The sequence below is a fragment of the Schistocerca serialis genome, chromosome 2 (genome assembly GCF_023864345.2).
Source record: "Schistocerca serialis cubense isolate TAMUIC-IGC-003099 chromosome 2, iqSchSeri2.2, whole genome shotgun sequence".
Lineage (NCBI taxonomy): Eukaryota > Metazoa > Arthropoda > Insecta > Orthoptera > Acrididae > Schistocerca > Schistocerca serialis.
This window is the reverse complement of record NC_064639.1, coordinates 462,133,299-462,610,062: the sequence shown is the minus strand read 5'-3', so window position 1 is coordinate 462,610,062 and position 476,764 is coordinate 462,133,299. Positions and strand designations below refer to the sequence as shown.

The window sequence follows — 476,764 nt, the reverse complement described above, 5'->3', positions numbered from 1 at the left end:
TGTTATATGTGGCCTACTTTCCATAAAATTCTAGCTACACATTTCAAATTTTTACCATAAGCTCATAACGTTATGGTGGCAATGTGTATCTATACTAATAAAAATATTTGATAAAATTCTGTTGTAGGAAACAAAACTTTACAATAATAGGGAAAACAGTAAACATTATTTTAAAAATTGATAACCCATTTGCTACATTGTACATCCTAACAAAAGGTCGATCAGCAAAAGTTATAAGTTATGTAGAATTTTCAACTTATGCTTTTAACAGTTCATGGCACAATTGGTCAAGAATATTTTTTAAGTTGGTTGCAGTGGCCATTTACATGCTCTTGAAATGAAATGCAAACAGAAAATTTTAAACCAGATGAACTTCTTCCCAAGTTAAATTTGTAAAAAAAAATTAAGTCAAAACTTGTGATTTCCCTTCTCACAAAATTTCCACTTTTTATGAATAATGTTACCTGAAAAATGACAACTATTCTTCTGTGAACTACACACTTGACCATGTAGTATTGTCAAAATTAACTGTTGATACCTGATTAACAAATTTTTTAAATTGTAGTGCAAAATGATATGGTCTTGTCTGGCTGTTACCATTACAGTACTCAACATCCCATTTAAAAGAGTTTGAGTGCAATGAAATTATTAGATGTAGTAGAAGTTTCAGTCTGTCATTAGTAGTTCACTGGTATCATGCTGTTTGTGTTAGAAGTCTACATGCCACCAAGTTGACAAATTTCATATTCATCCAGTTATAAATATAATGCTACTTCAAATTTTTTGTATTAATATTAAAAACAATGAGAATAACAGAATGATGTAGTGATATAGTAAGGGTCATCTTTATTCTGACACGCATATAATATACCTATGTGACATATCATTTTCGAAACTCTTTTCAGTAATAACAAGTATAAAATTACAAACTTGAACACAGTAGCTTTACTGAAACTTCTGTTCTTCAATTAGTCTCATACTCAATCTAAAACATGAAACACACAGGACAAAATTTTAATACTTTGGCTATTAGATGTATCAACATAAAACATTAAGGACAGACAGTAAAAGCAATAAGAAAATAACATGTGACATGAGAAACATAGTAACAATTTAATCAACTGTAGTAAAATAATGTAAGCTTTCAAAGATTCACTTGGAGGACAGAACAAACACCAAACAGATGATCAGTTACTACCAAGACAGACAGACACACATAGACACACACACACACACACACACACACACACACACACACACACACACACTATTTAACCTAAGTTTAAATACTGAACATCTTACTTTCTGACACAAAATACAATTTTTAAAAGTAAGTTTTCTAGCATAAGAACACACTATTGCTTTTTTTTTCTTACTGTCTAGACACCTAAATTGTATGTTGCTAATATTTACTGCAGTTTTTATCAATATCTGTTGGATGCTTAAGCTGTAATAAAATAAGAAAATGTCTATACATTACAATAAACAATTAAAACAAATTCATCAGAAGTTTAATCTATTGATACCCAGAACCCATTGAAAATACCTATGTTCTATTAATGTATCCAATATTCATTGCTACATACTTGTAATTTATTTGATAAAAGGCATTTCAGTAAAATTATACATTGCAAGGCAAGATCCCTTTACATAAATGGTAATTAAGGGCACAAGCAAAGCATGAAAACTTCTTGTCCACTTAATTCGTACATTGTTACTGTTGGAAAACATCCTAGGAGAAGACATTTTTGATAAATAAACAGGAATTTTATGTTCATAAAATCATTTCTGAGTTAAATTTTGTTTACAATTTCTACATAAAAAATCAGCAAAATACATCAGCTGAGTCATAGCTATATATGAAAAGTAGCTTGGATCCGCATTTTCAGGTGAGTTATTGAGCAACAAATGGATTTAGTAATACATTATGTATAAACTTCACTTGCTCAGATTACATTAAAGAGCAACAAGTGCTGTAAGATAACTTGTCTGTAGGAAAATAATAATGGGCATGTCCCAGTTGTTTTCCACTACGTTCAATGTCATATGCAGTGTAACTGATCAGCATCTGATAATGTGTCCATTGGTGGTGACAACTAGCTCATACATATTGCTAGTATGTTAGCTACCTGAACTGTGATTGTATTTGCAATGAGGCAAATGGTGGTTTAATACTATTTCTATAACAAATGAGTATGATAGACTATTTGTTGGACTTTTAGGGACAAATTCTAATATGTGGTAAACTGGGGTTGACTATTGTTTTTTCTGGCGAGCCTGTAGTAGTACTACCACTGGCAAACAACCAAAGCAGATGTAGATATTTAAGAAAAACAAATATTCTAAACATGTTAATGGGAGATCCTGGTAAGGTGTAAATGATTTATAGGCAGAAGTAACAGCTCATCAAACAATATAAGTGTTGAGCTGTCAAAAGACACATGAATAAAACTGAGAAACTTTGCTAGTTATCAGATGAATCTTACTTCACAATTACCAATTACATGTAGACCAGTACTACTACACAGCCCCAGCTAAGAGCTGCCACTGCAGTTTACCTGGTGTGTGTGTATGTGTGTGTGTGTGTGTGTGTGTGTGTGTGTGTGTGGGTTGGTGGGTGCGCGCACGTGCATGTGCACATGAGTGAGTGCGTGCACTATAGGTCAAGAAAGGATTCATCTGAAACCTAACAAAATTCTCAGTGATGTTTATTTGCCTTTCAATGACTCACTGCTTTTCCTATCCAGGAGTTGTTACATTTATTCCTGAATAATAAACATTTTTAACAGATACAAGAGATATATGTTAAGCATGTAAAAGAATAAGAACAAGGAAATTTATTACCTTCAAAGTTCTTTCTGTTACTACATTTTGGACATGTGTGATACATTACTATTGTTAGTTGATAAGTGCTGCCAATGTCTGCATTACTAACAACAAAACCGCCTAATATTTTGAGCACTTTGCACAAGAGTTCTTTGTACTTTATCCTTATATATCTACTTCCTGAACTTAAAAATATCAGAATTCTCAGTGCTAATTAATATATTTTTAAAAAATAGTGAATCCGTGATTAATATATTCATTTGCTAAGATGATAAATTGTGTTTCAGTGCCATAACATGTGCATGTTAACAAAATATGTAATATATCTCGGCAAAAGCTTTCACACCAAATGAAAAAATCTGATATTTCTGACATTTGGCTATTTTCAAGTTGAAACACTTTGTCACTGTCTTCACTATCAAATATGTGAAACATTTCTAGTAAGTTTTTTTTTCTTACCAAATGACACTGCTAATTTCACCATACAAAGTCCACAGTCTTTTACGAAAGACCCGCAGTACTGGAACTTGGAAAAGGCACTTCGAGGCCTTGTTTATCTTCTTCATCGCTGACACACATTCGCGTAAGTTCTGAAGCCACACTCTCAGCTTCCATTTCACTTAAGCTACAGACTCTCAGTTCATCATTTGACTCACAATCTTCATGAAATTTCTCATTTGATATGGTGGGTGGCCCTTTGTCGATATCAGCATGTTGCACCCCAGAAAGAAAACTGCAGAACAAAGTTACCCATCATGTATCACATAACTCTGTATATCACCAAAGAAATATACTGCTTTACATAGTGAGAAACATAATTACATGCAAATTGATAATAACAGAGTGTAGTTTTAGTAGAGAATTCCATTTATCATACAAAGAAAACACCTTCCTACAAATAGAATTTCTAAAGCTATATCTTTTTCTACTAAATGTATTTTGAAGGACACTGGAAAAGACACTTTCCTATCATGAAATTTGCTGGCAACTACTAGCTAAACCTTCTTTAGTTTATATGCCAGTTCATATCTTATATTTCTTAAAATTGTAAGTTGTTTATATTGCAAAGCTTGTTGATTACGAAAAATGTTTTTCAAATACATTAAAAATTTACCATTGTTAGCAATGAAGTGTGAAGATTGGATTAGAGTAGATGAAAGATGCTAAAAATGTGAAGACAAATGGGCAGCACAATATATGGTTTGTATCCTCAACATAGTAATAGATATGTTATCCATGACTGTTACAATGGTATATTTATTTCATTTTCTGACATGCATTGACACACACGACTTATGAGCAGTTTCATCTAAATTACTATTAATAATAATATATGTTGTTGTCAGTGGTCTTGACTGTAGTGAGAAGTCTTCTTTTGGGGTGAATTACGGAGATGGTCGGGTAGAATGTCTCTAGAGACAGTAACATATCATCACAATTAAATGAATCACCTGAAATTGTATTTCCATAGCTTCCTTGATAATCGTTCCAAGAACATCATCATTTAAGCTAAGAATTTGACAGTTTAAAAAAATGGAATGACCAGCTGCAATATAGTATATTGTTCAGCAGCAGCAGGTTTGCAGTGTTGTGGTAGGTGAATACACAGATGATGATTGAAGCACCACTTCAGTATGGTGCGTATAGTAGCCCTTTATGTTTCCTTATCATACTTGCAGAACATTTAAATGCCCTTTTTCTGTAAAAATCTATGATCTTTCACCGAATCAAACAGAATCCTATTATTAGCTCTATGATTTTTAAAGACAAAGGCAATCTTGTAGTGACCAAAATGATGTGAAATGTACACTATGTTCCAACAGTGTCCAGATGCCTTACTGCTGTTCACACTAAACAGATCTGCCATTTTACTGATGGTTTATAAATTCTTCTTACATTATGTGATCAAAACTATCAGGACACCTGGCTCAAAATGACTGACAAGTTTGTGGCGCCCTCCATCGGTAATGCTGGAATTCCATATGGTGTTAGCCCACCCTTAGCCTTGATGAAGTCGGTGTTCCAAAACAAAAAGTGTTCAGTAGGATTCAGGTCAGGACTCTGTGCATGCCAGTTCATTACAGGGATGTTATTGTCATGTAACCACTTCACTACAGGCCGTGCATTATGAACAGATGCTTGATCATGTTGAGAGATGCAGTTGCCATTCTCGAATTGCTCTTCAACAGTGGGAAGCAAGAAGGTGCTTAAAGGGGTGCAAGCCCCTCCATGAAAAACACAACACACCATAACATCACGACCTCCGAATTTTAGTGTTGGCACTATGCACACTGGCAGATGATGTTCACCAGGTGTTTGCCAAACACAACCTGTCATCGGATCGCCACATTGTGTACTGTGATTCGTCACTCCACACAACATTTTTCCACTGTTCAATTGTCCAGTGTTTATGCTTCGTACACCAAGCGAGGCATCGTTTGGCATTTACTGGCATGATATGTGGCTTATGAACAGCTGCTTGACCATGAAATCCAAGTTTTCTCACCTCTCACCTGTCATAGAACTTGCAGTGGATCCTGATGCAGTTTGGAATTCCTGTATGATGGTCTGGATAGATGTCTGCCTATTAAACATTACAACCCTCTTCAACTGTCGGCAGTCTCTGTCAGTCAACAGACGATATCAGCCTGTACGCGTTTGTGCTGTATGTGTCCCTTCACATTTCCACTTCACTATCACATTGGAAACAGAGGACCTAGGGATGTTTAGGAGTGTGGAAATCTCCCGTACAGGCATATTACACAAGTGACACTCAATCACCTGACCATGTTCGAAGGCCGTGAGTTCTGCGGAGTGCCCCATTCTGCTCTCTCATTATGTGTAATGACTACTGAGGTTGCTGATATGGAGTACCTGGCAGTAGGTGGCAGCACAATGTACTCAATATGCAAAAATGTTTTTGGGGGTGTGGGGGTGTCCAAATACTTTTGATCACATAATGTATTTCTATTACAGTATTTAATCATCAGGGAGATTTACCACTAATCACCAAGAGTTAAATTTGTTTCATTTCTTCCAAAAGCAAGGTGCATCATTCATTTTTGGGGGACTGACCTGGACAGATGCGATTCTTTAGTTTACTCCAAAGATGATGAACAAGGTTCGATACAGGTATCTGAGATCAGTCCAGCCAATTACTAGAACTACTGTCATTCCTTTGCAGACAGAAGCACAGAAAAGGCTACACTGCCACTCTGTGAAAAATTTACTTTAGCCTGATTCACTCTAAGATAAAAAAAAAATGCACCACGAAGAAATTATCTGAATAGGATAAAAATTAGTAGATGCAGTTGATGCAATGTAACCATAGAGATAAACAAATGATTACAATTTCATTGGATGATTTATTCAAGAGAAAGAATTTCACAAACTGAGCAAGTGACTAATGCATTGGCCCACCTCTGGCCCTGATGCGAGCTGTTGTTCAGCTTTGCACTGATTGATACATTTGTTAGATGTTGTCTTGAGGGATATCATACCAAATTCTGTCCAAATGGCACATTAGATCATCAGAATCCTGAGTCGGTTGTAGGGCCCTGCTCATAATGTTCCAAATGTTCTCAATTCATGAGAGATCCAGTGATCATGCTGACCAAGATATTCTTCGGCAAGCTTGAAGACAAGCAGTAGACACTCTCACCATGTGCAGGCAGACATTATCAGGATGGTTTGCCATGAAGATCAACAAATGGGGCTTAGAATGTCATTGATGTACCACTGTGCTATAAGGGTGCTGCAATGTCAACCAAAGGGGTCCTGCTATGAAATAAAACAGCACCCCAGATCATCACTCCTCACTGCTGGAACATATGGCAGGTAACAGTCAGGTTGATATCCCACTGCTGTCCAGGGCATCTCAAGACATGTCTTCACTTCTTATTGGAGCTCAGTTTGTGATGGAACTCATCACTGAAGACAATTCTACACCATTCAATGAGATTCAAGGCTGAATGTGCCTAACACCACTCCAAACGGTCTTGATGGTGTACAGTGGTCAATGGTAGTCAGCACAAGGGGTGCTGTGAGCTCAGCCCCCTTTCTGTGAGCTGCCTAATAATGGTCCTTGCAGTCACTCAAGCATCATTCGCACATTGGACTGATGATAATTATGAATCTGGAGTTCTGAGTGCCCCTCTGACGATTCCTTGGTCCTCACATTCTGTCATCTTTCTATATTGACCATGTCCTTCACATCAGTATTATTGGCTTCTCTCCTATCATGTTTCTTAAATAGAGGTTTGACATTGGCACACTTCAGTCTCTCTGGAAAAACATCCTGAATTAGTGATGCATTACATATTACAGATAAGATGGGCTTATTGTGTGGCAACAAGTGTGTTGAACTCTCTTGGAAATGACATCAAAACCAGGTAAACTTTTAATTTTGAGAGAATGTATAATTTTCTTAATTTCAGAAGGAGAATTTAGTGATACTTTCATATGACTAAATTTTATGGGAGTTGCTTTTCAAACATACTGCTGTGTACTTCTCTTGAACTGTTTGTCCCTATACTCTCTACTATATTTAAGAAATGACTGCTAAATATATTTGCCACCTGTGACTCATCATTTATAACCCTTCCATTCAGTTCAGTAGTGATTTTATTCTATTCTGTGGCTGGTTGTCCTGTCTCTCATTTCCCTATGTTCCATATTTGCACTATACTGACAATGCACATTTATTCTCGTGGTCAATGCTGGGCACCAAAGCGACCATGAAATCTAAATTGTATGACATCTTCGTATGTCATTCTATCACTGGCCTCTGTACGTCAGCTGCAGCAGAAGTCCTATATGTCAGTTGGCAAGGTTGTCTGATTATTGTTTACAGGTTAGTGGTATCTGTCAGTTTTTTAGATCTGCCTAATGATGGAATGGTTCACTGTTTCACTGATGTTTCGATTTTACAAAACATCACTAACAATGGGTGTGATCACATAAAACTTGAGTGAAATACCTCTCAAAGCATGCCTAAAATTGTGGTCCCCATCAGTTACAACACATCTGTGATTGCGTCAGAAAAAAAGTGCTCGACATCTACATACTGCACCTGCATTTAAGTAGCAGTAAACTGTCTACAGATATCAGTAGACTTTTCAGGGTGAGGTACACAGTAGTTATTGAACTCTATGTGTTGGTGATGGTTAGTGGATTTCATATGGATGGAGGAATGAAAGCACAGAAGGCAAATATCCAGGTAAATCACTCATGGAGCTGAAAAGAACCAAATGAAACAGAAAAGGAGAGAAAATTTTAAGGCTGTAGATAAATGACAACAATGTCTCTTAGCCCTCACTGCTTCATGAAGATATCACCAATGAACATGAACGATATGAGTAGTTTAGGATTTTGAGTTAGTAGGAAGAGTTCCATAGACACACCATAAACATGGGATATGAGAGTCCCATGCAGGTGCCCACAGACATATTACACATTTGTTTATATCCCTTCCTCGCAAAAGGAATAGTCATCATGGGTAAGTGTAAAGAATAAAGTAGTAGACTGGAAGTTTAGAGGATATTAGAGAAGGAAATATTTAATGTCGGCAAGTATAAGTGTAAGGACTGAAGTAGTAGACTTGGAGTCTGCAGGATATTAGGGAAGGTAATATTTAATTTCAGCAAGGCTATAGGCACGCGGGTTGTTCACAGGAAGGTAGATGGCATTAACACTGCAACCAAGGAGAAGTTTGACCACTCAACAGCAAAACATGTTGTTTAGTGCAATATAGTTAACTTTTGCTAAATGTGGTTGTTTTTGCAATTAATCTGATTGTGCACAATAGGTCAATTTTAATGGCTGCTTAAAAACCTATGCCATCTGCCTCCCAACATGACTTCTTGAAATTGCACCAGCTGAAAATGTGCCTTCAATATTTTGTTGTCTCAAAATCCTCCTCATCTCTATCCTCTTCAGTCCCTATCTTATACGAATTGCCCTGTTCACAGTTCATTTCTTGCCTGCCCCCTCCCACTCCCTCAGTCTGACACACTCACTTTAATTCTGATTTCATGTCTAATAACTCTCACCTGCACTTCCTCTTACCAATTACCAGTTCACTTAACACCAGACACCCACCATAATTACTCATCCAAGTCAAACTCTACTGCTATGAAAATGTAGACGTGAGTCTATGTACTCTGAAATCACAAGCTCATAAGATGAACTGCTATATTAAGTCCCTGTTTATGAGTCTACCCATCCCTCAAATATTCCAAAAATATGGTGACATGATATCATTTTCATATTCAAAGAAGGGAAAGCAGAAAGGTGGAAGGCGTATATAGAGGGTCTGTACAAGGGAGATGTACTTGAGGACAATATCATGGAAATGAAAGAGGATGTAAAGGAAGATGAGATGGGAGATATGATGCTGTGTGAAGAATTTGACAAGCACTGAAAGACTTATGTTGAAACTAGGCCCTGGCAGTAGAAAACATTCCATTAGAGTGACTGATAGCCTTAGGAGAGCCTGCCACAGCAAAACTCTTCCACCTGGTGAGCAACACGTATGAGACAGGTGAAATACACTCCGACTTCAAGAAGAATATAATAATTCCAATACCAAAGAAAGCAGGTGCTGAATGATGTGAAAATTAACGAACTATCAGTTTAATAAGTCACAGCTGCAAACAATTAACATGAATCATTTACGGAAAATAGGAAAAACTGGTAGAAGACGACCTTGGCTAAGATCAGTTTGGATTCCGGAGAAATGTAGGAATACGTGAGGCAATACTGACCCTACGACTTCCAAAAGAAGATAGGTTAACGAAAGGCAAACCTACATTTATAGCCTTTTGTAGACTTAGAGAAAGCTTTTGACAATGTTGATTGATACATTGTCTTTCAAATTCCAAAGGTGGCAGGAGTAAAATGCAGGGAGTAAAAGGCTATTTACAATTTGTACAGAAATCAGATGTGAGTTATAAGAGTCGAGGGACATGAAAGGGAAGCAGTGGTTAAGGAGGGAGTGAGACAGGGTTGTAGCCTGTCCCCAACATTATTCAATCTGTGTATTGAGCAAGAGCAAGCAGTAAAGGAAACAAAAGAAAAATTCAGAGTAGGTATTAAAATCCATGGAGAAGAAATAAAAACTTTGAGGTTCGCCGATGACATTGTAATTCTGTCAGAGACAGCAAAGGACTTGGAAGAGCAGTTGAATGGAATGTACAGTGTCCTGAAGGGACGATAAAAGATGAACATCAAAAAAAGCAAAACAAGGATAATGGAATGTAGTCAAATTAAATCAGGTGGCGCTGAGGGGATTAGATTAGGAAATGAGACACTTTAAGTAGTAAATGAGTTCTGCTATTTGGGAAGCAAAATAATGGATGATGGCTGAAGTAGGGAGGATACCAAACCTCGACTGGCAATGGCAAGAAAAGCGTTTCTGAAGAAGAGAAATTTGTTAACATTGAGTATAGATTTAATTGTCAGGAAGTCTTTCCTGAAAGTATTTGTATGGAGTGTAGCCATGTATGGAAGTGAAACATGCACAATAAACAGTTTAGAAAAGAAGAGACTAGAAACTTTTGAAATGTAGTGCTACAGAAGAATGCTGAAGATTAGATGGGTAGATCACATAACTAATGAGGAGGTACTGAATAGAACTGAGGAGAAGAGAAATTTGTGGTACAACTTGACTAGAAGAAGGGATCAGTTGGTAGATCACATTCTGAGGCAGTGCTAAAACTGGAGGGAAGTGGGGGGGGGGGGGTAAAGTCGTAGAGGGGGAGCAAGAGATGAATACAATAAGCAGACTCAGAAGGCTGTAGGTTGCAGTAGTTACTCGGAGATGATGAGGCTTGCACAGGATAGAGCAGCATAGACAGCTGCACTAAATCAGTCTTTGGACTGAAAACCACAACAACAACATTCACATATAATTTGTATTTTATAGATGAAGCTGATATTTGAAGAAAAAAAATACAGTACTTGCCTTGGTTCTGTAGGGGATGGTGGCCTCTGAGGTAAGACAGCAGTTTTTGAATTCATGGTAAGCTGCATCCAGTCGTTAAATGAAGCAGGACTGAAAAAAATTACACAACAAAATTTGAGATACTGAATAATGTGAAGGAATCTCAAGCAGTTTCTATAGATTAAAAATATACTTACTGAGGCACAGATCGTATAGCTGAAGAAGACTGATAAATATTTGGAAGTGTGAAGTTGTTTTCTAGCATCATCATAGGCATAGGCGGCATAATTTCACTGTCTTCCATTTGACATTCACTATTCTTTAGTAACATTTCATCGAACTTCAATACAGCTACAACCCAAACAAAATACATTTAACAGAGATGTAAAAAGAAGTTCAGTTTAAAAACACATGTTTAAAAAAGTAAAATGAGTCATTTGTTTAGTCTAATTCTATCAAACTTTGCTCAAGTTCACATTAGCACAATGGTGACATATATTTTTGAAAAAAATATCTTACACATTTGTCCATACAGATTAAGTAAACAACATCTTGACCTGCATGAATGCTGTAAGAACTTTACTAGTGAACTGTAAACAGCTGAGTGTCTGGCAAAAATAAATACAATGTAATTGAAAGTCATGACAAGTAGGTAGCAAGTTTAAGCAGAATACGTCAGTTTTCAGATGCAACTCTTGGGAGGGGAGACCTTTCAGAGAATATATCATTATGTGTGTTTTTCCTCAGATTCCAACACTGCTGCGAATTGTGTGTACACTCATGTCCATTCACTATGGAGAATTTTTGCATTGAAGTTCGCAACATGATCCTTCATTCATCAGTCAAGTGGTTTTAATCTACTGCCCAAATTATGTAATAAGCTGGTGGTAAAAACATGTTAACAAAGACATGCATCCTGGTAACACATGTAAAATTCTATCAGTTTATGCATGTCAAAGACCACACATTAATCACCCATCCTTCTTGCCTCTCTTTAGTTTTCTGTGGGGTGAGAAGAAGAGGAAACCTAGTGAATGGAAAGAGGGAGGTCAGCCTTACATTATACTACACATTGCTCATGTGGTTTGAGTGCATAAGAAATGGGCCACACATTTTGCACTTTCTGTGGAGACCATGTGTAGCTTAAGGCTGACATAAAAGAGTTTATAATGATGAATATTTTGTGATTAAAGCTAAAATTATCTTATTAATTACCAAAAGCATGTAATGGTGCGCGCTGCTGCAATATAAATGTCCGTCATCACAAAATTTCAAATTAGAGTATATATATATGTATATGAATATAATGGAAGGAAACATTCCACGTGGGAAAAATTAATAATGTATATGTATGTATATGTATGTATGTATGTATGTATGTATGTATGTATGTATATGTATGTATGTATGTATATTGCACACTAAAGGATATTTACTTCCACAAATATATGTAGCAGTTGGACAACAAACATTCAGTAACATATAAACAAACTGCTTCAGCAAAACAAAAGTAAATACTAGCAAAGACAATCATTTACAGACACTAGAAGCCTGCACTGTTACCAACATATACAATGTATCATACATATAATTGCTAGAAACAGAAAGTTCATAGTTCTTTTCGAAATAATACTGGTTTCTGTAACATAACTAGAGGGGTCGTGGCGGCATACATGACCATAACTTTAAAATTTGGTATTCATAGGTCATTTTTCATTTGAAACCCTATAATGTATATATCAATGTAATCAGGAAAGACTATAGAATTTAATAAAGCCATGAAAAAATTTTGATTTTTCCACCATTCAGAAGTACCCTGTATCCTTAATAATGATTAAATTTCTTTAAAAAATCAGAAAGAATCTTTAACACATAATCAACATGGATTCTTCATGCTGTTCTTGTGTAACACAATTGGCTCTTTATTTACATAAAGCAGTGAGTGTTACTGACAGAGGTCTGAAGCTGATTCCAAATTTCAGTTTTAAAGAAGTCTTTTGCCAGTGTTCCTCCAATTAACTTGTACTCAAATTGCATGCTAATGGAGTACCGTGTCAGCTGTATGACTGCATTCATGAATTGTGTCAGAAAGATCACAGTTTTTAGTAACTGACAGAAAGTCATCAAGTAAAACAGAAATGATACCTGGCATTCCACAAGGAGAAGTTATAGACCCTCTGCTGTTCTCAATCTATATGAACAATTTAGGGGACCATCTGAGCAGCACTCTTAGATGGTTTGCAGACGATGTCATATACTATCTACTGAAATCATCATAAAATCCCACTGAATTACAAAATGATTTGGACAAGATATCTGCATGGTGTGAAAAGTGCCAACTGAACTGAACATTAAATGTGTGAGGATCGTCAGGTGAGTACTAAACAAAACACACAAATGCAAAGGCTGCAAAATCACCTAAATACCAAGGGGTTGTAATTATGAGCAACTTCACTTGGAACCATCATATAAGAAATGTGGGAGAAGTAAATCAGTGACTGTTTTATTGGCAGAACACTTATAGAATGCAACAGATCTGCTAAAAAGTCTGCTCACATTACACTTGTCCTCTTATGGAGCACTGCTATGTGATGTTTTATCCTTATCAGGTAGGAATGATGGAGGACATCAAAAAAGTTCAAAGAAGGCCACCTCTTTTTGTATTATCAAAAAATATGGGAGAGAGTCTCAAAGTTGGGCAATCATTACAACAGAGGCACTTTTGCTGCAGCAAGATCTTTTCATAAGATTAAAATTACCAACTCCCCCTTCTGAATGTCAAAACATGTTGTTGACTTCAATCTATATAGGGAGAAGTTATTAATTATCATCATGATTAAATGTGAGAAATCAGAGCACACACAGAAAGATTTAGGTGCTATTCAGGTGTGGAATGGGCAAGAAATAGTATGAAAGTAGTTCTATGAACTCTCTGATAAGCACTTAGGTGTGAATTGCACAGTAGTCCTGCAGATGTAAATAAGATTTAAAAGTAGTGCAAAGATTGGCAACCTATTTAAATGTTCAGAAATGCAAAAATACGTTCAGAAACACAAAAATGTGCATGTTACAAAATGCAAAAATTTGGTATGCTATGACTGCAATATCGGTGAGTCACAACTGGTATCAGTCAACTTATATAAATAGCAGGGTGTAATGATAACATGGGGTCAGTCATGGGTAGAGCATTCGGGAGGACGATGGTTCAATCCCGTCTCCGGCCAACCTGATTTAGGTTTTCCGTGATTTCCCTAAATCGCTTCAGGCAAATGCCGGGATGGTTCCTTTGAAAGGGCACGGCCGATTTCCTTCCCCATCCTTCCCTAACCCGAGCTTGCGCTCCGTCTCTAATGACCTCGTTGTCGACGGGACGTTAAACACTAATCTCCTCCTCCTCATAGGTAGAGCAAGTGGCAGACTTGGGTCCATTGGTACGATAATGGGAAAGGGCAATCTATGAAGGCAGGTGCTTGCAAAAACTTGTATGAATCTTCATGAATAGTGTTCAGGACTGTGTGACTCATACCAAGTAGGGAAAACATGGTCTATTGAAACTGCACAAACAAGGGTAGCACAAATTGCCATTTTTTTTTTTTTTGTGACCCATGGAAGAGCATCATGGAAATAATGAAAAACAGAACAAGGAGATATTTGAAGATACACAGCAACTATTCCAAAAAAGCCTACTTACAATGCTTCAAGAACCAATATTAAATGAGGAATCTAGAAAAATACTACAACTCCCTACATATCATTCTCGCAGGGACTATGAAGACAAATTAGAGTAGGTTCAAAGACATTTAAGCAGTCATTCTACCTGCTCTTCCATATGGGAATGGTATGAGAAGAAAGCTCCATATATATGGCACTATGGGAAATACATTCTGTGATACATTTTTCAGTAGTTTGCAGAGTATGAACAAAGAGCTAACAAAAGGTGCCAGGTTCCTGAGGCTATGATATTTTCTTCTCTCTTTCTGTTTTGTTTACAAACCCTTAATGTCATGCAGTCACATGACTTTTAGCTTTGCTAAACTATGCATTCATCTCAAGGATTCCATATGACAATGCTCAAGTTGTGATTTCTGATATGATGTACATATTTCCATGTAGAATAGCTGCATAAAAGAAGTGGAGCACATGTATAATTCTTTGTGATGTTTGCATAAATAAAAGCAAATAACCATACCAACTTATGCTCTTTTCAATCTATGTTATGCAAAGCAGGCAAAAATCTGTAATTAACAAATCATATTTCATATAGTTTGTGTCTACTGTTATGGGCAGAAATTTTAAATAAAAGTTTGTTATCTCTTGCTGTAGTTTTAATTATGGTGTTTTTAAACATTACAGTTTTAATGCTCCACAGTTCTATGTCAAAAACTGCAAATGTGTGCTGTTGATTATATACACACCATATTTACAATGAATAAAGTGGAATTTGCTACTTACATTTATCAATTGGCCCCAGTTTTTGTGCTATACTGAAAACAACATCAGCAGTCCAAAACTCAGGAACTCGTGCAAATATTTTTCCAGAATCAAGAGGCAAATGAAAACCCAATGTATGAAGTAGATGAATAAATGGTTGATACAGCATCAGACTTTTCTGCTCAGATGTCCATGGCACCACAGGAATTGACTGCTTCTTCACTAGATACACAGAAACAGTTGCTTATATTACATGACCTATTGAAGAACTGTACAGAGTTATAACATGGGCACGAGTTACTTTAAAAGGGGTGAGGGGATGGCTAAAAATAATTCTTAAGATATTCAAGGCTATACTGTACAAAATACTGAAATTTACAAAAAAAATTGACAGTGATTGATAACTGGTAATTAAATAGCTGAACCAAATTTTTTAACATGTGGGTTATATTAAAATCACAAATTTCTACTCTTTTCAACATTTTTTTTTTCAGTTGAAAGAGAAAAAAAGAACAGCTGCTACTACTGAAGACAGAAACAGCACTGTAATTTTGTACTAAATGGTAGACAGTTGGTATTAATTATATTTTTGTGCTAACTGTCTTTGATGATTTAGATGATTCATCTGAAATACAAAATCAAATACGTTTCAAGTTTTGGAGAACATAGTGATTGGAAACCAAAATTAAATTAATGTAGAGGTAGTTTCCATTGTAACATTAGAAATACTGTCCTTGTGAGGAAAAAAATTATGGTTGTAATTGAATATAAACTCAAAAATGCAAAGTGCGATACAAATTATCAATCACAAAACCATTCAATTAGCATTATAGAACCAAATGAAACTGAAGTGTACAAAACCACTAAAAAATGTAAGTTGACCAGAGTAATGTATACCAAACATCAAAAAAATGTCATAGTAAAACAAAGTCAATTCTTCATTATAGGTGACTCCTTGCTACAGTAAAAATGTCATCCTCCCTAACTAAAAATTAACATTCCATATTATTAAACAGGTGGCACACTAATCTCATGAAAACTTCAACACCACTTTAAATTCAGGAGAAAGGGCAAGAGGTGCGTGTATCAGGCATTCTGAATGTGTTTGTATTAACACAGGAACAAAAGTTGCTTTGAAGCAGCAGCAAAGAGATAATCATCAGTGACACAAGGAATGTAATTTGGATGCCCATAAGCCTCATTATGACTTCTAGGCTAATAATCAATGTAATTGTATTCAATGAATTAATTATAAATGTAGCAAAATCTGATGTCCAAGCAACAGATTATCATAACAAAAAAAATCCCTTTGGCCTTAATGAAAATTGTGAATATGTTCCAAAATTTTCAGATGCAGACCTAGCATAAAAAAAGTGATGTACCTCCTAAACATATTAGAGCATAGAGCAGTACACAACACAACTGCACACTCACTATTTCAAGTAATTACTAGTAATCAATGTTTTGAAGGGGGCTGCTTTCCAGAGGTATTGAAGTGTGCTGAAGTTAAATAGCTTTTCAAATAAAAATCAAGAGAGGCTGTAATAAATTACCATGCTATCTTGATCCTGCAGTCATATCTACAATATTTGATGAAGTTGCTGTTACAGGATCCAAAACTTTATTGCAAAATATTCCAGATTATTTCAAACAATAAGCTGATTTTCAACAAGGGGAAAAACAACATATGCATTATGCTGTTTTGCTGAGAAAACGGGTGACAAGAATTTTCTGTGATCTCAAAAAGGCTTTTCATTCTTTAAAACATGCCTTGGTTATCTACATACTCAGCAGTATGGAGTAAGAGGCAGTGCCCCACAATGACTTTAACATATTTATGGAACAGGAAATCAAGAGTTATCATTATTTTAAATTATTATTCTGATCGGAAAACAAAGTTTCATGGTGTCCCACATGGTTCCATTCTAGCCTAGTTCAATTTCTGTTCTATAGAATGAATTATCATCGAAAACAGCTACCCCATCAGTTCTTTTTGCAGACAATTCTTAGTGTGTTGGGTTATAATCAAGATACAGAAACAAATCCTGAATCATTGACCCTCAAGGGCTTAGAAACTTGGTCTCATCTAAATAGGTTGAATCTAAACATAATTAAGACTCACATAACATAGTTCAAAAGCAGTTGTCAAAATGTGATCATTCATAACAATCTAGATATCCCTGTTGCTGATCATACCACCCAACATGGCATCCTTCATTTCAATGACCGCTTCACAGCCTGTGCCACCTGGATCCTTCCCACCAACACCTGCTTTTCTGAACTGCGCAGCATATCCTATGCTCCCATAACCCTCCCAGCCTCGACCTGGCCCAACAACAACTTCCTTGTTCCCATTCCAGCACTACATAGCCCTCTACTCCACTAATGCACTTAGTCTTTTTACTTCTCTCCTTTTCTGCTAACCCCTCCCCCCCCATCTCTCCCCCACCCACTGTTTAACCTCCAAACTGCAGCTGTCACGCTCTCCACTTCATACCTGCACACTCCCAGCAGCACTTTACCTCCCCCAACCCTACCCTGCTATCCCTCCCCCTCTCTTCCCCAGCCTCCTCCTTAACCCACCCTGTTGCCCCTCCCATAATGCCCTGCTGTTCACAGTCTGCCCCCCCCCCCCCAAATCTCTCTCTCTCTCTCTCTCTCTCTCTCTCCATCTCCTCCCCCAACCTGTTTTCATCTTCTCTACCACCTCTCTCTGTCCATATCCTCCTCCACGTCACTGTGTAGATCTCCTCTTCTCCCTCTCTCAGTTCGCCTCTTCTACACCTCTCACTGCCTGTCTCCTCCTCGCTCTTCTCTCCCCGTCCATTTCCTCCTCCTTCCTCTGTTCAATGTTTTGATGGAAAAATAACCGTTAGCAATTTTTAACTGAGAAAACTATTTCAGATTTTATGCACATGATTGTACACTGTTTTTAAATTGATGGAAATATTAAATCATTCAATTAAACTGTTTGTATTTTTGAATGATTTAAGAAATTCATTCTTGTGATTGTAATTTATTAAATCACATTTTACATATTGCAGGTAAGTTTGAGTGTTTCATTTATTTGTTTTTTTTCTATCAGTCCAACAAAGGAGGGGGACATTCACAGATGTGGAATGAGTCAAAGCATACATTAATATGAGGCAAAGACATCACAGGAATATAATCCGTATACTTAATTAACAATAAGACATCATTATAGTGCCTAATGCTGTTTACCCCCAAGGCATCTAAATTTAATCAAGTAACTTAGTAAAAAAGGTGCTGCCTTCTCAGTTTTATTATATAGCTCACATTTATTTGCTATTAGCAGCTTAGCATGTACTTGGTTACAATGATATTTTTCAAATAAAATATCCTCACATCTATAAATACTGTGTTCTGTTCATAGTACATTGTTACAGGTCACACAGCTTTCTAACGAACATTGTTACTTGCCATATAGCTTATACATATTTTCAATCACTGAATTTAAATATTTAGATCATTTGTAGAGAAAAGTGGCTAATGAGTATGTTTTTAATTCTCTTTTGAATTGGAAGGGATTCCCAATTTCTTGCCTTGTGTTATTTATATTTAAATTTTTAATTTGGTCCACTAAATCTTTTTTCAGTTCTGATTTATAATTATATCATTTTAACTAGAAAATTGTTGTTGTTGTGGTCTTCAGTCCTGAGACTGGTTTGATGCAGCTCTCCATGCTACTCTATCCTGTGCAAGCTTTTTCATCTCCCAGTACCTACTGCAACCTACATCCTTCTGAATCTGCTTAGTGTATTCATCTCGTGGTCTCCCTCTACGATTTTTACCCTCCATGCTGCCCTCCAATACTAAATTGGTGATCCCTTGATGCCTCAGAACATGCCCTACCAACCGATCCCTTCTTCTGGTCAAATTGTGCCACAAACTTCTCTTCTCCCCAATCCTATTCAATACTTCCTCATTAGTTACATGATCTACCCATCTAATCTTCAGCATTCTTCTGTAGCACCACATTTCGAAAGCTTCTATTCTCTTCTTGTCTAAACTATTTATCGTCCATGTTTCACTTCCATACATGGCTACACTCCATACGAATACTTTCAGAAATGACTTCCTGACACTTAAATCAATACTGGATGTTAACAAATTTCTCTTCTTCAGAAACGCTTTCCTTGCCATTGCCAGTCTACATTTTATATCCTCTCTACTTCGACCATCATCAGTTATTTTGCTCCCCAAATAGCAAAACTCCTTTACTACTTTAAGTGCCTCATTTCCTAATCTAATTCCCTCAGCATCACCCGACTTAATTAGGCTACATTCCATTATCCTTGTTTTGCTTTTGTTGATGTTCATCTTATATCCTCCTTTCAAGACACTGTCCATTCCATTCAACTGCTCTTCCAAGTCCTTTGCTGTCTCTGACAGAATTACAATGTCATCGGCGAACCTCAAAGTTTTTATTTCTTCTCCATGAATTTTAATACCTACTCCGAATTTTTCTTTTGTTTCCTTTACTGCTTGCTCAATATACAGATTGAACAACATCGGGGAGAGGCTACAACCCTGTCTTACTCCCTTCCCAACCACTGCTTCCCTTTCATGTCCCTCGACTCTTATAACTGCCATCTGGTTTCTGTACAAATTGTAAATAGCCTTTCGCTCCCTGTATTTTACCCCTGCCACCTTTAGAATTTGAAAGAGAGTATTCCAGTCAACATTGTCAAAAGCTTTCTCTAAGTCTACAAATGCTAGAAACGTAGGTTTGCCTTTCCTTAATCTTTCTTCTAAGATAAGTCGTAAGGTCAGTATTGCCTCACGTGTTCCAGTGTTTCTACGGAATCCAAACTGATCTTCCCCGAGGTTGGCTTCTACTAGTTTTTCCATTCGTCTGTGAAGAATTCGTGTTAGTATTTTGCAGCTGTGACTTATTAAGCTGATAGTTCGGTAATTTTCACATCTGTCAACACCTGCTTTCTTTGGGATTGGAATTATTATATTCTTCTTGAAGTCTGAGGGTATTTCGCCTGTTTCATACATCTTGCTCACCAGATGGTAGAGTTTTGTCAGGACTGGCTCTCCCACGGCCGTCAGTAGTTCCAATGGGATATTGTCTACTCCGGGGGCCTTGTTTCGACTCAGGTCTTTCAGTGCTCTGTCAAACTCTTCACGCAGTATCGTATCTCCCATTTCATCTTCATCTATATCCTCTTCCATTTCCATAATATTGTCCTCAAGTACATCGCCCTTGTATAGACTCTCTATATACTCCTTCCACCTTTCTGCTTTCCCTTCTTTGCTTAGCACTGGGTTTCCATCTGAGCTCTTGATATTCATACAAGTCGTTCTCTTATCTCCAAAGGTCTCTTTAATTTTCCTGTAGGCGGTATCTATCTTACCCCTAGTGAGATAGGCCTCTACATCCTTACATTTGTCCTCTAGCCATCCCTGCTTAGCCATTTTGCACTTCCTGTCGATCTCATTTTTGAGACATTTGTATTCCTTTTTGCCTGTTTCACTTACTGCATTTTTATATTTTCTCCTTTCATCAATTAAATTCAATATTTCTTCTGTTACCCAAGGATTTCTACTAGCCCTCGTCTTTTTACCTACTTGATCCTCTGCTGCCTTCACTACTTCATCCCTCAAAGCTACCCATTCTTCTTCTACTGTATTTATTTCCCCCATTCCTGTCAATTGCTCCTTTATGCTCTCCCTGAATCTCTGTACAACCTCTGGTTCTTTTAGTTTATCCAGGTCCCATCTCCTTAAATTCCCACCTTTTTGCAGTTTCTTCAGTTTTAATCTACAGGTCATAACCAATAGATTGTGGTCAGAGTCCACATCTGCTCCTGGAAATGTCTTACAATTTAAAACCTGGTTCCTAAATCTCTGTCTTACCATTATATAATCTATCTGATACCTTTTAGTATCTCCAGGGTTCTTCCATGTATACAACCTTCTTTCATGATTCTTAAACCAAGTGTTAGTTATGATTATGTTGTGCTCTGTGCAAAATTCTACCAGGCAGCTTCCTCTTTCATTTCTGTCCCCCAATCCATATTCACCTACTATGTTTCCTTCTCTCCCTTTTCCTACACTCGAATTCCAGTCACCCATGACTATTAAATTTTCGTCTCCCTTCACAATCTGAATAATTTCTTTTATTTCATCATACATTTCTTCAATTTCTTCGTCATCTGCAGAGCTAGTTGGCATATAAACTTGTACTACTGTAGTAGGTGTGGGCTTCGTATCTATCTTGGCCACAATAATGCGTTCACTATGCTGTTTGTAGTAGCTTACCCGCATTCCTATTTTCCTATTCATTATTAAACCTACTCCTGCATTCCCCCTATTTGATTTTGTGTTTATAACCCTGTAGTCACCTGACCAGAAGTCTTGTTCCTCCTGCCACCGAACTTCACTAATTCCCACTATATCTAACTTCAACCTATCCATTTCCCTTTTTAAATTTTCTAACCTACCTGCCCGATTAAGGGATCTGACATTCCACGCTCCGATCCGTAGAACACCAGTTTTCTTTCTCCTGATAACGACATCCTCTTGAGTAGTCCCCGCCCGGAGATCCGAATGGGGGACTATTTTACCTCCGGAATATTTTACCCAAGAGGACGCCATCATCATGTAATCATACAGTAAAGCTGCATGCCCTCGGGAAAAATTACGGCTGTAGTTTCCCCTTGCTTTCAGCCGTTCGCAGTACCAGCACAGCAAGGCCGTTTTGGTTATTGTTACAAGGCCAGATCAGTCAATCATCCAGACTGTTGCCCTTGCAACTACTGAAAAGGCTGCTGCCCCTCTTCAGGAACCACATGTTTGTCTGGCCTCTCAACAGATACCCCTCCGTTGTGGTTGCACCTACGGTACGGCTATCTGTATCGCTGAGGCACGCAAGCCTCCCCACCAACGGCAAGGTCCATGGTTCATGGGGGGACTAGAAAATTATAACTGAAAATATGAATAAACTAATACTAATGACTACAGTCTCTATATCTGCAACTAGGTAGTCATATTTACACAATATTTTGGTAACTGATAAAGAATGTGGGTGATACACTTCACTTTGTTAGGCTCTCAAAGATTTTGGAGGAACTCTTCGAGACTATAGAAACAATGTTCTAATAGCTATTCTTTTAATATTGCTTTAATTTTTTTTAGATCATTTAGTACTTTAATTTCTTTTGGCAGCCTATTACAATAATACATAGTATTAGCAAAATTGTAGGCAAATTAAAAATAGGTACCTGTTACAATTAATTTTGTTACGTATTCAGAAATTCTCTGACAGAATAGAAACAGTGCTTTATTAGAAATGCCTTTAGTTTAGCTTTAAATAGTGGATGAGTAGCATTTTTTATTTCCTCTGGTACCTTATTGTGTAGTATTACATCAATGTTAATTATGCTCCTCTGATAGGTGGTTGTTCTGTGATATTTTTGATGTGTATTTGATTTCCCTCTGGTACTATAGTTGTGTACATTTTTGTTCTGTAACAGTTTGCTGTTTTCAGGAGGTAGTCCCTAGTGAACAAGATAGTTTCACAAATGAATAAACTTGGAACATTTAGAACACCAAGATCAGTAAAATGGGATTTACAGGACTCCATCTTTTTAAAGCCACAAATTATTCTTAGAGCTCTTTTTTGCATTCTAAAAACCTTTACACTGTGAGTTGAGTATCCCCAGAAAACGATCCCATATCGGACTAGTGAGTGGAACTGTGCATAGTATGCCTGCAGTACTGTTGTTTTATTTGTTGTAGCCTTTAAAATTCTTAGGCCATAGCACATAGACAATAGTTTTCTAGACAAGTTATTTACATGTGTCCCACTTTATGTCTTGCTGAACGCATGGACCCAAAAATTATGTGACACATTTTCTAGGGGATCATTTTTTAATTGTGCATTAATAGACATTTGATTAGTTGGAGGAATTAAATGAAAATTGACACACATAGTTTTTTCAGTATTTATAATGAGTTTGTCTTTTTGTGAACCACTCGGAAAGTCTTTTCATAGAACTTTCTGCTGTGGACTGCAATGTTTCTGGACTGGATCCAGTGAACAATATGCTGGTGACATCGACAAACAGAATAGATTTTGTGGGACTCATATATTCAACTAAGTCGTTCACAGGTAAATGAGGTAAATACATGAAAGAGGACAAATCCTCGTTCTTTTAAAGGGGTCTGCAGTGTGTGTTCCTTTTTATTTCTGCCATGATTCTCACTATCCTTTTTGCATCCTGAAGAGTTTTAGGCAGGGTGGCAAGTTACGCCAGGAAGTGAGCCCACACTTCAGAAGTGAGTATATTAACATAGTATATTTATGGCAACAGTTCTCAAGCACTCTCCTTAAACAGCACATAATAATTAGTCTCTTAAATGTGCTATCAATGTGAGTAACCCATTTAAGATTATCTTGGAGCCAGATACCCAGAAGTTTTATATTATCTGCAGGTGCAATATCTGTGCCTGATATCTGAATTTTTATACCCTCCTCACTGTTTCTCTTGACATTATGAAAATTTAATGATATTGTTTTACTTTTACTTAATATTAGCTTGTTTTAGCTGAACCTGTTTACAACACTAGTTAATGTCTCAGATAGTGTTGTCTGTAATATTTCTGCTGTCATCTGCAAACTATATAGTGATATGACACTGTTTGGTTGATGCTTAGTTGTTTATGTATGTCAAAAATAGGATGAGATCCAATACTGAGCTTGGTATGCCATACTTTATTTCTTTGTAATCAGAAGTGTGTGGTTGCTTTATCTTCATGAAATTGTATTTCTAATACTTGCTTGCACCCATTAAGATATTATCTAAGCCAGTTGATATGTGTACCACTGATAGTAATACTATCAAGCTTCTGCAGCAATAGGATATGGTCTCTGATGTCAAAAGCCTTGGACAGATCACTGCATATGCCAGTTACTTTTTCTCCACTATCAAAGTTTTGGAGCACTTTGCTCAGAAATTCAAATACTCCTTTTTCTGATGACCAACCTTTCCAGAAACCATGTTGGTCTGTCAATAATATGTTCCACTTTTCAAGCAACCTTTTATCTAATACCTTTGGAAATACATATAGAAAAGCAATAGCTCTATAATTGGCTACATCTTCTTCCTACCCTTTTTGAACTGTGGCTTGTATTTCACTATCTTTAAGCAGGAAGGAACGATTCATGTTGTGAATGAACTGTTGAAAAGGTAGGCTAATACTACTGCAATGAGGCAAGCTGCATTTTTAAAGTTAGTGAAAGTTTGTTGAATATCTTACCACCAGGGTAAGTAACCTCATACTGAACCCTGGACAAGGAAGCAAAGTCTACAAAAAATAATCTTTGTGTTTTGAACTGTGACTGCTTACATCTCAGTTCAGTTGAAACTGATTTTTGCTACGTATACGTTCTGTCCCAGTCTGGTCTGATGTGCAGTATTACAAACTTGAATGACAATGCTTTACAATGTTAATAACCCTTGCCCAAAAATCATATGTTGATATACTCTCACACTAAATGACATAGACCCCAAGGTCAGACAGCTGAACAACCAGAACACTCTAAATGTCTAACAGCTATTAGTTTGAATTAAGGTTATTGGTAATCTATAGCACTCAGTTTTGTTTTTGGGATAGAGTATGTGTCTGTACCATGTTATAACATATTCCTTTAAAGTTATGCTAAAAAGTTTAACCTATTCAGATAATTTTTCACTATGGGAAAATGTTGCTGATGTGATATCAAAGGGATGTCTATCGGTACTATGGCCGATGACTCTGGTAATGCGTATCACTTTTTCCTCGTCCAATTCCACATCAGACATTGTTCTTCACAGATAAATAAGTATGCCACTGAGGCAACCATTCAGAACTTTCAGCAACATGGGTTCATGACCAAAGGAAATTTGAAGCTCCTCTTCTTCGTACATTTCTCCAGACATTCTGTCAATCTTTTGCTGGATGTTTGATTATTCACAGGTTTGGTGGAAGAGCAGCTGCTACCTTGTGATAAATATATGAATTGGTCTATATGAAGTAACTTAAGTCAAATATGGGTAATTGTGGCACATCACCGAAGGAGACACACTCTGCAGCTGAAACATGAGTAGCAACTGCTGCATGATACAACATTTTGTTACCATGAAAATTTTGTGCATTTTCAGAAGAAAGATTGCTTTGTTTGGGCTTCTAGGTCATATAAGCCCAGGCCCCCCTTTTTAGTGATGTTGCTATCATTACAAAGTATGCATTATAGATATTGCGTGTCCATACAGTCAAAGCAGTTGCAAAGAGAAGGATGGACCACAGATTGCTGCAACATGCTGCAATTTTGTAAAGACGCACCCATTAATGAAACACACACTCTGTATCCATTGACCTCAATTTGTTTTTCCTATTCAAATCATGAGAAGTCCGGAATGGAATAACAAAAATATGGAAAGGGTGGGTTGCTATTCACCACACAGAGAAGGCATTGAGTCATATACAGGGACAATGAAATACTTCAGCATTTGAATGCACTGCCCGAGACCGTGTGCTTCACTTTACTGACTGCTTGACAGCCTGTACCATTTGGATTCTTCCCACCAACACTAACTGTTCTGAACTGCACAGGTGGTAATTTTCACAATGATGTATCCTTCATTCCGATAATCCACCCCAGCCTCAAGCCTCCTCCACCCTGACCTCTCCTGCCATGCTCCCAATCCAGTACATACATGCCTTCTATCCCACTGACACACCTCTTCACCAACTTCTCTCCTCTCCCTTACTCCCTCCACCTTCCTTTCCCAGCTAGGCCTTTGCCAGACCTTGCTGCCCTATCCCATCCCAACCATGTCCCTCTATGCTTCCACAGGCAGCACTAGCATCTTCCCCCACCCAACCCTACCTTGCTATCCCTTCCCCTCCCCATCCTACACCTCTTCCTTTTCCCCACTACCCATCCATCTGTATTGTTGCTCCTGTCAGATACAGTTGCAGTCTGCCCTTAGTGCCTGGAGACAGTGGCCATGTGTGTGTGAGTAGTGCTTGTGTATAAGTATGTGTGTTTCCTCCACTTCTGAGAAAGAACTTTGTCCATAAACTGAAATATTTCTATCATTCTTTTTATTGTGGCCATCTGTAACTCAACGCCTGCTCTATATGATAAGTAGTAATCAATCCTTTCTAAATAGTTGTTTTGCCTATTTACTAGCCAAACTGAATCATCTATATGATTCCAGTAGATTAACCACATGTCTTCTGGATGTGGATTGGTTTTTAACACTATCTGCTTCTGTTTGGTTACATGATACAAGCGCTGTGTGGTGATGTAGTTGGATTCCTGATCAATGCTATTACTCTTTTTTTTATTTAGTTGTAACCCATTATTTTGCTTATAATCTTGGATGATCCTTCAGAATGCCTTTTAAGTCTGTCACATTATTTATTTTGACCATCACAACTTCTTTGCATAAGATATGATTTACTTTCACTTGTTACGGGTTAGATGCATCAATCTAAAGTTTCTACAAAAGGCTGACAAAAACTCATTGTGTTTGTGGTTACTATTACATAGTTTTATTAGATTCTGCCCTAGGCATTCTCATAGTCTAAAAATGTAATATCTGCTATTAGCCGTTATTCCCAAGTCATGTCAAGAAATTCTCTACAACCAAATGGAATGCCTTAATGAATTGATCTGCTCTCCCACTACATTGATAGAACCCCAGGAGATGATGTGCTCATCTTTAAGTCTGTCATTCACTAGGCGCTTTTAGATACTAACGTCAATATTTAGTAGCATGACCGGCTTGTAGTCTCTTATATTGACAGTGTGTGCCTGTTTTGGTTTCAAGACAGTCACATCTTCCACAAATACCATTGGTACGTTCTATACAACTATAAGCCCATAATAAATTTCGCTATGCCTTTCTCCCATTATATGCCAATATGCTTATGTGGTGCTATCAATATGTCATCCATTCTCAGTGACTTGTGGGTTGATGCTGCCATTATGACAATTTTAAAAGGAAGGAATTTTTTCGAAGGGGTGGACAGTGGAAAACCTTGGTATTATTTGGGGGGGAGGGGGGCGTGCTACTTCCTTATGAGAGTTCTATGCCATATGAAACAAACTGCAGAGGTTCAGAATTAGGTTAATGGACTATTGAACTCTTTCTGTTTGAGTAAAGTGTAACTGAGACAAAAGTACTTATCCAGCCAACCAGTACATCGACAAGTGTGGATACTCACCTGAAAACAACAATGGGGCTGATCAGGAGACTCAAAATGACTTGGGGTCAAGTCAAGACAGGTCTTGCCTCTGCAATTTAACTGTCTTGACAAATTTCTACATAACCAGTTCAGTGGACCAATAATTTTTGCTACTGAGAATGGACACACAATGTGGGAAGTCATTTAACTACTCACATATCTAGACAGAAGTTTTTCCATGCTATGTGAAGTGAGCTAATGAAAGTCAACTGTGTCAACTAATCACAGTGTCTTCTTTAATGCTTATTATGGTGTTCAGATAACTGTACAAATATCAAGCAGTAGCATGCTTAATTTACTATGATAATATTATATTAAATGTTACCTTCACGTATCATGTAGAAGTAAATAGATACATTAAAAATATATACTTCACAGATACAGAAACCACAGTTCATCATTCCTATTGGTCCAGTGGGACCTAAAATGGGCCCTGACTAAGATACACAGCCCTTTCTGCTAAAAACAATTCTAGATTTTGCTTGTTTTTACAAACTTTATTTATAGCTATGGCGTTCTCGTGGTGCATTACACATCACCTATCAGTTTTGTGAGTGCTGAGCATGACAAGAAGTTCTGCAAAACAATACTAAATGACTTATCTAAAAACCATCTTCGACAGTAATTTGGAAGACAACTCATGAATGAAATGTATATGTTCTAATAGCAACAAATACATTTGTCCACTTTGAGGATGTCTATGCTGAACTGGTTTCAGTGACAATGGGGCAGTTGCAGCAAGGATGACAACCAAAGTACAATTATCAACTAAAACGAATAGAAAGATTTACATGTTGAGTAAATACTATGAAAAAGATAGATTTCTACTCAACATGCAGTGGAGATGTTAACTCACTAGGGTGTATACGTGGACAAGAAAAAAAAATCCTGGTTTTTTTCGGATTTTCCAGGTGAAAGTACAATTTTTCTGATTTTGAGTGGTTCAGTTTTTATACACAGGTGTAGAACTACCCGATACTTTAGAAAACGAAACACACACAAAAAAAAGAAAGTTTTGGAAAGACCTTTGATGTGCAGCAACATGTGCCCTGCATATTTACGCATTATGATATGCTGCATGTTTTCATATTATGAAAAGTATTAATTCGAATTCCATCATAAAACAGCATGGTAGTTTCCAAAGCACTGAAATCGAGATTGTGACGTGCTTTTGTAAGCCAATCACAGCTCATGTCATGTGATCTCGCCAGGCAGTGACAGCAGATATTCAGAGCATACCACATGTGATGTAGTTAGCCAGTAGCAACACCACTGCTTAGTAACGCAAATGGAAAAATAGGAAAGGGTAATGGTTTAAATTTAATATACCAGATGGTTATAATTAAACTTTCACTATTGAACATGTTATAACAGAAAACTAGTTACAGTGTGAGTACTAAAATTTGGTAGCATTAATGTCCAGAGTAAGGGGTGTACGATTTCCATGTGTCACAGCGCCACTGCCAATTCCAGCTATGGCCACCAGGTGCAGTGGTCAGTCTTCGTGATTCATAGCCTCACACACCTGACCAGTCCCAGTGCACTTGTTGTCGTGTCAACATGAGCTTGGACAAAAGGAGCACTATTGTCAAAACAACAGTAATGCTGCAGCTGCACTTTGAGAATATCGCCGGCTGAAGGAATTATTGAAGGGTCCACTTTCTCCATATGCTGTGCAGAGCATGCTAAATAAGCTCAAACCAACTGGAGAACTGGGCATTGTTGTGGGAAGAGGCTGACAATTGTTTGCATCACAGGTGGTTGATAAAATCGCTGTTGCTATAGTAGATAACACTGCATGAAATTCCTGATCATCAGGCAGTGCGCGTGCTGCGTCATGACAGTTGAACATCCCATGGTCCACTGTAAGGAAGTCCGCCCCCGGTAGCTGAGTGGTCAGCGTGACAGACTGTCAATCCTATGGGTCCGGGTTCGATTCCCGGCTGGGTAGGAGATTTTCTCCGCTCAGGGACTGGGTGTTGTGTTGTCCTATTCATCATCATTTCATCCCCATCGACGCGCAAGTCACCGAAGTGGCGTCAAATCGAAAGACTTGCACCAGGCGAACGGTCTACCCAAGTGGAGGCACTAGCCACACGACATTTCATTTCATTTCACTGTAAGGAAGGTGCTTCAAACCATTCTCAATTGGTATCTGTGCAAGATCCATACCATACAGCAGCATACACTACAGGATGTACAATGATGTGTTGACTTCGCTACCACTTTCTCGCAAGGATTCCAGATGACAAGGGCTGGCCTCGGATCATCCAATGGACAGACGAAGCTCATTTCTCTCTGATGGTGAGGTGAACACACAGAACTGCTGAGTGTGGGGATCTTCACCTCAAGTCACTGTGCATGAAGTTCCTCCATATGGTGAATGTGTCACCATATGGTGTGGCTTCATGGCTACATTCATCATTGGTCCATTCTTTCTTGAACAGGCTGGCACTCAAGGACCAAAGACATGCATTGTGACTTGACAACAGTACTGCAATATGCTTCGCCAGCATGTCGTACCTGCCCTACAGGAGAGAGACACATTGAACTCTACTGTTTTCATGCAAGATGTGGCCCCCCACCGCACATCGCTCGTGACATCAGCTGCTTCTCCGAAACACATCTGGAAGCAATTGAATTATCAGCCCATCATTTCCAAATACTTGCCAGTACAATCACTTGATCTCACTCGCTGTGATTTCTGGTTGTGGGGCTACCTGAAAGACAGCGTTTACCAGGGAAACATTCACACATGTGCCAATCTGAAGCACAGCATATCAAGAGAGGTAGCCAGCATACCTACGGACATGCTTTGTTCTGCTGTGCAGAATGCAATACTGCGCTTTCAGACTCTTCTGGACACTGACAGGCACCTTACCGAGCCCCTTTTGTAGCAGTAACTGTACCAGTAGGCAATGGTATGATGTACCATAGCAGCACATTAAAAGTGTTTCAATTAAATTGATTGTGCACTATTTCTCTTCCCCATGTCCTTGACATTAATGCTACCACATTTGGTACTCATAAGGTAGTTAGTATCTGCGTTATAACATGTTCGATAGGGAAAGTTTAATTATAACCATCTGGTACATAGCACAGCTACAAGAAAAACTAAGCTTTCACATATAATATTTGTCGCGAAGATTAATGAGCTACAAGAGAAGCTAAGCTTTCGCATATGATATTGGTCTTTTTCGTGTGTGTTACACTTTAAGATCCATCACACAAAAGTGCCAGTAAAATTTTAAATAATGACATAAATGTCTGGTCTTCCGGGCTTGAAATTCTTCTTAATGGCTGGAGCTCAAAGTATTAAGTTTTACATGGAAGTCAAAAGCTCTGTGATTTAAAAACTTCATCAAACATGCTCACATGTAACATAATTTATCTTTCCATCTAGCATAAAAGGAAATTTACTTTGAAAGTAACAGTTTTCAAACCTCCATTCACAATATTTTCCTGCAGTCTGTTAAAAATACTTTTGTTTCAGCAACTGTCAGTGAGCACCAGAAAACAGAAGTTACTGCGCATGTGTGGCTATGATGACATAGGTAGCCCATATGTTCGAACATACACTATGTGATCAAAAGTATCCAGACACCTGACTGAAAATGACTTACAAGTTCGTGGGCCCTCCATCAATAATGTTGGAATTCCACATGGTGTTGGCCCAACCTTAGCCTTGAAGACAGTTTCCACTCTTGCAGGCATACGTTCAATCAGGTGCTGGAAGGTTTCTTGGGGAACTGTGGCCCATTCTTCACAGAGTGCTCCACTGCAGAGAGGTATTAATGTCAGCTGGTGAAGCCTGGCACTAAGTCAGTGTTCCAAAACATCCCAAAGGAGTTCTATAAGATTCAGGTCAGGACTCTGTGCAGGCAAGTCCATTACAAGGATTTTATTGTCGTGTAACCACTTCGCCACAGGCCATGCATTGTGAATAGGCGCTCGGTCATGTTGAAAGATGCAATCACCATCCCCGAAATTCTCTTCGACAGTGAGAAGCAAGAAGGTGCTTCAAACATCAGTGTACACCTGTGCTGTGATAGTGCCATGCAAAACAACAAGGGGTGCAAGCCCCCTCCACGAAAAACGCGACCACACCATAACGCCACCGCCTCCGAATTTTAGTGTTGGTGCTATGCACGCTGGCAGATGATGTTCACTGGGCATTCACCATACCCACATCCTGCTATCGGATCGCCACATTGTGTACCATGATTCATCACTCCACACACCATTTTTCCACTGTTCAATCATCCAGTGTTTATGCGAGGTATTGTCTGGTATTTACCAGCATGATGTGTGGCTTATGAGCTGACACTCAACCATGAAATCCAAGTTATCTTACCTTCCGCCTAACTGTCATAGTACTTGAAGTGGATCCTGATGCTGTTTGGAATTCCTGTGTGATGGTCTGGATAGATGTCTGCCTATTACACATTACGACCCTCTTCAACTGTCAGCGGTCTCTGTCAGTCAACAGACGGGGTCAGCCTGTACGCTTTTGTACTGTACATGTCCCTTGACATTTCAACTTCTTTATCACATTGGAAACGGTGGACTTAGAGGTGTTTAGGAGCGTGGAAATCTCACTTACAGATGTATTATGCAAGTGACACCCAATCACCTGACCACGTTCGAAGTCCATGAATTCCGCAGAGCACCCCATTCTGCTCTCTCCCAATGGCTAATGACTACCGAGGTCTCTTATATGGAGTACCTGGCAATAGGTGGCAGCACAATCCACCTAATATGAAAAATGTATTTTTTTGGGGGGTGTCTGGATACTTTTGATCAGATAATCTTACATTATGTCACAAAAAAAAAAAAAAAAAAAAAAAAAAAAAAAAAAAAAAAAAAAAAAAAAAAAAAAAGCAGGAAATCAGAAGATACTTCAAGAGCATCGGTATTTTGTAAACCATACGTAAATGCATAATTCGGTTTAAAGTGCACATTCGTATGACCAGATTCACAATGACGTGGGCCCCAGCCTGATATTAAGCTTTTCAGTGAGATTTTTGGGATGTAAATTTTCTTGGAGTACCAGTACTGTATTACCTCATGTGTGGTTCTTCATCATGGCATAATGCCACACATGCCAGAAGAGGAAAATGTGCATTTGAAATTCAGCGAACAGTTGAAACTAGTCAATAGTGTGGAATGAAGCACTTTGTTTCAAATAAATTGACTGCCTCAGTGAAAAATATTAATAAAATCCAAATTTCCTTAGCAAACCGACGGGAATAACTTCACTGTTTTGCAAGGCGATTCATGCTTGACTGCCAAAAATGAAGACATAAAATAAAACCTGAAATCTGAAGTTAATAACATATTTTAACCTTCCATAATTATGTGAATATATTTCAATTCACTTGATAGTTCACGGTCACAGAAATCCATTTCTTTTTCTTTTGGAGTGAGAGATGTAAATGAAGATGACAGTAAAATCACTGAACTTAAACACAGATCATGTTGAGACTACTCCCCCTTCCCACTACAACTCAGACAGCTCTGCAAAAGTGCCAATATGGCAGCTAGGGCGCGCCAGAAAAATTTTTACGGGTAGCATCTGGTTGCTTGTTGCTACTGCCAATACAGCTAACAGCAGCCAGAAGTGTGAAAAGGTACTGCTCATATACGACTCAACTGTGCATGAGCCCGCTGGCAGCTGCTCAGACAAACCTAATGTAAAGTTGTGACATCATGCTCATCGGAAGCAGTTTGTTCTTATGAAGTATTGCATAGTCTTCATCCTACAGTCTTTGACACATTTTGCTGTTGGCATATGCTCATGTGTGCACTGTGTTTTGTTTTTGTAAATGGTACATTTCCTTTAGAATTTAAGTTTTATTTTTTTTTCTCTCATTTGTTTTATTGTTGCAGTATTATTCATCAGTAGTGGGATACAGTTATATTCTTTCTTAATGTATCAGTTCTTACTAGTCAAAATTACAAAAATTTAACTGAAAAATAAAACAATTAAAAATTTCCAGAACTCCAAAAAAATCCTGGGTTTTTCCTGGTTTTGTCCTGGATGAAAAAATTCCCAGTTTTCTTCCGGATTTCCTGGTTGTGCTGGGGCATATACACCCTGCTCACACCCACATACTACAAAAAGACAGCTAAACAAGTGAGCTTTTGGCCAAAAGGCCTTCATCTAAAATATATAACAGGCACTGTACATGTGTGCGAGCACAACTCACACACATGTGCCCAATGCCTCTGATCCTTAAGGCATCGGTGAGTCATGCTTGTGTGAATGTGTGTGTGTTGTCTGCTTCAGGCCTTCTGGCCGAAAGCCACTTGTTCAGCAGTCTTTTTGTTGTAGCTATCTGTGACTCAACGTCTCCACTGTATGGTTAGAAGCAATCTATATTTTTCATTGTATTGTCATTATTCAACCCCGGATATTCCATTGTTTGATTTTACATGTACAGTAAACTAGATAAAGAGCCAGTAGTGTAATATCGTAAAGAGGAACAGCCAAAATTGAATAAAATATTTTGTATTTAACATAACCTATTTCAACAGACTATGCCGCCATCTTCAGGTCTTAAATTCTTTGTTGTAAAACATGTTTATTTTAAGAAACTTCCTGCAGGAGCAGGAAAGCTTCTGTAAAGTTCGGAAAGTAGGAGACGAGGTAGTGGCAGAAGTAAAGCTGTGAGGATGGGGCATGAGTCGTGCTTGGGTAGCTTAGTTGGTAGAGCACTTGCCCGCGAAAGGCAAAGCTCCCAAGTTCGAGTCTCGGTCCGGCACACAGTTTTAATCTGTCAGGAAGTTTCATATCAGCACACACTCTGTTGCAGAGTGAAAATCTCATTCTATGTTTATTTTATGCTGACCTCACATACAAAATCTCAAGATGATAAAAATAGCACATTATAATAGGTTTGTCATGGCCAAAATATTTAAAAACATAAAGCACCTTGTGCAACAGGCTATGTTTCTTGCTTGTAATTGGGACTTAATATGTCTCATAATATAGTAAACTAGCACCTCTCGGCTTTTGGCAAGATCAATGTGTGGAATCTAGGGGGCGAAGTTCCCCCCCCCCCCCCCCTCCCCCCACACGCTCCCTCCCCCTATATGCACGTATGCAAATGCTATAGTATGTGCGCCAGCCTATGTATAACATAGTGAACGCTCCATGTTAAATCCCGATATAAAATCGTGGCCAGTATCAGGTAATATTCTTCCAATGTAGACATGGCAAAGTTATGCAACTGTTGCTAGGCGATGGAGTTGGTCAATACCGATTTAAACTGAAGTTTATATCAGTATTTCATTTGCTATTTGTCAGGATGCATTATGTCTATTTAGTGACAAAGGGGATGCAGTAGTTCAAGGTGCAACATATACAGTCTGTCCCATTTATCTTGACCACCCTAAATAACTTTTTGTCCAGATGCAAATTACAAAATGTTCCAGGCAAATGTTCTTTAACCCTCAGGGGCATCAATCAGTATGATTGCCTTTGTTGTAGCTTTGTTTTTAACAAAGATATGAACAGCAGTATGACTTTTTTAAATGGCACATGTATTTTTTTATTCGGTAATCCATTTCCTCTCCTAAAGACCTATTCAAAAATATATCACAGTGTACCATTCACTGAAACACAACGTTATTAATTACATAACACAGCATTGACTTTGATCCCGGGATCACAAACTCGTCCACTTGCTGGAGTTGTCAGAAAACAAATGAAAACCAAGTAAAAACATAACACAAAATTGACTTTGAGTCTCCTGTACCATTGCCCAGGAGTAGAACATTCAAAGGTGCTCAAAGTGGTGACCCTGGACACCAATACACTGGAGCACTCATTGAATGAAAGAATTATTTACTGCTTCCAGTGTTGCCTGCTGAAGAGAATTACAAGCAAGCATCATACGTTCCTGCATGTCCTTTGGAGTTTTTGGGATATCGTGATAGACATCTTTAATGCATCCCCAAAGAAAAAAGTCTGGAGGATTTAAATCAAGAGACCTAGAAGGCCATGTAACTGTTCCTCCTCGAGCAATCCATCTGGCAGGATACCTTTGGTTCAGAACACGACATACATGCAAGACATTATGCACTGGACATCCTTCGTGTTGATACCACATAAGCATTCTGGTTCTTAGTGGCACTTTATCCAGAAGAGGAGCAAGAATTCATCCGAGGAAGTTGGCATATGCTGTGCTGTTTAGACTATCATTAATGAAATAAGGGCCTATAATTGTAGTACCAAGCATCCCACACCAGACATTAACTCTCCATTGATGCTGATGTTCCACCTGTATAAGCCAACGTGGGTTGTCACTGGACCAATAATGCATGTTCCTTGTATTTACCTGTCCTTTGTTTGAGAAGGAACATTCACTGGTAAATAGAACATTGGAGAAGAATATTGGGTTGGTGAGGATTTGCTGCTGTGCCTACTAACAGAACTGTACACAATTCTGGAAATCATTCCCATGCAATTCTTAATGTAGGTGATCATGGTAAGGATGGAACTGCTGACATGTAAAAATATGATGTACACTGGTTTTAGGAATGCCAATCTTGGGTTCAAGCTGTCGTGTGCTCACATGGGGATTCATAGCAACGGAAGTGAGAACAGTAACTTCGGCAGCTTCGTCTATGTGAGTGCTACGACGATTGCGTTATTGGGAGTTTAAACTTCTCATTTCCTGAAGCGTCACAACAAGACGAGAAACCATCTGTCAGGAAGGTGGGTTCTTGTCAGGATATTGCTCTCTGTACAGCTCCACTGCCTGTGTAGCATTTCGCCTACCTTCAGCAACAACAATAAAAGAAAAATTATATGGATGCAGTTGATAGGAAGGACAGCCTTTACTGTATGCTACTCTACAAAACAGTATTTAAAAGGACTACTGTACTAAATTACCCATAGATAAGAAAACAGTAATGCAATTACTGTTCTGCTTACTTACATTCCCCATAGATGAGTAGCATTTCTACTTTCTCTTCATTGGTGCACATTCTACTCACACAACACTTCAACTGACGACGGTTGACAGAATGACAGGTGTGCATTCTACTTATGTTTACATTTGTCCTCTGTCAACGTCAGCATGCGGATGTGTTCCATTATCCAGAGTACCTGCACTAAGCGCTGGGAGCGTCAACGTGAATGTTGTGTTATGTAATTAATAATGTTGTGTTTCAGTGAATGGTACACTGTGATACATTTTTGAATAGGTCTTTAGGAGACGAAATGAATTACCAAATAAAAAATACAGGGTGTCATTTAAAAAAGTCATACCGCTGTTCATACCTTTGTAAAAAACAAAGCTACAACGAAGGCAATCTTGCTGATTGATGTCCCCCTGATGGCTAAAGAACATTTGCTTGAAACATTTTGTAATTTGCATCTGGACAAACAGTTATTTAGGTGGTCAAGATAAATTGGACACCCTGCTATGACGGTGGCATAGTCAGAGTCTTGATGATTTTTGACGTTTAACTCTTGCTTGCAATTGGGATTTAATATGTAACACAATACAGTAAATTAGCACCTCTCAGCTTTTGGCAAGATCAGTGTGTAGTATCTGAGGAGTGGGGGGTTGGCTTCATATTTTAAAATATTTTAGCAATTACAAACCTTTTATAATGTGCTATTTTTATTCACTTGACATCTTGTGTGTGAGGTCAGCAAAAAATGAGTGTGTTTTACAAGAAAAGATTTTAAGACCTGCAGATGACAGCATACTCTGTTGACGCCAGTTATCTTAAATTAAAAAATATTTTATGCTATATTGGCTGTTTAATGGTTTTTAACAATTAAACAGATCACCCTTCAGTTTTCTCAAAATCAGAAAATTCAACCAAAGAGAAACATTTGGCTTTGGGCAGGAGCATGTAGAGAAACTGTGGCTGAAGTTTAGAATAAGAGTTGAGCAAGCACTACTTGGATATGTACACAATAGAACAGTTAAATGATCAAGGAACGGGAACCTATTGATTAATGTCACTTCCATCTTAGCAGAAATTGACTATATAATCAATACCAGTGAGATGCAGAATAAGATAAAATGAATGACATATGTTAGAAAAATGGAAATTACATGTGACAGTCAAACTTTTAAAAATATATTATTGCTGTTTCACAATGTTATCCCTCCTTATTTTTAACTATTTTTTCTACATCTACACGTATACTATGTGAACCACTGTGAAGTGCACGGCAGATGGTACTGATATGTCCCATTCTACCAGTTATTAGGGCTTTTTCTCATTCCATTCACTTATGGAGCACAGGAGGAATGATTGTTTAAATGCCTCTGTGTGTGCTGTAATTAATCTATCTTGTCTTCGTGATCCTTACGGGAGCAATATGTAGGGGGTTGTAGTATATTCCTAGAATCGTCATTTAAAGTCGGTTCTTGAAAATTTGTTGGTAGACTTTCTCAGGGTAGTTTCTGTGTACCCTGAAGAGTCTGCCAGTTCAGTTCAGTTCTTTGAACATATCTGTGACACTCTCCTGCAGGTCAGACAAACATATGACTATTCGTGTTTCTCTTTTCTGTATACGAGGTGTGGCTACAAAATAACAAGACTATTGCTCTAAAACTTTTTATTTAAAAAATCCACATATTTAGTTACTGTCACTCTCAATATACACCCTCATCTATCCCCACAAAGTTCCAAGCAAATTTTTCATTGATGGAGACAGTGCTGGAACTCTTCCTTTGTGAGTTTCTAGATGACGTGTGCCACTTCTTCTTTCACTGCTTCAGTGGACTGAAATTTTGGTCCTTTTAATACAGATTTGATCTTGGAGAATAGATAAGTGCCACAAAGTTCTAGGTTAGGCAAATACGGTGGATGGTCTAACACTGGGATGCTGTAAACCACTAGAAACTTCTTAACAGACAATGTAGTGTATTGTCTTAATGCAGAACTAAATTCAGGTCTTTTTTCTTCATTTTATCATGGGTTTGAGCAAGAACCTCAAGGCAGTAATGTTGATTAGTAGTTTGACCTTCAGGGACACAGTAAAGATACACAATTCCAAGAATACAGTATAGGAGGGGGACAATCATCAATGCTTTGAATCTCAGTTTGCTCATTCAAGCTCTTATCATTTTTGGTGAACTTGGGCCCTTCCAATGCCTGGATTGGAGCTTAGTTTCTGTATCATAAGTTAAAAGCCAAGATTCATCACATGTTATCACTCTTTTGAAGAAATTATGATCATTTTCAATGATATTCAAAGTGTCAGTACAAACATTGTTATGGGCTTCCTTTTGTTCAGTCATGAGAAGTTTTTGCACCAGTCTTTCACACACTTTTTTACATTAAATTTATTATGTAAAATTTGCCTTGTGCATTAATTGTCAATTTCTATGGTTTCAGCAATTGACGGAATACTTGACTGATGGTCAGATCAAATCAGAATACCTACTCTGATTATGTTGAAGAGTGTCCTGGGCATGAGTTTTCTTCAACGTCTTCTCAGCCTTCTGGAAAATGCCTGAGCCACTCAAACACTCATGTATGTGATAAACATTCTTTGCCACATACTTCTTTTAGTAAAAATTAGTAAAAGATGGGTTTCAGTAGCAGTTATTCCTAGTTTCACAAGAAACCTTATGACGATTTGTTGCTCTGTTATTACACTTAATATTTTTCTGGCAAAACAAAATAACAGATCTTACACCAATGAAGGCCATGGCACAATGATTTGTCTACATACACCAGATATGGCAGCATTCAACTGAGATGGCTTCCCGCTTCACAGCTACTGGTCATTCATCTTTCACACACGCATACTTACTCTTTGTCAGCATTAGCCACGTTATTTTATAGCCTCACCTTATATGTTCAATATCTGCTGTTAGTCCTATTTGGAACAGGGTCCCACACACTTAGGCAATATTCTAGGGTGGATACACAAGTGTTTTGTAAGAAATCTCCTTTGTAGACTGATTGCATATCCCTAGTATTCTGCCAATAAACTGAAGTCTGCTACCTGCTTTACTCATGACTGGATTTATATGATCATTCCATTTCATGTTCCTACAGTGTGTTACACTCAAGTATTTGTATGAATTGACCAATTCCAACTGTGAATCAGGAATATTGTATTCATAGTATACTATGTTTCTGTCATTTTGCGAAGTGCACAATTTTACATTTCTGAACATTTAAAGCAAGTTGCCAATCTCTGCACCACTTTGAAAACTTATAAAAGTCTGGCTGAATATTTGTGCAGCTTTGTTCAGACTGTGCTTCATTATAGATAACTGCTTTATCTGAGAAATGTCTGATGTTACTATTAAAATTGTCCACAAGGTCACTAATGTACAACATGAACAGCAAGGAACTCAACACAGTTCCCTGGGGTACACCCAAAGTTATTTCTACATCTATCGATGACTCTGCATCTGAGATAATTGCTGTGTCCTCCGTACCAAGTAATCATCAATCTAATCACAAATTTCACCTGGTACTCCAGCTGTTCATACCATTGATAATAAGCGTAGGTGTGGTACAGGGTGAAATGCTTTTCAGATATCATCTAACCTGGCTGCCTTGATCCATCGCTTACAGAATGTCATGTGAGAATCGTGCACATTAGGTGTCACATGATCCACATTTTCAAAATTGTTCGCTTGAGATATCTCATTACACATGAGCTCAGAATATGTTCTAAGATTCTACAATAAATGGATGTCAAGGATATTGGACTGTAGCTTTATGGATCACTTCTGCAACCCTTCTCGTATACGTGTGGCCTATGTTTTCTACCAACTACTGAGCCCTGATTTTCTTTGAGGGATCTGTGATACATTATAATTAACAGAGAGGCTAATTCAGCTGCAACTGGGTATACAATCTGATTGGGATTCCATTGGGCCCAGGGGCTTTGTTCAATTATAAATGCTTTCAGCTGCTTCTCAATGCCATTGACACTACTATCTGTTTCACTCATCCTTTCAATGATATGAGGATTAGATTGGGGCATACTCTTGGGTTTTCCTTTGTAAAGGAACATCTGGTAACAGAGTTAAACATTTCTCTTTTGCTTTGCTACCCACGGTTTTAGTTCTTGTCTTGCCCATGGGTGACTGGACACTAACTTTGGCGCCACTTAAACCATTTACAAATGATCAGAATTTCTTCTTTGTAACAATTTCATGTAAAGATGGTGGTGTACCATCAACATACAATGTCTTCCTAGTTCTATTAGGAAATTTTAATCCTCTACAAAGTTAATGATAACATTTGAAATAATTCCTGGTAATGGCATGTAAAATGTGAAAATTACTAGCTTTTACATTTCCATGTCAACTAATATGACACTGCAGTCCAAGCACTAGACAGTGCAGTATTCTACAGACTGTGATTCTGAGCATTTTTAACACACTGAGCTGATACATGAGGGAAGACATCATAGTGATCCTAGATATGTAAGAAGAAGAAGAAGAAGAAGAAGGAGAAGGAGTGACGAATAAAACAATTCCCACAGCGCTCACAAGCTGTTAATAAAATAAGTTCATATATTTGAACATCATTTAACTTACATGAGCAATAGTAGGCCACAGGTTCCAGAATGACCTTTTCATTGTCCATCTGATGATTCTCTGTTGCAAGTTTTATGTGACAGATGTCAATAAGAACTTTCTGAAGCCATTTTAACCCATTTCCCTTATTTTCCTTCAACAGATGATCTGTAATTTAAAAAAAAATCTGGGGTTACTGACCTTCTACCTGTATGAAGGTAAAATTATCACTGGACTTTTTAATGAAAAATTTATAAAATAAAGGAAGTCAACTGCTCACATCTTGTTTATCAGTGCATGGCTCACAGACTCACCTAACATTACAGAGGAGTTACAAGGTTTCAATTTAAAGGTCTTTTTCTAATTGAAATAGATATTCTCACCACAAGCACACAGATACTGATACATACCACTTGTGGGAAAGGTTATGTGAACTTACACTAGAACAAAAAGTAGCTCAAAAGTTGGCTAAGCCTCTGTACTGTTTTGTGCATCTATGAGCCAGTCATCAACTAGCCAAAGCAAGTACTTGCCTTTTCTCCTTTTTATTTATTATTTTCATCCTGATATTTCTATTATTCCATTATTTTAGTTTGATTTTTTTTATATCTACAAGAAAAACAACAAACCTTTAAGTGATGTAACTCTGTCATCAACATCTGCAGTCAGTCTGAAGTCTAAACCAGTCGCTTCTTCCTTTTCCCATATTGTTCTACTGCTATTAACTGCTTTGGAGGTAACAAGTTCTGCATTGTTATGAGCTGTTTGTTTTACTGCATTTGTAACCTGAAATTAAGAACAGTTACTGAATATAGGTAACTGTGCATATTAAATAGTAAACAACTGACAAATTGTAGGGATTTCATTACCCGAGTTAGAGCAAGAATGAGCAAAAACGCAAATTTCAGAAATTTTGGTGAGCTTTGTCACGTTTTCCATAACTGAGTCTGAAACAGAAGCTGACAGTTCAAAATTCAATGTCACTATTATCTACTACTACTTTGCAGCTCTGAAACAATGCACCTAACAGCTGTAAGACAACAACAAAGTAAAGATGTTCAAATTAAAATATTAACATAAAGAGTTCAGTAGTCTTCCACATTAAGCAGTTATAAAGGCCAATTTTTAAAAAAAATTTAAATATTGACAGTAGAAGCATGAGAGGTACAGTAAAAAGTATGAAGGAACAATTTTTGTTGTATGCATTGCACCACTGTCTTGGAATAAGGCTTTGTGCAAACACTACAAACTTTCTACGTCATATCAGTATTGTTGCGTAGAATCCACAATCAACTATCAGTTATGAGAGTCGAATCATCAACAAGACATCACATTGAAAGAACATTTGCTGATCGCACACGTAAGCAAGTTCCAGAACCTTCTAGAAACCACATACTTCAAATTACAAACAACTGCATAAGTTGGGGATCAAACCAGTGACCCGCACTTTTCCAGGTAGCAACTACAACCATTACACCACAAAGCACACAGTGCAGCATTGCTGTTTCAGAGTAAACTAGAGCTTCTCAGAGCTGTCGTTAGTGGTCCTTCAGGTCGAGGTTGTGATAAATATTCACATTCTAGTCATGTTGTCACATTCTCATGGGGATTGCAATTATTAAAAGGAATTACTTCAATTCAGGCATTAAAATGTTGGGCTAGTCTTTATGACCTGTGTATTGGAAACCCATAATGTAATATGATAGGGCTTCATGTGAAGCATATGGACGAGCTTTCAACAATATAGGATCATCAACCGTGTCTTTCTAAGAAATGTGACACAGGCAAAGCAGTGTTTTACTTTATTTTCTGATAGTCTAACATTCTGCACATGTATAAAAATCCATACTATGTCACCTGGATTGAAGCTTATTGATCCGTGTTTATAACATTTGTGGTACTGACCCTGGGTGTTCAATGTCCTTGCTTCTTAGATTCCAGTCATGAACTGTTTGATGTATTCTATTTATTTATTTATTTTTCAGGTTCCTTTGGACTATATTGAGGAACAATTCAGTTCATAGTTTCCAGAAATTGATTAAAAATTTTTAAACTAAAGAATCATTCAGAACATTGTCAGGCTGAGCAGGAAGCATTTTCTTCATCTTCATCTTAGCCTCTTAACCATGGATCAGGAAAAAATATGTGAAATCTACAATGTCTTGCTTTGCTGCATTCTGTCACAACAGGTAATAATGTATCCCAGTCTCTTTGTTCAATATCAACACATACTGAATACATCTGATACCTGATAATGTCTAATTAATATCTCTAAAGTTGCTAGTCTGTGGGTGCTAGGCAGGCAGTTGTCACCCTGTGGACACTGTTGTATTGTGAGATTACTTCTGACACCAGTCTTGGCTGAAACATTTTTGTAGGACCAAAGAGCATATTTTTTTTCTTCTTGCATTATCGTCCTCAGTAGGACACGACTATGGGCAGCCACTTCACGGATTGCATTTTCCTCTTCTCCTCCCACTACCTCTTCCTCCTTGGAAGATAGTCAGTATCCTCTTCTTCTGTCTGCTCCACTAGTGACATTCTATCCTTTTCCTGTATCATTCTTTGTCATCGATCTCTGGCATATGTGTCAGTCTGCACTCGCTTCTCTGATTTTCCTTTTCTTCCAAATTGACCTCAAATTCTGATCAATCCTACCAGAGTTCATCAACTGACTTGGTTCCTATCTTTCCTCTTGTCCTCCCCATTGTTTCCCATACTTTTTTCATGATTCTATCCATATTCATCCTGATTACATGTCTGACAAACCTTGCCTTTTCAGCTTGAATTCTCTATACTGACTTTGTGCTTTCTCACAAAATCTTTTAGGGCCCAGCATTTCTCTCTCTTCTTTCTCTAGTTGTTCAGCACAATTCATTCTTAGTGTTACTGCCTCAGCTGCATGTAATACCACATTTCTCATTGTTGCCTTAAAGTATCTGATCTCTGCATATGTGGATATTGTTTTTACCAGTCCATACACGACTTGCATGGTACCAATGTGTCCCAAAAGGCCACATGCGAGAATGTGATTTTTCAGGTATTGTATCTTGGGTTCTATTGATGACAAACATAAGGGGTCAAGTGATTTGCAGCACCATTTGTTCATGGATGGTTCCTGAGAAAACCCAGAAAGATCATGATTTCTCAGTAGGAAAAATACCGATTGTTGAAAATTTCCCTTCATGGTTGTTTGTTGAAATTTTTACCATATATTCTTAAGCTGATATTCTCAGACAACTTCCAAACTTTTTTCAATATAAAACTTTTTGTAGGTGACTGTCTACATGTGTTAAATTTTTTGAAAGCAATTGTATGTATATTCTCTACCAGTTTCTGTTATTACACCTGCCTTCACAGGAGAAAAACAGTGTACATCAATGGATAAAAAAAACATGTTCGTCAAATATGATCCACCAAATGTAGAACATATAACTATCATAATAGTCTGTCTGAACATTGTCCATATAAATGTGCTATACTTTGGCACAATTACAGTAATGTACAGTACATTTAGTGATCAAAAGGTACTTCCTGGGTAAAAGAAAGAAAAACTGATAATATTGATAAAATTGTACAGATGTCAGATTAACATGACATGGTAATTTTTAACTATAATATCTAAAAATTATAGTAATAACAGCCAAGTAATTATTTGAAAATATATATAAGAGTGGCATTTGTGGCATTCAGGTTTCACTGTTGATCTAATATTAGCAATGGACCACTTGTGTCGCTTTAAGTAATAAAATGTATAAAGGTGTATCTTTTACTCAATACATTTAGCACACCGAATGGAATACACACTCCTGGAATGGAAAAAAGAACACATTGTTACCGGCGTGTCAGACCCATCATACTTGCTCCGGACACTGCAAGAGGGCTGTACAAGCAATGATCACACGCACGGCACAGCGGACACACCAGGAACCGCGGTGTTGGCCGTCGAATGGCGCTAGCTGCGCAGCATTTGTGCACCGCCGCCGTCAGTGTCAGCCATTTTGCCGTGGCATACGGAGCTCCATCGCAGTCTTTAACACTGGTAGCATGCCGCGACAGCGTGGACGTGAACCGTATGTGCAGTTGACGGACTTTGAGCGAGGGCGTATAGTGGGCATGCGGGAGGCCGGGCGGACGTACTGCCGAATTGCTCAACATGTGGGGCGTGAGATCTCCACAGTACATCGATGTTGTCGCCAGTGGTCGGCGGAAGGTGCACGTGCCCGTCGACCTGGGACCGGACCGCAGCGACGCACGGATGCATGCCAAGACCGTAGGATCCTACGCAGTGCCGTAGGGGACTGCACCGCCACTTCCCAGCAAATTAGGGACACTGTTGCTCCTGGGGTATCGGCGAGGACCATTCGCAACCGTCTCCATGAAGCTGGGCTACGGTCCCGCACACCGTTAGGCCGTCTTCCGCTCACGCCCCAACATCGTGCAGCCCGCCTCCAGTGGTGTCGCGACAGGCGTGAATGGAGGGACGAATGGAGACGTGTCGTCTTCAGCGATGAGAGTTGCTTCTGCCTTGGTGCCAATGATGGTCGTATGCGTGTTTGGCGCCGTGCAGGTGAGCGCCACAATCAGGACTGCATACGACCGAGGCACACAGGGCCAACACCCGGCATCATGGTGTGGGGAGCGATCTCCTACACTGGCCGTACACCACTGGTGATCGTCGAGGGGACACTGAATAGTGCACGGTACATCCAAACCGTCATCGAACCCATCGTTCTACCATTCCTAGACCGGCAAGGGAACTTGCTGTTCCAACAGGACAATGCACGTCCGCATGTATCCCGTGCCACCCAACGTGCTCTAGAAGGTGTAAGTCAACTACCCTGGCCAGCAAGATCTCCGGATCTGTCCCCCATTGAGCATGTTTGGGACTGGATGAAGCGTCGTCTCACGCGGTCTGCACGTCCAGCACGAACGCTGGTCCAACTGAGGCGCCAGGTGGAAATGGCATGGCAAGCCGTTCCACAGTACTACATCCAGCATCTCTACGATCGTCTCCATTGGAGAATAGCAGCCTGCATTGCTGCGAAAGGTGGATATACACTGTACTAGTGCCAACATTGTGCATGCTCTGTTGCCTGTGTCTATGTGCCTGTGGTTCTGTCAGTGTGATCATGTGATGTATCTGACCCCAGGAATGTGTCAATAAAGTTTCCCCTTCCTGGGACAATGAATTCACGGTGTTCTTATTTCAATTTCCAGGAGTGTATATCCAAATCCTATTCTTATGAAGAATTCCTGGATATTGAGGAAGAAAAAGTTAACTACCAAAGTTAAACCATCCATCTGAACTGTTACTATTTCAATGAGTTTTGACTGCAGCATGTTTATGTAAATCATTTTTTATCTATAAAGAGGAGGTCCCATTTCATAGTCTTGGTCATTGTCCGTACATTTATGGTCTCCACTCCAAAATACTTTTAATTTTAAATTTTTCAAGGGCTTTGGGAGCTCTGACTCTTCCTTTACCCACTTTTCAGCTGATCTCCCGGAATACAAACACCTGCTGCATGGGTCAACTTTGGTCGACAGGAAATTGTCCCCCTGAGGCAATCTCAATTTGATAATTCAATTGTGTGATCCATTCCTTGAGTTAAAAGGAAAATTCTTTGGGATGGTTAGTGTTCGTCCAGTTACACAACTGAGGCTGTTAGCCCAAGAAGATAAGTTCAGAACATCCCTGACATGGAGAAACAGAAGGCTTTGGTAGCCTCACCTAAAGTGGTGTACAGTCATTACCTGATATATTTTGATGGGTCTTCCACTCTCTCTGCAATTGGGAAGTCAAATTCCTCTTCCACCTTGAGATTGTTGGCCAGATTTCACATGTGTAATAATCCTAGGCAGGGTCATTATACAAGGTACTCCATACTTCAATATCAAATCTTCTACAGAAAATCTGGTTATGTCTCCCATCTTGCCAGTTGTGCTGATTGATATTTCAAGCTCATCACCTAGCTCAAAGAATGGTGGGCAGTCATTACTTTGAATGGTCTGCCACATAAATAGGGTTGTAATTTATTAATTACCCATACCGAAAGATACTCTTTCTCAGTCTGAGAATAATTCTTGTGGGACTTGGAGAGTATTCAGGAAGCATAAGGAATCATGGGATCACTTTATCAGTTCCACCCTGTATTTGCGTAAGAACTGCACTCATCTCAAAACTACTAGCCTCAGTTTGTAGTTTCGTCTCAGCATTCTCACCAAAAATTGCTAGCACTTGTGAAAATGTCAGTACCTCCTTCAGGACACAGAAAGATCTTTATTGCTCTTAGCTTCAAGAATATTTGGTATCTCCCTGCAGCAGTTCTTACAGTGGCAGGGCCTTGCAAAAGAAATTCTTCAGAAATCCTCTGTAATAGGAGTATATTCCAAGGAAGCCTCTCACATCACAAATGTTCAGAGGAGTTGCAAAATATGTTATGCCTCACATTTTTTGTCAGAACAGATGCACTATATATCTGTTAACTGCATGCCCCAAGAATTTGTTCCTTGTGGACCAAAGAGGCACATTTTTGAATTTAGGTGCAGACATGTGTCATGAACAGTTTTCAAATGTCTCAAATGCTCTTCAGATGTTTTTGCGGAAACAGAATGTCATCCTGGCAGCAAAAGACACTCTGTCCATTTAAGATGTCTAAGCAGTCTGTCCATTATGCAATCAAAGATGCGCTAAACCAAACAGCATAATTTTTAACTTATTAAAACCATTAGGTGTTTTGAAAATTTTTTTTTTTCCCAGGCATCTTCTCCAAACTTGATCAGCCACTAGCCAGTCTGCATATCTACTTCACTCTCTTCCTACAGTCCAAGGTGTCATCAATTCATTGCAATTACTTTGCATCACTTTTAGTGATTTTGTTCAGCCACCTTCCTTCTTCAAAAGAACAAAATGAATGAATGACATTGTACTGGCAGCACCTTCTCCATTACCTTTCGAATTAACCGCTGTTCAGCTGGACACAACCCAAATTAGCACCATTTAATTGAGAGACCAGTGTCGAGATAGCACTTCACTCTGTGTTGTGTGGATTGCCTTGTCTTCTCTCCGGAGTTGAATGTGACCAAAAACTGACACATAATGGCTAACATGTGCCAACATTATTCCTCAAGTTGGCTGTGTAGAAGATTCTTGCAACAGTTAGTCGGTAGTGATACCTTAATATGATTCTTCATTAAAGGCATTATGTGGATCTACCAGGAGGACAGTTTTGCCTACCCCTTGCACACACACTTAGAGGTGAGTTGCTACTGTTTATGGCAAATGGTGGTCAAGAGCTCTCCTTGTCCACTTGTAACGAAGATGATCATCACTTTTTTGAGGCTGAGTATCTTTTTGAAGTTGTCTAGAGTATAACAGTCTAACAAAGCATCCAGATGATTGACTATAGTTCAGTCCAAAGTGGTAGACAATCACAAAGAATCTTGTCAAAATAACTTCACTAATCTGGAGCTCCACTCTTCCACAGCTTATGAATGATTGTGGTACCCGAATAAAGCCCATCCAAGTATAACACTGCAGTTACATTCTGAGAAAACGACAAATTCAAAGCACTGCATTCTTTCATTGACCACTATTCCCACAATATAGGTCCCCATTGGCTGGAAGTATTTTCCATTTGCAACATTGAGCTTTTGGATCTCCAAACATAAGACAATAAACATTTGATAGCACAGACAATGACTACCATCTAGACAAGTTGATCATTAGTGACAACATCAGTTTCATTTCCTGATGCCTTGTCAATGGTTATCTATGGAGGATTTTTGTGCACCATGGGTTCACCTCCATAGATGGCTGGCTTGTTTAATATTCCTGGTTTTGATGTCTATGAAAACTGATGACACCTATGAATGGCAATACAGAATGACTGCGGCACACTGGACAATGACCTTGATCAGGGTACAGCTATTAGCTTTGTCCCACAAATTGGCATCATCTGCAGTTGTATGATGAGTGTAGAACTGCCCTGTTCTTTACATCTTGCAGTGTTGAACAGTCTTCTTTCTTCCTAGTAGTGTGTGGCATGTGCAGAACATTCACAATGGAATAATATCATCCTGTAGTCCTTTTCTCTATGTTGTTGAGGAACTAGGATGTTGTGTAGTGGAAGCCAGGTTGGCTGACCTCACTCTCAGTTTTCCATGGTTTCCCGTGGGTGCTTTGCCCAGATGGGGGGGTCCAAGGTCTGGGGCCCTGCTGGTTGCCTATTGTCACTGGTGTTTGGTAAGCGTAGTCCAGCCTGGAGTGGGAATGGAGCTGGTAGAAGTCCAGGGTTTGTGATTTAATTTCTCATTGTTGGTTTGTCTTGTAGAGATTGATGCCAATGACAGACAAACCTATGTTTGAATTAATGATTGTATTTCCTTTTTGCTGGGCTCAATAGTTAACACTGGTATTTCTGGCTCTCTGGAATTTGACAGTAACAGATGTCATAAACCCATCTTCTTTTACTATTTCCTGTATGAGCTATGCAATATCTTGATGATCATTCATGACAGCCATCACTATGACATTTTGAAGCCTTTCAAACCTCTTTCATCATATTTACCTGGTGCATTGTCTCAAAGTTCTGGAACCATTTAATGAAAGCCTCTCTTGTGGTGACATACTTCAAAAGAAGTATTTGATAGACATCCTTCACAGACATGAAATTTAGTCGGCTTTCCTCATATTCTCATTCACTGTGTGATACATAGTGCCACAACACTTTGTGTATAGTACTGTGTTGTCTCCCCCTGGCACTGGGCTCTATTTGTCAGTTGTTCTTGAGCAATGTTGACCTCTCCAAGTTCTTAAGCTTCTCTTTGTTGTTCTCAAACCATTGCTGTGTTGTATCAATCAAGCAAAAATATATGTGAGACACATCCTATCTACTGTATCTAGCAAACAAAGAGAATTTCTTTAGCCATTTTGTTAGATCCTGGGCAGCATCTTCCAAAAATACAGCTGGACACCTGACTCACTTATGCTTTAGTGTCCATTGGTACCTTGACAATGTAGAATCTAGGAGGAATGTGCTGTTTGTATTCTAGTTCCTGTCCATGAAGATGACAGCTTCCCCATACTGTTATGGGTGCGATGGAAATGTTGATGTTTGCGATACCCAGCTCTTCCACCAAACTATGTGTGCAGAATCTGAAATCAAGTACCAGTTACAAAAAGCTGCATCATCACAAGGCCTAAAACTTCAAATTGAACAATGGAAAATCCAGGATGGAATAATAACAATATTATGGAAGGGATATATTACTACTTACCATGCAGGGGAGATGCTGAATTGCAGACAGCCGCAATAAAAATAATGCTAAACATGTGAGCTTTAGTCCAAAAGGCCTACTTCTAAAGCAGACAACAAACACACTCTCGCAAGCATAACTCACACATGCCCAGAGACAGTGGTCATATATACATGTGATCTGTGCTTGCGTGAATGTGTGTGTGTGTGTGTGTGTGTGTGTGTTGTCTACTTTAGCAGAAGGCCTTTTGGCCCAAGGTTTACATGTTTAGCAGTCTTTTTATTGCCCCTGCCTGTGAGTCAACATCTCTTCTACGTGGTGAGTAGCAATCTATCCCTTTCATAAACACTGTCAAAACTTCACACTGAGTGCACATTTATTGATCACACTCAAAGGTATACATGGAACTGAACTGCATGTATCAGCAGAAAGTGCCCCTGTTTATAAATATAAAGAATGTTCTAGTAAGTTGCAGTATACCATAAATAAATAAGTCTCAGCACCTTCTAGAAAACACAAATGTCAAATGTTGATTGCAGGAGGCAGAAATATAATCAGTTATCCATATGTTACCAAATTGTAATTATAACCACTACATAATGATGTATGATACAAAGATGTGTCAGTATATGTGACTTTCTATCCTATTCCATTTGCATACTGAGGAAGGGAAACATGATTATGTATATGTCTCTCTACGCATCCTAATTTCTCTCATATTATTCTCATGAACCCCACAAAAGATATACAATGGAGGCAGCAGAACTACTGTACACTTTTTATTACACAGTGGTTCTCTCAATGTAGTCATCAAGGTTATGAGAGAATAATATAGGTTTTCTTGTAAATATCCTCAATTAAACTGCCTGAGCTTCTCTGCCACAATTTCATATAGGCTACACTGCTCTACTATGATCCTAGAAGCACATTTCTGAATTTGTTCAATGTCTGTTATCATGCACACTTTATAAAGATGCCAAACACTGGTGCAGTGCTCTAAAATAGGTAACCATCTTGTATGCAATTCTCTTTACAAAAGCATCACACTCCTTCTAACAAATCTAAGAAATCTAAGTTTTATATTTGCCTTCCCATTGATGTTCTATCTGATATTTTGGATCCTCCTTATAAAAAAGATTGAACTGAACTCTGTTAACAGTCTGATGGGACTACTTACTGTACCAAAGTTATCAATAAATATGACATAGGAAAGAAGCTAATAATAACAAATCTGATGTAAAATCTAAAAATAACTCCAAACAGCTTGGTCCTTATTTGTCTCGAGCAGTCCTCAGTTGTTCAATACTGGGATTTTTTATAACAATGTCACTTATTCAATACTCATATAAAAATGTATAGTACTAATGCAAAATATTTATTTTACTGTTTATCATGTTCATTTACTTACCTCATGCTCTGCTTTCATGAAATCATCAAACTGCTTCTGTGTAATTATATCCTGAGTAAGCAGCTGTCGTATTATCTGGGGACAAAAATTGAATAGCTTTTCGTAAAAGAAATATTACTAGGATTCTCATAAAAATAGTAACAGATTATGCAGCATTATAAACATTAGTGCTGTGTTTATAACTATAAAAACTGACACACACACGCAAAAGAATGAATCAGTTGTTTTGCGAGAGGAAACGAAAAATTGAAATAGGACTGCAGGTATTTTATGATGCAATATGTAACTGTCAAAAGAGTTATTTGAGCTAATCAATTGTTTATACTATTAAATTACCTTTTAAAACATAAACAATGTAAAAGATCTGAATTTCATCCTCTCCCTATGGCTTTTTGGCTTTTAAGTTCAGGATGGAGTTTTATATTCTAGTGCACAGGAGCACACTAATCACCAGAAAAGAAACTGAAAATGTCCAGTTATTCAAAAACAAAGTAAAAGACTACCTTATTATTCACTTCCACAATTTATACAATATCTGAACTTGTAAGTATGAATTCTCCTAAACTCTAACATATATTAATCAGATTTTGACGTTTTCAGTATGCAGACAGCTATTCTGTGTAAAGCTACATACAAGGTGTATGAGAAAACTACTGATGCTGACACTGCAAGCAACCTGGCAATTCTGTTTTGTTCTAACTGTGTTCATTTCTTCCAGATGTTCAGGCTGAGTTTCATCTCTGTACAGCCATCTGTGATTTTTGAAAGCACAATCAGTGTCATTGTGTTTTTGCTCCGTGTTACAAAAAATGGAACAGAGGAATTTAGAACAACATTTTGTAATCAAGTTTTGTGTTAAACTTCAGTAATCTGCTCATGCATCCTTTGAAAAGTTGAAACAGATCTATGGGGGACATTCCTTATCAAAAGCACAAGTTTTTCACTGGCAAATATTATTTTTGGAAGGCCAAGAACAAAGTGAACCTCACTCAGGGAGAAGTTTAATTTCAAAACTCAATGAAAACATCATCAAAAATGTGAGTGCACTTTTGAGATCAGGCCGATGTTTAACAATAACATGTGAAAGTTTGTCCCAAAATGGTGCCAAAAAATCTCACAGTCGAGCAAAAGGACTATCAAAGAAACCTGTGCATTGATCTTCTTTGGAAGATTGCCAATGACCGCAAATGGTTCGGTGATATGATGAATTCTGGATTTTAGTACAATCTAGAGACAAAGCAGTGAAGTGAGGAGTGGCACACTGAGACATCTCCTCAACCATAAAGCTTGAATGAGCAAACGCAAAATCAAGACAATGTTGATTTAAAAGATTCAATTGATTGAGAGTTCACACTGCAGACTAGGGGATGCTGCATCATGAAAACACCTCATGTCACATAGCCACTTCTATCATGGACTTTTTTTTACCTCAAAAGACATTACTGCTGTTCCACAGCCCCCTGCCCCCCTCCTATTCACCTAATATGAGACCTTGTGACATTTTCTTTTCCCAAAACTGAAAAATGTCTTAAAATGAGGTATTTTGGGACTCGAGAACATTCAAAAGAATGTGACTGGCACGTTAAAGGCCTACCAGTTGAAGCCTTTCAGTGCTGCTGCCAAGACTGGAATAACAACTCCACTGATGTGTAGCTGCCGAGGGGAACTACTTTGAAGGAGACAATGTTGTTGTTTGAAAAAACTAAAAACTTTGGTAGGCAAAAAAATCAGTCTCATTACTTTTCTAACACACCTTGTAAAAGCTAGCCCAATGAAACAAAGTGTGTGCTTACAAGGACACTGTTCCTTTATTGTAATACTTGAGGTAAAGTTCAACCAGTGCATTTTCATCCTTCGTTTCTTGTATTCCTTGTTGAGAGAGGAGGATAATATGAACAGTAGAACATTATACTTAAAAGTTTCATCCTTCACTTGTCCTCAAAAAGATCTAGTTCTTTCTATGCACAGCACAACACAATCTAACATTGGACTCATTGCCAAAAGTGCTTTTCAGGGTACAAAACAGCATCATAAAAACTATAAATGCTGATGTTTCTCCAAAGAAACTGTATTCTCTGAGAATAAAACAGAAAATTTTACTAAGAATTTTTTTGGCCGATTAAAACTGTGAGCCAGACTCCATCCTGAAAGCAGGACCTTGCTTTTCATAGTCATTTCTCTTACTGACAGCATGGCTCATGACCTGTCTTCTCAGCTTTGTTTCTGCCAATAGTTTTCTCATACTTTCTGAACTTCACAGAGGCTGGAGTGACACTCCTGGGAGAAAGCATAATGTGGAAAAATGGCTTAGCCACAGCCATGGGGATTATTTCCAGAATGAATCTGACTCTACGGTGGAGTGTGTGCTACTTTTGATAATGGCAGGCAATGCACCTGGAACATGATCTTTATTGTGTGGATAGCTCACTCAGTAAGAGAATTGCCCACAACTGGCAAGTTTCTGTGTTTGAATCCTGGTCCAACACACAGTTTTAATCTTCCAGAAAATTTTGAAACATCACGCATTCCATCACAAAGTGAAAGATTCATCATGGATTCTAAGAAATGTCTACTCACATTACCGGATCTCATTATCTGATTATTTTTCCTGTGCTGTGTCAACATAATTTACTGGGATGGTCATGTGTAAATACAAAAGTGGAAAGTGTGAATACAGATGAAACTAACTTTTGTCAATACTCCAAACCACCTCTCCCCCCTCCCCTACCATGCACATACACTTATCTCCATCACTCAGTCCCTTATTTTAGTCAAGTTGTGCCACAATTTTCTCCCTAGTTCAATTCAGTATCTCTCTCTTAATTATCCTAGGCACCCTTCAAATCCTCAGCATTCTTCAATATCACAATTTTAAAAAGGTTCTATCTTCTTGTCGGCAAATTTTGTCACTCACGTTTCACTTCCATCAGTGGTTTTGTTTGTTATAAATGACATTTCTTTTCCTCTATTTATTTCCTATACAATGTATTTCAGGAATAATTCCCACTATCAAGTGCATACTGTGTATTATAGATTTTATGTGTGATGTTTGTGATATGTGAGCTGCTGCAGTATTCTGGTGCCTTTACTGTAATGTATAAACACAATAAAGGCACTAGAATAATGGAGAAGCTCACATATCACAAACATCACACATACAAGCTATAACACATGAAAAACACATTTGATGATGGAAATTATTTCTGAAAAGTGTCGCACAGGATACTAAAGGAAAATCATGACCAGCAGTATTTTATCACAAACAAAACCATTATTTCTACAGTCTCAGGCTTTCACCAATGATTTCTAATGACTGCATAGCCCTTACATTTATATTATATGATAATGTGGTATCATCAATGGTACCCGCCACCATGTGGTCGCAGGTCACAAGTCACATGGCCTATAGCCACCCATGCCTGGGTCACATGCACTGCCTTCCAGCTGGACTGCGCAGACATGGCCCATGCATGTAGCTGCCTCCAGTGCACCCATGTCAAATAGCTGCATGCCAGTATTACACCAATCATGCTTTGCTACTCCATTGTCAACTCATTGATGCCAAGCAAAATCCTACACTGCCAGGGCTTTATAAGTGTGCACAGTACCTCACTCAGCAGTACTGTCTTGGATTTCACGGTTGCTAAAAACTAGATGCCACATCGTTCTGTTTGCCCTCGTCTGGACTATCGTCTATCCTGGGACTAGACTATACAGGAATTATTTCTACTTGACAGTCAAGCCATTTGGTTCATCCATAGATCTTGCTGACCACCATACCAGAGGCAATGCTAGTTCAGTTATTGAAGTGTTGCTCTATTCAGTTTTCCTGTCTTTACTTGTAGAGGAATAAACCCCATTGATTACTCACACTTTCTGTTATATGTTGTTCCATCATTCATGGCTACAACAAATTATTGGTGACAGAGGCTGGTTGTTGTATAGGCACATCCTTGTTTTCCAATTCTGAGTCTAATCATCTCCAATGGGGTATCATTGTACAATTTTTGTTTGATTTCTGGATCAGATGGTGCTGAGCTTTACATTTTGGGGGAAAGCATCTTTTTGATTGCTCTTCAAGACTCCCAGGTAGTGCTTACTGTTGCATGGTATTAGTTCTTTCACATGAAGTTCCAAACTGCCATGTTCCATCAAGAGTGGCTCATGGAGTTTTGGTGCTTGACTCGCACCTACAAATTAGTATGTCCCTGTTGTAAACTGTATGCATATACCATGTCGTGGAACATTACTGTTCAAAATGTTACTGATTCACAACTTTGGGCAGAATTCCTCAAACTACTGGACCCCTTACTTGAGGATGTAATTCGTATAATCAAGGCACACGAATTGTTTGATACTGCAGAGCTGGAAATGTTGCCACCTATGATGCACGCTATTGAGATCCATTGGCCTTCTCCACATAGGGGTTCTGCCTCTGCTGGGCACCATAAACAACCTATGGCAGACCTGCAACGGCTGCATAACAGTGACAAATTGCAATCCTGCCCTCAGTGCTACATCTGCCAAATCAAATGCTTTTTTGCTCAAACATATTACAGGATGTGTATGTTAACACAGCCACCCACAGTTCTGAAGCCATGGTGTCCATCAGGTCGATGTCAATGACGTCGAACTCCTGAACCAGTTGGTTTGTGATGAGTCATTCCTGGTTCAAACCTTTTACAGCAGTTCCACTGTGCAGGAATCATCCTAGGCTATCAGTCACTCTCAACATCCCTTGGTGCTTGTATGTGAGCCACAGAAACTTTTCATTCTGCTGCGTATTCAGAACCAGGATGTCCAATTCCAGCTGGATACTGGGGCTTCTGGTACATTATCAATAGGTGCATGTCTGAAATAGCTTGGCTACTCATAGCTTGAACCTCAAAACAGGCTCCCACTACATACAATGGGGACCACATCACCTTCCTGGGCACATGTCCTCTACAGATGTAGTGCAGATCTACAAGAAATGTAATTCCAGTCACATACTTCACTCTTACAACAGTCCTAAAATATCTGGCCTCAATATCATTAATATTTTTGGCCTCCAAATCCCAGATAATATAGCAATGATCAATTCCCACAGTCTCCACAACAGCATCATGTAGCTCTGTGACAAATGCAGTCAGCTTTTTGAGGACTCTTTGGGTAAGGCAAAAGACTTTTTTGCCCACATTATCTTGAAAGATACAGCCCACCTGCGATTCATCAAAGCAAGAGGTGTCCCCCTACACCATTCAGGAGGAAGTTGAGGCAGAGTTGAGATATATACATGCCAGCCACCGCCAGTCAATGGGTATCACCCGTTGTCATCATCAGAAAGCCCAATAGACAACTACGTCTTTGTGCAGATTTTAATTCCACTGTCAATGCACAGTCTGATGTGGATTTGTACCCTCTCCCTTGCCCCCTACACTTAATGGATAAATTACAAAGGGCCATGTTCTTCTCAAAGATAGATCTCAAGTACACCTACTTGCAACTCCTTCTGGATAATGCAACAAAATCTTTCCTCATCATCAACACTTATATTGGGCTGTTACAGTGTCAGCATCTACCCTTTGGCAGCACTTCCACTCCAGCCATCTTCCAACAGTTTTTAGAGCGACTGTCACTGAAGATCCACTCTTGGTCCAATTATGTGAATGATATCATCACCTCTGGCAGGACTCAAGAGGAGCACCTCCGGAACCTAGTCTGTCTCTTCGAAACCCTCACTGATGCAGGACTCTAATGCAACCAGGAGAAATATGAATTTTCATGTGCCCAAATCGAATACATCAGCCACATCATTGACTACTGTGGTGTCAACCTTTCACCAGACACTTGGAGGCTATTTGGAAGCTCCCACCTCTGAAGAATCTTGGGGAACTCCAGGCTGTCCTTGGCAAGATCTCATAACATCTTCGCTTCATCCCTAATGCTGCTCAGTTCGTGACCCCCTTATTAGCTTTTAGAGAGAAGAATGTCTCTTTTGCCTCATTGCTTCAGCAAGTAAAGGCTTTCCATGCATTAAAAAAATTAAAAAAATCTTGCTTAGTTACGATGATCCATGAGATCAATGCCATAGACCATCCAATTGCTTTTTTATTGAAATTTCTCAACACATCTCAGGTTAATTACAATCAACAAGAGAAGGAATACTTGGCAATCATTTAAGGCATTTCCAAGTTTCATCAGTATCTTTATGTATGGAAATTTTTTTCTGCTGGACGGACTACAAGCCCCTCTCCAGTCAATTCCATTGAGCCAAACCTGTGTCCATCCAGATGGCACAAAATCTCCAACATTGGGTGCTTACCCTGGCCAATTACATTTATAAAATACTTTAACACCCAGCGGCATGCCATACCAATACAAATACTTTATCTCACCTTCTTGTCGAATCAGATGTTGTGTTTGATTCTTCTGAGGGTGCTTGCTTTTATATTGAACAGACCGATGAAACCACCGTGGTTACCTCTCTGACTGACCACTATCAAATCACCAGGTCCACAGGGTAGGGCAGTACCCTTCAGCTTCTTTTACGTTGGTTTTCCCAGTAGATTGCCTTTTGGTCCAAAATGGGGTTGTATTCCAGACCCAAGTGCTGATCCTGGTATCTTTGCAGCAGCAGGTTTTGGACTTACTTCATAAAGGACTTTGAGGCATCATCTGTTAAAAGCAGTTGGCCAGGCAATACTGCACGTGGCTGGAGATGGACAAAGATATTGAACACATGATCATGCATTGCCAAGAATGTGATGGGAACCTGCCTGCTCCATGCTAAAAGGTTTTCAATTGGCACCGACAATCTTGCAGGGCTATTTTGGGATTCGCGATGGCTTATCATGGTGGACACTTTTTTCAAATTTCCTTTTGTGGTCCCTCTGCATTCCAAAGTGTTGGCCAGCATGATCTGGGCTCTAGCATCTATATTCTGCCAAGAAGGATTATCAACTACTATTGTATCTCATAATGGCTCGCAACTGACTTCAAAAGAATTTGTGGCTTTCTGCAAGGCCAACAGCATCACACACATCAGAACAGCACCTTTCTCACTTAAGTCTAATGGTGAAGTGGAACAATTCGTGTGTACCATAAAGTGCAGATGTCCAAGGTAAGTCAGTTTCACTCCAAAGAAATTGCTCTGCTCCTGTTCTTATCAACATACCGTGCAAGCCTCAGGGAGATAAGTTGTTAGCTGAACATCTGTATGGCAGGTCTCACTGGACAACGCTACATCTCCTGTATCTCCTTTAGTCCCCAAGCACTCTTCCAGATCCCTCAAAATTTCAGGCCAATGCCAACGTGTATTTCACGGTCTTTAACGGTGATCATTCATGGGAACCCAGCATTACTGTCAGGTAGGTGGGCAGAGCAAACCATGTTATTTAGGACACCATCATCACAGACATCAGAATCACCCGTGCTCTCATGCTGTTCATGATCCTGCTGCAGGCCTTTCTGTTCTAGAGACTGTTTCAGGAGATGATTTCTCCCATGGCAGTTATCCTAAGCGGGTTTCGTATCTGCCACATGGCACTTCTGGAGTGATTCCCCCGTGTCACGACCACTGAAGCCTTCATAGCCTGGGTCACCTCAGACACAGTGACCACTCCCTCCACCACTGCAGCCACAGGCATCATGTCCCCTCACATTGCAGCCTATGGTACTGTGGCCACTTGCAGTGCAGTTGCAGCTGCAATTGATGCCATGGATGCTGCTCCTCCTGCTGTCCCAGCCACAATCACCATCCTCTTCACCAGCATTTACTAAGATGCCCTTGGACCTAGACTTGCCTATGCCACTGCAGGATTGTCCATGCCAGGAGGGGCAGGAGCTGCATTCTGCCTCTGGTTTTCCTTCCAGTTTTTCTGGGGGCCCATGCAGCAAACGCTGGAATGCGAGTCAGTCATGTCTGTATCCAGCTCCTAGCCTGACCTCATCTCTCTGCCTCCAGCTTGGCCCCCTCATCATTGCTGTGGCCCCACTTAGTACACCACCACAGTAAAGCATATGATGGGTAGAAATGTGGTATCATAAATGCCTGCACTATGATACCTGTTGCCACGTAACCACAGGTCACCTGTCACACAGCCTATGGCTGGCCATTGAGGTGTAACATATCACTTTGGGGAAAGTGGTGTGCTATTCACTCTTCTCTCTAACCGAAGAAGGAGAGTTATGACCTTGAAGAAGCATTTTTGTTATTTTAGTAATTAAGTATTTGTTTTGGGCCTCACATTGTGTGGTAAATTTTGTTTCTTTTATGCATGTCATGGGAGCAAAAGTGAATGTAGTGTATCTGCAAAGGCAGGGGTGGTGGGCACATGGATTCCTGCCCACATGATGGAGACACCTGCTCACTGGGAAAGTTATTCCATGAAAATGCCATCCCACCTCAGAGTTTCACTGGGGACCACAGAACCCCATCGTGCAAGAAAATACGATATTGCAGTGCCTGTGTTATTCTGATTATGATGCAAAGTTCAAGTGGACATGCATGCACGTCCAAACGAACAGGCACTTCGGTGACTAGAGCCTTTATGAAATACATTTAATGTATTCGCAATGTATTTCATGCTCGCAGTAAGCGGGAGATCCGGGTTTGAGTCCCACTCCAGCACAAATTTTCATTACTGTCATTCCATTCTCATGATGATGGTTATCATTATTCGCAATTGTGAATACATTAAATATCATGCAAGACGATGGTCATAATGTCACTTGTCAAGGGAGACTCATAAAAGATAGGTGTAGCTAAATGACAAAGAGGAATATGTATTGTGAGCTTTGTTAAAGCTTTGTTATAGTAAAGTCTAACATGGAATGTAATAACGAAGGTAAAATACATTTGTGATAAAGGAGCAGTTGTGAATTTATTTTGTAGTGACTGGTGTTTGAGATTTCTAGCTGGTATGGACTTGGCACTTCGAGAAGAGTGTCTGCTGCCTCAAGACATAGCAACATGGTCCAGTCACGCAAAAACAGTGACCACAAAGCTTGCAGCCTATAAAATCTACCTCCACAGGGCACCTGAACAACAGAAGGTGCATTTCATTCCATTCTGGTGCCCTTTGAAACAGGTGAATAAGAAGATTTTATTAAGAAAAAGAAATAAGTTTGCTTTAAAATGCAAATAAAAGATCAAAGAAGGAAGGTTTTGTCAGAACACAACATCGTTGTCCCTAGCAATGAAGGCAACAGCTTGGATTTGCAGCAGTGTATGAATTGTCATTGCACAGAAAATCAACAAATTCTACAAAAAGTAAATATTACAAAGAGAAATTGCTGAATCCCTCGACAGTGACTCCATTAAGGAAACAAATAAGTGCACAAGTGGAAAGAAAAGCGCAACACATGTGTCAGCAGCACTGCTAATTCCAATGTCAGCCACAGACAACTAACCGGGGGTGGTTGGGTTTGGCATGTGTTTGCTACTGGGAGCACAACAGCTTTGAGTGACCAAAGTTTTCTATTGTTGGTTATATACTGAGTCTTTGTGGTGCTGCAGAAATAAACATCAAATTAGAATTGTGTGACAGTGATTTTGTTAGTGCATGCCAATGGTTACCAGAGGTGTAGCAACAAATGTCCCTGAGTGGTTACAGGATTTGAATAACACTATAGCAGATTTAGAGATGAAATATCAACTATAGAAGCTAAAACTTCATGTGTTACTAACTTATTAACCAAGTTTGGTGACATGAAAACAAGTTTAGAGAAAAACATTAGGGCATCTTGACAAGAGGAGAAACGGATAAATGCTAAAATTACTAAGTTGAAAACTGTAAAAAAGACGTTAACTGGGGAGTAACACGACAAGATACATAAACAGTGCAATCAAGTAAAAGAGAAGGTTGATGAACAATTTCATGAGGTAAATAATGACGTGAGGAATGCAAGATTTTATGGAAGAGCAACAAATCTCTGACACACAATAGAGATTGACAGTACAAGGACAAACCAAGGAATCCGTTTTAAGGATTATTTCTACTTCCACCTTTGCTAGTTTACAGGATCATGTAACTGACTTCATAGAACAGAAGGTACAAACGAAAGTTGAATCAACTGTCAGTACAACACAGTATGCAGTTCTCTCAGATAGGCATGGGGAGGAATTACCGAAAATCTGGGATGAGCTCACGAAAATGAAAGAGGAGATGAATAAATGAAAACTATTGTCAGGAGAGCTAATTGAGGAATTGCAACTGGGAAATGGAACAAGTTTTCCCAATCAATTTCCAAAGTTCAAACCAGAGGGAAATGTAAACCTGATGTATTTTTGGAGGGCACTTTCTAGGTCACTGGCTAAATGTCGTGACTATTCAAGAAAAATTACCCATATTGTGTTACACATTCTACACTCTACAGACATGATTTATTTATTAGCCTTGTAGCTTCAACATCCATTTATGTCAATACATGATTTTAGATGTCTACTATCTTTCTGAAGAAGACAAATTTATATTTGTGGAAACCATGGTAAAAGGTTAATAAACCTTTAATTCTGAAAACTGGTTGGCTGTTATTTTCCAATTCTATCAAAAATCCATTTCTACATTTCAACCAAGTATGTTAATGAAAGGAGAAGAAATAACGAGCAGGAACATACTAAATCCCTAGAGTTAATGAGGAAATTCAAAATTAGACAATAAATGTGATCTCTCCTGTATATTGTCCACATCAGTGGGTAACAGGGAATATGATTGACACTAAGCATTGATCCTTACTGACACAAAAATTACTTGCACTTCATCTGCTGAAGTATTTTGCAACCTGTAAATTACGATTAATATTCAGTAAGCTGAATTAACCTCCATTTCTTTCCTATTTAATTTATGTTGTAGCCAAAAATAAAATTCATGTAAGAATAATTTGCAAAGCTTGGTATCTAAAAAATATTTGATGTGACAATGTGTCCTTTTTTTACAATGTACTGAAAAAATTCTCTCTCTCTGCTCTTATGGAAAGGTTATGCTTAAGATAACAGCCCTGTCAAAAACTTTATTTCCAGTTAATTATTTGAACTATACTAGATTCTCATCTTTAAATAACATTTACATTTGTAATAATATGACCTAATGTAAAAAAAGGAGATGATTTTATATGAGGACAAAATTGTTGTTTGTCTTACACCAATTTTAGTTTTGTTGATAGATCCATTTTCATTATACATTTCTTTCATCTTTCCAAAGGGGTCAGAACTCCTTGCACTCTGTACATAGTACCAGTATAAATTATCTTTCTCATCCTTTGACCACCTGCAGCACAATAATGAAAATTCACATTAGACTTCATTAGGCAATTTGATATGATGTATCTTTATTCTCTTATCACTGAATAATAGATATTAGGTAAAAGACTACATATGTGATCTTAAATATTGATAAATGTTCTTACCCTGTATCTTTGTCACTTTTAATACTTTCTGAGTCTTTCATTTGAACATTTTGTTCAGATGGTAGATGAAGAGCCACCGGAGTTTGTTTAGGTACATTAACAAATTTGTGGATCACATATTCAATTAAATCAGACCAAACCTGTTTTAAATACAAGGAAACCTTTTAAATACAACTAAAATAAAGAATTACACATATGAGAGTCCATAAGAGCTTCCAAAAATACAAGTTTCTAATGAAGTTATAGTTTGAAAATGGATGTGATGGTCCAAAACTAGTCATCACACAGAAATGACTATTATCACAAATGTGATGGATACTGGAAGAGACTTTAAAAATAAATAAATAAACTTCTTAGTCCTCCACATTTTTTGGAACTTTATCATAAGTGTGTTGAATATAACACATAAATGCTTAAGAAGGACAGAGACCCAACAACCAAATATGTTGTTCTCCTATTTATTGAAGAAGAGAAAAAATGAAAAAAAGGAGAAGACTAGCATAACTGACTGAGTGAAACAATGACAACTAGCACATTTGGCATTTCTTAAAGGTTCTTGAAAATTAAATAAAGTATAAAACATAAAAATCCAGTAATCTGGTGTAAATATTCTATTGCAAAATAGTGAAGCTTTAAACATACAGTTGTATTGACTTACTATGCCACCAAGTGTGACAGTGCAATTGTAAGGTAACAGACCTAACCAGCTGGCAGCACATTAGTATCTTCCATGATTATTTGGATGTGTGGAGGTAAATTGATCATACTAATATTTTCCAATTCAAGTAATAGTAAGTGATGTAAATATCAGCATATTTTTGATGCTTTAATGTGATGCAGTTTAAAAATATGTAATGTACTGACAGAAAATTTCTGTGCATTTACTTTAAAAAAGTATCTCATCTGTAAGTGAGGTTCTGAAATGCAGCCTAACTTATGACTGACCCCTACCTTTTGTGGAATGTTATCAACTTTGATAATTTAGTCTTGTTAAAGGACTCTTAATTGTAACTGGGCTGATAAATTTCTATAAATGTTGGCTGGTGCTTTTTATAAAAAAAAAAAAAAAAAATACATATATAAAACCAATGTTGAATGGTAAACTGGTGCTGGGTATAAATTTAAAAGTGGTAAGCCCTGAAGCATTGTATAGTTTCCAATAATGTAATGATGAAACTTCTTCATAAATGCAGTATTAGTGTAAATATATAAAAATTTTACTAATGTGCTTTTATTTAAATAGTTTCTTCCCAACCCAAGTTCCCTAAAAAGACACTGTGTGCATTTGACTGTGTAGTGTGTTTGTCCCAGATGAACTAAAATAAATTTCCTTTGTGTGACAATCCACTTGTTAATTATTGTTAGACATCTGAGAGTGTAAATTTGCTTGGAGGGTGCCCTCAGTAAGTTCCAGGAGATTATTTTGAATGCCTGGTAGTCTATATTTTGCTTAGCAACAAATGAAATGTTGTTTGTATATACATAGAGTAGGCTGAAACTTCCCACTGATATTTTAGGCACTGACATTCTTTTGAGAAGAGCTGGGCCACTTACTAATCTAGTCATGCAGATTTAGATTTTTCATGATTTATTGTATTCACATACCGAGATTGATGGAACAATTCCTTTGCAAAGGTTGTGGTGAATTCCCACCCTTTTAACATCCAGCCCAAGCTTGCGCTCCTCTCAAGGACCTAGCTATAGATGTGATGTTGAAACTTAACCATCTTTTGCTTCATAACTTACCATTTTTAAAACTTGAAGTTTTCTTTGATGGCCCAACTACTTCCCACGACATTTTCACCATATTTCCAGCTAACAGGTATTTGCTGCAACATTATTTTGGTTTGTGCTGTCTAGCCAGTCTTTTTGGAAATTACAACTTAGAATCCATGCCCCTACTAAAAAGTCCATACTTGTCGCTGTTGTTATGGCTATTTCTATGGATGCTTTCTGAAAATGTTTTAGCTTTTATGTTGTGTAGTAGATTATACTACATTTCCACTGATTACAAATAATTTCTTTTAGTTTCAAACGGTACTCCTTTCATGAAGATGAAGAAGGAAAAAAGAACACATATTATGTTACCACAACAACCAGTTCAGCAGGATTATTTATCTAAAAGAGCAACTTATTTGAAGTAAAGGATACCACGTGTATCTCTGATACAAAATGATGATACTATGTCTACTTTCTGCACTAATTTATTGCCATTAGTTGAGAAACAGAAAGGAAGAGAAACTTACGACACATGACAGTTTCCTATAAAAACTTATTTGCAACACAAAGACTTATTGGCAGTGCATAATAGGTGAGATCACCATGAGATTAAAGTGTGTACTGCTATTGCTAATTGATCTTGTCAGTTGACCCTCCCACTTATATGTGTCTATGGAATACGTCAATTGTCCAGAATGAGATTTTCACTCTGCAGCGGAGTGTGCGCTGATATGAAACTTCCTGGCAGATTAAAACTGTGTGCCCGACCGAGACTCGAACTCGGGACCTTTGCCTTTCGCGGGCAAGTGCTCTACCATCTGAGCTACCGAAGCACGACTCACGCCCGGTACTCACAGACGTACTGGCAGACGTAAAGCTGTGAGTACCGGGCGTGAGTCGTGCTTCGGTAGCTCAGATGGTAGAGCACTTGCCCGCGAAAGGCAAAGGTCCCGAGTTCGAGTCTCGGTCGGGCACACAGTTTTAATCTGCCAGGAAGTTTCACGTCAATTGTGTTTGAAGAATTGGAGAAATTAAAATAAGTCTGTGGAACTTGGCCAAAATATAGGACTGCTAAGAACATTCTTAACAACTGGAAAGCAGGGCTGTTTGTCTTTGGAAGAATACATATCAAAGAACTTTCAGAGGTCAAACTAAGTGAATGGTCTTAATTTCAAAAGTGAAAGTGGAGTGGGTAGGGTTTAATGTAATAGTAGGGTTGTCCGATGGTGACAAACCAATAATAATGGGCAGACAGAACTCCAATATTTCAATAATGGGGAGTTCCATAAAGAACAAATACTACAGGAGCTAAAGCATGATGCATGAGGCAGTTCAAATGTTAAGAATGTAGATCCTCTAAGAAACGATAAAGAAAACCATACAAATCCACACCACATTCCTCTAGGTACAAGGTGATACAACTGCTGTGAATATCAGCACACACTAAAGAATTGTTGCAGTTAAAGCAAGGCAAGTAGAAAAAGTCATTCAAAGTAATGAGTCAGCAAACAGTTTTAACACTACCAGCATCTGGTGAAATCATACATAAAGAATGGTATGTAAAATCCAATGCATCAGCACTTATGTTGAAGTGCACAAGCGATTTCAATTTAAAAAAGCAGTAAAAGATAAAAGCATTAAAAGACTTTAAGTACACAGTCTATGGCATAAAACAAAGTAGTTACTATTGGAACGCCAAACTAGTAATACTCTAATATGTTTAAATTTCAAGAAATCCACAGATGACTGCTTTGTTTACAAGAAAAAAGCAAAGAACAGAAATATTTGTCTTCATTGTTTATTTAGATGACATGCTGATTTTTAGTAGCAAACTACAGGGCAAAAATTACTTTAAGAAACAATTTAAACAGAAAGAGCTTGGAGAAGCGATTTATGAGGGATACCCAGTGTTGACTTTTATGAGTGTAACAGACTCATTATTAAAATCAGTTTTCAGTCAAATATAGGATAACATGGAAAACTGTAATTCAGTATCCACGCCGCTAGACAATAACCAGGTATTAACTCAGAAAATTATTTCAAAGACAGAGAAAAAGGGCTACATGAAGAATGCCCCATAAAGAGAGGCAATAGGTAGTTTAATGTGTGCACAATTTGATAATAAGCCAAATTTTACACATGCGGGAATAACCCAAGCAGTAAACAGAAAGCTCTGACATCTAAAAAGAACTACAGATTTCAAACAATCGTTTTCTAAAAATGGGGATTACAACATCACAGGACAGAGTGATGCTGAATGGGCTGGTGATGATAAAAATAGGAAACTGACCACCAGTTTCTTGTTTAAGTCACAAGGTGCAAAAGTTTCAAGGAACAGCTCTACAACAAAAGTTGGATACATGGAAAAAAAACCATTGCCTGCCAGGAAGTGTTCTGGATGCAACAACTAGAAAGATTTTTCCTTTCTCAAAAACATGCCCTAATTAAGTTGTAGTGGAGCAACAAAGGTGCAGTTGCCCTACGAATGACAAATAGGTTCAGAGGTTGCATTAAAAACATTGATACCATGCATTTCATCATTTTGCAGAAATAACATAAAGCAAATTTCAAGTTAGCAGGCATTGATGACAAAGCTGCTGCCAAGAACCAGACATAAGTACACAGGGGTGTGTGTGTGTGTGTGTGTATGTGTGTGTGTGTGTGTGTGTGTGTGTGTGTGTGTGTGTACATTGTATTTTGTGTGTGCCTGTCAACGACTCAATGCCTCTGATATTTGATGAGTGATCTCCTTTACTCCTAAATTATTTCCATTCTGACAGAACTTTCCTTTTATATTGCACAACAGTGTCATATTCATTCTGGCAAAGTTAAAAATTTCCAGATAGAAGAGGCACACACTCCTTATTATTCAATATCATCCATATGCCAAAGCTTTAGCTGTCCTTTATTATTTCCTGAATTTAAGAAAACCTTCTCAGAATCCTTCCCACCTCTCCAAAAAAGGTGTTCTGTTGTTGACAAAATCTATAAAACACAACCCCTTGCCATATGGGCCACATCCCTGCAAAAGACCTTGGTGCATGACTTGTATTACGCACACACCCAACACATCTCAATTCACTCCCATCACTTAAGGTAGATGCCAGGGTGCTTCCTTCGAAAAAGACATGGCTGATTTTCTTACCAAATCCAAGTTTGCGCTCCATCTCTAATGACGTTGTTTGTGATGGGATGTTAAACCCTACTCTTTCTTCTTTTTTCTGGTCCCACCAAAGGCATATCCTATCCCATCAATCAGAGATAGGGACATCTGGAAGCATTCATGTCATATTGCGTTACCTCTGACAAAACGTGTTTCAGTGGGTCTGCAACCATGTTTGGCTCAATAATACACTATTGTCTTGGTCACTATATTCCTTTTACTATTGCACCTGATCACAAGTTTCACTTTAACAGCATCTTCAAATCAAATCTATGGTACAAAGAACTAACATTAAAAGGATGGAACAAACTTTTATACAAACAATGTTTACAATAATTGCTGTGATGCATAAGTTGATCACATATTTTGTGGTTCCATAGTATCTAGTCAGAGTACTTAATCAACACTAAGAGTCAAACTGACTCTCGCCATACAACACATTAAAAAGTAAGCATGCCCGCCACCAGATGGCTGTAGCTAATGGAACATAATAAATATTATTTCCCACATGAATTTTTAAATTCCCCTCCTTAAATATCCTAATTACTATTAATAACTTGAATAAGCAATATTTATTTAATAGTTTGTTATGAACCAGATTTCAGCTTCTTAGTGCACTAAACAGATAGTCCACACAACTTCAGCAAGAATTCACAGCTGTACAAAGCTTGTTGTAAAAAGATATGTAACATTTTATGGCTATATTGATACAAAACAAATGTCACGTATCTTTGTGCAACAATCTTTGTACAGCTTTGAACTCCCATTGAAGTTGTGTGGACTATCTGTTTAGTATTACATTTTCTTACAATGGCCTAAGAAGCCGAAAGACAGCTCATAGTGGACTATTAAATAAATATTATTGTGGAACATTAATATTGTGCTCTCATGTTATTAATGTGTCTATGTTCCTCCAAGAACTGACGGAATATTCCATAAATATTCTAATTACAGCATTAACAATATTATCACTCCCCATACAGTGATGATGCTGAGTCGCAGATAGACACAAGAAAAAGACTGTCAGAAATTGAGCTTTCAGCCAACAAGGCCTTTGTCAGAAATAGATAACATACTCATGCTCACACACATTCACGCAGATGCAACCCACATACACATGACCACAGTCTCTGGCTGCTGGGGGCGGAGACTGTGGCCATCCTGGATTTTCTGTTATCTAAGCATAAACAGCATAAACATATAACATTTAGATATGGATCACATTGAAAAACAATGATGACAGTAATAACATAAATGACAGTAAAAAGCAATAACAGTAAAAAACACTGATAACAGTGAACAATACTGACGATGATAGTACATGTGCACTCGTCTGTAGGTATTTTCTAAAGCCTAACTTTCTTTTATTACAATATGTTGATAATTATTATTACTTTGAGACAAACTATCGCAATGGAATAAAACAATTGTTATGTCATACTTGTTTTGCCTTTATTCTTTGCAAGGCATCTTCAGTAGCAAATTTCACATTTTTTGGTCTACATGCTGTATTCTTATTCCTAATGCAGTGAAATGTAAAAAAAGAAATTTCAAATAGCCGTTATCAGAAGAACAGCTATAACAAAGGGATGAGAACACATCACGTAAATCAACATCCAAAAAATTTGCCACTGAAGATGTCTTGCAAACAATAAAAGCGAAATGCATACGTAATATATATGTAATAAAAGTTGAAACACTATAAAAATGTAAATGTTAGTTTATTCAAAATCGTTAACCAGTGAAAATACTTGACACATTGCTATGAAATTTTGCTGCTACAGATGTATGTTTTTAGGTACCGGTACCTAATTCTTTAATACATTATGTGGAACACATGTATCTGCAACTTTTTGAGATTTTTTTGTAGCAATGTTTCCCTATCATTAAATTTATATAAATTTATGTATTACATATATTTAAAATACAGAGAAATGAAAACAAATGTGTACACCAATAGAACATGCTGTAAAAATTTCAAAGCAATGGGTCAAAATTTTTGGAGATTTGCCGTTAAAAACATCTATATTTTCTATGTCAGTATAAATGTAGATCTTTGTTTCTTTAAAATCTAAAATCTCTGAATATTCTTCACAGATTGCTTTGAAATTTTGATATAACGTTGCATCTGAATACCCATGTGTTTTCATATACTTACTGGAACACTATGTGGTATATATGAAATATATGTATTAAAAGGGGATACATTATAAAAATGTAAATGCTGTTTTGTTCAAAATCTCCAAAAGTTCTTCACCAATTGCTTTGAAATTTTGACATAACATTCAATTTTAAAATTGAAGTTTTTCAAGTAGCTAATTCTTTAATATATAAATATATGTGTGTTTCATATAAATTGAAAGCACTGTTACCAAAAATCTCAAAATATACAATTCTGATTTACTTCAGATTTTTGCACTTTTTGTAACAACAATTTAGAAACATATGGACTATATACTTTTTAATACATAAATGTATAAACAAAATATACAATACTGAAACACTGCAAGCAAACAGAAAAGTTATATTTATGGTTTATTGGTTTATGATTAGAATGCTACTACCTAATCTGAATTTGTAATAACAATAAACAAGGCTCAAGGTCACAGAGACAGGGGAAGAGAAGATTGACACAGAGTAGGGAAGCAGATGACGGACAGAGAGAGGGTGAAAGAGGAGGAGGAGGAGGAGGAGGAGGAGGAGATGGGCAAAGAAAGCAGCAGGGGGAGATGGAGAGAGAGACAGGAGACAGAAGGGGATTTGGACATACGAGGGTCACTCCAAAAAGAAATGCACACTATTTTTGTAAAAATACAGTTTTCATTCTGCATGTGTGAAAGTTTTACAGTGTGTAGATACATCCTTCCCACTTGTTTTCAAACTTAGTTCAACCTGTTCCTGTGAGTGGTGCCGTCACAGCAAGTCTTCAAGATGGGTGCTACACTTGACGTTCGTCAGAAACAACATGCTGTCATAGAATTCCTGTGCTGTGAAAACGAGACAGTGGGAAACATCGACAAGAGGTTGAAAAAGGGTATGGAGATGCTGCTGTCGATCGCAGTACAGTTAGTCAGTGGGCAAGCAGGTTACGTGATGAAAGTGGGCACGGCAATATTGAGGATTTTCCTCGCAGCGGCCTCGTACTGCACACACTCCAGACAATGTGCAGAGAGTTAACGAATTGGTGACTGCTGACAGACGCATCACAGTGAATGAATTGTCACACTACGTTGGGATAGGGGAAGGAAGTGTTTGCAGAATTCTGAAAGTGTTGGCGTTAAAAAAGGTTTGTGCCAGGTGGGTTCCCAGGATGTTCACAGTGGGTCACAAAGAAACAACAAAAACTGTATGCAGCGAACTTTTGGAACAGTACGAGAATGGTGGAGATAAATTTCTTGGAAGAATTGTGACAGATGATGAAACATGGCTCCATCATTTTTCACCAGAGACGAAGAGGCAATCAATGGAGTGGCATCATGCAAATTCACCCAAGAAAAAAAAATTCAAAACCACACCTTCTGATGGAAACGTTATGGCTACGGTGTTTTTCGATTCCAAAGGACTCTTGCTTGTGGACATCATACCAAGTGGAACCACCACAAGTTCTGATGCACATGTGACAACACTGAAGAAACTTCAAGCTCGACTGAGCCATGTTCAACCACATCAGCAAAAGCAGGATGTTTTGCTGTTGCACGACAATGCACGGCCACATGTCAGTCAAAAAACCATGGAAGCGATCACAAAACTCAGATGGACAACACTGAAATACCCGCCTTACAGTCCTGTCCTGTCCATGTGACTATCATCTTTCTGGGAAACTGAAAGACTCTCTTCGTGGAACAAGGTTTGAAGATGATGACTCCCTTGTGCATGCTGCCAAACAGTGGCTCCAACAAGTTGGTCCAGAATTTTACCATGCGGGTATACAGGCGCTGGTTTCAAGATGGCGTAAGGCATTTGAGAGGGATGGAAATTATGTGGAGAAATGAAAATATTGTTCCTAAAGGATGTATCCACACACTTTAAAACTTTCAAACATGTAGAATAAAAGATGGATTTAAAAAAAAAAAAGTGTGCATTTCTTTTGGAGTGACCCTCGTATATCCAATTAACATACATATTAGAAACATTTGCTTTCTCTTTTCATTCTTTTCCATGTAACCAGACTGAGCTACAGTCTAGTGTGTTTGGGTACAATTACTCTCTTAATAAAATTGTTGTTATATAAGTATTCTTACAATCATGTTCCCTCTCTCTGGTTTTCATAATATGAACAGGCCTCAAAGTAATGTCCCCATCACCTCTATGTGTGTTACACCGCTAGCAACAGTTATGTATTAATATTGCAGTCATATGGTTCTTCTGCACATGTAACAATTATTGCAGCCTTGTTTCTTTAAAAATTAATATTGTATATGCAGTGTCATGTGATTCAAGTCGCAAATCTTTTGACACACAATAATGTCTACTATAAAATGATTTTTACATGTTATATGTTTACATTGTAATTAAACTATTGATGTTCACTAAGATGTTTTAACTCTGATGGTATGCTTTGGATTCATAAAACATGTGATCAACTTACATTTTACAGCAACTATTCTAAACATGATTTGTATAGAAGTTTGTTCCATCCATTTCATGTTAGTTCTCTGTACCACAGAATTGATATGAAGATGGTACAGTGAAACACATAATCAGGATTAGTAATGAAAAGAATGTAGCAGTCAAGGCAAGAGTGTATTACTGATTTACATCATATCATCTATGCGTAACTACCATGGCCTTTCGAGTGAGCCTGACCACCTGAATTAACTGTCACCAACAAACTCCAAACTGGCTTCCAACCCCTGTCCCTCCCCACCCCAACCCCTGCGCACTGTAAATGTATGTGCACACACACACGCACACACACACACACACACACACACACACACACACAGAGAGAGAGAGAGAGAGAGAGAGAGAGAGAGAGACCACCTGACAAAATATCTGTACAAACAATGACAGTCAGAGTCAGACTGAAACTCCAAAACAGTATAGTTTTATACTTGTGTGTGTGTGTGTGTGTGTGTGTGTGTGTGTGTGTGTGTATTTAAAACATACAATGAGAGGAATTTTGAAATATTTGTTATAATGTGATCACACCTTTCAGAAGGGCATCCAGAGACAACAAGTCTGTTGCATACTTCAAGGTGTATAAACATTTATTCAGTTATAGACAATTTCGCAAAAATTTCTTGGAAACGAGAAAAAGTTGTGTGAAGTATAGATGGGACTTACCAAAGCCTTACTATGAGACATAGTTTCTGGTGAGTGGTGAGCTAATAACATACATTGCAAGTGAAGTAGTATGACATACTATGACATTACAGTTCCAAACAGCGTGAACTTCCGGCAAGAGTAATGAGTATTCCAAATGGTGAAACAAGATGTTCTAACACCAACCTTAGCCAGGTGACAGGAAACATTGCAGCCTCATGCAGAGATTTTGATGGTGAGAGTAAATTATTTATAATATGAGGAAATAGCCTGGCTAACAACTTGAAATATAACATTAAAGATGACATAGAGGAAATATAAACAGCAATAACACACACTTGTGTGGGGTTTTGGAGTGACATGACCAGCCCTACGTTAACAGGGCTATTAACCCTGAGAACAAAGAGCTGAGCATATTGCTTCAGCTGAAACAAAGTCTCATATCTGTGCCACATCTGTAGCTACGATTAAAAGGTGGGGATACATTAATCATGGCCTGCAACTGAATTGCAGGAAATATTAACTGACCATCTCACAGAAAGTGTAAGAGGGCCACAAGAATACAAGACAAAGTCTCTGTGATTGCTGGAGTCAAAGGGGCACATTTTTCATGTCAGAGTCAGGTGACAGACAGACAATGGTGAAAGGAATTAGAGCAGAATGGGACTATAAAACATGTACAGTTTCCAGAAAAATAAAATTAATTTATTCCTACAGGACATCAGAGGGTTGAAAAACAAGATAGATGAGCTTTTTGGATGCCTCGAAGATGTGGAAAATTCTGAATAACATGTAGTCACAGGTATGGAGAAGTTATATTTGGGTCTTTCAATGTAATTTCAGTATTCAACTTACTGACAAGTATGCAGCATGGTAGTAGGAGACAGATTAATAACATCTTTATACACAGTGCTCAGGCTGAAACAATTAATATGTACCCAATTGTTAATGCACTTGTCAGTCAAACGGGAATTAACATTCTCCTTACAACCGCCTTTCTATATCTGTTATTTTCATCCTCGTCATTACCACTACTTCTACAATTATCTTTTTCGTAACCACTACTGCCACTTTCCATCTTTCCTTTCGCTTCCTTCTCCGATACTTCCAGCCTGTTTTTCACCTTTAGCCCACAGACGCTTGAGTCAGCCACGACCTTGGACACACCTGTAAATACGTCTTCCCCCGCGAAATCCAGCTTTTGTCCTTCTTCCGGCCAGCAGGTAAACGGAGCGCGCTCGGTCCTACAGGTGGCCACAATGGGATGGACCGGTTCCGGCGGCGGGCTCTTTGTGGCCCATGCGAACGCGCAGTCGCTAACGGCTCACTTCAACGAGTTCTGTGACCTGTTCTGCCAATCGCTGTTCCATATTATCCTCGTCTCTGAAACTTGGTTGAAACCAAACATTTTTTCCGACGCTATCCGAATCACTGGTTACTCTCTCCTAAGGGCAGATTGTGAAACACGGCGCGGGGGTGGTGTGGGTGCCTATGTTCGCTCTGATCTGACACCTACTGTACTATGCACATCGGATGCAAAGGGCGAAGAAGAAGCAGAGTTCTTGTTTTTCGAAATAAATACATCAAATCAGAAACTGCTAATTGGAGTAATCTATAAACCTCCAAACGTCGGGGCCATGTCCTCTTTTCAGTCTGCCCTGTCGTCACTCGTGACATAGTATGAACACATAATCATTATGGGCGACATAAACATCGACTTACAGTTAAAATCTCCCTCTGCAGAAAAACTAAGGCGACTGTTCCACTCCAATGATATGAATTTAACACCACTGGACCCAACTCATCACACGCCACACAGCCACACACTCATAGATATAATAGCAACAAAGCAATCAGATAAAATAATTCGCGCCAATCAGACATCCGCTCCGGGACTCTCTGCTCATGACATGATATTCTTAAGTTACTCAATGCATACTACCAAAGAAAAATCTCACCTGGTAACCTACAGAAACTTAAAAAATGTTAACCATGGCGCTCTACAAAAGGATTGCTCAGACATCCCTTGGCATGATATAAGCAATGAACCGACTTTAGACGGAAAAATTCGGGAATTATGTCGCAAAATTATTGCACTGTATGATAAACATGCTCCTCAACGCACTGTCGAGGTAAAGAGAGCTCCCGCTCCGTGGCTCACCACTGCATTACGCCAGTTAATGAATAAACGTGATGCTGCACATAGGGCCATCAAGCGTAACCCAACTCCCGAGGCGTACGAAGCTTATAGGAAACTCCGAAACAGAACCAAGCAAAGCGTGAGGAATGCCAAAATCAGACATGCCCGCTCTGTCGTATGCGGCATATCAAAACCTGCTGCACTGTGGAAAAAGCTGCGCAGTTTCGGTATAGGGAAGCGAAGATCTGACGCTGTTTATCAACCGTCTGCAGAAGAATTAAACGATTTCTTCTCAAGAGCTGTAAACTGCCACGCAGCGACAAATTACCAGCCCCAAGATATCAATCTCTCGAGAGACAAGTTTTTCCTAAAACATGTCACTACCGGCACAGTACAGAAGGCAATTATGAGAATCTTTTCCGAGGCAGTAGGAAATGATGGAGTGAGCATTGGCATGATTAAGAATGTCGTAGACACTATTATTCCAGTTATCACAGACATCTTCAACCTGTCTCTTGTCAGTAGTACATATCCTACTGAGTGGAAGCAAAGTTTAATTCAACCTATACCCAAGACTGACAACCCTAAGTCGCCAGGTGTGACTACAGGCCGATCAGCATACTACCTGCAATATCTAAAGCCCTAGAATACATCGTCCATGAACAGCTGACGGATTACCTCAAAACTCATAACATCCATGATCAATATCAGTCAGGCTTTCGAAAGCACCGTAGTACAGCAACTGCATTAATCAAAGTAACTGATGACATTAAACATGCTATGGACAGACGTGAAGCTACCATCCTAACACTGCTTGACTTTAGCAAGGCTTTTGACACAGTTGACTTCGATATATTACTAATTAAAATGAAACAGCTGAATTTCTCAAACAGTGCAATACACTGGTTCGACAGCTACCTCAAAAACAGAAGTCAACAAGTAGTTTGTGGGTCGGAAAAGTCATCATGGAAAAACGTGCGCTCTGGAGTTCCCCAAGGCTCTGTCCTTGGTCCATTACTCTTCTCACTGTACATTAATGATATTTCTTCAGTGATTCACTCCTGCAACTACCATCTATATGCCGATGACATCCAACTGTACATAAGTGCAAGCCCCAAGAACATTGCTGACGCAGTAGTGAGTACGAACGCAGATCTTTGCTCTGTTTCTCGATGGGCACAGAACCTAGTTCTGAAACTAAACCCCAAGAAATCCCAGGCCATACTTATATCTCATCCAAAGTTAATCAGCCGGTACTTTCGCGAAACAGTCCCTCAAATACTCCTCAATGGTACCCAACTACCATACCAAAAAACAGTAAAAGACCTTGGAATCTGGGAAGAACAAACAGTCACAGCTTGCCAGAAATCGCTCTCCTCCCTACATGCAATTCAAAAATTTAGAAAAATATTTCCAACCCATGTTAAACAAAAATTAGTCCAAACACTAGTCTTGCCTAATCTTTACTACTGTGATGTAGTTCAACACAGCACAAATAATGAAAATTCTAGATGCCTCGAGCTAGTGATGAATGCTTGCGTTAGATACGTGTGCAATATTCGGCTGTATGATCATATCAGTCCAGCTAGGGTGGATACGCCCACAAAAGACATGCGATCTCTACACGATGTGCTTACTTCATCGATTTCTTAGCCACTGGTGCCCCCAATACTTGTCTTCTCACATTAAACACCTATCATCATTCCACAACCACAATACCAGATCGGATACGTCTAGCATCTTGGCTGTACCTTTACATAACACAAAATCTTTCTCCGGGTCATTCTCCATCTCAGCCATACGACTATGGAACGCGCTCCCCTGTGATCTGCGTCTTATCCAGAACCACTCAACATTCAAGAGGGAACTCAAAACTTACATATTAGGGATGGTATAGCCACCATTGTTGTGCCCCTCTCATCTCTTTCTTTCTCCTCTCCATCACAGCTTCGAATTTTACCATTCTATTTCTCTTCCTCTAACCTATCTACCTCTTCTATATCTCTTTCACCCCATTCTATTGCCTTATGTCTCTGCTCGATGAGAATAACTCACAAGCTGCAAGAACATAACGAGAAAATTCCCAACTAACAGTAGGACTGACATTCACAAAAGAAAAGTATGTTTACTTTCATATACATAGTCATTACTATTATTATTATTATTATCATTATTATTCTTGATTGGTATAATTATTTTTTTGATTGTTATAATTATCATTGTACTACTGTTATAATCTCTATTTTTTTCTTTAACATCAATACTGTATAATCCGTTATATGTCCTTAATGTTCTGTAGAAACTGTAACTCGTTCAACCTGAGTATGCCTGGTTAGGTGTAAGAGAGGGCCTGAAGGGCCTAATCTTGCCAGGTAAAATAAATGCATAAATAAATAAATAAATATATGATCATGATGCACAATCAATGGAAGTAAACAATATGGAGTTTACAATCCTGAGATAGGTTAATACAAAGCACTGAGGCTTATTAATGAGAACAGGGTACAATGTTTTTAAGAGTCAGGTGACAAGAGTGGTATGGTATGAGGTAATATAGAAAGAGATGCTAATGTCAAATTCAGTTTATTCCATAGTAAATTTGTTCAATATTTGGAAGTTGCTTTCCTAAAAAAACTATTGAAAATATCCATTAAAAAAAGGAGGAGGGGGACGAAAAGAAGAAAGAAAGATAAAAAGAAACAAAACCCGTCGATAACTTAGGGAATCAATATCATGTAAGAAGAAGAGGGAATATCTGCATCAAGATCACAATAAGTCAAGATCTGACATTACTTGCATACTACACAAAAATGCACTAGTATTTGAAGGAAAGTCATTAAAAATGTCCAGAAGTATGCACATCCTGACCCAAATAAATAATGCAGATAATATGATTAAAACTATATAGCATATTCTCAAATGGGAGACAAGACAGCCAGGCACTATACAAGATCCCATAACAATTAAAATAAATAATAATATTGTGACTTATACTTCACAAATTGCCAGAACTTTCTAAAAGCAGCAGCAAAAATTGGCTCGTATGGTTCAGTTGAAGAAGCAAGATAATATATTAAAATATCATTCCACAAAACTTTAAGGAACTAGAAGCATTGCCAACATCCTTCATTAAAATTAATACAATTCTAAAAATTCTAAAAGACAAAAGTTCATGCGGGGTTGGTAGTATTTCAAACAGAATTCTGAAAAGTTGTTCCAACTTAATAAGTAACGTGATTAATGATGTATGCAATGCATTATTGACACAGGAAATTTTTACAGACAGGTTAAAATACGCAATTGTTAAACCTCTTCATAAGAAATGCAACACGACAGACTTGCACAATTACTGTCCAGTTTCCTTACTGACACTGTTTTTCAAAATATTTTAAAAATTAGTGTACTCAACAGCAGTCTCATAATGGAAAACAATTTACTTCGCATATCACAGTTTGGATTCCAGAAGGGCTGTTCAACTGATAATGCTATTTATACATTCACTCATCAAATAGTATACGTAATAAATAATAAAATATCACCAGTCGGTATTTTTGTGATATTTCAAAGGCATTTGATTGTGTAAATCATGTTAATCTCTTAAAAAAACTATAGCATTATACAATTTATGGCTTTAGGCACAGCTGGATTGAATCATACTTAAAAAACAGGATACTTGTGCATGGAGTTGTGCTGAATAATTCAAACAAAACAGAATACTTGTGCATGGGGTTGTGCTGAATAATTCAAACAATGTCGAAAGGGTAAAGAATATTAGTGGCTGAGGAGAAATCACAAAGGAAGTAATATAGGGTTCAATTTTGGATCTGCTCCTATTTCTTATACACACTGATCAGCTAGAACATTATGGCCACCAACCTACTATTAATATAAACCCATCCAGGCAATAGCAGGACTGCCTGGCAAGGAATGACTGCTAGTCAAGACACAAGTACGGTGCATGTAGTATCAGTGAGCATGCTGCCCGTGTGTAGAACGGGGAAGACACACGATCTATCTGAATCTGACCGAGGGTAGATTGTGATGCCCCAGAGGTTCAGCATGAGTATTCTGGAAAATGCATGACTTTTCAGTTGTTTGAGGAGTGCTGTGGTGACTTCTTCACCACGTGGCAAAAACAAGGTGAAACCATGTCCAGACATTGTGGGGTTGGGTAGCAGCCACTTCTCATTACAGATGGCGGACATCAAAGGCTGGGCAGTCTGGCACAACAGGACAGGTAGTGAACTGTGGCATCATTTATTCACTTACTATTGGCTGCATTTGTTGCTATAGGTACACTTTTCTTTGTAAATAAAGACAGATTCTTTGATGAATTTTGCACAGCATGCAAACCATACTTACAAGTGTATAAAACTCTAGAATTTATTTAATTCATGAAAAACTAAATGAGCTGTTACATTTTGAACTTCATGCTTAGAAAAAACTCAAATTTTATAGTTAATTATCTCAATTTTTACCACATATGGAGTAACAAAAATTTCTGATAACTTGCCCAATAACATAAAATGTCTGACAAGTAGCAAAGCATCTAATATAATGTGCCTGGTAACAGAATAGTGTCTTACTGGTGTTAACAGTTTGTCTGAGACAAAAAAATGAAAAGGCTAGTTGACATATTGTGTATGTGCCCATCACACATATAATACCAGGCATCTTTTGACATTAGTGAAGTTGAAGTATGTGATGTCAACAAGATACATAGGGCATGTTTCTGAATGGGTGATGCTCACAGGGGTACACACCTTGGGCAAAGTGATGTAATGAGAGGGATAATAGACATCAATAGGTTATTCACAGAGATGGGATGGATAGCACAGTATAAGGTTTTAAGTGGGGGAAAATTTTTAAGCCTGTCCCTCTTCATCAAAGCTAATGATTAATAAATTCCAGTTCAGGTTGATCTAGTGTGATTCGGGGAATACATTTGTCTTGCGTTGTTGTATCTGGGTATTATTCAACTCTCTCCACATTCCAAATTGGCTTCAATGTTTTGAGGTTAAAGGAAGGTTATTAAATGTGTTTCATTGTTATACAGCCTTAAAGATTTGATACAGGCCACAAAATGTCGGAATGATTTAGATGTCATTATTATTGTTTTGTGGCTTTCATTTTTACTGGAAAAGGATTATTTAGATATGATTTCAGGAAAAAATTATTTCATTTTTCTACTTAGATAAAATCAGATCAAGTAAAATCCTAGAGTTTCACACAGCTGTAATTTACACTTACTAATTGCCTCAACTGATTCAGTATCCTCTTTCTATGGAGATAGGAACAGAGTCTGAAGCTTTCAAAAGATGAACCAGAATTACATATGGACAGGAAGCCAACGCAAGCACAAAATGTGGTAACTCCACACCAGCACTACACTGGTAACAATTAATGAGCACGCAATAATAGCATCCACTTCACCACCATGATTTAACCCTGCTGTTAACTGAGCTCCATCTCCCAGATTCTTACTAAGTTTACAAAGCCCACTGTACGACTGTAGCCCCTGTCCTCCGGAAAGTTTTAGCTTCTAGAGTTTTCCCCGTGAAAGGAAGACATAATCAAGCACCAGCAGCCTGTAGCTCTAGTTCTGATAATCACAGCTGTTGAAGGCTCTGGATTCTATTTCATTTGCTGCAGCTTAAAATCTATGGGACCACATTCAGGCAAGTTGCTGCAGAGAAATGGAGGTCACTCTTTAAAATAGGTTTTACAATTATTTATCAGGTATCACAGCTTTTACTTACATCAGATACTTCAAAATCTGTCTCCCATATCTGTGAAAAGGATTTAAGAATGTGTGGCTGAAAAAGTACTGTAGCCTTTTCCAAATCCCCTGCTACATGATGCATCATTGTGAAGACACAGTTATTGACAAACTCTCCATTACTTTGGAAATCTTCCAGAAGAATTCCATACTGGTACATTATTTCTGTAGTTGCAAACCTAGAAAACAAATTGACCATAAAACAAGAAAAACCATTAAAAAAGTGTATTTCAGCTCTGCAGAATATGAAATGAAAACCAAATTGTGACATTTTCAATAACTATACGATGAGTGATTATGAACATGTCTAGTTTATCAGCTCCAATGTTCAAATAAAGGCACTGTTTTATAGAATCTTCTAATGCACAGTGAATATCTGTTTGAAACATGCATATTACTATTATATTCTTTGAATGTTTTCAGACTGTCAAAAATTATCACCATTAGAAGAATAGGTATGAAAATAGTGCTTGGATTTGAAATACCAATCTGGAGCAGCAATGGTTTCTTGGAGGTAAGGTGGTCAGAATGCAGTTTCAACATCACATGAAACGTTCCATTCTAGTTGTCCAACCTATTAACGATATATAAATAACATAAATAAACAGAATTAATTTGCACAGTTCATTCTGTACTTGTTCAAATATACAAACAAAACAAAACAGATCTCTATCTATGAATTTGGATATTGTCTAAAATGTCTTATTAATTTATTTCCAGCATTCCGCTTGCTGCATTCTAAATTTCAAGTGGAACATAAAATTTGAATTATGCTAACAAATGTAACATTTACTCAATGAAACTTTTATTCATATATCACTAATACAGGTGCTCTAAAATGATAACAAATAGTAATATGACTGAACTAAACTATATGGTGTGGTAGTTTCTGGCTGTTAGGTTTCAATATATTTTTTCTTAACGGCCATTTACTCAGTTCCATTCTCTATTAACTCAGCAGAGTGCTAAGAATCGACACATCCATATAAGCATATATATTAAAGGCTTTAAATATGAAGAAACTTCCCATGTTATTGATTCTTCCGGTAACAACTGCAATTAGTACTTCAATAACAGCAATAAGTTTGGTACTTATAAGATAATTTAATGTGAATATAATAATAGGACTGAGTGACTAGTTATTATGAAGTTGAAATACTTAACATTGGAAATTACGAGGAAGCTCTCAAAAATTGCCTATTAACAAGAACTCGTAATTATGTGGAAATTTATTAATATGACATGCAGGTGCAGTAGTGTTAGTAAGTGAGCAGGGTAAAACGAGATGGTAAATCATGGAAACATGTCATGAAAAAATATCCAGATTTGAACAGTTCCTTTATTCGAACATTAACAAAGCACAATCAAGTGCACACATTTATAAAAATTTCTATGTGCAAAGTAACCTCAAGCGTGCAATGAGTGCCCTCTGTTTGTCAGAAAGATCAGTTAACACAATCTCTTTAGACAACATGAAAGAACATCATTTATATTCTTGTGATACAGAAAATGTGACTAATTTAATACAGGGGTGAAGAACTATGCTACACAAAAATAACTGGACATAAACAGGTAAAGAGCATATCTAATCTAAGAAAAAGAACAAGGCAAAAATATATACAATTTATGAATTGAGAATGTAGTGACTAATCTAGTACAATAACCAAAGAAATTGCATGGCACAGTGATGAACTTGTAGTCCATAGGTGAACTGATCTAACAATTTTCATATTTTGTCTCTAACTGACACACATATGGTGCTGAAGCAGGTTACCCAGTTCACAAAAGTGTCAGATCACACCTGTAATATTTCGAGAATTTCCACGTAAATTCTAGAACCACTCGGCCTTCCGCCATCTCGAACCTACGATATTTTAGATGTGAGTGGGAGAAAGGAAATCTGTCTGCTGTATGTCACCTGTCTGTGTGTACAGGCGTGAAATCAGTCGCGAGAAAAAGGTCGACGTGGCGGTTGAACGGCACCGACAAGTACTTGTTGGGTGATCTGTGGAAGTTGTAGTGAAAGCACACGGTAGAACCAAGGAACTTCTGTGTTATCCTGTGCTTTTTTGTAACTGTGACTATTGTTAGTGACAAAAGAACAATTGAGATTCAGTATTGTGAAAAAACTCTTATCTTGAACTTGCTGGAGACAAGATATATTTTACGATATGTTTGTAGTAGAGACATGGTTGTTAAGCCAGCTCTTTTCTAAATGGACTTAAATCTGTTTCTAATGTGGGACGATATGAGTTACTTACAAGAAGTTTCATGTTTATATTGAAACTGTGAATTTGTTACTGTGCATAGAGTCCAAATATACAGACAAGGTTGCTGAAAGAGAAGAGTTTTAGAAGAGAATGCCTATTAAAAAAGTCATCACAAAAACGTTAGAATAAGGCCACCAGTTTGAAAGGACCGAAACAGGAATTTTGCGACGAAAAAAAGAGAAAAAGCTATCAAGCCATAGCAACTGAGCAGAACAAGACAAATGAACCATTAAGAGAAACTGGATTATGCCAAAGTATCCGCAGGAGAAAATTTGTAATGGCAATTAAGGGAGAAGACGTAAGATAGTCACAATGTGAAAACCAGGAGAGAAGATCTTGACGTATTAGACTAAGAAGATATGCGCCTAAAACAATATGACTAAGAAGATCTAGTGTGGGGAGTATACAGCTCTCACACGCATCGCGGGGACGCAGACGTGGAAACCAGCCTACATCCAACGCCGCCGGCACCAGCTGCTGTTCACCGGTGCTGACCTGACGTCACATCCGCTCACCAACGCTGTGAGAATTCTATGCCGGGTGGACACAAAACAGAACTGTTGTATCTTAGCAAGAAGTCATACAAACTATTTAATGAACTTTATTAATGTAGTTATTATACTTATAGTTAACTTTTAAATGCTCACAAGATCTAAAGCTTGTAAAATTATGGATCACATTCAGCAAATTGGAGGGACGTCAGAACTAGCCGTGGCAATGAGAATTACTAAAGAAGGGCCTGATTGGTCTGAGTTAGTCAATCTAACCACGACTCAAAATGTTGCTCTGAGTAAGGAACTAAGTGCAGCTCTAAGTAAAGAACTAAGCTTAGTACATTCTAGTTTAAATGCTCAGAATGGAACTTTTGGACTGTTAAATGCCAAAGTCGACTCACAGAGCAAAGAATTTGGTAATCTATGCGAAGGCATGGATGCTTTAAAGACTGAATTTGACACTTCGAATAGTAAAGTAGAGGGTTTGAAATTAGACTTAAAGAAAGAATTAACCAATTCCTTGGAGATTCATGTAAATCAACTGTTCACTGACTTTAGTCAGAAACAGAATGATCAATTACAAGATTTAGCAAAAAAGTTAGAATTTGATATTGAAGAAAAATGTAATGCTGTAGAATCAGAAATCAATGAAAAGTTAGGATCATTTGAAAATGTATGCAATGTTGAGTTTGATGCTGTAAAGCAGGGATTGTATACATTAAAAGAGAGTGTTGAAAAGCAAGATAAGTTAATGCCAATAATCCAATCACAAATTACAGGTGTAAGTACACAAGTGGATAATGTAGAAAGAAGATTCCAAGAGAAGATAGCAAACTCTGATATAGTAAATATAAGTAGTTTGGAGGAACAATTTGCAGGGATTATAGATCGAAAAGTCATGGAGAGAATGACGTATGTGCCTGTGTATATGAGCAGATGGATGTGTGTGTGTGTGTGTGTGTGTGTGTGTGTGTGTGTGTGTGTGTGTGAGTGTGTGTGCAAGTGTATACCTGTCCTTTTTCCCCCTAAGGTAAGTCTTTCCGCTCCCGGGATTGGAATGACTCCTTACCCTCTCCCTTAAAACCCACATCCTTTCGTCTTTCCCTCTCCTTTCCTCTTTCCTGATGAAGCAAACTTGGGTTGCGAAAGCTTGAAATTTGTGTGTGTGTTTGTGTGTTTTTTATTGTGTCTATCTACCAGTGCTTTCTCGTTTGGTAAGTCACAGCATCTTTGTTTTTTAAATATATTTTTCCCACATGGAATGTTTCCCTCTATTCAAAATGGAATGAGGAAGTGCTCTCATATGGTCATTCCAAAGACAAGGTATAGGTACTGATCCTTGGGGAAAGGGACAGTTTCGTGATAAAAGTCACAAAATTTTGCAGGGATTATTCTGGAAAGTTTGAATTCTAGACACAATGAGCGTAATTAATTCACAAGTGTCAAAAAGAACACTTTCATTTTGCCCAGAGTTTCTCCAAACTACAACACATAATAAAGCTAGTACATACTAAAGAAAAAGTGCTACAAAGGTTAGAAATAATAGAATACTCAAGTGTCATGAACATCTGCAGTTTAGGATTGGAAATAAGGAAAGAGTCCTCACAATTCTTAAATATTATAAAAGATGACTAAAACATGAAAAAATGTTCAGGTCTTCATGTCAAGGTGAAATAAGACCAGCATAAAGGAATGCTCAGCTAAAGATTGTTCTAGAGAGAGAAAAAAAAGATGGTTATTGAAGTGAAAGATGTATGTAGAAACATATATGAGAAAAGTATATTGTTGTCATATGAAATGTTGTTGTGAATTATGTTATGTACTTAATGATTATGTATAAAAGATCCCATGTCCGATCTGAGTGTGAGGGGGGATTTGTAGTGTTTCGAAAATTTCCACATAAATTCTAGAACCACTGGGCCTTCCACTGTCTCCAACACACAATATTTTAGATGTGAGTGGGAGAAAGGAACCCTACCTACTGCGCGTCACCTGTCTGTGTGTGCAGGTGTGAAATCAGTCACGAGCTAAAGGTCGACATGGTGGTTGAACGGCACTGACAATTACTTGTTGGGCAATCCGTGGAAATCGTAGTGAAAGCACACGGAAGAACCAAGGAACTTCTGTGTTATTCTGTGCTGTTTGTAATTGAGACTATCGTTAGTGACAAAAGAACAATTGAGATTTTGTATTGTGGAAAAACTCTTATCTTGGACTTGCTAGAGGTAAGACATATTTTATGATATGTTTGTAGTACAGACGTGGTTGTTAAGCCAATTCTTTTCTAAATGGACTTAAATCTGTTTCCAATGTGAGACAATACGAGTTACTTACAAGAAGTTAAATGTTTATGTGCGAAGTGTGAATTTTGTTCTTATGAAGGTCAAATATACCAATAGTTATTGAAAATTATTCTTCGAGTACCAAATTATTTCACAAGTGGTGAGAGAGTCTTTAAGGTTCCTGTAACTAGCATCATTCTACAAAGAGGAAGTTAATAGAGTTTCCAGAAGCCAGCTATTCAGAGAAGAAGATCGGCTGTACGGCTGTATACACCAAGTAAGTCGACTTGTATAAGAGAAGTGGGAAGCTTCCACATACACTTCACACACTCTTAGTCATCAAAAACGTTAGACACTGTACTTGCTATATCATAACAGGTTCTGTGAAGTGGGTACTCCACAAGCAGAACGGTCATGAAGAAGCAGTGTTGTATCATTTGTGCCCCGAAATACTGTGTCAGTCCTATGCCAACCAGTTCTCCATAGGCATCAAGAGAAGCCTACAATACTGTTTGCTTAATAGGCACAGAAAACCAACTCACCTTTGAAGTCTTCACAGGTTGTGCACCTATCTTGTAGCACCACGGTAAGCCATTAAGTTCTGATATAATTAATAAATTGAACACATAAGAAGCATTTAATCATTGCACTCATCATGTGGATAGCTCAGGATCAGCATGGGAAGTGGCAGGGGTTGGGAGTGCTTCCTGTAGCGTGCTTCTTGAGTAACACCTGCATGCTATGGCAAAGAGACATGTAGCAGAGAAAACTCTTGTCCTAGGATCTTTACGGCCTGTAATGCACTTTTGCTGGGTGACACATCATTTGCTACAGCAAGTGATCATCCACTATGACAAATGAGTGGCAGGCACGAACGCATAATAGTGTGTCACCATAATGATGCGTACTTACTTTTAGTCTCATTTGTAGTTACGTTTTTGTTATTTTATTCATCCAAATTCATCATACTTGTTGACCGTATCAAACACATACTTTTACTGAGAAAAAAATATAAAAGTCAAAGAAAAATCCATATGCCACTTTTTGTCAATAGGAAGTGTAATAGTTACCTGAACAGCTCATAATGCAGATAATATAATGTAACTGGACAGATACAAAATCTACTCACCAAGCGGCAGCAGAACACACGCATGAAAGAAGATTATACAATACTTAGGCAAGCTTTCAGAGGCAACGGCTCTTTCTACAGACAGAAGGGTTTAAGGGAAAGGAAGAGGGGTGAAGGAAAAGGACTGGAGAGGTCTAGGAAAAGGGATGGATTTCAAAGACTTACCCATCTGGTAAGTCTCTCCTGACCCGTGATTCTGGGTGGCTTTTCTAAAAACTACCACTTTTCCTAGACGTCTCCAGTCATTTTCCTTCAACCCTCTTCCTTTCCTTTCAACCCTTCTGCCTGAAGAAGGAGCCACTGGCCTCAAAAGCTTGCCTCAGTAAAACCTTCTTTTATGTGTATGTTCTGCTGCCGCTTGGTGAGTAGATTTTTTTATCCATCCAATTACATTGTATTGTCAAAAATTGATTGTTTTCATTGTCATAATGCAGACAAATTTGAAATGACATTCACAAGCCACTTCTTGGAATGATATTAATTGCAGCTTATTCACTCTCTCACCATGTCACAAGTACCGGTACCTGTTTGGCTTATAGAACTGTATAGTGATGGTAGAACAATGTATGTTATTACTGTTGATTGGTTACAAGAGCATCTCCAAACAGAAAATGTGATTACAGGAATCGTGCTAAATGTCAAGGAACAAGCCAATAATTCTCATTAATTTTTTTTCTTTGTTGTTGAAAGATGAGATAGACTGTGTTTCACTTTCTGAAAGAATTAATGAATTATGGTCAATATCCATATGCTTACATTTTTGGGAGCGCTTTACTATCCGTGGAAAATTACAAGCTTTATTAGACTGTTAAAATATAACTCAATGTAAGAGTAACACCATCCGCAAGTAAAATGTACAATAAGACTTATTTTATCTACCATGTAACTTGTTCATCAATGTTACATAAAACAAACAAACATAAACAATATATTAGATGCTACTTGAGGAATGGAAATTAAAAATGTATTTGACAACTAAAACTATAATGAATACTGTATTAAATTATGGGACTAATCTTACCATAAACAATGTGATACAAGATGAAATTTCACACCCCACACAAAGAACATGTTTTAATTCACTTTGTCTCTGTTATACACTTTCAGTTGCTTTGAGGGTACTCAAGCACTGGTAGTTCCTTCATAATCCTGGTCAAGGACTCAATATATAAAACAACCATTTTTGCATCTGTGGAATAGTTAAAAAACAAGTGGACAATGCATAATTCACGTTCCTCTGTGACATGTGTGGGCACTGCAAACAGACAGTACTGTTTCATGTGTACAGAACTGATTCAATGAGATTATTGATTAACTGCTTCCAGCTCTGTTACAGGCACAGGGGATATTGCACCACCAGTAATGAATAGTCCAAGGGAACTGCAGATATATTAGATAGAAGAAAAGTCTGGAGAGTACTATGTGTTTGAGTCATAATATCAGCTTGTACTGTCTTATTCACCAACTGTTTTTAGTGTAGAATTGTCATCCATAAAAGGTAAACAATTATCACTGGCTGAATAAAAGTTTGGAATAACTCATCCCTCTATCTTCAAGTCATCAAAGAACATTTTTTTTTACTATTTGCACATTTGTAAATCTGTTGTCGTTGTGGTCTTCAGTCCTGAGACTGGTTTGATGCAGCTATCCATGCTACTCTATCCTGTGTAAGCTTCTTCATCTCCCAGTACTTACTGCAACCTACATCCTTCTGAATCTGCTTAGCGTATTCATCTCTTGGTCTCCCTCTACGATTTTTACCCTCCACGCTGCCCTCCAATGCTAAATTTGTGATCCCTTGATGCCTCAGAACATGTCCTACCAACTGGTCCCTTTTTCTTGTCAAGTTGTGCCACAAACTCCTCTTCTCCCCAATTCTCTTCAATACCTCCTTATTAGTTATGTGATCTACCCATCTAATCTTCAGCATTCTTCTGTAGCACCACATTTTGAAAGCTTCTATTCTCTTCTTGTCCAAACTATTTATCGTCCATGTTTCACTTCCATACATGGCTACACTCCATACAAATACTTTCAAAAACTACTTCCTGACACTTAAATCTATACTCGATGTTAACAAATTTCTCTTCTTCATAAACGCTTTCCTTGCCATTGCCAGTCTATATTTTATATCCTCTCTACTTTGACCATCATCAGTTATTTTGCTCCCCAAATAGCAAAACTCCTTTACTATTTTAAGTGTCTCATTTCCTAATCTAATTCTCGCAGCATCACCCGACTTAATTCGACTACATTCCATTATCCTCGTTTTGCTTTTGTTGATGTTCATCTTATATCCTCCTTTCAAGACACTGTCCATTCCGTTCAACTGCTCTTCCAAATCCTTTGCTGTCTCTGACAGAATTACAATGTCATCGGCGAACCTCAAAGTTTTTATTTCTTCTACATGGATTTTAATACCTACTCCGAATTTTTCTTTTGTTTCCTTTATTGCTTGCTCAATATACAGATTGAACAAAATCGGGGCGAGGCTACAACCCTGTCTCACTCCCTTCCCAACCGCTGCTTCCCTTTCATGTCCCTCGGACTCTTATAACTGCCATCTGGTTTCTGTACAAGTTGTAAATAGCCTTTCGCTCCCTGTACTTTACCCCTGCCACCTTCAGAATTTGAAAGAGAGTATTCCAGTCAACATTGTCAAAAGCTTTCTCTAAATCTACAAATGCTAGAAACGTAGGTTTGCCTTTCCTTAATCTTTCTTCTAAGATAAGTCGTAAGGTCAGTATTGCCTCATGTTTTCCAATATTTCTACGGAATCCAAAATGATCTTCCCCATGGTCGGCTTCTACTAGTTTTTCCATTCGTCTGTAAATAATTCATGTTAGTATTTTGCACCTGTGGCTTATTAAACTGATTGTTCGGTAATTTTCACATCTGTCAACACCTACTTTCTTTGGGATTGGAATTATTAATGCCAATTCCTGCCACACCACAAGCCTTCAGCCATAAAACTGGGATGCCTCATGTGCAAATACTGAATTGCTTTGCATCCTATGCTATCTTCAAATATGAATGCATTTACTTCAGGCGAAACATTAAGTTGTGTCATCAGAAAACAAACTACAGGCCATTTCTATGTAACCCCCACACTCACCCTGTCCAAATTTCTTCCAAAAGTCCTCTGGTTTTCTGTTGCTGCAGTTGAGTCTCATTCGACCCCCTATTCCTTGGCTGTGGTTGATCTCATCTTGATCTCTGAATGCCCTCCATTTTCTAGAGTTTTTGAATTACATCTAATGACATTTCAGTAGAATTTTCTACCATATGTTATGACTGACCGGGTTCTATAAAGCCAATACCTTGTCTTCCCACAGATTCTGATAAATCACATTCCTGAGACTTAGTACTGCCTACACTTTTACTGAAATGCATACTTGCATGCATAGAACAAATTACTGTTGGGATATCCAAGATTTCAGTTATTTGTCACTTGTCATTCATCTGGCCACATTAACATCTAAGTGAGCAGAAGCCTTCTTACTTTTCCTTTAGTAATACAGAGCTGTTTTCATTAGGCAGTCAAAAGGCAATGATTTTTTACATTTCATGAAGTTCACACTTCTGTGTTTGTCTACAAGAACTAGTGACATTACAGTGATGTTTTATCAAGATCTAGTAGAGTATTATAACAAATTTCATCTGGTATCACTTTCTCACATATAATCAAATAATCTGAGAAAATTCTTATCTTGCAGTTAATGGTGTGAATCAATATGTTAATATTTGCATTGCTGTTAACAGTTTTTGTCTGCGTAACATGTGGATTAGAGGCCATGCCACAGCTGTTTTAGCTACACACAAAGCTACTACTGTGTCTGCTTAATAATTCAATTCATAGCTACAAACTATGTTCTCTTGTCTTGAATTTACTCACAAAACTTGCTAGATGTACTTCATAAATAGATTTTCTTTCACTGGTAAGTGTGGTGCCAAGTGAAAAGCTTGTGAAAGTGCAGAAGCACATGGTCCATGCTAAAGCAACTTTCATCCCCTTGACATTTCTCACAGATATACACACACCTGAAATTTCAACCTTGTGGAATTAAGATATTTTATTAGGTTTATCTTTGATGGAAAGAAAAAAAAAACACACACAGTGGATTTCTCAAAGTATTTTCTTCATGACTGAAATTTCACTTTACACTGCAGTTTGGGACTAGGTGCATTAATTTCATGTCTGGTTAGTCTTCATTGCTTGCCTTCTGAAAATGCTTCAAAATACCAATGTCTCACCAGACACAGGCTCACTCTGGACATAAGAGAAGAGCTGCCTTCTTGTGATAGGTTGCTCCACAATGGGAATACGTTTCTTAATGGTTACTAAAACTTTATCCTTGGGTACATAAAAAAATTTAAGATTTCGACATTAGGAAATCTCATTGTGGGTCCTGAAGTTTTCCTTGCACAATGAATATTTAATGATGTTCCTGGATTCCAACCAACATTCTTTACTTCTCAGCATAATATTTCAACCAAACATTTGTCAATCATTTTCAGGTCGATATCTACACCTACACATACACAATACTATCCACTGTATGGTATGTGGTAGACGGTATCCCATACCATTAATAGTCATTTCCATTCCTGTTTCACTCACAAATAGAGCAAGGGAAAAACAGTCATCTATATGCCTCCGTACGAGCCCTAATTTCCTGTGTCTTATCTTCGTGGTTCTTACACACAATGTATATTGGAGGTAGTACAATTGTTCTGCATTCAGCTTCAAATGTCAGTTTCCTAAATTTTCTCAATACCATTCCTCAAACAGAATGTCGCCTTCTCTCGAGGGATTCCCATTTGGGTTCCAAGGAATATCTGTAACACTTGCATGTTGTTCAAACCTACCAGTAGCAAATGTTTCAGCCTGCCACTGAATTGCTTCGATGTCTTCCTGTAATCCAATCTGGTACAGATTACAAACACTCAAGCCGTACTGAAGAAAAGGTCGCACTAGTGTCATATATGTGGTCTCCTTTACAGATACACTACACTTTTCTAGAATTCTGCCAATAATCCGAAGTCGACCATTCACCTTTCCTTCCAGAGTCCTCACATGTTCATTCCATTGTATGTCACTTTGCAGTGTTATGCCCAAATATTTAAATGATGTTGACTGTGGCAAGGCAGACACAACTAATGCTATATCCAAACATTACAGGTTGGTTTTTCCTACTCATCTGCATTAACTTACATTTATCTACAGTTAAGCCATCAACATCTAGCACAGCTTACATCAGTCATCAATGACCCATCTGAAGATGACCAACAGATGTCTTACTGAAATGCTTTACTCGGAAGTAAACAGTGACTGTTTGGACTCCCAAATCATCATTGAGCATTAGTAAAATAGTTAGTTGAAGGAAAGTTAGAATATAATATTTTGCAACAATGGATAAAGAGTGCATTTACTTTTTTGCCATTATAAAATATTTTTAACAAAATGAAACAAACTTTCAGTAATTTTATATGAAGTAAGTTAGATCATATGGGTTATGAGATCTTAATAAATTGAGTTCAGATCCTAATCCATGTTGTAATTGATACCTCTATCACTATTTACTACAATTATGACACTTTTATTTTAGTGGACTCTTCACTAACACTGCTAAGAAACTTAGAGCCTACACTGTAATACTAGCCTTGTTGTACCACATTTCATCAACATACTTCAGGAAGTGATCATTGACTGCTGATGTTCTCAGTAAATCCAAGAAAACATGTCCAAAATATTCTGAGTTGAGAGGATGAATTGCAGTGTTATTCACCAGAATTAAATTTAAATTTTTTGTAAAAATGGTTACATATGTTGGCTATGGATACACAAACAAAAGCAGAAAGTAAGCTGGTCTTTTCCACTAGTAAACGCTTCAGCTAAACTAATATTTTTGGTTTAAATATGGACTGCTTGTTTTGTTGTTTTTACTCAATGACCTCAAACTTTGATGTTTGCAACAGGTAGGCTCCTAAAGGATATTGCAAGAAAAAGCTTGTGGATGAAGCCAGTGTGAGGAAAAGAGTGGTAACCAACAAAATATTCCAAAATACTTTTATTCTGAAAAGTTGTCATTGATCAAATATCGACATCAAGCATATCCATCTGAGGTATTCAGAGGAAAAAAAACTAGGTGTTACATTTGTGGAACTGCTCTGAGGAATGATATCAACCATCCTCCCTTCTCTCTGGCACAGAGGTAGAATCACCGCAAACTTATTACTCTCACAGATGATGTTATTGGTGTTTATATGTATGCAGAGCAACTGTTCTGTTGCAGTACTAAGGATGGCAAACATGTATACTCACAAAACCCCATTGAATTAATATTTCATGAAGCTATGAACATGTGTGTAAACAATCATCCTACAGGATTCATCCGAAAGATAGAAAGTTTACATTCTTTTTTGTGTGCCTGTCATAGATACAACGCTTCTACTATTCAGTGAGTATTTACATTGCATAAACAATCCTTTATTTCTGAATCTGTATGCCCATATGAGACATGGATTGCCCCTTGACAGCCTTTGAGCATACTGATAAAAGCCACTGCAAAACAATATTTACAGTCTAGAATAGCTCCTGCAGTGATAATATTGAACAATTTTGCCCATAGAAACAAAATTAGATGAAAATACAGCCCTACCATAAACAATGCCAAAAACCTGCACCACACAGTTAACTTTGGAAAATGAAGTGGTACTGGTTGACGTGTGCGCAGATTTTTTGTTGCCCACGTTCTGCAGTTATGTGTATTGACATGTCCTTGAAGATGGAAATGGGCTTCAGCTGTCCACAGAATGTTGGAAGGCCATTCACTGTCCACATTTGTGCGACCATGAAATTTCAGAGCGAACTTTTGTCTCTCTGGCAGGTTGGCAGGAAGCATCTCCTGAACATGGGCGATTTTGTATGGATAGCAATGTAGAATGTTTTGTAGGATTTCATGCACCACATACGTGTCCAACGTTTGGGCACTGCACGTTTGCACACCACTGCTTGACCCCTCCTGCAGTACTGTGGCCACATCTTCAACAGACGCTGGATCAGCTGCTTTCCTCCCTTCTCCACACTGCACTTCAAAAGAACGTGTCTTTTTGAATTTTGTAATCATTCTCTCCAGACCCCCAGCAGACATCAAACCAGTGCCTTTTTTCATGCCCTTGAGGGCATGGAGCTTCTGCAGTGGTAATGGTCCACAGCCACTGTTCTTGTAAAAGAGGTTTAACAGCAAAGTGTGATCCTTCTGGGAGACAGTCATGTTGGGCATCTCAGATGCAAACTGAGGAACAGGTATGTGCCACGCATCTGTTGGTGTGCATATTCTGATAAAGCACCATCTATTGGTCAAATTGTCATAGACTTTTTGTTCCATAACATTTCCCCCTGTTTCAAGTGTTTTGAAACTTTAATTATGGACACCCTATATATACACACACTTTATAAGGTGATGCTAGTTGTTCTTCAACAACTTGCATTTATCTGCAATCATTTTCATGAAGGAAGAGTGTTAACAAAAACTACTATACCCACAGAACCCATAAAAAGGGAACCAACAGCTGTAATCATTACCATATGGGAGAAGAAAGAGTAACATGTAAATCATTCACTTAATTGGTTGAAAACTAAAGTAACGTACCTCAAAAGATGATTCAATACACTGAAATATATTTGAATTAGGCTTTTGATGTTTAAAAATTATATCAGTGTTTCTTCAAAGCAAGAATACATTTATGTCAGAATACCACATTAAGGCAAAAACAAGATAAAACTTTTAGAGTAATGTCAAAAGAAATTCTGTAGTAGATGACTAGACACACAGTTATCACATTACTCCAAAAACAAATTTTTCAAATAACATTCAGTGAAAAATAAAATTAGAAATTTTAGATTTTATCTACTGTAATATAGTGAGAGGTGAGAACATGTAATGCATCAGGAACATTGTTGAACATGATCACTTTGGTTGGGCAGGTGTTAGGGTGTGGGGAGGCAGAATGCTGCATGGATGTACTGACCTCCAAGTCTTTGAAAATAGTACACTCATTGGTCAATGTTATCATGACATTGTACTCCTTCCATTGTGCATCTTTTCAGGGATGCACTTGGCCCTGATTCCATTTTTATGGATGACAATATGCAATTACATCAAACTGTGCAGGTGGAGGTGTTCTTGGCAAGAGGGTCTATTTGGTGAATGGACTGGCCTGCCCACTTCCTCAACATAAATCCTACTGAACATGTATGGGATGCTTTGTGGAGATGTACTGTAGCATGGAATATCAACAATGTAGAAAAGACAGACTGCTACTTACCATAAAGAAGACAAGTCAAGTTGCAGACAGGCCCCATTAAAAGTCAATTACATAAAGCTTTTGGACACTGCCTTCATCAGTAAAAGAGAGGCACGTGCCGTTCACAAACACAAGCAAGCACACCTCACATACACATAACTGCCAACTCCGGCATCTCAGGCTGGAATGCAACAGCAGCATGTTCACTTGCGCCAATGACCATCCAGCAGTTGTAAATCGTACAGGTGGAGGAATGGAATGTCCTATCGTAAGAACTCCTTGCCAACCTTGTGACCAGCATGGGGTACCATGCGGAGCAAGTATTGGCACCTGTGTGATCACACACCTTATCAAGAATCATATTTCACCTTTCGTAATGTCCAGGGGACCATCATAAATTGTGTTGACTTTGGCATAATTATTGTGTTTTAATAAAAGTGTCATTTCTGTTCATCTCACTGCATATTTATTTCAGTTGCCTACTGCACTATACTGCTGTGGTTTTTCACATGTGTTGTCAAAGTTTCATCAAGCTCTGTTACCTGTCAGTGACACGTCATGTGAAAGTTGCTTTCATCCTTAAGTTCTGTACACCATTGTATATCACAGCCTCAAATCACGTATATGGTATCATTACCAGTTTTGACTTATTTTCAAGTTGTCATCAGATGGTCTGCATAGCTGTAAGTCAACTTGACAGGTCCTGAGAGGTCTTCACAATGTAAACATTTCTGCATGACTTAGTAATAAGTCAAAAATGATAATAATGCCATTTAAGTGATCTGAAGCTGTAATACACAATAAAAACAATTACTGTACAGTCATTATAATCTCTCAGGCAGTATGCCTGTTGATGTGGTTTTCAGTGCAAAGACTGGTTTGATGTGGTTCTCCATGCTACTTTATCCTGTGCAGGCCTCTTCATCTCTGAGTTACTGCCGCAACCTACATTTTTTTGCATCTGCTTACAGTATTTGTCTCTTGCTCTACAATTTTTTACATTCCCAATGCATTAACATGTGCATGCATGCCCACAAATGTGCACACACACACACACACACACACACACACACACACACACACACAGCATTCCCTCCATTATTAAATTGGTCATCTCGTTATGTCTCAAAATGTATCCTATTAACTGACCCCTTCTTTTTTGTTAAGCTGTGCCACAAATATCTTTTATCCTTAATTCTGTTCAATGCCTACTCATTAGTTCCATGATCCACCCATCTAATCTTCAGAATTCTTCTGTACCACCACATTCCAAAAGTTACTATTCACTTCTTTTCAGAAGTGTTTATCATCCACATTTTACTGCCATACAATGCTACACTCCAATGAAATAAATTCAAAAAAGACTTTCTAACATTAATTCTATATTCAATGTTAATGAATTTAGCTTCTTCAGAAACGCTTTTCTGGCTACTGCTAGTCTACATCTACATCATATGGTCCGTGGTGGACGGTACCTGATACCAGTACCATTCATTTCCTTTCCTGTTCCACTCACACATAGAATAAGGGAAAAATGACTATCTATATGCCTCCATACAAGCCCGAATTTCTCTCATCTTTGTGGTCCCTATGCAAAATGCACATTGGTGGCAATGGAATCTTTCTGCTGTCATCTTCAAACGACAGATCTCTGAATTTTCTCAATAGCATTCCTCAAAAACAATGTAACTTTCACTGCAGGGATTGCCATTTGACTTCCTGAAGCATCTCTGTACAAATGTAACAGCCAATCTATGAACTGCTTTGATGTCTTCCCTTAATCCAACCTGGTGCGGATTCCAAACACTTGAGCAGTACACAAAAATGGGTCACATTAGTGTTCTACACATGCTCTCCTTTACAGATGAAACATACTTCCCTAAAATTCCCCCAACGAACTGAAGTCGAGCATTCACCTTCCTTACTACAATCCTCACATGCTCACTCCATTTCATATTACTAGATATGTAATCAACTGTAATCGCTGTTCAAGCAGCATGCTACTAATGTTGTGTTTGAACATTACAGAATTGTTTTCCCTACTCGTCTGCATTAACTAACATTTTTCTACATTTAGAGCTAGCTGCCATCAATCACATCAACTACAAATTATGTCTATGTCGTCTTGTATCCTTTTATAATCACTCAGCAATGACACCTTCCCCTATACCACAGCATTATCAGCAAACAGCAGCAGACTGTTGCTCATTCTGCCTGTCAGATCATTTATGCATATAGAGAATAATAGTGGTCTTATGACACTTCCCTGGGGCACTATTGATGATACCCTTGTCTCTGATGATCACTCACCATTGAGGACAATGTACTGGGTTCTATTACTTAAAAAGTCTTTGAGCCATTCAAATATCTAGAAACCTATTCCATATGCTTGTACCTTCATTAACAGTCTGCAGTGAGACACTGTGTCAAATGCTTTTTGTTAATATAGGGATACAAAATCTGTCTGTTTTCCTTTATCCACAGTTCATAGTATATCACACAAGACAAGGGCAAGCTGAGATTTGCATAAGTGATGCTTACTGAAACTATGCTGATTTGTGGACAGAAGCTTTTCCCATATCAAGCAGATTTATTATATTCAAACTGAGAATATGTTGAAAAATTCTGCAACAAACCAAGATGGTAAAGATATTGGCCTCTAATTTTGTGCTTCCTTTCATTTACCTTTCTTATACATAGGGGTCACCTGCACATTTTTCTAGTCATTCGGAGATTTTCGCTGGGAGAGAAATTTTTAATAAATGGAAAGTAAGTAAGGGGGCCAATGTCACAGAGTACTCTTTGAAAAACCGAACTGAGATTCCATCAGGACCTGGCAACTTATTTGCTTTCAACTCTTTCAATTACCATGTTACACCAGGTATGCTTAGTACTATGTCCTTCATATGGGAGTCTGTGCAATGATTAAACAATGGTATGTCTGTACAATCCTCCCACATGAACAATATCTTAAACACAAGATTTGAAACTTCAGCTTTCCTTTTGCTATCTTCTATTGTCACATCAGACCAGTCAACACACGACTGGAAAGATGCCTTCAACCCACTTAGTGATTTTACTGGGAGAGAATTTTCTTAGGGTCTCAGCAAAATCTTTAGCTATGGAAGACGGTGGTAGCACTTGTATGCTTTGTGCATCAGTCTTTTTACGGACACTCAAATCTCTACTATCTTTCACTTCTTGTCATTTGCACATTCTCTTTTGAACCAAGGGTGTAACAGCCGTTGCTTTCTCAGCATTTTCCAAATCTCATTGTTAAACTACAGTGGGTCTTTTCCAGCCTTAATCCACTTTCTTGGCACATACTACTCCAGAGTGCAATTTACGATCCATTTCAACTTTGCCCATAACTCCCTTATGTCCATCATACAGGAATAAATGTCAGTTCACTGTCTTGACAGCATACTAACAACTGCATATGTGCTCTTTCTAGCAAAAATATTCTCCTGGCCTTCTTTGTTGATTTATTGACTTTAGTAAGCATCTCTATTTGGAGACCAAGCCAGAACTGTTTGTAGCTACAAGATTTAAAATATTTCCACTTCATGTGGGCTGTTCAGTTAGTTGCTCAATAAAGTTTGTGGGAAATGAGATCAAAAGTACTTCACAATGCTGATTGTTCATACGCCCTGCAATGAATCCGTAGACATCCCAGTCTATACTCAGTATGCTAAAGTTGCCAACAATTAATACTGCATGATCTGGGTATTTCCACACTATTGAGCATAGAATTTCATTGTATGAAGGGCAGCAAAAGTTCACAACATTTTTATGCAGCTGTGGAGTAGTAGATGTAACACAAAGTGTGATGTGCCAGCTACAAGGCAATGAGGGCCAGAGGCCTCCAGGAAAGAGACTAGCTAAATAAAAAGAGGCAGAAAATGGGGAACAAGAAATGGTAGCAGCTGTAAATAACACTTGTGGTATAATGATGGGTCATTTAATGAATAATGGTAGTCACAGCCCACAAATGGAGGGATTCTGCTCACTGTTAAATTAGAAGTATATAGAAGTTTCTGTTTTTTTATCTTAATAGAATCAAATACTTTATTTCACTTACTGTTTAATATGTTCTGTCATGGAAGCATTTCCTTTGTATTGTGGGAGCTTAGATGTGCAGTCCAGAAATAGCATCAGAATATGATTACTAACTATAACATCCTGGAGATACTGTTTTGTCTGAAATTTTTGATTGTAACTGCGCAAAAGTAGAATGAATAAATATTTCAGGTCTTCAGTCATTGCAATTTCCACTGTAAAAATAAAAAAAAAGTCCTGCATATTAGTTTACTGTTACACACACACAGACACACACACACAACCTAAATAATCACAGTTTAAAATGATTCTTTACACAAAGATAACTTTTTTCTTTTTTCTGTATCTATCTATACACAAATACATAACAAACAATTATTATAATGAGCATATTCAACAATGAATCAATGGTGACATAAAAACATGGCATAAAACCAAGCACATTCTGGCAGAAGGTAAGTAACTTAGGAGTAAAGGGGACCACTCACCGAGCAGTAAAAGCATTGAATTGTCAACAGGCACACAAAAAATGAAAACGTTGCTCTCTGCACACTTACCTTGTGTTATCTGGACACACAATGCAGGGATTGCAGTTTGGCAAGTGGACTGAGGTGAGGGGTTGTATCAGCTGGGGTGGGTAGCAGGAGAAAGAGACAGAAAGCAGGAGGAGGGTTTGAGAAGGCATAACTGGTGGCTCAGAGGGAGGCAGCAGGTGTATGGGATAGGAATTCAGGAGGGAGAGGCAGCATGTGCATGGAATAGGATGCAATACACAGAATCCATAGCCAATGTATGGTGTGATGCACTGTGACAATGATGAAAAGGTGTTGACTGGGAGTGGATGACAAAACAGAGGAGAGGAGACTGATGCGTAGAGGGAGTGGGTGCAAAGGGCTAGTGAAGATAGAGACTAGGAGGATTATAAGAGAGATGGACGTGTTACAATAACTTTGATCTGCGTAGTTCAGGAAGCTGCTGCTGGAGGAAAGGATCCAGATGTAATAAGTTTTGAAGCAGTCACTGAAGTCAAGTATGTGGTGCTCAGCAATGTGTTCTGTGTGGGGTCAACCCTACTCTTGGTGGTGGCCATTGATTCTGGTGGATAGCTGGTTGGTGGTCATGCCCACAAAAAATACTGTGCAGAAATTGCAGCAGAGCTGGTAACGACATGACAGTTTTCACAGGTGGCTCTGCGTCTGATGGGGTAAGAAAAGTCTGTGACATGACTAGAGCGGGATGTATTGGGTGGATGAATTGAGCAGGTCTTGTACCTGGGACTTCCACTTAGATATGACCTCTGTTGCAAGTACTAGGAGGAGGTGTGTGGCATAGGGATGGGCCAGGATGTTGTGTAGGTTGGGTGTGCAGTGGAATACAATTTTAGGTGGGTCACCCAGTTGCTCCAATCCATGGGGATACTGGGTAACTTGTTAGTATGATCCCACTTATTAGTATGACGTTGCACCTCCAGCCTGGATATATGCATTTACTCAGTTGAGGATGGAGCTTAAAGCCATTGTATCCTCTTCTGAGACAATCTGAACCACAAGTGTCCTAACTGGTTCAAAAATGGTTCAAATGGCTCTGAGCACTATGGGACTTAACTTCTGTGGCCATCAGTCCCCTAGAACTTGGAACTACTTAAACCTAACTAACTTAAGGACATCACACACATCCATGTCCGAGGCAGGATTCGAACCTGCGACCATAGCGCCTATAACTGCTCGGCCACCCCGTCCGCCCTACCTGGTCCTCGATATCCTGGATAATGACACTGAGAAAGCTGACGTACAAACTAGTGTCACCAATATTCTATTTGGGGACAGATCTGGGGATCTTGTTAGCCATGTGAGTACTTCAACATCAAGCAAACAGTTGATAGAAGTATGTGCCATGCTTCGATGAGCACTGTCCTGTTGAAAAGTGGCACCACAGTAATGTAGCAAAATAGGTAACACATGAGGATGCAGGATGTTCTTGCCATACTGTTGTGCCGTCAAGGGTTCCCTCAGTCACTACCAGCCATGACCTGAAGTCATAACCAGCTCCCAAGATGGCATCGCGGTGTGTGGAACCATTGGATAGGACTTAAGGTCACAGCCAGTAGTGGTTGAGGAAACTCTGGCAGCATATCAACAGGACAATGCTGGCCCACAGAGGTCACGTGTCTATATGAACTCTATCTGTGATGTTGAGGTACGCCTGTGGCCAGTAAGATTGCTAGATCTGTCCTAGTTACAACACATGTGGGACTGTCACAGACAGCAGCTCTGTCCCTGTGCCAGTATCCAGGACAAGTTACAACAGCTGTGCACCAGTATGCCTCAGGAGAAGCATGCCAACTGAATTAGCGGATAAATCCAGGCCAGAAGGAATGTGCCATACTGATAAATGTACTCATAGTGCCAACTTATTTGTAAATTACTCAGTATTGTAATAACTGCAATAACATCACATAGCCTCTCAACCCATGAAGTTTCATTTCATTTCCTCCTCCCCTTCTAGGTACTTCAATTTTTTGGGAGGCAAGCAGAAGAAAATTTGCTACTTTTTGCGTAGTTACAGTGTAATGGATGATTATTCTACTACGAGGTAATGGCAATTAAGTGAAGTATAATTATGATGAAATACAGTGAACTGTTAAAATATAATGAGAATTATTGTAAACTGAAATGATGATGTTCTGATGGGGTTACTTGTGAATAATGTACGAAGGAACAATGATGCTGATGATGATCAACGCAGTGATGATGTATTGTAAGAAGCATGATAAAGAAGTTATATTCAGGGTTTTTGCTGTCTTTAAATTTAGTACAGTATATAATCATAATATCATTAGAAAATGTTGAAAATGGATGAAATGGATTTCTGTGTGATGAAGAAGTAGTAATGCTTGAGTTGCTCTATCACTCTGAACCTTGTAGGAACATATTATTACAGATATTAACACAAGTTCATGAGAAATTGTATCAAAGATTGGAGAAGCAAATTGGAAATCATTACTGCAACAGATGTAGAGAATACTGCTTAAAAATAAGGCAGTGAATCTGTTGCTATTAGCACTGTCCATTAAAACAGCATCATGACTGGGTATTTCAACTTTTACATCTTAGCACTAAGCTGTTTAATTTAAGTATAAATTATGTATGAACTTGCTTACGTCTGAAAAGAATTTCTTCCAGTTCTGTGACCATGTCAATGACACTGAAATTCACATGAATTTACATGTGTTCTAAATATTTACATGGACTTTTGTCATTTTAGTGCTGATATGAGTAATTTCATTCAACATTAGCTCACATCTGTTTCTTTCCAGTACCCATGCAGCTACATGACTACATGTTCTTATACAAATCTTGTATACAGAGAATAATTATGAACTTCAAATAAATGATATGCTAGTGTTTCAATATCAGAACATGGTGAATAGCAAACTGTTTAGTGTTAAGTCTTTACTTTTCAAAATACTACTTCTATATTTACAGCCCTGTCAACACTCAAGCATAGCTGTATAACTTGGTTTTTACACTGTTTTTGCTCTGATTATATTAAGTTCTGGCAAAATTATGTACTATTTCTGAAAACATTGACTACAAACTGTACCTGATGCTACACTCCAACATGGAACTAAATAATAAAGCCAGAAGGTGGTAAATGATGAGAGCAGCTAAGAATAAGGACATAGATACAGAAAGGGGAAACCCAGTTGAAACCAAATGTGATGATTATCATAAAACAAAGGCAACTTATTTAAAAAGATATTAAAAGAGTTCACGAAACAGTTCATCATAGCTGAAGTAATAAACACTATTATTAAAGCCTAGAGGATCTTCAAAGTGTATTCTGTGAAAAAAGTGTTCCTCAAAAAATAAAAAGTTTTTCCACATATTTCCTTTACAAACAGAAATTATATGAGTTATACTGGTTCTCACTCCTTTATATACACAGGATGGCCAGAAATAGTCTGAAAAGCGTGTGAAGGTGTAACAGGGGAGGTTGTGATGAGAAATAATTGTTAAGAAAAAAATTCAACTGTTCCAGAGTTATTTAGCATTGATGTTAGCCGATCAGGTCATCAAGTATGCAAATTCAAGCAGCTTGACAGTGACATTGTCACCAAACTTGTTCTTCATTTGGATTCCTCATACCAAACAAACATAGCTTTTGATCACCTAGCTTAAATTTATCACTTCTGAAATAGTCACATTTTATCTGGTAATGAGCATTTGGACAAGTAGAAACTCACGGACCCATAGAGGACTGTGCATTACTACATTTTAGCATGTGCAAGTGATTCACTTGTGAGGGCAATGACCTGATTGGCTAATTTCAATGTTAAATAACTTGGAAGCAGCGCACTTTAATTATTTCTCAATACAACCTCCCCTGCAACATCCTTACAAGCTTTACAGTGTTTCTGACCACCCTGTGTATCATAATTTCATTGCATCCAAACAATTTTATCACATTCTGCATTCTAATTTACTAACGTTGCTTCATGTTTAGTTGGGCTAAACTAAGTTGTAGGAGCACAGATTATTAGAATGTATATTGCCATTTTCAAAGTTTGTGCTAATTATATTTACTGGTTAATCAAATTCATTGAGATTAATCATCACACAGAAAACAATTTTTATTAGTCTCCTGAACAACCGAAACACCAACACTTCGCAGGAATGTCTGTAACTGATTATGACCCATGCACAACTCTGTTCAACCTGTGTCAACTCTTTTTACACATATCCACACATCCTCTTGTTCTGGTCCATGCACACTCTGCCAAAATAGCATCTATAAATTTTATGTGTGATATTCTGGAGAAGTGGGTAATGTACCAGACCAAGACTTCTTCAGTTCAGTACATGATACACATTAATAATGATGCAAGTGTGTGTGTATGAATATGTTTCATAAATACAGTTTAACCTTTCATCATTTGTTGAATGTTGTCACTTGTATGTGAAAACAGGGCGTTTATTTCAATGTTTCTGCAGAATTAAAGTGATATAGAATCAGTGTTTCCAAAGCGACACAATACAGAGTATAGTTTCTGTTTTACAGTATATTTTAACATGTAAGAAAAAGCTAATCAATTTGAAATGTATATTTTTGATCTAAGAAGCATGAAAACAGTATTTGTAATTCTATAATTAGTACAAAAATCAATACTATTGAAATTCATTGTTTCAATATCCATAGTTGGTAGTCTAGTTCCTGCATGATCTGTCAATCAATGCTCTTCTCTCTCCCAACTTGTACACTGCTACCCCTTCCCTTTCCCCGCCCCCTCCAGATTTCTGCTTCTGTAACATATGACAGTTGCTTTCCAATGTGTAAGTGTATTTTAGTTGTGCCTGTGTGCAACTTAACATGTCATCTTTATGGTAAATAGCAGTCTATCTTTTCCTAATGTTGTTCATAAATGTTAACTGCAAATCAATTTTGTAGACAGTAAAACAATAATATGTAATATTGTATTTGTTATGATTCCATTTATAGTGGGGCATTAATGCCCACTGAGAGAGATGAGAGAGTTGATTTTTGGAGTCAGTTTTAGTGTTGAGAGAGTGTTAATGTGTGCAGTCCATTCAAAATTCCAGATTATGTAGATTCACTGAGAAAAGTTGCTTTCAAAAGAGAAAATAGAATGTCAAAATGCATATAAAACAGTCTTAATTATTTAACAATGAAAACCATCAATTATTAATAAAGTTATTTAATTGCATAGATAAAAAATCTACTCCCCAAGTGGCAGTAGAACACACACGTAGAAAAGGCTGTTGTGATTGGCAAGCTTTTGGAGCCAGTGGCTCCTTCTTCAGGCAGAACGGTTGAAGGGGGAGGAAGAAGGGTGAAGGAAAAAGACTGGAGAGGCCTAAGAAAAGGGGTAGATTTTGGCAAAGTCACTCAGAACCGGTAAGTCTCCCCTGACCCACAGTTCTGGGTGACTTTCCCAAAATCTACTCCTTTACCTAGACCTCCCCAGTTCTTTACTTCACCCTTCTTGCTTCCCCTTCAACCCTTCTGCTTGAAGAGAGAGCCACTGGCTCTGAAAGCTTGCCAATCACAACAGCCTTTTTTATGTGAGTGTTCTGACACCACTTGGTGAGTAGATTTTTTATCCATCCAATCAAATAGTCTTAATTATTTGGTGAAGTGCACTAACTAGGTCCCACATGCATCAGTATCCATGTTAGCTTTCTCCAGCAAACAATTACTGACAACCCTTTATCGACATGAAGACCAAGAGTTAAGTATCTGAAATATAGCCACCTGACACAAAAGATTTGCTGTTTATAATATGCTTCAAGAAGCTGCAGAAGCAAAATACAAATGGTTAAAGATTTTTATGCCTGAATACCTCACTCCTTCCTGTGCCATATTAGAACTTAGTGGATAGAATAAATTATGTCTCCTTCTAGTATTATATTTATGTGTTCACAGTGTAATTAACTGTTGGCAACAAGCTTCATAAGATTGGAAATGAGATGTGAGGTTGTTGTCAATATGTTCAATTGTTTACAGAGGTGTCCACAAGGTGTTCTCAAGTACACACCACATATTGTTATTATCACACACTTCTCTGCACCAAACATGGTTCCGTTCCCCCCCCCCCCCCCCCCCAATTAAGCGGTAGTCCACTGTATGATCCCATTAGACATTAAAGTAAATCAACATTTTTACATTTGTAACTCCAAACTCTGATATTATCAGTTATATGATAGTTCCAGGGCAAAGATGTTTAAGAAAATCGTAACATGTGACTTTCATTTCAGATTCTTATCAATACAAACACTTACGCATGTAGAATATTGTGTGTCCTTTCTTGATTTGCCCTTATGCATCATTTCTAATGGTAGGGTCAGGCCTAATTCAGTACTGAATTGCATGAATTGTGCTTTATCTAAATTTAGTGACAGTACATTTGCAGAGAAAAAGTTATGACAGTCTGCTGGCAAATGGCACACACTGGGTTCTCTACAGGCCAACTAAGCTGCTAGTCACTTTGCTCATTTTCTCTCATTGCTCCAGTACCTAATAACCAATAAAGAAAGGAGGGAACAGGATAAGAGCTGAGAAGGGAAAAGACAGGTGGATGCATTTGCAGAGGATGGCACACAACAAGGGTGAGAAGACATGAACAGGGAGGAGGTGATGGCACAGAGGCGGTGGAAACTGTTAGGTGGAAGGTGTGGAGACAATAGGCTACTGTAGGTTGAGGATGGGATAATTTTGGGAGCCACAAATGTTTTGTAAGGATAAATCCCATCTGTGCAATTCAGAAAATCCGGTGTTGGACAGGAGGATCCAGATGGCATGGGTTGTGAAACAGCCATTGAAATCAAGCATGTTACGTTCAGTCACATGTTGTGGCACAGGGTGGTCAAACATGCTCTTGGCCACAGTTTGGTGGTGGCCATTCATCCTGGTGGACAGCTGGTTAGTCACAACACCAACATAAAAAGTAGTGCAATGATTACTGGAGAGCTGGTATATGACATGGCTACTTTCACAGGTGACTCAATCTCTGATGAGATAGGATAAGCCTTTGACAGGACTTGAGTGGGAAGTGCTGGGTGGGTGGGCAGGTCTTGCACCTAGGTCTATCCCTGTGAGAATGGGTTGGGACTGGGAGTGGCATAGGGGTGGACTGGGATGTTGTGGAGGTTGGGTGGGTGACAGAACACCACTTTAGTAGGGGTGGGAAAGATTTTGGGTAGGATGTCCCTTATTTCAGGGCATAATGATAGGAAATCAAACCCCTGGTGAAGGATGTGGTTCAATTATTCCATTCCAGGGAAGTATTGGATGACAAAGGGGGCACTCATTTGTAGTTCGTTCTTGGGGGATTTGGGGTGTGTGGGGAAATGACAAATTTGTGGACTAGGTATGGAGGACAGTATCTGTCTGAGAAGACACTGGTGAGACCTTCAGCATACTGGGCAAGGAAGTTCTTGTCACTGCAGATATGCCATTCCTTGGTGGCCAGCCCGTTTGGGAGGGATTTTTTGATGTGGAAGGGATGGCAGATGTCGAAATGCAGGTATTGTTGGTGGTTGGTGGGTATAATGAGGACAGAGGTGTGGATGGAGCAATCAGAGAGGAGGTGGTCCTTCTTGGACATTGACCTCCCTGTGGAAGACCCTGGTGGAAGATATGCCCAATCAACCCTCCCAATACTTCCTATTCCTGTCCTTTCACAGGTTTATCCTATCCCATCAGAGGTCAGGCCACATCTGAAGCCAAGCCATGTCATATACCAGCTCTGTTGCAATCATTGCACTGCATTTTATATTGGTATTATGACCAATCAGCTGTCCACCATGATGCACGACCATCACTAAAAAGCAGCCAAGAGCATGATACACCACCCTTCGGCATAATAAGCAACTGAACATAAAATGCTTGATTTCAATGGCTGTTTCAGATGGAAGTTATCCTTACAACACATTCCCTGCCCCCAAAACTATTCTGTCTGGCCTCAACCTACAGTAATGTACTGTCGCCACACCCTCCATCCAACAGTTTCCACCCCCTCTGTCTTATCACCTCCTCCTTATTCACATCTCCTCTCCCACACCGTGTGCTGCTCTCTATCAACACATCCCCCCATCTTTCCCCTTCCTTGCTCCTCTCCTTTGCACCTGCCCCCCCTTACCCCCAACCTCACTGCTCACCTCCCAGCTACAGCACCTGACAGTCTTCTCATGCCTCCATATAGTCCCTGCACACTCCACAAGAAAGCACTCTTCTCTCCCTCCACCAATACCCTATTATCCCACCCCTTCCCTGTCCCACTCCTGACTGCCATGCAGTGTGACAGTTGCATTCCAGTCCGAGCTGCCATACATTGCAGTGATGTGTGCTTGCTTGTGTGTGAATACGCATATGTGTGAGTTTTCTTTTCTGAAGAAGGCTTTGTTGGCTGAGAGCTAAACGTGTAATAGTCTTTTTGTTGTATGTGTCTGAAGCTCAGTGTGTTATCTTTATGGTGAGTAGCATTCTATCTTTTTCCTTATACTGCAGACCTAAAAAGTATTTTCTCCATTAGCCCCTAATGGCAGCATAAGGCCATTAAATTACTGCAGGAAGTGGTGAAACCAGGAAAACCTTCCAATGAATATGAAATGCTTACTAATAACAAATGACAGACATCCACACAACTACTTAGTGGATGTTAAATAAAGATATAGACAAAGTTTTAACTAGTGATTAACATGCAACAAAATAATCATACTAACTGATGACAATTTTACGTGTAAGTACGCCATGTTAGGTTGATCTGTATTATAACATATTATGTGCATCCAGAGGCATGGAACATATATACTTAAATAAAACACATGGTGACAGCGTTTACGGGTTATGTCTGGAGGCCAATAAATGAATAACAAAAGTTCATCATTTATAACCTGGGTTAACAATATTATATTGGTATAAAACAACACACTGTGGAACATGGAAAAAACTTAAGTTCATCATATTCACTATTAGAAATAATCTCTACAAGAATATTTGTTTTTAAGAAAAGAAATCATTTATATCTCATTACTTCACAGACATGCTGTCATAGAATAAAAGGTACAACAGCATGCCATCTCATTAAATCTAAGTTTTAAATGATAGATTTTAAAGTTGAAAGTTGATAGTCAATACTTTACTTTAATCATGTCTTGTGCTGCATTACACTGACTTACCTAATACGATTGTAAAATGACGCATGGGTTAATACACAACTCATCAATTAACTAAGCCATTGGTACATAGCACATCTTGAGGTTGAGGAAGTTTTTCTTGTGATCTGTACCACCCACATAGTCTACATGGTTAAACTAGGAACTTTCTCCTTGTGATACACAATATTCCAATTTTGTGCAATTGGTAGTCATTGAAGCCTGATCTCAATTTAAAGTAATAGAGAACTAGCAGTTTTGATTGGCCTCATCTTGGTGGGATCTCTAGGTTTGCCAAACATGTTCCTGGTCATGACCAGCCAAATTCCCCAAGGTTTTTGATATTTGGCATGATCCACATGGGCACATTATGCTTATCAAATTCTATGAAGGTGGCCACCCATCCCTCCAATCCCCCACAATCCATCAGACACTTTACAATTAATTCTTGTCATGAAACTTCCTGGCAGATTAAAACTGTGTGTCGAACCGATACTCGAACTCGGGACCTTTGCCTTTCGCGTGCAAGTGCTCTCCCATCTGAGCTACCCTAGTACGACTCACGCCCCGACCTCACAGCTTTACTCCCACCAGTACCTTATCTCCTACTTGCCAAACTTCACAGAAGCTCTCCTGCGAACCTGCAGAACTAGCACTCCTGAAAGAAATGATATGTGGGGATATGGCTTAGCCACAGCCTGGGGGATGTTTTCAGAATTAGATTTTCACTCTGCAGAGGGGTGTGCGCTAATATGAAACTTCCTGGCAGATTAAAACTGTGTGCCGGACCGAGACTCGAACTTGGGACCTTTGCCTTTTGCGGGCAAGTGTCCTACCATCTGAGCTACCCAAGCACGACTCACGCCCCCATCCTCAGAGCTTTACTTCCGCCAGTACCTCGTCTCCTACTTTCGCAGGAGAGCTTCTGTGAAGTTCGGAAGTAGGAGACGAGGTACTGGCGGAAGTAAAGCTGTGAGGATGGGGCATGAGTCATACTTTGGTAGCTCAGATGGTAGAGCACTTGCCAACGAAAGGCAAAGGTCCCAAGTTAGAATCTCGGTCCGACACACAGTTTTAATCTGCTAGGAAGTTTCATATCAGCGCACACTCCGCTGCAGAGTGAAAATCTCATTCTGAACTCTTGTCATTCCCTTCCAATGCAAGATACAAGAGCAATTTAACTCACAACACTGGCCCATAATGTACGCTGAACTGGGTGACATTACCTGTACAACTTTGTTTGACAAGTCAATAATAAAAATTCTCACTATCTATTAATCTGAAGTGGCTATTTTCATTTCATACGCAGAAAGTCTCCTCAATTTAGTGATCTTAATCTCAGACAAGGCATTCAACACAGAGAAAATATCACATACAGAAAAAAAAATGGACTTGGCAGCCCATATGAATTTTCCATGCTTTTCATATATTGGTAATTTTTCCAAGTTATATACTTATTTTTAAATAGGATTTTTATAAATAAACCCATGGGATATGGATATGAGTAACTACTTACACTGCAATTGCAGAAGATAGTCCCTGTCCTCAGGGCTTAAATGTGATATTTTTTTGTATGTTTCCAAAGCTTGAATAAATTCACGAATTGCAGTCACCACCTGTCGGAGGACAAAAATGCTGAATTTATTAGATGTTTTTTGCACACTATCTATGAGAACATACAAAACAACTGTACATATTTAAACACAATACAGATTTCAATTACAGGAGTTATTAAACCATCATCAGTGCGAAAAAGGTCACTACTACTACTACTGTTACTGCTACTAATAATAATTCATGAATTGGAGAGGATTGAAAAACTATTATAAAAATAAAACATTAAACTTTAAAAGATAATTATGAGAAAAAGTAAGAATACAGAAACTGTATTGTCAGAAGAAAGAAAAAATGATAATGTGGGAAAAGGCAAGACAATACTGCAAAAGTGGGAAATAACACAAAGAAGAGGAACAGAAACTGTAGATTAATATGATTGGGGGCAGGAATGACAATGATCACTTGGGCTTTCAGCCAAGGGGCCATTTGGCCTGTCCATGCACAGGCTGATGTTACTGAGGTGGTGCCAGGTGTCTGGCAACAAGAGAGGCTAGTGTCCCTCCACACAGCTATAACCTCGGTTTGGTTTTTTGAAACCAATGGTCACTGGATCTTCTGCAGTTTCAGGAATAACATTTTGATGAATTTATGAATTAACTACTAACAGAATCCAGAAATTTCCACCACTTGACAGTCCTGTGCTCAAGCAAGCTATTTGTGTTTGATCATCATGTTCAGTTTAAATGATTTGGGAAGCAAAAGACGATCTAAGTCAGGGGTGGGTAGAAGATTACTTGGAACCAATGTCCGTATGATGCAAGTGTAATGTTTTAATCAATGCATAATCTTACATAATATTTAATTTACAGGCATACTAAAATTATCCAGCATGTCCTTTACTTCATCTTTTGCTAAAAGTTTTACAAAATGAGAACAGGAATGCCCGAATAAAGTATAGGGCTGGTGATCTGTCAAGCTATCACATTTTACATGATGTCCTCTCTTGGCTCAAATCATGCTCCTTTCAGAGGCCTTTTCAGCTAGGGAAATAGCCGAAAGTCACACAGAGTTGGAGTCCTTTTTGCATTGTCTTGCATTTCTTCTGCTATTTCCAGACAGAGTTGCTTGCTCTCCATTATCAGCAGCAACGGTATGAATTTTGCAGACATTACACTAATGCACAAATCTCTGATCAAACCGAATGTACCAATCCAATAGTTGCTCCTCCATTGTTTGTAGGTTCTTGCACTGTGGTACAATAGCCTTCCGTAACCAAAGTATGCACTAGCTTAATGATATTGTTATACAGGCTTGCTGGGGGTCTGCCTGTACACAGTTCACCGTCAAGTGACATGTGGCCATTTTTGAAGTGGATCTGCCACTCCTTTCTCCATGAGTTACTCATAGCTTCATCTCCAAAACCCTTTTGAAATCTTGTGAATGTTTTCCACTTGGATATCCCTAAGCTTGTGCAAAAATTATATGCAATATTGCTGCTCAGTTTGTTCTGTCATTTTACAGCTTACTAGAATCTGATGAGTGCTCATTACACGTCCTCACTCAAAGGAAGATAGCCAGCAACTGACACTTTCTGTTAGCAGGAAAAACTTCACGGCTTTGTGTGAATTTCCTGCGCCATATCTCCACAAAAGAAAGTCTCCAGTGCTTCATTTATGTGGGAAAGAAGAAGGTTTGAAAGTTTTTGTATGCTCCTATAATATATCATGAAAGGCATGTGGTAAGCAAATATATTAATACCCCATTATCAGAGACTGTTTTAAGGAGAGGTGCTGAATGTTTCAAACAGAACATCAACAATCTCTTACAGGACATACGGGAGCAAGATTCAAGAAACTGGCTAAGCCTATGCAAGACACTTTAAATATCAGTTCTGAAATTAAGGCAGCCTCCAAGTACGTACAAAAATAGATGGTGGAATACAATGTGTGATAAAGTGATAGAGGGCTGACCCAAAGTGTGGACTCAGTTAAACAGACATTGAACAACTGATTGATGGGAATCTCTCCAGAAGACTCAGAAAATTGCCTCTCCAGAATAATCTACACTCCTGGAAATTGAAATAAGAACACCGTGAATTCATTGTCCCAGGAAGGGGAAACTTTATTGACACATTCCTGGGGTCAGATACATCACATGATCACACTGACAGAACCACAGGCACATAGACACAGGCAACAGAGCATGCACAATGTCGGCACTAGTACAGTGTATATCCACCTTTCGCAGCAATGCAGGCTGCTATTCTCCCATGGAGACGATTGTAGAGATGCTGGATGTAGTCCTGTGGAACGGCTTGCCATGCCATTTCCACCTGGCGCCTCAGTTGGACCAGCATTCGTGCTGGACGTGCAGACCGCGTGAGACAACGCTTCATCCAGTCCCAAACATGCTCAATGGGGGACAGATCCGGAGATCTTGCTGACCAGGGTAGTTGACTTACACCTTCTAGAGCACGTTGGGTGGCACGGGATACATGCGGACGTGCATTGTCCTGTTGGAACAGCAAGTTCCCTTGCCGGTCTAGGAATGGTAGAACGATGGGTTCGATGACGGTTTGGATGTACCGTGCACTATTCAGTGTCCCCTCGACGATCACCAGTGGTGTACGGCCAGTGTAGGAGATCACTCCCCACACCATGATGCCGGGTGTTGGCCCTGTGTGCCTCGGTCGTATGCAGTCCTGATTGTGGTGCTCACCTGCACGGCGCCAAACACGCATACGACCATCATTGGCACCAAGGCAGAAGCGACTCTCATCGCTGAAGACGACACGTCTCCATTCGTCCCTCCATTCACGCCTGTCGCGACACCACTGGAGGCGGGCTGCACGATGTTGGGGCGTGAGCGGAAGACGGCCTAACGGTGTGCGGGACCGTAGCCCAGTTTCATGGAGACGGTTGCGAATGGTCCTTGCCGATACCCCAGGAGCAACAGTGTCCCTAATTTGCTGGGAAGTGGCGGTGCGGTCCCCTACGGCACTGCGTAGGATCCTACGGTCTTGGCGTGCGTCCGTGCGTCGCTGCGGTCCGGTCCCAGGTCGACGGGCACGTGCACCTTCCGCCGACCACTGGCGACAACATCGATGTACTGTGGAGACCTCACGCCCCACGTGTTGAGCAATTCGGCGGTACGTCCACCCGGCCTCCCGCATGCCCACTATACGCCCTCGCTCAAAGTCCGTCAACTGCACATACGGTTCACGTCCACGCTGTCGCGGCATGCTACCAGTGTTAAAGACTGCGATGGAGCTCCGTATGCCACGGCAAACTGGCTGACACTGACGGCGGCGGTGCACAAATGCTGCGCAGCTAGCGCCATTCGACGGCCAACACCGCGGTTCCTGGTGTGTCCGCTGTGCCGTGCGTGTGATCATTGCTTGTACAGCCCTCTCGCAGTGTCCGGAGCAAGTATGGTGGGTCTGACACACCGGTGTCAATGTGTTCTTTTTTCCATTTCCAGGAGTGTACAAAGGAAAATGAGCTGCTGCCTCCTTCTTAAAGCCCTCTTAGTCAGTGCCTCTGTTATGTTAGTGGTTAATTTCTATTTGACCTCTCCACCTCTGATTTGGTTTACTTATTGATCTCTTTGCTACTGGTCAATAGTTCAGCATTATTTTAAGAATTTTTTTTTCATGAGCTTATGACAAAAAGAAAGCTCATAGATATAGAACAAGACTACTTCAAAAACAACACCAAACACCATGAATTTAAGAAGACCTTTAAGGAGAGTCTGTCTGGTTACGAGACATAAATACTACATTTCCATTGAGCAGACAGATAATGAGAGATGAACGCCAAAGAAAATTGAATGATACTGGTTAACTACTTCTAAGTCTTGCTCAACTATGATATGTCATAATAAAGACTGCCCTTCAGAAAGCCGATGCCAAATTTGAATTCAAAATCTACAACAATACAGGAATCATTAGTTATCAACAGCACATAAAAACTACTAAGCATCTGGTGAACACAGTATTATTACTGAGATATGGAAGATAGCAAGAGAGGAACTCTTAAAAATAATACATACATGTTTAACAGAGAACTGGTACACTGAAATGATTGCAGTGGACTTGAAATGTGCATTTATACATCCACCTGATAATAAAAGTGATAAGGCAGATCTGAATGACTACAGAGGCTTATCTATTTTGCTGGTCACATACAAAATTCTTTCTAAAGATCATCTAAACCATTTGGAACAATAGACTGACACCTGACTGACGTCTACCAAGTAGGATTATGGAAGAACAAATACAGAACTTGAAGAAGATGTTAAGTTTCTCACAAATGTAGCAGCACAACTGTGACCTTCATAGACATCAAGAAGGCATACGACTCTGCCAATAAACAGTGATTTTGGCAGTCTAGAATGCTATGAGTGGACAGGAAGGGTGAACTCTTGCAAATACCAACTCAAAAGTAAAATTCCTTGGTGAAATCTTTTGACAAATGTATAAGTGTTCCATTTTTTGTTAAACTCCGTTCTGCATTAAGTTATAAGAGAATGGGAAAAGATGTCAAAGGCATAAACATCAGAACGTCTATGTGTAAAATCAATGTTAAAAGCTTTGCCTTCAAGCAGTCATCACTAAGACTGAAGAGGAAACTAAATACGCCACAGAAATGCTACATAACATAATGGAAAAGGCAGGGACCCAGATATCTCATGAGAATACCTATTACATAGAGAAATGGCATTAATGCACCTGGGAAGTTCTATTAAAGATGAAATATGAAGTGATTTTACAGGTATCCTCTCAAACAGCAAAAGAGCTCATATTATCATCAGCATTGGACAGTAACAAAAACTTAGAAAGAGCTGTAAAACAAACTTACAAAGATCTGTAAAACTGCAAAAGGCATTCTGAATCATGCAAAATTACTACAGCCAAAAAATTATACTGCTCAATGGAAAATTCTGACATACAAGACAGTTCTTTTACCAGAAGTACTAAACCTATCAGGGACCACTGCTGTTGAACTTGCAGAAATTGAAAAATGTGAGTGAAAATTTTTTAGGAAAATATATGCCCCCCCGAAGAAAACATACACTGTACTGAAAAAAGTCATGAGATATCGATATACAAATATACAGTTGACGGAAGGATGTATACACAAGGTATAAAAGGGCAGCGCATTGGTGGAGCTCTAATTTGTGCTTGGGTGGCCATGTGAAAAGGTTTCTGGCATGATTGGAATTAACAGACTCTGAACGTGGAATGATAGTTGGAGCTAGATGCATTGGACAGTCCATTTCAGAAATTGTTAGGGAATCTAATATTCCAAGATCCACAGTGTCAAGAGTGTGCAGAGATTTCAGACATTTTAGGCATTACCTCTCATCACGGAAAACACAGTTGCTGATGGCCTCCACTTAACAACTGATAGCAGGGGAATTTGCGTAGAGTTGCCACTGCTACCATTCAAGCAACACTGCATGAAATAACCACAGAAATCAATGTGGAAGATTCAACAAAAGTATCTGTTAGGACAGTGCGGTGAAATCTGGTGCTAATGGGTTATGGCAACAGATGACCAACATGGGTCCCCTTGCTAATAGCATGACATTGCCTGCAGCGCCTCTAGTTGGCTCATGACCATATCGGTTGGACCGCAGATAACAGGAAATCTGTGATCTGGTAAGATGAGTTCCAGTTTCAGTTGGTAAGAGCTGACGGTATGGTTCTAGTATGGTGCAGACCACATGAAGCCATGGACCCAAGTTGTCAACAAGGCACTGTGCAGGCTGGTGGTGGCTACATAATGGTGTGGACTGTCTTTACATGGAATGGACTGGTTCTTCTGGTCCAACTGCCTTATCATTGACTGTAAATGGTTACATTCAGCTGCTTGGAGACCATCTGCAGCCATCCATGGGCTTCCTGATCCCAAAAAAACATGGATGACGATGCACCAGACCACAATTATTCACAATTGGTTTGAAGAACATTCTGGCCAGTTTCAGTGAATGATTTGGCCACCCAGATCACCCAACATGAATCTCATCGAATACTTATGGGCCTGTGCAGAGTAAGAAACACACACAACTTCAGTTCAGTTTGCAAACGTGAAGTATAAATAGTGCAGCACAAAAAACACTGAAGAATGGCAAAAACTGCCAAGCGCATACACGAATCAAAGTCTTTCACTGTCAGCCACTGCTAGCAAGAGGGCAAGAAGCAGAATAAGTAAAGAAACACCAATAACCACAGAAGATGCTTTATAAATAAAAGTAAAATGCATCTGGTGTAATTCTCTTTAATTAAATTGCCATAAGCTCAAGATGGATAACCAACCGTAACTGATTCTATGTTCATATTTAAAGAATGAACAACAATAAACTCCAAAAGGACTAGCACATTATTAATTTAAAGAAGGTTGAAATCAGCTTGTTAGAAGAAATTAGGGAAAATTTCCAAGATATGAACAGAAGAAATCACAATATATCGTCTTGTCTTTGGGACACTAAAACCAAGACGATGACTCATGGAGAAGTTTAAAAAGTAGAAATGGCCAGAAGAAGAAAATCACGGTGAATTCTTGAAGAGAATTTGATACATAAGAGAGCAAAAGGCCAGCAAAGTGTTAAACAATCAGCAACCCACATATGCACAGCTGTTTTGAGTTTGAAAACTTCCTGACAGATTACAACTGTGTGCCAGATTGGGCCTCAAACATAGGGCATTTGCCTTTTGCAGGCCCATTCTAGTAACTGAGCTAACCAAGCATGACTCACAACCCACTCTCACAGCTTTACTTCCATTAATGCCTCCCTCATCTCCTACTTTCAAAACTTCACTGAAGTTCTCCTACATATGTTTTGGGACTAGTACTCCTGGAATAAAGAATATAAAAGAGAAATATCTTGGACACAGGGAGGAAGATTCAGTCAGAATACTACTTAACACTACACGAACTTACACCAGCAAACAAATTAGAAAGAAAGCTGCTACTTCCTCAGTTACATCACACTAGTAACCCTCCTCCCCCCGATTCCTTGTGGAATCAAACTCTCAGGCATGAAACAGCTTCCAACAGCTAATCTACGTATTCTCTATATTATTTCTTCCTGGAATGCTAGTCCTGAAAGGTATGCAGGAGAACTTCTTTTAAGTTTGGAATGTAGGAGATGAGTGATCACTTGCCTGTGAAAGGCAAAGGTTCCATATTTGAGTCCCAGCCTGGCACATAGTTTTAATCTGCCAGGAAGTTTCAAATCAGTGCAGCAGCCAGAATGCCAATCTACTATTTCTGATATGTGTCGTGGTGATGAACATATTGACACATTTCACAATTCTTTGTGTTTTGCATATCAAACAATTTAGAATAAAGAGGGACATAGCTGCTGGTATTTTTAGTCCCCGTACTCATGTCTGCCCCCCTTCTCTCCTCAAAGTAATTGACTATAGCAGAGTTCCATCTATTAACTGATTAACAAAAAAGGCATAGTACGCATTGAGCACTTGCTTGTCACTAACTAAGTAATAAATACACAACATGTGTACAAATATAACTGATATGACTGCTCTCGTGTAATTTCATGCCAAAATGAATTCTAAGAAGTTAGCAGAAGCATACTCATTTCTTCACCATTAATACACAAACAGGAGAGAATTTCTATAGTTTTTCATCGTCACCAAATAATTAATTCCACATTACATTATGGTTCCTGTGAGATGATCCCCACTTTGCATTTATAACACTATTAAGTCTTTTCCAGCTGTAACAAATGTAGTGTCATCTGTATAGTGTGTGGACTTACACAATATAATACTGAGCAAGTCATTGACATAGATTACAAAATGTAAAGAGCTTTTGACAAACCCCATTTTTTTGACATCTGAACATGTTATCTCATACTGCTGAACTACACAATTTTTTTTTTCTCTCACTCAGATATGGTCTGATAAAAGAATGTTCTGAACCTGTAACCCAATACTACCAGAACTATTCCCCCTGTAGAATTCAGTGGATGATAGAACCAAATGCCTTTCTGAGATCCACAAGCAACTCATTAGGAGATAATATCTGTTTGAATGAGGATCGTCTAACGGAAAGAATGTCTTCAATTGCTTTCACTGTTGACAAAGTTTCAAATCAGTGTGAGTTACTTAGAACAGTGTATACAGACATATAGTGACAAATATGGCATAACTACTTTTGAAAGTAAGGGCACAAGACAGGTTGCCTGGAATTTAGTAGGTGCAGATATAATAATCATCGTTTTTAGTGATGAAAACAGCCACCATCAAGTACTCCCCCCCCCCCCCCCCCCCCCAATGAACCTTGCATGCCTCAGCGATACAGATAGCCGTACCGTAGGTGCAACCAAAATGGAGGGGTATCTGTTGGGAGGCCAGACAAATGTGTGGTTCTTGAAGACGGGCAGCAGCCTTTTCAGTAGTGGCAGGGGCAACAGTCTGGATGATTGACTGATCTGGCCTTGTAACATTAACCAAAATGGCCTTGCTGCGCTGGTACTGCGAACGGCTGAAAGCAAGGGAAAACTACAGTCATAATTTTTCCCGAGTGCATGCAGCTTTACTGTATGGTTAAATGATGATGGCGTCCTCTTGGGTAAAATATTCCGGAGGTAAAATAGTCCCCCATTCAGATCTCCGGGCAGGGACTACTCAAGAGGACATAGTTATCAGGAGAAAGAAAACTGGCATTCCACGGATCGGAGTGTGGAATGTCAGATCCCTTAATTGGGCAGGTAGGTTAGAAAATTTAAAAAGGGAAATGGATAGGTTAAAGTTAGATATAGTGGGAATTAGTGAAGTTCGGTGGCAGGAGGAACAAGACTTCTGGTCAGGTGAATACAGGGTTAGAAAACACAAAATCAAATAGGGGTAATACAGGAGTAGGTTTAATAATGAATAAAAAAAGTAGGAGTGCAGGTAAGCTACTACAAACAGCATAGTGAACGCATTATTGTGGCCAAGATAGATACGAAGCCCACGCCTACTACAGTAATACAAGTTTATATGCCAACTAGCTCTGCAGATGACGAAGAAATTGATGAAATGTATGATGAGATAAAAGAAATTATTCAGATAGTGAAGGGAGACAAAAATTTAATAGTCATGGGTGATTGGAATTCGATAGTAGGAAAAGGAAGAGAAGGAAACATAGTAGGTGAATATGGAATGGGGGTAAGAAATGAAAGAGGAAGCCACCTAGTAGAATTTTGCACAAAGCATAACTTAATCATAGCTAACACTTGGTTCAAAAATCACGAAAGAAGGTTGTACACATGGAAGAACCCTGGAGATACTAGAAGGTATCAGATAGATTATATAATGGTAAGACAGATTTAGGAACCAGGTTTTAAATTGAAGGACATTTCCTGAGGGGGGGGGGGGGGGGGGGCAGATGTGAACTCTGACCACAATCTATTGGCTATGAACTGTAGATTAAAACTGAAGAAACTGCAAAAGGGTGGGAATTTAAGGAGATGGGACCTGGATAAACTGACTAAACCAGAGGTTGTACAGAGTTTCAGGGAGAGCATAAGGGAGCAATTGACAGGAATGGGGTAAAGAAATACATTAGAAGAAGAATGGGTACCTTTGAGGGATGAAGTAGTGAAGGCAGCAGAGGATCAAGTAGGTAAAAAGACGAGGGCTTGTAGAAATCCTTGGGTAACAGAAGAAAGTAGAGAGGATATAAAATGTTAACTGGCAACGGCAAGGAAAGTGTTCCCGAAGAAGAGAAATTTGTTAACACAGAGTATAGATTTAAGTGTCTGGAAGTCGTTTCTGAAAGTATTTGTATGGAGTGCAGCCTTGTATGGAAGTGAAACATGCACGATAAATAGTTTGGACAAGAAGAGAATAGAAGCTTTTGAAATGTGGTGCTACAGAAGAATGCTGAAGATTAGATGGGTAGATCACATAACTAACAAGGAGGTATTGAATAGAATTGGGGAGGAGTTTGTGACACAACTTGACTAGAAGAAGGGATCAGTTGGTAGGACATGTTATGAGGCATCAAGGGATCACCAATTTAGTATTGGAGGGCAGCGTGGAGGGAGACTAAGAGATGAATACACTAAGCAGATTCAGAAGAATGTAGGTTGCAGTAGGTACTGGGAGATGAGAAAGCATGCACAGGATAGAGTAGCATGGAGAGCTGCATCAAACCAGTCTCAGGACTGAAGATCACAATAACAACAACAACATCAAGTATCCAGTGAATTAGTGACTGCCATTTTATATTAAATTTTGTATACACATGAAAATTGAAGAGATCATATACATCCTCTGATTCTAAGTGACTTAATTTTTCTATTGTCCATCTCTGTAGTTGAGTGTTCAGCTCATCTGACTGACACAGCAGTAGCCAAGTTCAGTTCCTAGTACTGCCATGGATTTTCCCTCAGCGGGATGTGTACTCAGTCTCAACTCAAACTGAGGAATTACATGAATGAGAACTAGTGACTGCAATTTCTGGAAAGGTGACAACTGTTGAGAGAGCAGTGCACTGACCCCTATGCCTCTCAAACACATCAAAATGATGACAGATGATGCCACAGCAGCCGGTCAGTATTGCATTGTCCTTAGGACCAGAACATTTAGTTGGTACTGGTAATTTAGCCATTGCTATTTTAATGTTGCTTACTTTTACCTCTTTCCATTTAAAATCTGGAGCTACATCGCCAGCATATTGTGGGAACTTACTAACATTATTTTAGTTATGGATGATGTCATATTTCTGGCTTTTTTCAGTGTTATCTGTGTTATTCCTATCACAAACACTAAAGGAGAAACTGTGTGGTACAACAGTTAAGAAAAATGAGCACTGTTACTGCAATAGTTTAATAAAATAACTACTGAAGTCCTGGTGTGACATCATCACACCTTTACTTCTATGCACATGAGTCTTGATAACAATAAACACAGTTTTACATTTATTTTGTGGGTTATTAATGTAAGCATCATTTGCCTTCAAATGATTAATCTCATTTCTGATTTGTATTTGCTCTTTAATTTTATGTAGCTAGCTTTCTCAACATCACATTTTTTTCACTTGTAATAAGAAATCATCACTGGAGTTCTAAGCATTTATAAAATCAGGTGTAAACCAGTTACACATAGGTGTGAGATTATGTTTCGTGGCAGTTCCTTTACTTTATTTTACTACCTTCAGGCAACAGATTTTAATCGTATGTGAGAGGGCATACAGAAATAACATAAACTCACCTTCAAAACGAGCACTTTCGAGAATATAATTGCATTTTGTCATCTTTAACTGTGACTTGTATGTGGTGTCTTATATCACTCAGAAGCCTAATATACTTAATTCCAATGCAGTCTGATACATGCATTTTTGTTTTTAATTTTAACCATGTACCTTTATGATCTGACAAAATAATAAATACTGAAAAATATAGTTCATACAGTTTTTTGAACATTTGTAATTATATAATCAAGATAAGGAAACTGCCTTACCAAATTATTATTAACAGAATACAGGACATCATGATCTTTGCATGTTAAGTAGGTGAAGTTGCTTAAGTGTATGTAGCCTTATGTCAGTATTTATGTCTTCAAAAATTAAAATCTTCTATCCAGACCATTTTTAAACATGTCAGATAATTTTCTCTGAGGCCTGTGCAAAACACTCTGATATCACTGTCTGTTGTACCGTATACAGATACAATTACATGTGTTAAATGTGAAGATGCTTCTAGTGCATTTTCTATGCATTAATCATCAACACAAAAGTTAAGAATTGCACATCTGTGGCAGTATGTTGCTGACAAAACCCTCGTTTGACCAATTCTTGAGTATTATTCATCACACTTTGGCCCATACCAATTGAAGTGACAGATTAATAGCCAAAGTAAAGCTGTATGAAGCACCATTAATTTGTGTATATAGTATGAGACCATCATATGTAAGCTCAACAAACTCTAGTGGGAGATGTTACAAGGAAAGTGTTGTGCATCATGAAGAGTCTTAAAAAACTGGGAGAACTCCAGATGTGTCAAGAAATATATCACTTCCTCCAACATATATATTACATAATGATCATAAAGTCAAGGTAGAGAAATTTGGGCTCGTAAATAGGGGTATCAACAATCATTATTCACTGATACCATCTGCAAATCAAACAGAAAGGGGAGGAAATGAATTATGTACACTGTATGCCTGTTGCTGTATATGTAGTCTACTCATAGCTGGGAAGGTTTAGCACTTGTATAAATAGAGATATTGTGGAAAATGACTTGACCACAACTCAAGATAAGTTTTGAAATGACATCTTGGAATTGCCAGTGGCATGTACATAAAACAACTTCGTAAAACAACTTCCATGTTATCATTAACTTTTGTACACTATGGGGAGACTTAGACTGAAAGATTCGTGGTAGATGATAACACTACTAAAGAATAGCTGCCACAAAAGTGAGAGATATAGACTCAACTTTTGATTTGTTATTTTAGTTTCTATCATTTTTCAATGCTTATTTCAGTGCACACTGTACTGGTGATTCAAAGATTCAAATTCAGATTCGTTATTTGTCGTCGATCACATGCAGTGAAATAGGCATTACAATTATGTCAAGATACATAAGGAGTTACTAAATTAGTGAGTGTTTACATTACAAGTACAAATTATTTATACTTCATTAATCTATATACAGTATTGGAATCATAGACTTAAAACTCAATTTCTATGTTACAAGTATCCATGAATTCTGTGAGACTGTAGTATGGATTGTCTATTAACCATTTGTGCAGTTTACATTTAAAATTATTGAAAGGTGTATTGAGTGCAGTATGTGGTAATTTGTTAATAATTTCAAACAGTTCACTTTCTGAGAGTTGCCTGTTTTTGTCAGCCTATGTCTAGGAATCTCAATACTGCCTTTGCTTCTGGTGTCATGTAAGTGTATGTTCTTTCTGGTGTTAAATTTTGTTCTGTTCTTTTTATCAGATATCAGTGATGCATAAATATAAAGATTTATCACTGTCATTATTTCCATTTTGATGAATAAGGGACGGCAATGTTCCCTTGGACCAACCTTGCACATTATTCATAGCACTTTTTTCTGCATCAGTAGTACATCACTGACATGACATGAGTGGCTCCATAGTAACAGCCCATAAGATATATGAGACTGAAAAAGTCCAAAGTAAGCTGTTCTGAGATATTTGTTACTCACTAGATCAGACAGTTTCCAGATGAGATAGGATACCCTCGATAACTTTTTGCATACCTGGTTGATATGGGGTTGCCAGTTAAGTTTGGAATCAATGTGTATTCCAAGCAGTTTTACGGATTTTGGTTCTACCTCGTTAGCCAGTCCCAACTGCAGATGCTGAGTTTTCTCTGGATTACATAGACGTTTGGTAGTCGAGAACCAGTTTAGTGTTAAGGGCCCGCATCTCGTGGTCGTGCGGTAGCGTTCTTGCTTCCCACGCCCGGGTTCCCGGGTTCGATTCCCGGCGGGGTCAGGGATTTTCTCTGCCTCGTGATGGCTGGGTGTTGTGTGCTGTCCTTAGGTTAGTTAGGTTTAAGTAGTTCTAAGTTCTAGGGGACTTATGACCACAGCAGTTGAGTCCCATAGTGCTCAGAGCCATTTGAACCATTTAGTGTTAAGGTGAGAGTGTCCTGTGATGTATTCAGAGCTTCACAATTTTAGTCAAGTTTCTGTATGTGAACACAATGGAAAATGCAGGATGGAATGTAACAATATGATAAGAATGATAGTTGCTACTCACCATATAGCGGAGATGCCGAGTCGCAGATAGGCACAACAAAAAGGCTGTCACAAAATAAGCTTTTGATCAACGAGGCTTTTGTCAAAAATAGACAACAGATAGAGACACACACACACACACACAGACACACACACACACACACACACACACACACACACACACACACACACACAAATGCATGCACAAGCGCAACTCACATCCACATGACTAAAATCTATGGCAGCTGAAGCCACAACTGCCACAGACTGTGATCATGTGTGTATGAGTTGTGATTTTGTGTGTGTGTGTGTGTGTGTTTGTGTGTGTGTGTGTGTGTGTGTGTGTGTGTGTCTGTTAACAAAGACCTTGCTGGCCAAAAGCTTATTTTGTGATAGTCTTTTTGTTGTGTCTATCTGCGACTCAGCATCTTCATTATTTGTGCTAATTCTGTTGTGTGTAAGATCTACACCTGCTCTGCTCATAGACAGCTTAGCATTACCTTTCAGAGAGCAGTTAAAATTTCTATAACAGTACATACTAGCCTTTTACTAAGCATGAGAAGATTCATATGCAACCTTGTTATTTCCCTATAGCAATTTCAGCTTACAAGTATTCAGCATTACTTACCAGATGCAGTCTACGAATGGATGGTTTGACATCAGCACTCTCTTGAGGAAAACAAATTTCCAGTTCCTCACAAAGATTTACTCCTTCATAAGTCAAGTATGAGACAATTCCAGAGGACAGGACCACACTGAAAATATAATATGTTCTTCGTCTAAGTTACAAGATAAAATTTAGGTGCAAGAAATTACATATCACTGATTGTCAGTGGAGTTTAGTGGATAAGTGTTGATAAATAATAAATTTTACAAAAAATCATTTAAACTTTTCACTAAATTTGCACTAGACTACTGTTCACAGTTCTAGTAGTTTTGTAGTAATGCAAAAAAAGTGGCAAATACTATGATTCAAAAACATTAAACTGCTTTTGGTACAACTTCATAATATGCAAGCTGTGACATTACAGACAAGTAACAGTGCACTTAAAACATTTTATCAAACAAACAACATCTGATATACACTGGTGTACAACAGAAAAGTGGAAAATTCAAGTAAGGTACCAACACTCTTTTAACAATAAATTTGTCATTCATTTTGTACAACTGTGAAAGGCACAGAATTTTGCACGACTGTGCTACATAATGAGAACAGTATTAAGAAAGAGAGTAGATGCATCCCAGAATAGTGGCAAATGGTGAAAGGGTTTTGAGATTTTGGCAGCAAGTGGCTCTTTTGCATGCATTTGCTATTAGTCAATATCCCTCGCTTCAGACAATACTGATTTCATGATTTCATACATCTCTCAGTATAGTGGGTTTGGACACAAATTGATACAAATTGATTTTATTTTTTCATTATGTACTTCTTACACTGTGATGCATACATGCCAGGGGCATTCAATAAGTAATACAACAATTTTTTTTCTTGGCCAATCCTGGTTGAAAAACTGGGGAATTTTTTGTAGAACATCATGGAATATTCCCACTATGGCCCCTACAGTTACATGAAGTTCCGATAGGTTGTGTCACTATATATAGCCTTCAAAGTGCTGTCTGTAATAGAGGTGCATTTCAAGTGGAGAGCTGTCACTGAGTTTCTTTTGACAGAAAACCAGAGCATCACAGATATTCACAGGAGCTTGCAGAATGTCTATGAAGACCTGGGAGGTAATAAAATCGTAGTGAATTATTGGACAAGGTGTCTGTAACCATCGCAACAAGGTCACACAAATCTGTCCATCTGGCCACACACAGCTGTGACTCCTGTAGCTTTGGACTTAGTATGTTCATCACCACAAAAATGAAGATGAACTTCTCCTTCTTCATGATGATGTACGGTCTTGCACAAGTCTGTGCACCCAAGAGGAACTCACAAAACTTCGATAGACTTTTCTTCCTCATCCACCCTACAGCCAGGATCTCGCACCTTCTGACTTCCATATGTCTGGCCCAATAAAGGGTACACTTTGCAAGAAAGAGTACATGGATGATAGGGAGGTTATTGATGCAGCAAGACATTGGCTCAGAAGAGTGGTACCATACAAGCATACAGGCCCTTACAGTTCAATGATGAAAGACTGTTGCATTGAACACAGGATTTTGTGGCAAAAGGTGTGGGGAATAATATGGTGTATTGGAATCCTCAATAAAATCAACCTGTTTTCAGAAAAAAATTTTGTCTTACTTACTGAATGCCGCTTGTAATTATGGATATTTCCCCTGTTATGAGCTACTGCTTATCATTCACGTACAATTCAACTTTCAGGTACAAATGTCTCCTACTCTGTACACTGCTCAGAGTTATGACATGTGGTGTGTGTTTATTCTGTTAAATAAAGTTCCTATTTTTCCATTGATCACAACAGTTATTTGCCACTTGGGTTAACCAAAACAAGCTATTCAAAGGTTGGACAGGCCTAATTCTAGCTGCACCCAACAAGTGGTGATCCTGATCTTATTTTTAAGCTGACAAGAAAACCACAATTCTAATTTGAAATAATTTCACAAGATGACACATGAACCAGCAGTATCAATATTAGCGATGGGCATACTTCCACTCTGGCTGCATAACCTTGTATTGTAGTCTGCGCAAGTTGAAGTGAGTTTTTACTATGCTGACATCATAGCTGGTTCAATAAGCTTTCCTCAGTAGTGAACCAGTTAGACCACCGCTTTGTTGTGGAAGTACGGTACACCAGTGTCAAATTCTTTTGGCGAGCTCAAGACAGAATTAATTCAAAGAGACACAGCCATGCAGGAAGACAGAATTCATCAAGTGCTGATGCAGGAGGATATTGGAGACCACAAACTGTAAGTCCGGCAGTGTTCAGATAATTCTGCTGAACACCACTTGGCGCAATCACCTACCACGGCAGGTTAACGCAATAGTGGTGTCCCAAAGAGAGATGCCATTGGACGGTGTGGGAGAGCTCATTGACAGAATTTGAGAAACCATCACTCCTTCTCAGATTAGTTCATTAACAGAGCTTTGCAGCAGTAAAAAAACAACAGCAGCAGTTGTGCACTCTGACTATGACTCTCTAGTGGCAAAGATTGAGTTACTGGGTACTCATATCAGCAGGCTGTTGTCTCAAAGTGGTACTGGCAATGACAGAGGATGAAACCATAGAAGATCAATCCATGGCTGTTGCTTCTGCCATGACCAATGTTTATGTAATGAGATGATTTCGCCATCTCCTTCCAGATGGAAGAGGAATGTCATGTATGGCTAGTCCCTGATGACCAGGCACACCCAGCATACACCACTGCCCTGTGGGTTGCTGTACAGCCAGACACCAGCAGTTGGCACTACTCAACTTGACTGCGCATTCCACTGCAGTAAATAGAGCACCAAAATCACTGGACACAGCCGGCACTATTTCACATCACAAAAGCCACATGATGACAGCCACTTCCTGGTACCAGTACACCAGGCTGCCTTTGTAGGACTGTTGCCTGCAGTTCTCCAGCAGTCTGATTTTGAGTAAACGATGCGTCTACTACACAGCACTACCAAACCTGCTGTTCAGTGCCACATGGGCAACTATTTCTTTTCTACATCCATCAGCCCACAATGGGAACTTCAGCTGGCAATGAGGGTACACTTTTCATACTTCTTGTGTCTTCAGAATTTCGTTCCAGTATCTATGTTCACCCAGGTGGGTCTATTTCTGCACTAGTGTGCTTCCATGCTCATTCGACCAACATTCTTTGCATATAGTTTTCACATGACTTCTTCTGCAACAGAACTTTCACTTTTACAGCTTGTCCAGTTGTGAGGCCAGCAGTTGCTCCATTTGAACCAGAATACCAATCATTTGCTTCAGTGCTTTTCCAGTGCCAACACCCCCACGTGCTACAGCCAGGGCAAAAAAGGTTCTGTTTCATGCTTGGCACTTCCTGCGCACTTCAAAGCTCCTCCAGTAGCACCTAAGCTACCCTAATGCCCTCCTGGTGTAGGATGACATGTCTCTATCCCCACTTTCCTCTGACTTCAATGTGGTCTCGGATCCTTGGCTCATCTTCTTGACTCCACTGGACCAATTAGTACATAATTGTACTCTTCCCGATGCTTCTCCCCTGGCCACCTCAGCCCTTGCCCCTGCCCACTTGGCCTCTCGTATACTCACGAACTATGCTGCTACCTCAGACTCATCCACCACAGCTCTTCTAGTGTCTCATGAGATGGTGCCTCTTGACATGGTGCCTCCCAACGTGGCTCTTAGACTTGCTCCAGCACTGCCCAACACATCTCCTACAACAGCTCCGGCACCTCCTGACGCAGTGCCCCATCCATTCCAGCGCATCCTAACGTGTGTCCTACAACTCTCTGGTGCCTCTGATACAGCTCCTATGCCTGCTCCGGCAACTCCCACCGTGGATCCTATGGTCACTCCAGCATGTCATGGTGCAGGACCATGGCTTGCTCTGGCTTCTCACGATGTGGTTCCCACACCTCCTCTGGTGCCTCTCAATGTGCATCCTACAACCATCTGGCACCTCCTCATACCCTGGTGCTTCCACTCACTATGGTGCCTCCGCCAGCATGCCGTCTCCACAAAAGGGGTTCCCCTACCCACTATTGTGCCTCCTCCCACATCGGTGCCTCCAGTTTTCGCACTTGTGGCACCCTCGCCGCCCTCCTGGTAGCCACTGCCACCTCCAGCACTGGCCTGCTCAGTCTCCTTCTCCATCCAATCCAGTTCTGGCCTTCTGATATCTGTTCCATGGTCTTCCTTTCTCCCTTCGCTGCTGCCAAAGCTTATACTTCTTCTGCTATCACTGCTCTGGGCCTCTCTCCTCTTTCTACATCATCCATTGCTGTGGCTTTGGTGGAACCCTGCCAAGTGCCACCCCCTCCTGGTCACCCGCCTTGGCCTTCCTCCCTCATGGCTCTCCCTGATGGTCTTGTGGACTGCTTGCGCTCCTGTGCATCTCTCATGGAAGTTTAGGATCAGCAATGCCTCATCTTGGGGCCTTCGGAATCTTCGGTGACCTTCTCAACGATGTCTTTGCAAACCATTTGTTTTTTGAGGCCTCCTCACTGGACAACCTTTTTCTTTCAGATGGTGTCCACCTCGTGGTCCCACACTGAGAGCTTCTTGTTATCTACTCAAGGACCACCATTACTCTTGCTGCTGGCCTCAGCACTGCCCTCCACCCTTGCCACTGGCCCACGTGCCCACTTCACACCCTTCACTAGAGCTCTGTGCATTACACACTGGCCACTGGTCCGCCAAGGCCAACCACATGTGCACGTGGCCCACTCATCGTCCTCCTTCATACCTTTTGCCCATGTTCCACTCACAGCATTGGCTCTGTGCAACCACCCTTGGATGTCTGCTTTCTCTCAAGCACCAGGTTTTCTTCCCCGCAGGCACCTTCGTGCTACACCATGTCTCTTTCATCCTCTGCTATTGTCTCTTGCTGGCAGAGCACTGGCCTCTTCTCTTCACTGGTGCCTCTGTTTTCCAGTCCTCTTCTCCAGCTGGCTGTGCTGCCTCCTCCATGTGGAAAGGAGTGCCATGTGCTTGGCTGTTGCCTCTGCTGTGGTCACCATCTACAAACTGAAATGGCTCCACCATCTTCTTCCAAAGGGAAGAGGAATGCTGCGTCCTTGGTTGTCACCTCTGCCATGGCAACTGCTTACATATCAAAATGGCTTCACCATCTCCATATGAAGAGAACAAGAATGTCATGTACAGCTAGTGCCTTATGACCTAGCACACGCACCACACAGCACTGACCTGTGTTTGGCCATCCAGCTGACACTGCCTGACTTCACTGTGCCAATCCACTGCAGTAAGAAGGGTGCCATGATCACTGGACACAGCTGGCACTGTCTTGCATCCATGAAGCCAATTGATGCTGGCCATTTCCTGGTGTCTATACACCAGGCAGCCTTTGTAGGACTGCCTAAACAATTGTTACATAGTACACTGCACTATGTCAGAACTACTGATAGTCCACCGGTGTCATGCATTTGGCACCCATTCACCTGATTATCACTAAAGCCAAGTTTGTCACTAAGTGGCCCCTGGTAGTCCTCTCTACACCTAGTAGGTAAGAAGTGTGGAGCGTGGAAAGTATGTGGAGATGATCATGTGCTTAACACCAGGATGTCCCAGATCACTACCCTGAGTCATTATGGTGGGACTATAATTACACCTTGCATGGTGCAACCATATTCGCTATACTCAATTGTGACAGAGCCTATATCCTGATTCTGGTAGCAGAGGAAGACAAAACAAAATCAGTGATTATCACTATGTTGGGTTGTTTGAAAGTATGTAAATGACCTTTGGCTTATGAAATGCTGCTCAAAAAATGGCTCTGAGCACTATGGGACTTAACATCTATGGTCATCAGTCCCCTAGAACTTAGAACTACTTAAACCTGACTAACCTAAGGACAGCACACAACACCCAGCCATCACGAGGCAGAGAAAATCCCTGACCCCGCCGGGAATCGAACCCGGGAACCCGGGCGTGGGAAGCGAGAACGCTACCGCACGACCACGAGATGCGGGCTTACGAAATGCTGCTCAGATACGGCTAGAATTTATTGATTCAGTTCTGCACGGCCTGCCATTTTCTTTTCATCTTACTAAAGTGCTTAAGTGTTTATATCAGTACATGGTGAAGTCTTGAACATCTAAATGCATGTTTGGCAACCCAAGATTGCTTTGTTTGGGCATCAGATACCTTCTGCAGGCTACCTACCATTATCAGAAAAGACTGAAGTCATCCTGCAGTTACTGTACCCAAACACCTTTAAAGAAATGTCCTTTGCACACCGAAAGCTTGATGCACACTTAGTGATAGTGGTGGACACAAGTTAGACAGCTATCAGTGCAGAGTTACAACAATTTTAAGGTGGCAGAAGGCAATCATTTGCTTAGTATTCTCAGAAACTGTCACCATCAAAGCAGACATGGAGTGGCTATGACTGTGAACTTCTTACCATGTATGAAGCAGTCAAGTGCTTTCAGCCACAGAGGAAGCAAGAGAATTTTCCATCTACACAGGTCATAAGCCATTGATTTACACCTTCAAGTGGAACAGCAATAACTGCTCACCTCATACGTATAACCACCTAGAATTTATAACTCAATTCGTCACCAACTTCAAGCACACTTCCAGAACTGACAATGTAGTTGCTGATTGCTTCTACGTGTCAACAGTGTGTCAAAGCCTATTGATTTCATAGAACCCACACAGGCATGACAAGTTGTCCAGGAGCTATAGAGTTCCCTAAACAATGCTACTTCTGCATTATAGTTGCAGCTTGTCAGCATTCCTGGAGAAGATGTCAAGTTGTATTGCAATCTCTATCAGGGAAGATCTCATTCATTCCTACCAGCTGCATTTCATAGACAAGTCTTCAACAGCCTATAAAACTTGTGTTACCCAGCAGTTTGTTCAACATATCACTTGGTATCAAAAGTGTTTGGTCAGACTTAGGGTGTACAAAGACTGTCATGAGTGTACATGTATATGTTTGCAATGTCAACATAGCATAGTGCATGTGCCAGTCGGTCATTTCCCTGACACAACTTTATGTTCCGCGTACATGCTTACTGATGTCATAGGACCAGTACCTCCATCAAATGGCCAATAATATTTGCTTACTATGGTTGATTGGTTTACTTGCCGGCTATAAGCGGTGCTGTTATACAATATTTCCACAGAAACATTAGCCTCCACTTTCATACCAGCGTGGTTATCTAGGTTTGGTTGCTCACTGCACATTACTACCGACTGTGGCCAACAATTTAAGTCTGACTTCCTCACCCAGCTCACAAAATTCTGCAGATACGTGCACCATAAAAACGCTAACAATCATTCAGCGAGTATTGGCACAATCAAGCAATGGCACCTGTCCCTTAAGCTACACTCGTATCATGACACTAACTGGATGACAACTCTCCTAATAGTTCTCCTCGATCTGATGAACATGTGCAAAACAGTCATAAACTCACTGTTAGCAGAACTTGTTTATGGTGAAGCATTATGCCTCCAACGAGAATTTATTGATGCACATTCTCTGCAGCCATCTGGTCAAAACCAACCAGAATTTACACATTGTCTAAGGGACCATATTGCTCACATTCATCTTCACAAAGCTTTCAGGCATGGCGTGCCACCCAGTTACATCCATCATGATATAAGTAGTTGCTCTCATATAATAATGGATAGTGTGAAATCTTCATTATAAACGCCTTATACTGGTCCACACTGTGTTTTAAGAAGAGGTGTGCAGGCATTGGATACTGCAGGAAATGGCAAGACCACAACCATTTCTTTCAATTGCGTCAAGCCCACTTACATCTTCCAGGATGCACTAGCAGCTGAAGCACAAGAGACAACCTCATCTCCCAGTACCAGCATCAGTACTGCAGGTGCAACAACTGCCCAATGTAGAACTGCAACCAGAGCTCATAACTTGATATGGACATTTTGTGCACTTTCCTGCATGTTTTCTTAACGATGCTCTATTTCCAACAAGTGGCTGATGTATTGTCAGAGTGCCATCATGTGCTATGTGTGTTGTTGTCACAGTTGTCAGATTTAATTATTCAGCAGCCACTGACTCTGTTCGCAGCAGCAGTGACAGTTTATTTTTTGAATTTTCGTAGGACCTACTTCTCGCATTGTAATGTGTACATGGTTATGGAGTCTTCCCCGTTACGAGCTGCTGCTTATCATTCAGGGACAGTTCTCCTTCCCAGTATCACATCTCCTAATCTGTTCATTGCTCATAGCTATTATATGTTGGATGTATTTATTCTGTTATTTAAATGTCCTACTTTTCATAGATCAAGGAGTGATTTTTCAAGCACTATCACTCAGCTTACTAAATACATGCTGTTCTTATGTTGGATAACTCTAATATAAGTTGCACCAAATTACCTTTTAAAAAAAACTGTAAATAAATTTTTGTGTTTAGATGATTGTACTGTACAGTGAGTGAGTGACAACATTTTGTGTTGTGAAACAATAATCTTCTATTCTGTTCCATTCTATTGAGCTATGAGTTTATGTTATTTGCCAGATTATGCTTCTCTTCTAGACTGCAGGCCTATTTGGTACCTTTTTAGCCAGTTCACATAGCTGAAGTGTATGCATGTGAGTGCGCACGCATGCACGCGCGTGCCCACACACACACACACACACACACACACACACTAAGCAGTGTCCACACGTGAGTTTATGCTTAGCCTCTGGCTTTGACAAAGAATTGATCTTGTTCAAATTAAAATAGCATTTTTCTTCCATACAATTACAGTAAGTGATTTCACACTGAAATATGCTCTGTATAAAATCTGTGATCAAAATTGTCAGAATTAAAGAGTTATTACAGTTGAATTGATTAAATTTTTTATTAATCATAATGTGCACTTACTTAACATGTTCCAACTCCAATTCCAATTGTGCTGCAAATTTCAGGAAGTATGTAATTAGCCAAAAGAAGTGTGATGTATCAACTTGTATGCACTGTTTAGGTGAGAGAAGCTGTATAAATAATTCTTGCACCAAGCATCCATATCCTTTTAAAAGGAAATCCACTGTAAATTCCTTTAGGAGATTGGAGATATCTTCATCTGTAGGAGTATGATGAAGTAGTGCTTTCATATTCATTCTGAAAAGTCAATGTACAATTATAATAAAAATATAAATGCAATGCATTTCATAAGCATCAGATGCAAGCCACTGAAAACAGGAAATTGGGCCTCATTATTTCTGGTAACTTGGAATTAGCATGTCTCATAAACTATTATAATCTCTTGCTGGTATAGAATACAGTTAACAAAAATTGCTAGACTATCAATAGAATATTCTTTGAACAAAAATTCTGCTTGTTAGATCCAAATATCGATGATTTATTTCTGTTGAGTATGTATTAATAAATAACAAGCAATAATCATAAACAGGTGACAATCTATAGTAGAGAAATCCAATACAAGTATGTTCAACTATAACATAGGAAGTCTGCAACTCACATGTTTGTTTTACTTCTTTTTACCAGCTTCTTTCTTCTCCATTCTTTCTGATCTACCTTCATCAGTTGTGCTGGTTTGGAATTATACCATAACTTTTGCATTGAATGTAGTTTCTGATGTACTGGTCTGACACAAAAAAATATAAACCTATTAGGCACATACACCAAAGGTAACTTTTCAAGTGACTGAGAATCATCAAATACATAAATTTCTAAGATGAAAGTTATGCCGTAATGATGCATTCACAAATGACTGAATATTTATCATGTCATTTATTTTTATAGCTCTATCACACATTTGATGCAGTTTTATGGAATATAAGCTCATCAGAAATTGAGTAGCAGGATCGGGCCAGATTTTGGGATTCTTACATTGATATGCCAATACATTTACTTCCTAATGGTATTTTCAGTTAATTATAACTTGAATCTAGGAAGAAATGTAAATCTGACAACCACAATAATAGACACAAAATAATTTCAATTAAGTAATTGTTCCCTGTCTAGGTTTCAAAAAGAGTTTTATATTCTGACCTCTTTAACAGGTGGCTGGCGGGTGTCAGGCCACAAACTGGAAACTCCAAATACTCAAAATTGAAGTAAAAGGGTACATTATTAACTACTTCTTTTGTATTTTATTAGAACATCGGAACTTATGGATGTACATTCTAGCTAATGCTACATTTAAACATGAAACACACTTTAACTTTATCACAGTATGGACAGCTCACAGTGTTCTGTGTAAAGTTACATATGTATTTAGTTTGAGAATCACATGAACATTATAAGAGGAGGATCAACTGATGTTTAGAAGGTAATTGACTTTTTTATTATATTTGATTGTTCTTATGCTTTACAGGTGTTGCTTGTAGTGGTTGATTCTACTTAGTAATGTACAATGGCTTTTGATCTGATGAGAAATTGGTTACAGATATATATATGTTATATGTGTGATAATGCAATTTTGTTGCTTGGGTTTCAGCTATCAGTATATTTCTACAAAAAAAGCAAAATAGTAATTTTGGAAAAATTAAGCAGTTCTCAATTATGTCATTGAGGATCAAACAGCACAGTTTGGTCAATGAGAATGGGGGTGGATTCACTTCCAGGATAAGGTATTTAGTTTGTCATTCCTGCATCCTTTTAGTTAGACAGGATGAAACCAATTATCAGCAAGGTCTCCAATACCATAACATCTTAACTTCTCTAGGAGAATACTATGAACAGCACAATCTAATGCATATGACAAATCACAGAATATAACAGCTGGCAATATTTTGTGTTATTTAAATTTCCTATATTCTGATTTGTGAATTGAAAAATAGCATTTTATGTGGAGAGATCCTTTTGGCATCCAAATTGGGGCTTAATAAGTTTCTTAGTTTGAAGGAGATTTTTTCATGGTTCTTGCATACATAATATTTTCCACTACCTTCAAGAAGGAGCTAAGTATTGTGATTTTTTAATAATTATTAATATCTCACTACCTTTCTTGTAAAGGGGACTGATGATGATAAATTTCAGTCTGTCTGGAAAAATCCTCTGTGACAGTATTTTACTGCATTTGTGACTGTATATATGTGAAAATAGGATTTCGGTACTTTACTTGGGCTATTGTCAACTCAATGAAAGTTTTTGATTTTGAGGAAGTTAATTACATTCATATCAAATATGGGTAATGCAGGAGTAGGTTTAATAATGAATAAAAAAATAGGAGTGAGGGTAAGCTACTACAAACAGCATAGTGAACGAATTATTGTGGCCAAGATAGACACGAAGCCCACACCTACTACAGTAGTACAAGTTTATATGCCAACTAGCTCTGCAGATGATGAAGAAATTGATGAAATGTATGATGAGATAAAAGAAATTAGTCAGGTAGTGAAGGGAGACGAAAATTTAATAGTCATGGGTGACTGGAATTCGACAGTAGGAAAAGGAAGAGAAGGAAACGTAGTAGGCGAATATGGATTGGGGCTAAGAAATGAAAGAGGAAGCCGCCTTACTGCTAATAATACAGTATTTTCTCTTTTATATCAGGGAATTTATCAAGAAATCTAATTTCGAAGTCATTAAGGGAAATAAATTTCTGTTAGTGTGACATCCACAATTGTTATGTAAGTTTCATAATTGAAACTTCAGCTATAGTTGTACAAAATTTGTATTATTTACATCTTGCACAACCTAATTTCTGGGTCTCCGCCCAGGCGCAACAGTAAATTAAAAGTGAAACTTTTGTGTGAACAGTAAAATCCATGAAAAGCTTCCAGTAGTACAAAAGCAAGATAGGAGGAAAAACCAACAAATTTTATTAAATGAACAAAATAAATTCAATTAGCATAGATTCGGCCAGTTATTGGATGAGGTCTTGTAAATAAACATTCGAAACATAATTTCAACTATCTGCCATATTATCCTAGCAGAAATATTATTCAAACTGTATTTTTTGCTATATTTTGGGAACATATTTGTAATGGTATTTTTAAAGATGTATTTCGACAGCTACTGCTATATAATGAAATTTTGCCCAGTCCAGTGCAGAAATGACCTGTCAATATACACGCCCATAAAAGTGATAACTGAATGTGGAATAATCCTAGAGAATTTTTGTGTCCTGGGTATACACATTTGGTGCCATGTACAGAGTGTCTCAAACCTTTTGGATCAAACTGAAACAGGTGTTAATGTGTTCACAACCAGTTATATTGAGACAGGGAATCAACAATTCGAAATGCACTTTATTGTGTTATGGACATACACAGGGCACAACAACAAAGCTCATAGTGATTGTTCAAAGTGACTATCACCGTCTCTATGTGTGTACTGCAACAGGCCATGCAATTCTGGCACTCTCTCATGAAGATTCTGGGTGTCTATTGTACACTGGAATAGGCAGCAGATGATAAACAGCATACATCCCTGAGCACCAAACAATCATACTGTACACAACTTGGCTCACAGCACGTGTGTCATGTGACAACTGCAAGCATGACACTGGCACATTAACCTGAGCCACATGATCACCATTATCCCTGGTGTCAGTTGTCCATTGCATCAGACAGCTTGTGATATGTTCATAGTGAAATGTGTTAGCTTGTACAGTGCATGATGTGTAGTCAAAGATGGTACATAACTTATTGATAGAGTTGGCAGACATGCGTTTAATGTATGGTGTGACATGATGTAGTGCCCACAGAGCAACAGAAACACAGAAAACGTTTTCCCAACAGGTGTTGTCTTAATTGGAAGATGTTTATCTCCATGGATATCAAATTACGAGAGACAGGGTCATTCACACTGCAGAGAGCTGGATAAGGTTTTCACCTGAGATATGCCTGAAAATCAGACTTGGAGAAGATGGTGTTGGATCATGTAGCCAACCACCCAGCAATAAGCATCTGTCAACTTACACACAAAATGTACACTTCAAAGGGCACAGTGTGGAGAGCACTAGTGGAATAGGTATTAAACCCTTATCAAAAAAGAACATGTGCAAACACTAGAACCAACATATTCTGAGCCCAGCATACATTTCTGTGAATGGATTATCTACTGCAGTGCTGTAGTGCTGAACTTCATACAGCTTGTATTGTTCATGGAAGAGGCCTCATTCACCCATGATGATTTCAACAACAGCAACAGCCATATCTGGAGTGAGGACAATCCCCATGCCACACACATCGGTGATCACCAACAACAATTCTCTGTCAATGTACGGGTAGACACTGTCGAGGATCACCTAACAGGACCTTATTTTCTGCCTATGCATCTGATTGGTCCATGTTATCTGGTGTTCTTAAGATATGTGCTGCCACAGTTCTTGGAGAGCATATCCCTTGTTGTCTGTGAAAGGATGTGTTTTCAACATTACAGTGCACCTGCCCACTTCAATGTTAATGTCCATGAGTGCCTGAACAACATATACATTCATCACTGGACTGGCAGAGGTCTTATCCCGTGGCCAGCGTGATAACTGGATCTCACTTCTCTGGACTTCTTGCTCTGTGGTTAAGTCAAGACACCAGTGAAAGAAACACTGTAGAAATGGATAAAGACCTGCTTGCTAGGGTCCATGCTGCATGAACCCTAGTACAACAGACAGCAGGAATCTTTGAGAGAGTGCATTACAACTTCATGTGCTGTTGCCGAGTATGCATTATGACTAGTGGTCATCACTTTGAACAATTACTATGAGCTAGGCTGTTGTTAACTGGTGTACACTGTGTATATTCATAACATAGTAAATATGCATTTCTGAGCATTGGTTTCCTATCTCAGTGTCTGAACATAATTGGATGTGGACCCATTGTCACATGTTTCAATTTGATCCAAAAGATTTAAGACACCCTGTATTTCCAGAAACCCACCAATGACTTGTCATATCCATCCTACACAGAATCTGGAGTGTATTGCATTCCAAAGGTGGACCAACACATTATTAAACAGGTGGTCATAATGTTTTGGCTCATCAGTGTGTGTGTGTGTGTGTGTGTGTGTGTGTGTTGGTTGGTGGGTGGGTAGCTGTGGGTGGGTATGTGTGAATTGCCTCATTGTTTCCTTTAGTTTCTTTACACTCTTACTTTTTCATCTTTCCTCTCTCTTTCTATCAAGTTCTACTCTCTCTGGTGAGTCATATCCTCCCCCTTTTCATCTTTGTTCCACTCCTCCTCACAACAGGCGAGTCCCTCTCATCCTGAGGTCTGAATTATCTGCCCTTTGTTTTCAACCTTCTCTCAAACAAGGAACTATTAGTTTCAAAAATTAGGACAGTGAATGTATTTTTATATGTGCCTGTCAGTGGTAGAGACATTTCTCCTGAATAAAAGTGCTGGTCAGTATTTCTATCTCACAATTTTAAAATCAAAATCTAAGTAGGTCAAGGATGGCACCACACAAGTACTTATAAACTCCTTGTACTACCGATTGCCTTTCCAGCGTTCACAGCCATTAGAGTTTCAGTCTGAAATGTAATTCTGCCCATTGACATGACCTTGATAAGTTGATAAGATTTTGAAGATATTTGCATTTTATATTCTTTCTTTGTGGCTGTTGTTATTTGCATTGGAGGAGCATGTTGCATAGGCAAAAATTACTACTTTCTAGGAAGTTGATGCTACTGTCATTGTAAATACTTATCAGAACAGGGCTGCTTTCTACCCAGGTAAATATTATAGATGTTATTTTGTAAGACTTTTTATGATGACGAGCAAGAAGCGTACCTAATCATCATAGCAAAATCTAGGTAATTTACAACCAAAATTAAAATTCCAACCATTCGGCTGATCATTAAATTGAAATATTGTATGTAGTGCTCTACACTTAATGTACTTCCAAAAATAAAATGGAATACCAGTTAAAAAATCTCTTGTTTTCCACAGTCACAGTTATACTAGAAATAACAGTGTTTTGCTTTGTATTTCTGATTGTTGTAATATCAGCATTACTGCATCTGATCTTAACAATGCAGGAAAAGGCAGATTGCTACCTACCACAAAAAATACATGTTAAGTTGCAGACAGGCACAATTAAAAGACACTTACATAAAGCTTTTGGCCATATCCTTCATCAGCAAAAGAGAAACACACACTAGTCACACACACAAGCATGCACATCTCATGCACACATGACTGCCAGCTCTACCATCTTGGGCTGGAATACAACTGTCACGTGGGATGCAAGCCGAGATGCTGGAGTGGGTGGTCATGTGTTCACGAGGTGCATTTGCTTGTGTGCATGAATGGCACGTGTTTCCCCTTTTGCTGATGAACGCTATGGCCAAAAGCTTTGTGAAAGTATCTTTTAATCGCACCTGTCTGCAACTTAACATGTCTTCTTTACGGTAAGTAGCAATCTGTCTTTCCCTACTTTGTTGTTATTCCTATCTGGAGTTTCCATTGTTTGATTTTGCATCCAGTCCTAGTCATTCAGTCATAAATGATCAAGGATTTTCGTTGACACCACTACTCCATTACACTTTCATCACAGTGGCAGAGAACTGTCATTAATATCAAAATATATTCTATATTATATAAAATATGAACATTATCTCAAGATGCACCTCTCAAGTTTGAAACCTGTGAAACATACAGTTTGGATAAATAAGAGTACATTCTGTAATAATTACTGGTTGCTGTTTTAATTTCATTAAGAGATTATCTTTTTTTCACTTTAACATTATCCAATAATGCCAGTTTTCAATGAGTTAATATCACAATATCTACATTTAGTAGGTAATTATGTAAAATCCACTTGTAAACCAAAAATTATAATGACTCACACCTTTTAAATTGTGGTCTGTCATCATCATTGCTGGAAGTTGACACAGAACCTTGATTTTCCACCTGAGTACCATATCCATAGTCTGAAAGCTCTGATGCTGATGGACAATCTTTTCTAAGATTGTTGGATGTATCCATAGACCAGCTGTTGGGACTATGTTGTGTGTGAAGTGCACCTGACTGGGAAAGATCCATTTTGATAACTCATTGCAGAAACCTCCTTAACAACACTATTTATTTAGCTCAACTGAAAGGTATGGCCACATTAAGGGGGATAACAACATGTGGAAAGCAACAAAAATGCTGTAATGTCCCAAAATGAGTCTAACATAACAGTGCAAAACACAAAGAGATAAAATTCAGTGTGCTTTAGTCTGGCCCAACTTTTAATTGTGCTCTCATTTTAGGTATGTGTAATAACTGAAAACTATGTACGTTATATTAAATATTACAGTTTTGCACATTTCAAAAGATATCCATGACGAGAGAGAGGTAGTTGGTGCAATGTGAAAAGATGTACAGGACTAGAGACAAAAGTCTTACAAATGTATTTTCTTAAGAAAAACAGTGAAACAATAATGACACTGAAATAATATCCACTGAGGAAGAGATAATATATCCGATGTGACCATATTACAGGCAAATAAGTGACAAAAAATAAAGGTGAATATATTTTCCAGATAACAAATATGAAACAGTAATATCATTACCTTCTGTTCAGTGGCTGTTGAGTGAGATGGAGTGACTTCTTCAGAATCACTCCGATGTTTTTTTTTATTGAAGGTTTTGCCTACACTTGGTTTTCTATTTGGTCGCATTGGGGTTTGAGGCTTACGTTGGATTTCAACTGTATCTGTGCAGAAAATGTTTATTTTATTTTCACATGGAAATTACAGTTAAAAGAAGAAGTCTTACAGGAATTCCATTTGGAACTTACTTTTTCTGTTTGCTTTGTTTGCTTCACAGTGAGATGTTTTTCTATAAGAATGCTGCAATTGGAAACATATAATTTTTTATAAATTTGGTTATATCTATTAAATGTCTCAAAAATCATTGACTAATTTCCAAGTACCCTTATTAACAAGCAACATTACTAACAACTATTTCAGCATTACAAAAATTACCAAAATTTGCATTAAACATCTTATTCTCTACACTGCCGGATTCCAATCTGAGTACCCTGTATTTAAATATTGTTATGAGAGGGTGCTAAACTACTGCATAAAACGGAACAGTTTTTTATTTTTAAAATCATGCCTCTAAATGTAACAAATGTGTACTGAGACATTGCCATAATGTGTAACACTTTTTGTGCATAAAATAGAAAAGTCTTTTAATTTATCACAGATGTACACTTTTCAGAAAAATAATTCTGTTTATGAACAACTTATGAGACAGTAAAACATTACTTACTATGCCCACAACATAAATTGGCACTTCGTGCCAGAGCTGCTGAGAGTGGACTACCTTTGTGTATCAGGAAACATCTGAAATCATGTTGTGCCTGTGTTTTCACAGAAGCGTAGGTGATAATACAAGAAAAGAACAACTGTTTAAATGATTTTATATTGCCAAAACTGAAATCTTGTGACTGCAAATTACAAAATACCACTGTAAAATGCTATTTCAGACATTATTGTTTACTAGCTAATGTTGGCAGAAACATGTCAGCACTGACTGACACTAATTCTTCTGCTCTCAACACCCCTCACACAAAATGCCAAGTTATATTGAACATATAGCATATTGCTGTGGGACTCATAAATATAAAAATAGGCAAAACTTTTCACTCTCATAATTTTTAAAACTCTCTCATAAACACATGGAGAAAAACAGGAAAAAATGGAAGGGTATATTGCAGAAAAGAAAATGAAAAGTTGTGTGTGTTGATGGTGTTGTTGTTGTTGTTGTTGTGGTCTTCAGTCCTGAGACTGGTTTGATGCAGCTCTCCATGCTACTCTATCTTGTGCAAGCTTCTTCATCTCCCAGTACCTACTGCAACCTACATCCTTCTGAATCTGCTTAGTGTATTCATCTCTTGGTCTCCCTCTACGATTTTTACCCTCCATGCTGCCCTCCAATGCTAAATTTGTGATCCCTTGATGCCTCAAAACATGTCCTACCAACCGATCCCTTCTTCTAGTCAAGTTGTGCCACAAACTTCTCTTCTCACCAATCCTATTCAATACCTCCTCATTAGTTACGTGATCTACCCACCTTATCTTCAGCATTCTTCTGTAGCACCACATTTCGAAAGCATGTTGATGGTACTTGAATTTAAAAGTAACAATATTTGTAACAGCTAATATTAAAGTCTTTAGCATAGGGTATAGTGGAAATACCAAAAAAATAAAAGCAGGAAGAATGTGACAAAAAATGGCTTCAGCTGAACAGGAAATAGCAGACAAGAACCAATTAAAAATAAATTTCATTAAATATGTTTTTACAAGTCAAACTTTATTTATTTTCTTTATTGGTCAAGCAGAGGCAGAAAGACAAAGGATGGGAATGAAGAAACCATGAGAGAAGTTTCACATTCATTAACGAGTCCACCTGCTCCTAATTAATGTTTGCATCTCCTCTTTCTGCAATTCTCTTCAAAATGTTTATCTTTTTCTCTGTCCCAATTTACACTTCAAACTTCATTAATAACAATAACAATAATTTTTTTTTCTATTTCTTTCACTCATTTCTCATAGCCTCTTCAACAAATTCTGCTCCCACATTGTGTTTTTACATAACCTTGTAACATTTGCACCAAGCAATTTTATTCAGGTAAAGCTCTCATCCCTGACTTATATGTTGTCCAGGCTTAGCTTATGTGTTGACAGTTTTCCTGATTTAGGGTTTACAACTTCTTTTTGTTTCAACAAAAAATTTTATTTTTTCCTATTTCCCATCCTCCCCAACCCTCCTCTCTACCTCTACCCCCCCCCCCCCCCCCTCTCTCTCTCTCTCTCTCTCTCTCTCTCTCTCTCTCTCTCTCTCTCTCTCTCCCCCTCACATGCACACACACACACACACACACACACACACACACACACACAATTATGTACAAATTATTTTAGAAAGTTCCATATGTTAGAAATTGAGTATTAATTCTTTCATATTTTTAATCTGACATCTTGATTCAATCATTCCAGCTTAACAATACATAGGTACATATGTACCCCTGTAGATAACATAATTTTAATATATAGTGTTGCAGGAAATATGTGTTATTTCTATTTGCAATACCTGAAATAAATAATTTTACTCAGTAAGTTGGCTCTCACTCCTCCATCAGTGATACTGACAATTTATTATAAAAATTAGTGTATTTAGCATATATGGTATACCTGTTTTGAGGGATGTTGTTCATTTGTATTTTGTTTCATTTCACCAGTGCCACAGTGATTAGTGAGTGATTTCTCATAATTGTTACCACCATTGTCTGAGGAATCAGATGTTGGGTCTGACGTTACCATAGTTGAAGAGTCTTCTGCACCTTGATCCTGCACAAATATTAGAGTTACAAGCAATTATATACAAATTTTCTTCTTCTTTTTTCAATAAATCATTGAACAAAATAAAAACAATTACACAACATGTAAGAATTAATTGTCAGACCAAATGAACTGAATGAGTATCCTGACCTTCTGATATCAAAGAATCTGCTTTTAAAATTGGAATATAAATAACGTTGTGAATAAAGATAACCACTCAGTATATAGCAGTATTATTAAGCAGTGTAACATTGCAACTCAGCTTATGAACTGGTATTTATCTTCAGAGCGCGCGGGCGCGCGCACGCACGCACGCACACACACACACACACACACACACACACACACACACACACAGATAGAGAGAGAGAGAGAGAGAGAGATGGAGAGGTTAGGGGGGAGGGTGGGGGGAGATATTTTCCAAAGCTGCAGCCCAACATATCCAGTCAGTCCACAGGTCCAGTATAATGTAACTCTCTTTAGTTCCACTGAGCAACAGCTCCATTATACAGTGAGTGGTTTCTTTACACATTTTATTGTCTATATTCCATATCAGAAATCCTAGTCACTTAATGGTGTTAGTCATCAAGTTAATCAGATGACTAAGAGGAAAAATGTAATCTGAAAGCCAATAAATGCAAACAATACGTTTGAAACTCTAGTGTTAGAATCTAAACTGTTTCTGAGACATTTTACCAGCAGTTTATTGCTGTTTAGGGCTTTTATTTGAACAGACAGCACTACTGAGGATGTCCACACTTACACTGCATTTCACAACATAGGTACAAGATTGCATTTCACAACACAGGTGTCAAGTTCTATCTCGTGTTTGTGGCAGCATGTCTCGAATATTACCAAACTTAAGTTTTATTTATTGCAATTTTTGATTGCACAGGGATTTCATGTAGGGCTCTGAATTCATATACTGTACATAATTAATTATCTAAATCAAGGACTATAAATTAGCACTGCATAGGTATTTCTAGTTTCACAGTTTGTCTATAAGGGTTCATATGCAAGTTCACTGATTAAAGATACTGTAGGGTGGCTAGCTCTCGATCAGAAAGGTCACACAATGCCTGCACAGTATTACTAAGCCTGCTTTATTGTTTAATGCTATGATATCTGCACAACAAGCATTTGACAATGAGGTACGAGATAGCTAGACATTGTCAGAACCTACAACCAGTTGAGGATAGTTACCTAGAGGACAGTGACCCTGAGGACAGTTGCCTCTCAACTTCCAAAATTAATTCTGTTTCACCACCACACCCTCGCATGGTAGTGTCGCATAGATCAGTTGTTTGTAGTAAAACCTTCACACTCTTGGTAGCTGATACACTTGAGGAGCATGGAGAACAATGTTGCTCCTGTTCCAGTGAGGTAGCATTCTTGAAGCTGCACTTCCTCAATGTTGTCACTGAATACCCTTAGTTTTAAACTGAGTAACTCGTATGCTAAATGCCACATACAGCAAACCAGAAGTCAGTGACCATATCACGATGTGCAATGCTTGATATGCAACAAGCAGGGCAGCCTAGTGGCAGTTTGCATGAGCCAGTGCATCACATCATGACAAGGCAGAACAGTGGTCAATTGCATAGTGTTGTAGACCATTTCAGAAGTGATAGCACTGACCAAGCTTCTGCTCTGCCTCACTATTAACATTGTGCGTGTGCTATTCCAAATTGACACCAGGGCTGCAGTGTCAATCAGTAATATGGACACATTGGGGTGCAGCTATCTTGGCGGCAAATTGGCACTTATAATAAAGAATCTATACCCCTACAAGGATAGCCACTGCTTCAAAAAAGGTGTAGAAATGCAGCTGATTGCACTGATTTTTTAGGATTCTGTGGTGTAACAGTGCACCCACATTTCATCACAGGTCACAATCCACTGCAAAACATGTTCCCCTTTGGTTTGGTGGCATGTCAGTAGCTGTTTGCACACCTCAAAATGACAAAATTTGTGCTCTGTGGTGAGAAGATGAGGTACCCACCTTGTGGAAAGTTTTTTAAATCCAAGGTTATCAGTAATTATCACCTAAGCACTACCAAATCTTACGCCAACCTCAGTAGCAATTTCAGCAACTGTTATTCAGCCATTATCTTCAATAAGCTGGATAACAATGCAAATGTTCTCCTCAGTCTTGCAGGTCCTCAAGCAATGTCAACTTTTCCTTACCCTTGTAAAAATTGTGCTGTAAAATTTTTAAAAAATTTGGATGGTTTTATGCCCTCTGTTGTGAGAAACTTGATTAAAATGCATTGTGCAACAGATAACGCCACCTCTTGCTCTGATGTTGCGATACTGACTAAAGTAACGGTATGACAATGTTCTACTAGCTGTGGAGAATGATCACTGGAAACAAAAGCAACAATGAGAAGATATCGTGAGACTCCCCACTTACGAAATGACATGTAAAACTAAATTTCAGTTTGTATTTGATTCACCCTCATAGGAGCAGTAAAAGACGGACCTCGATCTTTCACAGGTGTGAGGGTAATCGCTTCAATAACAGTGAAGGGGCCATGCCAACAGTCATTGTTCATAAACCATCTGAAGCCATTAGAAAATGTGGCGATTTTAAGGCCAACATCAATGCCCAGTAACAGACAAACTGCTAACAAATTTACCAGGTGGTCACTACTTTCTAATATCAATCTCTCACATACAAGGGTAAGTCAATTATTATCTGCAAAGAAGTTATAAAATTTTATTGTAATCAAATAGGAAACTTACAAGAACATCATTTTATGACATAATTTTCTTGCATTTCAACGCACTTGGTCCATCATTGTACAAGCTTCCTGATGCCCTCATAAAAGAAGGTCTCAGTTGAGCTGCGAGCCAGGAATGCATTGCTTCTTTCACTGCTTCGTCCGATACAAATTGACAGCCCCTTAATGCCTGTTTGAATGGACCAAACAAGTGATAGTCAGAAGGGGAAAGATCGGGACTGTATGGAGGATGATCCAGTACTTCAAATTTGAGTTTCTGGAGCATTTCAGCAGTGTGGGCAGCAGTATGCAGACGGGCATTGTTGTGCAACAATACAACACCTTTTGACAGTAATCCTCGGTGTTTGCTTCAAATTGCAGGCTTTAGCATCTCACTGTAACATATACTGTTTACTGTTGTGCCCCTTTCCCCAAATGTTCCAGTACTGGACCTTGTGTGTCCCAAAAAACCGTAAGCATAAGTTTTCCTGCGGACAGTTGAGTGTTGAACTTTTTCTTGCACGGCGAATTTGGATGTTTCCATTCCATACTCTGCCGTTTACTCTCCGGCTCGTAATGATGGCTCCATGTTTTGTCATCAGTTATAATCCTGTCTAAGAAGTTGTCCCTTTCATTGCCATAGCAATCCAAATGTTTTTTGCAGATGTCCAAGCGCATTTGTTTATGCAATTGTGGGAGTTATTTGGGACCCATATTGCACAATCTTTATGAAACTTAAGTCTGTTCTGGATGATTTCCTAGGCAGAACCATGACTAATTTGCATGTGATGTACCACTTCATCAATAGTTAATCGTCTGTCTAAGAGAATCATTTCATGTGAACATTCAATGGTTTCTTCATTTGTGGCAATAAACAGTCGTCCGGCTCCTTCACTGTACGTAACACTTGTGTGACCATTTTGGAATTTTTCAATCCATTCGTAGACACTCCACTGTGGCAAAACACTGTTCCCGTACTGTACCAAAGACTCGGCCCCTGATACGCCTTCCGATCACAAAAAACATATCACTGAACATTGGTCTCCTTTGGTGCAAATAGACAGCAGAGCAGACATGATTAACAGCACGGCAGCAATAACAAAACAAACCTGGCAGCTTGAAAATTGCAAAGATATACCAACAAATAAACAAAGCATGCGTGATCAACATAAAACGACAGTACTACCAAAATAAACAGAAATATAACTTAATTGCGGATAATAACTGACTTACCTTCGTACATATCTACAGTTACCCTTGGATGCTGACATACAAGTTATCCTTGTAATAAACATTCATATTGGATTATACCAATACAACTGATTACCATCAATGTCACAAGAGCGCCAGCAATCTTATGATGGTTTTTGCAACAGCTCTTGCTCACTATTCAGCAGTGTGTTAACAATTTATGTGACATAATCATGATAAGAACCATGAGGAAGCAACACCTTTACAGTTTACCTGCTTTGTTTGATAGGCTCCAGACTCACAGTCTTAAGTGTAGATTAGATAAGTGCACTTTCTTTAAACCTCATGTAAAATAAACAGAACATATATTAAGTACAGACGGTCTTTGACCAATGTCAGATCATCTGGAGGCATAAAACAAACTGCCATTTTCCCATAATCTTAAAGAACTCCAAACGGTTCTCATCATCATCATTTAAGACTGATTATGCCTTTCAGCGTTCAGTCTGGAGCATAGTCCCCCTTATAAAATTCCTCCATGATCCCCAATTCAGTGCTAACATTGGTGCCTCTTCTGATGTTAACCCTATTATTTCAAAATCATTCTTAACCAAATCCAGCTACCTTCTCCTTGGTCTACCCCGACTCCTCCTACCCTCTACTGCTGAACCCATGAGTCTCTTGGGTAACCTTGCTTCTCGCATGCATGTAACATGACCCCACCATCTAAGCCTGTTCGCCCTGACTGCTACATCTATAGAGTTCATTCCCAGTTTTTCTTTGATTTCCTCACTGTGGCCACCCTCCTGCCATTGTTCCCATCTACTAGTACCTACAATCATCCCAGCTACTTTAATATCCGTAACCTCAACCTTATTGATAAGGTAACCTGAATCCTACCCAGCTTTCGCTCCCATACAACAAAGTTGGTCAAAAGATTGAACGGTGCACAGATAATTTAGTCTTGGTACTGACTTCCTTCTTGCAGAAGAGAGTAGATCGTAGACGAGTGCTCACTGCATTAGCTTTGCTACACCTCGCTTCCAGTTCTTTCACTATGTTGCCATCCTGTGAGAATATGCATCCTAAGTACTTGAAACCGTCCACCTGTTCTAACTTTGTTCCTCCTATTTGGCACTCAATCCGTTTATATCTCTTTCCATATGATATTACCTTCTTTTTGGAGATGCTAATCTTCATACCATAGTCCTTACATTTCTGATCTAGCTCTGAAATATTACTTTGCAAACTTTCAATCGAGTTTGCCATCACAAATAAGTCATCCGCATATGCAAGACTGCTTATTTTGTGTTCACATATCTTAATCTCACCCAGCCACTCTATTGTTTTCAACATATGATCCATAAATAATATGAACAACAGTGGAGACAGGTTGCAGCTTTGTCTTACCGCTGTGACTACTCTGAACCATGAACTCAATTTACCGTCAACTCTAACTGCTGCCTGACTATCTATGTAAAGACCTTTAATTGCTTGCAAAAGTTTGCCTCCTATTCCATAATCTCATAGAACAGACAATAACTTCCTCCTAGGAACCCGGTCATATGCCTTTTCTAGATCTATAATGCATAGATACAATTCACTGTTCCACTCGTAGCACTTCTCCATTATTTGCCATAAGCTAAAGATCTGGTCCTGACAACCTCTAAGAGAACTAAACCCACACTGATTTTCATCCAATTTGTCCTCAACTAATACTCGCACTTTCCTTTCAACAATAACTGAGAAGATTTTACCCACAACGCTGATTAAAGAGATACCTCTGTAGTTGTTACTATCTTTTCTGTTTCCATGTTTAAAGATTGGTGTGATTACTGCTTTCATCCAGTCTGATGGAACCTGTCCCAACTCCCACGCCATTTCAATTATCCTGTGTAGCCATTTAAGACCTGACATTCCACTGTATTTGATGAGTTCCAACTTAATTTCATCCACCCCAGCCGTTTTATTGCACTGCAATCTATTGACCATTTTCCCCACTTCCTCAAATGTGATCATATTTCCATCATCATTCCTATCCCATTGTACATCGAAATCTGAAACATTACTGATCGTATTTTCACCTACATTGAGCAACTCTTCAAAATATCCCCTCCATCTGCCCAAGGCATCAACAGGATTCACCAGTAATTTTCCTGACCTGTCCAAAATATTTGTCATTTCCTTCTTACCTCCCTTTCGAAGACTGCTAATTGCACTCCAGAATGGTTTTCCAGCAGCTTGACCATAAGTCTCCAACCTGTTTCCAAAGTCTTCCCAAGATTTCTTCTTGGATGCTGCAATTATCTGTTTGGCTTTGTTTCTTTCTTCAACGTAACTTTCTCTCTCTACCTGAGTTCTAGTATGTAGCCATTTTTGATACGCCTTCTTTTTCCTTTTACAGGCTGCCTTGACTGTGTCATTCCACCCAGCTGTTCGCTTCATCCTACCTTTACACACTACTGTTCCAAGACATTCTTTAGCCACTTCTAGTACTGTGTCCCTGTACCTTGTCCATTCCTTTCCCAATGACTGTAATTGACTACATTCAACTAACTGGTACCTTTCTAAGATCACTGTTATGTACTTGTGCCTGATTTCCTTATCCTGAAGTTTCTCCACTCTTATCCTCCTACATATGGACCTGACCTCCTGCACTTTCGGCGTCACAATTCCAATTTCACTGCAGATCAAATAGTGATCAGTGTCATCAAAGAATCCCCTGAATACATGTGTGTCCCTCACAGCCTTCCTGAATTCCTGATCTGTTATTACATAGTCAATGACAGATCTGGCTCCGCTGCCTTCCCAAGTATACCAGTGAATGTTCTTATGTTTAAAAAACGAGTTTGTGATTACTAAGCCCATACTGGTACAGAAATCCAAGAGTTGTTTCCCATTCCTGTTAGCTTCCATATCCTCTCCAAATTTACCCATAACCTTTTCATACCCTTCTGTTCGATTTCCAATCCTGGCATTAAAATCACCAATGAGCAGAACACTGTCCCTGTCCTTTACTCTAACAACTACATCACTGAGTGCGTCATAAAAACTATCCATCTTATCTTGATCTGTCCCTTCACAATGTGAATGTACTGACACAATCCTAATTTTCTTGCTTGACACTATCAAGTCTATCCACATCAGTCATTCGTTTACATACCTTATTGCAACTACGCTGGGTTCCATTTCTTTCCTGATGTAAAGCCCTACACCCCACTGTGCTATTCCTACTTTGACTCCTGACAGTTAGGCCTTGTATTCTCCCACTTCCTCTTATTTCTCAGCCCTTACCCGAATGTCACTAACAGCTAAAACGTCCAACCCCATCTTACTTGCAGCCTCTGCCAGCTCTACCTTCTTCCCAGAGTAGCCCCCATTGATATTAATAGCTCCCCATCTCGTTACCATTCGTTTGCCGAGCCGTATCTTAGGAGTCCCTGGTTTATCAATTAGAGGTGGGACTGCGTCACCACCAAAGGTCTGAGGCATTTTGCTCTGATTGTTGCCAGCATCATATTTAAAGTACCAGGGAAGCAGGTTGCTAACCTTACTTGCCCCGGATCCCATTGAGTTTTACCCCTAATGGTTGAGGAACTAACCGGTGGATTTGCCGTCTGAGCACAAAGGTGACCACGACTCCGAATATGTCCGAGATGCCCAGCCTTATTCCAAAGTAACTGGTATCCCGACTGTCAGGACCACTTACTTGGCCACTCATACGTTGCCCATGATGCATGAACTAGGACATGACAACAGGAACCCACACCATGAACTTTCCTAAGGAAAATAAATTATTATGGAAAATTCATATCCAAGTAGGCCTATATTTGTCATCCTCTAAATTTGTGTGTGGTCTGTCAGCTGCCAGAGAACCTTTGCTACCTGAAAAAAGAGTGCCTCAAACCTGTCTTTCTTTATTGATGTTTATGCCCAAAATATGGATTATGTTGACCTCCGACACATCACATTTTGGCATTGGTATGATTCTAACCTTCTAACCCACACAAACACCTACAAGACAGAACATCCTTTTATGTTCCCATACTAAACTTTATCCCTGGCAAAAAATTTCTCATGTTGAAAAAAACAACCTTAACCACAATTTACGGGGTGAAAAAGTTCCATGTATTCCATATAGTATCAAGTTACAGTTAGTGACAGACCAGAGCTACTTATCTCTCTGTTTGATCCAAAGTGAAAATCCATGAGCAAACGACATGGAGGCTTCATGGTGTGCCTTGTTTCTCAGCAATTATAATTGCAACATTCACTATAGGCCCACTTTGTAACATGTCAACACTGACATGTTATCCTGTCTCCAAACAGGGTCTGACACAGGATTCAATAAAAAGGAGGTTGTTTGCTTTTCCATCAATCAAAATATAAACCATACACAAACAGAGTTCGCAATCACGGCCCATCATGACATGAGTGCAACACAGAAGAACCATTTCTTCATCATGTGTTATTTCAAATTCAGCAGGTTTGGCTGGAGCATAGTCAGAGGCTAAGGCTCCACTTTCAGAATGCTTTCCTCCGTGTGACACCACCTTAATGCTGTTGATGGCATCCTGCTGTTAGCCACAGAGGACACACAGTGCAAAGTAGTCGTACTACCCACACACAGACTCCATATACTCCAGCTCACATCACAAGCACTGGGGAATGAGTCATATGAAGGCCACGACTAGGCATCACATTTTCTGGGTGGGATTAGATGGGTGGATAGAATGAATGGAGATCTTCTGCAATGTATGTACACAAAATCAGTTTGGCCTGTGCAGCATTTTTCACCATGGTCCAAGCCATAACATCTGTGGGAGCTGTTGATGCATGTGGATTTCATTGGATTATTCAAATGTGGCTTTTGGTAGTAGATGCCCTCTCTGAACAATATGTGCCCTGTTCAGTATCTTCACAATAGAGAATGCACTGCACACAATAGTTTCTGATGATGGTCCTCAATTCCTGGCTCTGAGTTCCACCAGTTCAGCCTGCAAAATGGCATAGGTAATCTGACTACCACTCCTTTTCACTTAGCATCAAATTTGGAAGTTGAGCAGCTGGTCAGGACCTTTAAACTTCAGGCGCTAATGGCACACTCTGAGGAAGCCCTTACCCAATTACCAGCATCATATGAGTCCACCCCTACCAGTGGTCACTGCCAGCTGAACTGCTGCACAGGTAATGACCATGAATTTCACTCAGCCCGTTATGCCCAGCATCTTGGACATGGCACCATCAAACACACACTTATTACTACTCAGGCACCTATGTCTAGGCTCACATCTGTGCCCATAAGCTGGGGTAGGTGCCCCACCCTGTTGTTGGCCACAGGGGACGTAAAATGTGTGATCTCATGACTCATGCACCAATTCCCCTGCAATGTCATCAAAATCAGATTCTGCCATGACACTGGAAGAATGTCACACCCAAAACTACAATGACTGTGCGAGCAAACATTTCCAGTTTTGTGCCAACACCTAACAGTGCTCATTGGTCTCATCAGAGTGCTCCTCCCCTGCAAACATTATGATTGCGCAAAACTCCAATGCGCCATGAGCTTCATCCCTGCCTAGTATTTCGGCAGTAGCAACGAAGTACTGACAAAGAGAGGGAGCTGACCATGGAGACTGAGCTAACCTCTCCACCCACACAGCTCCCAGCTCCTGTAGTCCTGATGGGCACCATTGGAATGGCACTCTTTCTCCAGTCTACCTCACTGATGCCTCCACTCTGTTGCCACTGTTGAACAAAGTGGATGTCATGGTCCCTGTGTCAGCTCCCATGCTGCCCTACCTGCATCTCCAGTTCCCCCTCTGTCATTGGTCCCATTACTCTTTGGGAAATTACTGACATTTGGGCCAGTTAAAAGGGGAAGGAATATTGTATCACACTTGGGTCAGTTAAAAGGAATACTGTATACCCACCAAGTACCAATGAGGATAGTCCACCAGCGGGCAATGATACAAATGTGGAATTGATTAGTTGCCTGGAGAAAGACTGGAGCATAATCACTGCCCCATGCAGCAGCAGAGGCTGCCAGAAGTCACAGCTCAGATGGGCAAAGTTCTTTGGTTTTTGGCCACTTTAAACAAGTGTGCATCATGGCAGGAAATAGTCCACGTACTTGCATGAAGCACATATTCATCATCATTACAATATTGTGTTGACTGCTTCTCTTTGGACTTGGATTTCATTCTGGGTACAAATGTACTCATATATTGCTTATGACAGAGTTGGCATCCATTCTGGAAATTATCAGGTTGCACATTCCTTGATGAAGTCATATATTACTGTCTTCCAGTTAGTACCATTTGTAAATGTGTTCCACATCAGTTTGAACTTTATTCTGAGTGCTGAATAGTGGGACTTGCCTATCATAATTGTGAAGGACAAACTGTGTTTGTATCCACTGAGATAAAAATTTGCTATTGCAGCCAAGCATAATTACTATTATTCAGTAAAAGTTCAGTATTTTTACTTATAAAGAACAGACACGAAAGAGTCTTTAAGACAAAAATACACCAAGTAAGATAAAAAAAGAACATAAAAGTATCATACCAGGCAATTATTTAACTTTTGGAGGCAAAGGCGTCATTACAAAGAAAGGATAATACAACTATGTCAAACAAATGCAAAAAATGACAATTTTCATATATTTGTTAAAGATCATAGAACAGTGTCATACAGAGGCTGAAGTAGAAAGATCTAAGGAAGATTCTGTCATGTACATGAAATATAAGAAGGGGAAGGAGGAACTGGAGTGACAGGGGAGCAGTTGTTGGAACTATCATGTTTCACACACACACAACAACAACAGAAACAGGGAGGAACTGGATGCAAAAAGGTACACAGAGATTGAGACACAGTGTTTCTTAAGCGTCAAAATCAGAAAAAAGTGTAAACAGAAAGATACACAGAGAAAACCCAATAGCCTTCTGTTACACATTCCATAAATTCCAAAATTAAGTTGCCCTTGAGTGCATGAAAAAGGAAGAGTATCTAACATCAAAATAACTGCTAAGTATTTTCTTCTCAAGTGTCATTTCACTTTTTTCTGTGTATGAAGAAAATTCCAAGTTGATAGGGCAGCAATTAATTAACTTATTGTTGACATTTTAGAGGATATTATGAAAATAGACACAAATATATTACCGGTGGTGAAGTGTTGCTTTCGTTATCCTCTGAGCTTTCACTAAGAGATGCTTCAAACCAGAGATTCAAAAGATTCTGCAGTGTTCCTACATGCTGATCCTTGTAGATTAATGCAATGAGCTGAACCATTGTCACACCCCAGTGTGCCTAAAACAAAGAGAAAAACACACACTATAAATACACGCAGGTAGATAGCATAAAAGTAGGATAAACATGGTTTATGGATTGTTTCGAATACAAAACAGCAGCCTGTGCAACACAATTATGAGCAATAATTTAATACAGTTTAACTAAATTAATTGGCCAAGATGTTGTTTTCATATGCTGGAAACATCAGTAAAAGTAAATGAAAAAAATGCAAATTTCAATTAATTTTGTACCTGTTTATTATTCTAAGCAGTTGGTGTTCTACAACTGACAATATTTTAGTAACATTTTTCACAAAACATTACAATCCATGTCTCTTTGCAATAGTGTGGACACATTGCAAGAAAATTTTAAGACATGTTATTCTTTATTTTAAATCCAGAAACTAGATTTCTATAATTCTTAGAAAATATGTTCACCGTTTTCACACAAACAGTTTTTTGGGTATGACAAAATAGTGGTTTTAAATATGGTTTGAACATTAGTATTCATTTATATTTCAAACTGAGTATTTTAGCAACTAAAAGAAATTAATACCAATGTATAAAGCTTTTATTACTTTTCAACAAAGGATATTTTAAGATGGATACAGTAAAAAAAATTAGAAAAAGGCAATGCCTCCTCGGCAGATGAATGCCGGGTGGTGCATAAACACATAGGTCTATAACTTGTAATGACTGTAAGGATGCAAATGCATATGGTGATCAAAGGGAGTTGGTGATATGCACTATTACTGCGAAACTAGGATTGTGGGATCACGTGTGTGGGTGTGCATAGCATAAACTTATCAACTGGTTCTGTAACTTCATTAGTAATTTGCACTGTTTTATTTCCAGTAATTTGGTTATACAGTATTTTAGTCTTATTTTGACTGACTTTCAGATCTACTTTCAAACTTATTCTCTTAAGTTCTTCCACTTGTTGTGGATGTTTTCTACACTAGATACAAAGACTATGATACCATCAGCAATTGATTCGAATATTTTTCATTAAGGCATAAGTTTCCTTTACTTATAATGATCTGAAAATTTTCTGAAACAGTGGTTGAAAATTGGCTGCTCTTGACAACAGAGCAGGCAGGGGCTCAGAGTCTGCAGAGCAGTGTGGCGTGCCATGGAGCTGCATCTGTGACAAAGTTCTGTAACCATGGGACTCTGTAACTAAGGAGATCTATGCATAAAACAAAACCAAATTTGACTTGGAACCGTAAGGAGAGTCTATTCACGTTATTATCTGGTTGTATGAACTTAGTCATTCAGAAGTTAAACTGATTGTAACTGGGAAAAAGAAACCCTGTTTGTGAACCTATTACCACTTACTACTCTGCAATAGTAGTCATTTCACAGGAAAAGTCTGGTGGGGGGGGAAAAAAAAAAAAAAAAAAAAAAAAAAGGGGGGGGGGGGGGGGGGGGGAGTTTCCATTTTACAAAAACTATTTTCATCTGCTGTTTCAGGAAGTTTACAGTTTGTTATACACAAAGAAAACACAAATCTTAGTAGAACATACTGAATCATTTCTAATGTCATTCCACCCTTTGTGTCTAGTGAAGAAAACTTCCAAAACAAGTCAAAGAACTTAACAGAGAATGTTTGAAAGAAGGTTTGACAGGTAACCACAATAAGACCAAAATAATCAATCTCCTGAAAAGAAAAAAGTGAAATTATAGAACCAGTTAATGAGTTTTCATAGTTTAGTGCACTTGACTATGACTGTATCAACGGCAAAAGAAATAAACAGAAAAGTAAACAGGACCAGGACCTGTAGTAATTTTTGTGAATTAAATAGGATCTTCAGGACAATACTTCTGACATGTTTGGAAAGAATGTATACAATCTGAGTATGTTGTCAGTTTTAACACACGACAGTGAGCCATTGACTTCTGATGCAAAAACCACTCAAAAACTGAGAGTTACATGTTGTGAATAACTAGGGGAGGCAGAGAACCAAAAAAATGCAACAGGAAACAGACCAAAGTGAAAGACATAATTACAACTAATAAAAAGGAAATGGAGGTGGCAGAATATATAGTCAGCAAATGGACAGTATATGAATCAAGGAAATTCTTCACTGTATTTCTTTGGATAAGAAAAGATTAAGGTGATCAACAATTAAAAAGAGAAACATGAATATATACAGCTGAAGATTTTAATGCATGGAAATGTCTAAAGGAGGCCTTTTCTACCAGTAGCTTATGATTATGACCATGTGCAACAATTGACATGTACATCTACATTCTCCAAATCACTGTCAAGTGGATGGCATATACATTGATCAGTCAGAACATTATAACCACTGGCATATTATCAATATAAACCCTTCACTTGGCAAGGAATGACTGCTAGTCAGACACATGCATGATGAATGTAGTATTAGTGAGTGTATTGTCTGTCTGCAGAATGGGGAAGGTGCATGATCTATCTGAGTTTGACCAAGGGCAGATTGTGATGGCTCTGAGGCTTGGCATGACTTGCCGGGTGTTTGAGGAGTGCTGCAGTGAGTGTCTTCAACACATGGTGAAACGAATATGAAACCATGTCCACATGTCATGGGGTTGGGCAGGCACCCCTCATTGCAGACGTCAGACATCATAGGCTGGACAGGCTGGTAAAACAGGACAGGTGGTGAACTGTGGTGGAACTAACATCAGGTTTTAATGCTGAGCAGAGTCCAAGTGTGTCTGAACACACAGTGTACCAAACACTCCTAACAATGGGCCTGCACAACTGACGACCCACACATGTGCCAATGTTAACACCACAACATTGGCCACCTTGACTGAAATGGGCACGTGACCATCAGCATTCAACATCAGTACAGTGACAGAGCATTGCATGATCTGATGAATCCCAATACCTTCCCATTGTGCCAATGGGAAAGCACAAATCCGAAGTCGTGGAAGGGAACAGCCCCTTGATACCTGTACTGCAGGTCAAAGACAATCTGGCGGTGGCTCCATTATGCTCTGGGGAACATTCACATGGGCATCCATGGGTCCAATGGAGCTCGTGCAAGGCACGATGACAACCAAGGAGTATCGTACACTGGTTGCAGGCTGCATATACCAGTTTTTGACAATCCGGTTTCCCTACGACAGGGGTGGAAATAGGTGCATGAAAAAACAGGTAGCAGTTGTGATTTAGCACTGTTTACATGCTCCCTTGTACCAGATGAGACATGCCAGTACTACATGACCTAGCCACCTTGGTCCTCTGCACATCTGTGTGGGTTGCTTTGCTAATACTGTCATCCCATAGTGCTGTTACAGCTTGCAGCCAAAATACTGGATGCACTTATCTTCTCTATTCATGTTGACAGGTTACTTAGGTATGGTACTTCCACTGACACCTTAGCAAAATGCAATTTACTAAGGAAAAGAAAAGAATATGGTGCTGCCTTTCCTCAACATGAAACTTTACCAACAGCCTGATGGTAAACTTAATGACATCATGCACATAAAATCCACCAGCACCGACAGGTACCTGCATGCCCCCTCCCATCATCACCCAGCGCAGAAGAATGCGCCCTGTATGTTTTAATCAAAAGATCACAGGATTGACAATGAAGAACATCTGATGGCAAAACTACAAAACCTCAGGTCTATAGAGACAATGGTAATGGAATGAAGCTAACAGATAAAACTATGTAGACAGAGGATGAGAGTAATAGGAAAGAGCAGAAGGGAGTCAAAACATTGTTCTATTACCATAAGTACAAGGGTCACTGAGTGTGTGGGCTAAATTCCTCAACAAGCACGTGAGAAACCAATTTCATGAAGCACCGACAAAATAAAAGGTGTTCTTGGCTCAACAAAACATGTAGTTGTCAAGCTAAATACTGCAGGATGTTACGAAATAGGCTATGAGTGTGGAGTAGTGTATGTAGGTGAGACAGGGTGACCAATTAGCAAACAAATATATAAATATGAAAGATACATTCATCTGAGACAGTGCATCAAGTCAGCAGTGGTGGAACACCAGGATGAGTGCAGGAAACTGATAATATTTTGAGAAGCTTGCATACTGCTGAAACACTACATTAACTGGAGGAGAAAGGATAGAGAGACAATAGAAATAGCAAAGCAACCCACCAACATGAATAGAGAAGATCGGTACAGACATCTAGGATTTGGCTCCCAGTAGTGGCAGTGCTACATTGTAGTGTATCATACATTGTGATTGTAAATTTTACCATCCTGTAAATGAAAGACTTGGCAACAATAATATGTTTTGTAATACAAGAAATATTACTCAAGATATAAATGAATTTCACTGAAATAGCTGTAAGAGAACTAGACACTTCTTGTTTTTCAGGGTTACTCCATGAACAGAATATTACCACCCATGTTAATGCAATGCGAACTCACTTTTATCTGAAAGCTCTGATGAGTAGGTATATGTATCATGAGAAGTCTCTTTTGTGTGATAAAGAATTGCTGGCAGCTGCCATTACTGAGTTTTCAATTTACAGAAAATTAGATTAGCGTCAAACAAATTACAAAAAAAGATCGGATGGCATTGTTGGCCGGGAGGCCCCTTTCGGGGGACTTCGGCCGCCATACTGCAAGTCCTTTTTAGTTGATGCCACTTCGGCGACTTGCGAGTCAACGATTATGAAAATGATGATGAAAGACACACAACACCCAGACCACTGCCAGGAATCAAACCCAGGCCCCCTGTGTGCTGGTGGTAACGCTACAGCTACCCTACGAAGGCGGACACTGTCAGCATAATTTCATATATGAGAAAGTGACTCCTGTTTCAAGAACATACTTTGATTAATGGTTGAAAGGTACATTATCATTTTATTAGGAAAAACTACAGATTTATCATTACAACAGCATACTAAAATGCACAGATTGTTCAGATCGATAGTTAATGGATGTAAAGTGAGAAACTGCATGCAAGGTCATGATTTCTTACAGGAAATAACATCAACTTTTCTGATGTTTTAATTGCTAAATAATTGGACAGCTATTATCCACTTTTCATCAAATATTCTGTAATTAAGAACATACAGATTCAATTCAGTCTAAGGAGATTGAATAACATTCATTGCTAGCTTCCAGCTACAAAGTTCACTTACAGCACAATCCCTGAACATACTACAAGATTCTGCAGAGAGCTGCGTGGTGTATTCCAGCAAACTTAATGTGTTGTGAGATGAATTTGGATAACGTCATTAACTAACTATACCAGTGTGCTTTAAATAATGTATAAATAATAATATCCAAGAACCTACAACTCAAATATGTTTTAATCTAAGTATCATAAGTGTCATCAACAGTGACTGAACAAATTACAAATCTTTTAATTGTTAAACTGTATAGTAATATCTTGCATTGTATTCTAGTCAATGTGTTGTATTTTGTATCACAGATAGGTTTTGGGGAGTCTGGTCTTGGCAGCAGAGCAGTCCAGGTCCATCACATCAGAATTTTGCATTGCTAGAGGATGGTGCACAGGCAAGTACATATAAGAATCTTGTGTTCTCGCTCACCTGTGCCACTCTGATCATTTTTATTCTCTCCACTAATAGAAGAAGATACATAATATTTCCATATTTCCACTATTTTCTGTGGAGAGTCTTCAGGAGTTGTGTTGGTACATAATTGGTGTTCATTCTTTCCCTAAAGTGCTTAGAATAAGCATGTGTTAGTACTAGGAAAGTATCCAAATTAAGTATGATTATATGTTTTGTTAGTGACTTAATCTGTGGTGTGATAAAGACATGTGCACAGTTCAAAAGGCAACAAGATCAGAAATTAAAAATTCACCCTGCCAGGGAAGTTCAGGAAGTAGTAGAACCAGCTGCATCAACTCCAAAAAAGTTTGAAGAACATCAAGCAAAGTTTTTGAGCAAATTCAATGGGTGGGTGCAGGCTAAGGAACAAAGAATTATTCACTGTGTTAATAAATGTTTTAAAGAGGCAGCAGAAAATATTTTGGTTGATAATTTACCCCAACCTAATCAAATTAAACTAGATCTGCAAGATGTGAAAGACAAATTGAGATCTTACAGTGGTGGACAAAGATGGTCCAGTCCACTGAAACATTTATGCAAGACTTAGAAGAGGACCAGAGGCAATAAAAGACTGTCCAATCAAATTGCACAAGAAGGAGAGACAACAGACCTCAAGCCTCAGATTTGAATATGGTAATGCGTGTCTGCATATCAGATGCATACTAACAATTTATTTTCTCTGCACACTGTTCATTTGTCAATAAATCTTTATACTACTGTGCAAGAGAAAGTCCTAAAACATAGACAGTTTCAGCCATTCTCACCAGATGTGAAAACTGTAGACCCTGTCAATTTCATATGAGGATTTAGAAGAGCATTACCAGGATCCTAGATTGAAGCCCAAAAGATTAACTATGTGTGAGGCTATATCCAAGGAGATGGTGCATCATGGACTATGGACATGATGGACTCGTGTAAAACATATGAACAGTCTGAACAGGAATTCCTAGCCAAATATTGGTCTCATGGAAGCTATAAATGCCTGAGGAAGGAAGTATTCAATCTGGAGCCCTTCTCTTTCAAAACCAATTTTGAAAAATGTTTGAAAGAACCAAGATACTGGTGTGAGTCTATTACTCAGAAGGATATACTTCAGATTCTAAAAGCAAAACTACCCGCTGCAATCCTTAAACTATTACACGCTCTAGAAGACAGTTTTGAAGAATTTATGTCTGTACTTGACTCCATCTGTTTAATACAGGAGGACATAAAATTGTGAAAAGGACAAAGTAACTTTTGTGTGCATGGTGTTACTCCACATAACACTTGCACAAATAACCAACAGGCACATGAAACAACTGCTAGTTGGCTGATGCAACACAATTACAATAATGGACAACACACGAGGGGCACTCAGTAAGTAATGCTACACATTTTTCCTGAAAGCAGCTTGGTTTTATTCACAATTCCAATACACCACACAATTCCCCAACTCTTTTGGCTAAAAAACCCTATTCTTCAAGATAATTTCTATTCAATATGATGGCCTTACACAAACTGACTGGGAGAGCCTCTATGTACCCATGGTACCCCTCAACTGGTCAACATCACAGCCAACATCTTGCTGCAACAATAATATCTCCATCAACCACATACTGCTTCCCACAAAAGTGCATCCCTCATTGAGCCAAACTAATGGAAGTTGGAAGGTGTGAGATGTTTGCTGTAGAGCAAATGAGGAATAACAGTGACCTCCGCTTGGATGCATAAATTTCCTGAGAGTAGTGAAATACATTCCAAGTTAACCTTTGCACCATGAGGGAGGACATCAAACAGAACAGAACCTTCACAGTCCCAGAAACTGTCACCATGACTGAGGGTGCGACTTTGAAGTTTTTCTTTGTAGGAGAGGCAGTGTGGCACCACTCCATGGATTGGCATTTTGTTTCCGGTTCAAAGTGATGAACCCACATTACATCGCCCCTGATGACGTTCGAAAAAAAGTTGTCATGATCAGCCTCAAAAGGCGCAAGCAACTCTGTGCAGATGTTCCTTCCTTGCTCTTCATAGTCTTCCAACAGCTGCTGAGGAACCCAGTAGGCAAACACCTTTGAGTACCCCAACTGTTGGGCGAGTATGTTAGCACTACCAACAGATGTCCAGCTGTGCAATGAGGTGTTTGACTGTGATCTGTCAATCACCTTGAGTGAGAGTGTCCTCCTGTTCCAACACTGCAGAAGTCACAGCTGTGCACAGCTGGCTGCACACAGGAGACTGTACAGGTTTGTGAGATCTTGTTGGAATAGTGACAGATGCCTCACCCAAAACTCATTGTGCCTTTGTTTATTGCCAGTTCCACTTGGACGTTCTGCAAGTGTCAATGAATATCTGCGATGCTCTTGTTTTCCACCAAAAGGAACACAGTGACATTACAGCCACCATTTTGAATGCTACATATAGCTTCATCACCAATCAGAATTTCGTGAAACTATAAGGGCTGAATTGGGATTGTTCCATGATGTTCCACAACAAATTCCACATTTTTTCAACTGAAATTGGCCAATAGAAAAAATGTGTTGCATTACTTATTGAACGCTCCTCTTAATAACTAAAGACAAAATGGGAACGGTTGCAGTCACTGTCCTAAATAAGGTAGGCAGAAGATCGGAAAGGAGATACAATCCAGGTTTTATTCCAGTGTGATCAGTCACCTTATCATAATCAGTCACATCAGCTGCTACCTACAAATAATAATTGCTGAAAACAATCACCAGTAATGATGGAAGTCAAAGCTGTTCATTCTAATAATTATTATCTGTTAAACTAGACTCGACCAGATTGTGCCCAGAGATTGGCCATGGATTTCAATAGGGACTTTGAGCCTACCATTCAGTTCTTTTGATAAAATGATGGAGAGAACATCTGGGAGGAACTCTGTGCAAATGTTAATGAATGTAAGAGAGAATATCCCTCAGCACTGATATCAGCCATTCAGGCAACAGTGGAGGATACACCAGTTACAGTTGCACTAGATAGTAGAGCATTGGTGAATGTTGATCAGGCAGCTTCTTCCAGAAAATATCACAAAGGACCCAGTTACCCAGTTTTCTAGTTCACAACTGTAAAATTAGTGGAGCTATAGACATACAATCATAGCGTATAAGAATACAGACATACTGGAGAGTTGGAAAATGCAGCAATTAAATCCGCATACCTAGTGATAAATAAATTGGTACTCAAATGTATTCTAGGCCTAGAGGGGATCTGGCAGAGGGTCGAACAGATTGACTTATCCATGAGGAAGGTTCTTTTTTGGACCAACAGAGTGGTGGCTCAAGTAGATTTGATACAAAAGAAGGGTAATCACAGTAAGTACTGCTGACGGGTAAGGATAAAATCAATAGTGAACCAGGGCCAATGAACTCACATTTTTCCAGTAAAGGTAATGAATGTGCTCAGATTGTCAGACCAACTATAACAAAAGTCAACTGAGCCAGACCACTTTACACTTGAGGAAAGAAAACAATTGCCTGACCTCCTGAAATAATACTATAAAGTGTTTGAGGAAAACCAGGAATGATGAAAGGACATACCTGTGATTTAGATGTTTTACCTCATCAAACATACTTCCACAACTTTTGTTCAATTCCACGGAGATAATGTCAATCAGTGGATGAAGAGATACAGAGGATGCTCAAGTGAGATTTAACAAAACCATCAACCAGTCCATAATGCAGTCCGCTCCTAGTTGTACCCACATCAAGAGCTTAAAAAGTTCTATGCTTGAAGGAAGAGAAGAAGTGACATGCCTGATCCTAAAGCATACATATGACTGTCATATGTAATTATAAATATATTGTCTAAAAACAAAGATGATGGAACTTACCAAACGAAATCGTTGGTATGTTGATAGAGACACTAACAAACACAAACACAAAATTCAAGCTTTCGCAACCCACTGTTGCTTCATCAGGAAAGAGGGAAGGAGAGGGAAAGACGAAAGGATGTGGGTTTTAAGGGAGAGGGTAAGGAGTCATTCCAATCCCGGGAGTGGAAAGACTTACCTTGGGGGGGAAAAAAAGGACAGGTATACACTCGCACACACACACACACACACACACACACACACACACACACACACACATCCATCCACACATATACAGACACACGCAGACATTTTGTTTATAAATATATTGTGTTAGTTATAATGTGACAAGTTTTCTTTAAATTTTCAGCAGTTATTGTATGTGTAATATACAAATACATGCAAATCGAGATATATTATTAGTGTGTATGTCTGAATATGGATTAATGACATTTCTTCCTGGCAGCATATGATCCATTAATTGATTCAAATGTTGTGATATGTTGTAAATAATAATGATTTTCTGATTTTTCATTACTTATCAGTAAAGCTGTTAATAATGACGATATAACAGTATTAAAGTTACACAGTTTAATTTAGTCAAATGGTTTGATAATTTTAAGAAGTTTTGTTGAAGAGAGCCTTCTGCAATTACAATTAATGTAATAATTCCCAGTTGAAAATGAGCCACCATGGATACTATTCCTACACTGATTAGGATTACCATGTATTCCATAGCTGAGGCACTTTACATTCATGTACATTGTTTGTAACAAGATGGGATGAGTCTTGAGGTCGTTGTGATGTTTTATGCTCTCAAAATGTCCCATCCTACTTCGGAGGTATTTCACTGGGCTTCAGATTATTGGTGCTGGGTGTGGTATCACTGATCTAACTAATCGCTGAACTGAATTCGATCAGCTTCGGGGGCAGTAATCATATCAATTGTTTTGTAATAAAAGACGCATGAAACTTTCTATTATCAAAGTCTATTGGAAAAAATGACAAGCTATAACTACTAGTAATGAACTTCATATGAAGTGTTGTAAGGTATTATGTGGAAGAGTAGAGAACTCATTAACACACACATCTGCAGGTTCATGTGTGAATTAATGTAGTGGCTATACACAAACTGTGAAAATTTGCTGTTAGACTGTGGAATGTCACTTGATCTTTGGACAATGCATTAAATATTACTGTCACCAAGATGTCCACAAGTGCATGTAACACTGTGATGAATATGGGATACCTGGAGTGTACCAAGATCAACCAGTGATTGTTGATATGGTCCTCCACAGTACACAAGTGACTGATGAGTGGATGTCAGTAGTCATAACTCTCAATTCAGGCTCAGCTACTCCGTTAAAATAACTCTTCTAAATCCCAAAATTCAGCACAGATCAGAAATGAATAAACTGTTTCTACTAACCTCACTGTTTTACAGTAAAATCAAATAATGGAAAATCCAGGATGGGATAAGAAACTGCCTCTCTCTATGAATGGCCACTGACAAGCTGTGTGCCAGAAACAGATGGACCACCCAGTTGCTGAGCACACTGATGAACACAATGTTCTCCATTTTAATGACTGCTCCACAGCCTGTGCCATCTGGATCCTTCCTACCAACACCAGCTTTTATGGAATTGCACAGGTGATTTCTTTCCCTGCAATATATCCTTTGTTGCCATAACCCTTCCGGCCTCAATATCCGTTAGTCACTGTCCACCACCTACCTAGCCTTCCCTGTTCCCACTCCAACACTACATAGCTTCCTCCTCCTGCTCCACCAACGCACTCGTAGTCTTTTTGCTTCTCTTCTTTTGCAGGAGTCCAGATACTTTTGATCACATAGTGTATAGTGAGTGGCAATCTGTCCTTTTTATAATATTGTCTTTTACAGATAAATAACCTTAAATAAATACTTACATATATTCACAGGCATATGTTTCATGTTCACATGTCATCACCTCAAACATGGTGTTATGAGAGTCCGATCCTGGGTCCTTCCCATCTGTGAATTAACACTGTTTCTTTTCTGTCCCACCATCTACATCTGTTCTGGCATCAAGAAGAACTCCTTTTGACTTCACACTCAGATCTTTTCCACCTATTGTGTACCATAAACATGACGCCATGGCAACGTCAGTTAAACTTATTATGGAAACTCATATTTTGTTTTCATGTGTTCTTGTGATTATATACCTGATTCCACCAAAACCTTTAAACCAATACCAGATTCAAAAAGTTTTTCGTACTTGAGTGTAACAATATGTACAAACTGTATTACTACTTTTGTATCCAACAGTGATTCGGATTCCTCACTTAGCACAGACTTGGACATTTCAGAGTTACTAAGGTGGTGAGCAACATCAGCAGGCCATGCCATAAAGGGAGCCACAGCTGAGAAATATATGTCACGTGGCACTAACCAATGCCAAATATTTGCCACTGAGCCTGTGGCCTGGGCTCAATGGTGTGGCTTATTCCTTGCCTCCTCTGTAGCTGTTTGAATCATACCAATGGCCAGCCAAGTAGAGTTAGCCTGTTTCCAATCTTGAGTGGTTAATGATCTGGAACTGTTGGATTGCTATGCCAATTTTGTTACATCCCAGGCTTGTTTGTGGTTCATTCACTTTGTGAAATCAGCCTGTTGTGGACTTATAGGAATGTTTGTTTGTTTCCTTGTTTTGGAAATTTGTGGTAAGGTCTTGTGGGACCAAACTGCTGAGGTCATTGGTCCCTAAGCTTATACACTACTTAAACTAATTTACACTAAGGACAACACACCCATGCGCGAGGGAGGACTCGAACCTCCAACAGGGGGGAGCCGCATGGACCAGGACAAGGCGGCTTAGAACGTGCAGCTACCCCGTGTGGCTGTTTCCTAGAGGTTTGGTGTATGCACAGGAGCAAGTGACCATAAACAGTTTCTAACCACACCATGCAGGAAAAAGAAATTACCATTGGGTACCATCATACTTATCATTTATTCTTTTACAAATTACTCAAACTAATACAATTACAGTAACTAAAACTTTTAAAATTTGTCAATAAACTTCAAACATATGTAACCAACTGAACTCGTACTCCTTTGTGAATTGATGAATGTGGAACAGTGTTCAATGAGCTATGTTCCAGCTTTTCCATGGTTTCCCCTGGAACCCTCACCCAAATGGGAAACTCCTTTGTTAATTAAAAGTCCACAGCAATACTATCCCATAAGCTGTAAACAAAGTGACTAGTGCAAATATTTTAAATCTTATTGATAAAGACATAGCATGCTATTACTGGTTACCCAATCCTGCAGGAATTATTGTTGTACACAGCTACTCGAATTACATTCAGTAAAAACACCTAACACAAAGTATGAACTTAAAGCTGACAAGAACCTTAGCAACCACAAAATGTTAATTTATCAAAATTTCACTCATACGAGGGGCATTGTAGTATATCATACACAGTGATTGTAAATTTTATGAACATCATCGAAATAGCTGCGAGAGATAGAGGCACTACCTGGCTAGCAGCATTAATCTGTGAATGGAACATCTACCCATGTTAATGCAATGTGCTTATGAGTACACACATTTATCACAACTAGCATCTTTTGTGTGAAAAGCATTGTTAGCAGCTGCCAATACTGATTGTTTTGATTCATGGAAGTTAGGCTAGTATCAATGATGAAATATTGTCAGTAATTTCTTCAAATGTGACAATGTGTACTCCTATTTCAAAGAATATTTCTTGGTTAGTGCTTGAAAGGTATATTATTATTTTATTTGGTAAAAACACATATTACACGTTACAACAGCCTACTATGACATGTAGATCATCCAGATTGATTGTTAAAGGGTGTATAGTGAGAACCTCATCCCAAAATCATAATTTCTTTTGGGAAATATTATCAACTTTTCTGATGTCTTAAGTGATTCATAACTTGACAGCTATCATCCACTTTTCATCAAACATTCTGTAACTGCACACATAGCATTCTGTAACTGCACATATACAGATTCTGTTCACTCTATGCAGATCAAATAATAGCTACAAATTTCACTTGCAGCAGCATCGCTGAGCAAACTACCAGATTCTGCACAGAGCTGTGCAGCAAATTCCAGCAAACTTAATGCACTGTCACATAAATTTATATAACATCATTAACTAATCATAACAGTGTGCTTTAAATATAAATGAATAATAATATCCAAGAATCTAAAACTCAAACTCAAACTGAACTTTAATTAAATCAATAAATCCAAAACAAAGAGAATAATTAATTAATAAATGATATATTTTTTTTATATATTGTAATTTGATGACACTGTTCACAAAGCAACTGACGCAGGTGTGCAGAAGACCAGAATGGCCGCAGGGACACAGAATACTGAAATGCCTCAGCCAGCAACAGGCAGCAAGTAAACAGCACTACATCGCAACTGCTGCTTGTTTTCTCATCCACCTATTTGTACCAATGACAAGAAATAATGCAAACACCAATAGAGCACATCTAACACCCACCCTCCTCATCCTCAATATCCTATCATGTTATAAAAACAGTTTCTTCCACTAGTATATAAGAAAGTTTTTCTCATTCAGTAGTCTAGCTCAACCCCGGAGGAAAGCCATTTGTAACAGTGGCTGAAATGTTGTAGAATTTTACATATCAACAATGCAATCACACATTGTGAAGTATTTTATTGACAGTGACAAGGGCTGTGGAAACCTTTGCTTACATTTAACCAACCTAAAGGAAATCTATGGAAAAACCAAGCAGCTTGAATCACTGTAACTAAGAAGAGGTAAACTGCTGAACTGTCTCTTCTTCTTGAAGAGATGCATCACCTCTAGTGTAGCCCAAAAATTTTTATGGTTGATGTTCTACATAAAACTGGTGAGGGATATCTGTATACAAGCCAGTAAAGCTTTGTTTCAGGAAAGCATTGACCACATTCATATTATGATATTGCAGTGCCTGTGTTATTCTGATTATGATGCAAAACTTCCTTTGGACAGGACAGATGTATTTGAAAGTCACTTGTATAGTATCAGCAAATAAACACGATATTTCAAATGCCTGTGTTATTCTGATTACAATCAAAGTTCCTTTGAATATGCATGCATGTCCAAAGGAACAGGTACTGTAGTGACTACAGCCATAATGAAATACATGAAATGAGTTCACAATTGCAAATAAGGGCAACCATCAGCTGTAGAATGGAATTACAGCAATAAAAATTTGTGCCAGACTGGGACTCAAACTTGGATTTCCCACTTATTGCGAGCAGTCGCCTTACTATTTAGCTATCTGTGCACCTACCGTTGTGTCCTGAATGCTGGCTCCAGTACTTTGTTATATCATTTTCAAATTACCACATGGAGAAGACAAGCTTGAGAACTTCCACCAACACCTGATCAACAGCACAGCAAAATAAAATGTACTATGAAAATAGAAAAGAATGGGGTACTGCCATTTCTCAATGTGGAAGTTTATCAAAAGCCTAATGGTAAACTTGCCCACAGAATATCCAGAAAATCCACTTGCATGGACAAGTACCTACATTCCTCCTCCTACAACAGCCCTATGCAGAAGAAATCCCCTCTGCACCAAAATGGCCCACAGGACTGGTCATGAAGAACATCTGATGGCAGAGCTAAAAAAGCTCATGTCTGTCTCCAGAGCCAATGGTTATGGGACGAAGATGATAGATAAAACTATGGTGACAGGGGAGAAGGTAATAGGAAAGAGCAAAAGGAAGTTCAAAACATTGGTCTATTACCATATGTACAAGGGGTCACTGGATGTGTGAGCGAAATTCTCCATCGAGCAGGTGTCAAGCCAATTTTCTGAAGCACCAACAAAATAAAAGGTGTTACTGGCTCAAAAGATGCAACTGACAAGCTACGTACTGATGGCGTCGATGAAATAGGCTACAAGTGTGAACTAGTGTATGTGAGTGATACATGGTGAGGGATTAGCACATGGGTATCTGAATATGAAAGATACATTCATCTGAGACAGCACAAGCACACCAAGTCAGTGGTAGTGGAACATAAAGATGAGTGAAGGAAACTGATAATATTTCATGAGCCTTGTGTACTGGTTAAACAGCCACTTAGCTTAAGGAGGAAGATTGTAAAGGTGTTAGAAATAGCTGTGCAACCCGACAAAATAAATTTACAAGATGGGTACAGACCTCTAGCATCCCAGCTGCCAGTATTAACAGCACTTCAGGATGACAGCATTCACAAAGCAACTCAAACAGCCACACATCAGAATGCAGTAGCCACAGGGACATGCGAGTACTGGCATGCCTCAGCTGGCAACAGGCAGCAAGTAAATAATGCTACATCATGACTGTTGGCTGTTTCCTCATCCACCTATTTCCACCAATGACAAGAAACAAAGAAAACACCAATAAAGCATGTCTAACACCTCTCCTTCTCATCCTCAATACCCTATCAGTTTACAAAACAGTTTCTATCACTAGTACATAACAAGTGAACTTTTTCTTATTCAGCAGACTAGCTCTACCCCTAGGGAAGGTCAGTTCAACAGTGACCGAAATGTTGGAGAATTTCACATATTGACGATGCACTTACATACCTTGAAGAATTTTATTGACATCTGGGATAGTTCTATCAAGAATGCATGTGGAATTACACCTACTTTTGGCTTGTTCTTCACAATGTCAACCCAACAAAACCAGACGTACATGGTGCAACAGAGAATTGTTAATTTTTTTCTTAATTCTACTGCCTTTCACAAAATGGATGTGAGCTTCATTATAAGTGGTTTATCTGACCGTGACGGGTAAATGGCAGCAATAAGACATCCTCATCAACCAGGTTCAGATAAGAAAAGGAAAGTACAATTTCACAGAATAATACGTGATAACTCATTTACTGTATTCAGAGAAAATTTATAGAATGTACAATGGGAAGCAATTTACAAAGGAAACACAGCAAATAACAAATTTATTTCTTACAGTGTTATGAACCCATTCTTCCTTTACAACATGTCATGAACAATTAAAGTGAAATCCAAAGGAAAGGGTGAGTAATGATTGGGATCAAAGTATTTTGTGTCAAGAGACACACCTTTATTTAAAGACAAGAGCTAGCCTTAAGCAGGAGTTTAAGGGACAAGCAGTAGTGCAAAATTCTTCACTGTTTCATTAAGAAAGGACAAACCACACCCTACTCACAACGAAAAATCAAAATTCCTAGAAAAAAATAAGGCAAACATTATTGGACATGAAATAAGTAAACTCAATAGGGCAAATGAAATTCAGCTTCTTGATAATAGTAACAGTGAGACAGATGATGTCATATTGATATCATTCATTACTAAATTCAATTAATTCTTCCTAATAGTGGCTTAAAGTGAAGGAAGAAAAGAATGGCCCATGAAAAATAGATCCACAAGAGTTCCTCATAAAAGCACTGTATATCCCACCACCAGATGTCAGTTTTGCTGAATCAACTATTAGAACAATTACAAAAATCATTACATCATTGAAAAGTAGTAACTCTTCTGGCAATGATGCTACTTTGTCCAAATTACTAAAATCTTGATTTTGTAGTCCTCCCCGCCCCCCTTCCCCCACTCCCTCTTATGTCACCTTTGTAACCAAGCTAGAGCATGCCACTTCACTGATATGACCTGCACTCAGACTGCAACAGTGAGCAACTGACAGGCTCACAACAAGTAATAGTGTGGAAAGGAGAGGGGAGTGGAGGCGAGGGAGAAACCAGAACTGTATTGCTTCATGATGGCTAATTAATGCCTTTCTATGGCTGATGCATTGATGAGAAATGACAGTGAAATGAATCTTACATTTTGTTTAATTGATGAAGTGAAGAACATGTGTCACCCAAATACAAAACATGACATTTACCATGACTGATAGAGCTTTATGATGAATGTTGTTTTCGGAGAAAGTTTACATTCACATCAGTTTGTATTTTTGTTGCTGATTTATTCATACATTAAACACAAAAACATTGAATGTTAATGTACACTACTTACTTTGGTTTTCACTAAAGCATCAATGTCTGGTACCACTTCTGGAGCACTGATAATTCAAAGTTAAGCTTTTAAGTTGATGTCTACCAGTGGGCTTCTTTGGGTAAACGTTGTTATCCTCATCGTGAAGAAAAAGGTGCTCACACAAATATGAAGGTCCAAACATTACCACAATCGCAGCTTCATACTTGTAAATTGGTGGAAATATTTATAGAAGTCTACAAGACATATTATGAAACTTACCATGCAACTTTCTGTCATGCTATATGCTGTAAGTTCTAACTGTAGCTAGGCATCCTGCACTGAAGTAGTGACGTTGTAAATTGATGTTTGCAAGTCTGGTCATTGATCTGAAGTTCCTAACCTGGCCATGATGCTACCTTTCATTGATTTAAAATGAGCTACTCTCCACTTCAAGTGCTAAGCCATAAGTATATATGCTTGTGTCTGTGGCTACAGAGAACCGAATATATGATCATTCGTCTGAAGTCCTGAAGAAAGCAAACTGTCTGCACTTCCACTGCACCATATAATGACATATAAGTGTCCCACTTTATCCCAAGTGCTCACTCCAAAAGGGAAAGTGAGCATGAGTGCTCATGCTCATCTAACTGCCTCCTGTAAAGACCTGGGCTACAGTGTCTGGTAGTAACACTCATTTATAAACGTGACCTGTAATTATAGACTCATCTCCTTCCTCCCTGATTCCTGTAAAAATTTTGAGAAGTAAACTTAAAGTAATTCTTCATGCTTTCCCGGCGATCTGTTGACATCTTGGATATTCGGGAATCCAGTCAAATATCCGGCTGGATTCCTGAATATCCAAGATGTCAAACTTAAAGTAGTTTGTTGAACTACCTCTCTGAGAATAAACCTTTAACAGCAGCTCAGTCTGACTTTTGTAAAGGCTTCTCTACAGAGAAAGAAATTTGTGATCTCATGAAGTGGAAACAGACAAAAATAATTACCCTTTTGTCATTTTCTGTGGTACTGACAAAGACTCTGATTCTGTAAATCATAAAATTCTACTGTGTAAATGAAAATGGTAGGGCATTAAAGACAGTCACCCTACATCAATGGGTTTTAGCAGTAGAAAATCTTGGGAGTTACAGTGACAAATGAAACAACAGGAATAAGACTAAATTTGGATAGAAGAAACATTAAATTTGCTGTCCCGCAAGGTTTGGTGCTTATTTCACTCCAGTTTTTGAACTACTTACTCATGACATTGGAAGACTTGTCAAAACTATAATGTTTGCTGGTGACATAAGTATACTGATGAATGGCCTGAACATGTCCATTCCAGACACAGCCATGAGAATAATGGAACAGACTTACTACTACTTCATAGCAAACAGCTTAAACCTTAAGCTTTCTTCTTAAAAATTCTCATATTATGCAATTTCACACAAATAAAAGTGACTTAGCAGGTACCAGTAGTAGAATTCAATAGGCACACATTAAATGAGAAGCAAAAAACGTTCAAATGCGTTTGAATTCCTAAGGGACCAAACTGCTTAGGTCATCAGTCCCTAGACTTACACACTACTTAAACCAACTCATGCTGAGAGCAACACACACACCCATGCCCGAGGGAGGACTTGAACCACCAGCAGGAGGGGTCGCGCAGTCTGTGACATGATGCCTCTAACTGCGCAGCCACTCTGCGTGGCTTAATGAGAAGCCTTATGTTGCGGTCCAGCAGATGGATAAGTTAGCCATGAAGCTCAGGTCAGTGTGCTTCAGACTTCTCACATTGTGTTGTCATGCAGACAGGATTGCTAGTGTAATATGTACACTTTCAGTCAACTCCGTCCAGGATTAATTTCCTGGGAAATGCAACTAGGGTCAAAATGTGTTTGCTATACATAAGTGTGCAGTAATAAAACTGCAAAAACTCGATAATCAAACATCTCAGATAATTGTTTTCAGGGACATAGGGATCCTTATACCTACACGCCAGCATGAAATGTCCGTATTGGTATTTGTGGTTAACAATAAGGGTGAAATTACAATGAAATATACAATTCACAACCACAGTACTAGAAGTACAAATAATTTCCATATAGACAAAATGTGGAGTTTAATACTATGGTGCAGAATTCATAGCAGGTCACTGGCAGACATCAGGTATGAAACTGAAGATATACGTATATTAAAAAACCATGTAAAAGATATCTCATTAGGTGCTTCTTCTACAGTTGTTAGAATACTTGGACTCTGTAGTTTGTCAGTATCTAGACAATTGGGTAAAGTTACAATAATGCTTTCTTTGAATTATTAGATAAAAACATCAGGAGAAATAAGAGGACAGGTAGCGGCATTTTTCAGAGTAGCTTCTTTTCTCATAATATGAGGTCTGTTAGAAAAGTAGCCGAGCTTTGGCCAGGATAAAAAAAAACTGGGTTACCTGGAGCACTGGACACCTAATCACCCTCAAAGTAGTCCCCTTTGGACACCACACATTTCTCCCAGCAGTGCCACCATTGTCAGAAGCATGCCCAAAAAAGCCTCCTTTGGAATGGGGTTTAGATCGGCTGTCATTGCTGCCGCAATGTCCCCTCTCATCTGAAATCTTGTTCCTTTCAATGGCCTCTTGAGTTTGAGGAACAGCCAGAAGTCACAGGGGGCCATATCAGGAAAGTAAGGAGCCTGTTGAAGCAGGGAATCTCGTTGTTCACCCAAAATGTCTGAATCAAGTGTCACAAATGTGCTGGAGCATTGTCATGATGTAAGTGCCAGTTTCCCATGGACCACAAGTCCAGTCTCTTGCAGGGCACAGCACCAGATAGGCAAGGGAGGACATTCCTCTCACACTCTTTGATGATTGTTTGACACTGTGGTTTGTACTCATGGTGTACCATACCATGGGCATGAAAGAAAGCAGTCAGCATCACTTTGATGTTGCTGCGCACTTGGCAGGCCTTCTTTGGTCTTGGTGATGAGGAATGCTTCCACTGTGACAGTTGGGTTTTTTTCCTGTTTGTATCCATACACCCATGACTCATCATCAATGATTATGGTATTCACAGAATCAGAGTCACTGTTTGTGGAGTTCAGCAGTCCCTGTGAGACTTCAACGTGAAGTTGCTTTTGCTCCAACATCAGCAGCTTTACCACAAATTTCACCAACACTCTCTTCATGGCCAAATCTTTGAACACAATGAAATGTGTCAAAAAGGTGCAGATACCCACCTCTTCTGCAATTTTTCTGATAGTCACATGACATTCCTGCATCATCACAGCATTCACTTTGGTAATGACCCAGTCATTTCAGATGTCAATGGCTGACCACAGTATGGCTCGTTCTCCATCGATGTGCAGCCATCTTTAAACCAGTTGTACTTCCCCTTAATATGTGTGATGCCCATAGTATCAACCTGGCAGTCACCCTAGTTTCTGGAAAAATTTGATGCAATAGCACTGCTCCAGTCATTCCATCATTTCCCTTGCAATAAAAAACCAATGGGAGCACTACACACTACCTCATTCAACTGCTGCTTGCCAGCAACTAACTGATGCTATTGACAGGTGGAAAAAATTCATGCATGCACATGACGGTTCATCATCAGCTCCTGAAAGTGCATTAGATTCAAATCCATCAGGTGTTCACAAAAAAAAGAGAGAGAGAGACAGACCAGATATTTTTCTACCAGACCTCGTACACCTGTAATTTAGAAATAATTTTCTTATTTATCAGTGTGAGCAGATTAGCACTAGTCATATTTGTTGTTAGTATACTTTACAGTGAAAGCCTGCAGTGTCTGCAGTTTCCTGTAAACATATAACATTATTTGTCCCTGAAGGTTCGCCTTCATAACATGGTATAGAAACCATGATATGTGAAAGAATGAATAAATCAATTAATTAATTAAAGAATTTTTCTGCTTATAACTTCAGTCTTTTCCTTGATAAATTCAGACGTGAAATAAAATCCCTTGAAGATAAATTTTGAGGTTAGTCACTGCTCCTACGAACATAATCATTGTCTTGTGATTCTATCAGTAGCTACCCTTCCAATATCTTACATGAAAATGTCCATTTAGGATGTTTTATAGTTATTGGGTCCCATAATATGTTTGGTAGATTTAAATCTGAACGTAAAAAAATGATGTGTATAGTTTTGTTGCTGGTGACAAACTGTGACTGTACCAAGAGGCAATTGTGTGTCATTACGCCCTATACTTTCATCTCCTAATACACATTGTTTTTATGAGACTGAAAGTAGTATTAAAGATTACTTCTTGCCAGAGGTCTCTGAATGTCATAGGTCAAATTTTTTAAAAATATTTCAGCAATGGCTGGAACCAAAGTCACAATTTTTTTTATTAATAATGAAACTATCTAAATGCTAAGGCACAAAACAAAAACAAAACTAAATAAATCTAAAATGCTATTTTGGCACTTAAGAGGCTTTACCAAACGGTCCCAACCTTGGTTTATTGACATCTGTAAAACACTGCTCTGAAAACTACAATCACACAATGAAGTTACCAACAACTTCTTGGATAACTCCCACAACCTCCCGTAACTTACCCTATGTATTAGCAATGAATTACTATATTATTATATACTAGAAATCCCCCTTCACGTGGCATCTTCAGTGATACCATGGCATGATCCATTGCCTCATCCACTTAGACAAATTCATATCAAGGGTTATTAACTTCAGGATACCAGTCAAGGAGACATGCCAGAAAAGGAACATGAGGTTGATGGAATTTATTGAAATTTCTTCATTAGCAGTATCGAAATAAATTTGAATAAGGTGTACCAAGGATGAACACATTCTCTCATTTCTAATTAAAATGTCAAGCAATGGAAAATTCTGGATGGAATGTAACAATATTAGGAAAAGGAAAGTCGCTACTCACCATATAGGGGACATGCTGAGTCGCAGATAGGCACAATAAAAAGACTGTTACAAATTTAGCTTTCGGCCAGTAAGGCCTTAATCAAAATTAGACGACAAACACACGCATACACACTCATGCAAATTCAACTCACACACATGACTGCAGTCTCAGGTAACTGAGGTCACACTGTGAGCACAAGCACCAGTGCATAATGGGAGTGGTGACTGAATGGGGGTAAGGAGAAGTCCGGGACAGGGAGGGGGAAGCATAGCAGGATAGGGGTGACAGTCAGTGACGTGCAATTGGGAGCATGCAGGGATGAGGTGGAAAGAGGGTAGGGCAGCTATATGCAGTCGGGAGATTAGACAGAGGGCAGCAGAGGGGCGGGGAGAGAGTGGATAGTGGAAAAGGAGAGAAGTAAAAAGACTAGGTGCAATGGAGGAATGAGGGCTGTGTTGTGCTGGAATGGGAAAAGGGCTGGATGGGAGAGGAAAATGACTAACAGTTCTCTGCAATATATCCTATGTTCTCATAATCCTCCTGGCCTTAACCTTCGTTAGTCATTTTCCTCTACCATCCAGCCCTTTCTCTGTTCCCATTCCAACACTACACAGCCCTCATTCCTCCACCACACCCAGTCTTCTTACTTTTCTCCTTTCCCGCTATCCCCTCCCTCCCCATCTCTCTGCTGCCCTCCATCTAATCTCCCAACTGCACATAGTTGCCCTACCCTCTTTCCACCTCATCCTTGCACACTCCCCAACAGTGCGTCACTGTCTGTCACCTTTACCCTATTATCCCTCCCCCTCCCCGCTCCAGCCACCTCCTTACCCCCACCCAGTCGCCACTCCCATCATGCACTGGTGCTGCAGCTCGCACAGTTTTACCTATACTACCTTCAGTTACAAGATGACATTTTTTGATTTGCTTTGAATACCAACAAACTTCAGCAAATGTTGAGTGTGGTGGGTGCTGGGAAGGGGAGCTGAACAGAACATATATATATATATATATATATATATATATATATATATATATATATAAAAACAAAGATGAGGTGACTTACCGAACAAAAGCGCTGGCAGGTCGATAGACACACATTACAAACACAAACATACACACAAAATTCAAGCTTTCGCAACAAACTGTTGCCTCATCAGGAAAGAGGGAAGGAGAGGGGAAGACGTTTCCCATGTGGAATGTTTCCTTCCATTATATATATATATATATATATATATATATATATATATATATATATATATATATATATATATATATATATATATATTCCTTCTTAATCCCAGTTTGACTATTTAAACAGCTCTTCCAAGGCTGCAGAAAATAGTATTGTTGAAATGGAGTCATCTTGCCTCACTCCTTTCCCACTTCTGAATATTTCACTCTCTTTATGTAATGTAATAGTCTTCAAGAAACTGATTTACGTAGAGTACATTCTTTGGTTTTCTAGTGCAACCAGCATATATTTTATTCTGACTTTTATACATTCTATAAATCCGTACAAAGTTCCTTCTATCTACAATTTGTTTAGCAACCTGTAGATGGTCCATTGTCCTACACTCACTTCTGGAGCAGCTTGTCCTTTTCCTTTAATAATGTTTTTTTCTAGATAATGGATAAGGATTTTTGTAAATTTTATAATACATAACCCATCAAAAATCTGGTGTTACCAAGCTATTTGGCCCGTCAGGACTTTTTTTTATGGCCTCTGTTCTTATAGTGTTACATAGCTGCAAGTGATATGCCTTCCCTTGTGGAATTGTTGGACAGTCTGTGTTAGTACACCAATAAATCAGAGAACTACATTCATAGTGCAGTCATGGGCATGTTCTAATATGATAGCTCCTTTCTGCCATTCTGTCTTGTCTTTATGTTAACCCCTCTTAATGCACTAAGTCCATACAACTGACTGTCACAAACACACCACTTCACACCCTAGATTTACATCAACATTCTAGTGTCTCAAGACTACCTGATACCAGTTCTACAACATCTACAGTGCTCCAAAATGACCAGTGTGCTCTTTTAAGGGGGTGACTAATACTCTGTCTAGCGAGTTTCTGCATTTTTGTATAAGAATGTTTCTGTCCTGATTTTTGAGTTTTCAGTAGTTTGCTGAAACAAGCCTTTATTTCCACCAGTACATGCACTAATAAACACATTTTAGTATTGCTATTAACATGTCCAATGTCAGTGTGCAAGTCATCCAAGGACAAATAAATAATAATAACAATTCAGTTATAGTATACTATACCAATAGTACCTTTTGCTCGCATGTCAAAAGATGGATAAGAATCTTGTCCACATTCTGTGCAAATATATTCCACAGAATCTGATTTTGCATGCTGGTATGGTTTGCAGATGACTGGTTAATGCGTGTTTCTGGAATATGTAGAATATTGCGCAGCAGGAGTAAGCAATTATTGATGCTCTCACATTCACTTTCAGATAGCTTTTCCTTCTGCAAATTGAAAATAACAGTTGTTTTTATTAATAGGGACTAATTTAATGTGTTTCCTAAACAATAAATTACCTCTTATATCATAATGAGTTCTGTAGTACCTTCTCAAGTAATATTTTCATGAAGTCCATGACAGCCCTCGTACTTCGAGAATCCACAAATGCTTCCTTTCCTGATAAGAGTAACTGGTTTACCTCGGAAATTGTGAGGCGACCAGCATCCGTCTTTGATACTGAATCCACTGCAAATAAGCATTCTATTGGTGTTGTTGCGTTCACAAACACTCTGAAAACAAAAACATCAAAAACAATCACATAATAGTCTTATTTTCCATATAGTCATTCTGGAGAGGGAAGTGGGAGAGAAACCCAACAATCATTATATGGACACAAAGAGGATTTTTTTTACAAGTGGTGAATTTTTTATGCGCAGAGTTATTTTTTCATGTCTACATCTAATTAGTTGACAACTTGTGTACTGGACTTGAAGTGTCAGTTTATAACTGTACAATAATTTTACAATTACACGTTAGACCATTACAGCACTATACAGTGACAGCAATATTAGACAGTAAATACATTAATACATACAAAACTGCTGTACGTCAGCTGTAGATAATGACTCATACAATGAATGTTACATAATCTTTGTTTAAATGCACCTCCAGGAGACCTTTTTACAACTACTACGAGCTTATTAAATAATTTATGGCATGTTAGCTCATAGCTAATAATTAATTTTGACAATCTATGATGTGATACATAAATACGGCTACTGTTTCTCAAATTTTCAAAGTTGATGTTTTCTCTGTGTTTACTCTGGGCAAATTCTTTGTATAAAATAAACTATATTGCATTTTATATGAAGAACAAAATAATTATTAAGTAAAAACAATTTGCTGCATTTTTCTCTCATTAAGCAAAAATCCATTCATTCCAAATCCATACAATGCTTGAGCAATGGTATTATCAACACAATTTTAGGTATTGAAGACAGGTCATTAATTATTAACAGTACCAAAAAAGGTCACAACACAGATCCACAGTGGACATATACCTTCATTTGTTGTGAACTAGGTCTTTCTCTAGGAATACAGGCATATTGCTTACCATTCCTCAAATAAGATTGACTGTTTGAAAGAAAAGAGTGACATAAAAGCACTGATAGAAGTATAATCAAAATAGAGGGAGAAATATATGCAAGAAAGGCTTAGGTAGTATTGAATTTGTGTATGGATTGCATATTGGGGGGCAGACTGGAAGGCAGGATGTCAAGTAGAGTTGATTTTGGTGAAAATGCTGTGAATGTTGGGAAGGACAAAAAAGAGCAAATGGTTACATTTAAAGAATAGCAAGACTATGCAGAATACAGATGCATTTATGAGGATATATTATGCTATTACAGAAGAAGACCATAGAAAGCAGAAACAAATAGATCATGTGAGATACAGCAATTTGAAATAGCATCTATAAGATGAAGGACACGCAATAGAAGAGTGGAAATTACCTGGAAAATTGCAAACCACAATAGTAAAATCGAAGAAAATGGTTAAAAATCGTTTAAAAATGAAACTAAATAGGGAAAAGAAAATGAGAGGAAAGAAGAAGGAAGGAGGATGAGATGAGAAAGCTGAACAAGACAGAAAATGCACAAAAGCTTCAAAAACACACGTGTGCAGTGGATGAAAGGATGGAACAAATTTTATGGGCATGAAAAAGAATGGCAGAAGGAAGGAGGAGGAGGAGAAGGAAAAGAAAGATGGACTACACATCTCATTACACAGTAGTGACAGACAAGACACAGTGTTGTTCAATAAAAAAAGACTTCATGAGTGTAAATCAGTTTGCCAGTCTTCATTATGTTATTTGTAAGTGAATGCTTCAGCGCAATTAGTTTTTACTCTATATTGTCAACAAGTCACAAGTTTACAGCAATATCGCGTCCAGACATCAATAATGTGCAGGCAAGGAGTAGGGCTTTTCCTTCTGTCAGAAGTGGGAGCTAGGACATCAAAACTGTGCAGATGCATGGTGACTCAGCTTGTCCCCACAACAAGTGACTAAAAGTAAAATGAGGAAGCCACAACTGCTTTCGACTGGCGTTCATCTGAAATCATTCACTTGACACCCCTCGCCTGCTACTTTTGACATACCATACTCGATTCATCTTCTTTCATTGTTTCTGTATTATAATCGTGTGTTATGACTATGTCATTTCAAGGCAATGGTGCATTGAAGATTTATCACAGACATGTCATTATAGGTACAGTTTGTTGTAATTAAATGTCAGTTAATGACACAATGGCTGTAATAGTCCTTAGGAGATTCTAATTTAATGGGATAGATAAAAAATCACTCAAGAAGCAGTGGCAGAACACGCACATAAAAGAGGGTTGTAATTAGGCAAGCTTTCGAAGCCAATGGCTCCTTCTTCGGGCAGAAGCTTTCCTTCTCATCTTGTGCGGTAAGTCTTTCCCGAAATGTACCCCTTTCCCTAGACCTCTCCAGTCCTTTTCCTTCACCCCTCTTCCTTCCCCTTCAACCCTTTTGTCTGAAAATGGAACCTCTGGCTTCAAAAGCTTGCTTAATTACAACCGTCTTTTATGTGTGTGTTTTGCCATAGCTTCGTGAGTCGATTTTTTATCTATCTAATTAAATTATTTTGTCAAAATTTGATTGTTTTCATTGTTATATTACAAGGTTCTAAGATGAATGATAGTAATGCTCAAAATTGTGTATGACGATTGTGGTCATGTGGCTAGAGACATGCACTTATGGAGTTGAAGGAAATAGGTTCGCGTCCAGGTACACGGTTCCCCTGCCCCACCCCTCCCCCAGAATCATGTTTGTAATACATTCTAGGACTTTCTTATTCATTTAACATAAGTATGTTGTGCAGTACTCGAAGTATAAATAGGAATGCGCAGTATCAGGAACTAGTTTCTTCAATTTCATGACTTCAGTCTGATTAAAAAACAAAAGATGAAATTTCGGTACATGAAACCATCGGTCTTTTGTATATATAGGAATGTGCAGTATCAGGAACTAGTTTCTTCAATTTCGTGACTTCAGTCTGATTAAAAAACAAAAGATGAAATTTCGGTACATGAAACCATCGGTAATGATGTTTATATTCTTTCTTGTCACAAAAATTTTGCTGTTTATTTTTGAATATGCCACAATTTCTGATGGTATGGTTATGCAGGAACCAAAGAGCATAGCTTAAACTGCTGAGAGTGAAATGAGCAGCAATCATATTTATAGCCTTGCTTCTCACAAGTATTTAGCTACAATAGAATCCTTAACAACATGTTCATAAATATGGCAGTAAAGACAAAGATCACATTACACAGAGCAGCAGTGAGAGATGTCGTACCAGTTTCTGATTTCAGCCAAACACCAGCTACGCAGTGTGGTACTTCCTCATTTTAGTCACTCATGAAAATAAAGACCAAATTACAGCTAACACTCAGATGGATTTGGAGCAAAGATGTGAGTGATAATGTGAAAGTACTATAATCAAATCATTAGTTGAATGATGTTTCATGTGTGGCTGTTTTGGTTAATAATTAATCTCGATTTATCTTTTGTCTGTTACATTACTGCTTTGTAAAAATGTACAGACACTGAAGCACGTGTATAGGGTGAATTTATTTAATTCATGCATGTTTAAATGTTTTTTAAAGTATTGTGTGATTGATGTGTTGCCTATTACTTTGTCATACCATGGAGGGATGTGGAGTAAATTATCATAGTGTACTAGTTATGTCATTTCAAACTTTTGTTTTCCAAATTTTCTTGTCAAATTTGAAAAATATGTTAGTGGAGGATGTAAGGTATCTTTTCTTTAATATGAGTTTTGATGTGTAAGAGTTATGTGGCAGTTAGCGTACTGCATGGAATTATGGCTGGAGTACTGCGTCAGATAGTGAAATAGTTCTGAAGTAAAAAACAAAAAACAAAAAAACAAAAAGGCCTGAGTATTAAATGAATAAGTATAAAAGAATAAGCACATGTAAATAATGGTGCATTCAAAGGCAATAGTTGGCAATGGTTGTGGTGACTAGCAGTTGCATCAAATGGTATCACTGTTACAAGCTAAAACAGGAATCTGTACAGTGAGTGAAGGAGGAGGAAGAGTATGCATTTGTAATCAGTGTGTGTCATGGAAAAAGACTCAGTACAACATACAGTTTTTGATCAAACTGTGCCATGTGAAGAGTTATTTTTCTTTTCCAAATGACCAACAAATTCAGTGACTTACTAATTAACTTCGATATTTACTTGCCTGCATCGGCTTCTTGTATCTCTAGCAAATGCTGCAAATATGGAAATTTGTCTGCGCTAGACACATCTGTTCTCCACGAAAGTATCCCTCAAACATGCATTAAATATTCCAAGAGTTACAGGATTATTAATACTCATATTACCGCCAATTTCTTCAGAAGATTGCAATATAAATCACATATATCTACACTGTGTATCTATCTGTCTGTATATTATTCAGGAAGGAGGAATCATTCAAAATCTAGCAACATTTTCAGGCATGTTTATGTGCTTATCCATTAATCAGCGTCTCAACTTTCAACAATTTGTTGCCCTAACTCCTTAAATTATTTATATTTCACTAAGTACTTTTCATGTAATATCTCCCTTTTAATCTATCACTGAACGGTTTAAGCTCTTTACTGCATTTACAGTGAAACTAAGTCAGATCTCAGATAACTTGGTCATATTAGGTGATGATGTACAACAATTTTGTGCTAGAAGTTCTGATGAATTGATATCAGGTTTGGTGATACCACAGTCTCACTCAAGTGATTTAATAAGAAAATCATAGAGAGTGTGGAAAGATACTGCTTTTTTCATTTCTGGAATTTTTGCCAACATTTTGTTACTAGCTTCCACGCAACTTTGCACTTATTGTTGGCTTTCTCAATATTAGTAACATTTTATTTACCCTCCTTTCTCTTGAATGGATTTTTTAATAATTATTTCTACATTTAACAAATTAATTTCACGTAATTGATGTTATACATGGAAAATAATTAAACTAGTTGATTCGTATTAATCAAATGAACAGAATACCAAAAATTATTTGTGTATGACATTTTATTTTTGAAGGCTATGTTCATTACTTTCCATTACCATTCAATACTTCCAAAGACGATTTCAAAAACTTCTTGAATAATACCTTGTCCAAAAAGTCATCAACTGAAATGTGTCACATTGGCCAGACCAGTGTCTGACAGAAAAGGAAATTCTTAGACTGAAAGTTAACAGGCCTTAAGATCATGAGGCCAGAAAAAATTAAATCCTGTTGCATCACTTAATTTTAACATTTAAAAATTGTTACATAAATATACTACATCTCTAGCTGATTTATAATTTTCACATTTTAAACTGAATTGTCCTAAAAAGATTTTCAGCTCTGATGTCTGGCTATGTTACTGTCTAAGAAACAGTTCTCACATGCTGAAATTAATTTCACAGAATCAAATTAATCTGAGTGCCTGATTTGGGGCCTATATTTTTCTCTGCGGTGCACACCATCACCACAACAAAAAGACCCTAACAGTTAGTAAGCTGTCTTCATAAACCACAATGCCTGTTTCTGTTCACATTGATAACTGACATAGCTGCTTCTAGATTACTTCAACAATATTGTGCAAAGGAGAGTTGCTACTCACCATATAGCGGAGATGCTGAGTTGCAGATAGGCACAACAAAAAGACTGTCACACATTTAGCTTTTGGCCAGTAAGGCCTTCGTCAAAATTAGATGACAAACACACATATACACACTCCCACAAATGCAACTCACACACACGTGACTGCAGTCTCAGGTAACTGAAGCTGCACTGTGAGTAATTGGACCAATGCACGATGGGAGTAGCGACTGGGTGGGGGTAAGGAGGAGGTTGGAGTGGGAAGGGGGAGGGATAGTAGGGTTGGGTGCAGACAGTGACGTGCTGTTGGAGAGTGCATAGGAACGAGGTGGAAAGAGGGTAGGGCAGCTGTGTGCAATTGGGAGGTTAGACAGAGGGCAGCAGAGAGGTAGGGAAGGAGGGGATAGCGCAAAAGGAGAGAAATAAAAAGACTGGATGTGATGGAAGAATGAGGGCTATGTAGTGCTGGAATGGGAACAGAGAAGGAGCTGGATGGGAGAGAACAATGACTAACAAAGGTTGAGGCCAGAAGGGTTATGGGAATATAGGATATATTGCAGGGAAAGTTCCCACCTGCACAGTTCAGAAAAGCTGGTGTTGGTGGGAAGGATCCATATGGCACAAGCTGTGAAGCAGTCATTGAAATGAAGGATGCCATGACTCACAGTGTGCTCAGCAAAAGGGTGGTCCACTTCTTTCTTGGCCACAGTTTGTTGGTGGCCATTCATGTCGACAGACAGCTTGTTGGTTGTCATGCCTACATATAATGCAGCACAGTTTGCAGCTTAGCTTGCAGATCACGTGACTGGTTTCACAGGCAGCCCTGCCTTTGATGGGATAGGTGATGTTTGTAACCGGACTGGAGTAGGTAGTGGTGGGAGGATGTATAGGACAAGTCTTGCATCTACGTCTATTACAGGGGTATGCACCATGAGGTATGGAGTTGGGAGCAGGGGTTGTGTAGAGATGGACAAGTATATAGTGTAGGTTCAGTGGACAGCAGAATACCACTGTGGGAGGGGTGAGAAGGATAGTGGGCAGGACATTTCTCATTTTAGAGCACAACGAGGGATAGTCAAAACACTAGTGGAGAATGTAATTCAGTTGCTCCAGTACTGAGTTAGGAGGGGAATGCTTCTGTATGGCAGGACAGTGGCACTTTTGGAGGTGGTGGGAGAGTGTGAAGATAAGGCATAGGAGATTTGCTTTTGAACATGGTAGGGAGTAAAATTACAGATTGTGAATGCTTCACTGAGACCCTCAGTATATTGCAAGAGGGACCGCTTGACACTGCAGACGCAACAACCTCAGGTGTCTATGCTTTGTGGAACGGACTTCTTGGTATGGAATAAGTGGCAGCTGTCAAAGTGGAGGCATTGCTGGTAGTTAGTAGGTTTGATATGGACGGAAATACTCATGCGGCCATCTTTGATGTGGAGGTCAACATCGAGGAAGGTGGCTTGTTGGGTTGAGTTGGACCAGGTGAACCAGGAGCGAGAAGGTGTTGAGGTTCTGGATGAATCTAGATAGGGTGTCCTCACACTCAATCCAGATCATGAAGATGTCATCAGTGAATCTGAACCAGGTGAGGAGTTTGCGATTCTGGGTGTTGAGGAAGTATTCCTCCTGATGGCCCATGAGTAGGTTGGCACAGGATTGTGCCATGTGAATGCTCATTGCCATACCTCAGATTTGTTTATAGGTAATGCCTTCAAAGGAAAAGTAATGTGGGTGAGGATATAGTTGGTCATGGTAATTAGGAAGGAGGTTGTAGGTTTGGAATCTGTCAGGCGTTGGGAAAGGTGGTGTTAAATAATAGTAAGGCCTTGGGCATTAGGGGTGTTAGTGTAAAGGGAGGTGACATCAATAGTGACAAGCAGGACACCACGTGGTAAAGGGACAGGAACTGTAGAGATTTGGTGGAGGAAATGGTTGGTATCTTTTAAGTAGGTAGGCAGGTTCCAGGAAATATGTTGAAGGTTTTGGTCTACGAGAGCAGAGATTCTCTCAGTGGGGACGCAGTAACCTGCCACAATTAGGCATCCTTGGTGGTTGGATTTATAGATTTTTGGAAGCATGTAGAAGGTAGGAGTACGGGGAGTGGCCGGGGTGAGCAGAGAGATGGACTCTGGCGAGAGGTTCTGGGATGGGCCTAAGCATTTGAGGAGTGACTGGAGATCCTGTCAGATTTCTGGAACGGGGTCACTGTGGCAAGGTTTGTAGATAGACTTATCTGACAGCTGGCTGTCAGATAGTTCTTGCAATTCAAAACAACAGTGGTGGAGCCTTTATCCACAGGTATGATTATAAAGTTGGGATTAGTTTTTAGATGGTGGACTTCAGTTGTTTCTGGAGATGTAAGATTAGTTTGCATGTTGAAAAATATGGGGAATGATGGCGAGGCAAGGTTTGAAGTTAAGAAATTCTGGAAAATTAACAGGGGGTGATTTGGGAGTAGTGGGGGTGGATCATGGTTGGATGGAAGAGTGAACTGAGTTAGGCAAGGTTCAATTTGGTCCCAGTTGAGTCTGATAGGTAGGGTTCATGGCAAAAAATTAATTCCACTGTAGGAACCAGGAGAAGGAGAGAAGGTCTTTAACAAGTCCTGTATGGTTGAATTTATGAGTGGGGCAAAAGGTGAGACCTTTGAAAAGGAGTGGTATTTCTGTGGGGGTAAGGCTTCTGGAGGATAGGTTCATCACTGTGTTTTGGGCATGTTTACATTCTGGGAGGGAGTTTTGGAGGGTAGGGTAAATGTAGCAGGCCTGCGAGACAGGGTTTGTCAGCTATGAGGGGATGTGGAAGAGGTTTGGAGGTTATTGTAGAGGGGGTGGACAGTGGTACTCCAAGGTGAGAGTAGGAAGTGAGCAGGGTGGAGAGCTTTCTGAGGTGGCATTGTGCATGCTGCTCTAGTTCCTGGAGCGCAAGATTTTCAATGTGTGTTATGGGTTACAGGAATTTGGGATTGCATGGCAGGAGAATTTTGTGGATGCAGGGAATGTACTGCAATGAAGTTTGTGTTTGGTTAATATAATTTTGCATGACTATGTTGGTGATGGTTAAGCATTGTCGGAATCTGAACAGTTGGAAGTCATTGTGGAAGGATGGGTGGCAGCTGGAGGTGGGTAAAAGCCATTTTTGGGGATTCCATGAGCCAAGCAACAACGCAGGAGCAGTATGTGGGACTGGGTTCTGGCTAGGAATAAGGAAACCTTTTTGTGTTGATGCAGATGGAAGGAGCAAGGATCCATGGTGGTGGAAAAAATTCGAAAAATCATGTAAATAACACAGAATTACATCTGAAAAAATTCGCAAAAATACACCCAAATAAGTGAGAAAAATCATGAGAAGGATGAAATTGAGACAAAGGGGGAAATAAAATGACATCAACACTAGTGAAAGGTGAAGACTCACTAAAATTGGCAAGAAGTCACAATGAGGTCAAAGAAAAGATATAAATAATATATAAATATATATTTTACTGTGGGTAGCATGTCTGATGGAGGATAAGTATGATGAAGGGGGGATGGCAGATGTGACTGGATGAGGTGAAATTGGGTGTGATGGGGATAGAACAGAGAAAGAGTGAGCAATGGGGAGGGGTTCGTAGGATGACATACAAGATCGTGTGGCACCGGAAAGGTGTGGGAAATAACACGTAAAAATACGGGAGAGTAACGCAAGGAGAGTGATCAATTGAAGGTATCATTTAATGGTATCGACGGGATAATGTGGGATATAAGATGCTGCAACAACAATGATCATGGTCTTGTAGCTGTCTGTTCTGCGCAGCCAAGATGGTTTATACAGTGAGGCTCTTTAAGTACATCATGCAGTGCAGTTTGTAAGGTGACAAGATAAACACAAGAAAGAAGAAAAAGAAGGACGGACATTGAGTATAGCGATGCATTAGAAAATAGTAACAAAAGAAAACAGCACTGGGTTAGGATCAAAGAAAAGCTGTCATAGAAAAATCAAACAATGGAAAATCCAGGATCGAATGTAACTGTCATATGAAAAGGAAAGTTGTTACTCACCATATAGTAGAGATGCTGAGTCGCAGATAGGCACAACACAAAAACTGTCACAAATATAGCTTTCGGCCAGTAAGGCCTACATCAAAATTAGATGACAAACACACACATACACATTCATGCAAATGCAGTCTCAGGCGACTGAGGCATACTGCAAGCAGCAGCAGCACCAGTGCAGTGCATGTTGGGAGTAGCGACTGGGCGGGGGTACGGGGGAGACTGGGGGGGGGGGGAGTGGGAGGCATAGTAGGGGGAGGTGCAGACAGTGACGTGCTATCGGGGAGCGTGCAGGGGTGAGGTGAAAAGAGAGTAGGGCAGCTATGTGCAGTCAGGAGGTTAGACGACAGATAACAGTGGAGAGATTGGGGAGGGGGGGAGATGATGTAAAAATACTGGTTGCGATGGAGGAATGAGGGCTGTGTAGTGCTGGAATGGGAACAGAGAAGGGGCTGGGTGGGAGAGGACAACAACTAATGAAGGTTGAGACCAGGAGAGTTACGGGAACATAGGATATTGCAGGGAAAGTTTCCACCTGCACAATTCAGAAAATCTTGTGCTGGTGGAAAGGATCCATGTGGCACAGGCTGTGAAGCAGTGATTGAAATGAAGGATGTCATGTTTGGCAGTGTGCTCAGCAACAGGGTGGTCCACTTGTTTCTTGGCCTCATTTTGTCAGTGGCCATTCATGCAGACAAACAGCTTGTTGATTGTGATGCCCACATAGAATGCAGCACAGTGGTTGCAAATCAACTTGTAGATCACATGACTGGTTTCACAGGTAGCTCTGTCTTTGATGGGATAGGTGATGTTTGTGACCGGACTTGAGTAGGTGGTGGTGGGAGGATGTATAGGACACGTCTTGCATCTAGGCCTACTAACTGCGGGGGAATGAGCTGTGAGGAAGGTGGTGTAGGGATGGACGAGTGTGTTGTGTAGGTTCAGTGGATGGTGGAATACCACTGCAGGAGGGGTGGGAAGGATAGTGGGCAGTACATTTCTCATTTCAGGGCACAATGAGAGGTAGTCGAAACCCTGACGAATGTAATTCAGCTGCTCCAGTACTGGGTGGTACTGAGTTACAAGGGGAATGCTCCTCAGTGGCCGGATGGTGGGCCTTGTCAGGTGGTGGGAAACTGGAAAGATAAGACACAGAAGATTTGTTTTTGTACTAGGTTGGGAGGATAATTACAGGTTGTGAAGGCTTCAGTGAGATCCTCAGTACTTTGCAAGAGGGACCGCTTGTCACTGCAGATATGACGACCTCAGGTGGCTAGACTGTACAGGGGCATAGTAACTGGCTACAATGGGATGTCCTGCGTGGTTAGGTTTATGGGCTCTAGGAAGTATGTAGCAGGTAGGAGTGCACAGAGTGATAGGGGTGAGTAGAGAGATGGACTCTGGTGAGAGGTTCTGGGAAGGGCCCCCACTGAGAGAATCTCTGCTCTCATAGACCAACATCTTCAACTATTACCTGGAACCTACACACCTATATAAAAGATACCAACCATTTCGTCCACCAACTCTCCACAGTTCCTATCGCTTTACCATATGGTGTCATGGTCATCATCACTACTGATGCCACCTACCTTTACACTAACATCGCTAATGCCCATGGCCTTACCATTATTTAACACTACCTTTCCCAACACCCAACAGATTCCAAACTTACAACCTCCTTCGTAATCACCATGACCAACTATATCCTCAACCATATTACTAACCTACAAACAAATCCAAGGTATGGCTATGAGCATTCACATGGCACAATCCTGTGCCAACCTATTCATCGACCATCAGGAGGAATAGTTTCTCAACGCCCAGAATCCCACACTCCTCACCTGGTTCAGATTCACTAATGACATCTTCATGATCTGGATCAAGTGTGAGGACACCCTATCCACATTCCTCCAGAACCTCAACAACTTCTACCGCATTTGCTTCACCTGGTCCTACACAACCCAACAAGCCACCATTCTAGATGTTCACCTCCACCCCTAGATGGCTACATCAGAACCTCCATGTATATCAAACCTACTAAACACCAGCAATACCTCCACTTCAACAGCTGCCACCTGTTCCATGCCAAGAAGTCCCTTCCATACAGCCTAGCAACCCACGGTCATCGCATCTGCAGTGACGAACAGTCCCTCTCAAAATATACTGAGAGTCTCACTGAAGCCTTCACTGACTGTAATTATCCTCCCAACCATGTACAAAAACAAATCTCCCATGCATTATCTTTCCAATCTCCCACCAGCTCCAAAAGTCCTACTGTCTGGCCACTGAGGAGCATTCCCCTCGTAACTGAGTACCACCCAGGACTGGGGCAACTGAATTACATTCTCCACCAGGGTTTCGATTAAGTCTCATTGTGCCCTGAAACAAGAAATGTCCTGCCCACTATCCTTCTGACCCGTCTCACAGTGGTATTCCACCGACCACCAAACCTACACAATAGACTTGTACATCCTTACACAACCCCTGCTCCCAATCCCTTACCTCATGGCTCATACTCCTGTAATAGACCTAGATGCAAGACCTGTCCCGTACATCCTCCCACCACCCCCTACTCCAGCTCAATCACTAACATTACCTATCCAATCAAAGGCAGGACTAACTGTGAAACCAGTTATGTGGTCTACAAGCTACGTTGCAACCCCTGTGGTGTATTCTGTGCAGGCATAACAACCAACAAGCTGTCTGATCACATTAATGGCCTCCGACAAACTGTGGACAAGAAACAAGTGGATCACCCTGAACACGCTGCCGAACATAATATCCTTCATTTCAATGACTGTACCACATGGATCCTTCAACCAGCAACAGATATTCTGAATTGTGCAGGTGGGAACTTTTCCTGCAATACATCCTGCATTCCCATATCCCTCCTGGCCTCAACTTTCATTAGTCACTGTCCTCACCCATTCAGTCCCTTGCATGTTCCCATTCCAGCACTACATAGCCCTCATTCCACCACCATACCCAGTCTTTTTATTTCTCTACTTTTCTGCTAGTTCACCCTCCTTGACAAACAGGTTTCTGACTCCATTTGACCATATCAGTCTGCCTTGACGATATCAGTTGAATTGTGTTTTATTCATCTCATGACGCACATTTGCAATACATTTGGTTTGCGTACACGAGACATGTCAAAAATTTATAAAACAATTACAATTATTTTTACATTAATAAATAATAGCACTGTAATAAATAATGACACTATAAGGATAACACATTGTACCCAGTGCCAAAGATCAATGAACATCATTTTGAATTAGTAAAATTGCTTCTTCCTAGTTGGGTTCAACATTCAATGCAGTTCCAGTTATCTGGGCTTTGTACCATTTCAAGATGCCATCATTAGAAAACAGTAGTGACACTTCACTTTTACTAAAAAGGCAAAAATAAACAGTTCTTCGTATATAAAATGTGAAAAGTGAGTGATAAAGAGTGTTTTGGGTTCCAAGCACAATTAATGATTACACGAAAAGTGCACAAAAGTAAAACTTAAAATTCATCAGTAATGATTTTCTGTGGATGTGCCATGGCTGCTACATGATGAAATGACTGTTCTTGTAAGCGCAGTGGATTCAAAAAACAAAGTTATAAAGTTGCTACAAAATGACATTGAGGCATTAAAAATTGAAGTATTAACTATAAAGAAAGAATATCATAGATTAATATGAAAAAAAAAACAGTCCGGTATGTGTGAAATCCATCAAACAGAAAAACAACAATCTCACAAAATACATGTATACATACTAGCAATGACACATCCATGATGTCATGATAAACACAGCAAGCCAAAACCATGTGTATAAATATAAACAGAAGGTGGTGACAATCAGTAAAAGAAAAGACATGTCTATGCAAGGGAAAGAAAATGAGTTTCTAATAATTGGCAATCACTGCAGAAAAAAAAGCCATTCCCAACTGACATGGGAAATGCAAAACACAGAATTGCACAACTGAATTCGGAAACCAAACATAATTACAGAGATATCTTTACACATGTTGATATGAAGAATAAATTGCTAACGACACAAGAAAACTGATTCCTTTGGCAAGTGTCTATGTTGGATCGTAGATGATGATATTTAGTGGAATCATAAAAAAGAAGGTCAGTGAGAGACAAAGATAGCTCCAAAATAAATTTGCCATCAAAGAATAAGTATATTGTGGTCTGCAAAACTTAGCAGAATGTTTAGAAATGTCTGCAAAATCATTAGAAGCAAGAGAAACTAATATGGCCTGAAGGGGGTGAAAAACCAGAAGCTCTAGCTGAAATAGCAAAATACAAGCACCACACAAAAAAGGAGGTATTACAGAATATGCTCTCACCATACAAACCACAATATACAAGTCAGCAAAAGAAAAATTAGATAGAAGTATTTCACCAGATTATCAAACACATTGGAAACAGTAAGCTATAGCTGGAAGTATTCCTAAGTATAATCAGACATATTATGCACCAGTGTACAAGGACTAATTTAAAGTCACAGAGGTAATCTGACATTAAAGGACTGTATTTTATCCAGTTACTTCTGTAGACCTAAACATAAAGATGGTGAAGTTTCTCCATTTATTATAACAGGAATGCTCCGAAAGACAGCAAACAGTAAAAGTGTGAGGTTACCCACAGCTAGAGAGAAAAAAAAAAAAACTTTGAAATGACTAGTGTAGTAAAAGACAACTTTACAGTGTTTTTTGTGTACATATCACCAGGTGGCAAGATTAGCATCGTTCTGAAAAAAAAACTGCTAACATACTAAGGATGAATATGAAGAGAAACACTGTTACACATGGAGACTTCAACATAGCAAAAGGTTCAAAAACAAGACAAGGTTTTGAAGAACTGTTAATATGGTATAAGATGCAGACAACAATAATTTTGCTAAGAAGAGTGACCTCTCAAAGTCAGACAGTCATTGGTAACAAACAATGAAAATTCCAGGTTGGAATGTCAACAATATACAGATGAAAGCTCAATGCGTAACAGTCTTTTCACTGTATCTGTCTGCAGTTCAATGTGCCACCATTATTGATTACATCATTACTAACATTAACAGGTGTAATTATGAGTTATATGTAGTTCAAATAGAAATCTCCCATCATCATGGACAGCTGATCTCCATCTGCAGAAGCAATGACATACTATCAGAAACGAAAAGAACAACCAAATAAATCAGGATCATCAGTGAGTAAAATATTAACATCTTTAGAACAATATTAAGTAGACAAACCTGGAATGAAACCTTACAGGCACAGAATGTAAATGAGGAGTATGATGTATTTATTACAACAATTAAATATTATTTTAGTATAGCATTCCCCTTTAAAGAGACAAGAAAAGCTGCAAGACTGAACACAGTGGATTACCAGTGAAATATAACCAGCCACAGAAGATGAAGTGAGGAAAACTGTACAGAACTGAAGTCCAAGAAATAAGCTGGTGAGTGATGAAATACTGAACCACATAATAAAGATAGTAAGAGAGTGAATAATCACACCACTGCTGGACATAGCAAACAGCTCTTTCAGAGATGGAATTTTTCCAGAAAAACTGAAGATAAGCAAAGTGGTACCAACATACAAGAAAGAGGATAAGGATGATCCCAAAAACTACACGCCAGTTCCACTCATATCATGTTTCTCCAAAATCTTGGAAATGATTATGTACAAAAGATTAGTCACTTACCAGGACAAACATAACATTCTTGTAAAATCACAGCATGCTTTCAGAAAGGGTGTATCTAGTCAATCAGCAATTTCAGTTCTGGCAAAATACACAGGGTTTACATAATGTCGGGGAACACTTTCAATTATTTATTGCACAAAAACTAAACATTGTACAGATGTCATACATATTGCATTTAGAAGAGAAACTCTGAATTTTTTTTTACAAACATTCGATAAGCGAACCATTAGTGACCTGTCAGATGTCAATACAGTAATCGCATTCTTGCCATACCTGTCCCAGCATGGCATCATTGAATGTGGCAGTCTCTTCACGTATTCTCTCCCGGAGCTCTGCTACATCACGTGGTAGAGGCGGTACATACACCAGATCTTTAATGTGTCCCGCAGAAAAAAGTCACACGGAGTGAGATCTGGTGATTGGGGAGGCCATTTCATGAAACAGCTGTCCCCTTCTGTAGCAGGACCAATCCATCAATGCGGCAGCTCTGTGTTCAGGTACCCACGAACTTCGCAATGAAAATAGGGTGCAGCCACATCCTGCTGAAAGATGAATGGAGAGGCCAATTGCATTTGAGGCATCAGCCATTGCTGCAACAAGGCCAAGTAGGAGTATCCAGTGACAGTGCTCTCAACAAAGAAGATTGGCCCATACAGTTTTCAACGTGACATGGCACAAAAAAACATTTACCTTAGGGGAATCACACTCAAAATCAATGCATTCCTGTGGATGCTTTGTACCCCAAATTCGACAATTGTGCCTGTTCACTTTTCCATTAGTGTGAAAAGTGGCTGCATCACTAAAAATTAAGCGATCAACAATGCCATGCCCATCCTCATTCAATTATTGCAACTCCGAACAAAACTCAAAACGCTTGTCTTTGTCATCATCATTGAGCTTCTGCACTAGCTCCAATTTGGTTGGTTTCATAGACAGCTTCTGTCGCAAGACTTTCCACACTGTCATTGGAGCCATTTCGAGTTCACCTGATGCAAGATGCACTGATTTCTTTGGTCTCCTTATGGATGTCTCTCGTACGCGTTCAACATTCACTTCACTCACACTGGGACGGCCTCTTCTCTTTGCCGGGCACGAGCAACCCATCGTAACAAATTTGTTGTGCCAGTGGTAAATGGCTTCCTTGTTGGTGGCATCTTACCATACTTGGTTCTAAACATCCGTTGAACAGCTTAGCACACTTGTTTTTGTTGAACTCCAACACACAGAAAGTTCACTCCGCACTGAACTCACCATGTTTGCGACTAGCGGTGACTATCGGCAAATTACCAAACTATGCTGTGGTGGTATACATGAAAAAAAAACTTTAAGGGTTTCTCTTCAAAATGACATATGTATGATATCTGTACAATGTTTTGTTTTTGTGCAATAAATAATTGAAAGGGTTCCTGGACTTTTTGTACATCCTGTATTATACACTTCTTAGATAAAAAAGATGTTGTATCTGCAATTTTTCTGGATGTCTCCAAAGCGTTTGACACCACTGACAGTGAAATACTTGTACAAAAATTAGGAAACTATGGTGTTTAAGGGAAACCAGGAGAGTGGATACAATCATCCTTATGCAACAAGAAAGAGTATCTATCAATAGGAATCTCATAGCAATCAGAAAGCAAAGCCATCAATTATGGAGTGACACAGAATCCAGCAATGGGCCTTCGCTATTTGACCTCTCCATTAATGATATACATGTTGAAGAGAAGCAGAAAAAAATATTGAAAGCAGATGACATGACAATACAGAACAGTGACAAAAATGTGGAACAGTTTGTAAGAAGAGCATGCATTTCTGCATAGTCATAGCTCAAGGGCTCTTGAAGAATGAACTGGTTATAAACCTGTGTATGCAGCATTCATAAACAAAGAGAAGGCTGTAAACATGGATTTACATGTGGACAAAAGAATGGAACAAGTAGAATCCAACAGATTCTTAGATATTACTGTGGATAATGACCAGGAATGGAAACAGGATATTAGCTCTTCCTGTAGGGAACTCAGTTCTGACATATTCATGATGAAGCAGCTATCACAGTATGCAGATGTATGGCTTCTGTGCACAGCATACCATTCATTTTTTTAACCACATCTGCACAATGAAGTGACAATGTGAGGAAACACAAACACTCAAGAAATGAAAAGTGTTCACATTACAGAAAAAAATATATAAAACAGGGTCATTTTAAGAAGAAAGATTTCTGAAACATGCAGAAACTGCTGCAAAAATCTAGGGATCTTTAATTTTTACACCTCCATAAACTACAAATACAAAACAATAACATACATCACAAAAGATAGTGCAGAGTGGATTACTAATGTTATTGTAGACAACCACAACACACAAAGAAAGAATTATATACTACACATACTCCACAGTGACAATCCTAGAAAAAGGACCTCTGTACTTACGTATCAAATTGCTAAGAAGTCTGCCTAAAAACCTGCAGGGTAGTGTGCATAACACTAACTTTCCAAAGGAACTCAAAACTATCCAGTGGAAAAGAAATTTTACAGTGCTGAAGAGTATTTATCATATTAGATTTGTATATATTGTTATTTACCATCTGTGCCATTAGAATGTAAGCAAAATGGTCCTATATTGCATGTACATTTACTGTACACAATGCAAACCTACAGGACCAAATAAAATTTGATTCAATTCAACTGAATTCAATACCACCAATTTGCCATATTAGTGAAATAAGATTCCTGCCGCTCTTCTGTGACTGCCACCAATAATATGATTGGAAGTCTGTTGAGTGTTTTCTGGTCTACTCTTCTTTGGAGTATTACCTCAGTTTGCTGTCATCAACTTATGAAGCCATCTGTTATGGTGATATCCTTAATAAGAAGCACTTGCTAGATGTCATCTGCTACTCCTTCATTAGGTGTTAAACATTATCAGCTTTCTTAATATTCGGCTTCACTGTGATAAATAGCTTCAAAGCAATTTGTGTATAACAGTTACTTCCCAAAGCCCGATTCTTTAAAGCACTAAACTCTTGCATATAAAACAGCTTCAAACATCTGATTACTTTACAAATGAGTTAATCTGTCAAATATTTGATGGTTAATGATATAAAACCCTAATTATGCTGATTTCATTAGCTTCAAGTTATTCATCCACTGACTAATGAAAAAATCAACACTAAAATTTATTGTGTAAAACTTTTAACATAATGATTGGATTATGACAAAAACGTAAACTTAAAAGATTGATTGATAATTGTGTGAAATAATAAAAATAAAATTTTTGTTGTATCTAAAAACCACTAGACAGGCAACCTGCAATTTGGACTGGATTACTGTTTCAGATGTTTAGCAATACAGATGACTGTGTTATCTCCCTCTCTATGTTGAGCTCTGTTCTTCAGTTCTTCTTTAGCTGTGTAGACCTACCACTGATTGGCATCAAATGACTTCTTAATTCTGCCTGAAATTGTATTGGCTCTTGAGCATTTTCTCACTGTTCTTAAATCACCGAAGGGCTGTACCAATGAAGCAGATGTTGGTAAGGTACATCATATCATCCCAACCATTGTATTTAGTGATACTGTCGAATCTATTTAGCTATTAAATTATACTGTGGTCAGCATCTCCTAAAAACACTGCCGGATATGTGATGTACATCTGATTCATTGATGAATCTGTAGAGATCCAGCTGTATGATGAACTGATAAATAAAGGTGATACTGAGTCGCCTTGTTGGCCGAAAGCTCATTTTCAGACAGTTTTCTTGTTGTGCCTACCTGCGACTCAGCATCTCTGCTATATGGTGAGTAATAACTATTGTTACATTCCATCCTGAATTTTCCATTGTTGATAAATAAAGGCAGCAGTTTCCAATCAGTAAGGCTTGGGATCTAGCCTTGAGAATACTGACTGTACAACGACAGTCTGTTGGGTGATTCAATCATGCCATACCAGCTGAAGAACTGATATCACACCGTGTCGATGTGCCTCCTCCATGTCAGCAGCATCGGAACATCCATGGTGTAGACATGCTTCCTCAGCATCAGCAGCATTCTGACAACCACAAAGAGGCTGTGAATCAAGACTGGTGTCTCAGCTGCCCACTTCCTCTTCCACTTGACCAGTGGACCTGTGCCCAGGCATTGCAAGTCTGCGCTTGAGAATGGGAGGAAGGGGATATACAAGATGGCACCCAGCAGACATAATCAATTAGGACCACCTGAAGTCAGATTGCCATCATATTGCACCATCTGGACAAACATACCTGGATGAATGTCCGATATGTTTCAGAATCAAAATATACTGGCAAAGCTTAAAATCACTAACATATATTTTATTCATTGTCTTAAGCACTGCATTGGGCAATTTATACACATGCAGTACTTCACAAGTCTCTCAGGCAACTGACAACAGATCTTCTTTTCCACTGGAATCAGGAAAACCAAATGGAAAACTACATACAAAGACAGACATAATGTCTTTCTAGAAAATAACTTTAGAGAAGGATAGTGAGATGCACCAAAACACAACTCTGAAAAACTAAGAAATAAGAAGCACAATTTAATGTTGGTAAACAATACATGCTCAACAGTATCTAAATTTCTGGGAAACAAATGGAAAGAGAAAAACGGAACTTTATCAGTTACGGGAAGAAAAATTAAGTTGGATGAAAGTAACCTCTGTGAATCAATGGTGACAGTAAAAAAGTTATTCATAAAGAAGAGCTGTGTGACAGACCTGTTCCCTAGGCCTAGATGATTTTGGTGTGGGAACTAAGCTGTATAAATATTCAAATGACCACTGATGCTGGAGGTGGATGTTAATGAGTTTCTGGAGGCAAAAAAGTTGATTAGCATGGAACCTAGAAGTTATCTAGGACTCCAAAATCCACAAAGGGCAGCTATGTCATGAGAAGTGGCTGTGTACTGGAGGAGAAATGGACCAAATTTTTTTTGCTTTACAAAGAGCAGTTAGGAGTCAGCTTTCAACATCTACCAGCAAATAAGTGTATGTATGGAGACCTTTATTCATTTGCGGTTGGCAGCTGCCAAATTGTGTGGTTCTACCATCGGGCTTCGTGAGAGGTGAGTGATACAGTGTTATCAGTGCACTTTTGAATGCAGGTTTTAGCAAGGTGCTTCTAGGCAGAGAGAGAGAGAGAGAGAGAGAGAGAGAGAGAGAGAGAGAGAGAGAGAGAGCTGTTGGAGAGTATAATAATGTGCTAAAAAGGGGGCATAAATCATGGAGTGGTGTTGGAGCTGAAAACTGATAAATAACAGAAGACAATGACTACATTTTCATAATTTCCAGGATGGCTCTGAACTATCTAACATACTGTGCTTCATTTTTTCCCCTTCTGTGAAATCTGTATTGGATGGTGATTTTTTAAAACTCCCGCTATGCAATGGTAATCCATTATTGAGATGTGGAAGACAAACAAGTTATCTCAACACAGAAATGCAGCAATACTCATTAGCCTTCAAGGTCTCCCCAAAGAAGAAGATTAATAGGGGCGCACTCACTCTTGAGAAGTCTCTTGTCACTGCACAGGGGGTAATGAGAGACAGCTGGTAAGGAATGGAGGAGCAGGTAGTAACAAATCACACCACAAATGTGCCAAAGTCAAAGAAATTTACAGTGCATGCAACAGTATAACTGTGTTCCAAAGACTACTCATATCTGTTAATGGAGAAAAAATAATACATGTGCATCTATGAACATGAAGCTTTGATCATTTTATTCCTCTTGAGCTGGATATTTTACAGCTTTTCTTTTCCAACTTTCTGTGTCCTTTCTTCCATTTTCCTTCAGTTGCCAAAGACAAGCTATGATAATGAGGTTTAGATATTTAATATACATTGTCTGCTGTTGCTGATAAGCTGCTTGAATTTCATTATTCTCAGCAAGCACAACCCTTCTGTCTGTAACATTTCTAACACTATTTTTTTATTTATTCTGTATGCAAGGCAATGCACTAACACAAAAAATAATAATCATAAAAATATCAAACTTACCTTATTATGCCATCTGTTATTCTAATATCATCTTTTGCATTGATCAGAAGTGGTATAAACTCCTAAAAAACAAGAATAATAATATTTTAGCATTACATTCAACACATTTTTATTTTTGTCTTCACTGTATTAAACTCAGTGAATTCAATACATGACGGCAGTGTCATTAACTTAAATTGAGGACTAAACTATTTAAGTTATTTGAATGCATTAATATTAAAACCAATGTGTGGTGCTTGCTGCAAATTGTGGTTTATTCCCCTCATGATACATATCTGCAATGTGTATGGTTTGTCTAATGGAAAATCTCCAGCTGCCTATGAAGTGAATGTGGGCATGGTAAAACCAGCAGGCATCTAGGCCCTACAATGATTGCACAGGACCCTCAATGCCATGTGGAAAGACAACAAATGCCTTCAGGCTGGAGTAAGGGTGTTACAGTTCCTCTGCTTAAGAAAGAGAGTAGATGGAAGCCCACTAATTATAGACGAATAAGACTGATGTCACATGGGTTGAAAATTCTACAGAAGATCACAGAGCAAAGATTGAGAATAGTCATTGAACCACAACATAATTGGATAGACAAAAATCTGCTCACAAAGCACACACATAAAAGACAGCTGTAATTGGCAAGCTTTTGGAGCCAGTTGCTCCTTCTTAGGCAGAAAGGTTGAAGGGGAAGGAAGAGGGGTGAAGGAAAAGTACTGGAGAGGTCTACAAAAAGGGGTAGATTTTGGGAAAGTCACCCAGAACTGTGAGTCAAGGGAGACTTACCGCACAGGATGACAAGGAAAGACTTTATTTCCTCTTCAACCCATCTGCCTGAAAAAGGAGCCACTGACTTCGAAAGCTTGCCAATTACAACTGTCTTTTATTTTTGTGTCTGCCGCCACTTGGTGAGTAGATTTTTTATCTATCCAATTAAATTATTTTGTCAATAACTGTTTTCGTTGTTATAGAACCACAACTGAAGAGGGGTAGTATGGCTTCAGAAATAACACAAATAACACTTCAATAGTGGATCTAATTTTCTGTGCCCTCAAGGTGATGAAAAATACTGGAAGCAAGGCAAGAACCTTTTAATCATGTTCCTAAATGTAAAGAATGCATATAACAGTGTTGCAAGCAAGACTATCTGGGAGTGCTCTAGGAAAAGGAATGTACCTGAAGGACTGGTAAGAAAAATACAAATGTTGTACAAGGACTGTACTAACTGTCTACAAGTTGGAGAGGGATGATTTTTGTGGCATGAGTGAGAGTGGAGTTCAGAAATGCAGTGCACTGTTCCCACTACTGTTCACCACTTATGGATGACATAATAAAGAATATCAACAAAACTTTTGTTGACCTTAAGATAATATCTTATGCTGATAATGTCAGACCAGACTCAATAGGCAAAGTTAGTTAGATAGCTATGTGGTTGCATGTTCCATTGATCAATCGCATGGTATGGTAGCCGTTATGATGTGGAATGTGTCAAGTGCACAAGATATTGGCACAAAATGCATATACTATATTTACTGATTTATTTATTCCTATTCAAGAATTCATCTATGGTTTAGAAGGAGTTGTCAAGGAGATATGATTTCAATTTATTTTTGAAACTATTACTGCTGTCTGTCAGACATTTTATTTCATCTGGTAATTTGTCGAAAATTTTTGTAGCAGCATATTTTACCCCTTTCTGTGTCAAAGATAGGTTGAGTAAAGGATAGTGTAAGTCTTTCTTTTTTCTGGTATTATAATCATGAATGTCACTCTTGTTTTTAAACTGGTCCATGTTGTTGAGAACAAATTTCATTAGTGAGTAAATATACTGTGAGGCTGTTGTAAGAATTCCCAATCTTTTAAAAAGATGCCTACAAGATGTATGACTATTAACCCCACACATTATTCTAACCACTTTCTTTTGAGCGGTGAATACTTTTTGTCTAAACATTGTTGTCGTTGTTGTTGTGGTCTTCAGTCCTGAGACTGGTTTGATGCAGCTCTCCATGCTACTCTATCCTGTGCAAGCTTCTTCATCTCCCAGTACCTACTGCAACCTACATCCTTCTGAATCTGCTTAGTGTATTCATCTCTTGGTCTCCCTCTACGATTTTTACCCTTCATGCTGCCCTCCAATGCTAAATTTGTGATCCCTTGATGCCTCAAAACATGTCCTACCAACCGATCCCTTCTTCTAGTCAAGTTGTGCCACAAACTTCTCTTCTCCCCAATCCTATTCAATACCTCCTCATTAGTTACGTGATCTACCCACCTTATCTTCAGCATTCTTCTGTAGCACCACATTTCGAAAGCTTCTATTCTCTTCTTGTCCAAACTAGTTATCGGCCATGTTTCACTTCCATACATGGCTACACTCCATCACACAATCAAATGCTTTGGACAAGTCACAGAAAATTCTTATTGGTGACATTTTACTATTTAAAGACTCTATTATGTGGACAGTGAAATTGTATATTGCTGTCTCAGTGGAACAGCATTTTTGAAATCCAAACTGTGATTTACTAAGCATCCCATTACTGTTGAGATGGCTAACCACTCTTGAGTACATTACTTTCTCGAAGATTTTTGAAAATGCTGTAACCAAGGATACTGGCTGATAATTATTGACATCTGTGGTGTCCCCCTTTTTGTAGAGCGGCCTGACAACGGCATATTTTAACCTGTCTGGGAAAATACCTTGAGTTAATGACGCATTACATATGTGACTCGAAACATCAGCTGTAATTGCTCCACATTGTTTTAATATCTTATTAGAGATGTCATCTACTCCAACAGAACATTTATTTTTCAAAGATTTAATGACTTTACTTATTTCACAAGAGGTTGTTAGGTGAAACTTAATCTAATTTTTTTCAAAACAGACTCTTCCATGTACAGCCTGGCTTTTTCTTTTGAACTGTTCTCACCAATTTTTTCTCCTACACTTAGGAAATGGTTGTTAAATACATTAGCTGCTTGTGTACTGTTGGTTAGGATGGTCTCATTCTCCTTAATAGTAATACTACCTACCCCAGTGGTTACTTTTACTGTCTCCCTTCTAACAACATTCCATACTAATTTGATTTTATTGCCAGAGTTGTTAATTTCTTCTCTAACATACATATTTCTAGATTTCCTTCCAAATTTTCTCAGTATGTTACAATAATTTTTATAGTGTAAAACTACTTCTGGATCTTTACTAGTTCTTGCTGTCTCATAAACTTTTCTTTTTCTTTCTGAAGACACTTTAATACCTGTAGTAATCCAAGGTTTCTTTGAAAACTGCGTGGTGTTACATTTAGTCATTTTCTTTGGAAAACAATGTTCAAAAAGGGATATAAATTTATCAAGAAATAGGTTGCATTTATCATTAGCATTTGGCTCATTATATACATCTCCTCAATTAACATTTCTTAAGCTTTCTTTGAAGTGCTCTATAGACACCGCGTTAAGCAACCTTACACTTTTACTTAATGGTTTCCGAACTGTACACCCTGTTAGGTTTTGTAAGTTAATCAGTTGTGCATCATGGTCTGACAATCCATTTACCACAGGGAAAGCATATGTTTGTTTTACATCCTCTTTCTGTACAAATACATTATCTATTAGTGTGCTATTGTCTTGAGTTATACATGTAGGGAAGTTGATCACCGATTCAAAGTTATATGTTGTTAATAACACTTCTAGTTCACTTTTCCTCTCAGAATTATTTAGAAAGTTTACATTGAAATCACCACAGATTAATAACTTCTTCTTTTTGTCTGACAGACAGCATAATAGGGAGTCAAACTTTTTTATGAATAGCTCCCAGTCTCCTAATGGGGACCTGTACACTGTTGCTAATATTAATACTACATTATCTAGCTGAAGTTCACATTCACAAACCTCGAAGTGCTGATCAACACAAAATTTGCTTACTTTTACAGTTTTGCTTTTATACCATTGTTTTATGAAAATGGCAACTCCTCCTTCATCCATCCTAGATCTACAAGTGTAAGATGCTAAATTATACCCACTTATACTGACACTATCCATGCCCACAGTTACATAGTGTTCAGACAGCCAGAGTATATCAATCTCATTCTTATTTTTGAGATCATCTAAACACACTAATAGCTCATCTACTTAATTTTTTATTCCCTGATGTTTTGATGAAGTAAGTTGATACTCACCCCCCCCCCCCCTCCCCCATGAACCATGGACCTTGCCGTTGGTGGGGAGGCTTGCGTGCCTCAGCAATACAGATGGCCGTACCGTAGGTGCAACCACATTGGAGGGGTATCTGTTGAGAGGCCAGACAAACGTGTGGTTCCTGAAGAGGGGCAGCAGCCTTTTCAGTAGTTGCAGGGGCAGCAGTCTGGATGATTGACTGATCTGGCCTTGTAACATTAACCAAAACGGCCTTGCTCTGCTGGTACTGCGAACGGCTGAAAGCAAGGGGAAACTACAGCCGTAATTTTTCCCGAGGACATGCAGCTTTACTGTATGATTAAATGATGATGGCGTCCTCTTGGGTGGAATATTCCGGAGGTAAAATAGTCCCCCATTCGGATTTCCGGGCGGGGACTACTCAAGAGGACGTCGTTATCAGGAGAAAGAAAACTGGCATTCTACGGATCGGAGCGTGGAATGTCAGATCCCTTAATCAGGCAGGTAGGTTAGAAAATTTAAAAAGGGAAACGGATAGGTTAAAGTTAGATATAGTGGGAATTAGTGAAGTTCGGTGGCAGGAGGAACAAGACTTTTGGTCAGGTGATTACAGGGTTATAAACACAAAATCAAATAGGGGTAATGCAGGAGTAGGTTTAATAATGAATAAAAAAATAGGAGTGCGGGTTAGCTACTACAAACAGCATAGCGAATGCATTATTGTGGCCAAGATAGACACAAAGCCCATGCCTACTACAGTAGTACAAGTTTATATGCCAACTAGCTCTGCAGATGATGAAGAAATTGATGAAATGTATGACGAGATAAAAGAAATTATTCAAGTAGTGAAGGGAGACGAAAATTTAATAGTCATGGGTGACTGGAATTCTTCAGTAGGAAAAGGGAGAGAAGGAAATATAGTAGGTGAATATGGATTGGGGGGAAGAAATGAAAGAGGAAGCCGCCTTGTAGAATTTTGCACAGAGCATAACTTAATCATAGCTAACACTTGGTTCAAGAATCATGAAAGAAGGTTGTATACCTGGATGAATCCTGGAGATACTAAAAGGTATCAGATAGATTATATAATGGTAAGACAGAGATTTAGGAACCAGGTTTTAAATTGTAAGACATTTCCAGGGGCAGATGTGGATTCTGACCACAATCTATTGGTTATGAACTGCAGATTGAAACTGAAGAAACTGCAAAAAGGTGGGAATTTAAGGAGATGGGACCTGGATAAACTGAAAGAACGAGAGGTTGTAGAGAGTTTCAGGGAGAGCATAAGGGAACAATTGACAGGGATGGGGGAAAGAAATACAGTAGAAGAAGAATGGGTAGCTCTGAAGGATGAAGTAGTGAAGGCAGCAGAGGATCAAGTAGGTAAAAAGACGAGGGCTAGTAGGAATCCTTGGGTAACAGAAGAGATACTGAATTTAATTGATAAAAGGAGAAAATACAAAAATGTAGTAAGTGAAGCAGGCAAAAAGGAATACAAACATCTCAAAAATGAAATCGACAGGAAGTGCAAAATGCCTAAGCAGACATGGCTAGAGGACAAATGTAAGGATGTAGAGGCTTGGCTCACTAGGGGTAAGATAGATACTGCCTACAGGAAAATTAAAAAGACCTATGGAGAGAAGAGAACCACTTGTATGAATATCAAGAGCTCAGATGGCAACCCAGTTCTAAGCAAAGAAGGGAAGGCAGAAAGGTGGAAGGAGTATATAGGGGGTTTATACAAGGGCGATGTACTTGAGGACAATATTATGGAAATGGAAGAGGATGTAGATGAAGATGAAATGGGAGGTACAATACTGTGTGAAGAGTTTGACAGAGCACTGAAAGACCTGAGTCAAAATAAGGCCCTGGGAGTAGACAACATTCCATTAGAACTACTGATGGCCTTGGGAGAGCCAGTCATGACAAAACTCTACCATCTGGTGAGCAAGATGTATGAGACAGGCGAAATACCCACAGACTTCAAGAAGAATATAATAATTCCAATCCTAAAGAAAGCAGGTGTTGACAGATGTGAAAATTACCGAACTATCAGTTTAATAAGTCACAGCTGCAAAATACTAACGCGAATTCTTTACAGACGAATGGAAAAACTGGTAGAAGCGGACCTCGGAGAAGATCAGTTTGGATTCCGTAGAAATGTTGGAACACGTGAGGCAATACTAACCTTACGACTTATCTTAGAAGAAAGATTAAGAAAAGGCAAACCTATGTTTCTAGCATTTGTAGACTTAGAGAAAGCTTTTGACAACGTTAACTGGAATACTCTCTTTCAAATTCTGAAGGTGGCAGGGGTAAAATACAGGGAGCGAAAGGCTATTTACAAATTGTACAGAAACCAGATGGCAGTTATAAGAGTCGAGGGGCATGAAAGGGAAGCAGTGGTTGGGAAAGGAGTGAGACAGGGTTGTAGCCTCTCCCCGATGTTATTCAATCTGTATATTGAGCAATCAGTAAAGGAAACAAAAGAAAAATTCGGAGTAGGTATTAAAATTCATGGAGAAAAAGTAAAAACTTTGAGGTTCGCCGATGACATTGTAATTCTTTCAGAGACAGCAAAGGACTTGGAAGAGCAGTTGAACGGAATGGACAGTGTCTTGAAAGGAGGATATAAGATGAACATCAACAAAAGCAAAACGAGGATAATGGAATGTAGTCAAATTAAATCGGGTGATGTTGAGGGGATTAGATTAGGAAATGAGACACTTAAAGTAGTAAAGGAGTTTTGCTATTTAGGGAGCAAAATAACTGATGATGGTCGAAGTAGAGAGGATATAAAATGTAGACTGGCAATGGCAAGGAAATCGTTTCTGAAGGAGAGAAATTTGTTAACATCGAGTATAGATTTAAGTGTCAGGAAGTCGTTTCTGAAAGTATTTGTATGGAGTGTAGCCATGTATGGAAGTGAAACATGGACGATAACCAGTTTGGACAAGAAGAGAATAGAAGCTTTCGAAATGTGGTGCTACAGAAGAATGCTGAAGATAAGGTGGGTAGAACACGTAACTAATGAGGAGGTATTGAATAGGATTGGGGAGAAGAGAAGTTTGTGGCACAACTTGACTAGAAGAAGGGATCGGTTGCTAGGACATGTTTTAAGGCATCAAGGGATCACAAATTTAGCATTGGAGGGCAGCGTGGAGGGTAAAAATCGTAGAGGGAGACCAAGAGATCAATACACTAAGCAGATTCAGAAGGATGTAGGTTGCAGTAGGTACTGGGAGATGAAGAAGCTTGCACAGGATAGAGTAACATGGAGAGCTGCATCAAACCAGTCTCAGGACTGAAGACCACAACAACAACAAGTTGATACTGCCCTTAGCGTTACCCCTTTTTACGTGAAGTTTCTTTTATTCTATTTATCTTGATTGTCATCTGTATGGACTTCGGCTTTAACCTAAAAAATCTGTCTGCCTGGACCCATTAACCACAGGGATCACCACTTGTGTGACTGTGGACCCCCTTACAGTTTCTGCTAATAGAGAAGCTAACTTACTTTTCCCCATCCTATTCAGGTGCAGGCCATGTATAATGTATCCCCACCTACAAATAGCATTTACTGGAACAACACTTATGTGAGATTTTGCTGGTGTCTGGAGCATCCTGTTCAGCTCAGTGTTAACATGCTTTACAGCAGAGTTTACCCATCATGGGGCAGATAGACCTCCACAAACCCCACATTTGTGTGCTCAGTTTCTCCTCCTATTTTATCCAGATCACTCCTAATACTGTAGCTTGGATTCATAGCCATGCTGTTTCCTGCTCCCCCAAACTATAATTACGTGATCTTCCTTCTCAAAGTCACTGCATAGCTGACCAAGCTTTCTGTCAGCTGGCTAAGGCTAGCACTTGGTTTCACAAAACTTGTGACCTGGTACCCTGCACCTAATTTCTCCTGAAGCTGCTGGCCCACACCCCACCCATGACTGCTGCCTATAAGCAGAATTCTTTTTTTCCTATTCTGTTTTGATCCCAACTTGTCTTTTTTCTTTAAGCTAATATTCTGCTTCAACCTACTTTCAACTACATCTGGATGAGGCCCTTCGTCAACTTCAGATAGCAACCCAAACTGATTTACTAATTGAATTTCTGGAGTTTTTTCAAGTGTTTCCCTATTTCGCCCTTTGCCTGCTACCTTTTCCCAGTTCCCACTCTCTTTTTCCTCCCTTGACCTACATAATTCCAAGTTTGCATTTTCTAATTCAACCTGAAGGACACAAATTTTTGCCTCCTGTTCACCAATTTTTCTGTCCTTTCTACATAACCTACACTGCCATGGAAGAGATTCATTTTCTACCCTCATTTCCTCGCTGCTACATTCGCCCCAATCAAACCATAATTTACAGTCTACACAGAACACCCCCTCTTTCCAAATTTCTGCAGCAACCACTACATTTGTCACACATGATTTGATAGACAAACTTAACACAAAAGCAGAGAATAAGTTGTATGACCTACACAAATTAATTTGACTTTGAAGTGATAACTCTAGTCAAAAATGAAAATCTACACTCGAGCAAAATTTACGTCTAAAAAACGTAAACAAAACTAGCGATTACCAGTCTTTTATGAAATACTTCCTTTTCAATCTAAATATGGTCAGAAAAGTGAAACTTTCAATAGATAGCCTAGAGATGACGTATATACACTAGTCTAAAATGTAATATTAACTAAATTAGCTCTTGTTTCAATATTAATCACTTAACTCAGCAAGAGCTTGATATATGCATGTCTGCCTAGCTCCAGAGATCCCAGTACTAAGAATACAACATCCACATCAGTTAGATGAAGACAGTGGTGGTGGCAGTCAACAGAGAGGGGCACCCAGCAAGTGTAAAACTAGAAGATCGCCACCCAGAATATGTAGACAGCTTTCCATACCTCAAAAGTATAGTCACCAGAGGTAATTCTGTCAGACAGGAGATCACCATCAGAGTGCAAAAAGGCGCTGAATTCTACCAACAAGTGAAAACCCTGGAATGTGACAACATGGTTCCAGAAAAAGCAAAATTAGTTATGTTTGACTACTAATTTGCAGCAACACTGACCTAAGGTCTCAAAGCGTGCAGTCTCAGGAAGAGAGTTTCATCAAGTCTCCAGGCCTCAGAAATAAAATTCCTTAGACGCAACATCCAGAAGACCAAGGTTGGTAAGTTAAGGAGTGAGGAGGTGAGAAACAAAGCAAGATCTGAGACATCTCTTTTAGAGTGAATCAGCACAAACACACCATGGTGGTATTGACACATAATAAGGTTGGAGCCTATAAGAACAACCCAAATAAATTTGGAAAGAGAAGTGAATAGAAAACATCCTGCAGGAAGACCCAGAATCCATTGGATGGACATGTTCAACGATAACCTTGCTGACAGAGGAAGGAAATGAAAGATATTCTCTATAAAGGGTTATACATGGACAGGAGTAATGGGAAGACTCTTGTAAATAGTACCTGGGAAACTGGAACTGTGTAATGATAATGTACAGAAAACATGTCAAAAATTTATGCTACAGTTACAATGATACTTACACTAATAAATAACAATACAACACTGAAATGATATTTTGATGAACATACAGAGTATGTATCTATTACATACATACATAAAAACAGATGTATGTATGCATATTCGTTTCACTTTTTCTCCTAAACTACAGGACTGATTTCAACCAAATTTGGCACACTTACTTCTTATTGTCTGAGTGGAAGTATTGTTGGGGGTAAGACCCATTAAGCTGCCACAGCAGTGGGGTGAGAAGGGTTGGTAACACCTGAGATCTACAATGCCCTGCACATCAGGCATGTTTTGCAGGAATGAGCTCCAGAGGCTATGTGTGCAGATGGGCACATCTAGCCTTACATTAAACAGCTGATCAAAAATAAAAAAGCAACTTCATACCTCCCATTAAATGGATCAATTTTATCAATTACGGTGGCATCAATACAGAATTATTTCATATACTGTATTATTGTGGTTATTTTGTCAGTACCTATTTTCATAAGATTTTCATTAAATGATTATAATTAAAGAATGAATATAAAACCAAGTTTTGCTTATTTTAGGGCTCCATTAAATATTTAGCATTTTAAAAGTGTTCCATCACCATAAAAGTTTGAGAACCACTGGGTTAGAGCTCAACCATGAGATGGCACCCACGGAGTAGTCACTTACATGGCATTTTAACGTTGATGTGTGTTTGGTATGATACTCTTTGTGTATGTATGTGGTATTGGTTATTCAGAATCTTTACATAAAGGGAACATATCATATATACACTGCACCTGTAGATGCAGAAACTTTCTATTGTCTCTTTCTCTGGTTTAAGTGTGCAAAAGCCTGGTTCCTTTGCTTTATGCAGACACTTGTTAGTGAAAAGCCCCAAGAGCATATTAAGTTTGTATTGGTTTTATGGGTTGTTCGGCTGTTATCAGTTTAAAATTTCTTTTCATGTGGATGATTATGTTATTTGATACATGGGGATCTATTGTGTTTTACCTAGGTCTATCAAGAGGTCAAGAGATTTTCTATGCAGCCAAAAGTACATACAGCGAATTTTCTGCTTACATACCATGTACCAGAGAATCACTATATCACTTCCTTTAATTGACTTGTATGGGTATTCTGTCTCTACTGTTGCATCTTCTTTAGAGTGTAGCTACAAGCTGCATTGGTTTTCTTAGAGTTTGATAAAATTTATAGTCACTTTAGTTCTATTTTTCAGATGCACCTGACGACTGGGCTGTTGTAATTAAACCCAGTTGTGTTTTTTCCTTTAATTGAAAAATAAAATTTAATACGACTATAGTTGAAAGTTGTCAGTCTTCAACAAAAGGAAAATGGAAAATTTGCCTTCTACTATCTGTACATACAGAATATCAATACAGACACAAATAAAAAAATACTGAAGTTGCTGTAATTTCAGCAAAACAAGCCTGGGCAAAAAAAGAATAACTGTGTGTGCTCAAGGCAGAATCTATTCAAAAACGAATTTATTTGTAACCAAACATGAACATGTGAGTGAATTCCATCTCAAGATGATTATCTGAAATTTTCCTTAGCAGACAGATTACTGTTTCTAAGAAAAGACTCCAAAAACAAATATGATAAAATTCTGCTTCATCCTGCATCTCTAAAAGTATCCATGGTACTCAGAAATTTTTTTAGATCTTACAGTGAAGCTTGTATGCTTGATTAACGTGACTGTACCATCTATATACACAATGACACAAATTATGTAATATACTGGATTCACTTAGGTATGGAAATTCTGTCATGTTTCATAATAATGATTTCTGATTCCGTACTTTATGTAATTTGGAGACAATGTACATCAAGCTACCTTTTTTAGGTCTGAAAACGGTCATAGCTGACCAAAATTAATTACCTGCTTAATAAATTTTATGTGATCTGTGTATGATGATATCATAAAATAAATAATGAACTGTTATTCAGCTGAACTTTGTAACACAAGACCCAGGAAAAAAGCTACAGAGTATATGATAATGAATTTGCACCATATGCTAGAGCATCTCAAAGAGTTAATTTACCAGTCATCAGTACATCTCTACATGTAAATCATTTGTAGCATGAAGAATATCAAGTCTGCATTCAACTTCTTGCCATGTTCTTTGTAACAAATCCTATGTCACTGTCACAATCACATCAATGATTGGACATGTCCACACAGACACCATATTTGATCCTGCAGCCTTTATATGACAATTAATAATGGCATTAGCTGCTAGTGGACATTGAATTAAATCAATGGGGAAAGTTGTAAATTTGTGCCAGACCGAGACTCAAATGCAGATATTTCTGTTTCTCACGAGTGGTCACTGTGACTGCCTCGGCTATCTGGACATGGTCCCTGACTGACACAAATTCCCAATTTATCCACACACTACTAACATAGTGCCCTTACCCATTACCTTCACCCCTTGCAGTGATCACTGATACTCATAGGCAAGAAGACCAATGATCCTCTCAATGCAGATGCGCAATTAATCCCAAATAATAATGTAACTTTTCCCCTGATTACTTGTCCTATGTCTTCCATTGAGTCTTATGAAACACTATGACATGTGCCACCAGAATGTTACACAATACTTCTACTTGAAAGAAACCTATGATAGAATTCCTTAATTGTTTTCAGATCAGGTGAATCACATTCGTATAACCTATGATACATTTTTTGTCCAGTAAGCGGCAATTTTGTTTCTGTAAACCACTCTACTGTTTGTGCGTGCTGTTGTGGAATTGCCATTTTCTTTTATGTGATCATGCTGCAGCTGGCAAGAATAAGTTGACGTATCTGATGTGGGAATATAAATTTTTTCAGATGCTCTAGCATGTATGCAATTTCACAGTCATATTTACTGTAGTTTTTTTCCTCGGCCTTTGAAATGTAGGAGGTAGGAAAGGAAAACCGTGTATATTCTGTTACTTATGTAATGAATCTCTTCACAGCTGCACTTTTCCAGACAGACAAATATGTTATTGCCAAGACACGTCACTCAAAAGGAGATAAAACATCAGTTAAAAAATACCAACCCATCCCACCACTGACAGTATTTTCAAACAATTAGAGAAGATTACATACAATGGACTTTATAAATACCGGGCATTTATAATTAAAGTGCAGCTACTCAGAGGGGTCAAGTGTCTGCTGTAATCATCATACAGTCGAAAAACTTGGTAGATATTCTAATACATTAATACGTAGCCACCAGGTGCAAGTGTGACACTGTAAATGCAAGAAGGACATACAAATGTTTCCATATGTAATGGATTAGGAACAGGTCATGGGCAGAAAAGGTCAAACAAGTGAGAAAGGCATAATATTGATTTTATTACTAACCGCCACTTAGACAATCTGTTAAAAATAATCACTAGAAAAGTTGATGAGATGCTGTATAGTGGCAGAAATGCACCTAGTGGCCAAAATTGGAACTAACTTTTTTCCCATCATAAATCAGTTCTTAATTAATGCAGTAGCATACCTACCACATTTCACTACCATAGGATAATTAATGCTTTCACTGGACCTCTGTGAATAGCTGCACTTTAATTATAACCACCTAGCACTTAATATATGAAAACATATTTGATAACGATCTGCTCAGATGTCAAAAAGGGCTGTGAACTATATAGACTACATTTATCTTAACAGAAGATACATTAGAATCAATAAACCAGATATTACTACTATTTTGAATACCTTATGACCTAGCTCATGCTTTTTATAGTATGAACAATGAAATCCTCATCAAAAAGTTAAAATATTATGAAACAGTAGACACAGCAGGTTTGTGATTTTCGTCTGGAGTGAATGACACAAAGCAAAATCTATGAGTTTCATGTTGATCACATAACAACAGATACTTGGAACTGAAGCAATCAGACCTGGTGTTCCACAAAGTTCTACATTGGGTCCTTTGTTGTTTTTATAAGCATAAGTGATCTTCTGTTTGCAGTTCAGAAGATGCAAATGTTGTGCTGTTTGTAGATGATAGAAGTGTAGGAATAATAATTAGTATCAGTCTCCTTACTGAAATGGCAGCTAATAAAATATTTGAAAACATCAACAGATGCTTAAAGGCAGATGGAATATCATTGAATTTTACCAAGACTTAGTATATACAGTTCAGTACTACTCTTTGAACTCCATATACTATAAATATAGTTTTGTCAAACAACAAAATACAAGAAATGCAAAGCATAACATTTTAGGATAACAGATAGAACACAAAGGAAACCTACTGTCTAGAATTTATTAAATGCCTCACTTCAGTTGCTCACAGTACATACATTACTGCTATAGACGTCATTTAAAAATGAAGAAACTAATTTATTCTGCATGTTTCCATTCACTAATGAATTATGGAAGCAGTTTTGGAGAAACTTGACTTACAGGTATAATATTTTCAGAATACACAATGGTGTTGTAAAAACTATATATAGTTTTAACTATCGAACATTCTGCATAGACATCATAAAGAAAATTTTGGTATTTTGACTACTTCACAAGGCTCCACCACTATGGTTATGAACCACACAGGGAATGCATGCCATGATGACACCCCCCCCCCCCCCCCCCACTCCAGAAATCCAGTAGGATGTCCAGCCCATTGTCATATCCCCCAGGTCCATCCCAGAACCTCTTTCCTGAGTCCATCTTCCTTCTCAAGCTCATCACTGTGCTGCCAAAGAGAGGATCTCTGGCCTTGTGGACGAACACTTTCAACTTTTTCTCTCTATATCTATAACCTTTCCTCCTATATAAAAGACACTAACTATTTCCACTTTTGACTCTTTAAAGTTCCTGTTCTTTACTATTTGGCACCCTGTTCATCACTATATGTGGCACATCCATCTACACTAACATCCCCAATGTCCATGGCCTTCCCACTATTGAACACTAACTTTCCTAATCACAACTGATTCCAAATCTACAACCTCCTTCGTGATCACCATGACCACCTGTTTCCACACCCACAATTACTTCTCCTTTGAAGGTATCACCTAAAAACAAATCCATGGTATAACAATGGGCACCATGTCACTGCCATCCTATGTCAACTTATTCATGGAGTATCCAGAGAAATTCTTCATAGCACTAAGAATCTCAAATCTGCAAACCTGATTCAGATTCTTTTATAACAACTTCAAGATCTGGACTGAGGATGAGGACACACGATCTTAATTCCTCCAGAATCCCAACACCTTCTTCCCCACTTGCTTGAGCCTGGTACTCCTCAATCCAACATGCCACCTTCCTTGATGTAGACCTCCACTTCAAGAAGGCTACATTAATACCTCTGTGCATATCAAACCCAATCACTGGGTGCTCAATGATGAGGTTATGTGTCCGAAAATAAATAGAAACAAATGTCTAAAATGATATAAGACAAGGAAGAGTAAGATTCACAAGATTACACTCAGTTCCTCCAAACCTCACCCACAGTCGCCCACACAATCACTTTATCTCACAACCTGTAAGACAGCACAAATATGGTCAGATGTTCTAAAGCTTTCCACTAAAATGCAAATAATACAAGAAGAGAGCTAAAATAATCACAGGAATTTTGTGTCTGACTGGTCACTTAAAAAAAAATTTTTTTTTAAAAATGGATCAATCATGCACACTGAGAACACATTAAAAACTTCTCCCAACAATTTTAGGGAACAAGCTGGACATTGCACAGAACTCCAAAACTCAACCACATTTGTGTCATTCTTACTTAAAAGTAGAGAGTGACTGTCAGCAAATTAGCTGCTGCCTTCTTGTCTGATCTACTAAAATGTGGCAAACCAAGATCTGTATATCACTAGCACCCCACATTGGAGGGTCCTCTAAACAGAGTCAGAAGTTATACATCTCTCAACAGAGTCAGAAGTTATACATCACAGGGCTGCGTCTTATGTGAAAATAACTGGGAATGACCTCATCCCATCTGCATGAATGGTAGGATGTATGCTAGGGCTGAGCTGTCAGCTTTACTATGTGCACCTTTTGTCAGTCAGTGCCAGCCACTTTTCTTCCCATCAATGCCTGACTCTACACCTCAACAGGGGAATGATAGCAAGTAGGGAGATGGCACAATGAACTACCTGATTATCACAACACATCTCCTTGGCTGCTACATATGCCATTTTATTTCCCTTAGTATCTAGTATCCATGTGCCCTGATATTCAGCAGAAAGACATTCCCTTCATCTGCGTTTTCATAGGTGGAGAAGGGTGTTATGGATGGTTTGAACTACTTTATCTGCTGGTACAAGTGCTGTAAACAGTTAAGGGCACTCAGGGAGTCATAAGTCAGAAAAGACAAGTAAGTTAGCAGTCATAACAAATCTCATCTGCTTCAGTGTCCACAATATAGCATACAAATCTGCATGAAAAATAGTAAATTCCCTGTTTAGGCCCACCCATGATACAGATACATGGTCATAAAATGTCATAAAATATTGTAATAAAAACAGATGCAGGAATGCAGCTTCTCCTTATTACACTAGATCTAAAATTACTCTGGGCCTCTGTATTAACCAGGGTAGTAATTGATTTCAACTCTGTATTTCGGTTTGTACTTAACCCACACCAAGTGACTCCAGCACATGCTTCATGCAGATCCCAAACTGCCTTGTTGCTCGTGGATGATTCAAGAAAGACGGATGAGCAACAGTATGGTATGCTGGTGAATTGAGAGCAGCAACAATGTTATATGCTTGACAAACAATGAGGAGTTGTCACCATATGGTGAATGGTGGATCCCCAGCCTCCACGGGCTGGTCGTGTAAGTACCCTTGACCAGGCTGATCCCTCATAGTGGATAATATCAATGATTTTTAGGAAAGAAGTTCTCTCTGATCTGTACATTGTGCACCTATACTGTAGCAGAGATCTCACAAAACCCCATTAAACTGGAGCAGATGCACATTCCACGCAGAGGATGGGTATGGGGCTGTTCGTGTAAGTACACTTGGCCAGGCTGATCCCTCAGTGGATAATACCAATGATTTTTAGGACAGAGGTCTCAATGATCTGCACACTGTCCACCTATATTGTAGCAGAGACCTCACAAAATCCCCATTAAAGTGGAGCAGATGCATCACACCCATTCCACAAGTTCTGTGGCTAAGTGGTCTCTGGGTCCCTGACTTCAGACAATTTAGGTGAGATTACCATGACAGTTTTCAATCAAAAATAAGTCACTGAAACCTCACCAAGCCTTTAAAATGTAGAATGGTGTCCTTTATGTGCAAGTGAGGTAAATTAAAAATAAAATGACAATGATAAAAATCAATAAACATTTTTCTGTAAAAATGTAAAACCTGTCTCTACAGCTCATTTCTCCTCTAAGTCATAACTGATGAGCTACTGTTGCAGTGTTGGAGGTGGAACAAGAAACTGCAAAACAGTCCACAAATTAGGAGCATTGCACAGGATCCTTACTATAGACATCATGCTGTTTATGGCTATGGCAAAGAGGGTAACACTTAAAAACTTCCTCGGGAACACCATTCTCCTACCCAAAACTATCTGATAGCATGGTACCAAATCAGTACCTAAAAGGCTATTTAGATAAGAAAGATCGAATGACTGTGGGCAGGTGACCACAAAAGCACTATTGGTGGAGCTATCCTACAATATTGTGACTGCAAGCAGTGTCATACACTTTTTTGCTGTCAAAAAACACACCTATACTATGCTGGTTCCATAGGAAATAATGCTGGATAGCCACCTCTAGCAGGGTCAGGTCACTGGGATCAACATCTCCAGAATCCACAAAGAGAGCGGGCTAGGGAGTTGTCTGTTCTTTAAAATCTAGATCAGAGAATGGCTGACCATTCATTCCAAGGCCTTTCCTACACAGCTTGTTAAGGTGATGTTCCTATAATTTTTGGAATATTTTCAGCCCTTTACTGGTTCGAAAAAGGGTACCAAAGTTGAATCTCTGCATGAGTTGAGAAGTTTTCCTGTCCATCATATTGAATTACAACATTCTAGTATGATTTCCTCTGACACTGTCTGCAAGTTTTACATCATGACTCAGAATTATTGGATCTGAAGACCGACTCACTCCTCTCCATGGTCACACAGTAGCAGTGGAGTGCTGGATTCTGGCTGGCAATGTCAGCAGTCATTGCAAAATGCTTTACCATTGGCTGAGCGAAGTCACCAAGTGTTGTTTGGAGGCAACCTTTCTTCTGCTACACATAACAGACTGGATTGACCAGAAATCCTCCTGATGCACCCCCCCCCCCCCCTCCCCCTCCCACTTTTGGAGAACAGATGGAGGAGTTGACACAGTCCAGAAACACTTGTCAAGACCTTTTCTTGCTTTCTTTGATTATGCATCAAGTTTTGGCTATTGCTACTTGAAAGGCTGTGAGGGTTTTCTGCTGCTCAGTAGCTTTCTACCTGTTGCTGAGCCACACATCTCACCTGGACTGGAAAGCAGTAATCATCAATCCACAACACTATAGGCTGCCTTCTAAGAAGACCTGACGACTTTGGGATGGATAAGTCGGCAGCATGGTGTATCATAGGTGTGATGGGATCCACTCATTCCTAGATGTTGCCTCAGAGTTTAGATACAGGCAGCTGGCTGAACAGTGTCCAGTTTGCTCTGCTGATCATCCATTTTGGTGGTTTCCAGTCAAGGACTGGTAGATGGATCCAAGTTGGAAGTGATCACTAGAATGAAGGTTCACCAGTAACTTCCCACTGAGCAGAATCTGTGAGGCCTGGGGAGCAGAAAGAGATGTCTGTGGGTGAGGATGACACAGCAGCAGCTTTGAAATGAGTGGGATGCCCATACTGAGGGTACACAGCTCTGAGACATCACGAGGCTCTCTGAAACTCAACTCCTGGAACCAGTAGACTGTGAGCACCATAGAACAATATAGGAATTAAAGTCTCCCAATAAGACCAATTGTCAGGGAGATTTATGAGAGCATCAGAATCTAATGTATCTTGTAGTGGTAAGTCATGATTCTTCAACACACTTCAATTGCAACTGCAACTGCTTAGAGGTCAGTGATCATGGATAGAGCAGAGGACTGGTGTGTGTTATTTACAAACAAAGTTACCACGACCTTGGCCCTTTCCCCAATCTGATCATCCTTGCAGTGGAAGGCATAGCCTTGTTGCATAAGGGCATCAGTTAAGTTTAAAATGTTTCTCTTTTAAACATAACACGGGGAATGTTTCTGCACTAGGTGTTTAAGTTCCTCCTCATGTCTCATGAGCTCACTGATGTGGTTGGTAATATGGGAGCATCTTATCAATGATGTTTGTCTTTCATGCTGTCTCTCTGCCAGGGTTGGGATCCAGCAACGGTTGGAGGCTTAATCATTGAGCTAGATGGTTGCTTCAGGCAGGCCTCATAATTCATTGTCCCCAAAACAATACCATTAAAACTGTTAGATATAATGAGATCTACAATACTTAAAAAAGAGGGAAACATTCCACACAGGAAAAATATATCTAAAAACAAAGATGATGTGACTCACCATACGAAAGCGCTGGCAGGTCGATAGACACACAAACAAACACAATCATACACACAAAATTCTAGCTTTCGCAACCAACGGTTGCTTCATCAGGAAAGAGGGAAGGAGAGGGAAAGATGAAAGGATGTGGGTTTTAAGGGAGAGGGTAAGGAGTCATTCCAATCCCGGGAGCGGAAAGACTTACCTTAGGGGGAAAAAAGGACAGGTATACACTCGCACACACATACATATCCATCCGCACATACACAGACACAAGCAGACATTTGTAAAGGCAAAGAGTTTGGGCAGAGATGTCAGTCGAGGCGGAAGTAGAGGCAAACTGCCCAAACTCTTTGCCTTTACAAATGTCTACTTGTGTCTGTGTATGTGCGGATGGATATGATATGTGTGTGTGTGCGAGTGTATACCTGTCCTTCCCCCCCCCCCCCCTTCCCCCCCCCCCCCCACCCAAGGTAAGTCTTTCCGCTCCCGGGATTGGAATGACTCCTTACCCTCTCCCTTAAAACCCACGTCCTTTCGTCTTTCCCTCTCCTTCCCTCTTTCCTGACGAAGCAACCATTGGTTGCAAAAGCTAGAATTTTGTGTGTATGTATGTGTTTGTTTGTGTTTCTATCGACCTGCCAGCGCTTTTGTATGGTAAGTCACATCATCTTTGTTTTTAAATATACATCTTTGTTTTTAGATATACTTAAAAAAGAGTAAGAAATGGACAAATGGGGTATCAAATTAACCAGTTTGAGGTCTAATTTTGCAAAGAAAGCTTTAATTGCTTGAAAGTAATCAGTAATTAAGAAAAGCTTAATTAGTGATTTGAAGGAAAATTACACAATTGATTTTTGTCAGAATTTTCATAGTCAAGCAAAGAGTTGGAAATGGACAAGTGGGATACCAAAGTGACCAGCATAATGTACAGTTTCACAAAAAATTGAATTCCTTGAAAGTAATCAGAGTAATTAAGAAAAACTTAATTAATGATCTGAGGGAAAACTGAAATAATTCACGAACAGCTGCTGCAAGCTACAACATATATGAAGGGTCATAAAGTCCATCTCTTCATGTCTAGATGTTATGTGCACATAGAAGTTTCATTGGTGTGGTATTTAACGTCACAATCACTTCCTTGATCTATATGCTGCTAATAACAATAGAATATCAATTGATATTTAAATATATTTCCTGCTTTTTGAACAAAAACTGAAAATAAAAAGGTTTTAAAAATCAAGCATTTGGTGAAATAATTTGTCTAAAAGGAAGAAATAAAATAGGTTAGAGAAAGATTTGACATGCCTCTGAATGATGCTGAAAATGATGTGCAGCAAATGAGGCATATCAAATGTCCCTCTAGCCTGTTTTATTTCTTACTTTTAGAAAAACCATTTCGCAAAACATTTTTTCATTTTTTTTATTTTTTTATTTTTTGGCTCCTCTACCTTACGTCTTTCAAGGTAAGCACTGCAGTCTGTATTCCACACAGAGTGGTCCCCAGAGCAATTAACACACTGCGGAGTAGAGGAACAAATGACTCCCATGTGGGCGGTGTTACAACATTTGTCACACCTTACCTGGTAAAGTGGTGAGACAAAAGTGTTGGTATTTAAAATAGTGTACTGGTTTTGGTATCAAAGGCCAAACAATTTAATCAAATGAAACCTGCCTTGACATGCTCCAGAAGTGATGTGCTACTGAATATAAGAATAAAGGAATATGACTTCACCAATTCACCATCTACTCTTTTCATTATATTTTGCACATAAATCACACCTCCTTTAGCCCACTTATCTTTTAGTTATTCTTTGGGAATATTTATAATATACCCGCATGACACAGTACCTTTGGTACAGTTCAAGGTGTTGTGTAGCTCTATTTCAATTCCACTTTCCCTTGAGACATTTAGCTGCATGGAGGTTTGTTACTCACTGGGAGTAAATGTTTCAACCAACGGTGTCCAATTTCTCAGTCACATTATGGATTTTAAGGTTCACAGCAATGTTCTCTAACTCTATATGAATGCAAAAAGGTTAAACTTTCTCAAAGTTCCCCTCTTTTCTTTTAACTATTAAAAACACATTCTGTCTAACAACATGTGTTCTGTTAATATAAAAAGAAGTATTTGGAATAATTCCTGCTCATTAGGACTGGTTACATAAGCCCTCTTGTTGGGTGGGGTGTTGATACCCACCAGCAGTATATATGTTCTGTTAGGAGGTGATTCAGAGAAATCAATGGTTCCAACTTGGTCTCATGAGTAGATAGTGAAATGAGACTCCACCCGGACAGAGCCCTGCTTGCATGAGTAATACTTACACAACTGAGGTGTGACGGATTCCCCAGCAGTTGCCCGCTAATGACTGTTATGCTTCAACATACATGCGTCTCACTGGCACGCAGCTCACCTTGAGATTGAGGTTTCTTTTTATACGGGTTTATATCCAGCCAAGATCCCCATTCCCTTGACACATGACGATCTACCACCATACTGCAAGGTGCTTGCTGAAGCCTGCCCAGAGCTTATTGTTACAGAAGACTGACGGCTCTTACCATTAACCAGGTCAGGAAACCCAGATTCTTCATAAGCTCATACTCAACAAACCAAGACCGAGCTCCCTGAGCTGCAAGCTATTTAGAACGATATGGAGTGTAGTTGTGACTTTATCAAAAATAAGACAGATGGCAGATGCAATGAGCATTACCATCCCCCCTCCCCTCTTTCACACCCTTAGTGATGAGTAGTTCTCTCCAAATCCACCAAGGTTCTCACTGAGGCCATCACAGACCAAAACTACACTCCCCACCCTGTCCACAAACACATAACATGTGCCTTGTCTTCTCAAGTCATCTACCAACCCCAACATACTCATTAACTCGCCACACAGGAGCACCCCCCTCGTAATTCAGAAATATCCGGGGCAGAGGCAACTGAATCGCATTCTCCATCAGGGTTTCAACCACCTCTCATCACACTCTGAAATGAGCACCCAATTTACGCAATGTCCTAGTCTGTCACTAGTCAACCTCTACTCTCAACGTGTTGCCTCAATGGCTCATCTCTCTTCAACAGACCTACATGAAAGACCTGTCCCATACATCCTCCAGATATCACTGATTTCAGTCTCAGACATCTCCTACCCCATTAACAGCAGGACCACCTGTGAAAGCAGCCATGTGATGTACCAACTCTTAGCTGTAACTGCTACACTGTATTCTACAAAGGCATGACAACTGACATGTTGCCTGTTATCATGAATGGCCACCTCCCAACTGTGACCAAGAGACAGACTCAAATCAATGCTTCATAGCTTGTGCCATCTGATTTCCTTCCACTGACACAAGCTTCTCTGAACTGCTTTGGTGAGAACTCTCCCTGCAACATATCTGTTATTCCTGTAAACCCTGTGATACCAATGTTCGCTAGTCCCTGTTCTCCACCAGCCCATATTCCCTTTCCTGCTCGCATTCCAGCCCTACACCTGCATAATCTTTTCCCCTTCCTCACTTCTCTCCTTCCCCCTCTTGCCCCCCCCCCCCCCCCCCCCACCTTCCAGCACAATCTCATGTTGCTGCACCTAAAAGCCTACCCCTGCACACTCCCACAGTCTCCACCAACATTTCTCCTACTCTTACCCTGCTATCCCTCCCTCTCCCTGCTCCACATCCCTTCTGTACCCCCATATCCACCCCGTCTGAAATCATTCCTTATGTTGTCACAGTCGCACTCAGGCCTTAGTAGCTGGAGATGACAATGGCCACGTGTACATGAGTTTTTGTGTGTGTGTGTGTGTGTGTGTGTGTGTGTGTGTGTGTGTGTGTGTGTGTGTTACTTATTTACTTTGGCTACGTCCTAATGCATAATCTTTTGAACTGCTGATTTTTATTATGTTTCTTCTGATTCAGGAAAAAAGAATACAACTACAACTAGATTGTATTTCATAAAGAACATCTACATTTTCACGACTGGAGTTCTGTATGGGCTTTGAGGAGAGATGATGGACCATCATCGAGATCTACCTTCAAAGTCTACTTGGAGACTGTGGGGAAAAAAGAAAGAAAGAAAAGGGAGTCTGTATTTAAATGGTATTGTGAATATTCATTTTTACTCATGCAATTAAAACCAATGATTGTAGATATATGTTATTTTCATGATACTTCTTTTTATAACAAAGCATGAAAATTAATGATTTCAGATTTCCAGGTCATGAAGCAACACAATGTTTTTCTTCATAAATCTGTGTAGGCTATGTCACTGAATTGTAGTCATCATTTATATTTTCCTGACACTCACCAAAATATCCATACTAAAAGAAAATATCTGCTTGAATTTGTGCTCTCTTTCCACTAAATTCTCATTATGTTGCTCTTCATAGTGAAATATATGATTGCAATGTCAAATCTAGTTTAGCTCAGACTTCTACAGCACGTAAGACAACCTGGTGAACATTGCTGGCCTTAACACAGTACAAACATATTGCCATATAATTGGAAGACAGAGGGATACTGAATCCTTAGCTCATATTTCCTCCGCTTCTTAGATAAAATACTTATAAGGATACAAGATCCTTGTAAGGTAGTCTTCAGCCACAAATGTAAAACAAAAAACAAAAATTCAAAGCCCAAAACTGAACTTAAATAGTAATTAATTTTATCATTAGTTCATTTATAAAGAATATAATGTCTACAGTACATTGCTTTTTTCTTAAATATTCAGTTATTACAATTATTTCTTGATGCAAGCAAGCATTAGGTTGTAAAATGTCTGTAGCGGGTGGCTTATACATGTGGAATGACACCGTGATTAAGACACTGGACTACCTGCCATCCAGAAAGATATTATTCCCTGATTCTCCTAAATCATTTTAGTTGAATGCCATGATAGCTGCAGCAATTAAGTCATGGTCCCTATCCTTGTCCAACAGGGTTAGTGTTATGTTACTAATGACCTTTACGTTGATAAGTTGTAGAGAAAAAAGTTACTGCTTGCTATTGGATCAGTAAACCCTTTAATGTAGTGGGCTTAAAACAAAGGAAGACAGAAGAAAATGAAGGAAGATAAAGGTCTGATGTTCTGTCAGCAATGAGGTCACTGTGTTTTCAACTGAGACTGCTGCTGCAGGCAGAGGCCTGGCAGTGTCCTGTCATGGTACTGCTGGTGGGTACCATCAAGTTATCATTCTGACATTTGCCTAACACAATTTAGAGAAATCATGAAAAATGTACATCTGGGGCCGCGCGGGATTAGCCAAGTGTTCTAAGGCGCTGCAGTCATGGACTGTGCGGATGATCCCGGCGGAGGTTCGAGTCCTCCCTTGGGCATGGGTGTGTGTGTTCATCCTTAGGATTATTTAGGTTAAGTAGTGTGTAAGCTTAGAGACTGATGACCTTAGCAGTTAAGTCCCATAAGATTTCACACACATTTGAACATTTTTTTTGTACATCTGGGTGGCCAGATGGATACTTCAACTACAGTCTTCCTGAATGAGAATCCAGTGCATTACCACAGTATTTTTCATAGGTGTTTAAGGAATCCATACAGGGGCAAAGAACTCTTATATAATTCATTAGTTTCCAGTCAGTTAGCTAGCAGTCAGTGCTCAGTTACATTAAGCTCTTTATTTGTTTTTGGTTGTTACAACCTAACAACTGTCTTGTTCATTTCATATAAGCATCACCACCACAGAGATGATTCTGCATGTAGAAATGATCATATCACTAATAGAAGATAGAGAGTTTTTCTAAGAAACTATAGTGTTTCTCTTACAGTTTACCTTCTTAATTGCATGCGACAACCAAAGATATCTTCGAAAATTACGGTCTGATTGAATATCCGTTGAAAATTTGTTTAGTATTTCACCCAAAGCACCTGGAACACAACACATGCATTACTTGAAATACTCATCTGTATTCCTTTAATGTATGGTAGGATCTGATTCATTCCACTTTAGCTATCTCCTGAAGGGCTGTTTTTGAATTTATTGTCTATGGTACATTGTTATACTTACCTAAACAATTTTCATTAATTTGATAAACATCTCCTACATTGCCACCTAGTGATGCAAATATGTTTTGGATCTCCAAGTGAAACATAACATCCATTTTTATTTTATTGTAGGCTTAATTCTGAAAAAAAGATACAAATTAATTATTACTATAACATACCATTAATGCTACATATTTAGTGATATTGTTTGTTTCTCAAAATTGTAGATGATACTTTAAATTATAACGGTTTTGTAAATAGGATTCTCAGATGAGACATCAGCTATCATTGTGAAATCAAAGATCAAAAAGGAAACGAAGGTGTAAGAAAAGATTTATGAATGTATAAACTAAATGAAAAAATAAAGGAAAATAGGTGAAAATGGAAGTAACATGTAGACAGTATGGATGATGAAAGATTGCCAGTAAAGGCTCTAAATTATAAATGCACTGGAAGAAGAAATGTAGAAAGACCATACATGATATGGTTACTGTAACAGGCAATCTGCCTGACACATGACACGGAGAGGAAGAAGGAGAAGACGATACATTCTTTTGCTAGGTTACTTAACAAATTTTTCATTAATATCTTTTTTTTTCCAGATATCGTGGTTCGAAGTGACCAAGGTGCACAGATTTTAAAATAAGGATAAAGGAAGAAAGTGTGCAGTCATCCAACATTTGCTGAAAAAAATGACATGAGTGCACGGGAGATACATAAGGTCATGATGGACACATTTGGAGGGGTTTCTGCTTCATATTGCAATGTGAAAAAGTGGGGTGGCAGAATTCAAGTGGGGCAACACCTCGATCCAAGATGTACTTCACAGTGGAACACAGGTAAAGGCCAATTCGGAGAAAAATGTCTCTAAAATCCAGGATATCATCATGGCAGACTGGTGTCTGATGGAACACTACACTGCTGAGAGAGTGGGTATATCTCAGGATTGCACTGGACACATTATAAGAGTTGTACTTGACATGCAGAAGGTCTCGTGTCAATGAGTCGACCAAGAATGTTGACAGCAGAAAACAGACTCCAGAGACACATCATGTCTGTCAAAAAACTTGACCCTCTTTATAGGCAGATCCTGATGGGTTCACCAATTTCAACCGAATTTAAGGTTCAATCGAACCAGTGGAAACACACGCCCACAAAAGTTCAAGTGAATCACATCAGCTGGCAAGGTGATCGTTGCTATTTTTTGGGATTTGAGTGGTATTATCCTGGTTGAATACCTCAAAAAAGTTGGCACAATGAATGCTGCTCAAATAGTGTGTTTGAGGGAGGCCATAGAAGTGAAACACATTGGGATGTTGACAAAATGAGTGCTCTTTTTCATCAGGACAATGTGCCCCTGCACACATCTGTCATTGCAATGTGTGCCATCAGGTACCATGGCTTCAAACTGCTTTGAACACATTTTCGATCAGATGATGATGCCAAGACTGCGCCGAATGAGTTTTTTGTCATACAAGAAGAAACATTATACAAGAAAGGTATAATGGGCCTGCAACACTGATGGAAGAAGTGTGTGGCTCTAAAACAGGACTACACTGAAATATAGTCATAAACATTTGGACTACTGACAACCTTTACTGGGTTGTCCAAGAACTTTTCAGTTTCCCCTCAACCCTCATATATACATGGTGTTACAAATCTTTGCATCAAATGACTGGCAATCACAGAACACATCATGGGAACAACTTTTGTTACAAGCTAAATGTTTGCTGATTCTTCCCAACAATGTTATTCATCTTTGTGTATTGGTTATACCCCTGAGAGGCTGAAGGGCATTGGTACTCTACAGCATGCATATGCCTTGTATGTTGCCTATAATCCTGGCAAATGCCAAATATGAAGCAAAATTAAGGTTCCTGATTCATTCCTGAAGTAATTCTCCACTTACAGATACTCATTCTCAAGGTATTCTTATTGAAAATAACTCTATCAATTTAATGGGGCATGTAGTATGCAGCACACCTGATTCGTAGACCCTGACAATTTAGTGAAATCTCGTCATACCAGTTTGGTGAAATCTTGTCATCTGAGAGTCAGTGAATAGTAAAGGATGCCTAACATCACTGGGAAGTGTCAGCGAGCATTTTGTCTCCAACAGCAGTTGTTCATATTACGTGATCTATCACCCCTAGACATTTGATACAAAGACTGAAATGCCCAGTATATGGTCACACAACTTGTGTGGTTTGGCAGAATTTTGCTCTTGGGGCACTGTGTACAGTTATGATTGAAATTCAGAGAACAGCACTACTTAACTGAATATCATCAATCTCATATATAATTTAAAAATTTAAGCAGCACACTCCAGGAAAATTCTCACCAGGTATGAATGTTATCCGTTCCGTATTTAACTGGCGTTTGAAGTGACATCTCATAGCAATGATGGGAGCTGCAAACTACCGAGCTGCCTGGTCCACCAAACTGCAGTGCCAGTTTGGCACAGTCTATAGCCACTAGGAAGTCAGTCAGGGCCACGCTGCTCTCGGTAGCAGTGGCTTGCATAGGACTAGCACCATAGTTGGGAATCCTTACACCTACCTCCATTGCCCAGAAACCTTTATCGTGGAAACCTTATCAAAACCCCTACAGTAGTTCCTGAGATTAGCTTCCACATACAGACAGAAAAATGTGATGAGAGACTTTAGAATATGTATAGATAATTCCAAGGAGTTCTGCTGTTCACCGCTAGATGGCAATGCTGTTGTCTTCACATTAAAGCTCTGTATACAGAGCTTTATTTCACATTGATGAGGGACTGCAATTCATCATAGTGCCTTTTGGTGTCTACACTGTGGTAGTCTTCTTAAGCAAGCCAATGTGGAAGTGATGCATGTACAACTAAGTTGCTTCCGAATGGATGAAAGTAGCATATTCAGAGTGGAATGTCATATATTGGTCAAACATGTGTACAACGGAACAAGTGTACAGAGCATCATCAGAATACATGCCTAGACCAGACAGATAAATCTGAAGTAGCAGAGCATTACCTTACCACAGCACACCTAGCACAGTACGAGAAGAAAAAAATTATATTCTTTGAGGCTGTAAGGTAAAGGAGGTCATAGATATTCACACTCCAAAGACTTGGGATTCCAACTAACTATAGCCTGGCATCCAGTGCTGCTGCCATTAGACTAAAGAAAAACAGCTTTTCCAGAGCATACTGGAGGACCAAGTGGCTTCCAACCTTCGTTTAGGTCCCTGCCATTCAAAACCCAGCAACAGCATCAAAACATAGCAACACATGCAGGGGTTCTGAATATGCTACCATCATGTGTCCAGAAGCTATATTGTCACACACGAATGATTTCTGGATGATGCCTGCATAAGAAGACTGCCACAGTAGGGACATTTGTAGTCGCTATTAGCCAGGAATAACCAACAGCAGCCATCTCACAATATTTCCACTCCTTGAAAGGATTTTATGATAATGTACAGTCTCTGTAGGTTACAATGTAATACCTTGAAAACTGTTACAAAAAGTATGCATTATTAGAGAGCATGAAAGACCTAATATGGATTTACACTTACAGGTGTGCATGAATTTCACTGTTAACACCTTTTTGTTTTTACAATGAAATTATTTTATGCATGGACTAAGTTATTGGAAATATATGATATAAATCTGTAGTAAATCCTACATCACTGCAACTTAGTTCCCTAGATGTTCTGTGGAATGCAAAATAAATAAAATACAGATATACATATGAGATTTAGTTTCAAAATGAAAACAGGTTATATGCAGGTGGATTTAGCGAAGAAAATATAGTATGGAAGCATACATATGGTTCTATGTATCTCTAGGGATAGAAAAAGCTCTAGGAAATAGCAACTGACTAGGACTTGCTGCAGCTCATGTGAATACTCACCACGAAGTACAAGGGCTGCGTAGCAATTTGTGGATGTTTATCACGTGGACTGCATTTGTAAAGTCTGTCAATGCTCTACTGCTGGCAGTTGTTGGTGTACAGAGTTTTGTGACCTGTGATCAGCACACGTCTACATTGGTAATCTGTCTCCTTTGAATCCAATCCAGCCCTGTAAGTAATACACAAAATCATTTATATAATAGTGTTAAATTTGGTTTCCAGAAAATCTCAATGGTCTACAAAATGCAATATTTGCTTTTTCTCATTTTTTACACACATATGTTTCAACACCCAAATGAAGCATGTGGTTCAGTTTTTTTTTATTTTTGTAAAATATTGTACAATGTTTTTGTTTTCTATTTTAGCCTTAAAACAATTAGCATGTATTTCATGCTGCATTAATTTAGCAGTTGTACTGCACTATTAAACTAGACCAATTTTTACAAAAACTATTCTTGAAGAAAGGTATTTTTAAATAGTAACTGTAGAGAAATCTATCTCGGTTTCCCTTTGAGAGGCGAATTGTGCCTTTATTAGATAGTAGCAATCATTATACATGAAACCTTTCAAAAAATTTGATATAATATTGGAAGTTTTCAAAATGAATTTTTGTTGGCTCTGTTAGCACCTATGGAAGTACCTGCTTAGGTACCAGATAACTTTGTTGAATAACCTATTTTCTCTCTATGTAATCCTCATTACCATATCTAAGATATGGAACTTTCTGCTTACTTTAATCTGGTATATCTTCCCATTCATAAATAAATTCTCATAACCTACAGTTTTTACTTCCTGCCTAGCGAGTCTGTTCCCTTCCATCAAGTTGTATGTTCAATGCCTAGAAAGTGGCACAACAATTAAACGTTGAATGGGAGTTTTGAGAGGACAAATAATGCACAGTCATTCTGTCAGCACTGATTCACCTCATGCAGTGTGAATACATGATTTCTATAATAGTAACAGATTTTATTGTCACTTTTACTCTGCTATATCACTGTAACGTAAAAGTCTAGTTTGACACCTACTGACGTGGAATGGTAAGCCATTGGACCATAGCCTTCACATAGGCCTCGACTGGCCCCATATCACTGACCTTTAGTTGCAGAAGGATTCTGGAACATGTAGGCGTATTGTATTTGAACATTATTAAATACCTCAAAGAAAAGTATCTATCGGCACACAGCTAGCAATGACACAGAAAATATTCTTCTTTTGAGCACAACTGACTCTTTATTCTCTAAAGTAATGAGGGCTATGAATGGGAATTTCAGACTGATGCCATATTTCTAAATTTCCAAAACGTTTTTTACAACATTCGTAACAAGTGGCTTCTAGTCAAACTGCATGCCTATAGAGTATATTCTCAGTTGCGCAACTGGGTTCAGGATTTTCTCTCAGAAAGGTCACATTTTGTAGTAACTGATGAGAAGTCATTGACTGAAACAAAAGTAATACCTGGCATTTCCCAAGGAACTGTTATAGACCCTTCTACTGTCCCTAATATACATTCACGTTTTAGGAGACAGTCTGAGCAGCCTTCTTAGATCGTTTGCTGATGATATCATTTAGCATCTAGTACTCATCAAATGATCAAAACAATTTGAAAAATGATTTAGACAAGATAACTGTATGATGTGAAAATGCAATAACCCTCAACAATAAAAAATGTTAGGCTCTCCACATAAATAATAAAAAAAAAATTCTGTTAAATTTCGGCAACATATAAATCACATTAAATAACTAGTGATTACAATTACAAACATCTTAAACTGGAATCATCACATGGAATATGTTGTTGGGGAGGAGAAATAAGACTATGTTTTACTGGCAGAACACTTAGAAGATTTAACATTCTTTTTATATTTTTTGCATGAAGTCATACAATAATGGCTTTCCAAATGTCATATTGTTACATATTTATGTACAAAGGATTCATATTTAACTACAAAGGTTGACACTTAGTACAAGGGTGAAACAAATATAACTGGACTCCTTTTTATAAGTTTATTTAAGCTTCATAAAATTTCACATGCATGAACTTATTTTTCTATATAGTCTCATGAACAAGAAACACGTTTTTCCCCAGCAGATAGACCGTTTCTTATCTCATTTTTGTAAAATGAATGTGGATGTGACAGCAGCCAGTTGCGCACAAACAGTAAAACAGCACCACAGTCGTCAAATCTGTGATCTCCAACTGCTTCCTTTAGTAGTCCAAATGCATGACTATCGCAGGATGACAAGTCCAGACTCTAAGGAGGATGCTCTAGTGTGGTCCAGAAAAATTACTGAATTTTTTGTTGAATTTGGGCAGCTGTGTGGGGTTGAGCATTTTTAGAAACCACAATGACATCCTGGATTGGAAATGTGCGCCTTTTCAGATGATAAGCATATTTTGCTTGGTCAAAATGTTGGCTGTAGTATACAGCAGTTCAAAGCATGACTTTCATGGATAAAAAATGAATAAAGAATGCTGCAAGATCCTTCCCCACTGAAAGACAGTTTTTGGCTTTGAAGAGTGCAAATTTGTCCTTTCTGTCCCAGAACATGCTGCCTTTTTTTTGGATTCATGGATGTAATAGTGCTCCCACATTTCATCACAAGTCAAAATCTGGTGCAAAAAAAATGTTCCCCTTCAATCTGGTAGCATGTCAGTGACAGTTTACACATCTCAAGGCAATGAAATTTATCTTCTGTGGTGAGAAGAAGAGGCACCCACCTCGCGGACACTTTCTGAAGTACACAGTTGTCAGTAATGATCACCTGATCATTACCGTTGCTTATGCCAACCTCAGTAGCAATTTCAGCAACTATTATTTGCCAATCATTTTCAATGACATGGCTAACAATGCGAGTATTCTCCTCAATTACGTGGGTCCTTCGGCAACATCAGTGAGATGCATTCCCAACAGTTTCTCATCCTTGTAAAAACTGCTTGTGCCATGTGTATACTTGAATCTTTCCAGGGTCTTGACACCACACTGTGCCACAAGTATTTTCAAAATGTCAGATGGTTTCAAGCCCTCTGTCATGAGTAACTCAATTGCAATGTGTGCGCAACAGGTGATGGTACCCCTTGCCGTGACATTGTGATTCTGACTAAAGAAGTGGCACAACAATGTTCTAGATGTGAAGAATTATCACTGGAATCAAAAGCAACAATAAGCAGAGATCTGGCACTCACCTTTACAAAAAGCCACATATATTCTTTCAGTGAGTACAAACACTTATTTAGAATTTTTTTTAAATTTTGTTTTACATTGATCTCCAGTATACACTCTTACTGATTCTGGCAATTTGTTGTACCTCACTGAGTCACTGATATAAGGACTGTGGTCTATTTTGCTCTTTGTCTGTAATAATTGTTCTTATTTCTTGCCTTGTGATTATGTACATAATAACATTTTGGTGTGTCAGCCCAACAGCTTACAAAAAACTTGAGAGTCTATATACACTGTCCAGTCACAATAATTTAGACACCTTTTACAAGAGTGCAGTGCAGTCTGCTGTAAGACATGCAGGAAGAGTGTCACTGGGGTTCTGGAGGTTACTAACAGGGTGTTTTGGAGGTCACTAACAGGAACGTGAAGCCACGCCGACACCAGTACCACAGCCAGCTGTACTAGGTAAACAACTAGGTGGCATCAACAATTAGACTGAGAGGGTCCCACAGATTCTCTATTGGGTTTAAATCCAGGGAGTTTGGTGGCCAGGAGAGTATGGTAAACTCATCCTGGTGCTCTTCAAATCACACACATGCACTGCGAGCTGGGTGGCAAAAATGGCTCTGAGCGCTATGGGACTCAACATCTTAGGTCATCAGTCCCCTAGAACTTAGAACTACTTAAACCTACCTAACCTAAGGACATCACACACATCCATGCCCGAGGCAGGATTCGAACCTGCGACCGCAGCAGTCCCGCGGTTCCGGACTGCATCGCCTAGAACCGCACGGCCACCGCGGGCGGCAGCTGGGTGACATGCTGGTTTGTTCTGCTAATAAATGACATCGTGCCAAGGAAAAACAAACTGTATGTAGAGGTGGACACGGTCCCCAAGTACAGATGCATACTTGTGTTGATCAACTGTGCCTTCCAGAATGATGAGGTCTTGCAGAAAATGCCACAAAAACATTCCCCAAAGCATTACACTCCCTCTTTGTTTGCTTTCAGACATTTCATACCATATACACCAACAGGCATATGTCAGATGGAGCATAAAATGTGATTCATCAGAAGAGGCCATCTGTTACCACTTGGTGGACAGCCAGTTGAGGTATTGACATGCAAATTCCATACTTCATCGCTGACGATCAGCAGTCAGCATGGGTGCATGAACTAGGCACCTACTGCTGAGGCCCATTTGCAGCAATGTTTGCTTAGCGGCTGTTGAGGAGACACTGTTGGTAGCCCCTTAATTCATTTGGGTGGTCAGTGACTCAATAGTTGCTTGTCTATTCGCCTGTACGCATCTCTGCAATTGTCATTCATCCCTGTCATCTATGGCCTACAGTGAACCACAGCTGCATCAATGCAGATTTTGGATAGTGCCATTTTTCCAAGCATCGTATACCTAAACCACAGTGACATACAAAAAGTTGACAAACTTTTGAAGTGCTTTCACTCTTAGCTCAAAATCCAACGATTGTGCTCTTTTTGGATGTCAAGTAAATCACTGCATTTGTGCCTTATGACAATGACTGCGACATGCTTTATATACCCTCCAGTGCTAGTACTGCCACATGCTGTCTGTAAGTGGTTACTGCACGTTGATGTTGAACATGAGTGATGGTGAATGGACCATCTATATAAAAAAATATTTCTTTTTGATAAGGGCTTCATGACATGTTCCCCAGTATCCCAGACCATTTGTCAATATAACACTTCTCTTTAGTAGCACCAGTGCTCTGTTCAGGCACACCTCAGCAGCACACACCCCCACAGTCCTATCCCATAACTTATAAATGGGAAAATTTTCCCATAGAAAACTGTTTTTAGCATTTTATTATATAAAATTCTGGACATTTGGATACACAAGTAAAATGCACTGCTTATTTTCCAGCATACATAATTAACATAGTCTTCTCACCAAAGATTATCATCCAAGCACAGACCAAGGAACTCACAGTCTTCATTCTCTGTATAAAAAATTCCCCAAATATTTCCTACACATGGGGGGGCACAAGTCACCTGCTTTGAACTCCAGTAACTGTTATTTTTTGATATTCAATTTTAGATCTTGGTTATTAAAATATTTAGTCACTTCAGATACCCCTGTGTTTAAAAATATGTTATATCCTCCGCATTGTCACTGTAAAACTGCAGAAAGTTGTCATATGGGCAAGTAATTATATGGGAATTAAAAGGTTGTATAATATCATAATACATACACAATAAAAAGAAATGTTTCCAATATCAACTCCTTGCATTACTGCTTCAGTCACAGACCGAATGTTGATTTTCATAATTTTGTTTTGATAATTTACATTTTCTATATTGTTTATGGTTTTTTAGGTATGTAGATAAGTTCAAGAAATCTGTGTGTGATATTGCATGCACTGAATTTCTGGAAGAGAAGTGCATAATTGACCAGGTCAAAAGCTTTGGTGAGACCTAAGAATATGCCTACCGTATGCTTTCTTTCAGTCTGATAACTGTACACTTGGAGCAAAAATTTCTGTGAGAGTTGTTGTGATCTTTTTGGAATCATGTTGAGTTTCAGCGAAGATATTTTTTTTCTTTCTAGCGAGAAAGGTTGCTGTGATAACACCACTGATTCAAAAATCTTATGAAATGTAGGAATCAGAGATTTGGGTCTATAGTTTGATGCTTCTTCCTTTGATCCTTTTTTATGTCTGACAATGCTCCTTTTCAGTGCATTAAGAAACATACCTTCTCTGATGCAACAATTGATGATTTATGTAATTGGATTAGCCACAACTTTTGTGAATTTTTTAACTACTGTGCTAGAAAGACCATCCCATCAACATGTGTGTTTGTTTTTTTAGTTATCAAATTATTTTGTTTATTTCTTGTTCTTTTACTTCCTCAAATAAAAGCCCTTAACTGTTGTATAGCAGAGTATCAGAATGTTGAACAGATCTGTGTCTGGAATAATAGTGTCACTTGGGGGATATAAGATGATAAAAACTCTTTCTTGAGCTTGTATCAGTTGACCTTCATGTCGGATATTTACTGATTCTCCCTCTGTGTTTGTATGTGTTTTACGGTTTTTGTTAATAAGGTACCAGGAGGCATGTTGGTGGTGCTTTCGCTTCACTGTGAACTTGTCTTCTAAGATTTAGGGTTTTAATTTGAAACTTTGTTTAATACGTTATATTTTTCTTTGAAAATGTGGAGCCCTCATGATTTGTAAGTATGTAGAGGTGATGGATGTTCTGTCTAAGCTTGACTAATCTATGTCGTAGTTTTAATTTAACTCTTCTTTCCCACTGACTGAGCCGGTCGGGGTGGCCGAGCACTTCTAGGCGCTACAGTCTGGAACCGCGCGACCGCTACGGTTGCAGGTTCGAATCCTGCCTGAGGCATGGATGTGTGTGATGTCCTTAGGTTAGTTAGGTTTAAGTAGTTCTAAGTTCTAAGGAACTGATGACCTCAGAAGTTAAGTCCCATAGTGCTCAGAGCCATTTGAGCCCATTGACTGAGAAGTGCTTTTGTTTTAATTGAACAACAAGAGTTAAAATGCTTCAACACAATTGAATTCATTCAATTTATTATTTGAGCCTTCTAACTTGTATACGCTGTCCAAATTGTCTCTAGCTAATGTATTTTTGAACCTGACTATGTTCTTAGTGGTACTGCTTCTTTTCTGCTGAATTAGTCTTGCAATTTCTGGAGGATCTACACTTAAGTAATCAATTTTCTGGCAATGATCAGAGAAGTGGAATTCTATGTTACTGAACTTAATACTATCTTCATCACATTTGCTGTTTATTGCATAGTCTATCCTACTGGAGGTTAAATCTGTTATTCTGTGAGGTTATCGGGTCCAACTTGGTCAGTTATGTGACAGACACCCAGAGCTTTGTTTCAAGTGTGCTGTTCTTAAAGCCTTCATAATGTATCACAGTACCAGTTAATTCAAGTGGCCCTACTCTGCAGTACTGTTCAAGAAATAACAGTCTCTTTTACTATGTTGATTAACATAAAGACCTAATCCATCACCTTTTTGATGCTGGCTACAGTAACTACTTCCTAGGGATAGCCATCTAATTTAAAATGTTTTATTTTGTCTTGCTTTAAGTCATTTTCTGTTGATACTAGAACATCTGGATTACATTCATCGATGACAGACTGCAGCAAGTGTAATTTATTTCAAACGTGTTGTATGTTTAAATACCTCAAACAGAATGGCCTGCTCTGTTCCTTTTTAAGGCTTATTTTCAGGGAATACAGACAATGCGCTAACATATTCATTTGATGCAAAAACAACTTCTTTCATTACATTCAACTGTTGCTTTGCTATAGGCACTGGAGACTCACTTTGTATACATGAGAGAGATTTGCACCTGGCTTTAACAGTTTTTCTCTTATTGGTTCACCATAAAAAAACACTGTGCCTCTTTCCTGTTTTGAGTTCGATGACACTGCTTCTGCTGTGTTTGGTGATGCTGGTTCTCACAGCATTGTTGTGGTGATTCTGATGCTTCTTATACTGTTCCTGTAGATTGAAACACTTTACTGCACTTGGCATTAATATGGTTTGCACTTTGTGAAACTTCTGGAGCTTTACACGTTGTGCTTCATTTACCTCTTCCATTTCTGGTTCAAACAATTTTTGTAATTCACAGCTGACTGACGACTTGTTTTTTTCACTGCAAAAAAAAAAAGGTTCAAATGGCTCTGAGCACTATGGGACTCAACATCTTAGGTCATAAGTCCCCTAGAACTTAGAACTACTTAAACCTAACTAACCTAAGGACATCACACACACCCATGCCCGAGGCAGGATTCGAACCTGCGACCGTAGCAGTCCCGCGGTTCCGGACTGCAGCACCAGAACCGCATGGCCACCGCGGCCGGCTTTTCACTGCACTTTTCTGTTTAAACCAGTCGGTAATCTCTTAAAGAGATTACCTAAACTACACTTGCCCATCCTCTTCTGGAATATGCTACATGGTATGGGATTCTTACCAGACATAACTGACTTAGGAAGTGAGAGTGTCAAAGGGCAGCTAGTTTTTTCTTATAATGAATTAGGGAAGAGAGCATCATGGGTATAATACTCAAGTAGAGGTAGCATCATTAAAACAAATGCTGTATATTCGTCGTGGTGAGATCTTTTCACAAAATTTCAATCACCAGTTTTCTCATCCAAACGAAAAAGTATTTCGCTGGTTCCTACCAACAAAGGGAGAAATTACCACTGTAATAAAATAAGAGAAATTAGATCTTACACAGAAACATTTGTGTGTTTATTTCTCCCATGTACTATTCGAGAGTGGAATGGTCAAGAAAATCTGGAATTAATTGTATGAAGCATCCGCTGATTGTTTACATGTGAACTGCAGAGTAGCACTGTAAATGAAGTTAAAGTGGGGTTTTGACGCTTGTCCAACCATCTAGATTTATATTTCCCTTACATGACTCAAAGTAATAGTTCTCTCTTCCTTCCTTCCAGTTTGATAACTACATGCTGCTATTTGCGTATGATCACTCGTCCATTCAGATATTATATAAATGTGAATAGCCCTGTCTGCTCCATGTGCCTAGGTTAAAGCCTTCAAAGAGCTGGTTCCTACTCACATTTGCAGCATCCACAAAACAACTGTCTCGCAATATATTTAAGAATATCACCCGAAGAACTCTTAATATACATATTGTCTTCTTTGTCATTTCTGAAAAATATATTCTGATTCTACACACGATCTAGTAGTATGTCAAATTTCATATTTTTCACAACATCTCAAAAATATGTCATTTTGCCTTCTCTACAGTCACTTTTGTTTCTTTTTACTTCTTATTATTTTATTTACTGAAATTGGGAACAACGGTACCTTACAGTCATCCATGTGCACACTCTACACTACGTAGAATTATTATGTATTTTGTCCAAAGGTGTGGCCTATGCTACTTCAAAAGACATGTCGTTTCAAAATGTACACTCTCTGACAAAAAAGTGAGACACGTAGAAGATATGGTCAGATGTCAATGTAGCTTTGTACAGGCATACCGTCAGCAGATATTAAATTATCAGAGCTGTGGTTCTCTGCGAAAGTGCATTACTGTTGTTTGTGTGCACTGTTGCTACTCAACCTCTGGCAGCTCATTCTTCCTAACGAGCTGAAACCAGTGAAGGTAGTGTTGTTGGATTCTGGGATCTGAAGTGAAGTCAACATTCTGACTCACTCCAAACATTTTCCATTGGGCTCAGTTCTGGACTCTCTAAGTCAGTGGTTCCCCATCTTTCCCAGACACATTATGCCTGAGTGTAATCAGATAGTAGCTAGTACCTCAACTTCAGAATGAAAAGAATGTTACTTGAACACTTTTATTTTTAAAACAACAAAAGATGAATGATATTTACTTTTTTTAGGTGTTTTATTATACTGTGGCCAGGGTGGTCTACTAGCTAGGGCACTACCCTCCAGTCCTGGAGGTCCTGGATTCAAACTGGATAGGGGCAGGGACTTTTCCTCATTCCAGTCACTCCAGGACTGTCCCGCGTCTGTTGTCAAATGAATAACAGGGAGCTTTCCCAAGGGGGTGCAAGGTGGCTGGCGCGCTGGGCTCACAACTTGCCCCTCCTAGTGCCACAGGTGATAACTGGAATTGTTTATTTCCAACAATCATTTTTGTATGATAATGCATCAATTCTCTGTGCCTCACGATAAATACCTAAACTCCTTCCGAGAAAAGGAAGCTAACTATCCATATTGAGAGCACACACTTATTGCAAAGTACACTTCCTCTCCACCACTCCTCTCCCTACTGACTCTTGTTTTAACCCTACCTGTGTGCCCATTTTAAAATATACCATTTTGAAATGTGTGCACTACACTTTTCGTTTATAAATAGGTTGATTGCTGGACTCTTTATTTCTGAACTGACAGAAATTGGGAGACTAGTAATATAGCAGCCACTACATTGTGACTGTCCTGTTGTGATATCAATTAGTTTGTTTACCTGTTGCAAAAGTGAATAATGAAGCAGTTTCTGTCCATTGCGGGAACGAGTATGTCTCAATTTTATTGGCTGTGTGTAGGGGGTGGAGTGTGTGAGGTGAGGAAGATGTTCACACACTTGTTTCACAAGCTGAAATCTCCACCACAATGCTACATGTTAATCCTAGTAGGAATCTACTTGAAAAAATATAATTATTGGAAACTAGTGTATTCAGTATTACAGTCTTATGAAATAGAGATAATGGGACAGAGTACCACACTGTGACAACAAGCACAGTGACAATATACATAAATATTTCATGACACTCATAATTTTATGTGTTGTTATTTAACTCTTGATTTAGTTTAGTATTTTATACTTCATGTGTAGAGAACACAACCTACATATAAGAGTGAATATTTATGTAATGTATGTGGAAATAAATGATTAATTACTAACAGATAACCACATATTTGTTGAATGCCGATGTAGCATTACATCAACACAACAACGCTCACTCTGACACACGGTATTATACTGCAATGGACACAGATTCATTCCTACCATGCCGCACATATTTTCACGTTGGAAATGACAGACTCACCAGAAATGGCTGCGAGCAAAGGGATCATCAGAATCATGATTAGGTTTGTGCAACTGGAAAGTCAGTTCATATTAGCACAGATATGGTCAGATGAAACCAAATATAGCTATTTCGTAGCAGCACTAAATGGAGATGTAGTTGCAGAAGACATACGTGCATGTGACACCATTACTCAAACTCGGATTGTGTTGCAGATTCAAATGGCAGTTCTCGGCGGCAGATGTGTCGTGTCCAACTCTACAAACAGATTTCTTATCTTTTTACGGCCTGGTCTGTGATCTACAACATCAGTGACTGATAGATTCTATCACTAACCTTGATAGCCAAGAAATGATGTGTTGTGTCATCCCGAAGACTGAGTGCTTGATTCTGGAGGATATTCCATTAAAATGTCTGGTACCAGTGAAGCACACCACAGTACATCATATCTTTACCACACCAGGGCCATCAGCCTATGCATATCCTAGGCCTCTCACACTGGAAAAGTTAAAAGTCATGAAGCAAGGATTCTGTCAAACCTTCCCGTAGTAGTTGGGTGGCCCTGTTACACATGATGCTCATGTGGTGATTGCTTTCAACTCAGCACGAGGGCCATCCTTGACTGGTATACCATGTCACATATCAAAGACTTTGCTTTCAACATACAAGGTAAGAAAATATTCTTTACTATTCACTTAGTGTGAGTGTACTATGAAATTCCTATTGCACCTGAAGACAGACACAAGAAGGCTATAACAACGTCCTTCAATCTTTTTCAGTTTGTGAGAATGTCTAATGAAGCACAGTCATTTCAACATTTTATGGACAAAATCGCAAGAGATCTGTATTTCTGTTATGTCTACATAGACGACACATTAGTGATATGTACATCTGAAGTGGAACAGCAGCAACATTTAACCAAGATATTTAATTGTATGTTTATGCAAGGCCTTGTTACTAACCCTACAAAGTGTACCTTCGGGGCAACAGAAGTCCAATTTCTTGGATGTACAACTGATGGCTTCCGGCCTCCTAAAGATAAGGTGGAAGCCATAGCCAAGTATTCCTGTCCCATTAATCTTAGGCAACTACGTCATTTTCTTGGCACATTTAATTTTTATCATCAAAACATACACAACCACCCACTAATAACAGCCCCATTAAATGAACTTCTGTAGGGCGCACCAAAGCTGAATACCAGAATGCAACGGACAAACGAATGGATACTGCTTTCTTAACGTAAAATCAGAAATAGTGGGGTGACACAATTAGCTCATGCAATATCACAGGCTCCACTTGTGCTCATGCTGCATGCATCAGCTACCGCTTTTGGCACTGTACCTGAGCAACAAGTTGGCAGCCACTCATGTTCTTTAATCGTAAGCTGTCATTGTCACATCAGCACTGAGCAACTTATGAGCAACAACTCTATGCCACATACGCTGCACTCACTAAGAAGCCAACACTTCACCACATACATGGGCCATGAACTGCTGACAACTGTTTTCAATATAAAACCGGAGAAAACATTACCAACACAACTTCAACAGTTGGACTATATGAGTCAGTATATGACCCACATAGCCTATGTGCAATGAAAGTTGAATGTACCAGCAAATGCTCTCTCAAGTTTTAAAGCTATAACCACTGCAATTGATTGTGAGGTCCTCGCTCAGTCCCAGCATCACAATGATGGATTAAACAAGTTATTGGATCACCCAAGGAATTAAAGTTACAACACATGACTGTACCAGCAACAAAAGTTGATACTGTACTGCAACATGTCTGGAGCAAAAGTAAACCATTCATACCTCATCAATTTCGCTCAGAAGCAATTGCGTCAGTGCACAGTCTGACCCATCCTGGGGTCCGAGTCCAAGTGAAATTAGTCAAACAGAGTTTCATCTGGCCAGGAATGGATGCTGACTGTAGGATATTTGTCAGACACTGCATGGCACACCAGAAAAATAATGTCACTCAACACATCAAGGCACCATTAAGCACATTCCTACCACAAAGTAGTCAGCACTCTGAACACGTGCACACGGACGTTGTGGCCCCCTTTCCACTGTCTGAGGGCTACAGCTGCCCTCTCACAGTTGTGGATCGATTTTCAAGATAGCCTCAAGCTATCCCTATGAAAGACATTACAGCCAAGATGGTAGCACAAGCATTTCTCCGCAAATGAATTGCCAGTTTGGCGTTCCAAAACCCATTACAGCAGATCAAAGATGCATATTTGAACCATACTTATTTAAAGCACTGTACATCTTGTTAGACACTAAACACACACACACTGTGGCTTATCATCCAAAAGTGTATTGAACAACAGAGCACCTGCATTGTCAACTCAAGGCAGCCCTTCGGTGTCACGCTACAAGAAATTTGTTGGAGATGTTACCCATCGTACTCCTTGGTCCCCACATGTCATTTGACTTTAAGGCTACAGCAGCTGAAATGACCAGCCAGTGACACCTAGAGAACAAAGTGGATGACACCCACTCATGTTCGAGGACCTCTCTAGCTGCAATAACATATTCATACAAAACGACATGATGCACAAGCCACTGCAGCCGTCGTATGAAGGGCCATGTACAGTACTTGGTAGAAGCAATAATACTTTTATGATAGACATTAGGAGTGTGCCTAACACCGTATCAACTGATAAGACTCAAACCTGCCTTCTATGTTACACAAAATGCATTGAAGACAGTCAGCCCCGCACCTGCTGAAGATAAAGATGCAGTATCTGAAGATACACACGACCAACATAATGTCGACAAGACACAACAACCAACAGGTCCGCAATGAAGAAAGTGACTCTGAGTACAGTACCACCACAACCCACTGAGTTCAGCAATAAGATACTCAATTTTCCAAAAACAGTGACATCGCAAGCAAGACGTCATGTCCGATTCAACCTGAGGTACCGCTGACTTTGAGGGGGGAGGAAGGGAGGGGGGGGTTGTGATGTACAATACGGTGACAAGCACAGTGGCAGTGTACATAAATATTCCACGACACTCATAATTCCATCTGTTACTCTTTGCCTCTTGACTTAGTTTTAGTATTCTATGCTCCTCATAAGTGAGAGTATGTTTGTAATACATGTGGAAATAAATGATCAATTATCAACTACTAACCACAATGGTAGTCTCTTTTAAAAATAACTTAGTTTCGTGACTGAAATATAATTGAACCATTTTGTTTTTATCCCTCTGGAAATTACCTGCAGCATGGGAACCACTGATAGAACAATATTTCCTGACATGTGCCATAACACTGTGCCACACAGTAAAACAGTGTAACATACTGGTTGAGAAAGCCTTATCTACAGTTTTCCTTAGCGGTGGAATTTGGAAACCTAACACCGCCACGTTTGTCGAGAATGAGCTCACTGAGTTAAACATTTAAGTACGGTATGCACGACGACTTTACAGAAACTGCGTGGAAACATGGCAAGCATATGTTCTTTAAAGGCATACTGAGGAAAAGAAACGTAAATCAGGGTCGCATAAACGGCACTGAGTGGAGTAAATTATCAGTAACCTTAACTCAAACGAATCGCTGTCATACTTAAGGATTCTTGTTACGGCGCTTGTTATGCTAACAAATGATGTGTGCGTGTGTGTGTGTGTGTGTGCTTAAAGTTTCCGTTGACAACTGGGTGGCACAAATTCGTAACAATGGTGGCACAAGTTCGTAATAATTCACAACAGACCACAATGAAATAGAAATTAAAAACTCTCGATGTGGCGGTCTATTACAGAATTACAACGAATTTATTCTTCAAAAGCTCCAAAATACACATACTTTTACGGCAACGATCTATTATTTACATTGATTTAAAAATACTGCGCAAACATCTGCATGTAATCGTAAGTAGTATTACCATTTTCAATTCAAAACTGCTACCGGTTAATTTCCCTACGATCTTAGCTGTGCAGTGCATTATCAGGATCCATGACTGCACAATGCCTGTCTGAAGTACATCGATAAACCGGTTCTGTACCACAGGCCAAAATACAATTTAACTCTTTCTGAAACGACCATTCTATAATGAGGGCTCAGCCCGAGCAACAATAGTGAGGAACCTACGTTACTTTGAGTTCATCTTACAGATCAACATTGCAATTGAAAATCCCGCCATATATGAAATCAATTGCGGAACGTTTTTAGAAGCGAAAAAGTCCAAGAACTCTTGATGTTCACAGTAAAATTCGTGCCGTATACGAACCAAATATGAAGAGTGGAGTCGTCTGTCAACGGTGTCATTTTAGATCAGAAGGATGAACGTTTTGTTGATGGCACAACTGGACAACAATCTGCTGTCAGCAACAAACTGGTTCAAAAACTCACAAATTCGGGAAAACAGGGCTTTCATGGTAGCGGTACCTATATGAATAAACGCCTATCCGGATTCACAGCACCTTTTCCCAGTTGCAGGTTGCCTTTCTAAGGCTCCTATGGGAAACAAATGTTTGATTTTCAATTTATCATACAGTTACTAGCCTGTTTCAAAAATGTAAAACGCTATCGTGATCTACTCACTAAGAGCTACAATCATACATTATAAATATAACACAGTAAGTCAAGTATTACAGTTTGAAACTATATATAGGGTGATGAAAAAAATTTCGCACTTGATCGCGGTCGGCATGCGATTCCTCATCCTAGTTCAAGAGAAAAGTGTATCTAGCCAAACCTATTCACGCCTGTAGGTTTAGCAGAAATGCAATTTAAAAAGCGATGCACTGGCAACGCTGTAACTGCGTGCAGCATGGCCAAGAACCGATATCATGAACCCTGCACTCTGCCAGAGCCGTCCCATTAACGCAGTGAGATGAGGCACGGCAGTGACGAACGATATGCAGACTCACCTTTTTTTCAGTTAAAGCATCAAATTATATCCAATTTACAGCTCCACAATGTGCTATCTTGTGTATTTCTTTCTTTTACTGTGTCCAGGACACAAATAAAAAAAATGTGTGTGAAATCTTATGGGACTTAACTGCTAAGGTCATCAGTCCCTAAGCTCACACACTACTTAATCTAAATTATCCTAAGGACAAACACACACACCCATGCCCGAGGGAGGACTCGAACCTCCGCCGGGACCAGTCGCACAGTCCATGACTGCAGCGCCTTTGACCGCTCGGCTAATCCCGCGCGGCCACAAATAAAACCCAATAGAAAACAATAGTGCATACAGTAATATTGTACGTAACACAACAGGTAGCCTACATCAGATTGCACATTATGCTACTCACAATAATTCCATTCTGTACATTTGACATCCAGGCTTATCTTCACAGAGCCGCTTGTACATGTGTGAGCAACATTCATCTTAAGGATCCAGGATACTTACGAGGGCGGTTCAGAAAGTAACCTCCGATTGGTCACAGTGCGGGTTGTGGGGGGAGTAGCGACGCCATCTGTGCGTTCACGCACCCAACAGGTCAGTCGGCATCAAGCCGTGGTCGAGTGAACGTCGTACCTGCGCTAGTTTAGTTTTTGTGGCAGTTTGAAATGTGTGCTGCAATAGAAAACCCCGCCAAATGTGAAGTGCGTGCTGTCATAAAGTTTTTTACAACCAAAGGATATTCTGCAGCAGCTATTCATCGTGAGCTTTGTGCCGTGTATGGACCAAGAGTTATGAGTGAAGGAGTTGTCCGTGAATGGGTACGTTTATTTAAAAGTGGACGAGAAAACGTTCATGATGAAGAGAGGAGTGGTAGACCATCATTGGTGACTGACGAACTCGTTCAAACAGTTGATGCAAAAGTTCGTGAAAATCGACGTTTCTCAATGTCGGAGTTGTCTACTGGTTTTCCACAGATTTCTAAGACTCTCTTGTACGAGATAGTGACAGCAAGATTGGGTTACCGTAAGTTCTGTGCACGATGGGTGCCCAAAATTCTTACCGACCACCACAAAACTCAAAGAATGGCCTCTGCATTAGACTTTCTGTCACGTTATGAGGACGAAGGAGAACCATTGTTAAACAGAATCGTGACCGGTGACGAAACCTGGAGTAAGTACGTGAACCCTGAGACAAAAGAACAATCAAAGATGTGGGCACATTCAAATTTGCCTACCAAACCAAGAAAAGCCGCGCAAGATTTTTCTGCCAGAAAACTGATGGCAACGGTGTTTTGGGATGCCAAAGGGGTGTTGTTGGTTGAATTCATGGAACGTGGTACGACCATTAATCAAGACGTGTACTGTGAAACAATAAAAAAGTTATGACGGGCTATACAGAACAAACGCCGTGGTATGCTGACTTCTGGTATCGTTTTTTTGCACGATAATGCCCGTCCTCACTCTGCTCGCAGAACAACGGCCCTTCTTGAGTCCTTCAAGTGGGACATTATCAACCATCCACCTTACAGCCCAGACCTGGCGCCAAGTGATTATCACCTCTTCATGCATTTGAAGAAATGGCTCGGGTCACAGCGGTTTGATGACGACGAAGAGCTCAAAGATGCGGTCACAGGCTGGCTCCAGGCACAAGCGGGTGATTTTTATGCAGAAGGAATTTCAAAGCTTGTGAAGAGATACGATAAGTGCCTCAATCGCTATGGAGACTATGTAGAAAAATAGTGCAAAGATGTAGTTGTAAGATGTATATATTAAAATATTTTTATTTAACTTGGTGTATTTTTTTAAATCAACCGGAGGTTACTTTCTGAACGGCCCTCGTATAAATGGTTGGAAAAATCAAATTTTTTTATGACTTTATTAAATTCTATAGTCTTTCTTGATTACATTGATACGTACATTATAGGGTTTCAAATGAAAAATGACAGATATATGCCGGCCGCGGTGATCGACCGGTTCTAGGCGCCCAGTCCGGAACCGCGCGACTGCTACGGTCGCAGGTTCGAATCCTGCCTCGGGCATGGATGTTTGTGATGTCCTTGGGTTAGTTAGGTTTAAGTAGTTTTAAGTTCTAGGGGACTGATGACCACAGCTGTTAAGTCCATAGTGCTCAGAGCCATTGTGGCAGATATATACCAAATTTTGAAGTTACAGTCATGTATGCTGCCACGTCCCCTTCATTTCTGTTACAGAAACCAGTATTATTTCGAAAAGAACTTTTTGTTTCCAGTGGTTATACGTATGATACATTGTATATGTTGGTAACAGTGCAGGTTTCTAGCATCTGTAAATGATTATCTTGGTTATTATTTACTTTTGTTTCGCTGAAGCAGTTCGTTCACGTATTATTGAATGTTTGTTGCCCAAGTTCTACATATATCCAAGTGCTACATATATTTGTGGTGGTACATATCCTTTAGTGTGCAATAAATAAGAACTTTCCCACACATCTAAAAATTCAATAAGATGAAATTCCGTGGTAACCAGTTCACAAACAAAGCAAGCCACACTGTTGAAAGTAACCTGTAGTGACCTATTTCTGACAATCGACCCCTACTAGTGTACAGTGCTTCATAAACATTCTGTAAAGTGTTGATTTACGTGCAGTGATATAGTTATTATTTGACTTAGCTTTTGTTAGTTATTCCGTGCTGTTCATGTCTACACAATTCATTCATGTGTGTAGTGTTAAGTTATTGCTAAATATATGTGGGAATAAAGAAGAACTCGGAGATCGCACTCCATCACAACTCTTACGACGTTTGCGCACACTGGCAAGTAACACTGTAACTGATGATGTGCTGAGAAATATTTGGTTGTCTCGGTTGCCATCAGATCTCAAAAAATTCTCACGGTATGTGCGGGCGATTTAAACGCACTGGCACAAACGGCCGACAGGTTAATTGAAATGTATCCCACATCAAGTGTCTCAACATTAACGCCACAACAAGAAAATTCGCCCACAGTGACGTTAGTCTCCCTACAACTGGCAGAGTTGACCGCACAGGTAGCTGCATTACAAACAACGCACAACCGCCAACGGCCACGCTGCCGATGGTCACGAAGTCGCAATCGATCACCATCACTACAGAACTTGTGCTGGTACCACAAAACATTTGGTAATGATGCACGAAAGTGTACGCCACCTTGCAAGTGGAAACATGAGGCAGACACCGTAGCAGCGATAACTTCCAGTGCAAACACTCACCGACTTTTTGTGACAGACCGCGAAACAAAACTGCAGTTTCTCGTCGATACAGGCGCAGAAGTGTCCGTATATCCAGCAAACCGCCTATCACGCAGGAGCTGCGACGACTTATCTATATGCCGCCAATGACTCCAAAATTAGAACATACGGTCGAGTAACATTATTCCTTAACTTGGGGCTACGCCGTGTGTTTGAATGGCAATTTACAGTGGCAGATATATCACAGCCTATTATCGGAGCAGATTTTTTGTCCTTCTACGACTTACTGCCAGATCTGCGACGTCAGCGACTAATAGATTTGACTACTAGTCTGCATACAACAGGAAAAGTCCGTTGTATCACACCACTAGAGGTACGCACAGTCACAGGGACATATCATACATACGATTACTGAAAGGATACCCCGAGATCACACAGCAATCGCCTACTCTCCCACCAGTCAAGCATACAACCGTCCACCACATTTTGACCACGCCAGGGCCGCCAACTCATGCTCGGCCTAGACGTTTAACGGCCGAAAAGCTAAAAGTGGTAAAGCAGGAATTTCGCAGCATGCTGTCACAAGGTATCTGCAGAGTTTCTAGCAGCAGTTGGGCATCCCCAATTCACATCGTGCCTAAAAAGAAGAATGGATGGCGCTCCTGCGGTGACTATCGCCAACTCAATGCAAGAACCATTCCAGACCGGTACCCAGTTCCACATATAGGCCGGCCGGTGTGGCCGTGCGGTTCTAAGCGCTTCAGTTGGGAACCGCGTGACCGCTACGGTTGCAGGTTCGAATCCTGCCTCGGGCATGGATGTGTGTGATGTTCTTAGGTTAGTTAGGTTTAAGTAGTTCTAAATTCTAGGGGACTGATGACCTCAGAAGTTAAGTCCCATAGTGCTCAGAGCCATTTGAACCATTCCACATATAGAAGACTTTTCTGCAAATGTTCACGGTAAGACTATATTTTCTACCATTGATCTAGTTCGAGCTTACTATCTGATCCCTATAGCTACAGAAGACATTCCTAAAACAGCGGTGACAACACCATTTGGTCTATTTGAATTCACCCGAATGCCATTCGGACTATGTAATGCCGCCCAGACCTTCCAACGTTTTATGGATGAGGTTACAAGAGATTTAGATTTTTGCTATGTGTATATATATGATTTATTGGAGATGTCTGTATCGGAAGAGGAGCACCTACAGCATTTGGCACAAGTGTTTGACCGCCTACGCACACATGGACTAGTAATTAATCCTGCCAAGTGTGTTTTTGGTGAGAAAGAGGTCCACTTTCTAGGATATTTGGTGAATGCACAGGGTATTCGACCGCCACATAGCAAAGTAGAGCCCATAAACAAATACCCCCGCCCTGTCACAGTCAGAGAATTACGACGATTCATTGGAGTAGTGAATTTCTACCAACGCTTCATTTGCAATCATGCACTGATAACTGCACCACTGACTGAACTACTTAAAGGCGCACCTAAACCTAACCACAGTGTGCATTGGACTATCGAGGCGGACACTGAGTTTCACGCTATAAAAAAAGCTATAACAGAGGCCGCACAATTAGCACACCCGGTCGCGCATGCTCCACTCGCTCTCATGGTTGATGCTTCGTCCACTGCCATTGGTGCCGTACTTCAGCAACAAATTGATCAGTTATGGCAGCCCATTGCATTTTATAGTCATAAGTTGTCACCATCTCAGCAACGTTGGGCAACATATGACCGTGAGCTGTACGCAGCTTATGCGGCAGTAAAAAAATTCAGACACGCATTAGAAGGGCGACAGTTCACGATTTACACAGATCATAAACCGCTTACCTATGCCTTTAAGGTAAAGCCAGAGAAAGCATCGCCCAGGCAGCTGCGACACTTAGATTATATCAGCCAGTTCACGACCAGCATTGTGTATGCGGAAGGGAAGCTAAATGTTCCAGCTGATGCACTTTCGCCGGCCGAAGTGGCCGTGCGGTTAAAGGCGCTGCAGTCTGGAACCGCAAGACCGCTACGGTCACAGGTTCGAATCCTGCCTCGGGCATGGATGTTTGTGATGTCCTTAGGTTAGTTAGGTTTAACTAGTTCTAAGTTCTAGGGGACTAATGACCTCAGCAGTTGAGTCCCATAGTGCTCAGGGCCATTTTTTTTATGCACTTTCTCGCATAGGAGCAGTGTCTACAGTAGCAGATGACATCGCACAGGTGGAAGCAGTGACAAAGGCCATTGATTACGACGCCCTCGCGCATGCGCAACAATGTGGCAGTGAGTTGCGTGATCTATTGCAACAAGAGAAAGGATTGAAGTTACAGTTCGTGACAGTTCCTGAAGCAAACATTGAGTTGTACTGTGACGTAGAAAGAGGAAAGATACGTCCATTTGTGCCACAGCAATTCAGAACACAGGCAATTGCATCAATGCACAATCTGTCACACCCAGGAGTAAGAGCCACACTCAGATTGGTCAAACAAAAATTTGTATGGCCTTGTATGCACACAGACTGTAAAATATTTGTGAAGCAATGCTTGGCGTGCCAGAGGAATAAAATCACACAGCATGTCAGGGCACCATTAGGCACATTTCTTCCACCAAATCAGCGTTTTGACCATGTGCATGTTGACATCATCGGCCCACTCTCGACATCGGAAGGCTACAATTATTGCCTCACGGTGATTGACAGATTTACTAGGTGGCCTGAGGCATTTCCAATGAAGGACATCACTGCAGAAATTATAGCTCAAACATTTTTTCGTGGTTGGATTGCCCGGTTTGGAGTTCCACTGAGAATTACAACTGATCAAGGACGACAATTTGAAGCCTACGTTTTCAAAGCATTGGCTACGTTATTAGATACGAAACGCATACGCACCACGGCATACCATCCCGCATCAAATGGCATGGTTGAGCGTCTTCATCGACAGTTAAAGGCAGCACTGAGATGTCACGCAACACCGAATTGGACAGAGACATTACCTATCGTACTTTTGGGTCTACGAACGTAATTCAAAGGTGATCTGAAAGCAATAGTAGCAGAGCTGGTGTATGGACAAACGTTACGCCTACCTGGAGAATTTCTGCACAGCATAGCAGATGATACAATCACAGCCTCAGAATTCGCCACAAGATTAAGAGAGCATATACGCCAATTGAGACCAACAATGCCCAGAAACCAGCTTGGAAGACACTCGTTCGTTTTTGCGGAGCTAGACAAGTGCACGCATGTATTCTTACGCAATGATACAGTGCGTAAACCACTGTAGCCACCATATGACGGACCATATCTGGTAGTCAGTAGGGATACCAGTACTTTCCGCATAATGATTAACGGTACACTCACCACAGTTGCAGTGGACCGTGTCAAGCCTGCATTTCTGGACGCAACACACACCACAGCTACCACTGAACACAGACCAGAGAAGACAGGAGAAGCTACAAGATGTGTTCCTGTACCCCATGAACACCACAACGCTCAGCGAACACCAGTCACTGCAACAGCAAGACCGACGTCGAGGACTACTACACCACTCCCTGACACAACCACTGACACATGTGACGCACCGCCTGGTTTCAAGAAAGAAGTAGTTTCAAGAGCTGGACGGCGTGTGAAATTTAATCTGCGGTCTCGTTAGCATTAAAGGGGGGAGTCATGTAGTGACCTATTTCTGACAATCGATCCCTACAAGTGTACAGTGCTTCGTAAACATTCCGTGAAGTGTTAATTTACGTGCAGTGATATAGTTATTCTTTGACTTAGTTTTTGTTAGTTATTCCGTGCTGTTCATGTCTACACAATTCATACATGTGTTTAGTGTTAAGTTATTGCTAAATATATGTGGAAATAAAGGAATTGTTTTCTCCAACACCCACAAACCTATGTATCAGTTCTTCGGGGAAGAAACTCCCACATGGCACGCCACCTAGTGATTCAAATTTTTGTGTTAACAATGATGGTGTTTGTAGCGGATTTATTGTTGTTTATGTGGGCATCTTATCTTCTTTGACAAAGAAAGTGTCGAAATGTCAATAATGTGAAGGTGTAGGCTGTCTGGAAATAACTGAACAACAAAGTAGCAGGAAGGGTTTAGCACCAAAATTAGTTGTTCTGTGTAGATCCTACAGTAAATCTACCTCGAAAATGGCTTCTAACATTATGCATAATTCATGTGATATGAATTTGAAGTTAGTGTATGCAATTTGTGCAATAGGAAAAGGGAAAAAAGGCTGCTCAAACGTTTTGTGGTTTGATGGACCTTCCTCCTCCTTCCAGTAGGTTCAGGAAGTACATAAAAATACTTTTAGGCGCAATGACGGTTGTGTCTAAAGCATCTATGAAATGCGTGGCAGAAGAAATTGTAAATAATTGTGGAACCAGAGGCATTGCTGTTGCACTTGATGGAACATGGCAACATCGAGGACATTGTTCCTTGAATGGTGTTGTAAGTGCTATTTCTCTGGAAAATAGAAAAGTTATTGATGTTGAGTGCTTATCCAAGTATTCCCACACCTGCCATGGTAACACTTAAAGGACATATCGAGCATCAGTGTTCTAAGAATTATGACGGTTACAATGGAGGTACGGAGTGTGAGGGGGCTCTAAAAATATTTCAGAGGTCAGTGCCCATTGATAACGTTAGATATACGAAGTACCTAGGCGATGGGGACTCTAAAGCTTTCAATAAAATTAATGAGTTCAACATTTATAGTGATACCTTGGTAACAAAACTGTAGTGTTGTGGACATGTGCAAAAGAGGATGGGTGCTAGATTGAGGAAGCTACGAAGAGAAATGAAACGAAAGTTGCTATCTGATGGAAAATCTCTGTCTGGCCGAGGCAGATTGACAGAAACTGAAATAGACCTTCTTCAGGGTTATTATGGACTGGCCATTAGACTAACTGCGCCTCTGAATGATGTTAACAGCAATGAGAAAAGCTGTATGGGCCACCTACTTTCATAAGTTGTCCACAGATGACCACTCTGTTCACGGATTTTGCCCTAAAGGAGCAGATTCTTGGTGTGGTTACCAAAAATCAAAAGAAAGTGGTCAAATTTACCATCATAAGCATTTTCTTTCTGAGCCTGTTATGAATGAAATAAAACCAAGTTTTAGAGGCCTGAGTAACCCTGTTTTGCTTAGTAAATGTCTTCATGGGGGCATTCAGAATACAATACATCCTAACAAGGGTGTTAGGTGAAAGTGTGTGTTGTAAAATATGTGGAGGGCCAGTTAGTTTACATGAAGACAGTGAGGTAGCAAATGGACTATCCAGGAAACTTATCATTAATTGTGCCAACTGTAGACATACTCATTCATTTTGGAATTCTGATAAGTGTAAAGATAATTATTTTGAAGTAAATGTTAGGTGGTTTTATGGATTGAGAGCTATTGGCAAAGGACACACTGCAGCAGAAACAATGTGTGCTGTGATGAATATGCCACACCCACCTTGTAAAATCAACAAGTATGCACAGTTTTATTGGAGCTGCTGTAGAATCTGTTGCATGTGAGTCAATGAAAGGTGCTGCAAATGAAGCTGTTGAAATAAATGATGGTATGACTGACATACCAGTAGCTTTTGGGCAGACGCACCTACAGTTCTAAGAATTCTGTTGCTACAGTGACCGGTGTGGATACTGGAAAGGTAATAGATTTCCAGATTTTAACGAAACATTGTTATAACTGTAAATAAGGGAATGAAGAAGGGCATACCTGTGACAGAAATTATGAAGGAACAAGTGGTGGTATGGAGGCCTCTGCAGGTATTGAAATTTTTAGTCGATCTGTAAATGAAAGTGGAGTATGTTACACTAAGTTCTTAGGTGATGGAGACTCAAAAGCATGTAACAGTGTAGTAGCCACTCAGCCTTATGGCGAGAAGAGTATCACCAAACTTGAATGTGTTGGTCATGTCCAGAAAAGGATGGGCACCAGGTTGAGGAAGTTGAAATAAAGTTTGAAAGACAGAAACTTTCTGGTGGCAAAACCATAAAAGGTAGGCTGATGGACAAAATGATTGATGAACTACAGCAGTATTATGGGACGGCCATTAGAATTAAGCAGGCATTGTGGGCTACCTTCTTCCACAGACTATCAACTGATGAAAAACCAGTGCACAACCTTTGCCCTCATGGACTTGACTCATAGTGCAATTACTGCAATGCCCTGTACTCATACAGCCATAAACATTCCATCCCAGAAGCAGTCAAGAGATCTGACAAATTCTGAATTACTGAAGAAGTGTCTGTACAGTCAGACTCAAAATCCCAGCAAGTCATTCAATGATCTTATATGGACTCGCTTACCAAAAAGTTTTTTGTTGGAATGAAGACATTACAGTGGGGGTCAGTGATGCTGTTATTGCTTTTAATGATGGCAACACTGGTTGGGTGAAAGTGCTACAGCATATGGGAATTAATCCTGGAACAAACTGCATCAGAGAACTTGAACGGATGGACAAGGTTCGCATTGATAAAGCTGAGTATGCAGCACAGTTGGCCACTAAGGAGTCCTGAAAGAGGAAAAGAAGAAAAAACTTGGAAAAAGATCAAGAGGGTGATATACGGTATGGTTCAGGGTGCTTCTGAGTCACTAAAAATAAAAAAATTAGCATATATTAAGTGAGTTACACTCTTTTGAAACTTTAGAAGCTGTTCTTGAAAATTTACGTTTTCTATAGCATCTTCTCCAAAACCTCAGAAACCATTTCAAGTAGAGTATTCAAATTTTCAGGGAGTAATAACATACATATCCTGAGCCTACTGAACTAAAAGAACAACATAGTGTCATGTACAATTGAAATTATTTAGGATAACGTGCAAAAAAGGCCACAAAATTTTAACTGTGTAATTAAAAAATTGTATTTCCGAAAGCAGTGGCTGAAATGCGTTATTGTAGTTCAGTAGACTCAGAACATACAGTTTAATGTCCTATAAAAGTTTCATGTCAATGGCTACAGTGGTTTCCTGAAATACAAGGAAACCAAGTCACTAAATTTAACATTGGTGGGATATGTCCCCTTAAGTAGATCCCCCTTCATTGTCGACCTCAGCCATGTCTTTGTAAGCCGCAATGTTGAAAAACTTCTTCTTTCTACTGTAGCAATAGATGCAGGTAGACAAACAATTATTTTGTGCAGCATGTTCAAAGTAGGATAGTCAGATCTAGGACAAACAGACAACGCTTGCATAACAGAATCACGATCATTAAGGGCGTTTATGCTCGTTTGCTTGCATTGAAGAATCTCTCCCATTAGTCTCTTTTTAATCACAAAGAGTGATTCTTCTTCAAAGAACGGTAGTTCAGTTAAGCACTGATTCACTCTATGTGCCAGATCATTACTGTCATGTTTCAGTAGTTGTGAGCGCTAAAGTATGTTGAATTTTAAATGATAAATATTTTCTTAAGCAAAACGTTCTCTCATGTCAGTCGTAACATGCCCGTGTTGAAATAAAAACAGTTCTTTTCCAATATGCCACAGCATCAACATTATGATCGCAGTTTTCCCTGTGCCTTTGTCTGCCTGTAAGGGGAGGAATACTCATCTCCACGTCTTAATTCTTGTTACATTATTAGTAAAAATATTGTTACGAGTCTCGTAAAAATATTTTTACTGATAAATTACAATGAATTACTATTATTAATACTTCACAATCAACTGATCACTCTCACTTTTTAATCTGCACACTTGCATTTGCAACAACTAGGACTTTTTATTTATTCATTCTTCAATCTCAATATTTCTGCTTCTGAATGTAAACTAGCTTCCTATTCGGCGAATTGTGCATTTTTGTAACGCTACGTACCGAAGGTTCTCTGCACAAGAAAACAGTAGAATATTTGCGACTTTTCTCGAACAAATGCCAAACAGAATAAGGTATCTAGATCACTTGAATGGTCGTGAGTTTTCTCGTAGGTATGTGTTAACTATCTATGTGCCGGTCAGAAACGTATAAAATATGATGACACGGACACGCATGCTACATAGGAAAGTACAATTACTCAATAGCTCGATTCAATCGAGTCGACTGGCCAATGAAACGAACGAATAGCGTGCGGGCTGACTGGCAGGGGTGGCTATACTTGTAGGCCACTCAAAGCGTGGAGGGGGGGGGGGGGGGGATACCGCGCGCCACCGTATGTATCCGCCACTGGGTGAGATTGTGTAAACTCAGCTGAGTTTTGGCAAAAGAAGCAAATTTCAACGTGGCAACGAGAGAAATGTGTAGCTTTTACTCAAAATTCCACACTCGTGACTCCTTTCTGAAAATTACAAATGGTTAACAAGCCAGGAGAAAATAAATCGCTGCATTTTCGGCGGAATTCTTTTAAGATACTAAACATAGAAGAGGTGACAGATCTCCTTGAATGGTCATCATGCAAGTGTTGGCATGGAGGGGGCCCACTTAACATTTACCAAAAATGTGAGTATGTATCCGCCACTGGGTGAGATTGTGTAAACTCAGCTGAGTTTTGGCAAAAGAAGCAAATTTCAACGTGGCAACGAGAGAAATGTGTAGCTTTTACTCAAAATTCCACACTCGTGACTCCTTTCTGAAAATTACAAATGGTTAACAAGCCAGGAGAAAATAAATCGCTGCATTTTCGGCGGAATTCTTTTAAGATACTAAACATAGAAGAGGTGACAGATCTCCTTGAATGGTCATCATGCAAGTGTTGGCATGGAGGGGGCCCACTTAACATTTACCAAAAATGTGAGTATGTATCCGCCACTGGGTGAGATTGTGTAAACTCAGCTGAGTTTTGGCAAAAGAAGCAAATTTCAACGTGGCAACGAGAGAAATGTGTAGCTTTTACTCAAAATTCCACACTCGTGACTCCTTTCTGAAAATTACAAATGGTTAACAAGCCAGGAGAAAATAAATCGCTGCATTTTCGGCGGAATTCTTTTAAGATACTAAACATAGAAGAGGTGACAGATCTCCTTGAATGGTCATCATGCAAGTGTTGGCATGGAGGGGGCCCACTTAAACATTTACCAAAAATGTGAGTATGTATCCGCCACTGGGTGAGATTGTGTAAACTCAGCTGAGTTTTGGCAAAAGAAGCAAATTTCAACGTGGCAACGAGAGAAATGTGTAGCTTTTACTCAAAATTCCACACTCGTGACTCCTTTCTGAAAATTACAAATGGTTAACAAGCCAGGAGAAAATAAATCGCTGCATTTTCGGCGGAATTCTTTAAGATACTAAACATAGAAGAGGTGACAGATCTCCTTGAATGGTCATCATGCAAGTGTTGGCATGGAGGGGGCCCACTTAACATTTACCAAAAATGTGAGTGTGGGCTTCAGTTTAGAACAGCAGTTCCGCTCCAGGCGCCCCCCATCACTGCCGCTCTCCCCTCACTTCCCCAGCCGATTGCCGGCCCGTATGGCCGTGCGGTTAAAGGCGCTTCAGTCTGGAACCGCGTGACTGCTACGGTCGCAGGTTCGAATCCTGCCTCAGGCATGGATGTGTGTGATGTCCTTAGGTTAGTTAGGTTTAAGTAGTTCTAAGTTCTAGGGGACTGATGACCACAGATGTTAAGTCCCATAGTGCTCAGAGCCATTTGAACCATTTGAACCCCAACCGATTGCGCATCTAGCGGCCACGACGTTTTGCGCGCACTATAGGCTTTGTCACAGCAGACGCTTCTCTTTCGCCTACAGTATCCATTCAAAACTATAATACTCTAGACTAGAGCAGCTTCTGATGAGAAAAGTTCACTTTTGCTGCAAGGCAAGATTTTCTTGCATATGGAGGTGGTATGATAGAGGCCCGGACGAACTATCTGTGCTCGAATCCGAAGTGATAACATTCGGAGAAGAGGAACATTCTGCACACTCGTCTGAAACGACTTTTCAGGTGATGCGGGCCCATTGTTATCCCTGGCGACACAGCCTGCAGTGACGCTGTGGAGGGGTGTCTGACGTAGTAGGGCGGAATCAGAAGAAATAAGGTTCAGAAGCTTTTACGTAACTCGGTGCGGCCGTTGTGACGTTACAACAGCCGTGGCGCTGTCACGCGGCGCGCCTGCCCTCGGGACAATGACGCAGGCGCCGTGCTACGGCTGGCCGGGGACTAGCTGCCTCGTGGGACCGGATCACGCTTGCGTCACTCCGCTCCACTGATGGCCGAACGACAACTGCACTGTGGGAATTATTGGAATTCGAGAAACATTATCGACTTCTTCACTTGTTATATAGACAAGGCAGAACACTGAACTGAAAGATATACACGATGGAAAAAGAAATCGCAACAGCAAAACACAATGTAGAGTAATGAGATTTCAGGAATACATTGTCCAGGTAACATATCTGAGTGATTAACGATGCAAGATCACAGGTTGATGCAAACGCGAGATAAGCCACTGCAAATGTAAAATGCTGGTACATTAATAACAGATGTAACGACCAGAATGTTGAATGCAAGCGTGCAAACGTGCACGCATTGTGTTGAACAGCTGCAGGGTGTCAGTTTGTGGGATGGAATTCCATGCCCGTTGCACTCGGTCAGTCAATACAGCCATTAATGCTGGTTGTGGATGACGCCACAGTTGTCGTCTGACGACGTACGGTATGTGCTCGACAGGTGACAGATACGGTGATCGAGCAGGCCATGACAACAGGTCGACACTCTATAGAGCATGTTATCCTCTTGGTAAACAGCCCCTGGAATGCTGTTCATGAATGGCAATTCAGCTGGTCGAGTCACCAGATCATCATAATCATCATCATTTGGTTTCCTGCCTTGCGGCAAGTTTTGACTGCACGCTTCTCTGTCTTCTGCGTTCCTCTTCATTCTTTGGTACCCGGTACCCTCCTTGTGGCCTGCTGACATCATCCAGCATCTGGAACTTCCTTCTGCCCTTCCCTCTCTTTCCCAGAATGAAACCTTCAATTGCTTCTACTATAGTTCAATTCTTTTATCCTGGCGGTTCGCGCATGCCAGCCCAGACGAGGGAGATTGCTGCGTTGCCAGTTGTACGCGTTAAGAGAAGCAGCGCCATAGTATGTAGTTCGCAAACTTACGTTTAGGGGCAGCGCGCAGTTAATGAAATAAAGCCACCACGGCCGCATTAACCCTTTCGCTGCTACAGAGACGTGCTCCCCGCATTCCGCGATGTGCGCGATTTTATCATTGCACTGTTCGCCTGTGCAGACACATGGTGTTTCGACTGCTCTGACACACTTTATCATTCGATTTCACAAAAACTATTTGTCCCAAAAATTTTATTTTTACACATCTTCTTGACTGATACCTCCCCCCCCCCCCCCCCCCATAAATGACTTAATTTTGTTTCGAAGTTCAACGCAGTTATTGTGCAGCATTAGTTGTAGTAAACCATTGCACGAAATTTTGAAGAGTTTGCAGAGGTAAAAGTCCATAGCGTATACTTTCAGTATGGTCGATTTTAGTTGCCACTAGAAATTTCAAAAAATTACATTCAAACGAATAAAATTCATGAAGTATTACACTTTGATGTTGTTTTTAAATAAAGAAAATATTAAGCACCGAACAAGGTTTGAACTCACAACCTTCCACTTAGCAGTCATATACTTTCACCATGACGCTATCACAGCTCGTCGATCAATACATCTCCCAGAGGACTTTAAAATATCACGCAAAATACCGACAAATACTGTTGGTATGACTATGAATTACTCACGTTTCGTCGAAGTACAAAAGGAAATAAACAATTACCGCTGTTCTTTATTGCGAAAAAGCAGTTAGTGAGAATGATACAAATACCTTTCCTTGCTATCGCCTGAATTAGGAGGCTTATTGCTTGTTTGGTTTAATTAATTAATAGAATATGAAGCAATTGGTATAAAGAATGCTTTTTCCAAACTTTCTATAAAAGAAAGTCTGCTATCAAGACACTGCTTTCGTTCAATTACTTTATTTATGACTGAACGTTTCTAAAACTGAAGATACTCGTCCATGCTCTGCACTGCAGTCGAGCTCTGGCAACTTCGTTCTCTGTTCATTGGCTGACTGTGTTTTGTGACGTCAGATGCGCAGAACGAGCCTAAACTCGGCCGCCGTCATAATTGACGCGCACTTTAGAGGGTAATCTCTTCTTAGATTGTGCCCTGCCCAGTTTAGTTTTCCTGTTCTTCACCGGCACCAGCATCCTCCGTTAATCTCCAACTCTCCTCAGTGCTTCTTCTTTCCTGACTTTATCAGTCAAGCTGATCCGCATTCTACGCCATACCCACATTTCAAAAGCTTCAATTCTCTCCTCATCCTGCTTTCTCAACATCTACGTTTCAGCTGCATACAAGGCTACGCTCCATATTAAGCTCTTGACCAATCGCTTCCTAATTCGTTGTTTAAACAACTACTTAGGAGTCTTCCCTGCTTTTGAAATGCCTCTTTCGCCTGCTACACAGGCTCCATTCAGGTCATTTAGCATTTGCGTCAACATCTCTCGATTTTCTGCGAGGATCGCCATGTCATCTGCAAATCTTATACATTCAATTTTCCGCCCACCTATCCTGACGCCTCTTGTCAACAGATAGACGTACAAATTTGTAGTCATCACGAGAGTGCTCCTGCTGTCATACGAAAGCGCACCCCGGACCGTAACTCCAGGTGTATGCCCAGCACGCAGACAGGTGGTTACAGGCATTCACCTGGCCTCCCTCTGACCAACACACAGCCGTGATTGGCACCAAGGCAGAACAAGCTTTCATTCACGCTACAGGGCTTCTAGCTCGGAGCTGTCCGGCGCCAACTGCTGCTCAAATTCTTGCTGCAGATGCAGTACGATGCGCCAAATGTGACGGTCTTCCCTCTCCGTAGTCCCACGTGGCCGTCCGGAGCCCGGTCTTCTTGCAAACGTACATTCTCGTGACCACCGCTGCCAGCAGTCATGTGCAGTAGCTACATTTCTGCCTAGTCTTTCTGAAATATCCCAGAAGGAACATCCAGCTCCTCGTTGCCCCATTATATGACCTCGTTCGAACTCTCTGGGATGTTAATAATGGCATCTTTGTCGCCTTAATGGCATTTCCGACTAACATCAACTCACAACGTCCAATCTCAAAGGTAACTAACGCTCACGATCGTTACAGCTTGTATTTAAAACAAATATGATTTGCAGAATGAGATTTTCACTCTGCAGCAGAGTGTGCGCTGATATGAAACTCCCTGGCAGATTAAAACTGTGTGCCCGACCGAGACTCGAACTCGGGACCTTTGCCTTTCGCGGGCAAGTGCTCTACCACCTGAGCCACCGAAGCACGACTCACGCCCGGTACTCACAGCTTTACTTCTGCCAGTACCTCGTCTCCTACATTCCAAACTTTACAGAAGCTCTCCTGATTTGCATCCTCATAGTGGCGCTACTAGCGTCAGTCTCACGCAACTGGCGCCTAATTGGAACAGATGTCATTTTTCAGAAATAGAAACACGCCTACCAACTTTCGTTTATGTCGCACAACACCTTCTTGGTGTTGCGATTTTTTTCTCCTTCAGTGCAACTAAAACATTTGATATATAAAGTATTAGAAAAAACTCCTAGAACTACATTAACTTTCAAATGTAATACGAAATTGCAAAATGGTAATATATATTGAAAGAAGTGCAGGTGAAAATAACGTTACTTAAGAACTAATGATGCGGGAAGTGGCAACAATCTTTGTAGGGGCACTGAAAATACGCAAATGACACAAGGGAACGTGACAACAATTGGACTGCCATTATCCTAACGGGCGTCAGCGGCCTCGGAGTAACGTCAGTTATTACAATAGGGGAGGTCACGTGTCCGGATCATGCTTGGTTGTAGTATGTTCTCTACGTGGATCAGAATAGTAGTGAAAACCAACATCACATAGCAGTCTGACGAGTTGTTCATACGTTGAAACAAATTCTCACTGAAATACATCGTAATATGTGATACGTAATTTCACAATGATAGGCAGATTCAAATGAATGTCTGCGTGCAGATTTACGCATATTTCTGGAAGACGTATCATAGTACTTAATATCTGGACAAAAATACTACCACAATCAGTTTGCCTTGGCACTACTATGAGTGGGAGGAGCGGGAGTGTAGAAAGGTGTAACGTACGAAAACAACCAACATTACTCTCAAACGTACAGTTTCCAGAGTCGCTAGATCGCCTGATAAGATTTGTCTCAAAGATTAGTCGAATATCAATTGAAGACAGAGTCTGAAAACGAGTCCGTGATCAAGTTTTATTCACTTTATTTTACAGGTCCGTCTTGATCACGTAAACGTTCACGCTTCACTAATACTAGTTTCGGCTACTGCCATCTTCAGATCCTAAAAGCAAGTGCACTTACTGTGTACCTACATGTTTAGTTTGACGTTGATACTACATCAGAATATTTTATGCCCTGAAGGTGGCAGCAGCCGAAACCGGTAATAGTGAAATATAAAAGTTTACCTGATCAAGACGGACCTGTAAAATAAAATTAGTCGAATAAAAGTCTGCAGATTATAGGCATTTTCAGACCGAACACAAAATTTTAGAATTAATCATAAGGAACTGCAACTCAACACACCACTTTCCCAGCCTGTTCCTTCTGAGACATCATTTATCTTCGTGTACACATAAATCATTCATATATGAAAAGATCTCGCAAGCTACTTTACACGTTAAAGTTCTCTTTCCATATTATGTATTCGATTCCTTTCGGTTCTCGGAAACAAAGTTATCGATTCATTGAAGTCCTGGGTTTTACTCAACTCTAAAATGGACACCTCTGAACATCTGACTAAGATGCTCTGATATTACTGGTATGAGTAAGTACCGATACCTTTGATTCGATACCACTGATATCAGTTTCGATGTCAGCATTCGACCAGTTCTTAGTATCGTGAAAAATAATCAGATCGGAGAAAAAATAAGTCACCTGCAGCAAACATCACACTGATTGCAAGTAACACTACCTATATCCCTCATAACGGCCAAACTCGCCGAGGCAGAGAGTCCAAAAGTTTCTTCAGGCATGCCATATAGAGCTGAATCCACGCACTAATGATTGGAAATTCACTGGGGCTAAAATCAGGTAATATAGCGGGTCAGCTGAGGTACGATAGGCTGGCTGAGTGTTCGTCAAACCAGGAACGTGTGCGTGCAGCCCTGTCAATGCAGCTGTCATATTGGAAGGCAGGCGCTTCTGCAGCTTTCTCATCATGAAGATGTAGGAGAAAGGACAATCCTTGCTCACAGAGTATGTTAAAATAAACGTCTTGCTTCGCGCTCACAGTAAGCTGAATAGGTGGACCCAAGTCACTATAGGAAACACCCCAAAACATCACAAAACCACAGCCTGGCGCACATCCCTCCCCCAGTGCAAGCTAAACACGTCATTGGCCCACCATTGCACCCGACGACTTGCATCATTTGAAAAGAGACAAAAGCGTGACTCTCTCACTGACTTTTAATTTCCTTTCTCAACTTCTCCTTCATTTTCTTTACTACTTACTCAGTATACAGACTGAAAAACATATGGGAAAGTCTACAACTCTGTCTCACTTCCATCTCAGCTACGATAATATGGTTTCTGTACAAGCTGTAGATAACTTTTCTCTCCCTGTGTTTCAGCCCTGTCAGCTTCAGAATTTCGAAGAATGTATTCCAGTCAACACTATCCAGATCAAGATCTAACTCTAGAAATGCTATAAATACAGGATTGTCTGCCAGATGGTATAGCTTTCCTATGGCTTGTTTGCCCGGCGATCTCAATAAACCTGAAGGTAATGTCGTCTGATCCACGTGACTTCTTTCGGTTTATACATTTAAGAGCTCTGTTAAATTCTTCTTGGTATCGCCTCTCTATCTACTTCACCTCCCTTCTGCATAAATTTGTCTCTCAGTTTGTTTCCTTTGAACAGGCCTTCTGTACACTTTTTCTACCTGAGATTATTCTTCTGGATCACTGCTTGAGCTCTTGGTATACGGCGGGTGTACAGAACGTAAGCTAACCATCGTTCGTAAAATGGAAACCATGGCGACAAACTGATGAAGCTTTGCACAGACGTGTTGGACAATGTCTCTAATATGCCTGTAGATCCCGTCACGTTGCACTTTGCAGTTTTGAGCGCATAATCAGCACGCAATGATGCCTAGTAAATATTGTCTCCCGCAAAGTATTGGTGCCTGCCGAGAGGTTTCGCCTGATTTCATGTAAACGCACATAACGTAACCGTCATGCGTTTCCTTCTTCAGAACAATTATCGACCGCACACTGCAAAGGCAATTAAGACGCTCCTGCAGGGTTTTCTAAGGCCAGTCAGCGCGGACATGACTCCCTCTGATTTTCATCTCCGCTCTGCTAACTATGATGAAAACATTTTGGCATAGATATCGAGCTGCAGACCAGCGTAGAGAACTGGCGCAAAGCGCAGGCTGCCTTCTATGACGAGGGTATCATAAAGCTGGTACAACGTTACGACAAATTTCCAAGTCGGAGCGGCGACTATGTAGAGAAGTAGCTGGAAGGTGTAGCTAGCTGTTGCAAAATAAACGTTTCTAATTTTCACTGAGGTTTCCACTTCGCGACCGATTGGAACTTACTTTCTGGACACCCCTCGTACAACGTCCGTCCAAAAAGTTCCGAGATATTTTATTCTTAGCTTGTAAGCAATGTCAGAGCAATAATTGCGGTGACAGCTTGAACTAACAATTGCATTCGATCTCTCAGTTGTGAGCAGGCTGTGTTCAGTAGTGGACGGACGGCTGTCGTGTTCCGAAGTTGCAATGGAGCAACATTTCTAAAACTTGAGTTCAAGACATTGTCTAGAATGTTTTGAAAAAGAGATAAGTGTGTGCAAAGTTTGTCGTGCACACCACGACTCCCGGGAAAAAAAGATGTGTGTGTGCCTGCCGCGTCTTGATTGAAATGAAAAACGCAGACAGTTCTTTTCTGTATAAAACCATCACGAGAGACGAGAGTTGGTGTTATCGATACGAACCTGCCACAAAAAGATAAAGTATAGAATTTTACTTGACGTCATAATTCCTAAGTGATGCGTGAGTTGAGCAGCTTCCCAAACGAGGATTTTTATGACGGTTTCACACTGTGGGTTGAACGTTCTGTGCGTTGTACTCAAGTTAGGGGGTGGGGGTTGGGGTCGGAGGAGGAATTACGTAGAATACCTGAAACGTTAAAACCACCAACTTAACTGTTATTTTTTGTTAATCCAGTTTCGAACATTTGAAATCCCCCATTAACACAAAAAAAGTCCAGTGTAAAAGTATTTTAAGGCTTAACACGAAACGGGGCTGAATATCCAATCTTACCTAAGCCGCTGAATCCGCAGCAAGCAACGCATTTCGAAGACGCTGGGGGGTGGGGTGGGGGGTGGGGGGGGGGCATTTATCTGCTTCTCTTTCCTACAAAAATTATGTTTGTATGGCACTGTGACTCTTCAGATCCGTATCTTAGCATCATTTTCAGTGACGAGGCAATTCTTTACATCAGTGGTTTCGTAAGCCGGCACATGTATCAATCGCAGGCAGGTAAGGTCTCACAATAAACAGTAGAATAATGCAGAGAGGCTGAATTGCATGACATGACCTCGCACAGTATCCCATGCCGCGTTACCTGTCTATGCAGATGCTGCGTGAGGATGTTTTCTGAAAGTGTGGCCACACCTTTTTGTTACACCGTATTTAAAAATGAAAGAACGATCAACTCGATGGTTCATCTGAACGCAACAAATAAGGACGTTCCTATTTGAGTTGTTGTCCTCGGCCTGTGTAGTGGCTCATCAGTTATAGTGTGCCATACACATCTAATTTGGCCTTATTTCACTTAAACAAAGCACTGCTATATACACATACTCACGACAAGTATTGTGCGGCTTTGTTTAAAAATTCAATTACTGAATTACATTGAAGAGGCAAAGAAACTGGTACACCTGTCTAATATCGCGTAGAGCCCCCGCGAGGACGCAGATGTGCCGCAACACAGCGTGGCATGGACTCGACTAATATCTGAAGTAGTGCTGGATTGAACTGACACCATGAATCCTGCAGGGCTGTCCATAAATCCGTAAGAGACGAGAGGGTGAAGGTCTCTTCTGAACAGCACGTTGCGAGGCATCCCAGATATGGTCAATAATGTTCATGTCTGGGTAGTTTAGTAGCCAGCGGAAGCGTTTAAACTCAGAAGAGTGTTCATGGAGCCACTCTGTAGCAATTCTGGACGTGTGGGGTGTCGCACTGTCCTGCTGGAATTGCCCAACTCCGTCGGAATGCACAATGGAAATGAATGGATGCATGTGATCAGACAGGATGCTTACGTTCGTGTCACCTGTCAGAGTCGTATCTAGACGTATCAGGTGTCCCATATCACTCCAACTCCACACGCGCCATACCCTTACAGAGCCTCCACCAGCTTGGACACTCCCCTGCTGACACGCAGGGTCCATGGATTTATAGACTCGTCCGACCAGGCAACATGTTTCCAGTCATCAGCAGTCCAATGTCGGTGTTGACGGGCCCAGTCGAAGAGTAAAGCTATGTGTCGTGCAGTCATCAAGGGTACACTAGTAGGCCTTCGGCTCCGAAAGCCCATTTCGATGATGTTTCGTTGAATGGTTCGCACGCTGACACATGTTGATGGTCCGGCAATGAAATATGCAACAATTTGCGGAAGGGTTGGACTTCTGTCACGTTGAACGATTCTCTTCAGTCGTCGTTAGTCCCGTTCTTGCAGGAGCCTTTTCCGGCCGCACCGATGTCGGAGATCTGATGTTTTGCCGGATTCCTGATATTCACGGTACACTCGTACGGGAAAAATCCCCACTTCATCGCCCCTCGGAGGTGCTGTGTCCCATCGCTCGTGCGCATACTATAACACCGAGTTCAAACTCTCTTAAATCTTGATAATTTGTCACTGTAGCAGCAAGAACGCTCTAACAACTGCGCCAGGCACTTGTAGTATATAGTCGTTGCCGGCTGCAGCGCCCCATTCTGCCTCTTAAAATATTTCTGTATTTGAATAAGCATGCCTATACCAGTTTCTTTGGTGCGTGGTGGATTTTATGCTAAGATGGCAGCACAGGTTCAATAAACTTACGAACGGCATCACGGAATCACCAAAAGCTGTTGTAATGTATATATTATCTGATCAAAAGTATCCTGACAATAATGCGAAATTGATCATCAGATGTCACGAGAGGTGGATGCGCTAGTATAAAAGGAGGCGGGGAGTTTGTGTTGTCAGTAGAGAAGCAGTAATAGCAGAATGGGTCGCTAAGGAGAGCTCACTGACTTCGGATGTAGCGTAATTTCTAAACCTCACCTGAGTAACATATCCGACAGGGACATATCAACCCTTGCTAACCTGTCCAAGTCTACTGTGGGTGATGTGATGATGTGAGGTGGAAACGCGAAGGAAAAACGATAGCTAAACCAAAACCAGCCAGACCTCGTATACTGACGGAACGTCGAGCATTACCGAGTGTCGTTGTAAAAAATCGCATGACGTCAACGAAAGCAATCACTCGTGAGTTCCAAAGTGCTACCAGTAGTCCAACTAGCACAGTGACTATGCGTAGGGAGTTGAAAGTCATGGAGAACAATGGTCGAGCAGCTCCTCATACGCCATACATTTCTGTAGTCAATATTAAGAGATGTTTGAGATCGTGTAAAGAGCGACGCCACTGGACCGTTGATGACTGGGAATAAGTGATTTACGATTATGAATCGCGCTATACCTGTGGCAATCCGACGGAAGGTTTTGGGTTCGGCAAAAGCCTGGAGAAAGTTCCTGACTTCATGTGTAGTGTCAACAGCGCAATACGGAGAAGGTACGGGGATGTTTTTCGAGCTCGGGGTGTGGTCCTCTTATTGTACTTAAGAAAACGCTAAAAGCGGAAGGATCTTAGCAGATTTTACACGATTATGTAGTGCTTACATTGAGGAACAGGTCGGGAAAGAGAATCGTTTGTATCAGCATGACAATACAAGCTGTCATAAAGCGGCATCTGTGAAACAACGGTTTGTGGGTAATCACACTTTTGAAACGGACTGGACTGCCCGAGTCTCGACCTGAACCCAATGAAACAGTTCTGGACGAGTTAGGGCGGTGACTTTGCAAGCGTTTGTAAAGGCGAAGAGCGGACACAGCGACTGTTAATGTCCAATAATAGGTGTCCACGTACTTTTGATCAGATAAAGTACGTCTAGACAGAACCTGAGGTCGACTGTTGGGTGAAAAAAATCTACTCATATACCCACTGGATTAGGTGTTCTCAGTCTCTAAAGAAGTGAGAGACAAAATCTTCACCTGAACACGTCAAGATTTGCTACCTCTTTCGTCCCCTTAGTGAGGTATTAAGGACTACGTGAGTGCTGCCGGTGTCAAGCTAACGACTAGCAGCACGTGGATTCGATTCGTGCGCTACGGGCTTCGCAGCATTGACGTACACGAAACGAGCGTGTTGCGTAACGCTAAAGCCGACGCTGCGTTTGGACCCGGGCCTCGTGTTCTGCGGTGGAGCCTCGCCACCCAGCGACAGCCGGTCGTTCCACTCCAGGCCGCCAGCACTGCACCATTTCTCAAAGGTGGGAACTGTTCGTCCAGCCCATTTCTAAACAGTGAGAGAAAACCACAACTTGAACATCAAAACCATATTCTGCACATTTTGTTCAATTATTGCTTCTGTCGCCGTCGTCGTCATTGAGCACAACCAATTTACGACCAATGATGGATGAAGACCCATCCTAGATATGGGGTTGGGATTGTTTGGGGGAAGAGACCAATCAGCGAGGTCATCGGTCTCATCGGATTAGGGAAGGACGGGGAAGGAGGTCGGCCGAGCCCTTTCAGAGGAACCATCCCGGCATTTGCCTGGAGAGATTTAGGTAAATCATGGAAAACCTAAATCAGGAGTGAACCGTCGTCCTCCCGAATGTGGGTCAACCAGTGCGCCACCTCACTCGCCTACTAGATACGTCTCAACGCTCATAAACAGTGGAATAGACACACCTGGATAGTAGCACGTAGAACCACTTTTCTCCTGATGACGGCGCAACACGTCATATCATGGACTCGATGAGACACTGAAAGCTTTGGGCAGCCAAGGTGATCGATGATTGCCCAACCGCAGCGCTCAATTACGGACACAGGCTGCACTTGGATCCGAATGAGCGCTTATCTCATTCTACGGTGCCGCAGATGTAATCAGGATGACCGCAGCAACTGATCTACAGGCCATGTTAGCAACCTTATGTGTTTGGAGTGATCCTCGATTGTTCTGGATTGGTTGGTGGGTCTAAGACACAAGACTATAACACCACCGATCCTTCCATTCGGAGAGAATCAATAAAATTCTTCTAAACGAAATCACATGAATTGACAACACGTCAGTTAGTATGTTCGTCTAAGATGGAAAAAGTGGAATGGAAGGATAAAACCTGTAGAAAGGAAACGTTATGTGCAGTAAGGTGGAGGGAAGTATGCCACCGGCCGCGGTGGTCTAGCGGTTCTAGGCGCTCAGTCCGGAGCCGCGCGACTGCTACGGTCGCAGGTTCGAATCCTGCCTCGGGCATGGATGTGTGTGATGTCCTTAGGTTAGTTAGGTTTAAGTAGTTCTGAGTTCTAGGGGACTGATGACCACAGATGTTGAGTCCCATAGTGCTCAGAGCCATTTGAACCATTTTTTTTTTTTTTTTTTGAAGTATCCCAGCAGAAAACAACCGAAAGTCCTCCGGGGTACGTCAGCCACGACATGGCTGTGACGAACTGGTCTGATAATGCCACTGCCGCTTGTCTTTGGCTCGACTGACACGACGAGATCTGACATCGCAGTCACACAACTGTCTCTGATTTAGATGTTCATGAGTATATTCACTGAAGCGACAAAGAACTGGTCTTGGCATGCATATGTCAACAGGTAGAATACGGCCCTGCGGTCAGCAACACCTTTATAAGACAACAAGTGTCTGGCGCAGTTGTTGGATCGGTTACTGCTGCTACAGTGGCAGGTTATCAAGATTTAAGTGAGTTTGAACGTGGTGTTGTAGTCGGCGCACGAGTGATGGGGCACGGCATCCCCGAGGTAGCGATGAAGTGGGGATTTTCCCGTGTGACCATTTCACTGGTGTACAGTGAATATCAGGAATCCGGTAAAACATCAAATCTCCGACATCGGTGCGGTAGGAAAAAGATCCAGCAAGAACGGGACCAACGACAACTGAAGAGAATCGTTCAATGTGACAGAAGTGCAACCCTTCCACAAGTTGCTGCATGTTTCAATTCTGGGCCATCAACAAGTGTCACCGTGCGTACCATTCATCGAAACATCATCGACATGAAAATTCGGAGCCGAAGACCCACTAGTGTACCCTTGATTACTGCACGACACAAAGCTTTACTTCTCGCCTAGGCCCGTCAACACCGACATTGGACTGCTGATGGCTGGAAACATGTTGCCTGGTCGGACGAGTCTCGTTTCAAATTGTATCGAGCGGATGAAACTGTACGAGTATGGAGACAACCTCATGAATCCATGGACCCTGCATGTCACCATGGGACTGTTCAATCTGGTGGAGGCTCTGTAATGGTGTGGGACATGTACACTTGCAGTGATATGGGACTCCTGATACGTCTAGATACGACTCTGACAGGTGACACGAACGTAAGCATCCTGTCTGATCACCTGCATGCTTTCAAGTCAATTGTGCATTTCGACGCACTTGGGCAATTCCAGCAGGACAGTGCGACACCCCACACGTCCTGAATTGCTACATAATGGCTCCACGAACACTCTTCTGAGATGCTCCTCTCTTACCCTTACGGATTTTCTGACAGCCCTGCAGGATTTATGGTGTCAGTTTCCTCCAGCACTGCTTCAGACATTAGTCGAGTCCATGCCACGTCGTATTTCGGCACTCCTGCGTGCTCGCGTGGGCCCTACACGAAATTAGGCAGATGTACCAGTTACTTTGGCTCCTCAGGGTATTATGCATCAGAGTATCTCCTGGTGTTGTCTAACAAACTTCGTTTTCATCGTTTCTACACAAAGAATTCAGCAGAGAATCTCTTATTTGATAGAATGCAAGTTCGTATGGCTAAATGTTCCACTCATCTGAATTTCACGCAACCAGTATTGCAACGCTGTTCCTGTTCCCCTCTTTATTCTGTTACTTGTCATCTTCTCCCTTGTAGTTGGTCCTGACATAGTATTTCTATTGCTCACAGGACAACTTTTTTTAATGGTTTGCGAATTAAGGTTCAAGTCACGATGCCTTTAGAAAGAACTGTTGTTACTCTCTATTTAGGTAATTTCCGTACTTTTCGATACAATATTCAGTTCGTGTAATGAACTTCAAGACTGAGCCGTGCCACGCCATCGATAGTCGTGTCACACCTTAAATGACATCTTTGCCCTACCGAGGCGGAAATGGTCTCGGGCAGGGAGCAGAGGCAGTGGTTCTCAATAGCTTCCTAGCGGGCCACGAGGAGGAAAGACGAAGGCAGGCCTAGGTTCGGCGTTGATTCCACGCGTTGGGTACGCGAGCAAAGCTACCATGGCTGGGCTTGGGTTACTCGCATCTTCCCAGGGGTGTTTTCGGCCATCTTCTGCTATGGCCTCTTGCTGTCAACTGTGCCTTCCGAGCATCTGTGTCCGTATTGGCCGCTGCACAGTTCTCCCCTGACTTGTGTGTCTGAGCATCGCCACAGCCTCCGACTATTTGGTGAGCGAATTTTAATGTACTGCTTGGTTATTTGCAAGCTGCTTAGCCTTCTCCAAACTTTGTGGAACACGTGATGTTATGCTGTCCGTCAATTAGTTGCCGTTTGGTGTGGTCTTAGTGCCGTGTTATCTTGCGCACTTTTGCCCGGTGTTATCTTGTGCTGTGTTGAAACTGAATGTCAAAGCGTGGTACTCTGCTCAGCCCCTCGTTTGATAGGCCTGCATAATTTGGTGTTGAGGAACCTTTAAATAGTAAAAGGCGGTAATGTTTACAAGTTGTCCTCGCTGATTAAGTTGGATCTGGTAACTGCTGAATTGTTTCCTCTTGCTGAAGCCCAACGAACATTTTGCTCAAACAAGTCATTTCATTATTGGTTTTCGATATACTACCTTTATAGTGTGTTGTGGATTAAAAAGCTGTTGTCATTTTAGGGGAAATGGTTTGGTTCTTTGGGTCTAATGTCTAGCACATTTTAAAGAGCCTATTGGCTCGTGCCGTTTATGTTAAGCTGTAGTCGTTTGGTTTAAAAGTTGGAAACTAAAGAAATCCTACAGCCTTGTAATTAATATGTGGTGTATATTTCTTACATTTCTATTGGCCTTTTTCGTTAATATGCATGTGCTTTAAATGATATTTTAATATGTGTTGTAGAAGCGAGAGCTCCCAGATCTTCCAGATTTTCCGTACTGTAAGGCATCTCGAAATTTTCCGGTGACGTCGGGCTGGTACTTCTAGTCCCAAGCATTTTCTTATTTCTAACATTTACCTCACATTTTGCTGTCATGATTCAAATTGTCATGTCTGTTGTAAGTTTCATGAGGAATTAATTTAATTACGGTCAACTGATATTTCAAAGGTTGCAAAATTTCTCTTTAACTTGTTGCATTTTAAAAATTTACAAAGTTTATGTTTAACTTGTGAAATTTTTAATAGTTTACAAAATTTAGATTTAACTTATGAAATTTTAAGAGGCTGCAAATTGTCTGCTTAGCTTCACTTCAAGAAGGGGCACAAAGAAAGCTAGTCATTTGCTTGGGTTTAAAACTGCTTGCATAATTGCTTAAAATTAATATTCATATTTGCTTGATCATTTTCTTAATTAAGTCAGCTGTAAGGTAATAAAAAATAGTGATGGTTTTAATAAATGTTTATACGCGTAATCGTAACTAATGATGTTCGATCCCTTAAGACCCGATCTTTCTTCCAAATCAGCCAAAACGCAAGGACATTTTTATTCTCCGGTTTATTTTCTTCGGTGTCAATTGGCTGGCCGTTTTTAACTGCCGGTAGAACACCAAGCCGTCGACTAGTTAGTAACGCTCTTGTAAAACTCAACTGACTTATTCACACGTAAGACTTCTAAAGCTGAAAAAAATTGATGCATTAATTTCGACGATTCTTGATCACGTAACCTAATGTTAAAAGTACGTAATGATACCAGCGTTACTTGAGTAAGAGATGACGCTAGGAAAGCCGTTTGATACCACTGATAGGAAGACGATTTTTTTTTAATTTTTTTTTTTTTTAATAACGCACTAGGGGAATATGTATTGGAGTCATGAGAGAGCGCTAAGCAGAAAATATAAGTAGTAACAGCGGTGAAGAATGGTTGATCTCAACTTTCGCATCATCACTAAATGCCCATAAAATATGAATGATGACGCAAATTAACGAGAGAATTTTTTTTCCTCGCGATTGTGTGAGTCATCAACAGCACTAACATTATTTTCCCCAATTTTATACGATAAGTTAATTCTTTGCGCAGCGCCGGGAATCGAACCCGGATTCCTGCCTTTCGTAGGCAGCGCAATACCAATTACGCACCATCCGAGAACGCTTCACAGACCGACAGAAGGCTTCCTCTTGGGAAGGACTCCTCCCATTTTCTTCTAAACGCTGGTGTGATGATGTGAGACTCATCCGCAAGCAACTTCAACTTGTCGCGTACATTCACGTAGCTAGCGTTCTTCACAGAGTAAAATCCTTGTTTTTCGAGGTTATCATCGCTACACATTTTCAGAGTCAGGACCAGATAAACATTTTTGCAGTCAGGACCAGGGCAAGACAAACTCATAGCTGACGCTGGTGAGTCATAAGGCCGATGATTTTTCAGTTCATTGTCGGTTTTGGAATGGTCAGATTATATCAGGCCTTGGATTCCGGTTTTCCGCGGGACACTGGAGAGTGAGGTGGCGATTCCGTCCACGTGTGGAATAGGTCCCCACGGTATAGACTGCTCCATTGACCGTGCCCACTATGAAAGTATACATGGACGCCGCTAGAACGCCTTCACTAAGTTCAGCGGTGCTGTAGGATGAAAATTAACACGCTTCTACAGCCAAAACCCATTCCGTCAGTGCCAAAGATCTTACAGCAAGGAAAACAGGAAACTGTCGACAGCTGATTAAAAAGATAGCTCCAAAGATGTTGCACTATCCCGTTAAGGCGGCGGTGTATCAGTTGTTACATTACGTGAAGCTAGATCGCATGCTACAAATCACCACAATGACCTGGCAGCGTAAAGGATTATTAAGTTAACCGAATTATTTCAGGCATATCAGGATATGGCAATGCGTGCATTTCGTGGACTACATGAGTGAAGCATTTTTCTGGTGAAAAGAAAAGGTGGTGGTTAACATCGAAGTACCAATAAATAATAATAGGCTCATTTTATGCATACGGCCGTTGCTCTATAAATTACGGCAGCGTGGAACTTCTAATTCTTGCCTCTCAGTAGTTCCCACTATTCAATTTTGGTTCATGGTAATGTGTGTAGTAAAGTAAAATTTGACGCTGCTTTGAATTATGCTCGAAATCAGCCGACTGAGAAATTAAAGTTATATGTTCAACTTAGAATCTTAAAATTTTCAAGAGTACAAGGGGGCATTTGTCTGGTGGAACGTGAAATTCTGAATTAGCACCTCATCTACTGTACATGATTTTGAGCATCATCCGAAGGGACATCAAAGTTTCTGTAATCTATTCCATTTCTTACATTTGAACATACTTCACAAAACATTCTACTATTTTTTCTAATTTTCTTTTGAAGTGTCTTTATTTTTATTTTATTTATTTTGCAGAACTAGACTTCATGCTGGACAGTTTGATACCCCATTTGTCCGTTTCCCACTCTTCGTCTGGCTATGAAAATTCAGACAAAAATCCACTGTGTAATTTCTAGAGAGTCTTGCTTTCGCTCCGCTCAAAGATTTGACCAAAATAATATATGTAGTATACATTTTTTTTTATTTCTAGTAGCCCAATTTGCGACAACGATCTACGACATTGCAATCTGAAATGCCACTGTGTGGACTTTAACCATGATTCTGGGCCATTATCTAGAATGTACGAGGACAATCCTGCTCAGAACTTCCCCATCTTTGCTTCGATGGCACCTATGCATTTGTAAAACGTAAATTTATTTCTAACATATAACATGTGTTTAAACAGTGTCTATTTTAAACCAACAAAGACTTTAATTACCACGGTGGAATGTTACATATTTGACAGACACATTTAGGCAAAGTTAACTAGTTTTCTTAGGACTGCGGCACAATGACGATGATGTTACTGGTAGTCTGACTTATGAAGACTTAAATACAGTTCTACACGATAATAGCAGTTTCAGACCTTCTGTATGCAATCGAAGCATGAATCCTGGAGAACAACAGAAACTAAATTCAAACAGAACAGTTGTTATGCATTGTACGTGCATTATGTAGGAGCTAAGTGTATTTTAACGTGGGAAGATTGGTTCTCGTATGGTGGGCGCTTCGTTGACCAAAGTAAGTGTTTGGTGTGTCGAAAAGGTACCGTACAGAAGATTTATACCGCGTACAGGGAAAGAACAAAAAATCGCTTGCTAACCCATAACGTGGACGAAAATGTGTGTTGAGTGAACGCGACAGACCATCACTGAAGAGGATTGTGACGAAAAATGAGAGGACGACAGCTGCAAAAGTCAATGCAGAGCTAAATGTCGCACTCGAAAACCCTGCCGGCTGCAAAACAACACGGAGAGATCTCCAGAAGCAGGGAATTGCAGGGCGAGATCAAAATCCAAAACCACACATCGATGATGTAATTGGTCCGTACAGAAAAACACGGTGTCGAAACCGTAAAACCTGGGCTCTGGAGCAATGATAGAAAGTCATTTGCTCAAATGAATCTTGTTTAACACTGTTTCTAACTGCTGGCCGAATTGGCGTCCCAACAGTGAAACATCGCGGGAATTCGATGATTTGTGCAGCCCTATCATAGTATTCCATGGGTCCCATGGTTACTCTACAAGGCGCATTATTGCCAAGGATGAAGTGAACATTTGGGTGCATCTCATGGTACAATGGTTGTTCCCTAATCGTGATGCTGTGCTCCAAACGACAGGGCTCCTGTTCACACATTTCGCATCTTCCAGGAATGGTTTTTTGAGCACGTGGATGAATTGTCGCATCTCCGTTGGGCACCAACAGAAAAATTTTGGGAAAATTTTTAAAGATGCTGAGGAAGTTAGAATGAGGAAGTTGGTACCCCATTTACAGACAGAGCCTTTTAAACAGGGGCATATTAGCCGTTTTTGTGCTGAAATAGGAACATTTTTCCGCTGGTACAAGAAGGTGAAAGAGTTGAGTAGCCTGCAAATGAAGGGACGTGGATAAATACTGAGAAATGCGAGCACTTAAATCATCATAAGAGCTTAAGGAAAACTCAAATGATGGAAGGAATAAATCGAAGTCCTTTTCAATGACGATGGAAGGTGATCCTCCTCCATCTGACGCAAGAATCATTTAAGTCAGTCCTGACATCACAAGGAGTTTAGTAGTGCATGCAATTAAACTGCAAAAGAATGGTAAAGCCACCGTCTGGATGGAGTTCACGTTGAAGTTATTAAAGTTTTACTTGAACAGGAGTCGGTCTGTCTCAACCTCGTAACATCGTTGTTCAATTTTATCTATGCATCACGATAGATACCTTATGATTAGCTGAGATCAACTTTTATACCGCTGCCGAAGAAGACCAATTCCTCACAGAGTGATGACTATCGTATGATCAGTTTGATGCCTGACGTTCTCAAAATATTTCTGCAAATCACACACACACGGATTTACAAGAACTGTGAATCCCAAAACGATATGACCCAGTCTGGCTTCCGAAATGGGGTTGAAATCACGAAGTACTCTTCTCTTTAAATGTACCAGTGCAGAGATGCAGAGAGGTGAATGTCGATGTATACGCTTGTTTCATCGACTGTGGTGTTGACCAAACCGATTTACGCATCATCAGCGCGCTGTACTGGAATCAGATCGCAGAGCTAAAAGCTTAACGCGGATCATCAGAAGCGACTACAGTTAGTAACGATGTTTGTCAGGGATCTATACTATCACCTCTCTTATTTAACATTTACTCCGAAGCAATTTTCAGGGAAGCGTTGGCGGAAGAAAGCAATGAGATCATTATAAATGGAAAGATATTAACAATACTAGGTTCGCAGATGACACTGTTATTACAGCAAATGATCTACCTGCGCTCCAACACATGATAAACAATTTAGTAGAGTGCATTTAAGACTTTGGCCTGTTCGTCAACACTTCCAAGACCAAAGCTGTAGTCCTCTCTAAGGGAAGAATCCAAGCAACCTTGTAAATAAAAGGCTCTTAGATTGAACAAGTATCCTCCTTGAAGTACTTGGGCACTGTGACGGATGAGGAGCGTAACTGCAACAAAGAGATCAGAGCTAGAACAGAACAGACCACGAGACAATTTATTAGCCTTTATTAGCACAAACAACTTTTCATACGATAGGATTTTAGTCTGTATCCGAGAATTCGAATGATTCGTAGCTACGTGTTCTCCATTTTTCTCGATGGATTCGAAAGCTGGAGCCTCGACCAGTATCTAGAGAAAAGAACTGATGCTTTTCAAATGTATCTCTATCGCCGTGTCTTACTTTAGGTGCTGAAAATTTCAAACGAAGAAGGGTTTCATCGGATGATAAAGTAGAAAGAACTATTGCTCACTATAAAACAAAAGAAGACTCAATATCTACCACACATTATAAGAGGACAGGGTGCAGCGCAGGAACTTCATTATTTAGAAAAATCGCAAAAAAGAAACTATTGGAGATACCAATTTAATTTTTTTTTTTACATAGAACATTAAAGTTTTATTTCGTTAGGTTTTGAAAACGATATCTTGAAGGTAGCCTCTGTTTTGCTCAGTGTATTTGGAGAGTCGAAATTGCAAGTTTTGGTCCATTCTGTCCAGTATGTCTCTGTCGGATATTGGTAATATGGACGAGGGTCCAAGGACGATTGGTATATACCAAGGAATTACGACAGCCCCATACGAAAAAGGTCGCAGGGGGCTACATCTGGCGAGCATATTAGTTGCTGAAGATCGCCCCTCAAAGAGGTGAGACGGTCGGGGAAGTGGTCACGCAAGATTGTCATTGACTTCCGTGCCATGTGAGATTGTCTTGTTAGAACCAGAAATCGCACACATCCTTTCCTCACGTTCGGGAAGATAAAACTCCTCAATATTTTCGTTCTCTTCGGAAAACCATAGGCCAATAATGGTTGTGTGCAGATCGGTTTCTTCTGGTGTCCTGGTGGTTCATGGAGATCCTGCTTTCTTTTTCTGCACACTACCAATACCCAGAAAGGTGTACACCCACATAACAATACATTTTCGATCAGGAACATGACCTACTGGCTCGATATTGAATTGTTCCTTGAATGCACGATGGTTACGGTGATCGAACGGCCACTGGAAAAGTAAGTAGCCATGGGGAACGCATGCTCCTCTCTCGTCCACTGCATGATCGCTACTAAACTAACTTAAAACAAAAACGCGTTAGACCCCGCACTTTCGGATGCACTCAGACCCACCCAGTACCGATTAACGGCCGTTGTGTGGTGCGTGTTTCAAATAAGGAAGTTCCCGCGCCGCACCCTGTACCTGTTATTACAACACATAATCGAAGGGAAAATACGCGGGAAAAGGTATGTTGGAAGACGAAGGAACTCATAGTTGAAGGACATTCCGCAATGGTATAAAAGCACGTCAAATATGCCTTCCATGCTGGAACGTCACGTCCAATGGACCACCAATTTCAGAGAAGTCAGAAAAGGCGCATTAGGAAGAAGATTTTTATTAGTGGAGGGCCGTAGCCAGATTCCTTCGGTTTGCCGGTTCTGCCTGTGGACTCACAAACTATGCGAATTTGCTGTTGATAGCAAGTAAGGTGTCAGCCCATGGATAACGCACCTTTTAATGACAGGCCACAAGCCCATCAAGCGAGCAGTCCATCGTGCTAGCAACTGAAAAGTAACCTGCCTTAAATGCAGCTTGTAGCTTCTATTTTCGAGACTTTCAGTTTTCGAGCCACTTTATTCTCAGAAAGTTAGGGGTGAAATTTGAGACCTGATATACACTACTGGCCATTAAAATTGCTACACCAAGAAGAAATGCAGATGATAAACGGGTATTCATTGGACAAATATATTATACTAGAACTGACTTGTGATTACATTTTCACGCAATTTGGGTGCTAGATCCTGAGAAATCAGTACCCAGAACAACCACCTCTGGCCGTAATAACGGCCTTGATACGCCTGGACATTGAGTCAAACAGAGCTTGGATGGCGTGTACAAGTACAGCTGCCCATGCAGATTCAACACGATACCACAATTCATCAAGAGTAGTGACTGGCGTATTGTGACGTGCCAGTTGCTCGGCCATCATTGACCAGACGTTTTCAATTGGTGAGAGATCTGGAGAATGTGCTGGGCAGGGCAGCAGTCGAACATTTTCTGTATCCAGAAAGGTCCGTACAGGACCTGCAACATGCGGTCGTGCATTATTCTGGTGAAATGTAGGGTTTGGCAGGGATCGAATGAAGAGTAGGGCCTCGGGTCGTAACACATCTGAAATGTAACGTCCACTGTTCAAAGTGCCGTCAATCCGAACAAGAGGTGACCGAGACGTGTAACCAATGGCACCCCATACCATCACGCTGGGTGATACGCCAGTATGGCGATGACGAATACACTCTTCCAATGTGCGTTCACCGCGATGTCGCCAAACACAGATGCGACCATCGTGATGCTGTAAACAGAATTTAGATTCATCCGAAAAAATGACGTTTTGCCTTTCGTGCACCCAGGTTCGTAGCTGAGTACACCTTCGCAGGCGCTCCTGTCTGTGATGCAGCGTCAAGGGTAACCGCAGCCATGGACTCCGAGTTGATAGTCCATGCTGCTGCAAATGTCGTCGAACTGTTCGTGCAGATGGTTGTTGTCTTGCAAAGGTCCCCATCTGTTGACTCAGGGATCGAGATGTGGCTGCACGATCCGTTACAGTCATGCAGATAAGATGCCTGTCATCTCGACTGCTAGTGATACAAGGCTGTTGGGATCCAGCACGGCGTTCCATATTACCCTCCTGAACCCACCGATTCCATATTCTGCCAACAGTCATTGGATCTCGACCAACGCGAGCAGCAATGTCGCGATACGATAAACCGCAATCGGGATAGGCTACAATCAGACCTTTATCAAAGTCGGAAACGTGATGGTACATATTTCTTCTCCTTACACGAGGCATCACAACAACGTTTCACGAGGCAACGCCGGTCATCTGCTGTTTGTGTATGAGAAATCGGTTGGAAACTTGCGTCATGTCAGCACGTTGTAGGTGTCGCCACCGGCGCCAGGCTTGTGTGAATGCTCTGAGGAGCTAATCATTTGCATATCACAGCATCTTCTTCCTGTCAGTTAAATTTCGCGTCTGTAGCACGTCATCTTCGTGGTGTAGCAATTTTAATGGCCAATAGTGTATGTAACAATATAAACGGTTTTGCTAAAAGATAATTTTGTGCTCTTCACGATCCCCCATCCCTTTCATGCCCTTGGGTCCGCACCTGGCCTGTACCAGAAATTTTCATTTTTACCTTTTATTTCAGAAAAACATACTTTCCAAGTTCAGGTTAAGCTGAGCCGGCGTCCTATTTTCTGACGCTTTTTTACAGCAAATCATGCCAAGCACGATGCGTTATCAAGAGTTTTTTTGATTCGACGCAGTAATTAAATAGCATATTTTCGCAGTACTCTTATTTAATTACAAAACTCATCAAATACGGCACTGCTGCCCAAACACATAATCAAACATGGTGCCTGCTCAGGTGGCTTCTAACAAGAAATCACTGCACAGAATATGTGACGTCACGCTTACTTCGCTGTCGTCACGTAGGATAGAAGAATTTAATTCAAACTGCACGAGTAGTATGATAGCTTCTTACGGAACCACGTACACTGAGGGCAGAACCACATGGATTGAAGTAAGAAAAGTCATGGGGTAGCGCTGAACATGTATACATATGGCAACAGTATCACGTGCAAGAAGTATAAAAGAGGTAATGCATTAGCGGAGCTGCCACTTGTACTCAGTTGATTCATGTGAAAGGATTTCCGACGTGATTATAGCCGCACACGGGAATTAACGGTCTTTGAGCGCGGAATGCTAGCTGAAGCTAGATGCAAGTGGTATTTCATTTCGGAAACCGTCAGAGAATTCAGTATTCCACGATCCACAGTGTCAAGAGTGTGCCGAGAATACCAAATCTGAGGCATTACCTCTCACAGTGGACATGCAGTGGCCGACGGCCTTCACTTAACATCCGAGAGCAGCAGTGTTTGCGGAGCTGTTAGTGTTAACAGACAAGCGACACTACGTGAAATAACCTCAGAACTCAACGTAGAGCGTTCGACGAATGTATCCGTTAGCACAGTGCGGCGAAATGTGGTGTTAAAGGGCTATGGCAGCAGACGACCGACGTGAGTGCCTTTGTTAACAGTACATCTGTACCACCTCTCCTGGATGCGTGACAATATCCGCTGTGCCCCAGAGGACTGATTAATCGTGGCCTTGTCAGATGAGTGCTCCTTTCAGCTGGTAAGAGCTGATGGTAGGGTTCGAGTGTGGCGCACATCCCGCCAAGCCAAGGAACCAAGTTGTCAACAAGACAATGTGCAAGCTAGTGGTGGCTGCATAATGGTTTGAGCTGTGTTTACATAGAATGTATTTGGCCCTCTGGGCCAACTGAGCCGATCTTTGACTGTAAATGGTTATGTTCGGCTACCTGGAGACCATTTGCAGCCATTCATGGACTTCATGCTCCCAAACAACGATGGAATTTTTATTGATGACAATGTGCCGTGAGATCGGGTTACAACTGTAAGTGACTGATTTCAAAAATGGGTCAAATGGCTTTAAGCACTATGGGACTTAAAATCTGAGGTAATCAGTCCCCTAGACTTAGAACTACTTACACCTAACTAACCTAAGGCCATCACACACATTCATGCCCGAGGCAGGATTCGAACCTGCGACCGTAGCAGCAGCGCGGTTCCGGACTGAAGCGCCTTGAACCGCTCGGCCACAGCGGGCGGCTGTGACTGATTTCAAGAATATTCTGGAAAACTCGAGCGAATGATCTGACCACATAGATCGCTCGACAGGAGCCCCATCGAACATTTATAGAACATAATCGAGAGGTCAGTTCGTGCACAAAATCCTGCACAGGCAAAACTCCCGCAATTACGAACGGCTAAGGAGGCAGCATGGCTCAGTTTTTTTTGCAGGGGACTTCCAGCGACTTGTGCGGTCCATGCCACGTCGATTGCTGCACTACGCCGGGCAAAAGAAGATCCCAAACGATATTACGAGGTGTCCTATGACTTCTGTCACCTCAGTGTACATTGGCATTGCCAGCTCATATCCAAATTATTACATTTCAACCGAACGTCAACCTTGGGCTACACTACAGATTAGATATTCATCAAAAACTTCACTCCGTTAAATAGTAAAAATGATATTTACTAAATGCTAACACAGATAATATCAATGTTTTGTTGTACCGTCATAAACAAGTCTGGGTGACGTCATTTGCCCTGTGATGTAACTGTCTGATACAAACCGAACAGCTGCTGTGTCGTGTCGGAACAGTAGAGCAACGTAAACAAGAGTGGGGAAGGGTACGAGAGGGGAAGGGTAGGAGAGGGCGCGCGGCCCCCACCCCGCCGTCCCGCCGGCAGGCGGAGCGCGTGTGGAGCCGCCACGTGACTGCCGCCCAGGGTCCTGGCTGCTTAGGTGTCTCGCTGGTGTCAACGCGCCCAGCGCACCTCCGGAAGCCATATGTGGCACGTAGTCAACAATGCTATGCTCCACGCGCGATCTCTCTTGCTGGCCACAGCAGCGTTCGTTCGAGGTACAGATGGGTCGCTCGCGAACTAACGGGTCCAAAGGAACGGTTCACCAAGATGAACGGAACGACCGAGGAACGAATTCTAAGGACCGGTCTTTCATAGTTCACTTCGGTCGCGGCTTTCTACTTACAGTTCCCGGGAATGGGAAACTGTCGGTCTCGTTCCCGCAACGGCACGGCACGTCGGCCGGTCTCATTCCCAGCCTCGGTCCCGTTCCCGTCTGTCTCGGTCTCGGTCTCGGTCTCGCTCGGTCGGACTCGTCCATCTTCGCGTGGCCACTCGTCGCAGTTCCACTGCCGACTGCTCATAGTTGGTTCAGTGTCGAGTTATTCGTTTCGTTCACTTCGCACGCCCACTCTAGATCTGTTTCAAACCTTTTTTTAACTCTGAACTTCTGGTTCTTTTCGTATTCTATTCAGCGTCCACGACCGGTAATTAAAATGTATTTTATAATTATGTCAACTACATAAAAATTACGTCGTATGTAGTACATACATCTTTCGGGTAACAAAACGGCGTATCAGCTTACTTCACTATTTCGATAAACAGCAGAAGAAATACTTGTAAAAAGGAAAGATTTTTTGATGCAAAGGACGTCGGCACGGCACACACGAGTGGCCATTTTCCGTCATTTTTTGATCCAAGGTAAAAGAGCATGGTCATTGTTATGGAAGGCAGACCAACTTACAACCGAATGAAGCCCGCGCTTCGAAATTGAATGTCTGGTCTCACATTTTGAAAAGAGAATATGATAACTCCTACAATATTATTTCAGTGGTACAGGGTGGCGCACGAAAAATCGGCCCCGAGTACTAGACTGCTCACTGTCGGCCACCAGTCGTCACCTATTGTTTGGAAGTTGTTGTTTGCATTAGCTTATTTGTTATTTCTTCACTGCCTAATTATTACATGTTTATCTATTCCGCTCCTGCGTAACGAGCAGTCTGTACTCGGGGCCGGTTTCTCGTGCGCCACCTTATATTATTTCACTGCGATCAGCCACATAACGCTACAGTTGGCTTAACGAGATGTTTTGCAGAATCACGAAAATTACAGGTATGTGAGAATTCTGTTATGAATAAAAACTCTGTACTCCAGGGGAGAGGCAAATGCCCCCTCTTGGCGCCTTCCATCTTCAGTCACCTATGATACTAATTTTCAATTTTTCACAAGTACCATACACCAAGCAGAATGAACGGCGAACGAGTAAAAATGAACGGTTCCCATAAAATGAGCGATCACCAGTGAACTACACTCCTGGAAATTGAAATAAGAACACCGTGAATTCATTGTCCCAGGAAGGGGAAACTTTATTGACACATTCCTGGGGTCAGATACATCACATGATCACACTGACAGAACCACAGGCACATAGACACAGGCAACAGAGCATGCACAATGTCGGCACTGGTACAGTGTATATCCACCTTTCGCAGCAATGCAGGCTGCTATTCTCCCATGGAGACGATCGTAGAGATGCTGGATGTAGTCCTGTGGAACGGCTTGCCATGCCATTTCCACCTGGCGCCTCAGTTGCACCAGCGTTCGTGCTGGACGTGCAGACCGCGTGAGACGACGCTTCATCCAGTCCCAAACATGCTCAATGGGGGACAGATCCGGAGATCTTGCTGGCCAGGGTAGTTGACTTAGACCTTCTAGAGCACGTTGGGTGGCACGGGATACATGCGGACGTGCATTGTCCTGTTGGAACAGCAAGTTCCCTTGCCGGTCTAGGAATGGTAGAACGATGGGTTCGATGACGGTTTGGATGTACCGTGCAATATTCAGTGTCCCCTCGACGATCACCAGTGGTGTACGGCCAGTGTAGGAGATCGCTCCCCACACCATGATGCCAGGTGTTGGCCCTGTGTGCCTCGGTCGTATGCAGTCCTGATTGTGGCGCTCACCTGCACGGCGCCAAACACGCATACGACCATCATTGGCACCAAGGCAGAAGTGACTCTCATCGCTGAAGACGACACGTCTCCATTCGTCCCTCCATTCACGCCTGTCGCGACACCACTGGAGGCGGGCTGCATGATGTTGGGGCGTGAGCGGAAGACGGCCTAACGGTGTGCGGGACCGTAGCCCAGCTTCATGGAGACGGTTGCGAATGGTCCTCGCCGATACCCCAGGAGCAACAGTGTCCCTAATTTGCTGGGAAGTGGCGGTGCGGTCCCCTACGGCACTGCGTAGGATCCTAAGGTCTTGGCGTGCATCCGTGCGTCGCTGCGGTCCGGTCCCAGGTCGACGGGCACGTGCACCTTCCGCCGACCACTGGCGACAACATCGATGTACTGTGGAGACCTCACGCCCCACGTGTTGAGCAATTCGGCGGTACGTCCACCCGGCCTCCCGCATGCCCACTATACGCCCTCGCTCAAAGTCCGTCAACTGCACATACGGTTCACGTCCACGCTGTCGCGGCATGCTACCAGTGTTAAAGACTGCGATGGAGCTCCGTATGCCACGGCAAACTGGCTGACACTGACGGCGGCGGTGCACAAATGCTGCGCAGCTAGCGCCATTCGACGGCCAACACCGCGGTTCCTGGTGTGTCCGCTGTGCCGTGCGTGTGATCATTGCTTGTACAGCCCTCTCGCAGTGTCCGGAGCAAGTATGGTGGGTCTGACACACCGGTGTCAATGTGTTCTTTTATCCATTTCCAGGAGTGTAGTTCCCAAGGATGAACAACTTTGCCCATCTCTAGTTCGAGGACTATTTTCCACACAAGCGACAGCGACGTATTGTTAGCGCCCCCAGCCCCTCGCATCTGACTCAGATATTTCTTTGGGCTCCTGGTAATACCTTCGAAAATAAATTCAAATCAGATGGTGGTGGAAATGGATTCCCTTTTCTTCTTTTACAATAGACACTACATAGACTGTCCTCTATAACCGAAATAAATTTCTGAACCTTATTCCAGTGCTAACTATTACAAGAAGCAACAATTTATATTTAAGGTAATTCTTCATTTAATTAAAGGCTGTTCGCTGTCTACACTGTCGAGTCACATTACTGTGACCACTTATCAAATTCCCCAATAACCACATTTTTCAGTGCAGACCGCTGCGAGGCGTGTACGCCGCGCTAGATTTCTCGGCTGGGGATTCACGGCACGATCTGCCCGACCTAGCTGGTCCCACAGATTTTCGAGTGGATCTAGGTGGTCCCGCAGATTTTCGACTGAATCTAGGTGGTCCCGCAGATTTTCGACTGAATCTAGGTGGTCCCACAGATTTTCGACAGGGTTTCAATCCAGGAATTTAGTGGCCAGGGGAGTACGGCAAAGACATCCTGGTGCTCTTCGATCAACGCACATACACTGCGAGCTGTGTCACGCGTTGCACCGTCCTGCTAGTAGATGCCACGGTGCCGAAGAAAACCAAACAGCATTAGGGGTGGACATGGTTCCGAAGGATAGATACTTTTGGTGATGCACTGTTCCTTCCATGATGATGAGGCCGCCACAGAAAGCCACTAAAACATTCCCCAGATCATAAACACTCCATCCTCCGGCCTGGACCTTTTCGAGGATTGTTGCAGAGTGTTTGTTTTCAGACGTTTCACGCCGTGTACACCAACGGTCATCTGTCATCTGAAAAGGCTACCTGTCGCCACTCAGTAGACGTCTCCTTCCAGCCTTCATCGCCACTGAACAGCAGTCAGCATGGAGCACGGATCGGGCGCGAGCTGCGGAGGTTCGCGTTCAGAAATATTCGTTAAACGGCCGTTGAGAAGACTCTGCTTGCAGCCTATTGTTTAATCTGGCCAATGAGTTGCTCAATAGTTACACTTCTATTTACACTTACACGTCTCTGCGGCAGTCGTTCACCACTGTTACCTATGGCCCGTAGTGCAGCACAGTTATCTCGGCGATTTTACCATGCACGGTGTACTTTAACTTCGGCGACGGGAGAACAGTTTCCTGACCCGAAAGCCAATGATCATGCCCTTTTGGAAGTCAGATAAATCAGCTGGAAACTTGAGAGCTTCTCACTAACAGTATACGCCGTGAGAGCTAACATTAACATAAACAGCTGCATTGTTTTCCACGTCCCCCGACACGCTTTATATACCCTCCACTGCTAGTGCTACCACCTTCCGTCTGTGAGAGATTATTGCCCGTTGAACGTGGTCATACTAATGTGACTGGACGGCGTATCAATCGAAGCGGAAAGAATGAAAATATAAAATTTCTGTTAGTCTTTTAATTTAACAATGGAGCCTTGTTTTGAGGCATCAGTCTTCTGACTGCTTTGATACGGCCCGCTCCGAATTCCTCTCCTGTGCCAACTTCTTCATCTGAGAACAGCACTTGCAAGTTATTTGATGGATATATTCCAATAACTGTCTTCCTCTACAGTTTTTGTCCTCTACAGCTACCTCTGGTACCATAGAAGTCATTCTCTGAAGTCTTATCATCCTGTCCTTTCTCCTTGTCGTGTTTTCCATATATTCCTTTCCTCTCCAATTCTGCGAAAAACCTCCTATTCCTTACCTTACAAGTCCACCTAATTTTCAACATTCGTCTGTAGCACCACACCTCAAATGCTTCGATTCTCTTCTGTTTCGGTTTTCCCATAGTCCATATTTCGCTACCGTACAATGGTGTGCTCCAAACATACATTCTCAGAAGTTTGTTCCTCAAATTGAGAGCTATATTTTATACTGGTGGACTTTTCTTGGCCAGGAATGCCCTTTTAGCCAGTGCTAGTCTGCTTTTTATGTCCTCCTTGCTCCGTCCGCCATTGGTTATTTTGCTGCCTAGGTAGCCGAATTCCTTAACCTCATCTACTTCGTGACCATCAATACTGATGATTAGTTTCTCGCTGTTCTCATTTCTTCTACTTCTCATTACTTTCGCCTTTCTTCGTTTTACTTTCAATCCATATTCCGTACTCACTAGACTGTTCATTCCATTCAGCACATCCTGTAAGTCTTCTTCACTTTCATTCAGGTTAGTGATGCCATCAACGAATCGTATCATTGATATCCTTTCACCTTGAATTTTAATCCTACTCCTGAACCTTTCTTTTATTTCCATCATTACTTCTTCGACATGCAAATCGAAGAGTAAGGGCGAAGGACTACATCCATGTCTACACCCTTTTTAATCCGAACACTTCGTTCTTAGTCGTCCACCCTTATTATGCTCTATTGGCTCTTATTCTTATTGTAAATTCCCCGTCTCCCTATGGTTTACCCCTACTTTTCTCGGTATTTCGAACTTCCTGCACCATTTTACCCTGTCGAACGCTCTTTCCATGTCGAGAAATTCTATGAACGTGTCTTGATTCTTCTTTAGTTTGCTTCCATTACCAGTCGCAACGTCAGACACCTCCCTGGTGACTTTAACTTTCCTAAAGCTAAACTGACCCGTCATCTAAAACAGCCTCAATTTTCTTTTCCATTCTTCTGCATATTATTCTTGTCATTAGCATGGATGCATTAGCTGTTAAGCTGATTGTGCGATAATTCTCGCACGTGTCAGCTCTTGCAGTCGTCGAAACTGTGTGGATGATATTTTTCCAAAAGTCAGACGGTACGTATCCAGACTCATACATTCACACCATCAGAAATAGTCATTTTGTTGCCATTTCTCCCAATGGTTTTAGAAATTCTGATATAATGTTATCAATCACTTTTGCCTTATTTGATCTTAAGTCCTCCAAAGCTCTCTTAAATTCTGATTCTAGTATTGGATCCCCTATCTCTTCTAAATCGACTCCTGTTTCTTCTTCTAACACATCAGACAAATCTTCCCCCTCATAGAGTCCTTCAATGTACTCTTTCCACCTATCCGCTCTCTCATCTGCATTTAACAGTGGAACTCTTGTTGCACTCTTAATAACACCCTTGCTTTTAATGTCACCGAAGGTTCTTTCGACTTTCCTGTAATCTGAGTCAGTCTTCCTGACAATCCTTTCTCTTCCGATTTCTTCACATTTTTCAAGCAGCCATTCCGTCTTAGCTTCCCTGCACTTCCTATTTATTTCATTCCTCAGTGACTTGTATTTGTGTATTCCTACTTCCTTCTTTCGTCGATCAACTGAAGTATTTCCTCTGTTAACCATGGTTTCTTCGGTGTTGCCTTCTTTGTACCTATGTTTTTCTTTCCAGCTTCTGTGATTGCCATTATTAGAGATGTCCATTTCTCTTCAACTGTACTGCCTACTGAACTATTCCTTATTGCTGTATCTATAGCCTTAGAGAACTTCAAACGTATCTCGTCATTCCTCAGTACTTCCGCATCCCACTTATTCCTCCTGATTAATCTCTTGAACTTCAGCCTACTCTTCATCACCACTAAATTGTGATCTAAGCCTACATCTTCTCCTGCGTACGCCTTAGAATTCAATATCTGATTTCGGAATCTTTGTCTGACCATGATATAATCTAACTGAACAGAGTATTTGCTATTACTAACTGAAATTTATTATAGTACTCAATTAGTCTTTCTCCTCCCTCATTCTTCCTCCCAAGCCCGTATTCTTCTGTCACCATTACTTCCGTTCCTTCCCCTAAAACTACATTCCAGTTCCCCATGACTATTTAGTTTTCATCTCCCATTACGTGCTGTATTACCCTTTCAGTATCCTCATATACTTTATCTATCTCTTCACCCTTAGCTTGCGACGTCGGCATGTATACCTGAAATTTCGTGGTCGGTGTTGGTTTGCTGTCGAGTCTGATAAGAATAACCCTATCACTGAACTGTCCACAATAAGACACTCTCTGCTCTACCTTCCTATTCATAACGAATCCTGCTCCCGTTATGCCATTTTTTTCTGCTATTGATATTACCCTCTACTCACCTGAGCGAAAATCCTTGCCTTCTTTCGCTTTCACTTCAATGACTCTTGCTATATTTAGATTGAGCCTTTGCATTTCCCTTTTCAGATTTTCTAGCTCCCCGTACCACGTTCAAGCTTCTGACATTCCACGCCCCTACTCATAGAACGTTTCCTTTCGTTGGTTATTCTATCTTTATCTCATGGTCACCTCCCCCTTGGTAATCCCCTCCTAGAGATCCGAATGGGGTACTGTTCCAGAATCTTTTGCCAATGGAGAGATCATCATGACACTTTTTTCAGTTATACGCCATATTCCTGTGGATATAAGTTATGTGTCTTTAATGTAGTGGTTTCCATTGCCTTCCGCATTCTCATGCCGTTGATCATTGTTGATTCTTCCGCCTTTAGAGGCAGTTTCCCATCTCAAGAACGGGAGAGTGCCCTGAACGTCTGTCCGCTCCTCCGCCTTTTATGACGAGGCCGTTGGCAGAATCAGGGTGACTCCTTATGCCGGAAGTCTTCGGCCGCCGATGGTTATTATTAATCAGAATTTGAGCAGTGATGGATTTCGAGTCCGGGACCGAGGACTAATCAAAGACGCTACTCCCAGACCACGGAACCGTACAATTTTACAACTGACAGCATAATTAAACCGTCGTCCTCCCCAGTGCGAGTCCAGTATGGTAACCACTACGCCTCATTGCTGGTCACACGTTAGGAACGCTGATTTTTCATTCATTGCTCAACAACGGTTTGAAGACGAATGTAACATCAGTTCCCACTCAAGACCTTGTCGGGAACAGCATAATCCCCGAATAATACTGTACTGATTTCGATTGTCGAAACAAGATAAATTCTTCAGTTGCGATCGTAATTCATAATTATTTCTGAATGAATCAGTAATTATATCAGCTGATGGAAATTAGAGAAAATGGTAATGCTACACTTGTGTTTCATTACCGACTGTAGTCCACCCCACCTGGCACCAAGTCCACGTGCTGTGTTTCACAACGAAAAGCGCTTCGGGCAGTGAGCATATCTACTTTTGTTTCCTAGTGATTCATTAAAAAAAAGTCGACGCGTGTCCATCCATCCCCTGCTTAAAGACGGCAGCCGATGTCAATCGCAGTCGCAGGCTCCGCTTTCCACCGCCCGCTGAGAGCTGGGTTACGCAACTGATAAGACAATAGCGCTTCTGGGGTCCTGTCACAAAAAGTTGAGCCTGCTTCTCAACGCCACTCCATTTCTCTGTTTCAGCTCGATGCCAGTGGCAGTCCCTTTCAGCCTACTCGAAGACGTTTTCTTTATCCGAAACTGGCAAGAGCTACTCTGGGCGAAGCTGCCCACAATCTATACTACTATATAAAGGCAAGCAGTTGTTACCAAAACTATCGAAAAGTTACTGAGTTTTAATAAACATTCAGACATGGACATATCCCATATATAGTGGAAATGTTGCTAGCAAAAATCTCGAAAAGTTCTTGACAAATTTACTTAAAATTTTACACGATACTCAAATCAACATTCAGACGGACATAGACGGTGTTATATACACTCCTGGAAATGGAAAAAAGAACACATTGACACCGGTGTGTCAGACCCACCATACTTGCTCCGGACACTGCGAGAGGGCTGTACAAGCAATGATCACACGCACGGCACAGCGGACACACCAGGAACCGCGGTGTTGGCCGTCGAATGGTGCTAGCTGCGCAGCATTTGTGCACCGCCGCCGTCAGTGTCAGCCAGTTTGCCGTGGCATACGGAGCTCCATCGCAGTCTTTAACACTGGTAGCATGCCGCGACAGCGTGGACGTGAACCGTATGTGCAGTTGACGGACTTTGAGCGAGGGCGTATAGTGGGCATGCGGGAGGCCGGGTGGACGTACCGCCGAATTGCTCAACACGTGGGGCGTGAGGTCTCCACAGTACATCGATGTTGTCGCCAGTGGTCGGCGGAAGGTGCACGTGCCCGTCGACCTGGGACCGGACCGCAGCGACGCACGGATGCACGCCAAGACCGTAGGATCTTACGCAGTGCCGTAGGGGACCGCACCGCCACTTCCCAGCAAATTAGGGACACTGTTGCTCCTGGGGTATCGGCGAGGACCATTCGCAACCGTCTCCATGAAGGTGGGCTACGGTCCCGCACACCGTTAGGCCGTCTTCCGCTCACGCCCCAACATCGTGCAGCCCGCCTCCAGTGGTGTCGCGACAGGCGTGAATGGAGGGACGAATGGAGACGTGTCGTCTTCAGCGATGAGAGTCACTTCTGCCTTGGTGCCAATGATGGTCGTATGCGTGTTTGGCGCCGTGCAGGTGAGCGCCACAATCAGGACTGCATACGACCGAGGCACACAGGGCCAACACCCGGCATCATGGTGTGGGGAGCGATCTCCTACACTGGCCGTACACCACTGGTGATCGTCGAGGGGACACTGAATAGTGCACGGTACATCCAAACCGTCATCGAACCCATCGTTCTACCATTCCTAGACCGGCAAGGGAACTTGCTGTTCCAACAGGACAATGCACGTCCGCATGTATCCCGTGCCACCCAATTCGCTCTAGAAGGTGTAAGTCAACTACCCTGGCCAGCAAGATCTCCGGATCTGTCCCCCATTGAGCATGTTTGGGACTGGATGAAGCGTCGTCTCACGCGGTCTGCACGTCCAGCACGAACGCTGGTCCAACTGAGGCGCCAGGTGGAAATGGCATGGCAAGCCGTTCCACAGGACTACATCCAGCATCTCTACGGTCGTCTCCGTGGGAGAATAGCAGCCTGCATTGCTGCGAAAGGTGGATATACACTGTACTAGTGCCGACATTGTGCATGCTCTGTTGCCTGTGTCTATGTGCCTGTGGTTCTGTCAGTGTGATCATGTGATGTATCTGACCCCAGGAATGTGTCAATAAAGTTTCCCCTTCCTGGGACAATGAATTCACGGTGTTCTTATTTCAATTTCCAGGAGTATATATATATATATATGTATATATATATATATTATGTGTGTGTCCGCTTTCGTTTACTTTTCTTGTAAGCACTTTCAACTCTGATAGCATATATATATATTGTGTGTGTGTCCGTTTCGTTTACTTTTCTTGTAAGCACTTTCAACTCTGATAGCATATATATATATATATATTGTGTGTGTGTCCGTTTTCGTTTACTTTTCTTGTAAGCACTTTCAACTCTGATAGCAGGGCATGTAAACCGTTTGACAAATTGTTTTTCCGTAGATTCTTCCTTCTTGTACAGGGTGTTAAAAAAAGTATCGAATACTTTGAGACGTGGTAGTACCCATCGAAACAAGAAAAATAAGTCCAATAAATATGGGTCCACAAACGCATACTCTCAGAGATAAAATGGTTCAAATGGCTCTGAGCACTATGGGACTCAACTGCTTTGGTCATAAGTCCCCTAGAACTTAGAACTACTTAAACCTAACTAACCTAAGGACAGCACACACATCCATGCCCGAGGCAGGATTCGAACCTGCGACCGTAGCGGTCTTGCGGTCCCAGACTGCAGCGCCTTTAACCGCACGGCCACTTCGGCCGGCTTGGTCGGGGAGGGGGGGGGGGGGGGAGGAAGGCACACCTTGGCCTGGTCATCCTCCAGACATCAATCCCCTAGACTTTAGGTTATGGGGACACTTGAAGGAATTGGTCTATGCCATGTCAATCAATGATGTGCGGACACTACAGACTCGCGTCTTCAATGCGTGCCGGCAGGTACGACAAAAACCGTGTGTACTTCAAAGGGTGGATCATTCCTTACGCCAGATAGCAGAGGGGTGCATTGTCATGGATGGGCATCACGTCGAACACCACTTGTAAACACTTGTGTAACGCAAAAGTGTGCAATTCAGGGCCCATGTTTATTGGACTTTTCTCAGAAAGTATGCATTTCCGGGTCCACGTTTATTGGACTCATTCTTCTTGTTTCGATGAGTACTACCACCTCTCAAAGTAGTCGACATTTTTTAACACCATGTATGTAATTTCGAACAAAAACTGTAGACATGAAAAATTCTGTTTTATTTTCTTCCTAGCTATCTGTTTTACAGAGAACAGGACAGCTGTATTTATGGCCTATGTTTAGAATACTACTATGGGATCTGTGAAATACGGTAATTCTACCTACTCGCAGATTAAAACTATGGGAAATACTGTCACTGGAGCTGGTACCCTCACAGATCCAGCAGCCAGGGAGGTCAGTCACATATGCCATATATCAATGATCCGAAGCGATTTACCCATCCGTTTTAAGCGACTTCAATTTTCAGCCAAGGTTTTGTTTGCAATAACAATAATCAGGTCTCAAGGTCAGAGAAGGGGGTAAGAGGGAAGAGCACGATGGGAGGGGGAGTGGAGAAAATGGACAGAGGGGGGGGGAGGAGGGCGTGGGTAGAGATATGGGGGAGGAGATGATGCACACAGATAGGACGGGGGAGGAACTGATGCACAGAGAGACGAGGGGGGGGGGGAGGAGATGGACACAGAGAGGGGAGAAGAGGAGATGGACGGAGAGGGGGAGGGAAGGAGTTTAGGACGCATATCCAGTTCCCATACATATTTAGCAGTTGCCGTGTTCGTTAGTCTGGCATCAGACGCAATCGAGAAACCATTGTGGAAAGGCAAATAGTACCAAACTTCATTGAAACAAGGGGTCGAGGAGCAACTGCTGGAAGAACGAGGTGCGGGAAATGTAATCAAAAGTAAAATTGTAATGGAAGTCCTTATAAGCGACTAGGCTGGATTTGGTAAGATACGCACAGTACCAGAAATTCGATGTAGGATTTCCAATGGCAGGTACAGCCAATACGTATGTTTGTATGTATGACTGTGTGTCAGTAAATAAATCGCAAACGCCAGAATAACGCATATCGTTTTAAATTTTGCACTTATACGTACCTAGAAGGCCCCGTTAGGTTAGCCGAGAGCGCTAATGCGCTGCTTCCTGGACTCCCGCAGGCACGCCGGCCCCAGATCGAATCCGCCCGGCGGATTAACGACGAGGGACGGTGTGCCGACCAGCCTGGATGTGATTTTCAGGCGGTTTTCCACATCCTGCTAGGTGAATACCGGGCTGGTCTCTACATCCTGCCTCAGTTTCAAGACTCACAGACATTGTAACATGTTCGCACTGTTTCATGATTTACACTAAACGCAGACAGCTGGTGTACACTGATTCCATCCAGGGAGCACGGGGTGGCGGGAAAAAGGGCATCCAGCAACCCCTTCAAATTAACCATGCCAAATACGATTGTAACCATGCCCACCCTGCAAAAGCTGCAGGACAAGGGGCAACCGAAAGAAGAAGAAGATTTATCTAGAAAGATGGCAGCACTTGTCGCTTGGAAGGTGGCCGATACATAGTATTCCGCGGCCAATAGTTAATGACGTGCAGTCAGACCAACATTACAGGTGTGCTATGAAAGTGTACCCGACTAGAACAACGCGATTTTTGTGAGCTGAGGGACTGTCCACAGAACACGTCCATAGCTATATTCGTCCCATGTATGATTGGAATTGCATTTCATGGAAATGTGTGTTCAATCGGATATGGTAATTCATCAAAGGACAAGAAAAAGTCACAAACAAGGAGTGTCCTGGTCGCACTGGTTATCCACTAGTGACACACAGTTTCCCGTCATACGGGTATATTTCCCTATCTAGGCGTACTTCGCTACCCCCACGACACATCAGTCTTGTGGGTTGCAGCAACTTAAGGAACCAAATAAACCCGACATGTCGCTTGTTAGAAGCGAACGCTGCTACGAGAATTCTATGCTATAGGTTTTAACGCCCTGTCGAACGATGGGATAAGTGTTTAAGTTTACAAGGATAATATGTTGAAAAGAAAAAAATAAATTTCAGCCTGGTACGCTCGTCTCTGATGTCTCCATCCCATTTGAGACTTACTTATGAATCACCCTCGTATGTAGGCGTAGGTATATATATATATATATATATATATATATATATATATGTGTGTGGGTGCGAGGAGGGGGCTGTTTAAATCTACGTTATTAGCACCTTTGATAAAATAGTGTGGGAGGCTGGGGGGCGGGGGGGAGGGGGGGGGGGGGAGCTGTCCATGGGCGTTATCAGAACGTCATGCTCAATCCTTTTCTGACGATTCATGCTGGCTTTCGGCGCCACGGAAAGTGCTGTCACAACTTTCAATTTGAAGATTCAGTTCTGAAAAAAATACGTAAGATTCATATTTGAATAACCTCATAAATTTACAAATGTTTCGAGTTTTCTGCATTACCATGCTTTACCAAATAAACATTGTTTGTTTCATAGGTATCACTCAGCCCTATGGCAAGAGTAGTAGCGTTAGCAGTGATTGTTTTCCAAATGTAGTGAATTGTTCCATTTAAAATTCACGTGATATGCTTGGGAAAAATATTATCGTGATATGGAAATGTTAAAATGTTCAGTAGTCTGAAGAAGGAAAGATTAAGCATGTTCCTCATATTTCTGGCCGATCTCTAGCTGATTTTGAAAGATACGTCTGACAGAGTGGCCAACGCTGGCTTGTTCAGCAACTCACAAACACCAACTGTCACGCAGCAGAATCTGTGTTGCCAACTGTTCAGTTTTTTACCGAGTTGTTCGGTGTTCGGTACCACAGTATGAGTGCTTTGGTATTTTTAGAATTCCACTCATATCAGTAATTTATTTACTGATTTGCAAAATCACTTCTATAAGCATTTCTTGCGCTGTTGCCAGCTGATGCGAGCTGCATTCATGCCCTTCATTGGTTGTTGTCATAATACTATGCTCACATTAAGAAAGGATACCGACTCTCGTCAGAACGATTGTTTCTTCGGAGCAAAAGCTAACCAACAAGTTTAAAACTAAATAAGATTGCACGAAATAAATTCAAGAATGAAGCTCCCGTAGCCTACCAAAGAGCTGAGCATTATCTTAAAAATGGTTTGACTACGAAAACTCTCCTTTGAAGATTCTTAGTTACGTCGATGTAGAAAAGGTAACTCCTACATATGAAAAAAAAAATGGTTCAAATGGCTCTGAGCACTATGGGACTCAACTGCTGAGGTCATTAGTCCCCTAGAACTTAGAACTAGTTAAACCTAACTAACCTAAGGACATCACAAACATCCATGCCCGAGGCAGGATTCGAACCTGCGACCGTAGCGGTCTTGCGGTTCCAGACTGCAGCGCCATTAACCGCACGGCCACTTCGGCCGGCTACATATGAAAAATATGTACAACCATCAAGGGTGATGGGTACTGAAGAAGACCTTGATAAACATAGCTTATATCAATAGATCCATATACTAACTAAAGCTCTGGAAGTTACAGAATCAAGCTCGTACGTCCACAAATACGTTTTGTGGAAAACGTTTTAAAATTAAGATAAAAGGCCTAACATAAAAAAATTACCAAAAGGTTAAGAGTCTTCGGTCATATAAATCATTTATGGTCCTACGCTAGAAAAAAATTGAGTGTCGTTATGGTAAAAGGAGAATTATGATGCATTTGAATATACTTATGAATTTCAAGTTTGCAACGACTTTTACCAAAAAATTAAAGGCAACGAAAATTTGTTGGAAGCTGCAACTTGCAATAACAAATACGAGTACTGTAGAATTTTTAGCGTTTGCTGTTTTATTGTGTTCACCTTCATACCTCAGGTCAGCAAATGCTTTCGCCAGGTAATGTTCGGTATTTCGTCAATTTAATCCGGCAACTCTAGTTACAACAGCTTTTTTTTTATTTTTTACTAATAACTAGGTAAAAAACAGGTACATCAGTTTTTTCTTAGCTAAATACAACTGCTTTAATACTTTTTCGTAGAACTTCTACTCCTTTGAGATACTGGGTTACTATAGGAAATGGAAAAAACGATTAGGTTGTTTAATAACAACGCCGACAGAAACGAGCAACACGTGACATAAGAATAGGTACAGCGTTGCTGAGGCAATACTGTACCCGTTGTCTTTTACTATCCAGAAGCACCGATCATTTCGTTTTTGTATTACTATTATTTATTTTTGGAGCAAAGAGGCTTGTCATTTTAAGCCCAAAAATATTTATCGTCGAATTAAGTCAGGTGATGCTGAGAAACCAGATTAGGAAACGAGACAATTCAAGCAGTAGATGAGTTCTATTTTCCGGACAGCAGAGTAAACGATGATGGACGAAGTAGAGAGGATATAAAATGTAGACTGACAATGTCAAGAAAAGCGTTTCTGAAGGAAAGAAAATTTATGAACATCGAATACTGATTTAAGTGTTGGGAAGTTTTTTCTGAAAGCATTTGTATAGAGTGCAACCGTGGATGATAAACAGACAAGAAGGGAAGAGTAGCCTTTGAAATGTGGTGCTACAGAAGAGTGCTGAAGATTAGGCGGGCATATCACGTAACTCATGACGAGGTACGAAATAGAGAAAAGAAATTTGTGCCACAACCTGACTAGGATAAGAAATCGGTTGATAGGCCACATTTTGAGTAAAGGAATCACCAATTTAGTACTGGAAGGAAGTGTGCGTGGGCGGGGGGGGGGGGGCAGGGGGGGGGGGATTGTGGAGGGTGATCAAGAGATGAATACGTTAAGCAGATTCAGAAGGATGGAAGTTGCAGGGATGTAGAGGCTTGCACAAAATAGAGCAGCACGGAGGGCAGTATCAAACCAGTCTTTGGACTGAAGATCACAACAAGATCTCTGGCTGCTGAAGGATTGGTATCGTCTCTGAATGATACTGTTTTGATGAAAGGAGTCGACTTACAGATCAACCCTTTACAGAACGAGCATTTGTGAACAGATGGGGCAATAAATATCGGCCAACGGATTAATTCGTTACTGAAATTTCAGCTATTGTCAAGTAATTGTTCCTGGTAAATGTTCTACTTTGCCTATTATCTAATTTTTACACATGGATTTTTTTAAATCAATTGTTTTCACATTACTCTTAAAAAGCAAACAGATATATCTGACTACAAAACGGGTTTTTCACTCGAAATAATTAAACAGAATGAGTGCAACAAATTTTACACACAAAATCTTATTATTGATCAGCTATTTCTATAAAAGAATACAAGAAAAAGCAAACTAAAGCACCAGTAATAAATTAAGAGCTTAACAATTTATTAGTCGTTTAAAATAAAAGGAGAAAGTAGCTGATCTGGTATCTGTGTCTATGGTACATAGTATTCTTTTATCTGTTTGTAGACCTTGTAAACGGACAACTTAATAAGAAAAACAGTTTTTTCCAATATCAGTTTTCATCGTTGAGCACTGACTATTCGTAATGCCAAAATGGTTTATGATACTCGATTAAAAAATAATTTTTGAGCAGTGTATCAAAAAATTAGAATCAATAGGTGATTTTTTATAGTATTTAACCTCATTACTTTTCGAGAAAAGCGGCAAACTGTATACGGACTAAGTTTTGTTCTATCTATCTATTTTATTAGACATTCTGACTCTACCTAACTTGAAATGTATATGCACACATCTGAAGGACTCAGGATTTTTCACTTTTTGTTCGATATCTGCGTCTGCAACTGGAAATAATAGCAATAAAAAAACAGAAAATTGGTTATTTGAGAAACCGGTTATTTTGAGCGGTTAATCACGTCGAACTGGAGATGAAAAAAAAGGTATAGCCGAAACCGGTCCTTTCAGTGATAACCGCCATTCAGACCATATAGTTACCGCCACAGTGAAAAACTGATATTCAGAGAGGATTATTTTGTATGGCGAACGCACTGCTTTTGATGATGTAACTAAGAACTCAGATGTCTCAGTTTGTATGAAACGCGAAATGCGTGAAGGTAGATCACTTAACACTGAATCACAGTCGCTTGTTTCCTTACCAACAGTCCAAAACTTTGCAGATACGTCGGCTGCCGCTTTTAGCTGGCTTCTCATTACAACTAAGGAGGAAATTTAAAAGTTGAACAAGAATTACCAATGAACAACACAATGTGATAAAAGGTTAGCTTTTATACTCTAACGTAAACGCAACCGGAGACGTTTACGTTAGTAATTGTTTCGCGTTTCAATAGCTGTTATATAAGGAGCGATCAAAAAGTTTACATTTGAGGGTGTTGCTGCAGCGTATATGCGACGTAGCGCGACTCTGATACTGGTATATAAGCACGGACAAGTTGTCAAGGGGTCAGTGTGGCATTCGTATCTTCCCGACGCGCGTGCACAGTGCGGTAAATGCGAAAACGTGTACTATGACGACGTTACCATATGCTTTCAAACAGGACCAACGTCCTGTTATTCTTTTCTTGGCTGCCGAAGGACAAACATCAGAAGATATCGAACGGAGAACGAAGAATGTGTATGGGGCAGCACGTCTGTCGAAAATCACCGTTTGAGGAATGGTGCGCAGAGTACCGTGGTGGTCGCGATTCGACACGACGCCGGTCGGTCTGTGAGGCCAGCCTCATCCACTGCAGACTACTCAAGCGAGAGAATCTCGAACGCCCGCTACTCTAAGCATCGTTACCACATGAGCTGCAACATTAGCTTGATGAGGATGATATGGATTTTTTCTTGAGTACACTAGCCCATCTATAGTGCATGATCTCAGAGTTGCAGAGCCAGAATGTCTTTATTCCGTATTTTCCTGGCTTGCTTGGGATAAATTGTAGAAATCTGCAACACTGTCTGAAAGACACTAGCTGCTGTTGTGGAGTTCTCTCCTGGTTGAAATCCTTGTCTGCAGTTGTTTGTGAATAGTTCCTGCACATTGTGGAAATCTGTTATATTATCGCCTTGGTTCCTCGCTTGTCAGTGCACCTATCTTTGAACATTACGGCTCTCTTTTTTCTTCGGAGTTGTTCACAGAATAATTTGCCATAGCCGGCCGGGGTGGCCAAGCGGTTCTAGGTGCTACGGTCCGGAACCGTACGCCCGCTACGGTCGCAGGTTCGAATCCTGCCTCGGGCATGGATATGTGATGTCCTTAGGTTAGTTAGGTTTAAGTAGTTCTAGGTTCTAGGGGACTGATGACCTTAGAAGTTAAGTCCCATAGTGCTCAGAGCCATCTGAACCATTCGAATTTGCCATATAAACAGGGTTACCAGGAGAGTTGTGAAACAATTCTCTTATAGAAACATCCCAGCTTTTGTAACTGTCAGCTAATAGGAGAAGAGAGATGTATTCTCCTTCTCCTGTTCTACGGGTACATTTGGTCTGTCATCTACTGCAACTGTGGAAGGAACCGCACATAGCAGCAGAGAGCATTTCGCCATTAGTGGGAGGAGCAGACAGACAGGTCCATAGGGTAGGAGGGCTGGTAGACAAGAGAGTGACCCGTTGCTGTGGGCACTGGCTTGCTGGCCAACCCGCACACCCCACATGACCGATTCTGCTCCCCCATTGGTTGGCTTTGAACTTTCTGAAAGTGTTACTTCCTCAGCAGCCCCATGGATAGTGTCCTTAGCTCAACAGAACCGAGCATGCGATCCATCCCCATTGCTGTGGAGCTGCTTATGTAATCTACATCTCGCCACTGACGCACATTGGTAATCACAATAAAGTATTGCAAAAGAAAAAGAAAATCATTATCTTTTCTACCCTAAACACCACTTTGGGCTGCACAATTCCCTCTCCATTCCATGAGAGCCAGATATGGGCCATTAATCGATTTACCTCAAGTTTGATAACCAATAAAAATATAGCTGTTGAAGTGGCTCCGCGGAAAACCCGCCCTATAGTCCTGATCTTTCCAATCACGACTTAGGTCCCCTATAAAAGGTTTTCAATAGTCGACGATTCCTGTCGGAAGAGGAAGTGCAGCAGGTAGTTGCGGACTTCTTCATGTAGCAGGACACGGTGTTTTACCAAACGGATATCTTCAACACGATCCGTCGGTGGGATGACTGTCTCAACGCTCACGGTGATTTTGGCTGATTGGTATACCGAGATTGGCCTACCGATCTGGACTGTAAGGCCTTCGAAAGAAAATTTTTTGATCTCCTCTTATACGGGTGTTCAGAATTTCTCGTTACAAACTTCTAGGTTTTGTAGAGAAGAGTGTTCAAAATGGGTCAAATGGCTCTGGGGGGAGTTAACATCTGAGGTCATCAGTTCCCTAGAACTTAGAACTACTTAAACCTAACTAACCTAAGGACATCACACACATCCATGCCCGAGACAGGATTCGAACCTGCGACCTTAGCGGTCGCAGACTGAAGCGCCTAGAACCGCTCGGCCACATCGGCCGCCCAGAGAAGAGTGAGTACACAATATTTTGACTACAAACTCATGTCCGCTTCCATTCTACTTCTTCTTGAGGAATTTAATTAGGCGTGATGCAGTACCATTATTAGTTAGCAATCGATAGGAAACATAACAAAGCATCCCTTTATCACTTAAGCTCACTTGTTTGTACTAACAATACTAAAGATTACGTGTACACATTATTCCAAAACAAAAAAGTATCCAGTATATACACAACGTAATGTTTACATGTTAATACAAACAATTGCGCTTAAGTGATAAATGGATGTTTAGTTATGTTTCCTTTCTAATTGTTCCCCAATAATTGTACTGCGCCATGCCTAATCAGACTCCTCAAACAGAAGTGGACGAGTTAAACATCTGGATAGAAACCGTCGTAGATTGGAACGGTAGTTTCCGGATATGGGTTTCTATACAAAATATTATGTATTCACTCCCCTCTACAAGTCCTAGAAGTTTGTAACGGAAATTCTCGAACACGCTATATATCAGGTAATTTATGTCAACAGTGGCGTACTCGAAGCTCTTCAAGGATTTTATTAAAATACATAAAAGAAGATGATGTCAATACAGTAGGATTAATGGAATGTGAAATATACATACGACCTGTCACATTGGCTACTTGATGAAATCTGCTATGCAGTTTTTTAGACAGCAGACAGCGTGATCCAGGGTAAACCATTTTTATTAATTCCCAGAAATATTTAATGTAACAGTAATACACTGGCCATGTAATTATATATACTATGAACATATACAACGAGAATGATCAGGTCTTTCGTATATTTTTGATTTTACTTGGTAAAAACTTTCTAAAGCCAAGATCGCATAAATATTTCTTTATTTACAGATAATGGCTCTCGACACACTTCGCTGTCATTTCATGTCTTCAAAAATTTATGTTATAAAATGTGTTCACTTTGAGTTGGACCTCACGGCAAGCTGTCATGTAGGTAAAATGTAGCACACAATACAAATGTTCGTCATAGATAAAACATTTCAAATCAAGAAGCACTCATGTCTCGTACGTAGCACTCACAGATGATTCTTACGCCATAAAAAAACACACTACACAATAAAATGCACAGCAGCACATCTGTTACGTTAGCTGGACAAGGTGATTCTTGATTTTAAATGTTTTATTTATGACATATCTTTACAGTATGTGCTGCATTTTATCTTCGAAACAACTTGGCGTGAGGTCCAACTGAAAATGAATAAATGTTGCGACAAAAATTTTTGAGGACGAGAAGATGAAAGCGAAATTTGTCGAAACCGGTTGTTTGTAAATAAAGAAATACTTACGCAATCTTGGCTTTTGAAAGTTTTCACCAAGTAAAGCAGATCCCTCCTCTAATTTCTCGGTATGAGAAAATTCAGTCATTTTTTTCTATTTTAATCAGCATAGCAGTGAAAAACTCAAAAATTCAATACTTGAGAAAACTCGACATAAAGAACAATCCTATAAGTAGGGTATCCACACCTAGAATAATTATACGTGGTGAAAGGAAAACTCAGACAAATTAAAATATATTGAGATATTAATAAAACTGATAAGTCAAATTAAAATCACTCGGAGACTGGAGCAAGCGGTTTCGTAGCATGTAGGTACATCCTCAGGCGTATTTACGATCAAATGTCCCATGCCATCTAAATGGCTTAATGCGTGCTGCAAGGTGCAATGAGAGGCACTAACTGACGCAACTGCCAGTTGTAGTCAAACTTAATAAAGCTAGTTGTCACTGATAATTTACGTTCGGAGAGCGCAAAACGTCTATGTGGTAACGTGAAACCGTCTGGACTGATAAACATCTGAATTCTGAGATGACAGTGGGGAATACGCCTGTGTCTACCATTCTCATTTTGACAACACATATGTATACCCGCAGAAATAGTAGATGTGTTCCAGGAAGTGGTGCTACACACATGTGTGAGGCCGTCAGCATCGGCTTCCTGGGGTAAAGGAGACGTAGTTTCCGTGGCGAAATGTGGAAGTTACGTAACAGCAGAGCACTAAAAATCAGTTTTCTTTCAGTTGACTCGAAGAATTAAGTCTATAAAACTTACATTAAAAAAGTATCAGCTTCCTTTAAATTTCATTGGGCACTTTACACGTATTTTTCAATGACATGAACTAAAGATGCTGCTTTTCGACTTGCGTCCATTTTCTTTCTGGAGTGCGATTTATTCGTACTTGTTCACTTTCAAAGAAATTTATTTTGCTTTTTCTTTGTTAATAAAAAGAATTACAAAGCTTGTATTTACTCACTCCATTCCCGCCTAATGCAATCATGTAATGAATTTACCGTCTTTTTTAATGTCTCCAGTAGGATCTTTGAATGCTCTGGCGATTTTCTACCACCTGTGTTTCTTTTCCTACGGTATTTGTGTTGTGGACTTCTTGGATTCCAGAAACACGTACGTTATCTACGATCTTCTATCAGCAACATCAGATTCTCTTCGGACCAATTCATCACTCACCCACAACAACAATATTAGAGTAGATAGCATACGAAAATTTTCTGAATTGCCGATGCCGAACCGGAGAGGAGGCGAACTTCTTTTGATGATTCGCTAAAAGACCGACAACCGGCGAAACACGAGCGAACACAAGCGGATGCGAACCGAACACGCGGAGTGTAACACAAGCGGACGCGAACCGAACTCGCGGAGTGTTTACTCACGCGCACCTAGCCTTTACACCAGGGAGAATTCTCGTTCGCTCTTGTTCGCTTCGGTGTACGGCTCCGTATGCCTCACGTGCCGGCACACGCGACAACCCACCACACACGGACAGCCGCTGCTCCGCTGTTGGGCTCCCGGTCTCCACTCCATCTACAAGCTTACCGGAATTTATGAATTTCAACAGTCTTTCGCGTTTGGGCCTTACGTCATTATCAAAGGCTCTACAAGAAAAATGCATGAAAGGGTATAAGTGAAAAGAATTTTTTTTTCTTTATTGTTATTTCATCCACCTCGCCTCATATGGACAGGGGGTGGGCTGTCAGTAGATACAATTTGCTATTCTCCAGCCACTGAGAGTAGAAATTTTCAAACATAGTATAAAAATTGGACATTGCTGTTGACATAAATGAATATTTTACACAGCAAAAAACAGCCCGCCAGTTACACAAGTTAAAAATATAAAAGGCTGATTGTTGATTAATAAAAATCTAGACACAGAAGAATGGAAAATGAGTGTTGTACATGAATGAACGTACAAAAACAAATGGGCAATTGCATAATTTGAAAGGTAAAAGGCCGTTGTGCTGATCGATTGAAATAGAAAAAAATGTCCCAATGTGGCGATCCGATGGCAAGGTGTGGGTATGGCGAATGCCCGGTGAACGTCATCTGTTGGCATGTTTAGTGCCAACAGTAAAATTCGGAGGCGATGGTGTTGTGGTGTGATCGTGTTTTTCATGGAGAGGGCATGCACCCACTGTTTTGCGTATCACTATCACAGCTCATTCCTACACTGATGTTTTCAGCGCCTTATTGCTTCCCAGAGTTGAAGAACAATTCGGGGATGGCGATTGCACCTTTCAACACGATCCAGCACCTGTTCATAATGCACGGCCTGCACAGAGTCCTGATCTGAATCCGACAGAACACCTTTGAGATGTTTTGGATCGCCAACTTCGTGGCAGGCCTCACCGACCGACATCGATACCTCTCCTCAGTGCAGCACTCCGTCGATAATGGGTTGCCATTCCCCAAGAAACCTTCCAGCACCTGACTGATCGTATGCTTGCGAGAGTGGAAACTCTCATCAAGGCTATGGATGGGCCAGCACCATATTGAATTCCAGCATTACTGACGGAGGGTGCCACGAACTTGTAAGTCATTTTCAGCCAGGTGTCCGGATACTTTTGATCACATAGTGTACAATAGTAATAACTGAAGTGCGAGCACTCAATGAAAAAACATTGACAAAACACATAACATGCAAATCGTACAAAACGGAGAAAAGAAGAACTACCCAATATGAATAACACGTTCTAAGGAAAAACGAAACTAAATTCTTCGAACATTGATACAAAGTATCTGGGCTACATTACTTGATAACTAAGTGCAAACTGACTCACTGTACACATCCAGGTATTACGTGAAGAAGGCAGTCAGATGACAGCACCGCAGTCTAACACAACGTACTAGAATGCGACAGTATTGTACTTTACGGCGTTCATGAAAATGACGTGTTTTGAAATACAGAAATACTGATACAGTTGATAGAGACCATGGAGTTTTAAAAGATAAATAATATTGTTATATTTATTCCATCATCCAGGTTATTATCTAACTAATAATCATCTGGTGCAAGGAGACGCGAAAATTATCACCGCAAGAAGGTGTCAATGTGTAAAAATGAAATTAAAATACATGAACATTTAGCTGTTCAATAAAATGTTTTATTGTTGATGTCCGTCCAAGTATTTCTCTTGCAGAGCCTTTGAGAATGGTGTTAAGATGGAACCTTTAAGGCAGTACAAAATTAATAAATGCATTGGTCAACACTAATATCAGTTTTTGAGTGCACTAAAAATGGCCGCAGCCTCTCATAAAGCAGTTCTGCATTTTGCTGTTGAGACACGTTGACACCGAAAGCACTCCGTACAGTCTACACTCGAATGAATATGTATTTTTTTTTCAAAAAACCCTCTTCAGGAGCCTAGCCTATAGCTAAGAGATACCCTGCATATTTCATTCAATATTGCTGTGCCAATTTTTATAGGAAGATTGCAGGACTCTTCGGAACTATGAGGCGCATTCGAAAAGCGTGAGCTGTTTACTCATAAGAATATATAGCCGTCAGAAAAAGCTTTTATTGGCGATTTTAGTTTCGTACAATCCTATTTCAGTTTTCCACGTAATCGCTGTTCTCTTGTAATCACTTTCCGTAACACTTCACTAACTTTCTCAGCATACAAGTTCCCCGCCTGTGAAATGAAATAGTTGACAATAGAGCTCTTGTGTTACTCGTCATTTTCAAACAGTTGTCCACCAAGCCACTGTTTCAGATGCAAGAAGAGGTAATGGTCACTGCGTGCTAGTGGCTGGTCATAGAGTTCGCAACGGAAGCGCTGAACCTTATCTACGGTACGGGCACTGGTGCGTGGACGCGCGTTTTCCTAGACGATAGTTTCCAGCACCGTCGATTTTGGGGGCACGTATGTTTGGTTTGAGTTTTCACAGTACATGCCACTTGTAACTGTAGGCACACGTCCCATGAAAGCAACCGAAAGAACAAATAATAGGGAGTTGACTGATTTTTGTCAGTTTTGGCGAAGTTGATTGGCACTGCCGATTTTCCTGTTGTTTTGATTCCGCGATGGCATGTAATATTCCTGTCTTGTCACCAGTAACAATGTGGACAAGAAATGATCTACATCTTATCGATAGTAGTCATAAAAAGCTCCGCCGCACGACACACTTTGCTCTCTATGTTGCTATCTAAGCATTTTCAATACCCACTGCGCATACAAATTTGCGATATCCCGGTTTTGCCTCACAATCGTGTGCGTCCAAAATGAGGATATTCATCACTCAGAACACAATTTGTTAGTTGTTGATCAGTTCGCTATCTTTAGTCCACCTGTTGTGCGATTTCATCGGACTGGATATTGAGGGTGCCATTCCGCTCACACGCACATTTCTATGGTCACTTATAAAATAAGCACCACTCCTGATGAAGTTATGCAGTTTTACATCCTTTTGAACTCCAAAATCTAATTACAGAATGCCCTTCGCAGCTGGCGTGGGTTACGATTATCGTAGCCATCGTTATTTGCTTTCACCCAGATTCACACGAATATTGCATCACAACAATTACTCATCTGGCTACATTCATGTAACTTTGTGCCGAGTTCCCCATCTTTAAATACAAGCAAACGGCCCTGACAGTTCGAAGATGCCTGGTACATTTGTTTCCATAAATCGAATCAAAATCGAGACACTAGGTCTGCCTTGAACAGATAGTGTTGAATGTGATCAGACGTAGTCTTAGTGTAGTAACCACGATATAACACAAGTAAAATATGAAAATCGGATTATTAACAAAAAATTATGTTCGAATTGAAACATAGTTGAAATTTGTATAACTGATACGAATGTATCATATAACACAAGTCATTTAACTACCCCTATCGACGGCACAGCACCCACATCTTGTTAATGGTGGGTTCCATGATGCCTATTGAAAGTGAGTCTCATTCTTTCTTTTTTTCCTGGGCTTATGCTGTGTCTTCGCGGTGTCACCATGTTAATCTGGATTTGGTAATGCAGGCGATGGCTGGACGTGCGTAAAACAGCTGCATTAATTCTGTTAGTTATTGTAGAATAAGAGTGGAGAAAATCGCAAAGAATATTATGGACTAGTCGAAGGTTTTAACAGGGGACTGCTGGCAGAGGAACACTACATAATGCTATAAAACGATCTTACGTAAGATATAAACTAGTACAAGTTATTCGTTAGCTCAACTGAATTTTCACCTCATTTTCGGTTTCAGATTGAATATGGTTAATGTCACTTTGCATATGGGTAAATATTCTCGATAGTAAGATTTCTGGCCACTGGTGAAACAATCCAGTCCTTTGCCTTTGCAACAAGAATTGCAGCAAACTCATTATTTGTAATAAATAACATCTACTTTTGAGATAATACTTCTATTAAATGAATAAGGAAGACCCAGAATATTACAGAAAACAAAATGTTTAAAAAATTGAAAGTGGCTGTACACGAACCCATTACCTCCCTCGTCAATACTCACAAGCCCACAACGCGATCAGTTGCGCTGAGGCTTCAGCACAGCAGCTTGGCTTCCATATAAGGAATACACTGTCTAAAGACTGTATCCACAGATGTCTTTTTTGATATTTAACATGCAAACTGTACCAAAAAGACGCGCTTTCAATAGATCATAACTGAGCCGTAACTTTGATACGACATATTTCCGTAGCACACAAGTTGTAGCACTAAAAACATCGACTAGGGGAAGCCATGTCCTACCGATGTGTAGTTTCCTGTCATTTTATTATAACAAATCGTAGCCAAAACTATGCGTTTACAACAGATCAGTTTGTTATTGCTTTGAGACAATTTACATTCATATAACGTACTCTACACGAAAAAAAAAAAAAGAAACATCACAGACCTTGTTTAACGCCATACAATGTGGCAGCTGCTACGTTCTGCTTGCGATGTACAACGACGTCGCATCTCACGCAAGATTCTTTATTCCACGCCCCGTAGTGTGGAGGAACGTGGAACTCCATGCTGTGACGTCACCAGCTCCTGGCCCAAATGCGTCTTCAAGTCCTGTGAGAGCGGGGCTTAAGGCCTCCTCCGCGCTCCTCTCTAGGTGTTCCGATGTCCCTCTCCTAGAACGCTTACAGCTGCTCTGTCACGTTTGTTAAGCCTGTCCACGACCATGTGCTGTTGTTGCGGTAACCCTGTCGAGTTCATTCCTCAGCATTCCAGCAACAGCAGTGTCCGCAGAGCGCGCGTTGGCCGTGTTGGGTGCTTCGTCCCGTGCGCTACCACGTGAGGCACTTGGCACAACAAGCCAGTTCATGTCAAGCAGGATGTCTGTTTTTTGTTTTTTTCACGTGACGGACAAACGCATATGAGCCCACTAACTACACATACTTCCTCGACACAAATGTAATGAAACTGTTCGCATTACTAAAGAACTGCTTGCCTTGCCGCATTAGTACGCGTGTGTAATCCGGCCTTGAACTATGTACTTAGCGGCGGCAAGTTTCATCGCAATCGATCAACTTAGTGTCATTGGATGAGCAGCTCACTACAGACGTCTGCTTCCACTACTGCCTGTGACTATCGAGCACGAGGTCTGATACAAACAAACGAGACAGTTGAACGTTAAATTACTAAATATCTTGAATTAGCGGTGGCTGCCTTCAAAGTTGGGCTATCTACATCAACATCTACACGACAGTTCTGTCATTCACAATTAATTACTTGGCAGGAGACTCATTGAACAAGTTTCAGGCTATTTCCACTGTGAATTAAATGGAGGAAAACGAACACCTCCGTGTTTCCGTACAAGCTCTGAATTTTCTTATGTTATTACAATGGTCATTTTTCTCTATGTAGGTTGGAGTCAACAAAATGTTTTCGCATCTGGAGAAGAAAGTAAGTGATTGAAATTATGTGAAAATAGCTCGCTGCATCGAAAAACGCCTTGTTTTAATGGCTGCCACCCCAACTCGTGATATACTACTACTCCCTATGGCACGATAATACAAAACGAGCTGGCCTTTGCTAAAGTTTTTCGATGTCATCCGTTAATCCTATCTGGTAATGACCCCTAACCCCATCCCCAGTAATAATTCAGAACAGAACCGAAAAGCGTAATGCAGGAGATCTGGTTGGTAGATTTGCTCACACCACAAAAATATAATGTCTAAATCATTTTGTAATTCCTTTTGATCTTCTGACGACTTCACTAGACAGTAAACAACAACATCGTCTGCAAACAATGTAAGAGGGCTAATCAAATCGTCTCCTAAATCGTTTACATAGATCAGGAACGGCAGAAGGCCTATAACACTTCCTTTGGGAAGGCCAGATATCCCTTGTGTTTCAGTCAATGACTTCCAATCAAATCCTGCGAACTGTGACCTTTCTGACAGGAATTCTTATTTAAGTCCACACATGTGCATTCATTTCTTGCTCTCCTCATGCTAGAACACAGAACAAATAAGAGAAGGTAAAAGACGGTCAAAAACGTTCATTTTAATCAAGATTCCTTTTATCTCTTCAGCGATATTATATCTTAACTTTCCTGTACATCTTTATACAACGTAATTACAGATTGATAATAAAAAAAATTCTCATCAGCTGTCCTTGTATCATTTGTCATTAAAAATTATCTTCTCATCTTTCCCGTACATGCATTACATCACAATTGCCATTCAGTTTATACGTTTGGTAAAATTTGTCAGAGTTCTATGTCGATAAATAGTCGCGCACTAATACACGGCACAAGAAAAAGTTCCTTGGCAATGCGTGCTGACTGCATTGCTTTGTATTATGGTAGTTCTGGAAGTTGCATAACCAGAAGAACTTTTGGAATGTTTGGTGGAGCGCACGAGCAGCAAGTCATTAAGGTTGTAGAGCGAGTTCAGCCACGAAGACTCAGCACGGCTCTGTGTTGTGTGACTACCAAGTGAGGTGGCACAGTGATCGACACTCGCATTTGGGAGGACGCCGGTTCGAGATCCGGTCATCAATGTTTGGGTTTTCTGCGATTTCCCTATATCACATAAGACGAACGCCAGCATGGTTCTTCAGTATGCTTCCGCAATCCAAGCTTGTCGTCCATATCTAATGTCTGCGACGTCGACGAGGTGTTAAATCCATCAGGGACATTTCAACACTTCTAAAAATTACCAAATCGATTGTTGGTGCTGAAGTCGAAACGCGAAGGAACAACCACAGCTAAAACAAGACCAGACAGACCTCGTGTGCTTAAGGTCAGGTACCGTGGAGCATTGCGGTGGGTAATTGTAAAAAATCGTGTGAAATCAGCTGAAGGAATCACTCGTAAGTTCCAAAGAGCTACTAGCAGTCCAGCTAGCTAACTGAATGTGTAGAAGGCATATGAGATGCAATGATGTGTGAAATGGAATGGCCTGTCCAGAATCCCCACCTGAACCCAATGGAAAACTTTGGGGTGAGTCAGAACGTCGACTTCGCTACAGAGCCCAACGTCCAACATCAGTACCTTATCATGTTTCGGATCTTGAGGAAGAAAGACCTGCCATTCCTCCACAAGCGTTCAGACACCTCACTGAAAGTGTTCCCAGCAGAGATCAAGGCGTCAGAAAGGCGAAGGGTAGACACACGCCATATTAATGCCAACTAATAAATGTCCAGATACTTTTGATCTGGTAGCGTACACCCCCCGCCCCGCCCCCCCCCCCCCCTCATGTTGCCATCATCACAAACTTTAGTGTTTATTTATATATTTTTAACTAGGGCAGTCTTGTTCCTGCAACAATTCTTCGAGGATTTCTAGATAGCTTGGACTAGTCGAGAAAATAATCTGGGTAGAGAATGAAGAGACAAAATGGCCTGCCATGAAACTGAAAATAGAAACTAATACCGAAAAATTCCTTTGGTCATCTTTCCTTGAGAAGTATGGATGGTTTCTCAATTGATGTTCGTGTTATTGCTGTTGGTGGTTTTGGTGGGGGAGGCGGGATGACAGTGCTGGTAGGAGGAACAACCTCGAGACGGTTTACGGAACGTAGCTTGCTCCTCTGCAGAGACAATAGGACGTTACCGGATTTTAAGTCTCTATCTGACAGACCGACCATAGTAAACTCTACCTTCGGGAATAACTCGGCATGACGCTGAAACGAAATTTGCAATTTAATTCAAGTCACTGACATAGAATGGGATTATCACAAGCTCTTAATATCCGCTCTTATCATAACGATGGCTAAATTCTTGCATTAAATATTCGTTTTAAAATATGGAACAAGAGAGCACTTATAGGTGCGCGTGTTGTCACTGCTATATGATGAGGACTCCCGCAGAAATAGCTAATTTTCGATAAATTTTCTCGGTATTTTTTTTATGTTCCTGGTTTCTTTCATCTGATAAGAGTCCACTCCATAGATCGACGAAAAAACTGATAAATGTTGTGTTCATCTATCCCGGCTGAAACAGGAGATTTCTGGGATGTCCTGCAGAATTTTATTTGTCTAAATTTGAAATTAAATATTGTAGTGGCTGACATCAATCGGTCTAACGACAGAAAAAGTATGGATTCAACCCATTCCTTTGAGCGCTGGACGTATGGTACCTCCACAGTTATTTTTTTCAGGCAGCAAGTCACAGTCATGTATGTACCCACTTTGACTGAAATTATTCCAGATGTTCCCAACAATGCTAGATCAAACCCTATTAATTGGTTTATACATATAATATCCGCCATACTGAGCGGAGTTGCGCAGTGGTTAGCGCACTGGACTCGCATTCGGGAGGACGACGGCTGAAACCCGCATCCGGCCGTCCTGATTTAGGTTTACCTGATTTCTCTAAATTGTAAATGCCGGAACGGTTCCTTAGAAAGGACACGACCGCTCTCCGTCTCCATCCTTCCCTTACCCGAGCTTGTGCTCCGTCTCTGACGATTTCGTTATCGACGGAACGTTAAACACTAATATCCTTCCCCTCAATATCCTCCATAAAATGTGCCGCACATTAATATAAAATATATAAAGGTTAGAAAGATACATAATATCTAGAAGTGCTGGCGCTCAAGAGCGGATTTTGAGTATAAGGCTCTTTGGTCCCTCCACAGCAGATTGGAGACATAGTTTGAAAGAAGACACTCCTGATCTCAAGACGATGGGGTATCCTGTGTTAATTGTTTCCTCACAGGTCTGTTTTGCCGCCGCACCTGCCACTTCAGTACCAATTGTACTTCCTTCAACAGCAGGTGAAGCAGGTATCATTGTTATAGGTCCCGGAACATGTGCGAGTCTGGGGAAATGAAACGCAGACTGAGCCACCAAGGACGTCTGCATGGAACACGATGTGACACAATGTGCCATTCTCCTGCAGACTGTCTTTCCACTGTTGTGCCATTCCCCTGCAGACTCTCATTCCACTATTGTGTCGGTGATACACGTAATTGTGTATTTTTTTATTTTTATTTTTTATTTTTTTTTTTGAGAGGGGGGGGGGGGGGGGGGGGACTGCTGAGAGCAAGGGCAATACACTGCGTTTCATGAGGCTAATTATCCGACTGTAGCATTCTTCATGCCGGTCACTCACGTGGAACGAAGTGATCGGACTCCATCTCCGAATTGTGAACTGTCCCCTAACACATGGCTTCACACTTCGGTGAGAGGATCCGCCAGTCTATGGTGCCTGTGGCGTGCAAACCATTGTGTGTCACATTTTAGCTGAGTGAATTTTATACTATGATGAGAAGGCAGAAGCGAATTTCGGTAGGGTAAGTGTTTTAAAGTTCTGTGAAGAGCTGGACTCCACCCTAAGGATTTAGGCTGGTGATTTTATAGAGTTGCATTATGGCTGACTCACTTTTTGTTCCAGCGATCAGCTACCTGCAGCTATCTACAGTATTACTTTCATTATTTATCCTGTTTTCTTTCTTTACTTGCAAGTTCTCCGTAGTTTTGTGTGTGTGTGTGTGTGTGTGTGTGTGTGTGTGTGTGTGTGTGTGTGTGTGTGTGGTGTGTGTTGCGCGCGCTCGTGCTTGTTTTTTAGTCATTAATTATGTTTTTCTTCGTAGTTGCAGTTTTTAATAATTTTGTAACCTTTTGTACCCTTCATCCTCACTCATCTCATAATATTCTAGTACGGGCGCTAAAGACCTAGGTGTGGTGCACTCACACCAACACATCGTCATTATCAGCTTCAACTCATTACCATGGACTCCAGCGTGCCATAGTACTCAGCAGAATGATACCTCATTACCCCGCCAGAAGTGGGGCAAGTATATGTCCCGAACAAAAGTCTCTGCGTTGCAAATTCGCTGTGTAGTTCGATTAGCATTCAGTAAAGCGTAGCAGATGAAGTCCTGCACTGCATGGTCATATCTCATCTCTGTCATAACTGTGGGGGCATGTGCATCGCTGGATCGAAAACTGTTCATTCGGAGTATTGTTTCCTAGAATAACAATTAAGGTATCAATGAACTTTCTCATCACAGAGCGTAGCACTGAACACTCGTGATGTTCCCTATATACATGGCTTTGCATGCTGCTACGTGAAATTTACAGCACTTTACATCTTTTCTGCGATTTGCGGAAAGTATATCCTGGAAGTGACTGATCACCTGCTGCTTCCTCAAACATTGTGGTATAAGCCAATTATTTGCGGAGAACGTCCGCTGAGCAGTCGGCAGGTCTGATTGCCATATTGCCACGCAGCGGGCCGTATCGGAGATTTTCTCCTCTCGGGGATAGGACGTTGTGTTGTCTTCACCATCATTCCATCATCTACAAGCAAAGTCGCAATTCGGCGGCCGAACTTCCCCAGGTGGGGACTTCCGGCCAGTTATCGCATACGATCATCATCATCAGCTCTAACAACGTAACTAAGATATACATGATACGATGTAAAGCAGCCTAACACGGAAGTCAACGGTCGGCTCCGCAAATTCTTCAGGAGAAAAAGGTCTAATTACTATTTCGGTGGAACCAAATTACAAAAAAAATACTTCTCGGAACGTTTCGTCGAGCAGAGCTGTGGTATAATTGATGTTTAGTGTGTTGGCTGAAGGACAGGTAATTTGAGAGTATCTGAGTTCCTGCCACGAACGTGTCACGTGTCCCAGCCACGTGACCGCAATCTGCGCGACGGCCTCTATCCGGTTGCTGGAGCGACTACGGCCGCTGCGCCAAAATGGAGGAGAGAGGGAGAAGGAATGGAGAGAGGGAGAAGGAATGGCGAGAGGGAGGAGGGGAGGCGAGAAGACGATATCGGCAGCACGCCGCAATATCTACAACAGGCCATATCGCTGAAACACGGCGCTGGAGGCTTTTGCGACACAGCCGGTCGCTGGTCTAGCTGTGAGCCTAACCGACACGGCGTCAATTCGGGAACAACTGCATCAATAACGCTGCTTATTTATGCACGTACATTTTCAGTCGGCCTCACAAGGCTGAGTGATGCTGTTGCAGACCATATTGACCCAGAAAAATATTCAATCAGTCACCGGGAATCGACCCATAAACTGACGACACGCTTGCGTACGCTCCCGTGAGATTAACCCAGTCTCCTTGCCCCCCCCCCCCCCCCCCAACTTCTCAGATGATACTGTCGCCCTGTGATATTGAATAATTCGCAAATATACCAAAACTGAGACAAACATTATCTGAGAAAAATAACAAAGACTCTGTAATCAATTAATACGACCTACGAATGTAATTGGAATCTGTTTCTTTTTGCAAAAAGATAGCTCTCTCTTCCCTCTAGTTTCTTCGTAGTATAAGAAGCCATTTTGTGGTGAGGCACGAAAACGTGTAAGTTTAATTTAACATTTACCCTAAATATAATCAAATATTACTTAAAAGTGTCGCTAATGTTTTTTGTACCAGCTCCTATATTCATGAAGTGATAGATTTAAATACTTCATGCACATTTTATAGGGGAACACTGGTGCAGAGGTCAGCGCCATTGTCCTAAATGATAACGGCCCAGATTCATAATAAATATCATAGTATTCGCTAATTCTGACAAGTAAAAATAAATGTAAATGTAGGAGATTTTTCTTGATTAGCGGTTCTTCCTTTGAAACAATAAACGCAAACAATATTTCCAGTATTGAATCCTATTTGAGTACATTAAGATCAGTAAATCTTTTCGATCCCCGCTTAACGAAACTGCGATAATTTCCTTAGTCTTGCATTTTTATGGAAGTAAAAATAATTTACAAAAATTCATTATTATAAAACATTTACAGTTATATATTCGGAATTTTGTGTGTTGGTGGTGTCTTTTAATATAAAAACACCGTGTCGGACAAACTAACTGCAGGAAGTACCACAACTTAGTCACTGACGGCCGCGCGGGGTAGCCGCGCGGTGTGGAGCACCATGTCACGGTTCGTGCGGCTCCTCCCGTCGGAGGTTCGAATCCTCCCTGGGCATGGGTGTGTGTTAGTTTAAGTTAGATCACGCAGTGAGTAGCCTTAGGGACCGATGACCTTAGCGGTTTGGTCCCATAAAAGTCACTGACGTAAATAATTTTCCGGTTGTGAAGCAGGCACAATAACATTAACTCCAACTTTTCCTAATGTACGAGGGTTGGAACTATCTCGAACAAAATAGATACGTGTTTCAAAGTTTTACTGAGCTTCAAAGTAGTCACCAACATTGTGTATAGCTCGTTGCCAGCGATGTGGAAGTCGTAGCCTGCTCTTAAATAGTGCCATTAACAGTTAGAGCGGCGCTGTCTGTTGCTGGACGAATTTGTAGCAGTTCTGAAGCGAATGCCGTGAAGTGCTTCCTTCAGTTTAGAAATGGAGTTGAACTCACGAGGATTTAAAGTCAGGGGAGTGCAGTAGGTGGTATAGCACTTAGCAGCCCCATCAGTCAAACAAATCAGTAACAGCTTGCACTGTACGTGCTTGAGCACTGTCCTGCAAAGTGATGGTCAGGCCCTACAGAAGGTATCATCCAATCTGTTTCTAAGCTGGTAGTAGGTTGTGTTCCAAAAATGAAAATCTTTAAAAACATCACTGCACACCCCAAATACGGAATCACAAAAACGACAAACTTTGGACCGAAATCACAAAACTGACAAACCTTAGAACCGGTAGCTGGACTACACGTAACTCACACCAGCTACAAAAGCTCGAAAATGAAAAACCATAGAACTTGTACCTAAGGATTGAAAGTAAAATTAACAAAAATATAGCACAAACATCAAAATGGAAGAAAGAAAATAAACAGCTAGATATAGAGGAACTTCCAGGAAAATGACAACTCGAAGCTAACACGAACAAAATACGAACATGACGAGGAATGAAAATGCTAAGAGGTCAAACTGACAAAATATGCAAAACCAAAGTAAGTAATGAAAAAATTAACAAGAAACACTAAATGCCAGGCCGAATGAGGTACCACTCAAATCAATTCTTTCCCACAACCTTCGCGCAACCGGCTGCAAAATTTTAAAATAAAAAACGCAAATACTATCCCAAATCAAACAGAGAAACCCACACACACAAGACACAACACTCAACCTCTCGCCCTACCATTGTACCCAAAAAATATTAAAACAGAAAAACCTCCGCCTAGAGAAACCAACAAAAAGATACCAAATTCACAGATTACAATAACAGATAAAAAAAACAACAGAAAATAAGAAAAATAAATGAAACCCACCGACACCTAACTAACAAAAGGAGGCCTGTGCATTTGGCTGACCTCATAAAAGCTAGAAATACACAATAACCTTAGGAAATACTCTTCCTCCAACACTATTCCTCCAAATGACCCTTGCAATACTGAATTTCCCTCCTTCCCAGCCCTAAAACAGATTTTACAGCCCCGCCCAAAACCCCTCCATTAGTTTTGTACACGTCTCCGTCTTATAACTTCAAACTGAATGTTATGTTTTACAACAAAACGATAACAACCTGTGTGACTCAACTCTTATATGAAGCAAACTCATCTGACATTACTACTGAACCTTCGACATGTTCTTCAGTCAAAGATGTTAACACTTCTTTGGTACGATTTGAAACCACCCTAAATACAACACTGGCACAATCCTCCCCCAGAAATGATTACTGCAATAACTCAAAGCCCAACTACCTCATGCCCCCTTTCGTCCTCTCTTTTACCAAAATCAAAATTATATTCGTCTACTTCAAGTACAGCCTCTGCCCCCCCCCCTTTTAATGATTCCCTGTACTTTAAAAAGGCCCCACAAACTTCTTTACAGAATGAAAACCAGTCAGCAACAGTACGACATGCAAACACTGCATGACAGATTTAGCGAAATATTCGTAGCAAAAATAGTAAGTTAACATGACTAGTACTTCTAAATTTGGCCTCTGTCTTTCGAACTAGGTTCCTCTGCGGATAGAATTCCATATATTGTTTCTTCTGCAACTACTAAAGTCTGCGACATAAACAAAATAACGTCACACATTATGCTATTCCTCAAAGCCGAAGGGTGGAATCAGCACTAGAACTGATCCCAATTATTATCCGAAATATCGCTTTATAGATCATACAGAAGGTCCTTTAGAAGTATAGCCATGTCATCCGCAGTACGTGCTACAACAGACTGCTTTTAAGTATTCAAACAGTATAGTCACATCGTTAAATTTCTGTAATAATATAGACCACGACGCATAGACACTGACTGGAGGCATACCTATTAAGAATTTTTTTGTTGGTAATAACGTGTTCCGCCTTTCACGTAACGTTCGAGTAATTGTTTGAATAAAACTTTTTAAGACAAACTTAAAATTATTAAACATTTTCTCCTGGCCCCATACAGATTCCCAAACCTATACAAACAGCCCTGAAAATTTATGCGTATGAATTTTTAATAGCTATAGCAACAGTTGTAAAATTTAAAACGAAAACCGTTGGGTGTATGCAATAGATAACGAATGCATGAATAGTTGGCGCAAGTCACTAACAATTTTATTGTACTGCTAATGATATGAACAGTTGAGTGATTTTTCTCAGCGACAGCTACTCTCTACATTCCTTAAAATTGTTGCATGCGCCCCACGTTTTTCGTTTGAAATTTTACAAGTACTGTCACAGCTATTAAAAATTCACAAGCACGAATTTTGAAAATCACCTGCATGACGCAGCGATAAATAATTTTACACTTTTTAGTTGGATTTAAAAACGTGTAATATTAAAGAGTTTTTTATTTTAACAAGTATTTTCTGCTTTGCTATTGTGTGTGTGGGATTTGTCAATCGATTTTACACATTATGATGAGATTACAACAGGGGTATGTGGTACATATTAGGTTTATTTCAGTTTTTCTTCACATGAGTCACCCAATATATTGCTTCCTCCTACGTGTGTCTTGCGAAAAGACCGTAAAGGTAAAAATTAGAGTTTGAGCTCACACGGAGCCTTATCAGCAGTCGTTCTTACTGCGAAACATTCGCGACTGGAACAGGAAAAGTAAGAAATGGCAGTTGTACGCCAAGCACCCTCCCACACATCACACACGAAAGCAAGTTAATGTATTGTTATCCAATTCTGACCCATGTTGAAAGTTTCAAGTCACTAGCACATCGGGAAAAAGACAGTGGTTGCCCTCAGCCACACACAAGACACGGAAGCGAGTTAAAATCGCATTGTCATCCCGTTTTGACCTATGTTGCAAGTATCAAGTCTCTAGCTCGTCGGGAAGTTATTTGATAATCAACTGCAGAATTTGTACGGAACAAACAGCCATACGGAACAAACAGCCAAGAAAGTGACCTAATAAAAACGTGTTAGGCAGGTACTTCAGAGGTTACTAATGTTCTCGGTTCCACGAAATACACCAAAAGAGCACTTTTTTGTCCCAAAATAAATATGCCCTTATTTTCGCTATAGAACATTTTTATCAGATATTTTAAACTATGACATTGCATGGATTGCTCTTTAGCCTTTTTATTTGCTATTACAAGAAACATATGTTTAATCACAGCAGTCTTGAAATGACATAAAACAGCCCTTACTGTTCTCAAGGTAATAGTCCAAAACTGCGTCTGCAGTTTGTTTGTTTTCTTTTGTGAGCATTTCACATTCATAGTACCAATCTTGCAGAACGTTTTCGGGACCTTTTGGATATTTAATAGTAAATTATCTATCTATGAAGCGACACTCTCCCAATTGTTCACTTCAGCACGTTCAGCATAACACAAAACGTTAGTTTTCCTCGACTGGCTGCTGAAGGCCCAGTAACGTCAGACGATTTGCAGTGAAATTCGCAAGCACGGCCTTTGGAACTGACAGATCGAATTACTAATCGTAATTCACTCACAGCAGGACTGTTTACTTACGGAACCATTTGTGAAACACAAAGACAAAAGTAACAATAGCAATTTAATGACTACTCGTGCACAGACAACGAACATATGTACAAGAAAATGAATCATCGTAAATTTTGCTTCTGTGCAATAGGCTACTATTTTTAAATGCATCTCTTAACTGTGTATTTTCCACAATAGAAAAGAGATTAAAATCCATCGAGATAGAAATGAAGCTGCAATAGAGACTGTTTGGGCAAGACTCACGAGGACACGCCGAGTGCCATAAGCCGATATCTCAGAAACTTCGCTCAGTGGAAGAGGAGCCAAAATAAACGATCACGTGTCTTGGCTTGCCCGTAGATACTCGACCGTTTCTGAGAAAACGACTGTCAAAGTTTTCCACATAATTTAGATGCCTTTTTAGCACACGCTAGTCGTAGCCGAAACGGTGGCCTCTCACTTTTGCACGCCATGTTCGAAATCCGATTACTGTTTTTATTTATTTTATTTTATTTTTTCGTTTATCTACCCATTTCCGTAGAAGGTTATTACACGAATATTTCTTATCAAGTTAGGGGATACAAGGGCATTATATTAATTGTAAAATTGCAACTGGGTTCACAAGTGTCAAATTTATTATGTAATATATGTGCGTATGGTATTTTCCGGGGTTACAATCTTTTTAAACTCTATATTTTTATATCAAAGTTTAATTTTTATATTTTATTCTTATGTTTATTCACGATGATTTGATGCATTCCCATGGATAACGCGGGTCGTAAAAACATTAGAAACATGAAAATTTCGAATACTACGAGCATTGTGAGAAGACAGATCTGCCAGAGTGACATTTCTTCGTATGAATATCGCTCCGGAAAGAAAAGTCCTTAACATTGCTGAAGATTTCACACGTTGGCAGTAATTTTGCGGCAAATGACGCTTAACGGCTTACTTTTCCGAAAAATGTCGCTTGCAGTTGATTACGAATCAAGATGTACTACAGGAACTTCATCGAAAACAATTTTTTCCATCCATTTATTGCCTTTTTCTTCTTTTTTTTTAAAAATCATTCACCAAACGTACAGTTAGTAGACGAATAAGGACAACGTTATTTCATTATACATTGGAACACACTTGTATGATAATCTTCTACGGACACTGGTAGAAAAATGAAAAAAAAAAAAAACAAAAATAATAATCGGGTTTCGCAAACGGGTCGCAAAAGTCTGATGCCGCGATGTGAGCACTGTGCCACCGCTTCGGTTGAACTACGAGCGTTGGAACTTAAATAGTGGCAAATATTTATTCACAACCGATACAATGTTTGCACCTGTTACTGTCCTTCGAAGTAGTCACCAGCAATGTATAGAACCCGTTGCCAGCGACGTGGACGGCGTAGTATACAGTTATCAGAGCCTGTTCTGTTGATGGTGCGAATGGAGTGGTCTACTGCCTGTCGAATCTCTGGAACAGTTCTGAAGCGAATGCCACGGAGTGGTTTCTTCATCTTCGGAATCAAGTCAAAGTCACAAGGACTTAAGTCCGGGGAGTATAGTGGATGGTACAGAACTTCCCAGTCCCATCGACCGAACAGAGCAGCCACAGCTTGCGCTGTATGCGCCCGCGCATTGTCGTGCAAAATGACGTGCGTGTTGTGCAGAAAGTGTCGCTCCTTATTTCGCAAAGCAGGTCGCATATGATGCTCCAAAAATTAACAGTAATACTTTTCCTTGACGATCTGCCATGGTGGAACGTAATGCGTTAGGATAACACCATCACAGTCGTACACGAGATCACCATAACTTTAGACCGCTCCATTCGCACCATCAACAGAACAGGCTCTGTTAGCGGTATACTACGCCTTCCACGTCGCTGGCAACGGGTTCTACACAACGCTGGTGACTACTTTGAAAGACAGTAACAGGTGCAAACATGTAACTCTTCTGTATCGGTTGTGAATAAATACTTGCCACTATTTAAGTTCCAACCCTCGTATGTACTCGCTAAGAGGTCCATAAAGTACCTCGAAAACTTTGACTACAGTTTTCTCGGAAATGGTCGAATATCTACGGATAAGTTGAGACACTTGTTCGTTTATTTTGGCTCCTCTTCCACTGAGCGAAGTTTCTGGAAAATCAGGTTGTGGCACATGCCGTGATCTCCTCGTCAGTATCAAGAGTGCGCAGAAACTTATAACTGGATCCTTCTATTGACCTACAAACTCATCCCCAGCTGTAATCGAAAATTCTGCAGTGAACTTCATTTCGCTAGTATCTGTGTCCCACAACTATACTGTTATCATTGGAGGAGATTTAATTACCCAACAATCGATTGGGTTGGTTGGTTGGTTGGTTGTGTTGGGGAAGGAGACCAGACAGCGATGTCATCGGTCTCATCGGATTAGGGAAGGACAGGGAAGGAAGTCGGCCGTGCCCTTTGAAAGGAACCATCCCGGCATTTGCCTGCAGCGATTTAGGGAAATCACGGAAAACCTAAATCAGGATGGCCGGACGCGGGATTGAACCGTCGTCCTCCCGAATGCGAGTCCAGTGTCTAACCACTGCGCCACCTCGCTCGGTAATCGATTGGGATAATAAGAGTTTCGTAAGAGATGGACGTGACAAGGCATCCTGCGGAACAATAATAAATGCCTTCTTGGAAAACTTCCTAGAATAGATTGTTCGGAATCTCTAATAGTAACAAATGTACCTGACGTTTTTGAGGATGTCTAAGTTGAAACTGGTATCCGCAAACGGCGAAACATTTCTAACACAAATGATTATCAAAGTACTAATGGCAACAAAGTCAAGTAGAAAGATTCGTATGTTCGGCAAACTAGACACTGGGGCTGTAGTATCATGTCTCAATGAGGAAACATTTGGCACTGCATAGAAGCATGTAGAGGAACTGTGGCTCAGGGTTTAAAGAATAGTTGACAATGCACTGGATATCTGAGTACTTATGTACACTCCGTGGTATACAGTCTCTGTAAAGCCACTGGTATGTAAATATTGATTACTGCGCAATAGATGCAAAACAAAGCATACAGCTATAGAGAGACAAATGCTGAATGAAACGCGTCGGTTGTCAAAAGAACAATATGTGAAACTCTCAGTGACTGCCACAGCTAAATCTTATCGAAAGGCCTCTAACAAAAGTAAAATTCTGAACATCTGTAAAGGCTGTCAATAACACCAAATTAGAGTTCACTCGTGGATGACATATGAACATAAACTAGTGGTAGCAAAACAAAAAAACAAAAAACAAAATAACTGTCCCAGTTCAGTTCTCGTACCAGTGCAAGGATGCAGATATTAATGTCAGTGGGGTCGAGCAACAGCTGAGATTTCGAAGACAAAATTAGGCACAACGCGCACATGTTTATTTACGTAGTCATCCTTCCCACGCTATATATGTAAATGGAACGGGAAGAAATACAAACGCGAAGCATCCTCTTCTACGCACTTCACAATGGTTTGCAGAGATAATAAGTAAATATAGAACCAACGACCTATGATCAGATGCGGAAGCTGTGTGGATCAGTTATTCTCCAAAAGTTTTCTGTCCTCTTATTTAACAAATACCATGTTACATCAGTTCGCTGTTCTATGTCAGACGACCGAGGAGTATTATCAACAGCAATCGTCAAAAGTCCCACGACAGTAAATACATGATGTCTCGCATTAATGCAGACCCAAGTTTCCTACGAGTATGCTGCTATGCAGTGGACTATTGAACTTCTCAGTTCTTTTCATGCGTACCACACAAATTAATCGACGTAGTCTGCACTGAAAACTGCGAGTGAAGAATTCGAGCAGTATATTCATGAATATCTTCAAGATATTTCACTCGATACTATTTTGTATTTAAAGGGGCAGTGAGAACAATATTGATAACAATAACGCCCGCATACTTTAATTACTCCCTCTTGCTTATTGCAGTTAGTGCGAATCAAAGGGAGTGTACCAACTCTCACGGTGAATTTAGAGAGGTAGGGAAAATAGACGTAAGGAGAGGCAGACTTTACTTCTGACGAAATGATACAGCTTGTATGACTTCCGTTGCTCACAACGATTGTCGGTTTCTCTTTGAAGGCTGTGTATGTTCTTAGAGCGTTCCTGGACCCGGACAAAAAGTGGCCTTTCATTTACGTCTTTACAATTTGGGACCAACGTTTACTAAGAATACCGCGAGATCCGAGGGAGACGCTGTGATATCTCCTGATCACTGCGCAGCGAGTTAGTAAAAGCTAAAGTCCTGTGAAATCACTTGCGAAACACAGTCAGCTAAAGCTACACAATGAAAAGAGCGGAAAATTCGCATCGGTAGTGTTTTTGTCACAGAACCAGAAAAAGTCTTATCTTACACTTTTAATAGGCCTCTATGAAATTATGAACACTGATATTTCACGAAACATACAGTATTAAACAAATCAACAACTCATTGATTCACTATACCTGTAAAGGGAAAAGACAAAAATAAGGTGGAGGGAGGGACAAGGAGACCAGCAGTAATATTACAGCCATATCTATTCAGATCTTGGGCTATCAGAATTAAACACAGAAGAATGGAAAAGAAAACTCAGGATCTTCTAGATGACGATCAGTTTGGCTTTAGGAAAGTTGAAAGCGCTATAGAAGCAGTTCTGTCATAGCGCTTCGTAGTCGACGTAGAAAGAGCGCTAGGCATTGTAAAACGAGGCAATATGTTCGAAATTCACAGGAAAATGGACGTGGGCTATAGGGAAAGATGGGTAATATACAATTTCTAAAAAGAGTAAGAGGTGAAACAGAGTGAAGAGCTCGGATTAAAAAGAGTCTAAGACAGGAATGCAGTTTTTCGTCCTCACTGTTCAGTCTACACATCAAAGAAGTAATGAAGAAAATAAACGAAAGGTTCAGAGTGGGACTAAAATTCTTGGTGAAAGAATATCAATGTGATTCGCTGATGAAAGTGAAGAAGAATTGCAGGATCTGCTGAATGGAAAGAATAATCGAGCACATCAAAATTGGAACCACAAATTAGGCGAAGTGTAGGACTTCTGCTGTCTTGGGAACAAAATAACACATGGTGGGAGAAGCAAGGAGGACATAAAATGCAGACTAGCTCAGGCAAAGACGGCATTTCTGGCCAAAAGAAGTGTACTAGTATCAAATATCAACCTTGAGGAAGACATTTCTGAGAATGTATGTTTGGAGCATAGAATTCTAAGGAAGTGAGTCATGGGCTGTGGGAAAACTGAAAGAGAAAATAATCGAAGCATTTGAGAAGCGGCGATGCAGAAGAATGTTGAAAATTAAGTGGACTGATAAGGTAACACATGCGGAGGCTGTCGGAAGAATGGCTAGGAGAGGGACATTTGAAAAACATTGACCAGAAGCGGGGACCGAATGACAGTTTTAGTAAATCAAGGAATAACTTCCACGGTAGCGGACAGAAGTAAAAACTGAAGGGCAGACTGAGATAGCAACGTTTCAAACAAATAATTAGGGTGTACATTCTAGTCAGACATCAAGAGGTTGGCAGAGGAGAGGAATTTGTAGCGGTCCGTATCAAGCCAGTCTGAAGGCTGATGTTCGAAAAAAGAACGCAAGGATGGTGCAGGTACGCGTCTATTAGTGGTTGTCTCAGAGCGTCTCCTGCTACCGACTGCGGGTACACAGCGCACCAGTTGAACATTTTGCATTATGACAACACTGTTTTAAGATGAACTGTTTACTTACCGTATATACTATTATCTTGTATGGGGTAAACTTGGTAAAGATGGCTGGCTGGTTCAGTATTTATTAGAGATGGAGTATCTCTGTCACTTTTCATTTTCTGACAACTCTGTAACACAAAATACAGGGTGCTTTAAAACTAAATTAATTTTAGTAATTTTTAAACATTTGATACAATGTACCAGCGGCAAGGAGCATACACGAGTTTTGTTTCTGTCAGATGGAATCCTCCGAGTATAAGAACAAATTCTTATGAGGTATCGCCATGTAAAATGCGCGGTTATTTGTTTACAGCAATCTTAAATTACGTATACAATCTTCTGTCGTAATTGCTTCAATCTTTCCAGAGTTATGCTTTACACGCAGTCCCTTTCCACTGCCATTCACACCTAGAGCTTAAATGCCATCAGCTATCACCAGTCAACCTAGTGACCCCGGAAACAATGGCTGCGATACCAATATAGTTTTACATGTCACACCCTCTACAAATACATTCCACCTCAAAGATTTTAGGGATGTCTTACCCCACCAGTATTATCTTATTCCACAGAGTTAGTCATACATGTACCAAGTTTGGTTGAAATTGCTCTGGAGTTACAGAGCTAAGCTAGAAAACACACACACAACAAAGATGCAAGGTGTGCCAAGTACTGTATAACACAGGCGCTGTGTCTAGCGTAGTATCGTGGGTAGGCTCCGTTCGCCACATAGGCTACAGTCCACTGCTTCTATTTTGTGGCAGATGACGTATCAATTATTCTTATTATTATTGTTGCTGTTATTAATACTAGCTGTAGTGACATTCTATGATAGTCTGGAAATACTGCGGTAATACTGTGGAAAATAAAGAAAAATAGATAGAGTATTCGTAGTTCTGTAAAATATGCAGGATTTTTACAATGCCTATAACAAGCTTCTGGGATTTGTAGAGGGGACGTAGTAGATAAAGTTTTGACAGTAAATCCATATCCGGAAGAGTCCTGTTTGGATGATGTAAAATAATTTGAAAACTGGATTCCTTTAGCATTATTCCTTTCAGATCTCCCGTTTCACAGAACGGACACAGCGGAGACAATAACCCGTATGTTCTCCTCAGGAGCCATGGCTTGTACAATGTTTAGAGTACTCGTCGTTGGGTTCTCTTCTACAAGTTGAAAAAAAAGGAAGAACATTTTTGTCTACCGTTATGCATGTTGCAGTTGTTTATGTTCTGTATTCTTTATGTTGTTTCTATTGTACTATCACCTGTTTATACTGTTTTGCGGAAAAATAAACGCAACCTTGCAAAATTTCGGTTTGTTGCTTTAATTCCAGACAGCACTGTAGATTTTTGTGAAAAATATACAGCGTTTTCATTTGAGTGCTTATCAGTTCAGTTTTTCAGTAGTTTTGTCCCACTCTTCCGCTAGTTTTGTGATCTATTTTTGTTGGCTGTTTGGTTGATTGGAAGTAAGAGACTAAACAATGATATCAGACCATTGGTCAAGAGTTTGTTCATCCGGAGGTAGTGACATCTACCAGGAATGTGATGGGATGAGGAAGGTACGTAGGAGTGGTCAGACCAAGGCACTGAAGGCAATACTGATGCCAGAGCTGGAAAACGATTTACGGGGAAGTAAAAGCATATGGACTGGATCGGTACGTAGGTCAGAGCCGGCAAATGACCTCCGAAGGCTCAGCCATGGCGATAGACGCCCCACCATCGCTATCCACATTCGACCTACCCCGTCAATCAGATTAGGGGCAAAAACAGCTACAGAGTAAAGAATGCCTTCTAGTCAACAGATCCAGGAAAGTAAAAGCGAAAACGCTAAAAATGTAATGGACATCAGTTGGGCCGTCAATAACTAAGCAAGATGAAAAAGTTAAGGCTACACATGGTCATCCCCCCAGGACTTTGCATGCGAAGGGTGGCAGGCCCTCCCTCATCCGTCCCAGCCCATATCCATCAGAGTCAAAGCGTTAAAGAGGGGCTTAGCGCCAACTAAGAAACGTGATGCTACTTCTAAAGCGGAAAACAAATTGCGGCAGAAAAAGAGGCAAACCGCCTCAAAGTAATTGCATCTGACGAAAGGAGAAATGACAGTCAGTAGGCGAAGGAGGCAGGGTCGAGGGCCCCCATATCCCAGCATGTGGCAGGAGACACCCCCAACCACAACCATCCTGCCCCCACTCCGAACGTAGTTTAAAACGTTATAGCTGAGAATAAAAACCATTGTCAAGAAGAAAACGGAAAAACAGTTCAATTATCCATGAGTTGTCCGGCAACATGAGAGGCAAACAATTCTGAAGACCATGCAGAGACAGAAGGAGGGGGCATTCCACCAGGGTATGAGCAACTATCAGTACGGCTCCACGTAAAGTAAAACTATGGGTCAGTCTGGTATGACCAATGCGGACGCGACATACAGCGGTGTATTTCTTCTGGGAGAAGCCGAAGGAAGACTGTATGCTGCAGTAGTTTCCTTGATAGTGCGAGTTAATTAGAGGAAGCAGTAGTCCACCAGATGTTCCATCTCCAGGTGAGCGGAGGCCTTAGCTGCAACCACAAATCAACACCAGACACCGGCGAAGTGAAAAGGGGGGAGGGGGAAGGGAGGTGGGAATAATCGCTCCTCTAGCGTGACTTGGAACCTAAAGAGAAAGGTAACTGAGCAGGCATATGATTGACAGCAAAGAGAAGGTCATGAAAAGCAGATATCACAGGGTGACAAGAGCAACATCAGTCAGTGGCTTGGAAATTGCTCATTGAGTCACTACATGCCAAAACGCGGTCAAGTGACAACCCAGTTAATAAAACGGAGGGCTCTATTAATGGCCATCAGTTCCGCCGTAAAAACGCCGTATTTTCCCGGTCACAAATGGTGTTCCTCACCGGCAGGAGATGCAAGAGCCGTCAGTGTAAAATTTTGCAGCACCTGATTCTCTTCAAGAATTTAAAGCAACAGATGCCGAAAGGTCAAGGAGGCGACGGAGACCTGAGGTCATTGACATTCGTGGTCTAGGTATCAAATACGGTGGGCTGTGCGAGAAAACATAGGGATTACATTACAAGAAGGAGAGGCAGTGGTCTGTAAGGGGCATCCTATACAGTAATCCTACCCAAAGGTGGGTGTCAGGGGGTCGGTATCCCCCTCATATGCAAAAAGAAATGGAATGATGCCCTTAACATGCAAAAAGAATAAGATAAGCTGAATGATCAGAAAATTGTCGAATAGCGATTTCATAGGCAAGCAAGAGTTGATACCATCGGAGCTGAAGAGGGAGAATAACCACTTCGGCAAAGAGGCTGTCTACAGTATTAGTCCAGAAGCTGCTAGTGCGCAGTCGAACTCCATACTGGACGAGGTCTAACAATTTCAGAACTGGTAACCAATATCCACGCAGGATCAGAGCCTGGTAGGTATAAGGGGATTATCATGATTCTCACTCCATGCAGTGTGGGCGAGGAATCACAGAGTACAAAGCTTTACATACAGTTTGTCTTTAGATGACGAACATGTGGCCGCATAGTCGGCGTCTTGTCAATCAGGAGTGCTGAAAATCGGGGCTCTGCAACAATGTCCGAGCACTGTGTACCTAAGTAGAGTTCTGGGTCAGGATGGACCATAGTATGACCACAAAAGTGCATGATGGTGATGAGAAAGTGTGTGACACTCAGCACAGAGCATTGCGAACGCCATTTTCTTGGACATGTGGAGAGCTGAGTGAAGTACCAACTCTAGCCTAAAACAACAGTTGGGATAAAAACTAATGAATAAAAATTTGAAGGGAGCCTCGAACAACCCAGTCATGGAATGTATGTACAATGTGATGAAGCCAGGTGGTTCCATGTGCCTTACGTAGGACAAGATAGACAGCAGTGAGTTGGTGGCGTTTAGAAAAAGCCTGTCGTACGACCATTGCCATCCTAACCAGATGTTTGGTTGCGGATCATCCCTCCTGGAAGTCACACCGACAGGACAAAACGCCCTGACATCACAGAACGTAGCTTAATCGGCGGGCAATCACCCTTTCAAGCAGTTTGCAGATCACTTTGATGAAGCTTATCGGCCAGTAACTACCGATAGACGTTGGGTTTTTGCCCGACATAAGGACTGGAATAGCGAAGATACCGTCTAGTGCAATAGGGTTGAAGACCCTGAGGAGATTCAGCCGTTACGTAACAGACAGTTGTTGCACCATCTGATGGTGAATGGAATCAGGTCCCGGGGCCATATCTTGAAATTAGGCAAGTCACTGAACCGATTTCCAATAAGCAAATTTTAATTATGTAATTCTGCCTACTGAGGAGCAAAGGAGAGGCATCTGGAAGGCACCGCGTAAGGAGAGGATGACGCCATTGCACAATGGGTCACAAGGTGATCAGCAAAAGCCGATGAATCGGTACAGAGACCATTCTGAAGGAAGAGACCTGGCTCAGTTGTGGTTCTTTGGCGGCCCAGGAGACTACGGAAACCACATCTGTGATGCAATGCCTTTGGTCCATCATGACACTGACCAGTAATAAGAGGACTTGTAGAAAGGGGAATAGGAATGGTTGGTCGCATCAGAGACGTCTTGCACAATCTCGTCGATGCAGTCTAACATGGAAGGGGCGAAGGTAACAGCAGAGGCATACAACTGCCAACTGGCTGTTTGAAGCAGTCAGCATGGTAGTCGGTCCGTCTGGCGGTGACAAGGAAGCGACAGGATTGCCGGAAAGTGGTCACTGTCACAAAGATCGTCGTGTTGTAACCACGAGTTTGGCGGAAGAAATCGTTACGTCGGTACCTAAAACGGAGCCACTTACGGCACTCAAGTGGGTAGGAGTACCATCATTGAATATGGTTGGTAAGAAGCCGGTCAATTACAAGACCCTTACCAGACGAAGTGGTACTCCCTCACAGGGGATAGTGCGAACTGAAGTCCCCAATTACGAGGAAAGCGGGAGAAAGATGTTGGGTTAAGGTGGTCAACTCACTACACGTAAGTGGCCTGTCTGGAGGAAAATAAACATTGCAAATAGTGGTCGCTGAGGTCATCTGCACCCGCATCGCTATTCCTTCCAAAGTGGTATAAAGGAGAATCCACTCACTGACGACATTTGTGTGAACCAATGTACAGACCCCTCCAGCTGCCCTCTCGGGGCACCAGTTCTTCTATGTACTAATTCGGCCTTGTGTGGAGATCACGCCCTTGAGCACAGTCGCAGAATTAGTCGTACAAATATTCTATAATCAGTCTTTAGATTAACCGCAGTTCCCCAGAAAATCCTACAGGTTGCTAGAACTACATTTGAACCCTGTGAGATTTTTCTGCTTCTTGTTCCATACACAGCTATTTCCAACTGTTATCAGGAAATGATAGGCTTCAATTACATTCCGGTAAGTAATAATATATTGCGTTTCATGAAGGGCCGAACTTCACATTTCGTTTACGTTTACGGCCGGCTGACAAAATTTGTACCACGCTGATCATCTGTCAGATTTAATTGAGTAGCGCCACCTTTCATTTGGAATGGGAATGGTTTGGAATGTTATTCCCTAAAAATGTATTATCTGCATGAAATAAAGAGTTTGAACTAATAATATTTACCAACTCGTTCACATACTGTGCAGAATGAACACTGATGGCCGTATAATACTTCACCGAGGGAAAAGAAAAATCTCTTCCGTGGTAGTGAATGACTCAGTGTTCATGGTCAAAGATCTCTTGCAGTAGCGTCTTCTATCAAGACATTATTATTAGGCAAAACTGTTCCAAAATGTCTCATTATTTACTTGCAAAGTCCTTTGATCGCCAGTTTCAAATTACACTGAGGTGACAGAAGTCATGGTATACCTCATAATAATGTGTCGGACCTCCTTTCGCCTAGTTTAGTGCAGCAACTCGACATGGTATGGACTCAACCAGTCGTTGGAAGTCCCCTGCACAAATATTGAGCCATGATACCCCTATAGCTGTCCATATTTGCGAAAGTGTTGCCGATGTGCAGAATTTTGTGCACGAACTGACCTCTCGATTATATCCCATACGCTGACGATGAGATTAATGTCGGGCTATCTGGGTGGCCAAATCATTCACTCGAATTGTCCAGAATGTTGAAATCAATCGTGAACGACTGTGGCTCGGTAACATAGCGCACCGTCATCCATATAAAAATTCCATCGTTGTTTGGGAACATAAATCGCTGCAATTGGTCTCCAAGTTGCTGAACATAACAATTTGCAGTCAATGATCGGTTCATTTCTACCAGAGGACTCAGTCCATTCAATGTAAACACAGCCAACACCGTTATGGAGCCAACACCAGACTGCAGAGTACCTTGTTGGGAATTTGGGCCCATGGCTTTGTAGGGTCTGTGCCACAATCGAACCTTACCATTAGCTCTTACCAACTGAATTCGGGACTCATCTGACCAGGCCACGATTTACCAATGTCTAGGGTCCAACCAACATGGTCATGAGCCCAGGTGAAGCGCTGCAGGCGATGTCGTGCTGTTAGCAAAGACGCTCGCGTCGGTCGTCTGCTGCCATAGCTCCTTAACGCCAAACTTCGCCGCCTAACTGCTACTTCCTACATTATTTCACACAGTGTTGCTTGTCTGTTAGCACTGACAACTCTAGGCAAACGCCGCTATTCACGGTCATTAGGTGAAGGTCGTCGGCCATTGCGTTGTCCGTGGTGAGAGGTAATGCCTGAAATTTGGTATTCTCCGCACACTCTCGATACTGTGGATTTCGGAATATTGAGTTTCTGATATGGAATGTCCCATGCGTCTAGCTCCAACTACCATTCAGCGTTCGGAGTCTGTTAATTACGATCGTGAGGACATAATCACGTCGGACACGTTTGCTCATGAATCACCTGAGTACAAATGACAACTTTGCCAACTTACTGCCCTTTTTTAATTTGCGTGCGTGATACTACCGCCTTGTGTATATGTGTATATCGACAACCCACGGTCCGCAGCTCGTGGCCGTGCGGTAGCGTTCTCGCTTCCCAGCCCCGGGTTCCCGGGTTCGATTCCCGGCGGGGTCAGGGATTTTCTCTGCCTCGTGATGACTGGGTGTTGTGTGATGTCCTTAGGTTAGTTAGGTTTAAGTAGTTCTAAGTTCTAGGGGACTGATGACCATAGATGTTAAGTCCCATAGTGCTCAGAGCCATTTGAACCATTTTTGACATCTCACGGCTTATGTCAGCTCAGTGTAAACCACACAAAGCCTGAATACTGAAGCCGGCTGCTGTGGCCGAGCGGTTCTAGGCGCTTCAGTCCGGAACCGCGCTGCTGTTACGGTCGCATGTTCGAATCCCGCCTCGGGCATGGATATGTTTGCTGTCCTTAGGTTAGTTAGGTTTAAGTAGTTGTACGTCTAGGGGACTGATGACCTCAGATGTTAAGTCCCATTGTGCTCAGAGCCATTTGAACCTGAATACTGAGAACGAACAAACAACAAATTAAATTGACACTCATATTTCTATAGCGGCAAGTTAAGTTTTTATCCTTTCCTGGGTTTTCCTCGTAATATTTATTAAATTTCGTGCCTGTTTTTCTGTTTTATCTCGCATTTTTGTAAATGTAAATTCATTTAGTCCGTAGCGCCGTAGTTACTCATTTGTTTTGGTTTGAAGATAAGCGTCCTTTCGTTTAGTAGGCCAGTCAGTCAGGCTCCATCTCCTGGCTGACATACATATAAAGAGCGGTAAGTTAAGTTTTTATCTTTTCGTGTCTTTTTCTCGTAGTATATTTATTAAACTTCGTGCGTGTTTCCGTTTAAGAGATGTAAGCTAGTATTTTGTAAGTGTAAATTCGAGCAGTCTGTAGCGCAGATTTCATTTCTTCTGTGCAGCCAGTACATAACTAACTGTGGCATCAGCCTCCATTGATGACAACTCGGGAGAGTGGCAGTTTGCATATCTAGTATATTGTATGCTTTTATAGATTACGCCTCCAGCTAGTCTTGTTAGGACGGGTAGGATGTGTGCATGCTGTGTAGTTCGTGAACAGCTGAATGCGCTTTTGGCTACGGTCAGTCACCTTCAAGCTGTTGCCTCGGGGTGTAGCGGAAAGCGGAGAAAGCGGCGCGTCGCATGGGACACCTCAAGTGCCTCTTGCTTCGTCCACAGGCTCTGCTACCAAGGCACCCCCGAGTGTACCCGATGCAGTGGATCCGCTGTCACAGAGAGTGAGTGGCAAGTCGTTCGAGGCGGAGGGCCAGTGTGGAGACTGCTCCTCTGGCCTCGCCCATTCACCCTGTGAGTGGACAGGCGGCCGCTCCTTAAACAGGATCCGAGCACGCAGACGGTGGGGAGGGGGGGGGGGGGGTTACTCGTTATCGGGAGTTCCAACGTTAGGCTAGTTATGCAGCCCCTTAGGCAGATAAGAGTTCAGGCCTGGAAAGAGGGCCAATGTGCTCTCTGTATGTCCGCCGGGAGGCCTCATCCGAGATGTGGAGGCAGCCTTACCTGCAGCTGTCGACCGTGCAGAGTGCAACCATCTGCAAGTTTTGGCTTACGTCGGTACCAACGACGCTGTGCGGTGGGTTCTGAGGCCATCTTCAGTTCATACAGACGGCTGGCGGGAGGGGTGAAGGTTGTTGGCCTTATGCATGGGGTGCAAGCAGAGGTCGCAACTTGCAGCATTGTTCCCAGAGTTAATAGGAGTCCCTTGGTTTGGAGCTGAGTAGAAAGCCTCAACAAAAGGATTCGTCGACTGTCATAGTCTTCGCTGTAAATTTCTAGACCTGCTTTATCGGTTGATGTTTGTAGGACTCCCTTGATGGGTCAGGGTGCACTAAACCAAGGAAGCAGTTAATCGGGTAGCAAAGCACTTGTAGAGTGCACATGAGGGTTTTTTTTTAGGCAAGACTTCAGTTTGAGGTACCCTGATGAACATTCGCCAGTCTATGCGCAGCAAGGGAATTCAGACCGCGTTCAGAGTAAAGACACTCTCAAAATTTTATCAGTATACTGTCGAAGTATTCATAACAAAGTTCCCTAATTTACTGCCTTCCAGGAAAGTTCTCGCGCTCAAATTATTCTAGGAAATGAGAGTTAGCTTAAACCTGAAGTGGAAAGCTCTGAGATATTTAGCGAGTTACGGAACGTATATCGAAAAGACAGATTAGAGGCCATTGGAGGGGGAGTGTTCATTGCAGTTGACTAAAATACTGTCTCTATTGACGTCGAAGTTGAGTGTGACACTGAAATTATCTGGCCGCGTATAACAGGTCTAGATGAAACCACGTAATTGCTGGAAATTTTTACCGGCCCCCCGATTTTGTTGTGACAGTTCTAGCGTCATTCTAAAAATGCCTATGGTCAGTAGTGCGTAAATATCCAGATTATGCATTACTAGTTGGAAGCGACTTTAACCTATCTAGTATAGACTGGGATGTCTATGGATTCATTTCAGGGGGTACACAAAGACAGTCGTACGAAGTACTTTTGAATAAGTTTTCTGGAAACCGTCTCGAGCAGCTAGTTCGACAGCCCACATGTAAATACCTTAGACCTTGTAGCTACAAATAGGCCAGACCTTATCAACATGATGTCATTATAGCAACTACAGTTACGAAAGTTAAAAAATCACTTAAAAAGGTTAGGACAGTGTTTCTACTAGAAAGAACAGACAAGCAGTTGTTAGTATCTCACTAACACAATGAACTGACATCACTTAATTCCATTAAGATGGAAGTAGAGGAATTATGTGCAAAGTTTAAGCAGATTGTAAATCTTAGTCTGGAGCATTATGCGTCTAATACGTGGATTGAGGACGTAAATGACCCAACATGGTTTAATAACGAGACACGGAAAATGCTGAGGAAGTAGAGGCTGTTGCACTCTCGGCTCAAAAGAGAACGCGCAGATGACAACAAGGAAATGTTAATAAAGATTAGTGCATCTGTGAAAAGCTCTATGCGCGAAGCATGTTGCGAGGTGCCGGGGCTAGCAGTGTAATTAACACTAAATTCTTCTAGAATCTACATATGTAAATGATGCTCTAAGCCCCCCCTATTCTAACTCCGACTTTTGCTGTTGCACAAGGATTAAAAAAAATACGCGAACTGACTCTAATCAACCCTGCCAGTGGAGTAGAAGAGAGTTTGGCACCTGCAATAATTTAATTTGATAAATAAGTTAAATAAACGAAGGTTTCATTAACATAGTGAGGAATGATAGGGTTGTTCTACCGATTAACAGAATGAAAGTTCTGTCCAAAATAACAATATGATTTATTAAGACTAAACACAAAATAATAAACAAAAACACATGAAACATTTACAATACATCAAATTGGCTCAAATTGGGTACTCAAACAAACGCTGTGAATGTGAAGTTGTCCCTGAACTAGATTGTGAGGATTATGACGAAGTGGTATGTGGAGCCAATTCCTTGCAACTCAAATCTTAAGAGAAAACACATAGCCAACCCAACATTAATTGCTGCTACCCAAGACAGAACAAAGTTAGAAAAAGACGAACAGGCGCACTCTGCTGAGCTCTGATTATCACCTAGGAAAATCCCTGTCTGCCGGTGCTGAGGTTCAAATGGCTCTGAGCACTATGGGACTTAACATCTAAGGTCATCAGTCCCCTAGAACTTAGAACTACTTAGACCTGACTAACCTAAGGACAGCACACAACACCCAGCCATCACGAGGCAGAGAAAATCCCTGACCCCGCCGGGAATCGAACCCGGGAACCCGGGCGTGGGAAGCGAGAACGCTACCGCACGACCACGAGATGCGGGCTGTCTGCCGGTGCTGCGGACATACATTACCAATCTGTCTTCTTAACTGCAAGAATACGATTTGGCGTACCGGAGGCGATGGCTGGTTGCTTCGACGTTCTCGACCGAAAGGCGAGAGTCGACTACTTAGAGCACCCGTACAGGCCGAACACACAACATTCCTGCCCCCAAGACAGTGGCCGTGGTTAAACGTTCCAATCAGCAACTCGAAAACCGGCGGAAAATTCCACTCTATTGCCGGAGCACTACCATTCCACCAATGGAGATTCTTGGCGCCAATTTCTGCGCTGATTTTGCTACGTCACGGAGCTATGCCCTGAGCAAGCCAATCACAGTTACTATTTTGCAGAAAGCGCGGGAATTTTCCCGCCACAACTGCCTGGGTACACAAGTCATTCCCACGCCTCGCTGGTAGCCCGCCAGAAAGTGTTTTCGCTAAGTTTCTGCGAAGTAACGGAACCTCTAGCCCAGCCGCTACTTCAGGCCCCTCCGGGCGTGTCTTTTGACAATGTCGGCGTCTGCAAAGCATTCACTCGACTTCCTCACACCCGTCGGCTTAACCCTTTCCAGATCAGCAGAGCCCGCCTGTCACCGGACCACCCGGGTGATGAGAGACGCTGCGTGGGAAGTCCGCGTGTGAAGGAATAGCGACTTTTCACTGCATGCAATTAGAGAGGAAAATCGTAAGAATGAAATATGAGAGGGGGCTCATGCCACCTCTCAATGTAACTGCTGGCACTGTCAAGCAAAACATTTGGGAGACAACCGGAGAAAATTCTGGTCCTATGTACAATCGCTAGGGTCTAAGGCTTCCATCCAGTTACTTGTGGTCTAATCTGGTGTGACAAATGAAGATAGCAAAACAGAAGCCGAAGTTTTAAATTTCAAAATGGTTCAAATGGCTCTGAGCACTATGGGACTTAACATCTGAGGTCATCAGTCCCCTAGAACTCAGAACTACTTAAACCTAACTAACCTAAGGACATCACACACATCCATGCCCAAGGCAGGATTCGAACCTGCGACCGTAGCGGTCGCCCGGTTCCAGACTGAAGCGCCTAGAACCACTCGGCCACACAGGCTGGCTTTAAATTTCAAGTTCATAAAATAGTTCAAGCAGGAGAATCGTACAAACATACCGTCGTTTGATCATAGAACAGAGTCCCGTATGGAAGACGAAGTAATAAGCAACCCTGGTGTAGAAGACAACTGAAGAAACTGGAAATAAATAAGTCACCAGGTCCAGATGGAATCCCAGTTGGGGTTTTCAAGAATTAGTCTTCGGTATTGGTATCTTACCTGGCTTGCAAGCATGTGGAATAGGTTCACAGGTATGTTAGTCTCTCGAAGACTTTATAAGTTATAGAATCCAGTATGTTTACCTCGACGGCGATTGTTCATCACAGAAAGTGTATCGTCAGGAGTGCTCCAGGGAAGTGTGACAGGACCGCCATTATTCTCTATACTCATAAATGATATGGCGGACAGGGTAGGCGGCAGTCTGCGGTTGTTTGCTGATAATGCTGTGGTGTTCGGTAAAGTGTCAAAGTTAGTGACTGCTGCAGTATATACGATGACTTAGACAAAATTTCTAGTTGGTGTAAAGAATGGCAGGTAGCTCTAAATGTAGAAAGATGCAAGTTAATGTGGATGAGTAGGAAACACAAACCCGTAATGTTCGGATACAACATTAGCAGCGTCCTGCTTGACACAGTCAAGTCGTCTAAATACCTGGGCGCAGCGTTGCAAAGCGATAAGAAATGGAATGAGCATTTGAGAATTGTAATAGAAAAGACGAATGGTCGACCTCGGTTTATTGGGATAATTCTACGAAAGTGTGGTCCACCTCCAAAGGAGACCGCACATAAGACGCTTCCATTCTTGGATGGAAGGCGACTTTCTTTTCGAGGAACACTATTGAGAAAATTTAGAGAACCGGCATTTGAAGCTGCCTCCAGCATGCTGTACACTACGCGTAAGGATCATGAAGATAAGGTATGAGAAAACAGGGCTCATACGGAGGCATATAGATAGTCCGTCTTCCCTCGTTCTACTTGCGTAAGTAACAAGAAAGGAAATGACATGTAGTGGTATGGGGTACCCTCCGCCACGCGTCGTACGGTGGATTGAGGAATATCGGTGTAGATGTCGATGTACAGTGTTATTGACAACGTTCGCAACATAAATGCATAGTAACCGTAATAGAACACTAGACGCCGTGCTATGAGACTGCGTGAGAAGGAGCAAGATTTTGCAAGGAGTATATTGTAGAGTTGGCCTCCTTGCTGTCATAATATTCCGTGATTGGTCTTTTTTTTTTTATTTCGAAAGTTGTACAGTACTCACGACAATTTTAAGAAAGTTGGGTTCAAATGGCTCTGAGCACTATGGGACTTAACAGCTATGGTCATCAGTCCCCTAGAACTTAGAACTACTTAAACCTAACTAACCTAAGGACAGCACGCAACACCCAGTCATCACGAGGCAGAGAAAATCCCTGACCCCGCCGGGAATCGAACCCGGGAACCCGGGTGTGGGAAGGGAGAACGCTACCGCACGACCACGAGCTGCGGACAAGAAAGTTGGGCACTAGAAGATGAGATCGCAATCACTTCCGTCACAGTGACAACATCCTAATCTATATACACCAGCTTTATTGCCGGCGGCGGTGGCCGAGCGGTTCTAGGCGCTTCAGTCCGGAACCGCGCGACTGCTACGGACGCAGGTTCGAATCCTGCCTCGGGAATGAATATGTGTAATGTCGTTAGGTTAGTTAGGTTCAAGTAGTTCTAAGTTCTAGGGGACCGATGACCTCAGATGTTAAGTCGCATAGTGCTCAGAGCCATTTGGACCAACCAGCTTTATTGTCTCAGTCAGTGGGAACTGCCGGCATGTTCTTAATGATGAACGAAACTTATCTCTGCGCTTCCGTAAATCTTAAATAACGATATTATACTTTTAACTGGAGCGTCATTCACTAAGTAATAAGGTCTTTACAGTCTAGGATAAGGTAAGATGCGAAAGGTCTTATGCCTGGATAAAATCATTTTCACGTATCTTCCTTAATACATGTGTGGGACGCGCGTGACATTTAAGACTGTCACTGTTTTAACAACTGCCCATCTTGGAAAAACCAGTTTCGCAGTACGCGTGGAGCTTACGTATTTACTTATGTAAGGGCAGAAAAACAGGAAGTCCTACTAATCAACAGCAGAATATACTCTCAAGAAAGCAATCTGCAAGTCAGTCCTGCGTTTTGACATGGGCGACGTGAAATAAAATTATCACCGACCTCCAGTCTCACAGCCAACCATATTACCAACGTGACTATAAACATGAGCAGCTACGTGAAAATTTCTTCTCTATCTCACTTGTGGCTGGTGAAATTATGCTGAAAACTTATCTACTACGTATATTATTAACATCAACTGCACAATAATTTTCACTCAATTTGGAACGCCTTAATACTTCCTACATATTATATAAGCTCAATTTTTCAGGAGGAGTCAGACAGCATATTACTTCCCCCACATACATCTTGCGTATTGACCATGAGGAGAAAATTTGAGAAATTAGAGCCAATACAGAGGCCTACCGACAATCATTCTTCCCACGAACTATTCGCGAGTGGAACAGGGTTGGAGGGATCAGATAGTGGTACCGAAAGTACCCTCCGCCACACACCATTAGGTGGCTTGCGTAGTATGATGTTGATGATGATGTCTTGGCAACAACAGAGACAGCTTCATAAGTAGTGAATCAAGAACTGGTCTGTAGTAGTCTCCACTGTTCTTTTTCTGATTTCATCTCTACAGCTCTTTTCCTAGATCAAGGCTGTAACAGTGAGTTGCCATATCGTTTTCTTCTTGGTGAAGGCTGTTTACTTGAGCAGCTGTGACACTTATCCAAAAAGTGCGAGGATATGGATTTTGCACTGCAGCCAGTTCGCGCACAAGATTCGCGCAGCCCTTTCACCAGCAGAGGTTGGAGGCCATGACCAGGACTCCGCGGCGGCGGCCTTGCGCTCAACTGCTGCCCGGGCGAAATGTCAGACTCGGCTGGTAACGGTTCACACGTCGCGAGTACAGATGTAAAAACTACAGAGGACGAACGAGCTGCCAGACATTATGAATGTGTGCTGTAACTGGGGTGTACACGACAAACAAACAAACACACGCCTGAATAAGAATGTACGTCTTTATGAGCTGGTCGACAAACCCAATGCTGAGTTTCGGGGGTACGCTAGGGGATGCGACCACTTCAAATTTTTTAATCCACGGAGGGGGGAAAAGTTAAATTTTATTAACATTAAAAGGCAGCAGAATCTTACATCAATAACGTTATTAGCAAAAACAGGTAATAATATTAGATTTCGTCGATATCTGGGGCATTTGTAAATGGTACGTTGGTATTTATTATCTTTAGGAGTCATGGCAGCCAATGTTACAGCCTTTTCGAAACTATTCTAGAATATCGATCTGCATAACATTATTGAAATCGTTCCGCATATGTACCTTAATAACAATAAAAAAAAACACACCTTTCCAGAAGGCAATGCTTTTACCGATATGCAGTGATGTAATGTCGTCTGTTCACATCTGTATACAGTGTTGAAGAGTCGAAATGAATTGTTAGACTACGTAGAGGTTTACGAAAGTTCCTAGAAGAAAAGAAATGTCCAGTTTCTCTACTACCACTGACAAACACAATTAACTGCATACGTATGTCCACCAGAGAATACGAGAGATGATTTTCACAAATGACTCATGTTTTAAGCCCATTAAAAGAGTCACTGCACCTGAAGACTTTTGCCAACTTGATGTTTATCAAATTAGTAGGAGCTTCCTCATCCCAATTCCTTCTGTAGGGACCTGGTTCCTGAAAGAAAGACACCTGGCTGCATACAGCAAAAGTAAGGAGAGGAAGCAGAAGATTTATGGTATGACATTCTGATGCCGATTTCGAGTCTGCTTGAAACAACCAAGTTCATCTGCAAGGTATTTCTTTTAACCTTCATTTTAGATATTATAGACAAATCTGAATTACATGCTTTCTTTAATGTACGCGTTAAAAGCACGTTATAACATCTCAGAGCAATAGTTTGTAAACTATGGACATTGGGAATAGGTCACTCTGAGGACGACCTAAATTTTTTTTACAGACAATCAGCACTGGGCACACCAGCTGTAGTACGCAGTAGGAAGTCTGATCACTGTTCCTCTCATTCACTCGTTTACTCACAAATGTCTTCTCGCATTTGGTAGATACATCTCAGTAAACCGGTTTCGACTCTAACGAGTCCTCAACAGAGCTAAAAATTCAGTATTTTCTTATGAAAGTAACACGTCAGTCGTCAATAATTCATTTTAAAGATCCACAATGAGCCCCTAATGACAATTTGACGTGTTGCATTCGCAACAAGATACTGAATTTTTGGTTATGATGATGGTTCGTTAGAGTCTGACTGCGATATATCTGCCAAATGCGATCAAAACATTTGCGAGTCAAAGGGAGTACTTCAAATAGATTTGCGTGTTCCAGTTTGACAACGTCAGTTTTATTCACTTTCCTCATTCATTCATCATAGTGTTAAGAGATAACAGCCGGCCTTTGTGGCCGTGCGGTTCTAGGCGCTTCAGTCTGGAACCGCGCTGCTGCTACGGTCGCAGGTTCGAATTCTGCCTCGGGCATGGATGTTTGTAATGTCCTTAGGTTAGTTAGGTTTAAGTAGTTGTAAGTTCTAGGGGACTGATGACCTCAGCAGTTAAGTCCCATAGTGCTCAGAGCCATTTGAACCATTTAGGAGATAACAACGTCTGACCCTCTTAAACACGAGCGGGATGGAACGCTTAGGTTAATTCATCCAAAGCTTCACACAATTCTCAGCACCACTGAAGAATTCAACGTACAGCGGCAAAGTAGTAATCAACTAATGAGTGCACTGTAACACAAACGCCGATGCTAAATGATGGATCGACGCTCCGTGTGAAGCGACTCTTCGACCTACAGGGTGACAATTCTTGAACTATATGAAAAAAAAGTAAATTAATTACAAACGACGGCGTGCACACACTTTATTCAATACGTAAACGTCACTAAAGATATTCAGTTTTAGGCTCTGATATGTTCGATATGCCTGCCATCACTGGCGATTATGTGGCGCTGACGAATTGCGAAATTGTGCATGACCCGCTGAAGTGTCGGAAAATCGACGCTGTCAATGACCTCAGTTCAGCAATGGTTTTGGGGTTATTGCTGTACACCTTGTCTTAATATAGCCTCACGAAAAGGAGCCGCGTGTGTTCAGATCCGGAGAATATGGCGGCCAATCGAGGCCTTTGCCAGTGGCATCTGGGTAACCTAGAGCCAGAATGCGGTCTCTCAAGTGCTTCTCCAGGACATCAAACACCCTCCTGCTTCGATGGTGTCGAGCTACGTCTTGCATGGACCACGTCTTGTCGAAATCAGAGTCACTTTGGATAATGGGGATGAAATCATCTTCACGTACCGTTACTATACGGTAGTCACCATGCTGTCGAGGAATATCGCATCGATCACTCCGTGACTGGACACCGCACACCACAGTCACCCGTTGAGTGTGAAGAGACTTCTCGATCGCGAATTGCGGTTTCTCAATCCCCCAAATGCACCAATTTTATTTATTGACGAACTCATCCAAATGTAAGTGGGTTCGTCGCTAAACCAAACCATGAGCATGCGCATACTAATTCCCATCAGGCCCCGCAGCCAACCGTACAGTTCGAACATCCTGACGCAAACCGTTCAGTAGTTATGACAATTTTATTCCGTATAGTTCAATAATTGCCATCCTGTGCATTTTACTTAGAATTACAGATTTATTGAAGTATGCCTCCTGGGGAAACAATTATTTGACTGTAATTATTAGAATCATCCCAGAATTCGAAAAAGAGGTTATACTTTTTGAGGTAATGTCGGACGTCTCCCTCATTTTCCCCTATGTGCCCCTTCTTTGCCAATGACACTGTGATTCTGTCAAGAGACTTGGGTTGTCAGCTGAACGGAATGGATAGTATCTTGAAAAGAGGTCATAGGATGAACATCGACAAAAGTAAAACAAGGGTACTAATGGACTGCAGTTGAATTACATCAGGTGATGCTGAGAGAATTAAATTAGGAAATGAGATGGTAAAAGTAACATGAGTTTTGCTATCTGGGAAAAAAAAAAAAAAAAAAAAAAAAAAAAAAAAAATGGAGACTGGTAATAGAAACAAAACCATTTCTAAAAATATGAATTCGTTAATGTCTAATATAAATTTTAGTGTTGGGAAGTCTTTCATGAAAGTACAGGATGTATCAAAAGAATCATCTGATTTAAAAAAATCATAACTATTATGTTATTTGAGATATGTGCGTGAACAACGTACTATTGGAAAGAGCAAACTCTCGAGAATTACACAGTTCCCGCCAGGTAGCAGCAGTGTGCGCCCACTTCAGTTCTAGTAAAAATGGTGTCGGGACAATAGAAAGAGTTTTGTGTTCTATGTTTTGCACAGTGCGGGTTAGTAATAACTGTTCAGTGTGACTAGGTATGATGTGGATCCTCCTAAAGCACAGAGCATTACACGATGGCGTGAACGATTTCGAGAAACAGGTTGTTTGCGTAAAGGAAAATCGCCGAGTTGTCCCCGAGTGTCTACGTCGAACGCATTCGCCATAGTTTCACAAGGAGTCCGCAGAAATCTCAAGGGGGACATATTGAACACCTATGAAAAGGCATGGCAAAATACTTTTTGTGATTCCCGTTGATCAAAAAACAAAATTCATTGTATATGTTTATTAGTTTCAGATATATAGGTGTGTTAATCGGATGATTCTTTTTGATACACTATGTATTTGTGTGCTTACTATATTACATCGAAGTGAAACATCGACTATTGACAACAACATGCTGGGTGATCGACGATACAACTAATTTTGTTTCTGATACGCATTTTGTTGCAAGACATAGAATTAAGTTAGATTTTTGAAATGGGAGCTTACATTAGCTTTAGTCATGTCGGAATGAGTTTAAGAAGACATTTCAAATATGTCATCTTCGAACTGAAACTAAAATAGTTTCATGGTGACATGGGACCTTACGTTGTCACCACTGAGCATCCGTGCTTCACTGGGACATGACTATAAAGAACGTTGTGCCAAAGCTATTTTTATAAATACACTGATTACTCGTTTACTGAAGTGACAAAAAGTCATGAGATAGCGACACGCACATATACAGATGGCGGTAGTGTCGCTTATACAAATCCTAAAAAGGCGATTCATGTCAAAAAGGTTTCCGACGTGATAATGGCCGCACGACGGGCATTAACAGACTTTGAACGAGGAATGGAATTTGGAGCTAGACGCATAGGACATCCCACTTCGGAAATCATTAAGATATTCAATATTCCATCATTCACAGTCTCAAGAGTAGGCCGAGAATACCAAATTCCAGACATTACCTCTCACCATGGGCAACGCAGCGACCGAAGGCCATCACTTAACGACCGAGAGCAGCGGTGTTTGCCTATAGTTGTCAGTGTTAATAGACAAGCAACACTGCAAGAAATAACCGCAGAAATCAAGGTGAGACGTGCGACCAACGTATCCGTTAAAACAGTGAGGCGAAATGTGTTGCCTTTGGGGTTCGTGACCTTAATGGTTGGACCATAGAGACTGGAAAACCGTGGCCTGGTCAGATGAGTCTCGATTGCAGTTGGAAAGGGTTGGTGGTAGGGCTCGAGTGTGGCACAAACCGAACGAAGCCATTGACCCAAGTTGTCAACGAGGCACTGAGCAAGCTAGTTTTGGCACCATAATGGCGTGGGCTGTGTTTACATGGAATGGAATGAGTCCTCTGGTCCAACTGAACAGATCTTTGCCTGTAAATGCTTATGTTCGTCTACATAGAGACCATCTGCAGCCATCCATGACTTCATGTTCCCAAACAGCAACGGAATTTTTATGGACGATAATGCACATGTCATTGGGGCCACAGTTGTTCGCAATTGGTTTCAAGAATATTTTGGACAATTCGAGCGAATAGTCTGGCCACTCAGATCGCTCGACATGAACTCCATCGAACATTACGGTATATAATCGAGAGATCAGTTCGTGAACAAAATCCTGCACAAACCAGCAATGCTTTCGCAGTTATGGACAGCTATGGAGGCTATAGAGGCGCATGGCTCAATATATCTGCAGGTGACTTCTAACGCTTTGTTGAGTCCATGCCACGTCGGACTGCTGCACTACGCCGCGCAAAAGGAGGTCCGACACATATTCGGAGGTATCACATGGCTTCTGTCACCTCAGCATAGTTGATATCGTCTTCCTAACCAGATTCTTTATCTTTGTAATAAAAAGCAGAACAAATACAGAACATGTTGAATTTTCAGCTCTCCTGTTTATAACATTAAATATGCAGGTGAAACCCTCATATATTTCACAATTGAATGACAGCATTCGTGTTGCAAATTTCGTGAATAATCCGTATCACAACCCTCTAGCACCTTTTTGGATCCACTTCTCAACTTCTGTAATTGTTCTTTATTCAGTATCGTTCTGTTTCGTTTGGTGTGAAGGTGTCAATTCGTACTACAACCTCCAGTACTACACAACAGATTTTTCTGAAAATAGGATGATACAGATGATACATCACGTACACTTGTCGATTCTCTTTGGTACATAGTGCTGTATGAATCTGATAATATACAGTAAAACTGAATTATCATTTCCTCATACTGTTTAATAATGCTATGCAAATGTTTAAACTATTGTCAATTTTAGGAGGCAAGGAACTAGAATAATGTGTATTCTTGAATAAATAAACAAACAAGTCGTCGAATCCGTTCCTCTACAGACCCAAGAGGATTGTGGCCACATTGAAACATGTCGGAATTGAAGCGTGATGCAGATGTTCCCCTCCACTTATCTCAACTTAATGCGTAGTACATGGCAACATGTTGCACAATGATCGTCTTTCCATGGCGGATATTGTGCAGCAGTAGATTTTGACAGCTTGCAGTGGTTTCCGCAGTGCATCCTACTATAAAATCCTCTACAATCTCATTTATACTGACAAGTTACGTACTGTAACGATGCTATCGAAACTGTACTTTTGTGCTCACTGAAAACGTCACTCTCTCTTTTCAATTTTTAGTATATGACAAACAAGGTCCTGTGTTATGAAACTACAGAGAGTTGTTGGCGAATAAAAATAATGTTCATCCCAGAGGTGATATTGATTAAGAATAAAAGTCCAACGCGATGCCGCAAATGAGATACCGAATTTTACAGTTACACAACAGATGAATTCATAAAGCCATTGAATTATTGTAGAGACATTTAAGGGCAAGAAAGGGCAACCTTCACGGATCGCCGTCGTATAGCAGGTGCGCTATGAAGCTCTACCGAAATACTGCCGCTTGTGCAAGGTGATACCATTAATAGAGATTAGATAGAAGACAACTAACTAAATTAATCCAACGATCTGAGAGGTACTTCAGGTACACCTACTCTGTCGCATCTCATCTGATTAACTAAGGATCTAAGTCCACCAGACAAAAAGAAAAAGAAGAAAATGCTCACCCCTAGAAGAGATCCTCACACTCGTACTGTGGAACATCACTTTGTAACACCACCTTGATAATGGCCTCAATTCGGCGTGGAAAAGACCCCAAAAGTTCCATCAGGTACGCCGTTTCCAGTTATGGACACAGTCACGCCCTCTGCACATCCGAGGAATGAGAAGAGAATATAGGTGCAGCCGGCTAAAAGTTATTTGGGAACATGAAGTCCATGAATGACTAAAAAAGGACTCCAAGTTGCCGAACATAACAATTCCCAGTCAATGATCGGTTCAGATGAATTCTATGTAAAAACATCCCACGCCATTATGGAGCACCACCACCGTCCTCTGCTAGAGTACTGCTGTGCGGTATGGGATGAAGTAACAACAACGAAAAAAGAAGAAAAAACAGTGTCCGACAGTCGAAGCCTACTCACCAGCCCGGAGACCGCCGCCTACGAAGTCTATCTCGAGCCGCCAGCCGTCCACAGCAATGCCTTGGCCTCACGAAGCTCTGGCGCCAGGACAATGGTAATCAATAGCTTTTTATTGTTTTGTGCTCTCGAAAAGCCGTCCGTAACAGTCATCTCTCCGGACGAAGTTTTTATGCCTGTTTAGAGTCACTGAACTCGTCTGCCACGACAAACAGTTACACTCTTTCATCAGAATAACAAAGCTCTCGAAACAGAGGTAGAGTTACATTCACCCACAGACTTCTTTGTGACTTTTCTCGTGTTTACGACAGAACGGAGTGTGATTTCATGTTGTTATCAATAAATGTTTTGTTCCTTGTCTACCTGGGAGTGAGTTCTTGCTTACCGTGCCCTGCAGCGGTCACTTAAGTTGGAGCTGTCTGGACTGATTTTAAGGGTGAAAAATTTTCCCATGACAGCCAGTGTTTTGCAACATGTGACGCAGAGAAAGTTATAAAAGTGCTGCCAGGAAGCTGCACCCTACAGATGTGCTATAAGCGGTGGTGAGGGCGGGGGAGGGGGGGGGGGGTTGGGGAACCGCTGGGAAGTCATAATGTGTAGTAATTTCGTTGAGAGTTTTGACACCTCGCGAAATGGCGGAGTCGTTCGGCAATCCTCGTGGGTTGCAGTAGTCTGTCACTATTGTAATGGTGGTGTTTTCGAAGGTATTTCTGAAGGCAAGAGAGAGTGATGCTTCCTGATCAACCCGTTTACTTTTTTGCAGTACTGAAAGATTCCGAAGGTGTTTTACCGTGCGCAGACGTGGATTTTGGGTGGAAATTTCCGGTATGCTACGCGAGTACTTCCTTTAAATGGGCGTGCACGTGCTCGATAGGCAGAGCCCTCACATCAGATTGCAGAGCCATTAGCTAGCAGGACGGTAGCGTTTTAGTGAACGAGGCGGACCTGCCGAGATTTAGCGGAAGCCAATAAATGTATCTGTTTAGAAATCTCAGCGTGATACCGAGCAAGGTGGCGCAGTGGTTAGGACAATGGACTCGCATTCGAGAGGACGACGGTTCAACCCTGATTTAGGTTTTCCGTGATATCTCTAAATCACTTCAGGCAAATGCTGGGAGGGTTCCTTTCAAAGGGCATAGCCGACTTCCTTCCCCACCCTTTCCTAATCCGACGAGGCCGATGACCTCGCTGTTTGGTCTCTTCTACCACATCAAACCAATCGTGAGAGTGGTGTTTTGAAGTGACTCTACACATTTTCGCTTGTACTATAGTCCTGTTTTGTAGTTGTGCAAGTTACTGGCTGGAGTTGCTAGTAGTCAGTCGAAAGCGGTGCACTGTGAACTAATAGCGTGAACATAACCCATTCCAGTGGTCGGATAACGGAATCTTTCCTGAGAGTAGTTGTGGCCGAGCGGTTCTAGGCGCTTCAGTCCGGAACCGCGCTGCTGCTACGGTCGCAGGTTAGAATCCTGCCTCGGGCATGGATGTGTGTGATATCCTTAGGTTAGTTAGGTTTAAGTAATTCTAAGTCTAGGGGACTGATGACCTCAGATGTTAAGTCCCATAGTGCTTAGAGCCATTTGAACCATTTGAGAGTAGTTAGATGTCAAAATAAGAGACCAAGTGATGGAAAAGAAACCGAAATTACTCAGCACAGGAAACGCCATTAGACCAGACTCGACACCAATTGGATTTTTCACGAAATGTGGGAGAGAACTGGCTCCTCTTCGATATAGTTCCGCACTGCCGTCTAATGAATAAAGTACAAGCGTAAGGAATATCCGATCAGCTACGTGTGAAGAGTTTCTAGCAAACGTAACACAGCGTGTCATCACAGTTGTCATTCTGAACGGAGAGAAGTCTTCATACGTAAAAGAACTTCAGTTACTTTGTAGGTAACGACTGACGTTCCATGAGGTTTTTCGCGGATAATGCCTTTGTACACAGTGATGGCGCGACACTAGAAAATTGTAGTGAAACGCACGAACAACTGCAGAGGATCGGCTCTAAGTGCAGAGCATGTCAACTGACTCTCAATATAACCAAATGTAACGTACTGCGAACACGTAAACAGAAAGATCCTTTTTTGTATGATTATAAAATTACAAAACAATTACTGGATGCATTTATTTCGATAAAAATTTACTGAAATGCGAAAGAAACTGGTACACCTGCATAATGTCGTGTAGGGCTTCCACGAGCACGCAGAAGTCTGCATCACGACGTGGCATGGACTCGATTAATGTCTGAAGTATGCTGGAAGGAACTGACTGCATAAATCCTGCAGGCTGTCCATAAATCCGTAAGCGTACGATGTAGTGGAGATCTCTTTTGAAGAGCACGCTGCAATGCAGCCCAGATATGCTCAATAATGTTCATGTCTGGGGAGTTTGGTGACCAGCGGAAGTGTTTAAACTCAGAAGAGTGTTCATGGAGCACTCTGTAGCAATTCTGGACGTGTGGGGTGTCGCATTGTACTGCTGGAATTGCCCAAGTCCGTCGGATGGCACAATAGACATGAATGGATGCTGGTGATCAGACAGCATGCTTATGTACGTGTTACCTGTCAGAGTCGTATGTAGACGTACCTGGGGTCCCATATCACTCCGACTGCATACACTCCAAACCGTTACAGAGCCTCCACCAGCTTCAACAGTCCCCTGCTGACATGCAGGGTCTATATTTTCATTAGGTTGTCTCCAAACCCGTACACATCCATCCGCTCAATACAATTTGAAACGAGACTCGTCCGACCAGACAATATGTTTCCAGTCATCAATAGTCCAACGTCGGTGCTGACGGGCCCAGGCCAGGCGTAAAGCTTTGTGTCATGCAGTAATCAAGGATACACGAGTGGGCCTTCGGGTCCGAAAGCCCATATTGATGATGTTTCGTTGAATGGTTCGCACGCTGACGCTTGTTGATGGCCCAGCATTGAAATCTGCAGCAATTTGCAGAAGTGCTTATAACCCTCCTACCTCTCCAGCTAATTAGGCCTTTCTATATGACCGTATACCTAAATACCCTAATCTGTGGGGAAAAGGCATCTACTCCGAAGAATAATGTAAAACCGAGAAAAGTAGATGAAGTTATAACCGAATCACCACTGCTTAGTACTTTATCAATAACGATTAGAAACACATTTCGGTTAATTCTATATATTTTTATTACGTAAACTAGCTTTTAATTAACAGTAGTTTGTGGATACAAGGTTTTCAAAGTATGTCATTAATGAAAAAAAACAACGGTCGCCAGTTCCTCGCCGGATCAAGAATAATTAAATTGAAACTGAACTTTACACTCATAAGCTATCTTACGTAAAAATAGTTATTGGCATCATGACGTAGGAAAAGTACCTAACGCACACTTTCCAGTACTTCACACCACACATGTCGAAGTAGTCAGATAATAATCAAATAGCAAACAGATACATCATACTATATTACTTTTCAAAGATCGGTTACAGTAAGATTATTTAATGGCTGTGCACAGAAACTTTTTGTTACGTTACTCACCGTAATACTGACGGTCGTAATTGCAGCAAGAAGAAATATTATTTGAAATTTGGTAGGAACTGTCATTTACCAAGCAATTACTATGATATTTCTTAATAACAAAAGTTATAAATTATGCCACAAGCTATAAATTAAATCTGCGGTTTGACAGTGAAATTCAGCGTCCAAGTAACGTGAAGTTTTACTACCAATTATTTATTATGAAAGTTACTCTATTTTTAGCAAACGAATTAATACTGGCTTTTGCATCATTCTATTTCTGACATTATTCATACGACAGCCAAAGATTTCATTATTACGTAACTGTCGAAAAGTTGGAAAAATTATGTTTTGATAATCTAATAAATTAATATTCACTTCATTTTCTGATTATCTCGGTTCAAATTTGGAAATTTGTGGTAAGGTCTTATGGGACCAAACCACTCAGGTCACCGGTCCCTAACGCTACACACTACTTAATCTAACTTAAACTAACTTACGTTATGGACAACACACGCACCCATGCCCGAGGGAGGACTCGACCTCTGACGGGGGAGGGGGGGGGGGCGGCTACACCGCGGATCGGTTCATACAAAAGGATAAGATGGATACCACTTGGATAATGACTTAGGAAAATTGTTTACGTGAGAATTTGCACGAAAAGAATGTTATTTAAGCAATAAAATTCCAACTACGATGGTCAGCCTATTACACTTCTAATTATAAAAAGTTTAGATCTTATTTCACTTCATGATGCTCTTGGTTTGTTGGACGGCTTCATTTTGAGGTAAAATAGGGCACAGTTTGATCTTCTTACCATACCAAATCTAATAACAAGGGTCCAGAATTACTCTTGCTGCAGTTGTACTGTACTCAAAATGCCAGACAACCATTTCAGTTTCACTGCTCCGCACTTCGGAAACAGACTTTTTATCTCCGCACTTTTGCATAGCCACGCCGGCGAATACACACAATCGACACCAATCGTCTCCTCGTGACTCCGAACTGCTACTTTCTTGGCACTGTCGCAAGCCCAGCAATAATGCATTTACAATTTATTATACTCTTGAGAACAGCATTTCCCCGACTAGGCCAGCGTGTCTACTTAGCAAATGTTAACATTCGATGCGTATTCTCTTTCTTAAATAACAAATAGCGTTTGTAACTTGAAAACATACTTACAAGAATAATATTCAGTAAAACTAACAAAACAAACTTTTTGAGATTTTTTGTAAACAGTGCTTCCCGTTTATATATATTACGTTGTTGTTGTTGTTGTGGTCTTCAGTCTTGAGACTGGTTTGATGCAGCTCTCCATGCTACTCTATCCTGTGCAAGCTTTTTCATCTCCCAGTACCTACTGCAACCTACATCCTTCTGAATCTGCTTACTGTATTCATCTCTTGGTCTCCCTCTATGATTTTTACCCTCCACGCTGCCCTCCAATACTAAATTGGTGATCCCTTGATGCCTCAGAACATGTCCTACCAACCGATCCCTTCTTCTGGTCAAGTTGTGCCACAAACTTCTCTTCTCCCCAATCCTATTCAATACTTCCTCATTAGTTATGTGATCTACCCATCTAATCTTCAGCATTCTTCTGTAGCACCACATTTCGAAAGCTTCTATTCTCTTCTTGTCCAAACTATTTATCGTCCATGTTTCACTTCCATGCATGGCTACACTCCATACAAATACTTTCAGAAACGACTTCCTCACACTTAAATCTATACTCGATGTTAACAAATTTCTCTTCTTCAGAAACGCTTTCCTTGCCATTGCCAGTCTACATTTTATATCCTCTCTACTTCGACCATCATCAGTTATTTTGCTCCCCAAATAGCAAAACTCCTTTACTACTTTAAGTGTCTCATTTCCTAATCTAATTCCCTCAGCATCACCCGACTTAATTAGACTACATTCCATTATCCTTGTTTTGCTTTTGTTGATGTTCATCTTATATCCTCCTTTCAAGACACTGTCCATTCCATTCAACTGCTCTTCCAAGTCCTTTGCTGTCTCTGACAGAATTACAATGTCATCGGCGAACCTCAAAGTTTTTATTTCTTCTCCATGAATTTTAATACCTACTCCGAATTTTTCTTTTGTTTCCTTTACTGCTTGCTCAATATACAGATTGAACAACATCGGGGAGAGGCTACAACCCTGTCTTACTCCCTTCCCAACCACTGCTTCCCTTTCATGTCCCTCGACTCTTATAACTGCCATCTGGTTTCTGTACAAATTGTAAATAGCCTTTCGCTCCCTGTATTTTACACCTGTCACCTTCAGAATTTGAAAGAGAGTATTCCAGTCAACATTGTCAAAAGCTTTCTCCAAGTCTACAAATGCTAGAAACGTAGGTTTGCCTTTTCTTAGTCTAGCTTCTAAGATAAGTCGTAGGGTCAGTATTGCCTCACGTGTTCCCATATTTCTACGGAATCCAAACTGATCTTCCCCGAGGTCGGCTTCTACCAGCTTTTCCATTCGTCTGTAAAGAATTCGTGTTAGTATTTTGCAGCTGTGACTTATTAAACTGATAGTTCGGTAATTTTCACATCTGTCAACACCTGCTTTCTTTGGGATTGGAATTATTATATTCTTCTTGAAGTCTGAGGGTATTTCGCTTGTTTCATACATCTTGCTCACCAGATGGTAGAGTTTTGTCAGGACTGGCTCTCCCAAGGCCGTCAGTAGTTTCAATCGAATGTTGTCTACTCCGAGGGCCTTGTTTCGACTCAGGTCTTTCAGTGCTCTGTCAAACTCTTCACGCAGTATCATATCTCCCATTTCATCTTCATCTACATCCTCTTCCATTTCCGTAATATTGTCCTCAAGTACATCGCCCTTGTATAGACCCTCTATATACTCCTTCCACCTTTCTGCTTTCTCTTCTTTGCTTAGAACTGGGTTTCCATCTGAGCTCTTGATATTCATAAATTACGTATATATATATATATATATATATATATATATATATATATATATATATATATATATATATATTACGTATATATTTATATATTACATACATATTTTAAAAACAGGTACACTATGTGATCAAAAGTATCCGGACACCCCCAAAACATACGTTTTTCATATTAGGTGCATTGTGCTGCCACCCACTGCCAGGTACTCCATATCAGCGACCTCAGTTGTCATTAGACATCGTGAGAGAGCAGAATAGGGCGCTTCGCGGAACTCAAGGACTTCGGACGTGGTCAGGTGATTGGGTGTCACTTGTGTCATACATCTGTACGCGAGAATTCCACATCCCTAAACATTCCTAGGTCCATTGTTTCCGATGTGACAGTGAAGTGGAAACGTGAAGCGACACGTACAGCACAAAAGCGTGCAGGTCAACGTCGTCTGTTGTCTGACAGAGACCGCCGACAGTTGAAGAGGGTCGTAATGTGTAATAGGCAGATATCTATCCAGACCATCACACAGGAATTCCAAACTGCATCCTCCACTGCAGGTACTATGACAGTTAGGCAGGAGGTGAGAAAACTTGGATGTCACGGACGAGCGGCTGCTGATAATTCACATATCACGCCGGTAAATGCGAAACGACGCCTCGCTCGGTGTAAGGAGCGTAAACATAGGACGATTGATCAGTGGGAAAATGTTGTATGGAGTGAAGAATCACGTTACACAATGTGGCGATCCGATGGCAGGGTGTGGGTATGGCGGATGCCCGGTGAACGTCATCTGCGAGCGCGTGTAGTGCCAACAGTAAAATTCGAAGGCGGAGGTGTTACGGTATGGTCGTGTTTTTCATGGAAGGGGCTAGCACCCGTTGTTGTTTTGCGTGGCACTATCACAGCACAGGCCTACACTGATGTTTTAAGCACCTTCTTGCTTCCCACTGCTGGAAAGCAAATCGGGGATGGCGATTGCATCTTTCAACACGATCGAGCACCTGTTCATACTAAATGCCCTGTGGCGGAGTGATTGCACGACAATAACATCCCTCTAATGGACTGGCCTGCACAGAGTCCTGACCTGAATCCTACAGAACACTTTTGAGACGTTTTGGAACGCCGACTTCGTGCCAGGCCTCACCGACCTACATCGAAAACTCTCCTCAATGCAGCACTCCGTGAAGAATGGGCTGCCATTCGCCACAACACCTTCCAGCACCTGATTATACGTATGCCTGTGAGAGTGGAAGCTGTCATCAAAGCTAAGGGTGGGTCAACACCATACTGAATTCCAGCATTACCGATGGAGGGCACCATGAACTTGGAAGTAGTTTTCAGCCAGGTGTATATAAAAAACGCGCTTATTCGAATGCAACGTTGTGTCAAAATTTCTAAGCAATCGCTGAGAACTTTTGGCGATTTATGATTTTGAACAAACGAACATTGACATCGTTATATAAATTTCCCATAATTTATGTATTACATGTTGCGCTCCAGTAGACACATAAAAACACGTCCATATTTGAATGCACTAGGGACACGTTTTGTCTCTGCATGATCTGTACAGGAATACGTTGCTAATATTCCAGCGGAACTGCTGCAATCAAGTGTCGATCACGCCGTTTTACGGCTGCAGCGTTTCATCAACGTCTCCGGTGCTCATATTGAATAAATTGTGTAAGCAGCGGTTAATAATAAAATCATCATTATACCTTTCTCATTTGTCTGATGTTTTCTGCCCACGTCCCGTTCTTAGTCCATTACATAAGGAAACGTTTATATACGCCTTTCTGGCATTCACAGCCCCAGATTTACACCTGGTGGCTAAAACAAACTAATTTTTTCCAGCGTAAATCGGTTCCGCATTAACGCATTAGAACACCTACCAAGTTTCGCTGCCATACTACAATAACAGGCCACACAGGACACGTCTGAGAAACTGCACTTTAATAATAACCACCTAGCAGAAAGCATTCTTGTCGAGATGATTAACTTACGACGAAATACAGGCGTAGCCGTGTTACAGCGTAAGTTACTCGAAATTTGGGATAAAAGTCAGTATTCCACCGCAGTGTCAGAGAATCCGACAAGAACTGGCGCGAGACACGTGTCCGTGTGGCGCGAATGATTCACAGCCTTGAGCGGTCACGTGCCGCGTCTTGCGTCTGCGAGGCCCCACTCCCAGTGTGCGAAGGTCAGTCGATAAACAAGCTGGCAGTAGAAGCCGCCACGTACTCATACGGCTGGCTGCTCTCGCGGGTACAAACACGAGCTCTGTTTCTACCTTGCGCCGTACTACTAATATCCAGTACAACTGTTCGTTTCCACTAATGGTGTAAAAGTTGGCCTTTGGAGGGGTCGCTGATCCTGCCACACATGCAGAGGTCCAATTATACCCTTGTTAACACAAAATCGGTAGGCGGCCTCGTCATGTAACTACATTTTTGTTCGTAATACTTTTTATTTGATTTTTCAACTTGTGTCCATAGTTGCTAAGCTTCTTTAATGATGCCGTGTTGCCTACAATTGTCAGTTTTTAGTTTATTTACACCTATACTACTGCATAATTCGGATCGTAGGCTGCCTTATTTTCGTGAGCTACTGAGATGAAACAGCTACAAGTCTCATACAACGCTTCCTGATGGGTACGTCCTTTCTTGACAAAACAGCATTATTATGTGAAATCATCCGAACAGTGACATTTTCTCTTTCCATCCTAAAACAATTTTCGTAAGTTACGGTAAGATAAGTTTATTAGACGGTAAATAATCAACAATAATACTTTCGTCATCGAAGTACATGTCACTACACTGTCCACGCCCTATATACCAGCAGTAAACACTTAAAACATTAACAACTTGCACACGTTGTTCGTATTACGTTTAGAAAGAATCGTCTTATCAGACCGCTCTTCAAATAGGAACTGCCAGATTCTTCCACGTGGCGCTGCTTAAATGGTTCCAACCCATAATACAGGAGAAGTCAGGTATTTTCGCGAATGATGGCTAGTAGGTGGTTGCATCGTCGATACAAGATACGCAAAATGCAACGCCATCTGTGAGACGATGGCATAAATAAAACTAAAAGAGCTGTATTTACATGCTGCACTAACAGATGGCGTTATATAAGTACGTGACACAGCGCTTTCGTAGTATCTAAAAGGCGGGTCCACACTGAGCGCGCCGCGCCGCGCCGCGCCGTGTTGCACCGCGCTGCTGCACCCCGCGCACCGCTGTAAGCACAGGAGTGCGCCTTCCGCGCACCGTCGCGCCGCGCACTGTGTTCCAGTTGGAGCGCGCACGTGGTCTGGATATGGAGCGAGCCAAGACCTGTCTAAACTGAGCGCGAGCAAACGCGCCACTTCCTTTGATGTACCGACAACAGCCGGAAAACTGCGCGGCTCGGCATTCCGCTGCTCGATTCGCTGCGGCTCACTTCGTCACCGTCAACGCGCACGCCAACGCCATGGCTGTACGGAAAGGGAAGCAGATTGCCGCCGCGCTGGAAGCTCTCATCCATGCGATGGGGTTCAACGGCGGCCGCCAACGGCAGCCAAAGCGCAAGGGCACTCAGCAGAACAGCAAGAGCCTGCAGTGCTACAATTGCCAGAGGGCTGGGGCATACTGCGCGCGAGTGCAAGAACGCCGTCGCGTGCTTGAAGTGCGCGGCGGGACACGCCACCCGCAGTTGCACGAAGCCTCGTGGGATGGCTAGCGGCTGCGCGAACTGCGGCGGGCCCCACGCCGCCAACTCGCGTAGCTGCAGCTACCTCAGGGACTCACGCCGCCAACCCGCCACACCACGCCCTGCGGCGGCGTCAAGCGCCACGACGGCCACTCCGCCCCCCCCCCCCCCCCCCCCCCCCGCTCCGGCGACGGGTGCGAGAGCAGCCGCCGGTTCCCGCCACCGCCCCACCTGTGAGTCGACCTGTGGGGGTCGATGCGGCCACGCAGACAACCGCCGCCCCGTCACCTGCAGCAATGCGGGAGGCGGCGCCAATGGATACCGACGATGTGACGCCTGGGCTGCCCCCCAAGGAGGCAGCTGCAAGCAATGGTGCTACCGCGCCTCCTGACTGCTCGCAAGTTGAGCACCCAACGAAGAAGAGGAATCTGTGGCTACCATTCCCTGGAGTGGACAACGTGCAGACCGTCCTCAAGAGCATTGCCGCGTCACTGCAAAACGGGTCATACCCCTACCCAGACCTCCCGTACCCCTTCACCCCACCCGGCCAGCCTAAGCCTCCCCTCCCCCATCAACCGCTCCACCTACGAACATACAGATGGCGTACCATGCTGATGGAAGCAGTCACGAAGAAAGAGTTAGCCACGATTAACTCATACCCTATTTTCACGCCCTCCCAATGGGACGACCTAGTTGACATCATAGATATGTGGGTGAGGGAAGAGTTACGGTCTGGTAGGAGAAAGATGCATCCCGACTACATATTTGCCGTGGAAGAAATCAAACGAAAATTCGGGAAATAACGCCGCCTAGTTCAGTAATGATCACCATGCGAGGCCATCACCAGACGTAGCGGAGACTTGCTGAAACCACCGGCCAGCCATTTACGCCGTTCGCTTTCTACTTCTCTCACTATCCCTCTTACTATGCTTTGATCTTTCTTTTATTAAAAAAAAAAAGCACAAAGTCAAGCAAATACGATAAAGCCAAGAATTTTTCTCCCCAAACCACCATGTTAGAAGGAGAAGCGCCTCGCGCGCTAGTACTTCGTTCCCAGACGAGGACATCTTCCTCCTTGAAGTGTGCGCAGACGCGCGGCGCGGCACGACGCGGCGCAGCGCGGTTCGCCGTCCACACTGAGCGCGCAGAGCCGCGCACAGCCGTTTTGCGCAGCGCGGCGCGGCGCGTTCAGTGTGGACCCGCCTTAAGATGAAGAACTCGTCTTAGCTCTTAAGATATACAGGGTGTACATAAACTCCAGGAACACTTTCAATTATTTATTGCACAAGAACTAAACATTGTACAGATGTCATAAATATTGCATTTTGAAGAAAAACTCTGGAAGATTTTTCTTTTTTTTTTTTTACAAACATTCGATATTCGAACCACGAATGACCCGGCAAGCGTCAATAGTGTAACCGAATTCGAATGCCCAGCATGGCATCGTCGACTGTGGCAGTCGCTTCCCGTATCCTCTCCCGGAGCTCTGCTACATCACGTGGTAGGGGCGGTATGTATACCAGACCTTTAATCTGTGCCCACAGAAAAAACTCATACGGAGTGAGGTCTGGTGATCGGGGAGGCCATTTCATGAAACAGCTGTCCTCTTCTGTAGCATGGCCGATCCATCGATATGGGAGTTCGTGTTCAGGTACCACCAATCCACGATGAAAGATGAACGGAGAGTCCGATTGCATTTGAGGCATCAGCCATTGCTGCAACATGTCCAAGTGGGAATACCCAGAGAAAGTTCCCTTGGCAAAGAAGAATGGCCCGCACAGTTGTCGACGTGACAAGACACAAAACACATTTACCTTTGGGGAATCACACTCAAATTCAATGCATTCGTGTGGATGATTTGTACCCCAGATTCGACAATTATGCCTGTTCACTCTCCCATTAGTGTGAAAAGTGGCTTCGTCGCAAAAATTAAGCTATCAACAATGCCATCCCCATCCTCATTCAATTGTTGCAACTCGAACAAATCTCAAAACGCTTGTCTTTGTCGTCGTCATTGAGCTTCTACACTAGCTCCAATTCGAATTGTTTCATAGACAGCTTCTGTCGCAGGACTTTCCACACTGTCATTTGAGCCACTTCGAGTTCACGGGATGCAGAACCCCCGATTTCTTTGGACTCTTTATGAATGTCTCTCGTAAGCTCTCCACATTCACTTCACTCACACTAGGACGACAGCTTCTCTTTCCCAGACACAGGCAACCCGTCGTAACGTATTTATTGTGCCAGTGGTAAATGGCCTTCCTTGTTGGTAGCTTCTTACCGCACTTGGTTCCAAAGAACCGTTGAACAGCTTTAGCACACTTGTTTTTGTCGAACTCCCCAACACACACAAAGCTCGCCTCGAACGTGAACTCGCCATGTTTGCGACTAGCGCTGACTATCGGCAAATTACTATACTACGCTGTGGCGGTATACATGAAAAAAAAACTTTCGGAGTTTCTCTTCAAAATGACATACGTATGATATCTGTACAATGTTTCGTTCTTGTGCAATAAATAATTGAAAGTGTTCCCGGACTTTATGTACACCCTGTATATTACAGGGCCCATGTTTTCTAGATTGTTTGCATCGAATGGTCATTCTACATCTGCATCTACATACATACTCCGCATGCCACCGTACGGTGCGTGGCGAATGGTACCATGTATCACACTATTACTCATTTCCTCTCCTGTACCACTCGCTAATAGAGAGAGGGAAAGATGACTTTCTTTGTGCCCCAGTCTAAGTCCTAATTTCTCGTATCTTATCTGCGTGGTCCTTGCATGAAATATATGTTGGCAGCAGTAGAATCGTTGTCTAACACTTTTCAATAGTGTTCCTCAAAAAGAACGTTGACTTCCCTTCAGGGGCTCCCATTGCAGTTCCCGAAGCATCTCCGTAACACCTGCGTGTTATTCGAACCCAATGATATAGCAGATCCACCTTTGAATTGCTCCGATATACCCCCTTTGATCCGACCTGCTACGGATCCCAAACACTCGAGCAGTACTCGAGAATAAGCCGCACTAGTGTGCTGTATGCTGTTTCCTTTACAGATGAACCACACTTTCGCAAAATTCTCCCAACAGACTGAAGTTGACCATAAGCCTTCCTTACTACAATCCACACTGCCTATTCCATTTCATATCGCTTTGCAGCGTTACTCCGGATATTTAAGCGACGTGACTGTGCCAATCAGGACACTACTAACGCTGTATCCGAGCATTAGGTTTGTCTTTCCTAGTCATCCTCATTAACTTAATTTTTTCTACACTTAAGGCTCATCTCACCAAATAGAAATTTTGTCTAAGTCATCTTGTTATCTTTCTACAGTCACTCTACTTCGACTCCTTCCCCTATGCCACAGCATCATCAGCAAATAACGGCATATTGCTTCCCGTCCTGTCCGTCACATCACTTATGTATACAGAAAATAGCAGTGGTCCTATTACACTTCCCTAGGGCATTCCTAGTGATACCCCTGTCATATGTCTAATTATTGACCGTACCCCTTGGCACACCATATATACACATGGCCATTAAATTTGCACGCGGTGAAGACGGTATGCAAAAAATCGTCAATTACAGTGTCAGTGCAAACCGCGCACACTGGGCAGGAGTAACGTCATTTATACTCTGTATATAAGGCAAGGTTAAGCAGCCGGTTTCATACTCATCATCGCTTTTGGTAATCTGTTGTTCTTGACAAGATCATGTGACGCTTCGTATAAGAACAAGAGGAAACTTGTACCACCACATAGGAAATTCTACAGCAGTAAGATTGTGGCGTATCGAGATTACAGATTACCATTTCGCTACATTTCTGATCGAGTTAGTCAGGATCCCAAGACTGCATAAGGATCGACAGATTCAAAAGAGTTGTATGCGATGCTATGCAGGGACATCGTGCAACCAGTGTCCGAGAGGACAGAAATACCTTACCGCTCTGCCGTATAGAATCTGCCACGCCTCAATCGTGCGTCAAGAAATGCGATTGTTGGCAACACGACGTTTGGGAGCGCCTAGGACTGTCGGAACGGCGACCACAGCCGAGGCTTCCCTTGACGCGCGCCGACAGCGGTGTGACGAATCACAACACGGGACACAAGAGTAGCAGCATGTCGTCTTTTAAGGCGAGTGTCGATTCCGTGTACAGCATTACAGTGCAGCTATCCCTGTGTGGAAGTTCCGAGGACAACGAACGTTTTTAGATTGCATTCATCATCGTTATGCAGTCCCGGCACTTGACGTAATGGTATAGGATATGTACACAACACGATCACCTTTGGTTAGCACTTCTACATCTACATGATTAGTCTGCAGTACACACTGAAGTGCCTGACAAAGGGTTCTTCGAGCCACTTTCGGACTATTTCTGTACCGTTCCACTCTCTAACATGGCGTGGGAAAAACAAACACTTAAATATTTCCGTACGAGCTCTTTTTTTCTTTTCATTTTATGATGATGAGCACTTCTCCTTATGTAGGTGGGCACCAATGTTATCACACTCTGTGGAGAAAGTTTCTAATTGACTTTTCATGAGCAGATCCAGCTGAAACGAGAAACGCCTTTGTTTTAATGACTGCTATCCCAAATCGCGTATCATATCTGTGACATTCTCCCCTATTATGCGATAATACAAAACGAACTGCGCCTCATTGGACTTTTTTGATGTTCTCCGTCAATTATATCTGGTAAGGATCCCATGCAACACAGCACTGCTCTATCAGAGTACGGAAGAGTAGTGTACGCAGTCTCTTCAGTAGACCTGTTGCACCTTCCGAGTATTCTGCCAATGACACGCAGTTTTTGCTTTGCCTCTCCCACGACATTATCCAAGTGATTGTTCCATTTTAAGTTGATCGTAATTTTAATTTCTAGTATTTAACTGAATTGGCAGCCTTTAAGTTTGTGCGATTTATCGTGGGACCGAAATTTAACGGATTTCTTTTCATAATCATGTGGATGACCTCACACTTTTCCTTATTCAGAGACAAGTGCCACTTTTCTTTACATACAGATGTTTTGTCTAAATCATTTTTTCAATTACTTTTGCAATGACAGCATCATCTGGAAACAGTCTAAGAGGGCTGGTCAGACTGTCTGCTAAATCATTCACATAGACTAGTTACAGTACCACACATCATTTCTGTTTTACTCGACTATTTTCCATCGATTCCTACGTATTGTGACCTTTCTGTGAGAAAATCACTACTCCTGTAGCTCAAATTAAGCGATGCTCCGCAGGCAGGGAATTTGATTAGATGTCTTTTGTGAGGGATGGTGTCAAAGACTTCTGGAAATCTAGCTGGTAATTTAGACATCTGCCGTTGCATTTCTGACGTTCTGGGGACGGTGACTGTGGCCTACCTTCGAAGCCTCCGTGACGGTACCTTTCAACAAGATAACGCAAGACCGTACATTGCCTGTCCTGCCCTGACCTACTTCGAAACCTGTTCTCCGAATGTCTGGTCGTGTATCGCCAAGAGACTGGCACACCACTAAACGCCAACCACTACAACTGACAAGCTCTGGTAACGAACTGAAGCAGCAAGGAGTGACCTCTCCCTGTCTGACAACTAAGAAGGTGACCGTACCGACGCCCTATCGCCGATATGATTCGTACTGACAGGCTATGCAGGGCACGACTAGAACTTTACTATACAAGGTGTTCAGAAATTCCTATTACAGATTTCTAGAACTTGTAGAGGGGAGTGATTAATTGATATTTTGAATAGGAACTCATGTCCGGCCGTTTGAAAACATGTTTGCTAGTTAGATATGCAACAGGATAGTCATGGTGGGAGGTGGTCACGTCGGATCAGCTAATGTCATTTGACTTTTGTCCTGCCGGCCAGTATGGCCGAGCGGTTCTAGGCGCTACAGTCTGGAACCGCGCGACCGCTACAGTCGCAGGATCGAATCCTGCCTTGGGCATGGTTAGTTAGGTTTAAGTATTTCTAAGTTCTAGGGGACTGATGACCTCAGAAGTTAAGTCCCATAGTGCTCAGAGCCATTTGAACCAACTTCTGTCCTACCTCTCTGACCTGGTTCGAGACTCATTCACGTATCTGCGAGTGTTACAGCAACATGGTTGAGTACACGTTTGCCGAATCACCGACATGGTCCTTCTCAGTGGTGAAGTCACAAGGCAATAAAAGAGCTACTTGTCGCCTTTATCAAGATCGTTCCCCACAACGTCCGACTTCATCGCATAACCTTTTCGCCGCAATTAGGCAATGGCTTCCAGAAAGGGTACCTTCAATGTCAACAGGCGTGACTGTGGTGCTCCAGGAAGACGCCGCACATCCAAATTGGAACTGACCGTACTGCATCACGTTGAAGAAAACCCATCAATGTGTATACGAGCGATTTCTTTAGCTGTTAATGAGTGGAAACGCAAAATAGGTGATGCTCTGTGTCACTCCCAATCAATTACTTATAAAAATTGTCGCGTTACCAACATGATTTCAAACGGTTGCAGCACGGGAACAGTACTTTTCCGAACATGGGTTCCAATTCAAAATATTTCTACTCACTCCCCTCTACAAGTCCTAAAAGTTGGTAACGGAAGTTTCCTAACACCCTGTGCTTAATTAACAAGACGCAACTCTTTGGGGAAAATCGAGTTTGAAAAAAAAAATGGTTCAAATGGCTCTGAGCACTATGGGACTTAACTTCTGTGGTCATCAGTCCCCTAGAACTTAGAACTACTTAAACCTAACTAACCTAAGGACATCACACACATCCATGCCCGAGGCAAGATTCGAACCTGCGACCGTAGCAGTCCCGCGGTTCCGGACTGCGCGCCTAGTCGAGTTTGAACATTTTACGCATTCTTACATACTTCTTACGGTCACTAGAAACCAAGGATTCCACAGCCAAGCGAGTATGCGCCGAGTTTAATAAGCGCGAGGTCCGTGGATCGACTCTCGCCACCCGTACTCTTTTTTTGTTTCGTTTCGACGTAATTCTAACGACAGATTTGCGTGGTAAGCCACGAATTTGTGCGATGACTGAGAACCGCTTACGAATGTAACCCAAGTCTGTTTTGCAATAGACACACTGAGAAATAAAACGTGCACATGCAAAGACTCAGTGTCCATTTCAAGTTGGTTCAAATGGCTCTGAGCACTATGCGACTTAACTTCAGAGGTCATCAGTCCCATTTCAAGAGCTGTATGTCACAATAATTATTGTTTTCTATGCTTCTATGATCAGTACCATCCTGGTTCGTCAGTGCTCCATAGCTTACACATTATACCTGCCACACATGTAGATAAAATAATATAAATAAAATAGCTATACTGATTTGATTGAAAGTTCTTGTGTATCTTTTTTTCAAATCTCATTAAGAATTTTTTTCTTCTTTTTTCAGGGTAATGATTATAAAAATAATAAAAGAATCATTCAACAATGACAGTTTACACAGTCATAATTATCATGTGGGAACAAAGAGAAAATAAGTGCAGGCAAGGATATTCGATCCATGGACCTCGCATTCCTGAAACTAACCGCTTAACAGGGTTTTTACCAAAGAAACTCTCCTGGTGCCCAAAATGAGGGGTGGGGACAAAGTGGGCGTGGGTCGCATCCCGGGGCCTAACCAGCATGCCCTGTTCCCTCCCCCAGGAACCAAGGGAAGCGTAGGGAACGTGGAACAGAGATACAAAGCACATCAACGAGACCAGTTTTTATATTTTTTATAACACAGCGTAGTACGAAATCGACGTAGAGGAGGGAGCGGCAATTCGTCACACTCGGTGGGACTATCGACGCATAGTTTTACCGAGAAGAACATTCCTGTGACCAGAGAATAACCGGTAGTAACAAGGGAAACTCCTTATCACAACCCCCTCAGATTTTGTGGTAAGATGGGCCACTGGACAGCCCGTCAAAAACTGAACCAGACCAAGCATGAAAACAGGAAGAAGGTGTACTGAACTGTGAAAAAAATAAAATAAAAATAGTGAACGGTCCAAGCTGAACAAGTGCAATATAGCAGCAAGTAGAATAGCTGCGGCTACGTACTTAAGTGTTCGTGGTGTTGGACTGTGAACTGGACGAGCCGTGTTCAAAGCTATCTTGTGCCATTTTTTTACAACATTATGTACTGTACATTGAAATGTTTGTTCTCTTTCTGTAGTCTTGGCAGTTGTCATACTATACATTGGTTATAGAACATGAGTCATGTGGTAAGAATACGTTACCGTCGCAAGTAAATGTGATGAATAGTGAGAGCTGGTGAGAGACCTCATAGACGTCACAGAAATGAAAACGACAAATACACGGGTGTGAACTATGTCACAACAAAGGAATTCAAAAGCTAAGACTTCCAAAACGGAACGCTATTTCAAAACTGTTAAAAACATATGTTTTGACAGAGCACAGAGAAATTTTGATTGTTAAACTGTTGCCTTCATTTGTTGCAGCTTATGTGCCAAACTATTATGTTTTCATCATTTCCTTGGGAGTGATCACATTGACATTCATACGAACACCTACATCGGCAAGTAGGCATATCTCACTCACTTACCAGGTGTACAAATTAAGTGCGTCGCTAAGAGATTCCTACATACGTCCTGTCACTAATGCCGTGTATGACACACCAGACTTGTTTCCCGGTGGAGAATTTGGCTGATCAAACGTTTGCGGTTCCCATTTGACAACCACGTCCTTTCGGTTGCTAATAGAGTAGTTCTGCAAAATCAGCTGTTTTTATATGTCCCTACGTTACACCTCGCTGTTGCAAACGAGCGTTACACCACGACACAGCACAAATTTGAATACAGCGGGAAAAAAATGGCATGAGGGAGGATTGAACATGGCTGGCCCGCTTGGCAATCCAATACCGTAATCACTTTACGACAGCTGTGTGCTGCGCTTTGTGTCCTTGGACCGCTCAGTGTTTCCATTTTTTTTTTTTTTTTCACAATTCAGTACACCTTCTTCCTGTTTTCATGCTTGATCTATGTTCAGTTTTTCACAGACTGTCCAGCGGGCCCTCTTACCACTAAACCTGAGGAAGGTGCGACGGGGAGTTTCCGTTGTTAAGAGTGGGAAAGGCGTGGGTCAATTCTTCATTGCAACTCCGATGTGGGTTAAGCTAGACGACGTAAAGAGAATTAGAGAAAAATTGTATTTGCCGTTGCGGACAATGTCGTTCATTCCTTCAGACATGTATGCAGGTATGAAGAGGCAGACAGTGACTATCTGCAGCTGTATTAATATTACAAAATTTATTCGCAGTTGTGATTTCTTTTAATATTAACGTATTAGGTACAGAAATACTAACTGCTTTTGGCATATGGAACTTTGTGGCGGACAGGGGCTCGAAAAACGGATTTACCACTTACTGCGAGTGGTAGCCTTAACCATCTTGGCTATCCCTGTGTAATTCCCGGACCGATCCAAACATCCAGATGCCACATTATCTACACCCCTATTGCTCGCAGCACTGCTTGGATTCCCGCAGTACGGTTGGTGAGATAAACGTGTTCAACGTTAGTATTATTATCGTCGTTTTGCCCGTCTAGGCTTCTAATGTTGCGAGCAATAGGGGAGTAGACAGTATGGCATTTGGAGGTTTGGATCGGGCCGGGAAGCATGCACGGATAGCCGAGATTAAGACCATCGCTCGCGATAAACGGGAATCCGGCTTCGAGTCCCCGACCGCCACAAATTTTCTTGTATCGCATAGGTAACATAATAAGTAAATCCAAGTACCTATTAATAAAACTTAATAAATTCAGTATAGTAGTGACAAATATAACTCTTATTTTAAATTATCGATATCATTATATAGAATATTTATTAATGTAAAGCATACAAAAAGTGGATATTATCTTTGTCAGATTAATTTTATTTTTACAAACTTCTTTAAAAAGTCAGTAGTTACACCTACATCTACATTTATACTCCGCAAGCCACCCAACGGTGTGTGGCGGAGGGCACTTTACGTGCCACTGTCATTACCTCCCTTTCCTGTTCCAGTCGCGTATGGTTCGCGGGAAGAACGACTGCCGGAAAGCCTCCGTGCGCTCTAGAATTTCTCTAATTTTACATTCGTGATCTCCTCGGGAGGTATAAGTAGGGGGAAGCAATATATTCGATACCTCATCCAGAAACGCACCCTCTCGTTACCTGGACAGTAAGCTACACCGCGATGCAGAGCGCCTCTCTTGCAGAGTCTGCCACTTGAGTTTGCTAAACATCTCCGTAACGCTATCACGTTTACCAAATAACCCTGTGACGAAACGCGCCGCTCTTCTTTGGATCTTCTCTATCTCCTCTGCCAACCCGACCTGGTGCGGATCCCACACTGATGAGCAATACTCAAGTATAGGTCGAGCGAGTGTCTTGTAAGCCACCTCCTTTGTTGACGGACTACATGTTCTAAGGACTCTCCCAATGAATCTCAACCTGGCACCCGCCTTACCAACAATTAATTTTATATGATCATTCCACTTCAAATCGTTCTGTACGCATACTCCCAGATATTTTACAGAAGTAACTGCTGCCAGTGTTTGTTCCGCTATCATATACTCATACAATAAAGGATCCTTCTTTCTATGTATTCGCAGTACATTGCATTTGTCTATGCTAAGGGTCAGTTGCCACTCCCTGCACCAAGTGCCTATCCGCTGCAGATCTTCCTGCATTTCGCTGCAATTTTCTAATGCTGAAACTTCTCTGTATACTACAGCATCACCCGCGAAAAGCCGCATGGAACTACCGACACTATCTACTAGGTCATTTATATATATTGTGCAAAGCAGTGGTCCCATAACACTCCGCTGTGGCACGCCAGACGTTACTTTAACGTCTGTAGACGTTCTCTCCATTGAGAACAACATGCTGTGTTCTGTTTTCTAATCATCGTTAACTGTTTGGCTGTATGTGTCTTTAGTAAAAACGTACATGTCACATAATGTGCGAACTTTCGAAAACGCCACGTGTAGCTTACCATGTCTGGTAAGTAGACTCCTGTCCTCTGAAGCGTCTGAAATTCTGCGTTATTAATGGTCATAGCGAAGGTTACTTTTATTGCGAGTTGTTTTCTTGTCATTTGGAAATGCATGGTTGGATTAATGCGGGGTATAAGCACAGTTTTATCAGCCACTGAATTTAACAGTGATGATGCAATTGCCGAAGAGAGATATCACTAATCTAATCCCTGATTAGCGTTACGATTTCTAATTAACATTTTTCTTTAAAAGCAATTGATGAGACGCTAAACCAGAAAGATTTAAAAAGTTGCAGAATTCGACGCGGTACAATTAAAAATTGGATGTTGTTTATTTCTTCAAGTTGGACTGAATCAGAACTGAGGTAAACCTTCGCCTCTTCAGGTAATGAACTGGAAATGACATTCATTAATTGTTGTACTATCATCATTTTTGGACACAGAACCGCCGTTGGATAGAACTGCTAAACATTTTATTCCTTGATTTCAATGGCATAATGGTGGTAATAAAACTATCGTAATTACTACAACAATGTTTAGGAATTTTGATCGCCTCATTGAAGTGATCGGTTTGAGTTTTTGAATCACCATTACCCAATTTAAGTAACCATTCAGTGAAAACGGGATCACAATTTGCCCTCTTTACTTTGTCAACTTATGAGTTTTAACATGAGACCATAAGGGTGATCGCTTAACTGTAGTTTCGACAAGAGCTGTTCTACTGGCATGTCCAGGAACGGATACCACCAAACAGAATTATTTTGCCTCCATAAGGGCGAGTTTTTTTCATGATGTCTTTTAAAAGTCGATCGACAACACTTAGAGTGTCTTTGGGAACCAGTGAAACCTTGTCCCAAATGATGAGATCAGAGTCACGGAGAAGCTATGCATCCTTGATGTGAGTGGGAACCGATGAGACCGATGTATTCACGATGGGTACAGGCAGTTTGAAAATCGGATGTGCGTCCCCCTGGCAGGTGACTGGCAGCGATGCCTATCCAAGCAACTGTTGAAACTCCTCGTAAAATGTGATACAAAGTTTTGTAGACAAATGTTTTACCGGAGCCTCCCAATCCGTCAATGAAGCAACAATTGAGAATCTTATTTCATACTGAATGTAAGTCTTGCTCAGCTATTGCCTTCTGTTCTTCGTTTAGCTTTTCGTAAGTTGTCTTCCGTTCATACGTTCTTTTTCTACGCTCAACGATTCTGTTGAATGTTGTGCGAAGAGAACAACAGGGCTCGGCAGGTTGAATTGTTGGCAAGATTTTGCATGATATTTAAAAACGTTCTCCAATTCTAGCAGTGTGAGGTTGAAGGTTTCAGGTGATTTGTACTGTCTCTGAATATCTTCTGAAAGAGCGTCCTGAATTGTTGTCCACAACTCAAGTATGTTAGCAGTAGGGCAGAATCCGCAGATGATGACGAAAACCAATCTCAGTTGCTCGTCATTTGATGTCTGGTAGCCGTCGGCAACAATTTTTTTGATAGGACGTCATTAATAAATAAATATAATTTATGCAGCTCCGAGAAAAGAGTTCCACAGTATTCCATATACTGTGCGTAGATGAGCAAACGAGTTGGGGTTCTTTGACGTGCAGAAATAGTACTGCTGACGTAGTATCTTCAGATATAGGCTGTATTGACGGTGTAGATGCGTCCAAAGCAACTGGTGTTTTTCTTGCGAATGATCTGCTGTTCTTTTCACAATACAAAACATTCTGAAATTTGGTGGTAAAGGTTCTCGTGGGCGGAAATATTATCATTCTACAATTTAAAAAAAATTCCATGAGTTTGGAGTCACCATGTGCTCTTCCGGTAAGTGGACAGGCAGTCGCTTGAACTTAATGAGACCAGCGGAAAAGTAGGCGTCCGTGTAATCGTCGTGTAGCCGCTGATGGACTCGTAAAACAACAACTCAAGTAAATAGCCGCTTCGTCAATGATGAGTTGCTGTTGTCCTTCAGGATCTGAGCGCAATCGTAAAGCCGCGCAGTCGTGTCCTTCATACACGCATTTATATACAAATATTGAACAGACTGTGAAGTACGGAGTAATCATGTACAGGTAGATGCAGTACACAACATTTGCTTAAAGAAAGTAAACAACTCCAACCCCTGACCTGCATAATAGTACAAGTAGATCGTCAATAGATGGCACCTTGTACATTGTTTCTAGAAAAAGGTTTTCAAAATAAAGTTTTTAACGAAAATAATAACTTTAAACCATTTGTGTATTTCTCGTCAATAGTGGTGAACGAAATCTTGAAAATGATGTCTCAATCGAAACTACTAACAAAAAAAACACCATCGAGAAATAATATATATGATGATTTCTCGCAGTTGAAAAAAGAAGTACTTCACTGGCTTTAGCTGTAATACACCAGAAGATAACAAGAGTGAAAGTATGTAAAACTAGCTTGAAGTAACTACAGCGTGCCCAAAAATAAGGCCTCTGAATTTATGTGAAAACTCTTAAAGCTTTTTAAATAAAACAAACATTATTAACAGTCTACATTTTTATTCTTCAAGTCTACATTTTTATTTTTCAACATAGACACCCTGGCGAGGAACACATTTCTGCCAACCACAAACTACCAACACTGTAGAATGTTTGACTTTGTTGACGGAGCCACAACCTCACCTCTGCTTGAACCGCTTCATCACTATCAAAGTGAAGTCCTTGAAAGTGTTCTTTAAGTTTTGAAAAGAAATGAAAATCGAATGACGCCAAATCGTGACTGTATGGAGGATAATCGATGGCAGTGGACCCAAGGCGTCGGACTGTTGTAGATGTCACAGCGCTCGTATATGGTCTGGCATTGTCATGCTCCATGTGTGGACGAACTCTTCGAAGTCGAAACTCGATAACAGTACGCTGTTTTTCACGCACCGACATGTTACGTTACACATCGTCATGTTACACGATACAAAACGGAGCCCTCTAGTGGCAAAGCACTGCAAATATATAGACATAAAGAACAAAGATGTAGCTTTAAAAGTTTCCACGCTAAGAAAATCGGAGACATTACTTTTCATCAACAGGCCCTTGGAAATACACCATTTGTTTCGGGGAGATATTAAGGAAAAGTAGGGAAAGCATCTTCCTTACGGTCCGAGTATTTCACCTTGCGATTATCACGCGCTTTGCAATCTGAAAGTACAACTGGGTCAGCTGCGATTTGGCAACGAAAACAGCAGGTTCTGACGACGCGGACTCGCAGTGGTTCTGTGACAGACGATCAGTTTTTCATTATCAGGCAATGGAAAACTTTATGGAACGTTCCGGCGTGAAATTACATCAGTTAGGATCACACTGAGAAACAATGTGATGTGTGTTATCTTAGCAATGCACTAATAAGGTCCTCTAAAGGCGTGTATCTCACAGAAAGTTGTCGCTCTCATATCGCTGCTGATTTCCTCACTATTGCCGCTATACCGACGTCCTGCGCAATACAGAAAAATGTGTCTTTTCTTGTAAACTTGATGTTATTATGTAGGTAAAATTTAAACATCCCAAAACGTAGATACCCAGCACATTTTTTCAAGTACTATGGACGTAATGTGTGGAACGAAATTATTTACTTTACGAAGATACTAAATGAGTTGAATAATGTAAGTATGAGTATGTCTTACGGTCTATCGATGTTATGTCTAAACAGCTTATGTATAAAATGTGTGACGCTGACCTCTGATCTCAAGAACCTGCAAATGAATTATTTAAATGTCACTTTGCTTCTCCTAGCACAAATACAAAAAATAAATAATATAAATATCAGACCCAAATGTCTTAAGTTTCTACTGGTTTGCGAAGCGCTAACTCCAGTTAATAACTTATCGAAAACCCTGTTTCAACTCAAGTAAGGCGCATTCTTTAATTTTTTTCAATAAACGTTTTCTAGCAGTATCGGTCATCATACTTCATAGATTGCTCTCATCTAGCAGTCTTATGGCTTTCTTCTTATTTAGTGAGGCGTTTCAACATACGTTTCGTTATCCAGCTGCTTTTGCAAATGGTATTCGCTCGGTGATAGCCATCAATTACTTGCAATGCAAATTTTTTTCCACTTCTCATCAAAGCGACAATGCTTTTGCATATTCTTCGTGACACACACACACACACACACACACACACACACACACACACACACAGAGTAACTGTAATACAAAAAATACTCGCAAAACATCAAATTTTCAATCGTGGATTCATATGTACACAGAATGGTTGTTTCAGTCCCTCTACTTAAATTATTACAATTAGCCGTAAGAGCATTATTATGAGTACTGCAAGAATAATTTTCAACAGTATGCATTGGCCACATAACAGCCGGCCGGCTCGTTTTTTTCTGAAAAATGTTTTGTAGAATACTTTCGAATAAACGCTTGGTATATTGCGCTGATTTTTTTAAATGAGGCCTTCTGTCACAAAGTAAGTAAACAGCTAAGAAACAGTGCGGTTTTACGTTCCTTCGGTGTCGAGGTCTTCAGGACGGAGCAAGAAAGAAAAAGAACAGCAATGAAGGAAAAGTATAAAAATTATGGTTTGGCTGGTTGGATTCCTTTGAAATTTGTATATATCAGACAAGGAAAAAGAGAAATACTGTACAACGCGCATACGATGTAACAATCTTCTTTACGCAGTAAAGAAATGGATTTTCGTTTCAAATTTTCCCTGCGAAAAGCAAAGCATACAAAAGATCTTTACAATTATTGCCTTCCCGCTCAAGTGATCATTTCAAGACCATATGAAAAGAACTGTCACAAAAGTTCATTGTTATCTGAATAATTGTCGTCATAAATTCATGTATCACTAGTGTTTTTACTAGTGAACGACTGTCGCTGCAAATCGCAACATTTCTGATAAAAGAACGAACTAATAACGTTTTTCAAGATCACTAATGTGTTTCGTTATTAAAGTCGAAATTATCGCTTGCCTTTAGAAAACAAAAGCAACAACTTACCAACTTTCTTACGTACGGCGTCGCTATCGATCACAATGAGAATATTGTCACACAAAATCAACTGTTTTGATGAAACAGAGACAACACAATCCTGTATGCCACCTCAAGGCAACTGACTTGCCCACGGCTCGTGAGCACGTGAACTGGAAACGTGACAGCCGCTCTCCATTCCCACCGAACACCGCCTGCTACTCCGTAGTGCGCATGCGCGAGGGAAATCTCGAGCCACCACGTTCGTGACGTAAGCGTCGCGGATAAGGACAGGGAACAGCTGTCGGAAAGATCCATGGAAGATCGTTATTGTTGAGACATTGGAAAGATACTGAAAAACTGCGATCCACAGATAGCATTTATTTTTTATTAGCTTCTAGAACGACATTTATTTGTCAGATACATTGCAACCTGATTAACGTAACCACATGCCTACGTGGGGATAGTAGATACAGAAGATACAACTAACTGTTGAATGTAAAATATTCAAGATAGTTATATGCATCTGGAAACCTTATCATACAGTAACCATTGTCGGGATATGACAAAAGTTTTAATATCTTCTTTGTGACCATCACCATTGTCTGGGGAGAGAAAAAAGAAAAAGGCGCTGACGAATTATTCAGATAACCATAAAACCTCAGTTCACTTTCGTTTGTTGGAAATGGTAAGTAAAACGGAGCCTTCGGCCAAATGTTCCTCATATTGTGGCAGACATGGAGTAACACGAAACCATTTTAAATTGAAAATTTGTACGTATTGCGAATTTTGAGAAGTTGATCGTAATCTTTCCTCTTGACCTGCATTATAAGCTTAAAAGGATATTTTTGGTCTTGCAAAACTTATTTGTAGAAAGTAAATGTTTCCTACAGATTGTGTGTAACTGAAGCAAGTCATTGATATTAGTGAACGATTATCTGAGGACCTGAGGCACGGTATCAAGACCCATTTCCAGACTGCCTATCTAAAGGCTTAGAGAGGCATCAGAAATTTGATTTTTAATATTTCGCATAATTTAGGGTGACCAGATTTTCAAAATCAATATATGAGACGCAAATTACAAGCAGAAATGATTCGACATTTTGTGGAGACTTTTGTTAATACCTCTATATGGTAGATTGATATACAGCAGATCTGTGTTAAACCATATGGTTTATGCTACAACCACACAGATTATCGTACCATTTTCTTAAAATTCGTACTAAAAAACTATCGAAATACCTTGCATTACCAATCAGTAAATATTTTATTGTCTTATTGTTGTCACACGCAAACACAATATATCACTTTAATAGAACGATGTCTTTAACAGGGGTAGAAAATGACCATTATTTACATAGGTTACTATCTCAACTGGCCCGGAAGTTTCGCCATTGGTAGTTTCTGACAATCCTTTCGCTATTTTTGCAGAAGAATGTATCTCATTCAGGAGTCTGATTTTTTTCAAACGGAATTTTATAAAAATCAACAAATGAAGTATCCTGGAAACGAATCTTGGTTAAAACTATTTCCTTAACGGCTGCGACCCTAATTCTTCTCTTTTCATCGATTCATACGTAAATCACTTGTGATCTTTCTACAGTAGCATTAGTGCGAAGTAGAGCTAGCACAAACGCATTAATGAGCAGCAAATTCTTGCAGCAGTCATCTTGAGATGTAAGCAAGCTGAAAATGATAGACCTCGTTCAGTTTGGATTAATCAAAGAGTGTGACTTGTTTTTTTCCTAGGGTAATGCTACAGATACTCTGCAACTGGTTACGCTATAACTTTCTTAGAAGCACGCTATTTCAGAATATACGGGATGGTTAATGAAAATGGAACAAAATACGTCCTGTACGTATTTTGTCTGGACAACGGGATAATTAAGTTAAATAAAGGACAATCCTGTAAAATACGGAACGTCTGATGACCATAGCGCAATTATTGACCGAATTTAAAAATTTAAATTGCTGTCATAATCTACTCATTAAGAGGTTTAAACTTATGTTAAAAGTAACACAATAAAGCAAGTTTTATAATTAGAAACCGTGTGTTTGTCTCAAGGCAACTTAACTGATGGGCGCTGAAATGCACTGAGCGACTTCTAACAAAATCTACACGTAGCAGCAAATATTTTTTGCCGTTGACACGCCCTCACGCACAAAATGATGAAGGGAAAAAGAATTAATCGCTTACTGGATTTCCGCTGTTCATCTATTAAAACGGCACCATCAGGCATGACGTTTCAATTTATTACTTCTTTAGTACAATACCAACTCTGATCACAACACACTATCCGCATATAGCATTGAATGTACCTACAAATTTATATCATTATACGAGACATAATGCAGGGGACGTGAAGTGATAAACATACAGATGCGTGTAAAACTAGAGTTTGCTAAAAATGGCGGGCAGTAAAACTTCAACATTGTGCATGACGTTTTAATTTATTACCTCTTTACTACTCACTCTAATCGCAATAACCCTATTGGCATCTCGCTTTGGAGATGGTATGTACATATACCACTGAATGTATTTGCTGTATTATGTCAATGTACGATTCATAGTTTAGGAGATATGATGTCATATACATTTATATGCTTAAAATGGCGCGCAGTGAAATTTCAACATCAGGCATGACGTTTTAATTTATCGCTTCTTTACTATTCACTCTATTCACAACAAACATTGTATACAGTATTATATTATATCGCTGAATGTACCTGCAAAATTATATCATTGTACGACGCTTGGCTCAGGAGATATGACGTCAAAAACATTGAAATTACTAAAAAACTAGTTTTGCTTAAAATGGAGCGAAAATTACCCTTTTTATATTCTTCCATCTTTCGTAACTGCGGTGTAACCGCCTTGCTGGCTATAATAATTATCAAATAAAAGTAAGCCAAAGTAAAATTCTTTACGGATATTAATTTTGAAAATCGTAGATGGATAAAAGTTCGCGAAGTTGAACGGGGGTAGCTCAGATAGTTCAATAAAACAAAAAAATGTTGACGAGAAACCAACTCCTTTTCTTTGCTCCATGCTTTGTCCTCAGTTCCTTCAAAACCTATTGAGGACAACAATTGTCCTCGATTTCTTATTTTTTGTCCTCAATTTTTGAAATTTCCTGAAATAATTGAAATAGGAAGAATGTGCCGAACATTTTAAACACTATTCAACTTATATACTGGTGCAACTACATTTGGCATCAATTACTTATTTTATTTAATTACAAGAAAATGGGCTAACGGAAGCGTGGAATTATCGTCTAGTGCGAATGAAGTTTTCCTTGCATTTAGAAATTATGCTATACTGATACGAGACATGCTGTTTGATTTGAAATTAATTTTTTCCACCATCTGCCGCCCCTAAAATTTTGCCGCCCAAGCGGCAGCCTAGTCTTGCCTAGTGGTAGACACGGAGCAGCGTCATGTTAAACAGTAGTATAGCAGGCTGACGGTATGGCAAAGAGAGTTGTTACAGGTTTCTAAAATTGTAATACAGTGTATTTCGTACTTCTTTTACTATCCAATTGTTTGTAAACGAAAAGTCATAATTCCACTTAAACGAATCGACGATACATGTCTCTGCCAATGGATGGACGTAATATTGGCCAATGCTTTGCCATTAAGTTGTTGGTAATCACACCACAGAGCACAAAACGCGAAATTACGCACATGGGTCCTATCTAACGACTTGCAAATTAATCAAGCGATCCAAATTAACTTCGAAATCTTGTAAAAAATGGGCTGTTACGTTTCATAAAAGGAGCACTTGACGTCTTTGAACAAGCTTCAAACATGATTCAAATCTTTCCGAAATCTTTCCTAGCCTACATGCTTAAGGGCAAACATTTAACACATTAAATCATTTGTAAGACAATGAACGTTTGGAGCTGTTTTATACATGGGAGTTCGATTCTTTAAAGAATCGGGCGTTTTCCGGGTTGTTCATAACATCGAATTTAAATATAAAACTGTCGAGCTTATCAGTTGAAGGGTGAAGAGGCGGTCTTGTGTTCCCAAGTTAATCGACTCGGATTCCAATAGTTTCTGCTTCTTGGCTTCCCGATAGTCTAGGAATGTGAGACCTTGCCTCGTATTAGAATTCTCATGTTGTACAAATATCCAGCAATTGCTTGGGCAATCAGACGTAATGATGTGGCTACTTACTCGTTTGGCTTCGGGATTGGTGCATACATTCTGGTTCTTTGTCTAGGCCTATAATGCAGTCACTATGAAATGTGTAGCAGAGCGTACTTTTTATTGCGTCGTATATTAAGCTTTCTTCCATTCCAGTCGCTGACGAAATGTGGGAAGAATGAATGCTTGTACGCCTCTGGCTAATTTTACTGACGCTACCTCTCGGGAATCGAATGCGGGGTGCTGAAGAATATTTCCAGTTTCTGCTATGTGAGTCGATTACTGGAATTTTCTAAAGTGTCCTTTACACGCAACAACCGTCCGACAAATTACATGTATCCTGAATAGAAACAGCTGCAATCCATGCGCCATAGTTTAGTGCACGTGTGCAAAGTCTGCTATATGAAATGGAATAAATAGCTGTGTTTGAACGGATACCTTTAGTTTTTTTTATTAATTGTACATTTTAGCTGCTGGGCTAACCTACCATTCGGACCCTTCCCTGTGAAAGGGCAGAGGAAATACGCACTGAAACAGCCAGGATACTGCGCCGAGCAAAACCACCAGCTTGCAACCTGAAGAGAGAAGAGGTACAAGCCATTAAGAATCTCAACGCCGACAAGAGCATATTGGTACTGCCTGCCGATAAGGGGAATGCGACCGTCGTAACGAACACCGAAGATTATGAGCAAAAGATCCGAGACCTATTAGATCCGACGACGTACCGAAAACTAAGCGCAGATCCGACGCAGCGTATCACACGGAATACGAATCGATTAATCAAGGCGTCTTCTCTGCCGGCAGACATACAGAGAAACCTGCGTAACACAGAAGCCCTACCACCTCGGCTGTATGGATTACCCGAGATCCATAAGAACAACGTTCCACTGAGACCGATCGATAGCGCTCCTGGATCACCGTCATATAAACTGGCAAAACACTTGGCCTCTCTGCTCCAGCCACACGTGGGGAAGACCGACACATACATTAAGGACTCAGGACATTTCATTGAGAAGCTTAAGAAACTGAAACTTGCACCAAACGACATCCTGGTCAGCTTTGATGTTGTTTCGTTATTTACGAAAGTGCCACTCAGTGACGCTCTGGACCACATCGGTTCCATTTTCCCGCAAGACATCAGAAAGCTCTTCCATGCATGTCTCACCACGAGCTATTTCACGTGGAATGGCGATTTCTACGAACAGCTGGAAGGCGTCGCCATGGGTAGTCCTCTCAGTCCAGTGGTGGCCAACTTCTTCATGGAACAATTCGAAGCACAGGCACTGGACTCGGCGACTTGCAAACCTAAGGTGTGGTACAGGTACGTCGATGATACTTTCGTGGTGTGGAGCCATGGTGAAGAACAGCTCGGTGACTTCCTAAGACACCTGAACAGCCTCCATGCCAACATAACATTTACCATGGAAGTAGAAAAGAACAAGAAACTGCCATTTCTAGATGTGTTGGTCACAAGGGACGGCGAAAACCTGGGACACAGCGTGTATCGAAAACCGACACACACGGACCGATACCTGCACAAACTGTCAAACCACCACCCGAGCCAGAAAAGAGGCATGATTAGTACGCTCGTAACGAGAGCAGGACGAATATGTGAGCCGCAACACCTCAAACGAGAAACGCAACACCTGGAAACTGTCCTGAGGAGCAATGGGTACTCCACAAATTATATTAGAAGTGTAACAGAGCCAAACACTCGGCGAAGTAAGGAACCAGAAAAAGAAATGTCGGGTACGGCCTTTCTGCCCTACATTCCCAGACTGACGGACAGAATCGGCCGTATATTGCGCAAACATGGCGTAAAGACGATTTTCAAACCGACAAGGAAGATCAAAGAGTGTCTTAGATCGGCGAAGGAGAAAAGAGACCCACTTGCAATGTCGGGAATATACCGTATACCATGCACATGCGGAAAAGTTTATGTCGGAATGACTGGACGATCCATTAACACCAGGATCAAAGAGCATAAACGACATTGCAGGTTGGGGCAGGTGGAGAAATCGGCCGTGGAAGAGCACGCACTGAATGAGACCGACCACGTAATAAAATTCGCCGACACGGAAGTTCTGGCTGTAGAGAAGCACTATCACACGCGCTTGTTCAGAGAAGCTGTGGAAATACAAAAACACGCGAACAGTTTGAACAAGAAAGAGGAAAGCCTTACGGTAAACGGATCCTGGCTTCCCGTACTGCAGCGAACGACCGTCGCAGGTAGCAAGAGGAGAACCGCACCGGAAATGACCGCGGAGAAGCCCTCGGACGTTGGCGCGCCAGGTACATATAGTCTGCGCCCGCGAGCTCGGCTCCCACCGGCAATGGAGGGTGAAGCTTTGACAATGCCAGCCACTCGTGCTGGCGAAACGTCAGAAAAATCATTAGATGAACGTCGGCCGAAGAACCCGAGACAGAAGCCAGCAGGCAGTTTGTCATAGGAAAAAATACTTAATCGATACCGTTTGTTACATTGTAAAATGTTAAGTACATTCAGAGTAATTTGTAACGTAAATTTGACGCTTGAAACCTCAGACGTTCAGCTGCGTGTTGTAACAAACAAGTTCTGTAGGGGTTTGTTTACGAAGTCTACGATATTTACGCGTTTGGCTGTCTCCGTGTTTGTGTGTAGTGCTTACTGAATTAGTCCTTGTATTCAGCATAACTGTAGTACACTGTGTTTGGTTCAAATGGCTCTGAGCACTATGGGACTTTACTTCTGAGGTCATCAGTCCTCTAGAACTTAGAACTACTTAAACCTAACTAACCTTAGGACATCACACATATCCAAGCCCTAGACAGGATTCGAACCTGCGACCGTAGCGGTCGCGCGCTTCCAGACTGTAGCGCCTAGAAGCGCTCGGCCACTCCGGCCGGCCTACACTGTGTTACCGGACGTCTGTGGTAGTGTACTGTACACAACTGAGGACAGAAGTACGCGCAGTAGCAACGTGAGAAGATCGCAAATACAACAGTGTGTACAGTGTTGTAAGAACTGTGAAAACTGTTTATTCTAACTCTGAAGAGGCAGAGATGACACTGATCTATGACGAGTGTAGACAAAATGCAGCCTGCAGGTTGTATGCAGAAAGGTACCCGGACGGAGATCATCCATCGCGCCGCACATTCGAAAACATGTACAAACAATTGTATGCAAAAGATATGGCAGTAACACGCAAACGGGTCCGGAACAAACCCATCACAGGAGAAGCAGGTGCACTCGGTGCGTTAGCTGCTGTTGGCGTGAACCCACACATGAGTTCACGTGACGTCGCTACAGGCAGTGCAGTGAGTCAAAGTAGTGTAATGCGCATACTTCATCGTCACTAATATCACCCGTATCACGTGTCGCTGCATCAAAATTACATGGAGATGACTTTAATAATCGAGTGAATTTCTGTCAATGGACATTAACAAAGAATGTGTTGCAGTTCTACCTGTTCACCGACGAAGCAGGTTTCACAAACCACGGTGCAGTGAATTTACGAAACATTCATTAGTGGTCCGTCGACAATCCTCGCTGGCTTCGACAGGTAGAGCGACAACGAACGTGGAATGTAAATGTATGGTGCGGAGTAATTGGTGACCATCTCAATGGTCCTCATTTCACTGAAGGAACCCAAACGGCTGCAAAATGCATCGAGTTTCTACAGAATGACCTACTAATATTGCTAGAAAATGTCCCGTCGGAAACGCGTAGACGTATGTGGTATCAACATGACGGTGTTCCTGCACATTCTGCAATGAACACTAGGCTCACCCTTGACAGAATGTTCGACGGTCGTTTCAGAGGACGTGGCGGATGCGTAAATTGGCCAGCCCGTTGTCCTGATCTTACATCTTTAGAATTCTTTCTGCAGGGTACGTTAAAGGAGAACGAGCACCGTGATGTGCCTACAACGCCAGAGGATATGAAACATCGTATTGAGGCAGCCTGTGGCAATGTTACACCAGATGTACTGCGTCGCGTAAGACATTCATTATGCGGTAGACTGCAAATGTGTGCAGCAAATGAATGGACACCACTTTGAACATTTAATGACCTGAAATGTCAGGACACACTCTTTCACATTCTGTGATTAAACAAAAAACAAATTTGTAAGTTTACCTAAATTCTCATGTTAATGTACATTATCTTCTAAAAAATTAATGCCATACAGTATTCCTCAGAGAAAAAAACTGATAAAAATGTTAGCATGCGGACGGACCGCCCTGTTCAAGTCTCTTCTTTACCTACGTTACATCACGTCTTTTTGTATCTCTAATTAATTCGGTTCCCTCCGAAACACACGATTGAACCGCTGAGGAGTTACTCAAGTATCACTCTTACGTCACAAATTGCTCTGGAGGTAATTGACGTTTTACAATGCACGAAACAGCATTTTCTATTTTCAGTTGTGCTAAAAATAATAACAGTTTTCCATTTAAAAAATCATAGGTATATGTTGAAAATCATACTTCCGTGCATTTCTCAATGGTCTGTATTAACCAATTACACCGGCCCCTCTCCTCACTTTCGGACTGCGGAATTGGTTATTCCGTGTTTGTTGTGGTTTGGGAGGTGTTTCCAGTGGTAATGGTAGGTGACTCATCCTGCATTGTATACATTAAATGTCACTGAAACTTCATTTACTTTGGATATGAAAGACAACATTACTTGTACCTTCCTTTGAATTTTATGATTACATAGCTTTTCAGTCTCTTGATTTATAAGACCACTAAGATAATTCTTGCCAGTGGACTTCACATTTTACCTTTCTTCCACATACGATTAACTACTTGCTCGCACGTTGAACACAATAACATCGCTTTTATATGCATTGCAGAATATTACGACTGACCCGCTGACTGACATGTAGTGATTTCAACTGGGGTGGCAGGTAACTCCCCGAATGGAATCTGATACTTGTGCGGACTTGTTTCAAGCCGAGGATTCCCGGGTATGCACACCTGAGAAATAGCAATACATAAGCAAGAAATAAACCATTTGTTTCATTTTCAACGAATCCATAATGGTTTCATGTGGCACACAGAGACAGTTAAAGATACATATTATATGAATAAAAATCCGTCGACTGTAATTCTGTCTCTAGGTGTTATGTTTTATACTTTTCGGAAATGAAATCTAACAAGCGACATACAGGAAGTTGTTTGACTTTTATTCATAAAATATACTTGCTTCATTATTTGAAATGTTAAAAAGTCCAGCCGTTCAAGCTGCCTTCGGCTATTCATGGGGGCACCATCCCAATTTTGGTATCAAATTGATATACAAATTAATTAAATTTATCCATTAATCTCCCTCCGGGCGGGGACTACTCAAGAGGACGTCGTTATCGGGAGAAAGAAAACTGGCGTTCTACGGATCGGAGCGTCGAATGTCAGATCCCTTAATCGGGCAGGTAGATTAGAAAATTTAAAAAGGGAAATGGATATGTTAAAGTTAGATATAGTGGGAATTAGCGAAGTTCGGTGGCAGGAGGAACAAGACTTTTGGTCAGGTGAATACAGGGTTATAAATACAAAATCAAATAGGGAAAATGCAGGAGTAGGTTTAATAATGAAGAAAAAAAATAGGAGTTCGGGTAAGCTACTACAAACAACATAGTGAACGCAATATTGTGGCCAAGATAGACACAAAGCCCACGCCTACGACAGTAGTACAAGTCTATATGCCAACTAGCTCTGCAGATGACTAAGAAATTGAAGAACTGTATGATGAGATAAAAGAAATTATTCAGATAATGAAGGGAGACAAAATTTAATAGTCATGGGTGACTGGAATTCGAGTGTAGGAAAAGGAAGAGAAGGAAACGTAGTAGATGAATATGGATTGGGGCTAAGAAATGAAAGAGGAAGCCGCCTGGTAGAATTTTGCACAGACCATAACTTAATCATAGCTAACGCTTGGTTCAAGAATCACAAAAGAAGGCTGTGTACATGAAAGAAGCCTGGAGATACTGACAGGTTTCAGATAGATTATATAATGGTAAGACAGAGATTTAGGTACCAGGTTGTAAATTGTAGGACATTACCAGGGGCAGATGCGGACTCTGACCACAATCTATTGGTTATGAATTGTAGATTAAAACTGAAGAAACTACAAAAAGGTGGGAATTTAAGGAGATGGGACCTGAATAAACTGAAAGAACCAGAGGTTGTACAGAGTTTCAGGGAGAGCATAAGGGAACAATTGACAAGAATGGGGGAAAGAAATACAGTAGAAGAAGAATGGGTAGCTTTGAGGGATGAAGTAGTGAAGGCAGCAGAGGATCAAATAGGTAAAAAGACGAGGGCTAGTACAAATCCTTGGGTGACAGAAGAAATACTGAATTTAATTGATGAAAGGAGAAAATATAAAAATGCAGTAAATGAAGCAGGCAAAAAGGAATACAAACGTCTCAAAAATGAGATCGACAGAAAGTGCAAAATGGCTAAGCAGGGATGGCTAGAGGACAAATGTAAGGATGTAGAGGCTTATCTCACTAGGGGTAAGATAGATACTGCCTACAGGAAAATTAAAGAGACCTTTGGAGAAAAGAGAACCACTTGTATGAATATCGAGAGCTCAAATGAAACCCAGTTCTAAGCAAAGAAGGGAAAGCAGAAAGGTGGAAGGAGTATATAGAGGGTCTATACAAGGGCGATTTTCTTGAGGACAGTATTATAGAAATGGAAGAGAATTTAGATGAAGATGAAATGGGAGGTATGATACTGCGTGAAGAGTTTGACAGAGGACTGAAAGACCTGAGTCGAAACAAGGCCCCAGGAGTAGACAACATTCCATTAGAACTACTGACGGCCTTGGGAGAGCCAGTCCTGACAAAACTCTACCATCTGGTGAGCAAGATATATGAGACAGGCGAAATACCCTCGGACTTCAAGAAGAATATAATAATTCCAGTCCCAAAGAAAGGAGGTGTTGACAGATGTGAAAATTGCCGAACTATCAGTTTAATAAGTCACGGCTGCAAAATACTAACACGAATTCTTTACAGACGAATGGAAAAACTGGTAGAAGCCGACCTCGGGGAAGATCAGTTTGGATTCCGTAGAAATATGGGAAAACGTGAGGCAATACTGACCCTACGACTTATCTTAGAAGCTACACTAAGAAAAGGCAAACCTACGTTTCTAGCATTTGTAGACTTGGAGAAAGCTTTTGACAATGTTGACTGGAATACTCTCTTTCAAATTCTGAAGGTGGCAGGGGTAAAATACAGGGAGCGAAATGCTATTTACAACTTGTACAGAAACGAGATGGCAGTTATAAGAGTCGAGGGACATGAAAGGGAAGCAGTGGTTGGGAAGGGAGTGAGACAGGGTTGTAGCCTCTCCCCGATGTTATTCAATCTGTATATTGAGCAAGCAGTAAAGGAAACAAAAGAAAAAATCGGAGTAGGTATTAAAATCTATGGAGAACATATAAAAACTTTGAGGTTCGCCGATGACATTGTAATTCTGTCAGAGACAGCAAAGGACTTGGAAGAACAGTTGAACGGAATGGACAGTGTCTTGAAGGGAAAGATGAACATCAACAAAAGCGAAACGAGGATAATGGAATGGAGTCGAATTAAGTTGGGTGATGCTGAGGGAATTAGATTAGGAAATGAGACACTTAAATTAGTAAAGGAGTTTTGCTATTTGGGGAGCAAAATAACTGATAATGGTCGAAGTAGAGAGGATATAAAATGTCGACTGGCAATGGCAAGGAAAGCGTTTCTGAAGAAGAGAAATTTGTTGACATCGAGTATAGATTTACGTGTCAGGAAGTCGTTTCTGAAAGTATTTGTATGGAGTGTAGCCATGTATAGAAGTGAAACATGGACAATAAACAGTTTGGACAGGAAGAGAATAGAAGCTTTCGAAATGTGGTGCTGCAGAAGAATGCTGAAGATTAGATGGGTAGATCACATAACTAATGAGGAGGTATTGAATAGGATTGGGGAGAAGAGGAGTTTGTGGCACAACTTGACTAGAAGAAGGGATCGGTTGGTAGGACACGTTCTGAGGCATCAGGGGATCACCAATTTAGTATTGGAGGGCAGCGTGGAGGGTAAAAATCGTAGAGGGAGACCAAGAGATGAATACACTAAGCAGATTCAGGAGAATGTAGGTTGCAGTAAGTACTAGGAGATGAAGAAGCTTGCACAGGATAGAGTAGCGTGGAGAGTTGCATCAAACCAGTCTCAGGACTGAAGACCACAACAACAACAACAACCACCAGAGGCGCTTGAAATTGGCAGTAGTCAACAGGAATGCAGCATCCGATCACAACGGGGATACAAGGCGGGCCCAGGACCTCTGCAGCCTCAGTTGCAGTCGTTGTCAGCGCCAGTCGAGATCGTCCAGCGCCGTCCAGCCGCAGCTGCAACAGAATACGAAGCCGCGGAAGAGTGTTCCCACCGCTTATTGTCTGTGTTTGTTGCCGCGTGAGGGTCTTTGTACTTCTATCATCGCTTGTAACGGCTTTTCTTCTTTGCTCATCAGAGGATGCGACTTCCTCCAACCTGTCGGGGTCTGCAACAGCGACGTGTCCCGGCCCGTTGGGACCCGCAGCAGCGGTCCATGATTTCACCGACGTCGTGGGTAGCATTGTTGTAGGCATGTAAACGGCAGCGTTCTCACTTGCCCGTGACGTGACCATGACAGTGCAAACTGTACACTCGTCATCGCCGCAACTATGTGTGTTACTCATCGTATTCGGTGTCATATTAATATATCCCTTCTTTAAGAAGTTCCTTTATATTATCGCAAAAACTCGATCTCCTTGTTAGATGCATTTTGAAACACCGCGAAACTATAACGTTAAATTCAAATTAAACAACTACAGCCGGCATCAGGTAAGAATGGCGCTTCCGCGAATAGAGGCAGAGTAGTTGGGAAGTGTGGCGGAGATGAGATGTGCGCGTGCATGGCAGCAGAGAATGGGCAAAGTCCACGTTGCCCAACTGTGTTGCTGCAGACAACAATCAGGTTCATTTGCCTACGGTATATCGTATTATACGTTTATTCCTATGACCAGAATAATACATTTTTAAACCGATTTCGATCAGGCGTCTTGAGAGAAATTGTACTTCATGTCTTGAGAACGATGCGCCAACTGCTCCACAGTTTTAGTCCGCAGGGTGTCGGAAAGTGAGAACAGCTGACACAGCTTTGCGAAGACGTCAAGCACAATTTTTCTCAAAATTACAACTGACGACAAGATTATTGAAACTGGTTGCAGTAATGGTCATTTATTGCGATTTAGACTGTATTATAAGTAAAAATGTAATACACAACAATGCAAACTTCAAGCGCAGACCCCTGCTTCTAGTCCATAGAATTTTTAAAAATGTGTACAAGGCTTCATTGTGAGTGTGTCTGACTGCAGTTAAGTGTATTCATTGTGTGTAAAAAAGGAATTAATGGTAGAAAAGTCTAACGTTAAAATCTGTTGTAATAATCGTCAGTATGTTTTAATATTTTTCGCTGTCAACAGGCGTTATGAGTATAAACTAACTCGTTCGACATTACAGTGAGAGGTTGCGTTTATAATCCATTGAACAAGCAAACAATTAACCACCTTCTGCGGATAACTCGAGGAAATGCTGACCGATAACAACGAAAACCACCGCTATCTCGACGGATAACCGTCTCTGTCTTTTTAAGACATTTTCCAGTTCATGCTTTGAAAATGGCAGGAATTTACCAGTGGAAGTTTTGGAAGAATTTATCCGACCACATTATTCTCACAAGTTATTAGAGCATACAACACGCTGAGAAAAGCTTAACTTCTCCTCGGACAAAATGTTGAACACTATGGTCTGTATACTACATAGGATACAAATTAGTACTCAAGGCTGGGAAGTTCTCGTATACTGTGTATGAAACTGATGTGTTAACGCCGGCCAGGGTGGCCGAGCGGTTCTAGGCGCTTCAGTCTGGAACCACGCGATCGCTACGGTCGCAGGTTCGAATCCTGCCTCGGGCATGGATGTGTGTAACGGTCCTTAGGTTAGTTAGGTTTAAGTATTTCTAAGTTCTAGGGGACTGATGACCTCAGCAGTTAAGTCCCATAGTGCTCAGAGCCATTTGAACCATTTTGATGAGTTAACAAACACATTTTTCAACCGTGAGTCTTTAAAACCAAGAGATATTATTGCTTTATTGTACTCCAAAGTTTACATCGTAATACCATAGTCACTGTTATCTCAGTCTGTGTCCGAAGCATCTGACGGTAAATTTACGATAATAGGTTAACGGCTTCTATCCATCTTCACCTCGCTATCAAAGCCTTTTTCCTGAAGCATTTCAAAATACCGCACAGACTGTGCCCACACTGAGAGGGGGGTGTCGTCTATTGCCTCATGCACAAGAGATTCAGTGTCTATTATCTTGAATGATTTGTTTTTTCTGCCGCATAGTTTTTAACCTTTGCCCAAACTAACACCATGGGATTACACTGACAGTGATCTGTATGTGAACACAAAACTGTGTGAGCACATTCACGTGGAAGAAAATCAAGTCTGTATGTTCTGTTGCATAACTTGCATATTTGCAAGAGTTCGGCACGAATCTGGTTCACAATGTGCGAAGTATTTTTTATTTTTAAACCAGGGCAAAATACCCGGTTTCCTGGTGTTTGTGCTTGGTGTTTTATCAGTAGCAGTTGTATTATAACTAGCATGGTACATTATAACGACAAACTTCGAAGCAAGGTACGGCAAGATTTGTTCTGTGAACCATTTCACAAAAGTGACAGCGTTTATTTCAGTGTGATAGTCACTTCTCACACGTAAATACAAGTTTACTCTTAGGAACAAAACTAGAAGAAGAGCCAGCATGCAGAACAGTTATCCAGGAATCTATACCTAAAACTGCCAATAGCATCACTCACTTTCCAGCCGGCCTTCCTGGAATGTTACCGGTTCACCACATGTTTCATCAAGTTGCACTACCTCCTTCTCTTGTATTGTGCATCTTTATTATGGATGTGGTTCGTTAGCACCTATGTCACTTCTTCAAATAAAAATTGTCTTCTTAACACATTTGAAACCAATATCTTTTAATATTCTTACAGTAACAAAGCGCTACCGTTGAAGCCAATATTCTCATGCATAATTGTAATACGTTCTTGTGATGTCGGGTGTTCACCATTTGCACGGGGCACTTTAAAACGTAGTTGACAAAACCATCCGCTTGTGTTACAGGTTTCTTGCGATTTTAATGTTTCCCCAGCGACACGAAACCAACTTTTCCTAAGATTTCTACAGTTCCGACACTTTCGTATACAGTTATCTCTACAGTTCTCTTGCCGACATCACATGTTCCTGCATTTCGTCTTTGTGTCTTCAAATGTCAGCGGTAAGAGTCCTGCTTTCAAATTCACGATTGAAAAAGTTAGAAATGCGGTAAATAACACCCCTCGCTTGCTCGTGAAGAACTTCATGCTTATTGCCATCAATTGACTTTTTTCTTTAATCGCACTAATACATTTACAGATACACATTCACAATTATATTGATACAAGAAAAAAAAACACAAAGAGTTGAATGAATAGTTAGGCATCATTGCAGCATGCAGGAGACAGATTCTCGCTGTCTAGCTGTAACTCGCTGCTTGGCGCTCGGAAAGAGAATGAATCTTATTGGCTGCCAGTGGTTAACGGATGTGCAGAATGGCTGAAAATTATGCCTCCCTCCCACATGATTGGAACTTAGTATGTCTCATGTTTAGAGTTTTTTTCTGCTTCCATCGTTAGAGCTCAATCCTTCAGAGCTAGGCATTTTCAAGAAAATTAAAAGAGAAAATACAAGGTTGTACCAAGGGTATAGTTCCCTACTTTTTACAAATAGAAAACATTGTTTATTGCTATTAATTTATAAATCGTTGAAAAGCTTACACTTTTGTCTATTTTTTAACATAGTCTCCATTTTTTCGACACACTTTTGAAGACGGTGCTCTAGCTTTTGTATACCTAAGTGAAGAAGTCTCCCGCCAACCCTTTGAGGAAGCGTATGACTTCTGCTCGGACTTCATTTTCGCTCTTGAAGCGTTTGCCACCTAAGTGTTCCTTTAGCTTGGGGAAGAGTGATAATAGTTGGGGGCTAAGTCCGGGTTGTATGGGGAATGCGGCGTAACAGTCCACTCAAATTTCTTCAAGAGCTCCTGTGTTTGACAAGCGACGTGGGGTCGAGCGTTGTCGTGAAGCACTACTCCTCTGCGGCAATTCTGGATTGCTCGCCAGAGTTTGGTCAATGTTTCACAATATCTGTCTGAGTTGATGGTCGTCCCAGGTTGCATGAAATCGTTGAGGGGTAACCCCTTCCAATCCCAAAACACATTCGGCATAACCTTTCCTGCCAACTGCATTTGTTTGAATTTCTCTGGTAGCGGTGAACTGGAATGACGCCACTAACAAGATTGTTGTTTTCTTTCAGGGGTGTAATGAAATACTCACATTTCATCTCCTGTGACGATAGAGCCCAACAACTTCTCCTTGTTGCCTCCCCCTCACATTGTTGAAGAAACTTGCAAACACAGTCAAGGCGTTGCTCCCTGTGTCCATCAGTCAGCATCCGAGGGACCCAGCGAGCACACATACTGCGACAACCCATCGTTTCTGTTAAAGTTCTTTCAAGTGTGTCATGGGAAGCTTCAGGAATGCGTTCAATAAGTTCACGGACAGTGACCCTCGGATTTTTGAGCAGCTCACTGTTGATCTTCTGGATAATAGCATCCGAAACTGGCGGTATTACACTCCGTTCTTCATCATGAACTTCCGTGCAAGTCTCAGAAAAAGCCCTGCACCATTTGCGGACATTCTGAACGGACATCCACTCTGCACCATAAACCTCAGTCAGCTGCCGATGAATCTCCATGGGCGGTAACTTCCTTGCGTGGAGAAACCAGATTACTGCTCGAACCTCGCACTTGGCGGGAGCGGCGATCAACACTTCAATTTCTGACAGCTGCCAAGCCAACACTGAGCGACGTAGCGAATCGTGGACGGGCGGCACGAGAGTGGGGGAACCACTGCGCATGGCACGTTGTCGGATTTAGCCTAGCACCTTCCTTCGTGGCTGTAGCTCATTGGAAACCTTACTTTTGGTACCACCCTTGTACTATTTACAAATCAATACAACCTCAATCATTGCAGTCATCCAACCAATTTCCATTAAATCTCCACAGTTTACTTTCTCATCAAATCAATGTCTGCATACAGGACATGCTGGTGTTAATGGTTCCTCTGCTTCAAACTGTCGAAGACTGTGAATGATACACGGAGGTATCGCATGTCAGCTATAATACTGCATAGGTAATATACAGACTGTCTTAAGAAATTTTACCTGTTAAAAATATTCGTTTGCAATTTTCTCTTCTCTCTCTGCCTTTATTTTAGAATGTTTATACATCCTGAAATTAATATTAGTTCTACAAGCATGCGCAAATCCAAATTGTGTTAGCAGCCAAACATGATGAAATATGAAAAAAAAAAACTTAGTGAACACTAATTCAGCATTATCTCCACCGTCATTGAGTGATGTGGTGTGGGGACTAACTTCCTCAACTTGCATTCGAGACATCCGGCTTCATTTCTCGGGTCGAGCATCCAGATATCGGTTTCCTACGTTTACCCGGATCAGTCCATGCAAATGCTGGGCCGGCCATGGTGGCCGAGCGGTTCTAGGCGCTACAGTCTGGAACCGCGCGACTGCTACGGTCGCAGGTTCGAATCCTGCCTCGGGCATGGATGTGTGTGATGTTCTTAGGTTAGTTAGGTTTAAGTAGTTCTCAGCTCTAGGGGACTGATGACCTGAGAAGTTAAGTCCCATAATGCGCAGACCCATTTGAACCATTTGCAAATGCTGGGATGCTTCCTTAACTCTTTGACAACAAATTTTATTTCAGAAACTTTAATGTGTGGTTATTTTAATTAATTTCTTAGTCAGAAGTAACAACATGAAGAGAACGTTTATCGCTGTTTTGTTTTCCAAGTGAGGTGGGGGTGGGGGTAACACATATAGGATTATTCACAAATACCTCCAGGGTTTCAGAAGACGATTATGCAAAAACTTCAAGACATACTGAAAACAGACACACATCAGAGAATCTCTCCTGTTTTGTAACTCTCACTATAGGTGTACAATATGAACTTTGTCTGCGGTGTAGTAAGCGTCAATTCTGGGCGCAAGTCGTTGACACAGGAAGGCGCGAACGCAGCCAGCTTTGCAAATCTGGTAATTGGGTTGCCTATCTGCAGGTGCGGACTAATTCAAGGTGACAATACGGAGACAGTGGAACTTGAGGACAGCACAATCTACAGGTGCAATCTGTAATTATAAGAATTCTGCTGACCATTAGTATGCTTCCCTTTACCAGCGTAACACTGATACATAGCAATAATATGCAGCAGTTCTCTGATAACCTATCATGAAAGACACGGTAGTTAAAGGATTAAAAGGGCCATGGCCGTTTCCTTTTCCTCCACTAGTAAGAAATCTGTGCAAAGTTTCGTTTCCAATAATCTTAGCTGTAGACAGGACGTAAAACACCAACCTTCCACCCTTTCTCCTTGTTGTGTTTAGATATTAAATCAGAAAATTCAGGCGAGTCGTTCTTTTGACATGACAGAACGGATCATTCCCTTGTGAGTGGCATGGGAAGGCAATAGGGCATTTAGCTCTGTTTCATTCCGTGCTCGCTAGCCTTGACGACTGACGAGTGAAACCCCTGACGCTCCCGATAACTTTTATCTTGTCTTCGACTCTCGGCCGGCGTAAACGGCCCAGCGCTAAGTGGGCTGCCGCCCATGGGATAGGTACCGCTGATGTAGAGAATTACTAGCAACGTTTGAAAACATCAAGCGATTTCTAACTCTTTGCTACAAATGCAACACCTGACCAAAATATATTTTTCCTGTTTTTAATAAGTTTGCACTGAATATCTTTGCTTAAAATTGTATTTTTATTTGTTCACGGCATTCTCCCATTGTGTGAGTGCTCCTCACAATGAATTACATAGTAAGCATTTAAAGCAAATAGAACGGCAGCTATACATGAAAACCTGCATACCTGACCTTCCAAATAATTACGCATCATTAGACGCTGCGATGTTGGAGATAGAGCACTCCTGTCACCTATCTGCAAGATCAAGACGGTTGCCTTCGCCAGAACTTGGTGCGGCACTCTATGTGACAAGTACACACAAAATGAGCAAAATACGCCAGACCGTTTGATCACAGCAAGACCATCGGTGCCAGATCGTACCGGCACTTTACATCCAAAATTCGACCACATAATGGTCTATGAGCAGACCATCACGTCGAGTCTACTGCCAGTACCTCTAAAGAAATGAGTTTTCGGGTTTAACGCCTGTCGAAGAGGCGTCATTAAAGACAAACTTGGATTTTACATGGATGTGAGAGGAATTCGCTCCCGTCTTTTCAAAGGAATCATCTCTGCATTAGCCTTAATCGATTTAGGAAAAACACGGAAAATCTGAGTATGAATGCCCGTTTCCCCCGAATATGAGCTCAGTGCCTTAAATTCTGAATCGTCTCGCTCGGTTGCTGCATCTCGACTCATCTGCTATTGTCGTGGCTTGTTTGAATAGCAGGATGTCAGATCAAAACATCTTTCAGCCGTCTAAATTTCGAAATGTTATGTCATTGAGCAATAAGTTTCAGCGATATATTACGCCACCTTCAGACTCCGTGACCGAAGTGTAACAACATTCCCGCCCTTGGTTCAGTCAAAACAGGGGCCAGCATTCAATCACTGGTATCCGTAGATTTTTGAGACAGCGATCACTTCAAACTTCACCTGGCGACTGTTCAGACTGAACAGATGGCGTAAAATATCGCCGTAACTGGTTGTTCAATAAAACAACAATATGGAACTTTAGACGGCTGAAATGTGTTTTGATTTGGTATTCTCTGCCGAACAGCCGAGATCTCGAAACCATCTCTAAAAGATGGACATAAAGTGTTTCAACTGCTGTCGCTGGCAACTGGCGGACTACAGGGTTCGCCAACGACAAAGATTGTAGCAGTGGGCACTCGGGCCACGAAGCATATCACTCGCCAAGTCATTAATGATGGATGACTAACTGTTAGATTTATACTATCCGGAGAATGAAACAATATTTAATAGCCCAAAGACGGGGAATGTGTGTCTTTGTACTGAGCAGAATTAGCTACGACGTTGGCGTAGAGCAAAAACACCCCCTTGGGCAGATTCGTGTTGATAGGTTCCGTAAGCCCTATAGGAAATTTCTATACCTTGCCCGATCACGGTTTGTAACTTATTGATGACAATATTTACCAAGCCACATAAATTAGGGAAATATACTATCACATTTGAGGAACATCATTACGTTATCGGTATCTCTCAGTCGTCTAGGTAGCATACAACAAATTAATATTCAAATTACAGTAATTATCAGCTAATAAAGTTTAGCTATTAACTTTCAGCTTTGATTACTTCGTCTACTTGTTTCTAGATGCAATTTAACTGTCAGCATGCTATTGTCGTCCATTGAGGGCGTGGAATCGTAACACCACAATTTTCTTATTTAGGCTTTGTAAGGTGCCTGAGAGGTTACCAGAATAAGCATAAAACGACATTAATACAACGGGAAGCAAAACCGGAGGTGGTTAACTAGTTATGAAGCCAAATCTTCCGTTTGTCGTTTTCCTTCATTCACCAACACAAACATTCATGTTTGATAAAACATACTGTCCGTTGATACTACAGTTGAACCTGATTTATACGTATATCAAGGGGAAGATAAAAGATCACGTGTTACTCCGAATTTCTTGGAGGTTAGATGTAGACACAGTAATATAATCCAATTTTCACTGAAAAAACGTGCAGTGGGCCTACATGTGTGACCTTTAGAAACGACAAAGGTAAAGTCCATTATTAAAATAAAAATATTATTCGATACTGGTTTAGAGAAATTAGATACTATATTGTAATTTGGTATTCTTCAATGAACAAAAATTCAGTATTGAAGAGAAAATACATTATTTTGGACTTAATACTTTTTTTAATAAATCCAATAATTCGGCGTGTTTCACTTTTCGTGAAGTAAGTGTATAGATCTCATTTTACAAACTTATAACGAATTCAGAGCTTTTCAACTACAACTTTTTGCACTGATGTAAGGCTCGCACACATCAGTTGCACTTAAGTCTTCACTCAGTTTCAAGATCCAAGTCGTCATCTGCATCTCCATCACTGTCACTTGAAGCTGGTCCTCCGTCTGGATCATCTGTGCGTTCTTGGCACCCATCAGCAATAACCTCCTCATCCTGCAGTTCCGCACACATGGCGAGAGTATCTTAAAATGTACAAAACTTCAACCAGTATCAATCATCAGACTCTTCTATCTCACTGAAAGCAAGATGTATGTCGATAATGCCAGCAGTTGAGAGAATTCTGAAGCTTTGGATTCCATTGAAACAATTTTTTTTAAGCCGAAGACAGGCTACCTGAAACAACTTCAGATTTTTTCAGTAGTCCGATCAGTGCAAGTTACTTCATGTTTCTGTTGTCAAACTTGCTCTGTTTGAAAAAATTTAAAAAACGTGGAGGAGACGAAGTCTCGATAATTTGAAAGGAGAAATATATTAATCGACACTCAAAGATGTCTGAACGAAAGGAAGACTGCCAATTTAATTGGCATGCAAACCAAGATGAACCTGAACAAATTAAAGAATGAGAAACCTAACCGAGAAATAATTTGATTTCGAATTTAAGGAAGAGATAATTGTTTTCTATACCATAGCACTTGATTACTTAGAGAAATAGGCTATTTCTTTTAATAAATATCAAGTATTTGATTGGATGACACCATCTGAAACCCCAGATTGGGTGATGACAGAAAACACTATTAAACAGGGTGATTCAAAAAGAATACCACAACTTTAGGAATTTAAATCTCTGCAACGACAAAAGGCAGAGCTAAGCACTATCTGTCGGCGAATTAAGGGAGCTATAAAGTTTCATTTAGTTGTACATTTGTTCGCCATTTCAGCCAATAAAGTTTTTGGTCCCTTTTTCTTCGAAGGTGCTACTGTAACTGGACTACAGTATCTGGAGATGTTAGAGAATTGGCTGTTCCCTCAGCTCGAACAAGAAGCACAACAATTCATATTTCAGCAGGATGGACAGCCACCACATTGGCACTTATCTGTCCGTAACTACCTGAACGTCAACTACCCGAGGCGATGGATCGGCCGCCAGGCAGCCCGTGACAGAGCACTTCATCACTGGCCTCCAAGAAGCCCTGATCTTACCCCCTGCGATTTTTGCTTATGGGGGTATGTTAAGGATATGGTGTTTCGGCCACCTCTCCCAGCCACCACTGATGATTTAAAACGAGAAATAACAGCAGCTATCCAAACTGTTACGCCTGATATGCTACAGAGAGTGTGGAACGAGTTGGAGTATCGGGTTGATATTGCTCGTGTGTCTGGAGGGGGCCATATTGAACATCTCTGAACTTGTTTTTGAGTGAAAAAAAACCTTTTTAAATACTCTTTGTAATGATGTATAACAGAAGGTTATATTATGTTTCTTTCATTAAATACACATTTTTAAAGTTGTGGTATTCTTTTTGAATCACCCTGTATATCTGACTAAAAATGGTGTGACGATTTCAGGCGACAATTGTTTCAGGAGTGTCTGTATCTGAAGAGCTTTTTAGTAACTAAACGTGACACGGGAGAAGGGAAGTCTAAACAGTCCGTGGAAGAAAGGTGGATTTACTTTCTTAAGGAAACCGAAAATCCTGAACGCAAATGCCAACTGCTAAAATTAAGCGAGTATATGCTTTCTATTCTCGCACACAACGCCACTGTGGAAAGATTGTTTTCGCTGATGTCGGCCCAATGGACTGATGACAGAAATCGACTGTTGCCATGGAGTGTGGAATCAATCTTACGGTGACAGTATAACTACAGCCTGACTTGCATGGAGTTTTATAAACACGTGAAAGGGAAAAATGACTTGCTGAAAAAAGTGAAATCGTCCGAAAAATAGCGTGTACCAATTACTTTTGCCATAACAAGTTCCATGTAATTGTATTCTAAATAAAAAGTATTATATTAAACAAATTTTTACTTGATTTCTATATCCCCATCTGAAGAGTGTCCCGACGCCGACGAGGTGCCAGCTGGATATGGCAACCCTACACAGTACCAGCTTGACGGGAACTGTTGTTGATTGTGAAGAATGACGCCAGCTGCCAGGCACCCGAAATAAATTCCTTGACTTCTAGTTAGTTAGTGGAGAGATTTTCAATTTCTGGTGCCAGCCAGTGCTATCAAATATTGAACAAGTTTTTAATTCAATAACGCGCTTTGCAATTTGCAGTAGTGTCCAGATCAAGCGGCTGAGGACACTGGTACAGTCTGGAGAGAAAAATTCCACTCGAACATTTTCCAAAACTTCTTGGGATGGATGTGCTGCACATTGATCCATTAGAAGAAGAGTCCTCTTTTTTTTCTTGTTTTGCCCAGTCCTTTTAACCACTATTCCATTAAAAACATAGTCATCCAAGAATTTTTGTTGGGTTCGTATTCCATAGGTCTAGCCTTTTATTCTTTGAAACATCTCGGATTCTTAGATTTTCCTGTCACAAGTGGGGGAAGTTTGTCAGATCTATCGCATTCGCGGAGAGAAAAACTGCAAAGTGAATTTTACTTTTCTTCCTTCCATGGCATTATTCACCCTTTTCAGCTAATGTTTTTACTAGAAACCAAACTGTAGAATAGATCGGTCTCGTCACAGATGTAGATATTTTGAGATTGCTAATCCCTGAAGACATCCGACAGAATCTCATAAATCCAGTGTTACACCGTGACGTCGTCCACAGCTTTCGATTCGACGGAAATTGTTCTCCCTGTGTTTCCATGAAGATTTTAAATCCTTGTAGCCATCCTGATGAGGCCTTGAAATCGGCAATGATGTTCATACTTCTAGCTAAGTCAATCGCCTTTGCTTTTAGCATGTCGTCATTGATCGGTGGAGCTGCAGCCCGTTTTTGTTGGAACCATGCAAAAAGTGCCTTTTCCAGATCTATGTAGCTCCATTCTCGTAGACGGCTGCATTTTGTTGATTCTGCACCCAATTTGAAAAAAAACTGGTTCAAAATACTGTTGCTTTTGCCGATGACTGTACATAATGTGGTATAGGCAGTTCCTAAGTGTAAAGCAATCTCGGATTTTGTTTTGTGTGGATTAGCATCCACCTCTCGTACGAATTTTACTTTCTGATCTAGTGTGTGGTTGATGTAAAGCTCTTCAACAATAAACGTCAGTCGGCAACTTTTAACTTCTCGAATGTTACCACGAAAGAAATTCTCGTACTAAAAACAACAGTGCCAGGAGTGTTTGTTTCCATTTCGCCCGCTATGGTTAACCGTGTCTTTGTCCCTTGTCACCGCGGCGCAGTCGCCTCGCTGTACTTGCATAAGTCAACAAAGTTAGAGAAATATCATAGGGCTTTCTTTTTTTTCCATCAAGGCTCATTAGAGTCACGCCTAACTCAGTTTATTTCACCTTAATTTGTTACGTATAACAGCGAATTACGTAAATTTGCGTTATGCATGTATAAGATTTAATTAACATGTTTTTAAATTATATTTTGCCGGGACCGACAAAACTTTACTTATAAATAAGAATTACGCGCACAGAGTCACGCATAAATCAGGTTCAATTGCAGCTGCGTTTTAACAAAGTAACTTGAATAGAACGGAAGCTATAGAAATGTGTTACAGAAGAAAGCTGAAGACTAGATGGATAGTTCAAGTATCTAACGAAGAGGTACAGAATCAAATTACGGAAGAAGAATTTTATGATGGAACTTGCCAAATGGGGTAAGTTTATTGGTCGTAACCTGAGGAATAGAAGAATAGTTATTCTGTTTATGGAAGGAACAGTGATAAAAACTATAGAGAAATCAGTAAGCAGCGTCATATCCGTGCAGTTTGCCGTGGTTGTGTGGACGTGAGAGACTTCCGGAGGACAGACTGTTGCCAAGGGTTGCATCAATCCCGTATCGAAATGAAGATTACAGCAGCAACAGACTTAAAAAATGCGATGGTTTGGCACGTGTACCAAACCTCTGACGTTATATATTGTACCTATGTCTCATTTGTACTTAATTTCCTGCCGCTGACCCCACTGAATGTTTCGTCTTGAGAACTTTTTCAGTAACATGTTATTTACTTGAAAGTTTCCAGAATGAGATTTTCACTCTGCAGCGGAGTGTGCGCTGATATGAAACTTTCTGGCAGATTAAAACTGTGTGCCCGACCGAGACTTGAACTCGGGACCTTTGCCTTTCGCGGGCAAGTGCTCTACCATATGAGCTACCGAAGCACGACTCAGGTCCGTTACTCACAGCTTTAGTTCTGCCAGTACCTCGTCTCCTACATTCCAAACTTTACAGAAGCTCTCCTGGCAGAAGTAAAGATGTGAGTAACGGACCTGAGTCGTACTTCCGTAGCTCATATGGTAGAGCACTTGCCCGCGAAAGGCAAAGGTCCCGAGTTCAAGTCTCGGTCGGGCACACAGTTTTAATCTGCCAGAAAGTTTCATATCAGCGCACACTCCGCTGCAGAGTGAAAATCTCATTCTGGAAACATCCCCCAGGCTGTGGCTAAGCCATGTCTCCGCAATATCCTTTCTTTCAGGAGTGCTGGTTCGCAGGAGAGCTTCTGTAAAGTTTGGAATGTAGGAGACGAGGTACTGGCAGAAGTAAAGCTGTGAGTAGCGGACCGGAGTCATGCTTCGGTAGCTCAGATGGTAGAGCACTTGCCCGCGAAAGGCAAAGGTCCCGAGTTCGAGTCTCGGTCGGACACACAGTTTTAATCTGCCAGAAAGTTTTACTTGAAAGTTATTAAAAAGGAACAGGAAATAATCAAATGGAACGTAATACAACCAGCACTTTATAAAAGAATTCAAACTACTTCTACTGTTATTTCGAAGTACCACAACTTCTTCTTTGGCCCAGAGCACAACTTGCACCCTACGTCCTCAATTATGCGTTGCATGTACTTCAATCTCTGTCTTCGCTTTCAGTTTTTATCCTTTACAACTCCCTCCAATACCATAAAAGTTATTTCCTAATGTTTTAACACATATCCCATGATCTTGGTTTGGTGAAACGAAAATCTTATCCCATGCTTTTACATACTGGGATTCTGTCATCAAAGTAGCTACTGAAATCAATATGTGCAACAATAATTTAAACTGGGACAGCCTCTGTAATGTATATGTTTAATAGTGCACGGAAACGGGAGCTCGTTGTTGGAAGATTATGGAGAAATAAGATGGTTTATCCACCACCCAATGGACTCAGCTTTGTTATTAATTTTCCTCCATCACAGACATCGACATAAAGTCTGGTAAGGTGTGGCTATTCCGTGAATTCGTGACGTCTCCTTGACATAATTCAGCCAGTTGCATGTGAAAATATCATATGGCCTATTAGTATGACAGTTAACTCCTGGCGATGACAGCAGAAGAAGTCGTTGAAAGCTCCCGTTTACAGAGCTTGTAGCAAGATGGAGGTAGTGTCCGATGGAAGAGACTGACTTGCAGGGTCTGATGAATGCTAAGAAGCTGCATTTGTTTTCTTCGAAATGTGTTCTTTTCTATTTTTATTTTATTATGGTGTGACTTTTTTTTGGTTTTCAACTATTGCCCTGTTTTGCCTTTTTAAAGGTTTCTGCAGAAGTTGAAAGGCACCGTTTACCAGGCTGTGTCGTCCGAACAAGACACAGCCAGGGCAAAAGCACAACAGGCACAAAGATGCCAGCTGGTGCCAGTGACATAGAGACTAGACACTTGCGCGGGTTCCACCTGAGCCACGGGCCGCGCTGAGGATGAAGATATCGATTTCGCCTCGGTCAATTGCTGGCCGAGTACAATCCGCCAATGACCAGATGACAACGGACAGAAGCCTACTCGGAAGGTAGAAGAGCAACTCTCGGCCACTTGGTTATAGAACGTCGTCCAGGGCTGACTTAGACAGTGAAAGTTGTTTAGTGAACTCTTAGAAGTGAACAGACATTGTAAATTGCATTTGCTATGTACTGTGAAGTTTACCTCCGATTATTTGCACTCGGCCATTGAGAGCCTTTTTTGTGTTACATAACATGCAGTGTTGCAGACTTAATCATTCCACAAGTCGTAAAAATAGGTAAACCTTTTAACTCATTTGTGTAACTTTGTTATTGATTTATTGGAGTGTTGTTGTACCTTCGTTATCCTAACCTGTACCTGACCCTGGGGCGTAGCTGTGTAACAGTGGCAGGAAGAAATTGTCTTAGCGGTGTACTGCATCAGAAGCTGTTTCACAAACCCACATGCTGGACCTACCATAGCAATGGCAACTCGGCTTCCACAGCAGTAGCGACGAGGCCTTTACGGAACTGGTGACGAGGGTTTAGAAAATACCAGTAGTGCATTAATACTGATCGAATCTCTGACTAGTGACAATTTTAACCCTGCAACCTGCTGGCAGATTACAACTGTGTGCCGGACCGAGACTCGAGACTCGAACTCACATCAGCGCACACTCCGCTGCAGAGTGAAAATCTCATTCTGGAAACATCCCCTAGGCTGTGGCTAAGTCATGTCTCCGCAATATCCTTTCTTTCGGGAGTGCTAGTACTGCATGGTTCGCAGGAGAGCTTCTGTAAAGTTTCGGAGGTAGGAGACGAGGTACTGGTGGAAGTAAAGCTGTGAGGACGGGGCGTGAGTCGTGCTTGGGTAGCTCAGTTGGTAGAGCACTTGCCCGCGAAAGGCAAAGGTCCCGAGTTCGAGTCTCGGTCCGGCACACAGTTTTGATCTGCCAGGAAGTTTCATATCAGCGCACATTCCACTGCAGAGTGAAAATCTCATTCTGGAATGTTAACCCTGTCTGCGGACCCAAAGCCAGGCTGGCGACCCTTATAAAGATATTTTTTGTGGTCCACGATAAATGTTTCCTTGTTACTCAGTGGTGCAATAAGCCAAGTAACTCACACGTTACACATTGCTAAGAGTGCGTGGATTGCTGTTACAGCCGCTGAGTGAGACTTCATGCTAAACCATGGGATTACTGAAGGCGAGTCAAAGGAACGTTTCAAACTGGCTCTGTACCTAGTCATTTGAAAGTGGTCTGTACGGATTTCTGTTCATTCATACTGTGCAAGCAATCATTCCTCCTGCGAACCGTACACGACTAGAACCAGAAAAGGGGGAAGTGACTATGGTGCACAAAGTATCCTGTGCCACACATCTTAAGGCGGGTTGTAGAGTACAGATTTAGGTAACAGTATGCATTTAGTCTGTACTGACAGCTCACAGAAAGATGAGGGGGGGTAAGGTGCTTGACTTCCACCAAATATCAGCCCAGAAGAAAATGAGCACTCCGCTTCATGGAAAGCAAACAGAGGATATTTCCGGGTCAATGAACTATAACAGTCTGTCCCAGAAGAATTCACGATGCAATGCAACGAGAACTTTTTTTTAAAAAAAACAGCGCACTTGTTTAGGGAGGGGCAAAGAGAATTGTGTACAACTGTATATGTTTGGAACAACTGATGCAAGATAATTCTCCGACTAAATGTATCTGACCTCTGAAGTTCTAGTCGGTGCAGGTAACTTATAACGTGAGCCATTCTATTCGCACGTTGCTAGCTTTTGCCATAATAGGCCTACTTCCCGGTAGGTCTGTTTTCACCGCCTTTCATTATACTTGACTGTCGTTGACACCTCCTGGCTCGCTACCTGCATGTTCCCGTCAACAAACGACATGTTACGTGACAGAAGCGTTTCCTCTTTCAGGGGTTTTCAAAATTTGGCGATGAAGGTTTATTTCATTTAGCGTATTCCCCATTACTGGCTTTTGATACAGATCGTCATCATGTAAGTTGCAAGTGTGACTTGTAACTTCAGTTGTGGGTAAAGCAGGTGTTAGACTTCCGTTTATTGGTAGACTACTGGGGAAATGCAGTCTGTCTACAGAGGAGATTGCTTACAAATCACTCGTGTGACCGATTCTAGAATATTGCTGAAGTGTGTGGGACCCATACCAGATAGCACTAACAGGTAATATTGAACGTATACATGGAAGGGCAGCACGAATGATCAAAGGTTTGTTCATTCCGTGGGAGAGCGTCACTGAGATACTGAACGAACTGAACCGGAAGACTCTTGAAGATAGACGTAAACTATCCCGAGAAAGTCTATTAACAAAGTTTCAAGAACCGACTTTAAATGATTACTCTAGGAATATACTACACTCCCTACGTACCGCTCGCAAAGGTATCGTGAGAATAAGATTAGAATAATTACTGCACACATAGAGGCATTCAGACAATCATCTTCCCGCACTCCATACGTGAATAGAACAGAAAGAAATCCTAATAACTGGAACAATGGGACGTACCCTGTGCCATGCACCTCGCGATGGTTTATAGAGTATAGATGTAGACGTCATAGATTTTGTAGTTATCATTTCATGTCAAATACTTTAATTTATTCCGTATATTCTAGTATATGTATTAAATTTCTGGGGTGTTTCTCTGTTTAAGAGGGTTATTCTCGTGTTTTTGTAAGTGTAAATTCAGTTAGTCTTTAGCGCAGTTGTTGCTCACTGAACAGCCAGCTACGAAGCTCTTTAACGCTTCAGCATCCATTGGTGACACATCAGGAGGGTGGCTAGTCGCCTGTCTAGGATAGTCTGCATTTATAGTTCACTTCTTCATTTAGGCTTGCTAGGATGGATAGAATGTGTGCATGCTGTCTGCGGACGCAGGAGGAACTGGCAGCAGTTCGCGAACAGCTGAACGTGCTGTTGGCCACGGTCAATCACCTTCAGGCTGCTGCCTCGGGGTGTAGCGGTGGCAGAGAATCTGGCGCCTCGAATGGTGGGACACCTCAAGCGTTACGTGTCTTGCCCACAGGCTCTGCTTCTGAGGCACTTCCTAATGGACCCGAAGCGGTGGATCCGCTCTTGCAGCAGGGTGAATGGCAGGTGGTAACGCGTTCGCGTCGCTCGGGCAGAGGGCCGGTTTGGAGACTGGATGCCTGGCCTCGCCCGTTCACCCTGTGAGTAGACAGGTTGCCGCTCCTTCGGCAGGGTCGGAGCAAGCACACTGAGGGGAGGGGTTTACTGGTTATGGGTGCTCCAATGTTAGGCGTATTAGGAGCCCCTTAGGCAGATAGCGTTCAGGGGTGGACAGAAGGCTAGTGTGCACTCGGTATATCTGCTGGGGGCCTCATCTGCGATGTGGAAGCGGCCTTGCCTGTGGCTATCGAGCGGGCAGGGCGCAGACGTCTGCAAGTTGTGGCTCACGTCGGTACCAAGGACGCCTGTCGCTTGAGTTCTGAGCTGACCCTCAGGTCGTACTGGCGGCTGGCGGTGAAGATTGCTTGCCTCGCGCGCGGGGTGCAAGCAGAACTTGCAATTTGCAGCATCGTTCCTAGGGTTGATCAGGGTTCTTTATTTTGGAGCCCTCGTCGACTCTGTGAAGGTCTTGACTGCAGATTTCTAGACCTGCGTTATCGTATGGGGATTTGTAGGACTCCCCCTGATAGGACAGGGGTGCACTGCACAAAGGAAGCAGCTACTCGGGTGGCAGATCGCTTGCGGAGTGCACATGAGGGTTTTTTAGGCCAGACTGTTGTTTAGGGTGCTCTAATGAACACTCGCCAGTCGATTCGCAGCAAGGGAAGTCAAAAGGCGTTCATAATAAAGACACTTCGACCGTCAGAATTATATCTGTAAACTGTCAAAGTATTCGTAATAAAGTTTCCGAATTTGCTGCCCCGCAGGAAAGTCCTCGCGCTCAAATTATTCTTCTTGGGACCGAGAGCTGGTTGAAACTCGAATTGGGAAGTGCAGAGGTATTTAGCGAGTCGTGGAATGTATATCAGAAAGACAGATTGGAAGCCATTGGAGGGGAGTGTTCATTGCAGTTGACTAAAATATTGTCTCTAGTGAGGTCGAAGTTGAGTGTGACAGTGAAGTCATCTGACCGCGTATAACAGGTGTAGGTGAAACCACGTTAACTGTTAGATGGTTTTACTGTCCACCCAACACCGCTGTGACAGTTCCAGAGTCATTCAAAGAAAGCCTACGGTCAATAGCGCGTAAATACCGAAATCATGCAATACTAGTTGCAGGCGACTTTAACCTGCCGAGTATAGACTGGGATGTCTATGGATTCATTGCGGGGGGAGGGGGGGGGGGGGGGGTACAGACAGTCACGCGAAGTGCTATTAAACACGTTTTCTGAAAACTGACTTGAGCAGCTAGCTCGGCAGGCCGCAAGCAATGGAAATATATTAGACCTTGCAGCTACAAACAGTCCAGACCTTATCGACAATGTCAGTAGGGAAACGGGGGTTAGCGATCATGATGTCATTATAGCAACTATGATTATGAAAGTTAATAAATCAGTCATGAAGTTTAGGACAGTGTTTCTGCTAGATAGAGCAGATAAGCAGTTATTAACATCTCACTTAGCACCACTTAGTTCCAGTAAGATGGTTGTGGAGGAATTGTGGGAAAAGTTTAAGCAGATTGTAAATCGTCGACTGGAAAGTTACGTTCCTAGTTAGTGGATAAAGGATGGAAAAGACCAACCATGGTCCAATACCGAAATTCAGCGGATGCTGAGTGAGCCGTGGTAAAAATTGCTGTTTTGAAGAGCGCGCCGCAGCGCGTAGTGTGTAGCAGTCGCCCTCCGTTTCTGGCGGTGGCGCCGCTGTGGCAATCGCAGCTTTGGTGTCTCCCTCTGGTGGGAAAGGGGGAAAGGTTGCTGTTCACGTGCATTTAAGGGGCGCTATGAGCTCGCCAGTGGGTCAGTCTGGGGTCTGTCTCTTTTCCGCATTTGTGAGGCAGTGAGTGTCTGTCTGTCGTCCGGAGTGCTAGGATGTCTTTCGTTTGGATCAATCTTTAAAGCCGGTTGAATGAGAGTCTTTCCACTCCGCCCGTAAGAGAACTCAGCGATTGGTCGCCCGGTCGGGGTTAGTTCCTGCATCTGAGTCTGCGCGTTAGGCCGCCAGTCTGCTCGAGTTGCTCAGGCAATGGTCATTGGCGGTTGTATCGATCGGTCGGTCGGTCGGTCGGTCGCGCACTGAGACACAAGGTGACTTGCCCGTCTTGAGCGTCGCTGCATGTGAGGTCGCCACCTGAGTGCAGTAGGCCGCGCCGTATAGCGAGGGGTAGTGGCTCCGCGGTCGACACGAGAGCAACGGGAGTCCACCCACGACATGGGTCTGGCCCGTGCGAGCTGCGACGCCGTGAGACGGGAGATCGGCGCGCTTTCCTGCGTCCGTTGAAGCGGCTGGCAGCGGACAGTTCGGGAGAGCGATTTGGGGGTGCTGCGCCAGGTCTTCTCCAGAAATCACAGTTTATTAGAAGTTAAGTGATCGGTGATATGTTGTTTCGTTTACTTGTTAAATTGTACTTGTTTTCTTGGTGAGGTCACGAGCCGTTTTGTTTTGGGGTCGTCCCACCATTCTTCTCCGTTTGCCCACCCTCGAGAAGGTGGTTATTTATGAACTGGGTGGTCCGTTTTTCCCTTGTAGAGTAGGGGCGGGTTAGAGCAACCTGCGGTCCGGGTTGTTCGGTAATCTCCTTATCAATCTGCCATACCTTAGTAGCTGCTTCTGTCATGTTTGCCGGATTCGGTGTGCTAACGAATTTATTGCCTGGAGTGTAACGGCCTAATCCCTGAAATATGTTTTGATCTTGTCTATCATCTTGAGAGGCGGTATCTGTGTACTGTAGAGCATGTTAACTTGTTTGGCCAACCTTGTATAATTTTATATAAGATTGCATTTCATGCGCTTTTATTTAAATGGTCATTTTAGTATATAAAGTTGCCACCCTTCCACTGTAAGACTTTTCTTAGAAGTTACAATCAAGGTGCACCTTCAGTGGCAAAGTTAATATTTTAATTTTAGAGTTTTGTACCATTTCCATCCCTCCTACGGAGTGCGTAGTTTGTGTGCTTATGTGAATTGTTAAAACTTTTAGTTTAAAGTAATCTGGTTCAAATGGTTCAAATGGCTCTGAGCACTATGGGACTTAACTGCTGAGGTCATCAGTCCCCTAGAACTTACAACTACTTAAACCTAACTAACCTAAGGACATCACACACATCCATGCCCGAGGCAGGATTCGAACCTGCGACCGTAGCGGTCCTGCGGCTCCAGACTGTAGCGCCTAGAACCACACGGCCACCGCGGCCGGCAAAAGTAATCTGGGGTGTTGCAGATTTGCACCAGTGTAGTCTTTCAGAGGTTATTGTGAGCGGTCATAACTACGGCCGTGGTAAAAGGGAGAGGCAAGGTTCTCAGCCCGAAAGCTCATACAGTCAAAAATTTGTTTCTTTCTGCCTCTGAATAAATTGTAACTTGATATTTAGAGGGTGCTTTCTGATTATAATTTTAAATCTGTTTCTTTTAAGAAATGCTTTATGCACCATTAAAGGTGAATAAATTACCCTTTGTTAAAAAGGAATTTGCTTATGATTTCATCAGTTACTCCCTGGCAACTACTTCCACGCTCACATAGTGTGATTAAATGTGTTAATGTTCTTGATGAATCGCTAGTAAATAAAAAAATTCTTAAGAATATTCTTTAAAAATAAATCACGGCTCACTGAGGAAGCAGAGAATTTTGCAGTCTATGTCCAAAAGGGGACTCACAATTGACGACAAGTGAGGGTTAGTAGAGATTCGTGCGTCTGTGTAAAAATCTATGCGCGAAGCATACTACAACTAGCAACGCACCTTAGCATAAGATTTCACAGGGAACCAGTGAAAATTCTCGTCGTACGTAAAATCGCTAAGTGGGTCTAAGGCTTCTATTCAGTCCCTTGTTGATCAATCTACGTGCATTTTGAATAAGTTCACAGATATGAGAGTGACTCGAAGACTTCATATAAAATAGAGCCAGTACGCTGTCCTCGACAGCGAATATTCATTAGAGACAAGTGTGTCGTCAGGAGTGTGAGAAATGTGACAGGACCGCTATTATTCTCTGTACACATAAATAGTTTGGCGGACAGGATGGGCAGCAATATGTGGTTGTTTGCTGATGATGCCGTTGTGTACGGTAAGGTGTCGAAGTTGTTGGAAGATACAAGCCGACTTAGACAAAATTTCTAGTTGGTGTGATGAATGACAGCTAGCCTTAAATGTGCACAAATGTAAGATAATGCGGATGAGCAGGAAGAACAAACCTGTAATGTTCGGACACGGTATTACTAGTGTCCTGCTAAATACAGTCGACACGTTTAAATATCTGGGCGTAACGTTGCAAAGCGATATGAGGTGTAACGAGCACGTGAGAACTATGGCAGGGAAGGCGTATGGTCGACTTCGGTTTATTGGAAAATCTTTAGGACAGAGAAATTCATCTGTAAAGGAGACCACATATAGGACGCTGGTGCGACCTGATCTTGATTACTGCTCGAGTGTTTGGGATTCGTATCAGGTCGGATTGAAGGAAGACATCGAAGCAATGCAGAGGCGAGCTGCTAGATTTGTTACCGGTAGGTTCGAACAACACGTAAGCTGCTGGAGAAAAACCAACCGTAGTTTTTACATTATGATGTGGTACCATACCCAGAAAACTTTTATGTCGACTGACTCTGGCCGCGGAAGCCTACGCAATTATAATACACACACTGTACATTGTACCCTCCGCCACGCACCGTACGGCTGCTTGCGGAGTATTGATGAAGACGTGGAACGGAAATGTATCGTATGAGTTGCCAAACTGTGCTATGAAATTACACACTTCATAATTTGAGCATTTTCCGAATTGCTTGGAATATTATGTGTGACACAATGGGACAAGTTCCTGAATAGTATCCTAACCACATGATTGTTTACTCAATTCTCGCTCTAAAGTGCTCCATAGACGGCCAATAATATTGTGCAATATCACTGAAGTTCTCTCTAGAGTGCTCAATAACATTATGGTTCGAAATTAAACACTCTGCTGGTCTGATAATTGCTCTACGTTGTTGCCAGCAGAAAAAAAGTGGATGAAAAATTGGTTCAAGGAGCGTCAAAGATCACTCACGAAAAGATGTTGAGAGAATCGATGTTGAACAAATCAAAGATTATTGTGTGGTAAAAGCAGTGAAGAGCACATAATACTAGGTGCAGAAAGGTGTTTGAAACTTGAAATTGATAGCTGTGCGATTTTTGGGGAAAATTTAAGTGTATATCGAAAGGATAGCCAGGTAGAAAATGAAGGTGGTGTATTTATCGCAGTAGACAAGAAACTCAGATCTACCGAAATAGAAGCTACAGCTGCATGTGAGATTGTTTGGGCTAGACTCAGTATCAGGAATGGGCATAAAATGATAACTGGATCCTTCAGTCGCCCATCACACTCATGATCTGATATAGCCAGAAACTTTAGAGAAAATCTCAGACCACTTGTATGTAAGTTTCCCAATCATACTGTAATATCGGTGGAGGGTTTAATCATCCAACTGGGAAAATTATAGTTTTGTTAGTGGTGTGCTTGATAAGACATCCATGCGAAACGATACTAAATGCCTTCTCTGAAACCTACCTGGAAACCCCACTCATGATGGAAATATTTTGAGTCTAATGGCAACAAACAGACCTGACGTCTTTGAGGATTTCCACGTCGAAACTGGTATCAGTGACAATGATGCGGTTGTGGCAACAATGATCACGAAAGTACAAAGGACATCTAAAACAAACAGAAAGCTACATATGTTCAGTAAACTAGGTAAGAAAATCTGTAGTGTCACATCTCATTGAGGAAGCTGAAATTTCAGCACTGGGCAGGAGTGTATAGAGGAACTGTGCTCAAGTTTAAAAGAAGTTGACCATGCACTGAATAGATATGTTCTCAGTTGAACAATTCGTAATGGAAGGAACCCTCCATGGTATACAGTCACTGTAAAGAAACGTCTAAGGAAACAGATATTACTGCATAATAGATGTAAAACAAACTGTAGGGATAGAGATAGAGAGATGCTGAATGAAATACGCTTGGCTGTCACGAGAGCAATGTGTAATGTCTTCAATGACTACTGTAGCAGAATATTGTCAAGTGATCTTTCACAGAACCCCAAGAAATTGTGGTCGTATGTAATGGCTGTTAGTGGCACCAATGTTAGTGTCCACTCCCTAGCAAATGAGACCGGAACTGAAATTGAGGGTAGCACAGCAAAAGCTGAAATGCTTAACTCCGTTTTCAAATGTTTCTTTTGAAAGGAAAACCCATACCACTAAAAATACGAATGAAATAAGTATTAGCGTCAGTGGTGTTGAGAAATAGCTGAAATCGTTAAAACTGAACAAAGCTCCAGGTCGCTATGGAATTCTTTTCAGATTCTATACTGCATTTGCGGCTGAGTTGGCCTCTCTTCTAACTATAATCCATGATAGATCCCTCGAACAGAGAACCGTGTCCGGTTCTTGGAAAAAGGCACAGGTCACACACGTCTACAAGAAGGGTAGTAGATGTGTTGCACAAAACTACCGTACAATACCCTTGACATTTTCTCATTCAATTTGCTGTACAGGTTTTTGTTTTAGACAGACACAGTCTAACTTTCTCGTATGTAGAAGGACGATGAGGATGTGCGATTTTAGATATGAAGTATTGCGATCTCGATGTATTATATGTGTGAGTGAATAATATAATGTTAAAGAACCGTATCAAGCATTTTATTTATCGAAGGAAGTTTAGAGAAAAATTACAGGAAGAGGATTTTCGTGATTACGACAAGCGCCGGTGTCCCCGGCGTCCTCCGCCGCCTTCAGCTTCAACAAAAATGTAAGGAAGTCAGGTGCCCAAAAGAATACCAATAAGCACAGAGCATTTTAACAACGCGATCATCTACAATTATAATTTATTCAAAAAAATCTCTTTTTTTATATATTACAACTGTCGTCCTGTGTGGCAGGACTTCTGGACACCGGTAGTGAGTAAAGTTTGTTAACTATGGTTATAGCAAGAAATTTCTACGACATTGTTATGAATTATAAAAACTGATTTCCTGTATTTTCTCTTTGTATGAATCACGACGGGGAGCAAGTATTACAAAAAGGCAAAAATTGAGGAAAAAATTTTGAAAGGGATAAGAATTGGACGCAGGTTATCTAAAATTTTTTCCATAGAAAGCTGTTTTATTCGGCGCAGCAAAGGTAGGACAGCTACACAAGTTGATTGCATGGTTCCGCTTGGCAGCGCCTCTTTTGATATAGATAGAAACCTTTGTCTCATTATTTCCTTCCTTGGGTTTTATTGGCGAAAAATGTACAGAAATTTTTCAGTGTGATACACATTGTCAGTAAATAAAGATTTGTGACACAATTGTTTGAGCATCATAATAGACGTAAAACAGGCTCAGGCTTTGACATTACATAATTTACATTTATCAAGTGTAATAATCAGTGTACGAAATTTTTAACATTTTTGTGAAATTTCCATTTTTTACAAATTCCTATAACATGACCGAAAAATATATGCCCATTGTTGATAGCGATAGCGAAAACGCAATCAGCCAAGATGGCGCAGAATTGCGAGATCGAACAATTGAAGTTCAGGCGCCATGCATGCCTACTGCCGATGGTTTAAGTAGATCAGAGATGAGTGTCGCAGGAGTGACAAATGATAGCGACGCTCCACAACAGAATAACCTTGACGACACTATGTTTACAATTGACGAGACAGTGTCACGCATCTCCCAGAGCGACATACCGCTCATGAATGAAACGTCAGAGAACGATCTAAATAAGAATCTTGACAACATGTTAAAAACACCACTTGGTCACATCACGAACTAGGGAAGTACAGCGGGCAGCAACCACAGTATTACAACTGGAGCAGTGCTATGGCAGCTACTATCTAACATAAAAGCGAAATTTGGTGATATGAAACACAATATAAACACCAATTTCAGTAGTTTGACGCAAGATATGGACATGGTAAAACAGCAGCAAAACACTGTTACACAAGATATGAACACGGTAAAACAGCAACAAAACACTGTTACACAAGATACAAATACAAGTAAGCAAGAACGAAAACAAGTATTCAAGGATTTGCAAGACACGGTCTCACGGAAATTCGGTGACTTAGCCAAAAATTTTCTCACTGAAATCGACGAAAAATTGAATGATATGAAAACACAGGTAAAGGATGAAGAACTTTCTGAAGTTAACAGTAAGATTACGGAGGTAAAACAGAAGGTAGGTTCTTTTAATAACCATCGCGATCTAGTAGAACAACAGATTAAGAATATCACGGACGCAAACACAAACATTGCAGCCACACAAAACCAGTTGGTTTCGACAGTAAAAAAAAGGTAACCACTGTCGTTAACAAATTAAATAAAGACTATCAAGGCGTACCTCTAGCTGTAGAAGAGATTACTTTAAAGGTAGCAACATTAGAAGCTGACTCAGCATGTGCTAAGAAGGAGAGAGAGAAGATTAATGAAAATCTGAGTGGTATCATTAGTCAAGCTGAAGCAGGTACATTAGATAAGGGTAACACTATTACAGAGAAGTTAGTAACCGATTGTAAGCTATACACAGATGTAGTAGAAAAGGCCATTCAGAAATAAGAAAATGAAATCGTGAACAAAGTAAACATTAACCTACAAGCCACGGAAAATAGGATCCGAAGCCTTGTAGAAGAAAATATTACCGGATCTCGAAATATGCATGTAAATAATACACAGTGAACAAACCACAACCTGTTGGTATTTATTCACAAATTGTCCCGAACCCCACAACAGGTACCAGTGACAGTTGTAGACTCCAATACCTGAACAATTACCAGCCGGAATTACATGTAACTACAATAGCAACATCACTACGATCGAAAATGCCACGAGCCTATCAACCATTTTTGCAGACGAAGGTTTGCTGAGACATCGACAATTTCCTATATTCACTACCGAAGGTCAAAGAATGAATCCCGTAGTATTTATTAGTGATTTTCGTCATGTATTTGCACGCAACTGGACGGAAGCACAGAAAATCAAATTTGTCGTGGGATATAAGCAAGGCGATGTGTTCTTATGGGCAACTGAAGTGGCCGAAAGTTGCAGCACTTATACCCAACTGAACGAGCTTTCCTCGACAAATACTGGTCTAAGGCAGTGCAAGAAAGACTTAGACGCGAGGTTTTCAACCCTGCATCATTCAATGGCAAATACGGTAGTCTACGTGGATACTTTGAAAAATACCTCAGCCTAATCTCAATGAGGAATCGCCTCAGGAGACAATGGCAGCGCACCAGGCGTCCGTACTTCAAACGGCACATTAACAGGCTACAGGGCATCATACACGATAAAATACAAACACATAGAACACAACAGTGGAATCAAAAACTCGAAGGGCTGGACACCGCACGACCTGGCGTGTGGCAGCTAGCCCGACATTTCACCAGGGAGAAAATATACACCCCAACGCTTCAAGGGCCTGACGGACCTGCATACTCAGCGGAAGAGAAAGCAGAACTAATGGCTCGAACACTCGCAGCGTCATTCACACCGAACCTGGTACCATCAGATCCAGTGTTCACACTTGCTACTGACCAAGAGGTTACACGCATTCTAGCCCAACCATCGCGCGACGACATTCGACATGCTAGCACAGCCGAAGTCTCCTGGGCTATAATGCATTCCGCTGCTAGGAAAGCCCCTGGTCATGATGGCATTCAAAACCGTATCCTCCAGGAGTTCACGGATAAAGCAACTGAGTACCTAACACACATAACGAATGCCATACTAAAACACCAACACTTCCCCGCCTTTTGGAAGACGGCCAAGGTCCTGATGTTCAGGAAGCCGGGGAAAGACCACAGCCTCCCACAAAATTACCGACCCATCAGCCTTCTGAGTTCGCTCAGTAAGATTGTTGAGAAGGTGATTCTCAAACGCATCACTAGGCACTGCATAACAAATGACATCCTGAGACCGGAGCAATTCGGCTTCAGGAATCACCACTCCACAACACAACAACTCCTACGGGTCGTTGAACATATAACACATGGCTTCAACATAAACAAAGCTACAGGGGCAGTGTTCCTGGACATCGAAAAGGCTTTCGACCGTCTATGGCACAACGGCCTCATCCGCAAACTCAGCGACGCGGGATTCCCTGACGGGCTGCTGCGTCTAATACACTCATACCTCACAGACAGGAGTTTCAACACTGACGTGCAGGGAAAACAATCAACACAACACGGTATACACGCGGGAGTACCCCAGGGAAGCATCCTAGGGCCCCTGCTGTTTAACCTCTACATAAACGATCTCCCAACCACACACAACACAATGATGGCAATCTACGCGGATGACACAGCCATCCTTGCGCAAGATTGGAAACCATCAAACATTACGTCACGCCTACAGACTGCACTCAGAGTGGCCGAGCCTTGGTTGGAGAAATGGCGTGTTAGAGTAAACGTCGACAAGTGCGAAGCCGTTCTGTTCACTAGAAGACCGAAGCAACTGCGCAAACACCGCTACTGCAGACCAATAACTCTACATGCACGCCCAATACGTTTCCGTGAGAAAGTCAAATACCTCGGTGTCTGGCTGGACCGGAAATTACTCTGGGGGGACCACATACAACACATGACCAACCGAGCTAGCGCGAGGCTCAAACAGCTCTATCCTATGCTCAACAGGCGTAGCACACTGAACAGAAGGGTGTCGAGGTCCATGTACATGACACTTATCCGACCCCTGATGACGTACGCAGCTGCTGTCTGGGGATACGCTGCGCCTACACGTCTGCGCCGTCTGCAGCTCATACAAAACAAAGTACTCAAAATCATAAGCAATGCTCCACGATACACACGCATCGCGGACCTTCACCGGGAATACCGACTTGAGACTCTCACGGAGGTAATCCACAAACTCACCACAAGACTATACAGAAACTCCAGACACTCGCAGAACCCGTTTATTCTGAATCTGGGGAACTACGACCACAACCATAGATGGAAACATAAAAGACCAAAAGACATACTTGTAAGGACATAACATCTATGGCCAAGCATACGCAAACATAACGGCACAGGCGAGCCCCTGTTTATCAGACCCATTACTGGATATCCAGCTGGATTGGAGTACACTGCCGAATAACTGGCACCACACAGGGAAGCCGTACCGTACACTGCATGCAAACAAGCTCCACACATCCCCCACACAGTGAGATGATCTATGGCCGATCTCCCACTACTGTATAACGATCTTGATTGTTCCAGGAATGCAGCAGCAGCAACAACTGGGACACATCGCCATCGCTTGTCATGGTAATGATGCATGATACCTATACTAACAAATCCAACCTTGCATGAACTATCGCAGCTAGTAAGCCACTACTGCTCTTACTACCCATCCCACTGTCGCAGAGGTTTTTTTCCCACGGCACGAGCCATGGCACATTTTTTCCTCTGCTCTTCAAATCGCTACCCTCACTCGCGTTTCGTCCACTATCTATCACCTGATGGACCGTGTTAATGCGTAGCCTTACCCAGACGCACGGACAACGTCACAGCCCAGCATCCTGTGATCAACGTACTAGACAACTAACATGTTTACGGAGGTGACAGTAGAACTTTTGGTTTGGTCACCACGTTGGTGCGGGCGTGGAGGGGCCCCATCTCTTTTTTAACGAGACGCGCTACTGCATGAACCCAATATCACAGGTAGACGTGTTAAAAATTTTGAAAGTCGTTTACCATCGTACATTAGAGAAAAACTAGTCACAACGCCCGAGCACGACACTGAATATTTTCTGTCTGTCTCGATTCTATCGACTTAATCTATGAAGAAAGACCGCTACCCAATAGAGTAACAGAAAACCAGGCACAACAACAACATAACTATGTAAATCAGTCAGTAAAACGTGATTTAAACACAGGGCAAGGTTGGTACACACAACAGCTAAGTTACATACCCAGAGGTAATGAGTACGGTAACGGAAACGGAAAAAACAAACGATTTAAAAGAAATTTCCAAAACAACAGGGGTAATTTCAACGCACGAGCGAATTACAATTCACCATCACAAGGACGTATGCCGAATATGAATAGAAATAGTCAGCCGCAGCAGTGGCCGATGCGCGGCAACAATGCCTTGCCTTAACGGTGTACCGCAGCCGACCTTTGGGCAGCAAAATAACTGCACAGCAGCTAAGGACATAGATCGGCGAAGTACACACACAGTGCAACTCACTGAAATTTCTCCAGGTAATGAAGTAAGTCACACTACGCCGTTGGAAAACACCAACCGGTCGTAGTTAAGCCCTAGGTTATTGACCTCTCAGGCAGTGGGCGCAAGGCAGAACAACAAATATGTTTCATAAGATTTGACAAACGAGGTGACTTCAAGGATGATTTGTATCAGCATGAATTAGATATAGTAGATGAAGTGAAGGAAGAACAAGTACAAGCAATCATTACGGTGAAAATACTTATCATTGATACACAGTTAATTTTAGATGTAGGTTCAACTACAAACCTAAAGTCAAATGATTTTTTTTTTTTTTGTGAATTGAAGAAGAGAGGCAAGTTCCCAGCATTTCCTGTACAAAATTATAAGGTGCAAACTGCTACAGGCAGTGAGACTAAAGTGGTTAAGCATCAAGGACTTATTCCAGTACAAACTGAACATTTTACAGTGAAGTGCAAGTTTCTTATAATTGACAAACTTACAGTTAATTGTCTTATTGGCATGGACACGTTTAGAACGTACAAAACACAGATTGACATAGGTAATTGTAAATGCCACTTTCATGTGAAGGATCAGATCTTTTCATCACAGGTACTACATGATATCCAAAGACAAGAACTTTCTAACTTCTTATTTAAGTATGTCAGTTTTTCAGTAAGGAGCCAGGAGTAATCAAAGACTATGAATATATATTTGAAATCTATCCACATGAGACATTTCGTGTAATGTCATATCCTATACCATGGGCAAAACGAGAGGCAGTAAGAGAAGAGATCAATCATATGACTAAATGGTGAATTATCCAACCTTCATTTTCAGCCTATTGTAGTATTACCAGTAAGCAAACCAGGTGGTTCTGTAAGATTAATTCTCGATGCTAGAGGTATCAATAAGATTATAATACCAGTACACATACGGCCAGACAATTTGGACGAACAGCTTCTAAAGTTTTACAATACAAAATATTTGAGTGTACTCGATCTCAAACTATCCTACTGGCAAATAAAACTCCACGAAGAAAGTCCAAATTATACAGCTTTTGTTTGCGGGGGCAGAAGTTACGAATTCTGTGTGCTACCTTTTGGACTGAACATTAGCGCAAGAGTGTTTATATTTGCATTGGACAAGGTTTTAGGACCAGAATTGCTTAGCAAAGTAACTGTCTATGTAGACGACCTGCTAACAGCCACACCTACTTGGTTAGAACATATCGGGCTCAGTGAACAGGTCCTTCAACGATTTGCAGATTACGGAGTAACAGCCAATTTAAAAGAAGTCTTGTTTTGGTAAGGAGCAAGTCAGTTTTTTAGGACATGTTGTGTCAGAACAAGGTATATTACCTGGTCCGAAAAACTTGATGTCATACGCAATTGTCCAGCTCCAAGGAATAAAAACCAACTAAAAGCCATTTTAGGACTAGCTTCGCTTTTTCGTAAATTCGTAACACAACAACTGATGAACAGTGATGCTTTGTCAACTCGTTACGAAAAAATAGGCTCTGGTTATGGGATGATAAGTGTCAAGTGGACTTTAATAACATTATCCAGGAATTGGTAAATGCGAACATTTTTAGCCACCTTGACATGTCCAAGGATTTTTGTCTATGCACAAATGCCTCATCTCAAGGGCTGAGGGCATACTTATTCCAGATGCGAGAGGAAGAAGGCAAAGAAGTACCCAAGGTCATCAGTTTTGCTAGTCGCACGTTATCAGAAGCAGATAGGTCAGAATTGAAAGTTTAGCGGTGATATGGGAATTTAAAAAGTTTGAATATTTTTTGAGGGGCAAGAATACCAAAGATTATTGTGACCATCAGTCACTGTCATTTCTTTTGACATGTTAACTATTGCACTGTAGAATAGCTAGGTGGTGTCTATATTTACAGGAATTCAATTTCGAAATCATTTATATTAAAGGAGGTCAGAACGTTATTGCAGATGCCTTGTCTAGGCTACCACTAGGTTTAGAGGAATTTAGTGAATTAACAGAGCAAGATGCAGAAATCAAAACGTTATTAATGCAGGACACAACACAAAATTCGGATTACCATAAGTTTTGTAAGCAGATGAAAATTATACAACAGCAAGATCGCAGATGGAGTAAAGTCATGCAAAACCTTAAGCCAGATGAAGGTGGAAAGGTAAGTAAATGGTATCAGGAGCACAAGGGCGTTTTGTTTCATAGGAAACATAAAAAATCTGATCAATGGTGTGTGTGTGTATCCCGGAAGATTATATCGACGAATTCATAAGCCACACACGTGAAGTATGGGGACATTATGGAGTAAGCAAATGTACTGCAAAAATTGCAACACTTTGTTATTTTCCAAATTTGAGAAGGCGAGTCCTACACGTATTAAGAAAGTGTCCAATATGTCAAAAATCAAAAGAGTCCAATGTTTCAAAATATACTGAGCTACACCAAATACTCACAAAAAATCCTCTAGATATTGTATCCCTGGACATAGCTGGTACGTATCAAGAAGTAAAGAGGAGTAAGATACGCAGTAGCACTATACGATATTTTCTCGAAACATGTCAAAATGTATGCCATTAAAAATGCAACAGCCACAAATATCAGAAAAAGAATTGAGAGAGACTATTTGAGAAGAGTAGGTAAACCAAAGGTACTACTAACTGATAATGCTTCATATTTCGTTGGGCGGAAGTGGAAACAATTTATGACCTCACAGGGCATAAAGCACATATTAGTAAGCTTTTTTCACCCAGAATCAAGCTCAGTTGAACGAGCCTTTAAGGAATTTAACCGGTTTATTAGGACACACACCCCCCACAAACATACCCAACGGGTAGGATATGTAACTCCTTTCATGCAAATTGTCAATAACCTTCCCCAGTCTTCAACAGGTTTCACGCCTAATGAATTGATGTTCCGGACAAAGCAAACGAATGAGTGGGAGTCGCCCATACCAAAGTTACCCACTGCAGAAATGACACCACAAGATAAAATCAAACAAGACATAGTTACTCTAGAAAACAGGGCCGAATATAGAAGGAAAATTTATAACAAGAAACTGAAACGTGTTACACAATTTTTTGAAGGGCAGCGAGTCCCCTTACGGGCTCATCCTAAATCGACAAAATTTGGCAAGTTGAATAAAAAGTGGCAATTACTCTATTGAGGAACATATGTAATTTCCAAAATACAATATCCGGGGACGTACAGATTAACCTAAGAGAAAACAGGAATAGACAAGGGTCTCTAGCTTCACAAAGATATAAAAGACTTTATAGAATGACGAAGTGTGGTAACATTTTTTTCACAAGATAATTTTACATAGTGTACATAATTCTAAGGGTAATTTTTCTTCTAGAGTGTATGTTAAGATAAAGTAATACGTATAGACATAAGTGATTCTTTTATTTTGTACACATAGGCATAAAAATTATCCGCAATGAGAAGTAACACACCGCTTCCTTCGAAGCGAAATTATAAACGAATTTAGCTTAGGCTAGGCGCAAATTGAGACGCGTATAGCGCGTGTGGCGCGACGCAGCGCAGCGCAGCGCGCGTTTTTGTAACATCCCAGGTTCAAATGGGACCGCGCAAATTGCGACGCGACGTGACTGGGACGCGACGCGCGCCTGCGCCAGGTCGCGCGGCGTTGTGGTTGAGGCACAGTTTCTCGCGCCGCGCGTCGTGCGTGCCTCGCTAGCACCGTGGGAAATTTGAGGCGGGGAGCGGAAAAGTAGCCCGGCCATATGCTCACATCGGAACGGTGCATATGAGCAGTGGTAGTATTGCACATACGATAAATTTTGACTTACTGTGTACTAAGTTTTATTGCCTTTGGATAGTTTTTCGCCGTGTAAACGCTCCAATTATCTTCGTTAGTACATTATACTTTTCTGTTATTTATATCTGTATAGATTTGTTTTGTTTTTCTTCTGTCAAGAAAAATGCATACTTCAGTAACTGATGAGACATTGGCCGCTGGAATTGTACCATATGCCTCCGCGATGTTTTCAGATCACATGAAGGGACAGAGGGTAGTAAATATGGATGCAAGGAATATTATAAAATCATGTGATAAAGAATCAAGGCAGGAAAGTAAAAATAAAAGGTTATCTTCTCGCTGCATAGAATGCTGGCGTATCTGTACGATCTGTTACAAAAATTTAGAAAGAGATAATCTCCACAGGTGTGATCCCTTCGTGCTCCTGGTAAAAAGCGTCCAAAATCTGAAGTATAGAAGTCTCACTGTGATTACACCGATATGGATGTAATAATGTAATACGACACACTGTACTACATGCATGTGATCATCACATTTCTACTGCAAGCTAGAAACAGTCGAAAAGCAGTCACAAATAACAATGTTTTAATTGGTTCGCCGTGTTAAGAAAAAGCATTTCAATTGTTGCATGCACATTATCAGCATTAATAAACTAATTATACAACAGGCTACACAAGTGAAGAAAATGGTCGGTGTTATTACGAAAGTAGGAATATCCTAAAAGAGTATTATGATTAGATATATTTAATTTGTTGAAATGTACTGCTGACAAAGGCAGATCTACTTTCATGACAATGTTTTTCGAACTCCATCTCACAAGGCACACATAGCTAGCTTGTGCATTCCTGTCGCGCGCATTATCCTCCGCTGCTGCAATACACTGACCATTGTGTTGTGCAACAGATCAATTGTTAATTTTTCTCAATAACAACTACTTTATTCGCGATCACACATTGTCAGTTTGGCAAGCCGTAGGTGAGTAACCAGTATCTGGCATTTGCCTATCATTCCGCCTGAAGGAACGCTCGTCCTTATTTTAATACTGCTCAGATCAAGAGAAGGAATAAAATCCTTTGGTAAGTTTCCATTCCAGTCGCTCAGTGTTAAAAATACGATGGGTTACGGGGATTCCACCAAAATTCCAACAGAATTGGCAATCTATTTTTGTGTGAGTTGCTAACCTTTTTTCATTCGAAGAAGCATCACCGTTTGTAACGGCCACATTTCTCTTGGTCACTGGTTTAATTGTACTTCCTTTGTCACAGTGTAATTTGCCAAACTCATCTTACAGCAGCTGTTGAGACAGAACTCCGAAACGGAGTGCCTCATTAAACAAGTAATTGGCAATCACACACCTCAATAGCTTACCAAAAACCTCATAGTGTCCGTTTGCAGTAACATAAAAGAAGAAATTTCATGTTTATTTTCATACTAGGAAGCTCTTGTTTCTCTAGCTGTCGATAACTCTTAAAAAATTAGTCACTGGAGTGAAATAAATAAAAAGGGAAGTATAAGTACTGATATATCGCCATAGATAAGAAAGTTCCGTGTGTTTAAGAATTGGCAAAACACTCTCCTCCTTATGTGCTATCATTGGCCAAACTTTCGTTTCGATGTCTCGAGCGGTTTAGGAGATATGAGAGACGTTACTAGTTTTCATTCTCGCGGGCGTGAGATCGGGAGTGAGCGCGCTACATGGTATCCATTTTCTCGAGATCGGAGGCAGATAGAGACCTCCTCCCAAGTCTAAACAAAAATTCAGCATTTTAGCTAAATTTCATAGACAGCAACATATGGTGTAATACGCACCAAACGCAAAATCATAGCGACCCCTAATTTTCGTTGCAAACTTTTTGAGTTTTCCGTAGTGTCTTACTAAAATGTGTACATCACAGTAAGAACGGTCATTAGCGAGGTGATGAGCACTTCGCCACGAAGCTGACATATAACGCTACAAGTAAGGCAAAAATCATGTATTTTCAGTGAACAGTTTCTGTAAAATCGTTTGAGAAAAGTAACAGATTGCGCGCGCCTCGGTTCTGTCAGCGCAGTGTCGCCAGTCAGCGCGTGCGAAGTATGGTGTACCCGTCGCAATGTGCGCTGCACCCGCGCGACTCGTGCGGCACGTGCGTGTCGCGCTGTAGTGTCTTGTCACGTCACACGTGATATACGCGTCTCAATTTGCGCCTAGCCTTACGGCCCAGCTGTCACGCGACCAACAAAACGGGCTGACGTCAGTAGCAGGAGAGGAGACATTGACCTGTGCGCATACGCGACAGACTGGCTGAAGGCGCAGCCAAAATAGGAATGCAATATGTACCAAACTTAAATACAAAAAGTAAACGGAAATACTACGTACATACAACACTGTCTAACAACTAAGGAACCTATTGACATACGTACACAGAGATTTAATTAAATACTAAGCTATATATAACATATTTACAGCCAAAAGGAAGTATTATGAAAAACTCTACGAGACGTGTAAGATAAGAACGAACGACAATATACCCTAAGAAATATCGTATAATTTTCTTTGTAGGGAAAATGATCATAGAGGGTAACAGAATAAACGAATGTCTGTGAATTTAAACAAAATATGGAAATATCTGCCGGTGTGTGCAATGACCAATTGTATCTGTGGTGTCACCGCCAGACACCACACTTGCTAGGTGTAGCTTAAATCGGCCGCGGTCCATTCAGTACATGTCGGACCCGCGTGTCGCCACTGTGTGATCGCAGACCGAGCGCCACCACAAGGCAGGTCTCGAGATACGGGAAAGCACTCGCCCCAGTTGTACGGACGACATTGCTAGCGACTACACGGACGAAGCATCGCTCATTAACCGAGCAGATAGTTAGCATGCATTGCTCATTAGCCGAGCAGACAGTTAGAATAGCCTTCAGCTAAGTCCATGGCTACGACCTAGCAAGGGGCCATTAACCGTATCTGAAGATAGTCTTATTTGTATTATCAAGAGCGATGTACCAAAGGACTATATATAAAAGTTAAGTATTCGAGGAGCTGCATACTTTTCTTATTAGAATTCACTACTTATCCTGTTCCAGAATTCACGCCCGTCTGCAGTAAATAGCGTGCATTTAGGCCGTCTCTATCCACAAGGTGTTGGCACATTTACCAACACATCAGTATCAGTTGGCATAGAGCTACGAAATGCAATTAGTTTTAAGTTAATTTTAAGTTTTTTTTTCTTTCAGCGATCAGTGCATCGTCACGGCGCAGAAGAAGAGAATTACGTCGAAAGCAGCAGGTACCAAAAGAAGAACTGGGCCACACGTCGAGTAAACAATTTAGTTATAAGGATATTTACAATAAATGAAAAATGAAATATGCATCGTCGCAGTATGACTCAGTGACAATTATCACTACCTATTCGCTGCAGAGTACACATAAACATTTAACCATGAGATTTTACAAAGACCTGTTAATTTCTTATCGTCACACATGAAAGCTTGAATAATGACGTTTCCAGGTATTTGAGAAAGATATGTATACGATGGTTAAAACATCAGATGTCATGCTAAGCTATCCGTGAATTGAAGTAAACAACTCTAGTACATGAAGAAACAGACTTTTATCTATATTTAGGTGTGGCTAAATCCCTAATTTCTGCCATGGTGTGATTCAGCATTAAAAAGGTGTCTATGTATATCAAAGCAAAAATGTTTTCTAGAACTTCTAAAAAAGCCTAGCAGATTGGTGCATTTGCACCTTCGTATGTGATGTGAAGACGAGCAGCTTCTCTTTAAAAGCCCTTAAAAATTCTATCACTGAAGATACAGGACAGAAATTTGATGTATGTATAACCATAACCTTTACACCAAATTTCATTACATTTGGTCTTTAAATATGTCTGCTTGTGTCTGTATGTGTGGATGGATATGTGCGTGTGTGCGAGTGTATACCTGTCCTTTTTTCCCCCTAAGGTAAGTCTTTCCGCCCCCGGGATTGGAATGGCTCCTTACCCTCTCCCTTAAAACCCACTTCCTTTCGTCTTCCCCTCTCCTTCCCTCTTTCCTGATGAGGCAACAGTTTGTTGCGAAAGCTTGAATTTTGTGTGTATGTTTGTGTTTGTTTGTGTGTCTATCGACCTGCCAGCGCTTTCGTTCGGTAAGTCACCTCATCTTTGTATATATATGTGTGTGTGTGTGTTTGTGTGTTGATGAGACCATCTTCTGGCAACACTAGAAAACAAACAGAGTCATGAAATTCCAGAAGTATCAGCACATGTTACAAAATTTTCAATTCCATGTATTACCATTTCCGGGGCAGTGGTGCACAATATCCATTCTGTGCCTCATAGACTGGTTGCTTATTGGGATTGAAAGGGAAATATCTTCGAAGTCATCAGTCCCTTTGCTTCATTGACCCCTAAGTACTCTGCATATAAACCCCACCCTCCCAACCACACAATCATCAGTACTGCACTAGTCAGTAACAAAGTAAAAACTGACGCTCATTTACCTCTCCGCCCTCCTTATTACAGATCTTACACACAAGTAGCAGGTAAGGTGTAAGGCAGGCTAAAGGTGCTCTGCCATATGAATTTATTCAGTTACAGAGAGCCACAGGAGAAAAAAAATCGATAACAACTGCACTAGTTGTCTGATATTCACTGTAAAACTTTTACTCTCTTGAGATCTTAGTGTTCATTCAACTCTACATCATGTTTTACAGTCAGGACGATCTCCTGACATTGTTTCTGGAAAACACATCTCTGTTTTGGAACCTGCAACATTACAACATTTTCTCAAGTATACAGCATATATTCAGCAGGCTATGGTCAAGTCCTATGGACTTAAACAGGAATAATTTTGGCATATAACAGAGTTGTGTTATTTATAAAACTACCGGTAGGTATCAATATGATACCAAAAATAGTTCATTGCCTGGTTGGACGACTAACAATTCATATTGAGACTGGTTAACAGTTTTATAATTATTGCAGACCGCTGTTTATAACTAGCAGTACATTACAATAAGACACGCAACCGTTTTGTAAAACCATTTTGAGCATATATTATACTATTGTCATTTGATGACTGTTACTTATTTCAGTCTAAACTCTAATAAAGTATAACAGTTATAGAAAACTGCTGTATTCCGAGCAGTGAGTAGTTACTGTATAAAATTGGTCCCCAAGGACACCCATATTATAGTTTGCATGGAGGGTTTACACCAACTTTTTAATAAATTTCTATAACTAAATTCATGTGAGTACAGCATATTTTTTCCTTTTTTTGAAATGGCCTCCCTTTCCCTACTGTATTGGCACTCGTGTTGGTCCCAGCTTCGGCTTCCAAAAATACGGTTACCTTTCTCCTTTTCAGAAAAGATCATACAAACTGTAATAATGAACTCAAACTAATGTAAAGTGTCTCTTTCACAAGTGCGTACAAGGTGATCAATTGTGACAGTGCGGAACCGGTACTACTGGAATTACTGTCCACAAAAACAATGTGCAATTGTGGCACAATAATCCCAGGGGCCATTGTACTGGTTGCCCTGAGAAGAACAATATTTATTCATATGGAATTGCGAACAGTGCTATGATTTTTTGACTTATGATTCTTGAAAGGAGTATGTAAAAATGTACAGAAAAAATATTTGTCTTTCAACGTAATTGTATTTAAGGACAATATCGGTTTATTATGTATGTTATTCTTTGTTCTGTGTTAAAAGTATTAATAGCTGTGAAATGATTTTCTCTAGTTACTTAATGTGGTCTTGATCTTGGTTGAGAATATGAGAGACATTTTAAGTGTACTTAACGTTGCATTTTGGTTAAATATATTACAAACTTCGTATTTTAATTATGTTATTTAACTTCAGTCTCGTTTTAACTTATCTGCAAAGATTAAGAGTAGTTTTCATTACATTCTTGGGGTTGCACATGGCTATCTTTACTCTCAGTTACGTAAATTCACAGAAATTAACTTACTCCGAAACGATCAGTGATACATATGCCATACAACAATATTTCTCTACGCGAACACATGTCATTAAAGCAGCATTAATTTCAGTGAAATTCCAATACAAAAGGAACGTGAGATGTTTTGTTAACAGACGAGCTGTAGTACGGTGCTTTACATTGCTCTTCACGTGCCCACATTACGGGCATTATGATGATGATGATGAAGTCCCATACTCCTTGACAGAGTGTAGGGACCCCAGATCACGTAATCTGGGGTAGGGACGATGCGGGAGACCCGCACCGCTGTACCTAGGCAAGGTCCTAGCGGAGGTGCCATTGCCTTCCTCCGACCGTAATGGGGTGAATGATGATGAAGACGACGCAACAACACCCAGTCATCTCGAGGCACGGCAATCGAACCCGGGACCATGTGGCCGGGAAGCGAGAACGCTACCGCGAGGCCATGAGCTGCGTACTGCAAGCATTAAACCTTCAAATAATACTTCCACAAAAAAAGACACTGTAATTTGCTCGTGCAACTATTAGTAAATCTGCCCACAAATCATGCAGGTAAATGAACTGCACATGTGCAAATAATTTAAGCCCACCACATAACTCATTTCTAAACAAGATGGCGGCGCGTATAGACGTACTAATAAACCGATCCGCGGAAAATTACGAGTTTTTAAATTGTGTGTGTGTGTGTAAAATGTAGTAAGAAGGTGAAAAATGGTGTTAAATTATATTCGTGGGCACAGAAATGGATCCATCGTCAATATTTAAATGCCTTAGAAGAAAAAAAACATGACCTGTGACTTGAAATGTGCACTGTAACTATCGTTATATCGAGTGTTTACAAACGGAATGCGAAGAAGAATGCAAGACTTCTTCATTAAAATACGATCTTATGTTAGCTAAACTACAGGGTTATTCCAAATGATTGAAGCGATTTCACAGCTCTACAACAACTTTATTATTTGAGATATTTTCACAATGCTTTGCACACACATACAAAAACTCAAAAAGTTTTTTTAGGCATTCACAAATGTTCGATATGTGCCCCTTTAGTGATTCGGCAGACATCAAGCCGATAATCAAGTTCCTCCCACACTCAGCGCAGCATGTCCCCATCAATGAGTTCGAAAGCATTGTTGATGCGAGCTCGCAGTTCTGGCACGTTTCTTGGTAGAGGAGGTTTAAACACTGAATCTTTTACATAACCCCACAGAAAGAAATTGCATGGGGTTAAGTCGGGAGAGTGTGGAGGCCATGACATGAATTGCTGATCATGATCTCCACCACGACCGATCCATCGGTTTTCCAATCTCCTGTTTAAGAAATGCCGAACATCATGATGGAAGTGTGGTGGAGCACCATCCTGTTGAAAGATGAAGTCGGCGCTGTCGGTCTCCAGTTGTGGCATGAGCCAATTTTTCAGCATGTCCAGATACACGTGTCCTGTAACGTTTTTTTCACAGAAGAAAAAGGGGCCGTAAACTTTAAACCGTGAGTTTGCACAAAACACGTTAACTTTTGGTGAATTGCGAATTTGCTGCATGAATGCTTGAGGATTCTCTACCGCCCAGATTCGCACATTGTGTCTGTTCACTTCACCATTAAGAAAAAATGTTGCTTCGTCAGTGAAAACAAGTTTCGCACTGAACGCATCCTCTTCCATGAGCTGTTGCACCGCGCCGAAAATTCAAAGCGTTTGACTTTGTCATCGGGTTTCAGGGCTTGTAGCAATTGTAAACGGTAAGGCTTCTGCTTTAGCCTTTTCCGTAAGATTTTCTAAACCGTCGGCTGTGGTACGTTTAGCTCCCTGCTTGCTTTATTCGTCGACTTCCGCGGTCTACGCGTGAAACTTGCCCGCACGCGTTCAACCGTTTCTTCGCTCACTGCAGGCCGACCCGTTGATTTCCCCTTACAGAGGCATCCAGAAGCTTTAAACTGCGCATACCATCGTCGAGTGGAGCTAGCAGTTGGTGGATCTTTGTTGAACTTCGTCCTGAAGTGTCGTTGCACTGTTATGACTGACTGATGTGAGTGCATTTCATGCACGACATACACTTTCTCGGCTCCTGTCGCCATTTTGTCTCACTGCGCTCTCGAGCGCTCTGGCGGCAGAAACCTGAAGTGCGGCTTCAGCCGAACAAAACTTTATGAGTTTTTCTGCGTATCTGTAGTGTGTCGTGACCATATGTCAATGAATGGAGCTACAGTGAATTTATGAAATCGCTTCAATGATTTGTAATAGCCCTGTATATGTAGAGAAGCTTGAATAAGTGACAGATAGTGTACAGAAGCTGGAAGAAGTGATAGACCATACAAAGTGTAGTGAATCGGTTGTAAACGAACAAAACGGTAACTTTATTAGGTCTAAAAAGTTTAGTCGTGTTAATCGTAACGAAAACAACTTCGTCTCCCAGAAGCAAACAAGTTTGAATTTTTAACGTGTGATGAATATGAAAGATGTGAAAAGAGCCAAAGAAAGGAAGTACTTTCATCAAATGCAGCGACCACAAATCATTTCAGTAGGCCTACGAAGTCCTGTAATAACAAGCAAGGAAATACCAGAAAATACATGGAACATACTTATCACGCAAACAAGATAACTACCGATACAGGTAAGAAGAACAAAGAAGATATTTTCATACTTTCAGACAGTCATGGAAAGGGCTTAGCTGACAGTATGTGTAACATGCAAACTATGTTCAAGGTTAGTGGAATAACGGAACCGGGTGCCCCTTTACATGAAGTTTTAAAGAACTGTGAACATTCTTTGAAGCAGGGAAGCAACTGTTTAAATAATAGGAGGTGCTAATGATGTTTATAGGAATGAGGGCAAACTCGCCACAAGAACTCTAAGAAGTACATTACAGAAAATTACAGATGTTAGCTTCTTCATTGCCAGTATCCCACAAAGACATGATCTTATAGAACAATCCTGTGTCAACAAAGAAATCACAGTTACTAATAGGAAATTTGAGAGAATCTGCCAAAGCCTCCCAAATGCCACATATGTGGACGTACCATCTACAGAGAGAAGTCATTTTACCAGGCATGGGCTTCACAGAAATAAACTCGGAAAATCATTCATTAGTCGAGAAATCCGTAATGCAGTGAAGGCAGTGAAGGACAAGAATAGCATGACCATACCACTTCCACCACCAAACACAGCAACTGAAAATTTCCAACAAGAAACTGAAACTGAATCACTGACAACAGGTCCCGCACTGAATCTCCACTTTCCTCAAAAGTAGCTGAAATAAATGATTCAACGAGGACAGAAGTTCCCAAAGCAGCTTCAGCAGAAGCAGCTACATACTACGCAACTGCATAATTAACAAGAAAAACAAAAACGCCTGATGTGCCAGCAGCCAACGACCTTTCATCAGTATTGGCCCCTCCTCAGTCTTCAACAGTGAAAGACTTTTCACCAGCTTCACCGTCATCAGCAGTAACAGAAGCAAACAGAAGAAGCACAAGAACCAGGAAACTTACAACTCTGCAGATTTTTGGTACCCGGCCTCAGTTACAAGTTTAACATAAGGCAGATACCCACAGATACGCCAACTTCCAAGTCCAACTGGCAACAGACTCACCTCCACTGTCATCAACAGAAGAATAACCGTGCCACCAGCTCATCTAAAGGATTTTTTAGCATCAGGTCTAAAGGGAAGGACGCCACCAAGATAAGTGAAAACAAATGCCTAACAGTGTTTCAATAAAACATTCAAGCTATAAAGAACAAAACACAACAGCTAGAAGTAGAATTGGAAACTTTTGATAGCCAAATTTTGTGTATCACCGAACAATGGTGCAAAGGGAAGGAACTTCAACACATTGCATTAGCCTCATATGACCTTGCATGTTACTATAGCAGAATCTCAATGAATGGTGGAGGTTCACGTATCTGTGTCATTTAAAGTTAGATATGATCTTTTAGATCTAGTTGTTGAAATAATAGGACCTGGCATAGCAAAAAAATTAGTCAAATTTTGTATGTACCGCTCTCCCAGTGGAGACATTGATATATTCTTCTCAAAACTGAATCAAAGCTTAGACAAGGCTTCTGGACCAAAAGCAAATGTAATTATCTGTGGTGACTTAAACATTAATATGATGAAGCCTGATAAGGCTAGCAACATATATGTGAATATTCTAAGCTGTTATGGAATATCGTCCCTTGTTAATTGTCGAACTAGAATAACGAAAGAATCTTCTTCAACTATAGATCATGTAGCTACAGATATTGATAGTAAAAAATGTTATATTGTTGTCCAAAACCTGAGCCTATCAGACCACCTCTGCCAGATCCTAAAAAGTAACATTCATGTAGAAACTCCTCCTAAACTGTGTATATACAAAAGAATGTTTTCCAAATCAGCCCTGTATGAGTTTAAATCCCAGCTAGAATATGAAGATTGGGGGGAAGTCTATGCAGAAACTAATGCAAATCAGAAATTTATCAAGTTCATGTCAATTTTTAAACTCAGATTTGAAGAGATGTTTCCCAAAACTCTTTATCAAATTAAAACTACAAAGAGAAATCAATGGGTGACTATAGGTATCAAAAAATCCTCAGAAACTCTTAGATATCTCAAATCCATAAAAAATAATCAATCTAACCCAGACGTTCTGCAATTCTACAAAAAGTACAGGAAAATATACAGAAAGGTGCTGCTAGCTGCAAAAAAACTTTCAAACAACAAAATATTACTTCAAGCTGAAAACAAGAGTAAGGCAGCCTGGAACATCGTCAAACAGGAAACATCTAACTCTGCTAAAAAGGACCTCAATTCACATATTAAAAACAAAGATGTACCAGTCGGTAAACCTAAAAAATTAGCTGATTTTGTAAACTCATATTTCAGTAGTATTGCAAAAAAATTACAGCAGAAATTTCCAGATACGTATGATTTACCTACTCAGAACCAGCCAACAATCTCAATGGTGCTCTTGCTAACTACAGAAAGGGAAGTGGCACTAGTAGTACACCAACTAAAAAATAAAACTTCAGTAGGACTTGATGAAATCCCAGACTGCGTAGTTAAAGAATGTATAGACTCCATAAAGGGCCCATTAACAGACATAATTAATGAATCTTTTGAATCTGGATACTTTCTGGAGTATCTAAAACAAGCAAAAGTTATACCTATCCTTAAAAACGGAGATGTGGAAAATGTAGAGAAATACAGGCCGATTTCTATACTGCCTATCATTTCTAAAATAATAGAAATACTAGTCAAAAAGACTGCTAAATTACCTGAATAAATATAACCTTCTTTCCAATGACCAATTTGGTTTTAGGCCCAGAAAAGGCACACAATCTGCTATAGCACAGTTCACTAAAGTAATTTTAGAAGTACTAGACAAAGGTGAAAATGTAAGTGGTATCTTTTTAGACTTGTCAAAGGCCTTTGATACAGTTGACCATAAAATCTTACTTCATAAATTAGGGCAAATGGAAATAAGAGGTGTGACAAAGAAGTGGTTCAAATCATTCTTGGAAAACAGAGTTCAACGAGTTGAGATATCACAAGTTCCAAACAATTCCCTTGTAAAACATCTGTCTGACCCAGAACATGTGAATATAGGCGTCCCACAGGGAGGTGTATTAGGCCCAATATTGTTTCTTAATTACATTAACAACTTCCCACAAAGTATCAGACATGGAGAAAAAATACTTTTTGCTGATGACAGCAACATAGTAATAACAGGTGAAAATCCAGCACAACTGTCAGAAAGAGCAAACGAGGCTCTCAATGACGTCCACAACTGGTCATTAAAAAAATAAAGTAACCATAAATGTAAAGAAAACTAACTATATTAACTTCCAATTGAACAAAAAACACAATGCCACTAGAATAAAAGATTATTGAATTAGAATGTGTAAGAAGTACCAAATTCTTAGGGATGAATGTAGACAGCCAGCTGAAATGGACAAACCATGTCAATATTTTGGCAAAGAAATTATCCACAGATTTGTATGCTCTTAGAATCCTTGCACTGATATGAAATAATACCTGTCTTAAAATAACATATTACGGATATCTACATTCAGTCCTCAGCTACGGGATCATGTTTTGGGGAACAAGTGCTAGTAACATGCAAACTGTGTTCAAAGTACAAAAAAGAGCCATAAGGATAATAACAAACCGCAACAACAGGGCCCACTGTCTAGAATTATTTAGAAAGCTAGGCATTCTAACTGTTTCTTCTGAGTATATCTTTCAGAACATAATGTTCATTAAGACAAATCTCAACATGTATAACACAAACAGCCTAATACATGACCATGAAACAAGATCTTGTCACCACCTCCATCTAGATAGAAAGAACAAGGCAAAGACGCAAAAAAATGTTTTATAATGAGATAAAACTGTATAACAAATTACCACAGGAAATTAAAGAAATAAATGAGCCCCTCGCTTTCAGACAAAGACTTAAAACTTTCTTAGTAAGTAAAAGTTGTTACACTGTAAAAGAATATTTAACATAGATTTAGATTATTAGCAACATATGACATTATCACCAGAATTTGTTGTAATTATAAATGTTTGTATGATAAGTTATAAAAACTACACAAAATATGAGAAATCTGTTTCATTGTAAATATAAATGTGTGCTCATGTATTATAAATTGACGACATCCATACAATATATATTGTACCACGGATGATTAAATCAATAAATAAATAAATAAACGCACAGAACTGAACCCACCAACATACATATTAAAAAAACAACACAGTCACTATCAAATGTTTGCCTCAGAGACGGCACCATGCCATGCATTTTCTCATCATTTCCCTTGTACCTGCAGAGTTTAAGTTGCACTAGATGTGTCATACATGATTATAATTTTTACGTGCTTGATAGATATTTATATGACACAATTTGCTGACGATGTGGTTCCATGTGTTATTGGGGGTGCCATGTAGAACTTCATTGTTCACGTTTGAGACAATTCATTGAGTAAATATTGTGACCAAGAAGCGATTATTTATTGAAAATGTATAACATAGCTTATGATATTTGTTTTTGTGCACGTGGTTGCTGTGTTCTTTGTCAATTATTGTTAGAATGTTTCTGTGCTTCTTGTAAAGTGTGTAGTGATTGTTTGTAAAATGTGTATGTAATTATGCCTGTTTTAAAAGTGATTTACATAGGCACCTGAGAATGGATTGATATCTTCTAATGTGTGTAGGTTATATGAAACTACCCAAAAATACTTCTATTACTTTTATTTTATGCATGTTGTGATGAGATGACTGGTAGAGGGAAGCTTTGTTTATAGCGACATAAATCGGATGCCATGGTAAGTTTCACTTCATTTGATAGTTAATCTCCTACGGTACACAACAATATCTGTGAATGTCTCCAGGAACTGCCTGGCAGTGTAAATTTCTACTAACGTCCTATTGTCTGTATTGGATAGTTATAGTACAATTTATGCTCAAAATGGTTTTACAAAACGGTTGCATGTCTTATTGTAATGTCGTAGTAGTTACAAACAGTGGTTTGCAATAATTATAAAACTGTTAACCAGTCTTAATATGAATTGTTAGTCATCCAACCAGGCAATGAACTATTTTTGGTATTGTATCGATATCTAATAGTAGTATGATAAATAACACAACTATATTACATGCCAAAATTATTCCTGTTTAAGTCCATAGGACTTGACCATAGCCTGCTGAATATATGCTGTATACTTGAGAAAATGTTGTAATGTTGCAGGTTCCAAAACAGAGATGTGTTTTTCAGAAACAATGTCAAGAGATCATCTTGACTGTAAAACATGATGTAGAGCTGAATGAACAGTTAACAAGATCTCAAGAGAGTAAAAGTTTTATAGTGAATATCAGACAACTAGTGCAGTTGTTATCAACTCTTTTTTCTCCTGTGGCTCTCTGTAACTGAATAAATTCATATGGCAGAGCACCTTTAGCCTGCCTTACACCTTATCTGCTATTTGTGTGTAAGATCTGTAATAAGGAGGGGCGAGAGGTAAATGAGTGTCAGTTTTTACTTTGTTATTGACTAGTGCAGTACTGATGATTGTGTGGGTGGGTGGGTGGGTGCGTGTGTGGGGTTTATATGCAGAGTGCTTAGGGGTCTATGAAGCAAAGGGACTGATGACTTCAAAGATATGTCCCGTTCAATCCCAACAACCAACTAGTCTATGATGCACAGGATGGATATTGTGCACCACTGCCCCGGAAATGGTAATACATGGAATTGAAAATTTTGTAACATGTGCTGATACTTCTGGAATTTCATGAGTCTGTTTGTTTTCTAGTGTTGCCAGAAGATGGTCTCATCAACACATATGACCCTATTGCTCATCTGAAGAGAAAATTGAACACAGTGTGTGAAGAAAAAGAAAACACATAGTACCACAGGAAAGTAAAGCTTCTTTAGCAAAAAGTTCTTCATCTCAAGAAGCAAAATACTGATTTGAATATTGTAATGAGGGCACTACAAAAGAAGAAATATGCAGATGAAGAAAATGGTTCAGTGCTGTAAGTGTGTCAGGAATAATTGAGAAGATGTTGTCACATCAATTTGCAAAGACTACAGGTTCTTTTGTTGCTAGAAAACATGGCCCAGCTTTGAAGTTTTTTGCATAATGCTTAACTTTTATTGAATGGGAACTTATTGTTACGTCAGGACCACATTTGTTACTTGCCTGCCACATCCTCGAAAGCTAAGTAAGTGGTATAAAAGTATGGATCGGGCTCCTGGTTCCACAAGTGAGGCATTTGAACTTTTGAGAGTGCAAGCTGCCTCAAGTAGTTCAGACTATCCTGTTCATTCTAGTCTGATAAAGGATGACAGGGAAATTTTTTAATTTCAAGCTTGAGTGGAGCTCATCGATCGAATTTGGTGAGGATGAGCATTGCTCTTGCAGAGTCTGCAGGAGTCAAAATTCTATCTTTTATGTGTGATGGTGCGTCGTCTAATCTTAGCATTGCAACTTCTCTGACGTCGACAGTCTTCAAGCGGAACTTAAACACCTGCAAAAAGTATTCCTGATGAATGGCTTTTCAACTAAGCAAGTGAACAGAGCTATGCAGTCCTACAAATGACGCAACAAGGAAGAAGACGAGGTCTTCAGGTCAACGGCTTATCTACCTTTTATTGGGAACATATAGGTAGAATATTGAGGAAGCATCAAGTTAGAGTCATCTTTCGCCCTCCTCCTAAAATATCATCACTGGTGGGATCCGTTAAGGATGACCTGGGACTATGTAAATCAGGTGTCTACAAGATTCCGTGTGATTGCGGCAAGTCAGATATAGGGCACACAACAAGAATGGTGCAGGAACGTATTGTGGAACACCAGCGGCATACTTGCCTTCTCCAACCCACCAAGTCCGCAATCGCTGAACATTGCATTTCTACTGCCCACTCTATGAATTACAATGATACAAAAATTGTGACTCAAACATCAAATTTCTGGAGTTCAATTATAAATGAATCCATACAAATAAAATTCTTCATGCACACTCTTGTCACCCACGTCGTGGATGCCTTCCTCCTCAATGAAACCTTCCTTCAACCCCACCACACCGTCCACACTTCGCCCTACTTTCTCCACCGCTCCGATAATCCCCTCCCGATTGCGCGTGGTGGAGTTGCCATTGGCCACCACTGCCAGATCCCGGTTCGGCTCAAACCTCTCCTTCCCGATCCCACCGAACACCTGCTCCTTAGTCTCTTTTTACCCGGCCTTACTGTCACCTGCGCAACCATCTATGTCCGCCCTAACGCCCCTATTCCTTTCGATTTCCTCTCCCACATTGATCGTACCTTCTCCTCCTACGTGATTGCCGCCGACCTCAACATCCATAGTCGCTTCGCCACCCAGTTACAGCGGTGGCATCGGTTCCTCTCCACCCTCCAAGGCGACCTTGTCCCCATTCCCCAGCACACCCACCCCGAAACCAACTCCACTCCCGATGTCATCCTCTCCTCCCCCAACCTCCTTGGCCGCATAGCAGTGGATGTCCTGGACCCCATTGGTAGCGACCATCTCCCTGTCCTCCTCACCGTTTCAGGCAGTCGTCGCCCCCACCCCGACACTCGTAATGACCCTCCCCCGAAGTACGTCCATGACTATTCCCGTGCCGACTGGAATGCCTACCGGGAGACCCTCTCCACCTGGGTCGAAGGCCACCCCTTCACCTACCACCACCCTGACGATGTTACCCATGCCGCCTCCTTTCTCCAGCAGACCTTGTCTGAGGCCGTGGAGGCCCACGTCCCTACTGTCGCCATCCACCCCTACCGTCCTACCTTACAGTCCGTCCTCCTCCTCCATGAATCCCGCCGTCTCTACCGTGCCTTTCTCCACACGCGTGACCCGGACACACTACGATGCCACCGGCAACTCCAGTGACACATCCAAAACTTGCTCGCGGCTAAGAAACGCCAGGACTGGCGACAGACATGCACCCGTTTAAATGCTACCCTACCTATAAACTCGTCCAAGTACTGGTCAGCCTTCCGTCGCCTTACCAGAACTAAACCCTCCCCCTACTATCCTCTTCTCCATGATGATCACCCCTTTCCTGACACCCTTAGTAAGGCCAATCACTTTGCCTCCTACCTTTCCGATGTCTTCTCCATCCCCGACGATCCCCAGTTCGATTACTCCCTCTTCCCGGATGTCCACGATCGAACTGATACCTCAGTCCCTTCCCTCGCACCTGGTTTCCAGTACTTGGACAACATTGCACACACGGAACTCAATGCCCCTATCACGACACAGGGTCTCATTGCTACATTCCGCACGAAACACAACACCGCTCCAGGTCACGATTGTGTCACCTACCGCCACCTTCGTGAGGCTCCTGTCTCTTTCCTCTCCACCCTGGCCAGGCTCTACAATGTAGTCCTGTCCACTGGCTACTACCCCGACCTGTGGAAAACCTCCCGTATCCTGATGTTCCTTAAACCCGGTAAACCGCCGTCCGCCGTCTCCTCCTATCGTCCCATCAGCCTTACCTCGGTTTTCAGCAAGGTCCTGGAATCCATCCTCACCCGACACACCCACCAACATCTGCACCAGCACCGCCTCCTTCCCGTTACCCAGTGTGGCTTTCGACCGTCCTGCTTTTCCAATGACCTTCTCCTCCACCTCACTCATCTCCTTTCCGAACAGCTAAATTCCTGTCACTCCACAATCTTCCTCTCCCTGGACCTTGAACGTGCCTATGACCGCATGTGGCATTCCGGTCTCCTCTTCAAGCTCCAAACCTTCGCCCTTCCCATTAACTACGTCCGTCTGATCGGCTCCTTTCTCTCCCACCGTCCTTCCTACGTCACCATCCATAACACGGATTCCTGCACCCCTCCTTCTGTACCTTTTGTATACGGCGGACATGCCGCCACCATCACCCCCCATCCACCTTCTCCAGTTTGCCGATGACACCGCCTTCCTTGCCCTCGCCCCTACCCTGCAGCGTTCCCAACACCTTCTTCAATCCCATCTTGACCGGTTCACCGCTTGGTGCAACCAGTGGCTGCTCAAGGTCAAGCCCTCCAAAACCCAGGCGATCATTGTAGGCAAAACCACCTCTTCCTTCCGCCTCCTTGATTTCTATCTCACCATCTATGGCCGTCCTATCGCCCTCACCCCCAGCCTTAAGTACCTTGGCATCACCCTCGACCGTCACCTCTCCAGGACCCCCCATCTCCGGACAATCCAAGCCAAGGCACACTCCCGACTCCATCTCCTCACGCTCCTTTCTGACCATACTCCACACCTTTAAATCTCTCATCTGCCCTATCCTCTGTTACGCCCATCCTGCCTGGATCTCCGCCCCCCCTACCTTTTACCAATCCCTTCAGATCCTCGAACGCCATGCTCTCCGCCTCGCCTATTGCATCCATCTCCCCTCCCCCACGCAGATCCTGTATGACCTCATTCCGTTCCCCCACCTCCTCCTATTCCTTGAACGGCTACGGATCCTGTACACCTCCCGAAAACTCGATCCTCCTCACCCGCTTGTCTCCCCCATCCTCTCCCACCCCCGCCCGCTGCCACGCCTCTATTCCCACGTCCCACCCGGTCTCCATCTCTCCACCCTCCTTACCCTCTCCCAAGGTGGCTTCCGCCAGCTCCCTCTTCCTGATGATGCCCTCCTCCCCTCCATCTACCCCTCCTATCAACTTTGATCCTCCCTCCCTGTTCCAGTGTTTGCTCCTTTGGGCACCCTCTCTTCTCTCCCCCCTTCCCTCCCTCCTCCATTTCTCCCCACTCCTCCCCCGGGCTTCCCCTCCCCTGTCCCTCAACTCCTCCTCCCATCTCCTCAGCCATTGGCATCTTTGTTCTCCCCTCTCCCCCCCTCACCCTTCTTCAACACTTGGCAGGTCCCCGGACTCGCACACGCTACGTGGACATTCACGCGACGGAGATCATCGCCATTAGTGTCCCGTGTGTGTCGTCGTGTTTAGTGTTCAGTGTTCACCGTCACACTCCATTGTTCACGAGTGCCATCGACATCTTCAGTGTTTGTGCTTTGTGTCAACAGTTTGTAGTGTGGATTGTCATCGAGTGTGAACGGCTTCATGTTTTTTATGTTCATGTGTCTACTGTTTTTTCCCCGCCGTTTTGTTCAAACTCATGTGTCTTCTCTGTTTTCTCATTGTACTATCTTTGGCTGAAGAGCGGCGTATTGTGCTGCTGCCAGCCTATCTGTTATACGGGTATTAAAATCACAATAAAGAAAAAGAAAAAAAAAAGCGTATTCGCCAGTACTTTTACAGCTGTACTCACCTGAAGATGGCCAAAAGACTTTGTGCCGAAATATCGTGGCAAGATGTTACTGACTTACGGCAGTTCTCCCGTGTTTTTATGGAACAATCAGTATGCAGGGAAAATTTCAAACATCACAATAATCCAGTTACTGGGTAGTCTGTGCCAGTTTACAAAAAAATCGTCGTTAAACATAAGCTAAAAGAACCAAGGGAAGGTAATTCTACTCAACTTGATGATGTACCTATTCTGACAGTTCCAAGCACCTCCACACCTGTAGAGTGTATTAATTTAACAACAAACGGGAAGTACCTAATTTCAGATGAGATTGACGATGTGGTTAGACCTGCTCATGACTTCATCCGTAGCAGTGATATAGTCATCTGAAATTTCTGTGTGTGTTGCTGTCTATATAGGTGGTTTTGTTGTAAGGTATTTAAAACAGAAATTTAAGTGTGAAATTTGTGTGAGTGCTCTGAGAGGCGATGGTAACCATCCTTCCTTCTGGGTCATAAGGTGTCAAAGGGACTAATATTAAAAAGTGTCCCCACTCTACCATCTCCAAATGTAATGAAATTTGGTGTGAAGGTTCTACGTGGTCGTTGATGGTTACGTATCAAATTTCAGTCCAGTATCTTCAGTGATAGAATTTGTAGGGCCTTTTAAAGGGAAGCTGCTCATCTTCACATCACATGCGAAGGTGCAAATGTGCCAATTTGCTAGCCTTTTTTAGAAGTTCTAGAAAACATTTTTTCATTTGCTTTGATATACGTAGGCCGAATCACACCACGACAGAAATTAGGGATTTAGCCACACCTAAATATAGAGAAAAGTCTCTAAAGTGGTTATTCTGGAAGCCAAGATCTGAGCGACCACTGCTACTTTTCAAATGAACCAATCCAGTGGATGCATATCGCCCCCCCCCCCCCCCCGCAATGGGGCCGCCTGCATTGTCACCTGCACTGCCACCGCCAGTCAGCCACGTTATTCGTTCGTCACTTTCGTCAGTCGAATCGACTGAATCGAATTATCGAGGAATTGTACTTTCCAATGTAGCACAGATGTGCACGTCATTGTATTTTATACATGAATGACATGTGGAACTAACATGAAGCTTGAAGAGCCAAAGAGCCACACATGAAACTTTTTGCTTGTAGTAAGCCAAATAGGCATTTGATATTAGTACTTCGTGAATTACTTTCTGAAGTGTTATAAGAGTGACCATTTGTGACAAAACAGCCTGGTTTATTTGATGTGTGTTTACAGTTGCTGCAATTTTAGAAAGGCCTATTTTGTTTTATGTAGCAGACAGTGACAAAGTAGACGTGATCAGATCGAGAAACCATACCAGTCTTGGGTACTAATGTATTAACAGATTTTGCAGTATTAGACAACGACATTTCGATTTTTCATGTAGCAAAACGTTTGACGAACTTTGTTAAGGTAATTGATTCTTTCGCAGAAAGGAAAGCAGGTCATGTAAAGCTGTAGCAAGATTAGAGAGAAAAAAATGCTAGGAACTAAGGATTGAAGAAAAGTGTACTGTCTTGCTTGTCTCTTGTGTTTAGTGATTTTATGTATCCTATATTTAGTTTTATGTCAAGCAAAAGAGAAAGATATAGCCTAATAGTCATTAAAGAGCGCATTTTTTTTGAGCTCTTGTTCTCCCGATTACAAATAATTCCATCAAGCATTAACTGCGAGGTTTTTTTAAGAGGTGCAGAATGTCAAACCGGCCGAATGGGAGCAGGAGAGGCACCACAGGACATTTTAATTTCCTTTGTCCAGAATACAGTTTGATGGCATCCATTACAAAATATACGCGTTTCAATTTGACAGAGCGAAATACAGTGACGTGCGATAGAAGAATGCTGTGTGAAGAGGCGTGGCACTGCACTCTGGCACACTTAAAACCAAATGACATTTCTTACATTTCCTCCAGCACATATGTTTTATGTATCAGACTCTTCAGAAAGATGTGCGCTACAAAATGAACATATTTTTGAAAATTTGATTGTTTAAAATTTTTTACATCCTATCTCAAACGCTCGATTGTGCAAAGCGGGGGCGGGAGGGGGGGGGGATTGGGGGGGGGGGGCGCAACTATCTAGTATTGCCCAGGTGCGGAAATGTCGTAGATCCGGAGCTGATGCGCAGAGCAGTATAGGGAAGTGTGTAATCTCCACGTGCCCGTGTTTACATTTAGTGATTTTGCTGTTTTCTCTTCGTTAACCGCGCTCTCTCGTCAAATGAAAACTAAACGGATTTCTGTGGTCGGGAGCTATCAAGTGAATTAAAATAGATTCACATAATTACAGAAGGCTAAAATATGTTATTAGTTTCAGATTTTATTTTATTTCTACCTTTCTGACAGTCAAGCGTTAATGACCTTGCAGAACAATGAAGTTACTTTTGTCGGTTTGCTAAAGAAATTTGGTTTTTATTAATCTTTCCCGCTGAGGTAGTCAATGTATTTGAAACGAAGTGTTTAATTCCACACTATTGGCTAGTGTCAACTGCTCGCTGTATTTCAAGTGCACGTTTTCATCTTCTAGCACGTATGGCATTATGCCATAATAAAGAACCAAACATGAGGCAATACAGTACTGGTACTCCAAGACAATTTACATCTCGAAAACCACACTGAGAAGCTTAACATCAGGTCGAGGCGTACTTCATTGGGAATCTCGACATACGAATGTGCACATTCAGTATGCAGTTTAAATGTGCACATTTTAGTATGGTTCACGAAATTCCGATGCTCTTGGAGTATCCTCTGATGTCTTGTTTCTTCTATGACATAATGTAAGATCTTTTAACGTTTTACACGTACGAACATACGGGCTTCCTGCGTCAAAGAAGCTGCGCACGCGCGATGGCGCCCGTTATCTGGCGTTCTCTGGCAACTACTAAAACGAACCTGTTTCTAACATGTCGCGGGAAAATATTGCGAATAGTGGTTTGAAAAGCGTTACTTTAAAATTAAATTTTCTTTTCGCTAGTTAGACTATGTGCGAGAAGGTACGATGAATTTATTAAATCACAGAGCACTTGATTCTAATTTTAAATCAACTCTTCGGTAACGAGCCGTTTAGAGGAATTTCGAGCCCAGAAGATCAGACATCTATGTCGTTATTATGAGCAAATTGATGTAGTACTACGGGAAGCCCCCTCTCTTCTCTGGTAACTAATTTATTTGTGGAAAACTTCGACGACAAGTCACTGGACTCGGCTAAAAATTTTGCTGGCATATTTGTGTGATATATCCTAAAGTGTAACATGCGCAAAAAAGATCAACATTATATATGAAACCTTAGCTTCTCATGCAGTATGTGAAAGGTTTGTTTTTCTAGTAACAACACTACGTACATTAATTTAAATAATTAACTATTCCAGTTTGTGTATTCGCGCTACTTAACAATGATGTTGCTATTGGCTGAGTATGTCACGTGCTTTATGATCTGAATATCCGCTGTCCTCGACTGGCGAGATCATGTGACTTGAGCTATGACTGGCTTACAAAAGCTCATCGCAATTTCAATGATTAGGTAGGTAACATGCGGTGTTTGGCGGAATTCGAATTTATACTTTCGTAATACGAAAATATGCAACGCACATGTTGCTGTTCATCAAAGATCTTTCCAAAACATCTTTTTTTCCCCCTGAGTTTCGTTTTCTAAAGGCACGGGAAATTCTACACTCGTGTACAAAAACATAACCATTCAAGGAATTGATAAGTTTTACAATTACTACGGAAAATCTAATGTCACTTAACATGGGAAAAGCATGTTTTCACCTGGAAGAAACTGTACTTTTAACCGGGATATCCGCGATTGTTTTTCCTTGTCCGTGTATACATCCTGATATATGCATTGCCACTCAGTTTCCATTGGCATTATAAAGCAGCAGTAGTTTTTTAAGGCTCTATTCTTGCAGCTGTGATACATTGACGAATCACCACTATCAATTTTTGCTTTCATTATTGGCATGGCAGTTTTCACAGTGTCAGTCTTCTGTGCGGTATGATCTTTGGTGTTGGCATTTAGAATCTTAGTGTTGAGTACTGAGTGTTTGAATAATCAATAATCATTGTTGTAGCTGAAACCAACCAGTAACACAATTTGTATTGATGTGCTAATTTGTATATTTTATTTACAGACGAGTCTGGATCTGCTGTGCTTCAAACCAGGATATTCATGAACTTTCAAAATTGCTTGTTATAGGTTATTAAAGTACTGTATGAAATGAACCAAGAGACCCTTGCATACTGCTACTTTGGTAGATAAATTTGGAGCTGATTGTCATAAGTCATAGCCATTCTATTATGGCAGAAGTCAACTACAGTCAGGTAAGGAAATCTCACGAGTGCACAAAGAGCTTCTACGACGTAGGTCTGGGCTTGATTTTACTGAAGGTGCCCAAATTTCTTCAAACCGTAATGCCCTGTTGCTGACAATATTTCAGTACCTGCAGAAGACTTGTTGCAACACGTTTAGTAAAGAAAAACATGTAATCATTGCCATGTCCGATAGGGTGAAGTTACTGACTAATGAAGTTTTTATACCTGATCAGAAAATTTTTGCCAAATGTAGACAGGAAGTGGCCCAAAAGAGTCATCCCACCACAATAAGCGAGGACCACCATCCAATGAAGACATGGATGTTGTTGGTGCTTACTTTACTGCTAATACTTCATTATCATTACTTTAAAGAGTCGCCATTAAAGCTTTAATGGATCAGAAAAAGGGATTCAATGGGATACCTATATAAAGCGTAAAGTTCTGAAAGCCTAAGGCAGCATACTAAGGTAATTGCTACAGCTGTTGGTTTGAGCCAAGTAGATGGTACTCAAATACAATGTGCCAAAAATGTAAAGATATGACATCTTAATTGATGAAATTAATAAGCTTCAGACTTCGAGCAATTGCAGTAGAGTTCAAATTTTGATGCTGGTCCCAAATAGCTGGACTATTGAAAAAAAAGGCTAAAGAATTTCCTGTTTCAACTAAAATGGTGAAGATGACTAGGAAACTAAAGATGGAAGATGGAATTTTGGCAACACCTGCAAACCAGAAAGGAAAGACACTCAATGATGAAGCAAAACTAAATTTCTGAACTTTACTAGAAGATACTGAGTTTTCTCATTCATGTTCCTGCAAAAAAGATTGTGTTGCAGTAAGGATAAATGGGGAAAAGATTCACAATCAGAAATGCCTGCTCCTTTGTAACCTGAAAGAAATGTTCATTGCTAATAGTAAGCAATATGGAAATCAACTGAGCTTCTCAAATTTTTGTGAGCTCAGGCCAAAATGGTGTACTACTGTTGTTGCTTCTGGATCACATTCAGTATGTGTATTTACAATTCATCAAAATGCCAAATTTATCTTGACTTCAGTAACATCCATCCAAGATGACTACAAGGATTTGATGAAAAAAAACTGTGTGCAGTTTGGAATCAAAAGATTGTATGCTGCAACATTGTGAGGAATGTCTAGGAAAAATGCAACTAGAGGCTCTTCTTGAAGATGCTTTAGACCCTGACCCTGAAGAAACAATAAAATACAAACAATGGGTTCATACTGACAAATACACGTTAGAGACGTGTCACAGAACTGTTGAAGATTTCACGAGGGCACTGATTTTGAAAATTACCGTGTTAAGAAGCCATTACTTTAAGTCAAAACACCAAATCTTGCAGAAAATGAATCAATTATAATGTCACGTAGAAGAATGTGTAATCAGATGAATGATGAACACTAACCTCACTTAACAAAGGTTTATTCAGCACTTGCAATACAAGAGCGCGGAGCGAACTGCCTCTGTCCAGAACACATACGGTATATATACAGTTACAGAACATTCCAGTACAGCAATTCTTGAGATTCATGAAAACTTCTAGAACGTACTCGAGCCGAATATAGAAATTACAATTTTACAGTTCAGTTCAGTTTTGAACTCACGACTTTCCATACATGTGGTTGATTGGGTTTGCGAATGACCAGAGTTGTTATAATTACTAGTGAAATCCATTGATTCAGAGTGGAAATAAACGACTAACAGGAATAATAGGTAAGAAAGATTACATATTATCTCCTCGGTGTATCCAAGAAAATGAAGTTTTGACAGAAAATTTTTGGTCACATCGGTACACTAGTAAGGGTCAGTTGCACAGTTCCCGGTTAGCAGTCGCTTAAGTTGTTTCCTTGAAGTAGCACGGAAGACGCGTTGTATGAACGTGTAAAAACGCCTAACCGGAGAATAATCGCGCGATAACTAAACCGATGATTCTGGCAGGGCTAGGGAAGTTAACCGGCGAATAAGTTTTGACAGTGCAAGAATAGTTCCAGAATTAGTGATGACAAGATTGTTTGTTAGAATGAGGAAGGAGAAGAAACGGGACATCACACAAATTATGGAAGAATATGACGATTCCAAATTTATATAAAAATTTCGCACTACTGTGTTTCGATCTCATGCTTGAGAAACTGTAGCGTATGAATGAAATGTGGAACTAACATGAAGCTTGAAGAGTCACACATGAAGCTTTTTGCTTGTAGTAGGCCAAATAGGCATTTGATATTGGTACTTTGTTAATTACTTTCTGTAGTGTTATAAGAGTGACCATTTGTGCCAAAATAGCCTGATTTATTTGAAGTGTGTTTACAGTTGCTGCAATTTTAGAAAGGCCTTTTTGTTTTATGTAGCAGACAGTGACAAAGTAGACGTAATCAGATCGAGAAACCACACCAGTCTTGGGTACTCGATTTTTCATGTAGCAAAACGCTTGACGAACTTTGTTAAGGTAATTGATTCTTTCGCAGAAAGGAAAGCACGCCATGTACAGCTGTAGCAATATTAGAGAGAGAAAAAAAATGCTAGGAACTAAGGATTGAAGAAAAGTGTACTGTCTTGCTAGCCTCTTGTCTTTAGTGGTTTTATGTCAAGCAAAAGAGAAAGTTATTGCCTAATAGTCAATAAAGAGCGCAATTTTTCTGAGCTCTTGTTCTCCCGATTAAAAATAATCCCATCAAGCATTAATTGCGAGGTGTTTTTAAGAGGTGCAGAATGTCAAACCGGCCGACTGGGAGCATTATAATTTCCTTTTTCCTGAATACAGTTTGATGGCACCCACTACAAAATATACGCGTTTCAATTCCACAGAGCGAAATATAGTGACGTGCGATAGGAGAATGCTGTGTGAAGAGGCGTGGCACTGCACTTTGGCGCACTTAAGACCAAATAACATGTTTTATGTATCAGAATCTTCGGAAAGATGTGCGCTACAAAATGAACATATTTTTGAATATTCGATTTTTAAAAACTTTTTACATCCTATGTCAAACGCTCGATTATGGAGGGCGGGGGAGGGGGGGTCTACTATCTGGTGCGGAAATATCGTAAATTTGGAGCTGATGCGCAGAGCAGTATGAATTATAGTAGGGCTTCATTCAAAGGAAGTGGACTGTATCTCTGATCTTCCGTCGTCTCGTGTCGGGCGTCGAAAGCTTCAACTTCATAAGTAACATCAAACAACTGCTTTACAACCTTATAAGGTCCAAGGTAGCGCCTGAGGAGCCTTTCAGAGAGAGCAACCACCCGAACAGATCCAGACGAGGTCACCAGACTGGCAGACAACAGGCCGGTGGCTCACGTCATACCTTCGGCAATCGTTTTCTTGAGACGAGGTAATTGCCGAGCTTCCTCAGCTTTGGTTAACATCTGGCCGATGTAGTCGTCGTCCACGTCACCAGGATGTAACGGAAACACAGTGTCCATTGTCATAGTCGCCTCATGCCCATGCACCAGGAAAAATGGCGTAAATCCTGTGGTGTGTTGTTTGTCGGTGTTGTAGGCAAACGTCACGAAAGGTAGCACCTTATCCCAGTTGCTCTGCTCAACGCTGACGAACATTGATAGCAGGTCGGCCAAGGCCTTATTAAGGCATTCAGCAAGCCCGTTAATTTGTGGATGGTAGGCAGTCGTCATGTGATGAGTAATGTTGCACCAACGGTTTTCTCTGTCAAAGGATTCGATTGAAAAACTTTCCCTCGATCCGTAATTAACGACCTTGGGGTACTGTGTTTTAGTATAATGTCTTCCATTATGAATTTGGCTACCTTGTATGCTTCGACTGTTTTCATGGCTTTTGTAATGGCATAGCGTGTCAGATAATCAGTGCAAACAATAACCCATATATTGCCACTAGCAGGCGTTGGAAATCGTCCATGGATGTCAATCCCAACACCCTGTACAGGCGTTTCGGCTGGTGGAATTGATGAGTCGGCCAGGTGGTTTCTGAGGAATTGGCTTTCTGCTCTGGCACTCTCGACAGTGCAACACATAGTGACGGACACTTCTAAATAAACCTGGCCAGAAAAATCTCTTGCGGATCCTATCGTATGTCTTAATAAATCCTAAATGTCCGGCCTCCTGGAATTTCTGTAGAACATCTAAGTGCATGTGTTTAGGAATCACTGGTAGCCACCTCTTTCCAAACGGTTCAAAGTTTTTCTTGCAAAGTAATCCATGAACTACCTTAAATTGTCCTTTCACGTCCTCTGACCGATTTAAGGCAAGCGTAATTTGAAATATCTTGGCGTCCTTCTTCTGCTCAGCAGAGAGATCCTGGAGTACAGCGAGACAGTCACTATCTTCATCAAAGTCTTGATGAGAGACAGTCGACATCTTGGTGTTGTCTTCCGCTTTTGTACACTATGCTAATGTCATACTCTTGAAGAAGTAGTGACCACCTGTCGAGTCGTCCTGTTGGATCCTTAAGACCTGTCAACCAACAAAGTGAATGATGGTCTGTAACAACTGTGAATGGTCTTCCACAGAGATACTGTCGAAATTTGCACATGGCCTAGATCACAGCAAGACATTCTCTTTCTGCAGGTGAGTAGTTTCTCTCGGCTTTTGTAAGTGTCCTAGAAGATAGGCTATATCCTTCTCGTTTCCATCCGAAATCTGCACCAGAACAGCACCGATCCGATACCCACCGGCATCTGTGTGTAGCTCTGTAGGAGCTCTTTCATCATACAGACCAAGTACAGGGTTAGTCGTCAGAGCTTTTCGCACCACATCGAAAGAATCTTGTTGAACACTACCCCAGATAAATTTAGGATCTGCTTTTAACAACTCTTGGAGTGGCCTGGCTTTGATACAAAGAACGGCCTTCAGTCTTTTTATGTGTTCATCAAATGTCTCTGAGAACATTATAATGTCATCTAAATAACAAAAACACATCGTCCACTTCAGGTGACTTAGAAGATTATCCATCATCCGTTCAAAAGTTGCTGGTGCATTACACAAACCAAACGGCATTACCTTAAACTCATACAGGCCCTCAGGGGTGATGAATGCAGTTGTCTCACAATCAGCCTCATCTACTACGATTTGCCAGTGTCCCGAGAACATGTCCATGGTTAAGAAAAACTTAGCCCCCTTCAGACAATCTAAAGTATCGTCAGTTCGTGGAAGGGGGTAAACGTCCTTTTTAGTTATCTTATTAAGCTTCCTGTAATCAACACAAAAGCGCCAACTACCACCCTTCTTCCTGACGAGAACCACTGGTGACGACCATGGGCTCTGCGAAGGCTGAATGATGTCCTTCTTCATCATTTTCTCTATCTCGTCGCGAATTATTCGTCGTTCCATTGCTGACACACGGTATGCCCTCTGGCTTATTGTTTGAGGGTTTCCTGTGCTAATCCGGTGCTTCATCATCGATTTGTCTAATTTGCTCTTCACCTGCGGATTGAAGCATTCAGAGAACTCTTAAAGAATGGCATGTAGCCTTTTCTGTTGTTCTTAGTGAGATCTGGTGATAGTTGAGCTAGAAGATCTTGTCTCGTAGTGGTAGCGCCAATTTTGCCCACAGACTCAGCATTGGGAGGGAGGTTTCTATGACACTGAGCTGTTTGGCAATTAACAGCTCAGCGTTTGCTACGCACATGTGTCTTGGAAGGATCTGCGGTTCTCGGCAACATTAACTATCCACAGTTCACCGAATCCGTTCTTAAACAAGAAGACAGGGGCTGGGACGACCAAGTTATTCTTCAGTGGTATGCTTCTTTTATATTCCACTGGGTTGATGCATGGCATGGCACATGAGAGTTACCTTTCTAGCGCTGACTGCAGGAATGATCACTTGATCCAGCACACATAGTCTCCACACACTAGGATGTGCATCTTCCTGTCCACGGTATCTCATCTCCTCTAGCATAATCTTCGAGCGACCACAATGTATAATTGCCTGAGAAGCTTTCAAAAAGTCCCTTCCGAGAATGACGTCATGACTACTTTCTTGTAAGACGACGAATTCTAAGGGTTGCGTATGGCCACTTATACCCACATTAATTACACATCTACCTGTAGATTTTACATATGTTCCATTAGCCACCTTCAACAGAGCTGTTTTACTGACGACAAATACGGTTTTCTACAACTGACGACGGTACTTCTCCGAAATGACTGAATATGATGCTCCAGAGTCCACAAGAGCTTGGGCTGGTCGGCCATCCATGAGGATATCGACGTAGTTTCCAATCTTTTTTGTAGTGATGGACGGCGAAGGTTTTTTCTCTTCGGCGGCCTCACCTCCAATGAAGGTCGCACCCTTTAGTTTTCCAGGTTGCAGCGGCTAGGTGATCGGCTGGAGCTTCTAAACGGCGATAGAGACCTTGGTCGGCGTGTTGGGGAGTGTCCTCTCCAGCGGCTAGGTTGCGGCGATGGTGACCTACGACGTCCTCCACCCACATCTTCTTGTCCATCTCCATCATCCCGGAATTGGCGTCGGCTAAGATTGGTCTGCTGTCTTCTGGCGTGAGCGTCATCAAATATCCGCCGCCTTTCTTGACAATAGCCCGCAGTGGAAACATTCTGGTTGGTTATCCTGGGTCCTCCAGACGTCAGTCTTCCTTGGTGCCCAAACAGGTTCCTCATGCGGCATTATAGGAACGTAACTTCGCCAGGGTCTCGACTTTTTCACTGTTTTAAATGGAGATGAAGGGCGAGAGATTGGGTTCAACGTCTGTTCCACTTCCTCCCTTACGACCTCTTGAAGCGTCTCGGTATTTTGCTCGCCGTGCAATCCAAGTGGCTTCCGAACTTCCTCTCTCCCTAGAGAGAACACTTGTGAAATCATTTCCTTCCTCCATCACAGGCATCGATACGACATTTGGATGCCGTTCAAACTTCTTTCGTGTAATTCTTATTTGATGCATTGTCTCGATATACTGGCACCATTTTATGAAGTCGTCTGCTGTTGGAACCTTCTTCATGAGTAGGGCTTGATACTTGTCCTCAGCAACACCCTTCATGAGATGTGCAACCTTATCTTCCTCCTTCATTCTAGGATCCACTATTTTACACAGATCCAAGATTTCTTGAATGTAGGATGCTGTAGTTTCTCCTGGACGCTGTGCCCTGCACTTTAATCTATCTTTCAGCCTTGTACTTCTGTCGTTGTGTGTCGCCGAGATACTTGCACAGTTCCACCTGGAATACTTCCAAGCTTGTGAACTTCGTTGTTCTCATACCAGTGTTTGGCAGTACCTTCCAAGTAGAAAAATACGTTAGTCAAACACATGGTGTCATTGCATTTGTTAAATTTAGCCATATACCTTCAGCCACTTGTTTGGATCTTGGCCATTGTTGTCAGAGAACCCGGAAGGATGTCTCATGTGGTGGCACACAGTTGCTGTCATCGTAACATCTTCTTCTTCTGTCTCTGATAGATTGCCATCTGTTGAATATGGCTCGAACTCGGTTTTCTCGCCACGTAAACGGCGGCTCTGTTGTGGCCTGAGGGGAGCCACTGTGTCGTCGATAATGTGCGCTATCACAAGTTCTAATACCTGGCGCCTCCAACAGAATAATGTCACGTAAAAGAAAGTGTAATTAAATGAAAGACGAACTTAACGAAGATTTATTCAGCACTTGCATATGCAAGAGCGCAGAGCGAACTGCCTCCGGCCAGAACAGGTACGGTATATATACAGTTACAGAACATTCCAGTACAATGATTCTTGATATTTGCGTATACTTCTAGAATGTACTCGAGCTGAATACAGAAATTAAGATTTTACACTTAATGTGAGTTTTGAACTCGCAACCCTCCAGGCAACAGTCTAGTATCGTAACCACTACATCACAGTAACTGTGCTACTCAGCTTCTTCTGCGACAATATTGATGGATTTTGCTGAGAATTATTCATGTGTTGTTCAAGATGCTGTGCAAGAATTTCATCGGGAGAATAGTCAGGCCACATTACATCCATTTGTTGTCTACTTTGGTGCCAAAGAATGTGAGAGTATTAGCATTTGTATGATCAGCAACTGTCTCCATCATGATACCATTGCTGTCAATGCCTGTCAGATAAAGTTAATAGCACAATCAAAGATAAAGAAGGAAAACATAAAGAACATTTATTACTTTAGTGATGGTTCAGCCGCTCTGTATACGATTTCAAATGTTTTCTGAATTTATGTCAACACAAAAAGGATTTTGGCATTACTGGCAAATGGAATTTTTTTAGAACAAGTCATGGTAAATCTCCTTGTGATGGCATTGGGGGAACAGCAAAAAGACTAGCAGCCATGCTAATCTCCAGAAGCCCTTAGAGAACCATATATTGATTCCATATGATTTGTTCAAATTCTGTGATGATACCATTCAAGGCATAAAGTTTTTCATGTATGAAAAGAAGAAACTGAAAAAAATTCAGCCTGATCAAGAAACAAGGTTTGACACAAGACATACAGTATCTGGAACAAGAGAAAACCATCAAATTAAGCCAATTAATTGTAATCAGCTCAGAGTTTCTAATGATGCTGTAGCATTCACTGTTAATGCCTTCGAAGCAGATGAAGAAATTTCAGCAATCTCAACTTCAAGTTTACAACCAGGACAATATGTTGCATGTATGTATGACAATTTTTGGTGGGTTGGAAATGTGTGTGAAGTTTCATATAAACAACAAGATGTCCTCACCAGAATTATGCACCCACACGGTTCGGCTCATTCCTTCCACTGGCCAACTGCTAAAGACACCAGCTGGATTCCTGAGCAACATATTTTCATGACTTTAGAACCTCCATCAACATCATCATCAGAAAGACAATACAGTTATCGGCAATCTGTCATTGACAGCACTGTAGAACTGTTTAATCAAAAATGGAACTGACTCTTAAGTATTTTTGTTTTGCAAATTTACTGTGTTGTGCATTATACTTATTTTTATTGCATGTGTTAAATTGATCTTTGAAACTGATTTATATACTGGAATAAAAAAATTAATTATGGGACTTAATGAGCAAAATATTTCACTTTTGAATCTTCTCAAAGTGCTAAAATAATAACTTTTGAAATGTATCATTACTTATCAAAATGCAAGATCCAGAAACTAAACAATATAGCGTCTGAAAGCTTAAATCATGCTCTTTCCAGCTGTGGTAATAAAAAAAGGATTGAGCAAGAAACAGTTGAGACACTGCCCCACAAAAACCCCTAAAACTTGAAAGTAGAAAATTTTGGCCCACTTCGCAGGTGCAAATCTTTTCATCTAGGCATCCAGTGTCAATTAAATTTGATCCACATATAGACATCATAGGTAGGAATAACCCTATGAAGTTTTGGAGTGGTTGGTTAATATGAAAAATAGCAGTGGTTGGTCAAACCTTGGCTCTCAGAATAGTGCGACGAAGTTTTTAACCACTTTAAGAGGCTTTTATCTATACTTAGGTGTGGCTAAATCACTAACTTTTGCCATATTTTGATTCAGAATAAAAATGTGCCTATGTACATTAAATCAAATAATGAAGTGTTTTCTAGAACTTCTAAAATAGGCTAGCAAACTTGGTACATTTGCACCTTGTATGTGATGCGAAGATGAGTAGCCTCTCTTTAAAAGCCCCTGACATGTCAACCACTATTTATTTAATTTAATCAGGCAGGCTGCTTGCCGGGTGCCCGACTTTCAATTTGATGCCACTTCGATGACCTGCAGTCGATGAGGATGATAGGATGATGATGAGGACAGCACAACACCCAGTCCCTGGGCAGAAAAAATTCCCCGATCCAGCCGGGAATCGAATCCGGGCCCAGAAGATTGACAATCCGTCATGCTGACCATTCAGCTACCAGGAGCGGACATGTCAACCACTGAAGATATTGGACTGAAATTTGGTATATAACCATCCAACAACAAATTTCATTACATTTGAAGGTGGTCGATTGGGGACCCCTGTTTCCCTTGACACGGAAAGAGTCATGGTGCACTTGTTATGCCTGCAAATGGTGTCATTGATGTCTGTATATGTACAGAACAAGTGTTTCATTCTAGTAGTAAGGGAGGCAAATATATCTGTCCACAGAACAGTATAGATTTAATGGTAAATGAAGTTTAGTGTATGTGTATGAGCAAACGTTTGTTTCTTAACTTGAGTGCCCACAATTGCCACTGGACACTCATTTTGTGTTACTTTTAAAAGCCATTGTTAAATGATACATACAATCCAGAATTACCCATGGGATGAAAATGACTTTGTCCACACCAACAAAATTCTATGGTAATAGCCAATACATTATATTCCAAAGTCAATAATAGATTTATGAGCAAAGGTGGTTCCATTCTTATGGGCATGACTTTCTGCAGCTGTAAATGAAGTAGTAACATGAAAATAAGACAATTTGTTACAGATATAATTTATTAGTGCAACAGATGGACCACAACCATTAAATTGTAAGTGTAGGACAGAAGTCATATACCTAAGAATGTTTAAATCAATGTGGAGTGACATTTATGAATCAGTGAAGAACATTCAGATAACAGATTTATTTTAAAAGGTTTAATCTCAGTTGACCAAAAGTTGATCTTTCCTCAGAATCTGTGATAGGATCTTGTGAAGTACACACCACCTGGAAAATCTCGTTTCATTTGTATCAGCCTTTTCTTGCAATAAAAATTTATTGCCTGCTCTATTAAGAAATTTAACTAAAATATTTTTCTTCACATTATTCACTTACAACTTGCCCAACAAATCATGCAAAGGTTGTTCTGACTCTAGTTTAACATTAACCCACTGACCAGTAGACGCTGAAAAGTTTTTGTCATTGAAACTGATAATGTAAGGATTCATGGGTGTATCTTTTTCGACACTGTGATCTGCAACAAGTTTACAAGATGGAAGTGTGCACCATCTTCCTCAGACAATTAACCTATTATTGGAAATTGTGGACGTGAGTGTGTGGAAAAGAACCAATATCACTGCAATGCTGCTTTAGCTGATCAGCATACAATATCATCTCATCTGCTAGAACTTATATTAACTTCGTCAGATATATATTTTGCACATTGTTCAAAAGTTGGGCAGTGAATAATGACAGTTTGTCTAGCTTTCATACACTGCCACACTCAATGCTTCAGCATTCTTCCAAAAGCATCAGCAGCTCTTTTGCATGGGACATACAAAAGAAATGCCAATTTAACACAATACCATACTCTTCTTTTTTGGATCATTAGGTTCCGGATTCAATTTCCTGCTGGGTTGGGGTTTTTTCTGTCCGGGGACTGGGTGTTTGGGTTGTCCCCATCATTTCATCATCATCATCATCATCATCATCATCATCATTTGTGACAGTGGCTAGATTGGATTGTGTAAAAATTGGACTGTGTAAACATTGGAACTTTGGTTTGTGGGGTGCTCAACTGCGAAGTCATCAGTCCCTGTACACACATCATCATCATCATCTTCTTCTTCTTCTACTTTTTCTTCTTCTTCTTCTTCTTTTCTGAAAATTGTAATTGCGAATATATTCTGCTCTTTGAAATGTTGAGAGAATATGTCCACCACTTAAAGGTTATGAAATTCTTTTTTTAGGTTCTAAAGTATTTTCTGACTAAAAGCATGACCAGTTAGTTTATCATATTGTAATCAGATGTAATAGCATAAGAAACTCACCTTGTAACTGCGTTGGCTGTTTCTGCATAAATAATGATTTGTTCAGGACTCCAGTGGGCACTCTGCACTTTATCCTGATGAAGTTCTTGGATAAATCAATCTGAAGAATGTAAATTATGCTAACTGAAAAATTTTAAGATTTTGTCATTTCAAAGAGCGGTGGTCTGATCATTTAATATTAAAAGACTACGACCAAGGTGTGGACGGGGCCAAGGAATTGACATATCAGTCATGATTTAACACATAAATAATTTATTCATAACATACAATACATAACACCAACTACGTAAATCCTGCTTTGATGCTTACAATTGCCCACCACTTTCGAATTGGAAAGGCTTTAATTTAAGAAAGTAAAATGCCAAATATAATTTTTTTTAAAATAATAATAATACAACACATAAGTAAGTGCTAAGTGAACGCACTCTTAAATCTTTAATTATTAATAACAAAGCATAGGTTTACCACATTTAAATTGTCATTGCAATATAAAACATAAATACATGAATTCACAACACAGCATAGATTCAAATTTCAACCTGGACAACCTATGGTCCTAAAACTTTCGTATTACATTCCAACCAATGACATTAATAACTTATAAACACGGTTGGTAAAATACAAACGTATGCACTATAATGAATTTTAATAATCCACAATCACTCAAAAAACAACATCAGAAGTTCGATACGGAGTATGTAAGCCTGTTTATACAATCTTTTGGACCAAAATAGGCATGAGGGCCACCATAACAGAATTGCGCTAGTTGCTTTTAGGATAGGTGCTCCCATTGGCTTAATCACTGAGCAGATATTTACTTAAGCGATAGGTAAGATAGTTAATGCAAATAGAAGGTATTACTAAAGTTTTTTTTTCCTCCCTTTTAACAAGGGGGTTTTAGTAAGGTGAAAATTACACTTCAAGGAGACGCAATAGCAATCTAGCGGGCACGCCTTCACGAGGACGCCATGCCACTACACACGTACTAAACTAGCCGTGTGTCTGCTGTTCAAGCCAAAAATTAATAACACAGTTCCATATTCCTGACACCCAAATAGTTGGGATTAAAACAAAACAAAAAATACCAAGAGTGCAAGATCCAGCATAGCTTCAGAACAGATCTTACTTCATGCAGTTGCCTTCACAAACACAGATATCGAAATGAAAACGAGAACGTGTAACAACATTTCCTAATCAGCACAATGTTCTTCGTTAGGTCCTGGTAGTGCTAGACAATGCTAACATGCCAATGTTAACAAACCTGCAACCACAGGGCGGGAGGATGAACTACCAAAACATAGAAGTGCAAACCTACACAAATAACTACCAAAATACACCACTACACCAGTTAGCAACGATGCGTGGAGGAATCTGCACTGTCAGAATTGCACCAGTGAACAGAACAGAGGATTGCCATGGCAGTGGCCACAAGGCAGGAAAGACGACTGGATGAACTCAATCCCAAAGGACGATCAACTTGAAACATTCACACTTAACTTCTTTTCTCCTTTCCCTCGGTGCACTTTGTTGTTTGTCTGGGACTGCTGTGCACAATTCTGAGCTGTCCCCAGTCGTCCCAGCAGACACCGACCCAGCCAAACTGCTCCCTGACTCAAACCCTTGCCAAACCGCGGCTCCACCGCCCCATGATGGTTACTGTTTGTTTGCCTTCGTTGACACAGGCGATGATTAGATTGCCATCCGCCTCCCGCGGACAACCAGTGAAGAGCGGACAGAGGGGCCTTAACCAGGCAGATGTTCCTCCACGTGTAGAAGTGCGGGTTCGATAACACCCATACGCGGAAGGATGTCGAATTCACCAGAGCAGACACAAAGGCCACTGCGTGACAACCTCCTCCAGGATGACCTCGCTCGCCTATAAATAGTACAGGCCAAAGAGTCTACTGCACTAAACACGTGAGTTGGTCGTGTTAGCAACCTACGGTTTCTAAGTACACCAAAGACAGAACTCGCAATCGATAGTGGGTACACTACGGCCGGGAGTTCAAACGAAAGAGCTTCATAAAAGACCAACCCTGAACAACCGCGGAAAAATGAAATAGAAGTGAAGCAATAAAAGATAACAATGAGATGCTGGAACCCGATCGCACCCAAACACTATCGATTACCCAAAATATTCGCTCCACATGACACTCAGGAAATGAGCCATGGAAAGATGGAAGTACACATGGCTCAAACTTTACTTATTTTTAATCAAATAGTAGATAAGAAAATATTGTAATTTGTTGTCCAACATTTTGAAAACAACATCTGTAGAAACATTCAGCTTCACTTTTAGCTACTCTTTCTGATTTGTCATTATTCCATTGATATTAGCTGACAAGTTCATCTGAAAAAGAAGGCAATCAGTTCAGGAATTCTTCATACTTCTTCAAATTTTCACTTTCCTTGAAGTTACCAAATACACAAGATTTTTTTGATGTGTCACTTTAGAAGCTCTCTGCTTCTCCTTGGAAAACTTCTGATGCTCTGGACTCTGCTGGACAGTAGAAAACTGAATTTATCATGATATTTGCAAATGCAAACATTTGCTGGAATTTTTGAACAAAGAAATAGACATGGTCTAAAAGATACGAAGAATGAGAGATAAATTTTCACATCTAGATGTTCAATTTCAGATAATTCTTGCCCTTAAGAAATTGTCATACAGGAATACTTCTTTTGTTGTTTCTCTTTACAAAAAGCTGTTCTAGTGACTACTACATTTTCTACTAGGGGTGTAATGTGATGTATCAACATGTTTCTGAAACTCATTACCATACATTTTGTGATTTCATCCAATGCATTGCATTGTGACTAATTACCTGTTTTCATTGTTATTATCACCTCAAACATTAGAGAAACTCTAATTGTTGCATCTGTAACAGCATTTATTGTAGCCATGACATTTTAAAATATTTTTTTCACTGTAACTTTATTTGTGTTGTTGTGGTCTTCAGTCCAGAGACTAGTCTGATGCAGCTCTCCATGCTACTATAAGCTGTGCAAGCCTCTTCATCTCTGAATAACTGCTGCAACCTATATCATTCTGAATCTGCTTAGTGTATTCATCTCTTGGTCTTCCTCTACAGTTTTTACGCTCCACACTGCCCTCCAATACTAAACTGATGATCCCTTGATGCCCCAGAATGTGTCCTAACAACCGATCCATTCTTCTAGTCAAGTTGTGTCACAAATTCCTCTTCTCCCCAATTCTATTCAGTACCTCATCATTAGTTACGTGGTCTTCCCATCTAATTTTCAGCATTCTTATGTAACACCACATTTTGAAAGCTTCTATTCTCTTCTTGTTAAAACTATTTATCATCCATATTTCACTTTCATACAAGGCTACACTCCATACAAATACCTTTAGAAAGGACTTCCTTACATTTAAATCTATACTCGATATTAACAAGTTTCTCTTCTCCAGAAATGCTTTCCTTGCCATAATCAGTCTGCATTTTATGTCCTCCCTACTTCGACAGTCATCGGTTATTTTGCTCCCCAAACAGTAAAACTCATTTACTACTTTTAAGTTTCTCATTTCCAAATCTAATTCACCCAGTATTACCTTATTTAATTCAACTACATTCCATTATCCTCATTTTGCTTTTGTGGATCTTCATCTTATATCCTCCTTTCAAGACATTGCCTATTCCATTCAGCTGCTCTTCTAGGTCCTTTTCTGGTTCTGACAGAATTTCAATGTCATTGGCAAACCTCAAAGTTTTTGTTTTTTCTCCATGGATTTTAATTCCTACTCCAAATTTTTCTTTTGTTTGCTTTACTGTTTGCTCAATATACAGATTGAACAACATTGGAGATAGGCTACAACCCAGTCTCACTCCCTTCTCAACCACTGCATCCTTTTCATGCCCCTCGACTCTTATAACTGCCATCTGGTTTCTGTAAAAATTGTAAATAGCCTTTTGCGCCCTGTTTATGACCCCTGTCACCTTCATAATTTGAGAGAGTATTCCACTCAACATTGTCAAAAGCTTTCTCTTAAGTCTACAAATGCTAAAAACATAGGTTTTCCTTTCCTTAACTTTTCTTCTAAGATAAGTCGTAGGGTCAGTATTGCCCCGTGCGTCCCAACATTTCTACAGAATCCAAGCTGATCTTTCTCAAGGTTGCCTTCTACCAGTTTTCCATTTGTCTGTCAAAAATTTGTGTTAGTATTCTGCAATACGGCTTATTAAACTGATAATTTGGTAATTTTCACACCTATCAGCACCAGCTTTCTTTGGGATTGGAATTATTATATTCTTCTTGAAGTCTGAGGGTATTCTGCCTGTCTCATACATCTTGCTCACCAGATGGAAGAGTTTTGTCATTTATGGCTCTCCCAAGGCTGTCAGTAGTTCCAATAGAATGTCATCTGTTCCCGGGTCCTTGTTTCGACTTTCAGAGCTCTGTCAAATTCTTCACGCAGTATCATACCTTTGATTTCATCTTCATCAACGTCCTCTTCCATTTACATAATATTGTCCTCAAGTACATCGTCCTTGTATAGACCCTCTATATACTCCTTCCACCTTTCTACTTTCCCTTCTTTGCTTAGAACTGGTTTTCCATCTGAGCTCTTGATATTCATACATGTGGTTTTCTTTTCTCCAAAGAACTCTTTAATTTTCCTGTGGGCAGTATTATCTTACCTCTAGTGACACATTCTTCTACGTCCTTAAATTTGTCCTCGAGCCATCCCTGCTTAGCCATTTTGCTCTTCCTGTCAATCTCATTTTTGAGACGTTTGTATTCCTTTTCTCCTGCTTCATTTACTGCATTTTTATATTTTTCCTTTCATCAGTTAAATTCAATATCTCCTCTGTTGCCCATGGATTTCTTCTAGCTCTCATCTTTTTACCTGCTTGATCCTCTGCTGCCTTCATTGTTCCATCACTCGAACCTACTCATTCTTCTGCTACTGTATCTCTTTCCCCTGTTCTTGTCAATCATTTCCTAATGCTCATCCTGAAACTCTACAGCCTCTGGTTCTTTTAGTTTATCCAGGTCTCATCTCCTTAAATTCCTGCCTTTTTCCAGTTTCTTCAGTTTTAGTCTACAGTTCATAACCAGTAAATTGTGGTCAGTCCACATCTGCCAGTGGAAATGCCTTACAATTTAAAACATAGTTCCTAAATCTCTGTCTTACCATTATATAATCTATCTGAAATATACCAGTGTCTCCAGGCCTCATCCACGTATACAACCTTCTTTCATTATTCTTAAACTAAGTGTTAGCTATAATTAAGTTATGCTCTGTGCAAAATTCTACCAGGCGCCTTCCTCTTTCATTCCTTACCCCTTGTCCTTATGCACCTACTACTTTTTTGTCTCTTCCTTTTCCTACTGTCGGTTTCCATTCTCCCATGACTATTAAATTTTCATCTCCCTTAACTGTCTGAATAATTTCTTTTATCGCATTATACGTTTCTTCAATCTCTTCATCATCTGTGGAACTAGTTGGCATATAAACTTATACTACTGTGGTAGGCATGGGCTTCATGTTTATCGTGGTTACAATAATGCATTCACTATGCTTTTCATAGCACCTTATCTGTGTTTCTAATTTTTTATTCATTATTAAACCGACTTTTGCATTGCTCTTATTTGATTTTGTATTTACAATCCTGTATTCACCTGACCAGAAGTCTTGTTCCTTTGCCATTGAATTTCACTAATACCCACTATATCTAACTTTAACCTGTCCATTTCCCTTTTTAGATTTTCTAACCTACCTGCCTGATTAAGGGATCTGACATTCCATGCTCCGATCCGTAGAACGCCAGTTTTGCTTCTTCTGATAACGACATCCTCCTGAGTAGTCCCTGCCTGGAGATCCGAAAGGGGGCTATTTTACCTCCGGAATATTTTACTTAAGGGGACGCCATCATCATTTAACCATACAGTGAAGCTGCATGCCCTCGGGAAAAATTACCGCTGTAGTTTTCCCTTGCTTTCAGCCATTCGCAGTACCAGCGCAGCAAGGGCATTTTGGTTGATGTTGCAAGGCCAGATCAGTCAATCATCCAGGCTGTTGCCCCTGTAACTACTGAAAAGGCTGCTCCCTTTCTTCAGCAACCACACGTTTGTCTGGCATCTCAACAGATACCCCTCCGTTGTGGTTGCACCTACAGTATAGCTATCCGTATCACTGAGGTTAGATTAGATTAGATTAGATTAATACTAGTTCCATGGATCATGAATACGATATTTCGTAATGATGTGGAACGAGTCGAATTTTCCAATGCATGACATAATTAGGTTAATTTAACAACATACTTAAGTTAATATAACAACTTTATTTTTTTTGTGTGTTTTTTGTTTTTCTTTATTTTTTATTTTATTTTTTTTATTTTTTTTATTTTTTAATATTTTTGTTTTTTTTTTTCTTTTTTTTCTTAATTTATATCTAAAAATTCCTCTATGGAGTAGAAGGAGTTGTCATTCAGAAATTCTTTTAATTTCTTCTTAAATACTTGTTGGTTATCTGTCAGACTTTTGATACTATTTGGTAAGTGACCAAAGACTTTAGTGCCAGTATAATTCACCCCTTTCTGTGCCAAAGTTAGATTTAATCTTGAATAGTGAAGATCGTCTTTTCTCCTAGTATTGTAGTTATGCACACTGCTATTACTTTTGAATTGGGTTTGGTTGTTAATAACAAATTTCATAAGAGAGTATATATACTGAGAAGCTACTGTGAATATCCCTAGATCCTTAAATAAATGTCTGCAGGAAGATCTTGGGTGGACTCCAGCTATTATTCTGATTACACGCTTTTGTGCAATAAATACTTTATTCCTCAGTGATGAATTACCCCAAAATATTATGCCATATGAAAGCAATGAGTGAAAATAGGCGTAGTAAGCTAATTTACTAAGATGTTTATCACCAAAATTTGCGATGACCCTTATTGCATAAGTAGCTGAACTCAAACGTTTCAGCAGATCATCAATGTGTTTCTTCCAATTTAATCTCTCATCAATGGACATACCTAAAAATTTGGAATATTCTACCTTAGCTATATGCTTCTGATTAAGGTCTATATTTATTAATGGCGTCATACCATTCACTGTACGGAACTGTATGTACCGTGTCTTATCAAAATTCAGAGAGAGTCCGTTTACAAGGAACCACTTAGTAATTTTCTGAAAGACAGTATTGACAATTTCATCAGTTAATTCTTGTTTCTCAGGTGTGATTACTATACTTGTATCATCAGCGAAGAGAACTAACTTTGCCTCTTCATGAATATAGAATGGCAAGTCATTAATATATAATAAGAACAACAAAGGACCCAAGACTGACCCTTGTGGAACCCCATTCTTGATAGTCCCCCAGTTTGAGGAATGTGCTGATCTTTGCATGTTACGAGAACTACTTATTTCAACTTTCTGCACTCTTCCAGTTAGGTACGAATTAAACCATTTGTGCACTGTCCCACTCATGCCACAATACTTGAGCTTGTCTAGCAGAATTTCATGATTTACACAATCAAAAGCCTTTGAGAGATCACAAAAAATCCCAATGGGTGGTGTTCGGTTATTCAGATCATTCAAAATTTGACTGGTGAAAGCATATATGGCGTTTTCTGTTGAAAAACCTTTCTGGAAACCAAACTGACATTTTGTTAGTACTTCATTTTTACAGATATGTGAAGCTACTCTTGAATACATTACTTTCTCAAAAATTTTGGATAAAGCTGTTAGAAGGGAGATTGGACGGTAATTGTTGACATCAGATCTATCCCCCTTTTTATGCAAAGGTATAACAATAGCATATTTCAGTCTATCAGGGAAAATGCCCTGTTCCAGAGAGCTATTACACAGGTGGCTGAGAATCTTACTTATCTGTTGAGAACAAGCTTTTAGTATTTTGCTGGAAATGCCATCAATTCCATGTGAGTTTTTGCTTTTAAGCAAGTTTATTATTTTCCTAATTTCAGAGGGAGAAGTGGGTGAGATTTCAATTGTATCAAATTGCATAGGTATGGCCTCTTCCATTAACAGCCTAGCATCTTCTAATGAACACCTGGATCCTACTATATCCACAACATTTAGAAAATGATTATTAAAAATATTTTCAACTTCTGACTTTTTGTTCGTAAAGTTTTCATTCAATTTGATGGTAATACTGTCTTCCTCTGCTCTTGGTTGACCTGTTTCTCTTTTAATAATATTCCAAATTGTTTTAATTTTATTATCAGAGTTGCTGATTTCAGACATGATACACGTACTCCTGGATTTTTTAATAACTTTTCTTAATATAACACAGTAGTTTTTATAATTTTTGATAGTTTCTGGGTCACTACTCTTTCTTGCTGTCAGATACATTTCCCTTTTCCGGTTACAAGATATTTTTATACCCTTAGTAAGCCATGGTTTGTTACAAGGTTTCTTACTAGTATATTTAACTATTTTCTTGGGGAAGCAGTTTTCAAATGCATTTACAAAAATGTCATGAAATAAATTATATTTTAAATTGGCATCAGGTTCACGGTACACCTCATCCCAGTCTAACTGCTGTCGGCTTTCCCTGAAATTTGCAATTGTTAAATTGTTGACTGAACGTACTACTTTGGAGGACTGTTTAGTATTGCTGAATGGAGCTATGTCATATATTGTAACTAGCTGTGCACCATGATCGGAAAGACCATTCTCAACAGGCTGAGCATTTATCTGGTTAAACTTATCTTGGTCTATAAAGAAGTTATCTAACACTGAGCTGCTATCCTTTACCACCCGAGTAGGAAAATCAATAACGGGTGTCAAATTGAAAGAACCGAGTAATACTTCAAGGTCATTTTTCCTATTACCCTCTTTCAGAGAATCTACATTGAAGTCCCCACAAATAATAATTTGCTTCTCCCTGTCTGACAGATAGCACAACAAGGAGTCCAAATTTTTCAGAAATAGATGAAAATTTTCTGATGGGGACCTATATACAGTTACAATTATAAATGTGCCTTTATTTAATTTAAGCTCACAGGCACATGCTTCTATATGTTTCTCTACACAAAACTTTTTTGTTTCTATACTTTTTGCACAATGATAACTTTTGACATATATGGCAACTCCTCCTTTCTCCATATTTTCTCTCATTACATGTGCAGAGAGCTTATAACCACTTACATTTACCTTATCCATATCAGTAACAATGTGATGCTCAGACAGGCATAGTATATCTATTTCATTCTCAGCTTCTAAATCTTCCAAACAAACCAGAAGCTCATCTACTTTATTCTTTAAACTCCCAATATTTTGATGAAATATACTTACATTATTTTTAATTATACTTTTATGAGAACCTTTCCTTATTCTAACATTTGCAGTACTCTCCTGTCTGAGTTTCTCATTGTGCTTAGGCCTAGTTCCTATACCAGTGGTCACATGGTGTTCAGAGAGGCAGATTATGTCAATTGGGTTGGGTGACTTTAGTTCATCAATGCAATTACCTAGGACTGAGATACAACTTGGTGGAGATAAAATTTCTGGTGATTGGTGAAAATTTATAATTGATAGCTGTGATTGGTGATCCAATGTGCTAGAATTGTGCTGTTGAATTTCTTTCCTAAACTGAAGATTTGTTTCAATCCTGACCTCTCGTAGAACTTGACATCTTTCTGTCTTACCTATCCTAAAAAAGGTGCTGCTCCAACACCTGTAACCACTGGTATTTTACCATTCATGGCAGTGCCTCCCCCCCTTAAATTTCCTGCTATTACCCCAGCCAGTTTCCCCTTCCCTTTCCTGTTGAGATGTAGGCCGTGCCTGGTATGGTCCCACCTACTGAGATAATCAACAGGAACCACACCAATATGAGCCCCCGCACCCGACACAAGCAGCCGTTCCAACTCCAAATTAACTCTCCCAACAGAAGAGTTCAAATGAGGCCGGTCATGGCGTCTCAGGACAGATACAAATTCGACATTGGTGTGCCGACGCAATCTTTACCAGGTCACACTCTATACTGTACCCAGGATCTCTGTCGATGCTGTTCCCTGGCCCTCCCACAATAACCACGGTGTCTTCCCTTGTAAATCCTTTACAGAGTGAACCTAAATCCTCTGTCACCTGATCCAGACTAGCACTTGGTTTGAAAAAATTTGTGACCTGGTATTCTGGTCCTAATTCCTCCAAGCCTCCCCACCAACAGCAAGGTCCATGGTTGATTGGGGGGGGAAGACTTTATCTATGTAATTTGTTATGGATGTAGCAGTTAATGTGTTCCCTGGACTAATTTGTTTTTGTTTTTGTAAACTATTAAAAGTGTTTCCAAATTGTATGTCTAAATTACTTGTTGAAAACAATGGCATAGCAAAGTTATACCAAAAGGCATTAATTTTTATGTAATTTGAGTAAATCTTCATCAGTTCTGTTTCACTAAGAATGTTATCTATACACAATTGTGGCATGAAGTATTGTACAATTTCATCAATTACGCATCCTGACTTTTGAACTAATATACAGGAAGGCAAAATCTATTGCACTTCAAAATTATGCGTTTTGGTTTTGGTTTTTATGGAGTGACCCTAAACCAAGTTCCTTAATGATACTGTGAAAAGAAATAAAGAATTTGTGAGACAGAGTATTGGAGTCGATCAAGTGTGATATATGTTGTTGAAATTTCCTTTGACAGATATGATTACTGAATAAATCTGCAGTATTGAGTGGAATCATTGCTTAAAATCATGACAGGTATGTATTCTAGAATATGCCAAATCAAAAAACGAAATAGACAAAATTTAGAGTGACCTAAATGTTTCATAAAGATAATGTGATGATAGAGAAGGAAAGACTTTGCCTGACATAAAATGTACAATTTTTGCTTTAGTGAGAATGCTTATATTAATGATTCTGTGTAGAAATATCGTTTGGTAGAATTGTTTACTGTTATGATCAATTTTTGGTACTTAAGGTAATTGTTTAGGCATTTTCAGCATTTTCGGGAAACTATAGCATATTTTTGGCATTTTCTAAATGTAGATTTGGCATGAAATGTTTTTTAGAGTTGGCAGCACTGATAGTAGTGATGTGTGGCAATATGGATTTGACTTGTTTATGTAGCTATTAAGTGTGGTTGTGCAGTTTTGTTTTGCTTTGGCCATGTTGAGTCAGAACTTGATATTAGAATTAGAATATATAGTTATTCAGGGACCATGAACTACTCTGCGAAGTGAAGTGGAGGCAGGAGTTGCCATATATATCAAGAAGCAATACAAAATATGTCTCCAATTATGCAGTGATTAACATATTGCAGATTCTGTTTTTTTTTTTAAAAAAAAAAAAAAAAAGAAAAAAAGAAATTGCAGAACTGATGAGAAATTGGTAGAAATAGTCACAATACAGTGAGCTCCATCTGATTCTTATGAGCTTTTTATGCAATATGTACATGCATTATTAAAGTTTTTAACTTCCAAAGAGAATGACATACATACTGTTGTGTTAAGAGAACATTTTAATTTAAATGTTCAGGACAAGTCCATTATACACCTATACTCAAGTTCCTTGTTGTTTCATATAATCTAACTCTGCCTCATACAGTTTATAACACGAATTATAGTAATCAATAGCACTTTTGTTGACAAAATTTTTATAGACTCATCAAGATGGTTATCCTTTCTCAGCTCTTCATTGATTTTACAAAAAACAGATTGTTAACAGAACACAGCATGGCATTAGGAGAGATCGCTGCACAACAACTACAGCTACTGAATTTATCCATGAAGTATACACCCTCCTGGATGAAAGAATGAAGACAACTGGCATATTCTTAGATCTTTGCAAAGCCTTCAGCTCAGTCAACCATGGGCTGCTCATTAAGAAGCTGAAACCATGTGACATCAAAGACTGATACAGTAAAACTTCATTTATACGTTTTTCAATTATAAATTTTTCTCACTTATACTTCTTTTTTTATATGTCCCAGCAAAATATCCATTGTGCACACACATTATGATGATTATGATGCAGTGTTTCATAGTGGGTTGCCGGGAAATGAATTGGTATGGCCGATATTAGACTATAAAAAAATTTGATAGTGTAATAAGGAACTTTGTCAAAGTTAGGCATTAGTCAAATTTTCTTTGATCAAAAGCAGCACCTCGCCTTAGATTTGATCACAGAAAGTGTTTGTCTTACATTTAGTGCATAGAGAAATCAACTGCTGCAGCCATCTGATGTACAATGTTTATCAATATGACTCCCAAATTTACATGATGCGTCGCATATATAATGAAACTGATAGAAATATTCGAGGCAGATGAAGCACTGTGTAGCTTACGACATCCCGAATACAAAAACAGAATAAAAAGTGAGAGCTATAAAAAAATTGTGGATGCTATTAGCTGTGAAGTACGGCCAGGATATACCCCGGAGAATATAAAGGAGAAACTCTACAACTTCTATGGAAATAAAAATTTTTCATGAGTGCAGTATATATTAAATTTATTTTCCTTCACATATTTCTCCTTCAATGCATTATAAATAGCTTGAAACATTTCTGGTATTGTTTTTGTCAGTGTGCACTGCAGCATTAGAGTGCTATACCGGTACTGTAAACTAGAGCAGCTAGAAATTGCAGTATTATGGTCTGCAAGTCTGTCTTTTGCGGATGTAGCATTTCTGAGGAGAGTGTTCAGCTTCATAATATGAGGAGCCACTTTCTTGAGCACTTATTGAAATGTGCTCTTGTCCATTCCCAAAGGGATTTTCATGCGATTTTACATCCTCGACTTGCAGCCCCAATAGCAAATTTTGTTGTATATCTTTCGCATCTTGCCATGAAGTCAACGGCTTCATCCAAGTATGTTTCCTTTTTCTTCTGCTTCTTTTGCAAATGCAATGACAATGCAATTGCAGTGATGCAACTACAGACAGGTATAATTTTGAAACTTCCTGGCAGATTAAAACCGTGTGCCGGACTGAGACTCGAACTCAGGACATTTGCCTTTCATGGGCAAGTACTCTACCATCTGAGCTACCGAAGCACGACCTATGACCCATCCTCACAGCGTCAGTTCTGCCAGTACTCATCTCCTACCTTCCAAACTTCGCAGAAGCCCTTGTGAGAAACTTGGTAGGAGACGAGGTACTGGCGGAATTGAAGCTGTCAGGGTGGGTTGTGAGTCGTACTTGGGTAGCTCAGATGGCAGAGCACTTGCCCATGAAAGGCAAAGATCCCGAGTTTGAGTCTTGGTCCGGCACACAGTTTTAATCTGCCAGGACGTTTCAATCAGCGCTCTCTCAGCTGCTGAGTGAAAATCTCATTCAGGTATAATTTTACTTACAGCATTGGTGGCGTAGTGTGTTGATGTTGGCAACAACCCTTCATTGCTGTATAAGCCCATACTGCCTACACACTTAACATATCACAAGAAGTGTATTAAACTTCGATTGTAAAATAGATACTAAAGTCTCAAAGTTCCAGTCTTCTCTAGGTATAATAATCCAGAAGGCGCCACAGGGGTGAACCCTTTGTGCTTCCTTTTCTTGGTTTATGCAATGAGACTTTACAGTCAGTTGCAACTAAGGGTTTAATGGAAGTAACTGTATATTTTCTACGCCAAAGGCTAAACACTAACATCAGAAGAACCCAGCTACTAACGTTTAAAAAAACTGGCTGCCATGATGTTGAAACAAACAATATATTTGTTAGTACATCAGTAAAAACATAATGTTAAATTTCTTGGTGTCCACATGGACAAAATCTTCCTTGGATAAATCACACTAATTCTGCATGCAAGAAAATTAATTGTGGAATTATAGTTATTCATCTCATGATATACATTTGCAATCAATTTGGTTTGCATATAGGAAACATGTCAAAAATTTATGATATTGTTGTAATGGATTGTAAACAAATAAATAATAATGCTACACTGATATTTCCAGGATATTAACACATTGTATCCAGCTCAAATTTCCAGTTTGTCCTGTATGCATTTATCTTCTGAGTGATAACATTACAGTGTCAGTGCCTCTTATAGCTTCCTTTTAAATGAACCTAAACTCATCTGCATAACTTTTTCCCTTTTAATTTATTATAAATTTTCAATCGTATGGATTGATGTCCCTGGGCATACAGTTTGAGGCACTGGGTGGGAAGCATAAAATTTTCTTCGTTTCTTTTATCATGTGAATCAACAAAATGGTTTTCCTAGGCATATTTTGAATGATTTTTTCTGTATTTTTAGTATCCATACTATGTTCATCATGTTACCGGAAAAACAGTATGGTACCATACATAATAATGGATTCAAAGTAGCTTGTACATGCTACTTTTTGTGCATCCTTGTCAGTTGCAGTTGATAATATTTGCACTGCAAATGCAAAGATGCTTAACTATTTGATAGGTACTCAACATATGCCTGCCAGCTCAAATTTTTATCTAGATTTAATCTTAAGAATTTGACTGAGTCAACTTCTTCTTTATCTTAGTTGTGAATTATCTTGATCTGCTCACATTTTGACTTGCATTTTGAATTGCATCATGTGAGTCTTAGATATATTAAGATTCAACCCATTCAGCTGAAACTAATTTTCTAAGGTACTGAGGATACTGATTGCAGATTTGGGACTTTTTTCTGAATCCTGATTTTCAACTAAGACAGAAGTATCATCTGCAAAAAAGAACTGATGGCAGTTTGCATCTCATACTGGCAAGAACAATACAAAGTCAAAGCTTAAAAATTGTATACCATGGAACAGTTTATCCATTTTGGGACTGAACTGTGGGGCTGTGTGACAGACCTGCCTCTGAATAGAGTATTGATAGTATAGAAGAGGGCAATTAGGTTAGAGGGCGGGCTAAGGCCCGGAGAGTCTGTCATGAAACCTTTGTCCAACATAAATATCTTAACAATATATTCCTTATTTTCTTATAAACTTAATATATTTTTGTGAATAGTAAAAACGAACTAAATAACTGCAGTGGTACTCACAATTATGATTCTAGAAGTATGGGTAACTACTTCAGGCAGAGAACAAAATTATAAATAATTGACAACACTCTTTATATTACTGGGCTGATATGGTTCAACAAGCTGCCATATACTTAGAAAACTTATGAACCAAAGTTGTTCCTCAGAGAGTTAAAAGCTTACCTAGTTAATAAGCATTTATCTTCACTCAGTGAATTCTATGCTACATGTTGTCTATTGCAGCATGTGATATATTTAGAATGTTAAGATGAATATATATGAGGTCTGTTCAAAAAATTCCAGAACATTCATAATTTCACACCAATGATGTGTTGGAATGAAATATGGTTGGCATCTCTGCACAAGCCTGTGTTTATTGTGTAACTGATGGAAGTTTCATTGTTGTATGTCTATTAGTTATTGTTCAGTGCTTAATTGAATAGAACATTGTGTCACACAGTTTGCAAATTGGCAGAGTTAGAGGAGCAGCGCATATGCATTAAATTTTGCCTGGAATTCAAGAAAATCTTTACAGAGACAACACCAAATGATGCAGGAAGCCTACAGTGATGAGCACTTAAGTCATACTTGGTGTTACAAAAGGTTCACACAGTTTCAAAAAGACTGGACGTCAATGAAATTGTGTGTACGAATCGAAGTTTGATGGTCCGAGAGGTTGCAGGAGAATGTAACATTTCAGTTGGATCATGTCATAACATCCTGACACAGCATCTTGGAATGCATCATGTTGCTGCCAAGTTTGCCCCACAGGTCTTGAGTTAAGTGCAGAAATACTTTCGCCTCACAATCAGTGAAGAGCTTCCAGATTGCGCAAATGAGAATGAGATGTTCTGTAAGAGAATCATAACTGGTGATGAGACATGGGTTTATGCTTATGATGTAGAGACTAAGATTCAGTCTTCACAATGGGTCAGGAAATGTTCTCCAAGAACAAAAGAAAGCTCATACAGTCAGGTCAAATGTCAAAGCCACACTGATAGTTTTCTTTGACTTTGCAGTATTAGTTCATAATGAATTCATACTACAGGGACAAACAGTTAATCGATGGTACTATCAGGAAGTGTTGCAACAGTTACCAGAAAATAAGAGAGTGGCCTGAAATGTGTCAAGACTGTTTGTGGCTCCTGCATCATGATAACACACCTGCACATTCAACCATGTCAGTGCATGACTATTGCACAGAATGAAAGTATTGTGTTGCCTCATCCTCCATACTCTCCAGACCTGGCCCTTGCAGAAGTTTTCTTTATTTTCCAAAGTTGAAAGGACAAAGATTTCCAACAACAGACAAGATAAAATAAAATTCACAGATGGCGGTTCGCGTGATGCAGCAAGAGGTGTACCAAGACTGCTTCTGGAAGTGGTAACAGCATTGGGAGTGGTATATCGATTGTGGAGGAGAGTATTTCAAAGGAGAGCATGTGCAGTAAGTGAAAGATAAGTTCCGGAATTTTTTAAACAGACCTTGTATACCATTACTGTATGTGAGTATTATTTGTATCAATTTTTTACTCAACCCATGGATGACGTTTGCAAAAATCATCAGCTGGTAGCTACATGCAGCAAAATGTAAATAAATAAATAAATAAATATGGCAAATAAATTGTGCAAATACTTGCAGTTAAACTATAAGACTAACAAATAAAAAAGGAATTAAGGACATATAAATGGACAATGAATTGTATTAGCTCACTGGAAAGATGTACACAACTCTCTTGGCATCAGTGAAAAAAATGGTACGATATATTCTGTAAAGTATCCCATAGTTCCCAAGAAAAGTGTTTCAAAACATGTTAAATTGCAATTCATGTTTGCTTATTTATTGTTTTGCATGAATTTACTGAGATGGTGAAATCAACTGCAACTGCTGCTAAACATAGCAATTCATTTTCAGCTGTAGAACTTCTCGACACAGTGTCATTTGTAATACTGACTGAAACTGGTCATGTGTGATACTGACTGAAACTGCTTAGCACTAATGTATGGGATGCTGAGGTGACTGACTGACTGGAGGCAATATGACATGTGACAGATTGCTGCAACTCATCTGTCGTTTGTGGGGCCCTTTAGAGTCTCGACCCTCCTGGATAAATTTCTATGGGTGACCATATCCCCGTGATCAAAACAAAATACTGGAATGAGAACCATAATTCCACTAAGTAAGTGCTTATTTATTAGGTTAAGATACCTGGCCACTGGCAATTCTTTCGAAGACTTTAAATTTGCAAGTGCAGTTTCACATTAAAATATTTGAGACATAATTATGTAAATGTGCCATGCAATAATTTAGGCATTAAAGAATTATATTTGAGTAGGTGTGTACACATACATAAGTGTCTATTCATAATTTTGCATGATTAAAATTTTTAAAACATCACCCATGGCCATTCCCTGTATTTTCTGAACATCAAATTTTACAATTCATTCTTAACATCTCTGTTGTTATACTCATCTGCTCTAACATCCCACAATGTCAGCAGTGATTGATACAATTCAGTGTGCTCTAATTATAACACACTTTCACCTTCTTTTGATCTCATTTTCAATGCAACAACAGTGAATGCAATGATATCTGGAGTCTGTGGCATGCAATAGGCAGAAAAGAATATTTACAGTACTGCCCACAGTCTGCACAATATTTCCAGGTTGCCTAGTATATTTCAGCAGTTTTCGAAATGCTCAGTATTACTGCGCAGCTGTTGAAACTCCTCCCTATACAGTCAAGATTATTGTGCATCCAGAAATACTTTGTGGCAGTATTGACCATCCAGGGGCTGCTTAAGGACCTGACCAGGCAGATCTCAGCCTCGTGGTACGGCCTGCTGCTTAGAGTTGTGGCCAGGGAAACCCGTTGTGCATACACAGAACTGAGAATTTTCTCTTTTCTGCACATCTGTCATTGTTGAGCAGCTCTGCTCAGTTTGTGCATGCTCTTTTAAGACTGCTTTAAACTGGAGAGAAATGCAAATGCCACTGACTGGGCAGTCAGAAACAGTGTACCAATGCTCACTACCATTTGCTTGTGTGTGTGAATAAATGTTTACAGAGGAGAGAACAGAAGAGAGTATAATAGAGTGAGCATAGCCTATGAACAAGGTTATTGTTTTTTGGTGTTAATAATAAGCACACTATATAGTTACAGATATGATGTAAAACTTTGATATTCAGATCGGTTTATTTTTCATGGTGAACCCACTGTTTTTGGGGGAGTAGATGTTTGAATTTGTGAGTTCTGTGAAATACGCGGAGGTAGTGTCCTTAAAACTAAACTGGAGCTTCAGCTTACCTTCGCATTATTCCAGTTTTTTTAAAAATATTGACACATTGTCAGCTGGAAGTATGCGACCTTTGTAAATGTTTGTATAATAATTTATTTTGTTATGAATATAATAGAGGGAAATATTCCACGTGGGAAAAAATATATCTAAAAACAAAGATTCTGTAACTTACCAAACAAAAGCGTTGGTACATCGATAGAGACAATAAAAACACAAACATGTGTCTGCTTCTGTCTGTATATGTGCGGATCGATATGTGTGTGTGTGCGAGTGTATACCTGTCCTTTTCCCCCCCTAAGGTAAGTCTTTCCGCTCCCAGGATTGGAATGACTCCTTACCCTCTCCCTTAAAACCCATATCCTTTCGTCTTTCCCTCTTTCCTGATGAAGCAACCGTGGGTTGCGAAAGCTTGAAATTTGCATGTGTGTTTGTGTTTGTTATTGTCTCTATCGATGTACCAACGCTTTCGTTTGGTAAGTTACAGAATCTTTGTTTTTAGATATAATTTATCATGTTATGATTACTTAAATATGTTTTAATTCAGTACTAATGTTAATATGCTAAGAGGATGGAAATCATCGACAAGCGATTCATTATCAAAATTTTTAATGAAACATAGAAGCACAACACAACTGAACAACACACAATGGTGTACATACACAAAGACAAAGAGAGCCAAGTCAAAGATTGTAACTTCAAACGTCAAACGTGAACGACAGTGTTCTAGTGATCGGTGGTCACCGGAGATACCTCCCCCCCCCCCCCCCCCTTCCCCCTTTGGGAAGAACAGAGCATGGGGGAGTTGCAGAGCAGGCAATGCAATTGACAACAGAATCTTGCATCTGCTCAGGTTGGTGAAGTGGATGTCCCATGCAGGAGTGGCAGAGGTCATTGGTTGGAGTGATGTCCATAACCAAAGGTCAAATGGGGACAATGATAGAGAGCCAGCCATTGGAGGAAATTGTCACCGAAATAAGATCCTCGTCAGAATTGGGAGGAAGCTCAAAAGAGTTCAGGAGCCAGATGTGTGTGGTAGATGCGTCATCTCAAGTTGGTGGTGAGATGACAAAGATGAGACCATCTGATGTTCACTGTTAAGTATGATGTTGAAGGTGTTCTGCCTGCGAGTGAATACTTTGTGAGGGTCTGAGTATGGAGGCTGAACTGGGTGTGAACAGTCATCACGGAGCATCACATAATCACAAGTAGCCAATTCTTTGTGGACAAAAACATGGGTTAGAAAATGAGGCTGTGTAAATGGCATATAGATGTGCGCGGTGTGTCCAATCAACCAGTGCAGGCACCTCATCGTTCTGTGGTATAGTAAGAAGAGCGACCAATTGTGCAAATGGGACATGGGGCTCACCGTACAACATGTCTATGAGTGATGACTGTTAGCAGCATGTATCCCTAAAAGGGTCCATAGTAATGTTTCCAACAAGGAACTACCATGGCACATGAGTGCTGCCATAAGTGTGCTGCACCAATGTTTCATGAGACCAGTGCTCTGTGGGTGGTAAGTGATGGTGTGAAATTTGTCAACACCACAGAGCTTCCAAGGTTTTGAGAAGAGCAAGGACACAGAACAACCGCCCTGGTCTGTTGTAATTGAGTAAGGGCGCAGAAATGGGCAATCCAGGGATTAATGAAAGTGAGGAAAGTGTTTCAGCTGTAATGCCAGAGAGGGTAACAGCTTCAATCTACCTCATGATTCGGTAGTTGTTGGTGTAGGAAGTCGACTTGCAATGACCAGTGAAGGCGGTACAGCACTGGCAGTGGCAAAACGTTGGCTGAGCAATTGCAAGGGTTCCAGTGATGCATCATCTGAGGTTGTTGTGGAGAGGTCGATGTGATGTCAGCATGCAGCATTGCATGAACATGCAGAAGGTGGATGGTTTGGGAGCCTGAGGATGCGTAATGTGGGGGGCGTGGAAGTGCGGTTGACCATCATGGGGGGTACAGCCTTAGCTGCCGGTATCTGTATAAGGAAAAAAATAGTGCACAGAGTCCAGGCTGCTGAGCAGCAGGTTTGAAGTATGTAGACCAGTAGTTGCACATTGCGAGGTAATATCAAGTCCAGAACATACATTGTCAACCAGTTGGGCGATGTGTGATGTGCGAAGTGCTGAAATTGACATAACTGTGTGGAA

The 476,764-nt window shown here is 40.6% G+C and overlaps 1 protein-coding gene across 3 annotated transcripts; it reads right to left on the bottom strand.

Moving 5' to 3' along the window:
* Positions 1-823: 823 nt before the first annotated feature.
* On the bottom strand, positions 824-375,733 carry LOC126457362 (protein timeless). 3 transcript variants are annotated; one of them, XM_050093600.1, is made up of 29 exons: positions 375,576-375,733; positions 327,789-327,894; positions 230,786-230,954; positions 226,918-227,035; positions 226,684-226,778; positions 201,756-201,817; positions 180,457-180,640; positions 180,158-180,355; positions 155,522-155,668; positions 144,300-144,455; positions 141,899-141,950; positions 141,672-141,814; positions 140,963-141,141; positions 134,685-134,810; positions 134,087-134,323; positions 125,247-125,373; positions 110,847-110,946; positions 99,679-99,871; positions 81,093-81,291; positions 63,047-63,186; positions 62,781-62,907; positions 51,659-51,733; positions 41,619-41,775; positions 41,011-41,157; positions 15,221-15,421; positions 10,966-11,119; positions 10,790-10,879; positions 3,286-3,559; positions 824-985 (listed from the first exon to the last, which is right to left on the bottom strand). In XM_050093600.1, the coding sequence occupies exons 4-28, from the start codon at positions 227,009-227,011 to the stop codon at positions 3,328-3,330; spliced, it is 3,615 nt and encodes a 1,204-aa protein (XP_049949557.1). In that variant the 5' UTR covers positions 227,012-227,035; positions 230,786-230,954; positions 327,789-327,894; positions 375,576-375,733; the 3' UTR covers positions 824-985; positions 3,286-3,327. The 3 variants fall into 3 exon arrangements, with proteins under 3 accessions (XP_049949557.1, XP_049949556.1, XP_049949558.1); XM_050093599.1 differs by lacking the exon at positions 824-985 and having other exon boundaries at positions 1,090-3,559; XM_050093601.1 differs by lacking the exons at positions 824-985; positions 327,789-327,894 and having other exon boundaries at positions 1,090-3,559; positions 375,576-375,728.
* Positions 375,734-476,764: the final 101,031 nt, after the last annotated feature.

Excerpts from the sequence above, each read along its gene's own strand:
- LOC126457362 (XM_050093600.1), bottom strand. The coding sequence starts at position 227,011 with ATGGATGTTATGTTTCACTTGGAGATCCAAAACATATTTGCATCACTA. Across the intron at positions 180,641-201,755 it reads ATAACAGATGGCATAATAAG|AGTGTTTGTGAACGCAACAA; the intron begins GTAAGTTTGATA and ends TTTTGTTTTCAG. Across the intron at positions 51,734-62,780 it reads TCAACAAAACTAAAATTGGT|ATAATACGACAGCTGCTTAC; the intron begins GTAAGACAAACA and ends TTTTGTCCCCAG.